The sequence below is a fragment of the Salminus brasiliensis genome, chromosome 23 (genome assembly GCF_030463535.1).
Source record: "Salminus brasiliensis chromosome 23, fSalBra1.hap2, whole genome shotgun sequence".
NCBI lineage: Eukaryota > Metazoa > Chordata > Actinopteri > Characiformes > Bryconidae > Salminus > Salminus brasiliensis.
The window spans coordinates 19,976,873-20,553,588 of NC_132900.1; the positions used below are offsets into that span (position 1 = coordinate 19,976,873).

General features: G+C 40.4%; 1 protein-coding gene across 1 annotated transcript; it reads left to right on the forward strand.

Annotated features, from left to right (window-relative positions):
• Positions 1 to 113,058: 113,058 nt before the first annotated feature.
• On the forward strand, positions 113,059 to 480,534 carry LOC140546232 (uncharacterized). The gene is made up of 3 exons (XM_072669468.1): positions 113,059 to 113,421; positions 117,647 to 117,653; positions 480,197 to 480,534. The coding sequence occupies exons 1-3, from the start codon at positions 113,059 to 113,061 to the stop codon at positions 480,532 to 480,534; spliced, it is 708 nt and encodes a 235-aa protein (XP_072525569.1).
• Positions 480,535 to 576,716: the final 96,182 nt, after the last annotated feature.

Here is a 576,716-nt window from a genome sequence, read left to right on the forward strand (position 1 = left end):
ACAGGTACGTGTTAATTCAGTTTTTATACATATATTGATTTTCTTCATTTTTGTCACACAGGATCCCATCACGCACCTTTTTAACTGAAAGTGGATCCGGCCAACAAGGGGCTATCCATGTCCAGCTGTGAGAGGTTGCCTGCATCTGGAATGGTGTCTGACTGGCTTTCTTTTCATTTGCATCTGAGTTACAGGTAAGTGAACATTCAGTTTCTATACTTATATTGACTTTCTTTTTTGTCTTTCTTATTTTCAGGATGTCATGACCCACCTGACGCATCTTTTTACCTGAAAGTGGATCTTGCAATTAATCTGCAACTGTGTAACAGGTACGTGTTAATTCGGTTTTTACACATATATTGATTTTCTTTTTTCTTGTCACACAGGATCTCATGACGCACCTTTTTACCTGAAAGTGGACCTGGCCAACAAGGGGCAATCCATCTTCAGCTATGAGTGGTTGTCTGCATCTAGAACGGTGTATGGCTGGCTTGCAATTAATCTGCAACTATGTAACAGGTACGTGTTAATTTGGTTTTTATACATATATTGATTTTCTTTTTTTTGTCACACAGGATCCCATCACGCACCTTTTTACCTGAAAGTGGATCTGGCAAACAAGGGGCAATCCATCTTCAGCTCTGAATGGTTGTCTGCATCTGGAACGGTGTCTGGCTGGCTTGCAATTAATCCGCAACTGTGTAAAAGATACGTGTTAATTCGTTTTTTATACATATTGATTTCTTTTTTCTGGATCAGTGTCTGGCTGGCTTGCAATTAATCTGCAACTGTGTTGACTTTCTTTTTTGTCTTTCTTATTTTCAGGATGTCATGACCCACCTGACGCATCTTTTTACCTGAAAGTGGATCTTGCAATTAATCTGCAACTGTGTAACAGGTACGTGTTAATTCGGTATTTATACATATATTGATTTTCTTTTTTCTTGTCACACAGGATCTCATGACGCACCTTTTTACCTGAAAGTGGACCTGGCCAACAAGGGGCAATCCATCTTCAGCTACGAGTGGTTGTCTGCATCTGAAACGGTGTCTGGCTGGCTTGCAATTAATCTGCAACTGTGTAAAAGATACGTGTTAATTCGTTTTTTATACATATTGATTTCTTTTTTCTGGATCAGTGTCTGGCTGGCTTGCAATTAATCTGCAACTGTGTTGACTTTCTTTTTTGTCTTTCTTATTTTCAGGATATCATGACCCACCTGACGCATCTTTTTACCTGAAAGTGGATCTTGCAATTAATCTGCAACTGTGTAACAGGTACGTGTTAATTCAGTTTTTATACATATATTGATTTTCTTTTTTCTTGTCACACAGGATCCCATCACGCACCTTTTTACCTGAAAGTGGATCTGGCCAACAAGGGGCAATCCATCTTCAGCTCTGAATGGTTGTCTGCATCTGGAACGGTGTCTGGCTGGCTTGCAATTAATCTGCAACTGTGTAACAGGTACGTGTTAATTCGGTCATTATACATATATTGATTTTCTTTTTTTTGTCACACAGGATCCCATCACGCACCTTTTTACCTGAAAGTGGATCTGGCCAACAAGGGGCAATCCATCTTCAGCTCTGAATGGTTGTCTGCATCTGGAACGGTGTCTGGCTGGCTTGCAAATTATCTGCAACTGTGTAAAAGATATGTGTTAATTAGTTTTTATACATATTGATTTCTTTTTTCTGGATCAGTGTCTGGCTGGCTTGCAATTAATCTGCAACTGTGTTGACATTCTTTTTTTGTCTTTCTAATTTTCAGGATCTCATGACCCACCTGACGCATCTTTTTACCTGAAAGTGGATCTTGCAATTAATCTGCAACTGTGTAACAGGTACGTGTTAATTCGGTTTTTATACATATATTGATTTTCTTTTTTCTTCTCACAGAGGATCTCATGACGCACCTTTTTACCTGAAAGTGGACCTGGCCAACAAGGGTAGCAATCCATCTTCAGCTACGAGTGGTTGTCTGCATCTGGAACGGTGTCTGGCTGGCTTGCAATTAATCTGCAACTGTGTAACAGGTACGTGTTAATTCGGTTTTTATACATATATTGATTTTCTTTTTTCTTGTCACACAGGAACTCATGATGCACCTTTTTACCTGAAAGTGGACCCGGCCAACAAGGGACAATCCATCTTCAGCTGTGAGTGGTTGTCTGCATCTGGAACGGTGTCTGGCTGGCTTGCAATTGATCTGCAACTGTGTATCAGGTACGTGTTAATTCAGTTTTTATACATATATTGATTTTCTTTTTTCTTGTCACACAGGATCCCATCACGCACCTTTTTACCTGAAAGTGGATCCAGCCAACAAGGGGCAATCCATCTTCAGCTGTGAGTGGTTGTCTGCATCTGGAACGGTGTCTGGCTGGCTTGCAATTAATCTGCAACTGTCTAAAAGATACGTGTTAATTCGTTTTTTATACATATTGATTTCTGTTTTCTGGATCAGTGTCTGGCTGGCTTGCAATTAATCTGAAACTGTTTTGACTTTATTTTTTGTCTTTCTTATTTTCAGGATCTCTGGACCCACCTGACTGACCTTTTTACCTGAAAGTGGATCTTGCAATTAATCTGCACCTGTGTAACAGGTACGTGTTAATTCGGTTTTTATACATATATTGATTTTCTTTTTTTTTGTCACACAGGATCCCATCACGCACCTTTTTTCCTGAAAGTGGATCCGGCCAGCAAGGGGCTATCCATGTCCAGCTGTGAGAGGTTGCCTGCATCTGGAATGGTGTCTGACTGGCTTTCTTTTCATCTGCATCTGAGTTACAGGTAAGTGAATATTTAGTTTCTATACTTATTTTGACTTTCTTTGTTGTCTTTCTTATTTTCAGGATGTCATGACCCACCTGACGCATCTTTTTACCTGAAAGTGGATCTTGCAATTAATCTGCAACTGTGTAACAGGTATGTGTTAATTCAGTTTTTATACATATATTGATTTTCTTTTTTCTTCTCACAGAGGATCTCATGACGCACCTTTTTACCTGAAAGTGGACCTGGCCAACAAGGGGCAATCCATCTTCAGCTGCGAGTGGTTGTCTGCATCTGGAACGGTGTCTGGCTTGCTTGCAATTAATCTGCAACTGTGTAACAAGTACGTGTTAATTCGTTTTTTATACATATATTGATTTTCTTTTTTCTTATCACAGAGGATCTCATGACGCACCTTTTTACCTGAAAGTGGACCTGGCCAACAAGGGGCAATCCATCTTCAGCTACGAGTGGTTGTCTGCATCTGGAACGGTGTCTGGCTGGCTTGCAAATGATCTGCAACTGTGTTACAGGTACGTGTTAATTCAGTTTTTATACATATATAAAAACTGATTTTCTTTTTTCTTGTCAAACAGGATCACATCATGCACCTTTTTATCTCAAAGTGGATCCGGCCGACAAGGGGCTATCCATGTCCAGCTGTGAGAGCTTGCCTGCATCTGGAATGGTGTCTGACTGGCTTTCTTTACATCTGCATCTGAGTTACAGGTAAGTGAACATTCAGTTTCTATACTTATATTGACTTTCTTCTTTGTCTTTCTTATTTTCAGGATGTCATGACCCACCTGATGCATCTTTTAACCTGAAAGTGGATCTTGCAATTAATCTGTAACTGTGTAACAGGTACGTGTTAATTCGGTTTTTATACATATATTGATTTTCTTTTTTTTGTCACACAGGATCCCATCACGCACCTTTTTACCTGAAAGTGGATCTGGCCAACAAGGGGCAATCCATCTTCAGCTGTGAGTGGTTGTCTGCATCTGAAACGGTGTCTGGCTGGCTTGCAATTAATCTGCAACTGTCTAAAAGATACGTGTTAATTCGTTTTTTATACATATTGATTTCTTTTTTCTGGATCAGTGTCTGGCTGTGTTACCTTTCCCTGATTTCTGCCTCTCGACCGTGGTCGTGAGGCTCAGGAGAGCTGCTTCACCTGCTAGCTCCTGGGCCAGAACGGCGTTAGCTTCTCCACCCGTTCTGGGGTAATACCCAAACTTTAGTTTACTTTCACCGCAAAGACGGGTCAAAGACAGGATTACCTCAAAGTACTCGGCGTTTATTGCAGCCAGCTTGGGCATAACACAAATACAATCTGAGTGGCCGTGTTGAACAAAAGAGAAAGGAGCGGAGGGGCGAGAGAGGAAAACTTTACGTGCTGCTCTCAGCTGCGACACCCGGCGGCTACTGCCCCTGCACTACAATACCCACACTGCAATGCGTTTCCAAAGCATTAACCCCTTACATTCCCAACACTACCCCCACTCTGGATGGTGATTAAACCTAACACCACTCCAGCACTATTTCTCTGGTACACATCGACATCAAATACAAAACATTGAGTTACCCCGCTTTTTCAGTCTCTTAAGGCAATCTTAACTCCACTGAAAGGAGCAAACAGTCCATACAGTCCATTTGCAACGGCGTGAGCATAGTTGAGGTAGATGGGTAGCACAGTGTTAGGAACTTTTGGTCCAAAGTAGAAAGAGAAGGAAGATGAGCCAGTATTTTCCAGGGCTTAATCAGTTGAGACTGAGCAGACATACACTCCCCTGTGTGTGAGGGTCTCTGCTAGCTCGTTTCTGAAAAAGAAGAGGTTAGTACATACAACTTAAAACAACTCCCTTATTATACTTAAGATGGCTTATTGGATATAACATGGCTCTCATCCCATACTACTCAAACATATGTATATACGCTTTAAATGCCTCCTCTTACAAAAAAAAAACGGACCACTCAACCAAAGGTTTGCACAAAAGCACAAGATTATGCATTTTGTTTCACAGTTAACAATACCCCTTTTTTTTTTTTTTTTTTTTTTTTTTTTTACAGAACAGAACTTTCTTTGAACTGTCTTTCCCTGGCTCTTTTTTTTTTTTTTTTAAACAACTTACAGTTCCAGTTAAAGTACTGGTTTCAGTTCAGCTCAAGAGACTAACCAGTCCCCAAATCTTTTGGGTGGTTTAATGTTTCTCTTGGGTCTTTTGGGTGTTGGACCTACAACAGGGTTATTAACAGTCCATGTTTGTCCTTGCTGCACTGCGCTACCCCCACTAGACTGAAGTTCATCTGAACCTTCAGGGCTTGGAAGAGCAGACGAAGGGAAATCAACAACATGGTCTGTGCTGTCACAGCTTGGTTTGTCTGAGAATAGGCTGGGCAGATCCAGTTCAGAGGTGAAAGTGTCATCCTCAAGAGCAGGTGGTAAAGCTTCCACTGGCCGCCATGCTTCGGCATACTGGCGCACCCAAGAGGTGTCTAGTGGAGTGCGAGAGTTGTAGGGCTTGAGCTTGTCGTGATGAACCACCTTCACCTTTGTTTTTGGATTTTTCTGAATCCGATACACCAGATCGTCCAGCTGTCCTAAGATGAAGTAAGGTCCCTCATATGATGGGAGGAACTTTCTGACTTTGTTCCGCACACGCTTGGTTCCTTTAACCAGATGCCATACTGCGTCACCAATATTGTAACTGGTCTTGTGGGCATTCTTGTCATACTGCTTCTTTGCACGCTTGACAGACTCACCCAGTGCTTCTCTTGCGATTCTGTGAGCGAGTTCCAGCCGGTCTCGCAGTTGTGCAACATACTCTGGAGGTGTCTTGGCACTTTCATGGTCAGGTGGCAATCCAGCCACAAGGTCAATTGGCTCTGTCAGTTCCCTACCAAAAAGCATCATATTCGGGGTCAGTCCACTCGAACTGTGCTTGGTGGCTCTGTAGGCCATGACAGCTAATGGAATCATCAGGTCCCAATCCCAGTGACACCGTTCTGCAGTGGTGGCTAGAATCTTTTGGAGTGTGGCATTAAATCGCTCCACTTGCCCGTCAGACTGTGGTCTAAAGGGGGTGGTACGAGTCTTCTCAATTCCCAGAAGCTCACACATTCTCTGGAAAACATCAGATTCAAAATTAGACCCCTGGTCACTGTGAAGGGTTTGGGGCGCTCCGTAGCGACACACCCACTCGGCAGTAAGGACTTCAGCCACCGTGACAGCTTGGTCATTGGGCAATGGATAGGCCTCCACCCATTTGGTGAAATAATCTTGGGCCACCAAAATGTAACGATTATGGCGTTCAGTTTCATTCATTGGCCCCATCAGGTCAATGGCGATCCTTTCCATTGGTGCACCCACACGTACGGTACCCATAGGTGCTTGAGGTTTCTTGGAGGGGCGGGCCCTGGCAGCACAGTTGGTACATGTGTGACACCAGAGAGTGACATCTTCTCTCATTTGGTACCAGTAGTACCGTGTCTGTATCCGTGCCAAAGTCCGTTCCACACCAAAATGTCCACCCACTGGACCATCATGCATCTGCTTCAGAACAGCCTGCCGGAAAACACGAGGTAGAACAATTTGTGGATGGAACACAGCCTCATTAGTGGAATAGAAGCGTCGTAGGAGAACACCATCTCGCGTGTAAAGTCTCTTCCACTGGCTCCAATAAGCTTTAGTGGCTGGCCCTAAAGGTGAAACATCCACCCAGGTGGGGCGCTCGCCTCCTTCCTCCAGCCATCGCCAGACTGGGGCGATATCAGGATCAGCTTTTTGAGCAGTGCATAGATCTTCCAGAGTCCAGCCATTAAACAGCATAGTTGGCATAGCGTCAGCTACATAGACTCTCTCCACTGCGGGAGAACTATCTAAACTGGTTTGGCATTTCAGATCTGCTTTTGGGACAACTTCGTATGGTCTGGCTTGAGAGCCAGAGCCTGCCCCTACCCCCACTACTCTGAGCTCCGGGGAAGTAACATCACCATGGAGTTCAAGATTACACTGCACTCCCTGGTGGTGAATCTTGCCATTTTTCTCAGCAGGATCTGTCATGCTGCACGGGCATGTTGGTCGACATGGTCTTCGCGACATAACATCTGCATTGTGGTGGTGATGTCCAGGCCGATGCACGACCTCAAAGTCATACTCTGCAAGCTTTTCAAGCCATCTTGCCAGTTGACCCTCAGGCTCCTTCATCTTGACAAGCCACCGCAGACTACTATGGTCTGAACGCACAATGAAGGGCCTTCCTAGAAGGTACTGACGGAAATGTCTGGTGAACTCCACCACTGCGAGTAATTCTCTCCGTGTGGTACAGTAATTCTGTTCAGTAGAAGACAGTCGTCGGCTCCCATAGGCTAGCACACGCTCCACGCCATCTTGCATTTGGGATAAGACTGCTCCAATGCCAAAATTACTGGCATCTGTGTCGAGAATGAGATCGCCGCTGTCACGGGGGTAGCCCAGGACAGGTGTGGTGGTAAGCAAATTCTTTAGCGTCTCGAAAGCATCTTGGCATTCCGGTGTCCACCGGAAGCGAACATTTTTCTTGGTGAGCTCGTGAAGGGGTCTCGCTATGGCTGCAAAATCCTGCACAAATCGTCGATAATATGCAGCCAAGCCCACGAACTGACGAACTTCAGACAGACAAGTAGGCTCGGGCCACTGCTGAACTTTCTGGACCTTTTCTGGGTCTGTGGCGATCCCTTGTGCCGAAACGATGTGACCCAGATAAGCTACTTGGCGACGGAAAAGGCAGCACTTAGCTGGCTTCAACTTTAAGTTGGCTTGGCGGAGCCGGTTGAACACTTGAGAAAGGTGTTGGAGCATTTCTGAGACATCTTTCCCCAGCACTATGATATCATCCAGGTATACGAGACATGTCTCCCACTGCAGGCCTGCCAGGACGCGATCCATCAGACGCTGGAACGTCGCTGGTGCATTGCAAAGACCGAAAGGCATGACATTCCATGTGAATAAGCCTTTCCTGCTACAGAAAGCGGCGGCCTTACGGGCCCTGGGCGTTAGCGCAACTTGCCAGTAACCGGAAGCCAGGTCTAAAGTACTGAACCATTTGGCAGTCGAAAGGGTCTCCAGTGTGTCTTGGATGCGTGGGAGAGGATATGCGTCTTTTACAGTACGTGCATTCAGGGCCCTGTAGTCCACACACAGGCGGTAGGTCTGGTCCTTCTTGCGCACCAATACTATTGGTGACGCCCAGCTGCTGTTGCTTGGTGAAGCCAACCCAACTTCAAGGCTCTGCTGGATCTGCTTATCAGATTCAATCTGTTTCTCAAAGGCCATTCGTCGCGGCTGCTGTTTCACCGGTGGGCCAGGCAAGGTCTGTATGTCATGCTGGACAAGGCTGGTGCAACCGAGATCAGTCGGTCCGGTAGAAAACACATCGCCATAGGTGCTGAGAAGTTGGGCCAACCCGCAACGTTCATCGGCACTCAAAGCAGCAGCACTGTCTCTATACAACGATTGCAAATGGGGAGGAACAACTGGAAAACCACAGCCAACTGGGAGTGGTTCGGCAGATGGAACACTAAGAGAAGACTGGACAACATCGGCAGCCTGAAGAAAACCAGCAATAGCACCTTTCCTCACCTTTACTGGCGTTGTTCCAGGATTGTACAGCCTGATGGGAATTTGCTGGTTGGGCTGCGCATTAACCACCACTCTCGCCACTAGGAGGCAATGTTTTTCCACAAAACCTTTAGTTGGATTCAGCATGACATCACCTCGAACGGGTTCACGGAAATGTGCATACCCAGGAACAATATATTCACACTCGGGCTCGATAACAGTTGTGCGCGCCACCCTGACCACATGCACCTTGGGTTTGTTGTGTGGGTTAAAGTAAGGCACTTGTTCCCCAAATAGCACAATCTTTTTGCCGCCAAAGTCAAGATAAGCTTTCGATTGCTCTAGAAAAGGGTGACCAAGGATGGCTTCAGAGTTCTCTGCGATGTCTGCAACAATGAAGTTAACACTTACTGTGCGAGTGCCAATCTGAACAGGCAGGTGTACTTCTCCACAAACATCTATATTTTCAGAACCAATGCCCTGCAGCGACTCCACAGCTGAGAGCTGCAAGGGAGGCTTGACATCCTCATCAATTTCGGTATAACATCGCAAGGTTAGCACATTCCTCCGGGCGCCAGTGTCTAACAGAGCACATACTTCCATGTTACACATCAGCATGTGAATGCACATTTCAGCTCCTGTACCTTTAACATGGAGGCGAGCAGGTGAACTTTGGCTTTTAGCGGTTTTTGGAATTGCCCTTGAGTTAGCTGGCATCTTTGGTGACGGACAGCTACGCTGCATGTGCCCAATGCCTTGGCAGTTGTGGCATTTAATGTCACTCCAATTTATGTTCCCATCCTCACTTGACTTTGGTCTACGTGGCTTGAAGCTAGCTCTTTGGAACTTACGAATAGGCTCTACAAATGATGCTGTCTCGTTCTCGTCTTCAACTTGTTCTGCACGCTCACGAACAGGAGCCGTTCTCACCCTACGCTCTGTTGGGTGCACACCAGATTGCATCAGGCGAGTAACACTGGCAGCGGCACGTTTTGCTGTTTCGTACCTGTGAGCAAGCTCATAAGCTCGTGCGAGCGTGCGTGGACGCTCCTCCAACAGCTTCCGGACCATCCCAGCACTATCCATGGCGTTGGTAAACACTTCCACACCGATACTGTCTTGCTCGGCCTCAGAACGATCTGCATACACAATAGACACTTTTTCATAGATATCGTCTCTCAGCACATGCAGTAGCTCACCTGGCTTTCGCACTCTTTGCCTCAGCTCAATGCCTAAAGCAGCAGCATTCTCTGAAGACGGACCATATGCAGCTTCTATTTCGTCCACAATGCGCAGGTAGCTCCAGCGTGAAGACCTTGGATTTTTGTGGACAACAGCTCCTGCAGCACCTACCAAACAGAACCTCAACTGGACAGCCATTGTCTCTTCTGACCAATGATTAGCCTCGGCACAGCTCTCAAAGCGATGTAGAAACTCCCTCCATGACCCAGTACCATCAAACTGACCTGGTCGCAGTGTAGGAATTCTCTCTCTCTGAGCTGCATTCTCACCTTCGCTGTCAGATGAAATGTCGTAATGCACACGTCTGGGCTGCCTGTCACAAGAACTGGACTTTGAAGGCTTTAGGAGAACATGCTCACTTCCAGAATGAACTCCAGTGGACTTAACATCACAACGGACACATCTACACTGTCCCTGGGGCTGTGCACTCTGAGTTTCAATTCGTGGCATTTCTAGAGTGAACGGTGGGGCAGCTGGCTCTCTACGTGGCACGGTAGTGTAATTAGCATTAGCAGGTGTGCTCTCCGTGAAAAACCTGCGCTGAGCAGAGCTGAACGGGTTAGCATGAGGTGAATGCGATATCTCCATTACAGGCTGAGAAACATTTCCACAGCTTTGGCTCGGCTGTGACTCAATTCCACTATCACACCACTTTGCAGCGTCCTCACACATCCTAAACGGATTGGTTTCTCTCATTGGTTGGTACGAGTGTGAACTCGGTTGTGCTGGTTCACATGTGCCGGTTTCAATCGGTTTACAGTTACACACTCGGTTTCCGTTTTCGTCATGAATCTGCCTCCCCCAGTCTCCAAATTCAATTTGTGACCGTTTACTTTCATTCACGACTGTCAGTGACATGAACGGGTTTGAGCAAGTTGTTACATTCTCCAACTTCTGAGCTGTTTTATCTTCGGTAGCCGCCATTTCGTCTCTCTCGCTCCGAAACCCACTAAACGCTCCGCTAGCCGCTGTATTAGCCACTCGTGGACGTCACTTTATCACCAGTCCGTTTCACTTTCACAACGTTGGTTTTACTTCAGCAATCCAGTACAGTCTTCGTTTCAATGACTCACCAATGCAGGAGGAAATCCCGGACGAGCCCCCAGTGTTACCTTTCCCTGATTTCTGCCTCTCGACCGTGGTCGTGAGGCTCAGGAGAGCTGCTTCACCTGCTAGCTCCTGGGCCAGAACGGCGTTAGCTTCTCCACCCGTTCTGGGGTAATACCCAAACTTTAGTTTACTTTCACCGCAAAGACGGGTCAAAGACAGGATTACCTCAAAGTACTCGGCGTTTATTGCAGCCAGCTTGGGCATAACACAAATACAATCTGAGTGGCCGTGTTGAACAAAAGAGAAAGGAGCGGAGGGGCGAGAGAGGAAAACTTTACGTGCTGCTCTCAGCTGCGACACCCGGCGGCTACTGCCCCTGCACTACAATACCCACACTGCAATGCGTTTCCAAAGCATTAACCCCTTACATTCCCAACAGCTGGCTTGCAATTAATCTGCAACTGTTTTGACTTTATTTTTTGTCTTTCTTATTTTCAGGATCTCTGGACCCACCTGACTGACCTTTTTACCTGAAAGTGGATCTTGCAATTAATCTGCAACTGTGTAACAGGTACGTGTTAATTCGGTTTTTATACATATATTGATTTTCTTTTTTCTTGTCACACAGGATCTCATGATGCACCTTTTTACCTGAAAGTGGATCTGGCCAACAAGTGGCAATCCATTTTCAGCTGCGAGTGGTTGTCTGCATCTGGAACGGTGTCTGGCTGGCTTGCAATTAATCTGCAACTGTGTAACAGGTACGTGTTAATTCGGTCATTATACATATATTGATTTTCTTTTTTTTGTCACACAGGATCCCATCACGCACCTTTTTACCTGAAAGTGGATCTGGCCAACAAGGGGCAATCCATCTTCAGCTCTGAATGGTTGTCTGCATCTGGAACGGTGTCTGGCTGGCTTGCAAATTATCTGCAACTGTGTAAAAGATATGTGTTAATTAGTTTTTATACATATTGATTTCTTTTTTCTGGATCAGTGTCTGGCTGGCTTGCAATTAATCTGCAACTGTGTTGACATTCTTTTTTTGTCTTTCTAATTTTCAGGATCTCATGACCCACCTGACGCATCTTTTTACCTGAAAGTGGATCTTGCAATTAATCTGAAACTGTGTAACAGGTACGTGTTTATTCGGTTTTTATACATATATTGATTTTCTTTTTTCTTCTCACAGAGGATCTCATGACGCACCTTTTTACCTGAAAGTGGACCTGGCCAACAAGGGTAGCAATCCATCTTCAGCTACGAGTGGTTGTCTGCATCTGGAACGGTGTCTGGCTGGCTTGCAATTAATCTGCAACTGTGTAACAGGTACGTGTTAATTCGGTTTTTATACATATATTGATTTTCTTTTTTCTTGTCACACAGGATCTCATGATGCACCTTTTTACCTGAAAGTGGACCTGGCCAACAAGGGACAATCCATCTTCAGCTGTGAGTGGTTGTCTGCATCTGGAACGGTGTCTGGCTGGCTTGCAATTGATCTGCAACTGTGTAACAGGTACGTGTTAATTCAGTTTTTATACATATGTTGATTTTCTTTTTTCTTGTCACACAAGATCCCATCACGCACCTTTTTACCTGAAAGTGGATCCAGCCAACAAGGGGCAATCCATCTTCAGCTATGATTGGTTGTCTGCATCTAGAACGGTGTCTGGCTGGCTTGCAATTAATCTGCAACTGTGTAACAGGTACGTGTTAATTCGGTCATTATACATATATTGATTTTCTTTGTTCTTGTCACACAGGATCTCATGACGCACCTTTTTACCTGAAAGTGGACCTGGCCAACAAGGGGCAATCCATCTTCAGCTGCGACTGGTTGTCTGCATCTGGAACGGTGTCTGGCTTGCTTGCAATTATTCTGCAACTGTGTAACAAGTACGTGTTAATTCGTTTTTTATACATATATTGATTTTCTTTTTTCTTATCACAGAGGATCTCATGACGCACCTTTTTACCTGAAAGTGGACCTGGCCAACAAGGGGCAATCCATCTTCAGCTACGAGTGGTTGTCTGCATCTGGAACGGTGTCTGGCTGGCTTGCAAATGATCTGCAACTGTGTTACAGGTACGTGTTAATTCAGTTTTTATACATATATTGATTTTCTTTTTTCTTGTCAAACAGGATCACATCATGCACCTTTTTATCTGAAAGTGGATCCGGCCGACAAGGGGCTATCCATGTCCAGCTGTGAGAGCTTGCCTGCATCTGGAATGGTGTCTGACTGGCTTTCTTTACATCTGCATCTGAGTTACAGGTAAGTGAACATTCAGTTTCTATACTTATATTGACTTTCTTCTTTGTCTTTCTTATTTTCAGGATGTCATGACCCACCTGATGCATCTTTTAACCTGAAAGTGGATCTTGCAATTAATCTGTAACTGTGTAACAGGTACGTGTTAATTCGGTTTTTATACATATATTGATTTTCTTTTTTTTGTCACACAGGATCCCATCACGCACCTTTTTACCTGAAAGTGGATCTGGCCAACAAGGGGCAATCCATCTTCAGCTGTGAGTGGTTGTCTGCATCTGAAACGGTGTCTGGCTGGCTTGCAATTAATCTGCAACTGTCTAAAAGATACGTGTTAATTCGTTTTTTATACATATTGATTTCTTTTTTCTGGATCAGTGTCTGGCTGGCTTGCAATTAATCTGCAACTGTTTTGACTTTATTTTTTGTCTTTCTTATTTTCAGGATCTCTGGACCCACCTGACTGACCTTTTTACCTGAAAGTGGATCTTGCAATTAATCTGCAACTGTGTAACAGGTACGTGTTAATTCGGTTTTTATACATATATTGATTTTCTTTTTTCTTGTCACACAGGATCTCATGATGCACCTTTTTACCTGAAAGTGGATCTGGCCAACAAGTGGCAATCCATTTTCAGCTGCGAGTGGTTTTCTGCATCTGGAAAGGTGTCTGGCTGGCTTGCAATTAATCTGCAACTGTGCAACAGGTACGTGTTAATTCGGTCATTATACTTATATTGATTTTCTTTTTTTTGTCACACAGGATCCCATCACGCACATTTTTACCTGAAAGTGGATCTGGCCAACAAGGGGCAATCCATCTTCAGCTCTGAATGGTTGTCTGCATCTGGAACGGTGTCTGGCTGGCTTGCAAATTATCTGCAACTGTGTAAAAGATACGTGTAAATTCGTTTTTATACATATTGATTTCTTTTTTCTGGATCAGTGTCTGGCTGGCTTGCAATTAATCTGCAACTGTGTTGACATTCTTTTTTTGTCTTTCTTATTTTCAGGATCTCATGACCCACCTGACGCATCTTTTTACCTGAAAGTGGATCTTGCAATTAATCTGCAACTGTGTAACAGGTACGTGTTAAATCGTTTTTTATACATATAATGATTTTCTTTTTTCTTGTCACAGAGGATCTCATGACGCACCTTTTTACCTGAAAGTGGACCTGGCCAACAAGGGGCAATCCATCTTCAGCTACGAGTGGTTGTCTGCATCTGGAACGGTGTCTGGCTGGCTTGCAAATGATCTGCAACTGTGTAACAGGTACGTGTTAATTCAGTTTTTATACATATATTGATTTTCTTTTTTCTTTTCACACAGGATCCCATCACGCACCTTTTTGCCTGAAAAAGGATCTGGCCAACAAGGGGCAATCCATCTTCAGCTCTGAATGGTTGTCTGCATCTGGAACGGTGTCTGGCTGGCTTGCAATTAATCTACAACTGTGTAAAAGATACTTGTGAATTAGTTTTTTATACATCTTAATTTCTTTTTTCTGGGTCAGTGTCTTGCTGGCTTGCAATTAATCTGCAACTGTGTTGACATTCTTTTTTGTCTTTCTTATTTTCAGGATGTCATGACGCACCTGAAGCATCTTTTTACCTGAAAGTGGATCTTGCAATTAATCTGCAACTGTGTAACAGGTACGTGTTAATTCGGATTTTATACATATATTGATTTTCTTTTTTCTTGTCACACAGGATCTCATGATGCACCTTTTTACATGAAAGTGGACCTGGCCAACAAGGGGCAATCCATCTTCAGCTACGAGTGGTTGTCTGCATCTGGAACGGTGTCTGGCTGGCTTGCAATTAATCTGCAACTGTGTTGACTTTCTTTTTTGTCTTTCTTATTTTCAGGATCTCATGACCCACCTGACGCACCTTTTTACCTGAAAGTGGATCTGGCCAACAAGGGGCAATCCATCTTCAGCTCTGCATGGTTGTCTGCATCTGGAACGGTGTCTGGCTGGCTTGCAATTAATCTGCAACTGTGTAAAAGATATGTGTTAATTCGTTTTTTATACATATTGATTTCTTTTTTCAGGATCAGTGTCTGGCTGGCTTGCAATTAATCTGCAACTGTGTTGACTTTTTTTTGTCTTTCTTATTTTCAGGATCTCAGGACCCACCTGACTGACCTTTTTACCTGAAAGTGGATCTTGCAATTAATCTGCAACTGTGTAGAAGGTACGTGTTAATTCGGTTTTTATACATATATTGATTTTCTTTTTTCTTGTCACACAGGATCTCATGACGCACCTTTAACCTGAAAGTGGACCTGGCCAACAAGGGGCAATCCATCTTCAGCTGCGAGTGGTTGTTTGCATCTGGAACGGTGTCTGGCTGGCTTGCAATTAATCTGCAACTGTGTAACAGGTACGTGTTAATTCGTTTTTTATACATATATTGATTTTCTTTTTTTTGTCACACAGGATCCCATCACACACCTTTTTACCTGAAAGTGGATCTGGCCAACAAGGGGCTATCCATGTCCAGCTGTGAGAGGTTGCCTGCATCTGGAATGATGTCTGACTGGCTTTCTTTTCATCTGCAACTGAGTTACAGGTAAGTGAACATTAAGTTTCTATACCTACATTGAATTTTTTTTTTGTCCTTTATTTTCAGGATGTCATGACCCACCTGACGCACCTTTTTATCAGAAAGTGGATCTGGCCAACAAGGGGCAATCCATCTTCAGCGGTGAGTGGTTGTCTGCATCTGGAACGGTGTCTGGCAGGATTGCCATTAATCTGCAACTGTGTAAAAGATACGTGTTAATTTGTTTTTTATACATATTGATTTCTTTTTTTCTGGATCAGTGTCTGGCTGGCTTGCAATTAATCTGCAACTGCGTTGACTTTCTTTTTTGTCTTTCTTATTTTCAGGATCTCATGACCCACCTGACGCACCTTTTTACCTGAAAGTGGATCTTGCAATTAATCTGCAACTGTGTAACAGGTACGTGTTAATTCATTTTTTATACAAATATTGATTTTCTTTTTTCTTGTCACACAGGATCTCGTGACGCACCTTTTAAGTGAAATTGGACCTGGCCAACAAGGGGCAATCCATCTTCAGCTATGAGTGGTTGTCTGCATCTAGAACGGTGTCTGGCCGGCTTGCAATTAATCTGCAACTGTGTAACAGGTACGTGTTAATTCGGTTTTTATACATATATTGATTTTCTTTTTTCTTGTCACACAGGATCTCATGACGCACCATTTTACCTGAAAGTGGACCTGGCCAACAAGGGGCAATCCATCTTCAGCTCTGAATGGTTGTCTGCATCTGGAACGGTGTCTGGCTGGCTTGCAATTAATCTGCAACTTTGTAAAAGATACGTGTTAATTCGTTTTTTATACATATTGATTTCTTTTTTCTGGATCAGTGTCTGGCTGGCTTGCAATTAATCTGCAACTGTTTTGACTTCATTTTTTGTCTTTCTTATTTTCAGGATCTCAGGACCCACCTGACTGACCTTTTTACCTGAAAGTGGATCTTGCAATTAATCTGCAACTGTATAAGAGGTACGTGTTAATTCGGTTTTTATACATATATTGATTTTCTTTTTTTTTCTCACACAGGATCACATCATGCACCTTTTTACCTGAAAGTGGATCCGGCCAACAAGGGGCTATCCATGTCCAGCTGTGAGAGGTTGCCTGCATCTGGAATGGTGTCTGACTGGCTTTCTTTTCATCTGCATCTGAGTTACAGTTAAGTGAACATTCAGTTTCTATACTTATATTGACTTTCTTTTTTGTCTTTCTTATTTTCAGGATGTCATGACCCACCTGACGCATCTTTTTACCTGAAAGTGGATCTTGCAATTAATCTGCAACTGTGTAACAGGTACGTGTTAATTCGGTTTTTATACATATGATGATTTTCTTTTTTTTGTCACACAGGATCCCATCACACACCTTTTTACCTGGAAGTGGATCCGGCCAACAAGGGGCTATCCATGTCCAGCTGTGAGAGGTTGCCTGCATCTGGAATGGTGTCTGACTGGCTTTCTTTTCATCTGCATCTGAGTTACAGTCAAGTGAACATTAAGTTTCTATACCTACATTGAATTTTTTTTTTGTCCTTTATTTTCAGGATGTCATGACCCACCTGACGCACCTTTTTATCAGAAAGTGGATCTGGCCAACAAGGGGCAATCCATCTTCAGCGGTGAGTGGTTGTCTGCATCTGGAACGGTGTCTGGCTGGCTTGCAATTAATCTGCAACTGTGTTGACATTCTTTTTTGTCTTTCTTATTTTCAGGATCTCATAACCCACCTGACGCATCTTTTTACCTGAAAGTGGATCTTGCAATTAATCTGCAACTGTGTAAAAGGTACGTGTTAAATCGTTTTTTATACATATAATGATTTTCTTTATTCTTGTCACACAGGATCTCATGACGCACCTTTTTACCTGAAAGTGGACCTGGCCAACAAGGGGCAATCCATCTTCAGCTGCGAGTTGTTGTCTGCATCTGGAACGGTGTCTGGCTGGCTTGCAATTAATCTGCAACTGTCTAAAAGATACATGTTAATTCGTTTTTTATACATATATTGATTTCTTTTTTCTGGATCAGTGTCTGGCTGGCTTGCAATTAATCTGCAACTGTGTTGACATTCTTTTTTGTCTTTCTTATTTTCAGGATCTCATGACCCACCTGACGCATCTTTTTACCTGAAAGTGGATCTTGCAATTAATCTGCAACTGTGTAACAGGTACGTGTTAAATCGTTATTTATACATATAATGATTTTCTTTATTCTTGTCACACAGGATCCCATCACGCACCTTTTTACCTGAAAGTGGATCTGGCCAACAAGGGGCTATCCATGTCCAGCTGTGAGAGGTTGCCTGCATCTGGAATGGTGTCTGACTGGCTTTCTTTTCATCTGCAACTGAGTTACAGGTAGGTGAACATTCAGTTTCTATACTTATATTGACTTTCTTTTTTGTCTTTCTTATTTTCAGGATCTCATGACGCACCTTTTTACCTGAAAGTGGATCTGGCCAACAAGGGGCAATCCATCTTCAGCGGTGAGTGGTTGTCTGCATCTGGAACGGTGTCTGGCTGGATTGCAATTAATCTGCAACTGTGTAAAAGATACGTGTTAATTTGATTTTTATACATATTGATTTCTTTTTTCTGGATCAGTGTCTGGCTGGCTTGCAATTAATCTGCAACTGCGTTAACTTTCTTTTTTGTCTTTCTTATTTTCAGGATCTCATGACCCACCTGACGCACCTTTTTACCAGAAAGTGGATCTGGCCAACAAGGGGCATTCCATCTTCAGCTCTGAATGGTTGTCTGCATCTGGAACGGTGTCTGGCTGGCTTGCAATTAATCTGCAACTGTGTAAAAGATACGTGTTAATTCGTTTTTTATACATATTGATTTCTTTTTTTCTGGATCAGTGTCTGGCTGGCTTGCAATTAATCTGCAACTGTGTTGACATTCTTTTTTGTCTTTCTAATTTTCAGGATCTCATGACCCACCTGACGCATCTTTTTACCTGAAAGTGGATCTTGCAATTAATCTGCAACTGTGTAACAGGTACGTGTTAAATCGTTTTTTATACATACAATGATTTTCTTTATTCTTGTCACACAGGATCTCATGACGCACCTTTTTACCTGAAAGTGGACCTGGCCAACAAGGGGCAATCCATCTTCAGCTGCGAGTGTTTGTCTGCATCTGGAACGGTGTCTGGATGGCTTGCAATTAATCCGCAACTGTGTAACAGGTACGTGTTAATTCGGTTTTTATACATATATTGATTTTCTTTTTTCTTGTCACAGAGGATCTCATGACGCACCTTTTTACCTGAAAGTGGACCTGGCCAACAAGGGGCAATCCATCTTCAGCTACGAGTGGTTGTCTGCGTCTGGAACGGTGTCTGGCTGGCTTGCAATTGATCTGCAACTGTGTAACAGGTACGTGTTAATTCAGTTTTTATACATATATTGATTTTCTTTTTTTTTGTCACACAGGATCCCATCACGCACCTTTTTACCTGAAAGTGGATCCGGCCAACAAGGGGCAATCCATCTTCAGCTATGAGTGGTTGTCTGCATCTAGAACGGTGTCTGGCTGGCTTGCAATTGATCTGCAACTGTGTAACAGGTACGTGTTAATTCAGTTTTTATACATATATTGATTTTCTTTTTTTTTGTCACACAGGATCCCATCACGCACCTTTTTACCTGAAAGTGGATCTGGCCAACAAGGGGCAATCCATCTTCAGCTCTGAACGGTTGTCTGCATCTGGAACGGTGTCTGGCTAGCTTGCAATTAATCTGCAACTGTGTAAAAGATACGTGTTAATTCGTTTTTTATACATATTGATTTCTTTTTTCTGGATCAGTGTCTGGCTGGCTTGCAATTAATCTGCAAATGTGTTGACATTCTTTTTTGTCTTTCTTATTTTCAGGATCTCATGACCCACCTGACGCATCTTTTTACCTGAAAGTGGATCTTGCAATTAATCTGCAACTGTGTAACAGGTACGTGTTAAATCGTTTTTTATACATATAATGATTTTCTTTATTCTTGTCACACAGGATCTCATGACGCACCTTTTTACCTGAAAGTGGACCTGGCCAACAAGGGGCAATCCATCTTCAGCTGCGAGTGGTTGTCTGCATCTGGAACGGTGTCTGGCTGGCTTGCAATTAATCTGCAACTGTGTAACAGGTACGTGTTAATTCGGTTTTTATACATATATTGATTTTCTTTTTTCTTTTCACAGAGGATCTCATGACGCACCTTTTTACCTGAAAGTGGACCTGGCAAACAAGGGGCAATCCATCTTCAGCTGCGAGTGGTTGTCTGCATCTGGAACGGTGTCTGGCTGGCTTGCAATTAATCTGCAACTGTGTAACAAGTACGTGTTAATTCGTTTTTTATACATATATTGATTTTCTTTTTTCTTATCACAGAGGATCTCATGATGCACCTTTTTACCTGAAAGTTGACCTGGCAAACAATGGGCAATCCATCTTCAGCTCTGAATGGTTGTCTGCATCTGGAACGGTGTCTGGCTGGCTTGCAATTAATCTGCAACTGTGTAACAGGTACGTGTTAATTCGGTTTTTATACATATATTGATTTTCTTTTTTCTTGTCACAGAGGATCTCATGACGCACCTTTTTACCTCAAAGTGGACCTGGCGAACAAGGGGCAATCCATCTTCAGCTACGATTGGTTGTCTGCATCTGGAACGGTGTCTGGCTGGCTTGCAAATGATCTGCAACTGTGTAACAGGTACGTGTTAATTCGTTTTAATACATATATTGATTTTCTTTTTTTTTGTCACACAGGATCTCATCACGCACATTTTTAACTGAAAGTGGATCCGGCCAACAAGGGGCTATCCATGTCCAGCTGTGAGAGGTTGCCTGCATCTGGAATGGTGTCTGACTGGCTTTCTTTTCATCTGCATCTGAGTTACAGGTAAGTGAACATTCAGTTTCTATACTTATATTGACTTTCTTCTTTGTCTTTCTTATTTTCAGGATGTCATGACCCACCTGACGCATCTTTTAACCTGAAAGTGGATCTTGCAATTAATCTGTAACTGTGTAACAGGTACGTGTTAATTCGGTTTTTATACATATATTGATTTTCTTTTTTTTGTCACACAGGATCCCATCACGCACCTTTTTACCTGAAAGTGGATCTGGCCAACAAGGGGCAATCCATCTTCAGCTGTGAGTGGTTGTCTGCATCTGAAACGGTGTCTGGCTGGCTTGCAATTAATCTGCAACTTTCTAAAAGATACGTGTTAATTCGTTTTTTATACATATTGATTTCTTTTTTCTGGATCAGTGTCTGGCTGGCTTGCAATTAATCTGCAACTGTTTTGACTTTATTTTTTGTCTTTCTTATTTTCAGGATCTCTGGACCCACCTGACTGACCTTTTTACCTGAAAGTGGATCTTGCAATTAATCTGCAACTGTGTAACAGGTACGTGTTAATTCGGTTTTTACACATATATTGATTTTCTTTTTTCTTGTCACACAGGATCCCATCACACACCTTTTTACCTGAAAGTGGACCTGGCCAACAAGGGGCAATCCATCTTCAGCTATGAGTGGTTGTCTGCATCTAGAACGGTGTCTGGCTGGATTGCAATTAATCTGCAACTGTGTAAAAGATACTTGTTAATTTGTTTTTTATACATATTGATTTCTTTTTTCTGGATCAGTGTCTGTCTGGCTTGCAATTAATCTGCAACTGTGTAAAAGATATGTGTTAATTAGTTTTTTATACATATTGATTTCTTTTTTCTGGATCAGTGTCTGGCTGGCTTGCAATTAATCTGCAACTGTGTAACAGGTACGTGTTAAATCATTTTTTATACATATAATGATTTTCTTTATTCTTGTCACACAGGATCTCATGACGCACCTTTTTATCTGAAAGGGGACCTGGCCAACAAGGGGCAATCCATCTTCAGCTGCGAGTGGTTGTCTGCAGCTGGAACGGTGTCTGGCTGGCTTGCAATTAATCTGCAACTGTGTAACAGGTACGTGTTAATTCGGTTTTTATACATATATTGATTTTCTTTTTACTTGTCACAGAGGATCTCATGACGCACCTTTTTACCTCAAAGTGGACCTGGCCAACAAGGGGCAATCCATCTTCAGCTACGATTGGTTGTCTGCATCTGGAACGGTATCTGGCTGGCTTGCAAATGATCTGCAACTGTGTAACAGGTACGTGTTAATTCGTTTTAATACATATATTGATTTTCTTTTTTTTTGTCACACAGGATCTCATCACGCACATTTTTAACTGAAAGTGGATCCGGCCAACAAGGGGCTATCCATGTCCAGCTGTGAGAGGTTGCCTGCATCTGGAATGGTGTCTGACTGGCTTTCTTTTCATCTGCATCTGAGTTACAGGTAAGTGAACATTCAGTTTCTATACTTATATTGACTTTCTTCTTTGTCTTTCTTATTTTCAGGATGTCATGACCCACCTGACGCATCTTTTAACCTGAAAGTGGATCTTGCAATTAATCTGTAACTGTGTAACAGGTACGTGTTAATTCGGTTTTTATACATATATTGATTTTCTTTTTTTTGTCACACAGGATCCCATCACGCACCTTTTTACCTGAAAGTGGATCTGGCCAACAAGGGGCAATCCATCTTCAGCTGTGAGTGGTTGTCTGCATCTGAAACGGTGTCTGGCTGGCTTGCAATTAATCTGCAACTTTCTAAAAGATACGTGTTAATTCGTTTTTTATACATATTGATTTCTTTTTTCTGGATCAGTGTCTGGCTGGCTTGCAATTAATCTGCAACTGTTTTGACTTTATTTTTTGTCTTTCTTATTTTCAGGATCTCTGGACCCACCTGACTGACCTTTTTACCTGAAAGTGGATCTTGCAATTAATCTGCAACTGTGTAACAGGTACGTGTTAATTCGGTTTTTACACATATATTGATTTTCTTTTTTCTTGTCACACAGGATCCCATCACACACCTTTTTACCTGAAAGTGGACCTGGCCAACAAGGGGCAATCCATCTTCAGCTATGAGTGGTTGTCTGCATCTAGAACGGTGTCTGGCTGGATTGCAATTAATCTGCAACTGTGTAAAAGATACTTGTTAATTTGTTTTTTATACATATTGATTTCTTTTTTCTGGATCAGTGTCTGTCTGGCTTGCAATTAATCTGCAACTGTGTAAAAGATATGTGTTAATTAGTTTTTTATACATATTGATTTCTTTTTTCTGGATCAGTGTCTGGCTGGCTTGCAATTAATCTGCAACTGTGTAACAGGTACGTGTTAAATCATTTTTTATACATATAATGATTTTCTTTATTCTTGTCACACAGGATCTCATGACGCACCTTTTTATCTGAAAGGGGACCTGGCCAACAAGGGGCAATCCATCTTCAGCTGCGAGTGGTTGTCTGCAGCTGGAACGGTGTCTGGCTGGCTTGCAATTAATCTGCAACTGTGTAACAGGTACGTGTTAATTCGGTTTTTATACATATATTGATTTTCTTTTTACTTGTCACAGAGGATCTCATGACGCACCTTTTTACCTCAAAGTGGACCTGGCCAACAAGGGGCAATCCATCTTCAGCTACGATTGGTTGTCTGCATCTGGAACGGTATCTGGCTGGCTTGCAAATGATCTGCAACTGTGTAACAGGTACGTGTTAATTCGTTTTAATACATATATTGATTTTCTTTTTTTTTGTCACACAGGATCTCATCACGCACATTTTTAACTGAAAGTGGATCCGGCCAACAAGGGGCTATCCATGTCCAGCTGTGAGAGGTTGCCTGCATCTGGAATGGTGTCTGACTGGCTTTCTTTTCATCTGCATCTGAGTTACAGGTAAGTGAACATTCAGTTTCTATACTTATATTGACTTTCATTTTTGTCTTTCTTATTTTCAGGATGTCATGACCCACCTGACGCATCTTTTTACCTGAAAGTGGATCTTGCAATTAATCTGCAACTGTGTAACAGGTACATGTTAATTCGGTTTTTATACATATATTGATTTTCTTTTTTCTTGTCACAGAGGATCTCATGACGCACCTTTTTACCTGAAAGTGGACCTGGCCAACAAGGGGCAATCCATCTTCAGCTACGAGTGGTTGTCTGCATCTGGAACGGTGTCTGGCTGGCTTGCAATTGATCTTCAACTGTGTAACAGGTATGTGTTAATTCAGTTTTTATAAATATATTGATTTTCTTTTTTTTGTCACACAGGATCCCATCACGCACCTTTTTACCTGAAAGTGGATCCGGCCAACAAGGGGCTATCCATGTCCAGCTGTGAGAGGTTGCCTGCATCTGGAATGGTGTCTGACTGGCTTTTTTTCATCTGCATCTGAGTTGCAGGTAAGTGAACATTCAGTTTCTATACTTATATTGACTTTCTTTTTTGTCTTTCTTATTTTCAGGATGTCATGACCCACCTGACGCATCTTTTTACCTGAAAGTGGATCTTGCAATTAATCTGCAACTGTGTAACAGGTACGTGTTAATTCGGTTTTTATACATATATTGATTTTCTTTTTTCTTGTCACACAGGATCCCATCACACACCTTTTTACCTGAAAGTGGATCCAGCCAACAAGGGACAATCCATCTTCAGCTATGAGTGGTTGTCTGCATCTAGAACGGTGTCTGGCTGGCTTGCAATTAATCTGCAACTGTGTAACAGGTACGTGTTAATTCGATTATTATACATATATTGATTTTCTTTTTTTTGTCACACAGGATCCCATCACACACCTTTTTACCTGAAAGTGGATCTGGCCAACAAGGGGCAATCCATCTTCAGCTCTGAATGGTTGTCTGCATCTGGAACGGTGTCTGGCTGGCTTGCAATTTATCTGCAACTGTGTAAAAGATACGTGTTAATTCGTTTTTATACATATTGATTTCTTTTTTCTGGATCAGTGTCTGGCTGGCTTGCAATTAATCTGCAACTGTGTTGACATTCTTTTTTTGTCTTTCTTATTTTCAGGATCTCATGACCCACTTGACGCATCTTTTTACCTGAAAGTGGATCTTGCAATTAATCTGCAACTGTGTAAAAGGTACGTGTTAATTCAGTTTTTATACATATATTGATTTTCTTTTTTTTTGTCACACAGGATCTCATGACGCACCTTTTTACCTGAAAGTGGACCTGGCCAACAAGGGGCAATCCATCTTCAGCAATGAGTGGTTGTCTGCATCTAGAACGGTGTCTGGCTGGATTGCAATTAATCTGCAACTGTGTAAAAGATACTTGTTAATTTGTTTTTTATACATATTGATTTCTTTTTTCTGGATCAGTGTCTGGCTGGCTTGCAATTAATCTGCAACTGTGTAAAAGATATGTGTTAATTAGTTTTTTATACATATTGATTTCTTTTTTCTGGATCAGTGTCTGGCTGGCTTGCAATTAATCTGCAACTGTGTTGACATTGTTTTTTGTCTTTCTTATTTTCAGGATCTCATCACCCACCTGACGCATCTTTTTACCTGAAAGTGGATCTTGCAATTAATCTGCAACTGTGTAACAGGTACGTGTTAAATCATTTTTTCTACATATAATGATTTTCTTTATTCTTGTCACACAGGATCTCATGACGCACCTTTTTAACTGAAAGGGGACCTGGCCAACAAGGGGCAATCCATCTTCAGCTGCGAGTGGTTGTCTGCATCTGGAACGGTGTCTGGCTGGCTTGCAATTAATCTGCAACTGTGTAACAGGTACGTGTTAATTCGGTTTTTATACATATATTGATTTTCTTTTTTCTTGTCACAGAGGATCTCATGACGCACCTTTTTACCTGAAAGTGGACCTGGCCAACAAGGGGCAATCCATCTTCAGCTACGAGTGGTAGTCTGCATCTGGAACGGTGTCTGGCTGGCTTGCAATTGATCTTCAACTGTGTAACAGGTATGTGTTAATTCAGTTTTTATAAATATATTGATTTTTTTTTTTTTGTCACACAGGATCCCATCACGCACCTTTTTACCTGAAAGTGGATCCGGCCAACAAGGGGCTATCCATGTCCAGCTGTGAGAGGTTGCCTGCATCTGGAATGGTGTCTGACTGGCTTTTTTTCATCTGCATCTGAGTTACAGGTAAGTGAACATTCAGTTTCTATACTTATATTGACTTTCTTTTTTGTCTTTCTTATTTTCAGGATGTCATGACCCACCTGACGCATCTTTTTACCTGAAAGTGGATCTTGCAATTAATCTGCAACTGTGTAACAGGTACGTGTTAATTCGGTTTTTATACATATATTGATTTTCTTTTTTCTTGTCACACAGGATCTCATGACGCACCTTTTTACCTGAAAGTGGACCTGGCCAACAAGGGGCAATCCATCTTCAGCTACGAGTGGTTGTCTGCATCTGGAACGGTGTCTGGCTGGCTTGCAATTGATCTTCAACTGTGTAACAGGTATGTGTTAATTCAGTTTTTATAAATATATTGATTTTCTTTTTTTTGTCACACAGGATCCCATCACGCACCTTTTTACCTGAAAGTGGATCCGGCCAACAAGGGGCTATCCATGTCCAGCTGTGAGAGGTTGCCTGCATCTGGAATGGTGTCTGACTGGCTTTTTTTCATCTGCATCTGAGTTGCAGGTAAGTGAACATTCAGTTTCTATACTTATATTGACTTTCTTTTTTGTCTTTCTTATTTTCAGGATGTCATGACCCACCTGACGCATCTTTTTACCTGAAAGTGGATCTTGCAATTAATCTGCAACTGTGTAACAGGTACGTGTTAATTCGGTTTTTATACATATATTGATTTTCTTTTTTCTTGTCACACAGGATCCCATCACACACCTTTTTACCTGAAAGTGGATCCAGCCAACAAGGGACAATCCATCTTCAGCTATGAGTGGTTGTCTGCATCTAGAACGGTGTCTGGCTGGCTTGCAATTAATCTGCAACTGTGTAACAGGTACGTGTTAATTCGGTTATTATACATATATTGATTTTCTTTTTTTTGTCACACAGGATCCCATCACACACCTTTTTACCTGAAAGTGGATCTGGCCAACAAGGGGCAATCCATCTTCAGCTCTGAATGGTTGTCTGCATCTGGAACGGTGTCTGGCTGGCTTGCAATTTATCTGCAACTGTGTAAAAGATACGTGTTAATTCGTTTTTATACATATTGATTTCTTTTTTCTGGATCAGTGTCTGGCTGGCTTGCAATTAATCTGCAACTGTGTTGACATTCTTTTTTTGTCTTTCTTATTTTCAGGATCTCATGACCCACTTGACGCATCTTTTTACCTGAAAGTGGATCTTGCAATTAATCTGCAACTGTGTAAAAGGTACGTGTTAATTCAGTTTTTATACATATATTGATTTTCTTTTTTTTTGTCACACAGGATCTCATGACGCACCTTTTTACCTGAAAGTGGACCTGGCCAACAAGGGGCAATCCATCTTCAGCTATGAGTGGTTGTCTGCATCTAGAACAGTGTCTGGCTGGATTGCAATTAATCTGCAACTGTGTAAAAGATACTTGTTAATTTGTTTTTTATACATATTGATTTCTTTTTTCTGGATCAGTGTCTGGCTGGCTTGCAATTAATCTGCAACTGTGTAAAAGATATGTGTTAATTAGTTTTTTATACATATTGATTTCTTTTTTCTGGATCAGTGTCTGGCTGGCTTGCAATTAATCTGCAACTGTGTAAAAGATATGTGTTAATTAGTTTTTTATACATATTGATTTCTTTTTTCTGGATCAGTGTCTGGCTGGCTTGCAATTAATCTGCAACTGTGTTGACATTGTTTTTTGTCTTTCTTATTTTCAGGATCTCATCACCCACCTGACGCATCTTTTTACCTGAAAGTGGATCTTGCAATTAATCTGCAACTGTGTAACAGGTACGTGTTAAATCATTTTTTCTACATATAATGATTTTCTTTATTCTTGTCACACAGGATCTCATGACGCACCTTTTTACCTGAAAGGGGACCTGGCCAACAAGGGGCAATCCATCTTCAGCTGCGAGTGGTTGTCTGCATCTGGAACGGTGTCTGGCTGGCTTGCAATTAATCTGCAACTGTGTAACAGGTACGTGTTAATTCGGTTTTTATACATATATTGATTTTCTTTTTTCTTGTCACAGAGGATCTCATGACGCACCTTTTTACCTCAAAGTGGACCTGGCCAACAAGGGGCAATCCATCTTCAGCTACGATTGGTTGTCTGCATCTGGAACGGTGTCTGGCTGGCTTGCAAATGATCTGCAACTGTGTAACAGGTACGTGTTAATTCGTTTTAATACATATATTGATTTTCTTTTTTTTTGTCACACAGGATCTCATCACGCACATTTTTAACTGAAAGTGGATCCGGCCAACAAGGGGCTATCCATGTCCAGCTGTGAGAGGTTGCCTGCATCTGGAATGGTGTCTGACTGGCTTTCTTTTCATCTGCATCTGAGTTACAGGTAAGTGAACATTCAGTTTCTATACTTATATTGACTTTCATTTTTGTCTTTCTTATTTTCAGGATGTCATGACCCACCTGACGCATCTTTTTACCTGAAAGTGGATCTTGCAATTAATCTGCAACTGTGTAACAGGTATATGTTAATTCGGTTTTTATACATATATTGATTTTCTTTTTTCTTGTCACAGAGGATCTCATGACGCACCTTTTTACCTGAAAGTGGACCTGGCCAACAAGGGGCAATCCATCTTCAGCTACGAGTGGTAGTCTGCATCTGGAACGGTGTCTGGCTGGCTTGCAATTGATCTTCAACTGTGTAACAGGTATGTGTTAATTCAGTTTTTATAAATATATTGATTTTTTTTTTTTTTTTTCACAGGATCCCATCACGCACCTTTTTACCTGAAAGTGGATCCGGCCAACAAGGGGCTATCCATGTCCAGCTGTGAGAGGTTGCCTGCATCTGGAATGGTGTCTGACTGGCTTTTTTTCATCTGCATCTGAGTTACAGGTAAGTGAACATTCAGTTTCTATACTTATATTGACTTTCTTTTTTGTCTTTCTTATTTTCAGGATGTCATGACCCACCTGACGCATCTTTTTACCTGAAAGTGGATCTTGCAATTAATCTGCAACTGTGTAACAGGTACGTGTTAATTCGGTTTTTATACATATATTGATTTTCTTTTTTCTTGTCACACAGGATCCCATCACACACCTTTTTACCTGAAAGTGGATCCAGCCAACAAGGGACAATCCATCTTCAGCTATGAGTGGTTGTCTGCATCTAGAACGGTGTCTGGCTGGCTTGCAATTAATCTGCAACTGTGTAACATGTACGTGTTAATTCGGTTATTATACATATATTGATTTTCTTTTTTTTGTCACACAGGATCCCATCACACACCTTTTTACCTGAAAGTGGATCTGGCCAACAAGGGGCAATCCATCTTCAGCTCTGAATGGTTGTCTGCATCTGGAACGGAGTCTGGCTGGCTTGCAATTTATCTGCAACTGTGTAAAAGATACGTGTTAATTCGTTTTTATACATATTGATTTCTTTTTTCTGGATCAGTGTCTGGCTGGCTTGCAATTAATCTGCAACTGTGTTGACATTCTTTTTTTGTCTTTCTTATTTTCAGGATCTCATGACCCACTTGACGCATCTTTTTACCTGAAAGTGGATCTTGCAATTAATCTGCAACTGTGTAACAGGTACGTGTTAATTAAGTTTTTATACATATATTGATTTTCTTTTTTTTTTGTCACACAGGATCTCATGACGCACATTTTTACCTGAAAGTGGACCTGGCCAACAAGGGGCAATCCATCTTCAGCTATGAGTGGTTGTCTGCATCTAGAACGGTGTCTGGCTGGATTGCAATTAATCTGCAACTGTGTAAAAGATACTTGTTAATTTGTTTTTTATACATATTGATTTCTTTTTTCTGGATCAGTGTCTGGCTGGCTTGCAATTAATCTGCAACTGTGTAAAAGATATGTGTTAATTAGTTTTTTATACATATTGATTTCTTTTTTCTGGATCAGTGTCTGGCTGGCTTGCAATTAATCTGCAACTGTGTTGACATTGTTTTTTGTCTTTCTTATTTTCAGGATCTCATCACCCACCTGACGCATCTTTTTACCTGAAAGTGGATCTTGCAATTAATCTGCAACTGTGTAACAGGTACGTGTTAAATCATTTTTTCTACATATAATGATTTTCTTTATTCTTGTCACACAGGATCTCATGACGCACCTTTTTACCTGAAAGGGGACCTGGCCAACAAGGGGCAATCCATCTTCAGCTGCGATTGGTTGTCTGCATCTGGAACGGTGTCTGGCTGGCTTGCAATTAATCTGCAACTGTGTAACATGTACGTGTTAATTCAGTTTTTATACATATATTGATTTTCTTTTTTCTTGTCACAGAGGATCTCATGACGCACCTTTTTACCTCAAAGTGGACCTGGCCAACAAGGGGCAATCCATCTTCAGCTACGATTGGTTGTCTGCATCTGGAACGGTGTCTGGCTGGCTTGCAAATGATCTGCAACTGTGTAACAGGTACGTGTTAATTCGTTTTAATACATATATTGATTTTCTTTTTTTTTGTCACACAGGATCTCATCACGCACATTTTTAACTGAAAGTGGATCCGGCCAACAAGGGGCTATCCATGTCCAGCTGTGAGAGGTTGCCTGCATCTGGAATGGTGTCTGACTGGCTTTCTTTTCATCTGCATCTGAGTTACAGGTAAGTGAACATTCAGTTTCTATACTTATATTGACTTTCATTTTTGTCTTTCTTATTTTCAGGATGTCATGACCCACCTGACGCATCTTTTTACCTGAAAGTGGATCTTGCAAGTAATCTGCAACTGTGTAACAGGTACATGTTAATTCGGTTTTTATACATATATTGATTTTCTTTTTTCTTGTCACAGAGGATCTCATGACGCACCTTTTTACCTGAAAGTGGACCTGGCCAACAAGGGGCAATCCATCTTCAGCTACGAGTGGTAGTCTGCATCTGGAACGGTGTCTGGCTGGCTTGCAATTGATCTTCAACTGTGTAACAGGTATGTGTTAATTCAGTTTTTATAAATATATTGATTTTTTTTTTTTTTTTTCACAGGATCCCATCACGCACCTTTTTACCTGAAAGTGGATCCGGCCAACAAGGGGCTATCCATGTCCAGCTGTGAGAGGTTGCCTGCATCTGGAATGGTGTCTGACTGGCTTTTTTTCATCTGCATCTGAGTTACAGGTAAGTGAACATTCAGTTTCTATACTTATATTGACTTTCTTTTTTGTCTTTCTTATTTTCAGGATGTCATGACCCACCTGACGCATCTTTTTACCTGAAAGTGGATCTTGCAATTAATCTGCAACTGTGTAACAGGTACGTGTTAATTCGGTTTTTATACATATATTGATTTTCTTTTTTCTTGTCACACAGGATCCCATCACACACCTTTTTACCTGAAAGTGGATCCAGCCAACAAGGGACAATCCATCTTCAGCTATGAGTGGTTGTCTGCATCTAGAACGGTGTCTGGCTGGCTTGCAATTAATCTGCAACTGTGTAACATGTACGTGTTAATTCGGTTATTATACATATATTGATTTTCTTTTTTTTGTCACACAGGATCCCATCACAAACCTTTTTACCTGAAAGTGGATCTGGCCAACAAGGGGCAATCCATCTTCAGCTCTGAATGGTTGTCTGCATCTGGAACGGTGTCTGGCTGGCTTGCAATTTATCTGCAACTGTGTAAAAGATACGTGTTAATTCGTTTTTATACATATTGATTTCTTTTTTCTGGATCAGTGTCTGGCTGGCTTGCAATTAATCTGCAACTGTGTTGACATTCTTTTTTTGTCTTTCTTATTTTCAGGATCTCATGACCCACTTGACGCATCTTTTTACCTGAAAGTGGATCTTGCAATTTATCTGCAACTGTGTAACAGGTACGTGTTAATTAAGTTTTTATACATATATTGATTTTCTTTTTTTTTTGTCACACAGGATCTCATGACGCACATTTTTACCTGAAAGTGGACCTGGCCAACAAGGGGCAATCCATCTTCAGCTATGAGTGGTTGTCTGCATCTAGAACGGTGTCTGGCTGGATTGCAATTAATCTGCAACTGTGTAAAAGATACTTGTTAATTTGTTTTTTATACATATTGATTTCTTTTTTCTGGATCAGTGTCTGGCTGGCTTGCAATTAATCTGCAACTGTGTAAAAGATATGTGTTAATTAGTTTTTTATACATATTGATTTCTTTTTTCTGGATCAGTGTCTGGCTGGCTTGCAATTAATCTGCAACTGTGTTGACATTGTTTTTTGTCTTTCTTATTTTCAGGATCTCATCACCCACCTGACGCATCTTTTTACCTGAAAGTGGATCTTGCAATTAATCTGCAACTGTGTAACAGGTACGTGTTAAATCATTTTTTCTACATATAATGATTTTCTTTATTCTTGTCACACAGGATCTCATGACGCACCTTTTTACCTGAAAGGGGACCTGGCCAACAAGGGGCAATCCATCTTCAGCTGCGATTGGTTGTCTGCATCTGGAACGGTGTCTGGCTGGCTTGCAATTAATCTGCAACTGTGTAACATGTACGTGTTAATTCGGTTTTTATACATATATTGATTTTCTTTTTTCTTGTCACAGAGGATCTCATGACGCACCTTTTTACCTCAAAGTGGACCTGGCCAACAAGGGGCAATCCATCTTCAGCTACGATTGGTTGTCTGCATCTGGAACGGTGTCTGGCTGGCTTGCAAATGATCTGCAACTGTGTAACAGGTACGTGTTAATTCGTTTTAATACATATATTGATTTTCTTTTTTTTTGTCACACAGGATCTCATCACGCACATTTTTAACTGAAAGTGGATCCGGCCAACAAGGGGCTATCCATGTCCAGCTGTGAGAGGTTGCCTGCATCTGGAATGGTGTCTGACTGGCTTTCTTTTCATCTGCATCTGAGTTACAGGTAAGTGAACATTCAGTTTCTATACTTATATTGACTTTCATTTTTGTCTTTCTTATTTTCAGGATGTCATGACCCACCTGACGCATCTTTTTACCTGAAAGTGGATCTTGCAAGTAATCTGCAACTGTGTAACAGGTACATGTTAATTCGGTTTTTATACATATATTGATTTTCTTTTTTCTTGTCACAGAGGATCTCATGACGCACCTTTTTACCTGAAAGTGGACCTGGCCAACAAGGGGCAATCCATCTTCAGCTACGAGTGGTAGTCTGCATCTGGAACGGTGTCTGGCTGGCTTGCAATTGATCTTCAACTGTGTAACAGGTATGTGTTAATTCAGTTTTTATAAATATATTGATTTTTTTTTTTTTTTTTCACAGGATCCCATCACGCACCTTTTTACCTGAAAGTGGATCCGGCCAACAAGGGGCTATCCATGTCCAGCTGTGAGAGGTTGCCTGCATCTGGAATGGTGTCTGACTGGCTTTTTTTCATCTGCATCTGAGTTACAGGTAAGTGAACATTCAGTTTCTATACTTATATTGACTTTCTTTTTTGTCTTTCTTATTTTCAGGATGTCATGACCCACCTGACGCATCTTTTTACCTGAAAGTGGATCTTGCAATTAATCTGCAACTGTGTAACAGGTACGTGTTAATTCGGTTTTTATACATATATTGATTTTCTTTTTTCTTGTCACACAGGATCCCATCACACACCTTTTTACCTGAAAGTGGATCCAGCCAACAAGGGACAATCCATCTTCAGCTATGAGTGGTTGTCTGCATCTAGAACGGTGTCTGGCTGGCTTGCAATTAATCTGCAACTGTGTAACATGTACGTGTTAATTCGGTTATTATACATATATTGATTTTCTTTTTTTTGTCACACAGGATCCCATCACACACCTTTTTACCTGAAAGTGGATCTGGCCAACAAGGGGCAATCCATCTTCAGCTCTGAATGGTTGTCTGCATCTGGAACGGTGTCTGGCTGGCTTGCAATTTATCTGCAACTGTGTAAAAGATACGTGTTAATTCGTTTTTATACATATTGATTTCTTTTTTCTGGATCAGTGTCTGGCTGGCTTGCAATTAATCTGCAACTGTGTTGACATTCTTTTTTTGTCTTTCTTATTTTCAGGATCTCATGACCCACTTGACGCATCTTTTTACCTGAAAGTGGATCTTGCAATTAATCTGCAACTGTGTAACAGGTACGTGTTAATTCAGTTTTTATACATATATTGATTTTCTTTTTTTTTTGTCACACAGGATCTCATGACGCACCTTTTTACCTGAAAGTGGACCTGGCCAACAAGGGGCAATCCATCTTCAGCTATGAGTGGTTGTCTGCATCTAGAACGGTGTCTGGCTGGATTGCAATTAATCTGCAACTGTGTTGACATTCTTTTTTTGTCTTTCTTATTTTCAGGATCTCATGACCCACTTGACGCATCTTTTTACCTGAAAGTGGATCTTGCAATTAATCTGCAACTGTGTAACAGGTACGTGTCAATTCAGTTTTTATACATATATTGATTTTCTTTTTTTTTTGTCACACAGGATCTCATGACGCACCTTTTTACCTGAAAGTGGACCTGGCCAACAAGGGGCAATCCATCTTCAGCTATGAGTGGTTGTCTGCATCTAGAACGGTGTCTGGCTGGATTGCAATTAATCTGCAACTGTGTAAAAGATACTTGTTAATTTGTTTTTTATACATATTGATTTCTTTTTTCTGGATCAGTGTCTGGCTGGCTTGCAATTAATCTGCAACTGTGTAAAAGATATGTGTTAATTAGTTTTTTATACATATTGATTTCTTTTTTCTGGATCAGTGTCTGGCTGGCTTGCAATTAATCTGCAACTGTGTTGACATTCTTTTTTGTCTTTCTTATTTTCAGGATCTCATCACCCACCTGACGCATCTTTTTACCTGAAAGGGGATCTTGCAATTAATCTGCAACTGTGTAACAGGTACGTGTTAAATCGTTTTTTATACATATAATGATTTTCTTTATTCTTGTCACACAGGATCTCATGACGCACTTTTTTACCTGAAAGTGGACCTGGCCAACAAGGGGCAATCCATCTTCAGCTGCGAGTGGTTGTCTGCATCTGGAATGGTGTCTTGCTGGCTTGCAATTAATCTGCAACTGTCTAAAAGATACGTGTTAATTCGTTTTTTATACATATTGATTTCTTTTTTCTAGATCGGTGTCTGGCTGGCTTGCAATTAATCTGCAACTGTGTTGACTTTCTTTTTTTGTCTTTCTTATTTTCAGGATCTCATGACCCACCTGACGCATCTTTTTACCTGAATGTGGATCTTGCAATTAATCTGCAACTGTGTAACAGGTACGTGTTAAATCATTTTTTATACATATAATGATTTTCTTTATTCTTGTCACACAGGATCTCATGACGCACCTTTTTACCTGAAAGGGGACCTGGCCAACAAGGGGCAATCCATCTTCAGCTGCGAGTGGTTGTCTGCATCTGGAATGGTGTCTGGCTGGCTTGCAATTAATCTGCAACTGTGTAACAGGTACGTGTTAATTCGGTTTTTATACATATATTGATTTTCTTTTTTCTTGTCACAGAGGATCTCATGACGCACCTTTTTACCTCAAAGTGGACCTGGCCAACAAGGGGCAATCCATCTTCAGCTACGATTGGTTGTCTGCATCTGGAACGGTGTCTGGCTGGCTAGCAAATGATCTGCAACTGTGTAACAGGTACGTGTTAATTCGTTTTAATACATATATTGATTTTCTTTTTTTTTGTCACACAGGATCTCATCAAGCACATTTTTAACTGAAAGTGGATCCGGCCAACAAGGGGCTATCCATGTCCAGCTGTGAGAGGTTGCCTGCATCTGGAATGGTGTCTGACTGGCTTTCTTTTCATCTGCATCTGAGTTACAGGTAAGTGAACATTCAGTTTCTATACTTATATTGACTTTCATTTTTGTCTTTCTTATTTTCAGGATGTCATGACCCACCTGACGCATCTTTTTACCTGAAAGTGGATCTTGCAATTAATCTGCAACTGTGTAACAGGTACATGTTAATTCGGTTTTTATACATATATTGATTTTCTTTTTTCTTGTCACAGAGGATCTCATGACGCACCTTTTTACCTGAAAGTGGACCTGGCCAACAAGGGGCAATCCATCTTCAGCTATGAGTGGTTGTCTGCATCTGGAACGGTGTCTGGCTGGCTTGCAATTGATCTTCAACTGTGTAACAGGTATGTGTTAATTCAGTTTTTATACATATATTGATTTTCTTTTTTTTTGTCACACAGGATCCCATCACGCACCTTTTTACCTGAAAGTGGATCCGGCCAACAAGGGGCTATCCATGTCCAGCTGTGAGAGGTTGCCTGCATCTGGAATGGTGTCTGACTGGCTTTCTTTTCATCTGCATCTGAGTTACAGATAAGTGAACATTCAGAATCTATGCTTATATTGACTTTCTTTTTTGTCTTTCTTATTTTCAGGATGTCATGACCCACCTGACGCATCTTTTTACCTGAAAGTGGATCTTGCAATTGATCTGCAACTGTGTAACAGGTACGTGTTAATTCAGTTTTTATACATATATTGATTTTCTTTTTTCTTTTCACACATGATCCCATCACGCACCTTTTTACCTGAAAGTGGATCCAGCCAACAAGGGGCAATCCATCTTCAGCCATGAGTGGTTGTCTGCATTCAGAACGGTGTCTGGCTGGCTTGCAATTAATCTGCAACTGTGTAACAGGTACGTGTTAATTCGGTTTTTATACATATATTGATTTTCTATTTTTTGTCACACAGTATCCCATCACGCACCGTTTTACCTGAAAGTGGATTTGGCCAACAAGGGGCAATCCATCTTCAGCTCTGAATGGTTGTCTGCATCTGGAACGGTGTCTGGCTGGCTTGCAATTAGTCTGCAACTGTGTAAAAGATACGTGTTAATTCGTTTTTTATACATATTGATTTCTTTTTCCTGGATCAGTGTCTGGCTGGCTTGCAATTAATATGCGACTGTGTTGACATTCTTTTTTGTCTTTCTTATTTTCAGGATCTCATGACCCACATGACGCATCTTTTTACATGAAAGTGGATCTTGCAATTAATCTGCAACTGTGTAACAGGTACGTGTTAAATCGTTTTTTATACATATAATGATTTTCTTTATTCTTGTCACACAGGATCTCATGACGCACCTTTTTACCTGAAAGTGGACCTGGCCAACAAGGGGCAATCCATCTTCAGCTGCGAGTGGTTGTCTGCATCTGGAACGGTGTCTGGCTGGCTTGCAATTAATCTGCAACTGTGTAACAGGTACGTGTTAATTCGGTTTTTATACATATATTGATTTTCTTTTTTCTTGTCACACAGGATCTCATGACGCACTTTTTTATCTGAAAGTGGACCTGGCCAACAAGGGGCAATCCATCTTCAGCTACGAGTGGTTGTCTGCATCTGGAACGGTGTCTGGCTGTCTTGCAATTAATCTGCAACTGTCTAAAAGATACGTGTTAATTCGTTTTTTATACATATTGATTTCTTTTTTCTAGATCAGTGTCTGGCTGGCTTGCAATTAATCTGCAACTGTTTTGACTTTATTTTTTGTCTTTCTTATTTTCAGGATCTCAGGACCCACCTGACTGACCTTTTTACCTGAAAGTGGATCTTGCAATTAATCTGCAAGTGTGTAAAAGGTACGTGTTAATTCGGTTTTTATACATATATTGATTTTCTTTATTTTTATCACACAGGATCTCATGACGCACCTTTTTACCTGAAAGTGGATCTGGCCAACAAGGGGCAATCCATTTTCAGCTGCGAGTGGTTTTCTGCATCTGGAATGGTGTCTGGCTGGCTTGCAATTAATCTGCAACTGTGTAACAGGTACGTGTTAATTCGGTTTTTATACATATATTGATTTTCTTTTTTCTTGTCACACAGGATCTCATGACGCACCTTTTTACCTGAATGTGGATCCGGCCAACAAGGGGCAATCCATCTTCAGCTATGCGTGGTTGTCTGCATCTAGAATGGTGTCTGGCTGGCTTGCAATTAATCTGCAATTGTGTAACAGGTACGTATTAATTCGGTTTTTGTACATATATTGATTTTCTTTTTTTTGTCACACAGGATCCCATCAAGCACCTTTTTACCTGAAAGTGGATCTGGCCAACAAGGGGCAATCCATCTTCAGCTCTGAATGGTTGTCTGCATCTGGAACGGTGTCTGGCTGGCTTGCAATTAATCTGCAACTGTGTTGACATTCTTTTTTGTCTTTCTTATTTTCAGGATCTCATGACCCACCTGACGCATCTTTATACCTGAAAGTGGATCTTGCAATTAATCTGCAACTGTGTAACAGGTACGTGTTAAATCGTTTTTTATACATATAATGATTTACTTTATTCTTGTCACACAGGATCTCATGACGCACCTTTTTACCTGAAAGTGGACATGGCCAACAAGGGGCAATCCATCTTCAGCTACGAGTGGTTGTCTGCATCTGGAACGGTTTCTGGCTGGCTTGCAATTAATCTGCAACTGTGTAACAGGTACGTGTTAATTCGTTTTTTATACATATATTGATTTTCTTTTTTCTTATCACAGAGGATCTCATGACGCACCTTTTTACCTGAAAGTGGACCTGGCCAACAAGGGCAATCCATCTTCAGCTACGAGTGGTTGTCTGCATCTGGAACGGTGTCTGGCTGGCTTGCAAATGATCTGCAACTGTGTTACAGGTACGTGTTAATTCAGTTTTTATATAATATTGATTTTCATTTTTTTTGTCACACAGGATCCCATCACGCAACTTTTTACCTGTAAGTGGATCCGGCCGACAAGGGGCTATCCATGTCCAGCTGTGAGAGGTTGCCTGCATCTGGAATGGTGTCTGACTGGCTTTCTTTACATCTGCATCTGAGTTACAGGTAAGTGAACATTCCGTTTCTATGCTTATATTGACTTTCTTTTTTGTCTTTCTTATTTTCAGGATGTCATGACCCACCTGACGCATCTTTTTACCTGAAAGTGGATCTTGCAATTAATCTGCAACTGTGTAACAGGTACGTGTTAATTCGGTTTTTATACATATATTGATTTTCTTTTTTCTTGTCACAGAGGATCTTATGATGCACCTTTTTACCTGAAAGTGGACCTGGCCAACAAAGGGCAATCCATCTTCAGCTACGAGTGGTTGTCTGCATCTGGAACGGTGTCTGGCTGGCTTGCAATTAATCTGCAACTGTGTAACAGGTACGTGTTAATTCGGTTTTTAAACATATATTGATTTTCTTTTTTCTTGTCACACAGGATCCCATCACGCACCTTTTTACCTGAAAGTGATCCAGCCAACAAGGGGCAATCCATCTTCAGCTATGATTGGTTGTCTGCATCTAGAACGGTGTCTGGCTGGCTTGCAATTAATCTGCAACTGTGTAACAGGTACGTGTTAATTCGGTCATTATACATATATTGATTTTTATTTTTTTGTCACACAGGATCCCATCACGCACCTTTTTACCTGAAAGTGGATCTGGCCAACAAGGGGCAATCCATCTTCAGCTCTGAATGGTTGTCTGCATCTGGAACGGTGTCTGGCTGGCTTGCAAATTATCTGCAACTGTGTAAAAGATACGTGTTAATTCGTTTTTATACATATTGATTTCTTTTTTCTGGATCAGTGTCTGGCTGGCTTGCAATTAATCTGCAACTGTGTTGACATTCTTTTTTTGTCTTTCTTATTTTCAGGATCTCATGACCCACCTGACGCATCTTTTTACCTGAAAGTGGATCTTGCAATTAATCTGCAACTGTGTAACAGGTACGTGTTAAATCGTTTTTTATACATATAATGATTTTCTTTTTTCTTGTCACAGAGGATCTCATGACGCACCTTTTTACCTGAAAGTGGACCTGGCCAACAAGGGGCAATCTATCTTCAGCTACGAGTGGTTGTCTGCATCTGGAACGGTGTCTGGCTGGCTTGCAAATGATCTGCAACTGTGTAACAGGTACGTGTTAATTCAGTTTTTATACATATATTGATTTTCTTTTTTTTTGTCACACAGGATCACATCATGCACCTTTTTACCTGAAAGTGGATCCGGCCAACAAGGGGCTATCCATGTCCAGCTGTGAGAGGTTGCCTGCATCTAGAATGGTGTCTGACTGGCTTTCTTTTCATCTGCATCTGAGTTACAGGTAAGTGAACATTCAGTTTCTATTCTAATATTGACTTTCTTCTTTGTCTTTCTTATTTTCAGGATGTCATGACCCACCTGACGCATCTTTTTACCTGAAAGTGGATCTTGCAATTAATCTGCAACTGTGTAACAGGTACCTGTTAATTCGGTTTTTATACATATATTGATTTTCTTTTTTTTGTCACACAGGATCCCATCACGCACCTTTTTACCTGAAAGTGGATCTGGCCAACAAGGGGCAATCCATCTTCAGCTGTGAGTGGTTGTCTGCATCTGGAACGGTGTCTGGCTGGCTTGCAATTAATCTGCAACTGTCTAAAAGATACGTGTTAATTTGTTTTTTATACATATTGATTTCTTTTTTCTGGATCAGTGTCTGGCTGGCTTGCAATTAATCTGCAACTGTTTTGACTTTATTTTTTGTCTTTCTTATTTTCAGGATCTCTGGACTCACCTGACTGACCTTTTTACCTGAAAGTGGATCTGGCCAACAAGGGACAATCCATCTTCAGCTATGAGTGGTTGTCTGCATCTAGAACGGTGTCTGGCTGGCTTGCAATTAATCTGCAACTGTGTAACAGGTACGTGTTAATTCGGTTTTTATACATATATTGATTTTCTTTTTTCTTCTCACAGAGGATCTCATGACGCACCTTTTTACCTGAAAGTGGACCGGGCCAACAAGGGTAGCAATCCATCTTCAGCTACGAGTGGTTGTCTGCATCTGGAACGGTGTCTGGCTGGCTTGCAATTAATCTGCAACTGTGTAACAGGTACGCGTTAATTCGGTTTTTATACATATATTGATTTTCTTTTTTCTTGTCACACAGGATCTCATGATGCACCTTTTTACCTGAAAGTGGACCTGGCAAACAAGGGACAATCCATCTTCAGCTACGAGTGGTTGTCTGCATCTGGAATGGTGTCTGGCTGGCTTGCAATTGATCTGCAACTGTGTAACAGGTACGTGTTAATTCAGTTTTTATACATATATTGATTTTCTTTTTTCTTGTCACACAGGATCCCATCACGCACCTTTTTACCTGAAAGTGGATCCAGCCAACAAGGGGCAATCCATCTTCAGCTCTGAATGGTTGTCTGCATCTGGAACGGTGTCTGGCTGGCTTGCAATTAATCTGCAACTGTCTAAAAGATACGTGTTAATTCGTTTTTTATACATATTGATTTCTTTTTTCTGGATCAGTATCTGGCTGGCTTGAAATTAATCTGCAACTGTGTCGACATTCTTTTTTGTCTTTCTTATTTTCAGGATCTCATGACCCACCTGACACATCTTTTTACCTGAAAGTGGATTTTGCAATTAATCTGCAACTGTGAAACAGATACGTGTTAAATCATTTTTTATACATATAATGATTTTCTTTATTCTTGTCACACAGGATCCCATCACGCACCTTTTTACCTGAAAGTGGATCTGGCCGACAAGGGGCTATCCATGTCCAGCTGTGAGAGGTTGCCTGCATCTGGAATGGTGTCTGACTGGCTTTCTTTACATCTGCATCTGAGTTACAGGTAAGTGAACATTCAGTTTCTATACTTATATTGACTTTCTTTTTTGTCTTTCTTATTTTCAGGATGTCATGACCCACCTGACGCATCTTTTTACCTGAAAGTGGATCTTGCAATTAATCTGCAATTGTGTAACAGGTACGTGTTAATTCGGTTTTTATACATATATTGATTTTCTTTTTTCTTGTCACAGAGGATCTCATGATGCACCTTTTTACCTGAAAGTGGACCTGGCCAACAAAGGGCAATCCATCTTCAGCTACGAGTGGTTGTCTGCATCTGGAACGGTGTCTGGCTGGCTTGCAATTAATCTGCAACTGTGTAACAGGTACGTATTAATTCGGTTTTTATACATATATTGATTTTCTTTTTTTTGTCACACAGGATCCCATAACGCACCGTTTTACCTGAAAGTGGATCTGGCCAACAAGGGGCAATCCATCTTCAGCTCTGAATGGTTGTCTGCATCTGGAACGGTGTCTGGCTGGCTTGCAATTAGTCTGCAACTGTGTAAAAGATACGTGTTAATTCATTTTTTATACATATTGATTTCTTTTTTCTGGATCAGTGTCTGGCTGGCTTGCAATTAATCTGCAACTGTGTTGACATTCTTTTTTGTCTTTCTTATTTTCAGGATCTCATGACCCACCTGACGCATCTTTTTACCTGAAAGTGGATCTTGCAATTAATCTGCAACTGTGTAACAGGTACGTGTTAAAACGTTTTTTATACATATAATGATTTTCATTATTCTTGTCACACAGGATCTCATGACGCACCTTTTTACCTGAAAGTGGACCTGGCCAATAAGGGGCAATCCATCTTCAGCTGCGAGTGGTTGTCTGCATCTGGAACGGTGTCTGGCTGGCTTGCAATTAATCTGCAACTGTGTAACAGGTACGTGTTAATTCGGTTTTTATACATATATTGATTTTCTTTTTTTTGTCACACAGGATCCCATCACGCACCTTTTTACCTGAAAGTGGATCTGGCCAACAAGGGGCAATCCATCTTCAGCTCTGAATGGTTGTCTGCATCTGGAACGGTGTCTGACTGGCTTGCAATTAATCTGCAACTGTGTAAAAGATACGTGTTAATTCGTTTTTTATACATATTGATTTCTTTTTTCTGGATCAGTGTCTGGCTGGCTTGAAATTAATCTGCAACTGTGTCGACATTCTTTTTTGTCTTTCTTATTTTCAGGATCTCATGACCCACCTGACGCATCTTTTTACCTGAAAGTGGATCTTGCAATTAATCTGCAACTGTGAAACAGATACGTGTTAAATCGTTTTTACACATATAATGATTTTCTTTATTCTTGTCACACAGGATCTCATGACGCACCTTTTTACCTGAAAGTGGACCTGGCCAACAAGGGGCAATCCATCTTCAGCTACGAGTGGTTGTCTGCATCTGGAACGGTGTCTGGCTGGCTTGCAAATGATCTGCAACTGTGTTACAGGTACGTGTTAATTCAGTTTTTATATAATATTGATTTTCTTTTTTTTTGTCACACAAGATCCCATCACGCACCTTTTTACCTGAAAGTGGATCCGGCCGACAAGGGGCTATCCATCTCCAGCTGTGAGAGGTTGCCTGCATCTGGAATGGTGTCTGACTGGCTTTCTTTACATCTGCATCTGAGTTACAGGTAAGTGAACATTCAGTTTCTATACTTATATTGACTTTCTTTTTTGTCTTTCTTATTTTCAGGATGTCATGACCCACCTGACGCATCTTTTTACCTGAAAGTGGATCTTGCAATTAATCTGCAACTGTGTAACAGGTACGTGTTAATTCGGTTTTTATACATATATTGATTTTCTTTTTTCTTCTCACAGAGGATCTCATGACGCACCTTTTTACCTGAAAGTGGACCTGGCCAACAAGGGGCAATCCATCTTCAGCTATTAGTGGTTGTCTGCATCTGGAACGGTGTCTGGCTGGCTTGAAATTAATCTGCAACTGTGTAACAGGTACGTGTTAATTCGGTTTTTATACATATATTGATTTTCTTTTTTCTTGTCACACAGGATCCCATCACGCACCTTTTTACCTGAAAGTGGATCCAGCCAACAAGGGGCAATCCATCTTCAGCTATGATTGGTTGTCTGCATCTAGAACGGTGTCTGGCTGGCTTGCAGTTAATCTGCAACTGTGTAACAGGTACGTGTTAATTCGGTCATTATACATATATTGATTTTCTTTATTCTTGTCACACAGGATCTCATGACGCACCTTTTTACCTAAAAGTGGACCTGGCCAACAAGGGGCAATCCATCTTCAGCTGCGAGTGGTTTTCTGCATCTGGAACGGTGTCTGGCTGGCTTGCAATTAATCTGCAACTGTGTAACAGGTACGTGTTAATTCGGTTTTTATACATATATTGATTTTCTTTTTTTTGTCACAAAGGATCCCATCACGCACCTTTTTACCTGAAAGTGGATCCAGCCACCAAGGGGCAATCCATCTTCAGCTATGATTGGTTGTCTGCATCTAGAACGGTGTCTGGCTGGCTTGCAATTAATCTGCAACTGTGTAACAGGTACGTGTTAATTCGGTCATTATACATATATTGATTTTCTTTTTTTTGTCACACAGGATCCCATCACGCACCTTTTTACCTGAAAGTGGATCTGGCGAAAAAGGGGCAATCCATCTTCAGCTCTGAATGGTTGTCTGCATCTGGAACGGTGTCTGGCTGGCTTGCAAATTATCTGCAACTGTGTAAAAGATACGTGTTAATTCGTTTTTATACATATTGATTTCTTTTTTCTGGATCAGTGTCTGGCTGGCTTGCAATTAATCTACAACTGTGTTGACATTCTTTTTTTGTCTTTCTTATTTTCAGGATCTCATGACCCACCTGACGAATCTTTTTACCTGAAAGTGGACCTGGCCAACAAGGGGCAATCCATCTTCAGCTACGAGTGGTTGTCTGCATCTGGAACGGTGTCTGGCTGGCTTGCAATTAATTTGCAACTGTCTAAAATATACGTGTTAATTCATTTTTTATACATATTGATTTCTTTTTTCTGGATCAGTGTCTGGCTGGCTTGCAATTAATCTGCAACTGTTTTGACTTTATTTTTTGTCTTTCTTATTTTCAGGATCTCTGGACCCACCTGACTGACCTTTTTACCTGAAAGTGGATCTTTCAATTGATCTGCAACTGTGTAACAGGTACGTGTTAATTCGGTTTTTATACATATATTGATTTTCTTTTTTCTTGTCACACAGGATCTCATGATGCACCTTTTTACCTGAAAGTGGATCTGGCCAACAAGGGGCAATCCATCTTCAGCTGCGAGTGGTTTTCTGCATCTGGAAAGGTGTCTGGCTGGCTTGCAATTAATCTGCAACTGTGTAAAAGGTACGTGTTAATTCAGTTTTTATACATATATTGATTTTCTTTTTTCTTGTCACACAGTTTCCCATCACGCACCTTTTTACCTGAAAGTGGATCCAGCCAAAAAGGGGCAATCCATCTTTAGCTATGAGTGGTTGTCTGCATCTAGAACGGTGTCTGGCTGGCTTGCAATTAATCTGCAACTGTGTAACAGGTACGTGTTAATTCAGTTTTTATACATATATTGATTTTCTTTTTTTTGTCACACAGGATCCCATCACGCACTGTTTTACCTGAAAGTGGATCTGGCCAACAAGGGGCAATCCATCTTCAGCTCTGAATGGTTGTCTGCATCTGGAATGGTGTCTGGCTGGCTTGCAATTAATCTGCAACTGTGTAAAAGATACGTGTTAATTCTTTTTTTATACATATTGATTTCTTTTTCCTGGATCAGTGTCTGGCTGGCTTGCAATTAATCTGCAACTGTGTTGACTTTCTTTTTTGTCTTTCTTATTTTCAGGATCTCATGACCCACCTGACGCATCTTTTTACCTGAAAGTGGATCTTGCAATTAATCTGCAACTGTGTAACAGGTACGTGTTAAATCGTTTTTTATACATATAATAATTTTCTTTATTCTTGTCTCACAGGATCTCATGACGCACCTTTTTACCTGAAAGTGGACCTGGCCAACAAGGGGCAATCCATCTTCAGCTGCGAGTGGTTGTCTGCATCTGGAACGGTGTCTGGCTGGCTTGCAATTAATCTGCAACTGTGTAACAGGTACGTGTTAATTTGGTTTTTATACATATATTGATTTTCTTTTTTCTTGTCACACAGGATCTCATGACGCACTTTTTTACCTGAAAGTGGACCTGGCCAACAAGGGGCAATCCATCTTCAGCTACGAGTGGTTGTCTGCATCTGGAATGGTGTCTGGCTGGCTTGCAATTGATCTTCAACTGTGTAACAGGTATGTGTTAATTCAGTTTTTATACATATATTCATTTTCTTTTTTTTTGTCACACAGGATCCCATCACGCACCTTTTTACCTGAAAGTGGATCCGGCCAACAAGTGGCTATCCATGTCCAGCTGTGAGAGGTTGCCTGCATCTGGAATGGTGTCTGACTGGCTTTTTTTCATCTGCATCTGAGTTACAGGTAAGTGAACATTCAGTTTCTATACTTATATTGACTTTCTTTTTTGTCTTTCTTATTTTCAGGATGTCATGACCCACCTGACGCATCTTTTTACCTGAAAGTGGATCTTGCAATTAATCTGCAACTGTGTAACAGGTACGTGTTAATTCTTTTTTTATACATATTGATTTCTTTTTCCTGGATCAGTGTTTGGCTGGCTTGCAATTAATCTGCAACTGTGTTGACTTTCTTTTTTGTCTTTCTTATTTTCAGGATCTCATGACCCACCTGACGCATCTTTTTACCTGAAAGTGGATCTTGCAATTAATCTGCAACTGTGTAACAGGTACGTGTTAAATCGTTTTTTATACATATAATGATTTTCTTTATTCTTGTCTCACAGGATCTCATGACGCACCTTTTTACCTGAAAGTGGACCTGGCCAACAAGGGGCAATCCATCTTCAGCTGCGAGTGGTTGTCTGCATCTGGAACGGTGTCTGGCTGGCTTGCAATTAATCTGCAACTGTGTAACAGGTACGTGTTAATTTGGTTTTTATACATATATTGATTTTCTTTTTTCTTGTCACACAGGATCTCATGACGCACTTTTTTACCTGAAAGTGGACCTGGCCAACAAGGGGCAATCCATCTTCAGCTACGAGTGGTTGTCTGCATCTGGAATGGTGTCTGGCTGGCTTGCAACTGATCTTCAACTGTGTAACAGGTATGTGTTAATTCAGTTTTTATACATATATTGATTTTCTTTTTTTTTGTCACACAGGATCCCATCACGCACCTTTTTACCTGAAAGTGGATCCGGCCAACAAGTGGCTATCCATGTCCATCTGTGAGAGGTTGCCTGCATCTGGAATGGTGTCTGACTGGCTTTTTTTCATCTGCATCTGAGTTACAGGTAAGTGAACATTCAGTTTCTATACTTATATTGACTTTCTTTTTTGTCTTTCTTATTTTCAGGATGTCATGACCCACCTGACGCATCTTTTTACCTGAAAGTGGATCTTGCAATTAATCTGCAACTGTGTAACAGGTACGTGTTAATTCGGTTTTTATACATATATTGATTTTCTTTTTTCTTGTCACAAAGGATCTCATGATGCACCTTTTTACCTGAAAGTGGATCCAGCCAAAAAGGGGCAATCCATCTTCAGCTCTGAATGGTTGTCTGCATCTGGAATGGTGTCTGGCTGGCTTGCAATTAGTCTGCAACTGTGTAAAAGATACGTGTTAATTCTTTTTTTATACATATTGATTTCTTTTTCCTGGATCAGTGTTTGGCTGGCTTGCAATTAATCTGCAACTGTGTTGACTTTCTTTTTTGTCTTTCTTATTTTCAGGATCTCATGACCCACCTGACGCATCTTTTTACCTGAAAGTGGATCTTGCAATTAATCTGCAACTGTGTAACAGGTACGTGTTAAATCGTTTTTTATACATATAATGATTTTCTTTATTCTTGTCTCACAGGATCTCATGACGCACCTTTTTACCTGAAAGTGGACCTGGCCAACAAGGGGCAATCCATCTTCAGCTGCGAGTGGTTGTCTGCATCTGGAACGGTGTCTGGCTGGCTTGCAATTAATCTGCAACTGTGTAACAGGTACGTGTTAATTTGGTTTTTATACATATATTGATTTTCTTTTTTCTTGTCACACAGGATCTCATGACGCACTTTTTTACCTGAAAGTGGACCTGGCCAACAAGGGGCAATCCATCTTCAGCTACGAGTGGTTGTCTGCATCTGGAATGGTGTCTGGCTGGCTTGCAATTGTTCTTCAACTGTGTAACAGGTATGTGTTAATTCAGTTTTTATACATATATTGATTTTCTTTTTTTTTGTCACACAGGATCCCATCACGCACCTTTTTACCTGAAAGTGGATCCGGCCAACAAGTGGCTATCCATGTCCAGCTGTGAGAGGTTGCCTGCATCTGGAATGGTGTCTGACTGGCTTTTTTTCATCTGCATCTGAGTTACAGGTAAGTGAACATTCAGTTTCTATACTTATATTGACTTTCTTTTTTGTCTTTCTTATTTTCAGGATGTCATCACCCACCTGACGCATCTTTTTACCTGAAAGTGGATCTTGCAATTAATCTGCAACTGTGTAACAGGTACGTGTTAATTCGGTTTTTATACATATATTGATTTTCGTTTTTCTTGTCACACAGGATCCCATCACGCACCTTTTTACCTGAAAGTGGATCTGGCCAACAAGGGTCAATCCATCTTCAGCTCTGAATGGTTGTCTGCATCTGGAACGGTGTCTGACTGGCTTGCAATTAATCTGCAACTGTGTAAAAGATACGTGTTAATTCGTTTTTTATACATATTGATTTCTTTTTTCTGGATCAGTGTCTGGCTGGCTTGAAATTAATCTGCAACTGTGTCGACATTCTTTTTTGTCTTTCTTATTTTCAGGATCTCATGACCTACCTGACGCATCATTTTACCTGAAAGTGGATTTTGCAATTGATCTGCAACTGTGTAACAGGTACGTGTTAATTCAGTTTTTATACATATATTGATTTTCTTTTTTCTTGTCACACAGGATCCCATCACGCACCTTTTTACCTGAAAGTGGATCCAGCCAACAAGGGGCAATCCATCTTCAGCTATGAGTGGTTGTCTGCATCCAGAACGGTGTCTGGCTGGCTTGCAATTGATCTGCAACTGTGTAACAGGTACGTGTTAATTCAGTTTTTATACATATATTGATTTTCTTTTTTCTTGTCACACAGTATCCCATCACGCTCCGTTTTACCTGAAAGTGGATCTGGCCAACAAGGGGCAATCCATCTTCAGCTACGAGTGGTTGTCTGCATCTGGAACGGTGTCTGGCTGGCTTGCAATTAATCTGCAACTGTGTTGACATTCTTTTTTGTCTTTCTTATTTTCAGGATCTCATGACCCACCTGACGCATCTTTTTACCTGAAAGTGGATCTTGCAATTAATCTGCAACTGTGTAACAGGTACGTGTTAATTCGGTTTTTATACATATATTGATTTTCTTTTTTCTTATCATAGAGGATCTCATGACGCACCTTTTTACCTGAAAGTGGACCTTGCCAACAAGGGGCAATCCATCTTCAGCTACGAGTGGTTGTCTGCATCTGGAACGGTGTCTGGCTGGCTTGCAATTGATCTTCAACTGTGTAACAGGTACGTGTTAATTCAGTTTTTATACATATATTGATTTTCTTTTTTTTGTCACACAGGATCCCATCACGCACCTTTTTACCTAAAAGTGGATCCGGCCAACAAGGGGCTATCCATGTCCAGCTGTGAGAGGTTGCCTGCATCTGGAATGGTGTCTGACTGGCTTTTTTTCATCTGCATCTGAGTTACAGGTAAGTGAACATTCAGTTTCTATACTTATATTGACTTTCTTTTTTGTCTTTCTTATTTTCAGGATGTCATGACCCACCTGACGCATCTTTTTACCTGAAAGTGGATCTTGCAATTGATCTGCAACTTTGTAACAGGTACGTGTTAATTCAGTTTTTAGACATATATTGATTTTCTTTTTTCTTGTCACACAGGATCCCATCACGCACCTTTTTACCTGAAAGTGGATCCAGCCAACTAGGGGCAATCCATCTTCAGCTATGAGTGGTTGTCTGCATCCAGAACGGTGTCTGGCTGGCTTGCAATTAATCTGCAACTGTGTAACAGGTACGTGTTAATTCGGTTTTTATACATATATTGATTTTCTTTTTTTTGTCACACAGGATCCCATCACGCACCTTTTTACCTGAAAGTGGATCTGGCCAACAAGGGGCAATCCATCTTCAGCTCTGAATGGTTGTCTGCATCTGGAACGGTGTCTGACTGGCTTGCAATTAATCTGCAACTGTGTAAAAGATACGTGTTAATTCGTTTTTTATACATATTGATTTCTTTTTTCTGGATCAGTGTCTGGCTGGCTTGAAATTAATCTGCAACTGTGTCGACATTCTTTTTTGTCTTTCTTATTTTCAGGATCTCATGACCCACCTGACGCATCTTTTTACCTGAAAGTGGATCTTGCAATTAATCTTCAACTGTGAAACAGATACGTGTTAAATCGTTTTTACACATATAATGATTTTCTTTATTCTTGTCACACAGGATCTCATGACGCACCTTTTTACCTGAAAGTGGACCTGGCCAACAAGGGGCAATCCATCTTCAGCTACGAGTGGTTGTCTGCATCTGGAACGGTGTCTGGCTGGCTTGCAAATGATCTGCAATTGTGTTACAGGTACGTGTTAATTCAGTTTTTATATAATATTGATTTTCTTTTTTTTTGTCACACAAGATCCCATCACGCACCTTTTTACCTGAAAGTGGATCCGGCCAACAAGTGGCTATCCATGTCCAGCTGTGAGAGGTTGCCTGCATCTGGAATGGTGTCTGACTGGCTTTTTTTCATCTGCATCTGAGTTACAGGTAAGTGAACATTCAGTTTCTATACTTATATTGACTTTCTTTTTTGTCTTTCTTATTTTCAGGATGTCATGACCCACCTGACGCATCTTTTTACCTGAAAGTGGATCTTGCAATTAATCTGCAACTGTGTAACAGGTACGTGTTAATTCGGTTTTTATACATATATTGATTTTCTTTTTTCTTGTCACAAAGGATCTCATGATGCACCTTTTTACCTGAAAGTGGATCCAGCCAAAAAGGGGCAATCCATCTTCAGCTCTGAATGGTTGTCTGCATCTGGAATGGTGTCTGGCTGGCTTGCAATTAGTCTGCAACTGTGTAAAAGATACGTGTTAATTCTTTTTTTATACATATTGATTTCTTTTTCCTGGATCAGTGTTTGGCTGGCTTGCAATTAATCTGCAACTGTGTTGACTTTCTTTTTTGTCTTTCTTATTTTCAGGATCTCATGACCCACCTGACGCATCTTTTTACCTGAAAGTGGATCTTGCAATTAATCTGCAACTGTGTAACAGGTACGTGTTAAATCGTTTTTTATACATATAATGATTTTCTTTATTCTTGTCTCACAGGATCTCATGACGCACCTTTTTACCTGAAAGTGGACCTGGCCAACAAGGGGCAATCCATCTTCAGCTGCGAGTGGTTGTCTGCATCTGGAACGGTGTCTGGCTGGCTTGCAATTAATCTGCAACTGTGTAACAGGTACGTGTTAATTTGGTTTTTATACATATATTGATTTTCTTTTTTCTTGTCACACAGGATCTCATGACGCACTTTTTTACCTGAAAGTGGACCTGGCCAACAAGGGGCAATCCATCTTCAGCTACGAGTGGTTGTCTGCATCTGGAATGGTGTCTGGCTGGCTTGCAATTGATCTTCAACTGTGTAACAGGTATGTGTTAATTCAGTTTTTATACATATATTGATTTTCTTTTTTTTTGTCACACAGGATCCCATCACGCACCTTTTTACCTGAAAGTGGATCCGGCCAACAAGTGGCTATCCATGTCCAGCTGTGAGAGGTTGCCTGCATCTGGAATGGTGTCTGACTGGCTTTTTTTCATCTGCATCTGAGTTACAGGTAAGTGAACATTCAGTTTCTATACTTATATTGACTTTCTTTTTTGTCTTTCTTATTTTCAGGATGTCATCACCCACCTGACGCATCTTTTTACCTGAAAGTGGATCTTGCAATTAATCTGCAACTGTGTAACAGGTACGTGTTAATTCGGTTTTTATACATATATTGATTTTCTTTTTTCTTGTCACAAAGGATCTCATGATGCACCTTTTTACCTAAAAGTGGACCTGGCCAACAAGGGGCAATCCATCTTCAGCTACGAGTGGTTGTCTGCATCTGGAACGGTGTCTGGCTGGCTTGCAAATTATCTGCAACTGTGTAAAAGATACGAGTTAATTCGTTTTTATACATATTGATTTCTTTTTTCTGGATCAGTGTCTGGCTGGCTTGCAATTAATCTACAACTGTGTTGACATTCTTTTTTTGTCTTTCTTATTTTCAGGATCTCATGACCCACCTGACGCATCTTTTTACCTGAAAGTGGACCTGGCCAACAAGGGGCAATCCATCTTCAGCTAAGAGTGGTTGTCTGCATCTGGAACGGTGTCTGGCTGGCTTGCAATTAATCTGCAACTGTCTAAAAGATACGTGTTAATTCGTTTTTTATACGTATTGATTTCTTTTTTCTGGATCAGTGTCTGGCTGGCTTGCAATTAATCTGCAACTGTTTTGACTTTATTTTTTGTCTTTCTTATTTTCAGGATCTCTGGACCCACCTGACTGACCTTTTTACCTGAAAGTGGATCTTGCAATTGATCTGCAACTGTGTAACAGGTACGTGTTAATTCGGTTTTTATACATATATTGATTTTCTTTTTTCTTGTCACACAGGATCTCATGATGCACCTTTTTACCTGAAAGTGGATCCAGCCAAAAAGGGGCAATCCATCTTTAGCTATGAGTGGTTGTCTGCATCTAGAACGGTGTCTGGCTGGCTTGCAATTAATCTGCAACTGTGTAACAGGTACGTGTTAATTCAGTTTTTATACATATTTTGATTTTCTTTTTTTTGTCACACAGTATCCCATCACGCACTGTTTTACCTGAAAGTGGATCTGGCCAACAAGGGGCAGTCCATCTTCAGCTCTGAATGGTTGTCTGCATCTGGAATGGTGTCTGGCTGGCTTGCAATTAGTCTGCAACTGTGTAAAAGATACGTGTTAATTCTTTTTTTATACATATTGATTTCTTTTTCCTGGATCAGTGTCTGGCTGGCTTGCAATTAATCTGCAACTGTGTAACAGGTACGTGTTAATTCGGTTTTTATACATATATTGATTTTCTTTTTTCTTGTCACACAGGATCCCATCACGCACCTTTTTACCTGAAAGTGGATCCAGCCAACAAAGGGCAATCCATCTTCAGCTACGAGTGGTTGTCTGCATCTGGAACGGTGTCTGGCTGGCTTGCAAATGATCTGCAACTGTGTAACAGGTACGTGTTAATTCAGTTTTTACACATATATTGATTTTCTTTTTTTTTGTCACACAGGATCCCATCATGCACCTTTTTACCTGAAAGTGGATCCGGCCAACAAGGGGCTAATTATGTCCAGCTGTGAGAGGTTGCCTGCATCTGGAACGGTGTCTGACTGGCTTTCTTTTCATCTGCATCTGAGTTACAGGTAAGTGAACATTCAGTTTCTATACTTATATTGACTTTCTTTTTTGTCTTTCTTATTTTCAGGATGTCATGACCTTCCTGACGCATCTTTTTACCTGAAAGTGGATTTTGCAATTGATCTGCAACTGTGTAACAGGTACGTGTTAATTCAGTTTTTATACATATATTGATTTTCTTTTTTCTTGTCACACAGTATCCCATCACGCTCCGTTTTACCTGAAAGTGGATCTGGCCAACAAGGGGCAATCCATCTTCAGCTACGAGTGGTTGTCTGCATCTGGAACGGTGTCTGGCTGGCTTGCAATTAATCTGCAACTGTGTTGACATTCTTTTTTGTCTTTCTTATTTTCAGGATCTCATGACCTACCTGACGCATCTTTTTACCTGAAAGTGGATCTTGCAATTAATCTGCAACTGTGTAACAGGTATGTGATAAATCATTTTTTATACATATAATGATTTTCTTTATTCTTGTCACACAGGATCTCATGACGCACCTTTTTACCTGAAAGTGGACCTGGCCAACAAGGGCCAATCCATCTTCAGCTGCGAGTGGTTGTCTGCATCTGGAACGGTGTCTGGCTGGTTTGCAAATAATCTGCAACTGTGTAACAGGTACGTGTTAATTCGGTTTTTATACATATATTGATTTTCTTTTTTCTTATCACAGAGGATCTCATGACGCACCTTTTTACCTGAAAGTGGACCTGCCCAACAAGGGGCAATCCATCTTCAGCTACGAGTGGTTGTCTGCATCTGGAACGGTGTCTGGCTGGCTTGCAATTGATCTTCAACTGTGTAACAGGTACGTGTTAATTCAGTTTTTATACATATATTGATTTTTTTTTTTTTGTCACACAGGATCCCATCACGCACCTTTTTACCTGAAAGTGGATCCGGCCAACAAGGGGCTATCCATGTCCAGCTGTGAGAGGTTGCCTGCATCTGGAATGGTGTCTGACTGGCTTTCTTTTCATCTGCATCTGAGTTACAGGCAAGTGAACATTCAGTTTCTATACTTATATTGACTTTCTTTTTTGTCTTTCTTATTTTCAGGATCTCATGACCCACCTGACGCATCTTTTTACCTGAAAGTGGATCTTGCAATTAATCTGCAACTGTGTAACAGGTACGTGTTAAATCGTTTTTTATACATATAATGATTTTCTTTATTCTTGTCACACAGGATCTCATGACGCACCTTTTTACCTGAAAGTGGACCTGGCCAACAAGGGGCAATCCATCTTCAGCTGCGAGTGGTTGTCTGCATCTGGAACGGTGTCTGGCTGGCTTGCAATTAATCTGCAACTGTGTAACAGGTACGTGTTAATTCGGTTTTTATACATATATTGATTTTCTTTTTTTTGTCACACAGGATCCCATCACGCACCTTTTTACCTGAAAGTGGATCTGGCCAACAAGGGGCAATCCATCTTCAGCTGCGAGTGGTTGTCTGCATCTGGAACGGTGTCTGGCTGGCTTGCAATTAATCTGCAACTGTGTAACAGGTACGTGTTAATTTGGTTTTTATACATATATTGATTTTCTTTTTTCTTGTCACACAGGATCTCATGACGCACTTTTTTACCTGAAAGTGGACCTGGCCAACAAGGGGCAATCCATCTTCAGCTACGAGTGTTTGTCTGCATCTGGAATGGTGTCTGGCTGGCTTGCAATTGATCTTCAACTGTGTAACAGGTATGTGTTAATTCAGTTTTTATACATATATTGATTTTCTTTTTTTTTGTCACACAGTATCCCATCACGCACATTTTTACCTGAAAGTGGATCCGGCCAACAAGGGGCTATCCATGTCCAGCTGTGAGAGGTTGCCTGCACCTGGAATGGTGTCTGACTGGCTTTTTTTCATCTGCATCTGAGTTACAGGTAAGTGAACATTCAGTTTCTATACTTATATTGACTTTCTTTTTTGTCTTTCTTATTTTCAGGATGTCATGACCCACCTGACGCATCTTTTTACCTGAAAGTGGATCTTGCAATTAATCTGCAACTGTGTAACAGGTACGTGTTAATTCGGTTTTTATACATATATTGATTTTCTTTTTTCTTGTCACAAAGGATCTCATGATGCACCTTTTTACCTAAAAGTGGACCTGGCCAACAAAGGGCAATCCATCTTCAACTACGAGTGGTTGTCTGCATCTGGAACGGTGTCTGGCTGGCTTGCAATTAATCTGCAACTGTGTAACAGGTACGTGTTAATTCGGTTTTTATACATATATTGATTTTCTTTTTTCTTGTCACACAGGATCCCATCACGCACCTTTTTACCTGAAAGTGGATCCAGCCAACAAAGGGCAATCCATCTTCAGCTACGAGTGGTTGTCTGCATCTGGAACGGTGTCTGGCTGGCTTGCAAATGATCTGCAACTGTGTAACAGGTACGTGTTAATTCAGTTTTTACACATATATTGATTTTCTTTTTTTTTCTCACACAGGATCCCATCATGCACCTTTTTACCTGAAAGTGGATCCGGCCAACAAGGGGCTAATCATGTCCAGCTGTGAGAGGTTGCCTGCATCTGGAACGGTGTCTGACTGGCTTTCTTTTCATCTGCATCTGAGTTACAGGTAAGTGAACATTCAGTTTCTATACTTATATTGACTTTCTTTTTTGTCTTTCTTATTTTCAGGATGTCATGACCTACCTGACGCATCTTTTTACCTGAAAGTGGATTTTGCAATTGATCTGCAACTGTGTAACAGGTACGTGTTAATTCAGTTTTTATACATATATTGATTTTCTTTTTTCTTGTCACACAGGATCCCATCACGCACCTTTTTACCTGAAAGTGGATCCAGCCAACAAGGGGCAATCCATCTTCAGCTATGAGTGGTTGTCTGCATCCAGAACGGTGTCTGGCTGGCTTGCAATTAATCTGCAACTGTGTAACAGGTACGTGTTAATTCGGTTTCTATACATATATTGATTTTCTTTTTTTTGTCACAGTATCCCATCACGCACCGTTTTACCTGAAAGTGGATCTGGCCAACAAGGGGCAATCCATCTTCAGCTACGAGTGGTTGTCTGCATCTGGAACGGTGTCTGGCTGGCTTGCAATTAATCTGCAACTGTGTTGACATTCTTTTTTGTCTTTCTTATTTTCAGGATCTCATGACCCACCTGACGCATCTTTTTACCTGAAAGTGGATCTTGCAATTAATCTGCAACTGTGTAACAGGTACGTGATAAATCATTTTTTATACATATAATGATTTTCTTTATTCTTGTCACACAGGATCTCATGACGCACCTTTTTACCTGAAAGTGGACCTAGCCAACAAGGGCCAATCCATCTTCAGCTGCGAGTGGTTGTCTGCATCTGGAACGGTGTCTGGCTGGTTTGCAATTAATCTGCAACTGTGTAACAGGTACGTGTTAATTCGGTTTTTATACATATATTGATTTTGTTTTTTCTTATCAAAGAGGATCTCATGACGCACCTTTTTACCTGAAAGTGGACCTGGCCAACAAGGGGCAATCCATCTTCAGCTACGAGTGGTTGTCTGCATCTGGAACGGTTTCTGGCTGGCTTGCAATTGATCTTCAACTGTGTAACAGGTACGTGTTAATTCAGTTTTTATACATATATTGATTTTTTTTTTTTGTCACACAGGATCCCATCACGCACCTTTTTACCTGAAAGTGGATCCGGCCAACAAGGGGCTATCCATGTCCAGCTGTGAGAGGTTGCCTGCATCTGGAATGGTGTCTGACTGGCTTTCTTTTCATCTGCATCTGAGTTACAGGCAAGTGAACATTCAGTTTCTATACTTATATTGACTTTCTTTTTTGTCTTTCTTATTTTCAGGATCTCATGACCCACCTGACGCATCTTTTTACCTGAAAGTGGATCTTGCAATTAATCTGCAACTGTGTAACAGGTACGTGTTAAATCGTTTTTTATACATATAATGATTTTCTTTATTCTTGTCACACAGGATCTCATGACGCACCTTTTTACCTGAAAGTGGACCTGGCCAACAAGGGGCAATCCATCTTCAGCTGCGAGTGGTTGTCTGCATCTGGAACGGTGTCTGGCTGGCTTGCAATTAATCTGCAACTGTGTAACAGGTACGTGTTAATTCGGTTTTTATACATATATTGATTTTGTTTTTTCTTATCAAAGAGGATCTCATGACGCACCTTTTTACCTGAAAGTGGACCTGGCCAACAAGGGGCAATCCATCTTCAGCTCTGAATGGTTGTCTGCATCTGGAACGGTGTCTGACTGGCTTGCAATTAATCTGCAACTGTGTAAAAGATACGTGTTCATTCGTTTTTTATACATATTGATTTCTTTTTTCTGGATCAGTGTCTGGCTGGCTTGAAATTAATCTGCAACTGTGTCGACATTCTTTTTTGTCTTTCTTATTTTCAGGATCTCATGACCCACCTGACGCATCTTTTTACCTGAAAGTGGATCTTGCAATTAATCTGCAACTGTGAAACAGATACGTGTTAAATCGTTTTTACACATATAATGATTTTCTTTATTCTTGTCACACAGGATCTCATGACGCACCTTTTTACCTGAAAGTGGACCTGGCCAACAAGGGGCAATCCATCTTCAGCTACGAGTGGTTGTCTGCATCTGGAACGGTGTCTGGCTGGCTTGCAAATGATCTGCAACTGTGTTACAGGTACGTGTTAATTCAGTTTTTATATAATATTGATTTTCTTTTTTTTGTCACAAAAGATCCCATCACGCACCTTTTTACCTGAAAGTGGATCCGGCCGACAAGGGGCTATCCATCTCCAGCTGTGAGAGGTTGCCTGCATCTGGAATGGTGTCTGACTGGCTTTCTTTACATCTGCATCTGAGTTACAGGTAAGTGAACATTCAGTTTCTATACTTATATTGACTTTCTTTTTTGTCTTTCTTATTTTCAGGATCTCATGACCCACCTGACGCATCTTTTTACCTGAAAGTGGATCTTGCAATTAATCTGCAACTGTGTAACAGGTACGTGTTAAATCGTTTTTTATACATATAATGATTTTCTTTATTCTTGTCACACAGGATCTCATGACGCACCTTTTTACCTGAAAGTGGATCTGGCCAACAAGGGGCAATCCATCTTCAGCTGCGAGTGGTTGTCTGCATCTGGAACGGTGTCTGGCTGGCTTGCAATTAATCTGCAACTGTGTAACAGGTACGTGATGATTCGGTTTTTATACATATATTGATTTTCTTTTTTTTGTCACACAGGATCCCATCACGCACCTTTTTACCTGAAAGTGGATCTGGCCAACAAGGGTCAATCCATCTTCAGCTCTGAATGGTTGTCTGCATCTGGAACGGTGTCTGACTGGCTTGCAATTAATCTGCAACTGTGTAAAAGATACGTGTTAATTCGTTTTTTATACATATTGATTTCTTTTTTCTGGATCAGTGTCTGGCTGGCTTGAAATTAATCTGCAACTGTGTCGACATTCTTTTTTGTCTTTCTTATTTTCAGGATCTCATGACCCACCTGACGCATCTTTTTACCTGAAAGTGGATCTTGCAATTAATCTGCAACTGTGTAACAGGTACGTGTTAAATCGTTTTTTATACATATAATGATTTTCTTTATTCTTGTCACACAGGATCTCATGACGCACCTTTTTACCTGAAAGTGGACCTGGCCAACAAGGGGCAATCCATCTTCAGCTGCGAGTGGTTGTCTGCATCTGGAACGGTGTCTGGCTGGCTTGCAATTAATCTGCAACTGTGTAACAGGTACGTGTTAATTCGGTTTTTATACATATATTGATTTTCTTTTTTTTGTCACACAGGATCCCATCACGCACCTTTTTACCTGAAAGTGGATCTGGCCAACAAGGGGCAATCCATCTTCAGCTCTGAATGGTTGTCTGCATCTGGAACGGTGTCTGACTGGCTTGCAATTAATCTGCAACTGTGTAAAAGATACGTGTTCATTCGTTTTTTATACATATTGATTTCTTTTTTCTGGATCAGTGTCTGGCTGGCTTGAAATTAATCTGCAACTGTGTCGACATTCTTTTTTGTCTTTCTTATTTTCAGGATCTCATGACCCACCTGACGCATCTTTTTACCTGAAAGTGGATCTTGCAATTAATCTGCAACTGTGAAACAGATACGTGTTAAATCGTTTTTACACATATAATGATTTTCTTTATTCTTGTCACACAGGATCTCATGACGCACCTTTTTACCTGAAAGTGGACCTGGCCAACAAGGGGCAATCCATCTTCAGCTACGAGTGGTTGTCTGCATCTGGAACGGTGTCTGGCTGGCTTGCAAATGATCTGCAACTGTGTTACAGGTACGTGTTAATTCAGTTTTTATATAATATTGATTTTCTTTTTTTTGTCACACAAGATCCCATCACGCACCTTTTTACCTGAAAGTGGATCCGGCCGACGAGGGGCTATCCATCTCCAGCTGTGAGAGGTTGCCTGCATCTGGAATGGTGTCTGACTGGCTTTCTTTACATCTGCATCTGAGTTACAGGTAAGTGAACATTCAGTTTCTATACTTATATTGACTTTCTTTTTTGTCTTTCTTATTTTCAGGATGTCATGACCCACCTGACGCATCTTTTTACATGAAAGTGGATCTTGCATTTAATCTGCAACTGTGTAACAGGTACGTGTTAATTCGGTTTTTATACATATATTGATTTTTTTTTCTTGTCACAGAGGATCTCATGATGCAACTTTTTACCTGAAAGTGGACCTGGCCAACAAAGGGCAATCCATCTTCAGCTATGAGTGGTTGTCTGCATCTGGAACGGTGTCTGGCTGGCTTGAAATTAATCTGCAACTGTGTAACAGGTACGTGTTAATTCGGTTTTTATACATATATTGATTTTCTTTTTTCTTGTCACACAGGATCCCATCACGCACCTTTTTACCTGAAAGTGGATCCAGCCAACAAGGGGCAATCCATCTTCAGCCATGATTGGTTGTCTGCATCTAGAACGGTGTCTGGCTGGCTTGCAATTAATCTGCAACTGTGTAACAGGTACGTGTTAATTCGGTCATTATACATATATTGATTTTCTTTATTCTTGTCACACAGGATCTCATGACGCACCTTTTTACCTGAAAGTGGACCTGGCCAACAAGGGGCAATCCATCTTCAGCTGCGAGTGGTTGTCTGCATCTGGAACGGTGTCTGGCTGGCTTGCAATTAATCTGCAACTGTGTAACAGGTACGTGTTAATTCGGTTTTTATACATATATTGATTTTCTTTTTTTTTCACACAGGATCCCATCACGCACCTTTTTACCTGAAAGTGAATCTGGCCAACAAGGGGCAATCCATCTTCTGCTCTGAATGGTTGTCTGCATCTGGAACGGTGTCTGACTGGCTTGCAATTAATCTGCAACTGTGTAAAAGATACGTGTTAATTCGTTTTTTATACATATTGATTTCTTTTTTCTGGATCAGTGTCTGGCTGGCTTGAAATTAATCTGCAACTGTGTCGACATTCTTTTTTGTCATTCTTATTTTCAGGACTCATGACCCACCTGACGCATCTTTTTACCTGAAAGTGGATCTTGCAATTAATCTGCAACTGTGAAACAGATACGTGTTAAATCGTTTTTTATACATATAATGATTTTCTTTATTCTTGTCACACAGGATCTCATGACGCACCTTTTTACCTGAAAGTGGACCTGGCCAACAAAGGGCAATCCATCTTCAGCTACGAGTGGTTGTCTGCATCTGGAACGGTGTCTGGCTGGCTTGCAATTAATCTGCAACTGTGTATCAGGTACGTGTTAATTCGGTTTTTATACATATATTGATTTTCTTTTTTCTTGTCACACAGGATCTCATGACGCACCTTTTTACCTGAAAGTGGATCCAGCCACCAAGGGGCAATCCATCTTCAGCTATGATTGGTTGTCTGCACCTAGAACGGTGTCTGGCTGGCTTGCAATTAATCTGCAACTGTGTAACAGGTACGTGTTAATTCGGTCATTATACATATATTGATTTTCTTTTTTTTGTCACACAGGATCCCATCACGCACCTTTTTACCTGAAAGTGGATCTGGCGAACAAGGGGCAATCCATCTTCAGCTCTGAATGGTTGTCTGCATCTGGAACGGTGTCTGGCTGGCTTGCAAATTATCTGCAACTGTGTAAAAGATACGTGTTAATTCGTTTTTATACATATTGATTTCTTTTTTCTGGATCAGTGTCTGGCTGGCTTGCAATTAATCTGCAACTGTGTTGACATTCTTTTTTTGTCTTTCTTATTTTCAGGATCTCATGACCCACCTGACGCATCTTTTTACCTGAAAGTGGACCTGGCCAACAAGGGGCAATCCATCTTCAGCTACGAGTGGTTGTCTGCATCTGGAACGGTGTCTGGCTGGCTTGCAAATGATCTGCAACTGTGTAACAGGTACGTGTTAATTCAGTTTTTATACATATATTGATTTTCTTTTTTTTTGTCACACAGGATCACATCATGCAACTTTTTACCTGAAAGTGGATCCGGTCAACAAGGGGCAATCCATCTTCAGCTGCGAGTGGTTGTCTGCATCTGGAACGGTGTCTGGCTGGCTTGCAATTAATCTGCAACTGTGTAACAGGTACGTGTTAATTTGGTTTTTATACATATATTGATTTTCTTTTTTCTTGTCACACAGGATCTCATGACGCACTTTTTTACCTGAAAGTGGACCTGGCCAACAAGGGGCAATCCATCTTCAGCTACGAGTGTTTGTCTGCATCTGGAATGGTGTCTGGCTGGCTTGCAATTGATCTTCAACTGTGTAACAGGTATGTGTTAATTCAGTTTTTATACATATATTTTCTTTTTTTTTGTCACACAGTATCCCATCACGCACATTTTTACCTGAAAGTGGATCCGGCCAACAAGGGGCTATCCATGTCCAACTGTGAGAGGTTGCCTGCATCTGGAATGGTGTCTGACTGGCTTTTTTTCATCTGCATCTGAGTTATAGGTAAGTGAACATTCAGTTTCTATACTTATATTGACTTTCTTTTTTGTCTTTCTTATTTTCAGGATGTCATGACCCACCTGACGCATCTTTTTACCTGAAAGTGGATCTTGCAATTAATCTGCAACTGTGTAACAGGTACGTGTTAATTCGGTTTTTATACATATATTGATTTTCTTTTTTCTTGTCACAAAGGATCTCATGATGCACCTTTTTACCTAAAAGTGGACCTGGCCAACAAAGGGAAATCCATCTTCAACTACGAGTGGTTGTCTGCATCTGGAACGGTGTCTGGCTGGCTTGCAATTAATCTGCAACTGTGTAACAGGTACGTGTTAATTCGGTTTTTATACATATATTGATTTTCTTTTTTCTTGTCACACAGGATCCCATCACGCACCTTTTTACCTGAAAGTGGATCCAGCCAACAAAGGGCAATCCATCTTCAGCTACGAGTGGTTGTCTGCATCTGGAACGGTGTCTGGCTGGCTTGCAAATGATCTGCAACTGTGTAACAGGTACGTGTTAATTCAGTTTTTACACATATATTGATTTTCTTTTTTTTTCTCACACAGCATCCCATCATGCACCTTTTTACCTGAAAGTGGATCCGGCCAACAAGGGGCTAATCATGTCCAGCTGTGAGAGGTTGCCTGCATCTGGAACGGTGTCTGACTGGTTTTCTTTTCATCTGCATCTGAGTTACAGGTAAGTGAACATTCAGTTTCTATACTTATATTGACTTTCTTTTTTGTCTTTCTTATTTTCAGGATGTCATGACCTACCTGACGCATCTTTTTACCTGAAAGTGGATTTTGCAATTGATCTGCAACTGTGTAACAGGTACGTGTTAATTCAGTTTTTATACATATATTGATTTTCTTTTTTCTTGTCACACAGGATCCCATCACGCACCTTTTTACCTGAAAGTGGATCCAGCCAACAAGGGGCAATCCATCTTCAGCTATGAGTGGTTGTCTGCATCCAGAACGGTGTCTGGCTGGCTTGCAATTAATCTGCAACTGTGTAACAGGTACGTGTTAATTCGGTTTCTATACATATATTGATTTTCTTTTTTTTGTCACAGTATCCCATCACGCACCGTTTTACCTGAAAGTGGATCTGGCCAACAAGGGGCAATCCATCTTCAGCTACGAGTGGTTGTCTGCATCTGGAACGGTGTCTGGCTGGCTTGCAATTAATCTGCAACTGTGTTGATATTCTTTTTTGTCTTTCTTATTTTCAGGATCTCATGACCCACCTGACGCATCTTTTTACCTGAAAGTGGATCTTGCAATTAATCTGCAACTGTGTAAAAGATACGTGTTCATTCGTTTTTTATACATTTTGATTTCTTTTTTCTGGATCAGTGTCTGGCTGGCTTGAAATTAATCTGCAACTGTGTCGACATTCTTTTTTGTCTTTCTTATTTTCAGGATCTCATGACCCACCTGACGCATCTTTTTACCTGAAAGTGGATCTTGCAATTAATCTGCAACTGTGAAACAGATACGTGTTAAATCGTTTTTACACATATAATGATTTTCTTTATTCTTGTCACACAGGATCTCATGACGCACCTTTTTACCTGAAAGTGGACCTGGCCAACAAGGGGCAATCCATCTTCAGCTACGAGTGGTTGTCTGCATCTGGAACGGTGTCTGGCTGGCTTGCAAATGATCTGCAACTGTGTTACAGGTACGTGTTAATTCAGTTTTTATATAATATTGATTTTCTTTTTTTTGTCACAAAAGATCCCATCACGCCCCTTTTTACCTGAAAGTGGATCCGGCCGACAAGGGGCTATCCATCTCCAGCTGTGAGAGGTTGCCTGCATCTGGAATGGTGTCTGACTGGCTTTCTTTACATCTGCATCTGAGTTACAGGTAAGTGAACATTCAGTTTCTATACTTATATTGACTTTCTTTTTTGTCTTTCTTATTTTCAGGATCTCATGACCCACCTGACGCATCTTTTTACCTGAAAGTGGATCTTGCAATTAATCTGCAACTGTGTAACAGGTACGTGTTAAATCGTTTTTTATACATATAATGATTTTCTTTATTCTTGTCACACAGGATCTCATGACGCACCTTTTTACCTGAAAGTGGATCTGGCCAACAAGGGGCAATCCATCTTCAGCTGCGAGTGGTTGTCTGCATCTGGAACGGTGTCTGGCTGGCTTGCAATTAATCTGCAACTGTGTAACAGGTACGTGATAATTCGGTTTTTATACATATATTGATTTTCTTTTTTTTGTCACACAGGATCCCATCACGCACCTTTTTACCTGAAAGTGGATCTGGCCAACAAGGGTCAATCCATCTTCAGCTCTGAATGGTTGTCTGCATCTGGAACGGTGTCTGACTGGCTTGCAATTAATCTGCAACTGTGTAAAAGATACGTGTTAATTCGTTTTTTATACATATTGATTTCTTTTTTCTGGATCAGTGTCTGGCTGGCTTGAAATTAATCTGCAACTGTGTCGACATTCTTTTTTGTCTTTCTTATTTTCAGGATCTCATGACCCACCTGACGCATCTTTTTACCTGAAAGTGGATCTTGCAATTAATCTGCAACTGTGTAACAGGTACGTGTTAAATCGTTTTTTATACATATAATGATTTTCTTTATTCTTGTCACACAGGATCTCATGACGCACCTTTTTACCTGAAAGTGGACCTGGCCAACAAGGGGCAATCCATCTTCAGCTGCGAGTGGTTGTCTGCATCTGGAACGGTGTCTGGCTGGCTTGCAATTAATCTGCAACTGTGTAACAGGTACGTGTTAATTCGGTTTTTATACATATATTGATTTTCTTTTTTTTGTCACACAGGATCCCATCACGCACCTTTTTACCTGAAAGTGGATCTGGCCAACAAGGGGCAATCCATCTTCAGCTCTGAATGGTTGTCTGCATCTGGAACGGTGTCTGACTGGCTTGCAATTAATCTGCAACTGTGTAAAAGATACGTGTTCATTCGTTTTTTATACATATTGATTTCTTTTTTCTGGATCAGTGTCTGGCTGGCTTGAAATTAATCTGCAACTGTGTCGACATTCTTTTTTGTCTTTCTTATTTTCAGGATCTCATGACCCACCTGACGCATCTTTTTACCTGAAAGTGGATCTTGCAATTAATCTGCAACTGTGAAACAGATACGTGTTAAATCGTTTTTACACATATAATGATTTTCTTTATTCTTGTCACACAGGATCTCATGACGCACCTTTTTACCTGAAAGTGGACCTGGCCAACAAGGGGCAATCCATCTTCAGCTACGAGTGGTTGTCTGCATCTGGAACGGTGTCTGGCTGGCTTGCAAATGATCTGCAACTGTGTTACAGGTACGTGTTAATTCAGTTTTTATATAATATTGATTTTCTTTTTTTTTCACAAAAGATCCCATCACGCACCTTTTTACCTGAAAGTGGATCCGGCCGACAAGGGGCTATCCATCTCCAGCTGTGAGAGGTTGCCTGCATCTGGAATGGTGTCTGACTGGCTTTCTTTACATCTGCATCTGAGTTACAGGTAAGTGAACATTCAGTTTCTATACTTATATTGACTTTCTTTTTTGTCTTTCTTATTTTCAGGATCTCATGACCAACCTGACGCATCTTTTTACCTGAAAGTGGATCTTGCAATTAATCTGCAACTGTGTAACAGGTACGTGTTAAATCGTTTTTTATACATATAATGATTTTCTTTATTCTTGTCACACAGGATCTCATGACGCACCTTTTTACCTGAAAGTGGATCTGGCCAACAAGGGGCAATCCATCTTCAGCTGCGAGTGGTTGTCTGCATCTGGAACGGTGTCTGGCTGGCTTGCAATTAATCTGCAACTGTGTAACAGGTACGTGATAATTCGGTTTTTATACATATATTGATTTTCTTTTTTTTGTCACACAGGATCCCATCACGCACCTTTTTACCTGAAAGTGGATCTGGCCAACAAGGGTCAATCCATCTTCAGCTCTGAATGGTTGTCTGCATCTGGAACGGTGTCTGACTGGCTTGCAATTAATCTGCAACTGTGTAAAAGATACGTGTTAATTCGTTTTTTATACATATTGATTTCTTTTTTCTGGATCAGTGTCTGGCTGGCTTGAAATTAATCTGCAACTGTGTCGACATTCTTTTTTGTCTTTCTTATTTTCAGGATCTCATGACCCACCTGACGCATCTTTTTACCTGAAAGTGGATCTTGCAATTAATCTGCAACTGTGTAACAGGTACGTGTTAAATCGTTTTTTATACATATAATGATTTTCTTTATTCTTGTCACACAGGATCTCATGACGCACCTTTTTACCTGAAAGTGGACCTGGCCAACAAGGGGCAATCCATCTTCAGCTGCGAGTGGTTGTCTGCATCTGGAACGGTGTCTGGCTGGCTTGCAATTAATCTGCAACTGTGTAACAGGTACGTGTTAATTCGGTTTTTATACATATATTGATTTTCTTTTTTTTGTCACACAGGATCCCATCACGCACCTTTTTACCTGAAAGTGGATCTGGCCAACAAGGGGCAATCCATCTTCAGCTCTGAATGGTTGTCTGCATCTGGAACGGTGTCTGACTGGCTTGCAATTAATCTGCAACTGTGTAAAAGATACGTGTTCATTCGTTTTTTATACATATTGATTTCTTTTTTCTGGATCAGTGTCTGGCTGGCTTGAAATTAATCTGCAACTGTGTCGACATTCTTTTTTGTCTTTCTTATTTTCAGGATCTCATGACCCACCTGACGCATCTTTTTACCTGAAAGTGGATCTTGCAATTAATCTGCAACTGTGAAACAGATACGTGTTAAATCGTTTTTACACATATAATGATTTTCTTTATTCTTGTCACACAGGATCTCATGACGCACCTTTTTACCTGAAAGTGGACCTGGCCAACAAGGGGCAATCCATCTTCAGCTACGAGTGGTTGTCTGCATCTGGAACGGTGTCTGGCTGGCTTGCAAATGATCTGCAACTGTGTTACAGGTACGTGTTAATTCAGTTTTTATATAATATTGATTTTCTTTTTTTTGTCACAAAAGATCCCATCACGCATCTTTTTACCTGAAAGTGGATCCGGCCGACAAGGGGCTATCCATCTCCAGCTGTGAGAGGTTGCCTGCATCTGGAATGGTGTCTGACTGGCTTTCTTTACATCTGCATCTGAGTTACAGGTAAGTGAACATTCAGTTTCTATACTTATATTGACTTTCTTTTTTGTCTTTCTTATTTTCAGGATCTCATGACCCACCTGACGCATCTTTTTACCTGAAAGTGGATCTTGCAATTAATCTGCAACTGTGTAACAGGTACGTGTTAAATCGTTTTTTATACATATAATGATTTTCTTTATTCTTGTCACACAGGATCTCATGACGCACCTTTTTACCTGAAAGTGGATCTGGCCAACAAGGGGCAATCCATCTTCAGCTGCGAGTGGTTGTCTGCATCTGGAACGGTGTCTGGCTGGCTTGCAATTAATCTGCAACTGTGTAACAGGTACGTGATAATTCGGTTTTTATACATATATTGATTTTCTTTTTTTTGTCACACAGGATCCCATCACGCACCTTTTTACCTGAAAGTGGATCTGGCCAACAAGGGTCAATCCATCTTCAGCTCTGAATGGTTGTCTGCATCTGGAACGGTGTCTGACTGGCTTGCAATTAATCTGCAACTGTGTAAAAGATACGTGTTAATTCGTTTTTTATACATATTGATTTCTTTTTTCTGGATCAGTGTCTGGCTGGCTTGAAATTAATGTGCAACTGTGTCGACATTCTTTTTTGTCTTTCTTATTTTCAGGATCTCATGACCCACCTGACGCATCTTTTTACCTGAAAGTGGATCTTGCAATTAATCTGCAACTGTGTAACAGGTACGTGTTAAATCGTTTTTTATACATATAATGATTTTCTTTATTCTTGTCACACAGGATCTCATGACGCACCTTTTTACCTGAAAGTGGACCTGGCCAACAAGGGGCAATCCATCTTCAGCTGCGAGTGGTTGTCTGCATCTGGAACGGTGTCTGGCTGGCTTGCAATTAATCTGCAACTGTGTAACAGGTACGTGTTAATTCGGTTTTTATACATATATTGATTTTCTTTTTTTTGTCACACAGGATCCCATCACGCACCTTTTTACCTGAAAGTGGATCTGGCCAACAAGGGGCAATCCATCTTCAGCTCTGAATGGTTGTCTGCATCTGGAACGGTGTCTGACTGGCTTGCAATTAATCTGCAACTGTGTAAAAGATACGTGTTCATTCGTTTTTTATACATATTGATTTCTTTTTTCTGGATCAGTGTCTGGCTGGCTTGAAATTAATCTGCAACTGTGTCGACATTCTTTTTTGTCTTTCTTATTTTCAGGATCTCATGACCCACCTGACGCATCTTTTTACCTGAAAGTGGATCTTGCAATTAATCTGCAACTGTGAAACAGATACGTGTTAAATCGTTTTTACACATATAATGATTTTCTTTATTCTTGTCACACAGGATCTCATGACGCACCTTTTTACCTGAAAGTGGACCTGGCCAACAAGAGGCAATCCATCTTCAGCTACGAGTGGTTGTCTGCATCTGGAACGGTGTCTGGCTGGCTTGCAAATGATCTGCAACTGTGTTACAGGTACGTGTTAATTCAGTTTTTATATAATATTGATTTTCTTTTTTTTGTCACACAAGATCCCATCACGCACCTTTTTACCTGAAAGTGGATCCGGCCGACAAGGGGCAATCCATCTTCAGCCATGATTGGTTGTCTGCATCTAGAACGGTGTCTGGCTGGCTTGCAATTAATCTGCAACTGTGTAACAGGTATGTGTTAATTCGGTCATTATACATATATTGATTTTCTTTATTCTTGTCACACAGGATCTCATGACGCACCTTTTTACCTGAAAGTGGACCTGGCCAACAAGGGGCAATCCATCTTCAGCTGCGAGTGGTTGTCTGCATCTGGAACGGTGTCTGGCTGGCTTGCAATTAATCTGCAACTGTGTTGATATTCTTTTTTGTCTTTCTTATTTTCAGGATCTCATGACCCACCTGACGCATCTTTTTACCTGAAAGTGGATCTTGCAATTAATCTGCAACTGTGTAAAAGATACGTGTTCATTCGTTTTTTATACATTTTGATTTCTTTTTTCTGGATCAGTGTCTGGCTGGCTTGAAATTAATCTGCAACTGTGTCGACATTCTTTTTTGTCTTTCTTATTTTCAGGATCTCATGACCCACCTGACGCATCTTTTTACCTGAAAGTGGATCTTGCAATTAATCTGCAACTGTGTAACAGGTACGTGTTAAATCGTTTTTTATACATATAATGATTTTCTTTATTCTTGTCACACAGGATCTCATGACGCACCTTTTTACCTGAAAGTGGACCTGGCCAACAAGGGGCAATCCATCTTCAGCTGCGAGTGGTTGTCTGCATCTGGAACGGTGTCTGGCTGGCTTGCAATTAATCTGCAACTGTGTAACAGGTACGTGTTAATTCGGTTTTTATACATATATTGATTTTCTTTTTTTTGTCACACAGGATCCCATCACGCACCTTTTTACCTGAAAGTGGATCTGGCCAACAAGGGGCAATCCATCTTCAGCTCTGAATGGTTGTCTGCATCTGGAACGGTGTCTGACTGGCTTGCAATTAATCTGCAACTGTGTAAAAGATACGTGTTCATTCGTTTTTTATACATATTGATTTCTTTTTTCTGGATCAGTGTCTGGCTGGCTTGAAATTAATCTGCAACTGTGTCGACATTCTTTTTTGTCTTTCTTATTTTCAGGATCTCATGACCCACCTGACGCATCTTTTTACCTGAAAGTGGATCTTGCAATTAATCTGCAACTGTGAAACAGATACGTGTTAAATCGTTTTTACACATATAATGATTTTCTTTATTCTTGTCACACAGGATCTCATGACGCACCTTTTTACCTGAAAGTGGACCTGGCCAACAAGGGGCAATCCATCTTCAGCTACGAGTGGTTGTCTGCATCTGGAACGGTGTCTGGCTGGCTTGCAAATGATCTGCAACTGTGTTACAGGTACGTGTTAATTCAGTTTTTATATAATATTGATTTTCTTTTTTTTGTCACAAAAGATCCCATCACGCACCTTTTTACCTGAAAGTGGATCCGGCCGACAAGGGGCTATCCATCTCCAGCTGTGAGAGGTTGCCTGCATCTGGAATGGTGTCTGACTGGCTTTCTTTACATCTGCATCTGAGTTACAGGTAAGTGAACATTCAGTTTCTATACTTATATTGACTTTCTTTTTTGTCTTTCTTATTTTCAGGATCTCATGACCCACCTGACGCATCTTTTTACCTGAAAGTGGATCTTGCAATTAATCTGCAACTGTGTAACAGGTACGTGTTAAATCGTTTTTTATACATATAATGATTTTCTTTATTCTTGTCACACAGGATCTCATGACGCACCTTTTTACCTGAAAGTGGATCTGGCCAACAAGGGGCAATCCATCTTCAGCTGCGAGTGGTTGTCTGCATCTGGAACGGTGTCTGGCTGGCTTGCAATTAATCTGCAACTGTGTAACAGGTACGTGATAATTCGGTTTTTATACATATATTGATTTTCTTTTTTTTGTCACACAGGATCCCATCACGCACCTTTTTACCTGAAAGTGGATCTGGCCAACAAGGGTCAATCCATCTTCAGCTCTGAATGGTTGTCTGCATCTGGAACGGTGTCTGACTGGCTTGCAATTAATCTGCAACTGTGTAAAAGATACGTGTTAATTCGTTTTTTATACATATTGATTTCTTTTTTCTGGATCAGTGTCTGGCTGGCTTGAAATTAATGTGCAACTGTGTCGACATTCTTTTTTGTCTTTCTTATTTTCAGGATCTCATGACCCACCTGACGCATCTTTTTACCTGAAAGTGGATATGCAATTAATCTGCAACTGTGTAACAGGTACGTGTTAAATCGTTTTTTATACATATAATGATTTTCTTTATTCTTGTCACACAGGATCTCATGACGCACCTTTTTACCTGAAAGTGGACCTGGCCAACAAGGGGCAATCCATCTTCAGCTGCGAGTGGTTGTCTGCATCTGGAACGGTGTCTGGCTGGCTTGCAATTAATCTGCAACTGTGTAACAGGTACGTGTTAATTCGGTTTTTATACATATATTGATTTTCTTTTTTTTGTCACACAGGATCCCATCACGCACCTTTTTACCTGAAAGTGGATCTGGCCAACAAGGGGCAATCCATCTTCAGCTCTGAATGGTTGTCTGCATCTGGAACGGTGTCTGACTGGCTTGCAATTAATCTGCAACTGTGTAAAAGATACGTGTTCATTCGTTTTTTATACATATTGATTTCTTTTTTCTGGATCAGTGTCTGGCTGGCTTGAAATTAATCTGCAACTGTGTCGACATTCTTTTTTGTCTTTCTTATTTTCAGGATCTCATGACCCACCTGACGCATCTTTTTACCTGAAAGTGGATCTTGCAATTAATCTGCAACTGTGAAACAGATACGTGTTAAATCGTTTTTACACATATAATGATTTTCTTTATTCTTGTCACACAGGATCTCATGACGCACCTTTTTACCTGAAAGTGGACCTGGCCAACAAGAGGCAATCCATCTTCAGCTACGAGTGGTTGTCTGCATCTGGAACGGTGTCTGGCTGGCTTGCAAATGATCTGCAACTGTGTTACAGGTACGTGTTAATTCAGTTTTTATATAATATTGATTTTCTTTTTTTTGTCACACAAGATCCCATCACGCACCTTTTTACCTGAAAGTGGATCCGGCCGACAAGGGGCAATCCATCTTCAGCCATGATTGGTTGTCTGCATCTAGAACGGTGTCTGGCTGGCTTGCAATTAATCTGCAACTGTGTAACAGGTATGTGTTAATTCGGTCATTATACATATATTGATTTTCTTTATTCTTGTCACACAGGATCTCATGACGCACCTTTTTACCTGAAAGTGGACCTGGCCAACAAGGGGCAATCCATCTTCAGCTGCGAGTGGTTGTCTGCATCTGGAACGGTGTCTGGCTGGCTTGCAATTAATCTGCAACTGTGTTGATATTCTTTTTTGTCTTTCTTATTTTCAGGATCTCATGACCCACCTGACGCATCTTTTTACCTGAAAGTGGATCTTGCAATTAATCTGCAACTGTGTAAAAGATACGTGTTCATTCGTTTTTTATACATTTTGATTTCTTTTTTCTGGATCAGTGTCTGGCTGGCTTGAAATTAATCTGCAACTGTGTCGACATTCTTTTTTGTCTTTCTTATTTTCAGGATCTCATGACCCACCTGACGCATCTTTTTACCTGAAAGTGGATCTTGCAATTAATCTGCAACTGTGAAACAGATACGTGTTAAATCGTTTTTACACATATAATGATTTTCTTTATTCTTGTCACACAGGATCTCATGACGCACCTTTTTACCTGAAAGTGGACCTGGCCAACAAGGGGCAATCCATCTTCAGCTACGAGTGGTTGTCTGCATCTGGAACGGTGTCTGGCTGGCTTGCAAATGATCTGCAACTGTGTTACAGGTACGTGTTAATTCAGTTTTTATATAATATTGATTTTCTTTTTTTTGTCACAAAAGATCCCATCACGCCCCTTTTTACCTGAAAGTGGATCCGGCCGACAAGGGGCTATCCATCTCCAGCTGTGAGAGGTTGCCTGCATCTGGAATGGTGTCTGACTGGCTTTCTTTACATCTGCATCTGAGTTACAGGTAAGTGAACATTCAGTTTCTATACTTATATTGACTTTCTTTTTTGTCTTTCTTATTTTCAGGATCTCATGACCCACCTGACGCATCTTTTTACCTGAAAGTGGATCTTGCAATTAATCTGCAACTGTGTAACAGGTACGTGTTAAATCGTTTTTTATACATATAATGATTTTCTTTATTCTTGTCACACAGGATCTCATGACGCACCTTTTTACCTGAAAGTGGATCTGGCCAACAAGGGGCAATCCATCTTCAGCTGCGAGTGGTTGTCTGCATCTGGAACGGTGTCTGGCTGGCTTGCAATTAATCTGCAACTGTGTAACAGGTACGTGATAATTCGGTTTTTATACATATATTGATTTTCTTTTTTTTGTCACACAGGATCCCATCACGCACCTTTTTACCTGAAAGTGGATCTGGCCAACAAGGGTCAATCCATCTTCAGCTCTGAATGGTTGTCTGCATCTGGAACGGTGTCTGACTGGCTTGCAATTAATCTGCAACTGTGTAAAAGATACGTGTTAATTCGTTTTTTATACATATTGATTTCTTTTTTCTGGATCAGTGTCTGGCTGGCTTGAAATTAATCTGCAACTGTGTCGACATTCTTTTTTGTCTTTCTTATTTTCAGGATCTCATGACCCACCTGACGCATCTTTTTACCTGAAAGTGGATCTTGCAATTAATCTGCAACTGTGTAACAGGTACGTGTTAAATCGTTTTTTATACATATAATGATTTTCTTTATTCTTGTCACACAGGATCTCATGACGCACCTTTTTACCTGAAAGTGGACCTGGCCAACAAGGGGCAATCCATCTTCAGCTGCGAGTGGTTGTCTGCATCTGGAACGGTGTCTGGCTGGCTTGCAATTAATCTGCAACTGTGTAACAGGTACGTGTTAATTCGGTTTTTATACATATATTGATTTTCTTTTTTTTGTCACACAGGATCCCATCACGCACCTTTTTACCTGAAAGTGGATCTGGCCAACAAGGGGCAATCCATCTTCAGCTCTGAATGGTTGTCTGCATCTGGAACGGTGTCTGACTGGCTTGCAATTAATCTGCAACTGTGTAAAAGATACGTGTTCATTCGTTTTTTATACATATTGATTTCTTTTTTCTGGATCAGTGTCTGGCTGGCTTGAAATTAATCTGCAACTGTGTCGACATTCTTTTTTGTCTTTCTTATTTTCAGGATCTCATGACCCACCTGACGCATCTTTTTACCTGAAAGTGGATCTTGCAATTAATCTGCAACTGTGAAACAGATACGTGTTAAATCGTTTTTACACATATAATGATTTTCTTTATTCTTGTCACACAGGATCTCATGACGCACCTTTTTACCTGAAAGTGGACCTCGCCAACAAGGGGCAATCCATCTTCAGCTACGAGTGGTTGTCTGCATCTGGAACGGTGTCTGGCTGGCTTGCAAATGATCTGCAACTGTGTTACAGGTACGTGTTAATTCAGTTTTTATATAATATTGATTTTCTTTTTTTTTCACAAAAGATCCCATCACGCACCTTTTTACCTGAAAGTGGATCCGGCCGACAAGGGGCTATCCATCTCCAGCTGTGAGAGGTTGCCTGCATCTGGAATGGTGTCTGACTGGCTTTCTTTACATCTGCATCTGAGTTACAGGTAAGTGAACATTCAGTTTCTATACTTATATTGACTTTCTTTTTTGTCTTTCTTATTTTCAGGATCTCATGACCCACCTGACGCATCTTTTTACCTGAAAGTGGATCTTGCAATTAATCTGCAACTGTGTAACAGGTACGTGTTAAATCGTTTTTTATACATATAATGATTTTCTTTATTCTTGTCACACAGGATCTCATGACGCACCTTTTTACCTGAAAGTGGATCTGGCCAACAAGGGGCAATCCATCTTCAGCTGCGAGTGGTTGTCTGCATCTGGAACGGTGTCTGGCTGGCTTGCAATTAATCTGCAACTGTGTAACAGGTACGTGATAATTCGGTTTTTATACATATATTGATTTTCTTTTTTTTGTCACACAGGATCCCATCACGCACCTTTTTACCTGAAAGTGGATCTGGCCAACAAGGGTCAATCCATCTTCAGCTCTGAATGGTTGTCTGCATCTGGAACGGTGTCTGACTGGCTTGCAATTAATCTGCAACTGTGTAAAAGATATGTGTTAATTCGTTTTTTATACATATTGATTTCTTTTTTCTGGATCAGTGTCTGGCTGGCTTGAAATTAATGTGCAACTGTGTCGACATTCTTTTTTGTCTTTCTTATTTTCAGGATCTCATGACCCACCTGACGCATCTTTTTACCTGAAAGTGGATCTTGCAATTAATCTGCAACTGTGTAACAGGTACGTGTTAAATCGTTTTTTATACATATAATGATTTTCTTTATTCTTGTCACACAGGATCTCATGACGCACCTCTTTACCTGAAAGTGGACCTGGCCAACAAGGGGCAATCCATCTTCAGCTGCGAGTGGTTGTCTGCATCTGGAACGGTGTCTGGCTGGCTTGCAATTAATCTGCAACTGTGTAACAGGTACGTGTTAATTCGGTTTTTATACATATATTGATTTTCTTTTTTTTGTCACACAGGATCCCATCACGCACCTTTTTACCTGAAAGTGGATCTGGCCAACAAGGGGCAATCCATCTTCAGCTCTGAATGGTTGTCTGCATCTGGAACGGTGTCTGACTGGCTTGCAATTAATCTGCAACTGTGTAAAAGATACGTGTTCATTCGTTTTTTATACATATTGATTTCTTTTTTCTGGATCAGTGTCTGGCTGGCTTGAAATTAATCTGCAACTGTGTCGACATTCTTTTTTGTCTTTCTTATTTTCAGGATCTCATGACCCACCTGACGCATCTTTTTACCTGAAAGTGGATCTTGCAATTAATCTGCAACTGTGAAACAGATACGTGTTAAATCGTTTTTACACATATAATGATTTTCTTTATTCTTGTCACACAGGATCTCATGACGCACCTTTTTACCTGAAAGTGGACCTGGCCAACAAGAGGCAATCCATCTTCAGCTACGAGTGGTTGTCTGCATCTGGAACGGTGTCTGGCTGGCTTGCAAATGATCTGCAACTGTGTTACAGGTACGTGTTAATTCAGTTTTTATATAATATTGATTTTCTTTTTTTTGTCACACAAGATCCCATCACGCACCTTTTTACCTGAAAGTGGATCCGGCCGACAAGGGGCAATCCATCTTCAGCCATGATTGGTTGTCTGCATCTAGAACGGTGTCTGGCTGGCTTGCAATTAATCTGCAACTGTGTAACAGGTATGTGTTAATTCGGTCATTATACATATATTGATTTTCTTTATTCTTGTCACACAGGATCTCATGACGCACCTTTTTACCTGAAAGTGGACCTGGCCAACAAGGGGCAATCCATCTTCAGCTGCGAGTGGTTGTCTGCATCTGGAACGGTGTCTGGCTGGCTTACAATTAATCTGCAACTGTGTAACAGGTACGTGTTAATTCGGTTTTTATACATATATTGATTTTCTTTTTTTTTCCACACAGGATCCCATCACGCACCTTTTTACCTGAAAGTGGATCTGGCCAACAAGGGGCTATCCATTTCCAGCTGTGAGAGGTTGCCTGCATCTGGAATGGTGTCTGACTGGTTTTCTTTTCATCTGCATCTGAGTTACAGGTAAGTGAACATTCAGTTTCTATACTTATATTGACTTTCTTTTTTGTCTTTCTTATTTTCAGGATGTCATGACCCACCTGACGCATCTTTTTACCTGAAAGTGGATCTTGCAATTAATCTGCAACTGTGTAACAGGTACGTGTTAATTTGTTTTTTATACATATTGATTTCTTTTTTCTGGATCAGTGTCTGGCTGGCTTGCAATTAATCTGCAACTGTGTTGACTTTCTTTTTTGTCTTTCTTATTTTCAGGATCTCATGACCCACCTGACGCACCTTTTTACCTGAAAGTGGATCTTGCAATTAATCTGCAACTGTGTAACAGGTACATGTTAATTTGTTTTTTATACAAATATTGATTTTCTTTTTTTTTGTCACACAGGATCCCATCACGCACCTTTTTACCTGAAAGTGGATCCGGCCAACAAGGGGCTATCCATCTTCAGCTATGAGTGGTTGTCTGCATCTAGAACGGTGTCTGACTGGCTTGCAATTAATCTGCAACTGTGTAACAGGTACGTGTTAATTCGGTTTTTATACATATATTGATTTTCTTTTTTTTGTCACACAGGATCCCATCACGCACCTTTTTACCTGAAAGTGGATCTGGCCAACAAGGGGCTATCCATCTTCAGCTGTGGCTGGTTTTCTGCATCTGGAATGGTGTCTGGCTGGATTGCAATTAATCTGCAACTGTGTAACAGGTACATGTTAATTCAGTTTTTATACATATATTGATTTTCTTTTTTCTTGTCACACAGGATCTCATGACGCATCTTTTTACCTGAAAGTGGATCCGGCCAACAAGGGGCTATCCATGTCCAGCTGTGAGAGGTTGCCTGCATCTGGAATGGTGTCTGACTGGCTTTCTTTTCATCTGCAACTAAGTTACAGGTAAGTTAACATTCAGTTTCTATACCTATATTGAATTTCTTTTTTGTCTTTCTTTATTTTCAGGATGTCATGACCCACCTGACGCACCTTTTTACCAGAAAGTGGATCTGGCCAACAAGGGGCAATCCATCTTCAGCGGTGAGTGGTTGTCTGCATCTTTAACGGTGTCTGGCTGGATTGCAATTAATCTGCAACTGTGTAAAAGATACGTGTTAATTTGTTTTTTATACATATTGATTTCTTTTTTCTGGATCAGTGTCTGGCTGGCTTGCAATTAATCTGCAACTGTGTTGACTTTCTTTTTTGTCTTTCTTATTTTCAGGATCTCATGACCCACCTGATGCACCTTTTTACCTGAAAGTGGATCTTGCAATTAATCTGCAACTGTGTAACAGGTACGTGTTAATTCGGTTTTTATACAAATATTGATTTTCTTTTTTCTTGTCACACAGGATCTTATGACGCACCTTTTTACCTGAAATTGGACCTGGCCAACAAGGGGCAATCCATCTTCAGCTATGAATGGTTGTCTGCATCTAGAACGGTGTCTGGCTGGCTTGCAATTAATCTGCAACTGTGTAACAGGTACGTGTTAATTCGGTTTTTATACATATATTGATTTTCTTTTTTTTGTCACACAGGATCCCATCACACACCTTTTTACCTGAAAGTGGATCCGGCCAACAAGGGGCTATCCATGTCCAGCTGTGAGAGGTTGCCTGCATCTGGAATGGTGTCTGACTGGCTTTCTTTTCATCTGCAACTGAGTTACAGGTAAGTGAACATTCAGTTTCTATACCTATATTGAATTTCTTTTTTGTCTTTCTTTATTTTCAGGATGTCATGACCCACCTGACGCACCTTTTTACCAGAAAGTGGATCTGGCCAACAAGGGGCAATCCATCTTCAGCTATGAGTTGTTGTCTGCATCTAGAACGGTGTCTGGCTGGCTTGCAATTAATCTGCAACTATGTAACAGGTACGTGTTAATTCGTTTTTTATACATATTGATTTCTTTTTTCTGGATCAGTGTCTGGCTGGCTTGCAATTAATCTGCAACTGTTTTGACTTTATTTTTTATCTTTCTTATTTTCAGGATCTCAGGACCCAACTGACTGACCTTTTTACCTGAAAGTGGATCTTGCAATTGATCTGCAACTGTGTAAAAGGTACGTGTTAATTCGGTTTTTATACATATATTGATTTTCTTTTTTTTGTCACACAGGATCCCATCACGCACCTTTTTACCTGAAAGTGGATCTGGCGAACAAGGGGCAATCCATCTTCAGCTCTGAATGGTTGTCTGCATCTGGAACGGTGTCTGGCTGGCTTGCAAATTATCTGCAACTGTGTAAAAGATACGTGTTAATTCGTTTTTATACATATTGATTTCTTTTTTCTGGATCAGTGTCTGGCTGGCTTGCAATTAATGTGCAACTGTGTTGACATTCTTTTTTTGTCTTTCTTATTTTCAGGATCTCATGACCCACCTGACGCATCTTTTTACCTGAAAGTGGACCTGGCCAACAAGGGGCAATCCATCTTCAGCTACGAGTGGTTGTCTGCATCTGGAACGGTGTCTGGCTGGCTTGCAAATGATCTGCAACTGTGTAAAAGGTACGTGTTAATTCAGTTTTTATACATATATTGATTTTCTTTTTTTTTGTCACACAGGATCACATCATGCAACTTTTTACCTGAAAGTGGATCCGGTCAACAAGGGGCTATCCATGTCCTGCTGTGAGAGGTTGCCTGCATCTGGAATGGTGTCTGACTGGCTTTCTTTTCATCTGCATCTGAGTTACAGGTAAGTGAACATTCAGTTTCTATACTTATATTGACTTTCTTCTTTGTCTTTCTTATTTTCAGGATGTCATGACCCTCCTGACGCATCTTTTAACCTGAAAGTGGATCTTGCAATTAATCTGCAACTGTGTAACAGGTACGTGTTAATTCGGTTTTTATACATATATTGATTTTCTTTTTTTTGTCACACAGGATCCCATCACGCACCTTTTTACCTGAAAATGGATCTGGCCAACAAGGGGCAATCCATCTTCAGCTGTGAGTGGTTGTCTGCATCTGAAACGGTGTCTGGCTGGCTTGCAATTAATCTGCAACTGTCTAAAAGATACGTGTTAATTCGTTTTTTATACATATTGATTTCTTTTTTCTGGATCAGTATCTGGCTGGCTTGCAATTAATCTGCAACTGTTTTGACATTATTTTTTGTCTTTCTTATTTTCAGGATCTCTGGACCTACCTGACTGACCTTTTTACCTGAAAGTGGATCTTGCAATTAATCTGCAACTGTGTAACAGGTACGTGTTAAATCGGTTTTTATACATATATTGATTTTCTTTTTTCTTGTCACACAGGATCTCATGATGCACCTTTTTACCTGAAAGTGGATCTGGCCAACAAGGGGCAATCCATCTTCAGCTGCGAGTGGTTTTCTGCATCTGGAAAGGTGTCTGGCTGGCTTGCAATTAATCTGCAACTGTGTAAAAGGTACGTGTTAATTCAGTTTTTATACATATATTGATTTTCTTTTTTCTTGTCACACAGGATCCCATCACGCACCTTTTTACCTGAAAGTGGATCCAGCCAAAAAGGGGCAATCCATCTTTAGCTATGAGTGGTTGTCTGCATCTAGAACGGTGTCTGGCTGGCTTGAAATTAATCTGCAACTGTGTAACAGGTACGTGTTAATTCAGTTTTTATACATATATTGATTTTCTTTTTTTTGTCACACAGGATCCCATCACGCACCTTTTTACCTGAAAGTGGATCTGGCCAACAAGGGGCTATCCATTTCCAGCTGTGAGAGGTTGCCTGCATCTGGAATGGTGTCTGACTGGCTTTCTTTTCATCTGCATCTGAGTTACAGGTAAGTGAACATTCAGTTTCTATACTTATATTGACTTTCTTCTTTGTCTTTCTTATTTTCAGGATGTCATGACCCTCCTGACGCATCTTTTAACCTGAAAGTGGATCTTGCAATTAATCTGCAACTGTGTAACAGGTACGTGTTAATTCGGTTTTTATACATATATTGATTTTCTTTTTTTTGTCACACAGGATCCCATCACGCACCTTTTTACCTGAAAGTGGATCTGGCCAACAAGGGGCAATCCATCTTCAGCTGTGAGTGGTTGTCTGCATCTGAAACGGTGTCTGGCTGGCTTGCAATTAATCTGCAACTGTCTAAAAGATACGTGTTAATTCGTTTTTTATACATATTGATTTCTTTTTTCTGGATCAGTATCTGGCTGGCTTGCAATTAATCTGCAACTGTTTTGACATTATTTTTTGTCTTTCTTATTTTCAGGATCTCTGGACCTACCTGACTGACCTTTTTACCTGAAAGTGGATCTTGCAATTAATCTGCAACTGTGTAACAGGTACGTGTTAAATCGGTTTTTATACATATATTGATTTTCTTTTTTCTTGTCACACAGGATCTCATGATGCACCTTTTTACCTGAAAGTGGATCTGGCCAACAAGGGGCAATCCATCTTCAGCTGCGAGTGGTTTTCTGCATCTGGAAAGGTGTCTGGCTGGCTTGCAATTAATCTGCAACTGTGTAAAAGGTACGTGTTAATTCAGTTTTTATACATATATTGATTTTCTTTTTTCTTGTCACACAGGATCCCATCACGCACCTTTTTACCTGAAAGTGGATCCAGCCAAAAAGGGGCAATCCATCTTTAGCTATGAGTGGTTGTCTGCATCTAGAACGGTGTCTGGCTGGCTTGAAATTAATCTGCAACTGTGTAACAGGTACGTGTTAATTCAGTTTTTATACATATATTGATTTTCTTTTTTTTGTCACACAGGATCCCATCACGCACCTTTTTACCTGAAAGTGGATCTGGCCAACAAGGGGCTATCCATTTCCAGCTGTGAGAGGTTGCCTGCATCTGGAATGGTGTCTGACTGGTTTTCTTTTCATCTGCATCTGAGTTACAGGTAAGTGAACATTCAGTTTCTATACTTATATTGACTTTCTTTTTTGTCTTTCTTATTTTCAGGATGTCATGACCCACCTGACGCATCTTTTTACCTGAAAGTGGATCTTGCAATTAATCTGCAACTGTGTAACAGGTACGTGTTAATTTGTTTTTTATACATATTGATTTCTTTTTTCTGGATCAGTGTCTGGCTGGCTTGCAATTAATCTGCAACTGTGTTGACTTTCTTTTTTGTCTTTCTTATTTTCAGGATCTCATGACCCACCTGACGCACCTTTTTACCTGAAAGTGGATCTTGCAATTAATCTGCAACTGTGTAACAGGTACATGTTAATTCGTTTTTTATACAAATATTGATTTTCTTTTTTTTTGTCACACAGGATCCCATCACGCACCTTTTTACCTGAAAGTGGATCCGGCCAACAAGGGGCTATCCATCTTCAGCTATGAGTGGTTGTCTGCATCTAGAACGGTGTCTGACTGGCTTGCAATTAATCTGCAACTGTGTAACAGGTACGTGTTAATTCGGTTTTTATACATATATTGATTTTCTTTTTTTTGTCACACAGGATCCCATCACGCACCTTTTTACCTGAAAGTGGATCTGGCCAACAAGGGGCTATCCATCTTCAGCTGTGAGTGGTTTTCTGCATCTGGAATGGTGTCTGGCTGGATTGCAATTAATCTGCAACTGTGTAACAGGTACATGTTAATTCAGTTTTTATACATATATTGATTTTCTTTTTTCTTGTCACACAGGATCTCATGACGCATCTTTTTACCTGAAAGTGGATCCGGCCAACAAGGGGCTATCCATGTCCAGCTGTGAGAGGTTGCCTGCATCTGGAATGGTGTCTGACTGGCTTTCTTTTCATCTGCAACTAAGTTACAGGTAAGTTAACATTCAGTTTCTATACCTATATTGAATTTCTTTTTTGTCTTTCTTTATTTTCAGGATATCATGACCCACCTGACGCACCTTTTTACCAGAAAGTGGATCTGGCCAACAAGGGGCAATCCATCTTCAGCGGTGAGTGGTTGTCTGCATCTGGAACGGTGTCTGGCTGGATTGCAATTAATCTGCAACTGTGTAAAAGATACGTGTTAATTTGTTTTTTATACATATTGATTTCTTTTTTCTGGATCAGTGTCTGGCTGGCTTGCAATTAATCTGCAACTGTGTTGACTTTCTTTTTTGTCTTTCTTATTTTCAGGATCTCATGACCCACCTGATGCACCTTTTTACCTGAAAGTGGATCTTGCAATTAATCTGCAACTGTGTAACAGGTACGTGTTAATTCGGTTTTTATACAAATATTGATTTTCTTTTTTCTTGTCACACAGGATCTTATGACGCACCTTTTTACCTGAAATTGGACCTGGCCAACAAGGGGCAATCCATCTTCAGCTATGAATGGTTGTCTGCATCTAGAACGGTGTCTGGCTGGCTTGCAATTAATCTGCAACTGTGTAACAGGTACGTGTTAATTCGGTTTTTATACATATATTGATTTTCTTTTTTTTGTCACACAGGATCCCATCACACACCTTTTTACCTGAAAGTGGATCCGGCCAACAAGGGGCTATCCATGTCCAGCTGTGAGAGGTTGCCTGCACTTGGAATGGTGTCTGACTGGCTTTCTTTTCATCTGCAACTGAGTTACAGGTAAGTGAACATTCAGTTTCTATACCTATATTGAATTTCTTTTTTGTCTTTCTTTATTTTCAGGATGTCATGACCCACCTGACGCACCTTTTTACCAGAAAGTGGATCTGGCCAACAAGGGGCAATCCATCTTCAGCTATGAGTTGTTGTCTGCATCTAGAACGGTGTCTGGCTGGCTTGCAATTAATCTGCAACTATGTAACAGGTACGTGTTAATTCGTTTTTTATACATATTGATTTCTTTTTTCTGGATCAGTGTCTGGCTGGCTTGCAATTAATCTGCAACTGTTTTGACTTTATTTTTTATCTTTCTTATTTTCAGGATCTCAGGACCCAACTGACTGACCTTTTTACCTGAAAGTGGATCTTGCAATTAATCTGCAACTGTGTAAAAGGTACGTGTTAATTTGGTTTTTATACATATATTGATTTTCTTTTTTCTTGTCACACAGGATCTCATGACGCAGCTTTTTACCTGAAAGTGGATCTGGCCAACAAGGGGCAATCCATCTTCAGCTGTGAGTGGTTTTCTGCATCTGGAATGGTGTCTGGTTGGCTTGCAATTAATCTGCAACTGTGTAACAGGTACGTGTTAAATCGTTTTTTATACATATAATGATTTTCTTTATTCTTGTCACACAGGATCTCATGACGCACCTTTTTACCTGAAAGTGGACCTGGCCAACAAGAGGCAATCCATCTTCAGCTGCGAGTGGTTGTCTGCATCTGGAACGGTGTCTGGCTGGCTTGCAATTAATCTACAAATGTGTAAAAGGTACGTGTTAATTCAGTTTTTATACATATATTGATTTTCTTTTTTTTGTCACACAGGATCCCATCACTCACCTTTTTACCTAAAAGTGGATCCGGCCAACAAGGGGCTATCCATGTCCAGCTGTGAGAGGTTGCCTGCATCTGGAATGGTGTCTGATTGGCTTTCTTTTCATCTGCATCTGAGTTACAGGTAAGTGAACATTCAGTTTCTATACTTATATTGACTCTCTTTTTTGTCTTTCTTATTTTCAGGATGTCATGACCCACCTGACGCATCTTTTTACCTGAAAGTGGATCTTGCAATTGATCTACAACTGTGTAACAGGTACGTGTTAATTCATTTGTTATAAATATTGATTTCTTTTTTCTGGATCAGTGTCTGGCTGGCTTGCAATTAATCTGCAACTGTTTTGACTTGACTTTCTTTTTTGTCTTTCTTATTTTCAGGATGTCACGACCCACCTGTCGCATCTTTTTACCTGAAAGTGGATCTTGCAATTAATCTGCAACTGTGTAACAGGTACGTGTTAATTCGGTTTTTATACATATATTGATTTTCTTTTTTCTTGTCACAGAGGATCTCATGACGCACCTTTTTACCTGAAAGTGGATCTGGCCAACAAGGGGCAATCCATCTTCAGCTGTGAGTGGTTGTCTGCATCTGGAACGGTGTCTGGCTAGCTTGCAATTAATCTGCAACTGTGTAACAGGTACGTGTTAATTCGGTTATTATACATTCATTGATATTCTTTTTTCTGGAACAGTGTCTGGCTGGCTTGCAATTAATCTGCAATTGTGTTGACTTTCTTTTTTGTCTTTCTTATTTTCAGGATCTCATGACTCACCTGAAGCACCTTTTTACCTGAAAGTGGATCTGGCCAACAAGGGGCAATCCATCTTCAGCTGTGAGTGGCTGTCTGCATCTAAAACAGTGTCTGAATGGCTTTCTTTTCATCTGCAACTGAGTAACAGTTAAGCTAACATTCAGTTTCTATACATATATTGACTTTCTTTTTTGTATTTCTTATCTCATGTCCCACCTGACGCATCTTTTTACCTGAAAGTGGATCTTGCAATTAATCTGCAACTGTGTAACAGGTACGTGTTAATTCGGTTTTTATACATATATTGATTTTCTTTTTTCTTGTCACACAGGATCTCATGACGCACCTTTTTACCTGAAAGTGGACCTGGCAAACAAGGGACAATCCATCTTCAGCTACGAGTGGTTGTCTGCATCTGGAACGGTGTCTGGCTGGCTTGCAATTAATCTGCAACTGTGTAAAAGATACGTGTTAATTCATTTTTTATACATATAGATTTCTTTTTTCTGGAACAGTGTCTGGCTGGCTTGCAATTTATCTGCAACTGTGTTGACTTTCTTTTTTGTCTTTCTTATTTTCAGGATCTCATGACCCACCTGATGCATCTTTTTACCTGAAAGTGGATCTTGCAATTAATCTGCAACTGTGTAAAAGGTACGTTTTAATTCGGTTTTTATTCATATTGATTTTCTTTTTTCTTGTCACACAGGATCTCATGACGCACCTTTATACCTGAAAGTGGATCTGGCCAACAAGGGGCAATCCATCTTCAGCTGCGAGTGGTTGTCTGCATCTGGAACGGTGTCTGGCTGGCTTGCAATTAATCTGCAACTGTGTAACAGGTACGTGTTAATTCGGTTTTTATACATATATTGATTTTCTTTTTTTTTGTCACACAGGATCCCATCACGCACCTTTTTACCTGAAAGTGGATCCGGCCAACAAGGGGCAATCCATGTTCAGCTGCGAGTGGTTGTCTGCATCTAGAACGGTGTCTGGCTGGCTTGCAATTAATCTGCAACTGAGTAACAGGTAAGTGAACATTCAGTTTCTATACTTATATTGACTTTCTTTGTTGTCTTTCTTATTTTCAGGATCTCATGACCCACCTGACGCACCTTTTTACCTGAAAGTGGATCTGGACAACAAGTGGCAATCCATCTTCAGCTGTGATAGGTTGCCTGCATTTGGAATGGTGTCTGACTGGCTTTCTTCTCATCTGCAACTGAGTAACAGGTAAGTGAAAATTCAGTTTCTATACATATATTGACTTTCTTATTTGTTTTTCTTATTTTCAGGATCTCACAACCCAGCTTTTTACCTGAAAGTGGATCTGGCCAATCCATCTTCAGCTGCGAGTGGTTGTCTGCATCTGGAGCAGTGTCTGGCTGGCTTACAATTAATCTGCAACTGTGTAACAGGTACGTGTTAATTCGGTTTTTATGCATATATTGATTGTCTTTTTTCTGGAAAAGTGTCTGGCTGGCTTGCAATTAATCTGCAACTGTGTTGATTTTCTTTTTTGTCTTTCTTATTTTCAGGATCTCATGACTCACCCGACGCACCTTTTTACCTGAAAGTGGACCTGGCCAACAAGAGGCAATCCATCTTCAGCTGCGAGTGGTTGTCTGCATCTGGAACGGTGTCTGGCTGGCTTGCAATTAATCTACAAATGTGTAAAAGGTACGTGTTAATTCAGTTTTTATACATATATTGATTTTCTTTTTTTTGTCACACAGGATCCCATCACTCACCTTTTTACCTAAAAGTGGATCCGGCCAACAAGGGGCTATCCATGTCCAGCTGTGAGAGGTTGCCTGCATCTGGAATGGTGTCTGATTGGCTTTCTTTTCATCTGCATCTGAGTTACAGGTAAGTGAACATTCAGTTTCTATACTTATATTGACTCTCTTTTTTGTCTTTCTTATTTTCAGGATGTCATGACCCACCTGACGCATCTTTTTACCTGAAAGTGGATCTTGCAATTGATCTACAACTGTGTAACAGGTACGTGTTAATTCATTTGTTATAAATATTGATTTCTTTTTTCTGGATCAGTGTCTGGCTGGCTTGCAATTAATCTGCAACTGTTTTGACTTGACTTTCTTTTTTGTCTTTCTTATTTTCAGGATGTCACGACCCACCTGTCGCATCTTTTTACCTGAAAGTGGATCTTGCAATTAATCTGCAACTGTGTAACAGGTACGTGTTAATTCGGTTTTTATACATATATTGATTTTCTTTTTTCTTGTCACAGAGGATCTCATGACGCACCTTTTTACCTGAAAGTGGATCTGGCCAACAAGGGGCAATCCATCTTCAGCTGTGAGTGGTTGTCTGCATCTGGAACGGTGTCTGGCTAGCTTGCAATTAATCTGCAACTGTGTAACAGGTACGTGTTAATTCGGTTATTATACATTCATTGATATTCTTTTTTCTGGAACAGTGTCTGGCTGGCTTGCAATTAATCTGCAATTGTGTTGACTTTCTTTTTTGTCTTTCTTATTTTCAGGATCTCATGACTCACCTGAAGCACCTTTTTACCTGAAAGTGGATCTGGCCAACAAGGGGCAATCCATCTTCAGCTGTGAGTGGCTGTCTGCATCTAAAACAGTGTCTGAATGGCTTTCTTTTCATCTGCAACTGAGTAACAGTTAAGCTAACATTCAGTTTCTATACATATATTGACTTTCTTTTTTGTATTTCTTATCTCATGTCCCACCTGACGCATCTTTTTACCTGAAAGTGGATCTTGCAATTAATCTGCAACTGTGTAACAGGTACGTGTTAATTCGGTTTTTATACATATATTGATTTTCTTTTTTCTTGTCACACAGGATCTCATGACGGACCTTTTTACCTGAAAGTGGACCTGGCAAACAAGGGACAATCCATCTTCAGCTACGAGTGGTTGTCTGCATCTGGAACGGTGTCTGGCTGGCTTGCAATTAATCTGCAACTGTGTAAAAGATACGTGTTAATTCATTTTTTATACATGTAGATTTCTTTTTTCTGGAACAGTGTCTGGCTGGCTTGCAATTTATCTGCAACTGTGTTGACTTTCTTTTTTGTCTTTCTTATTTTCAGGATCTCATGACCCACCTGATGCATCTTTTTACCTGAAAGTGGATCTTGCAATTAATCTGCAACTGTGTAAAAGGTACGTTTTAATTCGGTTTTTATTCATATTGATTTTCTTTTTTCTTGTCACACAGGATCTCATGATGCACCTTTATACCTGAAAGTGGATCTGGCCAACAAGGGGCAATCCATCTTCAGCTGCGAGTGGTTGTCTGCATCTGGAACGGTGTCTGGCTGGCTTGCAATTAATCTGCAACTGTGTAACAGGTACGTGTTAATTCGGTTTTTATACATATATTGATTTTCTTTTTTTTTGTCACACAGGATGCCATGACGCACCTTTTTACCTGAAAGTGGATCCGGCCAACAAGGGGCAATCCATGTTCAGCTGCGAGTGGTTGTCTGCATCTAGAACGGTGTCTGGCTGGCTTGCAATTAATCTGCAACTGAGTAACAGGTAAGTGAACATTCAGTTTCTATACTTATATTGACTTTCTTTGTTGTCTTTCTTATTTTCAGGATCTCATGACCCACCTGACGCACCTTTTTACCTGAAAGTGGATCTGGACAACAAGTGGCAATCCATCTTCAGCTGTGATAGGTTGCCTGCATTTGGAATGGAGTCTGACTGGCTTTCTTCTCATCTGCAACTGAGTAACAGGTAAGTGAAAATTCAGTTTCTATACATATATTGACTTTCTTATTTGTTTTTCTTATTTTCAGGATCTCACAACCCAGCTTTTTACCTGAAAGTGGATCTGGCCAATCCATCTTCAGCTGCGAGTGGTTGTCTGCATCTGGAGCAGTGTCTGGCTGGCTTACAATTAATCTGCAACTGTGTAACAGGTACGTGTTAATTCGGTTTTTATGCATATATTGATTGTCTTTTTTCTGGAAAAGTGTCTGGCTGGCTTGCAATTAATCTGCAACTGTGTTGATTTTCTTTTTTGTCTTTCTTATTTTCAGGATCTCATGACTCACCCGACGCACCTTTTTACCTGAAAGTGGGTCTTGCAATTAATCTGCAACTGTGTTGACTTTCTTTTTTGTCATTCTTATTTTCAGGATGTCATGACCCTCCTGACGCACCTTTTTACCTGAAAGTGGATCTGGCCAACAACTGCCTATCCATCTCCAGCTGAGAGATTGTCTGCATCTGGAAGTCTGTCTGCCTGGCTTTCTTATTTGCAACTAAGTAACAGGTAAGTGAACATTCGATTTCTTTACATATATTGACTTTATTTATCTTTCTTATTTTCAGGATCTCATGACCCAGCTTTTTACCTGAAAGTGGATCTGGCCAACAAGGGGCAATCCATCTTCAGCTGTGACTGGCTGTCTGCATCTGGAACAGTGTCTGGCTGGCTTGCAATTAATCTGCAACTGTGTAACAGGTCCGTGTTAATTCGGTTTTTATACATATATTGATTTTCTTTTATCTTGTCACACAGGATCTCATGATACACCTTTTTAACTGAAAGTGGATCTGGCCAAAAAGTGGCTATCCATTGCCAGCTTTGAGAGGTTGTCTGCATCTGGAATTCTGTCTGCCTCACTTTCTTTTCATCTGCAACTGAGTAACATGTAAGTGAACATTCAGTTTCTATACTTGTATTGACTTTCTTTTTTGTCTGTCTTACTTTCAGGATCTCATGACCCACCTGACGCACCTTTTTACCTGAAAGTGGATCTTGCAATTAATCTGCAACTGTGTAACAGGTACGTGTTAATTCGGTTATTATACTTATATTGATTTTCTTTTTTCTTGTCACACAGGATCTCATGACCCAGCTTTTTACCTGAAAGTGGATCCGGCCAACAAGGGGCTATCCATCTCCAGCTGTGAGTTTGTCTGCATCTGGAACGGTGTCTGACTGGCTTTCTTCTCATCTGCAACTGAGTTACAGGTAAGTGAACATTCAGTTTCTATACATATAATGGCTTTCTTATTTGTCTTTCTTATTTTCAGGATCTCATGACCCAGCTTTTTACCTGAAAGTGAATCCGGCCCACAAGGGGCTATCCATGTCCAGCTGTGAGAGGTTTCCAGCATCTGCAATGGTGTCTGACTGGCTTTCTTTTCATCTGCAACTGAGTTACAGGTAAGTGAACATTCAGTTTCGATACTTATATTGACTTTCTTTTTTGTCTTTCCTATTTTCAGGATGTCATGACCCACCTGACGCACCTTTTTACCTGAAAGTGGATCTGGCCAACAAGAGGCAGTCCTTCAGCTGCGAGTGGTTGTCTGCATCTGGATCGGTTTCTTGATGGCTTGCAATTAATCTGCAACTGTGTAAAAGATAAGTGTTAATTTGTTTTTTATACATATTGATTTCTTTTTTCTGGAACAGTGTCTGGCTGGCTTGCAAATAATCTGCAACTGTGTTGACTTTCTTTTTTGTCTTTCTTATTTTCAGGATCTCATGACTCACCCGACGCACCTTTTTACCTGAAAGTGGGTCTTGCAATTAATCTGCAACTGTGTTGACTTTCTTTTTTGTCTTTCTTATTTTCAGGATGTCATGAACCACCTGACGCACCTTTTTACCTGAAAGTGGATCTGGCCAACAAGGGGCTATCCATCTCCAGCTGTGAGAGGTTGTCTGCATCTGGAACGGTGTCTTACTGGCTTTCTTTTCATCTGCAACTGAGTTACAGGTAAGTGAACATTCAGTTTCTATACTTGTATTGACTTTCTTTTTTGTCTCTTATTTTCAGGATCTCATGACCCACCTGACGCACCTTTTTACCTGAAACTGAATCTTGCAGTTGATCTGCAACTGTGTAACAGGTACGTGTTAATTCGGTTATTATACATTCATTGATATTCTTTTTTCTGGAACAGTGTCTGGCTGGCTTGCAATTAATCTGCAATTGTGTTGACTTTCTTTTTTGTCTTTCTTATTTTCAGGATCTCATGACTCACCTGACGCACCTTTTTACCTGAAAGTGGATCTGGCCAACAACTGCCTATCCATCTCCAGCTGTCAGAGGTTGTCTGCATCTGGAACGGTGTCTGACTGGCTTTCTTTTCATCTGCAACTGAGTTACAGGTAAGTGAACATTCAGTTTCTATACTTGTATTGACTTTCTTTTTTGTCTCTTATTTTCAGGATCTCATGACCCACCTGACGCACCTTTTTACCTGAAAGTGGATCTTGCAATTAATCTGCAACTGTGTAACAGGTACGTGTTAATTCGGTTTTTATACATATATTGATTTTCTTTTTTCTTGTCACACAGGATCTCATGACGCACCTTTTTACCTGAAAGTGGACCTGGCAAACAAGGGACAATCCATCTTCAGCTACGAGTGGTTGTCTGCATCTGGAACGGTGTCTGGCTGGCTTGCAATTAATCTGCAACTGTGTAAAAGATACGTGTTAATTCATTTTTTATACATATAGATTTCTTTTTTCTGGAACAGTGTCTGGCTGGCTTGCAATTTATCTGCAACTGTGTTGACTTTCTTTTTTGTCTTTCTTATTTTCAGGATCTCATGACCCACCTGATGCATCTTTTTACCTGAAAGTGGATCTTGCAATTAATCTGCAACTGTGTAAAAGGTACGTTTTAATTCGGTTTTTATTCATATTGATTTTCTTTTTTCTTGTCACACAGGATCTCATGATGCACCTTTATACCTGAAAGTGGATCTGGCCAACAAGGGGCAATCCATCTTCAGCTGCGAGTGGTTGTCTGCATCTGGAACGGTGTCTGGCTGGCTTGCAATTAATCTGCAACTGTGTAACAGGTACGTGTTAATTCGGTTTTTATACATATATTGATTTTCTTTTTTTTTGTCACACAGGATGCCATCACGCACCTTTTTACCTGAAAGTGGATCCGGCCAACAAGGGGCAATCCATGTTCAGCTGCGAGTGGTTGTCTGCATCTAGAACGGTGTCTGGCTGGCTTGCAATTAATCTGCAACTGAGTAACAGGTAAGTGAACATTCAGTTTCTATACTTATATTGACTTTCTTTGTTGTCTTTCTTATTTTCAGGATCTCATGACCCACCTGACGCACCTTTTTACCTGAAAGTGGATCTGGACAACAAGTGGCAATCCATCTTCAGCTGTGATAGGTTGCCTGCATTTGGAATGGTGTCTGACTGGCTTTCTTCTCATCTGCAACTGAGTAACAGGTAAGTGAAAATTCAGTTTCTATACATATATTGACTTTCTTATTTGTTTTTCTTATTTTCAGGATCTCACAACCCAGCTTTTTACCTGAAAGTGGATCTGGCCAATCCATCTTCAGCTGCGAGTGGTTGTCTGCATCTGGAGCAGTGTCTGGCTGGCTTACAATTAATCTGCAACTGTGTAACAGGTACGTGTTAATTCGGTTTTTATGCATATATTGATTGTCTTTTTTCTGGAAAAGTGTCTGGCTGGCTTGCAATTAATCTGCAACTGTGTTGATTTTCTTTTTTGTCTTTCTTATTTTCAGGATCTCATGACTCACCCGACGCACCTTTTTACCTGAAAGTGGGTCTTGCAATTAATCTGCAACTGTGTTGACTTTCTTTTTTGTCATTCTTATTTTCAGGATGTCATGACCCTCCTGACGCACCTTTTTACCTGAAAGTGGATCTGGCCAACAATTGCCTATCCATCTCCAGCTGAGAGATTGTCTGCATCTGGAAGTCTGTCTGCCTGGCTTTCTTATTTGCAACTAAGTAACAGGTAAGTGAACATTCGATTTCTTTACATATATTGACTTTATTTATCTTTCTTATTTTCAGGATCTCATGACCCAGCTTTTTACCTGAAAGTGGATCTGGCCAACAAGGGGCAATCCATCTTCAGCTGTGACTGGCTGTCTGCATCTGGAACAGTGTCTGGCTGGCTTGCAATTAATCTGCAACTGTGTAACAGGTCCGTGTTAATTCGGTTTTTATACATATATTGATTTTCTTTTATCTTGTCACACAGGATCTCATGATACACCTTTTTAACTGAAAGTGGATCTGGCCAAAAAGTGGCTATCCATTGCCAGCTTTGAGAGGTTGTCTGCATCTGGAATTCTGTCTGCCTCACTTTCTTTTCATCTGCAACTGAGTAACATGTAAGTGAACATTCAGTTTCTATACTTGTATTGACTTTCTTTTTTGTCTGTCTTACTTTCAGGATCTCATGACCCACCTGACGCACCTTTTTACCTGAAAGTGGATCTTGCAATTAATCTGCAACTGTGTAACAGGTACGTGTTAATTCGGTTATTATACTTATATTGATTTTCTTTTTTCTTGTCACACAGGATCTCATGACCCAGCTTTTTACCTGAAAGTGGATCCGGCCAACAAGGGGCTATCCATCTCCAGCTGTGAGTTTGTCTGCATCTGGAACGGTGTCTGACTGGCTTTCTTCTCATCTGCAACTGAGTTACAGGTAAGTGAACATTCAGTTTCTATACATAAAATGGCTTTCTTATTTGTCTTTCTTATTTTCAGGATCTCATGACCCAGCTTTTTACCTGAAAGTGAATCCGGCCCACAAGGGGCTATCCATGTCCAGCTGTGAGAGGTTTCCAGCATCTGCAATGGTGTCTGACTGGCTTTCTTTTCATCTGCAACTGAGTTACAGGTAAGTGAACATTCAGTTTCGATACTTATATTGACTTTCTTTTTTGTCTTTCCTATTTTCAGGATGTCATGACCCACCTGACGCACCTTTTTACCTGAAAGTGGATCTGGCCAACAAGAGGCAGTCCTTCAGCTGCGAGTGGTTGTCTGCATCTGGATCGGTTTCTTGATGGCTTGCAATTAATCTGCAACTGTGTAAAAGATAAGTGTTAATTTGTTTTTTATACATATTGATTTCTTTTTTCTGGAACAGTGTCTGGCTGGCTTGCAAATAATCTGCAACTGTGTTGACTTTCTTTTTTGTCTTTCTTATTTTCAGGATCTCATGACTCACCCGACGCACCTTTTTACCTGAAAGTGGGTCTTGCAATTAATCTGCAACTGTGTTGACTTTCTTTTTTGTCTTTCTTATTTTCAGGATGTCATGACCCACCTGACGCACCTTTTTACCTGAAAGTGGATCTGGCCAACAAGGGGCTATCCATCTCCAGCTGTGAGAGGTTGTCTGCATCTGGAACGGTGTCTTACTGGCTTTCTTTTCATCTGCAACTGAGTTACAGGTAAGTGAACATTCAGTTTCTATACTTGTATTGACTTTCTTTTTTGTCTCTTATTTTCAGGATCTCATGACCCACCTGACGCACCTTTTTACCTGAAACTGAATCTTGCAGTTGATCTGCAACTGTGTAACAGGTACGTGTTAATTCGGTTATTATACATTCATTGATATTCTTTTTTCTGGAACAGTGTCTGGCTGGCTTGCAATTAATCTGCAATTGTGTTGACTTTCTTTTTTGTCTTTCTTATTTTCAGGATCTCATGACTCACCTGACGCACCTTTTTACCTGAAAGTGGATCTGGCCAACAACTGCCTATCCATCTCCAGCTGTCAGAGGTTGTCTGCATCTGGAACGGTGTCTGACTGGCTTTCTTTTCATCTGCAACTGAGTTACAGGTAAGTGAACATTCAGTTTCTATACTTGTATTGACTTTCTTTTTTGTCTCTTATTTTCAGGATCTCATGACCCACCTGACGCACCTTTTTACCTGAAAGTGGATCTGGCCAACAAGGGGCAATCCATCTTCAGCTGTGAGTGGCTGTCTGCATCTAAAACAGTGTCTGAATGGCTTTCTTTTCATCTGCAACTGAGTAACAGTTAAGCTAACATTCAGTTTCTATACATATATTGACTTTCTTTTTTGTCTTTCTTATCTCATGTCCCACCTGACGCATCTTTTTACCTGAAACTGAATCTTGCAGTTGATCTGCAACTGTGTAACAGGTTCGTGTTAATTCGTTTTTTATACATATATTGATTTTCTTTTTTCTTGTCACACAGGATCCCATGACGCACCTTTTTACCTGAAAGTGGATCCGGCCAACAAGGGGCTATCCATCTCCAGCTGTGAGAGGTTGTCTGCATCTGGAACGGTGTCTGACTGGCTTTCTTCTCATCTGCAACTGAGTAACAAGTGAACATTCGGTTTCTATACATGTATTGACTTTCTTATTTGTCTTTCTTATTTTCAGGATCTCATGACCCAGCTTTTTACCTGAAAGTGGTTCTGGCCAACAAGGGGCAATCCATCTTCAGCTGTGAGTGGTTGTCTCCATCTGGAACAGTGTCTGACTGGCTTGCAATTAATCTGCAACTGTGTAACAGGTCCGTGTTAATTCGGTTTTTATACATATATTGATTTTCTTTTATCTTGTCACACAGGATCTCATGATACACCTTTTTAACTGAAAGTGGATCTGGCCAAAAAGTGGCTATCCATTGCCAGCTTTGAGAGGTTGTCTGCATCTGGAATTCTGTCTGCCTCACTTTCTTTTCATCTGCAACTGAGTAACATGTAAGTGAACATTCAGTTTCTATACTTGTATTGACTTTCTTTTTTGTCTGTCTTACTTTCAGGATCTCATGACCCACCTGACGCACCTTTTTACCTGAAAGTGGATCTTGCAATTAATCTGCAACTGTGTAACAGGTACGTGTTAATTCGGTTATTATACTTATATTGATTTTCTTTTTTCTTGTCACACAGGATCTCATGACCCAGCTTTTTACCTGAAAGTGGATCCGGCCAACAAGGGGCTATCCATCTCCAGCTGTGAGTTTGTCTGCATCTGGAACGGTGTCTGACTGGCTTTCTTCTCATCTGCAACTGAGTAACAAGTGAACATTCGGTTTCTATACATGTATTGACTTTCTTATTTGTCTTTCTTATTTTCAGGATCTCATGACCCAGCTTTTTACCTGAAAGTGGTTCTGGCCAACAAGGGGCAATCCATCTTCAGCTGTGAGTGGTTGTCTCCATCTGGAACAGTGTCTGACTGGCTTGCAATTAGTCTGCAACTGTGTAACAGGTACGTGTTAATTCAGTTTTTATACATATATTGATTTTCTTTTTTGTCACACAGGATCCCATGACCCACCTATTTGCCTCAAGGTTGTTCCTATGCAGTTTCTAGGTAGTTGCTATGGTGTTCCAGGGTGTTACCATGGATTTTGTAGGTGGTTGCTATGGAGTTGCTACATGGTTGCTATGGTGTCACAGGTGATTGCTAGGGTGTCAGAAGTGGTTGCTATGTTTTTGCTAGATGGTTTCTAAGATGTTGCTAGGCAGTTGCTAGGATGTCACAAGCAGTTTCTATGATGTCACTAGGTGGTTGCTATAGTGTCACTAAGTGGTTGCTAGGTGGTTGCTATAGTGTTGCTAGGTGGTTGATATACTGTTGCTAGGTGCTTGCTATGGTGTCCCAGGTGGTTGCTATGGATTTTGTTGGTGGTTGCTATGGTGTTGCAAGTGGTTGCAATGGTGTCCCTAAGTGATTGCAAGGTGGTTGCTATGCTGGCATAGGTTGGTTGCTATGGTGTCACCAGATGGTTGATAGGGTGTTGCTAGGTGGTTGCAATGGTGTTGCTCTGTTGTCACTAGGTGGTTGCCTGGCCGGGACCCAGGCCGAAGTCTGGAACCAAGCCAGGACCCAGACCGAAGCCTGGAACCAAGCTGGGACCCAGACCGAAGCCTTGACACAGGATGAAGTTGGGAACCAGGCAGGGACCCAAGCCGAAGCCAGGAACCAAGCCAGGACCAAAACAGAAGCCGGGACTGTGGGAAGAGCCGTGGAAGGGGCCGGGGCAGTGAGGCTGGAGCAATACAGCTCCGTGAACCAGGCGGATGCCTGAGATAAATTCATCTCAGCAGTGTTATTATTAAATTTAAGATTAGCTCTGCTGAGGTGAATTTAATATTAACATTTCTGAGATAAATTTAATAAACACTATTGAGAAAATTATGATTAGCATTGCTGAGATAAATAAGATTTACACTGCTGTGGTTAATGTATGATTAGCACTGCTGAGATAAATTTAATATTAACACTGCTTAAATATATGTAAGATTAATACCGCTAAGGTACATTTAAGATTAGCAATGGTGAGATAATTGTAATATTAACTCTTTTGATATAAATTTATGATTAGCACTGCTGAGATACATTTAATATTAACATTGCTGAGAAATTTATAATTAGCATTGCTGCGGTAAATTTATGATCACTGCTCAGATGAATTTAATATTAACACTGCTGAGACATTTAATATTAACACTGCAGAGATAAATTTAAGATTAGCACGGCTGAGGTTAATTCAAGATGATTAACACTGCTGTGGTAAATGTATGATTAGCACTGCTAAGAAATTTAATATAAACACTGCTTAAATAAATGTAAGATTAATACCGCTAAGGTACTTTTAAGATTAGCACTGGTAAATTAATTGTAATATTAACTCTTCTGAGATAAATTTATGATTAGCACTGCTGAGATACATTTAATATTAACATTGCTGAGAAATATATTAACACTTCTGAGATTAATTTAACAATAACACTGCTTAAATAAATGTAATATTAACATTGCTGAGAAATTTAAGATTAACTTCTGAAATTAATTTTAAGTTTAGCACTGCTAAGATAAATTTATGATTAGCACTGCTTAAATGCATTTAATAACATTGCTGAAATACATTTAGGATGAACACTGCTGAGAAAAATTTTGGATTAGCACTGCTCAGATGAACTTAATATTAACACTGCTGAGAAATTTAATATTAACACTGTTGAGATTAATTTATGATTAGCACTGCTGAGATACATTTATGATTAGCACTGATGAGATGAATGTAATATTAACACTACTGAGAAATGTATAATTAACACTGCTAAGATAAATGTATTTTTATTAACACTATTGAGATAAAATTATGATTAGCATTGCTGAGAAAATTAATATGAACACTGCTGACAAATTTAAGATGAGGACTGCTGCGGTTAACGTATGATTTTTAAAATGTAATTTTCTGATGAACACTGCTGGGATTAATTTAATAATAACACTGCTGAGAAAATTATGATTATGATTGCTGAAATAAATTTAATAACACTGCTTAAATACATGTAATATTAACATGGCTGAGATAAATTTCAGATTAACAATGCTGAGATAAATTTAGGATTAACGTTGTTGAGATAAATTTAGGATTAGCAGTGCTGAGAAATGTAATAATACTGCTGACATAAATGTATTAACACTGCTGAGGTAAAGATATGATTATCACTGCTGACATAAAATTAAGAATAAGACTGCTGCGGTAAACGTATGTTTATCACTGCTGAGAAATTTAATATTAACACTGCAGAGATAAATTTTAGATAAGCACTGCTGAGATAAATTTAAAATCAACACTGCTTAAATAAACGTAATATTAACATTGCTGAGAAATTTATGATTAGCACTGGTAAGATACATTTATTAATAACATTGCTAAGAAATTTAGGATTAACTTCTGAGATAAATTTATGATTAATACTACTGAGACAAATTTAGGATTAGCACTGCTGAGAAAAATTTAGGATTAGCACTTCTAAGATAAATTTATGATTAGCATTGCTGAGGTAAATTTATGATCACTGCTCAGATGAATTTAATATTAACACTGCTGAGACATTTAATATTAACACTATTGAGATCAAATTATGATTATCACTGCTGAGAAATTTAAGATTAACACTGCTGTGATAAATTTAATAACACTGCAGAGATAAATTTAAGATTAGCACGGCTGAGGTTAATTCAAGATGATTAACACTGCTGAGATACATTTAAAATTAACATTGCTGAGAAATATATTAAAACTTCTGAGATTAATTTAATAATAACACTGCTTAAATAAATGTAATATTAACATTGCTGAGATAAATTTAAGATTAACTTCTGAAATTAATTTTAAGATTAGCACTGCTAAGATAAATTTATGATTAGCACTGCTTAAATGCATTTAATAACATTGCTGAAATACATTTAGGATGAACACTGCTGAGAAAAATTTTGGATTAGCACTGCTCAGATGAACTTAATATTAACACTGCTGAGAAATTTAATATTAAAATTTAATATTAAAATGTTGATTAGCACTGCTAAGATAAATTTATGATTAGCACTGCTGAGATAAAGTTATGATCACTGCTCAGATAAATTTTATATTAACACTGATGAGATTAATTTAATATTAACACTGCTGAGATTCATTTATGACTAACCTTGCTGAGACAAATTTAATATTAACACTGCTTAAATAAATGTCATATTAACATTGCTAAAATAAAATTAAGATCAATACCACTAAGGTACATTTAAGATTAGCACTGCTGAGATACATTTAATATTAACATTGCTGAGATACATTTCTTATTTACACTGCTGAGAAAGATTTAGGATTAACACTGCTGAGGTAAATTTATTTCTAACACTGCTTAAATAAATGTAATATTAACATTGCTGAGATAAATTCCAGATTAGCATTGCTGAGATAAATTTAGGATTATCACTGCTGAGATAAATGTAATACTAACATTGCGGAGATAAATTTAAGATTAACTTCTGAGAAATGTATGATTGGCACCGCGGAGATAAATTTATGATTGGCCCTGCTGAAATAAATTTATTATTAGCACTGCTGAGATACATTTAATTTTAGCACTGCTGAAGTAAATTTAAGAGTAATACTGCTAAGGTAAATTTAAGATTAGCACTGGTGAGATAAATGTAATATTAACACTTTTGAAATAAATTTAATATTTAACACTGCTGAGATAAATTTAATAACACTGCTGAGATAAATTTCAGATTAATATCGCTAAGGTATATTTAAGATTAGCGCAGGTGAGATAATTGCAATATTAACTCTTCTGAGAGAAATTTATGATTAACACTGCTGAAAAATTCTGGATTATCACTGCTGACATAAATTTAATATTAACACTGCTGACATAAGTTTAAGATTAACTTCTGAGATAAATTTAAGATTAGCACTGCTGAGAAAGTTATGATCACTGCTCAGATGAATTTAATGTTAACACTGCTGAGATTAATTTATGATTAACATTGCTGAGATTAATTTATGATTAGCACTGCTTGATAAATTTGATTAGCACTGCTGAGATCAATTTATGATTAGCACTGCTGAGATCTATTTATGATTAGCACTATTGAGATAAATTTAACATTAACACTACTGAGAATTTATGATTTACACTGCTGAGATAAACTTAGGATTAGCACTGCTGAGAAATTTAATATTAACACTGCTAAGAAATTTATTATTAACACTGCTGACAAAGTTATGATTATCACTTCTGAGATAAATTTAATAACACTGCTTAAATAAATGTAATATTAACACTGCTCAGATAAATTTCAGATTAGCACTGTTGAGAGAAATTTTGGATTGGCACTGCTGAGAAAAATGTAATTAACACTGCTGAGGTAAACTTATGATTAGCACTGCTAAGATAAATTTAATATTAACACTGCTGAGAAATTTATGATTAGCGCTATTGAGATACATTTATTATTTGAACTGCTGAGATAAATTTAATATTAACACTGCTGAGATAAACTTATGATTAGCACTGCTGAGGTAAATTTAGGATCACTGCTTAGATTAATTTTATATTAACACTGCTGAGATAAATTTAGGATTATGATTAGCACTATTGAGACATTTATTATTTGAACTGCTGAGATGGATTTAATATTAACACTGCTGAGATAAATGTAAGGTTAACACTGCTGAGGTAAATGTATGATTATCACTGCTGACATGAATTTAATATTAACACTGCTGAGAAATTTAATATTAACACTCTTAAGAAATTTATGAGTAGCACTGCTGAGAAATTTTATATTAACACTGCTGAGGTAAATTTATGATCACTGTTGAGATAAATGTCATATTAACACTGTTGAGATTAATTTAATATTAACATTGCTTAAATAAATGTCATATTAACATTGCTGAGATAAAATTAAGATTAGTTCTGCTGAGGTGAATTTCTGATTAGCACTGCTGAGAGAAATTTAGGATTAGCGCTGCTGAGAAAGTTATGATCACTGCTCAGATGAATTTAATATTAACACTGCTGAGATTAATTTAATATTAACACTGCTGAGATAAATTTAATATTAACACTTGAGAAATTTCATATTAACACTGCTGAGGTAAACTTATGATTAGCACTGCTAAGATAAAGTTATGATCACTGCTCAGATAAATGTAATATTAACACTGTTGAGATTAATTTAATATTAACACTGCTTAAATAAATGTCATTAACATTGCTGAGATAAAATTATGATTAGCATTGCTGAGATAAATTTATGATTAGCACTGCTGAGATAAATTTAAGATTAACACTGCTGTGGTAAATGTATGATTAGCACTGCTGAGATAAATTTTGTATTAATACTGCTTAAATAAATGTAAAATTAATACCGCTAAGGTACTTTTAAGATTAGCACTGGTGAGATAATTGTAATATTAAGTCATCTGAGATAAATTTATGATAAGAACTGCTGAGATACATTTAATATTAACATTGCTGAGATAAATTTAAGATTAACACTGCTGAGAAAGATTTAGGATTAACACTGCTGAGGTAAATTTATTTCTAACATTGCTGAGATAAATTTCAGATTAGCACTGCTGAGGTAAATTTAAGATTAGCACTATTGAAATAAATGTAATATATAGCACTGCTGATATAAATTTATGATTAGCACTGCTGAGATGCATTTAATTTTAACACTGCTGTGGTAAATGTATGATTAGCACTGCTAAAATCAATTTAAGATTAGCACTGCTGAGGTAAATGTAAGATTAGCACTGCTGAGGTAAATGTAAGATTAACACTGCTGAGGTAAATTTAACATTAACATTGCTGAGATAAATTTAAGATTAATCCTGCTGAGGTAAATTTAAGATTAACACTGCTGAGTGGAGGGTGGAAAAGGGGTAAATTTAAGATTAGCACTGCTGAGATTAATTTAATATTAACACTGCTTAAATAAATGTCATATTAACATTGCTGAGATAAAATTAAGATTAGCTCTGCTGAGGTGAATTTCTGATTAGCACTGCTGAGGTGAATTTAATATTAACACTGCTTAAATAAATGTAAGATTAATACCGCTAAGGTACATTTAAGATGGTGAGATGCATTTAATATTAACATTGCTGTGATAACTTTCTCAGCAGTGCTAATCATATATTTATGATCACTGCTCAGATAAATGTAATATTAACACTGCTAAAATTAATTTATGATTAGCACTGCTAAGGTAAACTTATGATTAGCACTGCTGAGGTAAATTTATGATCACTGCTCAGATTAATTTAATATTAACACTGCTGAGATAAATTTATGATTAGCACTGCTGAGATGAACTTATGATTAGCACTGCTGGGATAAATTTAATATTAACACTGCTTAAATAAATGTCAAATTAACATTGCTGAGAAAATTAAAATAAGTTCTGGTGAGGTAAATTTCTGATTAGCACTGCTGAGATGAATTTATTTTTATTAACACTATTGAGATAAAATTATGATTAGCATTGCTGAGAAAATTAATAATTAAATTAATATTAACATGGCTGAGAAATTTCAGATTAACACTGCTGAGATAAATTTAGGATTAGCACTGCTGAGGTAAATTTCTGATTAGCACTGCTGAGGTCAATTTCTGATCAACACTGCTGAGATAAATATAAGATTAGCGCTGCTGAGAAAGTTATGATAACTGCTCAGATGAATTTAATATTAACACTGATTAGATTAATTTCAGATTAGCACTGCTGAGATAAATTTATGATTAGCACTGCTGAGAAAGTTATGATCACTGCTCAGATGAATTTAATATTAACACTGCTGAGATCAACTTATGATTAGCACTGCTGGGATAAATTTAATATTAACACTGCTGAGATAATTTAATATTTAGCACTATTGAGAAATTTAACATTAACACTGCTGAGATAAATGCATGATTAGCACTTCTGAGAAATTTAATAATACTGCTGAGACAAATTTATTATTAACACTGCTGAGATAAATTTCTCAGCAGTGCTAATCCTAAATTTCTCTCAGCAGTTCAAATAATAAATGTATCTCAATAGTGCTAATCATAATCCTAAAGGTATCTCAGCAGTGTTAATATTAAATTGATCTCAGCAGTTCTAATCCTAAATTTCTCATCAGTTCAAATAATAAACGTATCTCAATAGTGCTAATCATAATCATAAATTTAGGATTAGCACTATTGAGATACATTTATTATTTGAACTGCTGAGATTAATGTAAAATCAACACTGCTGAGATTAATGTAAGATTATTAACACTGCTGAGATTAATGTAAGATTATTAACACTGCTGGGTCAGGACTGGTTAGGACAATGACGGGTGAACACTCATGGTGCGATGCAAGACTTTATTAAACCAAACAGGGGAAACAAGAATGCAGCAATAACAAGAACGAATGAATAAACCAAACAAACGAGACAAACTAACATGAGCTAAACCTGAAAGCCACTTGAGGCTGGTTGGGAGTCAGGGTGTCAGGCGAGATAGTGAGATAGTGTATATCAGTGTATATAATATAAAAGTCCTGGACCTTGAAGCCTGTGGACCTGACAAAGCACTGCTGAGATATATTTAATAATAATACTGCTGAGATATATTTAATATTAATACTGCTGAGATATATTTAATATTAATACTGCTGAGATATATTTAATATTAACACTGCTGAGATAAATGTAATATTAACACTGCTGAGAAAAAATTAATATTAACACTACTGAGATAAATTTAATATTAATATTGCTGAGATATATTTAATATTAACACTGCTGAGATAAATGTAATATTAACACTGCTGAGAAAAAAAATAATATTAACACTACTGAGATAAATTTAATATTAATATTGCTGAGATATATTTAATATTAATATTGCTGAGATATATTTAATATTAACACTGCTGAGAAAATTTATATTAACACTACTGAGATATATTTAATATTAACACTGCTGAGATACATGTAATATTAACACTGCTGAGATCATTTTAAAATGAACACTGCTGAGATAAATGTAATATTAACACTGCTGAGATAAATGTTATATTAACACTGCTGAGATAATTTTAATATTAACACTGCTGAGATAAACGTAAGATTAAAGTCATTTTTCTGGAACGATCTTCTCCAGGAGGTCTATGAACTGATTAGCTTCCAGCAGATGGAGATGTAGCACCAGCAAGCAGAACTGAATTTCCGGTCTGAAGCAGACAGGACTTATTTAGTGAAGGTAAAGGAAGCAGTGGGAGACAGTGGGAGTAGAAGTTCTGATTTACAGCTCTGTAGTTTTTAAAGCGGGTTTTTTTCTGCTTCACTGTTTAATCATCTCATTTTAGCTCCACTTTTTAGCTCTTCACCTTTCTCCTTCTCTTGAGTTTGTGTGAATTATTGTTTATTATTGTAAGTCCATTGTTAATCCTCCTCCTCCTTCTACTAATAATAACAATAATAATAAAAGTGGAAATAAATAAGTATGAATTGCAGTTTGAAATCTAGAGGTGAAACATTAAGATGAAATATAATATACTATTTTTAATATAATAAAGTGCTGCTACTACTTTTTTGCTATAATTTGTACAGGGATAAGGACAGATATTTGAAAGAGATTTACATTGTAAACAGGTCTGTATGTGTTATGATCTATATTTATAATATATTTTATTTGAGATTTCAGAATCTTAAATTTTGGAGCATCACTGTAAAGATTTGATTGTATTTAGCAACAAGGGCATTGGTGCGGTCAGAATATTGGATGATCATCACCCAACCTCATCCCCAACTGAAAGATTAAAGTTTCCCCAGCTCATCCCAGAAGTAATGGGCACCGTTTACCATTCACTGGCCACTGAATGTTATTAGTTGCACTTGTTTCTGAACCCATGTTCCATGTTTTCAGCTCACACTAATCGTACAGGATACTTTACATAATAAAGTATGCAGAGAAATAGGAGGACTACAATCTGTAATTCTAGAACTACAAAGTTCTCCTACAGTGGGGAAAAAAAGTATTTAGTCAGTCACCAATTGTGCAAGTTCTCCCACTTAAAAAAATGAGAGAGGCCTGTAATTGACATCATAGGTAGACCTCAACTATGAGAGACAAAATGAGGAAAAAAAATTCTGAAAATCACATCACATAAAGAATTTATTAGACCCAGGGAATTGAAGTACACTGAGATGCTGGAGCTGTGGTCTCGCAGCTTACACGCGATCACTCAGGTTTGTTGACGGTGGAGCAGATGGGTGCTCCCGTGTCCGTGTTACCCTCTGGCTCTCTCCTTTTAATTAGGCTGTAATAGTCAGACCTGCCGGAGTCGTCAGACACAATCTGATACTGACCAACATTCTCTGCTCTCCATAAAATTCCTCTCCGAATTAACCCTCTCTCTTTACCCTCTCCGAGTAAATGGCCACCCGGCCCGACCTGCTGGAAGATTGCCCGTTAAGGTCCCCTCTACCTTCGTCAAACCAGCTGCCACCTACGGTCCAACCAGCAGGCCCCCGACCCACCACCACCCATAGCAGACCAGCGGCTCACACGCCTACCACTGCTACCTGTTTAGCGACCATGTTAAAAACATGTTTAACTATCTGTTGTATCTGGTTTGGAAATTTTATTATTAATGTTTAAATAGTTCTGGCCAGAGGAGGATGGGTCCCCCTTGTGAGTCTTGGTTCCTCCCAAGGTTTCTTCCTCCAGCTCTGAGGGAGTTTTTCCTTGCCACTGTCGCCATTGGCTTGCTCATTGGGGGTCTTTGATTCGTTATTTCTTCTTTGTCTCTCTTTTATTAATCACTATTTATGTGAAGCTGCTTTGTGACGACAACAGTTGTAAAAAGCGCAATACAAATAAATCTGACTTGACTTGACTCTTCTGCATTTTCTCTTTCATTAGTCCAACCAAGCCCGATTTTCCTCCACACATTGCAGGTGCGGTGTCTATGGTTAATCCAACCAATTTTTGCCAGGGCAATGCATTTTTACTTAAGGACTTCTCCACCGCATCAAAAATGTCCCGTACTGTTGTGGTCCCATGCATGGCAGCTATATCCAACAGCTCTTCAGTGACAGAGGTCCGACTTCACGCCTCCAATGAAAATGGATAGCTGCGCTGTATCCGTGCTGCCTGTGCTTTCATCAAGCGCTAATGAAAAGGTGATGTAGTTGCGCGTCTCTGCGGCCAGCTGTGTTGCCAGGTTTCCTGCAAGTTCCCTAATTCTCTGGTCGGGACACAGCTGCTCACAGACCTTCAGCATACACTGCTTCAAAAATGCACCCTCTGAAAAAGACTTAGATGTGCAAGTTTTTTTCAGCTACAATAAAGCTGGCTTTCACAGCTGCGTTGTTTTGGGCCGTAGCTCTTGTGAACATATTCTGCTGCGATCGCAGTTTGCCTTTTAATTCTTGTACAATTTGTTGCTTTTCTTGAAGGCTAACTTTGGCATACTTAGCTCCGTGTTTGGTATCAAAGTGCAGACGTAGATTGTACTCCTTGACAACTGCCACCGCCTCATAACACAAGACATACCGTTTTTTTCTCCTTGAAGCACAAACATGTATTCGCCTTCCCATCTCTCTTGAAACTGTCTTCCATCGGCATCAATTTTTCTTTTCCTGGACATTATGGGATCAATATTTGTAGCTATTTCTTAATTCCACTTGTTGAAAAAAATCACATCAAAAAGGATACACTGTAATCTAGTGGTGAAATGCCGTCACTTGGCGGGCAACAGAAGAAAACAACTCAACACACTTTTAATCAACAATTATAGGACTTCAATGGTTTTAGTGGTTAAAAATGTTTGAATGTTGTTTTCTGGTCTTTCAGGCAGGAATAATTTTTAATTAGCAGAAGAAATTGTTACATAAATGAATATGATGTATTGTGTCGAGAATGATGCACAATCAGGATTGTGGTGTGAATCTGAAGGGGCCGCATGGCACTTCCAAGCTTTTGCTTTCCCTTTTTGGCGAAATTGATACACGGATTGGACCATGTTTCAAAAGGACAGATGGTAGCAACAGCGAACAAGCACTGGTTGGCGCCAGGTTTTTCAACGTTTGCAGAAAAGTTTTGCAAATCCTGAGTCATTTGTATGAACATAACATAGGGAAAATGACACGACAGCTCAATCGGCACATCCTACTCCAAATTTTCCATTTGAACACATTATGATTGACTTCATTGAGCTAACACCATGCCAAAATTACTGGTATTGTCTGATAATCATTGTTCAGCAAATGTCCAGAGTGCTTTCCATGTAGAAAACAAGACACACTCGCAGTAGCAAAATGCTTGCTAAGGGAAGTAATTACTAGAGTACTTCCTTTGGAGTTCCAGTAAAAATTTCATCAGACAATGGCAAGCACTTTTAGAACAAACTGATCCAACATCTTTCTGGTGCTTTGAAAATTGATTTGGAAAACACATTGCGTCGGCTGGTGCATGGGAACGTCTAAACCAGACCATCAAATAATTCAAACCGCCAAACAGGACTGAGCCCAATGGAAGTATTATGTGGTTTCCTAACCTTTCTCTTTACAGGCCAGTTGAATGCTCTCTACAGCAGGTCGATGATCACATGATTGATTATATGAGTGCACTGTGCAAAACTCTTCAGTCTATTCATTCACAGGTGAAAGAGGTGTTGCCACTGAGTGCTGAGGGTCCTCTACACTCTGTGAAAGTCGGTGACTGGGTGGTAGTGAAAGCCTGTCGAAGGAAGGCTCATGGATCCACTGCTCACATTGCAAGAGAGAGACTGTTCCAGACAGCTTTGTGTCTAAAACTGAAGATCCAGGTGATCAGATGACGTGCTAGTAACCTCTCCCTGTTATGCCCAACGTCTCCTATGTAGTGCAAAACTCCACTAGGCAGAAGACGGTTGTTTCCATGCCACGAAAACCAACGCTGGCCCGGAGTAGTGGCCCAGAAGCAGATGCTTGTCGACAAGTTTGTTGTTGTTTCCACTGTTTTCCGTCTAGTGTGTTAAAATTTTCTTTAGGGAAACAGACAGGACTTTGACCTTTATGTTACACTTGTTCTTACTTATACTTCATGCTCTCCTATCTTTATGAACAATTGTATTAGATTTTATGACATGTAGAGGTCATTGGAATCGTGGACATAGATCTAAATTCAGATCAACTAGTTCTGAACAGTTAGAATCTTTGTTTGACATTTTATGTTTAAAGGGAGGAAATGTGGTTTTGAGATCATAGTAGTACATAGTCAGGTGATCTATTATCACTCACATATACCATATGTATTTCATTTCATCATCATTCTCTTAGTAAATTATATCCAGGCTAACATACTACTAGACCTACGCACTTAATCAAAACTTTCGGGTGGACTTTTACTGCTCCATATGAAGGAGACCACAAATCAGTTACTCCCCTTCAGCCGGAGTGGAACAAACTAGCTACTCCTCCGATCCCAAGTGTAGACCTTATCTGTTTTCTCTATGCTGGCCACAGTGAGTTATTGTTCAAGTGACCTCGAAGTTGTATACCAACTCGTTTGGGTATCTCCAGGTGTGAGGGGCTTCTAAAAAACATATTTGAGCTTCCTTCCTCTTCATTAATTATGCACGTATGTTAACGCCCTTTTGTTTATTCATATCACAGTTAGGTGTAACCAATGCGCTTCAATAACTTCTTTTTCTTCTGTGAATCAATGGAAAGTGACAACACCCCTTTGGGAAGATATATATGACCTTTTGTAACTTGGTCAACCTTCAGAGATCTCGGAGTATTTGCCAGGAGCTTCTCCCCGGCCGAAAGCTTTTCAATAAACATATTACTTTGGAGCATTAATAGTGATTTCTGCTTATTTAAAAAATGTCCACCATGGCTTAGTGTCAGTTTTAGGTTCAGCTCAGGTTTAGACTTGATTTAAAGTTAGGCTTGACATCAGTTTTAGGTTCAGCTGAGGTTTAGGCTTGATTTAAAGTTAGGCTTAGTGTCAGTTTTAGGTTCAGCTCAGGTTAGGCTTGATTAAAAGTTAGGCCTGACATCAGTTTTAGGTTCAGCTGAGGTTTAGGCTGGATTTAAGGTTAGGCTTGACATCAGTTTTAGGTTCAGCGCAGGTTAGGCTTGATTTAAAGTTAGGCTTGACATCAGATCTAGGTTCAGCTGAGATGTAGGCTTGATTTAAAGTTAGGTTTAGTGTCAGTTTTAGGTTCAGCTGAGGTTAAGAGTTGATTTAAAGTTAGGCTTAGTGTCAGTTTTAGATTCAGCTGAGGTTTAGGCTATTTTAAGCAGACCTTTGTAGGAAGATAAAGTAATGGGAGGTAAAATACTGGACAGATCAGGTGGTTATAGGAGAAGACTTTATTGTAGTTCCAGACGACTCAGTTGACCATCTTCCCTCTAGAGGGCAGCAGCATCTTTTTGATTATATTTTCAATAACTTAGTCTCCAATACTAATCTGACAAACTGTTGGAGGACAAGAAACCCCAATGCCAGACAGTACACCTGGTTTAATGCTTCTAATAATGCTCAGTGTTCAAGGCTACACTACTGGTTAATCTCTCACAATATGATGGATAGTAGTTGGAGCAGCAGCAATTAGGACAGTATGCTTCTAAACAGATGAGGGTCCAACACTCACAACAGACACACACAGACTCGTTCAGCATTGATTAGGAAGTGAATATGGGTTGAATGCAGTGTATTAAGCTTAGCCTGTAGCTCAGCTAGTCTGTGCTGCAGCATGAATGAGGAGACAGAGGCTGCTTCTCTTTAGTGAACTGCATCTTTTCATTTCATTTAGACGGGCTGGAGCATGGTCGAAGAGAAGAACCAGGCTGAACCAGCAGACAGAGTCCAGCCCGTTTCTTTGTGCAGCTGGACACAACGCAGAGTCGTGGACGGGTATCCCGGATGTAAAGAGGACCGGCTACATTTATACACTGATCCATTAATAAAGACTTTTATCTTAGATTTTGTCTGAATAACTTAATACTTTTGTCTCAGTCCCTCTGACGCCTACTTTCCAGAATGTGTGAAAGTGTGTAAAAAAGAGAGAGAGACATTTTTAGGTCAAATAAAGTTTTTTTTTTTGTTTGTTTTTTTTTCGGTGGTTAATAAGAATGAGAATTATATCAGTTCAGTGGTATATTAATTTAATTTTGGAAACATCAAATTGACATTTGCGTTGTATGAAAGGTGTAGTTGTATTAAACGACAGAAACAGTCATTGTAGGAGATTAAACTAGACGCTAGGTGGCAGCATGGAGTCAGGAGTCAAATGCTTCAACAGCACTGAACTGTGTTAATACTCTGAAAAGCTTCTCAGTGAGCATCTCTACACCAAAGCTGCTCAAGTACTTCAAGTACATTGCTGCGCTAATGGCGCCCCCTGTGGAGAGTCTTAAGCTCGCAGGAGCCATTACAGCACAGTGTGTAATAAAAACTGAATCCAAATTTCTAAAGAATTGAATTTTTAAAGCATAAAGGAAAATGATATCACTCTCCAGTGTAAATTAGACCTTCCAGCAGTAAATATTCACTCAGCTTCTAGTTAAAGAAATATTTGAAGGCGTAGGGTTCAGTTAAACTGCTCACACCACCCAACCTAACCCCTCATATGAGTCGTGTTTTATGTTAAATTAAATATAGGAAATGTTACACAAGGAACGACAACAAATATTTACCATCTCACCCTGAATGTCACGAGAAGCGCCGGGAAGCGAGTCTTTAAAAAGGAAGCTGTTACTGACATATAATGATCGCTAGATGGCGATTCTTCCACGCATCATTCAGTTGGGTGTAGAGACTCTCGATATGCCCGGTGAGTTTAAACTGTTCACTGGATGTTCAAAAATAAAATTATTATAATTAAAAATATATTAAATAATCATATACATAAGAATAATCAGTGTAATTACAAATTACAAAAGTATATTTAAGTATTAAATAATTGTTTACTGTTGTCTACAGAATATTGTTTCTGAAAGATGACCCATGCCCCCTACTGTTACCATAAAGCTATAACTGTCAGGCCCTCGTTATCGTGCCCTCCCCCGGGGCGATCCCGAGCCGCTGCCCACAGGCCCAAATAGGGACTTCCTGATCGTGTCTGTTTATTTGTGTTGATTCATTGTTCATGTGTTTCACCTGGGACTGGGAGTAAGGAGAAAGGAGTGTAGTTCCCTTTGTTCTCTGCCGTGAATTGACTCGGCTGGAATCCCTGTGACGCTCTGGGATTCATCACGCGTTACTGGCGTGTTCAGCTCAGCTCTAGTTTTGCGGTCCATGTTTAGGAGAGATTCTCCGTCTGACTCGGAGGCAAGCGAGGTACGTTCGCTTCCTGCTCAGGTTCCAAGGCGACCTACATTTTAGGCAGTACTCTGCAGGTTCAGGTTAGGTCTGCCCTGCTTTCTAGTCTGGCAGCTGGCTCTCCAGCTACCCCTGTGTGTTTACGATACCATAGTCTGTTTCGAGAGGCAAGCGTGTTACATTCGCTTCCTGCTCAGGTTCCAAGGCGACCTACGTTTTAGTACTCTGCAGGTTCAGGTTAGGTCGGCCTTGCTTGCTCGTCTAGCGGCTAGTTCCCCAGCTACCTTCGTTTGTACACAGAGTTCAGCTCTGTCCTTAGTTTTGTATCTCCCCTCTCTGCCCAAGCGAGGCTTGTGGTTTTGTGTTTATCTCCCCTGTAGTTCTCCCCTCGTGTCACTCTCGTTCAGCTCCCTGCTCCTCCCAGTCCCGGGTTTGTTTTGTTCGCCATCTGATTTGTCGCGTTTTGGTTCTGTTCATGGTTTTGCCCATGTTGCTGCACTTTGCTGTTCATATCTCTTTGTTTTGTATTTGGTTAATAAAGTATCTTGCTTTGATTTCCATCTCTGCGAGTGTTCATCCCTTCAGGTCTGGCCGTACACGCCATGATAATAACATTAACAGGTGAACGTCATTCTTTTTTGAGGTTAATTTATTTAGATTTTCATTTGTTGTATTTAATAATCATTTAAGAAAGAGGAGAGAGGTCTGTAATTTTCATCATAGGAACACTTCAGCTATAATCCAGGAAATCACATTGTAGGATTTGTAAAGAATTTATTTGTAAATTTTGGTGGAAAATAAGTATTTGGTCAATAACAAAAGTTCAACTCAATACTTAGTAACATAACCTTTGTTGGCAATGACAGGTCAAACGTTTCCTGTCTTCACCAGGTTTGCACCCACTGTAGCTGGTATATTAAGCATGATTAAAAAACCCCATGTATCCAGGATGTACTTGGATTACCTGGATGTCATGCAAGCTAGCAGACCAAGAAGCATTCTGGTCAATAAGACAAACAGATCTTCCATTAACTTCTGTTATTAGACTGTACTATTACACTGCATAGTGTTAGAAGGGTGAGCTGAACTGTATTGATTACTTAAGTGCTGATTTAACACTGGGAACGTTACTGTGCATGTAGTCTTTATAAGTCAGAAGTCAGAGGTTTCTTAATAACAAAAACTAACTGGCACCATTAATGATCAGAGACTAATCACATTCCTTTAACAGACGCCCTGGAGAGCCCAAAGCTCACCCTAAACACCTCAAACTCGTCTCACCTGGGGAAGCAGTCCAGTACAGCTGTGACCACTGTAACATCTTATACAAATCAGACAGGAGCAACTCCATCAGCATCACTGTGGGTAAGAGAACAGAGAATGACTTTATAATAAGCTCGTCTGACTGCAGTAGTAGTAGCAGCTTTCTGTAATCATATGTGAGCAGCACGGATTGCTACTGGCTGTCTAAAAACGTCCATAAAAAAAAGTGTGCCACTACCGGATTCACACCCGGCCAGTTTTGTGCTTAGCATGTGCTGCTCTGTTTAGAGAACAGGTATGGACTATAAGAAGTTATAAGAACCAATGAAAATTAAAGAGAATATTATATTATACTAATTAGCGCTAAATCAAGAATTCTGTGATTTACACTATATGGACAAAAGTATTTGGACACCTGCTCATTCATTGTTTCTTCTAAATGAAGGATATAAAAAAAGTATTTATCCTGCTTTTGTTGGAGTAACTGTCTCTACTGTTCAGGGAAGAAGGCTTTCTACTAGAGTTTGGAGGAGCATTGCTGTGAGGATTTTATTGCATTCAGTGACAAGAGCGTTAGTGAGGTCAGGATGTTGGATGATCACCACCCCACCACCTCATCCCCAACTCATCCCATCTAAAACTATTAGATGGAGCACCACCATAATTCAGCTCAATGCTGGGTCCTATTCTAATAGCAGTACTTTTCTACAAGCACTAGACAAGCTGAGTGCTGTTTGCACATCTGTGTCAGAAATAGGTGCACCTTAAAGATGCTGAATTCAGTCCATTATCTATTTTTAGTAGAGCAACTTAACTGATTGTGAGCTGATGACAGCCAGACAGATACCAAACAGTAGCTGCCTTCCCACAGAGAACTGCTGTATGTGTGAACAGCCACTGTGGGTGAGCTGCTGCAATCACAATGTGGCCTGTGTAAATGTTGTACCAGTTTACAGCTACTGATACCAGTTCCTCTTCTTTTCCAGTGAATTTGCTGCAGCCCAACATCTCCTTCAGTGCTTCACCAGTGTTTCACTGGTGGCTTGAAGGGCCTGAAGTGACCAGGAGCTACAGCTCCATCATCTGCTCCGTTCAACCGCAGTATCCAGGAGGCTCCTTCCACCTGGAGTTCAGTGGTGAATCCAGCATCACCAAAACTCAGTCAGCTGTTAACCACTCCACCACCTTCTCCTTCCCTGAGGCTGATTATGTCCACCAGGGAAACTACATTTGTGTTTATGAAGTAACTGTGTCTTCACACTCTTTTAGATCCTCCAACACGGAACTCTTGGCCGTCACTGTGAAAGTTACAGTAATAAGATGAGCTCATCGTTTTTCTGGACTAGTTCTCCTGAAGTGTAAATGTTCCGACAGTTTTGGTTCCCATCATCAGTTTTTCAGCAGCAGCAGCAGGACTGTTACTCGTATCAGTGCCGATCATTGTTTTCCTCAAAGGGAGAAATAAGCAAAAACTGCAGAAAGCTGAGAAGACGTATCGTAGACACTGTGAGTACTTTCTGTTCAGAGGACAGTTTACTGAGGTACATTGAAACTCATAGAAGGTAAACAGAGAGTAGATACACGTGTCCAAATGTTTGTGGACACCTGCTCATTCATTATTTCTTCTGAAATCAAGGGTATTAAAAAGTATCTTATTTTCTTCTCTGCAGAACGAACACGGATGTGAGGATTACCACCCCACCTCATCCCAAACTTCCCAACTCATCCCAAACTCCCCAACTCATCAACTGCCCAACTCATGAAGCATCATCCATTATATTTTGAAGACATTTTATAAAATCTATAAGAAATCCCAAAAAGAAACATTCTTCTTGCAGACTACTTTGTTGAGTTGTTGTGGATCTCTATATTGAGAAGAAACAATGAGCATGAGCAGGTGTCCCAATACTTTTGTACCTAGTTACATAGTGTACCTAGGTACTGTGCAGAATGCCTTTTGGTAAAAATGTACTGATTTTAAAAAAATAATAATTTAATCAGGCAAGGAACCATGTAAAATTCAGTAGTTCTTTGATGTGTCATGGTTTTATAAAGAGGCCTTTAAGAACCCCCTTGTTTAAAGTGTAGAGAAATGTGCTGCTGTAAAAGATGGTTAACCACTGAAAAGATGTATTTATTTATTTATTAATTTATCTATCCACACAATTCTTCAGGTGCCAGAGCCCCGGCGGGAAATGAGGAGACTGAGGGGGAGGAGGATGATGATTATGAAAAAAGCAGAAATCGCTCTTCAACAAAGAGAGGACTCTAATCTGGTGCATCCTGTTACACTTAGTAGTCTAATGCCTCTCTGGTTCGTCAGACTGGAATCTGCTAATTCACTTATTTCCCAGTAAAGGCAGGGGATTTGGTTCTACTGGGAGGGACTTTGGATGTACTGAGAGGAGTTAAGGTGGTACTGGGAGGAGTTACGCTTGTACTGGTGGTGATTTTGTTTGTACTCGCAACGGAATTCTGGTTGCCCTTGGAGGAGTTGGGGTTGTATTGAACCAGGTGTAAGAGAATTAAAGAACTCTGGAATTAGAGAAGGGTGGAATTCTGGTGGCTTTTGCTTTGTGGGAGAAGACCAGACCCTCCTCTGAAAAGTGAAGCTAGGACTGAGAGATGTGGCAGAGTTAAGTTTTAACTGTATTGTGACAGGATCAGGATCACCTGTTTGAGGAAGAAGATGGAGGATGAAGATGATTATGATGAAAGTGGAGAAACAGTTCTTCCAGAGAAAGAAGATTCGGTGACTCTGATGATGACTACATCAATGTAGATGCTGATGTGTGAAAACCAGCGTTGGAAAATCAGCAGCAGGTGAATGTTTATGTAAACTGTGTAGAACATCATAGTCATTTGTGTCAGTACTGGTTATAATATTGGAAATTGACTTATTTTCCCATCTTTCAGGTTCCTGCCCACTTTGCAGTTCACATAACATTGACATTTTGTGGCTAAAATTGTGTCGTAAACCAGTTTTTCATTTATGTGTTCTGCCAAACACACACACACGACTGCCCATGTGGAGATTGAATCCTCTGAGTTCTCATAATAGTCTTCATCATCCATCTCAGAGTTCTCTGATGAGGACTACATTAATGTAAACTAGATAGTGGTGATGACGTACTCTGACCAGAAAAGTCAAGAGGTCTTCATACACATTCAGCCACTAAGCTCAGAGGAGCAGACGCTGTTCTGCTCTCCACAGCTGTACAGAGTGATTCTCTGAGTCACTGTAGCCTTTCTGTCAGCTCCAACCAGTCTGACCATCCTCTGTTGACCCTCTCCTAGTAACAACGTGTTTCCGTCTGCTGAACTGAATGTGTTTTCTTTATTAAATCTCTGACTGTCTCAATTCCAGAAGAGGTGAGAAAAGCATCTTCAAGCACCTGCTGAAACACTTTCTAGTGACAGATGTGAGTAACTGGGGCAGCGTCACTGCTCACACATTCAGACAGGAGGGACAGTGTGGAGGAGGCCGGCTGTGGTTTTCCTTCTGGGCTTTGCATGTGCTGCTATGTTGTTGATGCTCGGTGTAAAACATTAAGGAAAGGCCACACAAATACAAATCAGCTGGCCCTCCTGTTGGCTACCTGGAGAACTAGGGGCATGTCTGCAAGTGATTGCTGTGATTGTCTAAGTTCAAAAATCAGTTCAGTTTCAAGTAATGAATAAAGGACATCATTATTATTACTGTTGTTGTTGTTCCTTTATAATTAACAATAATGGCAATATAAATATATTTAAATATTTAAAACTGTAAACATAACCGTTATTATTAATAGTAAAATAAATGATATAAATGAATTGTGTAAATACAGTGTAATACCTGTAACTGTCAGGCCCTCGGCACGCGCTCAGCAGCCGGCTTCCCTCATTAAGCGGATCAAGGTCAGCTGGGACTGGAGCTTCTTAAGCCGTCGCTTTGTTTTCTCTCGTTGTCGTGAATCAGCTCTGTTACAGCCTCTGTAGCACTGCGCTCTACGCTCTGCTCAAAGAGGAAGCAGACTGATCCTGTCGTTGCCTGTTTGGTCTTATGTCTGTTATCCTTGTTGCTCTGTCTGCTCTGCTAATCTAAGCCTTGATGCCTCCCTGTTTTACTGAAGTCTTGCTTCTCTGTTTTTCCTTCATTATTTTGGTTTGTTGGTTTTTCTGCTTCCAGGTTTCTGTTCATTGTTTTTTTCAACACCTCGCTTGTGTTCTTTCTCCTGGCCCGAGCTCCGTCTAGTGTTCTGCTTTTGTTTGATATGTTTCTCGTTTTCCTGAATACTGCTCAGCTTCCTCCCAGTCCCAGCTGTGTTACTGTGTCCAGTTTGAGTTGTGAGGTTTGGATTTTGTTTCTGGTTCTGTGCATTAGATTGCTGTTCTCCCGGTTGTGCTTTGCTTTGTTGTGTCTGTTTACTTTTGCCCAGGTTACATTAAAGTCCTGCATCGACCATTCCTGCAAGTGTTTCCTTGTGTTCACTGCCACGTCTGACCAGGTATGACAGTAACTAATAAATTATTTATTAGCATTATTATTATTGAAAACAACTGTATCATGAAAACATCGCATCTGTAATACATAAAGGAAATTATTATTGTGGTTGTCATTATTTATTAACAATAATAACAATGGCAATATTTACATATTTAATGTGCTAAAATGCCTTAAGATGAAACGATTAGCCTCGTTAATAAGTGAGTCTATGACTGGAGCTGCTGCTGCAGATATGATGGTAGGTGGCGCTGCTGAGTCGCTTTTCATCCTGAATCAGTGTAATCTCTGTGAAACTGGACTGACTACATATGTCTCTTTACCCTGAACTGTCTCCATTATGTTGTGCTAATAACCACAGTATGAGGAGGCCTGGAGAAAATGACCTTAATGTGGTTTCAGACTGACCTAAAGTGACCTTCACCTTTAAGTTCCATAATGAGTGTAAACAGTCCTTATTTCCCAACATGAATCCAGATCAAATTTACCCAGACCCAGATTCATTTTAGAAACTATGAACTGAAACTCCATGGCAGCATTTGAAAACCATTAATATGCAACATTATGGGCTGTTTAATTTAGACGTCTAATAGACTGTAGTGTCTAAATGATCAACTCCGGCATATATTAAATATAACAGCAGTTTATTTGTTCTTATCTCCTGCTCTCCGGGACCCTCACCTCACTTGGCCTTGGAGGCAATCTCCCTGCACCCTCCCACAAGCCTTTGCAAGGTCTAGGCCACAGAGACCAGCTACAGTTTGTTTCTTTAGTTCCAGTGCATTTAAACATTCAGTTCAAGTGAGGATTCTACAGATTTATCAATTCTTCTGTTTACAGACCGTCACTCTTCCTTTTCATGACTGTCATGAACTGAACTACATCCAGTTTTTTCACATATTTTTTATTTTAAGATATGGTTCTTCTCATCCCACCTACCACCTGGGAGTCCATGTTCATATATTTTCCAAGTATCGGTCAATAGATGCTCTAAATTCAGTTCAGGATGAGAAGATTACAGAGAGGACGTAATGAACACGAGATAAGGGGTAAAGATAAATTTACCATAACAGTTTAAGTGTTAAATGTGTGTTCCCCTTTTACTCCCATACTGAATTTACATATATATGGTCACCTGAAGTAATTCATAATTAATACACTGGCCCGAGTAAGATCTTCCTGTCTTGAGTATTCCATCAGAAACCTTTAATCAGCATTAGTGAACAGTTCAGGTTTTTTTTGTATTGACTTCTGCTTTTGTATTGACTTTTACTGTTTTGACTTCTACATAGCCTGGTATACTTAGAGACTAAATCTATAACCACTAGACTACTATAATAACACACAAAGAATGACTTAAAGTAAAGTAACAGCAAATGTTACATGTATTATGATTATTATTATTATTAGTGGAAAATAAGGGATTAAAGACTGCACACACTGCTTTCAGAATATAGAAGAGTATATATATGATATACAAGCTTTGACAGCCCTAGTTTCTCTAAAGCAGGAAAGTACAAGCAGTTGGCGTCATCACTCGGTTATATGTTCAAAGTGTCAACAAGTAATAAATAATAGGAAAAGGGAGTGATATTGAAACATTGGCAAAAAACTAAATAGATAAAAGGGGAAAAAAGCCTTATAAAATCAATTCAAGTTTATTTATAAAACACTTTTCACAATGAATGTCATCACAAAGCATTTTAACAGAGATATGGGTATAAATACCTAGAATAAAACCCAGGAATAAAAACAATAAATCAATACTGAATTAAGAGAATATGAAAATGTGCCGTCAAGCCATAAAAGACGAAAACATGAGTAAAAAATGTTGAAGTCCAGGCAGGTATGCATGTTCATGCAGTGAGGTGAGGATGAATCAACACGAGGCTCTAGATCAGGACAGTGGGTAGTAGGGTAGTAGAGAGCCAGGTCTGGTGGTACAAGGATGGAACAGCTGGAACTGGGCATCCTAATACATGGTAGAGAGAGAGAGTAAAAACAGAAAGGAGGGGGAGTTTAGGAGATCCAATAGGTAGGGTGGAAGTCGGATCACGGCAAGCTGGGAGGGGGAAAAAAAAAAAAAAAAAAAAAAAAAAAAAAAAAAAAAAAAAGTAGTAGTAAAGGTTTCAAGCCAATTTCAATACAGTGTAATACCTGTAACTGTCAGGCCCTCGGCACGCGCTCAGCAGCCGGCTTCCCTCATTAAGCGGATCAAGGTCAGGTGGGACTGGAGCTTTTTAAGCCATTGTTTTCTCTCGTTGTCGTGAATCAGCTCTGTTACAGCCTCTGTAGCCCTGCACTATAACAGTAGAGACAGAATTGTGGCCAAAATACATTTGCAAAGAAACAGACATATCTACCACTCAGAGAAAAAGGCCTCGAATGAACAGGATAATACAGCAGCCACCGAGCACAAGCACTGCAATCCATATGATCAGCTCAGAGTCCATAAACATTTTCCATTTACTAAACATGGATTTCTATCATCCCGTAAGACTGGTGTCCTCACCCCTTATTTCAGTCCTGAAGCACTGTGGCTGTAAAAGCTACATAGGACAACCACATGCTGTCATTTCCTAAAGTAGTGTTGGTAAGAGTCTCGAACGTGAGAACAGCTCAGCCAGTTTGGATGAAACACTTTGTTTTAAACACAGAATCTCACAAGAGACATCGGTATGACTGACTAATTAAACATTAGGTGATGCATTGTCCTTGTGTGTGAAAAAGGATAGGAACCAGATTCCTGGGGGGCTGAAAGGAGGTCAAGAGTGCACAATGTTCTGGACCATTTTACTCAGAAAGTGTTGTAAATAGTCCAGAGTTCAATCCTGTTCTGGGTGCATTCCCAACCTACAAATCCATTTCTGTTCCACCACAACTGAAACAAAGCGTTCTGGGTCAGATCTTGAAGGTGGTGGGAAGCGAGCAATACAATCAGTCCAATGCGGTTGTTTACAGGGTGCTGAGACAGGAATTCTCCTGTCACAGTCTTTGTCCTTCAGAGCTAAAAGTTTAACTGTGGCGTGTCAGCGTTATCGCAGGCAGCCAAGGCGGCGCTAGGATCACACCTTAGGCTGTGTTGTCAACGTAGGATGGAGTCAGGATGACTGTTTGCCAGCCGTTGCCATTGACTCTTCAGATGGTCATATCATCTGATCACATGCACCTTAAAATCCTAACAATAAAAGTGTCACTCAGGTCATTTGAAGTATAAGAACTGTACAGAACACACTGATTATTGATTGTTACAGACCTATTCTACAATAGACTGAGTTCTACACAACTCTACACAATGACAAAGTGAAAGCAGGGTTTTAGACATTTGTGGTAATTAAAAAATAAAATAAATAAATAATAAATTTTAAATCTCATATGTACACAAGTTGAAGAAAAAAACCTTGAGAGGAACCAAGACTCAAAAGAGTAACCCATTCTCTTCTGCTCAACACAGGATAGCACAACACGACAGAACAAGAATAAAAATCAACAAAGAAACAGTAGTGAATTTTAAGAGCTGCTGCAAATGTGACGTCAAGCCAAAAAGGATGGGAGTGCAATGTGAAAGTGTGTGCAGGTAAACAGTCATGTGCACAGCTATGCAGTGAGGTAAGAATGACTCAATATAAAGACGCAGAGCAAGACAACATATTAGTGGGAGGAGCGCAGCAAAACAGGAGGGTTTACAGTGGGACAAGGCTGACCCAGAGGGTAGGCACCAGCACCCAACCATGAATGAACTCACGTCAGCAGCGAGCAGCTCAGCATATGAGGACAAAGAAAAAAATTAAGAAAGGAATTTAGGAGTATGAGTAGACTGGTGTACAACCTGTAAACGTGGCTTAGAAAGACAATAATAATCAGAACCTATAATCAGATCAGGACAAAACAGTGTTAGTATGAAAACAGGCTACAGCAGCATGATTAGAATACTGAAAGTGTGCCCAGAACAGCAACAGGACATTTATTCCAGAGTTGGAGGTTCTTCCCCAAGAGTTGTCCAGAAATGTACGTTACCGGTTGTAAGGTTTAAGACGTTTTTTCAAGATGCTGTGGGGACAATCGAGAGACTCAAGTCAGAAGAAGTATTTTATAATCAAAGTGGATATTAACTGGAGTCCAGTGCAGGGATGAGAGAATAGACATACGTGGACACAAAAGCCGCTGCATTCTGAACTTATTTAATGACCCTGAGCTTATTTAAAGATTTACATTAACTTCCTACCATAGCAGCATTACATTAATCCAATCTTGAGGTTATAAATCTATATAAATTTAATAGTGTGTGCGACTGAGTGAGCTCATTTGTGTTCTGTTCTGTTTTATTTTTTTTATATACATTTTCCTTTGACTTGTTTCATAAATTCAATATCACCTGAACTTACCTGGAAGTATTCAGCTATGTGCTTGTGGTGAAGCATCCTTCACATCTGCTTGAAGCCACACTACCACATCACAGCCAGCCAGCCAGAGTTGCAGGTGGACAGACAGCGAGCTACAGATTTGTAGATGGGTAAAATAGAACGAGCTGCAGATGAACAGAAAAACAACCACAGAGCTGCAGATTTAAAAACACACACAGTTGCAGACAGTCAGGAGTTGCAACCAGAGTCTAAACAGAATGAATTGCAGATTTATAACCAGAGAGGTATAGATTGACAGACAGCCAGAGATGCAGAAGGACTGAAAGCCAAGGGACATACATACAAGTCAAACAGAGTTGCAGATGCATAGTCGGAAAAACAGTCAGCCAGTCAACCAGAACTGCACATTGAAAGAAAGTTGCCACTGAATTGCCACACAGTTGCAGATGGATACAACCAGCCAGAGATGCAGATAGTCAGACAGTTTCACATGAATACAGCGTTTCATATGGATACACACAGCCAGAGTTGCTGCCAACGCCTTAGCAGGATGAATTGTAGAGTTTTAGATGAAGACAGACAGAGATGCAGAAGGGTAAGCAGCCAGCGAGCCAGCCAGCCAGAGTTGCACAAAGACAGCCAGTCCAGCCACAGAATCACACATGGAAAGAAAGCCAGCCAGCCACAAAGTTGAACATGGACATGCAAACAGTGCCACACACAGTTGCAGACAGACACAGTTTAAAATGGACAGCCACCCAGTCAACCAGTTGCAGATGGACATACAGCCAGTCAGAGTTGAAGCCAGAGTCTAAACAGAACCAATTGCAGATTTATAAACAGCCAGAGTTGCGGAGCGAAATACACACTGCCAAACAGTCAGAAACAGTCAGTCACACAGTCAGAAAGACAGCCAGCCATAGAGTTGCACATTGTTAGACAGCAATCCATTGAACTGCACATGGATAGACAGCCAGCCATCAGAGTTTAAACAGAACGCAACAGAATTGCAGATTCATAGACAGCCAAAGAGTGCTGATGGACATACACACAGCCAAATATAGTTACAGACGCACAGTCAGAAAGACAGCCAGCCACAGAGTTGCACATGAATGGACAGACAGAGCCTAGGCAAAACCAGTTTTAAAAACTGTGATGGAACTATGCTAAACAAGTCCTTTTCAGTAACTGAAGCAGGTATGCTTTGGAGCTGGTGCACCATTCATTAACACAAAAAGCTGTGGTTAGAGAGTGTGGTGCAGGGTAGATCATCTGTTACATGAATCAGATCTTTAGGGTGAGTCGGTAGGGAGATTATATGCCTTATATGTAAAGAGAGCTACCTCGGATTAAAAGTTGGACTGACACACAGACACTGAAAGTTGCAGATGGATGGACAACCAGCCAGAGTTATAGATGGACAAAGAGATAAAGATAGACAGACAGTCACACACTGTTGCAGATGGAATAGATAAAAAGACTTAGCTTTTTATCATAAATATGCCGCCACGACCAGACCTGTAAAGAAAACTGTAATAGTTAAAACCTGGGGGAGTGGATTCATTCAGGGCCATGTATTCATTAGACATGGTGAACTAAGGTGGTTATCCCTAATATTGTCATTGATAATGTTTGGTTACAATGTGAGGGACCGACACAGGTTAGATACTGCAGGGTTTGTCAGAAATATGAGCTAGACAATTTTTAACACAAGCAGAGCAATGGCAGAATTAATGATGGGAATAAAGTAAATCATGTAAATCACTTACCTGACTGGTGTGACTGGGTAGGGCCAGTCAGTCCTGGCATAGCACCTTCTTGATGTTCCCAGAGAGATCAACAAACCCCAGGGAGCACAGATGAAGCCTTTCTTTGCAGCCAGCAGTGGAGCGTGAAGAGTTGGCTGAACGGCTTGCTCATTTATCAGTATATGGGCATGGAGCTAGAGATGACGATGCTGGCAGCGGTCTTCTTCCATATGTTGTCTGGGAGTGTGCAGTAGTGGTCCTCCAGGACACTGGCACCTTGGAGTTACCTTTTGTGACAGATATTAATTAGTGTTTTAGAAGACAGTCTCCAACAATGAGAACACCACCCTGAGTAGTTGTCCTTCGCTGAAGATAAAGTGCTGAGGACATTTTACCGGTTTCCCTGGTCACGCTGACTCTCCCAGGGCCTCTCCACTGCCACCGTATTCCTTGAGTAAACACAGGGGTTAGTAAGTTAGTAAAGAACAATAATGTAAAGTAACACACTAGATAACACCAGGATTAAAACTGGCTAAGAAACAAGCCAATGCTAATGTTAAAGAAAATGAAGAAATGCCTAGGAGTAACAAGCAACATGAGAGGTCTTGCGGACAGAGGAGATTAAGATGAACCTATATTAGAAAAATTGTGTGCTGCTCACTAGCACTTGGAGGGGGGTTAAATTGTCTGCAATCACTCCTTTATTTACATGTAGACCTATTAACCCATTCCCAATCATGGCTTTGTAGCTCATCCTCAGGTAAAGGAGAAAGAGTGAGAAGAGAACAATCCACTTAAAGTTATTTGGTTTACTACACCACAAACCCCCAAACCCAATCAAAAACCCTAACATTCAAACAAACATACAGTCATTACACCAATACACACTTTGACGCAGATGACAGCAAAGTACAACCTTCAGCTCCAGCAGATGGACGTTACAACAGCCTCCTTGAATGCTTTAATTAATTGTGAGATCTGTAAGAAGCAACCAGAGAGATTTAAGCGAAAATCAAACATGGTGAAAAGGTTTTCTGTAAAATGAATGTCATTGTATGCTCTCAAACAGTCTGGAAGAACCCGGGGGTGCATTATGATCTAGATAAAAATGGCTTTACACTAGATGACCATTGTGTCCAAAACAAGCACACTGAAATCAGGAGGATAATACTAATAATCTGGATTAAGGATCATTTACCAGTTTTCCTACCCTGAGGATGAAGAATCTGGATTAATTCTAATAAGGTTGTTCGGTTTTCTGACGTTCTAATTACAAATCATGTGAGGGACAGACAGTCTCGATACTGCAAGATTTGTCTGAAACATTGAGTGACACTGATATTATTTTTTCTGCTTGTATTAAAAAGTAATATCGCACACACACACACACACAGACACACAGACACACACCTGCCAACTGTCCAAATCACCAAGAATGAACGACGGACCCCAAGCGGCCTCTTCGATCCTTGAGTCTGTCTTTTTCGGAAAGGTGTCCAGAAGTGTGCGGCAGTGCTCCTTCAGGGCCTCGCTGAGTCAGGTGGAGAACAGTGGAGAACAATGATGCTGAAGGTGTCACACTGCCGAAGCACCAAAGGAAGCCTGTTCAGGACACAGGCACCTAGAAAACAGGAGACAGCGTTTCACAGTGGAATCTCCAACAATGAGAACACGACGACTCTCCCAGGCTGCCTCCGGCCTCGTCTTCCATCTGTGGAGTTTGGTCTGTCTCTACAACAGCAACTAGATCTGCGGTTCAAGCAGGACGAGCTCCATGCAGAGCATCTGGAGATCTTGTTCCTCCGCGGTCGCCATGTTCCTCGAGGGTAAACACAAAGACAGAAATGCAAAAGTCAGTTAGTGAGGAAAAAGTACTGTACAGTAACACAGATAGCAGATAGCACGGGGATTACAAGACAAAGCCAATATTAAGGCAATAAAGTAGGGATAGTTGCTCGACTCTGAGTCGAGCTTTCAAAGCAGGACCGCATCGAAACAGCAATTTGGAGTCTTGCTCAAAATACTAGCTGGTCCTATAGATCCAGTGTGCAAAAGAGGGTTATAGACACACTCTGGTGAGAGCTATCCAACTACTGTTTTTGGGTTGTTCCAATAGACAAAGTATGAAAGAACCATTAAAAGAACTGGTGGATGATTGCATGTTTTGTTGTGTTTTCAGTGGGTTTGTGGTGCAGTAAGCAAAAAAACACTTAGTGGATGGTTCGCTCTGCATTTTTTTTCTTATTAGTTTGAAGACGACTTACAAAGCCACAACCATTACTACATGTACAAGACCTGATCCAAGTTGGACCGTCAGTAAATTGTCACAGTTCATTTGGGTCAGACAAGAACAACACTGGACTGCAGTCAAGCATGTAAGGAGGTACTTAAAGGCTTCAACTGATCATGGACTGTGTTACCAGAAGAGAGGAGAGAAACAGTGATCACCAATATGCACCTGTGAAAATACCTGAAGACAATCAAGAAGCAATCACTCTTTCCATGAACCCTGTATGGTGACAAAGATGAAGACACGACCACATTAGACACCACTTCATTAGATCAGTGCTCCATGAGTGTTAAATAACTGAACACTGTCCCACAGCAGATATGGTTATGAAAAAGCCAAACCTTTTAAAGATGAGAGTATTTGGATCAGTATACAACACTTACAAACATGACAGATAGAAACGAGACTCAAAATGAGAAAGGGAATCTGCCCATCATACCTAGTCTACTATCCAGACACAGGGAAAGTCAAACACAGACTGGTGACATTTCTTACAAAGTGTGTTACTGAACACCAAACCCAGACTGACCAGTCAATAGCAAATGACTTCCAAGAAGAGAGATTTGTATCCCCATGGCAACAGCTAACCGTGTTCAGTTCCAGAAGAGGTAAAAGAGTTTCAAACTGACGCTTAAGATTGTGTTTAAACAAAGGTTGACATAGCACACGCCATTCAAAGAGAGACAGGAAAGCACCTCAGTATTTAAGCTGACTGTGTGTCAGATATTAAAGACCAGATACTGAACAATACTGACTACTGTTACAGGGTCTGTAATGTACCACAGAGCTTCAAAGAGGTGTTCAACAAAATCACAGTTTGACTTGATGCAGATGACCTTGAGCTCCACCAGGTGGACGTTACAACATCCTACTTGTATGCACAGATTGATGGAGAGATGTGTATGGAGCAACCAGAGGGATTTAAAGGAAAGACAAATACAGGTGAAAAGGTTTTCTGTAAACTGAATAAGTCACTGTATGTTCTCAAAGCATCTGGAAGAACCTGAAACATGATTATCAAGATAAAAAAGGCTTTACACAGAACCTAGATGACCATCATGTCTTCAACAAACACCCTGAAAACAGCAGGATGATACTGATAATCTGGGTTGAGGATCTCATCATTGCTGCCAGAAACAATTACTTACTCATGGAGGTGAAAAAAAGGCAAACAACATTCAAGATGAAGGAAAACTGAACTATTTTCTAGGTACTGATTTGGATCAAAGTCAAGGAGCAGTAAAGAGGAGTCAAAAGAAGTACACATCAAAAGTACTAGAACAATTTGGTATGTCTGCTAAGGTCAACCCCATGTAGACAAAAGTCACAGTGTAACAAGTAGTGATTCTGTTGATCCTACAAGATCTCACAAAACAGCAGGTAGATTGATGTATGTGAAGAGCCAAAGGTGTGTGTGTGTGGGGGGTATTAGGCAGCAAGGAAGCTTAGTAATGTGGACAAATTCAGGCCTCACTGTATTGAAGACCCTTATTCAAGGAACATAAGGTTCTAATACTCATTGCAAGTTTTTCCATGGTTCCATTTTTTATATATTCATGTTGTGTGTAGGTTTTACTCCTTACAATTAACTTGCTCCCCATATGGCTATTGGGATCAACTTTACACAGAGGACTCAGAGGGACAACGGCAGCATTCCTGAATGGAATCACAGAAACTCCAACCAAGGACTTCCCTGGTTTAGAATTTCCATTCATAAGGAAACACCCAGGATTTATAAACTGTCTTCAGAGAGAAGGACATCTGAAGTAAAAAACACCTCGGTGAGAGCTACTGTTTTCAATTGTTCCAATGGACACCAAGTATGAAAGAACGGTTAAAAAAAAACTGGTGGATGTTTGTGTGTTTTGTGTTTTTACTGGGTTTGTGGTACAGAACAAAAATACATTTATATATTCATATATTCTTTTCTTTTTAATCTAAAGACGACTTAAAGCTGCAACAGTTACAATGTGTACAAGATCTGATCCAAGTTGGACCGTCAGTAAATTGTCGCAGTACGTGTCTGAGCCAAATGAACAACACTGGACTGCAGTCAAGCATGTATAAGGGAGGGTGGGGAGAAACTGACACTTGAGGCACACAGTGATGCAGATTCAGCATCAAATACAGAAGACAAACGAAGCACAACAGACTCCGGTTTTAGTTCAACTAAAGACGGTCCTCTTACTCTCTGCTCTCTACATGTGAAGGAGAATATATGGCACTGTCTGCAACCACTAAGGAAAGCTTGTACCTCACAGCTACTAAATGCCATGAACATGTGATAACCAATATGCACCTGTGAAAATATTGGAAGACAACCAAGAAGCAAAGAACTCTTCACAACAGGGGCTTAAATAGCTGTTTGAAACCACCTCTATACGACATGCTGCCACAGAGAAAGCCTAACCTAGACTCAAAGTGTGAAAGGGAATCTTTGTAGGGTAAGAACAGTCCATCATACCTAGTCTACTATCCAGACACAGAGAAAGTCCATAAACACAGACTGGTGAAATTTCTTAGTGTGTGTTACTGAACACCAAACCCAGACTGACTGTGTGTCAGATATTAAAGACCAGATACTGACCAATACTGACTACTGTTTCAGGGTTTGTAATGTACCACAGAGCTTCAAAGAGGTGTTCAACAGAATCACAGTTTGAGTTGATGCAGATGACCTTCAGCTCCACCAGATGGACGCTACAACATCCTACTTGAGTGCTTTAATTAATTGTGAGATGTATATGGAGCAACCAGAGGTAAATACAGGTGAAAAAGGTTTTCTGTAAACTGAATAAGTCACTGTATGCTCTCAAACAGTCTGGAAGAACCTGTAACAACATGTTGTCTGATTATCCAGATGAAAATAACTTTACACATAAGCTAGATGATCACTGGGTCTACAACAAACCCCCTGAACACAGGGTTAGATGTTCATCATTAAGTACAGTAAGCTATCTGTGATGCTGTTGGTGATCATGATCACAGGTGTGTATTTATTGTCTCAGGAACAGACTGGCTCCTTTACGAGTGTGTTGCTACAGTATCTGTACATAAAGGCTCTATATAACATGACATGAGGTCAGAAGTCCATCATGAACGCTAAAAGCCTCCACAAACTTCCAGAGGGGCTGATTCTATGTCCCCCACCAATGTGAAAATCACTCCTAGGCCTTGATTCAGAGCTCTGTATTCACTAGGTTTTGATCAAGTTTCACGGAGACATTGTGAACTAAGGAGCTGATCAGTCAGAACTTCACTGACCGTGATTTCTTTAGGGGCTAGAGATCGTATATTTAACAGCCCAGATTCAATACAGGAGCTGCTTGTACTCGGAAAGCTGAATGAATCTGGATCAATTCTAATAAAGTTGATAAAGACGATTTTCTGACGTTACGATTATAAATCATGCGGGGACACAGACACAGTCTCCATACTGCAGGGTTTGTCTGAAACACTGAGTGACACTGATATATTACTTTTTAATGCAAGCAGAGAAATCACAGAATTAATGCTGATAAAATCGAGGAAATCCTCTTAAACTAACCTGACTGGTGGGACTGGGAAGGGCCAGAAGCCGCGACGCTGCCGCTGAGGGAAGCCGCCTGCCGACGTCCAGAACACGAACACCTGGAGAACAGGAGACCGTGGCGCTGCTCTTTGGGCTCCGATACTCTGAGGAGTTTTACAGTAGAGTCTCCAGCAATGAGAGCACCGCCCTGAGGAGCTGTACTCGGAGCCGGAGCAGGTGAAGGAGAAGTCGAAGAGCTGTGGTGGTGGAGGAGCCCTCGACTTTTTCGACCACGCCGACGCCCCCAGACCCTCTCCGGTGCGGGAGTGGCTGTGACGATCCTCGGGGTCTTCCGCTCCGGTAGCGCTGGAACTGAGACCGCCGCGTTGGAGACGTCGCGGGCTGCCTCTGGCCTCGTCTTCTGTCGGTGGAACTCGGACTGCCGGTCCAGCTGGACGAGCTCCAAGCTGAGCGTCTGGAGAGCTCGTTCCTCCGCGGTCTCCATGTTCCCCCACAGTAAACAGACAGAAACACAGACGGTCAGCGAGACAGAGGACTGTGCAGTAACACAGCCAGCTGCTGTAATCCTCGAGCTCTCTGCTCCCTAAGATCAGTAAGACAGAGCTGAGAGTAAAGACTATAAAGGAGAGTCGGTCGCTCGACGCTCTGAGTCGACTCACGTCTCGAACAGCGGTTCAGAGTCTCGCTCAAAAAAACGGAAATCACGTGATCGCTGGAAGCGAAGCTTCGTTACGTCACTGAAACAAATCACGTGCCAACGCGCGTCTGAAATGTGTACTTAAATAAAATATAAATGTATAAAATCAGTGAATTTGGTTGACTTTCATTTTAAGAGAAATATTTGAACATCAGGTGTTGTTTCCAAACCGACAGAAGAGATAAAAGTCCTTGACAAACCTCCGTATTCGAGGGTTTCTAACTGGAGACGACGTGAAATGTCCTCTAATAAAACATCAAAAGGAACAATAAGGACTAAACGACAGCAATCGTTTAAAATTTCTACCGCAATCCAATTTCCAAACACTGGAGAGAGGGGTCTGCCCCGCCCCTTCAACACCAGACCCGCAGCTCGAGCGGGTTGCCAGGTTGAGGACACTGAACCTGCAGGAACCAGCGCGAGACGAGTTCAATAACTTTTACAATGACAAGCGACGACGAGTCATATTCTGTAAGATGATCAGTAAATATACTCGCTTGATCTGTTTTTATTGTCTGTTCATTATAAACCAGCTCATGAGGATTTTATATAACTCTGTCAACTGTTAGCGAGCTGGATGCAGCGCTGCCGGCTTTATCCAGAGCCAAGCTCGTTCTCCTGAACACAAAAGCCCACTGCTCCTAAAATACACTCTGGAGCTGGAGTTACTAATTTACACATCCTGACAACATACTGCTCAGTTTAACAGATGATATACACACTTTTCTCCGAGTAGTAGCTGCTGTAGACCTCAGTTATGAAGGGCCCTCACTGGAGCTTCACCACACAAACCTTCTGGACGCAGGAAGATCATCAGGGCTTCCAGCTCTTCAGCTTTCATTCATCACCAGCTCCCTCCATTTCATGTAGTTACTGTTACACATCAGTTTATTTCAGACTGTCTTTACCCTGATTTACACTTCTAACATTGTTGTTTGTTGTTAAAATAAAGTCTAATTATTAATGAACAATGCTGCTGTAACAACAAAGTATGACTTATGAGTTGATGAAAAAGACAAGATGAAAATGAACAACTTTATTAAACAGTTCTATACATTATCTATTTACAGAGTAATAAGGGTTTATAAGGGTAAGTACATAACAAAATGGTAATCACATTGTTTAAAATGGTTATGATGAACATGATTTACAGTATTGAAAAGTGAAAATTTCATAGTATATCATTAATAAAACCAGAAATGCTCAGATCAGTATACAAACTCCAATCAGTGCAACGACCTTATTGTAAAAATAATGCAAAACAAGGTATAGCAACAGATATGAATAAATATAATACAGAAAAATATGTAAAATGGACTTTAAAGGGACTTGAGAGATGTGCAGCTCTTCCTCCAGTGGGAACTGCTGCTCATTAGTCTGTCTGGAACGCTGCACTGTGGAGAATAACTGAAGTTATTACACAAAAAATGTAGTTATTGTTTTGTGGGCTAGTTCTTCAGCACAGTATGATGTAGAAAAGAAAGGATAGTTTATAGCTGTGGAGCATACGATCAAGCCTGGGTTTGCCTGAGTTCCTCTATGGTTGGTGCCGAGACGGGTAGAAGCAGGCCAAACCTTCTGGGGTCATCAGGGCGAAGCGACCTCAGTCTGGGTCTTCCCCTGCCAGTCATGAAGCAGCAGCTGTAAGAATCAAATTCTAACAAACTGTTTACAAAGACCAGGAACATATTCCTCATCTGGGCTGTCATCACCTTTCCATTTTCTCCCTGATCATCTGTTCCACAATCAAAACTGTCAAATGTGAGATGAGTAAATACTAGGAATCATACTACAAGTACATTTACTTCTACATTACTACTCAAAACAATAATCACAACTTCCTGAGGTCACTGATCTCATGTTCATTCATGTTCAGGTTTTCGTTGTCTTGGACTCTCCTATTCTGAAGACAATATGATAAAGAATTACACACTGTCAGCATAGGTGTGGACTGCAGCTACTATTTTCTCTGTGTCATGTTCAGTAATAAACTATAGTTACCTCTTCTCCAAAGCTTCAGAGACATCCATGGTGCTCTCCAGAGCTTCAATCCCTTCTTCTATATGTGGTAGATCTTCTCTATAGAGATAAAACTGTTCTGTTTGTGAAAATATAGGCCACCAGTAATACTGTACTTCTGTATTGATATTAGGATCTATAATTTACAATGTGGTCTGAAATCATATTTGTTCAGATCATGAATACTGACCGGTCTGAAAGTGCTCCACTTGATGGACACTAAAGCTAAAAAGAAAATCCCATAATCAACTTGTTCACTTTTCTGTGTAAATATCATTTCACCACAATATCAAACCTGAGTGATCTCTACTAAAAAGGGGTTCATGGATTCTTTTAGATACGACGGATAAACAGCTAACGTCTGATAGACTACTGTGCACACGATTGAAAGATTATTTTCCACGATTCTGAACAAACGAGCACAATTTAAACGATGGAATAAACAATAAGATGTAGATGGGATTATATAATACACTTAAACCAAGCAATTAACATTAAAAACACAATAAAACATTATAAATACCAAGTTATCTGACTGCACTGATGAAATGCAGAAAGTCCAGGTAGGAGGAAATTATGGCCGGACCGCCAAGCACATGAATCATGACGTAATATTGAAGAGCGCATGCGCAGTAAGCCTCTGTAGGACAGTAGGGGGGCAGCACTAGTCTGGAGCACTTTAGCTACCTAGCTCTCTCAAACACGCACTGTCTTCATAACCCAGCTGCACTCGGACCACTGGGTAGAAATGAAGCACTCCAATGTTTAAAGGACTTAAAAAGCCCATCTCTACTAGTGGCTGTAATAAATGATCTAGATGAGGTTAGCTAAACTTAGCTGAAGCTCAGTGCTCACCTGTTCAGGAGAAAATCAGCCAGTTCGTCCGTTTTGAAGTCCTTCTGGGCTCTAAGCTGTCTCCATCTATCAAACCTCTCGTGTTACTCCGTCTCTGGTCATGGAGCTTTTTAGACGAATGCCGAGGCTTTTTAGGTTGTGTAACATCTAATGATCCAGGTCCAGGTCGCTTCCTCGCCTCCACGGCTGCAGCTCGCTGTGTTTCCTTGCTGTTGTCTTTCCTTATCTGGCAACCCGGGGTGTGGCAGTAGGAGTGGGGCAATGGGCGGGATAGGAAGCTACAGCACAACCAGAGATCCGCTCCGTACCTGACCCCTCAAAGACCACCATACAGGTAGAAGCACTGCGGTCAAGAAACGCTGGAGCTGAAACCTGTGTGTTTCTTTAATATCTGGAGACAAATCCTGGTCATTTTATCAGTTAGTTCAGAAAATGTAACACTTAATGACCTTTAACTGATCAAATGGAGGTTTGTGATTTCCACTAGAGTTTAGAAGTCGTCAGCCCTTAAACTCAGGTCTCTAAATGAGTTTAATGAAGTGGACATTTGGAGTCAGATGAACTTCACACTGTGAGGTATGGCTGTGTCTAACAGTCCGGCTGTGTGTCTCTGTATTAATGCGCCACAGGAGGAGCGCTTTTTTTTAGACACAACAAATGAGTAATATATTGATCCTTTCTGGTAAAATACATCATCTTACAGATATTCCTCAAACAATACTAATGAATAATATAGAGAATTCTAAGTGAAGCACTGAGATCAGCAGAAGAACAAGTAACCTAAAGGAACTAGACCAGGCGGCGGATGACTACATTTTGAGGACCCGCTGATGAAGTTCAGCTCAACCAGGCTGGAGGGAGAAGGTCCGCTATCAGAGAGAGGAGAGTGAGGCTTTATCAACGGTGGAGGAAACTAGTCTGAATCCCAGCACTTCAGTGTATGTAGGCTACAATAATCACTTCCATGATATTAAAATATGAAATAATAAGATAAAGCTCTCATTAGTTTATTGTTGTTGTAGATTGATAATTAAGAAGGACTTGGCAGATCTAGCTAGATAGTTGGGTAGCTCGGCTAATTAGCTGTTAGCTTTCACTGAACTCCAGCTTTTCTTCCCTCACAGTTTATTCAGATCAGAGAGCTTTTAGACAACAAATCCACGCCCTTCCATCAGAGTTTTATACGAGTCTCAAAATGTAGATTTTGTCTCCTTCAGCAGCACTAACTCTTTTAATGAGTCTGTTTTTGTTCAGCAGTAAGAAGATAATAAATGAATGAAATTAAAACATTTAGTTTAGAATAAACTGCTTTAAAACTGGTGCAAAGGAACAAAACCCTGTGATATTGAACTTTTTTGTGAATAGAGGATAGAGGTAAGCTTTAGTGTTTCAGGATTCTCCGATATGTCCAAAGACATTTAGTTATTTCCAGCATTTTTCTGTATGATGTTGAAACAGTTGTTTCATTGGAGAAATGGTGCTGAGCTGCTAATGCAGGTGAGGGCTCTTCATCTCTGTGAGAGCAGCTGAGCTTGAGGACTAGCTAGCTAACTACCATGTGTTCAGTGAAAGATCAGCATTTTTATTAATGGAAACACAAATAACTAAAGAAAGAAATCAACAGTGAATAGAAAGTCATTTGTATGAAATCATACAGAATTATCTCTGTGGAGGATATTTCATTATTTTTACTTAGAAAACAAAGCAGGATTTCTCAGTCAGGGAGCTTAAGATCATAGAGGAGGATTTTCTAATAAAAATGTGCCTCAGCTCTTTGTCTACTGGATAAGCTTGACTTTGGGCTAAAGTTATCCTGCTAATCTGAGAAATCCTGCTTTGTGAAATTCCTCCCAGGAGTGACTGAATGTTTACATAGGATACATCTGATTTTGTTAGATGAACAGAATTACTGACACATTTGATTGATTTTGTTGCTCTTGGTCTGCAGGTATCCCACCAATGCAGAGTATGTCCAAGTTGTAAAGTTTTAATGATGAAGAGCTCTTTCCTGAGGGGTGTTGAGGAGGATGGTTATGTAAGTTTGTTTAAGAAGTTTGTTTATTATGGTTGATCACAGAAGAGTAGTTGGTGTAATATTGGTGGAGAGATTTGAGTAATTTTCTTTTTTTGGTTGTTACTGATAACTTATGGTATCTTAGATGAAGGACTCATGCGTTGTTGGAGAGGATGCTACGTCTGAGGCCCACATTGAGGTATCTCATGAAAAGTACAGGGAGACCCAATCTGATTTGTTGATTGTGAAGGACCACATGAAGAAGACCTTTGAATACTTTTGGAAGATTCTCAGGGGTAAGTGGAATAAAGTAATGGGAGGTAAAACAGTATAGCCATCAAATGTGATGTGATGAACCAACTTCATATGAATAATTGTGTCTTTTATAGTTGATTATAAGATATTTATGACTGTTCTAGGTTTTTTACTGTCTCTAGGCTCTACTGCCTTCATCTCTACACTTTATTGCAACATCATAATGAAGTTTTTGTGTATTTTCTGCTTTTGTCTTACAGTGTATGATGATGTTGATGCCGTCCATCCTGTGATGGGGAACATTTGTCACTGCTTTAGCTGAAACAGGGCTGAAAGTTTACCTCTAAAGGACTCCAGGGTGATCTTCAAGAGATGCTCAGCAAAAGTGTAAGCACACCATTCTCATCTCCACCAGCAGACCTACAGAAGACTCTTAAATTCAGTGATGCTCTCAGAGGGAGAATTATGTATTCCATTGATGATGTTGGTGTAACGGGCCGTCTGCATACTGAAGTGATTCCATTGTTTTGGAAAGTCACGTATATAAAAAAACATAGACACTGTGTGGGTTCTGTGTGGTAAAATGTTGCTTGTGATTTCTGGTGGGTGTTTTTCTTTTTAATAAGGCTGATATTTTCTTATATAAGTGAAACCTACATTACGTACATTTTGCCATGTCAGGATGAAATATGATTCTTTTAGCTTTTAGCAATTTCTTTCAATTTAATCTCCATAAACATTGTTCATTTTATTTCTATTTCTGTTGCTCTTTCAGTTAATGCTAAAGTTCAATATGTTTACTATTTACTTGTTATAAATAAACAGTATAGAAATACATTTTGAACATGAGTGGATATTTCTGGTTCTCTTTAGTCACTATAGGGTCCAGAATGGCTTGTCACTGGTGTGGTACCTCTAAAAGCACATGCTGGTACCTTTTGGAGAGGGGATACAGTTGTAACATAGTTTAGAGGTGCATTTTAGCCTCTTGGAGAACTTAATAGTACCTTAACTGGTAAAGGAAACATTGGTACAAAAACGTACTTGTGCTGAAATGTTCTCTACAGTACCTCAATAGGGTACAGCTGCAGGGACAAGCCTTTGTACTCTCTTAAGTCCAAAATATTCTTAGTGTGTATGTGCACTATATAAGGGAGAAGCCCTCAACACCTGCATGGGGACATCCTAATAAAAACGACCCCAGTATGTGCGTTTGTGTAGTTCTGTGTCCTCCAGGCTCTCTGTGTGACAGTGGAATACGGCAGCTCCACTGTGACAGACTGCAAAATGCTCAGGACATCACATCTTGCACAAGGTCCCCTTCCATGAGAGACGTTCCTCACCAGCACTGTGAAAATTGGCAGTAGTTTAGGGTTCTGATGGACTTTAGTTCATGAAGTAATGTGAAGGAAAGAACACTCTCCCTCTCTATGGAGTTCACTTTTATAAAGCAAAAACACACAACAACGGCTTCTGCACTCGAGAGTCTAATACAGTGTCTTTTAATATTCAGCCTCCAATCACTCACTATTAAGGACACAGAAGCCGTTCACTCGAATGGAAGAGTGCACTTCTATATAGTGAGAAGGAATCCCTTTGAAATTGACCTCATGGATGGAGCTTGGATGTCAACGTGTGGTCAAACTGATAAACTGCAAGAGTTATAAATAGATGCACATATTGACAAAATCTGAATAAATGGAATACATTAAAATCTGTTTTAACAGCTTTTAATCTGTTGAGGCTTTTTAACAAAACTACCTGTAAAATAAAGTAATCTTTACTGACAAAAATAGCAGAATCTTCTGCAATTTAACAAAAAGACTTTAGTTATGCTGATATATCTCTGCCAAATACATCAAATACTGTCAATAATGCATTTAAAAATTAAGAACTGCTAGAAAATATGTGAGCAAAGATTGTCTTCCTTATGAGACGGTATAAATGATATTTCAACAGATTTGAACTTTGACTTTATTGATGCATTTGATTCATTTAAAGACTGAATTCTTCAATAAGTGAAATTCATGTTTCTACAAACTGTGTAAAACCAAAGAGTCAAAAGTTATTACCTGTGATTTATTCTTACATTCTAATATTTAAATCAAGCATAAATGACCCATCCCCACATTCCCCAATACACACATAAAGGTATTACAGTCCAGCTGTGCAACATGTTGGGTGCAGATTCCTACCAGAGCCCCACAGATAGAAAATGATGACCCACCAGTTACAGCAGACATATGACTCTCCCATCATAAAGCTATGAACTGCAGATGTTTGCGGTTCCAGTGGACAGGTCGTACGCTCGCTCACCTGCTGTTTGTTTGTTTGCTCTCTTATTACTTGAAAAATGACTTGTTACTCCTAGTCCTCAGTTGATATCCCTTCATCTTTGCTTTTGCTTATTTGCTTCTTATTTCTCTTAGCTGGTTGGTATTGTAATCTTTGTGCCAACTGCGACCTCTTACTTCACGTTACTTTGTCTTACCATCTGTTGATTGTGCTTCTGTGTGTTTGTTTGCCTCAAGGAACATGGCGACCGCAGAGGAATGTGCTCTTCGGACACTCAGCAAGGAGCTTGCTCTGCTGGACCAGAAGATCCAGTGGCTTTTGGAGAAGCAGGCCGAGGAAAATAGTAATTTACCAGTATCACTCTCATATAGCTTATCAGATAAACCCTGCAGTATTGAGACTGTGTCTGTCCCTTATATGGTCCGCAATTGTAGACGTTCAAAAATCAATTTTAACAACCTGATTAGAATCAACGTTAGCGCTTCGTGATTTCCGAGTACTAGCAACTCCCACATTAAGTTTGGGATGTTAAACATACGGTCTCTAGCATGTAAAGTAGTCATTGTCAATGAAATTATTACTGTAAACCCCCTCAGTTCACTGTGTCTTTTTGAAATGTGGGTTAAACCTAATGAATTATTGCTCTGAATGAATCGACTCCCCCAGGCAGTTACTCTCCTACTGCCTAGGCCAGGTCATGGCGGTGGCGTAGCCTCAATCTATGATTCAGTTCTAGGCATAATCCAAAACTCAGGTTATGAAGCTAAATCGTTTGAAGTGCTTAGTCTTAAAGTGGGAGGCTTTTCTCCGGCTTCTAGAAAGCAGCACTGTGTTCTGCTTATTACAGTCTATCGTCCTCCTGGACGGTATACAGATTTTCTTAGTGAAATTGATGACTTCTTTTCAGAAGTAGCTGTCTCTACTGATAAGGCTTTGATTGTTGGAGATTTCAATATTCACTTTAAAAAAAAAGACTCAGGACCCCCTCAGAACTGGGTTTAAAATTAATCTTGATGCTTTTGGATGTTATAGGTCCAACTCATAGATATAGGTCCAACCATACACTAGACCTAGTTCTGACCCTGGGTATTGAAACAGAACATTTAGTAAGCATTTCTCAGCCTGACTCCATTTCTGACCATTACCTAATCATATAGTCTTAAACCAGGATATCCGCCTGCCGCCTCACATTATGAGCAAAAACGTACCGTAACAATGTCTACAGCTAGTGTATTTATTAATAACCTTTCAGATTTAACCATCTCCAGCCCATCTCATCATATAGATCTTGAGCATGAAACAGGTGATCTGCTGTCTGTGCTCCGCTCTAATCTTGACAATGTTGTGCCAATTAAGATCAAACTAATTATGGAGAAAAAGCTAGCGCCTTGGTATAATGACCATACGCATACTCTCTAGGCTTGAATGGCATCATAGTCATGCAGAATGCAAAATAGCCTTAATTAAAGCCAAATCGTCATAAATCGCATCACTAATAGACAATAACAAACACAACCCCAGATTCCTTTTTAATACTGTGATCAAACTCAACAGCAGTCACAGACACACTAACTCAGCCATTCCTGGTGGTCGCTGACCACTGCAGTGAATGTTGATGAATGGTGCACCAGCTTTAATGCACACTCTGAATATTTCCATCCGGTTACTGAAAGGACTTATTATTACTCATTATTAGCTTATTAAAGTCATCCTCATGTGTACTAGATCCTGTTCCAACACAGTTGTTTTAACAGGTTCTGCCTAGGGTTATAGAAGCAGTACTGGTCATAGTTAACTCTTCCCTCAACATTGGCTACATACCTAAATCCCTTAATTCAGCAATTATCAAGCCTATTCTCAAAAAACCTAACCTTGACCCCAATGAGCTTGGTAATTATAGACCCATCTCAAATCTCCCCTTCATAGCCGAGGTCCTAGAAAAGGCAGCGTTCCAGCTGCTGTGCACCTATGTCCACAACAGTAGCATTTACAAGGTCTTTCAGTCTGGATTTAGACCCAACCACAGCACTGAAACAGTGTTACTAAGAGCCACAAAAGACCTCCGTGTTTCATTTGATAGGGGCTGCTCTACTATTCTTGTGCTACTTGACCTTGGTGCTGTATTTGACACCATAGATAATGCAGTTCTGCTTGACAGGCTTGAAAATACTGTAGAAATTAAAGGATCGGCTCTCACTTGGTTTAGATTGTATCTAACCGATCGCCACCAATGTGTTCACTTAAATAATGAAAATTCCTACTACTCAAAAGTAAAATATGGTGTTTCTCAGGGATCAATCTTGGGTCCGCTACTGTTTACTCTTTATGTGCTGCCGCTGGACAAAATAATCCGTAAACATGGTATTGACTTTCATTGCTGTGCTGATGACACCCAGCTCTACTTATCGGCCAAAGCAAATGAGGAGATTTGGTGAACAGACTGTCTTAAAGACATAAAGAACTGGATGACTCACAACTTTCTTTTGCTAAATCCAGAAAAAAACAGAGGTCTTACTTATTGATCCAAAAAAGCAAATATTGCTGTAGATTTAAATGGATTCTCAGTCATACCCAGTAGCACTGAAAAACCCTAGGAGTTGTTTTTGACTCTGTCCTCTCATTTGATGCACACATCTGTTACATAATTAAAACAGCCTTCTTCCACCTACGTAATATTGCCAAACTGCGTAAATTGGCAAATCATGTAAATCAATAAAAAAAAGCTGTCTGCTGTCTGCCTGCTGCTGATACAAGTCTATTTATTGGATCCTATCATGCCATATTATCATGCCTCCCCAACACTTTCCTGCGCTCCTCCTAACCCCTTGTGTTTTTCCCTCCTTTCTGTTTTCTCTCTGTCTCTTTCACATGTATTGAGATGCCTGGCTCCAACTGTTCCATCCTGGTACCGCCTGACCTGACCTGGCTCCCCACTACCCCCCCGCCCGCTGTCCTGCTCTGGGGCCTCGCATTGATTCATCCTCATCTCACTGCATGACTCTGCTTCTGACTGTTTCTCTGCATGCACTTTATCTTTCTCACTCACATTTTCACCTTGTTTGGCTTGATGCCACATTTACCTTTTTTCTGAATTCAGTTTTGTTTTATTGTTGTTTTTATTCCTGTTTTGCTTTTTAGCATTATCCGGTGTCGACCTGCGAAGGGGTTTTTCCTTGCCACTAGCTGTTGCCACTAGCTTGCTCAAAAGAGGCTTGGACCCGGATCTCTGTAAAGCTGCTTTGTGACATTTGTTGTTAAAAGTGCTAGCTAGCTGACATCTCACCATTCCTTTCTCCCAGACAAACCTCATGTGAGCATTTTCACTAGGATTTCTAAATAGACCTACAAAGACAAATTAATTGCTGATCAGTCATCCACCTATAAAGTGTGCTGTAAATTTTACAGTACAAAATGCAGCTCTGGATAGAGTAAAGTAAGTTGAGCAGTTCTGCCTCATATGATGAAAATATTATATTAGGTTATTACTAAGACAGTCTAGAACACAGGTATAGCATGTTTAACATGGACTTGTGATGCAGGTATGCTGTGGGTCCTGTGAATAATGATTTCTTTTTATTAATTATATAAACTATAGAGGAGCATTATTGGGAAGTCCTGGGCATGTCCCTGTTCACTAAATAAGGGCTTTGTTGTATAGGTTGTGTACTGGCAGTAATGAGTTAACTGAGCTCATCAGTTAAGTGATCAAAAATCCATTCTCTCTCCATTAGCCGATCAGTTCAGACTGATCAGCTGCTCCTCAAACCATTGATGAGTTGGATCAGCTGTGCTAAAGCAAAGAGAGCTGGAAAGTAAGCAGAGAGGGTTGCTTCAATGAGGGGAGTTGGGAATCATCAGTCTAGGCTTATGACAGAAATGTGGCCTCATAGAGTAAAGCATCGTCCTTCTAGACTAAACGGAAACTCAGTTTTTCCTGGTTTTAAAGGTTCTGGTGGAACTGGATGTGGAGATGAAGCTGACTTACTGAGAAGCAATGTAGCTGCTCAACAAGGTGCTGTTTCTCAGGAGACGTTCAATGTTTATTTGTGGTAGAGGAGACTATTGTATTACACAACCTCAAAGATGTCCCATGCAGCTTTGCTATTAATTGAGTAAATGTTGAGTGAATGAGTCCTCAAGCTAGGAAGTGTTCCTCTGAGTTTTTACAGTGAGTTGTGGTGAAGCTCACACCAGACCAAGCCTCTGCAGGAACACACGGATTAAGAAACATGATCAGAAGCTGCTGTAAAACATTTCTCCACGTGGTAGCCGTTAGCTATTAATGACTGAAATGGATATTTTAGACTTTTGTTAGTTTTTTATGTAAATGTAATTTTAGGTTGGTCAGTCTACTTCATGTTTAATGTGTAGAGTATTTTGATCTGTGTTTGGTGTTTAAAGCATATCTCTTATAGACTCTTCTAGTCTATGGTGTAATCTGTACTGCTGTACACACCAGACACACTAGATGGCAGCAAAGAGGACTAAACCGGGTGAGTGGGTGTGTGTTGGGTCAGGTGGGCACTGTTATTGAAATGGGCATGTAGCCACATTTCTGGACAGCAGGAAAATGGCAGGGATTGATGTATATAGTGCTGTAGAGTGAACGACTGCACTCGTGTTCTGTTAACAATCAACGTTAATGAGCTGAAGAGTTTCATCAGCAGTTTAACAGGTAAGGAAACTAGGTCTTTCTCTCCTTTCAGAAAATAATAAAAATAAAGTTGTTTTTATTTCATTTCATTTCATTGTTCTGCACAAACTAACGGTGGTACAGGCTAACCATGGTTATATTATATTGATATATCAACATGGTTATATTGATCCCAATATTCTGCTGCTTAGTCAATAAGTGGAACTGGACTCTTGGTCCTGCACTGGTGAAAGAAATAGACCAGTATGAATTGATTAGTGCTGGTTTAGTTCTTCTCCAGTGTTTAACACTAGAAGCTCCGTGCCGGTCTGATCTAGAAGCTCTGGTCATCTGACCGCTCTGACTACTCGCCCAACTGTTTAAGACCTACTTCTACAGGCAGTGAATGAAATAGAAACAGCAGCCTGGGCAGTGTCTTCATTTTTAGAGCATCTGTTCGCTTCAACTAATTCATTGGAAGCAGCGACCAACGATTTAGCTCTGCTTTAATATCAGCTAGTCCTCTTCACTTCAACATGAGGTCTAGAAATAATGCTCACTATGAGACTCGCTCCTGTGGCTGGATCAACTGCTAGGTACCGAGAGTTTTTACTGAACTGGGTAACTTGCTTTTAGTCTCAGAGCAGCAGCGAGCTGGAATTCACTACATGAAGAACTAAAGCTCAGCTCTCTGGAGTCAGTTTAAACCTTTCAATTCTAACCAACTCATTTATTAGTTTTTATTTTAGTTATTGTATTTAATTCATTTACTTCATATCATTCTTCTACTTTCATTTTCAGTTTCCTTTAATTCATTGCATTACAAATATGATTCTTTTATTTGATCTTTTTAATTAATTTAGCTTTACTTAGTTTTCTTTTCTTATTATTCTGATATTTACATTTTATAATTCTGTTGATTGTTACTTTGATATACTTTATTTTTAAATGTTATTTTTAATAGTTGACTTGTACTGTCATCTTTTCAATTTTCTCTCCATATTCTGGTTTTATTTGTGTCAGTTTTGTTTATAAAGCTTTTCTTTATTATTTTTTCTTAATATCTTAAGATTAATTCCTATTTTTATACCTTACTAATTAGATATTAGTGTGTTCATTTTATCATATAATTTACTCTTAATCTTCTATTATCTTGATTTTCTTTTTATGTTTTTAATTTATTCATTTACCTTCGTTCCTTTTAGATAAAATATATCAAATAAAAAATATTTTCCTCTTTCAATCCTCATCTATTGTAAAACTCTGTATTTTCCGAGTGGAAATAAAGGTTGATTGGTTGATTGATTGATTGATTAGTTGATTGTATTTTGTTTCAGCGGCCACCCAGAATGTAATAGCTGAATCAAGAATGGCACCAGCAGACCAAAAAGCGCAGCTGTGCTGTTCGGCCCATTTCTAAACGAATGACCCTCCAAAAACCCTCACGCTTAAAAATAAAGATTCCTAAAGAGGTTCTTTGGAGTGATTCCATAGAAAACCCCAAAGAACCCATCAATGGTTGTTTCTTTAAAGAACTATTTTAATAAATGAGAGGAGTTCGACCCAAAAACCTTAACATTTAAAGAACCTCCACATAATCTAAAGGTTCTGGATCAGTTTATGACTCCAGTCAGGAACCATGTTAGAACCTTTATTGTAGGTTATTTGGTTCTTCAAGATTTAGGTTCCTAACATCCACATCTCTTCTACAAAAGAACAATTCATTAAAAGAACCATCAAACCGTCAAGCAGGTCTGACCTCTCCACCTGTTTTCTCCACTTTTGGGGATCACAATCACCAGCAGAGGGTTTCAGTCATGAACAGGGAATAGCTAGAAAAAAGGAAAGACTGAAGTCTGTCCAGAATAAGCGCATGTGTTGTCCAGTGCAGCAGCTTGAACGTCTACCTGTAGAAGGTGTCCATCCGCTAATGTTTGGCAGGTCACTCTTTTCCAAGCATTACATACATATCCTTAGCTTTAAAATTTATTTTTTTATTAACTTAATTGCCTGAGATTTTATTTGAATTGAAGTGTTTGTCATTATTGAACAGTATGAATATTACTCCATTGAGTGTCATTTTAGTAAGAGAAGGGCATTAATATGTAATGTTTAATATATCAAGCAAGTTTGTTAATGAACATTAAAGCACATACATTTACTCATTTAACAAAACTAATAAATAGCCTTACTCTGCTTACAGGGCCAAATCATATCCTTTCAGTCCAACTTAAGTGTCAAGTAAAATAATAAAAAGCAAAGTTTTACTTTTACACCTTTTACTTTACGTTTTTCAGATTCATGTCAATGTAAAATATATAAACAAATTCCTAAATAAAATAAAAACTCAGATACAGAAAAGCTCATTTGTGTTTATTTACATTTGGGTTTTAGGCTGTGGCCAATCGACTGTGGTGAGAAGCAGTTTGACCAATGGTTGATGTAGACGCCCGTACATCTAGACCAATCGTGTTGGTGAGAAGGCGGGGCTTCAGCGGGCGTGTTTAAAGCTGTATAAATCCACACAGACTGAGTAGCGACTGTAGAAAGAGACGCAGACGTGAAATAAATGAGCACAGTTTTCACATCCCAAAAAGAGAACATGTCCGGTAAAGAGAGGACGTCTGCTCACCCTGCTTAACCAACATCCACTTAGTCTGTCCTGATCATTTATATGATCATTAAATCAGGATTTCTACTGGAGCTTTCCAGCTGCTGGTCTTCTAACACAGCTTTAACTCAGGCTGATATTAAACGCCATCTGCTGGTCACTTCACCACATTACATCAGCGCCGTATTTCCAACTTACAGCGTCATTTTTAACATTTTTAAATTATACTGATATTTAATTATCACAGATTTTAAATGAATTTAAATGTATTAACAGTGGTGGCTTTTTAACAGATGTTTTTAAATTAAATTAGAGGAAAACAACTCAACACACTTTTAATCAACAATTATAGGACTTCAGTGGTTTCAGTGGTTAAAAATGTTTTAATGTTTTTTCTGGTCTTTCAGGCAGGAATTATCTTTAATTACTAAAGCAGAAGAAATTGTTACAGAAATTAATAATGAAAAAAATGTAACAGCGTACACATCCTGCCCTACAGGAAACAGATTTAGAGCAGAAACCGCTTCCATTCTGGCTACTGAGTGCTGATTGACTGGTGAACTGATCTGCTTATCGGCTGGTCAGACTCACTGACGTCTTGAATTCTGTCTCATAAAAGATTAAAATGTGTGTTGAGCTGTTTTATGATGTATTGTGTCGAGAACGTGAGCAGTTATCTGTATCAAAATGTAGGATCGTTATTATTTTTGCACAAAAGCTCCGTATGAATTCATTTTGGACTTTTAGTGTCCAAACAAAACAGAGGGCATAATCAAGTGGTTAATCCCTTTAGAATAATGTCTAATACTGTAGGTCAGATAAAGTCCACAATGGGGAACTAAAGGTTCTCTGGAACAGCAGCAGCAGAGTCACTGGACCTCCTCATTTATCTCATGATTAGCTTTGGTCAGTTACAGATGCCGGCTGCTAGACGGCGACAAAGCGACAATTACACTGGCCGTACTCTAACAGACATACTGGGTGCGGTTCCCAAAAGCGTTAGCTAATTAGGCCGCTGTCGCACCCGTGTCTGGACACATCCTATCCCCTCTGACGTCATCTTACAGAGGGACCATTTAGGACGTAGTATGTTTGCCAGTCGATGTAGATAACATACCACTGGTTAGCCAGCTGAGCTGGTCCACCCCCCCGCCTGTATAACAATAACAATAAGAAAAGTAGTTAAAATAGTAAAAAGGAGTTAAAAAGGCTGCTTTTCCTGATCTCAGTGTCTTCGCCTCCTCCTCTTCCTCTTGGGCTGCTTAGGCATTGGCTCTCTGCTTGTATCCAGTTCAAAGTGAGGGGCGAAGCTTGTCCCAGTGGGTGAGCTGAAGACCTGATATGGACCTATGGAGGCTGGACCTCCATACTCAGAGTAGGACAGCGGAGCTCCTCCCACAGACGCTGCTTGATTTCTCGGCCTAGCTGCAGGCTGTAGGGACGGAGATGTCCTGAGGGAGTTCTGAGCAGCGGGTCCACCACAGAGTGATACACATTCTGGTAGTCCCTCACACTAAGGCCATGGACCAGCAGGGAGGTCTCGCCACCAGTGGAGCTCGTCTCTGGGACTGAGTCAGGAGCAGTAGGTAGATTAACGACAGTCTGAATCAAGAAGCACATCAAGAAGGTTCAGAATCTGTTTGTTTTAGGACCTAAATCTACATCTACAAAGGAACCTTAGTAATTTAATTTACTAAGTTTAATTTACCAGTTTAATTTAATTTAATTTAATTTAATTAAAAAACATCTGTTACAAAGTCACCACTATTAATACATTTAAAAGCATTTACAATAATTGGTTTAATAATTCAATATCAGTATAATTTAAAAATGATGAACGGTATAAGAGGAAAATACCGCACTGATGTAATGTGGTGAAGTGACCAGCAGATGGTATACAAATATACCGTTTAATATCAGAGTTAAACCTGTGTTAGAAGATCAGCAGCTGGAAAGCTTCAGTACAAATCCTGATCTCAGTAACCTACAGGGTCTAGACAAGCTGTGTGTATGTGTGCATTTACACAGAAGCAATGGGTGCAACATACAGTAACTGAATGCATTGTTTAGAAGGGCTGTCCACAAACATTTGGACTTATAGTGTGAGTTAAGTGAAACGCTTGGTAGGTTTGAAAGTAGGTGCATTTTAGACATTTGAAAAAGAACTTACAGAACAATTGAACAATATCTGCTGTCCATTGTACAATTCTTCATGCAGCTCGTAATTAAACATCTGTTCTGAGAGAAAAAGTATGTTTATTTACAGGAGATGTGATCCTTAACGTGCAGTGGTTGAATGTTCTTTACCAGAGTCTTCACCTCAGGCATCGGCTCTCCACTGGCGTCCAGTTCAATATAGAGGGAAAGGTTGTCCCAGTGGGTGAGCTGAAGGCCTCAGTGATACGCACCTGAACCCCCACACTTAAGGACAGTGGACTTTCTCCCACAGACACTGTTTGATTTGGAGCTGTCCTGAGAGATCCATACTCTGGTAGGCCCTTATACTGAGGCCATGGACCAGCAGCTCGTCTCTGGGACTGAGTCAGGAGCAGTAGGTAGACTGACGACAGTCTAAATCAAGAAGCACAACAAGAAGATTCTGAACCTGTTTGTTTTAGGACCTAAATCTACAGCTACAGAGGAACCTTACTACCTCTGATCTGAAGGAGGAGTCTATTAAATAAACGAGAATTAATGAAGAGATTCTAGGTTACAGAGAGGTTTCTAGGTTGTGCTGGTGTGTGGTTTACCTGCTGAGGAGTACTGATAGACGTGGAGATGCAGCTGTAAGTGTGGTCCAGCCTGGAGCTTAACACCTGTAATGAGATCTCTGGAGCTTTGGGCTCTGGAGCTCTACTTTTAGCTGCAGACACTTCCTCCAAGTACTCTCTCAGCCGTCTAGTAGGTACTAGTTTCCTCCTGAGGCCGCACTGACCTGCAGAGGAACGATTCCTCGAATCCTGAAACTAAAATATGAATATTTAATAAGTATGCACTGTTACAATAATTAGTCTAATTTAATAAAAATACACCTATACAGTAGGACCAAGAGTCCCGTTCAACTTATTGATTAAGCAGCAGAATATTGGGATCAGATAGCAGAGTTAATGGCAGATCAGTCCTCACCAAAGCTCCTGGAGACCTGCTTTCTTGGATGGTTGATGTTCAACTTATCTATAAATACTTTATTCAGTGAATTTAAGCAGCCAAAAATGAGATCAGTCAGATGGAGTCTGCAAGACAGTAACACACTAAAACACAAGTACTGAGCTCAGAACTGGCTGAACTGTCATGAGAGTTGGGTCAGGTGTGTTGGAAACTGTTCTAACAGAGCAGGTCCAAGACCAAGAGTTAAGAACTGCTGTGTGGAGCAGAGAGAACCCTGAAATGTAGAGAACAGGCATTATCCAGAACACAGGTTAAATACACTGAGGTAAAAGTACAAAACTGAAGACAACTACGGCTGATCTCAGCACCTCATGGTTAGCCGTTACCACCATTAGTTTGTGCAGAACAATGAAATGAAAACAACACTTTATCAAAGTTAACGTTTTATTAATAAAACTAAAGCTATGTCTGAAAAGAGAGAAAGACCTTGTTTCCTTACCTGTTAAACTGCTGATGAAACTCTTCAGTTCATTAATGCTGTTAACAGAACACGAGTGCAGTCGTTCACTCTACAGCACTAAATACATCAATCCCTGCCATTTTCCTGCTGTCCGGAAATGTGGCTACATGCCCATTTCAATAACAGTGCCCACCTGACCCAACACACACCCACTCACCCGGTTTAGTCCTCTTTGCTGCCATCTAGTGTGTCTGGTGTGTACAGCAGTACAGATTACACCATAGACTAGAAGAGTCTATAAGAGATATGCTTTAAACACCAAACACAGATCAAAATACTCTACACATTAAACATGAAGTAGACTGACCAACCTAAAATTACATTTACATAAAAAACTAACAAAAGCCTAAAATATCCATTTCAGTCATTAATAGCTAACGGCTACCACGTGGAGAAATGTTTTACAGCAGCTTCTGATCATGTTTCTTAATCCGTGTGTTCCTGCAGAGGCTTGGTCTGGTGTGAGCTTCACCACAACTCACTGTAAAAACTCAGAGGAACACTTCCTAGCTTGAGGACTCATTTACTCAACATTTACTCAATTAATAGCAAAGCTGCATGGGACATCTTTGAGGTTGTGTAATACAATAGTCTCCTCTACCACAAATAAACATTGAACGTCTCCTGAGAAACAGCACCTTGTTGAGCAGCTACATTGCTTCTCAGTAAGTCAGCTTCATCTCCACATCCAGTTCCACCAGAACCTTTAAAACCAGAAAAAAATGAGTTTCCGTTTAGTCTAGAAGGACGATGCTTTACTCTATGAGGCCAGATTTCTGTCATAAGCCTAGACTGATGATTCCCAACTCCCCTCATTGAAGCAACACTCTCTGCTTACTTTCCAGCTCTCTTTGCTTTAGCACAGATGATCCAACCCATCAATGGTTTGAGGAGCAGCTGATCAGTCTTAACTGATCGGCTAATGGAGAGAGAATGGATTTTTGATCACTTAACTGATGAGCTCAGTTAACTCATTACTGCCAGTACACAGCCCATAGAACAAAGCCCTCATTTAGTGAACAGGGACATGCCCAGGAATTCCCAATAATGCTCCTCTATAGTTTATATAATTAATAAAAAGAAATCATTATTCACAGGACCCACAGCATACCTGCATCACAAGTCCATGTTAAACATGCTATACCTGTGTTCTAGACTGTCTTAGTAATAACCTAATATTATATTTTCATCATATGAGGCAGAACTGCTCAACTTACCTTACTCTATCCAGAGCTGCAGCCCGAAATTCAGACAATTTGTACCTGTAAAAATTACAGCACACTTTATAGGTGGATAACTGATCAGCAGTTCATTTGTCTTTGTAGGTCTATTTAGAAATCCTAGTGAAAATGCTCACATGAGGTTTGTCTGGGAGGAAGGAATGGTGAGATGTCAGCTAGTTCAATTCAATTCTATTTTATTTATATAGCATTTTTTACAACAAATGTCACAACGCAGCTTTACAGAGATCCGGGTCCAAGCCTCTTTTGAGCAAGCTAGTGCATCAGCAAGGAGAACAGTACAGTGCATTGATGAATTATCCGAAAGCTTGAGCAAAAAGGTAGGTTTTTAATCTAGATTTACACACAGAGAGTGTGTCTGAGTCCCGAACACCAATAGGAAGTCTATTCCAGAGTTGGGGAGCCTTAATAAGAGATAGAAGATAAACAAGGGAAAGCTCATCCTCCAGCGTTGATTCTCCTAAAGCGAGGAACTGACAGAAGGGCAGCATCCTGTGAACGAAGTGTACGTGATGGATTATATGGTTTAAAAAGTTCCCCGAGATATTGTGAGGCCAAACCATTTAGTGACTTCTTAGTCAGAAGGAGTGTTTTATAATCAATGCAGAATTTAAATGGTAACCAGTGCAGGGACGAGAGAATTGGACTAATATGGGCACATTTTCGAGCTCCTAGTGAGAACTCTAGCAGCTGCAGTCTGAACTAGTTGGAGCTTTTTTTATTGATTTACATGATTTGCCAATTTACGCAGTTTGGCAATATTACGTAGGTGGAAGAAGGCTGTTTTAATTATATAACAGATGTGTGCATCAAATGAGAGGACAGAGTCAAAAACAACTCCTAGGGTTTTTACAGTGCTACTGGGTATGACTGAGAATCCATTTAAATCTACAGCAATATTTGCATTTTTGGATCAATAAGTAAGACCTCTGTTTTTTTCTGGATTTAGCAAAAGAAAGTTGTGAGTCATCCAGTTCTTTATGTCTTTAAGACAGTCTTTGGCTGATAAGTAGAGCTGGGTGTCATCAGCACAGCAATGAAAGTCAATACCATGTTTACGGATTATTTTGTTCAGCGGCAGCATATAAAGAGTAAACAGTAGCGGACCCAAGATTGATCCTTGAGAACCAGCATATTTTACTTTTGAGTAGTAGGAATTTTCATTATTTAAGTGAACACATTGGTGGCGATCTGTTAGATACAATCTAAACCAAGTGAGGGCCGATCCTTTAATTCCTACAGTATTTTCAAGCCTGTCAAGCAGAACTGCATTATCTATGGTGTCAAATACAGCACCAAGGTCAAGCAGCACAAGAATAGTAGAGCAGCCCCTATCAAATGAAACGAGGAGGTAATTTGTGGCTCTTAGTAACGCTGTTTCAGTGCTGTGGTTGGGTCTAAATCCAGACGGAAAGACCTTGTAAATGCTACTGTTGTGGAGGTAGGTGCACAGCAGCTGAAACACTGCTTTTTCTAGGACCTTGGCTATGAAGGGGAGATTTGAGATTGGTCTATAATTACCAAGCTCATTGGGGTCAAGGTTAGGTTTTTTGAGAATAGGCTTGATAATTGCTGAATTAAGGGATTTAGGTATGTAGCCAATGTTGAGGGAAGAGTTAACTATGGCCAGTACTGCTTCTATAACCCTAGGCAGAACCTGTTTAAACAACTGTGTTGGAACAGGATCTAGTACACATGAAGATGACTTTAATGAGCTAATAATGCTAACCAAGTCCTTTCAGTAACCGGATGGAAATATTCAGAGTGTGCATTAAAGCTGGTGCACCATTCATCAACATTCACTGCAGTGGTCAGCGACTGACTATGAATTTTTAGTTCAATGTTTTCCATTTTATCCTGCTAATGTCAGCAGGAATGGCTGAGTTAGTGTGTCTGTGACTGCTGTTAAGTTTGATCACAGTATTAAAAAGGAATCTGGGGTTGTGTTTGTTATTGTCTATTAGTGATGCGATTTATGATGATTTGGCTTTAATTAAGGCTATTTTGCATTCTGCATGACTATGATGCCATTCAAGCCTAGAGAGTACGTGTATGGTCATTATACCAGAGCGCTAGCTTTTTCTCCCTAAATTGTTTGATCTTAATTGGCACAACATTGTCAAGATTAGAGCGGAGCACAGACAGCAGATCATCTGTTTCATGCTCAAGATCTATATGCTGAGATGGGCTGGAGATGGTAAAATCTGGAAGGTTATTAATAAATACACTAGCTGTAGACATTGTTATGGTACGTATTTGCTCATAATGTGAGGCGGCAGGCGGATATCCTGGTTTAAGACTACATGATTAGGTAATGGTCAGAAATGAAGTCAGGCTGAGAAATGCTTACTAAATGTTCTGTTTCAATACCCAGGGTCAGAACTAGGTCTAGTGTATGGTTGGACCTATATTTATGAGTTGGACCTATAACATTTTAAATAAATCCCAAAGCATCAAGATTAATTTTAAACCCAGTTCTAAGGGGGTCCTGAGTCTTTTTTAAAGTGAATATTGAAATCTCCAACAATCAAAGCCTCATCAGTAGAGAGAGCTACTTCTGAAAAGAAGTCAGCAATTTCACTAAGAAAATCTGTATACGGTCCAGGAGGACGATAGACTGTAATAAGCAGAACACAGTGCTGCTTTCTAGAAGCCGGAGAAAAGCCTGCCACTTTAAGACTAAGCACTTCAAGTGATTTAGCTTCATAACCTGAGTTTTGGATTAGGCCTAGAACTGAATCATAGATTGAGGCTACGCCGCCGCCACGACCGGACCTTAGTGGATAACTGCAGTAGTTAAAGCCTGGGGGAGTCGATTCATTCAGAGCAATAATTCAGTAGGTTTAACCCACATTTCACAAAGACACAGTGAACTGAGGGGGGTTTACAGTAATAATTTCATTGACAATGACTACTTTATGTGCTAGAGACCGTATGTTTAACAGCCCAAACTTAATGTGGGAGTTGCTAGTACTCGGAAATCACGAAGCGCTAACGTTGATTCTAATCAGGTTGTTAAAATTGATTTTTGAACGTCTACAATTGCGGACTATATGAGGGACAGACACAGTCTCAATACTGCAGGGTTTATCTGATAAGCAATATGAGAGTGATACTGGTAAATTACTATTTCCCTCGGCCTGCTTCTCCAAAAGCCACTGGATCTTCTGGTCCAGCAGAGCAAGCTCCTTGCTGAGCGTCCGAAGAGCACGTTCCTCTGTGGTCGCCATGTTCCTTGAGGTAAACAAACACACAGAAGCGCAATCGACAGATGGTAAGACAAAGTAACGTTAAGTAAGAGGTCGCAGTTGACACAAAGATTACAATACCAACCAGCTGAGAAAAATAAGCAAATAAGCAAAAGCAAAGATGAAGGAATATCAACTGAGGACTAGGAGTAACAAGTCATTTTTCAAGTAATAAGAGAGCAAACAAACAAACAGCAGGTGAGCGAGCGTACAACCTGTCCACCGGAACCGCAAACATCTGCAGAGTTCATAGCTTTATGATAGGAGAGTCATATGTCTGCTGTAACTGGTGGGTCATCATTTTCTATCTGTGGAGCTCTGGTAGGAATCTGCACCCAACATGTTGCACAGCTGGACTGTAATACCTTTATGTGTGTATTGGGGAATGTGGGGATGGGTCATTTATGTTTGTAGAAACATGAATTTCACTTATTGAAGAATTCAGTCTTTAAATGAATCAAATGCATCAATAAAGTCAAAGTTCAAATCTGTTCAAATATCATTTATACCGTCTCATAAGATATTATAACATAAGACATATTTTCTAGCAGTTCTTAATTTTTAAATGCATTATTGACAGTATTTGATGTATTTGGCAGAGATATATCAGCATAACTAAAGTCTTTTTGTTAAATTGCAGATGATTCTGCTATTTTTGTCAGTAAAGATTACTTTATTTTACAGGTAGTTTTGTTAAAAAGCCTCAACAGATTAAAAGCTGTTAAAACAGATTTTTAATGTATTCCATTTATTCAGATTTTGTCAATATGTGCATCTATTTATAACTCTTGTAGTTTATCAGATTGACCACAGGGTGACATCCAAGCTCCATCCATGAGGTCAATTCCAAAGGGATTCCTTCTCACTATATAGAAGTGCACTCTTCTATTCGAGTGAACGGCTTCTGTGTCCTTAATAGTGAGTGATCGGAGGCTGAATATTAAAGACACTGTATTAGACTCTCAAGTGCAGAAGTCGTTGTTGTGTGTTTTTGCTTTATAAAAGTGAACTCCATAGAGAGGGAGAGTGTCCTTTCCTTCACATTACTTCATGAACTAAACTAAAGTCCATCAGAACCCTAAACTACTGCCAATTTTCACAACAATAAACTAGCTTTATCTTATTATTTCATATTTTAATATTTAAAAAAAAAACATATTGAACTTTAGCATTAACTGAAAGAGCAACAGAAATAGAAAAAAAACAATGTTAACAATGTTTATGGAGATTAAATTGAAAGAAATTGCACTCCATACCATTACAATATGGCATTAACAGCAAACAAGACAATGAAACTAAGTAAAAAGGTTTTATTAAACCAGCTAAAAGAATCATATTTCATCCTGACATGGCAAAATGTACATAATGTAGGTTTCACTTATATAAGAGAATATCAGCCTTATTAAAAAGAAACCAGAAACCAGAAACCACAAGCAACATTTTACCACACAGAACCCACACAGTGTCTATGTTTTTTATATACGTGACTTTCCAAAACAATGGAATCACTTCAGTATGCAGACGGCCCGTCACACCAACATCATCAAGGGAATACTTACATAATTCTCCGTCTGAGAGCATCACTGAATTTAAGAGTCTTCTGTAGGTCTGCTGGAGGAGGTGAAAATGGTGTGCTTACACTTTTGCTGAGCATCTCTTGAAGATGACCTGGGAGTCCTTTAGAGGAAAACTTGCAGCCCTGTTTCAGCTAAAGCGGTGACAAATGTTCCTCATCACAGGATGGACGGCATCAACCTCATCATACACTGTAAGACAAAAGCAGAAAATACACAAAAGCTTCATTATGATGTTGCAATAAAGTGTAGTGATGAAGGCAGTAGTACAAAGTAAAAAAATAGAACAGTCATAAATTAAGTGCTTTGAGAGACTGGTTCTACAGCACATCAGAGCCAGTCTCCCACTCAGCTTTGACACACATCAGTTTGCCTATAAGGCCACTGAGGATGCCATCGCCACTGCCCTTCACACAGCACTCACACACCTGGATCACCAGGGGAGTTATGTGAGGATGCTGTTCATAGACTTTAGCTCTGCCTTTAACACGGTCATCCCCAGCAGACTGGTGACCAAACTCACAGACCTTGGACTTTCCCAACCCACCTGCATCTGGATTAAGGACTTTTTAACAGACCACACCCAGTCTGTTAGATTTGGCCGCCGTCACTCCTCTAGGGTAACACTCAACACTGGAGTTTCACAAGGTTGCGTGCTGAGTCCTCTTCTCTACACTCTACACCCACAACTGCACCCCCACCCACTCCAGCAACACGTTTGCGGACGACACGACCGTGGTGGGACTCATATCTGGTGGAGACGAGACCGCCTACAAGGATGAAGTCCAGGGACTGGCTGAGTGGTGTGCAGAGAACAACTTGAACTCCTCTAAAACAAAGGAACTGGTTATAGACTTTCCGGAGGAGATGCATCGATCCCACACCACTGGGTGTGGGATCGATCCCCATAAATGGGGACTGTGTGGAAAGAGTGTCTTCCTTCAGATTTCTGGGTACGCACATCTCTGAAGATCTCTCCTGGAACACCAACACCACAGCTGCGGTCAGGAAGGCACAGCAGAGACTCTATTTCCTGAGAATTCTCAGGAAAAATAACCTCCATGAGAAGCTGCTGGTGTCCTACTACCGCTGTGCCATTGAGAGTGTGTTGACCTACTGCATCTCAACATGGTACGTCAGCTGCTCAGCGGCAGGAAGGAGAGCACTACAGAGAGTGATCAACTCAGCCCAGAAGATCACCGGCTGTCCACTGCCCAGTCTGGAGGACCTGTTCAGCTCCCGCTGCCTCAGCAGGGCAGCCAACATCCTGAAGGACTCCTCCCACCCTGGACATCATCTGTTCCAACAGCTGCCTTCTGGAAAATGCTTCAGGTCCATCACATCCAGGACAAACAGACTGAAAAACAGTTTTTACCCCAGCGCTGTATGGGAACTGAACACAGCAAAACACACACACATTCACAGAGCACTACCAAGGAACTGAAAACTGAAAAGTAAAAAAAAAAACAAAAAAACAAAAACAAAACAACAACAACACTGATAGCTGCACTTTCACCAGCCATGCGCACTTTCACTTTTCCATATTTATTTTGAAAAAATCTCTTAACTACTCAGGACTTGTGCAATAATCTGTTAATTATATTGTATATATTTTCATCATCCACTGTGTAAATTTGTGTGTCTATTTTTGTTTTTAGTCGTGTTAATTATTGTATGCTTAAGCACCTTAAGGATTGCTGCTCAATTTCGTTGTACATTGTGCAATGACAATAAAAGTATCTTATCTTATCTTAAATATCTTATAATCGACTATAAAAGACACAATTATTCATATGAAGTTGGTTCATCACATTACATTTGATGGCTATACTGTTTCACCTCCCATGACTTTATTCCACTTACCCCTGAGAATCTTCCAAGAGTCTTCTTCTTTTGTTTTCTAAGTAAAAATAATGAAATATCCTCCACAGAGAAAATTCTGTATGATTTCATGCAAATGACTTTTCTATTTACTAACTTTCTTTAGTTATTTGTGTTCCCATTAATAAAAATGCTGACCTTTCACTGAACACATGGTAGTTAGCTAGCTAATGATCAGGATGTGTCTCCAGATATTAAAGAAACACACAGGTTTCAGCTCCAGCATTTCTTGACCGCAGTGCTTCTAGCTGTATGGTGGTCTTTGAGGGGTCAGGTACGGAGCGGATCTCTGGTTGTGCTGTAGCTTCCTATCCCGCCCATTGCCCCACTCCCCCACCCCCCAGTCCTACTGCCACACCCCGGGTTGCCAGATAAGGAAAAACAACAGCAAGGAAACACAGCGAGCTGCAGCCCTGGAGGCGAGGAAGCGACCTGGACCTGGATCATAAGATGTTACACAACTAATCTACGTCCGACTATCTTTCCAAAAATCCCTTTGAGGCGTTGATTCGTTATTTTCACAATGAGGAGTTTAGTGATCAGTGAGGCTGCTGCATCCCTATATAACATTCTAATGAAGTCTGAGGTTGGTGAAAAAAATGCTGCTGCTACTGTTACCGCTTTGTTTTTCTGCACGCTGTCATTTCATTTATTAAACATGTTCCTCTTCTCATTTTCATGTGTTTCATGTTATACATATATATCCTGATGTAGACAAAAGAAATCCCCATAGTATTACTCCATATCCATATTTATCATGTTTTTGTCTTAAATGTATTTAACTACATTGATTAAACATATATAGCATGTTTCATATTATTAATACAACGTATTATTACGTATGATGTTTAACAACTTTTACTTATTCAGTTTTACTTCTTTTTTTATTTTTCAACAAAAAAAAAAAAAAAAATATATAAAAAATTGCATCCAAATTTAAAAAACAAAAACAATCTACAACTTTTTATTCAAATTTTTGTTGTTGATAAAAGGGTGGAGGAGGAACGGGTTCTTCTGGAGGTGGGTTTTTCCTTGACTTTAAATATATATATATAGGTATAAAAATACACACACACAGTCTGTCATTTGAGTTTTTTTTTGGTTTGTTAGTTTGCTTGTTTTGTTTTGGGCTTTATTTCTAAACGTTATGGCAGCGAACGAACGTTTAGAAGAACTTTATTAGGAAGGTGGGGAGTTTGAGCGGTAGACAGAGTTTTATCCGTAGTCTAAAGTACTCTGGTTCCTTCAATAATAATAATAATAATAATAATAATAAATAAATAAATAAATAAATAAATAAATAAATAAATAAAAATAATAATAATAATAATAATAATATAAACAATAATATAATAATAAAATGAGGCCGATGTTTTTCTTGGGAGTTTAGACACATATTCCTTACATAAACCCAGACTAATTAATTTCAGAAGGAACGTGGTTCTAGTTTTGGAAAAGGAAGCTCAGTGGCGAATTGATTTGGTGGATTTAAGCAATCTTTCAGTACAATGATGAAAAAAAAATATTCTCATGTGTATAGACATTTTTTTCTAAATATGCCTGGGTAAAATAAATGAGCACGAATCCTGACTAGGGCTTATAAAATATTTTTGGAAGGCAGACGACCCGTCACTCTACAATCCGACAAAGGTAAGGAGTTTTTAAACAAATCTTTTTAAAACCCTTTGAAAAGATATAACATTAGACATTTCACTACGGCTAGAGAACTGAAGGCCTCGTGGTGGAGCGTTTCAACAAAACTCTTAAGGGTCGTATGTTTAGGTATTTTACAGGTTAAACACTTACAGGTATTTAGATGCGTTGAAAGATCTGGTGCATTCATACAGTCCTACGTTTCACAGATCTGTCAGAATGAAACCCGTTGAGGTGACGCGCCCTAATCAAGTTCAAGTTTATCATTTATAAGGTAAACGGGTTGGTGGTTAAAATATCTGGCTATCTACATTTAAAGTGAACGACGTGGTTCACATTTCCAAAGAACGCAGGGCGTTCACCAAAGATTACCGGCAAACATTTTCAGACGAATATTTCGGAAAGCGGGTTCGAAGATTTACGGACAGTCAAGAGGGCACAGGTCTGTCCGCGCTCAGTCGCGTGCACATGCGCCCTCCGGGGCAACGCGCGTCTAACCCCCATAAAATCAAAGGATCTCCTTACAAAGCAGAAAGTGACTGAGGCGCTGACCTTTGGACATTCTTTGAAGAAAAAGCAAAAGCAAAAGAAACAAAGACCAAAACCGCAAAGAAGAGGAAAAGAGTTTGACTGAGTCCCGATAAATTTTAAAAAGAAGAAGAAGAAGAAAAAAACAACAAAACAAAAACAAGCATGTCTCTGATACACGCCGCTTCTACCGAGTGTTTGAAATCAGAGTTGGGCTTATTTACTCTGCCTATCACACAAACCAGCATCGAATCTTACAAATATGTGAAACGCCACCCATCACATCCATCACAGACACCGGTCCCATACATTTCTTCGTAGCAGGTTCCGGAGACGAGCATCTGGATTTGAATCGTTGGCTGTTGTACCTGACCTGCAAAATGACGAATCCGGACGGTTCTGATTTAGCGCGCGACGCCAAGGTCGGTTTGATCAACTACCCCATCGCGAGCCTTTTTAGCCAGGTGGAAGTTTCTCTGGGCGATAAACTGATTTCCCAGAGCAGTTCGACCTACGGCTACCGAGCCGCCATGGAGTGTTTGCTGAATTATTCTGAGGAGACCCTGCATCTCATTTTCCCACCGGCATGTTTAGAAGTGATACTGCGGGACATATGGACGACGCTGACCCCACTGGAGAGAACCAGGGCCTGTCATAGAGGAGCGAATTCAGCGAACGGAGCCGGGTTTTTGAACTGCTGGGACACAGACACAGACATTTTGGATTTCAGGAAAAACTTCTTTTAAATTCCGTGGACGTGAGAGTTAAACTGCTGCGTAATAAAACGAATTAGTTTTGATGTCTTCTGATCAAAACCCGGCTATAATCTACGCATCCTGTCGGCTCTGCTGTACGTCAGAAAAGTCAACGGGCGTGAACCTCGCTCACACCTCCGCTCTGATGAGCTCAAACACCAAGTATCCGCTGGAGCGCGTGACCGCTGCACTGATCAGTGTCCCCGCCGGTCACCGCGGATCCAGTCAAGATCATTTGTTTCTGAAACAAGTGCCTAAATTTATAGGGTTGGGATTCGTCCATAACCAGGCCTTTAGCGGTTCTTACACTCGCAACCCTTTTCATTTTCATCACTATGACGTAGAATCTTAACATTTGGCAGTGGATGGCGTTTCCTACCCCGCTACACCTTTCCGCCCCGTTTGTAACTGTCAAAGAAGTCTGAGAGAATATTTCAGTCTGGTCGAGGCCACAGATCAGTACCTAAAGGATCAACATTTGGCCATGAGCAGAGAAGACTATCACCGAGGTTATACTTTATTTATTTCCAGAGTTGGGGGGCTTTATAAGAAAAGGCTCTTCCCCCTGCTGAGGTTTTTCAGAATTTTGGGAACTACTAAGAAGTCAGCAGCCTGAGATCTAAGTATTTTTGATGGATCATAATATGTAATAAGATCTCGCAGGTACTCAGGAGCGAGGCCATGTAGGGCTTTGTATGTTAATAGAAGAATTTAATAATCAGTACAGAATTTAACTGGGAGCCAGTGCAGTGCTGATAGAACTGGACTGATATGGTCAAATGTTCTAGTTTTAGTAAGGACCCTGGCTGCAGCATTTTAAACTAGTCAAAGTTTATTGAGGTTCCTGCTGGAACAACCTGATAAAAGTGCATTACAGTAATCTAGTCTTAAGGTAGACAGTGGCGGGGGATAAATGAACATTCTGAAATTGTACAATAGTACAGCTCATTTACACTCAGCTAAACGTCTCGCCATAGATGCTCTATTCTTAATGGGAAAGAAGGAGAGGAACAGTAGCATTAGCACAGCATTTACTCTGAGCAGCTGATAAAGAACACCTTTATGTTAATAAAGTGACAAATTCCAGCATATTTTAAAAGTATTGAGAAAAGAAGTTATTCAGTGAATCAAGAAGTGTGTCCACTATTCTTAAAAGGTCATGTATAGAGACCTTGGTGGTCAGGCATAGTTTTGAACTGCTTTAAGAGAAAAATCCAGGAGCAGTGCTTGAGCAGTTCTCTACCAGCTACATGATTTATATATAAACAGAACTCCAGCAGAATCCACTCTGTGCATGAACTTGATGAAACTCCACTGAACTCTGCATGCAAGGCACCTTTTACCACCCTGTATCCTGTCATTATTTTAAATGTATTTTTTAATAATGCAATAGCATTTAACATTTTTGATAATGTAATAGCAGTGATGTGTGAAGATTAAGACACACCTAGGGCTGGGCCTAAATGTCCAATTATTATGTTAAAGGACCATAAACTCCATTTTCCTATTTTCTCTTCAGTCCTACTTAGTGTTTGTGGAGTTTTGTGAACCAAAAATCTCGCTTTATCCCTTACAATTAAAACTGGCTGTTTTTGTTTATTACAGTGCCGTTAAGATATATGTAAATGAGCTTTGTTCTGATTAGCTGTGTTTCTCTGAAGTTCAGGCTCTTAACTATGGAGTGAAGCATTTGTCAAGTTCTATCAGATGTATGAAGTGGAGAATTTAGCATTTCATTTCAGCTCATTTCTCCTGTGTGGGGTGAAACTTTTGGCGTTCTCGGTCAGGTACTTTAAACTACAGGATGTGGGAAAATAAACATTTTATTTTAGGTCTTTTCAACTGTGTGAAATTCTGTTTCAGATACTTTAACCTAGATACAGTGGGGTATGAAATGTTTGATTTCTGATATTTACAGTATTTTTAGGATTACATTTCAGGGGGTGAATCATGTTATCTGAAAAATAGGCTACGCTAACCCTCTTATAGAATCCATAGGGGGCGCTACAAGCTCCATGTTGAATGTGAAGCGCAACACTGTTGTATCCCGTATTCAGAGCTATGCTACTGAATTCTGTATGAAAAGTAGCAGAACTTTCCTACAGACCACAGTAACAGAACACTGTTCTACCAGAATAGAGTAGCGTAACGATGTCTTACAGAACACAGTAGCCTGAAACTGTTCATTCACAACAGAGTAGCATAACGCTTTTATTCAGAAGACATTAGTTATTGTTACTAGTTACTCGTCATTAGTTAGACAATAATTATTTTGATATAGAATACAGTACCAGTTCTCTTTCAATCAGAATACGGTAGCATAACACTACACAACCAGCATAGAGGAGAATAACTCACGCAGAATACAGGATTCAATTCAAATGAATTTTATTTAAACAGTGCTTTCACAACAAATGTGGTCACACAGCAGCTTTACAGAGATCCGGGTCAAAGCCTCTTTTGAGCAAGACAGTGGCAACAGTGGCAAGGAAAAACCTCAGATCGAGAGGAAGAAACCTTGAGAGGAACCAAGACTCAAAAAGGGAACCCATCCTCCTCTGGTCGACACCGGATAGCACAATGAAAAGCAAAACAGCAATAAAACACGGAATTAAGGGAATCTGGCCAATGTGCCGTCAAGATAAAAACATGAGTGAAATGTTAAAGTTCATGCAGGTACACGGTCACAAGCACAGCCATGCAGTGAGGGGAGGATGACTCCATTAGATGACCCAGAACCGGACTGCGGGCAGGAGAGTGGTGGAGAGAGCCAGGTCTGCCGATGGAACAGTTGAAACTGGGCATCTCAACACATGGGAAAGAGAGAGAAAACACAAAGGGTTAGGAAGGGGGGCAAGACTTTTTAGAAGGGTTACAGCAGGACAGGGTAGGCAAGAGCAGCCAAACACAAATGCACTCGTGCCAGCAGACAGGAAGGGGCAACTCAACACATGAGGGAGAGCGAAGAAATGAAGGAAAAAATAAAAATAACAATACTAATGAAGAAAAGGTTTAGGTTTATATATGAATATGAACAACATTGTAACACCATGTAAGCACAACAAAGCAGCAAAACAATGTATACAGAACACAGCAGCATAACCATTTTCATGCAAAACACAAGCAAGTTGCACAGCAGCGAAATATCATTATTATACAGAACAAGGTTAAGTGACACTGTTCAAGCAGGACACAGCAGCATAATTAAACAATTTTTAGGCAAAACACAAGCAGGACACAGCAGCCCAACACAGTTCAAGCAGGAAACAGCAGCGAAATACAAAATAAGCAGGACACAGCAGCGAAATACAAAATAAGCAGGACACAGCAGCGTAACAATTTTCAGGCAGGACACAGCATCATAATTATTATAACGGTTAAGGGACACTGTTCAAGAAGGACACAGCAGCATAATTAAACAATTTTTAGGCAAAACACAAGCAGGACACAGCAGCCCAACACAGTTCAAGCAGGAAACAGCAGCGAAATACAAAATAAGCAGGACACAGCAGCGTAATTAAACAGGACACCGCAGCGTAACAATTTTCAGGCAGGACACACAGCAGCCCAACACGGTTCAAGCAGAACACAAGCAAGTGGCACAGCTGCGGCCACATTTAGCACTGTGCTTGCAAGGCAATTGGAGACTGTGGGTGCAAAAGTTTTACCGGTTTCTTACAGAGTGAGATTGTTGACGAGTCTGAAAAAGTCCAATGCGCCACCTTTCAGCATGTCGCTGGGGAAGATGCAGTGAAGGTCTACAACATGTTACAATTCAGTGAGGAAGAAACAAACAAGAAATGTGCTGAAAAACAAGTTCAGCGATTACTGAGAGTCAGCGTCCAGTTGAAAGCACTGAGGCGTACGGGAGGAATTCAGGGACCAAAAACTGCAGAATTCAGCAAAGTACTCACATATTCTGGCCACCGCATGTCACCGCTGGGAAAGCTACACTTATTATATATATACACATACACATATTGTTGATGGTGATGTACCAGCAATACTAGGACGTGAGACATGGGAGATGTTACAGCAGGACAGGGTAGGAAAGAGCAGCCAAACACAAATGCACTCGCACCAGCAGACAGCAGCTCAGCACATGGGGGAGAGAGAAGAAATGAAGGAAAAAAAAAAAATAATGAAGAAAAGGTTTAGGTTTATATATGAATATGAACAGCACCGTAACACCGCTCAAGCACAACAAAAACACAGCAGCATAATTTTCATGCAGAACACAGCAGCCCAACATGGTTCAAGCAGGACACAGCAGCATAATTAAACAGAACACAGTAGCGTAACCATTTTCATGCAAAACACAAGCAGGAAAGAGCAGCCCAGCACCGTTCAAACAGGGCACAGCAGCATAACGTTGATGAAAAACACAAGCAGGACAGCAGCGAAATTATTATATAGAACAAGTGACACTGTTCAAGCAGAACACAGCAGCGTAATTAAACAGAACACAGCAGCGTAACAAGTTTGATGCAAAATACAAGCAGGACACAGCAGCCCAATACGGTCCAAGCAGAACACAAGCAAGTGGCACAGCTGCAGCCACCTTCAGCACTGTGCTTCTCGTCAAAAATTGGATTTCCTTTCCGCACATCACTGGGGAAGATGCAGTGAAGGTCTACAACATGTTACAATTCAGTGAGGAAGAAACTGAAACAAGAAATGTGCTGAAAAACAAGTTCAGGGATTACGGAGAGTCAAGAAAGAACCTACCCTATGTTCGCCATTTGTTCTTCACGAGAGCTCAGGGTCCAGCTGAAAGCACTGAGGCGTACGGGAGGAATTTGGGGACCAGAAACTGCAGAACTCAGCAAAATACTCATATTCTGGCCACCGCATGTCACCGTTGGGAAAGCTACCACTCACCTGTGAACACAAAAGCCAAAAATTCTAAATGAATTTCACATTATTGACAGTGATGTATCAGCAATACTAGAACGTGAGACATGGGAGATGTTAGGTGTGGTTTAAAGAGTGCATGGAATCACAACGTAAAATGACATTCTGATAGACGGTCATCTGTTCACTGTTCTGGGATTCCTACCAGGGCATCACCACATTCAGTAGATCCCATGGTCTCGCCAGTGATTCATCCACCAAGAAAAGTCCAGATTGCCCTGAAAGACAACAATCATTGATGAGCTACACAAAAAATGAAGGGGTGTAATCCCCAAACAGCATGAACTGAACGACTGGGTAAGCAGTATGGTCACAGTGGTGAGGATATTGGCAGATCAAACTTCTGATCACATCACAAATCCGGTACATGGCCTTGTGCTCACTGCAGAAGGTCTCAATCTAGATTGAGAGAAAGTGAGAGCTGTAACACACATGCCTACACCAGAAAACAAGCAGGCACTCATGGTCATGATTCATTACCTTTCCAAGTTTATTCCCAGCCTGTCTGAAGTCAGCACACTGATCCAGAGATGCAGCTACTACACACAATCACCATAGAAGGATGGCCCAATGAGAAAAATCCAAACATACTGGACATTCAAAGCAGAAAAGCAAAATACAGATTCAAGACAAGCTGTAGAGAAGACAACTCAAGCAGAACAGCTATTATGACAGATAGACAAAGAGCCCACCAAGCATATACATGTGGGACAAGGTGACAATTCATAGAAGGGCAACCTGCTATCATGATCAGCCACGATTCTTCACAGTCCAGACGCCAGATGGAAGAACCTATAGGAGAAACAGAAAACAGAACACACGTTCACAGGACACAGTTCAAGTTCCTGTCCTTCTACAGATGTGGTTATGAACATAAACAGAAACAATATCCTGCTTATGAACAAGTGTGCAAATCCTGTAACAGCAAAATCACTAACAAAAATGTGTCTAACAAAACAAATCAAAGCAGAAGGAGAAAAGAAATCATGTAGTTGAACAAAATGCAGAGGTTTACTGATTGAAAAAGCTGAAATCAGAAAAACATCAACACTGTCACAACAAAAGTGAACAGAATGACTGGACTGTAAATAATACAAGAACTTTGCATTCAGCACCAGTGTCCAACTTGAAAACAATGCCATCGCAGCACAGATCTACAAATCAAAAATGCAAGATTGAATTTTACATTGTTGACAGTGCAATACTAGGACGTGAGACATGCGCAACGTTAGGTGTGGTTTAAAGATGGAAGAACCTATAGGAGAAACAGAAAACACCTCAGGACGACTGAAAAACAGTTCCCATCAGCATCACCCAATGTTGTTGCCGATTCCCATTTCGAGTCGCAGGTCAGTGAATCCGGTCCACCTGCAGAAACTGGTATTGCAAAACAATCTGACTTACCTGAGTCACATCCGAGAGAGGCATATAGAGAGAGGCTTCTTCCACAGACCTGAAAAAGGCAAAAGACCATGAATTTGGTGAATTGCATGACTCGTTATTCAGAGACAGGACTGTTTGTGGTATTAGGGAAGACTAATTGTTGGCAAGGTTGCTGAAAGAAACAGATCAGACATAGACAAATGCCATGAATATCTGCTGTGCAAATGAAGGGACATCAAGTGAAGTGAAAAAAAGTGCTCAATGAAATACAAAACAGAACAGAAACAAAAACAGTTGGGTTTGAACAGAAGAGCAAATCCAAACTAGCTAAAAATGAACAAGCAACAGAAGCAAGCTGCTCCAGATGTGGTTATGAACATAAACAGAAACAATGTCCTGCCTATGGCCAAGTGTGTAAATCCTGCAACAGAAAATCACTTTACCAAAAATGTGTAAATCAAAACAATCACAGCAGAATGAGGAAAAAAAAAAAGTCATGTAGATGAACAAAGGACAGAGCAGGAAGATTTCTTCATTGAAACAGTTGAAATCAGAAAAACAGAATATTAGACAAACATCAACACTGTCACAACAAAAGTGAAAAGAATAACTGGACTGAAAATCTTGAAATAAACAAGAACATTGTTTTCAAGTTGGACACTGGTGCTGAATGCAAGGTCATCTCAGGAAATGTCTACAAGTCACTCAGATTTAAAACAAAACTCCAGAACTCAGCTTGAAAACCGCTCACATATTCTAGACACTGCAGGTCACCGTTGGAAAAGCTAACGCTCACCTGTGAACACAAAAGCCAAAAATGCAAGATTAAATTTCATATTGTTGACAGTGATGTACCAGCAATACCAGGACGTGAGACATGATGGAAGAACCTATAGGAGAAACAGAAAACACGTCCTCAGGGTGGCTGAATAAGTTTCCATCAGCATCACCCAACGTTGTTGGAGATTCCTGTGTCGAGCCGCAGGTGAGTGAATCCGGTCCACCTGCAGACACTGGTGTTGCAAAACAATCAGTCTTACCTGAGGCACATCCGAGAGAGGCATTCTTCACAAGGTCAGGAAGACAAGTGAAAACGCCAGCAAGATAAAAGGACTGAATCTGGAACACACATACAGTACACATTTAGAATATTCACACACACATTCAGAGGACACGGTTCAAGCTCCTGTCCATCTGCTGACTGAACTTAAAGTTACTGTCATTTACTGCATCTTAGATTTGTTTAGTTTATTCTGCAACATCAAGCTATTCTAATAAATATGGTGTCAAATGTACAGTTCATGTAGTTCAGTTCAGAGACTTCATCTCATTTTCCTTGAATTTTAAAGCATTATGGTCCGACAGAGTTTGTATGAACGTTGTTGAGAGTCCTGCACAGCCCAAATCATCCTCATTTATAGTTATATTCATATTAAGAGAAACAAAAAGATATAAATTCAAGTGTGGAGATTTTACATGTTATGTAGCTAAGAGGCAGCCCTAGCTAAGAATTACGCAGGTCACCCAAAAGTAATAAAGTGTAAGTGTACCACAGAGGCCTCCTTCCTCCATACCGCACAGCCATGCAGTGAGGTGAGGATGACTCCATTGGAGGCCCCAGAACCAGACAGCAGGCAGGAGGGTGGTGGAGAGAGCCAGGTCTGCCGATGGAACAGTTGAAACTGGGCATCTCAACACATGGGAGAGAGAGAAAACACAAAGGGTTAGGAGGGAGGGGGGGGGGTTGGGGGAATCACAGCAAAAACTTTTTAGAAGGGTTACAGCAGGACAGGGTAGGCAAGAGCAGCCAAACGCACTCGCACCCACAGACAGCAGGGGGCAGCTCAGCACACAGGGAAGAGAGAAGAAATTAAGAAGAAAAAAAATTAATAATAAAATAAGAATAATAATAATGAAGAAAAGGTTTAGGTTTATATATGAATATGAACAGCATCGTTACACCGCTCAAGCACAACAAAGCAGTCAAACAATTTATACAAAACACAGCAGTGTAACCATTCTCATGCAGAACACAAGCAAGTTGCACAGCAGCGAAATATTGTTCAAGCACAAGACAGCAGCGAAACAATTTTGATGCAGGACACAGCAGCCCCACATGGTAAAAGCAGAACACAGTAGTGAAATGTTGTTCAAGCAGAACACAGCAGTAAAATACCAATCAAGCAGAATACAAGCAAGTGGCACAGCAGCGAAATATTTTTTACATTTATGGCATTTAGCTGACGCTCTTATTCAGAGCGACTTACAAGGTTACTCGTATTACATAGGAGGGCCAATGGTGTTAGGAATCTTGTCCAAGGACTCTTATTGGTGTAGCGCTAGCACCTAGTCACCCAGGCCGGGAATCGAACCCCAGTCTCCAACATGGTGCGGTAGCTCAGTGGCAGGTAGTGGTGTTATCTGTTGCGCCACACCAACCACTCATATCATTCAAACAGGACACAGCAGCGTAACAATTTTTTAGGTAAAACACAAGCAGAACAGAGCAGTGTAACCATTCTCATGCAGAACACAAGCAAGTGGCACAGCAGCAAAATATTGTTCAAGCACAAGACAGCAGCGAAACAATTTTGATGCAGGACACAACAGCCCCACATGGTAAAAGCAGAACACAGTAGTGAAATGTTGTTCAAGCAGAACACAGCAGTGAAATACCAATCAAGCAGGACACAGCAGTGTAACAATTTTTAGGTAAAACACAAGCAGGACACAGCAGCGTAGCAATTTTGATGCAGAACAAGCAGGACACAGCAGCCCAACACGGTTCAAGCAGAACACAAGCAAGTTGCACAGCTGCAGCAACCTTTAGCACTGTGCTTGCAAGGCAATCTCGTTGAAAATTGGAGACTGTGGGTGCAAAAGTTTTACCGGTTTCTTACAGAAAGTGGGATTGTTGAGGAGTCTGAAAAAGTCCAATGCGCCACCTTTCCGCACGTCGCTGGGGAAGATGCAGTGAAGGTCTACAACATGTTACAATTCAGTGAGGAAGAAACTGAAACAAGAAATGCGCTGAAAAACAAGTTCAGGGATTACTGAGCGTCAAGAAAGAACCTACCCTATGTTCACCATTTGTTCTTCATGAGAGCTCAGGGTCCACCTGAAAGCACTGAAGCGTACGGGAGGAATTTGGGGACCAGAAACTGCAAAATTTAGCAAAGTACTCACATATTCTAGCCACCGCATGTCACTGCTGGGAAAGCTACCGCTCACCTGTGAACACAAAAGCCAAAAATTCAAAAATTAATTTCACATATTGTTGATTGTGATGTACCAGCAGTACTAGGGCGTGAGACATGGGAGATGTTACAGCAGGACAGGGTAGGAAAGAGCAGCCAAACACAAATGCACTCGCACCAGCAGAAAGCAGGGGGCAGCTCAGCACATTGGGGAGAGAGAAGAAATGAAGGAAAAAATAAAAATGAAGAAAAGGTTTAGGTTTATATATATAAATATATGAACAGCACTGTAAACACCGCTCAAGCACAACAAAGCAACAAAAAAAAATTATACAGAACACAGCAGCATCATTTTCATGCAAAACAAGCAGGACACAGCAGCCCAACACGGTTCAAGCAGAACACAGTAGCGAAATATCGTTCAAGCAGGACACAGCAGCATAACATTGATGAAAAACACAAGCAGGACAGCAGCGAAATTATTATACAGAACAAGTGACACTGTTCAAGCAGAACACAGATGAGTAAAAAATTTTATGAAAAACACAGGCAGGATACAGCAGCCCAACACGGTCGAAGCAGCACACAAGCAAGTGGCACAGCTGCAGCCACCTTTAGCACTGTGCTTGCAAGGCAATCTCATCAAAAATTGGATTTTTAGGTGCAAAAGTTTTACCGGTTTCTTACCGAAAGTGGGATTGTTGAGGAGTCTGAAAAAGTCCAATACGCCACCTTTCCGCACATCGCAGGGAAAGATGCAGTGAAGGTCTACAACATGTTACAATTCAGAGAGAAAGAAACTGAAACAAGAAATGCGCTGAAAAACAAGTTCAGGGATTACTGAGAGTCAAGAAAGAACCTACCCTATGTAAACCATTTGTTCTTCATGAGAGCTCAGGATCCAGCTGAAAGCGTACGGGAGGAATTCGGGGACCAAAAACTGCAGAATTCAGCACAGTACTCACATATTCTGACCTCGCATGTCACCGTTGGGAAAGCTACCACTCACCTGTGAACACAAAAGCCAAAAATGCTAAACTGAATTTCACATATTCTTGACGGTGATGTACCAGCAATACTAGGACGTGAGACATGGGAGATATTAGGTGTGGTTAAAAGAGTGCATGGAATCACAACGTAAAATTACATTCTGAAAGACATTGATCTGTTCACTGTTCTTGGATTCCTACCAGGACATCACCACATTCAAGTAGATCCCATGGTCTCACCAGTGATACATCCACCAAGAAAAGATTGCCCTGAAAGACAACAATCATTGATGAGCTACACAAAATGGAGAAAAGGGGTGTAATCACCGAACAGCATGAACCGAACGACTGGGTAAGCAGCATGGTCACAGTGGTGAGGATTTTGGCAGATCAAACTTCATGATGAAAGTTCCAAGCTCTGCACACTGAACATACCCATTGAAAGATACAGATTCCTTTGACTTTCTTTTCGAGTGTCCTCAGCTTCAGAGGTATTCCAAAGGTCGATTGCAGACTATTAAAGGCCTGGAAGGTGTCGTCAACGTTACGAACGATATCTTAGTCTGGGGTGAAACGGTCAAGGAAACATGACGGCAGACTCATCCAAGTGCTGAAAAGGGAAAGACAGTGGAACCTGAGACTCAACAAAAACAAGTGCAAAATCAGATCATCACAAATGTGGTACATTGGCCATATGCTCTCTGCAGAAGGTCTCAATCCAGATCGAGATAAAGTGAGAGCTGCAACACACATGCCTGCACCAGAAAACAAGCAGGCACTCATGAGATTAATGGGCATGATTCAGTACCTTTCCAAGTTTATTCCCAACCTGTCTGAAGTCGGTGCACCTCTCAGAAAACTGCTCGAGCATGACACTCCGTCGCAAGTCGAGCACAAAGCTATGAAAAACCTGAAATCTCTGGTACTGGTAACACCATGGTACTGGTACACCATCTGCAGATGCGAGCTCAGAAGGCTTCGGAGCAGCAGTTCTGCAGGAGGGAAAGCCAGTGGCTAAATTACATTCCGAAAGGCAACAGCAAATGATCCAGAGATGCAGCTACTACACACAAGGACCATGGAAGGATGGCCCAATGAGAAAAATCCAAACATACTGGACATTCAAAGAAAAGCAAAAATGAAGATTTAAGACAAGCTGCAGAGAAGACAACTCAAGCAAAACAGCTATTATGACAGAGACAAAGAACCCACCAAACATATACATGTGGGACAAGCTGAGAATTCAGAGAAGGCAACCTGCTATCATGATCAGCCACGATTCTTCACAGTCCAGACGCCAGATGGAAGAACCTATAGAAGAAACAGAAAACAGAACACACATTCACAGGACACAGTTCAAGTTCCTGTTCTTCTCCAGATGTGGTTATGAACATAAACAGAAACAATGTCCTGCTTATGGACAAGTGTGCAAATCCTGTAACAGCAAAATCACTTCACCAAAAATGTGTCTAACAAAACAAATCAGAACAGAATGAGGAAAAAAAATCACGCAGTTGAACAAAAAGGCAGAGCAGGAAGATTTCTTCATTGGAACAGTTGAAATAAGAAGAAAAAAACAGGAGTATTAGATAAACATCAACACTGTCACAACCAAATTCAATAGAATAAGTGGACTGAAAATAAAACAAAGAACATTGTTTTCAAGTTGGACACTGGTGCTGAATGCAATGTCATCTCAGGAAATGTCTACAAGTCACTTAGATTTGAAACAAAACTCCAGAATTCAGCTTGAAAACCGCTCACATATTCTAGCCACCGCATGTCACCGTTGGGAAAGCAAACGCTCACCTGTGAACACAAAAGCCACAAATGCAAGATTGAATTTCACATTGTTGACAGTGATGTACCAGCAATACTAGGACGTGAGACATGTGAGACGTTAGGTGTGGTTTAAAGATGGAAGAACCTATAGAAACAGAAAACACCTCAGGACGACTGAAACAGTTCCCATCAGCATCACCCAATGTTGTTGCAGATTCCTGTGTCGAGCTGCAGGTCAGTGAATCTGGTCCACCTGCAGAAACTGGTACTGCAAAACAATCTGACTTACCTGAGACACATCAGAGAGAGACATTCTTCACAAGGTCAGGAAGACAAGTGAAAACGCCAGCAAGATACAAGGACTGAATCTGGAACACACATACAGTACACATACAATATTCACACACACATTCAGAGGACACGGTTCAAGCTCCTGTCCATCTGCTGACTGAATTTAAAGTTACTGTCATTTACTGCATCTTAGGTTTGTTTAGGTTATTCTGCAACTTCAAGCTATTCTCATAAATATGGTGTTAAATGTACAGTTCATGTAGTTCAGTTCAGAGACTTCATCTCATTTCCCTTGAGTTTTAAAGCATTATGGTCCGACAGTGTTTGTATGAACGCTGTTGAGAGTCCTGCACAGCCCAAATCATCCTCATTTATAGTTATATTCATATTAAGAAAGAGAACAAAAAAATATATGAATTCAAATGTGGGGATTTCACATGTTCTGTAGCTAAGAGGCAGCCCTAGCTAAGAATCACGCAGGTCACCCAAAAGTAATAAAGTATAAGTGTACCACAGAGTCGTCCTTCCTCCATACTGCACAGCCATGCAGTGAGGTGAGGATGACTCCATTCGAGGCCCCAGAACCAGACAGCAGGCAGGAGGGTGGTGGAGAGAGCCAGGTCTGCCGATGGAACAGTTGAAACTGGGCATCTCAACACATGGGAGAGAGAGAAAACACAAAGGGTTAGGAGGGGGGAAAAATCACAGCAAAAACTTTTTAGAGTGGTTACAGCAGGACAGGGTAGGCAAGAGCAGCCAAACGCACCCGCAGACAGCAGGGGGCAGCTCAGCACACGGGGAAGAGAGAAGAAATTAAGTAAAAAATAATAATAATAATGAAGAAAAGGTTTAGGTTTATATATGAATATGAACAGCATTGTTACACCGCTCAAGCACAACAAAGCAGTCAAACAATTTATACAAAACACAGCAGTGTAACCACTCATGCAGAACACAAGCAGAGAGCAGCAAAACACCGTTCAAGCAGAACACAAGCAAGTGCCACAGCAGCGAAATATTGTTCAAGCACAAGACAGCAGCGAAACAATTTTGATGCAGGACACAGCATCCCCACATGGTAAAAGCAGAACACAGTAGTGAAAAGTTGTTCAAGCAGAACACAGCAGTGAAATACCAATCAAGCAGAATACAAGCAAGTGGCACAGCAGCGAAATATCATTCAAGCAGGGCACAGCAGCATAACAATTTTGATGCAGAACACAAGCAGGACACAGCAGCCCAACACGGTTCAAGCAGAACACAGTAGTGAAATATCATTCAAGCAGGGCACAGCAGCGTAACAATTTTGATGCAGAACACAAGCAGGACACAGCAGCCCAACATGGTTCAAGCAGAACACAGTAGCGAAATATCGTTTAAGCAAGGCACAGCAGCATAACGATGAAAAACACAAGCAGGACAGCAGCGAAATTATTATACAGAACAAGTGACACTGTTCAAGCAGAACACAGCAGAGTAACAAATTTGATGCAAAACACAAGAAGGATACAGCAGCCCAACACGGTCGAAGCAGCACACAAGCAAGTGGCACAGCTGCAGCCACCTTTAGCACTGTGCTTGCAAGGCAATCTAATCAAAAATTGGATTTTTAGGTGCAAAAGTTTTACCTGTTTCTTACAGAGAGTGGGATTGTTGAGTCTGAAATGGTACAATGCGCCACCTTTCCGCACGTCGCAGGGAAAGATGCAGTGATGGTCTACAACATGTTACAATTCAGAGAGAAAGAAACTGAAACAAGAAATGTGCTGAAAAACAAGTTCAGGGATTACTGAGAGTCAAGAAAGAACCTACCCTATGTTCACCATTTGTTCTTCACGAGAGCTCAGGATCCAGCTGAAAGCGTACGGGAAGAATTCGGGGACCAAAAACTGCAGAATTCAGCACAGTACTCACATATTCTGGCCACTGCATGTCACCGTTGGGAAAGCTACCACTCACCTGTGAACACAAAAGCCAAAAATGCTAAACTGAATTTCACATATTGTTGACGGTGATGTACCAGCAATACTAGGACGTGAGACATGGGAGATGTTAGGTGTGGTTTAAAGAGTGCATGGAATCACAACGTAAAATGACATTATGAAAGACATTGATCTGTTCACTGTTCTTGGATTCCTACCAGGACATCACCACATTCAAGTAGATCCCATGGTCTCACCAGTGATACATCCACCAAGAAAAGTCCTAATTGCCCTGAAAGACAACAATCATTGATGAGCTACACAAAATTAAGGGGTGTAAATCACCAAACCGAACGACTGGGTAAGCAGCAGGGTCACAGTGGTGAGGATTTTGGCAGATCAAACTTCAGATCACATCACAAATCCGGTACATGGCCATGTGCTCTCTGCAGAACTCAATCTAGATAGAGATAAAGTGAGAGCTGTAACACACATGCCTACACCAGAAAACAAGCAGGCACTCATGAGATTCATGGTCATGATTCATTACCTTTCCAAGTTTATTCCCAGCCTGTCTGAAGTCAGCGCACTGATCCAGAGATGCAGCTACTACACACAAGGACCATGGAAGGATGGCCCAATGAGGAAAAATCCAAACATACTGGACATTCAAAGAAGAAAAGCAAAATGCAGCTTTAAGATAAGCTGTAGAGAAAACAACAAGTAGAACAGCTATTATGACAGACAGACAAAGAGCTCACCAAGCATATACATGTGGGACAAGGTGAGAATTCAGTGAGGGCAACCTGCCATCATGATCAGCCACGATTCTTCACAGTCCAGACGCCAGATGGAAGAACCTATAGAAGAAACAGAAAACAGAACACACATTCACAGGACACAGTTCAAGTTCCTGTCCTTCTCCAGATGTGGTTATGAACGTAGACACATTTTTGGTAAAGTGATTTTGCTGTTACAGGATTTGCACACTTGTCCATAAGCAGGACATTGTTTCTGTTTAACAAAACAAATCAGAACAGAATGACGGGGGGAAAAAAAATCATGCAGTTGAACAAAAAGGCAGAGCAGGAAGATTTCTTCATTGGAACAGTTGAAATAAGAAAAAAAAACAGGAGTATTAGATAAACATCAACACTGTCACAACAAAAGTCAATAGAATAACTGCCCTGAAAATAAAACAAGAACTTTGCATTCAGCACCAGTGTCCAACTTGAAGACAATGTCATCGCAGCACAGATCTACAAATCAGGTTTGAAACAAAACTTAAATCAAAAATGCAAGATTGAATTTCACATTGTTGATAGAGATGTACCAGCAATACTAGGATGTGAGACATGTGAGACGTTAGATGTGGTTTAAAGATGGAAGAACCTATAGGAGAAACAGAAAACACCTCAGGACGACTGAAAAACAGTTCCCATCAGCATCACCCAATGTTGTTGCAGATTCCTGTGTCGAGCCGCAGGTCAGTGAATCCGGTCCATCTGCAGAAGCCGGTCAGACAATCAGACTTACCTGAGTCACATCCGAGAGAGGCATACAGAGAGGCTTCTTCCACAGACCTGAAAGAGGCGAAAGACCATGAATTCAGTGACTTGTTAATCAGAGACAGGACTGTTTGTGGTATTAGGAAAGACCTATTGTGGGCAAGGTTGCTGAGAGAAACAGATTGGACATAGACAAAGAATATCTGCTGTGCAAATGAAGGGACATCAAGTGAAGTGAAAAAAAAAAGAGCAGAATGAGGAAAAAAAAAAAATCATGCAGTTGAACAAAAGACAGAGCAGGAAGATTTCTTCATTGGAACAATTGACATCAGAAAAACTCAATACATCAGAAAAACATTGACAGTCACAACAAAAGTGAAAATAACAGAACTGAAAATCAAAATAAAAACAACTTTGTCTTCAGATTGGACACTGGTGCTGAATGCAAGGTCATCACAGCACAGATCTACAAATCAGCTTTGAAACAAAACTCCAGAATTCAGCTTGAAAACCGCTCCCATATTCTAGACACTGCAGGTCACCGCTGGGAAAGCTAACGCTCACCTGTGAACACAAAAGCCAAAAATGCAAGATTAAATTTCACATTGCTGACAGTGATGTACAAGCAACACTAAGACGTGAGACATGATGGAAGAACCTATAGGAGAAACAGAAAACACCTCCTCAGGATGGCTAAAAGAGTTTCCACCAGAATCACCTAATGTTGTTGCCTATTCCTGTTTCGAGCAGCAGGTCAGTGATTCCGGTCCACCTGCAGAAACTGGTACTGCAAAACAATCTTACTTACCTGAGTCACATCCGAGAGAGGCATACAGAGAGGCTTCTTCCACAGACCTGAAAAAGGCGAAAGACCATGAATTTGGTGAGTTACATGACTCGTTAATCAGAGACAGGACTGTTTGTGGTATTAGGGAAGACTAATTGTGGGCAAGGTTGCTGAGAGAAACAGGTCGGACATAGACAAAGGCCATGAATATCTGCTGTGCAAATGAAGGGACATCAAGTGAAGTGAAAAAAAGTGCTCAATGAAATACAAAACAGAACGACAGAAACAAAACAAACAGTTGGGTTTGAACAGAAGAGCAAATCCAAACAACTAAAACAGAACAAGCAACAGAAGCAAGCTGCTCCAGATGTGGTTATGAACATAAACAGAAACAATGTCCTGCCTATAGCCAAGTGTGTAAATCCTGCAACAGAAAAATCACTTTACCAAAAATGTGTAAAACAAAACAAATCAAAGCAAAATGAGGAAAAAAAATCATGCAGTTGAACAAAAAGGCAGAGCAGGAAGATTTCTTCATTGGAACAGTTGAAATCAGAAAAACAGAATATTGACAAACATCAACACTGTCACAACAAAAGTGAAAAAAAATAACTGGACTGAAAATCTTTAAACAACAAGAACATTGTTTTCAAGTTGGACACTGGTGCTGAATGCAAGGTCATCTCAGGAAATGTCTACAAGTCACTCAGATTTAAAACAAAACTCCAGAATTCAGCTTGAAAACCGCTCACATATTCTAGACACTGCATGTCACCATTGGAAAAGCTAACGCGCACCTGTGAACACAAAAGCAAGATTAAATTTCACATTGTTGACAGTGATGTACCAGCAATACCAGGACGTGAGACATGATGAAAGAACCTATAGGAGAAACAGAAAACACGTCCTCAGGACGACTGAAAGAGTTCCCATCAGCATCACCCAATGTTGTTGCAGATTCCTGTGTCGAGCAGCAGGTCAGTGAATCTGGTCCACCTGCAGAAACTGGTACTGCAAAACAATCTGACTTACCTGAGACACATCCGACAGAGGCATTCTTCACAAGGTCAGGAAGACAAGTGAAAACACCAGCAAGATACAAGGACTGAATCTGGAACACACATACAGTACACATTTACAATATTCACACACACATTCAGAGGACACAGTTCAAGCTCCTGTCCATCTGCTGACTGAATTTAAAGTTAGTCATTTACTGCAGCTCAGATTTGTTTAGTTTATTCTGCAACATCAAGCTATTCTCATAAATATGGTGTCAAATGTACAGTTCATGTAGTTCAGTTCAGAGACTTCATCTCATTTCCCTTGAGTTTTAAAGCATTATGGTCCGACAGTGTTTGTATGAACGTTGTTGAGAGTCCTGCACAGCCCAAATCATCCTCATTTATAGTTATATTCATATTAAGAGAAACAAAAATATATAAATTCAAGTGTGGATATTTCACATGTTCTGTAGCTAAGAGGCAGCCCTAGCTAAGAATCACGCAGCTCACCCAAAAGTAATAAAGTGTAAGTGTAGCACAGAGTCGTCCTTCCTCCATACTTTACACTGAGGAACTGAACCGGTTAGCAGAGGGAAAAACGGCCGTGGTGGTCGAGGAGCTCCTCGGCTTTTCCGGGGTCACGCAGACGCCGCCAGTCCCTCTCCGGTGCGGGAGTGGAGACGACGACTCTCGGTGTCCGTCGCGCCGGTAGTGCTGGAGCTCAGACGCCGCGTTGGAGGAGTCACGGGTCAAGCTGGACGACTTCCTTGCAGAGCGGCTGGAAAGCTCGTTTTTCCGCGGTCGCCATGTTTCTCGAGGGTAAAGAGAAAAACGCAAAGCGCGGTTAGTGAGACAGAGGACTGTACAGTAACACAGACAGCACAAGGATTCCAACAAGTGTCTAAGATGAAGAAGACAAAGCTCACATTACGGACTATAAAGTAGGATGGCCGGTCGAAGCTCTGTGTGGAATCACGGCTCGAGCTTTGAAAGCAGGGCCGCATCGAAACAGCAGCTCCGAGTCTCCTGAAAATACCTACGATCACGTGACCGCCGGAAACGAAGCTTCCTTACGTCACTGGAACGCAATCGCGGTTCAATGCGCGTGAGTTTCCGGTCCCGCTGTAGACAAGCTGCATATAATCTGAAATTTGTACTTAAATAAAACGGAAATACAGAACATGTGTGAATTTGCTTCACTTTCATGATAAAATTATTGATATTTCTCAGCATTTAAGGTTTTTTACTGGAGACGATGTGAAATGACCTTGAATAAAAACATTTTACAGCTCTATTTCTGTGTTCAACAGATGTACAGTCTACATGCACATTCAACAGTGGTGTTTTTCCCTTAATCTAATAGTGTCAAACATGGCTGTTTTGTTTAGGAGGAGAGTAAAGGAATTACACACTCAGATGAAATTCATTCAGTTAAAGGAAGAAACGCAGTCCGACATCGCTGTATGGAGCAGTTTGGACAAAGCTTATGAACACAAGTGAATCAGGCAGTGGTGGTGTAGTATTGTATTTGTACAACAGGTGGCGCAGTAGAGCTGTGAAGCTGAGCAGCATCCAACCACTTTTCCCTCATTTCTGCATGAAAGGGTTGATTGATTACAGACTCATTTTTGTGATAAAGGATCTGCCCTGTTTTTAGACTTTTATAAAGCCTCAGTTCAGCAGAGCTTTATTTTATTAAGTAATTATTATATATTTTCTTTATATTATCTGACAGTAACACACTAAATGTCCAAATGTTTGTGGACACCATTTTTTAATTAATGCATTCAGCAATCAGTTGCACCCATTGCTGAAACTGTCACCGTAATGCAGTATTGCCAATAGAATAGGACTCTCTGGAACAGATAAACATGAACCTATCGGCTCCATGCCTAATGCCAATCGTGGGCTAGAGGGGTATAAAGCCTCCAGCATTGAGCTGAGGAGAGGTGGAACTGTGTTCTCTGGAATGATGGTGCTCATGATGTCCTTTACTTCTAGGGTGAGCTGGGGAAACTTTTTACTTTGAGTTGGAGATGAGGTTGGGTGATCATCCAATATTCTGACCTCACCAATGCTCTTCTTGCTAAATGCATTTCTCACAGCAATGCTCCAAAATCTAGCAGAAAGTCTTCCATGGTAGTAGAAACAGTTAATCCAACAAAAGCAGGCTAAACTCCCTTTTAATACTCTTGATTTCAAAAGAAACAACAAATAAGCAGGTGTCCAAATACTTTTGTTACATAGTGTATTTCTTAGAAATGCTGAATTCTTTTGTTGAAGAGACTCTGGGTCAGTTCTGAGAGCAGCAGGTCTAAAATTAAACCTGGACTAAATAAAGAGAGAAGTTTTAGATTTTACTTTGAGTAGAAACAAATAAACATCCAGAACACATCAGTAATGCAGAACAGCTCTTCATTCAGGCTCTTTTTCTGAACATGATATTAATAATATAAACTTTACAGCTGTTTGGAAAAGATGAAGCATTAAGGAGGAGTCTTAAGTAAGTGTAGAAATGAAGACACTGCTCAGCACTGATGTAAGTATTAATGATAAACTGATTAGTCGTGTGCTTCTCTGTGGACGAGTTGTGATGAAAAAGAGGATCTCAGCCCATTCTCTTCCTACAATGGAAAACACACACACACACACAAAAGTTAAACACTTCATACACTTCCATCTCCAACTATAAGGGTTTATTTAGGGTGTATTCTACACTGCTCACTAACACGTTTCTATAAAACAACAATGGGGCAGAAATGAAAATATTGCAGCACTGATATTAAAAAGTACCACAAGTGTTTGAGCAGCATGAGTGTAGAGCTTTTGCACTGACTGCATTTTAAACTGAAGGTCACACTGATGGTCAATAAGAGAAAATATCTCACATACTTTAAAAATGAATCTTCTAGTCTAGATACAGGAGAGGAAACCTCGGTCTCCTGGTTTAAAGACTGTATGTTGAGGAGTTTAGTCAGTTGTGGATAAATGCTGCGTCAGCATGTTCAGAAACTTCAAACAGCATGTTAGCGTGTGGGTTGTTGTGAAAAAGGTTCCTTGGATCTTAGACTCTGATCGCTGTGGCCTCCCAGGGATCAAACTCCCTCTCTCTCAATGACAGGAGCAGCGATTAGACGTTGTGTTGTGTTGCTGTGTATTTTCTAATTAAACTGACGGTTAGAATCAGTGTAGGTACCGAACCCAAGCACAGATTTTTACCTTTGAAGATATTCTATTCTAAAATAATGAAACCTCCTGGGATGGTGAAGCTGATCAACAACACATTTATTTCTTATAAAGACATTTGTGTCACGTAGAAGACATGAACCTCCTTAGGGCCTTTCACCTGACATCCTAAGGATTATTATTCAGCAATGACATGGAATACAGCACGCACTGCCCAAATCCTTCTAAAGTTAGAGGAGTGAGGAATGAGTTCCTGTGGAGTTTCAGAGGTTAAAACGGTGTTTAAACAAACACTGAAAGTTACCTGGAATCATGCTGGACATCTTCTCTAACTGGCTACAAGAGGTATAGTCTTCCTTTTCTTCAGGATCTGCTTGAGAGACAACATGACAGATTATCTAGAACATGTCAAGTGATTTGGATAACGTCAAATACCTCAGAGCTGAATACTAGTTAATAATAATAATAATAATAATAATAAATTGAAGGGGAGTTGAAGCCTCGGTCTCCTGGTTTCCTGCATCACTGTGGGAGCAAAGGTTCCAGCTCAACCATGACTCACGAAGCAGGATTTTCCTATCAGAATTGAACCCAGCCAGTAGGTCAACACTTAGAGCCATGCTTGAGGGCTACAAGGGGTTTACCCTTGTCGACTTCTTTATTCATTTATTCACTCACCACTCAACTCACATACCTTAATCTTGGGAACTTTAGCCTCCTGGTTCTTTGCTTCATGGTGGACTGTGTAAGAACAGCTTCTCCCTCCACCACTGGACCACAGAGCACAACCTCACAAGCCTGCTGGGAACACGAAGAAGCAGAAACTTCTGCAGAGGAAGCAGAATGATGAGCATCCTGCTGGGAAAAAGTTCAAATTCAGTAGGCATAGCTCCATTCAACCTCACAAGTTAGTCAGAAATTTCATTTTTCTAATGACAAATGACAGGTATTGGGTCCTATGCACAAAAACACAAGCACACATTTCACAACACCTAAACACAATAAATGCATGTAGTCTAATGCAAAACTACTGACAAGGTCTTCCAGCTGTAATAAGTGAACTTTTGTCATTTTTTTTAATTCTGCTACTTAGAAGGAGGACTACTTTCAGATACTGTAAAGCAATCAGTACTTTTTCATTACGTTTCAGAGCAAAAATGTGACCCTGGAAGTTTTCAATTCACACTTAAATAAGAACTAATGAAATATGTGAGGTAAAGTTGAGTTAAACAGAGCTAATGCAGCTCAGCATCAGCTATTAACTCTAACTAATATTCCTACTGGAGGAAACAACAAGATTAGCTAAAACAGCTAACGGCAGAAAGCCTGTGTTGTCGGATGAAACAGTATAGAAAAGTTAGTCCGTTTTTATCAGGACCTTTTCCAACAACGTGGAAAATAAGACCCCTCTTTTAGAAAGGTTAGAGCTCCCGAAGTTTCTAAGTTAACGCCGAACATCAGCAGCGCTAGCAAGTTAACTCCTACAGTCGTACAGCTAAAGTACAAACACACACGAAACCATAAAACCAAGCTTTCAAATATTCGCTGTACGTTTATGGTCACATATAAGGTAAAAGATCAGCTTAAAAGCAGCTAGTTCACATGAACTCACCTGGCTCTATCGGGAACGTCTGTCCTGGGTGCCTCCTTGAAGTAGACTGACAGACTGGAAGGGGCGATACCGGTGACTGCGCCTCGTCCCAACAGAACTGGACTACAGCTTCATTTGGGCAAAGCTGGAGCGACGATGAGGATTGCAGATGGAAAATCTTCCATAAACTCAAAACTGCTAAAACTCCTCATTTAGATAACGCTTTAAACACTGTACACTCATATGCAATTGTACACACACTGTTTAATTAGCATATTTGATTTCATTTAGAAAGTCCAGAATATGCTGCTATAGTATTTCTATGTTGTTTATTTGATGAACAATCCACATTTAGTACATCATACATATTTATAGTACTAAACTGTAAATCATACAGATTTAAACATTTGATATATTTTGTTATTTTATTAAATAGGTTAATTCTCAGCGTCTTTAAAGCTTGCAGATGAAAACACTGAGAGACAGAAAGTCTAAACTTCAGTACTGGAAATCATGATGTAATTGAATTTATTAAAAAATAAATGAAGTGAAATGAAAACTTTAACACTGTAGAAGAAATCTGTCTCTACTGGACAGACACGTCACTTCCGGCTGACAGGTCCAGCGCTTGCTCTCCTGCTGCTTGTTTCTCCCAGTCATATCTTTGTATTAGGGATGAGCAGAACGAGGCTTTTTAACCATTTGAAGCCGAAGTGGTTCATTTGAAGCTGTACTGCGCCACCTGTTGTACAAATACAATACTACACCACCACTGCCTGATTCACTTGTGTTCGTAAGCTTTGTCCAAACTGCTCCATACAGCGATGTCGGACTGCGTTTCTTCCTTTAACTGAATGAATTTCATCTGAGTGTGTAATTCCTTTACTCTCCTCCTAAACAAAACAGCCATGTTTGACACTATTAGATTAAGGGAAAAACACCACTGTTGAATGTGCATGTAGACTGTACATCTGTTGAACACAAAAACAGAGTTGTAAAATGTTTTTATTCAAGGTCATTTCACATCGTCTCCAGTAAAAACCCTTGAATGCTGAGGAATGTCAATCATTTTATCATGAAAGTGAAGCAAATTCACACATGTTCTGTATTTCCGTTTTATTTAAGTACAAATTTCAGATTATATGCAGCTCGTCTACAGCGGGACCGGAAACTCACGCGCATTGAACCGCGATTGCGTTCCAGTGACGTAAGGAAGCTTCGTTTCCGGCGGTCACGTGATCGTAGGTATTTTCAGGAGACTCTGAGCTGCTGTTTCGATGCGGCCCTGCTTTCAAAGCTCGAGCCGTGATTCCACACAGAGCTTCGACCGGCCATCCTACTTTATAGTCCGTAATGTGAGCTTTGTCTTCTTCATCTTAGGCACTTGTTGGAATCCTTGTGCTGTCTGTGTTACTGTACAGTCCTCTGTCTCACTAACCGCGCTTTGCGTTTTTCTCTTTACCCTCGAGAAACATGGCGACCGCGGAAAAACGAGCTTTCCAGCCGCTCTGCAAGGAAGTCGTCCAGCTTGACCCGTGACTCCTCCAACGCGGCGTCTGAGCTCTAGCACTACCGGCGCGACGGACACCGAGAGTCGTCGTCTCCACTCCCGCACCGGAGAGGGACTGGCGGCGTCTGCGTGACCCCGGAAAAGCCGAGGAGCTCCTCGACCACCACGGCCGTTTTTCCCTCTGCTAACCGGTTCAGTTCCTCAGTGTAAAGTATGGAGGAAGGACGACTCTGTGCTACACTTACACTTTATTACTTTTGGGTGAGCTGCGTGATTCTTAGCTAGGGCTGCCTCTTAGCTACAGAACATGTGAAATATCCACACTTGAATTTATATCTTTTTGTTTCTCTTTCTTAATATGAATATAACTATAAATGAGGATGATTTGGGCTGTGCAGGACTCTCAACAACGTTCATACAAACACTGTCGAACCGTAATGCTTTAAAACTCAAGGGAAATGAGATGAAGTCTCTGAACTGAACTACATGAACTGTACATTTGACACCATATTTATTAGAATAGCTTGATGTTGCAGAATAACCTAAACAAATCTGAGCTGCAGTAAATGACAGTAACTTTAAGTTCAGTCAGCAGATGGACAGGAGCTTGAACCGTGTCCTCTGAATGTGTGTGTGAATATTGTAAATGTGTACTGTATGTGTGTTCCAGATTCAGTCCTTGTATCTTGCTGGTGTTTTCACTTGTCTTCCTGACCTTGTGAAGAATGTCTCTCTCTGATGTGTCTCAGGTAAGTCTGATTGTTTTGCAATACCGGTTTCTGCAGGTGGACCAGATTCACTGACCTGCGGCTCGACACAGGAATCTGCAACAACATTGGGTGATGCTGATGGGAACTGTTTTAGTCGTCCTGAGGTGTTTTCTGTTTCTATAGGTTCTTCCATCTTTAAACCACACCTAACGTCTCACATGTCTCACGTCCTAGTATTGCTGGTACATCACTGTCAACAATGTGAAAATCAATCTTGCATTTTTGATTTAAGTTTTGTTTCAAACCTGATTTGTAGATCTGTGCTGCGATGACATTGTCTTCAAGTTGGACACTGGTGCTGAATGCAAAGTTCTTGTTTTATTTTCAGTGCAGTTATTCTATTGACTTTTGTTGTTACAGTGTTGATGTTTATCTAATACTCCTGTTTTTGTTTCTTATTTCAACTGTTCCAATGAAGAAATCTTCCTGCTCTGCCTTTTTGTTCAACTGCGTGATTATTTCCCCCCTCATTTTGTTCTGATTTGTTTTGTTAAACAGAAACAATGTCCTGCTTATGGACAAGTGTGCAAATCCTGTAACAGCAAAATCACTTTACCAAAAATGTGTCTGTTCATAACCACATCTGGAGAAGGACAGGAACTTGAACTGTGTCCTGTGAATGTGTGTTCTGTTTTCTGTTTCTTCTATAGGTTCTTCCATCTGGCGTCTGGACTGTGAAGAATCGTGGCTGATCATGATAGCAGGTTGCCCTCTCTGAATTCTCACCTTGTCCCACATGTATATTCTTGGGGGGCTCTTTGTCTGTCTGTCATAATAGCTGTTCTACTTGAGTTGTCTTCTCTGCAGCTTGTCTTAAATCTGCATTTTGCTTTTCTTCTTTGAATGTCCAGTATGTTTGGATTTTTCTCATTGGGCCATCCTTCCATGGTCCTTGTGTGTAGTAGCTGCATCTCTGGATCATTTGCTGTTGCCTTTCGGAATGTAATTTAGCCACTGGCTTTCCCTCCTGCAGAACTGCTGCTCCGAAGCCTTCTGAGCTCGCATCTACAGATGGTGTACCAGTACCATGGTGTTACCAGTACCAGAGATTTCAGTTTTTCATAGAAAACTGCTCGAGCATGACACTCCGTGGCAAGTCGAGCACAAAGCTGAGAGGTGCACTGGGATTTGGGATGATCTGATCTTGCACTTGTTTTTGTTGAGTTTCAGGTTCCACAGTCTTTCCCTTTTCAGCACTTGGATGAGCCTGCCGTCATGTTTCCTTAACCGTTTCACCCCAGACTAAGATATCGTTCGTAACGTTGGCGACACCTTCCAGGCCTTTAATAGTCTGCAATTGACCTTTGGAATACATCTGAAGCTGAGGACACTCCAAAAGAAAGTCAAAGGAATCTGTATCTTTCAATGGGTATGTTCAGTGTGCAGAGCTTGGAACTTTCATCATGAAGTTTGATCTGCCAAAATCCTCACCACTGTGACCATGCTGCTTACCCAGTCGTTCGGTTCATGCTGTTTGGTGATTACACCCCTTTTCTCCATTTTGTGTAGCTCATCAATGATTGTTGTCTTTCAGGGCAATCGGGACTTTTCTTGGTGGATGAATCACTGGTGAGACCATGGGATCTACTTGAATGTGGTGATGTCCTGGTAGGAATCCAAGAACAGTGAACAGATCAATGTCTATCAGAATGTCATTTTGCTTTGTGATTCCATGCACTCTTTCAACCACACCTAACATCTCCCATGTCTCACGTCCTAGTATTGCTGGTACATCACCGTCAACAATATGTGAAATTCAGTTTAGCATTTTTGGCTCTTGTGTTCACAGGTGAGTGGTAGCTTTCCCAACGGTGACATGCGGTGGCCAGAATGTGAGTACTGTGCTGAATTCTGCAGTTTTTGGTCCCCGAATTCCTCCCGTATGCTTTCAGCTGGATCCAGAGCTCTCATTAAGAACAAATGGTGAACATAGGGTAGGTTCTTTCTTGACTCTCAGTAATCCCTGAACTTGTTTTTCAGCACATTTCTTGTTACAATTCAGAGAGAAAGAAACTGAAACATGTTGTAGACCATCACTGCATCTTTCCCTGCGACGTGCGGAAAGGTGGCGCATTGGACTTTTTCAGACTCCTCAACAATCCCACTCTCTGTATGAAACAGGTAAAACTTTTGCACCTAAAAATCCAATTTTTGATGAGATTGCCTTGCAAGCACAGTGCTAAAGGTGGCTGCAGCTGTGCCACTTGCTTGTGTGCTGCTTCGGCCATGTTGGGCTGCTGTATCCTGCTTGTGTTTTGCATCAAATTTGTTACTCTGCTGTGTTCTGCTTAAACAGCGTCACTTGTTCTGTATAATAATTTCGCTGCTGTCCTGCTTGTGTTTTTCATCCATGTTATGCTGCTGTGCCCTGCTTGAACGATATTTCGCTACTGTGTTCTGCTTGAACCATGTTGGGCTGCTGTGTCCTGCTTGTTTTGCATGAAAATGATGCTGCTGTGTTCTGTATAATTTTTTTTTGTTTCTTTGTTGTGCTTGAGTGGTGTTTACAGTGCTGTTCATATATATATATATAAACCTAAACCTTTTCTTTATTTTTATTTTTTCCTTTATTTCTTCTCTCTCCCCAATGTGCTGAGCTGCCCCCTGCTGTCTGCTGGTGCGAGTGCATTTGTGTTTGGCTGCTCTTTCCTACCCTGTCCTGCTGTAACATATCTCCCATGTCTCACGCCCTAGTACTGCTGGTACATCACCATCAACAATATGTGAAATTCAGTTTAGCATTTTTGGCTTTTGTGTTCGCAGGTGAGCGGTAGCTTTCCCAGCAGTGACATGCGGTGGCCAGAATATGTGAGTACTTTTGCTGAATTCTGCAGTTTCTGGTCCCCAAATTCCTCCCGTACGCTTCAGTGCTTTCAGGTGGACCCTGAGCTCTCATGAAGAACAAATGGTGAACATAGGGTAGGTTCTTTCTTGACTCTCAGTAATCCCTGAACTTGTTTTTCAGCACATTTTCTTGTTTGAGTTTCTTCCTGACTGAATAGTAACATGTTGTAGACCTTCACTGCATCTTCCCCAGCGATGTGCGGAAAGGTGGCGCATTGGACTTTTTCAGACTCCTCAACAATCCCACTTTCTGTAAGAAACCGGTAAAACTTTTGCACCCACAGTCTCCAATTTTCAATGAGATTGCCTTGCAAGCACAGTGCTAAAGGTTGCTGCAGCTGTGCAACTTGCTTGTGTTCTGCTTGAACCGTGTTGGGCTGCTGTGTCCTGCTTGTTCTGCATCAAAATTGTTACGCTGCTGTGTCCTGCTTGATTTGTATTTCGCTGCTGTTCCACTTGCTTGTATCTGCTTGATTGGTATTTTACTGCTGTGTCCTGCTTGAACAACATTTCACTACTGTGTCCTGCTTTTACCATGTGGGGCTGCTGTGTCCTGCATCAAAGTTGTTTCGCTGCTGTGCCACTTGCTTGTGTTCTGCATGAGAATGGTTATAGTGCTGTGTTTTGTATAAATTGTTTGACTGCTTTGTTGTGCTTGAGCGGTGTAACGATGCTGTTCATATTCATATATAAACCTAAACCTTTTCTTCATTAGTATTATTTTATTGTATTTTTTTATTTTTCTTCATTTCTTCTCTCTTCCCTGTGTGCTGAGCTGCCTCCTGCTGTCTGCGGGTGCGAGTGCGTTTGGCTGCTCTTGCCTGCCCTGTCCTGCTGTAACCCTTCTAAAAAGTTTTTACTGTGATTTTTTTTTTTTTTTTCTCCCTCCCTCCTAACCCTTTGTGTTTTCTCTCTCTCCCATGTGTTGAGATGCCCAGTTTCAACTGTTCCATCGGCAGACCTGGCTCTCTCCACCACCCTCCTGCCTGCTGTCTGGTTCTGGGGCCTCGAATGGAGTCATCCTCCCCTCACTGCATGGCTGTGCAGTATGGAGGAAGAAGGCCTCTGTGGTACACTTACACTTTATTACTTTTGGGTGACTTGCGTGATTCTTAGCTAGGGCTGCCTCTTAGCTACATAACATGTAAAATCTCCACACTTGAATTTATATCTTTTTGTTTCTCTTAATATGAATATAACTATAAATGAGGATGATTTCGGCTGTGTCTCAGGTAAGATTGATTGATTGTTTTGCTACACCAGTTTCTGCAGGTGGACCAGATTCACTGACCTGCGGCTCGACACAGGAATCTCCAACAACGTTGGGTGATGCTGATGGAAACTTATTCTGCCACCCTGAGGATGTGTTTTCTGTTTCTCCTATAGGTTCTTCCATCATGTCTCACGTCCTAGTGTTGCTGGTACATCACTGTCAACAATGTGAAATTCAATCTTGCATTTTTGGATTTTGTGTTCACAGGTGAGCGTTAGCTTTTCCAACGGTGACCTGCAGTGTCTAGAATATGTGAGTGGTTTTCAAGCTGAATTCTGGAGTTTTGTTTTAAATCTAAGTGACTTGTAGACATTTCCTGAGATGACCTTGCTTTCAGCACCAGTGTCCAACTTGAAAACAATGTTCTTGTTTATTTCAAGATTTCACTTTTCACTTTTGTTGTGACAGTGTTTGTTTGTCTAATATTCTGTTTTTCTGATTTCAACTGTTCCAATGAAGAAATCTTCCTGCTCTGTCCTTTGTTCATCTGCATGATTTTTTTTTTTTTTCCTCATTCTGCTCTGATTGTTTTGTTTTACACATTTTTGGTAAAGTGATTTTTCTGTTGCAGGATTTACACACTTGGCCATAGGCAGGACATTGTTTCTGTTTATGTTCATAACCACATCTGGAGCAGCTTGCTTCTGTTGCTTGTTCATTTTTAGCTAGTTTGGATTTGCTATTCTGTTCAAACCCAACTGTTTTTGTTTGTTGTTCTGTTTTGTATTTCATTGAGCACTTTTTTTTTCACTTCATTTGATGTCCCTTCATTTGCACAGCAGATATTCATGGCCTTTGTCTATGTCTGATCTGTTTCTTTCAGCAACCTTGCCCACAATTGGTCTTCCCTCATACCACAAACAGTCCTGTCTCTGATTAACGAGTCATGCACCTCACCGAATTCATGGTCTTTTGCCTTTTTCAGGTCTGTGGAAGAAGCCTCTCTATGCCTCTCTCTGATGTGAGTCAGGTAAGTCAGATTGTTTTGCAATACCGGCTTCTACAGGTGGACCGGTTTCACTGACCTGCGGCTCGACACAGGAATCTGCAACAACATTGGGTGATGCTAATGGAGACTCTTTTAGCCGCCCTGAGGAGGTGTCTTCTGTTTCTCCTACAGGTTCTTCCATCATGTCTCACGTCCTAGTATTGCTTGTACATCACTGTCAACAACAAACAGTCCTGTCTCTGATTAACGAGTCATGTAACTCAGTGAATTTGTGGTCTTTTGCCTTCTTCAGGTCTGTGGTCAGTGCTTTCAACGGGCCCAAGAAAAGCTAAGGGCTCCTCGAACACCACTGCCGGTGTTCCTTTTTTCTTACCGGTACCTCAGTGTAAAGTATGGACTAAGGATGACTCTGTGATATACTTTGTGTTTGGTTGCCTCTTTGGTACATAACATAGGTGACATCCCCACAATTGTTTTTTTTTTTTTTTATTCATATATGAGAATAGCTTGACATTGCAGAATAACCTAAACAAATCTAAGATGCAATAAATGACAGTAACTTTAAATTCAGTCAGCAGATGGACAGGAGCTTGAACCGTGTCCTCTGAATGTGTTTGTGAATATTCTAAATGTGTACTGTATGTGTGTTCCAGATTCAGTCCTTGTATCTTGCTGGTGTTTTTACTTGTCTTCCTGACCTTGTGAAGAATGTCTCTCTCTGATGTCTCAGGTAAGTCTGATTGTTTTGCAGTACCAGTTTCTGCAGGTGGACCGGATTCACTGACCTGCGACTCGAAACGGGAATCGGCAACAACATTGGGTAATGCTGATGGGAACTGTTTTTCAGTCGTCCTGAGGTGTTTTCTGTTTCTCCTATAGGTTCTTCCATCTTTAAACCACACCTAACGTCTCGCATGTCTCACGTCCTAGTATTGCACTGTCAACAATGTAAAATTCAATCTTGCATTTTTGATTTGTAGATCTGCTGCAATGACATTGTCTTCAAGTTGGACACTGGTGCTGAATGCAAAGTTCTTGTAGTTTTATTTACAGTCCAGTTGTCCAGTTTTCCACTTTTGTTGTGACTGTGTCAATGTTTTTCTGATTTCATCTTTTCCAATGAGTAAACCTCTGCATTTCGTTCAACTACATGATTTCTTTTCTCCTTCTGCTTTGGTTTGTTTTGTTAGACACATTTTTGGTAAAGTGATTTTCTGTTGCAGAATTTGCACACTTGGCCATTGGCAGGACATTTGTTTCTGTTTCTGTTCATTACCACATCTGGAGAGGGACAGGAACTTGAACTGTGTCCTGTGAATGTGTGTTCTGTTTTCTGTTTCTCCTATAGGTTCTTTCATCTGGCGTCTGGACTGTGAAGAATCGTGGCTGATCATGATAGCAGGTTGCACTTCTCTGAATTTTCACCTTGTCCCACATGTATATGCTTGGTGGGCTCTTTGTCTATCTGTCATAATAGCTGTTCTGCTTGAGTTGTCTTCTCTACAGCTTGTCTTGAATCTGTATTTTGCTTTTCTGCTTTGAATGTCCAGTATGTTTGGATTTTTCTCATTGGGCCATCCTTCCATGGTCCTTGTGTGTAGTAGCTGCATCTCTGGATCAGTGCGCTGACTTCAGACAGGCTGGGAATAAACTTGGAAAGGTAATGAATCATGACCATGAATCTCATGAGTGCCTGCTTGTTTTCTGGTGTAGGCATGTGTGTTACAGCTCTCACTTTATCTCTATCTAGATTGAGTTCTGCAGAGAGCACATGGCCATGTACCGGATTTGTGATGTGATCTGAAGTTTGATCTGCCAAAATCCTCACCACTGTGACCCTGCAGCTTACCCAGTCGTTCGGTTTGGTGATTTACACCCCTAAACAGATGTCTTTCAGAATGTCATTTTACATTGCGATTCCATGCAGTCTTTAAACCACACCTAACATCTCCCATGTCTCACGTCCTAGTATTGCTGGTACATCACCGTCAACAATATGTGAAATTCAGTTTAGCATTTTTGGCTTTTGTGTTCACAGGTGAGTGGTAGCTTTCCCAACAGTGACATGCGGTGGCCAGAATATGTGAGTACTTTGCTGAATTCTACAGTTTCCGGTTCCCGAATTCTTCCCGTACGCCACAGTGTTTTCAACTGGATCCTGAGCTCTTGTGAAGAACAAATGGTAAACATAGGGTAGGTTCTTTCTTGACTCTCAGTAATCGCTGAACTTGTTTTTCAGCACATTTCTTGTTTCAGTTTCTTCCTCACTGAATTGTAACATGTTGTAGGCCTTCACTGCATCTTCCCCAGCGATGTGCGGAAAGGTGGCGCATTGAACTTTTTCAAACTCCTTAACAATCCCACTCTCTGTAAGAAACAGGTAAGACTTTTGCACCCACAGTCTCAATTTTCGAAGAGATTGCCTTGCCAGCACAGTGCTAAAGGTGGATGCAGCTGTGCCATTTGCTTGTGTTCTACTTGAACCGTGTTGGGCTGCTGTGTCCTGCTTGTGTTTTGCATGATCGTTGGTACGCTGCTGTGTTCTGCTTGAACGATATTTTACTGCTGTGCCACTTGCTTGTGTCCTGCTTGAACGATGTCAATGAATTGTGTTGTGTATAATAATTTTGCTGCTGTGTCCTGCTTGAACTGTGTTGGGCTGCTGTGTCCTGCTTGTGTCCTGCTTGTGTCCTGCTTGTGTCCTGCTTGTGTTCTGCATCAAAATTGTTCCACTGCTGTGTTCTGCTTGATTTGGTATTTCGCTGCTGTGTTCTGCTTGAATAATGTTTCTCTACTAAGTTCTGCTTGATCCATGTTGCGTTGCTGTGTCCTGCTTGTGTTTTGCATCAAAATTGTTCTGCTGATGTCCTGCTTGAATAATATTTCGGTACTCTGTCCTGCTTGAACGGTGTTGGGCTGCTGTGTCTTGCTTATGTTTTGCATGTAAATTGTTTTGCTGCTTTGTTGTGCTTGAGCAGTGTTACAGTGCTCTTCATATTTATATATAAACCTAAACCTTTTCTTCATTATTTTTATTTATTTATTTATTTTCCTCACTGAATTGTAACATGTTGTAGACCTTTACTGCATCTTCCCCAGCAACGTGCAGAAAGGTGGCGCATTGTACTTTTCAGACTCCTCCACAATCTCCCTCTCAGTAAGAAACAGGTAAAACTTTTACACCCACAGTCTCCAATTTTCGAAGAGATTGCTTTGCCAGCACAGTGCTAAAAGTGGCTGCAGCTGTACCACTTGCTTGTGCTCTGCTTGATCCATATTGGGCTGCTATGCCCTGCTTGTATTTTGCATGATCGATGGTACGCTGCTGTGTTCTGCTTGAACGATATTTTACTGCTGTGCCACTTGCTTGTGTTCTGCTTGAACGATGTCAATTAACTGTGTTGTGTATAATAATTTTGCTGCTGTGTTCTGCTTGATCCATGTTGCGTTGCTGTGTCCTGCTTGTGTTATGCATAAAAATTATTCTGCTGCTGTGTCCTGCTTGAATAATATTTCTCTACCATTTCCTGCTTGAACGGTGTTGGGCAGCTGTGTCTTGCTTGTGTTTTGCATGTAAATTGTTTTGCTGCTTTGTTGTGCTTGGACGGTGTTACAGTGCTGTTCATATTCATATATAAACCTAAACCTTTTCTTCATTATTTTTATTTATTTATTTATTTATTTTCCTCACTGAATTGTAACATGTTGTAGACCTTTACTGCATCTTCCCCAGCGACGTGCAGAAAGGTGGCGCATTGTACTTTTCCGACTCCTCAACAATCCCACTCTCCGTAAGAAACAGGTAAAACTTTTGCACCCACAGTCTCCAGTTTTTTACAAGATTGCTTTGCCAGCACAGTGCTAAATGTGGCTGCAGCTGTGCCACTTGCTTGTGTTGTGCTTGATCCATGTTGGGCTGCTATGCCCTGCTTGTGTTTTGTATGATCGTTGGTACGCTGCTGTGTTCTGCTTGAACGAGATTTCACTGCTGTGCCACTTGCTTGTGTTCTGCTTGATTGGTATTTCGCTGCTGTGTCCTGCTTGTGTTTTTCATTAAAATTGTTACGCTGCTGTGTTCTGCTTGAACGATGTCAATTAACTGTGTTCTGTATAATAATTATGCTGCTGTGTCTAAAAATCCAATTTCTCGAGATTGCCTTGCAAGCACAGTGCTAAAGGTGGCTGCAGCTGTGCCACTTGCTTGTGTTCAGTTTGATCCATGTTGGCCTGCTGTGTCGTGCTTGTGTTTTGCATGAAAATTACGCTGCTGTGTTCTGTATAAATTGTTGTGCTTGAGCGGTGTTAGTGTTGTTCATATTCATATATAAACCTAAACCTTTTCTTCATTATTACTTTTTCTTCATTTCATCTCTGGTCTCCATGTGCTAAGCTGCCCCCTGCTGTCTGCGGGTCCGAGTGCATTTGTGTTTGGCTGCTTTTGCCTACAATGTCCTGCTGCAACCATTTCTAAAAAGTTTTTGCTGTGATTCCACCCCTCCCATCCTAACCCTTTGTGTTTTTTTTTTTTTTTGTTTTGTTTTTTTTTTTTTTTTTTCCTCTCGTTTCCATGTGTTGAGATGCCCAGTTTCAACTGTTCCATCGACACGTCTCTCCCTCTCTCTCCACCACCCTCCTGCCCGCTGTCCGGTCCTGGGTCCTCGAATTGAGTCATCCTCCCCTCACTGCATGGCTGTGCTTATGACCGTGTACCTGCATGGACTTCATTTCACTCCTGTTTTCATCTTTTTATGGCTTGATGGCACATTGGCCATATTCCCTTATTTCCGTGTTTTATTGCTGTTTTGCTTTTCATTGTGCTATCCGGTGTCGACCAGAGGAGGATGGGTTCCCTTTTTGAGTCTTGGTTCCTCCTTTTTCCTTGCCACTGTTGCCACTGGCTTGCTCAAATGATCTCTGTAAAGCTGCTGTGACCACATTTGTTGTGAAAGTGCTGTATAAATAAAATTCATTTGAATTGAATCCTGTATTCTGTGTGAGTTATTCTCCTCTATGCTGGTTGTGTAGTGTTATGCTACCATATTCTGGTTGAAAGAGAACTGGTACTGTATTCTGTATTAAAATAATTATTCTAATGTCTTCTGAATGAAAGCGTTATGCTACTCTGTTGTGAATGAACAGTTTCAGGCTACTGTGTTCTGTAAGACATTGTTACGCTACTCTATTCTGGTAGAACAGTGTTCTGTTACTGTGGTCTGTAGGAAAGTTCTGCTACTTTTTATACAGAATTCAGTAGCATAGCTCTGAATACGGGATACAACAGTGTTGCGCTTCACATTCATCATGGAGCTTGTAGCGCCCCCTATGGATTCTATAAGAGGGTTAGCGTAGCCCATTTTTCAGATAACATGATTCACCCCCTGAAATGTAATCCTAAAAATACTGTAAATATCAGAAATCAAACATTTCATACCCCACTGTATCTAGGTTAAAGTACCTGAAGCAGAATTTCACACAGTTGAAAAGACCTAAAATAAAATGTTTAAAGTACCTGACCGAGAACGGCAAAAGTTTCACCCCACACAGGAGAAATGACCTGAAATGAAATGCTGAATTCTCCACTTCATATGTCTGATAGAACTTGAACTTCAGAGAAACACAGCTAATCAGAACAAAGCTCATTTACATATATCTTAAAGGCACTGTAATAAACAAAAACAGCCAGTTTTAATTGTAAGGGCTAAAGTGTGATTCACAAACACTAAGTAGGACTGAAGAGAAAAGAGGGAAAATGGAGTTTATGGTCCTTTAACATAATATTTGGACATTTAGGCCCAGCCCTAGGTGCGTCTTAATCTTCACACATCACTGCTATTACATTATCAAAAATGTTAAAAAACAAAAAAATACATTTAAAATAATGACAGGATACAGGGTGGTAAAAGGTGCCTTGCATGCAGAGTTCAGTGGAGTTTCATCAAGTTCATGCACAGAGTGGATTCTGCTGGAGTTCTGTTTGTATATAGATCATGTAGCTGGTAGAGAACTGCTCAAGCGCTGCTCCTGTATTTTCTCTTAAAGCAGTTCAAAACTATGCCTGACCATCAAGGTCTATACATGACCTTTTAAGAATAGTGGACACACTTCTTGATTCACTGAATAACTTATTTTCTCAATACTTTTAAAATATGCTGGAATTTGTCACTTTATTAACATAAAGGTGTTCTTTATCAGCTGCTCAGGGTAAATGCTGTGCTAATGCTACTGTTCCTCTCCTTCTTTCCCATTAAGAATAGAGCATCTATGGCGAGACGTTTAGCTGAGTGTAAATGAGCTGTACTATTGTACAATTTCAGAATGTTCATTTGTCCCCCGCCACTGTCTACCTTAAGACTAGATTACTGTAATGCACTTTTATCAGGTTGTTCCAGCAGGAACCTCAATAAACTTCGACTAGTTCAAAATGCTGCAGCCAGGGTCCTTACTAAAACTAGAACATTTGACCATATCAGTCCAGTTCTATCAGCACTGCACTGGCTCCCAGTTAAATTCTGTACTGATTATTAAATTCTTCTATTAACATACTAAGCCCTACATGGCCTCACTCCTGAGTACCTGCGAGATCTTATTACATATTATGATCCATCAAAAATACTTAGATCTCAGGCTGCTGACTTCTTAGTAGTTCCCAAAATTCTGAAAACCTCAGCTGGGGGAAGAGCCTTTTCTTATAAAGCCCCCCAACTCTGGAAATAAATAAAGTATAACCTCGGTGATAGTCTTCTCTGCTCATGGCCAAATGTTGATCCTTTAGGTAGCGATCTGTGGCCTCGACCAGACTCAAATATTCTCTCAGACTTCTTTGACAGTTACAAACGGGGCGGAAAGGTGTAGCGGGGTAGGAAACGCCATCCACTGCCAAATTTTAAGATTCTACGTCATAGTGATGAAAATGAAAAGGGTTGCGAGTGTAAGAACCGCTAAAGGCCTGGTTATGGACGAATCCCAACCCTATAAATTTAGGCACTTGTTTCAGAAACAAATGATCTTGACTGGATCCGCGGTCACCGGCGGGGACACTGATCAGTGCAGCGGTCACGCGCTCCAGCGGATACTTGGTGTTTGAGCTCATCAGAGCGGAGGTGTGAGCGAGGTTCACGCCCGTTGACTTTTCTGACGTACAGCAGAGCCGACAGGATGCGTAGTTTATAGCCGGGTTTTGATCAGAAGACATCAAAACTAATTCGTATTATTACGCAGCAGTTTAACTCTCACGTCCACGGAATTTAAAAATGTCTGTGTCTGTGTCCCATCAGTTCAAAAACTCGGCTCCGTTCGCTGAATTCGCTCCTCTATGACAGGCCCTGGTTCTCTCCAGTGGGGTCAGCGTCGTCCATATGTCCCGCAGTATCCCTTCTAAACATGCCGGTGGGAAAATGAGATGCAGCAAACACTCCATGGCGGCTCGGTAGCCGTAGGTCGAACTGCTCTGGGAAATCAGTTTATCGCCCAGAGAAACTTCCACCTGGCTAAAAAGGCTCGCGATGGGGTAGTTGATCAAACCGACCTTGGCGTCGTGCGCTAAATCAGAACCTTCCGGATTCGTCATTTTGCAGGTCAGGTACAGCAGCCAACGATTCAAATCCAGATGCTCGTCTCCGGAACCTGCTACGAAGAAATGTATGGGACCGGTGTCTGTGATGGATGTGATGGGTGGCGTTTCACATATTTGTAAGATTCGATGCTGGTTTGTGTGATAGGCAGAGTAAATAAGCCCAACTCTGATATCAAACACTCGGTAGAAGCGGCGTGTATCAGAGACATGCTTGTTTTTGTTTTGTTGTTTTTTTCTTCTTCTTCTTCTTTTTAAAATTTATCGGGACTCAGTCAAACTCTTTTCCTCTTCTTTGCGGTTTTGGTCTTTGTTTCTTTTGCTTTTTCTTCGAAGAATGTCCAAAGGTCAGCGCCTCAGTCACTTTCTGCTTTGTAAGGAGATCCTCTGATTTTATGGGGGTTAGACACGCGTTGCCCCGGAGGGCGCATGTGCACGCGACTGAGCGCGGACAGACCTGTGCCCTCTTTACTGTCCGTAAATCTTCGAACCGCTTTGTCCGCCACAGCAGAAACAACATATTTAGCAATGTTCTGAACAGCCGTCTTGAGGTGTGGGTGGACTAGACTGAAAGCGTTTTGAAACAGCGACACGTCTGAATATACGTACAGATAAAACCTCCACCCTTTATACAGGCCGGGTGCTCGCCCCTGTGCGCAGCGACCCACCGATGTTCTGTGAAACCCAGAATATCTGCAAAAGCTCCAGACGTTCTAACGTTAACGGGCTACTTATTTTCCCAGACCAAACGCTTCATTTCTTCTTTTTCAAGGTTAAGTTGGAGGCGTCTGGTCAGTGGGTCTAAAACAAAATTACACCACAGGTCTTTTTCCTAAAAAACTTGTTTATTTTGAGCAAAAGTTCCTCGACGGTGGCATAAAAACCACCGTGTGCTTTTCTATATGAATCAGTTCCAAACCGAAATTAAACCAAATTTCAACCTCTTCTGTTTTCCCTCTGTGGTCTAGGCAGAGTGCACCACGTCGTCGGATAGTTCATTTCTGAGAGACCCACCACCCAGCACCCTTTCAGACAAACAGTTTTAGACAACTTTACGCAATAACTAGAAATTTCGTTTTGCGGATACAGTTTGGGACATGTGTTCCTGAGAAGCGTGATGTAAAAATCGCTGTTCTCCTCCATGTCTTAGTACGACTGCGGGGGAGCGAGGTCATGAGCATCCCTTTCATCTATCCACCAATCACATTTCAGATCCCAACTTTTCCATCTGACTTTTATTTAATTCTAGCCAATATTTATTTTTTAATTTGATACATTCTGTTTTTCAGCACAACTATGTTCTGCATTTCTTCTTCGTAAAAAGAATCATCTATTACCTCTCCTTCCAGATCCCTAAGTTTATACATGGGCGGGTCTCTTTTTAACACCTCCTTTATGAAAAAATATTCGACTGAAAATGTTTGCCTTTGGTGAATGCCCTGCCTTCTTTGGCAATGTGAACCACGTCGTTCACTGTAAATGTAGATAGCCAGATATTTTTAACCACCAACCCGTTTACCGTATAAATGATAAACTTGAACTTGATTAGGGCGCGTCACCTCAACGGGTTTCATTCTGACAGATCTGTGAAACGTACGACTGTATGAATGCACCAGATCTTTCAACGCATCTAAATACCTGTAAGTGTTTAACCCCGTAAAATACCTAAACATACGACCCGTGAGAGTTGTGTTGAAACGCTCCACCACCGAGGCCTTCAGTTCTCTAGCCGTAGTGAAATGTCTAATGTTATATCTTTTCAAAGGGTTTCAAAAAGATTTGTTTAAAAACTCCTTACCTTTGTCGGATTGTAGAGTGACGGGTCGTCTGCCTTCCAAAAATATTTTATAAGCCCTAGTCACGATTCATGCTCATTTATTTTACCCAGGAGTTTTTAGAAAAAATGTCTATACACGTGAGAATATTTTTTTCCATCATTGTACTGAAAGATTGCTTAAATCCACCAAATCAATTTGCCACTGAGCTTCCTTTTCCAAAACTAGAACCACGTTCCTTCTGAAATTAATTAGTCTGGGTTTATGTAAGGAATAGGTGTCTAAACTCCCAAGAAAAACATCGGCCTCATTTTATTAATTATTATTATTATTATTATTATTATTATTATTATTATTGAAGGAACCAGAGAACTTAAGACTACGGATAAAACTGTCTACCGCTCAAACTCCCCACCGTCCTAATAAAGTTCTTCTAAACGTTCGTTCGCTGCCATAACGTTTAGAAATAAAGCCCAAAACAAAACAAGCAAATTAACAAACAAACAAAAAAAAAAACTCAAATGACAGACTGTGCGTATGTGTGTTTTTTTTTTATACCAATATATATATTTAGGTATTATGGAAAAACCCACCTCCAGAAGAACCCGTTCCTCCTCCACCCTTTTATCAACAACAACAACAACAAAAAAACTTGAATAAAAAGTTGTAGATAGTTTTTTTTTTTTTTAATTGGATGCAATTTTTTTATATGTTATGTTTTTTTGTTGGTTTAGGAACACTGAATAAGTAAAAAAAAGTTGTTAAACATCATACGTAATAATATGTTGTATTAGTAATATGATACATGCTATATATGTTTAATCAGTGTAGTTAAATACATTTAAGGCAAAAACATGTTAAATATGGATATGGAGTAATACTATGGGGATTTCTTTTTTCTACATCAGGATATATATGTATAACATGAAATACATAAAAATGAGAAGAGGAACATGTTTAATAAATGAAATGACAGCGTGCAGAAAAACAAAGCGGTAACAGTAGCAGCAGCATTTTTTTCACCAACCTCAGACTTCATTAGAATGTTATACAGGGATGCAGCAGCCTCTTTACACTGATCACTAAACTCCTCATTGTGAAAATAACGAATCAACGCCTCAAAGGGATTTTTGGAAAGATAGTCGGACGTAGATTCTTCAACTGTCAAATCATCTTGCAGCTGGTCGTGAAACTTTTTCAGGATCCTCGTTACAAATCCATCCATCCTGGTCGGTAACTCCAAACTCCAGACGCATGGTTTGGTGAAGGAGGCTCTCGCTTTCGTCCAGAACGCTGAACCACTTTTGTTTGAACACATCTAGGAAACGCACCGGCACTCCTTCCACACAGGTCTGTTGATTTTGTGATGAATGGTCAATCAATTTTACACCCCTCACACTGTTGCTCATTCCATTCTCTGATAATATCTTTGAGAGCTCGTGTGCAGATCCTTTCCTAAAGCTTTGACATTTCTGTCATTTTATCATTTCTTGGTTTCCCGTTTCACCTTTTCTTCCACTTCTTCTTCTTCACGTCGACCATTCTCCGATACCTTCACCTCATCATCGTCATCATCATCATCATCATCATCAACCTCCCATTCTTTAACACCCACAATTTCTACGTTCTCAGATTCGTCGCTCACCGTGGTTTCATCATCATCATCATCATCGTTGTCGCTCCCGGAGGATGGCAGGTTTGTCATCATTATGTTTATCACATCTTCTTCTGAACTTTCCTCGTCTGTAAGAGGTGAACCGGGCCGACTTTCGATGCCGTTTTGCTTCTCGCTTAGCGAAGGTGAGGACAACCTTCACCCGTTTGTTGTTTTTAAATTCATCGTCGTCGTCCTGGTCGTTTTGACTGGTCAGCAGGACTCTCGTCCCAGGTATGTCGCAGTCGATACAGGTGCACTTGTCTCTCGCTGGTGACAGAGAAAGAAAAGTGTTGAAAGGATCGTACGTGATTACTGTGATTTGAATGGTCAAACATAAGGCATCTCTTCCACATGAACTATGGAAGCTGATTAAGGTATAAAATAAATAAACAAACAAAAGAAAACGTTTTACTTATCTGTCAAAATGTGACGGGTCGTTTCATAGACGTCTAAAAGTTTAGATTCCAGCAGCGAACCTTCAGTGATCTCCTCGGTCTCATTTTCGAGTGAAGTGAAAAAGTTAATCATTGCTCCTCGTCATTTTCACACAAACTTTCTTCACGTACGACCTCAGCCGTTCACACCTCCAGCTGAACTCTGCAGGGGTTATCGTGCTCCATATAGCGTGAGATGATCAGAGTTATGCATCGTTGTTGAAAGGCGGATCTCATCTTAACGCTCATCAGTCCACCTTTCCTTACAGACACAGAGGAGCCCGAATCGTGAACGGTGGGTCTCGTGTTTCGTGTCTGAACCAGCATAGAATGGATTTCTCCAACTCACGTGTTTTCGGGATGGTTTGATTGAGCATGTACAGCTCTCTCTCTCTCTCTCTCTCTCTCTCTCTCTCTCTCTCTCTCTCTCTTTCAGTCAGCTTCACATTGGTCAGGTTACAGTTCTTTTCCTTCTCAGAAAAGCTGGACTTGTGAAAAACAACGTAACGTTCTCCGTTTTTGTTCTTTTTTGGTGAAATGACCAGAGACCCTTTTCCCTCAAAGTCTTTAATCTGGCGCTGTTTGAACAGTCTATCAGAGCACCGGAAAACAAAGTTGCTCGGTCTTCTTTTCCCCAGCGTGACGTTTTGTTTCACATCATCCTTTTTATCACGTTTATCTCCCGGAGGTTTCACCCTCGAAACGACATTTTCAGACACCATTTCCTCTCTGATGACGGACGGCCAGTATTCCGGAGGAATGTTGCAATATCTTCGGCCGTAGGTGCGAGATCCTCTACTACCATTTGCTCCCGCAACTTTTTAAACCACAGGGAAACGGTACGCTGTGCAAATGCAGGTTTTTCCGAAAGCTTTCTTCCTACGTTTCCTTGGTGAAAGTAGTCCGATCGATTCAAGATCCTCCTTGGGAAGTTGGCTGGAATCCATACTGAGTTTCCTCAAAGTATGTGTGTGTGTGTGTGTGTGTTTGGGTCCCGCTCTTTCACTGGTGATGTGTGGAAGATCTACGGTCAGAGGTGGGGTTTTTAAAGCAATTCTGTAACGTCACCCCGACCATTTACCATTATGTTTTAGTCACGTTTTACAGAGAGGAACTGTTTGATGAAAACACACGCCTTACTTTTCTCAAACCCAAACGCCAAACCATAAACATTTAAGACTTTGCTTCTCTCTGACTAAGGGTCTTTGGTGCAGCTGTGACACGCACACACACACACACACAGGAAAACTGTGGGAAAAATTTCACACAATCGAATTTCACACAATCCTACATAATCCTAGGGTAGGAAAAAAAATGGGAAGCAAAAAAAAGTCCTACCGTGGACAAAGAATTAGAAACATTTCCCACACTTCTACCATTGGAAAAAAATGGGAAATATTTGCACAAATTTACCTACTCAATGATGTCACGTGGGACAATCCGACATCACATTCCCACGGTCCTAAATCTTTTTGGCATAAAGTGGTACTTATTACTACTGATATTTAAACAGATGTGTTAAAGCTTACAACCAACTTGGCGTACAGTCGCTTTATTGAGGGACAGAAACAGCCGGGGTACACCAGGACTACCCAAACACCAGTTATAATTACTGCTCCCAGAACGAATGTGCAAATTCCCTCCCACACAGAGATCAGATTTTAGGGGGGGGGGGGGGGGGGAGAAAGTTAAAATACAGTGGTGTAGTTTTAAATATGAAGAAATAATAAGTCTTCCTCACAATTACATATTCTTCTTAAAAGTAAGATCAATAGTTTAGGTTTAGTTGGAGTTTTACACTGTAAATATCATTTATTTATTTATTTATTTATTTATTTGAACATTTTTAGTCTTCTTCAAGGTAACTGCAGTGCAAACACACAAAAAAACGCTCACCTCTCTCCCTGAGTCAGGTGTTCAACTTCTGGTGGGACTTCTTCCAAATGAAGAGTTTCCTCCTTGTACTGACTCACAAAGTCTCTGATTTTCACTGTTTTATGAAAGAGTTGTCAGAGAGTTAGGAAATCACGGCTTCTGTAAATCCACGGTTCACAGTGTCTCCGTCTGACTTCAGCCAAGTCAGCTTCACTTCTACCAGTAAGGATAACGGTACCAGTACTGCAAATAGTACCAGTACAAAGGAGAAGAGGAAGACCATGATGACCAAGCTGTTTTCTAGTTCAGCCATTGTAAATGACATTCAATTACATCATGATTTCCAGTACTGAAGTTTACACTTTCTGTCTCTCAGTGTTTTCATCTGCAAGCTTTAAAGGCGCTGAGAATTAACCTATTTAATAAAATAAAAATATATAAAATGTTTAAATCTGTATGATTTACAGTTTAGTACTATAAATATGTATGATGTGCTAAATGTGGATTGTTCATCAAATAAACAACATAGAAATACTATAGCAGCATATTCTGGACTTTCTAAATGAAATCAAATATGCTAATTAAACAGTGTGTGTACAATTGCATATGAGTGTACAGTGTTTAAAGCGTTATCTAAATGAGGAGCTTTAGCAGTTTTGAGTTTATGGAAGATTTTCCATCTGCAATCCTCATCGTCGCTCCAGCTTTGCCCAAATGAAGCTGTAGTCCAGTTCTGTTGGGACGAGGCGCAGTCACCGGTATCGCCCCTTCCAGTCTGTCAGTCTACTTCAAGGAGGCACCCAGGACAGACGTTCCCGATAGAGCCAGGTGAGTTCATGTGAACTAGCTGCTTTTAAGCTGATCTTTTACCTTATATGTGACCATAAACGTACAGCGAATATTTGAAAGCTTGGTTTTCTGGTTTCGTGTGTGTTTGTACTTTAGCTGTACGACTGTAGGAGTTAACTTGCTAGCGCTGCTGATGTTCGGCGTTAACTTAGAAACTTCAGGAGCTCTAACCTTTCTAAAAGAGGGGTCTTATTTTCCACGTTGTTGGAAAAGGTCCTGATAAAAACGGACTAACTTTTATATATTGTTTCATCCGACAACACAGGCTTTCTGCCGTTAGCTGTTTTAGCTAATCTTGTTGTTTCCTCCAGTAGGAATATTAGTTAGAGTTAATAGCTGATGCTGAGCTGCATTAGCTCTGTTTAACTCAACTTTACCTCACATATTGAATTAGTTCTTATTTAAGTGTGAATTGAAAACTTCCAGGGTCACATTTTTGCTCTGAAGCGTAATGAAAAAGTACTGATTGCTTTACAGTATCTGAAAGTAGTCCTCCTTCTAAGTAGCAGAATTAAACAGCTCCAGAAGCTGCTGTTTGTCTAGATATTGGGAGGCAGGGGCTAAATCTGGTATTCCTGCTCATACTTTGGCAACACAGGGTAAAATGAATTTGTGGGTTTTATTAGATCCTGAAATGTATTTGCAGAGACACTGAATTAACTGTAGCTAACGATATAATAATATATAGAAACATTAGGTCCAGAAGCTCACGGGACTTGGGACAGGATTTGCTGTACCACAACACACTGGCAGTGCTTAAACAGTAGAAACATTAAATTAGTAGGTATTATTGCAACCTCAGTTTAATTTAATGTTTAAATGTACGGTGGGTGCCTCCAGGACCAGGGTGGAGAAGCTGAATGGCTGAAGTGAACGCTTTAGCAACTGAACTGACAGCCCATATGCTAAATGAAGTTAATGAGGCTGTAACTGTGAAAACGAGAGCCAGTAGTAATCTAGATTTTCCAGACATAACCTGGAATTCTAGTAGCGTCTAGTAGAGTCTACAGACTATGGATATTGTGAAAATGTGGAGTAGACACAGATGCAGAACTTTTAAGCACAGTTGGTGATGGACCTGACCTCGCCTCAGCCATGAACTACAGAACTACAGAATGAAGGTGTTATCTTTCAGGGAGACACCGACAAAGTCAGACATGTCCATGTGATTAACCTGCTTGAGCTTTTTTAAAATGTACCAGACTTTGAAGCAAAGAACAGATAAAGAGGTCAGTCAGTTTGCACACCACGAGAACCACCAGTTTGACAAAAGCCCACTTATTACAGCTGGAAGACCTTGTCAGTAGTTTTGCATTAGACTACATGCATTTATTGTGTTTAGGTGTTGTGAAATGTGTGCTTGTGTTTTTGTGCATAGGACCCAATACCTGTCATTTGTCATTAGAAAAATGAAATTTCTGACTAACTTGTGAGGTTGAATGGAGCTATGCCTACTGAATTTGAACTTGTTCCCAGCAGGATGCTCATCATTCTGCTTCCTCTGCAGAAGTTTCTGCTTCTTCGTGTTCCCAGCAGGCTTGTGAGGATGTGCTCTGTGGTCCAGTGGTGGAGGGAGAAGCTGTTCTCACACAGTCCACCATGAAGCAAAGAACCAGGAGGCTAAAGTTCCCAAGATTAAGGTATGTAAGTTGAGTGGTGAGTGAATAAATGAATAAAGAAGTCGACAAGGGTAAACCCCTTGTAGCCCTCAAGCATGGCTCTAAGTCTTGACCTACTGGCTGGGTTTAATTCTGATAGGAAAGTCCTGCTTCGTGAGTCATGGTTGAGCTGGAACCTTTGCTCCCACAGTGATGCAGGAAACCAGGAGACCGAGGCTTCAACTCCCCTTCAATTTATTATTATTATTAACTACTATTAAACTCTGAGGTATTTGATGTTATCCAAATCACTTGACATGTTCTAGATAATCTGTCATGTTGTCTCTCAAGCAGATCCTGACGAAAAAAGAAGAAACCTTTTTCCTCAACAACCCTCACGCTAACATGCTGTTTGAAGTTTCTGAACATGCTGATGCAGCATTTATCCACAACTGACTAAACTCCTCAACATACAGTTTTTAAACCAGGAGACCGAGGTTTCCTCTCCTGTATCTAGACTAAGATTCATTTTTAAAGTATGTGAGATATTTCCTCTTATTGACCATCAGTGTGACCTTCAGTTTAAAATGCAGTCATTACAAAAGCTCTACACTCATGCTGCTCAAACACTTGTGGTACTTTTTAATATCAGTGCTGCAATATTTTCTTTTCTGCCCCATTGTTGTTTTATAGAAACATGTTAGTGTGCAGTGTGTAGAATACACCCTAAATAAACCCTCATATTTGGCGATGGAAGTGTATGAAGTGTTTAATGTGTGTGTGTGTCTGTGTCTGTGTCTGTGTGTGTGTGTGTGTGTGTGTGTGTGTGTGTGTGTGTGTTTTCCATTGTAGGAAGAGAATGGGCTGAGATCCTCCTTTTCATCACAACTTGTCCACAGAGAAGCACACGATTAATCAGTTTATCATTAATACTTACATCTGTGCTGAGCAGCGTCTTCATTTCTACACTTACTTTAGACTCCTCCTGAATGCTTCATCTTTTCCAAACAGCTGTAAAGTTTATATTATTAATATCATGTTCAGGAAAAGAGCCTGAATGAAGAGCTGTTCTGCATTACTGATGTGTTCTGGATGTTTATTTGTTTCTACTCAAAGTAAAATTTAAAACTTCTCTCTGTATTTAGTCCAGGTTTAAGTTTAGACCTGCTGCTCTCAGAACTGACCAGAGTCTCTTCAACAAAAGAATTCAGCATTTCTAAGAAATACACTATATGACAAAAGTATTTGGACACCTGCTTATTTGTTGTTTCTTTTGAAATCAAGAGTATTAAAAAGGAGTTTAGCCTGCTTTTGTTGGAGTAACTGTTTCTACTACCATGAAAGACTTTCTGCTAGATTTTGGAGCATTGCTGTGAGAAATGCATTTAGCAAGAAGAGCATTGGTGAGGTCAGAATATTGGATGATCACCCAACCTCATCTCCAACTCAAAGCTAAAAGTTTCCCCAGCTCACCCTAGAAGTAAAGGGCATCATGAGCACCATCATTCCAGAGGTTTATCATTCCTTTATACCTCTCTAGCCCACGATTGGTATTAGGCATGGAGCCGATAGGTTCATGTTTATCTGTTCCAGAGAGTCCTATTCTATTGGCAGTACTTCTTTAGGGACTGTGTCAGCAATGGGTGCAACTGATTGCTGAATGCATTGATTAAAAAATAGTGTCCACCAACATTTGGACATTTAGTGTGTTACTGTCAGATAATATAAAGAAAATATATAATAATCACTTAATAAAATAAAGCTCTGCTGAACTGCGGCTTTATAAAAGTCTAAAAACAGGGCAGATCCTTTATCACAAAAATGAGTCTGTAATCAATCAACCCTTTCATGCAGAAATGAGGGAAAAGTGGTTGGATGCTGCTCAGCTTCACAGCTCTACTGCGCTCTACTGTTCATAAGCTTTGTCCAAACTGCTCCATACAGCGATGTCGGACTGCGTTTCTTCCTTTAACTGAATGAATTTCATCTGAGTGTGTAATTCCTTTACTCTCCTCCTAAACAAAACAGCCATGTTTGACACTATTAGATTAAGGGAAAAACACCACTGTTGAATGTGCATGTAGACTGTACATCTGTTGAACACAGAAATAGAGCTGTAAAATGTTTTTATTCAAGGTCATTTCACATCGTCTCCAGTAAAAACCCTTGAATGCTGAGGAATGTCAATAATTTTATCATGAAAGTGAAGCAAATTCACACATGTTCTGTATTTCCGTTTTATTTAAGTACAAATTTCAGATTATATGCAGCTCGTCTACAGCGGGACCGGAAACTCACGCGCATTGAACCGCGATTGCGTTCCAGTGACGTAAGGAAGCTTTGTTTCCGGCGGTCACGTGATCGTAGGTATTTTCAGGAGACTCGGAGCTGCTGTTTCGATGCGGCCCTGCTTTCAAAGCTCGAGCCGTGATTCCACGCAGAGCTTCGACCGGCCATCCTACTTTATAGTCCGTAATGTGAGCTTTGTCTTCTTCATCTTAGACACTTGTTGGAATCCTTGTGCTGTCTGTGTTACTGTACAGTCCTCTGTCTCACTACCCGCGCTTTGCGTTTTTCTCTTTACCCTCGAGAAACATGGCGACCGCGGAAAAACGAGCTTTCCAGCCGCTCTGCAAGGAAGTCGTCCAGCTTGACCCGTGACTCCTCCAACGCGGCGTCTGAGCTCCAGCACTACCGGCGCGACGGACACCGAGAGTCGTCGTCTCCACTCCCGCACCGGAGAGGGACTGGCGGCGTCTGCGTGACCCCGGAAAAGCCGAGGAGCTCCTCGACCACCACGGCCGTTTTTCCCTCTGCTAACCGGTTCAGTTCCTCAGTGTAAAGTATGGAGGAAGGACGACTCTGTGCTACACTTACACTTTATTACTTTTGGGTGAGCTGCGTGATTCTTAGCTAGGGCTGCCTCTTAGCTACAGGACATGTGAAATATCCACACTTGAATTTATATATTTTTGTTTCTCTTTCTTAATATGAATATAACTATAAATGAGGATGATTTGGGCTGTGCAGGACTCTCAACAACGTTCATACAAACACTGTCGGACCATAATGCTTTAAAACTCAAGGGAAATGAGATGAAGTCTCTGAACTGAACTACATGAACTGTACATTTGACACCATATTTATGAGAATAGCTTGATGTTGCAGAATAAGCTAAACAAATCTAAGATGCAGTAAATGACAGTAACTTTAAGTTCAGTCAGCAGATGGACAGGAGCTTGAACCGTGTCCTCTGAATGTGTGTGTGAATATTGTAAATGTGTACTGTATGTGTGTTCCAGATTCAGTCCTTGTATCTTGCTGGTGTTTTCACTTGTCTTCCTGACCTTGTGAAGAATGCCTCTGTCGGATGTGTCTCAGGTAAGTCAGATTGTTTTGCAGTACCAGTTTCTGCAGGTGGACCAGATTCACTGACCTGCTGCTCGACACAGGAATCTGCAACAACATTGGGTGATGCTGATGGGAACTGTTTCAGTCGTCCTGAGGTGTTTTCTGTTTCTATAGGTTCTTCCATCTTTAAACCACACCTAACGTCTCACATGTCTCACGTCCTAGTATTGCTGGTACATCACTGTCAACAATGTGAAAATCAATCTTGCATTTGTGGCTTTTGTGTTCACAGGTGAGCGTTAGCTTTCCCAACGGTGACATGCAGTGTCTAGAATATGTGAGCGGTTTTCAAGCTGAATTCTGGAGTTTTGTTTCAAATCTAAGTGACTTGTAGACATTTCCTGAGATGACCTTGCATTCAGCACCAGTGTCCAACTTGAAAACAATGTTCTTGTTTATTTTCAGTGCAGTTATTCTACTGACTTTTGTTGTTAGTGTTGATGTTTATCTAATACTCCTGTTTTTGTTTCTTATTTCAACTGTTCCAATGAAGAAATCTTCCTGCTCTGCCTTTTTGTTCAACTGCATGATTTTTTTCCCCCCTCATTCTGTTCTGATTTGTTTTGTTAGACACATTTTTTGGTGAAGTGATTTTGCTGTTACAGGATTTGCACACTTGTCCATAAGCAGGACATTGTTTCTGTTAATGTTCATAACCACATGTGGAGAAGAACAGGAACTTAAACTGTGTTCTGTGAATGTGTGTTCTGTTTTCTGTTTCTTCTATAGGTTTCTCCATCTGGCGTCTGGACTGTGAAGAATCGTGGCTGATCATCATAGCAGGTTGCCCTCTCTGAATTCTCACCTTGTTCCACATGTATATGTTTGGTGGGTTCTTTGTCTGTCTGTCATAATAGCTGTTCTGCTTGAGTTGTCTTCTCTACAGCTTGTCTTAAATCTGCATTTTGCTTTTCTTTCTTGAATGTCCAGTATGTTTTGGATTTTTCCTCATTAGGCCATCCTTCCATGGTCCTTGTGTGTAGTAGCTGCATCTCTGGATCATTTGCTGTTGCCTTTTGGAATGTAATTTAGCCACTGGCTTTTCCTCCTGCAGAACTGCTGCTCCGAAGCCTTCTGAGCTTGCATCTACAGATGGTGTACCAGTACCATGGTGTTACCAGTACCAGAGATTTCAGTTTTTCATAGCTTTGTTCTCGACTTGCCACGGAGTGTCATGCTCAAGCAGTTTTCTGAGAGGTGCACCGACCTTCTGCAGCGAGCATATGGCCATGTACCGCATTTGTGATGATCTGATCTTGCACTTGTTTTTGTTGAGTTTCAGGTTCCACTGTCTTTCCGTTTTCAGCACTTGGATGAGCCTGCCGTCATGTTTCCTTAACCGTTTCACCCCAGACTAAGATATCGTTCGGAACGTTGACGACACCTTCCAGGCCTTTAATAGTCTGCAATTGACCTTTGGAATACCTCTGAAGCTGAGGACACTCCAAAAGAAAGTCAGAGGAATCTGTATCTTTCAATGGGTATGTTCAGTGTGCAGAGCTTGGAACTTTTATCATAAAGGTTGATCTGCCTAAATCCTCACCACTGTGACCATGCTGTTTATCCAGTTATTCAGCTCATGCTGTTTGGGGATTACACCCCTTAATTTTGTGTAGCTCATCAATCATTGTTGTCTTTCAGGGCAATCGGGACTTTTCTTGGTGGATGTATCACTGGTGAGACCATGGGATCTACTGAATGTAGTGATGTCCTGGTATGAATCCAAGAACAGTGAACAGATCAATGTCTTTCAGAATGTAATTTTACTTTGTGATTCCATGCACTCTTTCAACCACACCTAACATCTCCCATGTCTCACGTCCTAGTATTGCTGGTACATCACCGCCAACAATATGTGAAATTCAGTTAAGCATTTTTGGCTTTTGTGTTCACAGGTGAGTGGTAGCTTTCCCAACAGTGACATGCAGTGGCTAGAATATGTGAGTACTGTGCTGAATTCTGCAGTTTTTGGTCCCCGAATTCTTCCCGTATGCTTTCACCTGGATCCTGAGCTCTCGTGAAGAACAAATGGTGAACATAGGGTAGGTTCTTTCTTGACTCTCAGTAATCGCTGAACTTGTTTTTCAGCGCATTTCTTGTTTCAGTTTCTTTCTCTCTGAATTGTAACATGTTGTAGACAATCACTGCATCTTTCCCTGCGACGTGTGGAAAGGTGGCGCATTGGACTTTTTCAGACTCCTCAACAATCCCACTCTCGGTAAGAAACGACAACTTTTGCACCTAAAAATCCAATTTTTGATGAGATTGCCTTGCAAGCACAGTGCTAAAGGTGGCTGCAGCTGTGCCACTTGCTTGTGTGCTGCTTCGACCGTGTTGGGCTGCTGTATCCTGCTTGTGTTTTGAATCAAATTTGTTACGCTGCTGTGTTCTGCTTGAACAGTGTCACTTGTTCTGTATAATAATTTCGCTGCTGTCCTGCGTGTTTTTCATCTGCGTTATGCTGCTGTGCCCTGCTTGAACCATGTTGGGCTGCTGTGTCCTGCTTGTGTTCTGCATAAAAATTGTTACGCTGCTGTGTTCTGGTTAATTATGCTGCTGTGTCCTGCTTGTTTTGCATGAAAATGATGATGCTGTGCTCTGTATAATTTGTTTTGTTGCTTTGTTGTGCTTGAGTGGTGTTACAGTGCTGTTCATATTCATACATAAACCTAAACCTTTTTTTCCATTTTATTTTTTCCTTCATTTCTTCTCTCTCCCCCATGTGCTGAGCTGCCCCCTGCTGTCTGCTTGTGCAAGTGCATTTGTGTTTGGCTGCTCTTTACTACCCTGTCCTGCTGTAACATCTCCCATGTCTCATGCCCTAGTACTGCTGGTACATCACCATCAACAATATGTGAAATTCATTTTTGCATTTTTGGCTTTTGTGTTCACAGGTGAGCTGTAGCTTTCCCAGCAGTGACATGCGGTGGCCAGAATATGTGAGTACTTTGCTGAATTCTGCAGTTTCTGGTCCCCAAATTCCTCCCGTACGCCTCAGTGCTTTCAGCTGGACCCTGAGCTCTCGTGAAGAACAAATGGTGAACATAGGGTAGGTTCTTTCTTGACTCAGCAATCCCTGAACTTGTTTTTCAGCACATTTCTTGTTTCAGTTTCTTCCTCACTAAATTGTAACATGTTGTAGACCTTTACTGCATCTTCCCCAGCGAAGTGCGGAAAGGTGGCGCATTCGACTTCTTCAGACTTCTCAACAATCCCACTTTCTGTAAGAAACTGGTAAAACTTTTGCACCCACAGTCCCCAATTTTTTACAAGATTGCCTTGCAAGCACAGTGCTGAAGGTGGCTGCAGCTGTGCAACTTGCTTGTGTTCTGCTTGAACCGTGTTGGGCTGCTGTGTCCTGCTTGTGTTCTGCATCAAAATTGTTACGCTGCTGTGTCCTGCTTGATTTGTATTTTGCTGCTGTGCCACTTGCTTGTATTCTGCTTGATTGGTATTTCACTGCTGTGTTCTGCTTTTACCATGTGGGGCTGCTGTGTCCTGCATCAAAATTGTTACGCTGCTGTCTTGTGCTTGAACAATATTTCGCTGCTGTGCCACTTGCTTGAACAGTGTTGGGCTGCTCTGTCCTGCTTCTGTTCTGCATGAGAATGGTTACACTGCTGTGTTCTGTATAAATTGTTTGACTGCTTTGTGCTTGAGCGGTGTTACAATGCTGTTCATTTTCATATATAAATATAATCCTTCTTCATTATTATTGTTTATTATTATTTTCTTTTCTTCATTTCTTCTCTCTTTTCTGTGTGCTCAGCTGCCCCCTGCTGTCTGCGGGTGCGAATGCGTTTGGCTGCTCTTGCCTACCCTGTCCTGCTGTAACCCTTCTAAAAAGTTTTTGCTATGATTTTTGCCTTGTTCATCTGCATGATTTTATTTAATTTTTTTTCCCCCTCATTCTGCTCTGATTTTGTTTTTCACATTTTTGGTAAAGTGAATTCTGTTGCAAGATTTACACACTTGGCCATAGGCAGGACATGTTTCTGTTTATGTTCATAACCACATTTGGAGCAGCTTGCTTCTGTTGCTTGTTCATTTTTTGCTAGTTTGGATTTCCTTTTGTGTTCAAACCCAACTGTTTGTTTTGTTTCTGTCGTTCTGTTTTTTTTTTTTTTTTTTTTTTTTTTTCTTTTTTCACTTCATTTGATGTCCCTTCATTTGCACAGCAGATATTCATGGCCTTTGTCTATGTCTGATCTGTTTCTTTCGGCAACCTGCCCACAATTAGTCTTTCCTAATACCACAAACAGTCCTGTCTCTGATTAACGAGTCATGCACCTCACCGAATTCATGGTCGTTTGCCTTTTTCAGGTCTGTGGAAGAAAGCCTCTCTATGCCTCTCTCGGATGTGACTCAGGTAAGTCAGATTGTTTTGCAATACCGGCTTCTACAGGTGGACCGGATTCCCTGACCTGCGGCTCGACACAGGAATCTGCAACAACATTGGGTGATTCCGATGGGGACTCTTTTAGCCGCCCTGAGGAGGTGTCTTCTGTTTCTCCTACAGGTTCTTCCATCATGTCTCACGCCCTAGTATTGCTTGTACATCACTGTAAACAATGAGAAATTTAATCTTGCGTTTTTGATTTGAGTTCTGTTTCAAATCTGATTTGTAGATCTGTGCTGTGATGACCTTGTCTTTAAATTTAAACACTGGTGCTGAATGCAAAGTTCTTGTTTTATTTTTAGTCCAGTTAATCTTTTCACTTTTGTTGTGACAGTGTTGAGGTTTCTCTAATATTCTGTTTTTCTGATTTCAACTGTTCCAATGAAGAAATCTTCCTTTTGTTCAACTGCATGCTTTGTTTCTGTTTATGTTCATAACTACATCTGGAGCAGCTTGCTTCTGTTGCTTGTTCTTTTTTAGCTATTTTGGATTTGCTCTTGTGTTCAAACCCAACTGTTTTGTTTCTGTCGTTCTGTTTTGTATGTCATTGAGCACTTTTTTTCACTTCACTTGATGTCCCTTCATTTGTACAGCAGATATTCATGGCCTTTGTCCGTGTCCGATCTGTTTTTCTCAGCAACCTTGCCCACAATTAGTCTTCCCCAATACCACAAACAGTCCTGTCTCTGATTAACGAGTCATGCAACTCACTGAATTTGTGGTCTTTTTGCCTTCTTCAGGTCTGTGGTGTATGCGTCAGTGCTTTCAACGGGCCCAAGAAAAGCTGAGGGCTCCTCGAACACCACTGCCGGTTTTCCCCCTCTGCTTGTTTTCCTCTCTTCTTACCGGTTCCTCAGTGTAAAGTATGGACTAAGGACGAATCGGTGATATACTTTGTGTTTGGTTGCCTCTTTGGTACATAACATAGGTGACATATATGAGCTATTCATATATGAGAATAGCTTGACATTGCAGAATAACCTAAACAAATCTAAGATGCAATAAATGACAGTCACTTTAAATTCAGTCAGCAGATGGACAGGAGCTTGAACCGTGTCCTCTGAATGTGTTTGTGAATATTCTAAATGTGTACTGTATGTGTGTTCCAGATTCAGTCCTTGTGTTTTCTTGTCTTCCTGACCTTGTGAAGAAAGCCTCTCTCGGATGTGTCTCCGGTAAGTCTGGTTTGTTTTGCAATACCAGTTTCTGCAGGTGGACCGGATTCACTGACCTGCGGCTCGAAACGGGAATCGGCAACAACATTAGGTGATTCTGATGGAAACTCTTTTTCAGTCGTCCTGAGGATGTGTTTTCTGTTTCTCCTTTAGGTTCTTCCATCTTTAAACCACACCTAACATCTCGCATGTCTCACGTCCTAGTATTGCACTGTCAACAATGTAAAATTCAATCTTGCATTTTTGATTTGTAGATCTGTGCTGCGATGACATTGTCTTCAAGTTGGACACTGGTGCTGAATGCAAAGTTCTTGTAGTTTTATTTACAGTCCAGTTATTCTGTTCACTTTTGTTGTGACAGTGTTGATGTTTTTCTGATTTCAGCTTTTCCAATGAGTAAACCTCTGCATTTTGTTCAACTGCATGATTTCTTTTCTCCTTCTGCTTTGATTTGTTTTGTTAGACACATTTTTGGTAAAGTGACACACTTGTTCATAAGCAGGACATTTGTTTCTGTTTCTGTTCATAACCATATCTGGAGAAGGACAAGAACTTGAACTGTGTCCTGTGAATTTGTGTTCTGTTTTCTGTTTCTCCTATAGGTTCTTCCATCTGGCGTATGGACTGTTAAGAATCGTGGCTGATCATGATAGCAGGTTGCCCTCTCTGAATTCTCACCTTGTTCCACATGTTTATGCTTGGTGGGCTCTTTTTCTGTCTGTCATAATAACTTTTCTGCTTGAGTTGTCTTCTCTGCAGCATGTCTTGAATCTGTATTTTGCTTTGCTGCTTTGAATGTCCAGTATGTTTGAATTTTTCTCATTGGGCCATCCTTCCATGGTCCTTGTGTGTAGTAGCTGCATCTCTGGATCAGTGTGCTGACTTCAGACGGGCTGGGAATAAACTTGGAAAGGTAATGAATCATGACCATGAATCTCATGAGTGCCTGCTTGTTTTTTTGTGTAGGCATGTGTGTTACAGCTCTTACTTTCTCTCGATCTAGATTGAGACCTTCTGCAGAGAGCACATGGCCATATACCGGATTTGTGATGTGATCTGAAGGTGGATCTGCCAAAATCCTCACCACTGTGACCATGCTGCTTACCCAGTCGTTCGGTTCATGCTGTTTGGTGATTACACCCCTTTTCTCCATTTTGTGTAGCTCATCAATGATTGTTGTCTTTCAGGGCAATCAGGACTTTTCTTGGTGGATGAATCACTGGTGGGACCATGGGATCTACTGAATGTGGTGATGTCCTGGTAGGAATCCAAGAATAGTGAACAGATGACTGTCTATCAGAATGTCATTTTATGTTGTGATTCCATGCACTCTTTAAACCACACCTAACATCTCCCTTGTCTCACGTCCTAGTATTGCTGGTACATCACAGTCAACAATATGTGACATTCAATTTAGCATTTTTGGCTTTTGTGGTAGCTTTCCCAACAGTGACATGCGGTGGCCAGAATATGTGAATACTTTGCTGAATTCTGCAGTTTCCGGTTCCCGAATTCCTCCCATACGCCTCAGTGCTTTCACCTGGATCCTGAGCTCTCGTGAAGAACAAATGGTGAACATAGGGGTAGGTTCTTTCTTGACTCTCGGTAATCGCTGAACTTGTTTTTCAGCACATTTCTTGTTTCAGTTTCTTCCTCACTGAATTTTAACATGTTGTAAAACTTCACTGCATCTTCCCCAGCGACGTGCGGAAAGGTGAGGGCATTGGACTTTTTCAAACTCCTTAACAATCCCACTCTGTAAGAAACAGGTAAAACTTTTACACCCACAGTCTCCAATTTTCGAAGAGATTGCCTTGCAAGCACAGTGCTAAAGGTGGCTGCAGCTGTGCCACTTGCTTGTGTTCTGCTTGAACCATGTTGGGCTGCTGTGTCCTGCTTTTGTTTTGCATGATCGTTGGTACGCTGCTGTGTTCTGCTTGAACGATATTTTACTGCTGTGCCACTTGCTTGTGTTCTGCTTGAACGATGTCAATTAACTGTGTTGTGTATAATAATTTTGCTGCTGTGTTCTGCTTGATCCATGTTGCGTTGTTGTGTCCTGCTTGTTTTTTGCATAAAAATTATTCTGCTGCTGTGTCCTGCTTGAATAATATTTCTCTACCATTTCCTGCTTGAACGGTGTTGGGCAGCTGTATCTTGCTTGTGTTTTGCATGTAAATTGTTTTGCTGCTTTGTTGTGCTTGGACGGTGTTACAGTGCTGTTCATATTCATATATAAACCTAAACCTTTTCTTCATTATTTTTATTTATTTATTTATTTATTTTCCTCACTGAATTGTAACATGTTGTAGACCTTTACTGCATCTTCCCCAGCGACGTGCAGAAAGGTGGCGCATTGTACTTTTCCGACTCCTCAACAATCCCACTCTCCGTAAGAAACAGATAAAACTTTTGCACCCACAGTCTCCAATTTTTTACAAGATTGCTTTGCCAGCACAGTGCTAAATGTGGCTGCAGCTGTGCCACTTGCTTGTGTTCTGCTTGATCCATGTTGGGCTGCTATGCCCTGCTTGTATTTTGTATGATCGTTGGTACGCTGCTATGTTCTGCTTGGACGAGATTTCACTGCTGTGCCACTTGCTTGTGTTCTGCTTGATTGGTATTTCGCTGCTGTGTCCTGCTTGTGTTTTTCACTAAAATTGTTACGCTGCTGTGTTCTGCTTGAACGATGTCAATTAACTGTGTTCTGTATAATAATTATGCTGCTGTGTCTAAAAATCAAATTTTTCTCGAGATTGCCTTGCAAGTATAGTGCTAAAGGTGGCTGCAGCTGTGCCACTTGCTTGTGTTCGGCTTGAACCGTGTTGGGCTGCTGTGTCCTGCTTGTGTTTTACCTAATTTTTTTTACGCTGCTGTGTCCTGCTTGATTTGTATTTCACTGCTGTGCCACTTGCTTGTATTCTGCTTGATTGGTATTTCACTGCTGTGTTCTGCTTGAACAACATTTCACTACTGTGTTCTGCTTTTACCATGTGGGGATGCTGTGTCCTGCTTGTGTTTTGCCTGAAAATTACACTGCTGTGTTCTGTATAAATTGTTTTGCTGCTTTGTTGTGCTTGAGCGGTGTTACAGTGCTGTTCATATTCATATATAAACCTAAACCTTTTCTTTCTCTCCCCCCCCCTATGTGCTGAGTTGCCCCCTGCTGGTGCGAGTGCATTTGTGTTTGGCTGCTCTTGCCTACCCTGTCCTGCTGTAACCCTTCTAAAAAGTTTTTGCTGTGATACCCCCCTCCCTTCCCCTCCTAACCCTTTGTGTTTTCTCTCTCTTTCCCATGTGTTGAGATGCCCAGTTTCAACTGTTCCATCAGCAGACCTGGCTCTCTCCACCACCCTCCTGCCCGCTGTCCGGTTCTGGGGCCTCTAATGGAGTCATCCTCCCCTCACTGCATGGCTGTGCTTGTGACAGTGTACCTGCATGGACTTTAACATTTCACTCCTGTTCATCTTTTTATGGCTTGACGGCACCTTGGCCATATTCCCTTAATTCCATGTTTTATTCTTGTTTTGCTTTTCATTGTGCTATCCGGTGTCGACCAGAGGAGGATGGGTTCCTCTTTTTCCTTGCCACTCTTGCCACCGGCTTGCTCAAATGATCTCTGTAAAGCTGCTGTGTGACCACATTTGTTGTGAAAGCGCTGTATAAATAAAATGTGTTTGAATTGAATACTGTATTCTGTATGAGTTATGCTCCTCTATGCTGGTTGTGTAGTGTTATGCTACCGTATTCTGGTTGAAAGAGTACTAGTACTGTATTCTATATCAAAATAAGTATTCTAATGTTTTCTGTATGAAAGCATTATGCTACTCTGTGAATGAACAGTTTCAGGCTACTGTGTTCTGTAACACCTCGTTACGCTACTCTATTCTTGTAGAACAGTGTTCTGTTACTGTGGTCTGTAGGAAAGTTCTGCTACTTTTCATACAGAATTCAGTAGCATAGCTCTGAATACGGGATACAACAGTGTTGCGCTTCACATTCAACACAGAGCTTGTAGCGCCCCCCCTATGGATTCTATAAGAGGGTTAGTGTAGCCCATTTTTCAGATAACATGATTCACCCCCCTGAAATGTAATCCTAAAAATACTGTAAATATCAGAAATCAAACATTTCATACCCCACTGTATCTAGGTTAAAGTACCTGAAACAGAATTTCACACAGTTGAAAAGACCTAAAATAAAATGTTCAATTTCCCACATCCTGCAGTTTAAAGTACCTGACCGAGAACGCCAAAAGTTTCACCCCACACAGGTGAAATGAGCTGAAATTAAATGCTAAATTCTCCACTTCATACATCTGATAGAACAATCAGAACAAATCAAACTCTGCAGACTAACTAAAAGACTGTGGGCTATGCTGCATGAAAGTAAGGCAGCACCCTCCCGCGTGGGGTGGACTCCACCATCCCTGCCTATAAAACCAGGCTTGTCCTCATACTTTATCCAGTTGTCTATGAAGCCCACATGATTTTCTGAACACCACTTGGACATCCAGCGGTTTAGTGCTGTGAGTCTGCTGTAAGCCTGAGGGCAAGCAGCAGAGCATATTACGACATCGCCTGGGCCAGTGTAGTCTCCTCTTGAATATTATCCTTAGTCACTTTAGATATCCACCGGCCAATATTACTGGCCCCTACATGAATGACTATCTTTGACTATCCTTAATATATTAAATATCACACTGATAATAAAAAGATTTATTACTTTTTAAAATATATCTACCAAATGTCATTCATTTATTATTAGAATAAACAAATGAAGCCATTTGTTCCTTAAAATGCGTAATTTTTCCAACACAAAGCCAAGATGTGATTCTGAACAGTGACTGAAGAAAAGTATCAGGACCTCGTCTAATTTGAGCGGGAGAGATGGATCAAAGTGGGCAGGTAATTGGAGGGGAAGACGGTGCAGAGGTAGGTTGGGTCATGTTTGCTTCAAATGATTTAGACATAAACATGAGTAAATCTGTCTCACCCTTACTCTCATTTTATTGGTTGCCTCCTTAAAAATGAGCGTCATGTTTAGCTGGAGTTGCAACATTTTTAAACATGGAGTGGAGACTTTCATAATTGTGTTGCGTTGAATGATGGGTGTCTTTAAGAAAGGGCAGTAACTTCAGCCATTGCTAACCAAGAAGGACAAATTTGGGACATATCTTTTATGGGTATGTCCTTTATGTATACAGTGCCCTCCATAATTATTGGCACCCATGGTTAAGATGTGTTCTTTAGCTTCTAATAAGTTTTTTTCTAAATAATATAGGACCACAATGGAAAAAAGAATAAAATCCAACCTTTAAACATTAAGAAATAATTGTTTAACATCAAATCATGTGTGCCACAATTATTGGTACCCCTGATGTTTATACTTTGTACAACCCATTTTGTACAACCAATGTTTCACAAGATGGGAGAATACAGATAGAGGGATCTTTGACCATTTCTCTTTGCACAATTTCTCTGTCATCCAGCGACCTGGGTCCTCTCCTCTGCACTCTCCTCTTCAGCTTACCCCTCAGGTTTTCAATGGGGTTGAGGTCTGGGGACTGAGATGGCCATGGGAGGAGCTTGATTCTGTGTGTGGTGAACCATTTCTGTGTAGATTTGGCCATATGTTTTGGGTCATTATCTTGCTGAAAAACTCAGTGACGACCCATCTTCAGCTTTTGGGCAGAAGCCACCAGATTTTGTTTTAAAATGTCCTGGTATTTCAAAGCATTCATGATGCCATGCACCCTAACAAGGTTCCCAGGGCCTTTGGAAGAGAAACAGGCCCACAGCATCACTGATCCTCCCCCATATTTCACAGTGGGCATGAGGTGCTTTTCTGCATACTCAGCTCTTGTGTTACGCCAGACCCACTTAGAGCATTTGTTGCCAAAAAGCTCTATCTTAGTTTCATCTGACCAAAGCACACGGTCCCAGTTGAAGTTCCAGTACTGCTTAGCAAACTCCAAACGTTTGCTTTTATGATTGTGAGTGAGAAAAGGTTTTTTCCGTGCATGCCTCCCAAACAGCTTGTTGGCATGCAGATAGCGCCTGATGGTTGTTTTGGAGACTTTGTGACCCCAAGAAGCTACCATTTGTTGCAATTCTGTAACAGTGAGCTTTGGAGACCTTTTTATTTCTCTTATCATCCTCCTCACTGTGCGTGGTGGCAAAATAAACTTGCGTCCTCGTCCAGGCTTGTTTACCACTGTTCCAGTTGTTTTAAACTTCTTAATAATTCCACTGACAGTAGATATGGACAGGTGTAGGTGAGTGGCTATTTTCTTGTAGCCATTGCCTGACTTGTGGAGGTCAACACACATCTGCCATACTTGAATGGTATGTTCCTTTGTCTTTCCCATGTTGAAGAGAAATGGCCTCTGTGTCACATCATATTTATACCCCAGGGAAACAGGAAGTTGTGAATTACAAATAAATGTTCCTACATACTCTGATCAACTTCGTAAACTACTGTAGAATTGACAGAAATACTTTAATTACATTTATTTCCTAAGAAATGTTAGGGGTGTCAATAATTGTGGAACAGGTGATTTTATGAGTTAAAGGTTGGATTTTACTCTTTTTTTTCCATCGTGGTCCTATATTATTTAGAAAAAAACTCAATTTATTAGAAGCTAAAGAACACATCTTAACCAGGGGTGCCAATAATTATGGAGGGCACTGTATATGCATTTGTAATGTATTTATCCTTTGTTCTGTATTCAAATATGAACAATGCAGAGACTGTCCAGGAGACCTACTAGAACCTTTGCTGTATGTGTAAAACATTTTAATTTGCCGTTTGATTTATAACACACACACACACACACACACACACACACACACATAACTTTCAATATACTTTCAATTTTTTTTCTTTTTACTGTATTTGTGTTTATTCTGCATTTAATAAAAATACATGTTTTTACTGTATTTGTGTTTGCAGTTATTCTGAAAGATTTGTTTTTTACTATATTTGCATTTATTTTGCATTCTAATGCAGCTTTTTTATTTTATTAGAAACATTTAAGGGATGTGTACATCTTCACATGTACATTAAACATGAATACACTGAATTTATACCCTTTTATGTCTTCATTTATTGAATGCGGGGATGTTCCCAGCATTTCACCTTCAACCAGGATCTAATTCTGACCACAGCTGTAGTCACTTAGACCCCTTTTACTCCTGGTCACTTCATGGGACTTGTATCTGGACTGTATTCCAAAATCGGATCTCTGTGTGGGACGCAATATGCAGATTCGCATATTTCAGCTCTTCGTCTTCGCCGTCACCTGCTCCGGCACCGCGGATGTCTCCTCAGTGCGGTGTTCTCATTGTTTGATATTCTACTCTAAAACACTTCAAAGTCCACTTGGGTCCCAAAGAGTAACACCACATAAGACTGCTGCCTGTACAGAGAGTTAGAAAACTAACAGTTCTAGTTACACAAGCATACATGATCATCACTGATTAAAAGAAATTAATAATGCCCTCTTACTGATTATGAATCACTTTAATAAACAAGTTCCATTACAACTTCCCCCTTTGATTCTAATCAATCATGTTTACAGATTACTTTCATCAAACAAAAGCCCCAGCCCCAGTTCTTTGTCTAATTCTTCAAGTTCAGGATCCTTCATAATCTGCAGGAGCTGATATCTCACCTGAACTCAGTGAAACAAAGTTTCAGTGATACAATTACACAGTAATGGTCCACAGCAAAGCATAAGCACCAATAACATGAGAATGGGCAAGATCACGAAGAATACACTGCGTAAGCCAGCTAGAATAGATCCCCAACCCCAAGACCATGAATCAACCCCTCGTTCTGAGCTGGGCAGCTACAGTGCGCATTTGGCGCAAAACCATGCTGATGTTACCCTCCTGAGCATCTTTGGGGGGAATATAAGTACAGCAGTGTTTACCAAGCATGCTACAGACTCCCCCTTTCTTGGCTAAGAGCAAATCAAGGGCCATGCAGTTTTGGATGGTCATTAGTCGCAGTGCTGTCAACTCAGACCTTAAGCAAATCGTTCTCCTTCAGTGGTTAATTTGTGCTCGTTGGGTACAGATAAGGTCTTCAGTGCATTACGGCGAGTATGAGGATAAGGATGCATGGAATACAGGGTTATATGTGCACTCAGATGCACCAAGGCGCAGTGGCCCCTTTCCCTTTAAGGAACTGGTAGGTCTCAGTTGCACTCACATAGGTATGGTTAAGCCATCATCAACAGTCTCATATGAGTCTGGATGTATTTCAAAAACAAATGGATCAACTGAGGCGTGTGGCATTAAGAGTATTATTAAAAGTATTATTTACACCTGATGTATGGACTGTGAAATTAACATACTGCCAAAAGTCATTCTTCCCTGGGTGCCTGAAGTAAACTTCATCAGAGCCATCAGAATCATGTTTAGCAGTTAGGATATACAGTGTCCCTATAATGACCAGCTCGGCTGGTTCCACCTTCATCTGCGGAGGTCCCGTATCAGCACCTGATCACCTGGCTTGTGGTCGTCAAAGGGCTGGTCAGCTGGTTGCGGCAGCACTGCTTTCACCTGCTTAGACACAGACGCAATACATCATGAGAGAGTGGTCAAGTAACTGGTTATCTAGTGATGGTGGACCTAATCCCGTATTGGGAGGCCTGCCAAACACTATCTCAAAGGCACGGAGACCAGTTCTTTTTTGTGGCCTGGTTCTGCTTTGCCAGAGAACCACGGGGAGGCGCTTAACCCACTTATCCCAGGCCTGTTTGTTGTGTCATTTTTGCATGCAAAATCCTCTCAACAAGCATATTTCGAAAGGGTACAGCTTCACTAAGTTGCCTAGTAAGTAAATAAATAAAGTATTACATTCACTAAATAAATAACTGTCCTCGAATATCTCGTTTAATAGTCACTTAAGGTTGCTGCTAATGTCCGTTGCTCTGGCCTAGCTATCTAGCTACACTACAGGCCAAAAGTTTGGACACACCTTCTCATTCAATGCGTTTTGTGTATTTTCATGACTATTTACATTGTAGATTCTCACTGAAGGCATCAAAACTATGAATGAACACATGTGGAGTTGTGTACTTAACAAAAAAAGGTGAAATAACTGAAAACATATATTATATTTTATATTTGCTCTGATTACTGCTTTGCACAATCTTGGCATTCTCTCAATGAGCTTCAAGAGGTAGTCACCTGAAATGGTTTTCAGGTGTGCCTTATCAGGGTTAATTAGTGGAATTTCATGCTTTATCAATGGGGTTGGGACCATCAGTTGTGTTGTGCAGAAGTCAGGTTACTACACAGTCAACAGCCCTATTGGACAACTGTTAAAATTCATATTATGGCAAGAACCAATCAGCTAACTAAAGAAAAACGAGTGGCCATCATTACTTTAAGAAATAAAGGTCAGTCAGTCCGGAAAATTGCAAAAACTTTAAATGTGTCCCCAAGTGGAGTCAAAAAAACCATCAAGCGCTACAGCGAAACTGGCACACACGAGGACCGACACAGGAAAGGAAGACCAAGAGTCACCTCTGCTTCTCAGGACAAGTTCATCTGAGTCACCAGCCTCAGAAATCGCAAGTTAACAGCAGCTCAGATCACAGACCAGTTGAATGCCACACAGAGTTCTAGCAGCAGACCCATCTCTAGAACAACTGTTAAGAGGAGACTGCGCAAATCAGGCCTTCATGGTCAAATAGCTGCTAGGAAAACACTGCTAAGGAGAGGCAACAAGCAGAAGAGATTTGTTTGGGCCAAAAAACACAAGGAATGGACATTAGACCAGTGGCAATCTGTGCTTTGGTCTGATGAGTCCAAATTTGAGATCTTTGGTTCCAACCGCCGTGTCTTTGTGTGGGGGTGTTTTGCTGGTGACACTGTTGGGGATTTATTCAAAATTGAAGGCACACTGCACCAGCATGGCTACCCCAGCATCCTGCAGTGACATGCCATCCCATCTGGTTTGCGTTTAGTTGGACCATCATTTTTCAACAGGACAATGACCCCAAACACACCTCCAGGCTGTGTAAGGTGGGGGGGGGGCTGGGTTTGCTAGCTCTCCCTAAGGCATCCAGGGCTGCTACCAGTGACTCTTGCTCTCTATCCTTTAGTAAACCCATGATGCACACCTCTAACTGGTCTACTTTTTCCAAAGGATATAGCCTGTACATGCCACACTTCATACACTCAAAAAGCCCAGCAACAGCCATAATATAGCAGGGACCTTATGCTTGCAATTGATTTAGGCACTGGTTGTTGTAGAGGTTAACTCAGAGCAGAACAGACCAGACCAGACCAGAGCATTGTTGGAACAATCCATTTTCAGAACAGACGACTGTTATGACAGTTCAGTGTTAGAACAAACCAGTTTAAGAACCAGTGAGAACTGAGCAGTGTTGTGATCTCTGTGTTATGGAAGTTTAAAGTGTTGGTTAGATCTGTATTATAATCACAGTCTATTTCTGTTCCTGCGCTGGCCGGACCGGTTTCATCATTATTACAGGTCTGATCATTTTTACAGATCTCATCAATATTACATGTCTGACATGTATTACATGGGGAAAGTTTCAACCCATTTACTGAACATACATACACAGACCAGGAGAAACCGTTTCCCTTCTGCCGGTGTTAATTCCACAAAGTCGATCTGCCAGTGCTGAAATGGCTCTGTCGCTGGGGGGTGACCCACAGGCTGTTGTGACAGAGGTTGTGTGTGTCTGTGTGTGTTTTGTGCACATGTGAGACAGTTAGAACAAACATTTTGGGTGAGTGTGGAGAGTCCGGGTGCATACCAGTGTCTTGCTATCATATCCATTATCACCCCTTTGCTCATGTGACTCCTCCCATGAGCAATAGCAATTAACCCTTTAATGTATGCCTTTGGGATACATGGTCTATTTGTTGCAATGTGTATTCACACATTGTTTTGTTTGACACACCCTGATTTGGTCCACTGAGCTTTTTCTGCTGCAGTGGCAGTAGATTGAATTTCTTGCAGGGTGGGTTTCTCTTGGTCCGTTACAGGAAGTTGAGCAGCGGCAACAGGCGCTGCATGAGCTGTGCATTTGGCCACATGGTCTGCAAAGGCGTTTCCCTTGATGACAGGATCATCTGCTGAGGTGTGCGCTGCGCATTTAACAATTGCAATCTGAGAAGGTACACCGAAGGATGCATTGGCTAAATCTACCACTGTGTAATGGGTGTGGTCTGTAGGAATTTGAGATAAGATAGTATGGGGGTTTGGTACTTCAGGTGCTCGAGCCTGAGCCGCAGCATTTACTGCCTGCAGGTCCTGAACAAACCTCCACTCATCCAGGCCGGGTTTGGTGTCCTAACTGGTGAATCTGGACATGGCACTATGACCCCTGCCTCAAGCAAAGCTTGAAACACGGGTCTAATATCATCAACTGCTTCAGGTTTCAAGGGGTACTGAGCTTGTCTGGGCCTATATGTGGATTTTGGTGTAATGGATACTGGTTCACAATCTTTAATCAATCCCACAGCTGAGGGGGAAGTGAAACAAGCTCCAGTTCCTCCCCTTCTGTGAGTGTGGCAGCCTGAATCAGTGGAGGTTAGCCAAACAGCTCCACTGTTTGCTCTGCTCTCAGCCTGTACTGAAAGGGACACTTCCACATTTTTGTGGAATATACACATTGGGGTGCTCGGTATTGGCCCAATCATTAGCCCTGACCACCCTCAAGGCCCATGGCCCAATATCTCGCCACGGGAGGGTGTGTTTAAATCTGGCCAGGGAGATGTGGGGGTAAGAATTTCCTATGAACAACGCACCATGCTGTTTTGTTAGTGAGACTAGAGCAGCTGCCATCTTACCATTCCATATCAGTGCTGTGGTTTACAAAGGCTCTGTTCCTGATGTGAATTTGTTTTTCATAATCATTATCAGAGCCTTGGCTAATATGTGAAGTGCAATGTAAATCACTCTTCTTCCACTACAAAGGATTAGACACCACCCTCTCTGCCTCTGATAGAAAGTGTCTGACAATCTCCCCCTGCTCATCAACACTGCACCACATATAAGCATACCCCAGAACCCCTGACGCTACCTGTACCATGCATGGTTGTTCTGAAAAATCTACAGCTAATCCCCCCGGGGAGCTAATTAGGGTACACCCTAGTTTACACATCAAATCTCTGGCCAGTAAATTCACAGGACAAACAGAAGACATCAGGAAACAATGCGGAAAAGTTTTCCCATCTAGGGAACATTGGAGGGGCACAGACATCTTTTCTCTGACCACTTCTCCCTCTACCCCTATTAATGCTTGGGGTTTTCACAATGAAGCTCATTAGTCCTAATCACTGAGTGGCCCACCCCGCTATCCTCCCTTCTACAATCAAAGTAAATTTTGGCATACTTAATGAGCATGTTGTAAGCTGTTGCACTAATGAAAGATAGGGAGAAGAAGGCACTTCCCTTTTTGCTGTGTCAGTTGCTGTGTCAGTCCCGTTCCACCGTCCTGCCCCTCCACCGCCCGTTACTGCTCCTGATGCGTTGCTGCTGGTTTTCCCTCCTCCTGGACATACTGCTCGAAACCCTGGTAAAATGTCCATACTGGCCACAATTATAGCATCGATTCACCCATGATTCACCCTGATCCGCATTTGGTTGGTTTGGCTGGAAAGCTGGCCCATTGCCTGCAAATCCTCTTCCTATGCCCCTGCCTCGTCCTTGACTCCTCTGCCTCCCTTGTCCTCTTCCTCGGCCTCCCCCGCATGGAGCGTTAGAGGGGAGGGCTGCAACTTGCTGTACCATCATCAACATGGCTTGATCCAATGTGTCTGTCTGCTTTTTCTCTTTCTTCTTTGACTGAGCATTGAGAAGGTTCTCGTGATGCTTGGCATGGTCCTCTATGATGGCGATGGGCTGTCTGGTATACCCCATGCAATGCTGCTTGATAGCGTTGGTGAGGTCAGATCTCAGACCCATCAGGAAGTTGTTGCGCAGATGTGCTTCCCATGGGGTAACATCTTCTGGATTGTTTGCTCTCGCTGCAGGTACTTCCAGTCTGCTAAAGTACGTGTGAACTCTCGTCAAGCAAACTAGATAATCTTGAACAGTCTCTGCATCTTCCTGCTTGCATGCTGCTATTTTCCCTGTGTTCACATGTAGGGGAAAGGCAGCTTCCAATCGAGTTCTCAAGTCTCTTATCATGTTTCGATAAGGGGCATTGGGGTCCGGATGAACGTTAGCTCCGGGGTTGTAGGTGGGATCAGCCAGGCGTACATCTCCATCCGGCCAGCCTCAATCAACCTTGCAGTAGCTGGAGCCCAATTTTCGGAACAGAATGCGTTTTATCTCATTCGAGGTCAGACGACATGATATAACAAAGTCCTCGAATTCTCCTCCAAACTTGCTTCATCCTACTTGTCGGGGGTCAGACAGGCCGGAGGCAGCTTCCATCATGTCCTTTTCAATCCAGTATCGATGTACTAAGAGGGGACCCTCTGGTCCAGCCACCTCTACCATAGGAAAAGAGCTGCAGTGCAGTGAAGACTTCCCCTGGTCAGGAAGTTAAGTCCTTTTCCTGTGTCATGGCTTCGGGTATGGGAAGCTACTGGCGATGCGAGTGGGCTGGCCCTCCCGTGTCTGGCGTCCAGTTCCTCAAGCGCCTGTTGCGCTGCGGCATAGGGACCTGCGATGCCGGGTCTGGTGGTAGGCCATATGGTGGAGGAGGTTGTTCCACTGCCGCTTGATCGGGTGCTGCTCCAGCCTAGTTCTGGTGTTCCTGCTGCTGCTGGTCTTCCTGCGGGGCAGCGTCGAGGTCAGGATCAGCAGCAACTGAGTAACACAGAGACACTGGTTTAGTTTTACCCCCGCCCCTCTTTCCTCTCTCTGTCTGCCTGCGCTCTGCTTCTTCTATCCAAAACCCAATCGCCCATAACATACTTGCTTTATGTTTCGCACTATGTTTAAACACTGCTTGTGGGCACCCCACCGGTGCTTGTCCCACTCTATCCTTAAACTTATGCAGATATTTCACACTGTGAAATATGGCTCCCAGTAGTCGGGAATCAGAAATATTTTATCCACAATGGGACATACATTACACTATCAGTACCATAATCCTGGCTCATCTGACTTAAGAGAGCTGCAGTGTTAACCTTTGGGTTAAAACGTAATTCCTTTAGTTAACTGGGATCCCATCTTGTTCTCTCACTTGATTTAGTGACTCAATTAGTAATTTAGCCCCAACAAACACACCTCACCTCCCTTTGCCTACTTATTCTATATTTGGTACCCTGTACCAAAACTATTAGCACTCTTTCCCACGGTCTGGACCTATTGCTCTAGTGATATGTCTATCAATAGAGGCCTCGCTATGACCAGGCTAGTCTTCACTTGTTACACCGTCATGTAACTAAACTTCATTCAGGAGGAATGCTCAAGGAAAGGTGGAGGGGAATTAAATTTTCGGAAGTAATTATTCTGTCACTCACCACCACCAATTTTCGTAGATGAGGCTTGGATTGCAAGCGGAGGGATCAGTCACACTCACCCCACGGTACTTCTCCCTTGCTCTGTGGGATTTTCCCCTGCTTTTGGGTCCAGCCTCTGCCAGAGAGCATCCTCTGTGTGTGTTCACTTCTCTCCCCTCTGCTGCACTCCGTTGCTCATCCTGTTCGTGATGCCAGATTGTGATGGAAAAAACGTGACAGAAATGAAAAGCTGAGTCTCTGAGTCAGGATCAAAGTGAGTAACAAATTTATTGGAGTAAGACAATGCAATGCATAAAATCTTCCTCAGTGCAGAACAGTTTCTCAGAGTCTTTATACCCTCAGCCCCACCTTGGTTATGCTACAATTATCAGTCCATTCCCTTATGTAGCTAGAAGCAAAATCATCACTGTATAACATTTACTCTTTTTCTACCTGTTAGCAGTGTTCGGGCACATTCCATCCCCAGTGCACCCCCTTCACACTGGCCTTGACCGATTTTGGCCAGCATAAGTACCCAACTATGGTACAACTGTGTCCCCTTTCCAAAATGTGCTTTAAGAGGCACTATCCCAGTGACAAGCCATTCTTGGCCCTAATAGCCATTCTTGTACCTTGTACCTGAAATATCCACACATGTTCACAATGTCTTTCTATGCTGTTTATTTAGTGGTAAACATACACTCAACTTTAGCATTAATTGAAAGAGCTTTAGAAACAGAACTCTTTTATGGAGGTGAAAATATAAAAGACAAAAAACAAAAAAACAAACAAAAACAATTTGACTCAATAGCATTAAAATGTGGCTTTAACAGCAAACAAAACAATGAAATAAAGCAAAAAATAATTTATTATACCAGCTTTTATTCTAACATGGCCAAATGTATGCCATACTCAAAGAATCCATATCAAAAGGTTACATTTATTCCTTTTGATCAGCCTTATTAAAAAGAAAAGAACCCACCAGACACCAGAAGCAACATTTTACCACACAGAACCCACAGAGTTTCTATGTTTAGGAAGTAAGATTTTCCAAAACAATGGAATCACTTTACTATGCAGATGGCCCATTACACAAACACCAAGAGAATACTAAACATCATTGTGTGCAATATTAGATACACACTGAAGCACCTTTTCTTGAAACTGTATACATCTGAGAGTATCAATGAATTTAAGAGTATTCTGTAGGTCTGCTGGTAGAGACAAAAATGGCATGCTTACACATGGCGAGCATCTCTTGAAGAGTACCTAGGAGTCCTTTAGTGGAAAACTCCCAGCATTGTTTCAGCTGAAGCAGTGACAAACATACATCATTAGGGAATGGATGGCATCGACCTCATCATACAACTGTAAGATAAAAGCAGAAAATACACACTCATTATGATGTTGTAATAAAGTGCAGTGATGAAGGCAGTAGCAAAGAGTTAAAAACCTAGAACAGCCATAAATATCTTATAATAGACTATTAAAGACACAATTGACACATTTGATGGCTAACCTCCAGCAGAAGGTTTTCAATGGCCATTCCCTCAGCTAGTTCTCCATGCTGCCAATGCAAAGGTCTTCTTCATGTGGTCATTCACGATCATTAAATCAGGTTGTGTCGTCCTGTACTTTTCATGCAACACCTTAATGTGGGCCTCAGACGTAGCATCCTCTCCAACAATGCATGATTCCTTCAGCAAAGTTATCAGTCTCAAACAAAAAAGAGAAATTACGCCAATCTCTCCACCAATATTACACCAACTACTCTTCTGTGATCAACAATAATAAATTTATTCTAAAAAAAACAAACTTACATAATCGTCCTCCTCAACATCCCTCAGGAAACGGCTCTTCACAATTAAAGCATCGTCAACCTGAACATACTCTGCATTGGTGGGATACCTGCATGCCAAGAGTAACAAAATGAATCAAATGTGTCAGTAATTCTGTTCATCTAACAAATCAGTTGAATCCTATGTAAACATGTAGCCACTCCTGGGGGTCATTTCACAAAGCAGGATTTCTCAGTTTAATAACCTAAAGTAGGCCCAAAGTCAAGCCTATCCAGTAGGTAAGGAGCTGAGGCACGTTTTGAAAGGGGGTTCAGTTCCTAATCAGCATCTGGCACTAGGAAGTGGCACTGCACTGTCCGAAAGTCAAGTTTGGTGGACATATGCCAAAAAGGGGATGAGGCCTATGCTAAGTAACTGTTTAGAGACCATAAATCCATACATCCTACAATTTTTCATGCTTTACATGCTTAGCCTATTCTACAGTGAAAAGAAAAAGTATGTGAACCCTTTGCAATTCTATGGTTTTCTGCATTAATTTGTCATAAAATGAGATCTAATCCAGGTCAAGCGTATTAACATAATGTGCCTAAAATAAGAACAAAAAAATTCTGAATCTCAAAGAAAGCTAACTGGAGTCAGGTGTTCTCATACCTGAAGTCTTCTCTACTCTTCTGAGTTTCGCTCCACACAAGAAGAATATGCATATGTGAGCCATGCCTCACCAAAAAGAGCTTTCAGAGGATCTACGGTCAAAAACTGTTTTATCAGGAAAGGGTTACAAAACAACCTACAAATGGAGACAATCTGGGACTATGGCTACTCTGCCAGGAAGTGGGCACCCAGTCAAAATGACCCCAAGAGCAGAACGGAGACTCACCATTGAGGTAAAGAAACAGCCCTGAGTGAGAGCCAACGACCTGAAGACCAACCAACTTCAGAAAAGGCTGAAACTCTCGCAGCTCAACAGAACCGCTCAACAGTAAGTAGGTTGTAAATAAATTAAATAATAAAACCAGTCTCTCCTTTCTTTGGCTATGTTTCCTTTCCTTCGAGTTCAATCCACTTGAAAAGTCTAACTTTCTTTATTTTCCTCCCACACTGCTGAGTGTAGTCCCCCCAGAGAAGAAGAAAGGTCCGTCCACTGCTTCTGAACTCTCCAAGCTGTTCCTCTAGACGAGGGCTCGGTTCACCATCAAGTGTTCACGCAGGTGCAGCCAAACTGCAGAGTAGAGTCACAGAAGAGTCAGAAAATAACTGTCCTGTTAACAAAATACAAATAAATGTACAAAGTAAAGCTTTTTTTTCTTCCCTCCTTCAATATAAACACTCATCAGCAGCATGAAATGGGGGCTAGCACTGCCCACTCGCACATGACCCCCTGAAACAAACTGCAGTGCAGCTCAGCATGTCAGCTTTAACTCTACCGGCTTTTCTTTTTACTCTTTTTCATTTATATGCACCAAAAGATTCACCCAGTACACTCACCGAATCAAATGCAGAACAAATCCAAACCGTCGTTTCAGCCGTACTTCTTGTGTTCATGTATTTTTTACCTTATATTCTACATGTTGAAGTGCTTTATTGACAGTATTTGATGTATTTGGCAGTAATATATTGACAAAGTTTTTTTTAAGATTCTGCTATTTTTGTCAATGTGTCAATATTATGTGAAATATTACAACATAAACAACACTGACAACCTCATCTCATTGGTCTCCTCCTGGACTAGATTAATTTATTAGAAAGTGCTTCCAGCAGTAAAACTACACATAAGATAATCTGATAGACTAGATTAATTTATTAGAAAGTGCTTCCAGCAGTAAAACTACAGGTATTAGTGAAGTAAAAAAAACACACCACAACAGTGCTGTGATCTTCTGTTTCCTATGTGTTATATTTAGGGATGCACCAACCTTTTTCAGTTCCTAGACCAATGCATACACTTAACGATAGATACGCAATACTGATCTGAAACCATTGTTAAATAAATAAACCGTATACCTAACCATGTGGGAGAGACTTAAAGCATAAGGATTGATGTAAATCTGACCTCACTAACTTTGTCAAATAAAATACAACAAATTAACACACAGATGTAAATGCATTAAATTGCTATTTATTTGTCACTAAAATAAGAAACAATTGTGCAGGACCTTGGCCTGTTGGGCCTGTTGTGCTGATTCTTTGTCTCATTGGGCTTTAAGCCACTTGCCTATTGTCTGTTTTCTATATTGGCATAAAAGTCCTACAACTCAGGCCTCCTTAAAGCCATAGCTGACACCTATGTGACTCCAGTGTTGTGATAGAGGGCAAGTTTTTTTTCATGGTTATTCCTACTCCATCCACTATGTGGCACTATAATGGAAGTAGGCCAGGTTACAAGCCAAAAGGAGAGACCATGCTGCTGCAAAGAGGTTTACATGTGGCTAACTTCAGGCCTTACTGTAATGAACATCCTGTTCTGCTTTGACAGAAAGCTTCTCTTTTTTCTTATTTGTTTATTTCTTTTCTTTACACTTCCTACAACTAACTTACTCTTCATATGGATATTTGAATACCTACACACAGAGGACAAAGGTAGGATAAAGGTATCACTCCTGAATTTACTCTCAGCAACTCCAACCAAGGACCAAGGTCCAGATATGGTTCAGGATAATAAAATTCCACAAAAATATGTGGAAGTAGTAACACCAGTGAAAGTGGTGAGATTGGGTATGGGGGTGAGATTAGGCATAGCCATGTTAACAGAGTTTAGTAAGTTTCTGTGGGTTGCTTTCCTTTCTGTTCCTTTAAAAAGCTCTTCTCTCTCCATCCATCCACAATGCTCTTTCTGTCTGTTTATCTATCCTGGATGATAGGTCTTCATTTGCCTACTCGCTGTTTGCTAGTTCTTATGTTGTTTGTTACTCCAGAATAGTGTTTTTTTTAGCTGAAAATGCAGTAATTTTGATGATTAGTTGTGTGTATTTATTTGGAACTCATATGTTCATCAGTGTTGCCTGGCTTTTATTCTGAAATATGAAGTCAGTGAGACCAAACATTGCATTGTTAATATCGGGATCAATATCCGATCGTAATATCTGAAAGATGCATCCCTAGTCTCATTGGGCCTGTTTTGCTGGTTGTTTATGTCTCATTGAGCCTGTTTTGCTGGTTCTTTATGTCTCATTAGGCCTGTTTTGCCTGGTTCCTTATGTCTCTTTGGGCCTGCTTTGCAGGTTCTTTATGTCTCATTGGGCCTGCTTTGCTGGTTCTTTATGTCTCATTGGGCCTGTTTTGCCTGGTTCTTTATATCTCATTGGGCCTGTTGTGGCTGGGCCTTTAAGCCACTTGCCTATTGTCTATTTTTCTGTATTGGCATAAAAAAATTTCTACAACTTGGGCCTACTTGAAGCCATAGCTGACACCCATGTGACTCCAGTGTTGGGATAGATGGCATGTTTTTTTCATGGTTATTCCTACTCCATCCACTAGGTGGCAGTATAATGGACATATGCCAGGTTACAAGCCAAAAGAAGGAAACCATGCTTTAGCAAAGAGGTTTACATGTGGCCAACTTCAGGCCTCACTGTAATGAAGATTGTTATTGGTGGAACTATAGGTTCTAATACTTATTGTAAGTTTTTTTAGCTGAAAATGCAGTAATTTTGATGATTAGTTGTGTGTATTTATTTGGAACTCATGTGTTCATCAGTGTTGCCTGGATTTTATTCTGAAATATGAAGTCAGTGAGACCAAACATTGCATTGTTAATATCGGGATCAATATCCGACCCTAATATCTGAAAGATGCATCTCTAGTCTCATTGGGCCTGTTTTGCTGGTTGTTTATGTCTCATTGGGCCTGTTTTGCTGGTTGTTTATGTCTCATTGGGACTGTTTTGCTGGTTCTTTATGTCTCATTGGGTCTGTTTTGCTGGTTCTTTATGTCTCATTGGGTCTGTTTTGCTGGTTCTTTATGTCTCATTGGGCCTGTTCTGTTGGTTCTTTATGTCTCATTGGGCCTGTTTTGCCTGGTTGTTTATATCTCATTGGGCCTGTTTTGCCTGGTTGTTTATATCTCATTGGGCCTGTTTTGCCTGGTTGTTTATATCTCATTGGGCCTGTTTTGCTGGTTGTTTATGTCTCATTGGGCCTGCTTGCCTGGTTCTTTATGTCTCATTGGGCCTGCTTTGCTGGTTCTTTATGTCTCATTGGGCCTGTTTTGCCTGGTTCTATATGTCTCATTGGGCCTGTTTTGCTGGTTCTTTATGTCTCATTGGGCCTGTTGTGGTTGGGCATTTAAGCCACTTGCCTATTGTCTATTTTTCTATATTGGCATAAAAAAAATCCTACAACTTGGGCCTACTTGAAGCCATAGCTGACATCCATGTGACTCCAGTGTTTGGATAGATGGCATGTTTTTTTTTTCATGGTTATTCCTACTCCATCCACTATGTGGCACTATAATGGAAGTAGGCCAGGTTACAAGCCAAAAGGAGAGAGCATGCTGTAGCAAAGAGGTTTACATGTGGCTAAGTTCAGGCCTCACTGTAATGAAGATCCTGTTCTGCTTTGACAGAAAGCTTCTCTTTTTTCTTATTTGTTTATTTCTTTTCTTTACACTTCCTACAACTAACTTACTCTTCATGTGGATATTTGAATACCTACACACAGAGGACAAAGGTAGGATAAAGGTATCACTCCTGAATTGACTCTCAGCAACTCCAACCAAGGCCCAAGGTTCAGATACGGTTCAGGATTATAAAATTCCACAAAAATATGTGGAAATAGTAAAACCAGTGAAAGTGGTGAGATTGGGTATGGAGGGTGAGATTAGGCATAGCCATGTTAACAGAGTTTAGTAAGTTTCTGTGGGTTGCATTCCTTTCTGTTCCTTTAAAAAGCTCTTCTCTCTCCATCCATCCACAATGCTCTTTCTGTCTGTTTATCTATCCTGGATGATAGGTCTTCAGTTGCCTAATCGCTGTTTGCTAGTTCTCATGTTGTTAATTACTCCAGAATAGTGTGTTTTAGCTGAAAATGCAGTAATTGTGATTTAGTTGTGTGTATTTATTTGGAACTCATGTGCCCATCAGTGTTGCCTAGCTTTTATTCTGAAATATGAAGTCAGTGAGACCAAACATTGCATTGTTAATATCGGGATCAATATCCGACCCTAATATCTGAAAGATGCATCCCTAGTCTCATTGGGCCTGTTTTGCTGGTTGTTTATGTCTCATTGGGCCTGTTTTGCTGGTTCTTTATGTCTCATTGGGTCTGTTTTGCTGGTTCTTTATGTCTCATTGGGTCTGTTTTGCTGGTTCTTTATGTCTCATTGGGCCTGTTCTGTTGGTTCTTTATGTCTCATTGGGCCTGTTTTGCCTGGTTGTTTATATCTCATTGGGCCTGTTTTGCCTGGTTGTTTATATCTCATTGGGCCTGTTTTGCCTGGTTGTTTATATCTCATTGGGCCTGTTTTGCTGGTTGTTTATGTCTCATTGGGATTGTTTTGCTGGTTCTTTATGTCTCATTAGGCCTGTTTTGCCTGGTTCTTTATATCTCATTGGGCCTGCTTTGCTGGTTCTTTGTCTCATTGGGCCTGCTTTGCTGGTTCTTTGTCTCATTGGGCCTGCTTTGCTGGTTCTTTATGTCTCATTGGGTCTGTTTTGCTGGTTCTTTGTCTCATTGGGCCTGTTCTGTTGGTTCTTTATGTCTCATTGGGCCTGTTTTGCCTGGTTGTTTATGTCTCATTGGGCCTGTTTTGCTGGTTGTTTATGTCTCATTGGGCCTGTTTTGCCTGGTTCTTTATGTCTCATTGGGCCTGCTTGCCTGGTTCTTTATGTCTCATTGGGCCTGCTTGCCTGGTTCTTTATGTCTCATTGGGCCTGCTTGCCTGGTTCTTTATGTCTCATTGGGCCTGTTTTGCCTGGTTCTATATGTCTCATTGGGCCTGTTTTGCCTGGTTCTATATGTCTCATTGGGCCTGTTTTGCTTGGTTCTTTATGTCTCATTGGGCCTGTTTTGCTGGTTCTTTATGTCTCATTGGGCCTGTTGTGGTTGGACTTTAAGCCACTTGCCTATTGTCTATTTTCTATATTGGCATAAAAAAATTTCTACAACTTAGGCCTACTTGAAGCCATAGCTGACACCTATGTGACTCCAGTGTTGGGATAGATAGCATGTTTTTTTTTTCATGGTTATTCCTACTCCATCCACTATGTGGCAGTATAATGGAAGTATGCCAGGTTACAAGCCAAAAGAAGGGAACCATGCTGTAGCAAAGAGGTTTACATGTAGCTAATTTCAGGCCTCACTGTAATGAATTGGTGAAACTATAGGTCCTAATACTCATTGTAAGTTTAATTCTTTATATATTCAGCCAAGCCTTGTGTGTTTTATTTTAGATTTTGAGCTGTTCTGCTTTTTGCTTCTCTTTTTCTTGTTTGTTTGTTTCTTTGTTTGCATTGTGTACTGGTAATAAGATGGTGAGTGCAGACCTAATTTTACCCCCCTTCAAGCACTAGTGAGTCAGTCCACATTATTCTGTCTTTCCTTCACTCTGATATAGGTTAATCTTAGTCTCATCTGTCTGCAAGACCTTTCTCCAGAATTCTGCTGGCTCTCTTAAGTACTTGTTTGCAAATTGTCTATTCTAAGAGTAGTAATATATTTATCAGATGTTTCTCTGTATACTACAGCTGATTTTGGATTTGTATTTGATATGGATGTTTCACTGGAACAATATTACGTAAAACATGTTAAAATAGGCATATATTATGACGGTGTCAAAATAGTGATTTATTTGTTATAAAAATGCCCTACATGCATGTTTATATTGTCTAAAGTGAGGAAGTTCATTACATCTCAAGTTAGAGGTTTCAAATACAGGTTTGATTGTCTTTATAACTAACCCCAGCAGCTCCTTATCTCTGTGAGAGTTGTAGGCTTCTGCACTTTTACCATGTACAGCACCTGCTGCATAAATTCAGTCTATTTTGATTAAATATCCTTGTTAAAATTAAAACTGGAAATGTTGAGGAAATTAAGTGATTGTAGTTTCTCTATTGTTTAAAAAAAAAAAGTCACGTCTGAGATTTTAGGACATTGTGAGTGAGAGGAGGGGTGAAGTAAATATCAGCAGATCCAACATCAAACTAACTTGACTGAGCTCCCCAAACTCCAGTGAAAATGTGCTTCGATATACAAGCGAAGAACTTTTTTTTTGGCTCCTTAGTAAGACAGCATGTTAAAGTCTGAATGACTAGCGTTTCTGAGGAGACCCTTAAAGCTGGTTGCAATGACCTGTACATGGGTTACTGTCGTGGTCTTCTTTGGAGGACTTCTTTTGGAAAGGAGACTCGTGACCACAGTCTTTCAGTTGTAACAATGAAACATTTTATTCCAGTCAAAAATACAGTGTGGAGAGAGTCTGCCAATTCAGGGTGCCCCTCTGCTCTCACTCCCAGACAAAGGAACACATTGTGTTTTATTCTCTACTACACGTCATATGTTGTTGTACTGTTCCCATATGCAGGATGTCTGCATTTCATCCAGGAATATTCATTAGCCCCCACAATTACTTATGTGGTCTATGTGCTGCAGACACAACTGGACCTTTTAACATCTCTGTCACGTAAATCCGAAAGTATGTCTAATCTAAACATTTTATGTTCGTTCAGTTCATGTTCAGTTTATCAAATTTGGTCTGGGAGCAGATCCCAATCTCCTTTCCCAAGTGTAACCCATGGGCCTCACTATATTATTTCTCAACTCCATACCATTCCTTTAGGCCTATGTACATCTGCATAGCCAATAAATATACTACATTATACTGTAATATGTGGTCTCTTGAATGATCTTTGTTCCTTTAAATGTGCAGTAGCAAAGAGGTTCAGTTGTGACTAACGTCAGGCTTCACTGTAATGAAGATCCTTATTGGTGGAACTATAAGTTCTAATACTCATTGTAAGTTTAATTCTTTATATATTCAGCCAAGCCTTGTGCTGTTCTGCTATTGTAGAAAGCTTTTCATTTTTCTTGTTTGTTTCTTTCTTTATTTGCATTCCTAACAACTAACTTGCTCTTCATATGGACTTTGGAATAGACTTACACACAGAGGACTCCGTTGGATAAAGGTATCACTCCTAAATTGACTCTCAGCAACTCAAACCAAGGACGTGCATGGTTGAGGCATGGATCAGGATTATAAAATGTCTTCAGAAAAAAGGATGTCTGAATACAAAGACCATTGTGAGAGCTTTTCAACTCCTATGTTTTGAATTGTTCTTAAGAACTCAAAGTATGTACTGTTAATTAGAGGGTGAGTGCAGACCAAGCACTTCAAGCACTATTGAGGCAGTCCACATTTTTTCTTTCCTTCAGTCTCATATAGGTTAATCTTAGTCTCATCTGTCCACAAGACCTTTCTGCAGACTTACATAAAAAAATGTTAAAATAGGCATATATTATGACAGTGTCAATATAGTGATTTATTCATTATTAAAAATGTGATACATGCATGTTATGATTGACTGGCTTTAAATTAATCTGCAGATGTTTAATGGGTAAGTGAACATTCGGTTTCTATACGCATATTGACTTTCTTTTTTGTCTTTCTTATTTTCAAGATCTCATGACCCACCTAACACACCTTTTTATCTGAAAGTGGATCTGGCCAACAAGGGCAATCCATCTTCAGCTGTGAGTGGATGTCTGCATCTGGAATGGGGTCTGGCTGGCTTGCAATTAGTCTGCAACTGTGGAAAAGGTACGTGTTAAATCAGTTTTTATACATATTTTGATTTTCTTTTTTCTTGTCACACAGGATCCCATGACGCACCTTTTTACCTGACAGTGCATCTGGCCAACAAGGGGCAATCCATCTTCAGCTGTGAGTGGTTGTCTGTATCTGGAACAGTGTCTGGCTGGCTTGCAATTAATCTGCAACTGTGTAACAGGTAAGTGAACATTCAGTTTCTATACTTATATTGACTTTCTTTTTTGTGTTTCTTATTTTCAGGATGTCATGACCCACCTGACGGACCTTTTTACCTGAAAGTGGATCTTGCAATTAATCTGCAACTGTGTAACAGGTACGTGTTAATTCGGTTTTTATACATATATTGATTTTCTTTTTTCTTTTCACACAGGATCCCATCACGCACCTTTTTACCTGAAAGTGGATCTGGCCAACAAGGGGCAATCCATGTTCAGCTATGATTGGTTGTCTGCATCTAGAACGGTGTCTGGCTGGCTTGCAATTAATCTGCAACTGTGTAACAGGTACGTGTTAATTCGGTTTTTATACATATATTGATTTTCTTTTTTTTTGTCACACAGGATCCCATCACGCACATTTTTACCTGAAAGTGGATCCGGCCAACAAGGGGCTATCCATGTCCAGCTGTGAGAGGTTGCCTGCATCTGGAATGGTGTCTGACTGGCTTTCTTTTCATCTGCATCTGAGTTACAGGTAAGTGAACATTCAGTTTCTATACTTATATTGACTTTCTTTTTTGTCTTTCTTATTTTCAGGATGTCATGACCCACGTGACGCATCTTTTTACCTGAAAGTGGATCTTGCAATTAATCTGCAACTGTGTAACAGGTACGTGTTAATTCGGTTTTTATACATATATTGATTTTCTTTTTTCTTGTCACACAGGATCTCATGACGCACCTTTTTACCTGAAAGTGGACCTGGCCAACAAGGGGCAATCCATCTTCAGCTATGAGTGGTTGTCTGCATCTAGAACGGTGTCTGGCTGGCTTGCAATTAATCTGCAACTATGTAACAGGTACGTGTTAATTCGGTTTTTATACATATATTGATTTTCTTTTTTTTGTCACACAGGATCCCATCACGCACCTTTTTACCAGAAAGTGGATCTGGCCAACAAGGGGCAATCCATCTTCAGCTCTGAATGGTTGTCTGCATCTGGAACGGTGTCTGGCTGGCTTGCAATTAATCTGCAACTGTGCAAAAGATACGTGTTAATTCGTTTTTTATACATATTGATTTCTTTTTTCTGGATCAGTGTCTGGCAGGCTTGCAATTAATCTGCAACTGTGTTGACATTCTTTTTTGTCTTTCTTATTTTCAGGATGTCATGACCCACCTGACGCATCTTTATACCTGAAAGTGGATCTTGCAATTAATCTGCAACTGTGTAACAGGTACGTGTTAATTCGGTTTTTATACATATATTGATTTTCTTTTTTCTTGTCACAGAGGATCTCATGACGCACCTTTTTACCTGAAAGTGGACCTGGCCAACAAGGGGCAATCCATCTTCAGCTACGAGTGGTTGTCTGCATTTGGAACGGTGTCTGGCTGGCTTGCAATTAATCTGCAACTGTGTAACAGGTACGAGTTAATTCGGTTTTTATACATATATTGATTTTCTTTTTTCTTTTCACACAGGATCTCATGACGCACCTTTTTACCTGAAAGTGGACCTGGCCAACAAGGGGCAATCCATCTTCAGCTGCGAGTGGATGTCTGCATCTGGAACGGTGTCTGGCTGGCTTGCAATTGATCTGCAACTGTGTAACAGGTACGTGTTAATTAAGTTTTTATACATATATTGATTTAATTTTTTCTTGTCACACAGGATCCCATCACGCACCTTTTTACCTCAAAGTGGATCCAGCCAACAAGGGGCAATCCATCTTCAGCTATGATTGGTTGTCTGCATCTAGAACGGTGTCTGGCTGGCTTGCAATTAATCTGCAACTGTGTAACAGGTACGTGTTAATTCGGTTTTTATACATATATTGATTTTCTTTTTTTTTGTCACACAGGATCCCATCACGCACATTTTTACCTGAACGTGGATCCGGCCAACAAGTGGCTATCCATGTCCAGCTGTGAGAGGTTGCCTGCATCTAGAATGGTGTCTGACTGGCTTTCTTTTCATCTGCATCTGAGTTACAGGTAAGTGAACATTCAGTTTCTATACTGATATTGACTTTCTTTTTTGTCTTTCTTATTTTCAGGATGTCATGACCCACGTGACGCATCTTTTTACCTGAAAGTGGATCTTGCAATTAATCTGCAACTGTGTAACAGGTACGTGTTAATTCGGTTTTTATACATATATTGATTTTCTTTTTTCTTGTCACACAGGATCTCATGACGCACCTTTTTACCTGAAAGTGGACCTGGCCAACAAGGGGCAATCCATCTTCAGCTATGAGTGGTTGTCTGCATCTAGAACGGTGTCTGGCTGGCTTGCAATTAATCTGCAACTATGTAACAGGTACGTGTTAATTCGGTTTTTATACATATATTGATTTTCTTTTTTTTGTCACACAGGATCCCATCACGCACCTTTTTACCAGAAAGTGGATCTGGCCAACAAGGGGCAATCCATCTTCAGCTCTGAATGGTTGTCTGCATCTGGAACGGTGTCTGGCTGGCTTGCAATTAATCTGCAACTGTGTAAAAGATACGTGTTAATTCGTTTTTTATACATATTGATTTCTTTTTTCTGGATCAGTGTCTGGCTGGCTTGCAATTAATCTGCAACTGTGTTGACATTCTTTTTTGTCTTTCTTATTTTCAGGATCTCATGACCCACCTGACGCATCTTTATACCTGAAAGTGGATCTTGCAATTAATCTGCAACTGTGTAACAGGTACATGTTAATTCGGTTTTTATACATATATTGATTTTGTTTTTTCTTGTCACAGAGGATCTCATGACGCACCTTTTTACCTGAAAGTGGACCTGGCCAACAAGGGGCAATCCATCTTCAGCTACGAGTGGTTGTCTGCATCTGGAACGGTGTCTGGCTGGCTTGCAAATGATCTTCAACTGTGTAACAGGTACGTGTTAATTCAGTTTTTATACATATATTGATTTTCTTTTTTTTTGTCACACAGGATCCCATCACGCACATTTTTACCTGAAACTGGATCCGGCCAACAAGTGGCTATCCATGTCCAGCTGTGAGAGGTTGCCTGCATCTGGCATGGTGTCTGACTGGCTTTCTTTACATCTGCATCTGAGTTACAGGTAAGTGAACATTCAGTTTCTATACTTATATTGACATTCTTTTTTGTCTTTCTTATTTTTAGGATGTCATGACCCACCTGACGCATCTTTTTACCTGAAAGTGGATCTTGCAATTAATCTGCAACTGTGTAACAGGTACGTGTTAATTCGGTTTTTATACATATATTGATTTTCTTTTTTTTTGTCACACAGGATCCCATCACGCACATTTTTACCTGAAAGTGGATCCGGCCAACAAGGGGCTATCCATGTCCAGCTGTGAGAGGTTGCCTGCATCTGGAATGGTGTCTGACTGGCTTTCTTTTCATCTGCATCTGAGTTACAGGTAAGTGAACATTCAGTTTCTATACTGATATTGACTTTCTTTTTTGTCTTTCTTATTTTCAGGATGTCATGACCCACTTGACGCATCTTTTTACCTGAAAGTGGATCCGGCCAACAAGGGGCAATCCATCTTCAGCTATGAGTGGTTGTCTGCATCTAGAACGGTGTCTGGCTGGCTTGCAATTAATCTGCAACTGTGTAAAAGATACGTGTTAATTCGTTTTTTATACATATTGATTTCTTTTTTCTGGATCAGTGTCTGGCTGGCTTGCAATTAATCTGCAACTGTGTTGACATTCTTTTTTGTCTTTCTTATTTTCAGGATCTCATGACCCACCTGACGCATCTTTATACCTGAAAGTGGATCTTGCAATTAATCTGCAACTGTGTAACAGGTACGTGTTAATTCGGTTTTTATACATATATTGATTTTCTTTTTTTTGTCACACAGGATCCCATCACGCACCTTTTTACCTGAAAGTGGATCCAGCCAACAAGGGGCTATCCATGTCCAGCTGTGAGAGGATGCCTGCATCTGGAATGGTGTCTGACTGGCTTTCTTTTCATCTGCATCTGAGTTACAGGTAAGTGAACATAAAGTTTCTATACTTTGATTGACTTTCTTTTTTGTCTTTCTTATTTTCAGGATGTCATGAACCACCTGACGCATCTTTTTACCTGAAAGTGGATCTTGCAATTAATCTGCAACTGTGTAACAGGTACGTGTTAATTCGGTTTTTATACATATATTGATTTTCTTTTTTTCTTGTCACAGAGGATCTCATGACGCACCTTTTTACCTGAAAGTGGACCTGGCCAACAAGGGGCAATCCATCTTCAGCTACGAGTGGTTGTCTGCATCTGGAACGGTGTCTGGCTGGCTTGCAATTGATCTGCAACTGTGTAACAGGTACGTGTTAATTAAGTTTTTATACATATATTGATTTAATTTTTTCTTGTCACACAGGATCCCATCATGCACCTTTTTACCTCAAAGTGGATCCAGCCAACAAGGGGCAATCCATCTTCAGCTATGATTGGTTGTCTGCATCTAGAACGGTGTCTGGCTGGCTTGCAATTAATCTGCAACTGTGTAACAGGTACGTGTTAATTCGGTTTTTATACATATATTGATTTTCTTTTTTTTTGTCACACAGGATCCCATCACGCACATTTTTACCTGAAAGTGGATCCGGCCAACAAGGGGCTATCCATGTCCAGCTGTGAGAGGTTGCCTGCATCTGGAATGGTGTCTGACTGGCTTTCTTTTCATCTGCATCTGAGTTACAGGTAAGTGAACATTCAGTTTCTATACTGATATTGACTTTCTTTTTTGTCTTTCTTATTTTCAGGATGTCATGACCCACTTGACGCATCTTTTTACCTGAAAGTGGATCTTGCAATTAATCTGCAACTGTGTAACAGGTACGTGTTAATTCGGTTTTTATACATATATTGATTTTCTTTTTTCTTGTCACACAGGATCTCATGACGCACCTTTTTACCTGAAAGTGGACCTGGCCAACAAGGGGCAATCCATCTTCAGCTATGAGTGGTTGTCTGCATCTAGAACGGTGTCTGGCTGGCTTGCAATTAATCTGCAACTATGTAACAGGTACGTGTTAATTCGGTTTTTATACATATATTGATTTTCTTTTTTTTGTCACACAGGATCCCATCACGCACCTTTTTACCAGAAAGTGGATCTGGCCAACAAGGGGCAATCCATCTTCAGCTCTGAATAGTTGTCTGCATCTGGAACGGTGTCTGGCTGGCTTGCAATTAATCTGCAACTGTGTAAAAGATACGTGTTAATTCGTTTTTTATACATATTGATTTCTTTTTTCTGGATCAGTGTCTGGCTGGCTTGCAATTAATCTGCAACTGTGTTGACTTTCTTTTTTGTCTTTCTTATTTTCAGGATCTCATGACCCACCTGACGCATCTTTATACCTGAAAGTGGATCTTGCAATTAATCTGCAACTGTGTAACAGGTACATGTTAATTCGGTTTTTATACATATATTGATTTTCTTTTTTCTTGTCACACAGGATCTCATGACGCACCTTTTTACCTGAAAGTGGACCTGGCCAACAAGGGGCAATCCATCTTCAGCTACGAGTGGTTGTCTGCATCTGGAACGGTGTCTGGCTGGCTTGCAAATGATCTGCAACTGTGTAACAGGTACGTGTTAATTCAGTTTTTATACATATATTGATTTTCTTTTTTTTTGTCACACAGGATCCCATCACGCACATTTTTACCTGAAACTGGATCCGGCCAACAAGTGGCTATCCATGTCCAGCTGTGAGAGGTTGCCTGCAGCTGGAATGGTGTCTGACTGGCTTTCTTTACATCTGCATCTGAGTTACAGGTAAGTGAACATTCAGTTTCTATACTTATATTGACATTCTTTTTTGTCTTTCTTATTTTTAGGATGTCATGACCCACCTGATGCATCTTTTTACCTGAAAGTGGATCTTGCAATTAATCTGCAACTGTGTAACAGGTACGTGTTAATTCAGTTTTTATACATATATTGATTTTCTATTTTTTTGTCACACAGGATCCCATCACGCACCTTTTTACCTGAAAGTGGATCCGGCCAACAAGGGGCAATCCATCTTCAGCTATGAGTGGTTATCTGCATCTAGAACGGTGTCTGGCTGGCTCACAATTAATCTGCGACTATGTAACAGGTACGTGTTAATTCGGTCATTATACATATATTGATTTTCTTTTTTTTGTCACACAAGATCCCATCACGCACCTTTTTACCTGAAAGTGGATCTGGCCAACAAGGGGCAATGCATCTTCAGCTCTGAATGGTTGTCTGCATCTGGAATGGTGTCTGGCTGGCTTGCAATTAATCTGCAACTGTGTAACAGGTGCTTGTTAATTCGGTTTTCATACATATATTGATTTTCTTTTTTCTTGTCACACAGGATCTCATGATACACCTTTTTACCTGAAAGTGGATCCGGCCAATAAGGGGCAATCCATCTTCAGCTATGAGTGGTTGTCTGCATCTAGAACGGTGTTTGGCTGGCTTGCAATTAATCTGCGACTGTGTAACAGGTACGTGTTAATTTGGTTTTTATACATATATTGATTTTCTTTTTTTTGTCACACAGGATCCCATCACGCACCTTTTTACCTGAAAGTGGATCTGGCCAACAAGGGGCAATCCATCTTCAGCTCTGAATGGTTGTCTGCATCTGGAACGGTGTCTGGCTGGCTTGCAATTAATCTGCAACTGTGTAAAAGATACGTGTTAATTCGTTTTTTATACATATTAATTTCTTTTTTCTGGATCAGTGTCTGGCTGGCTTGCAATTAATCTGCAACTGTGTTGACATTCTTTTTTGTCTTTCTTATTTTCAGGATCTCATGACCCACCTGACGCATCTCTTTACCTGAAAGTGGATCTTGCAATTAATCTGCAACTGTGTAAAAGATATGTGTTAATTCGTTTTTTATACATATTGATTTCTTTTTTCTGGATCAGTGTCTGGAAGGCTTGCAATTAATCTGCAACTGTGTGGACATTCTTTTTTGTCTTTCTTATATTCAGGATCTCATGACCCACCTGACGCATCTTTTTACCTGAAAGTGGATCTTGCAATTAATCTGCAACTGTGTAACAGGTACGTGTTAAATCGTTTTTTATACATATAATGATTTTTTTTATTCTTGTCACACAGGATCTCATGACGCACCTTTTTACCTGAAAGTGGACCTGGCCAACAAGGGGCAATCCATCTTCAGCTGCGAGTGGTTGTCTGCATCTGGACCGGTGTCTGGCTGGCTTGCAATTAATCTGCAACTGTGTAACAGGTACGTGTTAATTCGGTTTTTATACATATATTGATTTTCTTTTTTCTTGTCACACAGGATCTCATGACACACCTTTTTACCTGAAAGTGGACCTGGCCGACAAGGGGCAATCCATCTTCAGCTGCGAGTGGTTGTCTGCATCTGGAACAGTGTCTGGCTGGCTTGCAATTAATCTGCAACTGTGTAACAGGTACGTGTTAATTCGGATTTTATACATATTGATTTCTTTTTTCTGGATCATTGTCTGGCTGGCTTGCAATTAATCTGCAACTGTGTTGACATTCTTTTTTGTCTTTCTTATTTTCAGGATCTCATGACCCACCTGACGCATCTTTTTACCTGAAAGTGGATCTTGCAATTAATCTGCAACTGTGTAAAAGATATGTGTTAATTCGTTTTTTATACATATTGATTTCTTTTTTCTGGATCAGTGTCTGGCTGGCTTGCAATTAATCTGCAACTGTGTTGACATTCTTTTTTGTCTTTCTTATTTTCAGGATCTCATGACTCACCTGACGCATCTTTTTACCTGAAAGTGGATCTTGCAATTAATCTGCAACTGTGTAACAGGTACGTGTTTAATCGTTTTTTATCCATATAATGATTTTCTTTATTCTTGTCACACAGGATCTCATGACACACCTTTTTACCTGAAAGTGGACCTGGCCAACAAGGGGCAATCCATCTTCAGCTGCAAGTGGTTGTCTGCATCTGGAATGGTGTCTGACTGGCTTTCTTTTCATCTGCAACTGAGTTACAGGTAAGTGAACATTCAGTTTCTATACCTTAATTGGATTTCTTTTTTGTCTTTCTTTATTTCCAGGATGTCATGACTCACCTGACGCACCTTTTTACCAGAAAGTGGATCTGGCCAACAAGGGGCAATCCATCTTCAGCTGTGAGACGTTGCCTGCATCTGGAATGGTGTCTGACTGGCTTTCTTTTCATCTGCATCTGAGTTACAGGTAAGTGAACATTCAGTTTCTATACTTATATTGACTTCCTTTTTTGTCTTTCTTATTTTCAGGATCTCATGACCCACCTGACGCATTTTTTTACCTGAAAGTGGATCTTGCAATTAATCTGCAACTGTGTAAAAGATATGTGTTAATTCGTTTTTTATACATATTGATTTCTTTTTTCTGGATCAGTGTCTGGCTGGCTTGCAATTAATCTGCAACTGTGTTGACATTCTTTTTTGTCTTTCTTATTTTCAGGATCTCATGACCCACCTGACGCATCTTTTTACCTGAAAGTGGATCTTGCAATTAATCTGCAACTGTGTAAAAGATATGTGTTAATTCGTTTTTTATACATATTGATTTCTTTTTTCTGGATCAGTGTCTGGCTGGCTTGCAATTAATCTACAACTGTGTTGACATTGTTTTTTGTCTTTCTTATTTTCAGGATCTCATGACCCACCTGACGCATCTTTTTACCTGAAAGTGGATCTCGCAATTAATCTGCAACTGTGTAACAGGTACGTGTTAAATCGTTTTTTATACATATAATGATTTTCTTTATTCTTGTCACACAGGATCTCATGACACACCTTTTTACCTGAAAGTGGACCTGGCCAACAAGGGGCAATCCATCTTCAGCTGCGAGTGGTTGTCTGCATCTGGAATGGTGTCTGACTGGCTTTCTTTTCATCTGCAACTGAGTTACAGGTAAGTGAACATTCAGTTTCTATACCTTAATTGGATTTCTTTTTTGTCTTTCTTTATTTTCAGGATGTCATGACTCACCTGACGCACCTTTTTACCAGAAAGTGGATCTGGCCAACAAGGGGCAAACCATCTTCAGCTGTGAGACGTTGCCTGCATCTGGAATGGTGTCTGACTGGCTTTCTTTTCATCTGCATCTGAGTTACAGGTAAGTGAACATTCAGTTTCTATACTTATATTGACTTCCTTTTTTGTCTTTCTTATTTTCAGGATGTCATGACACACCTGACGCATCTTTTTACCTGAAAGTGGATTTTGCAATTAATCTGCAACTGTGTAACAGGTGCTTGTTAATTCGGTTTTCATACATATATTGATTTTCTTTTTTCTTGTCACACAGGATCTCATGATACACCTTTTTACCTGAAAGTGGATCCGGCCAATAAGGGGCAATCCATCTTCAGCTATGAGTGGTTGTCTGCATCTAGAACGGTGTTTGGCTGGCTTGCAATTAATCTGCGACTGTGTAACAGGTACGTGTTAATTTGGTTTTTATACATATATTGATTTTCTTTTTTTTGTCACACAGGATCCCATCACGCACCTTTTTACCTGAAAGTGGATCTGGCCAACAAGGGGCAATCCATCTTCAGCTCTGAATGGTTGTCTGCATCTGGAACGGTGTCTGGCTGGCTTGCAATTAATCTGCAACTGTGTAAAAGATACGTGTTAATTCGTTTTTTATACATATTAATTTCTTTTTTCTGGATCAGTGTCTGGCTGGCTTGCAATTAATCTGCAACTGTGTTGACATTCTTTTTTGTCTTTCTTATTTTCAGGATCTCATGACCCACCTGACGCATCTCTTTACCTGAAAGTGGATCTTGCAATTAATCTGCAACTGTGTAAAAGATATGTGTTAATTCGTTTTTTATACATATTGATTTCTTTTTTCTGGATCAGTGTCTGGAAGGCTTGCAATTAATCTGCAACTGTGTGGACATTCTTTTTTGTCTTTCTTATATTCAGGATCTCATGACCCACCTGACGCATCTTTTTACCTGAAAGTGGATCTTGCAATTAATCTGCAACTGTGTAACAGGTACGTGTTAAATCGTTTTTTATACATATAATGATTTTTTTTATTCTTGTCACACAGGATCTCATGACGCACCTTTTTACCTGAAAGTGGACCTGGCCAACAAGGGGCAATCCATCTTCAGCTGCGAGTGGTTGTCTGCATCTGGACCGGTGTCTGGCTGGCTTGCAATTAATCTGCAACTGTGTAACAGGTACGTGTTAATTCGGTTTTTATACATATATTGATTTTCTTTTTTCTTGTCACACAGGATCTCATGACACACCTTTTTACCTGAAAGTGGACCTGGCCGACAAGGGGCAATCCATCTTCAGCTGCGAGTGGTTGTCTGCATCTGGAACAGTGTCTGGCTGGCTTGCAATTAATCTGCAACTGTGTAACAGGTACGTGTTAATTCGGATTTTATACATATTGATTTCTTTTTTCTGGATCATTGTCTGGCTGGCTTGCAATTAATCTGCAACTGCGTTGACATTCTTTTTTGTCTTTCTTATTTTCAGGCTCTCATGACCCACCTGACGCATCTTTTTACCTGAAAGTGGATCTTGCAATTAATCTGCAACTGTGTAAAAGATATGTGTTAATTCGTTTTTTATACATATTGATTTCTTTTTTCTGGATCAGTGTCTGGCTGGCTTGCAATTAATCTGCAACTGTGTTGACATTCTTTTTTGTCTTTCTTATTTTCAGGATCTCATGACTCACCTGACGCATCTTTTTACCTGAAAGTGGATCTTGCAATTAATCTGCAACTGTGTAACAGGTACGTGTTTAATCGTTTTTTATCCATATAATGATTTTCTTTATTCTTGTCACACAGGATCTCATGACACACCTTTTTACCTGAAAGTGGACCTGGCCAACAAGGGGCAATCCATCTTCAGCTGCAAGTGGTTGTCTGCATCTGGAATGGTGTCTGACTGGCTTTCTTTTCATCTGCAACTGAGTTACAGGTAAGTGAACATTCAGTTTCTATACCTTAATTGGATTTCTTTTTTGTCTTTCTTTATTTCCAGGATGTCATGACTCACCTGACGCACCTTTTTACCAGAAAGTGGATCTGGCCAACAAGGGGCAATCCATCTTCAGCTGTGAGACGTTGCCTGCATCTGGAATGGTGTCTGACTGGCTTTCTTTTCATCTGCATCTGAGTTACAGGTAAGTGAACATTCAGTTTCTATACTTATATTGACTTCCTTTTTTGTCTTTCTTATTTTCAGGATCTCATGACCCACCTGACGCATTTTTTTACCTGAAAGTGGATCTTGCAATTAATCTGCAACTGTGTAAAAGATATGTGTTAATTCGTTTTTTATACATATTGATTTCTTTTTTCTGGATCAGTGTCTGGCTGGCTTGCAATTAATCTGCAACTGTGTTGACATTCTTTTTTGTCTTTCTTATTTTCAGGATCTCATGACCCACCTGACGCATCTTTTTACCTGAAAGTGGATCTTGCAATTAATCTGCAACTGTGTAAAAGATATGTGTTAATTCGTTTTTTATACATATTGATTTCTTTTTTCTGGATCAGTGTCTGGCTGGCTTGCAATTAATCTACAACTGTGTTGACATTGTTTTTTGTCTTTCTTATTTTCAGGATCTCATGACCCACCTGACGCATCTTTTTACCTGAAAGTGGATCTCGCAATTAATCTGCAACTGTGTAACAGGTACGTGTTAAATCGTTTTTTATACATATAATGATTTTCTTTATTCTTGTCACACAGGATCTCATGACACACCTTTTTACCTGAAAGTGGACCTGGCCAACAAGGGGCAATCCATCTTCAGCTGCGAGTGGTTGTCTGCATCTGGAATGGTGTCTGACTGGCTTTCTTTTCATCTGCAACTGAGTTACAGGTAAGTGAACATTCAGTTTCTATACCTTAATTGGATTTCTTTTTTGTCTTTCTTTATTTTCAGGATGTCATGACTCACCTGACGCACCTTTTTACCAGAAAGTGGATCTGGCCAACAAGGGGCAAACCATCTTCAGCTGTGAGACGTTGCCTGCATCTGGAATGGTGTCTGACTGGCTTTCTTTTCATCTGCATCTGAGTTACAGGTAAGTGAACATTCAGTTTCTATACTTATATTGACTTCCTTTTTTGTCTTTCTTATTTTCAGGATGTCATGACACACCTGACGCATCTTTTTACCTGAAAGTGGATTTTGCAATTAATCTGCAACTGTGTAACAGGTACGTGTTAAATCGTTTTTTTATACATATATTGATTTTCTTTATTCTTGTCACACAGGATCTCATGACGCACCTTTTTACCTGAAAGTGGACCTGGCCAACAAGGGGCAATCCATCGTCAGCTACGAGTGGTTGTCTGCATCTGAAACGTTGTCTGGCTGGCTTGCAATTGATCTGCAACTGTGTAACAGGTACGTGTTAATTCAGTTTTTAAACATATATTGATTTTCTTTTTTCTTCTCACACAGGATCCCATCACGCACCTTTTTACCTGAAAGTGGATCTGGCCAACAAGGGGCAATCCATCTTCAGCTCTGAATTGTTGTCTGCATCTGGAACGGTGTCTGGCTGGCTTGCAAATAATCTGCAACTGTGTAAAAGATACGTGTTAATTCGTTTTTTATACATATTGATTTCTTTTTTCTGGATCAGTGTCTGGCTGGCTTGCAATTAATCTGCAACTGTGTTGACATTCTTTTTTGTCTTTCTTATTTTCAGGATCTCATGACCCACCTGACACATCTTTTTACCTGAAAGTGGATCTTGCAATTAATCTGCAACTGTGTAAAAGATATGTGTTAATTCGTTTTTTATACATATTGATTTCTTTTTTCTGGATCAGTGTCTGGCTGGCTTGCAATTAATCTGCAACTGTGTTGACATTGTTTTTTGTCTTTCTTATTTTCAGGATCTCATGACCCACCTGACGCATCTTTTTACCTGAAAGTGGATCTCGCAATTAATCTGCAACTGTGTAACAGGTACGTGTTAAATCGTTTTTTATACATATAATGATTTTCTTTATTCTTGTCACACAGGATCTCATGACACACCTTTTTACCTGAAAGTGGACCTGGCCAACAAGGGGCAATCCATCTTCAGCTGCGAGTGGTTGTCTGCATCTGGAATGGTGTCTGACTGGCTTTCTTTTCATCTGCAACTGAGTTACAGGTAAGTGAACATTCAGTTTCTATACCTTAATTGGATTTCTTTTTTGTCTTTCTTTATTTTCAGGATGTCATGACTCACCTGACGCACCTTTTTACCAGAAAGTGGATCTGGCCAACAAGGGGCAAACCATCTTCAGCTGTGAGACGTTGCCTGCATCTGGAATGGTGTCTGACTGGCTTTCTTTTCATCTGCATCTGAGTTACAGGTAAGTGAACATTCAGTTTCTATACTTATATTGACTTCCTTTTTTGTCTTTCTTATTTTCAGGATGTCATGACACACCTGACGCATCTTTTTACCTGAAAGTGGATTTTGCAATTAATCTGCAACTGTGTAACAGGTACGTGTTAAATCGTTTTTTTATACATATATTGATTTTCTTTATTCTTGTCACACAGGATCTCATGACGCACCTTTTTACCTGAAAGTGGACCTGGCCAACAAGGGGCAATCCATCGTCAGCTACGAGTGGTTGTCTGCATCTGAAACGTTGTCTGGCTGGCTTGCAATTGATCTGCAACTGTGTAACAGGTACGTGTTAATTCAGTTTTTAAACATATATTGATTTTCTTTTTTCTTCTCACACAGGATCCCATCACGCACCTTTTTACCTGAAAGTGGATCTGGCCAACAAGGGGCAATCCATCTTCAGCTCTGAATTGTTGTCTGCATCTGGAACGGTGTCTGGCTGGCTTGCAAATAATCTGCAACTGTGTAAAAGATACGTGTTAATTCGTTTTTTATACATATTGATTTCTTTTTTCTGGATCAGTGTCTGGCTGGCTTGCAATTAATCTGCAACTGTGTTGACATTCTTTTTTGTCTTTCTTATTTTCAGGATCTCATGACCCACCTGACACATCTTTTTACCTGAAAGTGGATCTTGCAATTAATCTGCAACTGTGTAACAGGTACGTGTTAAATCGTTTTTTATACATATAATGATTTTTTTATTCTTGTCACACAGGATCTCATGACGCACCTTTTTACCTGAAAGTGGACCTGGCCAACAAGGGGCAATCCATCTTCAGCTGCGAGTGGTTGTCTGCATCTGGACCGGTGTCTGGTTGGCTTGCAATTAATCTGTAACTGTGTAACAGGTACGTGTTAATTCGGTTTTTATACATATATTGATTTTCTTTTTTCTTCTCACACAGGATCTCATGACACACCTTTTTACCTGAAAGTGGACCTGGCCGACAAGGGGCAATCCATCTTCAGCTGCGAGTGGTTGTCTGCATCTGGAACAGTGTCTGGCTGGCTTGCAATTAATCTGCAACTGTGTAACAGGTACGTGTTAATTCGGATTTTATACATATTGATTTCTTTTTTCTGGATCATTGTCTGGCTGGCTTGCAATTAATCTGCAACTGTGTTGACATTCTTTTTTGTCTTTCTTATTTTCAGGATCTCATGACCCACCTGACGCATCTTTTTACCTTAAAGTGGATCTTGCAATTAATCTGCAACTGTGTAAAAGATATGTGTTAATTCGTTTTTTATACATATAGATTTCTTTTTTCTGGATCAGTGTCTGGCTGGCTTGCAATTAATCTGCCACTGTGTTGACATTCTTTTTTGTCTTTCTTATTTTCAGGATCTCATGACTCACCTGACGCATCTTTTTACGAGAAAGTGGATCTTGCAATTAATCTGCAACTGTGTAACAGGTACGTGTTTAATCGTTTTTTATCCATATAATGATTTTCTTTATTCTTGTCACACAGGATCTCATGACACACCTTTTTACCTGAAAGTGGATCCGGCCAACAAGGGGCAATCCATCTTCAGCTGTGAGACGTTGCCTGCATCTGGAATGGTGTCTGACTGGCTTTCTTTTCATCTGCATCTGAGTTACAGGTAAGTGAACATTCAGTTTCTATACTTATATTGACTTTCTTTTTTGTCTTTCTTATTTTCAGGATGTCATGACCCACCTGACTCATCTTTTTACCTGAAAGTGGATCTTGCAATTAATCTGCAACTGTGTAACAGGTACGTGTTAATTCGGTTTTTATACATATATAGATTTTCTTTTTTCTTGTCACAGAGGATCTCATGACGCACCTTTTTACCTGAAAGTGGATCCGGCCAACAAGGGGCAATCCATCTTCAGCTACGAGTGGTTGTCTGCGTCTGGAACGGTGTCTGGCTGGCTTGCAATTGATCTTCAACTGTGTAACAGGTACGTGTTAATTCAGTATTTATACATATATTGATTTTCTTTTTTTTTGTCACACAGGATCCCATCACGCACCTTTTTACCTGAAAGTGGATCCGGCCAACAAGGGGCAATCCATCTTCAGCTATGAGTGGTTGTCTGCATCTAGAACTGTGTCTGGCTGGCTTGCAATTAATCTGCAACTGTGTAACAGGTACGTGTTAATTCGGTTTTTATACATATATTGATTTTCTTTTTTTTGTCAAACAGGATCCCATCACGCACCTTTTTACCTGAAAGTGGATCTGGCCAACAAGGGGCAATCCATCTTCAGCTCTGAATGGTTGTCTGCATCTGGAACGGTGTCTGGCTGGTTTGCAATTAATCTGCAACTGTGTAAAAGATACGTGTTAATTCGTTTTTTATACATATTGATTTCTTTTTTCTAGATCAGTGTCTGGCTGGCTTGCAATTAATCTGCAACTGTGTTGACATTCTTTTTTGTCTTTCTTATTTTCAGGATGTCATGACCCACCTGACGCATCTTTTTACCTGAAAGTGGATCTTGCAATTAATCTGCAACTGTGTAACAGGTACGTGTTAATTCGGTTTTTATACATATATTGATTTTCTTTTTTCTTGTCACACAGGATCTCATGACGCAGCTTTTTACCTGAAAGTGGACCTGGCCAACAAGGGGCAATCCATCTTCCGCTATGAGTGGTTGTCTGCATCTGGAATGGTGTCTGGCTGGCTTGCAATTGATCTGCAACTGTGTAACAGGTACGTGTTAATTCAGTTTTTATACATATATTGATTTTCTTTTTTCTTCTCACACAGGATCCCATCATGCACCTTCTTACCTGAAAGTGGATCTGGCCAACAAGGGGCAATCCATCTTCAGCTGTGAGACGTTGCCTGCATCTGGAATGGTGTCTGACTGGCTTTCTTTTCATCTGCATCGGAGTTACAGGTAAGTGAACATTCAGTTTCTATACTTATATTGACTTCCTTTTTTGTCTTTCTTATTTTCAGGATGTCATGACCCACCTGACGCATTTTTTTACCTGAAAGTGGATCTTGCAATTAATCTGCAACTGTGTAACAGGTACGTGTTAAATCGCTTTTTATACATATATTGATTTTCTTTATTCTTGTCACACAGGATCTCCTGACGCACCTTTTTACCTGAAAGTTGACGTGGCCAACAAGGGGCAATCCATCTTCAGCTACGAGTGGTTGTCTGGATCTGAAACGGTGTCTGGCTGGCTTGCAATTGATCTGCAACTGTGTAACAGGTACGTGTTAATTCACTTTTTATACATATATTGATTTTCTTTTTTCTTCTCACACAGGATCCCATCACGCACCTTCTTACCTGAAAGTGGATCCAGCCAACAAGGGGCAATCCATCTTCAGCTATGAGTGGTTGTCTGCATCTAGAACGGTGTCTGGCTGGCTTGCAATTAATCTGCAACTGTGTAACAGGTACGTGTTAATTCGGTTTTTATACATATATTGATTTTCTTTTTTTTGTCACACAGGATCCCATCACGCACCTTTTTACCAGAAAGTGGATCTGGCCAACAAGGGGCAATCCATCTTCAGCTCTGAATGGTTGTCTGCATCTGGAACGGTGTCTGGCTGTCTTGCAATTAATGTGCAACTGTGTAAAAGATAAGTGTTAATTCGTTTTTTATACATATTGATTTCTTTTTTCTGGATCAGTGTCTGGCTGGCTTGCAATTATTCTGCAACTGTGTTGACATTTTTTTTGTCTTTCTTATTTTCAGGATCTCATGACCCACCTGACGCATCTTTTTACCTGAAAGTGAATCTTGCAATTAATCTGCAACTGTGTAACAGGTATGTGTTAAATCGTTTTTTATACATATAATGATTTTCTTTATTCTTGTCACACAGGATCTCATGACACACCTTTTTACCTGAAAGTGGACCTGGCCAACAAGGGGCAATCCATCTTCAGCTGCGAGTGGTTGTCTGCATCTGGAACAGTGTCTGGCTGCCTTGCAATTAATCTGCAACTGTGTTGACATTCTTTTTTGTCTTACTTATTTTCAGGATCTCATGACCCAGCTGACGCATCTTTTTACCTGAAAGTGGACCTTGCAATTAATCTGCAACTGTGTAAAAGATACGTGTTAATTCGTTTTTTATACATATTGAATTTTTTTTCTGAATCAGTGTGTGGCTGGCTTGCAATTAATCTGCAACTGTGTTGACATCCTTTTTACCTGAAAGTGGACCTGGCCAAGAGGGGCAATCCATCTTCAGCTGCGAGTGGTTGTCTGCATCTGGAATGGTGTCTGACTGGCTTTCTTTTCATCTGCAACTGAGTTACAGGTAAGTGAACATTCAGTTTCTGCACCTTAATTGGATTTCTTTTTTGTCTTTCTTTATTTTCAGGATGTCATTACTCACCTGACGCACCTTTTTACCAGAAAGTGGATCTGGCCAACAAGGGGCAATCCATCTTCAGCTGTGAGACGTTGCCTGCATCTGGAATGTTGTCTGACTGGCCTTCTTTTCATCTGCGTCTGAGTTACAGGTAAGTGAACATTCAGTTTCTATACTTATATTGACTTCCTTTTTTGTCTTTCTTATTTTCAGGATGTCATGACCCACCTGACGCATCTTTTTACCTGAAAGTGGATCTTGCAATTAATTTGCAACTGTGTAACAGGTACGTGTTAAATCGTTTTTTATACATGTATTGATTTTCTTTTTTCTTGTCACAGAGGATCTCATGACGCACCTTTTTACCTGAAAGTGGACCTGGCCAACAAGGGGCAATCCATCTTCAGCTACGAGTGGTTGTCTGCATCTGAAACGGTGTCTGGCTGGCTTGCAATTGATCTGCAACTGTGTAACAGGTACATGTTAATTCAGTTTTTATACATATATTGATTTTCTTTTTTCTTCTCACACAGGATCCCATCACGCACCTTTTTACCAGAAAGTGGATCTGGCCAACAAGGGGCAATCCATCTTCAGCTCTGAATGGTTGTCTGCATCTGGAACGGTGTCTGGCTGTCTTGCAATTAATGTGCAACTGTGTAAAAGATAAGTGTTAATTCGTTTTTTATACATATTGATTTCTTTTTTCTGGATCAGTGTCTGGCTGGCTTGCAATTATTCTGCAACTGTGTTGACATTTTTTTTGTCTTTCTTATTTTCAGGATCTCATGACCCACCTGACGCATCTTTTTACCTGAAAGTGAATCTTGCAATTAATCTGCAACTGTGTAACAGGTATGTGTTAAATCGTTTTTTATACATATAATGATTTTCTTTATTCTTGTCACACAGGATCTCATGACACACCTTTTTACCTGAAAGTGGACCTGGCCAACAAGGGGCAATCCATCTTCAGCTGCGAGTGGTTGTCTGCATCTGGAACAGTGTCTGGCTGCCTTGCAATTAATCTGCAACTGTGTTGACATTCTTTTTTGTCTTACTTATTTTCAGGATCTCATGACCCAGCTGACGCATCTTTTTACCTGAAAGTGGACCTTGCAATTAATCTGCAACTGTGTAAAAGATACGTGTTAATTCGTTTTTTATACATATTGAATTTTTTTTCTGAATCAGTGTGTGGCTGGCTTGCAATTAATCTGCAACTGTGTTGACATCCTTTTTACCTGAAAGTGGACCTGGCCAAGAGGGGCAATCCATCTTCAGCTGCGAGTGGTTGTCTGCATCTGGAATGGTGTCTGACTGGCTTTCTTTTCATCTGCAACTGAGTTACAGGTAAGTGAACATTCAGTTTCTGCACCTTAATTGGATTTCTTTTTTGTCTTTCTTTATTTTCAGGATGTCATGACTCACCTGACGCACCTTTTTACCAGAAAGTGGATCTGGCCAACAAGGGGCAATCCATCTTCAGCTGTGAGACGTTGCCTGCATCTGGAATGTTGTCTGACTGGCCTTCTTTTCATCTGCGTCTGAGTTACAGGTAAGTGAACATTCAGTTTCTATACTTATATTGACTTTCTTTTTTGTCTTTCTTATTTTCAGGATGTCATGACCCACCTGACGCATCTTTTTACCTGAAAGTGGATCTTGCAGTTAATCTGCAACTGTGTAACAGGTACGTGTTAAATCGTTTTTTATACATATATTGATTTTCTTTATTCTTGTCACACAGGATCTCATGACGCACCTTTTTACCTGAAAGTGGACCTGGCCAACAAGGGGCAATCCATCTTCAGCTACGAGTGGTTGTCTGCATCTGAAACGGTGTCTGGTTGGCTTGCAATTGACCTGCAACTGTGTAACAGGTACGTGTTAATTCGGTTTTTATACATATATTGATTTTCTTTTTTCTTCTCACACAGGATCCCATCACGCACCTTCTTACCTGAAAGTGGATCTGGCCAACAAGGGGCAATCCATCTTCAGCTATGAATTGTTGTCTGCATCTGGAACGGTGTCTGGCTGGCTTGCAAATTATCTGCAACTGTGTAAAAGATACGTGTTAATTCGTTTTTTATAAATATTGATTTCTTTTTTCTGGATCATTGTCTGGCTGGCTTGCAATTAATCTGCAACTGTGTTGACATTCTTTTTTGTCTTTCTTATTTTCAGGATCTCATGACCCACCTGACGCATCTTTTTACCTGAAAGTGGATCTTGCAATTAATCTGCAACTGTGTAACAGGTACGTGTTAAATCGTTTTTTATACATATAATGATTTTCTTTATTCTTGTCACACAGGATCTCATGACGCACTTTTTTACCTGAAAGTGGACCTGGACAACAAGGGGCAATCCATCTTCAGCTGCGAGTGGTTGTCTGCATCTGGAACGGTGTCTGGCTGGCTTGCAATTAATCTGCAACTGTGTAACAGGTACGTGTTAATTCGGTTTTTAGACATATATTGATTTTCTTTTTTCTTGTCACAGAGGATCTCATGATGCACCTTTTTACCTGAAAGTGGACCTGGCCAACAAGGGGCAATCCATCTTCAGCTACGAGTTGTTGTCTGCATCTGGAACGGTGTCTGGCTGGCTTGCAATTGATCTTCAACTGTGTAACAGGTACGTGTTAATTCAGTTTTTATACATATATTGATTTTCTTTTTTTTTTGTCACACATGATCCCATCACGCACCTTTTTACCTGAAAGTGGATCCGGCCAACAAGGGGCTATCCATGTCCAGCTGTGAGAGGTTGCCTGCATCTGGAATGGTGTCTGACTGGCTTTCTTTTCATCTGCATCTGAGTTACAGGTAAGTGAACATTCAGTTTCTATACTTATATTGACTTCCTTTTTTGTCTTTCTTATTTTCAGGATGTCATGACCCACCTGACGCATCTTTTTACCTGAAAGTGGATCTTGCAATTAATCTGCAACTGTGTAACAGGTAGGTGTTAATTCAGTTTTTATACATATATTGATTTTCTTTTTTCTTGTCACACAGGATCTCATGACGCACCTTTTTACCTGAAAGTGGACCTGGCCAACAAGGGGCAATCCATCTTCAGCTGCGAGTGGTTGTCTGCATCTGGAATGGTGTCTGACTGGCTTTCTTTTCATCTGCATCTGAGTTACAGGTAAGTGAACATTCAGTTTCTATACTTATATTGACTTCCTTTTTTGTCTTTCTTATTTTCAGGATGTCATGACCCACCTGACGCATCTTTTTACCTGAAAGTGGATCTTGCAATTAATTTGCAACTGTGTAACAGGTACGTGTTAAATCGTTTTTTATACATGTATTGATTTTCTTTTTTCTTGTCACAGAGGATCTCATGACGCACCTTTTTACCTGAAAGTGGACCTGGCCAACAAGGGGCAATCCATCTTCAGCTACGAGTGGTTGTCTGCATCTGAAACGGTGTCTGGCTGGCTTGCAATTGATCTGCAACTGTGTAACAGGTACATGTTAATTCAGTTTTTATACATATATTGATTTTCTTTTTTCTTCTCACACAGGATCCCATCACGCACCTTCTTACCTGAAAGTGGATCCAGCCAACAAGGGGCAATCCATCTTCAGCTATGAGTGGTTGTCTGCATCTAGAACGGTGTCTGGCTTGCTTGCAATTAATCTGCAACTGTGTAACAGGTACGTGTTAATTCGGTTTTTATACATATATTGATTTTCTTTTTTTGTCACACAGGATCCCATCACGCACCTTTTTACCTGAAAGTGGATCTGGCCAACAAGAGGCAATCCATCTTCAGCTCTGAATGGTTGTCTGCATCTGGAACAGTGTCTGGCTGGCTTGCAATTAATCTGCAACTGTGTAAAAGATACGTGTTAATTCGTTTTTTATACATATTGATTTCTTTTTTCTGGATCAGTGTCTGGCTGGCTTGCAGTTAATCTGTAACTGTGTTGACATTCTTTTTTTGTCTTTCTTATTTTCAGGATCTCATGACCCACCTGACGCATCTTTTTACCTGAAAGTGGATCTTGCAATTTATCTGCAACTGTGTAAAAGATACGTGTTAATTCGTTTTTATACATATTGATTTCTTTTTTCTGGATCAGTGTTTGGCTGGCTTGCAGTTAATCTGTAACTGTGTTGACATTCTTTTTTTGTCTTTCTTATTTTCAGGATCTCATGACCCACCTGACGCATCTTTTTACCTGAAAGTGGATCTTGCAATTAATCTGCAACTGTGTAACAGGTACGTGTTAAATCGTTTTTTATACATATAATGATTTTCTTTATTCTTGTCACACAGGATCTTATGACGCACCTTTTTACCTGAAAGGGGACCTGGCCAACAAGGGGCAATCCATCTTCAGCTGCGAGTGGTTGTCTGCATCTGGAACGGTGTCTGGCTGGCTTGCAATTGATCTTCAACTGTGTAACAGGTACGTGTTAATTCAGTTTTTATACATATATTGATTTTCTTTTTTTTTGTCACACATGATCCCATCACGCACCTTTTTACCTGAAAGTGGATCCGGCCAACAAGGGGCTATCCATGTCCAGCTGTGAGAGGTTGCCTGCATCTGGAATGGTGTCTGACTGGCTTTCTTTTCATCTGCATCTGAATTACAGGTAAGTGAACATTCAGTTTCTATACTTATATTGACTTCCTTTTTTGTCTTTCTTATTTTCAGGATGTCATGACCCACCTGACGCATCTTTTTACCTGAAAGTGGATCTTGCAATTAATCTGCAACTGTGTAACAGGTACGTGTTAATTCGGTTTTTATACATATATTGATTTTCTTTTTTCTTCTCACACAGGATCCCATCACGCACCTTCTTACCTGAAAGTGGATCTGGCCAACAAGGGGCAATCCATCTTCAGCTATGAATTGTTGTCTGCATCTGGAACGGTGTCTGGCTGGCTTGCAAATTATCTGCAACTGTGTAAAAGATACGTGTTAATTCGTTTTTTATAAATATTGATTTCTTTTTTCTGGATCATTGTCTGGCTGGCTTGCAATTAATCTGCAACTGTGTTGACATTCTTTTTTGTCTTTCTTATTTTCAGGATCTCATGACCCACCTGACGCATCTTTTTACCTGAAAGTGGATCTTGCAATTAATCTGCAACTGTGTAACAGGTACGTGTTAAATCGTTTTTTATACATATAATGATTTTCTTTATTCTTGTCACACAGGATCTCATGACGCACTTTTTTACCTGAAAGTGGACCTGGACAACAAGGGGCAATCCATCTTCAGCTGCGAGTGGTTGTCTGCATCTGGAACGGTGTCTGGCTGGCTTGCAATTAATCTGCAACTGTGTAACAGGTACGTGTTAATTCGGTTTTTAGACATATATTGATTTTCTTTTTTCTTGTCACAGAGGATCTCATGATGCACCTTTTTACCTGAAAGTGGACCTGGCCAACAAGGGGCAATCCATCTTCAGCTACGAGTTGTTGTCTGCATCTGGAACGGTGTCTGGCTGGCTTGCAATTGATCTTCAACTGTGTAACAGGTACGTGTTAATTCAGTTTTTATACATATATTGATTTTCTTTTTTTTTGTCACACATGATCCCATCACGCACCTTTTTACCTGAAAGTGGATCCGGCCAACAAGGGGCTATCCATGTCCAGCTGTGAGAGGTTGCCTGCATCTGGAATGGTGTCTGACTGGCTTTCTTTTCATCTGCATCTGAGTTACAGGTAAGTGAACATTCAGTTTCTATACTTATATTGACTTCCTTTTTTGTCTTTCTTATTTTCAGGATGTCATGACCCACCTGACGCATCTTTTTACCTGAAAGTGGATCTTGCAATTAATCTGCAACTGTGTAACAGGTAGGTGTTAATTCGGTTTTTATACATATATTGATTTTCTTTTTTCTTGTCACACAGGATCTCATGACGCACCTTTTTACCTGAAAGTGGACCTGGCCAACAAGGGGCAATCCATCTTCAGCTGCGAGTGGTTGTCTGCATCTGGAATGGTGTCTGACTGGCTTTCTTTTCATCTGCATCTGAGTTACAGGTAAGTGAACATTCAGTTTCTATACTTATATTGACTTCCTTTTTTGTCTTTCTTATTTTCAGGATGTCATGACCCACCTGACGCATCTTTTTACCTGAAAGTGGATCTTGCAATTAATTTGCAACTGTGTAACAGGTACGTGTTAAATCGTTTTTTATACATGTATTGATTTTCTTTTTTCTTGTCACAGAGGATCTCATGACGCACCTTTTTACCTGAAAGTGGACCTGGCCAACAAGGGGCAATCCATCTTCAGCTACGAGTGGTTGTCTGCATCTGAAACGGTGTCTGGCTGGCTTGCAATTGATCTGCAACTGTGTAACAGGTACATGTTAATTCAGTTTTTATACATATATTGATTTTCTTTTTTCTTCTCACACAGGATCCCATCACGCACCTTCTTACCTGAAAGTGGATCCAGCCAACAAGGGGCAATCCATCTTCAGCTATGAGTGGTTGTCTGCATCTAGAACGGTGTCTGGCTTGCTTGCAATTAATCTGCAACTGTGTAACAGGTACGTGTTAATTCGGTTTTTATACATATATTGATTTTCTTTTTTTGTCACACAGGATCCCATCACGCACCTTTTTACCTGAAAGTGGATCTGGCCAACAAGAGGCAATCCATCTTCAGCTCTGAATGGTTGTCTGCATCTGGAACGGTGTCTGGCTGGCTTGCAATTAATCTGCAACTGTGTAAAAGATACGTGTTAATTCGTTTTTTATACATATTGATTTCTTTTTTCTGGATCAGTGTCTGGCTGGCTTGCAGTTAATCTGTAACTGTGTTGACATTCTTTTTTTGTCTTTCTTATTTTCAGGATCTCATGACCCACCTGACGCATCTTTTTACCTGAAAGTGGATCTTGCAATTTATCTGCAACTGTGTAAAAGATACGTGTTAATTCGTTTTTATACATATTGATTTCTTTTTTCTGGATCAGTGTTTGGCTGGCTTGCAGTTAATCTGTAACTGTGTTGACATTCTTTTTTTGTCTTTCTTATTTTCAGGATCTCATGACCCACCTGACGCATCTTTTTACCTGAAAGTGGATCTTGCAATTAATCTGCAACTGTGTAACAGGTACGTGTTAAATCGTTTTTTATACATATAATGATTTTCTTTATTCTTGTCACACAGGATCTCATGACGCACCTTTTTACCTGAAAGGGGACCTGGCCAACAAGGGGCAATCCATCTTCAGCTGCGAGTGGTTGTCTGCATCTGGAACGGTGTCTGGCTGGCTTGCAATTGATCTTCAACTGTGTTACAGGTACGTGTTAATTCAGTTTTTATACATATATTGATTTTCTTTTTTTTTGTCACACAGGATCCCATCACGCACCTTTTTACCTGAAAGTGGATCCGGCCAACAAGGGGCTATCCATGTCCAGCTGTGAGAGGTTGCCTGCATCTGGAATGGTGTCTGACTGGCTTTCTTTTCATCTGCATCTGAGTTACAGGTAAGTGAACATTCAGTTTCTATACTTATATTGACTTTCTTTTTTGTCTTTCTTATTTTCAGGATGTCATGACCCACCTGACGCATCTTTTTACCTGAAAGTGGATCTTGCAATTTATCTGCAACTGTGTAAAAGATACGTGTTAATTCGTTTTTATACATATTGATTTCTTTTTTCTGGATCAGTGTCTGGCTGGCTTGCAGTTAATCTGTAACTGTGTTGACATTCTTTTTTGGTCTTTCTTATTTTCAGGATCTCATGACCCACCTGACGCATCTTTTTACCTGAAAGTGGATCTTGCAATTAATCTGCAACTGTGTAACAGGTACGTGTTAATTCGGTTTTTATACATATATTGATTTTCTTTTTTCTTGTCACACAGGATCTCATGACGCACCTTTTTACCTGAAAGTGGACCTGGCCAACAAGGGGCAATCCATCTTCAGCTATGAGTGGTTGTCTGCATCTAGAACGGTGTCTGGCTGGCTTGCAATTAATCTGCAACTGTGTAACAGGTACGTGTTAATTCGGTTTTTAGACATATATTGATTTTCTTTTTTCTTGTCACAGAGGATCTCATGATGCACCTTTTTACCTGAAAGTGGACCTGGCCAACAAGGGGCAATCCATCTTCAGCTACGAGTGGTTGTCTGCATCTGGAACGGTGTCTGGCTGGCTTGCAATTGATCTTCAACTGTGTAACAGGTACGTGTTAATTCAGTTTTTATACATATATTGATTTTCTTTTTTTTTGTCACACATGATCCCATCACGCACCTTTTTACCTGAAAGTGGATCCGGCCAACAAGGGGCTATCCATGTCCAGCTGTGAGAGGTTGCCTGCATCTGGAATGGTGTCTGACTGGCTTTCTTTTCATCTGCATCTGAGTTACAGGTAAGTGAACATTCAGTTTCTATACTTATATTGACTTCCTTTTTTGTCTTTCTTATTTTCAGGATGTCATGACCCACCTGACGCATCTTTTTACCTGAAAGTGGATCTTGCAATTAATCTGCAACTGTGTAACAGGTACGTGTTAATTCGGTTTTTATACATATATTGATTTTCTTTTTTCTTCTCACACAGGATCCCATCACGCACCTTCTTACCTGAAAGTGGATCTGGCCAACAAGGGGCAATCCATCTTCAGCTATGAATTGTTGTCTGCATCTGGAACGGTGTCTGGCTGGCTTGCAAATTATCTGCAACTGTGTAAAAGATACGTGTTAATTCGTTTTTTATAAATATTGATTTCTTTTTTCTGGATCATTGTCTGGCTGGCTTGCAATTAATCTGCAACTGTGTTGACATTCTTTTTTGTCTTTCTTATTTTCAGGATCTCATGACCCACCTGACGCATCTTTTTACCTGAAAGTGGATCTTGCAATTAATCTGCAACTGTGTAACAGGTACGTGTTAAATCGTTTTTTATACATATAATGATTTTCTTTATTCTTGTCACACAGGATCTCATGACGCACTTTTTTACCTGAAAGTGGACCTGGACAACAAGGGGCAATCCATCTTCAGCTGCGAGTGGTTGTCTGCATCTGGAACGGTGTCTGGCTGGCTTGCAATTAATCTGCAACTGTGTAACAGGTACGTGTTAATTCGGTTTTTAGACATATATTGATTTTCTTTTTTCTTGTCACAGAGGATCTCATGATGCACCTTTTTACCTGAAAGTGGACCTGGCCAACAAGGGGCAATCCATCTTCAGCTACGAGTTGTTGTCTGCATCTGGAACGGTGTCTGGCTGGCTTGCAATTGATCTTCAACTGTGTAACAGGTACGTGTTAATTCAGTTTTTATACATATATTGATTTTCTTTTTTTTTTGTCACACATGATCCCATCACGCACCTTTTTACCTGAAAGTGGATCCGGCCAACAAGGGGCTATCCATGTCCAGCTGTGAGAGGTTGCCTGCATCTGGAATGGTGTCTGACTGGCTTTCTTTTCATCTGCATCTGAGTTACAGGTAAGTGAACATTCAGTTTCTATACTTATATTGACTTCCTTTTTTGTCTTTCTTATTTTCAGGATGTCATGACCCACCTGACGCATCTTTTTACCTGAAAGTGGATCTTGCAATTAATCTGCAACTGTGTAACAGGTAGGTGTTAATTCGGTTTTTATACATATATTGATTTTCTTTTTTCTTGTCACACAGGATCTCATGACGCACCTTTTTACCTGAAAGTGGACCTGGCCAACAAGGGGCAATCCATCTTCAGCTGCGAGTGGTTGTCTGCATCTGGAATGGTGTCTGACTGGCTTTCTTTTCATCTGCATCTGAGTTACAGGTAAGTGAACATTCAGTTTCTATACTTATATTGACTTCCTTTTTTGTCTTTCTTATTTTCAGGATGTCATGACCCACCTGACGCATCTTTTTACCTGAAAGTGGATCTTGCAATTAATTTGCAACTGTGTAACAGGTACGTGTTAAATCGTTTTTTATACATGTATTGATTTTCTTTTTTCTTGTCACAGAGGATCTCATGACGCACCTTTTTACCTGAAAGTGGACCTGGCCAACAAGGGGCAATCCATCTTCAGCTACGAGTGGTTGTCTGCATCTGAAACGGTGTCTGGCTGGCTTGCAATTGATCTGCAACTGTGTAACAGGTACATGTTAATTCAGTTTTTATACATATATTGATTTTCTTTTTTCTTCTCACACAGGATCCCATCACGCACCTTCTTACCTGAAAGTGGATCCAGCCAACAAGGGGCAATCCATCTTCAGCTATGAGTGGTTGTCTGCATCTAGAACGGTGTCTGGCTTGCTTGCAATTAATCTGCAACTGTGTAACAGGTACGTGTTAATTCGGTTTTTATACATATATTGATTTTCTTTTTTTGTCACACAGGATCCCATCACGCACCTTTTTACCTGAAAGTGGATCTGGCCAACAAGAGGCAATCCATCTTCAGCTCTGAATGGTTGTCTGCATCTGGAACAGTGTCTGGCTGGCTTGCAATTAATCTGCAACTGTGTAAAAGATACGTGTTAATTCGTTTTTTATACATATTGATTTCTTTTTTCTGGATCAGTGTCTGGCTGGCTTGCAGTTAATCTGTAACTGTGTTGACATTCTTTTTTTGTCTTTCTTATTTTCAGGATCTCATGACCCACCTGACGCATCTTTTTACCTGAAAGTGGATCTTGCAATTTATCTGCAACTGTGTAAAAGATACGTGTTAATTCGTTTTTATACATATTGATTTCTTTTTTCTGGATCAGTGTTTGGCTGGCTTGCAGTTAATCTGTAACTGTGTTGACATTCTTTTTTTGTCTTTCTTATTTTCAGGATCTCATGACCCACCTGACGCATCTTTTTACCTGAAAGTGGATCTTGCAATTAATCTGCAACTGTGTAACAGGTACGTGTTAATTCGGTTTTTATACATATATTGATTTTCTTTTTTCTTGTCACACAGGATCTCATGACGCACCTTTTTACCTGAAAGTGGACCTGGCCAACAAGGGGCAATCCATCTTCAGCTATGAGTGGTTGTCTGCATCTAGAACGGTGTCTGGCTGGCTTGCAATTGATCTTCAACTGTGTAACAGGTACGTGTTAATTCAGTTTTTATACATATATTGATTTTCTTTTTTTTTGTCACACATGATCCCATCACGCACCTTTTTACCTGAAAGTGGATCCGGCCAACAAGGGGCTATCCATGTCCAGCTGTGAGAGGTTGCCTGCATCTGGAATGGTGTCTGACTGGCTTTCTTTTCATCTGCATCTGAATTACAGGTAAGTGAACATTCAGTTTCTATACTTATATTGACTTCCTTTTTTGTCTTTCTTATTTTCAGGATGTCATGACCCACCTGACGCATCTTTTTACCTGAAAGTGGATCTTGCAATTAATCTGCAACTGTGTAACAGGTACGTGTTAATTCGGTTTTTATACATATATTGATTTTCTTTTTTCTTCTCACACAGGATCCCATCACGCACCTTCTTACCTGAAAGTGGATCTGGCCAACAAGGCAATCCATCTTCAGCTATGAATTGTTGTCTGCATCTGGAACGGTGTCTGGCTGGCTTGCAAATTATCTGCAACTGTGTAAAAGATACGTGTTAATTCGTTTTTTATAAATATTGATTTCTTTTTTCTGGATCATTGTCTGGCTGGCTTGCAATTAATCTGCAACTGTGTTGACATTCTTTTTTGTCTTTCTTATTTTCAGGATCTCATGACCCACCTGACGCATCTTTTTACCTGAAAGTGGATCTTGCAATTAATCTGCAACTGTGTAACAGGTACGTGTTAAATCGTTTTTTATACATATAATGATTTTCTTTATTCTTGTCACACAGGATCTCATGATGCACTTTTTTACCTGAAAGTGGACCTGGACAACAAGGGGCAATCCATCTTCAGCTGCGAGTGGTTGTCTGCATCTGGAACGGTGTCTGGCTGGCTTGCAATTAATCTGCAACTGTGTAACAGGTACGTGTTAATTCGGTTTTTAGACATATATTGATTTTCTTTTTTCTTGTCACAGAGGATCTCATGATGCACCTTTTTACCTGAAAGTGGACCTGGCCAACAAGGGGCAATCCATCTTCAGCTACGAGTTGTTGTCTGCATCTGGAACGGTGTCTGGCTGGCTTGCAATTGATCTTCAACTGTGTAACAGGTACGTGTTAATTCAGTTTTTATACATATATTGATTTTCTTTTTTTTTGTCACACATGATCCCATCACGCACCTTTTTACCTGAAAGTGGATCCGGCCAACAAGGGGCTATCCATGTCCAGCTGTGAGAGGTTGCCTGCATCTGGAATGGTGTCTGACTGGCTTTCTTTTCATCTGCATCTGAGTTACAGGTAAGTGAACATTCAGTTTCTATACTTATATTGACTTCCTTTTTTGTCTTTCTTATTTTCAGGATGTCATGACCCACCTGACGCATCTTTTTACCTGAAAGTGGATCTTGCAATTAATCTGCAACTGTGTAACAGGTAGGTGTTAATTCGGTTTTTATACATATATTGATTTTCTTTTTTCTTGTCACACAGGATCTCATGACGCACCTTTTTACCTGAAAGTGGACCTGGCCAACAAGGGGCAATCCATCTTCAGCTGCGAGTGGTTGTCTGCATCTGGAATGGTGTCTGACTGGCTTTCTTTTCATCTGCATCTGAGTTACAGGTAAGTGAACATTCAGTTTCTATACTTATATTGACTTCCTTTTTTGTCTTTCTTATTTTCAGGATGTCATGACACACCTGACGCATCTTTTTACCTGAAAGTGGATCTTGCAATTAATTTGCAACTGTGTAACAGGTACGTGTTAAATCGTTTTTTATACATGTATTGATTTTCTTTTTTCTTGTCACAGAGGATCTCATGACGCACCTTTTTACCTGAAAGTGGACCTGGCCAACAAGGGGCAATCCATCTTCAGCTACGAGTGGTTGTCTGCATCTGAAACGGTGTCTGGCTGGCTTGCAATTGATCTGCAACTGTGTAACAGGTACATGTTAATTCAGTTTTTATACATATATTGATTTTCTTTTTTCTTCTCACACAGGATCCCATCACGCACCTTCTTACCTGAAAGTGGATCCAGCCAACAAGGGGCAATCCATCTTCAGCTATGAGTGGTTGTCTGCATCTAGAACGGTGTCTGGCTTGCTTGCAATTAATCTGCAACTGTGTAACAGGTACGTGTTAATTCGGTTTTTATACATATATTGATTTTCTTTTTTTGTCACACAGGATCCCATCACGCACCTTTTTACCTGAAAGTGGATCTGGCCAACAAGAGGCAATCCATCTTCAGCTCTGAATGGTTGTCTGCATCTGGAACGGTGTCTGGCTGGCTTGCAATTAATCTGCAACTGTGTAAAAGATACGTGTTAATTCGTTTTTTATACATATTGATTTCTTTTTTCTGGATCAGTGTCTGGCTGGCTTGCAGTTAATCTGTAACTGTGTTGACATTCTTTTTTTGTCTTTCTTATTTTCAGGATCTCATGACCCACCTGACGCATCTTTTTACCTGAAAGTGGATCTTGCAATTTATCTGCAACTGTGTAAAAGATACGTGTTAATTCGTTTTTATACATATTGATTTCTTTTTTCTGGATCAGTGTTTGGCTGGCTTGCAGTTAATCTGTAACTGTGTTGACATTCTTTTTTTGTCTTTCTTATTTTCAGGATCTCATGACCCACCTGACGCATCTTTTTACCTGAAAGTGGATCTTGCAATTAATCTGCAACTGTGTAACAGGTACGTGTTAAATCGTTTTTTATACATATAATGATTTTCTTTATTCTTGTCACACAGGATCTCATGACGCACCTTTTTACCTGAAAGGGGACCTGGCCAACAAGGGGCAATCCATCTTCAGCTGCGAGTGGTTGTCTGCATCTGGAACGGTGTCTGGCTGGCTTGCAATTGATCTTCAACTGTGTTACAGGTACGTGTTAATTCAGTTTTTATACATATATTGATTTTCTTTTTTTTTGTCACACAGGATCCCATCACGCACCTTTTTACCTGAAAGTGGATCCGGCCAACAAGGGGCTATCCATGTCCAGCTGTGAGAGGTTGCCTGCATCTGGAATGGTGTCTGACTGGCTTTCTTTTCATCTGCATCTGAGTTACAGGTAAGTGAACATTCAGTTTCTATACTTATATTGACTTTCTTTTTTGTCTTTCTTATTTTCAGGATGTCATGACCCACCTGACGCATCTTTTTACCTGAAAGTGGATCTTGCAATTTATCTGCAACTGTGTAAAAGATACGTGTTAATTCGTTTTTATACATATTGATTTCTTTTTTCTGGATCAGTGTCTGGCTGGCTTGCAGTTAATCTGTAACTGTGTTGACATTCTTTTTTGGTCTTTCTTATTTTCAGGATCTCATGACCCACCTGACGCATCTTTTTACCTGAAAGTGGATCTTGCAATTAATCTGCAACTGTGTAACAGGTACGTGTTAATTCGGTTTTTATACATATATTGATTTTCTTTTTTCTTGTCACACAGGATCTCATGACGCACCTTTTTACCTGAAAGTGGACCTGGCCAACAAGGGGCAATCCATCTTCAGCTATGAGTGGTTGTCTGCATCTAGAACGGTGTCTGGCTGGCTTGCAATTAATCTGCAACTGTGTAACAGGTACGTGTTAATTCGGTTTTTATACATATTGATTTCTTTTTTCTGGATCAGTGTCTGGCTGGCTTGCAATTAATCTGCAACTGTGTTGACATTCTTTTTTGTCTTTCTTATTTTCAGGATCTCATGACCCACCTGACGCATCTTTATACCTGAAAGTGGATCTTGCAATTAATCTGCAACTGTGTAACAGGTACGTGTTAATTCGGTTTTTATACATATATTGATTTTCTTTTTTTGTCACACAGGATCCCATCACGCACCTTTTTACCTGAAAGTGGATCTGGCCAACAAGGGGCAATCCATCTTCAGCTCTGAATGGTTGTCTGCATCTGGAACGGTGTCTGGCTGGCTTGCAATTCATCTGCAACTGTGTAAAAGATACGTGTTAATTCGTTTTTTATACATATTGATTTCTTTTTTCTGGATCAGTGTCTGGCTGGCTTGCAATTAATCTGCAACTGTGTTGACTTTCTTTTTTGTCTTATTTTCAGGATGTCATGACCCACCTGACGCATCTTTTTACCTGAAAGTGGATCTTGCAATTAATCTGCAACTGTGTAACAGGTACGTGTTAAATAGTTTTTTATACATATAATGATTTTCTTTATTCTTGTCACACAGGATCTCATGACGCACCTTTTTACCTGAAAGTGGACCTGGCCAACAAGGGGCAATCCATCTTCAGCTGCGAGTGGTTGTCTGCATCTGGAAAGGTGTCTGGCTGGCTTGCAATTAATCTGCAACTGTGTAACAGGTACGTGTTAATTCGGTTTTTATACATATATTGATTTTCTTTTTTCTTGTCACAGAGGATCTCATGACGCACCTTTTTACCTGAAAGTGGACCTGGCCAACAAGGGGCAATCCATCTTCAGCTACGAGTGATTGTCTGCATCTGGAACGGTGTCTGGCTGGCTTGCAATTGATCTTCAACTGTGTAACAGGTACGTGTTAATTCAGTTTTTATACATATATTGATTGTCTTTTTTTTTGTCAAACAGGATCCCATCACGCACCTTTTTACCTGAAAGTGGATCCGGCCAACAAGGGGCTATCCATGTCCAGCTGTGAGAGGTTGCCTGCATCTGGAATGGTGTCTGACTGGCTTTCTTTTCATCTGCATCTGAGTTACAGGTAAGTGAACATTCAGTTTCTATACTTATATTGACTTCCTTTTTTGTCTTTCTTATTTTCAGGATGTCATGACCCACCTGACGCATCTTTTTACCTGAAAGTGGATCTTGCAATTTATCTGCAACTGTGTAAAAGATACGTGTTAATTCGTTTTTATACATATTGATTTCTTTTTTCTGGATCAGTGTCTGGCTGGCTTGCAGTTAATCTGTAACTGTGTTGACATTCTATTTTTGTCTTTCTTATTTTCAGGATCTCATGACCCACCTGACGCATCTTTTTACCTGAAAGTGGATCTTGCAATTAATCTGCAACTGTGTAACAGGTACGTGTTAATTCGGTTTTTATACATATATTGATTTTCTTTTTTCTTGTCACACAGGATCTCATGACGCACCTTTTTACCTGAAAGTGGACCTGGCCAACAAGGGGCAATCCATCTTCAGCTACGAGTGGTTGTCTGCATCTAGAACGGTGTCTGGCTGGCTTGCAATTAATCTGCAACTGTGTAACAGGTACGTGTTAATTCGGTTTTTATACATATTGATTTCTTTTTTCTGGATCAGTGTCTGGCTGGCTTGCAATTAATCTGCAACTGTGTTGACATTCTTTTTTGTCTTTCTTATTTTCAGGATCTCATGACCCACCTGACGCATCTTTATACCTGAAAGTGGATCTTGCAATTAATCTGCAACTGTGTAACAGGTACGTGTTAATTCGGTTTTTATACATATATTGATTTTCTTTTTTCTTGTCACAGAGGATCTCATGACGCACCTTTTTACCTGAAAGTGGACCTGGGCAACAAGGGGCAATCCATCTTCAGCTACGAGTGGTTGTCTGCGTCTGGAACGGTGTCTGGCTGGCTTGCAATTGATCTGCAACTGTGTAACAGGTACGTGTTAATTCGTTTTTTATACATACATTGATTTTCTTTTTTCTTGTCACAGAGGATCTCATGACGCACCATTTTGCCTGAAAGTGGACCTGGCCAACAAGGGGCAATCCATCTTCAGCTACGAGTGGTTGTCTGCATCTGGAACGGTGTCTGGCTGACTTGCAAATTATCTGCAACTGTGTAAAAGATACATGTTTATTCGTTTTTTATACATATTGATTTCTTTTTTCTGGATCAGTGTCTGGCTGGCTTGCAATTAATCTGCAACTGTGTTGACATTCTTTTTTGTCTTTCTTATTTTCAGGATATCATGACCCACCTGACGCATCTTTTTACCTGAAAGTGGATCTTGCAATTAATCTGCAACTGTGTAACAGGTACGTGTTAAATCGTTTTTTATACATATAATGATTTTCTTTATTCTTGTCACACAGGATCTCATGACGCACCTTTTTACCTGAAAGTTGATCCGGCCAACAAGGGGCTATCCATGTCCAGCTGTGAGAGGTTGCCTGCATCTGGAATGGTGTCTGACTGGCTTTCTTTTCATCTGCATCTGAGTTACAGGTGAGTGAACATTCAGTTTCTATACTTATATTGACTTTCTTTTTTGTCTTTCTTATTTTCAGGATGTCATGACCCACCTGACGCATCTTTTTACCTGAAAGTGGATCTTGCAATTAATCTGCAACTGTGTAACAGGTACGTGTTAATTCGGTTTTTATACATATATTGATTTTCTTTTTTCTTGTCACACAGGATCTCATGACGCACCTTTTTACCTGAAAGTGGACCTGGCCAACAAGAGGCAATCCATCTTCAGCTCTGAATGGTTGTCTGCATCTGGAACAGTGTCTGGCTGGCTTGCAATTAATCTGCAACTGTGTAAAAGATACGTGTTAATTCGTTTTTTATACATATTGATTTCTTTTTTCTGGATCAGTGTCTGGCTGGCTTGCAGTTAATCTGTAACTGTGTTGACATTCTTTTTTTGTCTTTCTTATTTTCAGGATCTCATGACCCACCTGACGCATCTTTTTACCTGAAAGTGGATCTTGCAATTTATCTGCAACTGTGTAAAAGATACGTGTTAATTCGTTTTTATACATATTGATTTCTTTTTTCTGGATCAGTGTTTGGCTGGCTTGCAGTTAATCTGTAACTGTGTTGACATTCTTTTTTTGTCTTTCTTATTTTCAGGATCTCATGACCCACCTGACGCATCTTTTTACCTGAAAGTGGATCTTGCAATTAATCTGCAACTGTGTAACAGGTACGTGTTAAATCGTTTTTTATACATATAATGATTTTCTTTATTCTTGTCACACAGGATCTCATGACGCACCTTTTTACCTGAAAGGGGACCTGGCCAACAAGGGGCAATCCATCTTCAGCTGCGAGTGGTTGTCTGCATCTGGAACGGTGTCTGGCTGGCTTGCAATTGATCTTCAACTGTGTAACAGGTACGTGTTAATTCAGTTTTTATACATATATTGATTTTCTTTTTTTTTGTCACACATGATCCCATCACGCACCTTTTTACCTGAAAGTGGATCCGGCCAACAAGGGGCTATCCATGTCCAGCTGTGAGAGGTTGCCTGCATCTGGAATGGTGTCTGACTGGCTTTCTTTTCATCTGCATCTGAGTTACAGGTAAGTGAACATTCAGTTTCTATACTTATATTGACTTCCTTTTTTGTCTTTCTTATTTTCAGGATGTCATGACCCACCTGACGCATCTTTTTACCTGAAAGTGGATCTTGCAATTAATCTGCAACTGTGTAACAGGTACGTGTTAATTCGGTTTTTATACATATATTGATTTTCTTTTTTCTTCTCACACAGGATCCCATCACGCACCTTCTTACCTGAAAGTGGATCTGGCCAACAAGGGGCAATCCATCTTCAGCTATGAATTGTTGTCTGCATCTGGAACGGTGTCTGGCTGGCTTGCAAATTATCTGCAACTGTGTAAAAGATACGTGTTAATTCGTTTTTTATAAATATTGATTTCTTTTTTCTGGATCATTGTCTGGCTGGCTTGCAATTAATCTGCAACTGTGTTGACATTCTTTTTTGTCTTTCTTATTTTCAGGATCTCATGACCCACCTGACGCATCTTTTTACCTGAAAGTGGATCTTGCAATTAATCTGCAACTGTGTAACAGGTACGTGTTAAATCGTTTTTTATACATATAATGATTTTCTTTATTCTTGTCACACAGGATCTCATGACGCACTTTTTTACCTGAAAGTGGACCTGGACAACAAGGGGCAATCCATCTTCAGCTGCGAGTGGTTGTCTGCATCTGGAACGGTGTCTGGCTGGCTTGCAATTAATCTGCAACTGTGTAACAGGTACGTGTTAATTCGGTTTTTAGACATATATTGATTTTCTTTTTTCTTGTCACAGAGGATCTCATGATGCACCTTTTTACCTGAAAGTGGACCTGGCCAACAAGGGGCAATCCATCTTCAGCTACGAGTTGTTGTCTGCATCTGGAACGGTGTCTGGCTGGCTTGCAATTGATCTTCAACTGTGTAACAGGTACGTGTTAATTCAGTTTTTATACATATATTGATTTTCTTTTTTTTTGTCACACATGATCCCATCACGCACCTTTTTACCTGAAAGTGGATCCGGCCAACAAGGGGCTATCCATGTCCAGCTGTGAGAGGTTGCCTGCATCTGGAATGGTGTCTGACTGGCTTTCTTTTCATCTGCATCTGAGTTACAGGTAAGTGAACATTCAGTTTCTATACTTATATTGACTTCCTTTTTTGTCTTTCTTATTTTCAGGATGTCATGACCCACCTGACGCATCTTTTTACCTGAAAGTGGATCTTGCAATTAATTTGCAACTGTGTAACAGGTACGTGTTAAATCGTTTTTTATACATGTATTGATTTTCTTTTTTCTTGTCACAGAGGATCTCATGACGCACCTTTTTACCTGAAAGTGGACCTGGCCAACAAGGGGCAATCCATCTTCAGCTACGAGTGGTTGTCTGCATCTGAAACGGTGTCTGGCTGGCTTGCAATTGATCTGCAACTGTGTAACAGGTACATGTTAATTCAGTTTTTATACATATATTGATTTTCTTTTTTCTTCTCACACAGGATCCCATCACGCACCTTCTTACCTGAAAGTGGATCCAGCCAACAAGGGGCAATCCATCTTCAGCTATGAGTGGTTGTCTGCATCTAGAACGGTGTCTGGCTTGCTTGCAATTAATCTGCAACTGTGTAACAGGTACGTGTTAATTCGGTTTTTATACATATATTGATTTTCTTTTTTTGTCACACAGGATCCCATCACGCACCTTTTTACCTGAAAGTGGATCTGGCCAACAAGAGGCAATCCATCTTCAGCTCTGAATGGTTGTCTGCATCTGGAACGGTGTCTGGCTGGCTTGCAATTAATCTGCAACTGTGTAAAAGATACGTGTTAATTCGTTTTTTATACATATTGATTTCTTTTTTCTGGATCAGTGTCTGGCTGGCTTGCAGTTAATCTGTAACTGTGTTGACATTCTTTTTTTGTCTTTCTTATTTTCAGGATCTCATGACCCACCTGACGCATCTTTTTACCTGAAAGTGGATCTTGCAATTTATCTGCAACTGTGTAAAAGATACGTGTTAATTCGTTTTTATACATATTGATTTCTTTTTTCTGGATCAGTGTTTGGCTGGCTTGCAGTTAATCTGTAACTGTGTTGACATTCTTTTTTTGTCTTTCTTATTTTCAGGATCTCATGACCCACCTGACGCATCTTTTTACCTGAAAGTGGATCTTGCAATTAATCTGCAACTGTGTAACAGGTACGTGTTAAATCGTTTTTTATACATATAATGATTTTCTTTATTCTTGTCACACAGGATCTCATGACGCACCTTTTTACCTGAAAGGGGACCTGGCCAACAAGGGGCAATCCATCTTCAGCTGCGAGTGGTTGTCTGCATCTGGAACGGTGTCTGGCTGGCTTGCAATTGATCTTCAACTGTGTTACAGGTACGTGTTAATTCAGTTTTTATACATATATTGATATTCTTTTTTTTTGTCACACAGGATCCCATCACGCACCTTTTTACCTGAAAGTGGATCCGGCCAACAAGGGGCTATCCATGTCCAGCTGTGAGAGGTTGCCTGCATCTGGAATGGTGTCTGACTGGCTTTCTTTTCATCTGCATCTGAGTTACAGGTAAGTGAACATTCAGTTTCTATACTTATATTGACTTTCTTTTTTGTCTTTCTTATTTTCAGGATGTCATGACCCACCTGACGCATCTTTTTACCTGAAAGTGGATCTTGCAATTTATCTGCAACTGTGTAAAAGATACGTGTTAATTCGTTTTTATACATATTGATTTCTTTTTTCTGGATCAGTGTCTGGCTGGCTTGCAGTTAATCTGTAACTGTGTTGACATTCTTTTTTTGTCTTTCTTATTTTCAGGATCTCATGACCCACCTGACGCATCTTTTTACCTGAAAGTGGATCTTGCAATTAATCTGCAACTGTGTAACAGGTACGTGTTAATTCGGTTTTTATACATATATTGATTTTCTTTTTTCTTGTCACACAGGATCTCATGACGCACCTTTTTACCTGAAAGTGGACCTGGCCAACAAGGGGCAATCCATCTTCAGCTATGAGTGGTTGTCTGCATCTAGAACGGTGTCTGGCTTGCTTGCAATTAATCTGCAACTGTGTAACAGGTACGTGTTAATTCGGTTTTTATACATATTGATTTCTTTTTTCTGGATCAGTGTCTGGCTGGCTTGCAATTAATCTGCAACTGTGTTGACATTCTTTTTTGTCTTTCTTATTTTCAGGATCTCATGACCCACCTGACGCATCTTTATACCTGAAAGTGGATCTTGCAATTAATCTGCAACTGTGTAACAGGTACGTGTTAATTCGGTTTTTATACATATATTGATTTTCTTTTTTTGTCACACAGGATCCCATCACGCACCTTTTTACCTGAAAGTGGATCTGGCCAACAAGGGGCAATCCATCTTCAGCTCTGAATGGTTGTCTGCATCTGGAACGGTGTCTGGCTGGCTTGCAATTCATCTGCAACTGTGTAAAAGATACGTGTTAATTCGTTTTTTATACATATTGATTTCTTTTTTCTGGATCAGTGTCTGGCTGGCTTGCAATTAATCTGCAACTGTGTTGACTTTCTTTTTTGTCTTATTTTCAGGATGTCATGACCCACCTGACGCATCTTTATACCTGAAAGTGGATCTTGCAATTAATCTGCAACTGTGTAACAGGTACGTGTTAAATCGTTTTTTATACATATAATGATTTTCTTTATTCTTGTCACACAGGATCTCATGACGCACCTTTTTACCTGAAAGTTGATCCGGCCAACAAGGGGCTATCCATTTCCAGCTGTGAGAGGTTGCCTGCATCTGGAATGGTGTCTGACTGGCTTTCTTTTCATCTGCATCTGAGTTACAGGTGAGTGAACATTCAGTTTCTATACTTATATTGACTTTCTTTTTTGTCTTTCTTATTTTCAGGATGTCATGACCCACCTGACGCATCTTTTTACCTGAAAGTGGATCTTGCAATTAATCTGCAACTGTGTAACAGGTACGTGTTAATTCGGTTTTTATACATATATTGATTTTCTTTTTTCTTGTCACACAGGATCTCATGACGCACCTTTTTACCTGAAAGTGGACCTGGCCAACAAGAGGCAATCCATCTTCAGCTATGAGTGGTTGTCTGCATCTTGAACGGTGTCTGGCTGGCTTGCAATTGATCTGCAACTGTATAACAGGTACGTGTTTATTCAGTTTTTATACATATATTGATTTTCTTTTTTTTTGTCACAGAGGATCCCATCACGTAAAAAGGTGCGTGATGGGATCCTCTTCTTTTTTGTCTTTCTTATTTTCAGGATCTCATGACCCACCTGACGCATCTTTATACCTGAAAGTGGATCTTGCAATTAATCTGCAACTGTGTAACAGGTACGTGTTAATTCGGTTTTTATACATATATTGATTTTCTTTTTTCTTGTCACACAGGATCTCATAACGCACCTTTTTACCTGAAAGTGGACCTGGCCAACAAGGGGCAATCCATCTTCAGCTTCGAGTGGTTGTCTGCATCTGAAACGGTGTCTGGCTGGCTTGCAATTGATCTTCAACTGTGTAACAGGTACGTGTTAATTCAGTTTTTATACATATATTGATTGTCTTTTTTTTTGTCAAACAGGATCCCATCACGCACCTTTTTACCTGAAAGTGGATCCGGCCAACAAGGGGCTATCCATGTCCAGCTGTGAGAGGTTGCCTGCATCTGGAATGGTGTCTGACTGGCTTTCTTTTCATCTGCATCTGAGTTACAGGTAAGTGAACATTCAGTTTCTATACTTATATTGACTTTCTTTTTTGTCTTTCTTATTTTCAGGATGTCATGACCCACCTGACGCATCTTTTTACCTGAAAGTGGATCTTGCAATTTATCTGCAACTGTGTAAAAGATACGTGTTAATTCGTTTTTATACATATTGATTTCTTTTTTCTGGATCAGTGTCTGGCTGGCTTGCAGTTAATCTGTAACTGTGTTGACATTCTTTTTTTGTCTTTCTTATTTTCAGGATCTCATGACCCACCTGACGCATCTTTTTACCTGAAAGTGGATCTTGCAATTAATCTGCAACTGTGTAACAGGTACGTGTTAATTCGGTTTTTATACATATATTGATTTTCTTTTTTCTTGTCACACAGGATCTCATGACGCACCTTCTTACCTGAAAGTGGACCTGGCCAACAAGGGGCAATCCATCTTCAGCTACGAGTGGTTGTCTGCATCTAGAACGGTGTCTGGCTGGCTTGCAATTAATCTGCAACTGTGTAACAGGTACGTGTTAATTCGGTTTTTATACATATTGATTTCTTTTTTCTGGATCAGTGTCTGGCTGGCTTGCAATTAATCTGCAACTGTGTTGACATTCTTTTTTGTCTTTCTTATTTTCAGGATCTCATGACCCACCTGACGCATCTTTATACCTGAAAGTGGATCTTGCAATTAATCTGCAACTGTGTAACAGGTACGTGTTAATTCGGTTTTTATACATATATTGATTTTCTTTTTTCTTGTCACAGAGGATCTCATGACGCACCTTTTTACCTGAAAGTGGACCTGGGCAACAAGGGGCAATCCATCTTCAGCTACGAGTGGTTGTCTGCGTCTGGAACGGTGTCTGGCTGGCTTGCAATTGATCTGCAACTGTGTAACAGGTACGTGTTAATTCGTTTTTTATACATATATTGATTTTCTTTTTTCTTGTCACAGAGGATCTCATGACGCACCATTTTGCCTGAAAGTGGACCTGGCCAACAAGGGGCAATCCATCTTCAGCTACGAGTGGTTGTCTGCATCTGGAACGGTGTCTGGCTGACTTGCAAATTATCTGCAACTGTGTAAAAGATACATGTTTATTCGTTTTTTATACATATTGATTTCTTTTTTCTGGATCAGTGTCTGGCTGGCTTGCAATTAATCTGCAACTGTGTTGACATTCTTTTTTGTCTTTCTTATTTTCAGGATCTCATGACCCACCTGACGCATCTTTTTACCTGAAAGTGGATCTTGCAATTAATCTGCAACTGTGTAACAGGTACGTGTTAAATCGTTTTTTATACATATAATGATTTTCTTTATTCTTGTCACACAGGATCTCATGACGCACCTTTTTACCTGAAAGTTGATCCGGCCAACAAGGGGCTATCCATTTCCAGCTGTGAGAGGTTGCCTGCATCTGGAATGGTGTCTGACTGGCTTTCTTTTCATCTGCATCTGAGTTACAGGTGAGTGAACATTCAGTTTCTATACTTTTATTGACTTTCTTTTTTGTCTTTCTTATTTTCAGGATGTCATGACCCACCTGACGCATCTTTTTACCTGGAAGTGGATCTTGCAATTAATCTGCAACTGTGTAACAGGTACGTGTTAATTCGGTTTTTATACATATATTGATTTTCTTTTTTCTTGTCACACAGGATTTCATGACGCACCTTTTTACCTGAAAGTGGACCTGGCCAACAAGAGGCAATCCATCTTCAGCTATGAGTGGTTGTCTGCATCTTGAACGGTGTCTGGCTGGCTTGCAATTGATCTGCAACTGTATAACAGGTACGTGTTTATTCAGTTTTTATACATATATTGATTTTCTTTTTTTTTTGTCACAGAGGATCCCATCACGTAAAAAGGTGCGTGATGGGATCCTCTTCTTTTTTGTCTTTCTTATTTTCAGGATCTCATGACCCACCTGACGCATCTTTATACCTGAAAGTGGATCTTGCAATTAATCTGCAACTGTGTAACAGGTACGTGTTAATTCGGTTTTTATACATATATTGATTTTCTTTTTTCTTGTCACACAGGATCTCATAACGCACCTTTTTACCTGAAAGTGGACCTGGCCAACAAGGGGCAATCCATCTTCAGCTTCGAGTGGTTGTCTGCATCTGAAATGGTGTCTGGCTGGCTTGCAATTGATCTGCAACTGTGTAACAGGTACGTGTTAATTCAGTTTTTATACATATATTGATTTTCTTTTTTCTTCTCACACAGGATCCCATCACGCACCTTCTTACCTGAAAGTGGATCTGGCCAACAAGGGGCAATCCATCTTCAGCTCTAAATTGTTGTCTGCATCTGGAACGGTGTCTGGCTGGCTTGCAAATTATCTGCAACTGTGTAAAAGATACATGTTTATTCGTTTTTTTATACATATTGATTTCTTTTTTCTGGATCAGTGTCTGGCTGGCTTGCAATTAATCTGCAACTGTGTTGACATTCTTTTTTGTCTTTCTTATTTTCAGGATCTCATGACCCACCTGACGCATCTTTTTACCTGAAAGTGGATCTTGCAATTAATCTGCAACTGTGTAACAGGTACGTGTTAAATCGTTTTTTATACTTATAATGATTTTCTTTATTCTTGTCACACAGAATCTCATGACGCACCTTTTTACCTGAAAGTGGACCTGGCCAACAAGGGGCAATCCATCTTCAGCTGCGAGTGGTTGTCTGCATCTGGAACGGTGTCTGGCTGGCTTGCAATTAATCTGCAACTGTGTAACAGGTACGTGTTAATTCGGTTTTTATACATATATTGATTTTCTTTTTTCTTGTCACAGAGGATCTCATGACGCACCTTTTTACCTGAAAGTGGACCTGGCCAACAAGGGGCAATCCATCTTCAGCTACGAGTGGTTGTCTGCATCTGGAACGGTGTCTGGCTGGCTTGCAATTGATCTTCAACTGTGTAACAGGTACGTGTTAATTCAGTTTTTATACATATATTGATTTTCTTTTTTTTGTCACACAGGATCCCATCACGCACCTTTTTACCTGAAAGTTGATCCGGCCAACAAGGGGCTATCCATTTCCAGCTGTGAGAGGTTGCCTGCATCTGGAATGGTGTCTGACTGGCTTTCTTTTCATCTGCATCTGAGTTACAGGTAAGTGAACATTCAGTTTCTAAACTTATATTGACTTTCTTTTTTGTCTTTCTTATTTTCAGGATGTCATGACCCACCTGACGCATCTTTTTACCTGAAAGTGGATCTTGCAATTAATCTGCAACTGTGTAACAGGTACGTGTTAATTCGGTTTTTATACATATATTGATTTTCTTTTTTCTTGTCACACAGGATCTCATGACGCACCTTTTTACCTGAAAGTGGATCTGGCAAACAAGGGGCAATCCATCTTCAGCTCTGAATGGTTGTCTGCATCTGGAACGGTGTCTGGCTGGCTTGCAATTAATCTGCAACTGTGTAAAAGATACGTGTTAATTCGTTTTTTATACATATTGATTTCTTTTTTTTTGGATCAGTGTCTGGCTGGCTTGCAATTAATCTGCAACTGTGTTGACATTCTTTTTTTGTCTTTCTTATTTTCAGGATCTCATGACCCACCTGACGCATCTTTTTACCTGAAAGTGGATCTTGCAATTAATCTGCAACTGTGTAACAGGTACGTGTTAAATCGTTTTTTATACTTATAATGATTTTCTTTATTCTTGTCACACAGAATCTCATGACGCACCTTTTTACCTGAAAGTGGACCTGGCCAACAAGGGGCAATCCATCTTCAGCTATGAGTGGTTGTCTGCATCTAGAACGGTGTCTGGCTGGCTTGCAATTAATCTGCAACTATGTAACAGGTACGTGTTAATTTGGTTTTTATACATATATTGATTTCCTTTTTTTTGTCACACAGGATCCCATCACGCACCTTTTTACCTGAATGTGGATCTGGCAAACAAGGGGCAATCCATCTTCAGCTCTGAATGGTTGTCTGCATCTGGAACGGTGTCTGGCTGGCTTGCAATTAATCTGCAACTGTGTAAAAGATACGTGTTAATTCGTTTTTTATACATATTGATTTCTTTTTTTCTGGATCAGTGTCTGGCTGGCTTGCAATTAATCTGCAACTGTGTTGACATTCTTTTTCGTCTTTCTTATTTTCAGGATCTCATGACCCACCTGACACATCTTTTTACCTGAAAGTGGATCTTGCAATTAATCTGCAACTGTGTAACAGGTACGTGTTAAATCGTTTTTTATACATATAATGATTTTTTTATTCTTGTCACACAGGATCTCATGACGCACCTTTTTACCTGAAAGTGGACCTGGCCAACAAGGGGCAATCCATCTTCAGCTGCGAGTGGTTGTCTGCATCTGGACCGGTGTCTGGTTGGCTTGCAATTAATCTGTAACTGTGTAACAGGTACGTGTTAATTCGGTTTTTATACATATATTGATTTTCTTTTTTCTTCTCACACAGGATCTCATGACACACCTTTTTACCTGAAAGTGGACCTGGCCGACAAGGGGCAATCCATCTTCAGCTGCGAGTGGTTGTCTGCATCTGGAACAGTGTCTGGCTGGCTTGCAATTAATCTGCAACTGTGTAACAGGTACGTGTTAATTCGGATTTTATACATATTGATTTCTTTTTTCTGGATCATTGTCTGGCTGGCTTGCAATTAATCTGCAACTGTGTTGACATTCTTTTTTGTCTTTCTTATTTTCAGGATCTCATGACCCACCTGACGCATCTTTTTACCTTAAAGTGGATCTTGCAATTAATCTGCAACTGTGTAAAAGATATGTGTTAATTCGTTTTTTATACATATAGATTTCTTTTTTCTGGATCAGTGTCTGGCTGGCTTGCAATTAATCTGCCACTGTGTTGACATTCTTTTTTGTCTTTCTTATTTTCAGGATCTCATGACTCACCTGACGCATCTTTTTACCTGAAAGTGGATCTTGCAATTAATCTGCAACTGTGTAACAGGTACGTGTTTAATCGTTTTTTATCCATATAATGATTTTCTTTATTCTTGTCACACAGGATCTCATGACACACCTTTTTACCTGAAAGTGGATCCGGCCAACAAGGGGCAATCCATCTTCAGCTACGAGTGGTTGTCTGCGTCTGGAACGGTGTCTGGCTGGCTTGCAATTGATCTTCAACTGTGTAACAGGTACGTGTTAATTCAGTATTTATACATATATTGATTTTCTTTTTTTTTGTCACACAGGATCCCATCACGCACCTTTTTACCTGAAAGTGGATCCGGCCAACAAGGGGCAATCCATCTTCAGCTATGAGTGGTTGTCTGCATCTAGAACTGTGTCTGGCTGGCTTGCAATTAATCTGCAACTGTGTAACAGGTACGTGTTAATTCGGTTTTTATACATATATTGATTTTCTTTTTTTTGTCAAACAGGATCCCATCACGCACCTTTTTACCTGAAAGTGGATCTGGCCAACAAGGGGCAATCCATCTTCAGCTCTGAATGGTTGTCTGCATCTGGAACGGTGTCTGGCTGGTTTGCAATTAATCTGCAACTGTGTAAAAGATACGTGTTAATTCGTTTTTTATACATATTGATTTCTTTTTTCTAGATCAGTGTCTGGCTGGCTTGCAATTAATCTGCAACTGTGTTGACATTCTTTTTTGTCTTTCTTATTTTCAGGATGTCATGACCCACCTGACGCATCTTTTTACCTGAAAGTGGATCTTGCAATTAATCTGCAACTGTGTAACAGGTACGTGTTAATTCGGTTTTTATACATATATTGATTTTCTTTTTTCTTGTCACACAGGATCTCATGACGCAGCTTTTTACCTGAAAGTGGACCTGGCCAACAAGGGGCAATCCATCTTCCGCTATGAGTGGTTGTCTGCATCTGGAATGGTGTCTGGCTGGCTTGCAATTGATCTGCAACTGTGTAACAGGTACGTGTTAATTCAGTTTTTATACATATATTGATTTTCTTTTTTCTTCTCACACAGGATCCCATCATGCACCTTCTTACCTGAAAGTGGATCTGGCCAACAAGGGGCAATCCATCTTCAGCTGTGAGACGTTGCCTGCATCTGGAATGGTGTCTGACTGGCTTTCTTTTCATCTGCATCGGAGTTACAGGTAAGTGAACATTCAGTTTCTATACTTATATTGACTTCCTTTTTTGTCTTTCTTATTTTCAGGATGTCATGACCCACCTGACGCATTTTTTTACCTGAAAGTGGATCTTGCAATTAATCTGCAACTGTGTAACAGGTACGTGTTAAATCGCTTTTTATACATATATTGATTTTCTTTATTCTTGTCACACAGGATCTCCTGACGCACCTTTTTACCTGAAAGTTGACGTGGCCAACAAGGGGCAATCCATCTTCAGCTACGAGTGGTTGTCTGGATCTGAAACGGTGTCTGGCTGGCTTGCAATTGATCTGCAACTGTGTAACAGGTACGTGTTAATTCACTTTTTATACATATATTGATTTTCTTTTTTCTTCTCACACAGGATCCCATCACGCACCTTCTTACCTGAAAGTGGATCCAGCCAACAAGGGGCAATCCATCTTCAGCTATGAGTGGTTGTCTGCATCTAGAACGGTGTCTGGCTGGCTTGCAATTAATCTGCAACTGTGTAACAGGTACGTGTTAATTCGGTTTTTATACATATATTGATTTTCTTTTTTTTGTCACACAGGATCCCATCACGCACCTTTTTACCAGAAAGTGGATCTGGCCAACAAGGGGCAATCCATCTTCAGCTCTGAATGGTTGTCTGCATCTGGAACGGTGTCTGGCTGTCTTGCAATTAATGTGCAACTGTGTAAAAGATAAGTGTTAATTCGTTTTTTATACATATTGATTTCTTTTTTCTGGATCAGTGTCTGGCTGGCTTGCAATTATTCTGCAACTGTGTTGACATTTTTTTTGTCTTTCTTATTTTCAGGATCTCATGACCCACCTGACGCATCTTTTTACCTGAAAGTGAATCTTGCAATTAATCTGCAACTGTGTAACAGGTACGTGTTAAATCGTTTTTTATACATATAATGATTTTCTTTATTCTTGTCACACAGGATCTCATGACACACCTTTTTACCTGAAAGTGGACCTGGCCAACAAGGGGCAATCCATCTTCAGCTGCGAGTGGTTGTCTGCATCTGGAACAGTGTCTGGCTGCCTTGCAATTAATCTGCAACTGTGTTGACATTCTTTTTTGTCTTACTTATTTTCAGGATCTCATGACCCAGCTGACGCATCTTTTTACCTGAAAGTGGACCTTGCAATTAATCTGCAACTGTGTAAAAGATATGTGTTAATTCGTTTTTTATACATATTGAATTTTTTTTCTGAATCAGTGTGTGGCTGGCTTGCAATTAATCTGCAACTGTGTTGACATCCTTTTTACCTGAAAGTGGACCTGGCCAAGAGGGGCAATCCATCTTCAGCTGCGAGTGGTTGTCTGCATCTGGAATGGTGTCTGACTGGCTTTCTTTTCATCTGCAACTGAGTTACAGGTAAGTGAACATTCAGTTTCTGCACCTTAATTGGATTTCTTTTTTGTCTTTCTTTATTTTCAGGATGTCATGACTCACCTGACGCACCTTTTTACCTGAAAGTGGACCTGGCCAACAAGGGGCAATCCATCTTCAGCTGCGAGTGGTTGTCTGCATCTGGAATGGTGTCTGACTGGCTTTCTTTTCATCTGCATCTGAGTTACAGGTAAGTGAACATTCAGTTTCTATACTTATATTGACTTCCTTTTTTGTCTTTCTTATTTTCAGGATGTCATGACCCACCTGACGCATCTTTTTACCTGAAAGTGGATCTTGCAATTAATCTGCAACTGTGTAACAGGTACGTGTTAATTCGGTTTTTATACATATATTGATTTTCTTTTTTCTTCTCACACAGGATCCCATCACGCACCTTCTTACCTGAAAGTGGATCTGGCCAACAAGGGGCAATCCATCTTCAGCTATGAATTGTTGTCTGCATCTGGAACGGTGTCTGGCTGGCTTGCAAATTATCTGCAACTGTGTAAAAGATACGTGTTAATTCGTTTTTTATAAATATTGATTTCTTTTTTCTGGATCATTGTCTGGCTGGCTTGCAATTAATCTGCAACTGTGTTGACATTCTTTTTTGTCTTTCTTATTTTCAGGATGTCATGACCCACCTGACGCATCTTTTTACCTGAAAGTGGATCTTGCAATTAATCTGCAACTGTGTAACAGGTAGGTGTTAATTCGGTTTTTATACATATATTGATTTTCTTTTTTCTTGTCACACAGGATCTCATGACGCACCTTTTTACCTGAAAGTGGACCTGGCCAACAAGGGGCAATCCATCTTCAGCTGCGAGTGGTTGTCTGCATCTGGAATGGTGTCTGACTGGCTTTCTTTTCATCTGCATCTGAGTTACAGGTAAGTGAACATTCAGTTTCTATACTTATATTGACTTCCTTTTTTGTCTTTCTTATTTTCAGGATGTCATGACCCACCTGACGCATCTTTTTACCTGAAAGTGGATCTTGCAATTAATTTGCAACTGTGTAACAGGTACGTGTTAAATCGTTTTTTATACATGTATTGATTTTCTTTTTTCTTGTCACAGAGGATCTCATGACGCACCTTTTTACCTGAAAGTGGACCTGGCCAACAAGGGGCAATCCATCTTCAGCTACGAGTGGTTGTCTGCATCTGAAACGGTGTCTGGCTGGCTTGCAATTAATCTGCAACTGTGTAACAGGTACGTGTTAATTCGGTTTTTAGACATATATTGATTTTCTTTTTTCTTGTCACAGAGGATCTCATGATGCACCTTTTTACCTGAAAGTGGACCTGGCCAACAAGGGGCAATCCATCTTCAGCTACGAGTGGTTGTCTGCATCTGGAACGGTGTCTGGCTGGCTTGCAATTGATCTTCAACTGTGTAACAGGTACGTGTTAATTCAGTTTTTATACATATATTGATTTTCTTTTTTTTTGTCACACATGATCCCATCACGCACCTTTTTACCTGAAAGTGGATCCGGCCAACAAGGGGCTATCCATGTCCAGCTGTGAGAGGTTGCCTGCATCTGGAATGGTGTCTGACTGGCTTTCTTTTCATCTGCATCTGAGTTACAGGTAAGTGAACATTCAGTTTCTATACTTATATTGACTTCCTTTTTTGTCTTTCTTATTTTCAGGATGTCATGACCCACCTGACGCATCTTTTTACCTGAAAGTGGATCTTGCAATTAATCTGCAACTGTGTAACAGGTACGTGTTAATTCGGTTTTTATACATATATTGATTTTCTTTTTTCTTCTCACACAGGATCCCATCACGCACCTTCTTACCTGAAAGTGGATCTGGCCAACAAGGGGCAATCCATCTTCAGCTATGAATTGTTGTCTGCATCTGGAACGGTGTCTGGCTGGCTTGCAAATTATCTGCAACTGTGTAAAAGATACGTGTTAATTCGTTTTTTATAAATATTGATTTCTTTTTTCTGGATCATTGTCTGGCTGGCTTGCAATTAATCTGCAACTGTGTTGACATTCTTTTTTGTCTTTCTTATTTTCAGGATCTCATGACCCACCTGACGCATCTTTTTACCTGAAAGTGGATCTTGCAATTAATCTGCAACTGTGTAACAGGTACGTGTTAAATCGTTTTTTATACATATAATGATTTTCTTTATTCTTGTCACACAGGATCTCATGACGCACTTTTTTACCTGAAAGTGGACCTGGACAACAAGGGGCAATCCATCTTCAGCTGCGAGTGGTTGTCTGCATCTGGAACGGTGTCTGGCTGGCTTGCAATTAATCTGCAACTGTGTAACAGGTACGTGTTAATTCGGTTTTTAGACATATATTGATTTTCTTTTTTCTTGTCACAGAGGATCTCATGATGCACCTTTTTACCTGAAAGTGGACCTGGCCAACAAGGGGCAATCCATCTTCAGCTACGAGTTGTTGTCTGCATCTGGAACGGTGTCTGGCTGGCTTGCAATTGATCTTCAACTGTGTAACAGGTACGTGTTAATTCAGTTTTTATACATATATTGATTTTCTTTTTTTTTGTCACACATGATCCCATCACGCACCTTTTTACCTGAAAGTGGATCCGGCCAACAAGGGGCTATCCATGTCCAGCTGTGAGAGGTTGCCTGCATCTGGAATGGTGTCTGACTGGCTTTCTTTTCATCTGCATCTGAGTTACAGGTAAGTGAACATTCAGTTTCTATACTTATATTGACTTCCTTTTTTGTCTTTCTTATTTTCAGGATGTCATGACCCACCTGACGCATCTTTTTACCTGAAAGTGGATCTTGCAATTAATCTGCAACTGTGTAACAGGTAGGTGTTAATTCGGTTTTTATACATATATTGATTTTCTTTTTTCTTGTCACAAAGGATCTCATGACGCACCTTTTTACCTGAAAGTGGACCTGGCCAACAAGGGGCAATCCATCTTCAGCTGCGAGTGGTTGTCTGCATCTGGAATGGTGTCTGACTGGCTTTCTTTTCATCTGCATCTGAGTTACAGGTAAGTGAACATTCAGTTTCTATACTTATATTGACTTCCTTTTTTGTCTTTCTTATTTTCAGGATGTCATGACCCACCTGACGCATCTTTTTACCTGAAAGTGGATCTTGCAATTAATTTGCAACTGTGTAACAGGTACGTGTTAAATCGTTTTTTATACATGTATTGATTTTCTTTTTTCTTGTCACAGAGGATCTCATGACGCACCTTTTTACCTGAAAGTGGACCTGGCCAACAAGGGGCAATCCATCTTCAGCTACGAGTGGTTGTCTGCATCTGAAACGGTGTCTGGCTGGCTTGCAATTGATCTGCAACTGTGTAACAGGTACATGTTAATTCAGTTTTTATACATATATTGATTTTCTTTTTTCTTCTCACACAGGATCCCATCACGCACCTTCTTACCTGAAAGTGGATCCAGCCAACAAGGGGCAATCCATCTTCAGCTATGAGTGGTTGTCTGCATCTAGAACGGTGTCTGGCTTGCTTGCAATTAATCTGCAACTGTGTAACAGGTACGTGTTAATTCGGTTTTTATACATATATTGATTTTCTTTTTTTGTCACACAGGATCCCATCACGCACCTTTTTACCTGAAAGTGGATCTGGCCAACAAGAGGCAATCCATCTTCAGCTCTGAATGGTTGTCTGCATCTGGAACAGTGTCTGGCTGGCTTGCAATTAATCTGCAACTGTGTAAAAGATACGTGTTAATTCGTTTTTTATACATATTGATTTCTTTTTTCTGGATCAGTGTCTGGCTGGCTTGCAGTTAATCTGTAACTGTGTTGACATTCTTTTTTTGTCTTTCTTATTTTCAGGATCTCATGACCCACCTGACGCATCTTTTTACCTGAAAGTGGATCTTGCAATTTATCTGCAACTGTGTAAAAGATACGTGTTAATTCGTTTTTATACATATTGATTTCTTTTTTCTGGATCAGTGTTTGGCTGGCTTGCAGTTAATCTGTAACTGTGTTGACATTCTTTTTTTGTCTTTCTTATTTTCAGGATCTCATGACCCACCTGACGCATCTTTTTACCTGAAAGTGGATCTTGCAATTAATCTGCAACTGTGTAACAGGTACGTGTTAAATCGTTTTTTATACATATAATGATTTTCTTTATTCTTGTCACACAGGATCTCATGACGCACCTTTTTACCTGAAAGGGGACCTGGCCAACAAGGGGCAATCCATCTTCAGCTGCGAGTGGTTGTCTGCATCTGGAACGGTGTCTGGCTGGCTTGCAATTGATCTTCAACTGTGTAACAGGTACGTGTTAATTCAGTTTTTATACATATATTGATTTTCTTTTTTTTTGTCACACATGATCCCATCACGCACCTTTTTACCTGAAAGTGGATCCGGCCAACAAGGGGCTATCCATGTCCAGCTGTGAGAGGTTGCCTGCATCTGGAATGGTGTCTGACTGGCTTTCTTTTCATCTGCATCTGAATTACAGGTAAGTGAACATTCAGTTTCTATACTTATATTGACTTCCTTTTTTGTCTTTCTTATTTTCAGGATGTCATGACCCACCTGACGCATCTTTTTACCTGAAAGTGGATCTTGCAATTAATCTGCAACTGTGTAACAGGTACGTGTTAATTCGGTTTTTATACATATATTGATTTTCTTTTTTCTTCTCACACAGGATCCCATCACGCACCTTCTTACCTGAAAGTGGATCTGGCCAACAAGGGGCAATCCATCTTCAGCTATGAATTGTTGTCTGCATCTGGAACGGTGTCTGGCTGGCTTGCAAATTATCTGCAACTGTGTAAAAGATACGTGTTAATTCGTTTTTTATAAATATTGATTTCTTTTTTCTGGATCAGTGTCTGGCTGGCTTGCAATTAATCTGCAACTGTGTTGACATTCTTTTTTGTCTTTCTTATTTTCAGGATCTCATGACCCACCTGACGCATCTTTTTACCTGAAAGTGGATCTTGCAATTAATCTGCAACTGTGTAACAGGTACGTGTTAAATCGTTTTTTATACATATAATGATTTTCTTTATTCTTGTCACACAGGATCTCATGACGCACTTTTTTACCTGAAAGTGGACCTGGACAACAAGGGCCAATCCATCTTCAGCTGCGAGTGGTTGTCTGCATCTGGAACGGTGTCTGGCTGGCTTGCAATTAATCTGCAACTGTGTAACAGGTACGTGTTAATTCGGTTTTTAGACATATATTGATTTTCTTTTTTCTTGTCACAGAGGATCTCATGATGCACCTTTTTACCTGAAAGTGGACCTGGCCAACAAGGGGCAATCCATCTTCAGCTACGAGTTGTTGTCTGCATCTGGAACGGTGTCTGGCTGGCTTGCAATTGATCTTCAACTGTGTAACAGGTACGTGTTAATTCAGTTTTTATACATATATTGATTTTCTTTTTTTTTGTCACACATGATCCCATCACGCACCTTTTTACCTGAAAGTGGATCCGGCCAACAAGGGGCTATCCATGTCCAGCTGTGAGAGGTTGCCTGCATCTGGAATGGTGTCTGACTGGCTTTCTTTTCATCTGCATCTGAGTTACAGGTAAGTGAACATTCAGTTTCTATACTTATATTGACTTCCTTTTTTGTCTTTCTTATTTTCAGGATGTCATGACCCACCTGACGCATCTTTTTACCTGAAAGTGGATCTTGCAATTAATCTGCAACTGTGTAACAGGTAGGTGTTAATTCGGTTTTTATACATATATTGATTTTCTTTTTTCTTGTCACACAGGATCTCATGACGCACCTTTTTACCTGAAAGTGGACCTGGCCAACAAGGGGCAATCCATCTTCAGCTGCGAGTGGTTGTCTGCATCTGGAATGGTGTCTGACTGGCTTTCTTTTCATCTGCATCTGAGTTACAGGTAAGTGAACATTCAGTTTCTATACTTATATTGACTTCCTTTTTTGTCTTTCTTATTTTCAGGATGTCATGACCCACCTGACGCATCTTTTTACCTGAAAGTGGATCTTGCAATTAATTTGCAACTGTGTAACAGGTACGTGTTAAATCGTTTTTTATACATGTATTGATTTTCTTTTTTCTTGTCACAGAGGATCTCATGACGCACCTTTTTACCTGAAAGTGGACCTGGCCAACAAGGGGCAATCCATCTTCAGCTACGAGTGGTTGTCTGCATCTGAAACGGTGTCTGGCTGGCTTGCAATTGATCTGCAACTGTGTAACAGGTACATGTTAATTCAGTTTTTATACATATATTGATTTTCTTTTTTCTTCTCACACAGGATCCCATCACGCACCTTCTTACCTGAAAGTGGATCCAGCCAACAAGGGGCAATCCATCTTCAGCTATGAGTGGTTGTCTGCATCTAGAACGGTGTCTGGCTTGCTTGCAATTAATCTGCAACTGTGTAACAGGTACGTGTTAATTCGGTTTTTATACATATATTGATTTTCTTTTTTTGTCACACAGGATCCCATCACGCACCTTTTTACCTGAAAGTGGATCTGGCCAACAAGAGGCAATCCATCTTCAGCTCTGAATGGTTGTCTGCATCTGGAACGGTGTCTGGCTGGCTTGCAATTAATCTGCAACTGTGTAAAAGATACGTGTTAATTCGTTTTTTATACATATTGATTTCTTTTTTCTGGATCAGTGTCTGGCTGGCTTGCAGTTAATCTGTAACTGTGTTGACATTCTTTTTTTGTCTTTCTTATTTTCAGGATCTCATGACCCACCTGACGCATCTTTTTACCTGAAAGTGGATCTTGCAATTTATCTGCAACTGTGTAAAAGATACGTGTTAATTCGTTTTTATACATATTGATTTCTTTTTTCTGGATCAGTGTTTGGCTGGCTTGCAGTTAATCTGTAACTGTGTTGACATTCTTTTTTTGTCTTTCTTATTTTCAGGATCTCATGACCCACCTGACGCATCTTTTTACCTGAAAGTGGATTTTGCAATTAATCTGCAACTGTGTAACAGGTACGTGTTAAATCGTTTTTTATACATATAATGATTTTCTTTATTCTTGTCACACAGGATCTCATGACGCACCTTTTTACCTGAAAGGGGACCTGGCCAACAAGGGGCAATCCATCTTCAGCTGCGAGTGGTTGTCTGCATCTGGAACGGTGTCTGGCTGGCTTGCAATTGATCTTCAACTGTGTTACAGGTACGTGTTAATTCAGTTTTTATACATATATTGATTTTCTTTTTTTTTGTCACACAGGATCCCATCACGCACCTTTTTACCTGAAAGTGGATCCGGCCAACAAGGGGCTATCCATGTCCAGCTGTGAGAGGTTGCCTGCATCTGGAATGGTGTCTGACTGGCTTTCTTTTCATCTGCATCTGAGTTACAGGTAAGTGAACATTCAGTTTCTATACTTATATTGACTTTCTTTTTTGTCTTTCTTATTTTCAGGATGTCATGACCCACCTGACGCATCTTTTTACCTGAAAGTGGATCTTGCAATTTATCTGCAACTGTGTAAAAGATACGTGTTAATTCGTTTTTATACATATTGATTTCTTTTTTCTGGATCAGTGTCTGGCTGGCTTGCAGTTAATCTGTAACTGTGTTGACATTCTTTTTTTGTCTTTCTTATTTTCAGGATCTCATGACCCACCTGACGCATCTTTTTACCTGAAAGTGGATCTTGCAATTAATCTGCAACTGTGTAACAGGTACGTGTTAATTCGGTTTTTATACATATATTGATTTTCTTTTTTCTTGTCACACAGGATCTCATGACGCACCTTTTTACCTGAAAGTGGACCTGGCCAACAAGGGGCAATCCATCTTCAGCTATGAGTGGTTGTCTGCATCTAGAACGGTGTCTGGCTGGCTTGCAATTAATCTGCAACTGTGTAACAGGTACGTGTTAATTCGGTTTTTATACATATTGATTTCTTTTTTCTGGATCAGTGTCTGGCTGGCTTGCAATTAATCTGCAACTGTGTTGACATTCTTTTTTGTCTTTCTTATTTTCAGGATCTCATGACCCACCTGACGCATCTTTATACCTGGAAGTGGATCTTGCAATTAATCTGCAACTGTGTAACAGGTACGTGTTAATTCGGTTTTTATACATATATTGATTTTCTTTTTTTGTCACACAGGATCCCATCACGCACCTTTTTACCTGAAAGTAGATCTGGCCAACAAGGGGCAATCCATCTTCAGCTCTGAATGGTTGTCTGCATCTGGAACGGTGTCTGGCTGGCTTGCAATTCATCTGCAACTGTGTAAAAGATACGTGTTAATTCGTTTTTTATACATATTGATTTCTTTTTTCTGGATCAGTGTCTGGCTGGCTTGCAATTAATCTGCAACTGTGTTGACTTTCTTTTTTGTCTTATTTTCAGGATGTCATGACCCACCTGACGCATCTTTTTACCTGAAAGTGGATCTTGCAATTAATCTGCAACTGTGTAACAGGTACGTGTTAAATAGTTTTTTATACATATAATGATTTTCTTTATTCTTGTCACACAGGATCTCATGACGCACCTTTTTACCTGAAAGTGGACCTGGCCAACAAGGGGCAATCCATCTTCAGCTGCGAGTGGTTGTCTGCATCTGGAAAGGTGTCTGGCTGGCTTGCAATTAATCTGCAACTGTGTAACAGGTACGTGTTAATTCGGTTTTTATACATATATTGATTTTCTTTTTTCTTCTCACACAGGATCCCATCACGCACCTTCTTACCTGAAAGTGGATCCAGCCAACAAGGGGCAATCCATCTTCAGCTATGAGTGGTTGTCTGCATCTAGAACGGTGTCTGGCTTGCTTGCAATTAATCTGCAACTGTGTAACAGGTACGTGTTAATTCGGTTTTTATACATATATTGATTTTCTTTTTTTGTCACACAGGATCCCATCACGCACCTTTTTACCTGAAAGTGGATCTGGCCAACAAGAGGCAATCCATCTTCAGCTCTGAATGGTTGTCTGCATCTGGAACGGTGTCTGGCTGGCTTGCAATTAATCTGCAACTGTGTAAAAGATACGTGTTAATTCGTTTTTTATACATATTGATTTCTTTTTTCTGGATCAGTGTCTGGCTGGCTTGCAGTTAATCTGTAACTGTGTTGACATTCTTTTTTTGTCTTTCTTATTTTCAGGATCTCATGACCCACCTGACGCATCTTTTTACCTGAAAGTGGATCTTGCAATTTATCTGCAACTGTGTAAAAGATACGTGTTAATTCGTTTTTATACATATTGATTTCTTTTTTCTGGATCAGTGTTTGGCTGGCTTGCAGTTAATCTGTAACTGTGTTGACATTCTTTTTTTGTCTTTCTTATTTTCAGGATCTCATGACCCACCTGACGCATCTTTTTACCTGAAAGTGGATTTTGCAATTAATCTGCAACTGTGTAACAGGTACGTGTTAAATCGTTTTTTATACATATAATGATTTTCTTTATTCTTGTCACACAGGATCTCATGACGCACCTTTTTACCTGAAAGGGGACCTGGCCAACAAGGGGCAATCCATCTTCAGCTGCGAGTGGTTGTCTGCATCTGGAACGGTGTCTGGCTGGCTTGCAATTGATCTTCAACTGTGTTACAGGTACGTGTTAATTCAGTTTTTATACATATATTGATTTTCTTTTTTTTTGTCACACAGGATCCCATCACGCACCTTTTTACCTGAAAGTGGATCCGGCCAACAAGGGGCTATCCATGTCCAGCTGTGAGAGGTTGCCTGCATCTGGAATGGTGTCTGACTGGCTTTCTTTTCATCTGCATCTGAGTTACAGGTAAGTGAACATTCAGTTTCTATACTTATATTGACTTTCTTTTTTGTCTTTCTTATTTTCAGGATGTCATGACCCACCTGACGCATCTTTTTACCTGAAAGTGGATCTTGCAATTTATCTGCAACTGTGTAAAAGATACGTGTTAATTCGTTTTTATACATATTGATTTCTTTTTTCTGGATCAGTGTCTGGCTGGCTTGCAGTTAATCTGTAACTGTGTTGACATTCTTTTTTTGTCTTTCTTATTTTCAGGATCTCATGACCCACCTGACGCATCTTTTTACCTGAAAGTGGATCTTGCAATTAATCTGCAACTGTGTAACAGGTACGTGTTAATTCGGTTTTTATACATATATTGATTTTCTTTTTTCTTGTCACACAGGATCTCATGACGCACCTTTTTACCTGAAAGTGGACCTGGCCAACAAGGGGCAATCCATCTTCAGCTATGAGTGGTTGTCTGCATCTAGAACGGTGTCTGGCTGGCTTGCAATTAATCTGCAACTGTGTAACAGGTACGTGTTAATTCGGTTTTTATACATATTGATTTCTTTTTTCTGGATCAGTGTCTGGCTGGCTTGCAATTAATCTGCAACTGTGTTGACATTCTTTTTTGTCTTTCTTATTTTCAGGATCTCATGACCCACCTGACGCATCTTTATACCTGGAAGTGGATCTTGCAATTAATCTGCAACTGTGTAACAGGTACGTGTTAATTCGGTTTTTATACATATATTGATTTTCTTTTTTTGTCACACAGGATCCCATCACGCACCTTTTTACCTGAAAGTGGATCTGGCCAACAAGGGGCAATCCATCTTCAGCTCTGAATGGTTGTCTGCATCTGGAATGGTGTCTGGCTGGCTTGCAATTCATCTGCAACTGTGTAAAAGATACGTGTTAATTCGTTTTTTATACATATTGATTTCTTTTTTCTGGATCAGTGTCTGGCTGGCTTGCAATTAATCTGCAACTGTGTTGACTTTCTTTTTTGTCTTATTTTCAGGATGTCATGACCCACCTGACGCATCTTTTTACCTGAAAGTGGATCTTGCAATTAATCTGCAACTGTGTAACAGGTACGTGTTAAATAGTTTTTTATACATATAATGATTTTCTTTATTCTTGTCACACAGGATCTCATGACGCACCTTTTTACCTGAAAGTGGACCTGGCCAACAAGGGGCAATCCATCTTCAGCTGCGAGTGGTTGTCTGCATCTGGAAAGGTGTCTGGCTGGCTTGCAATTAATCTGCAACTGTGTAACAGGTACGTGTTAATTCGGTTTTTATACATATATTGATTTTCTTTTTTCTTGTCACAGAGGATCTCATGACGCACCTTTTTACCTGAAAGTGGACCTGGCCAACAAGGGGCAATCCATCTTCAGCTACGAGTGATTGTCTGCATCTGGAACGGTGTCTGGCTGGCTTGCAATTGATCTTCAACTGTGTAACAGGTACGTGTTAATTCAGTTTTTATACATATATTGATTGTCTTTTTTTTTGTCAAACAGGATCCCATCACGCACCTTTTTACCTGAAAGTGGATCCGGCCAACAAGGGGCTATCCATGTCCAGCTGTGAGAGGTTGCCTGCATCTGGAATGGTGTCTGACTGGCTTTCTTTTCATCTGCATCTGAGTTACAGGTAAGTGAACATTCAGTTTCTATACTTATATTGACTTTCTTTTTTGTCTTTCTTATTTTCAGGATGTCATGACCCACCTGACGCATCTTTTTACCTGAAAGTGGATCTTGCAATTTATCTGCAACTGTGTAACAGGTACGTGTTAATTCGGTTTTTATACATATATTGATTTTCTTTTTTCTTGTCACACAGGATCTCATGACGCACCTTTTTACCTGAAAGTGGACCTGGCCAACAAGGGGCAATCCATCTTCAGCTACGAGTGGTTGTCTGCATCTAGAACGGTGTCTGGCTGGCTTGCAATTAATCTGCAACTGTGTAACAGGTACGTGTTAATTCGGTTTTTATACATATTGATTTCTTTTTTCTGGATCAGTGTCTGGCTGGCTTGCAATTAATCTGCAACTGTGTTGACATTCTTTTTTGTCTTTCTTATTTTCAGGATCTCATGACCCACCTGACGCATCTTTATACCTGAAAGTGGATCTTGCAATTAATCTGCAACTGTGTAACAGGTACGTGTTAATTCGGTTTTTATACATATATTGATTTTCTTTTTTCTTGTCACAGAGGATCTCATGACGCACCTTTTTACCTGAAAGTGGACCTGGGCAACAAGGGGCAATCCATCTTCAGCTACGAGTGGTTGTCTGCGTCTGGAACGGTGTCTGGCTGGCTTGCAATTGATCTGCAACTGTGTAACAGGTACGTGTTAATTCGTTTTTTATACATATATTGATTTTCTTTTTTCTTGTCACAGAGGATCTCATGACGCACCATTTTGCCTGAAAGTGGACCTGGCCAACAAGGGGCAATCCATCTTCAGCTACGAGTGGTTGTCTGCATCTGGAACGGTGTCTGGCTGACTTGCAAATTATCTGCAACTGTGTAAAAGATACATGTTTATTCGTTTTTTATACATATTGATTTCTTTTTTCTGGATCAGTGTCTGGCTGGCTTGCAATTAATCTGCAACTGTGTTGACATTCTTTTTTGTCTTTCTTATTTTCAGGATATCATGACCCACCTGACGCATCTTTTTACCTGAAAGTGGATCTTGCAATTAATCTGCAACTGTGTAACAGGTACGTGTTAAATCGTTTTTTATACATATAATGATTTTCTTTATTCTTGTCACACAGGATCTCATGACGCACCTTTTTACCTGAAAGTTGATCCGGCCAACAAGGGGCTATCCATTTCCAGCTGTGAGAGGTTGCCTGCATCTGGAATGGTGTCTGACTGGCTTTCTTTTCATCTGCATCTGAGTTACAGGTGAGTGAACATTCAGTTTCTATACTTATATTGACTTTCTTTTTTGTCTTTCTTATTTTCAGGATGTCATGACCCACCTGACGCATCTTTTTACCTGAAAGTGGATCTTGCAATTAATCTGCAACTGTGTAACAGGTACGTGTTAATTCGGTTTTTATACATATATTGATTTTCTTTTTTCTTGTCACACAGGATCTCATGACGCACCTTTTTACCTGAAAGTGGACCTGGCCAACAAGAGGCAATCCATCTTCAGCTATGAGTGGTTGTCTGCATCTTGAACGGTGTCTGGCTGGCTTGCAATTGATCTGCAACTGTATAACAGGTACGTGTTTATTCAGTTTTTATACATATATTGATTTTCTTTTTTTTTGTCACAGAGGATCCCATCACGTAAAAAGGTGCGTGATGGGATCCTCTTCTTTTTTGTCTTTCTTATTTTCAGGATCTCATGACCCACCTGACGCATCTTTATACCTGAAAGTGGATCTTGCAATTAATCTGCAACTGTGTAACAGGTACGTGTTAATTCGGTTTTTATACATATATTGATTTTCTTTTTTCTTGTCACACAGGATCTCATAACGCACCTTTTTACCTGAAAGTGGACCTGGCCAACAAGGGGCAATCCATCTTCAGCTTCGAGTGGTTGTCTGCATCTGAAACGGTGTCTGGCTGGCTTGCAATTGATCTTCAACTGTGTAACAGGTACGTGTTAATTCAGTTTTTATACATATATTGATTGTCTTTTTTTTTGTCAAACAGGATCCCATCACGCACCTTTTTACCTGAAAGTGGATCCGGCCAACAAGGGGCTATCCATGTCCAGCTGTGAGAGGTTGCCTGCATCTGGAATGGTGTCTGACTGGCTTTCTTTTCATCTGCATCTGAGTTACAGGTAAGTGAACATTCAGTTTCTATACTTATATTGACTTTCTTTTTTGTCTTTCTTATTTTCAGGATGTCATGACCCACCTGACGCATCTTTTTACCTGAAAGTGGATCTTGCAATTAATCTGCAACTGTGTAACAGGTACGTGTTAATTCAGTTTTTATACATATATTGATTGTCTTTTTTTTTGTCAAACAGGATCCCATCACGCACCTTTTTACCTGAAAGTGGATCCGGCCAACAAGGGGCTATCCATGTCCAGCTGTGAGAGGTTGCCTGCATCTGGAATGGTGTCTGACTGGCTTTCTTTTCATCTGCATCTGAGTTACAGGTAAGTGAACATTCAGTTTCTATACTTATATTGACTTTCTTTTTTGTCTTTCTTATTTTCAGGATGTCATGACCCACCTGACGCATCTTTTTACCTGAAAGTGGATCTTGCAATTTATCTGCAACTGTGTAAAAGATACGTGTTAATTCGTTTTTATACATATTGATTTCTTTTTTCTGGATCAGTGTCTGGCTGGCTTGCAGTTAATCTGTAACTGTGTTGACATTCTTTTTTTGTCTTTCTTATTTTCAGGATCTCATGACCCACCTGACGCATCTTTTTACCTGAAAGTGGATCTTGCAATTAATCTGCAACTGTGTAACAGGTACGTGTTAATTCGGTTTTTATACATATATTGATTTTCTTTTTTCTTGTCACACAGGATCTCATGACGCACCTTCTTACCTGAAAGTGGACCTGGCCAACAAGGGGCAATCCATCTTCAGCTACGAGTGGTTGTCTGCATCTAGAACGGTGTCTGGCTGGCTTGCAATTAATCTGCAACTGTGTAACAGGTACGTGTTAATTCGGTTTTTATACATATTGATTTCTTTTTTCTGGATCAGTGTCTGGCTGGCTTGCAATTAATCTGCAACTGTGTTGACATTCTTTTTTGTCTTTCTTATTTTCAGGATCTCATGACCCACCTGACGCATCTTTATACCTGAAAGTGGATCTTGCAATTAATCTGCAACTGTGTAACAGGTACGTGTTAATTCGGTTTTTATACATATATTGATTTTCTTTTTTCTTGTCACAGAGGATCTCATGACGCACCTTTTTACCTGAAAGTGGACCTGGGCAACAAGGGGCAATCCATCTTCAGCTACGAGTGGTTGTCTGCGTCTGGAACGGTGTCTGGCTGGCTTGCAATTGATCTGCAACTGTGTAACAGGTACGTGTTAATTCGTTTTTTATACATATATTGATTTTCTTTTTTCTTGTCACAGAGGATCTCATGACGCACCATTTTGCCTGAAAGTGGACCTGGCCAACAAGGGGCAATCCATCTTCAGCTACGAGTGGTTGTCTGCATCTGGAACGGTGTCTGGCTGGCTTGCAATTGATCTTCAACTGTGTAACAGGTACGTGTTAATTCAGTTTTTATACATATATTGATTGTCTTTTTTTTTGTCAAACAGGATCCCATCACGCACCTTTTTACCTGAAAGTGGATCCGGCCAACAAGGGGCTATCCATGTCCAGCTGTGAGAGGTTGCCTGCATCTGGAATGGTGTCTGACTGGCTTTCTTTTCATCTGCATCTGAGTTACAGGTAAGTAAACATTCAGTTTCTATACTTATATTGACTTTCTTTTTTGTCTTTCTTATTTTCAGGATGTCATGACCCACCTGACGCATCTTTTTACCTGAAAGTGGATCTTGCAATTTATCTGCAACTGTGTAAAAGATACGTGTTAATTCGTTTTTATACATATTGATTTCTTTTTTCTGGATCAGTGTCTGGCTGGCTTGCAGTTAATCTGTAACTGTGTTGACATTCTTTTTTTGTCTTTCTTATTTTCAGGATCTCATGACCCACCTGACGCATCTTTTTACCTGAAAGTGGATCTTGCAATTAATCTGCAACTGTGTAACAGGTACGTGTTAATTTGGTTTTTATACATATATTGATTTTCTTTTTTCTTGTCACACAGGATCTCATGACGCACCTTCTTACCTGAAAGTGGACCTGGCCAACAAGGGGCAATCCATCTTCAGCTACGAGTGGTTGTCTGCATCTAGAACGGTGTCTGGCTGGCTTGCAATTAATCTGCAACTGTGTAACAGGTACGTGTTAATTCGGTTTTTATACATATTGATTTCTTTTTTCTGGATCAGTGTCTGGCTGGCTTGCAATTAATCTGCAACTGTGTTGACATTCTTTTTTGTCTTTCTTATTTTCAGGATCTCATGACCCACCTGACGCATCTTTATACCTGAAAGTGGATCTTGCAATTAATCTGCAACTGTGTAACAGGTACGTGTTAATTCGGTTTTTATACATATATTGATTTTCTTTTTTCTTGTCACAGAGGATCTCATGACGCACCTTTTTACCTGAAAGTGGACCTGGGCAACAAGGGGCAATCCATCTTCAGCTACGAGTGGTTGTCTGCGTCTGGAACGGTGTCTGGCTGGCTTGCAATTGATCTGCAACTGTGTAACAGGTACGTGTTAATTCGTTTTTTATACATATATTGATTTTCTTTTTTCTTGTCACAGAGGATCTCATGACGCACCATTTTGCCTGAAAGTGGACCTGGCCAACAAGGGGCAATCCATCTTCAGCTACGAGTGGTTGTCTGCATCTGGAACGGTGTCTGGCTGACTTGCAAATTATCTGCAACTGTGTAAAAGATACATGTTTATTCGTTTTTTATACATATTGATTTCTTTTTTCTGGATCAGTGTCTGGCTGGCTTGCAATTAATCTGCAACTGTGTTGACATTCTTTTTTGTCTTTCTTATTTTCAGGATCTCATGACCCACCTGACGCATCTTTTTACCTGAAAGTGGATCTTGCAATTAATCTGCAACTGTGTAACAGGTACGTGTTAAATCGTTTTTTATACATATAATGATTTTCTTTATTCTTGTCACACAGGATCTCATGACGCACCTTTTTACCTGAAAGTTGATCCGGCCAACAAGGGGCTATCCATTTCCAGCTGTGAGAGGTTGCCTGCATCTGGAATGGTGTCTGACTGGCTTTCTTTTCATCTGCATCTGAGTTACAGGTGAGTGAACATTCAGTTTCTATACTTTTATTGACTTTCTTTTTTGTCTTTCTTATTTTCAGGATGTCATGACCCACCTGACGCATCTTTTTACCTGAAAGTGGATCTTGCAATTAATCTGCAACTGTGTAACAGGTACGTGTTAATTCGGTTTTTATACATATATTGATTTTCTTTTTTCTTGTCACACAGGATCTCATGACGCACCTTTTTACCTGAAAGTGGACCTGGCCAACAAGAGGCAATCCATCTTCAGCTATGAGTGGTTGTCTGCATCTTGAACGGTGTCTGGCTGGCTTGCAATTGATCTGCAACTGTATAACAGGTACGTGTTTATTCAGTTTTTATACATATATTGATTTTCTTTTTTTTTGTCACAGAGGATCCCATCACGTAAAAAGGTGCGTGATGGGATCCTCTTCTTTTTTGTCTTTCTTATTTTCAGGATCTCATGACCCACCTGACGCATCTTTATACCTGAAAGTGGATCTTGCAATTAATCTGCAACTGTGTAACAGGTACGTGTTAATTCGGTTTTTATACATATATTGATTTTCTTTTTTCTTGTCACACAGGATCTCATAACGCACCTTTTTACCTGAAAGTGGACCTGGCCAACAAGGGGCAATCCATCTTCAGCTTCGAGTGGTTGTCTGCATCTGAAACGGTGTCTGGCTGGCTTGCAATTAATCTGCAACTGTGTAACAGGTACGTGTTAATTCAGTTTTTATACATATATTGATTTTCTTTTTTCTTCTCACACAGGATCCCATCACGCACCTTCTTACCTGAAAGTGGATCTGGCCAACAAGGGGCAATCCATCTTCAGCTCTAAATTGTTGTCTGCATCTGGAACGGTGTCTGGCTGGCTTGCAAATTATCTGCAACTGTGTAAAAGATACATGTTTATTCGTTTTTTTATACATATTGATTTCTTTTTTCTGGATCAGTGTCTGGCTGGCTTGCAATTAATCTGCAACTGTGTTGACATTCTTTTTTGTCTTTCTTATTTTCAGGATCTCATGACCCACCTGACGCATCTTTTTACCTGAAAGTGGATCTTGCAATTAATCTGCAACTGTGTAACAGGTACGTGTTAAATCGTTTTTTATACTTATAATGATTTTCTTTATTCTTGTCACACAGAATCTCATGACGCACCTTTTTACCTGAAAGTGGACCTGGCCAACAAGGGGCAATCCATCTTCAGCTGCGAGTGGTTGTCTGCATCTGGAACGGTGTCTGGCTGGCTTGCAATTAATCTGCAACTGTGTAACAGGTACGTGTTAATTCGGTTTTTATACATATATTGATTTTCTTTTTTCTTGTCACAGAGGATCTCATGACGCACCTTTTTACCTGAAAGTGGACCTGGCCAACAAGGGGCAATCCATCTTCAGCTACGAGTGGTTGTCTGCATCTGGAACGGTGTCTGGCTGGCTTGCAATTGATCTTCAACTGTGTAACAGGTACGTGTTAATTCAGTTTTTATACATATATTGATTTTCTTTTTTTTGTCACACAGGATCCCATCACGCACCTTTTTACCTGAAAGTTGATCCGGCCAACAAGGGGCTATCCATTTCCAGCTGTGAGAGGTTGCCTGCATCTGGAATGGTGTCTGACTGGCTTTCTTTTCATCTGCATCTGAGTTACAGGTAAGTGAACATTCAGTTTCTAAACTTATATTGACTTTCTTTTTTGTCTTTCTTATTTTCAGGATGTCATGACCCACCTGACGCATCTTTTTACCTGAAAGTGGATCTTGCAATTAATCTGCAACTGTGTAACAGGTACGTGTTAATTCGGTTTTTATACATATATTGATTTTCTTTTTTCTTGTCACACAGGATCTCATGACGCACCTTTTTACCTGAAAGTGGATCTGGCAAACAAGGGGCAATCCATCTTCAGCTCTGAATGGTTGTCTGCATCTGGAACGGTGTCTGGCTGGCTTGCAATTAATCTGCAACTGTGTAAAAGATACGTGTTAATTCGTTTTTTATACATATTGATTTCTTTTTTTCTGGATCAGTGTCTGGCTGGCTTGCAATTAATCTGCAACTGTGTTGACATTCTTTTTTTGTCTTTCTTATTTTCAGGATCTCATGACCCACCTGACGCATCTTTTTACCTGAAAGTGGATCTTGCAATTAATCTGCAACTGTGTAACAGGTACGTGTTAAATCGTTTTTTATACTTATAATGATTTTCTTTATTCTTGTCACACAGAATCTCATGACGCACCTTTTTACCTGAAAGTGGACCTGGCCAACAAGGGGCAATCCATCTTCAGCTATGAGTGGTTGTCTGCATCTAGAACGGTGTCTGGCTGGCTTGCAATTAATCTGCAACTATGTAACAGGTACGTGTTAATTTGGTTTTTATACATATATTGATTTTCTTTTTTTTGTCACACAGGATCCCATCACGCACCTTTTTACCTGAATGTGGATCTGGCAAACAAGGGGCAATCCATCTTCAGCTCTGAATGGTTGTCTGCATCTGGAACGGTGTCTGGCTGGCTTGCAATTAATCTGCAACTGTGTAAAAGATACGTGTTAATTCGTTTTTTATACATATTGATTTCTTTTTTTCTGGATCAGTGTCTGGCTGGCTTGCAATTAATCTGCAACTGTGTTGACATTCTTTTTCGTCTTTCTTATTTTCAGGATCTCATGACCCACCTGACGCATCTTTATACCTGAAAGTGGATCTTGCCATTAATCTGCAACTGTGTAACAGGTACGTGTTAATTCGGTTTTTATACATATATTGATTTTCTTTTTTCTTGTCACAGAGGATCTCATGACGCACCTTTTTACCTGAAAGTGGACCTGGCCAACAAGGGGCAATCCATCTTCAGCTACGAGTGGTTGTCTGCGTCTGGAACGGTGTCTGGCTGGCTTGCAATTGATTTGCAACTGTATAACAGGTACGTGTTTATTCAGTTTTTATACATATATTGATTTTCTTTTTTTTTGTCACACAGGATCCCATCACGCACCTTTTTACCTGAAAGTGGATCCGGCCAACAAGGGGCAATCCATCTTCAGCTATGATTGGTTGTCTGCATCTTGAACGGTGTCTGGCTGGCTTGCAATTAATCTGCAACTGTGTAACAGGTACGTGTTAATTCGTTTTTATACATATTGATTTCTTTTTTCTGGATCAGTGTCTGGCTGGCTTGCAATTAATCTGCAACTGTGTTGACATTCTATTTTTGTCTTTCTTATTTTCAGGATCTCATGACCCACCTGACGCATCTTTTTACCTGAAAGTAGATCTTGCAATTCATCTGCAACTGTGTAACAGGTACGTGTTAAATCGTTTTTTGTACTTATAATGATTTTCTTTATTCTTGTCACACAGGATCTCATGACGCACCTTTTTACCTGAAAGTGGACCTGGCCAACAAGGGGCAATCCATCTTCAGCTACGAGTGGTTGTCTGCATCTGGAGCGGTGTCTGGCTGGCTTGCAAATGATCTGCAACTGTGTAACAGGTACGTGTTAATTCAGTTTTTATACATATATTGATTTTCTTTTTTTTTTGTCACACAGGATCCCATCACGCACATTTTTACCTGAAAGTGGATCCGGCCAACAAGGGGCTATCCATGTCCAGCTGTGAAAGGTTGCCTGCATCTGGAATGGTGTCTGACTGGCTTTCTTTTCATCTGCATCTGAGTTACAGGTAAGTGAACATTCAGTTTCTATACTTATATTGACTTTCTTTATTGTCTTTCTTATTTTCAGGATGTCATGACCCACCTGACGCATCTTTTTACCTGAAAATGGATCTTGCAATTAATCTGCAACTGTGTAACAGGTACTTGTTAATTCGGTTTTTATACATATATTCAATTTCTTTTTACTTGTCACACAGGATCTCATGACGCACCTTTTTACCTGAAAGTGGACCTGGCCAACAAGGGGCAATCCATCTTCAGCTATGAGTGGTTGTCTGCATCTAGAACGGAGTCTGGCTGGCTTGCAATTAATCTGCAACTATGTAACAGGTACGTGTTAATTCGGTTTTTATACATATATTGATTTTCTTTTTTTTCTCACACAGGATCCCATCATGCACCTTTTTACCTGAAAGTGGATCCAGCCAACAAGGGGCAATCCATCTTCAGCTATGATTGGTTGTCTGCATCTAGAACTGTGTCTGGCTGGCTTGCAATTAATCTGCAACTGTGTAACAGGTACGTGTTAATTCGTTCATTATACATATATTGATTTTCTTTTTTTTGTCACACAGGATCCCATCACGCACCTTTTTACCTGAAAGTGGATCTGGCAAACAAGGGGCAATCCATCTTCAGCTCTGAATGGTTGTCTGCATCTGGAACGGTGTCTTGCTGGCTTGCAATTAATCTGCAACTGTGTAAAAGATACATGTTAATTCGTTTTTTATACATATTGATTTCTTTTTTTCTGGATCAGTGTCTGGCTGGCTTGCAATTAATCTGCAACTGTGTTGACATTCTTTTTCGTCTTTCTTATTTTCAGGATCTCATGACCCACCTGACGCATCTTTATACCTGAAAGTGGATCTTGCCATTAATCTGCAACTGTGTAACAGGTACGTGTTAATTCGGTTTTTATACATATATTGATTTTCTTTTTTCTTGTCACAGAGGATCTCATGACGCACCTTTTTACCTGAAAGTGGACCTGGCCAACAAGGGGCAATCCATCTTCAGCTATGAGTGGTTGTCTGCGTCTGGAACGGTGTCTGGCTGGCTTGCAATTGATCTGCAACTGTATAACAGGTACGTGTTTATTCAGTTTTTATACATATATTGATTTTCTTTTTTTTTGTCACACAGGATCCCATCACGCACCTTTTTACCTGAAAGTGGATCCGGCCAACAAGGGGCAATCCATCTTCAGCTATGATTGGTTGTCTGCATCTAGAACGGTGTCTGGCTGGCTTGCAATTAATCTGCAACTGTGTAACAGGTACGTGTTAATTCGTTTTTATACATATTGATTTCTTTTTTCTGGATCAGTGTCTGGCTGGCTTGCAATTAATCTGCAACTGTGTTGACATTCTTTTTTTGTCTTTCTTATTTTCAGGATCTCATGACCCACCTGACGCATCTTTTTACCTGAAAGTGGATCTTGCAATTAATCTGCAACTGTGTAACAGGTACGTGTTAATTCGGTTTTTATACATATATTGATTTTCTTTTTACTTGTCACACAGGATCTCATGACGCACCTTTTTACCTGAAAGTGGACCTGGCCAACAAGGGGCAATCCATCTTCAGCTATGAGTGGTTGTCTGCATCTAGAACGGTGTCTGGCTGGCTTGCAATTAATCTGCAACTATGTAACAGGTACGTGTTAATTCGGTTTTTATACATATATTGATTTTCTTTTTTTTCTCACACAGGATCCCATCACACACCTGTTTACCTGAAAGTGGATCCAGCCAACAAGGGGCAATCCATCTTCAGCTATGATTGGTTGTCTGCATCTAGAACGGTGTCTGGCTGGCTTGCAATTAATCTGCAACTGTGTAACAGGTACGTGTTAATTCGTTCATTATACATATATTGATTTTCTTTTTTTTGTCACACAGGATCCCATCACGCACCTTTTTACCTGAAAATGAATCTGGCAAACAAGGGGCAATCCATCTTCAGCTCTGAATGGTTGTCTGCATCTGGAACGGTGTCTGGCTGGCTTGCAATTAATCTGCAACTGTGTTGACTTTCTTTTTTGTCTTTCTTATTTTCAGGATGTCATGACCCACCTGACGCATCTTTTTACCTGAAAATGGATCTTGCAATTAATCTGCAACTGTGTAACAGGTACGTGTTAATTCGGTTTTTATACATATATTGATTTTCTTTTTTTTGTCACACAGGATCCCATCACGCACCTTTTTACCTGAAAGTGGATCTGGCCAACAAGGGGCAATCCATCTTCAGCTACGAGTGGTTGTCTGCGTCTGGAACGGTGTCTGGCTGGCTTGCAATTGATCTGCAACTGTATAACAGGTACGTGTTTATTCAGTTTTTATACATATATTGATTTTCTTTTTTTTTGTCACACAGGATTCCATCACGCACCTTTTTACCTGAAAGTGGATCCGGCCAACAAGGGGCTATCCATGTCCAGCTGTGAAAGGTTGCCTGCATCTGGAATGGTGTCTGACTGGCTTTCTTTTCATCTGCATCTGAGTTACAGGTAAGTGAACATTCAGTTTCTATACTTATATTGACTTTCTTTATTGTCTTTCTTATTTTCAGGATGTCATGACCCACCTGACGCATCTTTTTACCTGAAAATGGATCTTGCAATTAATCTGCAACTGTGTAACAGGTACGTGTTAATTCGGTTTTTATACATATATTGATTTTCTTTTTACTTGTCACACAGGATCTCATGACGCACCTTTTTACCTGAAAGTGGACCTGGCCAACAAGGGGCAATCCATCTTCAGCTATGAGTGGTTGTCTGCATCTAGAACGGTGTCTGGCTGGCTTGCAATTAATCTGCAACTATGTAACAGGTACGTGTTAATTCGGTTTTTATACATATATTGATTTTCTTTTTTTTGTCACACAGGATCCCATCACGCACCTTTTTACCTGAAAGTGGATCTGGCAAACAAGGGGCAATCCATCTTCAGCTCTGAATGGTTGTCTGCATCTGGAACGGTGTCTGGCTGGCTTGCAATTAATCTGCAACTATGTAACAGGTACGTGTTAATTTGGTTTCTATACATATTTTGATTTTCTTTTTTCTTCTCACACAGGATCCCATCACGCACCTTCTTACCTGAAAGTGGATCTGGCCAACAAGGGGCAATCCATCTTCAGCTCTGAATTGTTGTCTGCATCTGGAACGGTGTCTGGCTGGCTTGCAAATTATCTGCAACTGTGTAAAAGATACGTGTTAATTCGTTTTTATACATATTGATTTCTTTTTTCTGGATCAGTGTCTGGCTGGCTTGCAATTAATCTGCAACTGTGTTGACATTCTTTTTTGTCTTTCTTATTTTCAGGATCTCATGACTCACCTGACGCATCTTTTTACCTGAAAGTGGATCTTGCAATTAATCTGCAACTGTGTAACAGGTACGTGTTAAATCGTTTTTTATACATATATTGATTTTCTTTTTTCTTGTCACAGAGGATCTCATGACGCACCTTTTTACCTGAAAGTGGACCTGGCCAACAAGGGGCAATCCATCTTCAGCTACGAGTGGTTGTCTGCGTCTGGAACGGTGTCTGGCTGGATTGCAATTGATCTGCAACTGTGTAACAGGTACGTGTTAATTCAGTTTTTATACATACATTGATTTTCTTTTTTTTGTCACACAGGATCCCATCACGCACCTTTTTACCTGAAAGTTGATCCGGCCAACAAGGGGCTATCCATGTCCAGCTGTGAGAGGTTGCCTGCATCTGGAATGGTGTCTGACTGGCTTTCTTTTCATATGCATCTGAGTTACAGGTAAGTGAACATTCAGTTTCTATACTTTTATTGACTTTCTTTTTTGTCGTTCTTATTTTCAGGATGTCATGACCCACCTGACGCATCTTTTTACCTGAAAGTGGATCTTGCAATTAATCTGCAACTGTGTAACAGGTACGTGTTAATTCGGTTTTTATACATATATTGATTTTCTTTTTTCTTGTCACACAGGATCTCATGACGCACCTTTTTACCTGAAAGTGGACCTGGCCAACAAGGGGCAATCCATCTTCAGCTACGAGTGGTTGTCTGCATCTGGAACGGTGTCTGGCTGGCTTGAAATTAATCTGCAACTGTGTAACAGGTACGTGTTAATTCAGTTTTTATACATATATTGATTTTCTTTTTTTTTGTCACACAGGATCCCATCACACACCTTTTTACCTGAAAGTGGATCTGGCCAACAAGGGGCTATCCATGTCCAGCTGTGAGAGGTTGCCTGCATCTGGAGTGGTGTCTGACTGGCTTTCTTTTCATCTGCAACTGAGTTACAGGTAAGTGAACATTCAGTTTCTATACTTATATTGACTTTCTTTTTTGTCTTTCTTATTTTCAGGATGTCATGACGCACCTGACGCATCTTTTTACTTCAAAGTGGATCTTGCAATTAATCTGCAACTGTGTAACAGGTATGTGTTTATTCGGTTTATATACATATATTGATTTTCTTTTTTCTTGTCACACAGGATCTCATGACGCACCTTTTTACCTGAAAGTGGACCTGGCCAACAAGGAGCAATCCATCTTCAGCTGCGAGTGGTTGTCTGCATCTGGAACGGTGTCTGGCTGGCTTGCAATTAATCTGCAACTGTGTAACAGGTACGTGTTCGGTTTTTATACATATATTGATTTTCTTTTTTTGTCACACAGGATCTCATGACGCACCTTTTTACCTGAAAGTGGACCTGGCCAACAAGGGGCAATCCTTCTTCAGCTGCGAGTGGTTGTCTGCATCTGGAACGGTGTCTGGCTGGCTTGCAAATGATCTGCAACTGTGTAACAGGTACGTGTTAATTCAGTTTTTATACATATATTGATTTTCTTTTTTTTTGTCACACAGGATCCCATCACGCACATTTTTACCTGAAAGTGGACCTGGCCAACAAGGGGCAATCCATCTTCAGCTACGAGTGGTTGTCTGCATCTGGAACGGTGTCTGGCTGGCTTGCAATTGATCTTCAACTGTGTAACAGGTACGTGTTAATTCAGTTTTTATACATATATTGATTTTCTTTTTTTTGTCACACAGGATCCCATCACGCACCTTTTTACCTGAAAGTTGATCCGGCCAACAAGGGGCTATCCATTTCTAGCTGTGAGAGGTTGCCTGCATCTGGAATGGTGTCTGACTGGCTTTCTTTTCATCTGCATCTGAGTTACAGGTAAGTGAACATTCAGTTTCTAAACTTATATTGACTTTCTTTTTTGTCTTTCTTATTTTCAGGATGTCATGACCCACCTGACGCATCTTTTTACCTGAAAGTGGATCTTGCAATTAATCTGCAACTGTGTAACAGGTACGTGTTAATTCGGTTTTTATACATATATTGATTTTCTTTTTTCTTGTCACACAGGATCTCATGACGCACCTTTTTATCTGAAAGTGGATCTGGCAAACAAGGGGCAATCCATCTTCAGCTCTGAATGGTTGTCTGCATCTGGAACGGTGTCTGGCTGGCTTGCAATTAATCTGCAACTGTGTAAAAGATACGTGTTAATTCGTTTTTTATACATATTGATTTCTTTTTTTCTGGATCAGTGTCTGGCTGGCTTGCAATTAATCTGCAACTGTGTTGACATTCTTTTTTTGTCTTTCTTATTTTCAGGATCTCATGACCCACCTGACGCATCTTTTTACCTGAAAGTGGATCTTGCAATTAATCTGCAACTGTGTAACAGGTACGTGTTAAATCGTTTTTTATACTTATAATGATTTTCTTTATTCTTGTCACACAGAATCTCATGACGCACCTTTTTACCTGAAAGTGGACCTGGCCAACAAGGGGCAATCCATCTTCAGCTATGAGTGGTTGTCTGCATCTAGAACAGTGTCTGGCTGGCTTGCAATTAATCTGCAACTATGTAACAGGTACGTGTTAATTCGGTTTTTATACATATATTGATTTTCTTTTTTTTCTCACACAGGATCCCATCACGCACCTTTTTACCTGAAAGTGGACCTGGCCAACAAGGGGCAATCCATCTTCAGCTGTGAGAGGTTGCCTGCATCTGGAATGGTGTCTGACTGGCTTTCTTTTCATCTGCATCTGAGTTACAGGTAAGTGAACATTCAGTTTCTAAACTTATATTGACTTTCTTTTTTGTCTTTCTTATTTTCAGGATGTCATGACCCACCTGACGCATCTTTTTACCTGAAAGTGGATCTTGCAATTAATCTGCAACTGTGTAACAGGTACGTGTTAATTCGGTTTTTATACATATATTGATTTTCTTTTTTCTTGTCACACAGGATCTCATGACGCACCTTTTTATCTGAAAGTGGATCTGGCAAACAAGGGGCAATCCATCTTCAGCTCTGAATGGTTGTCTGCATCTGGAACGGTGTCTGGCTGGCTTGCAATTAATCTGCAACTGTGTAAAAGATACGTGTTAATTCGTTTTTTATACATATTGATTTCTTTTTTTCTGGATCAGTGTCTGGCTGGCTTGCAATTAATCTGCAACTGTGTTGACATTCTTTTTTTGTCTTTCTTATTTTCAGGATCTCATGACCCACCTGACGCATCTTTTTACCTGAAAGTGGATCTTGCAATTAATCTGCAACTGTGTAACAGGTACGTGTTAAATCGTTTTTTATACTTATAATGATTTTCTTTATTCTTGTCACACAGAATCTCATGACGCACCTTTTTACCTGAAAGTGGACCTGGCCAACAAGGGGCAATCCATCTTCAGCTATGAGTGGTTGTCTGCATCTAGAACGGTGTCTGGCTGGCTTGCAATTAATCTGCAACTATGTAACAGGTACGTATTAATTCGGTTTTTATACATATATTGATTTTCTTTTTTTTCTCACACAGGATCCCATCACGCACCTTTTTACCTGAAAGTGGACCTGGCCAACACGGGGCAATCCATCTTCAGCTACGAGTGGTTGTCTGCGTCTGGAACGGTGTCTGGCTGGCTTGCAATTGATCTGCAACTGTATAACAGGTACGTGTTTATTCAGTTTTTATACATATATTGATTTTCTTTTTTTTTGTCACAGAGGATCCCATCACGCACCTTTTTACCTGAAAGTGGATCCGGCCAACAAGGGGCAATCCATCTTCAGCTATGATTGGTTGTCTGCATCTAGAACGGTGTCTGGCTGGCTTGCAATTAATCTGCAACTGTGTTGACTTTCTTTTTTGTCTTTCTTATTTTCAGGATGTCATGACCCACCTGACGCATCTTTTTACCTGAAAATGGATCTTGCAATTAATCTGCAACTGTGTAACAGGTACGTGTTAATTCGGTTTTTATACATATATTGATTTTCTTTTTTTTGTCACACAGGATCCCATCACGCACCTTTTTACCTGAAAGTGGATCTGGCCAACAAGGGGCAATCCATCTTCAGCTACGAGTGGTTGTCTGCGTCTGGAACGGTGTCTGGCTGGCTTGCAATTGATCTGCAACTGTATAACAGGTACGTGTTTATTCAGTTTTTATACATATATTGATTTTCTTTTTTTTTGTCACACAGGATTCCATCACGCACCTTTTTACCTGAAAGTGGATCCGGCCAACAAGGGGCTATCCATGTCCAGCTGTGAAAGGTTGCCTGCATCTGGAATGGTGTCTGACTGGCTTTCTTTTCATCTGCATCTGAGTTACAGGTAAGTGAACATTCAGTTTCTATACTTATATTGACTTTCTTTATTGTCTTTCTTATTTTCAGGATGTCATGACCCACCTGACACATCTTTTTACCTGAAAATGGATCTTGCAATTAATCTGCAACTGTGTAACAGGTACGTGTTTATTCGGTTTTTATCCATATATTGATTTTCTTTTTTCTTGTCACACAGGATCTCATGACGCACCTTTTTACCTGAAAGTGGACCTGGCCAACAAGGAGCAATCCATCTTCAGCTGCGAGTGGTTGTCTGCATCTGGAACGGTGTCTGGCTGGCTTGCAATTAATCTGCAACTGTGTAACAGGTACGTGTTCGGTTTTTATACATATATTGATTTTCTTTTTTTGTCACACAGGATCTCATGACGCACCTTTTTACCTGAAAGTGGACCTGGCCAACAAGGGGCAATCCTTCTTCAGCTGCGAGTGGTTGTCTGCATCTGGAACGGTGTCTGGCTGGCTTGCAAATGATCTGCAACTGTGTAACAGGTACGTGTTAATTCAGTTTTTATACATATATTGATTTTCTTTTTTTTTGTCACACAGGATCCCATCACGCACATTTTTACCTGAAAGTGGACCTGGCCAACAAGGGGCAATCCATCTTCAGCTACGAGTGGTTGTCTGCATCTGGAACGGTGTCTGGCTGGCTTGCAATTGATCTTCAACTGTGTAACAGGTACGTGTTAATTCAGTTTTTATACATATATTGATTTTCTTTTTTTTGTCACACAGGATCCCATCACGCACCTTTTTACCTGAAAGTTGATCCGGCCAACAAGGGGCTATCCATTTCTAGCTGTGAGAGGTTGCCTGCATCTGGAATGGTGTCTGACTGGCTTTCTTTTCATCTGCATCTGAGTTACAGGTAAGTGAACATTCAGTTTCTAAACTTATATTGACTTTCTTTTTTGTCTTTCTTATTTTCAGGATGTCATGACCCACCTGACGCATCTTTTTACCTGAAAGTGGATCTTGCAATTAATCTGCAACTGTGTAACAGGTACGTGTTAATTCGGTTTTTATACATATATTGATTTTCTTTTTTCTTGTCACACAGGATCTCATGACGCACCTTTTTATCTGAAAGTGGATCTGGCAAACAAGGGGCAATCCATCTTCAGCTCTGAATGGTTGTCTGCATCTGGAACGGTGTCTGGCTGGCTTGCAATTAATCTGCAACTGTGTAAAAGATACGTGTTAATTCGTTTTTTATACATATTGATTTCTTTTTTTCTGGATCAGTGTCTGGCTGGCTTGCAATTAATCTGCAACTGTGTTGACATTCTTTTTTTGTCTTTCTTATTTTCAGGATCTCATGACCCACCTGACGCATCTTTTTACCTGAAAGTGGATCTTGCAATTAATCTGCAACTGTGTAACAGGTACGTGTTAAATCGTTTTTTATACTTATAATGATTTTCTTTATTCTTGTCACACAGAATCTCATGACGCACCTTTTTACCTGAAAGTGGACCTGGCCAACAAGGGGCAATCCATCTTCAGCTATGAGTGGTTGTCTGCATCTAGAACAGTGTCTGGCTGGCTTGCAATTAATCTGCAACTATGTAACAGGTACGTGTTAATTCGGTTTTTATACATATATTGATTTTCTTTTTTTTCTCACACAGGATCCCATCACGCACCTTTTTACCTGAAAGTGGACCTGGCCAACAAGGGGCAATCCATCTTCAGCTGTGAGAGGTTGCCTGCATCTGGAATGGTGTCTGACTGGCTTTCTTTTCATCTGCATCTGAGTTACAGGTAAGTGAACATTCAGTTTCTAAACTTATATTGACTTTCTTTTTTGTCTTTCTTATTTTCAGGATGTCATGACCCACCTGACGCATCTTTTTACCTGAAAGTGGATCTTGCAATTAATCTGCAACTGTGTAACAGGTACGTGTTAATTCGGTTTTTATACATATATTGATTTTCTTTTTTCTTGTCACACAGGATCTCATGACGCACCTTTTTATCTGAAAGTGGATCTGGCAAACAAGGGGCAATCCATCTTCAGCTCTGAATGGTTGTCTGCATCTGGAACGGTGTCTGGCTGGCTTGCAATTATTCTGCAACTGTGTAAAAGATACGTGTTAATTCGTTTTTTATACATATTGATTTCTTTTTTTCTGGATCAGTGTCTGGCTGGCTTGCAATTAATCTGCAACTGTGTTGACATTCTTTTTTTGTCTTTCTTATTTTCAGGATCTCATGACCCACCTGACGCATCTTTTTACCTGAAAGTGGATCTTGCAATTAATCTGCAACTGTGTAACAGGTACGTGTTAAATCGTTTTTTATACTTATAATGATTTTCTTTATTCTTGTCACACAGAATCTCATGACGCACCTTTTTACCTGAAAGTGGACCTGGCCAACAAGGGGCAATCCATCTTCAGCTATGAGTGGTTGTCTGCATCTAGAACGGTGTCTGGCTGGCTTGCAATTAATCTGCAACTATGTAACAGGTACGTATTAATTCGGTTTTTATACATATATTGATTTTCTTTTTTTTCTCACACAGGATCCCATCACGCACCTTTTTACCTGAAAGTGGACCTGGCCAACACGGGGCAATCCATCTTCAGCTACGAGTGGTTGTCTGCGTCTGGAACGGTGTCTGGCTGGCTTGCAATTGATCTGCAACTGTATAACAGGTACGTGTTTATTCAGTTTTTATACATATATTGATTTTCTTTTTTTTTGTCACAGAGGATCCCATCACGCACCTTTTTACCTGAAAGTGGATCCGGCCAACAAGGGGCAATCCATCTTCAGCTATGATTGGTTGTCTGCATCTAGAACGGTGTCTGGCTGGCTTGCAATTAATCTGCAACTGTGTTGACTTTCTTTTTTGTCTTTCTTATTTTCAGGATGTCATGACCCACCTGACGCATCTTTTTACCTGAAAATGGATCTTGCAATTAATCTGCAACTGTGTAACAGGTACGTGTTAATTCGGTTTTTATACATATATTGATTTTCTTTTTTTTGTCACACAGGATCCCATCACGCACCTTTTTACCTGAAAGTGGATCTGGCCAACAAGGGGCAATCCATCTTCAGCTACGAGTGGTTGTCTGCGTCTGGAACGGTGTCTGGCTGGCTTGCAATTGATCTGCAACTGTATAACAGGTACGTGTTTATTCAGTTTTTATACATATATTGATTTTCTTTTTTTTTGTCACACAGGATTCCATCACGCACCTTTTTACCTGAAAGTGGATCCGGCCAACAAGGGGCTATCCATGTCCAGCTGTGAAAGGTTGCCTGCATCTGGAATGGTGTCTGACTGGCTTTCTTTTCATCTGCATCTGAGTTACAGGTAAGTGAACATTCAGTTTCTATACTTATATTGACTTTCTTTATTGTCTTTCTTATTTTCAGGATGTCATGACCCACCTGACACATCTTTTTACCTGAAAATGGATCTTGCAATTAATCTGCAACTGTGTAACAGGTACGTGTTTATTCGGTTTTTATCCATATATTGATTTTCTTTTTTCTTGTCACACAGGATCTCATGACGCACCTTTTTACCTGAAAGTGGACCTGGCCAACAAGGGGCAATCCATCTTCAGCTATGAGTGGTTGTCTGCATCTAGAACGGTGTCTGGCTGGCTTGCAATTAATCTGCAACTGTGTAACAGGTACGTGTTAATTCGGTTTTTATACATATATTGATTTTCTTTTTTCTTGTCACACAGGATCTCATGACGCACCTTTTTATCTGAAAGTGGATCTGGCAAACAAGGGGCAATCCATCTTCAGCTCTGAATGGTTGTCTGCATCTGGAACGGTGTCTGGCTGGCTTGCAATTAATCTGCAACTGTGTAAAAGATACGTGTTAATTCGTTTTTTATACATATTGATTTCTTTTTTTCTGGATCAGTGTCTGGCTGGCTTGCAATTAATCTGCAACTGTGTTGACATTCTTTTTTTGTCTTTCTTATTTTCAGGATCTCATGACCCACCTGACGCATCTTTTTACCTGAAAGTGGATCTTGCAATTAATCTGCAACTGTGTAACAGGTACGTGTTAAATCGTTTTTTATACTTATAATGATTTTCTTTATTCTTGTCACACAGAATCTCATGACGCACCTTTTTACCTGAAAGTGGACCTGGCCAACAAGGGGCAATCCATCTTCAGCTATGAGTGGTTGTCTGCATCTAGAACGGTGTCTGGCTGGCTTGCAATTAATCTGCAACTATGTAACAGGTACGTGTTAATTCGGTTTTTATACATATATTGATTTTCTTTTTTTTCTCACACAGGATCCCATCACGCACCTTTTTACCTGAAAGTGGACCTGGCCAACAAGGGGCAATCCATCTTCAGCTACGAGTGGTTGTCTGCGTCTGGAACGGTGTCTGGCTGGCTTGCAATTGATCTGCAACTGTATAACAGGTACGTGTTTATTCAGTTTTTATACATATATTGATTTTCTTTTTTTTTGTCACAGAGGATCCCATCACGCACCTTTTTACCTGAAAGTGGATCCGGCCAACAAGGGGCAATCCATCTTCAGCTATGATTGGTTGTCTGCATCTAGAACGGTGTCTGGCTGGCTTGCAATTAATCTGCAACTGTGTTGACTTTCTTTTTTGTCTTTCTTATTTTCAGGATGTCATGACCCACCTGACGCATCTTTTTACCTGAAAATGGATCTTGCAATTAATCTGCAACTGTGTAACAGGTACGTGTTAATTCGGTTTTTATACATATATTGATTTTCTTTTTTTTGTCACACAGGATCCCATCACGCACCTTTTTACCTGAAAGTGGATCTGGCCAACAAGGGGCAATCCATCTTCAGCTACGAGTGGTTGTCTGCGTCTGGAACGGTGTCTGGCTGGCTTGCAATTGATCTGCAACTGTGTAACAGGTACATGTTAATTCAGTTTTTATACATATATTGATTTTCTTTTTTCTTGTCACACAGGATCCCATCACGCACCTTTTTACCTGAAAGTGGATCCGGCAAACAAGGGGCTATCCATGTCCAGCTGTGAGAGGTTGCCTGCATCTGGAATGGTGTCTGACTGGCTTTCTTTTCATCTGCAACTGAGTTACAGGTAAGTGAACATTCAGTTTCTATACCTATATTGAATTTCTTCTTTGTCTTTCTTTATTTTCAGGATGTCATGACCCACCTGACGCACCTTTTTACCAGAAAGTGGATCTGGCCAACAAGGGGCAATCCATCTTCAGCGGTGAGTGGTTGTCTGCATCTGGAACGGTGTCTGGCTGGATTGCAATTAATCTGCAACTGTGTAACAAGTACGTGTTAAATCGTTTTTTATTCATATAATGATTTTCTTTATTCTTGTTACACAGGATCTCATGATGCACCTTTTTACCTAAAAGTGGACCTGGCCAACAAGGGGCAATCCATCTTCAGCTGTAAGTGGTTGTCTGCATCTGGAACGGTGTCTGGCTGGCTTGCAATTAATCTGCAACCGTGTAACAGGTACGTGTTAATTCGGTTTATATACATAAATTGATTTTCTTTTTTCTTGTCACACAGGATCTCATGACGCACCTTTATACCTGAAAGTGGACCTGGCCAACAAGGAGCAATCCATCTTCAGCTACGAGTGGTTGTCTGCATCTGGAACGGTGTCTGGCTGGCTTGAAATTAATCTGCAACTGTGTAACAGGTAGGTGTTAATTCAGTTTTTATACATATATTGATTTTCTTTTTTTTTGTCACACAGGATCCCATCACGCACCTTTTTTACCTGAAAGTCGATCCGGCCAACAAGGGGCTATACATGTCCAGCTGTGAGAGGTTGCCTGCATCTGAAATGGTGTCTGACTGGCTTTCATTTCATCTGCAACTGAGTTACAGATAAGTGAACATTCAGTTTCTATACTTATATTGACTTTCTTTTTTGTCTTTCTTAATTTCAGGATGTTTTGACGCACCAGACGCATCTTTTTACCTGAAAGTGGATCTTGCAAATAATCTGCAACTATGTAACAGGTACGTGTTTATTCGGTTTTTATACATATATTGATTTTCTTTTTTGTTGTCACACAGGATCTCATGACGCACCTTTTTACCTGAAAGTGGAGCTGGCCAACAAGGGGCAATCCATCTTCAGCTATGAGTGGTTGTCTGCATCTAGAACGGTGTCTGGCTGGCTTGCAATTAATCTGCAACTGTATAACAGGTACGTGTTAATTCGGTTTTTATACATATATTGATTTTCTTTTTTTTTGTCACACAGGATCTCATGACGCACCTTTTTACCTGAAAGTGGACCTGGACAACAAGGGGCAATCCGTCTTCAGCTGTGTTTGGTTGTCTGCATCTGGAACGGTGTCTGGCAGGCTTGCAATTAATCTGCAACTGTCTAAAATATACGTGTTAAATCGTTTTTTATACATATTGATTTTCTTTTTTTTTGTCACACAGGATCTCATGACGCACCTTTTTACCTGAAAGTGGACCTGGACAACAAGGGGCAATCCATCTTCAGCTGTGTTTGGTTGTCTGCATCTGGCACGGTGTCTGGCTGGCTTGCAATTAATCTGCAACTGTCTAAAATATACGTGTTAATTCGTTTTTTATACATATTGATTTCTTTTTTCTGGATCAGTGTCTGGCTGGCTTGCAATTAACCTGCAACTGTGTTGACTTTATTTTTTGTCTTTCTTATTTTCAGGATCTCAGGACGCACCTGACTGACCTTTTTACCTGAAAGTGGATCTTGCAATTAATCTGCAACTGTGTAAAAGGTACGTGTTAATTCGGTTTTTATACATATATTGATTTTCTTTTTTTTTTCACACAGGATCTCATGACGCACCTTTTTACCTGAAAGTGGACCTGGCCAACAAGGGGCAATCCATCTTCAGCTATGAGTGGTTGTCTGCATCTAGAACGGTGTCTGGCTGGCTTGCAATTAATCTGCAACTGTGTTGACATTCTTTTTTTGTCTTTCTTATTTTCAGGATCTCATGACCCACCTGACGCATCTTTTTACCTGAAAGTGGATCTTGCAATTAATCTGCAACTGTGTAACAGGTACGTGTTAAATCGTTTTTTATACATATAATGATTTTCTTTTTTCTTGTCACAGAGGATCTCATGACACACCTTTTTACCTGAAAGTGGACCTGTCCAACAGGGGGCAATCCATCTTCAGCTACGAGTGGTTGTCTGCATCTGGAACGGTGTCTGGCTGGCTTGCAATTAATCTGCAACTGTGTAACAGGTATGTGTTAATTCGTTTTTTATACATATATTAATTTTCTTTTTTCTTGTCACACAGGATCTCATGACACACCTTTTTACCTGAAAGTGGATCTGGCCAACAAGGGGCAATCCATCTTCAGCTCTGAATGGTTGTCTGCATCTGGAACGGTGTCTGGCTGTCTTGCAATTAATCTGCAACTGTGTAAAAGATACGTGTTAATTCGTTTTTATACATATATTGATTTTCTTTTTTCTTGTCACAGAGGATCTCATGACGCACCTTTTTACCTGAAAGTGGACCTGGCCAACAAGGGGCAATCTATCTTGAGCTACGAGTGGTTGTCTGCATCTAGAACGGTGTCTGGCTGGCTTGCAATTGATCTGCAACTGTGTAACAGGTACGTGTTAATTCAGTTTATATACATATATTGAGTTTCTTTTTTTTTGTCACACAGGATCCCATCACGCACCTTTTTACCTGAAAGTGGATCCGGCCAACAAGGGGCTATCCATGTCCAGCTGTGAGAGGTTGCCTGCATCTGGAATGGTGTCTGACTGGCTTTCTTTTCATCTGCATCTGAGTTACAGGTAAGTGAACATTCAGTTTCTTTACTTATATTGACTTTCTTTTGTGTCTTTCTTATTTTCAGGATCTCATGACCCACCTGACTGACCTTTTTACCTGAAAGTGGATCTTGCAATTATTCTGCAACTATATAAAAGGTACGTGTTAATTCGGTTTTTATACATATATTGATTTTCTTTTTTCTTGTCACACAGGATCTCATGACGCACCTTTTTACCTGAAAGTGGACCTGGCCAACAAGGGGCAATCCATCTTCAGCTACGAGTGGTTGTCTGAATCCGAAACGGTGTCTGGCTGGCTTGCAATTGATCTGCAACTGTGTAACAGGTACGTGTTAATTCAGTTTTTATACATATATTGATTTTCTTTTTTCTTGTCACACAGGATCCCATCACGCACCTTTTTACCTGAAAGTGGATCCAGCCAACAAGGGGCAATCCATCTTCAGCTATGAGTGGTTGTCTGCATCTAGAACGGTGTCTGGCTGGCTTGCAATTAATCTGCAACTGTGTTGAAATTCTTTTTTTGTCTTTCTTATTTTCAGGATCTCATGACCCACCTGACGCATCTTTTTACCTGAAAGTGGATCTTGCAATTAATCTGCAACTGTGTAACAGGTACGTGTTAAATCGTTTTTTATACATATAATGATTTTCTTTTTTCTTGTCACAGAGGATCTCATGACACACCTTTTTACCTGAAAGTGGACCTGTCCAACAGGGGGCAATCCATCTTCAGCTACGAGTGGTTGTCTGCATCTGGAACGGTGTCTGGCTGGCTTGCAATTAATCTGCAACTGTGTAACAGGTACGTGTTAATTCGTTTTTTATACATATATTAATTTTCTTTTTTCTTATCACACAGGATCTCATGACACACCTTTTTACCTGAAAGTGGATCTGGCCAACAAGGGGCAATCCATCTTCAGCTCTGAATGGTTGTCTGCATCTGGAACGGTGTCTGGCTGTCTTGCAATTAATCTGCAACTGTGTAAAAGATACGTGTTAATTCGTTTTTATACATATTGATTTCTTTTTTCTGGATCAGTGTCTGGCTGGCTTGCAATTAACCTGCAACTGTGTTGACATTTTTTTTTGTCTTTCTTATTTTCAGGATCTCAGGACCCACCTGACTGACCTTTTTACCTGAAAGTGGATCTTGCAATTAATCTGCAACTGTGTAAAAGGTACGTGTTAATTCGGTTTTTATACATATATTGATTTTCTTTTTTCTTGTCACAGAGGATCTCATGACGCACCTTTTTACCTGAAAGTGGACATGGCCAACAAGGGGCAATCCATCTTCAGCTGCGAGTGGTTGTCTGCATCTGGAACGGTGTCTGGCTGGCTTGCAATTAATCTGCAACTGTGTAACAGGTACGTGTTAATTCGGTTTTTATACATATATTGATTTTCTTTTTTTTGTCACACAGGATCCCATCACACCTTTTTACCTAAAAGTGTATCTGGCCAACAAGGGGCTATCCATGTCCAGCTGTGAGAGGTTGCCTGCATCTGGAATGGTGTCTGACTGGCTTTCTTTTCATTTGCAACTGAATTACAGGTAAGTGAACATTCAGTTTCTATACCTATATTGAATTTCTTTTTTGTCTTTCTTTATTTTCAGGATGTCATGACCCATCTGACGCACCTTTTTACCAGAAAGTGGATCTGGCCAACAAGGGGCAATCCATCTTCAGCGGTGAGTGGTTGTCTGCATCTGGAACGGTGTCTGGCTGGATTGCAATTAATCTGCAACTGTGTAAAAAAAATACGTGTTAATTTGTTTTTTATACATATGGATTTCTTTTTTCTGGATCAGTGTCTGGCTGGCTTGCAATTAATCTGCAACTGTGTTGACTTTCTTTTTTGTCTTTCTTATTTTCAGGATCTCATGACCCACCTGACGCGCCTTTTTACCTGAAAGTGGACCTGGCCAACAAGGGGCAATCTATCTTCAGCTACGAGTGGTTGTCTGCATCTAGAACGGTGTCTGGCTGGCTTGCAATTGATCTGCAACTGTGTAACAGGTACGTGTTAATTCAGTTTATATACATATATTGAGTTTCTTTTTTTTTTGTCACACAGGATCCCATCACGCACCTTTTTACCTGAAAGTGGATCCGGCCAACAAGGGGCTATCCATGTCCAGCTGTGAGAGGTTGCCTGCATCTGGAATGGTGTCTGACTGGCTTTCTTTTCATCTGCATCTGAGTTACAGGTAAGTGAACATTCAGTTTCTTTACTTATATTGACTTTCTTTTGTGTCTTTCTTATTTTCAGGATCTCATGACCCACCTGACTGACATTTTTACCTGAAAGTGGATCTTGCAATTATTCTGCAACTATATAAAAGGTACGTGTTAATTCGGTTTTTATACATATATTGATTTTCTTTTTTCTTGTCACACAGGATCTCATGACGCACCTTTTTACCTGAAAGTGGACCTGGCCAACAAGGGGCAATCCATCTTCAGCTACGAGTGGTTGTCTGAATCCGAAACGGTGTCTGGCTGGCTTGCAATTGATCTGCAACTGTGTAACAGGTACGTGTTAATTCAGTTTTTATACACATATTGATTTTCTTTTTTCTTGTCACACAGGATCCCATCACGCACCTTTTTACCTGAAAGTGGATCCAGCCAACAAGGGGCAATCCATCTTCAGCTATGAGTGGTTGTCTGCATCTAGAACGGTGTCTGGCTGGCTTGCAATTAATCTGCAACTGTGTTGAAATTCTTTTTTTGTCTTTCTTATTTTCAGGATCTCATGACCCACCTGACGCATCTTTTTACCTGAAAGTGGATCTTGCAATTAATCTGCAACTGTGTAACAGGTACGTGTTAAATCGTTTTTTATACATATAATGATTTTCTTTTTTCTTGTCACAGAGGATCTCATGACACACCTTTTTACCTGAAAGTGGACCTGTCCAACAGGGGGCAATCCATCTTCAGCTACGAGTGGTTGTCTGCATCTGGAACGGTGTCTGGCTGGCTTGCAATTAATCTGCAACTGTGTAACAGGTACGTGTTAATGCGTTTTTTATACATATATTAATTTTCTTTTTTCTTGTCACACAGGATCTCATGACACACCTTTTTACCTGAAAGTGGATCTGGCCAACAAGGGGCAATCCATCTTCAGCTACGAGTGGTTGTCTGCATCTGGAACGGTGTCTGGCTGGCTTGCAATTAATCTGCAACTGTGTAACAGGTACGTGTTAATTCGTTTTTTATACATATATTAATTTTCTTTTTTCTTATCACACAGGATCTCATGACACACCTTTTTACCTGAAAGTGGATCTGGCCAACAAGGGGCAATCCATCTTCAGCTCTGAATGGTTGTCTGCATCTGGAACGGTGTCTGGCTGTCTTGCAATTAATCTGCAACTGTGTAAAAGATACGTGTTAATTCGTTTTTATACATATTGATTTCTTTTTTCTGGATCAGTGTCTGGCTGGCTTGCAATTAACCTGCAACTGTGTTGACATTTTTTTTTGTCTTTCTTATTTTCAGGATCTCAGGACCCACCTGACTGACCTTTTTACCTGAAAGTGGATCTTGCAATTAATCTGCAACTGTGTAAAAGGTACGTGTTAATTCGGTTTTTATACATATATTGATTTTCTTTTTTCTTGTCACAGAGGATCTCATGACGCACCTTTTTACCTGAAAGTGGACATGGCCAACAAGGGGCAATCCATCTTCAGCTGCGAGTGGTTGTCTGCATCTGGAACGGTGTCTGGCTGGCTTGCAATTAATCTGCAACTGTGTAACAGGTACGTGTTAATTCGGTTTTTATACATATATTGATTTTCTTTTTTTTGTCACACAGGATCCCATCACACCTTTTTACCTAAAAGTGTATCTGGCCAACAAGGGGCTATCCATGTCCAGCTGTGAGAGGTTGCCTGCATCTGGAATGGTGTCTGACTGGCTTTCTTTTCATTTGCAACTGAATTACAGGTAAGTGAACATTCAGTTTCTATACCTATATTGAATTTCTTTTTTGTCTTTCTTTATTTTCAGGATGTCATGACCCATCTGACGCACCTTTTTACCAGAAAGTGGATCTGGCCAACAAGGGGCAATCCATCTTCAGCGGTGAGTGGTTGTCTGCATCTGGAACGGTGTCTGGCTGGATTGCAATTAATCTGCAACTGTGTAAAAAAAATACGTGTTAATTTGTTTTTTATACATATGGATTTCTTTTTTCTGGATCAGTGTCTGGCTGGCTTGCAATTAATCTGCAACTGTGTTGACTTTCTTTTTTGTCTTTCTTATTTTCAGGATCTCATGACCCACCTGACGCGCCTTTTTACCTGAAAGTGGACCTGGCCAACAAGGGGCAATCTATCTTCAGCTACGAGTGGTTGTCTGCATCTAGAACGGTGTCTGGCTGGCTTGCAATTGATCTGCAACTGTGTAACAGGTACGTGTTAATTCAGTTTATATACATATATTGAGTTTCTTTTTTTTTTGTCACACAGGATCCCATCACGCACCTTTTTACCTGAAAGTGGATCCGGCCAACAAGGGGCTATCCATGTCCAGCTGTGAGAGGTTGCCTGCATCTGGAATGGTGTCTGACTGGCTTTCTTTTCATCTGCATCTGAGTTACAGGTAAGTGAACATTCAGTTTCTTTACTTATATTGACTTTCTTTTGTGTCTTTCTTATTTTCAGGATCTCATGACCCACCTGACTGACATTTTTACCTGAAAGTGGATCTTGCAATTATTCTGCAACTATATAAAAGGTACGTGTTAATTCGGTTTTTATACATATATTGATTTTCTTTTTTCTTGTCACACAGGATCTCATGACGCACCTTTTTACCTGAAAGTGGACCTGGCCAACAAGGGGCAATCCATCTTCAGCTACGAGTGGTTGTCTGAATCCGAAACGGTGTCTGGCTGGCTTGCAATTGATCTGCAACTGTGTAACAGGTACGTGTTAATTCAGTTTTTATACACATATTGATTTTCTTTTTTCTTGTCACACAGGATCCCATCACGCACCTTTTTACCTGAAAGTGGATCCAGCCAACAAGGGGCAATCCATCTTCAGCTATGAGTGGTTGTCTGCATCTAGAACGGTGTCTGGCTGGCTTGCAATTAATCTGCAACTGTGTTGAAATTCTTTTTTTGTCTTTCTTATTTTCAGGATCTCATGACCCACCTGACGCATCTTTTTACCTGAAAGTGGATCTTGCAATTAATCTGCAACTGTGTAACAGGTACGTGTTAAATCGTTTTTTATACATATAATGATTTTCTTTTTTCTTGTCACAGAGGATCTCATGACACACCTTTTTACCTGAAAGTGGACCTGTCCAACAGGGGGCAATCCATCTTCAGCTACGAGTGGTTGTCTGCATCTGGAACGGTGTCTGGCTGGCTTGCAATTAATCTGCAACTGTGTAACAGGTACGTGTTAATGCGTTTTTTATACATATATTAATTTTCTTTTTTCTTGTCACACAGGATCTCATGACACACCTTTTTACCTGAAAGTGGATCTGGCCAAGAAGGGGCAATCCATCTTCAGCTGCGAGTGGTTTTCTGCATCTGGAAAGGTGTCTGGCTGGCTTGCAATTAATCTGCAACTGTGTAACAGGTACGTGTTAATTCGGTTTTTCTACATATATTGATTTTCTTTTTTTTGTCACACAGGATCCCATCACGCACCGTTTTACCTGAAAGTGGATCTGGCCAACAAGGGGCAATCCATCTTCAGCTCTGAATGGTTGTCTGCATCTGGAACGGTGTCTGGCTGGCTTGCAATTAGTCTGCAACTGTGTAAAAGATACGTGTTAATTCGTTTTTTATACATATTGATTTCTTTTTTCTGGATCAGTGTCTGGCTGGCTTGCAATTAATCTGCAACTGTGTTGACATTCTTTTTTGTCTTTCTTATTTTCAGGATCTCATGACCCACCTGACGCATCTTTTTACCTGAAAGTGGATCTTGCAATTTATCTGCAACTGTGTAACAGGTACGTGTTAAATCGTTTTTATACATATAATGATTTTCTTTATTCTTGTCACACAGGATCTCATGACGCACCTTTTTACCTGAAAGTGGACCTGGCCAACAAGGGGCAATCCATCTTCAGCTGCGAGTGGTTGTCTGCATCTGGAACGGTGTCTGGCTGGCTTGCAATTGATCTGCAACTGTGTAACAGGTACGTGTTAATTCGGTTTTTATACATATATTGATTTTCTTTTTTCTTGTCACACAGGATCCCATCACGCACCTTTTTACCTGAAAGTGGATCCAGCCAACAAGGGGCAATCCATCTTCAGCTATGAGTGGTTGTCTGCATCTAGAACGGTGTCTGGCTGGCTTGCAATTAATCTGCAACTGTGTAAAATGTACGTGTTAATTCGGTTTTTAAACATATATTGATTTTCTTTTTTTTGTCACACAGGATCCCATCACGCACCGTTTTACCTGAAAGTGGATCTGGCCAAAAAGGGGAAATCCATCTTCAGCTCTGAATGGTTGTCTGCATCTGGAACGGTGTCTGGCTGGCTTGCAATTAATCTGCAACTGTGTAACAGGTACGTGTTAATTCGGTTTTCATACATATATTGATTTTCTTTTTTTTGTCACACAGGATCCCATCATGCACCTTTTTTACCTGAAAGTGGATCTGGCCAACAAGGGGCAATCCATCTTCAGCTCTGAATGGTTGTCTGCATCTGGAATATCGTCTGGCTGGCTTGCAATTAATCTGCAACTGTGTAAAAGATACGTGTTAATTCGTTTTTATACATATTGATTTCTTTTTTCTGGATCAGTGTCTGGCTGGTTTGCAATTAATCTGCAACTGTGTTGACATTCTTTTTTGTCTTTCTTATTTTCAGAATCTCATGACCCACCTGACTGACCTTTTGACCTGAAAGTGGATCTTGCAATTAATCTGCAACTGTGTAAAAGGTACGTGTTAATTCAGTTTTTATTAATATATTGATTTTCTTTTTTCTTGTCACACAGGATCTCATGACGCACCTTTTTACCTGAAAGTGGATCTGGCCAACAAGGGGCAATCCAACTTCAGATCTGAATGGTTGTCTGCATCTGGAACGGTGTCTGGCTGGCTTGCAATTAGTCTGCAACTGTGTAAAACATACGTGTTAATTCACTTTTTATACATATATTGATTTTCTTTTTTTTTGTCACACAGGATCCCATCACGCACCTTTTTACCTGAAAGTGGATCCGGCCAACAAGGGGCAATCCATCTTCAGCTACGAGTGGTTGTCTGCATCCAGAACGGTGTCTGGCTGGCTTGCAATTAATCTGCAACTGTGTAACAGGTACGTGTTAATTCGGTTTTTATACATATATTGATTTTCTTTTTTTGTCACACAGGATCCCATCACGCACCTTTTTACCTGAAAGTGGACCTGGCCAACAAGGGGCAATCCATCTTTAGCTACGAGTGGTTGTCTGCATCTGGAACGGTGTCTGGCTGGCTTGCAATTAATCTGCAACTGTGTAAAAGATACTTGTTAATTTGTTTTTTATACATATTGATTTCTTTTTTCTGGATCAGTGTCTGGCTGGCTTGCAATTAATCTGCAACTGTGTAAAAGATACGTGTTAATTCGTTTTTTATACATGTTGATTTCTTTTTTCTGGATCAGTGTCTGGCTGGCTTGCAATTAATCTGCAACTGTGTTGACATTCTTTTTTGTCTTTCTTATTTTCAGGATCTCATGACGCACCTTTTTACCTGAAAGTGGACCTGGCCAACAAGGGGCAATCCATCTTCAGCTATGAGTGGTTGTCTGCATCTAGAACGGTGTCTGGCTGGCTTGCAATTAATCTGCAATTGTGCTGACTTTCTTATTTGTCTTTATTATTTTCAGGATCTCATGACCCACCTGACGCACCTTTTTACCTGAAAGTGGATCTAGCCAACAAGGAGCAATCCATCTTCAGCTCTGAATGGTTGTCTGCATCTGGAACGGTGTCTGGCTGGCTTGCAATTAATCTGCAACTGTGTAAAAGATACGTGTTAATTCGTTTTTTATACATATTGATTTCTTTTTTCTGGATCAGTGTCTGGCTGGCTTGCAATTAATCTGCAACTGTGTTGACATTCTTTTTTGTCTTTCTTATTTTCAGGATCTCATGACCCACCTGACGCATCTTTTTACCTGAAAGTGGATCTTGCAATTAATCTGCAACTGTGTAACAGGTACATGTTCGGTTTTTATACATATATTGATTTTCTTTTTTTGTCACACAGGATCCCATCACACACCTTTTTACCTGAAAGTGGACCTGGCCAACAAGGGGCAATCCATCTTCAGCTGCAAGTGGTTGTCTGCATCTGGAACGGTGTCTGGCTGGCTTGCAATTAATCTGCAACTGTGTAACAGGTACGTGTTAATTCGGTTTTTATACATATATTGATTTTCTTTTTTTGTCACACAGGATCCCATCACACACCTTTTTACCTGAAAGTGGACCTGGCCAACAAGGGGCAATCCATCTTCAGCTGCAAGTGGTTGTCTGCATCTGGAACGGTGTCTGGCTGGCTTGCAATTAATCTGCAACTGTGTAACAGGTACGTGTTAATTCGGTTTTTATACATATATTGATTTTCTTTTTTTGTCACACAGGATCCCATCACATACCTTTTTACCTGAAAGTGGACCTGGCCAACAAGGGGCAATCCATCTTCAGCTATGAGTGGTTGTCTGCATCTAGAACGGTGTCTGGCTGGCTTGCAATTAATCTGCAACTGTGTAACAGGTAGGTGTTAATTCGTTTTAATACATATTGATTTCTTTTTTCTGGATCAGTGTCTGGCTGGCTTGCAATTAATCTGCAACTGTGTTGACATTCTTTTTTTGTCTTTCTTATTTTCAGGATCTCATGACCCACTTGACGCATCTTTTTACCTGAAAGTGGATCTTGCAATTAATCTGCAACTGTGTAACAGGTACGTGTTAAATCGTTTTTTTATACATAAATTGATTTTCTTTTTTTGTCACACAGGATCCCATCACACACCTTTTTACCTGAAAGTGGATCTGGCCAACAAGGGGCTATCCATGTCCAGCTGTGAGAGGTTGCCTGCATCTGGAGTGGTGTCTGACTGGCTTTCTTTTCATCTGCAACTGAGTTACAGGTAAGTGAACATTCAGTTTCTATACCTATATTGAATTTCTTTTTGTCATTCTTTATTTTCAGGATCTCATGACCCACCTGACGCACCTTTTTACCTGAAAGTGGATCTAGCCAACAAGGGGCAATCCATCTTTAGCTCTGAATGGTTGTCTGCATCTGGAACGGTGTCTGGCTTGCTTGCAAGTAATCTGCAACTGTGTAAAAGATACGTGTTACTTCGTTTTTTATACATATTGATTTCTTTTTTCTGGATCAGTGTCTGGCTGGCTTGCAATTAATCTGCAACTGTGCTGACATTCTTTTTTGTCTTTCTTATTTTCAGGATCTCATGACCCACCTGACGCATCTTTTTACCTGAAAGTGGATCTTGCAATTAATCTGCAACTGTGTAACAGGTACGTGTTTATTCGGTTTTTATCCATATATTGATTTTCTTTTTTCTTGTCACACAGGATCTCATGACGCACCTTTTTACCTGAAAGTGGACCTGGCCAACAAGGGGCAATCCATCTTCAGCTATGAGTGGTTGTCTGCATCTAGAACGGTGTCTGGCTGGCTTGCAATTAATCTGCAACTGTGTAACAGGTACGTGTTAATTCGGTTTTTATACATATATTGATTTTCTTTTTTCTTGTCACAGAGGATCTCATGAGGCACCTTTTTACCTGAAAGTGGACCTGGCCAACAAGGGGCAATCTATCTTCAGCTACGAGTGGTTGTCTGCATCTAGAACGGTGTCTGGCTGGCTTGCAATTGATCTGCAACTGTGTAACAGGTACGTGTTAATTCAGTTTATATACATATATTGAGTTTCTTTTTTTTTGTCACACAGGATCCCATCACGCACCTTTTTACCTGAAAGTGGATCCGGCCAACAAGGGGCTATCCATGTCCAGCTGTGAGAGGTTGCCTGCATCTGGAATGGTGTCTGACTGGCTTTCTTTTCATCTGCATCTGAGTTACAGGTAAGTGAACATTCAGTTTCTTTACTTATATTGACTTTCTTTTGTGTCTTTCTTATTTTCAGGATCTCATGACCCACCTGACTGACCTTTTTACCTGAAAGTGGATCTTGCAATTATTCTGCAACTATATAAAAGGTACGTGTTAATTCGGTTTTTATACATATATTGATTTTCTTTTTTCTTGTCACACAGGATCTCATGACGCACCTTTTTACCTGAAAGTGGACCTGGCCAACAAGGGGCAATCCATCTTCAGCTACGAGTGGTTGTCTGAATCCGAAACGGTGTCTGGCTGGCTTGCAATTGATCTGCAACTGTGTAACAGGTACGTGTTAATTCAGTTTTTATACATATATTGATTTTCTTTTTTCTTGTCACACAGGATCCCATCACGCACCTTTTTACCTGAAAGTGGATCCAGCCAACAAGGGGCAATCCATCTTCAGCTATGAGTGGTTGTCTGCATCTAGAACGGTGTCTGGCTGGCTTGCAATTAATCTGCAACTGTGTTGACATTCTTTTTTTGTCTTTCTTATTTTCAGGATCTCATGACCCACCTGACGCATCTTTTTACCTGAAAGTGGATCTTGCAATTAATCTGCAACTGTGTAACAGGTACGTGTTAAATCGTTTTTTATACATATAATGATTTTCTTTTTTCTTGTCACAGAGGATCTCATGACACACCTTTTTACCTGAAAGTGGACCTGTCCAACAGGGGGCAATCCATCTTCAGCTACGAGTGGTTGTCTGCATCTGGAACGGTGTCTGGCTGGCTTGCAATTAATCTGCAACTGTGTAACAGGTACGTGTTAATTCGTTTTTTATACATATATTAATTTTCTTTTTTCTTGTCACACAGGATCTCATGACACACCTTTTTACCTGAAAGTGGATCTGGCCAACAAGGGGCAATCCATCTTCAGCTCTGAATGGTTGTCTGCATCTGGAACGGTGTCTGGCTGTCTTGCAATTAATCTGCAACTGTGTAAAAGATATGTGTTAATTCGTTTTTATACATATATTGATTTTCTTTTTTCTTGTCACAGAGGATCTCATGACGCACCTTTTTACCTGAAAGTGGACCTGGCCAACAAGGGGCAATCTATCTTCAGCTACGAGTGGTTGTCTGCATCTAGAACGGTGTCTGGCTTGCTTGCAATTGATCTGCAACTGTGTAACAGGTACGTGTTAATTCAGTTTATATACATATATTGAGTTTCTTTTTTTTGTCACACAGGATCCCATCACGCACCTTTTTACCTGAAAGTGGATCCGGCCAACAAGGGGCTATCCATGTCCAGCTGTGAGAGGTTGCCTGCATCTGGAATGGTGTCTGACTGGCTTTCTTTTCATCTGCATCTGAGTTACAGGTAAGTGAACATTCAGTTTCTTTACTTATATTGACTTTCTTTTGTGTCTTTCTTATTTTCAGGATCTCATGACCCACCTGACTGACCTTTTTACCTGAAAGTGGATCTTGCAATTATTCTGCAACTATATAAAAGGTACGTGTTAATTCGTTTTTTATACATATATTGATTTTCTTTTTTCTTGTCACACAGGATCTCATGACGCACCTTTTTACCTGAAAGTGGACCTGGCCAACAAGGGGCAATCCATCTTCAGCTACGAGTGGTTGTCTGAATCCGAAACGGTGTCTGGCTGGCTTGCAATTGATCTGCAACTGTGTAACAGGTACGTGTTAATTCAGTTTTTATACATATATTGATTTTCTTTTTTCTTGTCACACAGGATCCCATCACGCACCTTTTTACCTGAAAGTGGATCCAGCCAACAAGGGGCAATCCATCTTCAGCTATGAGTGGTTGTCTGCATCTAGAACGGTGTCTGGCTGGCTTGAAATTAATCTGCAACTGTGTTGACATTCTTTTTTTGTCTTTCTTATTTTCAGGATCTCATGACCCACCTGACGCATCTTTTTACCTGAAAGTGGATCTTGCAATTAATCTGCAACTGTGTAACAGGTACGTGTTAAATCGTTTTTTATACATATAATGATTTTCTTTTTTCTTGTCACAGAGGATCTCATGACACACCTTTTTACCTGAAAGTGGACCTGTCCAACAGGGGGCAATCCATCTTCAGCTACGAGTGGTTGTCTGCATCTGGAACGGTGTCTGGCTGGCTTGCAATTAATCTGCAACTGTGTAACAGGTACGTGTTAATTCGTTTTTTATACATATATTAATTTTCTTTTTTCTTGTCACGCAGGATCTCATGACACACATTTTTACCTGAAAGTGGATCTGGCCAACAAGGGGCAATCCATCTTCAGCTCTGAATGGTTGTCTGCATCTGGAACCGTGTCTGGCTGTCTTGCAATTAATCTGCAACTGTGTAAAAGATACGTGTTAATTCGTTTTTATACATATTGATTTCTTTTTTCTGGATCAGTGTCTGGCTGGCTTGCAATTAATCTGCAACTGTTTTTACTTTATTTATTGTCTTTCTTATTTTCAGGATCTCAGGACCCACCTGACTGACCTTTTTACCTGAAAGTGGATCTTGCAATTAATCTGCAACTGTGTAAAAGGTACGTGTTAATTCGGTTTTTATACAAATATTGATTTTCTTTTTTCTTGTCACACAGGATCTCATGACGCACCTTTTTGCCTGAAAGTGGATCTGGCCAACAAGGGGCAATCCATCTTCAGCTGCGAGTGATTTTCTGCATCTGGAATGGTGTCTGGCTGGCTTGCAATTAATCTGCAACTGTGTAACAGGTACGTGTTAATTCGGTTTTTATACATATATTGATTTTCTTTTTTCTTGTCACACAGGATCTCATGACGCACCTTTTTACCTGAAAGTGGATCTGGCCAACAAGGGGCAATCCATCTTCAGCTGCGAGTGGTTGTCTGCATCTGGAACGGTGTCTGGCTGGCTTGCAATTAATCTGCAACTGTGTAAGAGGTACGTGTTAATTCGGTTTTTATACATATATTGATTTTCTTTTTTTGTCACACAGGATCCCATCACACACCTTTTTACCTGAAAGTGGATCCGGCCAACAAGGGGCTATCCATGTCCAGCTGTGAGAGGTTGCCTGCTTCTGGAATGGAATTTCTTTTCATCTGCAACTGAGTTACAGGTAAGTGAACATTCAGTTTCTATACCTATATTGAATTTCTTTTTTGTCTTTCTTAATTTTCAGGATGTCATGACCCACCTGACGCACCTTTTTACCAGAAAGTGGATCTGGCCAACAAGGGGAAATACATCTTCAGCGGTGAGTGGTTGTCTGCATCTAGAACGGTGTCTGGCTGGATTGCAATTAATCTGCAACTGTGTAAAAGATACTTGTTCATTTGTTTTTTATACATATTGATTTCTTTTTTCTGGATCAGTGTCTGGCTGGCTTGCAATTAATCTGCAACTGTGTTGACTTTCTTTTTTGTCTTTCTTATTTTCAGGATCTCATGACTCACCTGACGCACCTTTTTACCTGAAAGTGGATCTGGCCAACAAGGGGCAATCCATCTTCAGCTCTGAATGGTTTTCTGCATCTGGAATGGTGTCTGGCTGGCTTGCAATTAATCTTCAACTGTGTAAAAGATATGTGTTAATTCGTTTTTTTTATACATATTGATTTCTTTTTTCTGGATCAGTGTCTGGCTGGCTTGCAATTAATCTGCAACTGTGTTGACATTCTTTTTTGTCTTTCTTATTTTCAGGATCTCATGACCCACCTGACACATCTTTTTACCTGAAAGTGGATCTTGCAATTAATCTGCAACTGTGTAACAGGTATGTGTTAAATCATTTTTTATACATATATTGATTTTCTTTATTCTTGTCACACAGGATCTCATGACGCACCTTTTTACCAGAAAGTGGACCTGGCCAACAAGGGGCAATCCATCTTCAGCTGCGAGTGGTTGTCTGCATCTGGAACGGTGTCTGGCTGGCTTGAAATTAATCTGCAACTGTGTAACAGGTACGTGTTAATTCAGTTTTTATACATATATTGATTTTCTTTTTTTTGTCGTACAGGATCCCATCACGCACCTTTTTACCTGAAAGTGGATCCGGCCAACAAGGGGCTATCCATGTCCAGCTGTGAGAGGTTGCCTGCATCTGGAATGGTGTCTGACTGGCTTGCAATTAATCTGCAACTGTCTGAAATATACGTGATAATTCGTTTTTTATACATATTGATTTCTTTTTTCTGGATCAGTGTCTGGCTGGCTTGCAATTAACCTGCAACTGTGTTGACTTTTTTTTTGTCTTTCTTATTTTCAGGATCTCAGGACCCACCTGACTGACCTTTTTACCTGAAAGTGGATCTTGCAATTAATCTGCAACTGTGTAAAAGGTACGTGTTAATTCGGTTTTTATACATATATTGATTTTCTTTTTTCTTGTCACACAGGATCTCATGACGCAGCTTTTTACCTGAAAGTGGATCTGGCCAACAAGGGGCAATCCATCTTCAGAAGCGAGTGGTTTTCTGCATCTGGAATGGTGTCTGGTTGGCTTGCAATTAATCTGCAACTGTGTAACAGGTACGTGTTTATTCGGTTTTTATACATATATTGATTTTGTTTTTTCTTGTCACACAGGATCCCATCACGCACCTTTTTACCTGAAAGTGGATCCGGCCAACAAGGGGCTATCCATGTCCAGCTGTGAGAGATTGCCTGCATCTGGAATGGTGTCTGACTGGCTTTCTTTTCATCTGCATCTGAGTTACAAGTAAGTGAACATTCAGTTTCTTTACTTATATTGACATTCTTTTTTGTCTTTCTTATTTTCAGGATGTCATGACCCACCTGACGCATCTTTTTACCTGAAAGTGGATTTTGCAATTAATCTGCAACTGGTTAACAGGTACGTGTTAATTCGGTTTTTATACATATATTGATTTTCTTTTTTCTTTTCACACAGGATCTCATGACGAACCTTTTTCCTGAAAGTGGACCTGGCCAACAAGGGACAATCCATCTTCAGCTACGAGTGGTTGTCTGCATCTGGAACGGTGTCTGGCTGGCTTGCAATTAATCTGCAACTGTGTAACAGGTACGTGTTAATTCGGTTTTTATACATATATTGATTTTCTTTTTTCTTGTCACACAGGATCTCATGACGCACATTTTTACCTGAAAGTGGACCTGGCCAACAAGGGGCAATCCATCTTCAGCTACGAGTGGTTGTCTGCATCTGGAACGGTGTCTGGCTGGCTTGCAATTAATCTGCAACTGTGTTGACTTTCTTTTTTGTCTTTCTTATTTTCAGGATCTCATGACCCACCTGACGCACCTTTTTACCTGAAAGTGGATCTGGCCAACAAGGGGCAATCCATCTTCAGCTCTGAATGGTTGTCTGCATCTGGAACGGTGTCTGGCTGGCTTGCAATTAATCTGCAACTGTGTAAAAGATACGTGTTAATTCGTTTTTTATACATATTGATTTCTTTTTTCTGGATCAGTGTCTGGCTGGCTTGCAATTAATCTGCAACTGTGTTGACATTCTTTTTTGTCTTTCTTATTTTCAGGATCTCATGACCCACCTGATGCATCTTTTTACCTGAAAGTGGATCTTGCAATTAATCTGCAACTGTGTAACAGGTACGTGTTAAATCGTTTTTTATACATATATTGATTTTCTTTATTCTTGTCACACAGGATCTCATGACGCACCTTTTTACCTGAAAGTGGACCGGGCCAACAAGGGGCAATCCATCTTCAGCTGCGAGTGGTTGTCTGCATCTGGAACGGTGTCTGGCTGGCTTGCAATTAATCTGCAACTGTGTAACAGGTACGTGTTAATTCGGTTTATATACATAAATTGATTTTCTTTTTTCTTATGACACAGGATCTCATGACGCACCTTTTTACCTGAAAGTGGACCTGGCCAACAAGGGGCAATCCATCTTCAGCTCTGAATGGTTGTCTGCATCTGGAACGGTGTCTGGATGGCTTGAAATTAGTCTGCAACTGTGTAACAGTTACGTGTTAATTCAGTTTTTATACATATATTGATTTTCTTTTTTTTTGTCACACAGGATCCCATCACGCACCTTTTTACCTGAAAGTGGATCCGGCCAAAAAGGGGATATCCATGTCCAGCTGTGAGAGGTTGCCTGCATCTGGAATGGTGTCTGACTGGCTTTCATTTCATCTGCAACTGAGTTACTGGTAAGTGAACATTCAGTTTCTATACTTATATTGACTTTTTTTTTGTCTTTCTTATTTTCAGGATGTCATGACGCACCTGACGCATCTTTTTACCTGAAACTGGATCTTGCAATTAATCTGCAACTGTGTAACAGGTACATGTTAATTCGGTTTTTATACATACAATGATTTTCTTTTTTTTGTCACACAGGATCCCATCACGCACCTTTTTACCTGAAAATAGATCTGGCCAACAAGGGGCAATCCATCTTCAGCTCTGAATGGTTGTCTGCATCTGGAACGGTGTCTGGCTGGCTTGCAATTAATCTGCAAGTGTGTAAAATATACTTGTTAATTTGTTTTTTATACATATTAATTTCTTTTTTCTGGATCAGTTTCTGGCTGGCTTGCAATTAATCTGCAACTGTTTTGACTTTAATTTTTTGTCTTTCTTATTTTCAGGATCTCAGGACCCACCTGACTGACCTTTTTACTTGAAAGTGGATCTTGCAATTAATCTGCAACTGTGTAAAAGGTACGTGTTAATTCGGTTTTTATACATATATTGATTTTCTTTTTTCTTGTCACACAGGATCTCATGACGTACCTTTTTACCTGAAAGTGGATCTGGCCAACAAGGGGCAATCCATCTTCAGCTGCGAGTGGTTGTCTGCATCTGGAACGGTGTCTGGCTGGCTTGCAATTAATCTGCAACAGTGTAACAGGTACGTGTTAATTCGGTTTTTATACATATATTGATTTTCTTTTTTTTGTCACACAGGATCCCATCACGCACCTTTTTACCTGAAAGTGGATCCAGCCATCAAGGGGCAATCCATCTTCAGCTATGAGTGGTTGTCTGCATCTAGAACTGTGTCTGGCTGGCTTGCAATTAATCTGCAACTGTGTAAAAGATACGTGTTAATTTGTTTTTTATACATATTGATTTCTTTTTTCTGGATCAGTGTCTGGCTGGCTTGCAATTAATCTGCAACTGTGTTGACTTTCTTTTTTGTCTTTCTTATTTTCAGGATCTCATGACCCACCTGACGCATCTTTTTACCTGAAAGTGGATCTTGCAATTAATCTGCAACTGTGTAACAGGTAAGTGTTAAATCGTTTTTTATACATATAATGATTTTATTTATTCTTGTCACACAGGATCCCATTACGCACCTTTTTACCTGAAAGTGGACCTGGCCAACAAGGGGCAATCCATCTTCAGCTGCGAGTGGTTGTCTGCATCTGGAACGGTGTCTGGCTGGCTTGCAATTAATCTGCAACTGTGTAACAGGTACGTGTTAATTCGGTTTTTATACATATATTGATTTTCTTTTTTCTTGTCACAGAGGATCTCATGACGCACCTTTTTACCTGAAAGTGGACCTGGCCAACAAGGGGCAATCCATCTTCAGCTACGAGTGGTTGTCTGCATCTGGAACGGTGTCTGGCTGGCTTGCAATTGATCTTCAACTGTGTAACAGGTACGTGTTAATTCAGTTTTTATACATATATTGATTTTCTTTTTTTTGTCACATAGGATCCCATCACGCACCTTTTTATCTGAAAGTGGATCCGGCCAACAAGGGGCTATCCATGTCCAGCTGTGAGAGGTTGCCTGCATCTGGAATGGTGTCTGACTGGCTTTCTTTTCATCTGCATCTGAGTTACAGGTAAGTGAACATTCAGTTTCTATACTTATATTGACTTTCTTTTTTGTCTTTCTTGTTTTCAGGATGTCATGACCCACCTGACGCATCTTTTTACCTGAAAGTGGACCTGGCCAACAAGGGGCAATCCATCTTCAGCTATGAGTGGTTGTCTGCATCTAGAACGGTGTCTGGCTGACTTGCAATTAATTTGCAACTATGTAACAGGTACGTGTTAATTCGGTTTTTATACATATAATGATTTTCTTTTTTCTTGTCACAGAGGATCTCATGACGCACCTTTTTACCTGAAAGTGGACCTGGCCAACAAGGGGCAATCTATCTTCAGCTCTGAATGGTTGTCTGCATCTGGAACGGTGTCTGGCTGGCTTGCAATTAATCTGCAACTTTGTAAAAGATACGTGTTAATTCGTTTTTTATACATATTGATTTCTTTTTTCTGGATCAGTGTCTGGCTGGCTTGCAATTAACCTGCAACTGTGTTGACTTTTTTTTTGTCTTTCTTATTTTCAGGATCTCAGGACCCACCTGACTGACCTTTTTACCTGAAAGTGGATCCGGCCAAAAAGGGGCTATCCATGTCCAGCTGTGAGAGGTTGCCTGCATCTGGAATGGTGTCTGACTGGCTTTCATTTCATCTGCAACTGAGTTACTGGTAAGTGAACATTCAGTTTCTATACTTATATTGACTTTTTTTTTGTCTTTCTTATTTTCAGGATCTCATGACCCACCTGACGCATCTTTATACCTGAAAGTGGATCTTGCAATTAATCTGCAACTGTGTAACAGGTACGTGTTAATTCGGTTTTTATACATATATTGATTTTCTTTTTTCTTGTCACACAGGATCTCATGACGCACCTTTTTACCTGAAAGGGGACCTGGCCAACAAGGGGCAATCCATCTTCAGCTCTGAATGGTTGTCTGCATCTGGAACGGTGTCTGGCTGGCTTGCAATTAATCTGCAACTGTGTAACAGGTACGTGTTAATTCGGTTTTTATACATATATTGATTTTCTTTTTTTTGTCACACAGGATCCCATCACGCAACTTTTTACCTGAAAGTGGATCTGGCCAACAAGGGGCACTCCATCTTCAGCTCTGAATGGTTGTCTGCATCTGGAACGGTGTCTAGCTGGCTTGCAATTTATCTGCAACTGTGTAAAAGATACGTGTTAATTTGTTTTTATACATATTGATTTCTTTTTTCTGGATCAGTGTCTGGCTGGCTTGCAATTAATCTGCAACTGTGTTGACATTCTTTTTTTGTCTTTCTTATTTTCAGGATCTCATGACCCACTTGACGCATCTTTTTACCTGAAAGTGGATCTTGCAATTAATCTGCAACTGTGTAACAGGTACGTGTTAAATCGTTTTTTATACATATAATGATTTTCTTTTTTCTTGTCATAGAGGATCTCATGACGCACCTTTTTACCTGAAAGTGGACCTGGCCAACAAGGGGCAATCCATCTTCAGCTACGAGTGGTTGTCTGCATCTGGAACGGTGTCTGGCTGGCTTGCAAATGATCTGCAACTGTGTAACAGGTACGTGTTAATTCAGTTTTTACACATATATTGATTTTCTTTTTTTTTGTCACACAGGATCACATCATGCACCTTTTTACCTGAAAGTGGATCCAGCCAACAAGGTGCTATCCATGTCCAGCTGTGAGAGGTTGCCTGCATCTGGAATGGTGTCTGACTGGCTTTCTTTTCATCTGCATCTGAGTTACAGGTAAGTGAACATTCAGTTTCTATACTTATATTGACTTTCTTTTTTGTCTTTCTTATTTTCAGGATGTCATGACCCACCTGACGCATCTTTTTACCTGAAAGTGGATCTTGCAATTAATCTGCAACTGTGTAACAGGTACGTGTTAAATCGTTTTTTATACATATAATGATTTTCTTTATTCTTGTCACACAGGATCCCATTACGCACCTTTTTACCTGAAAGTGGACCTGGCCAACAAGGGGCAATCCATCTTCAGCTGCGAGTGGTTGTCTGCATCTGGAACGGTGTCTGGCTGGCTTGCAATTAATCTGCAACTGTGTAACAGGTACGTGTTAATTCGGTTTTTATACATATATTGATTTTCTTTTTTCTTGTCACAGAGGATCTCATGACGCACCTTTTTACCTGAAAGTGGACCTGGCCAACAAGGGGCAATCCATCTTCAGCTACGAGTGGTTGTCTGCATCTGGAACGGTGTCTGGCTGGCTTGCAATTGATCTTCAACTGTGTAACAGGTACGTGTTAATTCAGTTTTTATACATATATTGATTTTCTTTTTTTTGTCACACAGGATCCCATCACGCACCTTTTTATCTGAAAGTGGATCCAGCCAACAAGGGGCTATCCATGTCCAGCTGTGAGAGGTTGCCTGCATCTGGAATGCTGTCTGACTGGCTTTCTTTTCATCTGCATCTGAGTTACAGGTAAGTGAACATTCAGTTTCTATACTTATATTGACTTTCTTTTTTGTCTTTCTTGTTTTCAGGATGTCATGACCCACCTGACGCATCTTTTTACCTGAAAGTGGACCTGGCCAACAAGGGGCAATCCATCTTCAGCTATGAGTGGTTGTCTGCATCTAGAACGGTGTCTGGCTGACTTGCAATTAATTTGCAACTATGTAACAGGTACGTGTTAATTCGGTTTTTATACATATAATGATTTTCTTTTTTCTTGTCACAGAGGATCTCATGACGCACCTTTTTACCTGAAAGTGGACCTGGCCAACAAGGGGCAATCTATCTTCAGCTCTGAATGGTTGTCTGCATCTGGAACGGTGTCTGGCTGGCTTGCAATTAATCTGCAACTTTGTAAAAGATACGTGTTAATTCGTTTTTTATACATATTGATTTCTTTTTTCTGGAACAGTGTCTGGCTGGCTTGCAATTAATCTGTAACTGTGTTAACTTTCTTTTTTGTCTTTCTTATTTTCAGGATCTCATGACCCACCTGACGCATCTTTATACCTGAAAGTGGATCTTGCAATTATTCTGCAACTGTGTAACAGGTACGTGTTAATTCGGTTTTTATACATATATTGATTTTCTTTTTTTTGTCACACAGGATCCCATCATGCAACTTTTTACCTGAAAGTGGATCTGGCCAACAAGGGGCACTCCATCTTCAGCTCTGAATGGTTGTCTGCGTCTGGAACGGTGTCTGGCTGGCTTGCAATTAATCTGCAACTGTGTAACAGGTATTTGTTAATTCGGTTATTATACATATATTGATTTTCTTTTTTTTGTCACACAGGATCCCATCACACACCTTTTTACCTGAAAGTGGATCTTGCCAACAAGGGGCCATCCATCTTCAGCTCTGAATGGTTGTCTGCATCTGGAACGGTGTCTAGCTGGCTTGCAATTTATCTGCAACTGTGTAAAAGATACGTGTTAATTCGTTTTTATACATATTGATTTCTTTTTTCTGGATCAGTGTCTGGCTGGCTTGCAATTAATCTGCAACTGTGTTGACATTCTTTTTTTGTCTTTCTTATTTTCAGGATCTCATGACCCACTTGACGCATCTTTTTACCTGAAAGTGGATCTTGCAATTTATCTGCAACTGTGTAACAGGTACGTGTTAAATCGTTTTTTATACATATAATGATTTTCTTTTTTCTTGTCATAGAGGATCTCATGACGCACCTTTTTACCTGAAAGTGGACCTGGCCAACAAGGGGCAATCCATCTTCAGCTACGAGTGGTTGTCTGCATCTGGAACGGTGTCTGGCTGGCTTGCAAATGATCTGCAACTGTGTAACAGGTACGTGTTAATTCAGTTTTTACACATATATTGATTTTCTTTTTTTTTGTCACACAGGATCACATCATGCACCTTTTTACCTGAAAGTGGATCCGGCCAACAAGGTGCTATCCATGTCCAGCTGTGAGAGGTTGCCTGCATCTGAAATGGTGTCTGACTGGCTTTCTTTTCATCTGCATCTGAGTTACAGGTAAGTGAACATTCAGTTTCTATACTTATATTGACTTTCTTTTTTGTCTTTCTTATTTTCAGGATGTCATGACCCACCTGACGCATCTTTTTACCTGAAAGTGGATCTTGCAATTTATCTGCAACTGTGTAACAGGTACGTGTTAATTCGGTTTTTATACATATATTGATTTTCTTTTTTCTTGTCATACAGGATCTCATGACGCACCTTTTTACCTGAAAGTGGACCTGGCCAACAAGGGGCAATCCATCTTCAGCTATGAGTGGTTGTCTGCATCTAGAACGGTGTATGGCTGGCTTGCAATTAATCTGCAACTATGTAACAGGTATGTGTTAATTCGGTTTTTATACATATATTTATTTTCTTTTTTTTGTCACACAGGATCCCATCACGCACCTTTTTACCTGAAAGTGGATCTGGCCAACAAGGGGCAATCCATCTTCAGCTCTGAATGGTTGTCTGCATCTGGAACGGTGTCTGGCTGGCTTGCAATTAATCTGCAAATGTGTAAAAGATACGTGTTAATTCGTTTTTTATACATATTGATTTCTTTTTTCTGGATCAGTATCTAGCTGGATTGAAATTAATCTGCAACTGTGTTGACATTCTTTTTTGTCTTTATTATTTTTAGGATCTCATGACCCACCTGACGCATCTTTTTACCTGAAAGTGGATCTTTCAATTAATCTGCAACTGTGTAAAAGGTACGTGTTAATTCGGTTTTTATACATATATTGATTTTCTTTTTTTTATCACACAGGATCTCATGACGCACCTTTTTACCTGAAAGTGGATCTGGCCAACAAGGGGCAATCCATTTTCAGCTGCGAGTGGTTTTCTGCATCTGGAATGGTGTCTGGCTGGCTTGCAATTAATCTGCAACTGTGTAACAGGTACGTATTAATTCGGTTTTTATACATATATTGATTTTCTTTTTTCTTGTCACACAGGATCTCATGACGCACCTTTTTACCTGAATGTGGATCCGGCCAACAAGGGGCAATCCATCTTCAGCTATTCGTGGTTGTCTGCATCTAGAACGGTGTTTGGCTTGCTTGCAAATAATCTGCAACTGTGTAACAGGTACGTGTTAATTCGGTTTTTATACATATATTGATTTTCTTTATTCTTGTCACACAGGATCTCATGACGCACCTTTTTACCTGAATGTGGATCCGGCCAACAAGGGGCAATCCATCTTCAGCTATGCGTGGTTGTCTGCATCTAGAACGGTGTTTGGCTGGCTTGCAAATAATCTGCAACTGTGTAACAGGTACGTGTTAATTTGGTTTTTATACATATATTGATTTTCTTTTTTTTGTCACACAGGATCCCATCACGCACCTTTTTACCTGAAAGTGGATCTGGCCAACAAGGCGCAATCCATCTTCAGCTCTGAACGGTTGTCTGCATCTGGAGTGGTGTCTGACTGGCTTTCTTTTCATCTGCATCTGAGTTACAGGTAAGTGAACATTCAGTTTCTATACTTATATTGACTTTCTTTTTTGTCTTTCTTATTTTCAGGATGTCATGACCCACCTGACGCACCTTTTTACCTGAAAGTGGATCCAGCCAACAAGGGGCAATCCATCTTCAGCTATGAGTGGTTGTCTGCATCTGGAACGGTGTCTGGCTGGCTTGCAATTAGTCTGCAACTGTGTAAAAGATACGTGTTAATTCGTTTTTTATACATATTGATTTCTTTTTCCTGGATCAGTGTCTGGCTGGCTTGCAATTAATCTGCGACTGTGTTGACATTCTTTTTTGTCTTTCTTATTTTCAGGATCTCATGACCCACCTGACTGACCTTTTGACCTGAAAGTGGATCTTGCAATTAATCTGCAACTGTGTAAAAGGTACGTGTTAATTTGGTTTTTATACATATATTGATTTTCTTTTTTCTTGTCACACATGATCCCATCACGCACCTTTTTACCTGAAAGTGGATCCAGCCAACAAGGGGCAATCCATCTTCAGCTATGAGTGGTTGTCTGCATCCAGAACGGTGTCTGGCTGGCTTGCAATTAATCTGCAACTGTGTAACAGGTACGTGTTAATTCGGTTTTTATACATATATTGATTTTCTTTTTTCTTGTCACACAGGATCTCATGACGCACCTTTTTACCTAAAAGTGGACCTGGCCAACAAGGGACAATCCATCTTCAGCTACGAGTGGTTGTCTGCATCTGGAACGGTGTCTGGCTGGCTTGCAATTGATCTGCAACTGTGTAACAGGTACGTGTTAATTCAGTTTTTATACATATATTGATTTTCTTTTTTCTTGTCACACAGGATCCCATCACGCACCTTTTTACCTGAAAGTGGATCCAGCCAACAAGGGGCAATCCATCTTCAGCTATGAGTGGTTGTCTGCATCCAGAACGGTGTCTGGCTGGCTTGCAATTAATCTGCAACTGTGTAACAGGTACGTGTTAATTCCGTTTTTATACATATATTGATTTTCTTTTTTTTGTCACACAGTATCTCATCACGCACCGTTTTACCTGAAAGTGGATCAGGCCAACAAGGGGCAATCCATCTTCAGCTCTGAATGGTTGTCTGCTTCTGGAACGGTGTCTGTCTGGCTTGCAATTAGTCTGCAACTGTGTAAAAGATACGTGTTAATTCGTTTTTTATACATATTGATTTCTTTTTCCTGGATCAGTGTCTGGCTGGCTTGCAATTAATCTGCGACTGTGTTGACATTCTTTTTTGTCTTTCTTATTTTAAGGATCTCATGACCCACCTGACTGACCTTTTGACCTGAAAGTGGATCTTGCAATTAAACTTTGTAAAAGGTACGTGTTAGTTTGGTTTTTATACATATATTGATTTTCTTTTTTCTTGTCACAGAGGATTTCATGACGCACCTTTTTTTCCTGAAAGTGGACCTGGCCAACAAGGGGCAATCCATCTTCAGCTATTCGTGGTTGTCTGCATCTAGAATGGTGTTTGGCTGGCTTGCAAATAATCTGCAACTGTGTAACAGGTACGTGTTAATTCGGTTTTTATACATATATTGATTTTCTTTATTCTTGTCACACAGGATCTCATGACGCACCTTTTTACCTGAATGTGGATCTGGCCAACAAGGGGCAATCCATCTTCAGCTATGCGTGGTTGTCTGCATCTAGAACGGTGTTTGGCTGGCTTGCAAATAATCTGCAACTGTGTAACAGGTACGTGTTAATTTGGTTTTTATACATATATTGATTTTCTTTTTTTTGTCACACAGGATCCCATCACGCACCTTTTTACCTGAAAGTGGATCTGGCCAACAAGGCGCAATCCATCTTCAGCTCTGAACGGTTGTCTGCATCTGGAGTGGTGTCTGACTGGCTTTCTTTTCATCTGCATCTGAGTTACAGGTAAGTGAACATTCAGTTTCTATACTTATATTGACTTTCTTTTTTGTCTTTCTTATTTTCAGGATGTCATGACCCACCTGACGCACCTTTTTACCTGAAAGTGGATCCAGCCAACAAGGGGCAATCCATCTTCAGCTATGAGTGGTTGTCTGCATCTGGAACGGTGTCTGGCTGGCTTGCAATTAGTCTGCAACTGTGTAAAAGATACGTGTTAATTCGTTTTTTATACATATTGATTTCTTTTTTCTGGATCAGTGTCTGGCTGGCTTGCAATTAATCTGCGACTGTGTTGACATTCTTTTTTGTCTTTCTTATTTTCAGGATCTCATGACCCACCTGACTGACCTTTTGACCTGAAAGTGGATCTTGCAATTAATCTGCAACTGTGTAAAAGGTACGTGTTAATTTGGTTTTTATACATATATTGATTTTCTTTTTTCTTGTCACACATGATCCCATCACGCACCTTTTTACCTGAAAGTGGATCCAGCCAACAAGGGGCAATCCATCTTCAGCTATGAGTGGTTGTCTGCATCCAGAACGGTGTCTGGCTGGCTTGCAATTAATCTGCAACTGTGTAACAGGTACGTGTTAATTCGGTTTTTATACATATATTGATTTTCTTTTTTCTTGTCACACAGGATCTCATGACGCACCTTTTTACCTAAAAGTGGACCTGGCCAACAAGGGACAATCCATCTTCAGCTACGAGTGGTTGTCTGCATCTGGAACGGTGTCTGGCTGGCTTGCAATTGATCTGCAACTGTGTAACAGGTACGTGTTAATTCAGTTTTTATACATATATTGATTTTCTTTTTTCTTGTCACACAGGATCCCATCACGCACCTTTTTACCTGAAAGTGGATCCAGCCAACAAGGGGCAATCCATCTTCAGCTATGAGTGGTTGTCTGCATCCAGAACGGTGTCTGGCTGGCTTGCAATTAATCTGCAACTGTGTAACAGGTACGTGTTAATTCCGTTTTTATACATATATTGATTTTCTTTTTTTTGTCACACAGTATCCCATCACGCACCGTTTTACCTGAAAGTGGATCAGGCCAACAAGGGGCAATCCATCTTCAGCTCTGAATGGTTGTCTGCATCTGGAACGGTGTCTGTCTGGCTTGCAATTAGTCTGCAACTGTGTAAAAGATACGTGTTAATTCGTTTTTTATACATATTGATTTCTTTTTCCTGGATCAGTGTCTGGCTGGCTTGCAATTAATCTGCGACTGTGTTGACATTCTTTTTTGTCTTTCTTATTTTAAGGATCTCATGACCCACCTGACTGACCTTTTGACCTGAAAGTGGATCTTGCAATTAAACTTTGTAAAAGGTACGTGTTAGTTTGGTTTTTATACATATATTGATTTTCTTTTTTCTTGTCACAGAGGATTTCATGACGCACCTTTTTACCTGAAAGTGGACCTGGCCAACAAGGGGCAATCCATCTTCAGCTACGAGTGGTTGTCTGCATCTGGAACGGTGTCTGGCTGGCTTGCAATTGATCTTCAACTGTGTAACAGGTATGTGTTAATTCAGTTTTTATAAATATATTGATTTTCTTTTTTTTTGTCACACAGGATCCCATCACGCACCTTTTTACCTGAAAGTGGATCCGGCCAACAAGGGGCTATCCATGTCCAGCTGTGAGAGGTTGCCTGCATCTGGAATGGTGTCTGACTGGCTTTCTTTTCATCTGCATCTGAGTTACAGGTAAGTGAACATTCAGTTTCTATACTTATATTGACTTTCTTTTTTGTCTTTCTTATTTTCAGGATGTCATGACCCACCTGACGCATCTTTTTACCTGAAAGTGGATCTTGCAATTAATCTGCAACTGTGTAACAGGTACGTGTTAATTCGGTTTTTATACATATATTGATTTTCTTTTTTCTTGTCACAAAGGATCTCATGATGCACCTTTTTACCTGAAAGTGGACCTGGCCAACAAAGGGCAATCCATCTTCAGCTACGAGTGGTTGTCTGCATCTGGAACGGTGTCTGGCTGGCTTGCAATTAATCTGCAACTGTGTAACAGGTACGTGTTAATTCGGTTTTTATACATATATTGATTTTCTTTTTTCTTGTCACACAGGATCCCATCACGCACCTTTTTACCTGAAAGTGGATCCAGCCAACAAGGGACAATCCATCTTCAGCTATGAGTGGTTGTCTGCATCTGGAACGGTGTCTGGCTGGCTTGCAATTAATCTGCAACTGTGTTGACATTCTTTTTTGTCTTTCTTATTTTCAGGATCTCATGACCCACCTGATGCATCTTTTTACCTGAAAGTGGATCTTGCAATTAATCTGCAACTGTGTAACAGGTACGTGTTAAATCTTTTTTTATACATATAATGATTTTCTTTATTCTTGTCACACAGGATCTCATGACGCACCTTTTTACCTGAAAGTGGACCTGGCCAACAAGGGGCAATCCATCTTCAGCTGCGAGTGGTTGTCTGCATCTGGAACGGTGTCTGGCTGGCTAGCAATTAATCTGCAACTGTGTAACAGGTACGTGTTAATTTGGTCATTATACATATATTGATTTTCTTTATTCTTGTCACACAGGATCTCATGACGCACCTTTTTACCTGAAAGTGGACCTGGCCAACAAGGGGCAATCCATCTTCAGCTACGAGTGGTTGTCTGCATCTGGAACGGTGTCTGGCTGGCTTGCAATTGATCTTCAACTGTGTAACAGGTATGTGTTAATTCAGTTTTTATACATATATTGATTTTCTTTTTTTTGTCACACAGGATCCCATCACGCACCTTTTTACCTGAAAGTGGATCCGGCCAACAAGGGGCTATCCATGTCCAGCTGTGAGAGGTTGCCTGCATCTGGAATGGTGTCTGACTGGCTTTCTTTTCATCTGCATCTGAGTTACAGGTAAGTGAACATTCAGAATCTATGCTTATATTGACTTTCTTTTTTGTCTTTCTTATTTTCAGGATGTCATGACCCACCTGACGCATCTTTTTACCTGAAAGTGGATCTTGCAATTGATCTGCAACTGTGTAACAGGTACGTGTTAATTCAGTTTTTATACGTATATTGATTTTCTTTTTTCTTGTCACACATGATCCCATCACGCACCTTTTTGCCTGAAAGTGGATCCAGCCAACAAGGGGCAATCCATCTTCAGCTATGAGTGGTGTTCTGCATTCAGAACGGTGTCTGGCTGGCTTGCAATTAATCTGCAACTGTGTATCAGGTACGTGTTAATTCGGTTTTTATACATATATTGATTTTCTTTTTTTTGTCACACAGTATCCCATCACGCACCGTTTTACCTGAAAGTGGATCTGGCCAACAAGGGGCAATCCATCATCAGCTCTGAATGGTTGTCTGCATCTGGAACGGTGTCTGGCTGGCTTGCAATTAATCTGCAACTGTGTAACAGGTACGTGTTAATTCGGTCATTATACATATATTGATTTTCTTTATTCTTGTCACACAGGATCTCATGACGCACCTTTTTACCTGAAAGTGGACCTGGCCAACAAGGGGCAATCCATCTTCAGCTGCGAGTGGTTGTCTGCATCTGGAACGGTGTCTGGCTGGCTTGCAATTAATCTGCAACTGTGTAACAAGTACGTGTTAATTCGTTTTTTGTACATATATTAATTTTCTTTTTTCTCATCACAGAGGATCTCATGACGCACCTTTTTACCTGAAAGTGGACCTGGCCAACAAGGGGCAATCCATCTTCAGCTACGATTGGTTGTCTGCATCTGGAACGGTGTCTGGCTGGCTTGCAAATGATCTGCAACTCTGTTACAGGTACGTGTTAATTAAGTTTTTATATAATATTGATTTTCTTTTTTTTTGTCACACAGGATCCCATCACGCACCTTTTTACCTGAAAGTGGATCCGGCCGACAAGGGGCTATCCATGTCCAGCTGTGAGAGGTTGCCTGCATCTGGAATGGTGTCTGACTGGCTTTCTTTACATCTGCATCTGAGTTACAGGAAAGTGAACATTCAGTTTCTATACTTATATTGACTTTCTTCTTTGTCTTTCTTATTTTCAGGATGTCATGACCCACCTGACGCATCTTTTAACCTGAAAGTGGATCTTGCAATTAATCTGCAACTGTGTAACAGGTACGTGTTAATTCGGTTTTTATACATATATTGATTTTCTTTTTTCTTGTCACACAGGATCTCATGATGCACCTTTTTACCTGAAAGTGGATCTGGCCAACAAGGGGCAATCCATCTTCAGCTGCGAGTGGTTTTCTGCCTCTGGAAAGGTGTCTGGCTGGCTTGCAATTAATCTGCAACTGTGTAACAGGTACGTGTTAATTCAGTTTTTATACATATATTGATTTTCTTTTTTCTTGTCACACAGGATCCCATCACGCACCTTTTTACCTGAAAGTGGATCCAGCCAACAAGGGGCAATCCATCTTTAGCTATGAGTGGTTGTCTGCATCTAGAACGGTGTCTGGCTGGCTTGCAATTAATCTGCAACTGTGTAACAGGTACGTGTTAATTCAGTTTTTATACATATATTGATTTTCTTTTTTTTGTCACACAGGATCCCATCACGCACCTTTTTACCTGAAAGTGGATCTGGCCAACAAGGGGCTATCCATGTCCAGCTGTGAGAGGTTGCCTGCATCTGGAATGGTGTCTGACTGGCTTTCTTTTCATCTGCATCTGAGTTACAGGTAAGTGAACATTCAGTTTCTATACTTATATTGACTTTCTTTTTTGTCTTTCTTATTTTCAGGATGTCATGACCCACCTGACGCATCTTTTTACCTGAAAGTGGATCTTGCAATTGATCTGCAACTGTGTAACAGGTACGTGTTAATTCAGTTTTTATACATATATTGATTTTCTTTTTTCTTGTCACACATGATCCCATCACGCACCTTTTTACCTGAAAGTGGATCCAGCCAACAAGGGGCAATCCATCTTCAGCTATGAGTGGTGTTCTGCATTCAGAACGGTGTCTGGCTGGCTTGCAATTAATCTGCAACTGTGTAACAGGTACGTGTTAATTCGGTCATTATACATATATTGATTTTCTTTATTCTTGTCACACAGGATCTCATGACGCACCTTTTTACCTGAAAGTGGACCTGGCCAACAAGGGGCAATCCATCTTCAGCTGCGAGTGGTTGTCTGCATCTGGAACGGTGTCTGGCTGGCTTGCAATTAATCTGCAACTGTGTAACAAGTACGTGTTAATTCGTTTTTTGTACATATATTAATTTTCTTTTTTCTCATCACAGAGGATCTCATGACGCACCTTTTTACCTGAAAGTGGACCTGGCCAACAAGGGGCAATCCATCTTCAGCTACGATTGGTTGTCTGCATCTGGAACGGTGTCTGGCTGGCTTGCAAATGATCTGCAACTGTGTTACAGGTACGTGTTAATTCAGTTTTTATATAATATTGATTTTCTTTTTTTTTTGTCACACAGGATCCCATCACGCACCTTTTTACCTGAAAGTGGATCCGGCCGACAAGGGGCTATCCATCTTCAGCTGTGAGAGGTTGCCTGCATCTGGAATGGTGTCTGACTGGCTTTCTTTACATCTGCATCTGAGTTACAGGTAAGTGAACATTCAGTTTCTATACTTATATTGACTTTCTTCTTTGTCTTTCTTATTTTCAGGATGTCATGACCCACCTGACGCATCTTTTAACCTGAAAGTGGATCTTGCAATTAATCTGCAACTGTGTAACAGGTACGTGTTAATTCGGTTTTTATACATATATTGATTTTCTTTTTTTTGTCACACAGGATCCCATCACGCACCTTTTTACCTGAAAGTGGATCTGGCCAAAAAGGGGCAATCCATCTTCAGCTGTGAGTGGTTGTCTGCATCTAAAACGGTGTCTGGCTGGCTTGCAATTAATCTGCAACTGTCTAAAAGATACGTGTTAATTCGTTTTTTATACATATTGATTTCTTTTTCCTGGATCAGTGTCTGGCTGGCTTGCAATTAATCTGCAACTGTTTTGACTTTATTTTTTGTCTTTCTTATTTTCAGGATCTCTGGACCCACCTGACTGACCTTTTTACCTGAAAGTGGATCTTGCAATTAATCTGCAACTGTGTAACAGGTACGTGTTAATTTGGTTTTTATACATATATTGATTTTCTTTTTTTTTGTCACACAGGATCTCATGATGCACCTTTTTACCTGAAAGTGGATCTGGCCAACAAGGGGCAATCCATCTTTAGCTGCGAGTGGTTTTCTGCATCTGGAAAGGTGTCTGGCTGGCTTGCAATTAATCTGCAACTGTGTAAAAGGTACGTGTTAATTCAGTTTTTATACATATATTGATTTTCTTTTTTCTTGTCACACAGGATCCCATCACGCACCTTTTTACCTGAAAGTGGATCCAGCCAACAAGGGGCAATCCATCTTTAGCTATGAGTGGTTGTCTGCATCTAGAACGGTGTCTGGCTGGCTTGCAATTAATCTGCAACTGTGTAACAGGTACGTGTTAATTCAGTTTTTATACATATATTGATTTTCTTTTTTTTGTCACACAGGATCCCATCACGCACCTTTTTACCTGAAAGTGGATCTGGCCAACAAGGGGCTATCCATGTCCAGCTGTGAGAGGTTGCCTGCATCTGGAATGGTGTCTGACTGGCTTTCTTTTCATCTGCATCTGAGTTATAGGTAAGTGAACATTCAGTTTCTATACTTATATTGACTTTCTTTTTTGTCTTTCTTATTTTCAGGATCTCATGACCCACCTGACGCATCTTTTTACCTGAAAGTGGATCTTGCAATTAATCTGCAACTGTGTAACAGGTACGTGTTAATTCGGTTTTTATACATATATTGATTTTCTTTTTTTTGTCACACAGGATCCCATCACGCACCTTTTTACCTGAAAGTGGATCTGGCCAAAAAGGGGCAATCCATCTTCAGCTGTGAGTGGTTGTCTGCATCTGAAACGGTGTCTGGCTGGCTTGCAATTAATCTGCAACTGTCTAAAAGATACGTGTTAATTCGTTTTTTATACATATTGATTTCTTTTTCCTGGTCAGTGTCTGGCTGGCTTGCAATTAATCTGCAACTGTTTTGACTTTATTTTTTGTCTTTCTTATTTTCAGGATCTCTGGACCCACCTGACTGACCTTTTTACCTGAAAGTGGATCTTGCAATTAATCTGCAACTGTGTAACAGGTACGTGTTAATTCGGTTTTTATACATATATTGATTTTCTTTTTTCTTGTCACACAGGATCTCATGATGCACCTTTTTACCTGAAAGTGGATCTGGCCAACAAGGGGCAATCCATCTTCAGCTGCGAGTGGTTTTCTGCATCTGGAAAGGTGTCTGGCTGGCTTGCAATTAATCTGCAACTGTGTAAAAGGTACGTGTTAATTCAGTTTTTATACATATATTGATTTTCTTTTTTCTTGTCACACAGGATCCCATCATGCACCTTTTTACCTGAAAGTGGATCCAGCCAACAAGGGTCAATCCATCTTTAGCTATGAGTGGTTGTCTGCATCTAGAACGGTGTCTGGCTGGCTTGCAATTAATCTGCAACTGTGTAACAGGTACGTGTTAATTCAGTTTTTATACATATATTGATTTTCTTTTTTTTGTCACACAGGATCCCATCACGCACCTTTTTACCTGAAAGTGGATCTGGCCAACAAGGGGCTATCCATGTCCAGCTGTGAGAGGTTGCCTGCATCTGGAATGGTGTCTGACTGGCTTTCTTTTCATCTGCATCTGAGTTATAGGTAAGTGAACATTCAGTTTCTATACTTATATTGACTTTCTTTTTTGTCTTTCTTATTTTCAGGATGTCATGACCCACCTAACGCATCTTTTTACCTGAAAGTGGATCTTGCAATTAATCTGCAACTGTGTAACAGGTACGTGTTAATTCGGTTTTTATACATATATTGATTTTCTTTTTTCTTGTCACAGAGGATCTCATGACGCATCTTTTTACTTGAAAGTGGATCTGGCCAACAAGGGGCAATCCATCTTCAGCTGCGAGTGGTTTTCTGCATCTGGAAAGGTGTCTGGCTGGCTTGCAATTAATCTGAAACTGTGTAAAAGGTACGTGTTAATTCAGTTTTTATACATATATTGATTTTCTTTTTTCTTGTCACACAGGATCCCATCACGCACCTTTTTACCTGAAAGTGGATCCAGCCAACAAGGGGCAATCCATCTTTAGCTATGAGTGGTTGTCTGCATCTAGAACGGTGTCTGGCTGGCTTGCAATTAATCTGCAACTGTGTAACAGGTACGTGTTAATTCAGTTTTTATACATATATTGATTTTCTTTTTTTTGTCACACAGGATCCCATCACGCACCTTTTTACCTGAAAGTGGATCTGGCCAAAAAGGGGCAATCCATCTTCAGCTGTGAGTGGTTGTCTGCATCTGAAACGGTGTCTGGCTGGCTTGCAATTAATCTGCAACTGTCTAAAAGATACGTGTTAATTCGTTTTTTATACATATTGATTTCTTTTTCCTGGTCAGTGTCTGGCTGGCTTGCAATTAATCTGCAACTGTTTTGACTTTATTTTTTGTCTTTCTTATTTTCAGGATCTCTGGACCCACCTGACTGACCTTTTTACCTGAAAGTGGATCTTGCAATTAATCTGCAACTGTGTAACAGGTACGTGTTAATTCGGTTTTTATACATATATTGATTTTCTTTTTTCTTGTCACACAGGATCCCATCATGCACCTTTTTACCTGAAAGTGGATCCAGCCAACAAGGGTCAATCCATCTTTAGCTATGAGTGGTTGTCTGCATCTAGAACGGTGTCTGGCTGGCTTGCAATTAATCTGCAACTGTGTAACAGGTACGTGTTAATTCAGTTTTTATACATATATTGATTTTCTTTTTTTTGTCACACAGGATCCCATCACGCACCTTTTTACCTGAAAGTGGATCTGGCCAACAAGGGGCTATCCATGTCCAGCTGTGAGAGGTTGCCTGCATCTGGAATGGTGTCTGACTGGCTTTCTTTTCATCTGCATCTGAGTTATAGGTAAGTGAACATTCAGTTTCTATACTTATATTGACTTTCTTTTTTGTCTTTCTTATTTTCAGGATGTCATGACCCACCTAACGCATCTTTTTACCTGAAAGTGGATCTTGCAATTAATCTGCAACTGTGTAACAGGTACGTGTTAATTCGGTTTTTATACATATATTGATTTTCTTTTTTCTTGTCACAGAGGATCTCATGACGCATCTTTTTACTTGAAAGTGGATCTGGCCAACAAGGGGCAATCCATCTTCAGCTGCGAGTGGTTTTCTGCATCTGGAAAGGTGTCTGGCTGGCTTGCAATTAATCTGAAACTGTGTAAAAGGTACGTGTTAATTCAGTTTTTATACATATATTGATTTTCTTTTTTCTTGTCACACAGGATCCCATCACGCACCTTTTTACCTGAAAGTGGATCCAGCCAACAAGGGGCAATCCATCTTTAGCTATGAGTGGTTGTCTGCATCTAGAACGGTGTCTGGCTGGCTTGCAATTAATCTGCAACTGTGTAACAGGTACGTGTTAATTCAGTTTTTATACATATATTGATTTTCTTTTTTTTGTCACACAGGATCCCATCACGCACCTTTTTACCTGAAAGTGGATCTGGCCAACAAGGGGCTATCCATGTCCAGCTGTGAGAGGTTGCCTGCATCTGGAATGGTGTCTGACTGGCTTTCTTTTCATCTGCATCTGAGTTATAGGTAAGTGAACATTCAGTTTCTATACTTATATTGACTTTCTTTTTTGTCTTTCTTATTTTCAGGATGTCATGACCCACCTGACGCATCTTTTTACCTGAAAGTGGATCTTGCAATTAATCTGCAACTGTGTAACAGGTACGTGTTAATTCGGTTTTTATACATATATTGATTTTCTTTTTTCTTGTCACACAGGATCTCATGACGCATCTTTTTACTTGAAAGTGGATCTGGCCAACAAGGGGCAATCCATCTTCAGCTGCGAGTGGTTTTCTGCATCTGGAAAGGTGTCTGGCTGGCTTGCAATTAATCTGAAACTGTGTAAAAGGTACGTGTTAATTCAGTTTTTATACATATATTGATTTTCTTTTTTCTTGTCACACAGGATCCCATCACGCACCTTTTTACCTGAAAGTGGATCCAGCCAACAAGGGGCAATCCATCTTTAGCTATGAGTGGTTGTCTGCATCTAGAACGGTGTCTGGCTGGCTTGCAATTAATCTGCAACTGTGTAACAGGTACGTGTTAATTCAATTTTTATACATATATTGATTTTCTTTTTTTTGTCACACAGGATCCCATCACGCACCTTTTTACCTGAAAGTGGATCTGGCCAACAAGGGGCTATCCATGTCCAGCTGTGAGAGGTTGCCTGCATCTGGAATGGTGTCTGACTGGCTTTCTTTTCATCTGCATCTGAGTTACAGGTAAGTGAACATTCAGTTTCTATACTTATATTGACTTTCTTTTTTGTCTTTCTTATTTTCAGGATGTCATGACCCACCTGACGCATCTTTTTACCTGAAAGTGGATCTTGCAATTAATCTGCAACTGTGTAACAGGTACGTGTTAATTCGGTTTTTATACATATATTGATTTTCTTTTTTCTTGTCACAGAGGATCTCATGACGCACCTTTTTACCTGAAAGTGGATCTGGCCAACAAGGGGCAATCCATCTTCAGCTGCGAGTGGTTTTCTGCATCTGGAAAGGTGTCTGGCTGGCTTGCAATTAATCTGCAACTGTGTAAAAGGTACGTGTTAATTCAGTTTTTATACATATATTGATTTTCTTTTTTCTTGTCACACAGGATCCCATCACGCACCTTTTTACCTGAAAGTGGATCCAGTCAACAAGGGGCAATCCATCTTTAGCTATGAGTGGTTGTCTGCATCTAGAACGGTGTCTGGCTGGCTTGCAATTAGTCTGCAACTGTGTAAAAGATACGTGTTAATTCGATTTTTATACATATTGATTTCTTTTTCCTGGATCAGTGTCTGGCTGGCTTGCAATTAATCTGCGACTGTGTTGACATTCTTTTTTGTCTTTCTTATTTTAAGGATCTCATGACCCACCTGACTGACCTTTTGACCTGAAAGTGGATCTTGCAATTAAACTTTGTAAAAGGTACGTGTTAGTTTGGTTTTTATACATATATTGATTTTCTTTTTTCTTGTCACAGAGGATTTCATGACGCACCTTTTTACCTGAAAGTGGACCTGGCCAACAAGGGGCAATCCATCTTCAGCTACGAGTGGTTGTCTGCATCTGGAACGGTGTCTGGATGGCTTGCAATTGATCTTCAACTGTGTAACAGGTATGTGTTAATTCAGTTTTTATACATATATTGATTTTCTTTTTTCTTGTCACACATGATCCCATCACGCACCTTTTTACCTGAAAGTGGATCCAGCCAACAAGGGGCAATCCATCTTCAGCTATGAGTGGTTGTCTGCATCCAGAACGGTGTCTAGCTGGCTTGCAATTAATCTGCAACTGTGTAACAGGTACGTGTTAATTCGGTTTTTATACATATATTGATTTTCTTTTTTTTGTCACACAGTATCCCATCATGCACCGTTTTACCTGAAAGTGGATCTGGCCAACAAGGGGCAATCCATCTTCAGCTCTGAATGGTTGTCTGCATCTGGAACGGTGTCTGGCTGGCTTGCAATTAGTCTGCAACTGTGTAAAAGATACGTGTTAATTCGTTTTTTATACATATTGATTTCTTTTTCCTGGATCAGTGTCTGGCTGGCTTGCAATTAATCTGCGACTGTGTTGACATTCTTTTTTGTCTTTCTTATTTTCAGGATCTCATGACCCACCTGACGCATCTTTTTACATGAAAGTGGATCTTGCATTTAATCTGCAACTGTGTAACAGGTAAGTGTTAAATCGTTTTTTATACATATAATGATTTTCTTTATTCTTGTCACACAGGATCTCATGACGCACCTTTTTACCTGAAAGTGGACCTGGCCAACAAGGGGCAATCCATCTTCAGCTGCGAGTGGTTGTCTGCATCTGGAACGGTGTCTGGCTGGCTTGCAATTAATCTGCAACTGTGTAACAGGTACGTGTTAATTCGGTTTTTATACATATATTGATTTTCTTTTTTCTTGTCACACAGGATCTCATGACGCACTTTTTTACCTGAAAGTGGACCTGGCCAACAAGGGGCAATCCATCTTCAGCTACGAGTGGTTGTCTGCATCTGGAACGGTGTCTGGCTGGCTTGCAATTGATCTTCAACTGTGTAACAGGTATGTGTTAATTCAGTTTTTATAAATATATTGATTTTCTTTTTTTTTGTCACACAGGATCCCATCACGCACCTTTTTACCTGAAAGTGGATCCGGCCAAAAAGGGGCTATCCATGTCCAGCTGTGAGAGGTTGCCTGCATCTGGAATGGTGTCTGACTGGCTTTTTTTCATCTGCATCAGAGTTACAGGTAAGTGAACATTCAGTTTCTATACTTAAATTGACTTTCTTTTTTGTCTTTCATATTTTCAGGATGTCATGACCCACCTGACGCATCTTTTTACCTGAAAGTGGATCTTGCAATTAATCTGCAACTGTGTAACAGGTACGTGTTAATTCGGTTTTTATACATATATTGATTTTCTTTTTTCTTGTCACAAAGGATCTCATGATGCACCTTTTTACCTGAAAGTGGACCTGGCCAACAAAGGGCAATCCATCTTCAGCTCTGAATGGTTGTCTGCATCTGGAACGGTGTCTGGCTGGCTTGCAATTAATCTACAACTGTGTAACAGATACGTGTTAATTCGGTTTTTATACATATATTGATTTTCTTTTTTCTTGTCACACAGGATCCCATCATGCACCTTTTTACCTGAAAGTGGATCCAGCAAACAAGGGACAATCCATCTTCAGCTATGAGTGGTTGTCTGCATCTAGAACGGTGTCTGGCTGGCTTGCAATTAATCTGCAACTGTGTAACAGGTACGTGTTAAATCGTTTTTTATACATATAATGATTTTCTTTTTTCTTGTCACAGAGGATCTCATGACGCACCTTTTTACCTGAAAGTGGACCTGGCCAACAAGGGGCAATCCATCTTCAGCTATGAGTGGTTGTCTGCATCTAGAACGGTGTCTGGCTGGCTTGCAATTAATCTGCAACTGTGTAACAGGTACGTGTTAATTCGGTTATTATACATATATTGATTTTCTTTTTTTTGTCACACAGGATCCCATCACACACCTTTTTACCTGAAAGTGGATCTTGCCAACAAGGGGCAATCCATCTTCAGCTCTGAATGGTTGTCTGCATCTGGAACGGTGTCTGGCTGGCTTGCAATTTATCTGCAACTGTGTAAAAGATACGTGTTAATTCGTTTTTATACATATTGATTTCTTTTTTCTGGATCAGTGTCTGGCTGGCTTGCAATTAATCTGCAACTGTGTTGACATTCTTTTTTTGTCTTTCTTATTTTCAGGATCTCATGACCCACTTGACGCATCTTTTTACCTGAAAGTGGATCTTGCAATTAATCTGCAACTGTGTAACAGGTACGTGTTAAATCGTTTTTTATACATATAATGATTTTCTTTTTTCTTGTCACAGAGGATCTCATGACGCACCTTTTTACCTGAAAGTGGACCTGGCCAACAAGGGGCAATCCATCTTCAGCTACGAGTGGTTGTCTGCATCTGGAACGGTGTCCGGCTGGCTTGCAAATGATCTGCAACTGTGTAACAGGTACGTGTTAATTCAGTTTTTACACATATATTGATTTTCTTTTTTTTGTCACACAGGATCACATCATGCACCTTTTTACCTGAAAGTGGATCCGGCCAACAAGGGGCTATCCATGTCCAGCTGTGAGAGGTTGCCTGCATCTGGAATGGTGTCTGACTGGCTTTCTTTTCATCTGCATCTGAGTTACAGATAAGTGAACATTCAGTTTCTATACTTATATTGACTTTCTTTTTTGTCTTTCTTATTTTCAGGATGTCATGACCCACCTGACGCATCTTTTTACCTGAAAGTGGATCTTGCAATTAATCTGCAACTGTGTAACAGGTACGTGTTAATTCGGTTTTTATACATATATTGATTTTCTTTTTTTTTATCACACAGGATCTCATGACGCACCTTTTTACCTGAAAGTGGATCTGGCCAACAAGGGGCAATCCATTTTCAGCTGCGAGTGGTTTTCTGCATCTGGAATGGTGTCTGGCTGGCTTGCAATTAATCTGCAACTGTGTAACAGGTACGTGTTAATTCGGTTTTTATACATATATTGATTTTCTTTTTTCTTGTCACACAGGATCTCATGACGCACCTTTTTACCTGAATGTGGATCCGGCCAACAAGGGGCAATCCATCTTCAGCTATTCGTGGTTGTCTGCATCTTGAACGGTGTTTGGCTGGCTTGCAAATAATCTGCAACTGTGTAACAGGTACGTGTTAATTTGGTTTTTATACATATATTGATTTTCTTTTTTTTGTCACACAGGATCCCATCACGCACCTTTTTACTTGAAAGTGGATCTGGCCAACAAGGCGCAATCCATCTTCAGCTCTGAACGGTTGTCTGCATCTGGAGTGGTGTCTGACTGGCTTTCTTTTCATCTGCATCTGAGTTACAGGTAAGTGAACATTCAGTTTCTATACTTATATTGACTTTCTTTTTTGTCTTTCTTATTTTCAGGATGTAATGACCCACCTGACGCATCTTTTTACCTGAAAGTGGATATTGCAATTAATCTGCAACTGTGTAAAAGGTACGTGTTAATTCAGTTTTTATACATATATTGATTTTCTTTTTTTTTGTCACACAGGATCTCATGACGCACCTTTTTACCTGAAAGTGGACCTGGCCAACAAGGGGCAATCCATCTTCAGCTACGAGTGGTTGTCTGCATCTAGAACGGTGTCTGGCTGGATTGCAATTAATCTGCAACTGTGTAAAAGATACTTGTTAATTTGTTTTTTATACATATTGATTTCTTTTTTCTGGATCAGTGTCTGGCTGGCTTGCAATTAATCTGCAACTGTGTAAAAGATACGTGTTAATTCGTTTTTTATACATATTGATTTCTTTTTTCTGGATCAGTATCTAGCTGGATTGAAATTAATCTGCAACTGTGTTGACATTCTTTTTTTGTCTTTCTTATTTTCAGGATCTCATGACCCACCTGACGCATCTTTTTACCTGAAAGTGGATCTTGCAATTAATCTGCAACTGTGTAACAGGTACATATTAAATCGTTTTTTATACATATAATGATTTTCTTTATTCTTGTCACACAGGATCTCATGACGCACTTTTTTACCTGAAAGTGGACCTGGCCAACAAGGGGCAATCCATCTTCAGCTGCGAGTGGTTGTCTGCATCTGGAACGGTGTCTGGCTGGCTTGCAATTAATCTGCAACTGTCTAAAAGATACGTGTTAATTCGTTTTTTATACATATTGATTTCTTTTTTCTAGATCAGTGTCTGGCTGGCTTGCAATTAATCTGCAACTGTGTTGACATTCTTTTTTTGTCTTTCTTATTTTCAGGATCTCATGACCCACCTGACGCATCTTTTTACCTGAAAGTGGATCTTGCAATTAATCTGCAACTGTGTAACAGGTACATATTAAATCGTTTTTTATACATATAATGATTTTCTTTTTTCTTGTCACAGAGGATGTGGACCTGGCCAACAAGGGGCAATCCATCTTCAGCTACGAGTGGTTGTCTGCATCTGGAACGGTGTCTGGCTGGCTTGCAAATGATCTGCAACTGTGTAACAGGTACGTGTTAATTCAGTTTTTACACATATATTGATTTTCTTTTTTTTGTCACACAGTATCACATCATGCACCTTTTTACCTGAAAGTGGATCCGGCCAACAAGGGGCTATCCATGTCCAGCTGTGAGAGGTTGCCTGCATCTGGAATGGTGTCTGACTGGCTTTCTTTTCATCTGCATCTGAGTTACAGGTAAGTGAACATTCAGTTTCTATACTTATATTGACTTTCTTTTTTGTCTTTCTTATTTTCAGGATGTCATGACCCAACTGACGCATCTTTTTACCTGAAAGTGGATCTTGCAATTAATCTGCAACCGTGTAAAAGGTACGTGTTAATTCGGTTTTTATACATATATTGATTTTCTTTTTTTTTATCACACAGGATCTCATGACGCACCTTTTTACCTGAAAGTGGATCTGGCCAACAAGGGGCAATCCATTTTCAGCTGCGAGTGGTTTTCTGCGTCTGGAATGGTGTCTGGCTGGCTTGCAATTAATCTGCAACTGTGTAACAGGTACGTGTTAATTCGGTTTTTATACAAATATTGATTTTTTTTTTTCTTGTCACACAGGATCTCATGACGCACCTTTTTACCTGAATGTGGATCCGGCCAACAAGGGGCAATCCATCTTCAGCTATTCGTGGTTGTCTGCATCTTGAACGGTGTTTGGCTGGCTTTCAAATAATCTGCAACTGTGTAACAGATACGTGTTAATTTGTTTTTTATACATATATTGATTTTCTTTATTCTTGTCACACAGGATCTCATGACGCACCTTTTTACCTGAATGTGGATCCGGCAAACAAGGGGCAATCCATCTTCAGCTATGCGTGGTTGTCTGCATCTAGAACGGTGTTTGGCTGGCTTGCAAATAATCTGCAACTGTGTAACAGGTACGTGTTAATTTGGTTTTTATACATATATTGATTTTCTTTTTTTTGTCACACAGGATCCCATCACGCACCTTTTTACTTGAAAGTGGATCTGGCCAACAAGGCGCAATCCATCTTCAGCTCTGAACGGTTGTCTGCATCTGGAGTGGTGTCTGACTGGCTTTCTTTTCATCTGCATCTGAGTTACAGGTAAGTGAACATTCAGTTTCTATACTTATATTGACTTTCTTTTTTGTCTTTCTTATTTTCAGGATGTCATGACCCACCTGACGCATCTTTTTACCTGAAAGTGGATCTTGCAATTAATCTGCAACTGTGTAAAAGGTACGTGTTATTTCAGTTTTTATACATTTATTGATTTTCTTTTTTTTTGTCACTCAGGATCTCATGACGCACCTTTTTACCTGAAAGTGGACCTGGCCAACAAGGGGCAATCCATCTTCAGCTACGAGTGGTTGTCTGCATCTAGAACGGTGTCTGGCTGGATTGCAATTAATCTGCAACTGTGTAAAAGATACTTGTTAATTTGTTTTTTATACATATTGATTTCTTTTTTCTGGATCAGTGTCTGGCTGGCTTGCAATTAATCTGCAACTGTGTAAAAGATACGTGTTAATTCGTTTTTGAAACATATTGATTTCTTTTTTCTGGATCAGTATCTAGCTGGATTGAAATTAATCTGCAACTGTGTTGACATTCTTTTTTGTCTTTATTATTTTTAGGATCTCATGACCCACCTGACACATCTTTTTACCTGAAAGTGGATCTTGCAATTAATCTGCAACTGTGTAACAGGTACGTGTTAAATCGTTTTTTATACATATAATGATTTTCTTTATTCTTGTCACACAGGATCTCATGACGCACTTTTTTACCTGAAAGTGGACCTGGCCAAAAAGGGGCAATCCATCTTCAGCTGCGAGTGGTTGTCTGCATCTGGAACGGTGTCTGGCTGGCTTGCAATTAATCTGCAACTGTCTAAAAGATACGTGTTAATTCGTTTTTTATACATATTGATTTCTTTTTTCTAGATCAGTGTCTGGCTGGCTTGCAATTAATCTGCAACTGTGTTGACATTCTTTTTTTGTCTTTCTTATTTTCAGGATCTCATGACCCACCTGACGCATCTTTTTACCTGAAAGTGGATCTTGCAATTAATCTGCAACTGTGTAACAGGTACATATTAAATCGTTTTTTATACGTATAATGATTTTCTTTTTTCTTGTCACAGAGGATGTGGACCTGGCCAACAAGGGGCAATCCATCTTCAGCTACGAGTGGTTGTCTGCATCTGGAATGGTGTCTGGCTGGCTTGCAAATGATCTGCAACTGTGTAACAGGTACGTGTTAATTCAGTTTTTACACATATATTGATTTTCTTTTTTTTTGTCACACAGGATCCCATCATGCACCTTTTTACCTAAAAGTGGATCCGGCCAACAAGGGGCTATCCATGTCCAGCTGTGAGAGGTTGCCTGCATCTGGAATGGTGTCTGACTGGCTTTCTTTTCATCTGCATCTGAGTTACAGGTAAGTGAACATTCAGTTTCTATACTTTTATTGACTTTCTTTTTTGTCTTTCTTATTTTCAGGATGTCATGACCTACCTGACGCATCTTTTTACCTGAAAGTGGATCTTGCAATTAATCTGCAACTGTGTAACAGGTACGTGTTAATTCGGTTTTTATAAATATTTTGATTTTCTTTTTTCTTGTCACACAGGATCTCATGACGCTCCTTTTTACCTGAAAGTGGACCTGGCCAACAAGGGGCAATCCATCTTCAGCTATGAGTGGTTGTCTGCATCTAGAATGGTGTATGGCTGGCTTGCAATTAATCTGCAACTATGTAACAGGTATGTGTTAATTCGGTTTTTATACATATATTGATTTTCTTTTTTTTGTCACACAGGATCCCATCACGCACCATTTTACCTGAAAGTGCATCCAGCCAACAAGGGGCAATCCATCTTCAGCTCTGAATGGTTGTCTGCATCTGGAACGGTGTCTTGCTGGCTTGCAATTAATCTGCAACTGTGTAAAATATACGTGTTAATTCGTTTTTTATACATATTGATTTCTTTTTCTGGATCAGTATCTAGCTGGATTGAAATTAATCTGCAACTGTGTTGATATTCTTTTTTTGTCTTTCTTATTTTCAGGATCTCAGGACCCAACTGACTGACCTTTTTACCTGAAAGTGGATCTTGCAATTAATCTCCAACTGTGTAAAAGGTACGTGTTAATTCGGTTTTTATACATATATTGATTTTCTTTTTTCTTGTCACACAGGATCTCATGACGCAGCTTTTTACCTGAAAGTGGATCTGGCCAACAAGGGGCAATCCATCTTCAGCTGCGAGTAGTTTTCTGCATCTGGAATGGTGTCTAGTTGGCTTGCAATTAATCTGCAACTGTGTAACAGGTACGTGTTAATTCGGTTTTTATACATATATTGATTTTCTTTTTTTTGTCACACAGGATCCCATCACGCACCTTTTTACCTGAAAGTGGATCTGGCCAACAAGGGGCAATCCATCTTCAGCTCTTAATGGTTCTCTGCATCTGGAACGGTGTCTGGCTGGCTTGCAATTAATCTGCAACTGTGTAAAAAATACGTGTTAATTAGTTTTTTATACATATTTATTTCTTTTTTCTGGATCAGTGTCTGGCTGGCTTATAATTAATCTGCAACTGTGTTGACATTCTTTTTTGTCATTCTTATTTTCAGTATCTCATGACCCACCTGACACATCTTTTTACCTGAAAATGGATTTTGCAATTAATCTGCAACTGTGTAACAGGTACGTGTTAATTCAGTTTTTATACATATATTGATTTTCTTTTTTTTGTCACACAGGATCCCATCACTCACCTTTTTACCTGAAAGTGGATCCGCTCAACAAGGGGCTATCCATGTCCAGCTGTGAGAGGTTGCCTGCATCTGGAATGGTGTCTGATTGGCTTTCTTTTCATCTGCATCTGAGTTACAGGTAAGCGAACATTCAGTTTCTATACTTATATTGACTTTCTTTTTTGTCTTTCTTATTTTCAGGATGTCATGACCCACCTGACGCATCTTTTTACCTGAAAGTGGATCTTGCAATTGATCTACAACTGTGTAACAGATACGTGTTAATTCGGTTTTTATACATATATTGATTTTCTTTTTTCTTGTCACACAGGATCCCATCACACACCTTTTTACCTGAAAGTGGATCCAGCCAACAAGTGGCAATCCATCTTCAGCTATGAGTGGTTGTCTGCATCTGGAACGGTGTCTGGCTGGCTTGCAATTGATCTGCAACTATGTAACAGGTACGTGTTAATTTGGTTTTTATACATATATTGATTTTTTTTTTTTTGTCGCACAGGATCCCATCACGCACCTTTTTACCTGAAAGTGGATCTGGCAAACAAGGGGCAATCCATCTTCAGCTCTGAATGGTTGTCTGCATCTGGAACGGTGTCTGGCTGGCTTGCAATTAATCTGCAACTGTGTAAAAGATACGTGTTAATTCGTTTTTTATACATATTGATTTCTTTTTTTCTGGATCACTGTCTGGCTGGCTTGCAATTAATCTGCAACTGTGTTGACATTCTTTTTTGTCTTTCTTATATTCAGGATCTCATGACCCACCTGATGCATCTTTATACCTGAAAGTGGATCTTGCAATTAATCTGCAACTGTGTAACAGGTACGTGTTAATTCGGTTTTTATACATATATTGATTTTTTTTTTCTTGTCAGAGAGGATCTCATGACGCACCTTTTTACCTGAAAGTGTACCTGGCCAACAAGGGGCAATCCATCTTCAGATGCGAGTGGTTGTCTGCGTCTGGAACGGTGTCTGGCTGGCTTGCAATTGATCTGCAACGGTGTAACAGGTACGTGTTAATTCGGTTTTTATACATATATTGAATTTCTTTTTTTTGTCACACAGGATCCCATCACGCACCTTTTTACCTGAAAGTGGATCTGGCCAACAAGGGGCAATCCATCTTCAGCTCTGAATGGTTGTCTGCATCTGGAACGGTGTCTGGCTGGCTTGCAATTTATCTGCAACTGTGTAAAAGATACGTGTTAATTCGTTTTTATACATATTGATTTCTTTTTTCTGGATCAGTGTCTGGCTGGCTTGCAATTAATCTGCAACTGTGTTGACATTCTTTTTTGTCTTTCTTATATTCAGGATCTCATGACCCACCTGACGCATCTTTATACCTGAAAGTGGATCTTGCAATTAATCTGCAACTGTGTAACAGGTACGTGTTAATTCGGTTTTTATACATATATTTATTTTTTTTTTCTTGTCAGAGAGGATCTCATGACGCACCTTTTTACCTGAAAGTGTACCTGGCCAACAAGGGGCAATCCATCTTCAGATGCGAGTGGTTGTCTGCGTCTGGAACGGTGTCTGGCTGGCTTGCAATTGATCTGCAACGGTGAAACAGGTATGTGTTAATTCGTTTTTTATACATATAATGATTTTCTTTTTTTTTGTCACACAGGATCCCATCACGCACCTTTTTACCTGAAAGTGGATCCGGCCAACAAGGGGCAATCCATCTTCAGCTATGAGTGGTTGTCTGCATCTAGAACGGTGTCTGGCTGGCTTGCAATTAATCTGCAACTGTGTAACAGGTACGTGTTAATTCGGTTTTTATACATATATTGATTTTCTTTTTTTTGTCAAACAGGATCCCATCACGCACCTTTTTACCTGAAAGTGGATCTGGCCAACAAGGGGCAATCCATCTTCAGCTCTGAATGGTTGTCTGCATCTGGAACGGTGTCTGGCTGGCTTGCAATTAATCTGCAACTGTGTAAAAGATACGTGTTAATTCGTTTTTTATACATATTGATTTCTTTTTTCTGGATCAGTGTCTGGCTGGCTTGCAATTAATCTGCAACTGTGTTGACATTCTTTTTTTGTCTTTCTTATTTTCAGGATCTCATGACCCACCTGACGCTTCTTTTTACCTGAAAGTGGATCTTGCAATTAATCTGCAACTGTGTAAAAGGTACGTGTTAAATCGTTTTTTATACATATAATGATTTTCTTTATTCTTGTCACACAGGATCTCATGACACACCTTTTTACCTGAAAGTGGACCTGGCCAACAAGGGGCAATCCATCTTCAGCTGCGAGTGGTTGTCTGCATCTGGAACGGTGTCTGGCTGGCTTGCAATTAATCTGCAACTGTGTAACAGGTACGTGTTAATTCGGTTTTTATACATATATTGATTTTCTTTTTTCTTGTCACAGAGGATCTCATGACGCACCTTTTTACCTGAAAGTGGACCTGGCCAACAAGGGGCAATCCATCTTCAGCTACGAGTGGTTGTCTGCATCTGGAACGGTGTCTGGCTGGCTTGCAATTGATCTTCAACTGTGTAACAGGTACGTGTTAATTCAGTTTTTATACATATATTGATTTTCTTTTTTTTTGTCACACAGGATCCCATCACGCACCTTTTTACCTGAAAGTGGATCCGGCCAACAAGGGGCTATCCATGTCCAGCTGTGAGAGGTTGCCTGCATCTGGAATGGTGTCTGACTGGCTTTCTTTTCATCTACATCTGAGTTACAGGTAAGTGAACATTCAGTTTCTATACTTATATTGACTTTCTTTTTTGTCTTTCTTATTTTCAGGATGTCATGACCCACCTGACGCATCTTTTAACCTGAAAGTGGATCTTGCAATTAATCTGCAACTGTGTAACAGGTACGTGTTAAATCGTTTTTTATACATATAATGATTTTCTTTATTCTTGTCACACAGGATCTCATGACACACCTTTTTACCTGAAAGGGGACCTGGCCAACAAGGGGCAATCCATCTTCAGCTGCGAGTGGTTGTCTGCATGTGGAACGGTGTCTGGCTGGCTTGCAATTAATCTGCAACTGTGTAACAGGTACGTGTTAATTCGTTTTTTATACATATATTGATTTTCTTTTTTCTTGTCACAGAGGATCTCATGACGCACCATTTTGCCTGAAAGTGGACCTGGCCAACAAGGGGCAATCCATCTTCAGCTACGAGTGGTTGTCTGCATCTGGAACGGTGTCTGGCTGACTTGCAAATGATCTGCAACTGTGTAACAGGTACGTGTTAATTCAGTTTTTATACATATATTGATTTTCTTTTTTTTTGTCACACAGGATCCCATCACGCACATTTCTACCTGAAAGTGGATCCGGCCAACAAGGGGCTATCCATGTCCAGCTGTGAGAGGTTGCCTGCATCTGGATTTGTGTCTGACTGGCTTTCTTTTCATCTGCATCTGAGTTACAGGTAAGTGAACATTCAGTTTCTATACTTTTATGGACTTTCTTTTTTGTCTTTCTTATTTTCAGGATCTCATGACCCACCTGATGCATCTTTTTACCTGAAAGTGGATCTTGCAATTAATCTGCAACTGTGTAACAGGTACGTGTTAATTCGGTTTTTATACATATATTGATTTTCTTTTTTCTTGTCACAGAGGATCTCATGACGCACCTTTTTACCTGAAAGTGGACCTGGCCAACAAGGGGCAATCCATCTTCAGCTACGAGTGGTTGTCTGCGTCTGGAACGGTGTCTGGCTGGCTTGCAATTGATTTGCAACTGTGTAACAGGTACGTGGTAATTCAGTTTTTATACATATAATGATTTTCTTTTTTTTTGTCACACAGGATCCCATCACGCACCTTTTTACCTGAAAGTGGATCCTGCCAACAAGGGGCAATCCATCTTCAGCTATGAGTGGTTGTCTGCATCTAGAACGGTGTCTGGCTGGCTTGGAATTAATCTGCAACTATGTAACAGGTACGTGTTAATTTGGTTTTTATACATATATTGATTTTTTTTTTTTTTGTCACACAGGATCCCATCACGCACCTTTTTACCTGAAAGTGGATCTGGCCAACAAGGGGCAATCCATCTTCAGCTCTGAATGGTTGTCTGCATCTGGAACGGTGTCTGGCTGGCTTGCAATTTATCTGCAACTGTGTAAAAGATACGTGTTAATTCGTTTTTATACATATTGATTTCTTTTTTCTGGATCAGTGTCTGGCTGGCTTGCAATTAATCTGCAACTGTGTTGACATTCTTTTTTGTCTTTCTTATATTCAGGATCTCATGACCCACCTGACGCATCTTTATACCTGAAAGTGGATCTTGCAATTAATCTGCAACTGTGTAACAGGTACGTGTTAATTCGGTTTTTATACATATATTGATTTTTTTTTTCTTGTCAGAGAGGATCTCATGACGCACCTTTTTACCTGAAAGTGTACCTGGCCAACAAGGGGCAATCCATCTTCAGATGCGAGTGGTTGTCTGCGTCTGGAACGGTGTCTGGCTGGCTTGCAATTGATCTGCAATGGTGAAACAGGTACGTGTTAATTCGGTTTTTATACATATATTGAATTTCTTTTTTTTGTCACACAGGATCCCATCACGCACCTTTTTACCTGAAAGTGGATCTGGCCAACAAGGGGCTATCCATGTCCAGCTGTGAGAGGTTGCCTGCATCTGGAATGGTGTCTGACTGGCTTTCTTTTCATCTGCATCTGAGTTACAGGTAAGTGAACATTCAGTTTCTATACTTATATTGACTTTCTTTTTTGTCTTTCTTATTTTCAGGATGTCATGACCCACCTGACGCATCTTTTAACCTGAAAGTGGATCTTGCAATTAATCTGCAACTGTGTAACAGGTACGTGTTAAATCGTTTTTTATACATATAATGATTTTCTTTATTCTTGTCACACAGGATCTCATGACACACCTTTTTACCTGAAAGGGGACCTGGCCAACAAGGGGCAATCCATCTTCAGCTGCGAGTGGTTTTCTGCATGTGGAACGGTGTCTGGCTGGCTTGCAATTAATCTGCAACTGTGTAACAGGTACGTGTTAATTCGTTTTTTATACATATATTGATTTTCTTTTTTCTTGTCACAGAGGATCTCATGACGCACCATTTTGCCTGAAAGTGGACCTGGCCAACAAGGGGCAATCCATCTTCAGCTACGAGTGGTTGTCTGCATCTGGAACGGTGTCTGGCTGACTTGCAAATGATCTGCAACTGTGTAACAGGTACGTGTTAATTCAGTTTTTATACATATATTGATTTTCTTTTTTTTTGTCACACAGGATCCCATCACGCACATTTCTACCTGAAAGTGGATCCGGCCAACAAGGGGCTATCCATGTCCAGCTGTGAGAGGTTGCCTGCATCTGGATTTGTGTCTGACTGGCTTTCTTTTCATCTGCATCTGAGTTACAGGTAAGTGAACATTCAGTTTCTATACTTTTATGGACTTTCTTTTTTGTCTTTCTTATTTTCAGGATCTCATGACCCACCTGATGCATCTTTTTACCTGAAAGTGGATCTTGCAATTAATCTGCAACTGTGTAACAGGTACGTGTTAATTCGGTTTTTATACATATATTGATTTTCTTTTTTCTTGTCACAGAGGATCTCATGACGCACCTTTTTACCTGAAAGTGGACCTGGCCAACAAGGGGCAATCCATCTTCAGCTACGAGTGGTTGTCTGCGTCTGGAACGGTGTCTGGCTGGCTTGCAATTGATTTGCAACTGTGTAACAGGTACGTGGTAATTCAGTTTTTATACATATAATGATTTTCTTTTTTTTTGTCACACAGGATCCCATCACGCACCTTTTTACCTGAAAGTGGATCCTGCCAACAAGGGGCAATCCATCTTCAGCTATGAGTGGTTGTCTGCATCTAGAACGGTGTCTGGCTGGCTTGCAATTAATCTGCAACTATGTAACAGGTACGTGTTAATTTGGTTTTTATACATATATTGATTTTTTTTTTTTTTGTCACACAGGATCCCATCACGCACCTTTTTACCTGAAAGTGGATCTGGCCAACAAGGGGCAATCCATCTTCAGCTCTGAATGGTTGTCTGCATCTGGAACGGTGTCTGGCTGGCTTGCAATTTATCTGCAACTGTGTAAAAGATACGTGTTAATTCGTTTTTATACATATTGATTTCTTTTTTCTGGATCAGTGTCTGGCTGGCTTGCAATTAATCTGCAACTGTGTTGACATTCTTTTTTGTCTTTCTTATATTCAGGATCTCATGACCCACCTGACGCATCTTTATACCTGAAAGTGGATCTTGCAATTAATCTGCAACTGTGTAACAGGTACGTGTTAATTCGGTTTTTATACATATATTGAATTTCTTTTTTTTGTCACACAGGATCCCATCACGCACCTTTTTACCTGAAAGTGGATCTGGCCAACAAGGGGCTATCCATGTCCAGCTGTGAGAGGTTGCCTGCATCTGGAATGGTGTCTGACTGGCTTTCTTTTCATCTGCATCTGAGTTACAGGTAAGTGAACATTCAGTTTCTATACTTATATTGACTTTCTTTTTTGTCTTTCTTATTTTCAGGATGTCATGACCCACCTGACGCATCTTTTTACCTGAAAGTGGATCTTGCAATTAATCTGCAACTGTGTAACAGGTACGTGTTAAATCGTTTTTTATACATATAATGATTTTCTTTATTCTTGTCACACAGGATCTCATGACACACCTTTTTACCTGAAAGGGGACCTGGCCAACAAGGGGCAATCCATCTTCAGCTGCGAGTGGTTTTCTGCATGTGGAACGGTGTCTGGCTGGCTTGCAATTAATCTGCAACTGTGTAACAGGTACGTGTTAATTCGTTTTTTATACATATATTGATTTTCTTTTTTCTTGTCACAGAGGATCTCATGATGCACCATTTTGCCTGAAAGTGGACCTGGCCAACAAGGGGCAATCCATCTTCAGCTACGAGTGGTTGTCTGCATCTGGAACGGTGTCTGGCTGACTTGCAAATGATCTGCAACTGTGTAACAGGTACGTGTTAATTCAGTTTTTATACATATATTGATTTTCTTTTTTTTTGTCACACAGGATCGCATCACGCACATTTTTACCTGAAAGTGGATCCGGCCAACAAGGGGCTATCCATGTCCAGCTGTGAGAGGTTGCCTGCATCTGGATTTGTGTCTGACTGGCTTTCTTTTCATCTGCATCTGAGTTACAGGTAAGTGAACATTCAGTTTCTATACTTATATGGACTTTCTTTTTTGTCTTTCTTATTTTCAGGATCTCATGACCCACCTGATGCATCTTTTTACCTGAAAGTGGATCTTGCAATTAATCTGCAACTGTGTAACAGGTACGTGTTAATTCGGTTTTTATACATATATTGATTTTCTTTTTTCTTTTCACAGAGGATCTCATGACGCACCTTTTTACCTGAAAGTGGACCTGGCCAACAAGGGGCAATCCATCTTCAGCTACGAGTGGTTGTCTGCGTCTGGAAAGGTGTCTGGCTGGCTTGCAATTGATCTGCAACTGTGTAACATGTACGTGTTAATTCGGTTTTTATACATATATTGATTTTCTTTTTTTTGTCAAACAGGATCCCATCACGCACCTTTTTACCTGAAAGTGGATCTGACCAACAAGGGGCAATCCATCTTCAGCTCTGAATGTTTGTCTGCATCTGGAACGGTGTCTGGCTGGCTTGCAATTAATCTGCAACTGTGTAAAAGATACGTGTTAATTCGTTTTTTATACATATTGATTTCTTTTTTCTGGATCAGTGTCTGGCTGGCTTGCAATTAATCTGCAACTGTGTTGACATTCTTTTTTGTCTTTCTTATATTCAGGATCTCATGACCCACCTGACGCATCTTTATACCTGAAAGTGGATCTTGCAATTAATCTGCAACTGTGTAACAGGTACGTGTTAATTCGGTTTTTATACATATATTGATTTTTTTTTTCTTGTCAGAGAGGATCTCATGACGCACCTTTTTACCTGAAAGTGTACCTGGCCAACAAGGGGCAATCCATCTTCAGATGTGAGTGGTTGTCTGCGTCTGGAACGGTGTCTGGCTGGCTTGCAATTGATCTGCAACGGTGTAACAGGTACGTGTTAATTCGGTTTTTATACATATATTGAATTTCTTTTTTTTGTCACACAGGATCCCATCACGCACCTTTTTATCTGAAAGTGGATCTGGCCAACAAGGGGCAATCCATCTTCAGCTCTGAATGGTTGTCTGCATCTGGAACGGTGTCTGGCTGGCTTGCAATTTATCTGCAACTGTGTAAAAGATACGTGTTAATTCGTTTTTATACATATTGATTTCTTTTTTCTGGATCAGTGTCTGGCTGGCTTGCAATTAATCTGCAACTGTGTTGACATTCTTTTTTTGTCTTTCTTATTTTCAGGATCTCATGACCCACCTGACGCATCTTTTTACCTGAAAGTGGATCTTGCAATTAATCTGCAACTGTGTAACAGGTACGTGTTAAATCGTTTTTTATACATATAATGATTTTCTTTATTCTTGTCACACAGGATCTCATGACGCACCTTTTTACCTGAAAGGGGACCTGGCCAACAAGGGGCAATCCATCTTCAGCTGCGAGTGGTTGTCTGCATCTGGAACGGTGTCTGGCTGGCTTGCAATTAATCTGCAACTGTGTAACAGGTACGTGTTAATTCGGTTTTTATACATATATTGATTTTCTTTTTTCTTGTCACAGAGGATCTCATGACGCACCTTTTTACCTGAAAGTGGACCTGGCCAACAAGGGGCAATCCATCTTCAGCTACGAGTGGTTGTCTGCATCTGGAACGGTGTCTGGCTGGCTTGCAATTAATCTGCAACTGTGTAACAGGTACGTGTTAATTCAGTTTTTATACATATATTGATTTTCTTTTTTTTGTCACACAGGATCCCATCACGCACCTTTTTACCTGAAAGTGGATCCGGCCAACAAGGGGCTATCCATGTCCAGCTGTGAGAGGTTGCCTGCATCTGGAATGGTGTCTGACTGGCTTTCTTTTCATCTGCATCTGAGTTACAGGTAAGTGAACATTCAGTTTCTATACTTATATTGACTTTCTTTTTTGTCTTTCTTATTTTCAGGATGTCATGACCCACCTGACGCATCTTTTTACCTGAAAGTGGATCTTGCAATTAATCTGCAACTGTGTAACAGGTACGTGTTAAATCGTTTTTTATACATATAATGATTTTCTTTATTCTTGTCACACAGGATCTCATGACACACCTTTTTACCTGAAAGGGGACCTGGCCAACAAGGGGCAATCCATCTTCAGCTGCGAGTGGTTTTCTGCATGTGGAACGGTGTCTGGCTGGCTTGCAATTAATCTGCAACTGTGTAACAGGTACGTGTTAATTCGTTTTTTATACATATATTGATTTTCTTTTTTCTTGTCATAGAGGATCTCATGACGCACCATTTTGCCTGAAAGTGGACCTGGCCAACAAGGGGCAATCCATCTTCAGCTACGAGTGGTTGTCTGCATCTGGAACGGTGTCTGGCTGACTTGCAAATGATCTGCAACTGTGTAACAGGTACGTGTTAATTCAGTTTTTATACATATTTTGATTTTCTTTTTTTTTGTCACACAGGATCCCATCACGCACATTTTTACCTGAAAGTGGATCCGGCCAACAAGGGGCTATCCATGTCCAGCTGTGAGAGGTTGCCTGCATCTGGAATGGTGTCTGACTGGCTTTCTTTTCATCTGCATCTGAGTTACAGGTAAGTGAACATTCAGTTTCTATACTTATATGGACTTTCTTTTTTGTCTTTCTTATTTTCAGGATCTCATGACCCACCTGATGCATCTTTTTACCTGAAAGTGGATCTTGCAATTAATCTGCAACTGTGTAACAGGTACGTGTTAATTCGGTTTTTATACATATATTGATTTTCTTTTTTCTTGTCACAGAGGATCTCATGACGCACCCTTTTACCTGAAAGTGGACCTGGCCAACAAGGGGCAATCCATCTTCAGCTACGAGTGGTTGTCTGCGTCTGGAACGGTGTCTGGCTGGCTTGCAATTGATCTGCAACTGTGTAACATGTACGTGTTAATTCAGTTTTTATACATATGTTGATATTCTTTTTTTTTGTCACACAGGATCCCATCACGCACCTTTTTACCTGAAAGTGGATCCGGCCAACAAGGGGCAATCCATCTTCAGCTCTGAATGGTTGTCTGCATCTGGAACGGTGTCTGGCTGGCTTGCAATTAATCTGCAACTGTGTAAAAGATACGTGTTAATTCGTTTTTTATACATATTGATTTCTTTTTTCTGGATCAGTGTCTGGCTGGCTTGCAATTAATCTGCAACTGTGTTGACTTTCTTTTTTGTCTTTCTTATTTTCAGGATGTCATGACCCACCTGACCCATCTTTTTACCTGAAAGTGGATCTTGCAATTAATCTACAACTTTGTAACAGGTACGTGTTAATTCGGTTTTTATACATATATTGATTTTCTTTTTTCTTGTCACACAGGATCTCATGACGCACCTTTTTACCTGAAAGTGGACCTGGCCAACAAGGGGCAATCCATCTTCAGCTGCGAGTGGTTGTCTGCATCTGGAACAGCGTCTGGCTGGCTTGCAATTAATCTGCAACTGTGTAACAGGTACGTGTTAATTCGGTTTTTATACATATTGATTTCTTTTTTCTGGATCAGTGTCTGGCTGGCTTGCAATTAATCTGCAACTGTGTTGACATTCTTTTTTGTCTTTCTTATTTTCAGAATCTCATGACCCACCTGATGCATCTTTTTACCTGAAAGTGGATCTTGCAATTAATCTGCAACTGTGTAACAGGTACGTGTTAAATCGGTTTTTATACATATATTGATTTTCTTTTTTCTTGTCACAGAGGATCTCATGACGCACCTTTTTACCTGAAAGTGGACCTGGCCAACAAGGGGCAATCCATCTTCAGCTACGAGTGGTTGTCTGCATCTGGAACGGTGTCTGGCTGGCTTGCAATTGATCTTCATCTGTGTAACAGGTACGTGTTAATTCAGTTTTTATACATATATTGATTTTCTTTTTTTTTGTCACATAGGATCCCATCACGCACCTTTTTACCTGAAAGTGGATCTGGCCAACAAGGGGCTATCCATGTCCAGCTGTGAGAGGTTGCCTGCATCTGGAATGGTGTCTGACTGGCTTTCTTTTCATCTGCATCTGATTACAGGTAAGTGAACATTCAGTTTCTATACTTATATTGACTTTCTTGTTTGTCTTTCTTATTTTCAGGATGTCATGACCCACCTGACGCATCTTTTTACCTGAAAGTGGATCCGGCCAACAAGGGGCAATCCATCTTCAGCTCTGAATGGTTGTCTGCATCTGGAACGGTGTCTGGCTGGCTTGCAATTTATCTGCAACTGTGTAAAAGATACGTGTTAATTCGTTTTTATACATATTGATTTCTTTTTCTGGATCAGTGTCTGGCTGGCTTGCAATTAATCTGCAACTGTGTTGACATTCTTTTTTTGTCTTTCTTATTTTCAGAATCTCATGACCCACCTGACGCATCTTTTTACCTGAAAGTGGATCTTGCAATTAATCTGCAACTGTGTAACAGGTATGTGTTAAATCGTTTTTTATACATATAATGATTTTCTTTATTCTTGTCACACAGGATCTCATGACGCACCTTTTTACCTGAAAGGGGACCTGGCCAAGAAGGGGCAATCCATCTTCAACTGCGAGTGGTTGTCTGCATCTGGAACGGTGTCTGGCTGGCTTGCAATTGATCTGCAACTGTGTAACAGGTACGTGTTAATTCGGTTTTTATACATATATTGATTTTCTTTTTTCTTGTCACAGAGGATCTCATGACGCACCTTTTTACCTGAAAGTGGACCTGGCCAACAAGGGGCAATCCATCTTCAGCTACGAGTGGTTGTCTGCATCTGGAACGGTGTCTGGCTGGCTTGCAAATGATCTGCAACTGTGTAACAGGTATGTGTTAATTCAGTTTTTATACATATATTGATTTTCTTTTTTTTGTCACACAGGATCCCATCACGCACATTTTTACCTGAAAGTGGATCCGGCCAACAAGGGGCTATCCATGTCCAGCTGTGAAAGGTTGCCTGCATCAGTAATGGTATCTGACTGGCTTTCTTTTCATCTGCATCTGAGTTACAGGTAAGTGAACATTAAGTTTCTATACTTATATTGACTTTCTTTTTTGTCTTTCTTATTTTCAGGATCTCATGACCCACCTGACGCATCTTTTTACCTGAAAGTGGATCTTGCAATTAATCTGCAACTGTGTAACAGGTACGTGTTAAATCGTTTTTTATACATATAATGATTTTCTTTTTTCTTGTCACACAGGATCTCATGACGCACCTTTTTTACCTGAAAGTGGACCTGGCCAAAAAGGGGCAATCCATCTTCAGCTGCGAGTGGTTGTCTGCATCTGGAACGGTGTCTGGCTGGCTTGCAATTAATCTGCAACTGTGTGACAGGTACGTGTTAATTCGGTTTTTATACATATATTGATTTTTTTTTTCTTGTCACAGAGGATCTCATGACACACCTTTTTACCTGAAAGTGGACCTGGCCAACAAGGGGCAATCCATCTTCAGCTACGAGTGGTTGTCTGCGTCTGGAACGGTGTCTGGCTGGCTTGCAATTGATCTGCAACTGTGTAACAGGTACATGTTAATTCAGTTTTTATACATATATTGATTTTCTTTTTTTTTGTCACACAGGATCCCATCACGCACCTTTTTACCTGAAAGTGGATCCGGCCAACAAGGGGCAATCCATCTTCAGCTCTGAATGGTTGTCTGCATCTGGAACGGTGTCTGGCTGGCTTGCAATTAATCTGCAACTGTGTAAAAGATACGTGTTAATTCGTTTTTTATACATATTGATTTCTTTTTTCTGGATCAGTGTCTGGCTGGCTTGCAATTAATCTGCAACTGTGTTGACTTTCTTTTTTGTCTTTCTTATTTTCAGGATGTCATGACCCACCTGACCCATCTTTTTACCTGAAAGTGGATCTTGCAATTAATCTACAACTTTGTAACAGGTACGTGTTAATTCGGTTTTTATACATATATTGATTTTCTTTTTTCTTGTCACACAGGATCTCATGACGCACCTTTTTACCTGAAAGTGGACCTGGCCAACAAGGGGCAATCCATCTTCAGCTGCGAGTGGTTGTCTGCATCTGGAACAGCGTCTGGCTGGCTTGCAATTAATCTGCAACTGTGTAACAGGTACGTGTTAATTCGGTTTTTATACATATTGATTTCTTTTTTCTGGATCAGTGTCTGGCTGGCTTGCAATTAATCTGCAACTGTGTTGACATTCTTTTTTGTCTTTCTTATTTTCAGAATCTCATGACCCACCTGATGCATCTTTTTACCTGAAAGTGGATCTTGCAATTAATCTGCAACTGTGTAACAGGTACGTGTTAAATCGGTTTTTATACATATATTGATTTTCTTTTTTCTTGTCACAGAGGATCTCATGACGCACCTTTTTACCTGAAAGTGGACCTGGCCAACAAGGGGCAATCCATCTTCAGCTACGAGTGGTTGTCTGCATCTGGAACGGTGTCTGGCTGGCTTGCAATTGATCTTCATCTGTGTAACAGGTACGTGTTAATTCAGTTTTTATACATATATTGATTTTCTTTTTTTTTGTCACATAGGATCCCATCACGCACCTTTTTACCTGAAAGTGGATCTGGCCAACAAGGGGCTATCCATGTCCAGCTGTGAGAGGTTGCCTGCATCTGGAATGGTGTCTGACTGGCTTTCTTTTCATCTGCATCTGATTACAGGTAAGTGAACATTCAGTTTCTATACTTATATTGACTTTCTTGTTTGTCTTTCTTATTTTCAGGATGTCATGACCCACCTGACGCATCTTTTTACCTGAAAGTGGATCCGGCCAACAAGGGGCAATCCATCTTCAGCTCTGAATGGTTGTCTGCATCTGGAACGGTGTCTGGCTGGCTTGCAATTTATCTGCAACTGTGTAAAAGATACGTGTTAATTCGTTTTTATACATATTGATTTCTTTTTCTGGATCAGTGTCTGGCTGGCTTGCAATTAATCTGCAACTGTGTTGACATTCTTTTTTTGTCTTTCTTATTTTCAGAATCTCATGACCCACCTGACGCATCTTTTTACCTGAAAGTGGATCTTGCAATTAATCTGCAACTGTGTAACAGGTATGTGTTAAATCGTTTTTTATACATATAATGATTTTCTTTATTCTTGTCACACAGGATCTCATGACGCACCTTTTTACCTGAAAGGGGACCTGGCCAAGAAGGGGCAATCCATCTTCAACTGCGAGTGGTTGTCTGCATCTGGAACGGTGTCTGGCTGGCTTGCAATTGATCTGCAACTGTGTAACAGGTACGTGTTAATTCGGTTTTTATACATATATTGATTTTCTTTTTTCTTGTCACAGAGGATCTCATGACGCACCTTTTTACCTGAAAGTGGACCTGGCCAACAAGGGGCAATCCATCTTCAGCTACGAGTGGTTGTCTGCATCTGGAACGGTGTCTGGCTGGCTTGCAAATGATCTGCAACTGTGTAACAGGTATGTGTTAATTCAGTTTTTATACATATATTGATTTTCTTTTTTTTGTCACACAGGATCCCATCACGCACATTTTTACCTGAAAGTGGATCCGGCCAACAAGGGGCTATCCATGTCCAGCTGTGAAAGGTTGCCTGCATCAGTAATGGTATCTGACTGGCTTTCTTTTCATCTGCATCTGAGTTACAGGTAAGTGAACATTAAGTTTCTATACTTATATTGACTTTCTTTTTTGTCTTTCTTATTTTCAGGATCTCATGACCCACCTGACGCATCTTTTTACCTGAAAGTGGATCTTGCAATTAATCTGCAACTGTGTAACAGGTACGTGTTAAATCGTTTTTTATACATATAATGATTTTCTTTTTTCTTGTCACACAGGATCTCATGACGCACCTTTTTTACCTGAAAGTGGACCTGGCCAAAAAGGGGCAATCCATCTTCAGCTGCGAGTGGTTGTCTGCATCTGGAACGGTGTCTGGCTGGCTTGCAATTAATCTGCAACTGTGTGACAGGTACGTGTTAATTCGGTTTTTATACATATATTGATTTTTTTTTTCTTGTCACAGAGGATCTCATGACACACCTTTTTACCTGAAAGTGGACCTGGCCAACAAGGGGCAATCCATCTTCAGCTACGAGTGGTTGTCTGCGTCTGGAACGGTGTCTGGCTGGCTTGCAATTGATCTGCAACTGTGTAACAGGTACATGTTAATTCAGTTTTTATACATATATTGATTTTCTTTTTTTTTGTCACACAGGATCCCATCACGCACCTTTTTGCCTGAAAGTGGATCCGGCCAACAAGGGGCAATCCATCTTCAGCTATGATTGGTTGTCTGCATCTAGAACGGTGTCTGGCTGGCTTGCAATTAATCTGCAACTGTGTAACAGGTACGTGTTAATTCGGTTTTTATACATATTGATTTCTTTTTTCTGGATCAGTGTCTGGCTGGCTTGCAATTAATCTGCAACTGTGTTGACATTCTTTTTTTGTCTTTCTTATTTTCAGGATCTCATGACCCACCTGACGCATCTTTTTACCTGAAAGTGGATCTTGCAATTAATCTGCAACTGTGTAACAGGTACGTGTTTAATCGTTTTTTATACATATAATGATTTTCTTTTTTCTTGTCACAGAGGATCTCATGACGCACCTTTTTACCTGAAAGTGGACCTGGCAAACAAGGGGCAATCTATCTTCAGCTACGAGTGGTTGTCTGCATCTGGAACGGTGTCTGGCTGGCTTGCAAATGATCTGCAACTGTGTAACAGGTACGTGTTAATTCATTTTTTATACATATATTGATTTTCTTTTTTTTGTCACACAGGATCACATCATGCACCTTTTTACCTGAAAGTGGATCCGGCCAACAAGGGGCTATCCATGTCCAGCTGTGAGAGGTTGCCTGCATCTGGAATGGTGTCTGACTGGCTTTCTTTTCATCTGCATCTGAGTTACAGGTAAGTGAACATTCAGTTTCTATACTTATATTGACATTCTTCTTTGTCTTTCTTATTTTCAGGATGTCATGACCCACCTGACGCATCTTTTTACCTGAAAGTGGATCTTGCAATTAATCTGCAACTGCGTAACAGGTACGTGTTAATTCGGTTTTTATACATATATTGATATTTTTTTTTTTTGTCACACAGGATCCCATCTCGCACCTTTTTACCTGAAAGTGGATCTGGCCAACAAGGGGCAATCCATCTTCAGCTGTGAGTGGTTGTCTGCATCTGGAACGGTGTCTGGCTGGCTTGCAATTAATCTGCAACTGTCTAAAAGATACGTGTTAATTCGTTTTTTATACATATTGATTTCTTTTTTCTGGATCAGTGTCTGGGTGGCTTGCAATTAATCTGCAACTGTTTTGACTTTATTTTTTGTCTTTCTTATTTTCAGGATCTCTGGACTCACCTGACTGACCTTTTTACCTGAAAGTGGATCTTGCAATTAATCTGCAACTGTGTAACAGGTACGTGTTAATTCGGTTTTTATACATATATTGATTTTTTTTTTCTTGTCACAGAGGATCTCATGACGCACCTTTTTACCTGAAAGTGGACCTGGCCAACAAGGGGCAATCTATCTTCAGCTATGAGTGGTTGTCTGCATCTAGAACGGTGTCTGGCTGGCTTGCAATTAATTTGCAACTATGTAACAGGTACGTGTTAATTCGGTTTTTATACATATATTGATTTTCTTTTTTTTGTCACACAGGATCCCATGATGCACCTTTTTACCTGAAAGTGGATCTGGCCAACAAGGGGCAATCCATCTTCAGCTCTGAATGGTTGTCTGCATCTGGAACGGTGTCTGGCTGGCTTGCAATTAATCTGCAACTGTCTAAAAGATACGTGTTAATTCGTTTTTTATACATATTGATTTCTTTTTTCTGGATCAGTGTCTGGCTGGCTTGCAATTAATCTGTAACTGTGTTGACTTTCTTTTTTGTCTTTCTTATTTTCAGGATCTCATGACCCACCTGACGCATCTTTATACCTGAAAGTGGATCTTGCAATTAATCTGCAACTGTGTAACAGGTACGTGTTAATTCGGTTTTTATACATATATTGATTTTTTTTTTCTTGTCACAGAGGATCTCATGACGCACCTTTTTACCTGAAAGTGGACCTGGCCAACAAGGGGCAATCCATCTTCAGCTACGAGTGGTTGTCTGCGTCTGGAACGGTGTCTGGCTGGCTTGCAATTGATCTGCAACTGTGTAACAGGTACGTGTTAATTCAGTTTTTATACATATATTGATTTTCTTTTTTTTTGTCACACAGGATCCCATCACGCACCTTTTTGCCTGAAAGTGGATCCGGCCAACAAGGGGCAATCCATCTTCAGCTATGATTGGTTGTCTGCATCTAGAACGGTGTCTGTCTGGCTTGCAATTAATCTGCAACTGTGTAACAGGTACGTGTTAATTCGGTTTTTATACATATTGATTTCTTTTTTCTGGATCAGTGTCTGGCTGGCTTGCAATTAATCTGCAACTGTGTTGACATTCTTTTTTTGTCTTTCTTATTTTCAGGATCTCATGACCCACCTGACGCATCTTTTTACCTGAAAGTGGATCTTGCAATTAATCTGCAACTGTGTAACAGGTACGTGTTTAATCGTTTTTTATACATATAATGATTTTCTTTTTTCTTGTCACAGAGGATCTCATGACGCACCTTTTTACCTGAAAGTGGACCTGGCAAACAAGGGGCAATCTATCTTCAGCTACGAGTGGTTGTCTGCATCTGGAACGGTGTCTGGCTGGCTTGCAAATGATCTGCAACTCTGTAACAGGTACGTGTTAATTCATTTTTTATACATATATTGATTTTCTTTTTTTTGTCACACAGGATCACATCATGCACCTTTTTACCTGAAAGTGGATCCGGCCAACAAGGGCCTATCCATGTCCAGCTGTGAGAGGTTGCCTGCATCTGGAATGGTGTCTGACTGGCTTTCTTTTCATCTGCATCTGAGTTACAGGTAAGTGAACATTCAGTTTCTATACTTAATTTGACTTTCTTCTTTGTCTTTCTTATTTTCAGGATGTCATGACCCACCTGACACATCTTTTTACCTGAAAGTGGATCTTGCAATTAATCTGCAACTGCGTAACAGGTACGTGTTAATTCGGTTTTTATACATATATTGATTTTCTTTTTTTTGTCACACAGGATCCCATCACGCACCTTTTTACCTGAAAGTGGATCTGGCAAACAAGGGGCAATCCATCTTCAGCTGTGAGTGGTTGTCTGCATCTGGAACGGTGTCTGGCTGGCTTGCAATTAATCTGCAACTGTCTAAAAGATACGTGTTAATTCGTTTTTTATACATATTGATTTCTTTTTTCTGGATCAGTGTCTGGCTGCCTTGCAATTAATCTGCAACTGTTTTGACTTTATTTTTTGTCTTTCTTATTTTCAGGATCTCTGGACTCACCTGACTGACCTTTTTACCTGAAAGTGGATCTTGCAATTAATCTGCAACTGTGTAACAGGTACGTGTTAATTCGGTTTTTATACATATATTGATTTTCTTTTTTCTTGTCACACAGGATCCCATCATGCACCTTTTTACCTGAAAGTGGATCCAGCCAACAAGGGGCAATCCATCTTCAGCTATGAGTGGTTGTCTGCATCTAGAACGGTGTCTGGCTGGCTTGCAATTAATCTGCAACTGTGTAACATGTACGTGTTAATTCAGTTTTTATACATATATTGATTTTCTTTTTTTTTGTCACACAGGATCCCATCTCGCACCTTTTTACCTGAAAGTGGATCCGGCCAACAAGGGGCTATCCATGTCCAGCTGTGAGAGGTTGCCTGCATCTGGAATGGTGTCTGACTGGCTTTCTTTTCATCTGCATCTGAGTTACAGGTAAGTGAACATTCAGTTTCTATACTTATATTGACATTATTTTTTGTCTTTCTTATTTTCAGGATGTCATGACCCACCTGACGCATCTTTTTACCTGAAAGTGGATCTTGCAATTAATCTGCAACTGTGTAACAGGTACGTGTTAATTCGGTTTTTATACATATATTGATTTTCTGTTTTCTTCTCACAGAGGATCTCATGACGCACCTTTTTACCTGAAAGTGGACCTGGCCAACAAGGGTAGCAATCCATCTTCAGCTACGAGTGGTTGTCTGTATCTGGAACGGTGTCTGGCTGGCTTGCAATTAATCTGCAACTGTGTAACAGGTACGTGTTAATTCGGTTTTTATACATATATTGATTTTCTTTTTTCTTGTCACACAGGATCTCATGATGCACCTTTTTACCTGAAAGTGGACCTGGCCAACAAGGGACAATCCATCTTCAGCCACGAGTGGTTGTCTGCATCTGGAACGGTGTCTGGCTGGCTTACAATTGATCTGCAACTGTGTAACAGGTACGTGTTAATTCAGTTTTTATACATATATTGATTTTCTTTTTTCTTGTCACACAGGATCTCATGACGCACCTTTTTACCTGAATGTGGATCCGGCCAACAAGGGGCAATCCATCTTCAGCTATGCGTGGTTGTCTGCATCTAGAACGGTGTTTGGCTGGCTTGCAAATAATCTGCAACTGTGTAACAAGTACGTGTTAATTTGGTTTTTATACATATATTGATTTTCTTTTTTTTGTCACACAGGATCCCATCACGCACCTTTTTACCTGAAAGTGGATCTGGCCAACAAGGCGCAATCCATCTTCAGCTCTGAACGGTTGTCTGCATCTGGAGTGGTGTCTGACTGGCTTTCTTTTCATCTGCATCTGAGTTACAGGTAAGTGAACATTCAGTTTCTATACTTATATTGACTTTCTTCTTTGTCTTTCTTATTTTCAGGATGTCATGACCCACCTGACGCATCTTTTTACCTGAAAGTGGATCTTGCAATTAATCTGCAACTGCGTAACAGGTACGTGTTAATTCGGTTTTTATACATATATTGATTTTCTTTTTTTTGTGACACAGGATCCCATCACGCACCTTTTTACCTGAAAGTGGACCTGGCCAACAAAGGGCAATCCATCTTCAGCTGTGAGTGGTTGTCTGCATCTGGAACGGTGTCTGGCTGGCTTGCAATTAATCTGCAACTGTCTAAAAGATACGTGTTAATTCGTTTTTTATACATATTGATTTCTTTTTTCTGGATCAGTGTCTGGCTGGCTTGCAATTAATCTGCAACTGTTTTGACTTTATTTTTTGTCTTTCTTATTTTCAGGATCTCTGGACTCACCTGACTGACCTTTTTACCTGAAAGTGGATCTTGCAATTAATCTGCAACTGTGTAACAGGTACGTGTTAATTCAGTTTTTATACATATATTGATTTTCTTTTTTTTTTGTCACACAGGATCCCATCACGCACCTTTTTACCTGAAAGTGGATCCGGCCATCAAGGGGCTATCCATGTCCAGCTGTGAGAGGTTGCCTGCATCTGGAATGGTGTCTGACTGGCTTTCTTTTCATCTGCATCTGAGTTACAGGTAAGTGAACATTCAGTTTCTATACTTATATTGACATTCTTTTTTGTCTTTCTTATTTTCAGGATGTCATGACCCACCTGACGCATCTTTTTACCTGAAAGTGGATCTTACAATTAATCTGCAACTGTGTAACAGGTACGTGTTAATTCGGTTTTTATACATATATTGATTTTCTGTTTTCTTCTCACAGAGGATCTCATGACGCACCTTTTTACCTGAAAGTGTACCTGGCCAACAAGGGGCAATCCATCTTCAGATGCGAGTGGTTGTCTGCGTCTGGAACGGTGTCTGGCTGGCTTGCAATTGATCTGCAATGGTGAAACAGGTACGTGTTAATTCGGTTTTTATACATATATTGAATTTCTTTTTTTTGTCACACAGGATCCCATCACGCACCTTTTTACCTGAAAGTGGATCTGGCCAACAAGGGGCTATCCATGTCCAGCTGTGAGAGGTTGCCTGCATCTGGAATGGTGTCTGACTGGCTTTCTTTTCATCTGCATCTGAGTTACAGGTAAGTGAACATTCAGTTTCTATACTTATATTGACTTTCTTTTTTGTCTTTCTTATTTTCAGGATGTCATGACCCACCTGACGCATCTTTTTACCTGAAAGTGGATCTTGCAATTAATCTGCAACTGTGTAACAGGTACGTGTTAAATCGTTTTTTATACATATAATGATTTTCTTTATTCTTGTCACACAGGATCTCATGACGCACCTTTTTACCTGAAAGTGGACCTGGCCAACAAGGGGCAATCCATCTTCAGCTACGAGTGGTTGTCTGCGTCTGGAACGGTGTCTGGCTGGCTTGCAATTGATCTGCAACTGTGTAACATGTACGTGTTAATTCGGTTTTTATACATATATTGATTTTCTTTTTTTTGTCAAACAGGATCCCATCACGCACCTTTTTACCTGAAAGTGGATCTGACCAACAAGGGGCAATCCATCTTCAGCTCTGAATGTTTGTCTGCATCTGGAACGGTGTCTGGCTGGCTTGCAATTAATCTGCAACTGTGTAAAAGATACGTGTTAATTCGTTTTTTATACATATTGATTTCTTTTTTCTGGATCAGTGTCTGGCTGGCTTGCAATTAATCTGCAACTGTGTTGACATTCTTTTTTGTCTTTCTTATTTTCAGGATCTCATGACCCACCTGACGCATCTTTTTACCTGAAAGTGGATCTTGCAATTAATCTGCAACTGTGTAACAGGTACGTGTTAAATCGTTTTTTATACATATAATGATTTTCTTTATTCTTGTCACACAGGATCTCATGACGCACCTTTTTACCTGAAAGTGGACCTGGCCAACAAGGGGCAATCCATCTTCAGCTGCGAGTGGTTGTCTGCATCTGGAACGGTGTCTGGCTGGCTTGCAATTAATCTGCAACTGTGTAACAGGTACGTGTTAATTCGGTTTTTATACATATATTGATTTTCTTTTTTCTTGTCACAGAGGATCTCATGACGCACCTTTTTACCTGAAAGTGGACCTGGCCAACAAGGGGCAATCCATCTTCAGCTACGAGTGGTTGTCTGCATCTGGAACGGTGTCTGGCTGGCTTGCAATTGATCTTCAACTGTGTAACAGGTACGTGTTAATTCAGTTTTTATACATATATTGATTTTCTTTTTTTTTGTCACACAGGATCCCATCACGCACCTTTTTACCTGAAAGTGGATCCGGCCAACAAGGGGCTATCCATGTCCTGCTGTGAGAGGTTGCCTGCATCTGGAATGGTGTCTGACTGGCTTTCTTTTCATCTACATCTGAGTTACAGGTAAGTGAACATTCAGTTTCTATACTTATATTGACTTTCTTTTTTGTCTTTCTTATTTTCAGGATGTCATGACCCACCTGACGCATCTTTTAACCTGAAAGTGGATCTTGCAATTAATCTGCAACTGTGTAACAGGTACGTGTTAATTCGGTTTTTATACATATATTGATTTTCTTTTTTCTTGTCACACAGGATCTCATGACGTACCTTTTTACCTGAAAGTGGACCTGGCCAACAAGGGGCAATCCATCTTCAGCTATGAGTGGTTGTCTGCATCTAGAACGGTGTCTGGCTGGCTTGCAATTAATCTGCAACTATGTAACAGGTACCTGTTAATTTGGTTTTTATACATATATTGATTTTTTTTTTTTTTGTCACACAGGTTCCCATCACGCACCTTTTTACCTGAAAGTGGATCTGGCAAACAAGGGGCAATCCATCTTCAGCTCTGAATGGTTGTCTGCATCTGGAACGGTGTCTGGCTGGCTTGCAATTAATCTGCAACTGTGTAAAAGATACGTGTTAATTCGTTTTTTATACATATTGATTTCTTTTTTTCTGGATCACTGTCTGGCTGGCTTGCAATTAATCTGCAACTGTGTTGACATTCTTTTTTGTCTTTCTTATATTCAGGATCTCATGACCCACCTGACGCATCTTTATACCTGAAAGTGGATCTTGCAATTAATCTGCAACTGTGTAACAGGTACGTGTTAATTCGGTTTTTATACATATATTGATTTTTTTTTTCTTGTCAGAGAGGATCTCATGACGCACCTTTTTACCTGAAAGTGTACCTGGCCAACAAGGGGCAATCCATCTTCAGATGCGAGTGGTTGTCTGCGTCTGGAATGGTGTCTGGCTGGCTTGCAATTGATCTGCAACGGTGTAACAGGTACGTGTTAATTCGGTTTTTATACATATATTGAATTTCTTTTTTTTGTCACACAGGATCCCATCACGCACCTTTTTACCTGAAAGTGGATCTGGCCAACAAGGGGCAATCCATCTTCAGCTCTGAATGGTTGTCTGCATCTGGAACGGTGTCTGGCTGGCTTGCAATTTATCTGCAACTGTGTAAAAGATACGTGTTAATTCGTTTTTATACACATTGATTTCTTTTTTCTGGATCAGTGTCTGGCTGGCTTGCAATTAATCTGCAACTGTGTTGACATTCTTTTTTTGTCTTTCTTATTTTCAGGATCTCATGACCCACCTGACGCATCTTTTTACCTGAAAGTGGATCTTGCAATTAATCTGCAACTGTGTAACAGGTACGTGTTAAATCGTTTTTTATACATATAATGATTTTCTTTATTCTTGTCACACAGGATCTCATGACGCACCTTTTTACCTGAAAGTGGACCTGGCCAACAAGGGGCAATCCATCTTCAGCTGCGAGTGGTTGTCTGCATCTGGAACGGTGTCTGGCTGGCTTGCAATTAATCTGCAACTGTGTAACAGGTACGTGTTAATTCGGTTTTTATACATATATTGATTTTCTTTTTTCTTGTCACAGAGGATCTCATGACGCACCTTTTTACCTGAAAGTGGACCTGCCAAACAAGGGGCAATCCATCTTCAGCTACGAGTGGTTGTCTGCATCTGGAACGGTGTCTGGCTGGCTTGCAATTAATCTGCAACTGTGTAACAAGTACGTGTTAATTCAGTTTTTATACATATATTGATTTTCTTTTTTTTTTCACACAGGATCCCATCACGCACCTTTTTACCTGAAAGTGGATCCGGCCAACAAGGGGCTATCCATGTCCAGCTGTGAGAGGTTGCCTGCATCTGGAATGGTGTCTGACTGGCTTTCTTTTCATCTGCATCTGAGTTACAGGTAAGTGAAAATTCAGTTTCTATACTTATATTGACTTTCTTTTTTGTCTTTCTTATTTTCAGGATGTCATGACCCACCTGACGCATCTTTTTACCTGAAAGTGGATCTTGCAATTAATCTGCAACTGTGTAACAGGTACGTGTTAAATCGTTTTTTATACATATAATGATTTTCTTTATTCTTGTCACACAGGATCTCATGACACACCTTTTTACCTGAAAGGGGACCTGGCCAACAAGGGGCAATCCATCTTCAGCTGCGAGTGGTTTTCTGCATGTGGAACGGTGTCTGGCTGGCTTGCAATTAATCTGCAACTGTGTAACAGGTACGTGTTAATTCGTTTTTTATACATATATTGATTTTCTTTTTTCTTGTCACAGAGGATCTCATGACGCACCATTTTGCCTGAAAGTGGACCTGGCCAACAAGGGGCAATCCATCTTCAGCTACGAGTGGTTGTCTGCATCTGGAACGGTGTCTGGCTGACTTGCAAATGATCTGCAACTGTGTAACAGGTACGTGTTAATTCAGTTTTTATACATATATTGATTTTCTTTTTTTTTGTCACACAGGATCCCATCACGCACATTTTTACCTGAAAGTGGATCCGGCCAACAAGGGGCTATCCATGTCCAGCTGTGAGAGGTTGCCTGCATCTGGAATGGTGTCTGACTGGCTTTCTTTTCATCTGCATCTGAGTTACAGGTAAGTGAACATTCAGTTTCTATACTTATATGGACTTTCTTTTTTGTCTTTCTTATTTTCAGGATCTCATGACCCACCTGATGCATCTTTTTACCTGAAAGTGGATCTTGCAATTAATCTGCAACTGTGTAACAGGTACGTGTTAATTCGGTTTTTATACATATATTGATTTTCTTTTTTCTTGTCACAGAGGATATCATGACGCACCTTTTTACCTGAAAGTGGACCTGGCCAACAAGGGGCAATCCATCTTCAGCTACGAGTGGTTGTCTGCGTCTGGAACGGTGTCTGGCTGGCTTGCAATTGATCTGCAACTGTGTAACATGTACGTGTTAATTCAGTTTTTATACATATGTTGATATTCTTTTTTTTTTGTCACACAGGATCCCATCACGCACCTTTTTACCTGAAAGTGGATCCGGCCAACAAGGGGCAATCCATCTTCAGCTCTGAATGGTTGTCTGCATCTGGAACGGTGTCTGGCTGGCTTGCAATTTATCTGCAACTGTGTAAAAGATACGTGTTAATTCGTTTTTATACATATTGATTTCTTTTTCTGGATCAGTGTCTGGCTGGCTTGCAATTAATCTGCAACTGTGTTGACATTCTTTTTTTGTCTTTCTTATTTTCAGGATCTCATGACCCACCTGACGCATCTTTTTACCTGAAAGTGGATCTTGCAATTAATCTGCAACTGTGTAACAGGTATGTGTTAAATCGTTTTTTATACATATAATGATTTTCTTTATTCTTGTCACACAGGATCTCATGACGCACCTTTTTACCTGAAAGGGGACCTGGCCAACAAGGGGCAATCCATCTTCAACTGCGAGTGGTTGTCTGCATCTGGAACGGTGTCTGGCTGGCTTGCAATTGATCTGCAACTGTGTAACAGGTACGTGTTAATTCGGTTTTTATACATATATTGATTTTCTTTTTTCTTGTCACAGAGGATCTCATGACGCACCTTTTTACCTGAAAGTGGACCTGGCCAACAAGGGGCAATCCATCTTCAGCTACGAGTGGTTGTCTGCATCTGGAACGGTGTCTGGCTGGCTTGCAAATGATCTGCAACTGTGTAACAGGTATGTGTTAATTCAGTTTTTATACATATATTGATTTTCTTTTTTTTGTCACACAGGATCCCATCACGCACATTTTTACCTGAAAGTGGATCCGGCCAACAAGGGGCTATCCATGTCCAGCTGTGAAAGGTTGCCTGCATCAGTAATGGTGTCTGACTGGCTTTCTTTTCATCTGCATCTGAGTTACAGGTAAGTGAACATTAAGTTTCTATACTTATATTGACTTTCTTTTTTGTCTTTCTTATTTTCAGGATCTCATGACCCACCTGACGCATCTTTTTACCTGAAAGTGGATCTTGCAATTAATCTGCAACTGTGTAACAGGTACTTGTTAAATCGTTTTTTATACATATAATGATTTTCTTTTTTCTTGTCACAGAGGATCTCATGACGCACCTTTTTACCTGAGAGTGGACCTGGCCAACAAGGGGCAATCCATCTTCAGCTATGAGTGGTTGTCTGCATCTAGAACGGTGTCTGGCTGGCTTGCAATTAATTTGCAACTATGTAACAGGTACGTGTTAATTCGGTTTTTATACATATATTGATTTTCTTTTTTTTGTCACACAGGATCCCATGATGCACCTTTTTACCTGAAAGTGGATCTGGCCAACAAGGGGCAATCCATCTTCAGCTCTGAATGGTTGTCTGCATCTGGAACGGTGTCTGGCTGGCTTGCAATTAATCTGCAACTTTGTAAAAGATACGTGTTAATTCGTTTTTTATACATATTGATTTCTTTTTTCTGGATCAGTGTCTGGCTGGCTTGCAATTAATCTGTAACTGTGTTGACTTTCTTTTTTGTCTTTCTTATTTTCAGGATCTCATGACCCACCTGACGCATCTTTATACCTGAAAGTGGATCTTGCAATTAATCTGCAACTGTGTAACAGGTACGTGTTAATTCGGTTTTTATACATATATTGATTTTTTTTTTCTTGTCACAGAGGATCTCATGACGCACCTTTTTACCTGAAAGTGGACCTGGCCAACAAGGGGCAATCCATCTTCAGCTACGAGTGGTTGTCTGCGTCTGGAACGGTGTCTGGCTGGCTTGCAATTGATCTGCAACTGTGTAACAGGTACATGTTAATTCAGTTTTTATACATATATTGATTTTCTTTTTTTTTGTCACACAGGATCCCATCACGCACCTTTTTGCCTGAAAGTGGATCCGGCCAACAAGGGGCAATCCATCTTCAGCTATGATTGGTTGTCTGCATCTAGAACGGTGTCTGGCTGGCTTGCAATTAATCTGCAACTGTGTAACAGGTACGTGTTAATTCGGTTTTTATACATATTGATTTCTTTTTTCTGGATCAGTGTCTGGCTGGCTTGCAATTAATCTGCAACTGTGTTGACATTCTTTTTTTGTCTTTCTTATTTTCAGGATCTCATGACCCACCTGACGCATCTTTTTACCTGAAAGTGGATCTTGCAATTAATCTGCAACTGTGTAACAGGTACGTGTTTAATCGTTTTTTATACATATAATGATTTTCTTTTTTCTTGTCACAGAGGATCTCATGACGCACCTTTTTACCTGAAAGTGGACCTGGCAAACAAGGGGCAATCTATCTTCAGCTACGAGTGGTTGTCTGCATCTGGAACGGTGTCTGGCTGGCTTGCAAATGATCTGCAACTGTGTAACAGGTACGTGTTAATTCATTTTTTATACATATATTGATTTTCTTTTTTTTGTCACACAGGATCACATCATGCACCTTTTTACCTGAAAGTGGATCCGGCCAACAAGGGGCTATCCATGTCCAGCTGTGAGAGGTTGCCTGCATCTGGAATGGTGTCTGACTGGCTTTCTTTTCATCTGCATCTGAGTTACAGGTAAGTGAACATTCAGTTTCTATACTTATATTGACTTTCTTCTTTGTCTTTCTTATTTTCAGGATGTCATGACCCACCTGACGCATCTTTTTACCTGAAAGTGGATCTTGCAATTAATCTGCAACTGCGTAACAGGTACGTGTTAATTCGGTTTTTATACATATATTGATTTTCTTTTTTTTGTCACACAGGATCCCATCACGCACCTTTTTACCTGAAAGTGGATCTGGCCAACAAGGGGCAATCCATCTTCAGCTGTGAGTGGTTGTCTGCATCTGGAACGGTGTCTGGCTGGCTTGCAATTAATCTGCAACTGTCTAAAAGATACGTGTTAATTCGTTTTTTATACATATTGATTTCTTTTTTCTGGATCAGTGTCTGGCTGGCTTGCAATTAATCTGCAACTGTTTTGACTTTATTTTTTGTCTTTCTTATTTTCAGGATCTCTGGACTCACCTGACTGACCTTTTTACCTGAAAGTGGATCTTGCAATTAATCTGCAACTGTGTAACAGGTACGTGTTAATTCGGATTTTATACATATATTGATTTTTTTTTTCTTGTCACAGAGGATCTCATGACGCACCTTTTTACCTGAAAGTGGACCTGGCCAACAAGGGGCAATCTATCTTCAGCTATGAGTGGTTGTCTGCATCTAGAACGGTGTCTGGCTGGCTTGCAATTAATTTGCAACTATGTAACAGGTACGTGTTAATTCGGTTTTTATACATATATTGATTTTCTTTTTTTTGTCACACAGGATCCCATGTTGCACCTTTTTACCTGAAAGTGGATCTGGCCAACAAGGGGCAATCCATCTTCAGCTCTGAATGGTTGTCTGCATCTGGAACGGTGTCTGGCTGGCTTGCAATTAATCTGCAACTTTGTAAAAGATACGTGTTAATTCGTTTTTTATACATATTGATTTCTTTTTTCTGGATCAGTGTCTGGCTGGCTTGCAATTAATCTGTAACTGTGTTGACTTTCTTTTTTGTCTTTCTTATTTTCAGGATCTCATGACCCACCTGACGCATCTTTATACCTGAAAGTGGATCTTGCAATTAATCTGCAACTGTGTAACAGGTACATGTTAATTCGGTTTTTATACATATATTGATTTTTTTTTTCTTGTCACAGAGGATCTCATGACGCACCTTTTTACCTGAAAGTGGACCTGGCCAACAAGGGGCAATCCATCTTCAGCTACGAGTGGTTGTCTGCGTCTGGAACGGTGTCTGGCTGGCTTGCAATTGATCTGCAACTGTGTAACAGGTACGTGTTAATTCAGTTTTTATACATATATTGATTTTCTTTTTTTTTGTCACACAGGATCCCATCACGCACCTTTTTGCCTGAAACTGGATCCGGCCAACAAGGGGCAATCCATCTTCAGCTATGATTGGTTGTCTGCATCTAGAACGGTGTCTGGCTGGCTTGCAATTAATCTGCAACTGTGTAACAGGTACGTGTTAATTCGGTTTTTATACATATTGATTTCTTTTTTCTGGATCAGTGTCTGGCTGGCTTGCAATTAATCTGCAACTGTGTTGACATTCTTTTTTTGTCTTTCTTATTTTCAGGATCTCATGACCCACCTGACGCATCTTTTTACCTGAAAGTGGATCTTGCAATTAATCTGCAACTGTGTAACAGGTACGTGTTTAATCGTTTTTTATACATATAATGATTTTCTTTTTTCTTGTCACAGAGGATCTCATGACGCACCTTTTTACCTGAAAGTGGACCTGGCAAACAAGGGGCAATCTATCTTCAGCTACGAGTGGTTGTCTGCATCTGGAACGGTGTCTGGCTGGCTTGCAAATGATCTGCAACTGTGTAACAGGTACGTGTTAATTCATTTTTTATACATATATTGATTTTCTTTTTTTTGTCACACAGGATCACATCATGCACCTTTTTACCTGAAAGTGGATCCGGCCAACAAGGGGCAATCCATCTTCAGCTCTGAATGGTTGTCTGCATCTAGAACGGTGTCTGGCTGGCTTGCAATTAATCTGCAACTGTGTAACAGGTACGTGTTAATTTGTTTTTTATACATATTGATTTCTTTTTTCTGGATCAGTGTCTGGCTGGCTTGCAATTAATCTGCAACTATGTAACAGGTACGTGTTAATTCGGTTTTTATACATATATTGATTTTCTTTTTTTTGTCACACAGGATCCCATCACGCACCTTTTTACCTGAAAGTGGATCCGGCCAACAAGGGGCAATCCATCTTCAGCTCTGAATGGTTGTCTGCATCTGGAACGGTGTCTGGCTGGCTTGCATCTAATCTGCAACAGTCTAAAAGATACGTGTTAATTTGTTTTTTATACATATTGATTTCTTTTTTCTGGATCAGTGTCTGGCTGGCTTGCAATTAATCTGCAACTATGTAACAGGTACGTGTTAATTCGGTTTTTATACATATATTGATTTTCTTTTTTTTGTCACACAGGATCCCATCACGCACCTTTTTACCTGAAAGTGGATCTGGCCAACAAGGGGCAATCCATCTTCAGCTGTGAGTGGTTGTCTGCATCTGGAACGGTGTCTGGCTGGCTTGCAATTAATCTGCAACAGTCTAAAAGATACGTGTTAATTTGTTTTTTATACATATTGATTTCTTTTTTCTGGATCAGTGTCTGGCTGGCTTGCAATTAATCTGCAACTGTGTTGACATTCTTTTTTTGTCTTTCTTATTTTCAGGATCTCATGACCCACCTGACGCATCTTTTTACCTGAAAGTGGATCTTGCAATTAATCTGCAACTGTGTAACAGGTACGTGTTTAATCGTTTTTTATACATATAATGATTTTCTTTTTTCTTGTCACAGAGGATCTCATGACGCACCTTTTTACCTGAAAGTGGACCTGGCAAACAAGGGGCAATCTATCTTCAGCTACGAGTGGTTGTCTGCATCTGGAATGGTGTCTGGCTGGCTTGCAAATGATCTGCAACTGTGTAACAGGTACGTGTTAATTCATTTTTTATACATATATTGATTTTCTTTTTTTTGTCACACAGGATCACATCATGCACCTTTTTACCTGAAAGTGGATCCGGCCAACAAGGGGCTATCCATGTCCAGCTGTGAGAGGTTGCCTGCATCTGGAATGGTGTCTGACTGGCTTTCTTTTCATCTGCATCTGAGTTACAGGTAAGTGAACATTCAGTTTCTATACTTATATTGACTTTCTTCTTTGTCTTTCTTATTTTCAGGATGTCATGACCCACCTGACGCATCTTTTTACCTGAAAGTGGATCTTGCAATTAATCTGCAACTGCGTAACAGGTACGTGTTAATTCGGTTTTTATACATATATTGATTTTCTTTTTTTTGTCACACAGGATCCCATCACGCACCTTTTTACCTGAAAGTGGATCTGGCCAACAAGGGGCAATCCATCTTCAGCTGTGAGTGGTTGTCTGCATCTGGAACGGTGTCTGGCTGGCTTGCAATTAATCTGCAACTGTCTAAAAGATACGTGTTAATTCGTTTTTTATACATATTGATTTCTTTTTTCTGGATCAGTGTCTGGCTGGCTTGCAATTAATCTGCAACTGTTTTGACTTTATTTTTTGTCTTTCTTATTTTCAGGATCTCTGGACTCACCTGACTGACCTTTTTACCTGAAAGTGGATCTTGCAATTAATCTGCAACTGTGTAACAGGTACGTGTTAATTCGGATTTTATACATATATTGATTTTTTTTTTCTTGTCACAGAGGATCTCATGACGCACCTTTTTACCTGAAAGTGGACCTGGCCAACAAGGGGCAATCTATCTTCAGCTATGAGTGGTTGTCTGCATCTAGAACGGTGTCTGGCTGGCTTGCAATTAATTTGCAACTATGTAACAGGTACGTGTTAATTCGGTTTTTATACATATATTGATTTTCTTTTTTTTGTCACACAGGATCCCATGTTGCACCTTTTTACCTGAAAGTGGATCTGGCCAACAAGGGGCAATCCATCTTCAGCTCTGAATGGTTGTCTGCATCTGGAACGGTGTCTGGCTGGCTTGCAATTAATCTGCAACTTTGTAAAAGATACGTGTTAATTCGTTTTTTATACATATTGATTTCTTTTTTCTGGATCAGTGTCTGGCTGGCTTGCAATTAATCTGTAACTGTGTTGACTTTCTTTTTTGTCTTTCTTATTTTCAGGATCTCATGACCCACCTGACGCATCTTTATACCTGAAAGTGGATCTTGCAATTAATCTGCAACTGTGTAACAGGTACATGTTAATTCGGTTTTTATACATATATTGATTTTTTTTTTCTTGTCACAGAGGATCTCATGACGCACCTTTTTACCTGAAAGTGGACCTGGCCAACAAGGGGCAATCCATCTTCAGCTACGAGTGGTTGTCTGCGTCTGGAACGGTGTCTGGCTGGCTTGCAATTGATCTGCAACTGTGTAACAGGTACGTGTTAATTCAGTTTTTATACATATATTGATTTTCTTTTTTTTTGTCACACAGGATCCCATCACGCACCTTTTTGCCTGAAAGTGGATCCGGCCAACAAGGGGCAATCCATCTTCAGCTACGAGTGGTTGTCTGCGTCTGGAACGGTGTCTGGCTGGCTTGCAATTGATCTGCAACTGTGTAACAGGTACGTGTTAATTCGGTTTTTATACATATTGATTTCTTTTTTCTGGATCAGTGTCTGGCTGGCTTGCAATTAATCTGCAACTGTGTTGACATTCTTTTTTTGTCTTTCTTATTTTCAGGATCTCATGACCCACCTGACGCATCTTTTTACCTGAAAGTGGATCTTGCAATTAATCTGCAACTGTGTAACAGGTACGTGTTTAATCGTTTTTTATACATATAATGATTTTCTTTTTTCTTGTCACAGAGGATCTCATGACGCACCTTTTTACCTGAAAGTGGACCTGGCAAACAAGGGGCAATCTATCTTCAGCTACGAGTGGTTGTCTGCATCTGGAACGGTGTCTGGCTGGCTTGCAAATGATCTGCAACTGTGTAACAGGTACGTGTTAATTCATTTTTTATACATATATTGATTTTCTTTTTTTTGTCACACAGGATCACATCATGCACCTTTTTACCTGAAAGTGGATCCGGCCAACAAGGGGCAATCCATCTTCAGCTCTGAATGGTTGTCTGCATCTGGAACGGTGTCTGGCTGGCTTGCAATTAATCTGCAACTTTGTAAAAGATACGTGTTAATTCGTTTTTTATACATATTGATTTCTTTTTTCTGGATCAGTGTCTGGCTGGCTTGCAATTAATCTGTAACTGTGTTGACTTTCTTTTTTGTCTTTCTTATTTTCAGGATCTCATGACCCACCTGACGCATCTTTATACCTGAAAGTGGATCTTGCAATTAATCTGCAACTGTGTAACAGGTACGTGTTAATTCGGTTTTTATACATATATTGATTTTTTTTTTCTTGTCACAGAGGATCTCATGACGCACCTTTTTACCTGAAAGTGGACCTGGCCAACAAGGGGCAATCCATCTTCAGCTACGAGTGGTTGTCTGCGTCTGGAACGGTGTCTGGCTGGCTTGCAATTGATCTGCAACTGTGTAACAGGTACATGTTAATTCAGTTTTTATACATATATTGATTTTCTTTTTTTTTGTCACACAGGATCCCATCACGCACCTTTTTGCCTGAAACTGGATCCGGCCAACAAGGGGCAATCCATCTTCAGCTATGATTGGTTGTCTGCATCTAGAACGGTGTCTGGCTGGCTTGCAATTAATCTGCAACTGTGTAACAGGTACGTGTTAATTCGGTTTTTATACATATTGATTTCTTTTTTCTGGATCAGTGTCTGGCTGGCTTGCAATTAATCTGCAACTGTGTTGACATTCTTTTTTTGTCTTTCTTATTTTCAGGATCTCATGACCCACCTGACGCATCTTTTTACCTGAAAGTGGATCTTGCAATTAATCTGCAACTGTGTAACAGGTACATGTTTAATCGTTTTTTATACATATAATGATTTTCTTTTTTCTTGTCACAGAGGATCTCATGACGCACCTTTTTACCTGAAAGTGGACCTGGCAAACAAGGGGCAATCTATCTTCAGCTACGAGTGGTTGTCTGCATCTGGAACGGTGTCTGGCTGGCTTGCAAATGATCTGCAACTGTGTAACAGGTACGTGTTAATTCATTTTTTATACATATATTGATTTTCTTTTTTTTGTCACACAGGATCACATCATGCACCTTTTTACCTGAAAGTGGATCCGGCCAACAAGGGGCTATCCATGTCCAGCTGTGAGAGGTTGCCTGCATCTGGAATGGTGTCTGACTGGCTTTCTTTTCATCTGCATCTGAGTTACAGGTAAGTGAACATTCAGTTTCTATACTTATATTGACTTTCTTCTTTGTCTTTCTTATTTTCAGGATGTCATGACCCACCTGACGCATCTTTTTACCTGAAAGTGGATCTTGCAATTAATCTGCAACTGCGTAACAGGTACGTGTTAATTCGGTTTTTATACATATATTGATTTTCTTTTTTTTGTCACACAGGATCCCATCACGCACCTTTTTACCTGAAAGTGGATCTGGCCAACAAGGGGCAATCCATCTTCAGCTGTGAGTGGTTGTCTGCATCTGGAACGGTGTCTGGCTGGCTTGCAATTAATCTGCAACTGTCTAAAAGATACGTGTTAATTCGTTTTTTATACATATTGATTTCTTTTTTCTGGATCAGTGTCTGGCTGGCTTGCAATTAATCTGCAACTGTTTTGACTTTATTTTTTGTCTTTCTTATTTTCAGGATCTCTGGACTCACCTGACTGACCTTTTTACCTGAAAGTGGATCTTGCAATTAATCTGCAACTGTGTAACAGGTACGTGTTAATTCGGATTTTATACATATATTGATTTTTTTTTTCTTGTCACAGAGGATCTCATGACGCACCTTTTTACCTGAAAGTGGACCTGGCCAACAAGGGGCAATCTATCTTCAGCTATGAGTGGTTGTCTGCATCTAGAACGGTGTCTGGCTGGCTTGCAATTAATTTGCAACTATGTAACAGGTACGTGTTAATTCGGTTTTTATACATATATTGATTTTCTTTTTTTTGTCACACAGGATCCCATGTTGCACCTTTTTACCTGAAAGTGGATCTGGCCAACAAGGGGCAATCCATCTTCAGCTCTGAATGGTTGTCTGCATCTGGAACGGTGTCTGGCTGGCTTGCAATTAATCTGCAACTTTGTAAAAGATACGTGTTAATTCGTTTTTTATACATATTGATTTCTTTTTTCTGGATCAGTGTCTGGCTGGCTTGCAATTAATCTGTAACTGTGTTGACTTTCTTTTTTGTCTTTCTTATTTTCAGGATCTCATGACCCACCTGACGCATCTTTATACCTGAAAGTGGATCTTGCAATTAATCTGCAACTGTGTAACAGGTACATGTTAATTCGGTTTTTATACATATATTGATTTTTTTTTTCTTGTCACAGAGGATCACATGACGCACCTTTTTACCTGAAAGTGGATCCGGCCAACAAGGGGCTATCCATGTCCAGCTGTGAGAGGTTGCCTGCATCTGGAATGGTGTCTGACTGGCTTTCTTTTCATCTGCATCTGAGTTACAGGTAAGTGAACATTCAGTTTCTATACTTATATTGACATTATTTTTTGTCTTTCTTATTTTCAGGATGTCATGACCCACCTGACGCATCTTTTTACCTGAAAGTGGATCTTGCAATTAATCTGCAACTGTGTAACAGGTACGTGTTAATTCGGTTTTTATACATATATTGATTTTCTGTTTTCTTCTCACAGAGGATCTCATGACGCACCTTTTTACCTGAAAGTGGACCTGGCCAACAAGGGTAGCAATCCATCTTCAGCTACGAGTGGTTGTCTGTATCTGGAACGGTGTCTGGCTGGCTTGCAATTAATCTGCAACTGTGTAACAGGTACGAATTAATTCGGTTTTTATACATATATTGATTTTCTTTTTTCTTGTCACACAGGATCTCATGATGCACCTTTTTACCTGAAAGTGGACCTGGCCAACAAGGGACAATCCATCTTCAGCCACGAGTGGTTGTCTGCATCTGGAACGGTGTCTGGCTGGCTTACAATTGATCTGCAACTGTGTAACAGGTACGTGTTAATTCAGTTTTTATACATATATTGATTTTCTTTTTTCTTGTCACACAGGATCTCATGACGCACCTTTTTACCTGAATGTGGATCCGGCCAACAAGGGGCAATCCATCTTCAGCTATGCGTGGTTGTCTGCATCTAGAACGGTGTTTGGCTGGCTTGCAAATAATCTGCAACTGTGTAACAAGTACGTGTTAATTTGGTTTTTATACATATATTGATTTTCTTTTTTTTGTCACACAGGATCCCATCACGCACCTTTTTACCTGAAAGTGGATCTGGCCAACAAGGCGCAATCCATCTTCAGCTCTGAACGGTTGTCTGCATCTGGAGTGGTGTCTGACTGGCTTTCTTTTCATCTGCATCTGAGTTACAGGTAAGTGAACATTCAGTTTCTATACTTATATTGACTTTCTTCTTTGTCTTTCTTATTTTCAGGATGTCATGACCCACCTGACGCATCTTTTTACCTGAAAGTGGATCTTGCAATTAATCTGCAACTGCGTAACAGGTACATGTTAATTCGGTTTTTATACATATATTGATTTTCTTTTTTTTGTCACACAGGATCCCATCACGCACCTTTTTACCTGAAAGTGGACCTGGCCAACAAGGGGCAATCCATCTTCAGCTGTGAGTGGTTGTCTGCATCTGGAACGGTGTCTGGCTGGCTTGCAATTAATCTGCAACTGTCTAAAAGATACGTGTTAATTCGTTTTTTATACATATTGATTTCTTTTTTCTGGATCAGTGTCTGGCTGGCTTGCAATTAATCTGCAACTGTTTTGACTTTATTTTTTGTCTTTCTTATTTTCAGGATCTCTGGACTCACCTGACTGACCTTTTTACCTGAAAGTGGATCTTGCAATTAATCTGCAACTGTGTAACAGGTACGTGTTAATTCGGTTTTTATACATATATTGATTTTCTTTTTTCTTGTCACACAGGATCCCATCATGCACCTTTTTACCTGAAAGTGGATCCAGCCAACAAGGGGCAATCCATCTTCAGCTATGAGTGGTTGTCTGCATCTAGAACGGTGTCTGGCTGGCTTGCAATTAATCTGCAACTGTGTAACAGGTACGTGTTAATTCGGTTTTTATACATATATTGATTTTCTTTTTTTTTTGTCACACAGGATCCCATCACGCACCTTTTTACCTGAAAGTGGATCCGGCCAACAAGGGGCTATCCATGTCCAGCTGTGAGAGGTTGCCTGCATCTGGAATGGTGTCTGACTGGCTTTCTTTTCATCTGCATCTGAGTTATAGGTAAGTGAACATTCAGTTTCTATACTTATATTGACATTCTTTTTTGTCTTTCTTATTTTCAGGATGTCATGACCCACCTGACGCATCTTTTTACCTGAAAGTGGATCTTACAATTAATCTGCAACTGTGTAACAGGTACGTGTTAATTCGGTTTTTATACATATATTGATTTTCTGTTTTCTTCTCACAGAGGATCTCATGACGCACCTTTTTACCTGAAAGTGGACCTGGCCAACAAGGGTAGCAATCCATCTTCAGCTACGAGTGGTTGTCTGTATCTGGAACGGTGTCTGGCTGGCTTGCAATTAATTTGCAACTGTGTAACAGGTACGTGTTAATTTGGTTTTTATACATATATTGATTTTCTTTTTTCTTGTCACACAGGATCTCATGATGCACCTTTTTACCTGAAAGTGGACCTGGCCAACAAGGGACAATCCATCTTCAGCCACGAGTGGTTGTCTGCATCTGGAACGGTGTCTGGCTGGCTTACAATTGATCTGCAACTGTGTAACAGGTACGTGTTAATTCAGTTTTTATACATATTTTGAATTTCTTTTTTCTTGTCACACAGGATCTCATGACGCACCTTTTTACCTGAATGTGGATCCGGCCAACAAGGGGCAATCCATCTTCAGCTATGCGTGGTTGTCTGCATCTAGAACGGTGTTTGGCTGGCTTGCAAATAATCTGCAACTGTGTAACAAGTACGTGTTAATTTGGTTTTTATACATATATTGATTTTCTTTTTTTTGTCACACAGGATCCCATCACGCACCTTTTTACCTGAAAGTGGATCTGGCCAACAAGGCGCAATCCATCTTCAGCTCTGAACGGTTGTCTGCATCTGGAGTGGTGTCTGACTGGTTTTCTTTTCATCTGCATCTGAGTTACAGGTAAGTGAACATTCAGTTTCTATACTTATATTGACTTTCTTTTTTGTCTTTCTTATTTTCAGGATGTCATGACCCACCTGACGCATCTTTTTACCTGAAAGTGGATCTTGCAATTAATCTGCAACTGTGTAACAGGTATGTGTTAATTCGGTTGTTATACATATATTGATTTTCTTTTTTCTTCTCACAGAGGATCTCATGACGCACCTTTTTACCTGAAAGTGGACCTGGCCAACAAGGGTAGCAATCCATCTTCAGCTACGAGTGGTTGTCTGCATCTGGAACGGTGTCTGGCTGGCTTACAATTGATCTGCAACTGTGTAACAGGTACGTGTTAATTCAGTTTTTATACATATATTGATTTTCTTTTTTCTTGTCACACAGGATCCCATCACGCACCTTTTTACCTGAAAGTGGATCCAGCCAACAAGGGGCAATCCATCTTCAGCTGTGAGTGGTTGTCTGCATCTGGAACGGTGTCTGGCTGGCTTGCAATTAATCTGCAACTGTCTAAAAGATACGTGTTAATTCGTTTTTTATACATATTGATTTCTGTTTTCTGGATCAGTGTCTGGCTGGCTTGCAATTAATCTGCAACTGTTTTGACTTTTTTTTTGTCTTTCTTATTTTCAGGATCTCTGGACCCACCTGACTGACCTTTTTACCTGAAAGTGGATCTTGCAATTAATCTGCAACTGTGTAACAGGTACGTGTTAATTCGGTTTTTATACATATATTGATTTTCTTTTTTCTTGTCACACAGGATCCCATCACGCACCTTTTTACCTGAAAGTGGATCCAGCCAACAAGGGGCAATCCATCTTCAGCTATGAGTGGTTGTCTGCATCTAGAATGGTGTCTAGCTGGCTTGCAATTAATCTGCAACTGTGTAACAGGTACGTGTTAATTCAGTTTTTATACATATATTGATTTTCTTTTTTTTTTGTCAAAAAGGATCCCATTACGCACCTTTTTACCTGAAAGTGGATCCGGCCAACAAGGGGCTATCCATGTCCAGCTGTGAGAGGTTGCCTGCATCTGGAATGGTGTCTGACTGGCTTTCTTTTCATCTGCATCTGAGTTACAGGTAAGTGAACATTCAGTTTCTATACTTATATTGACTTTCTTTTTTGTCTTTCTTATTTCAGGATGTCATGACCCACCTGACACATCTTTTTACCTGAAAGTGGGTGTTGCATTTAATCTGCAACTGTGTAACAGGTACGTGTTAATTCGGTTTTTATACATATATTGATTTTCTTTTTTCTTCTCACAGAGGATCTCATGACGCACCTTTTTACCTGAAAGTGGACCTGGCCAACAAGGGACAATGCATCTTCAGCTACGAGTGGTTGTCTGCATCTGGAACGGTGTCTGGCTGGCTTGCAATTGATCTGCAATTTATTAACAGGTACGTGTTAATTCAGTTTTTATACATATATTGATTTCTTTTTTCTGGATCAGTGTCTGGCTGGCTTGCAATTAATCTGCAACTGTGTTGACATTCTTTTGTCTTTCTTATTTTCAGGATCTCATGACCCACCTGACACATCTTTTTACCTGAAAGTGGATCTTGCAATTAATTAATTTTATACATATATTGATTTTCTTTTTTTTTATCACACAGGATCTCATGACGCACCTTTTTACCTGAAAGTGGATCTGGCCAACAAGGGGCAATCCATTTTCAGCTGCGAGTGGTTTTCTGCATCTGGAATGGTGTCTGGCTGGCTTGCAATTGATCTGCAACTGTATAACAGGTACGTGTTAATTCAGTTTTTATACATATATTGATTTTCTTTTTTTTTGTCACACAGGATCCCATCACGCACATTTTTACCTGAAACTGGATCCGGCCAACAAGTGGCTATCCATGTCCAGCTGTGAGAGGTTGCCTGCATCTGGCATGGTGTCTGACTGGCTTTCTTTTCATCTGCATCTGAGTTACAGGTAAGTGAACATAAAGTTTCTATACTTTGATTGACTTTCTTTTTTGTCTTTCTTATTTTCAGGATGTCATGAACCACCTGACGCATCTTTTTACCTGAAAGTGGATCTTGCAATTAATCTGCAACTGTGTAACAGGTACGTGTTAATTCGGTTTTTATACATATATTGATTTTCTTTTTTTTGTCACACAGGATCCCATCACGCACCTTTTTACCTGAAAGTGGATCTGGCCAACAAGGGGCAATCCATCTTCAGCTGTGAGTGGTTGTCTGCATCTGGAACGGTGTCTGGCTGGCTTGCATCTAATCTGCAACAGTCTAAAAGATACGTGTTAATTTGTTTTTTATACATATTGATTTCTTTTTTCTGGATCAGTGTCTGGCTGGCTTGCAATTAATCTGCAACTATGTAACAGGTACGTGTTAATTCGGTTTTTATACATATATTGATTTTCTTTTTTTTGTCACACAGGATCCCATCACGCACCTTTTTACCTGAAAGTGGATCTGGCCAACAAGGGGCAATCCATCTTCAGCTGTGAGTGGTTGTCTGCATCTGGAACGGTGTCTGGCTGGCTTGCAATTAATCTGCAACAGTCTAAAAGATACGTGTTAATTTGTTTTTTATACATATTGATTTCTTTTTTCTGGATCAGTGTCTGGCTGGCTTGCAATTAATCTGCAACTGTGTAACAGGTACGTGTTAATTCGGTTTTTATACATATATTGATTTTCTTTTTTCTTCTCACAGAGGATCTCATGACGCACCTTTTTACCTGAAAGTGGACCTGGCCAACAAGGGTAGCAATCCATCTTCAGCTACGAGTGGTTGTCTGCATCTGGAACGGTGTCTGGCTGGCTTGCAATTAATCTGCAACTGTGTAACAGGTACGTGTTAATTCGTTTTTATACATATATTGATTTTCTTTTTTCTTGTCACACAGGATCCCATCACGCACCTTTTTACCTGAAAGTGGATCCAGCCAACAAGGGGCAATCCATCTTCAGCTCTGAATGGTTGTCTGCATCTGGAACGGTGTTTGGCTGGCTTGCAATTAATCTGCAACTGTCTAAAAGATACGTGTTAATTCGTTTTTTATACATATTGATTTCTTTTTTCTGGATCAGTATCTGGCTGGCTTGAAATTAATCTGCAACTGTGTCGACATTCTTTTTTGTCTTTCTTATTTTCAGGATCTCATGACACACCTGACGCATCTTTTTACCTGAAAGTGGATTTTGCAATTAATCTGCAACTGTGAAACAGATACGTGTTAAATTGTTTTTTATACATATAATGATTTTCTTTATTCTTGTCACACAGGATCTCATGACGCACCTTTTTACCTGAAAGTGGACCTGGCCAACAAGGGGCAATCCATCTTCAGCTGCGAGTGGTTGTCTGCATCTGGAACTGTGTCTGGCTGGCTTGCAATTAATCTGCAACTGTGTTACAGGTACGTATTAATTCAGTTTTTATATAATATTGATTTTCTTTTTTTTTGTCACACAGGATCCCATCACGCACCTTTTTACCTGAAAGTGGATCTGGCCGACAAGGGGCTATCCATGTCCAGCTGTGAGAGGTTGCCTGCATCTGGAATGGTGTCTGACTGGCTTTCTTTACATCTGCATCTGAGTTACAGGTAAGTGAACATTCAGTTTCTATACTTATATTGACTTTCTTTTTTGTCTTTCTTATTTTCAGGATGTCATGACCCACCTGACACATCTTTTTACCTGAAAGCGGATCTTGCAGTTAATCTGCAACTGTGTAACAGGTACGTGTTAATTCGGTTTTTATACATATATTGATTTTCTTTTTTTTGTCACACAGGATCCCATAACGCACCTTTTTACCTGACAGTGGACCTGGCCAACAAGGGGCAATCCATCTTCAGCTATGAGTGGTTGTCTGCATCTGGAACGGTGTCTGGCTCGCTTGCAATTAATCTGCAACTGTGTAACAGGTACGTGTTAATTCGGTTTTTATACATATATTGATTTTCTTTTTTCTTGTCACACAGGATCCCATTACGCACCTTTTTACCTGAAAGTGGATCCAGCCAACAAGGGGCAATCCATCTTCAGCTATGATTGGTTGTCTGCATCTAGAACGGTGTCTGGCTGGCTTGCAATTAATCTGCAACTGTGTAAAAGATACGTGTTAATTCGGTTTTTATACATATATTGATTTTCTTTTTTCTTGTCACACAGGATCTCATGACGCACCTTTTTACCTGAAAGTGGACCTGGCCAACAAGGGGCAATCCATCTTCAGCTATGAGTGGTTGTCTGCATCTAGAACGGTGTCTGGCTGGCTTGCAATTAATCTGCAACTATGTAACAGGTACGTGTTAATTCGGTTTTTATACATATATTGATTTTCTTATTTTTGTCACACAGGATACCATCACGCACCTTTTTACCTGAAAGTGGATCTGGCCAACAAGAGGCAATCCATCTTCAGCTCTGAATGGTTGTCTGCATCTGGAACGGTGTCTGGCTGGCTTGCAATTAATCTGCAACTGTGTTGACATTCTTTTTTGTCTTTCTTATTTTCAGGATCTCATGACCCACCTGACGCATCTTTATACCTGAAAGTGGATCTTGCAATTAATCTGCAACTGTGTAACAGGTACGTGTTAAATCGTTTTTTATACATATAATGATTTACTTTATTCTTGTCACACAGGATCTCATGACGCACCTTTTTACCTGAAAGTGGACATGGCCAACAAGGGGCAATCCATCTTCAGCTGCGAGTGGTTGTCTGCATCTGGAACGGTGTCGGGCTGGCTTGCAATTAATCTGCAACTGTGTAACAGGTACGTGTTAATTCGGTTTTTATACATATTGATTTCTTTTTTCTGGATCAGTATCTGGCTGGCTTGAAATTAATCTGCAACTGTGTCGACATTCTTTTTTGTCTTTCTTATTTTCAGGATCTCATGACCCACCTGACGCATCTTTTTACCTGAAAGTGGATTTTGCAATTAATCTGCAACTGTGAAACAGATACGTGTTAAATCGTTTTTTATACATATATCTTTATTCTTGTCACACAGGATCTCATGACGCACCTTTTTACCTGAAAGTGGACCTGGCCAACAAGGGGCAATCCATCTTCAGCTGCGAGTTGTTGTCTGCATCTGGAACTGTGTCTGGCTGGCTTGCAATTAATCTGCAACTGTGTTACAGGTACGTGTTAATTCAGTTTTTATATAATATTGATTTTCTTTTTTTTGTCACACAGGATCCCATCACGCACCTTTTTACCTGAAAGTGGATCTGGCCGACAAGGGGCTATCCATGTCCAGCTGTGAGAGGTTGCCTGCATCTGGAATGGTGTCTGACTGGCTTTCTTTACATCTGCATCTGAGTTACAGGTAAGTGAACATTCAGTTTCTATACTTATATTGACTTTCTTTTTTGTCTTTCTTATTTTCAGGATGTCATGACCCACCTGACACATCTTTTTACCTGAAAGTGGATCTTGCAGTTAATCTGCAACTGTGTAACAGGTACGTGTTAATTCGGTTTTTATACATATATTGATTTTCTTTTTTCTTGTCACACAGGATCCCATCACGCACCTTTTTACCTGAAAGTGGATCCAACCAACAAGGGGCAATCCATCTTCAGCTATGATTGGTTGTCTGCATCTAGAACAGTGTCTGGCTGGCTTGCAATTAATCTGCAACTGTGTAACAGGTACGTGTTAATTCGGTCATTATACATATATTGATTTTCTTTTTTTTGTCACACAGGATCCCATAACGCACCTTTTTACCTGACAGTGGACCTGGCCAACAAGGGGCAATCCATCTTCAGCTATGAGTGGTTGTCTGCATCTGGAACGGTGTCTGGCTGGCTTGCAATTAATCTGCAACTGTGTAACAGGTACGTGTTAATTCGGTTTTTATACATATATTGATTTTCTTTTTTCTTGTCACACAGGATCCCATCACGCACCTTTTTACCTGAAAGTGGATCCAGCCAACAAGGGGCAATCCATCTTCAGCTATGATTGGTTGTCTGCATCTAGAACGGTGTCTGGCTGGCTTGCAATTAATCTGCAACTGTGTAAAAGATACGTGTTAATTCGGTTTTTATACATATATTGATTTTATTTTTTCTTGTCACACAGGATCTCATGACGCACCTTTTTACCTGAAAGTGGACCTGGCCAACAAGGGGCAATCCATCTTCAGCTATGAGTGGTTGTCTGCATCTAGAACGGTGTCTGGCTGGCTTGCAATTAATCTGCAACTATGTAACAGGTACGTGTTAATTCGGTTTTTATACATATATTGATTTTCTTATTTTTGTCACACAGGATACCATCACGCACCTTTTTACCTGAAAGTGGATCTGGCCAACAAGAGGCAATCCATCTTCAGCTCTGAATGGTTGTCTGCATCTGGAACGGTGTCTGGCTGGCTTGCAATTAATCTGCAACTGTGTTGACATTCTTTTTTGTCTTTCTTATTTTCAGGATCTCATGACCCACCTGACGCATCTTTATACCTGAAAGTGGATCTTGCAATTAATCTGCAACTGTGTAACAGGTACGTGTTAAATCGTTTTTTATACATATAATGATTTACTTTATTCTTGTCACACAGGATCTCATGACGCACCTTTTTACCTGAAAGTGGACATGGCCAACAAGGGGCAATCCATCTTCAGCTGCGAGTGGTTGTCTGCATCTGGAACGGTGTCGGGCTGGCTTGCAATTAATCTGCAACTGTGTAACAGGTACGTGTTAATTCGGTTTTTATACATATATTGATTTTCTTTTTTCTTATCACCGAGGATCTCATGACGCACCTTTTTACCTGAAAGTGGACCTGGCCAACAAGGGGCAATCCATCTTCAGCTACGAGTGGTTCTCTGCATCTGGAACGGTGTCTGGCTGGCTTGCAAATGATCTGCAACTGTGTTACAGGTATGTGTTAATTCAGTTTTTATATAATATTGATTTTCTTTTTTTTTGTCACACAGGATCCCATCACGCAACTTTTTACCTGAATGTGGATCCGGCCAACAAGGGGCTATCCATGTCCAGCTGTGAGAGGTTGCCTGCATTTGGAATGGTGTCTGACTGGCTTTCTTTACATCTGCATCTGAGTTACAGGTAAGTGCACATTCAGTTTCTATACTTATATTGACTTTCTTTTTTGTCTTTCTTATTTTCAGGATGTCATGACCCACCTGACGCATCTTTTTACCTGAAAGTGGATCTTGCAATTAATCTGCAACTGTGTAACAGGTATGTGTTAATTCGGTTGTTATACATATATTGATTTTCTTTTTTCTTGTCACAGAGGATCTCATGATGCACCTTTTTACCTGAAAGTGGACCTGGCCAACAAAGGGCAATCCATCTTCAGCTACGAGTGGTTGTCTGCATCTGGAACGGTGTCTGGCTGGCTTGCAATTAATCTGCAACTGTGTAACAGGTACGTGTTAATTCGGTTTTTATACATATATTGATTTTCTTCTTTCTTGTCACACAGGATACCATGACGCACCTTTTTACCTGAATGTGGATCCAGCCAACAAAGGGCAATCCATCTTCAGCTATGATTGGTTGTCTGCATCTAGAACGGTGTCTGGCTGGCTTGCAATTAATCTGCAACTGTGTAACAGGTACGTGTTAATTCGGTCATTGTACATATATTGATTTTCTTTTTTTTGTCACACAGGATCCCATCACGCACCTTTTTACCTGAAAGTGGATCTGGCCAACAAGGGGCAATCCATCTTCAGCTCTGAATGGTTGTCTGCATCTGGAACGGTGTCTGGCTGACTTGCAAATTATCTGCAACTGTGTAAAAGATACGTGTTAATTCGTTTTTATACATATTGATTTCTTTTTTCTGGATCAGTGTCTGGCTGGCTTGCAATTAATCTGCAACTGTGTTGACATTCTTTTTTTGTCTTTCTTATTTTCAGGATCTCATGACCCACCTGACGCATCTTTTTACCTGAAAGTGGATCTTGCAATTAATCTGCAACTGTGTAACAGGTACGTGTTAAATCGTTTTTATTACATATAATGATTTTCTTTTTTCTTGTCACAGAGGATCTCATGACGCACCTTTTTACCTGAAAGTGGACCTGGCCAACAAGGGGCAATCTATCTTCAGCTACGAGTGGTTGTCTGCATCTGGAACGGTGTCTGGCTGGCTTGCAAATGATCTGCAACTGTGTAACATGTACGTGTTAATTCAGTTTTTATACATATATTGATTTTCTTTTTTTTTGTCACACAGGATCACATCACGCACCTTGTTACCTGAAAGTGGATCTGGCCAACAAGGGGCAATCCATCTTCAGCTATGAGTGGTTATCTGCATCTAGAACGGTGTCTGGCTGGCTTGAAATTAATCTGCAACTGTGTAACAGGTACGTGTTAACTCAGTTTTTATACATATATTGATTTTCTTTTTTCTTGTCACACAGGATCCCATCACACACCTTTTTACCTGAAAGTGGATCCAGCCAACAAGGGGCAATCCATCTTCAGCTCTGAATGGTTGTCTGCATCTGGAACGGTGTCTGGCTGGCTTGCAATTAATCTGCAACTGTCTAAAAGATACGTGTTAATTCGTTTTTTATACATATTGATTTCTTTTTTCTGGATCAGTGTCTGGCTGGCTTGCAATTAATCTGCAACTGTTTTGACTTTATTTTTTGTCTTTCTTATTTTCAGGATCTCAGGACCCACCTGATTGACCTTTTTACCTGAAAGTGGATCTTGCAATTAATCTGCAACTGTGTAACAGGTACGTGTTAATTCGGTTTTTATACATATATTGATTTTCTTTTTTCTTGTCACACAGGATCTCATGACGCACCTTTTTACCTGAAAGTGGATCTGGACAACAAGGGGCAATCCATCTTCAGCTGCGAGTGGTTTACTGCATCTGGAAAGGTGTCTGGCTGGCTTGCAATTAATCTGCAACTGTGTAACAGGTACGTGTTAATTCGGTTTTTATACATATATTGATTTTCTTTTTTTGTCACACAGGATCCCATCACGCACCGTTTTACCTGAAAGTGGATCTGGCAAACAAGGGGCAATCCGTCTTCAGCTCTGAATGGATGTCTGCATCTGGAACGGTGTCTGGCTGGCTTGCAATTAGTCTGCAACTGTGTAAAAGATACGTGTAAATTCGTTTTTTATACATATTGATTTCTTTTTTCTGGATCAGTGTCTGGCTGGCTTGCAATTAATCTGCAACTGTGTTGACATTCTTTTTTGTCTTTCTTATTTTCAGGATCTCATGACCCACCTGACGCATCTTTTTACCTGAAAGTGGATCTTGCAATTAATCTGCAACTGTGTAACAGGTACGTGTTAATTCGGTTTTTATACATATATTGATTTTCTTTTTTCTTGTCACACAGGATCTCATGACGCACCTTTTTACCTGAAAGTGGACCGGGCAAACAAGGAGCAATCCATCTTCAGCTACGAGTGGTTGTCTGCATCTGGAACGGTGTCTGGCTGGCTTGCAATTGATCTTGAACTGTGTAACAGGTATGTGTTAATTCAGTTTTTATACATATATTGATTTTCTTTTTTTTTGTCACACAGGATCCCATCACGCACCTTTTTACCTGAAAGTGGATCCGGCCAACAAGGGGCTATCCATGTCCAGCTGTGAGAGGTTGCCTGCATCTGGAATGGTGTCTGACTGGCTTTCTTTTCATCTGCATCTGAGTTACAGGTAAGTGAACATTCAGTTTCTATGCTTATATTGACTTTCTTTTTTGTCTTTCTTATTTTCAGGATGTCATGACCCACCTGACGCATCTTTTTACCTGAAAGTGGATCTTGCAATTGATCTGCAACTGTGTAACAGGTACATGTTAATTCAGTTTTTATACATATATTGATTTTCTTTTTTCTTGTCACACAGGATCCCATCACGCACCTTTTTACCTGAAAGTGGATCCAGCCAACAAGGGGCAATCCATCTTCAGCTATGAGTGGTTGTCTGCATCCAGAACGGTGTCTGGCTGGCTTGCAATTAATCTGCAACTGTGTAACAGCTACGTGTTAATTCGGTTTCTATACATATATTGATTTTCTTTTTTTTGTCACACAGGATCCCATCACGCACCTTTTTACCTGAAAGTGGATCCAGCCAACAAGGGGCAATCCATCTTCAGCTATGAGTGGTTGTCTGCATCCAGAACGGTGTCTGGCTGGCTTGCAATTAATCTGCAACTGTGTAAAAGATACGTGTTAATTCGTTTTTTATACATATTGATTTCTTTTTTCTGGATCAGTGTCTGGCTGGCTTGCAATTAATCTGCAACTGTTTTGACATTCTTTTTTGTCTTTCTTATTTTCAGGATGTCATGACCCACCTGACGCATCTTTTTACCTGAAAGTGGATCTTTCAATTAATCTGCAACTGTGTAACAGGTACGTGTTAATTCGGTTTTTATACATATATTGATTTTCTTTTTTCTTGTCACAGAGGATCTCATGACGCACCCTTTTACCTGAAAGTGGACCTGGCCAACAAGGGGCAATCCATCTTCAGCTGCGAGTGGTTGTCTGCATCTGGAACGGTGTCTGGCTGGCTTGCAATTAATCTGCAACTGTCTAAAAGATACGTGTTAATTCGTTTTTTATACATATATTGATTTCTTTTTTCTGGATCAGTGTCTGGCTGGCTTGCAATTAATCTGCAACTGTGTTGACATTCTTTTTTGTCTTTCTTATTTTCAGGATCTCATGACCCACCTGATGCATCTTTTTACCTGAAAGTCGATCTTGCAATTAATCTGCAACTGTGTAACAGGTACGTGTTAAATCGTTTTTTATACATATAATGATTTTCTTTATTCTTGTCACACAGGATCTCATGACGCACTTTTTTACCTGAAAGTGGATCCGGCCAACAAGGGGCTATCCATCTTCAGCTACGAGTGGTTGTCTGCATCTGGAACGGTGTCTGGCTGGCTTGCAATTAATCTGCAACTGTGTAACAGGTACGTGTTAATTCAGTTTTTACACATATATTGATTTTCTTTTTTGTTGTCACACAGGATCCCATCATGCACCTTTTTACCTGAAAGTGGATCCGGCCAACAAGGGGCTATCCATGTCCAGCTGTGAGAGGTTGCCTGCATCTGGAATGGTGTCTGACTGGCTTTCTTTTCATCTGCATCTGAGTTAAATGTAAGTGAACATTCAGTTTCTATACTTATATTGACTTTCTTTTTTGTCTTTCTTATTTTCAGGATGTCATGACCCACCTGACGCATCTTTTTACCTGAAAGTGGATCTTGCAATTAATCTGCAACTGTGTAACAGATACGTGTTAATTCGTTTTTTATACATATTGATTTCTTTTTTCTGGATCAGTATCTAGCTGGATTGAAATTAATCTGCAACTGTGTTGACATTCTTTTTTTTCTTTATTATTTTTAGGATCTCATGACCCACCTGACGCATCTTTTTACCTGAAAGTGGATCTTTCAATTAATCTGCAACTGTGTAACAGGTACGTGTTAATTCGGTTTTTATACATATATTGATTTTCTTTTTTCTTGTCACAGAGGATCTCATGACGCACCTTTTTACCTGAAAGTGGACCTGGCCAACAAGGGTAGCAATCCATCTTCAGCTACGAGTGGTTGTCTGCATCTGGAACGGTGTCTGGCTGGTTTGCAATTAATCTGCAACTGTGTAACAGGTACGTGTTAATTCGGTTTTTATACATATATTGATTTTCTTTTTTCTTGTCACACAGGATCTCACGACGCACCTTTTTACCTGAAAGTGGACCTGGCCAACAAGGGACAATCCATCTTCAGCTACCAGTGGTTGTCTGCATCTGGAACGGTGTCTGGCTGGCTTGCAATTGATCTGCAACTGTGTAACAGGTACGTGTTAATTCAGTTTTTATACATATATTGATTTTCTTTTTTCTTGTCACACAGGATCCCATCACGCACCTTTTTACCTGAAAGTGGATCCAGCCAACAAGGGGCAATCCATCTTCAGCTATGAGTGGTTGTCTGCATGCAGAACGGTGTCTGGCTGGCTTGCAATTAATCTGCAACTGTGTAACAGGTATGTGTTAATTCGGTTTTTATACATATATTGATTTTCTTTTTTTTGTCACACAGGATCCCATCATGCACCTTTTTACCTGAAAGTGGATCTGGCCAACAAGGGGCAATCCATCTTCAGCTCTGAATGGTTGTCTGCATCTGGAACGGCGTCTGGCTGGCTTGCAATTAATCTGCAACTGTGTAAAAGATACGTGTTAATTCGTTTTTATACATATTGATTTCTTTTTTCTGGATCAGTGTCTGGCTGGCTTGCAATTAATATGCAACTGTGTTGACATTCTTTTTTGTCTTTCTTATTTTCAGGATCTCATGACCCACCTGACTGACCTTTTGACCTGAACATGGATCTTGCAATTAATCTGCAACTGTGTAAAAGGTACGTGTTAATTTGGTTTTTATACATATATTGATTTTCTTTTTTCTTGTCACACAGGATCTCATGACGCACCTTTTTACCTGAAAGTGGATCTGGCCAACAAGGGGCAATCCATCTTCAGCTGCGAGTGGTTTTCTGCATCTGGAAAGGTGTCTGGCTGGCTTGCAATTAATCTGCAACTGTGTAACAGGTACGTGTTAATTCGGTTTTTATACATATATTGATTTTCTTTTTTTGTCACACAGGATCCCATCACGCACCGTTTTACCTGTAACTGGATCTGGCCAACAAGGGGCAATCCGTCTTCAGCTCTGAATGGTTGTCTGCATCTGGAACGGTGTCTGGCTGGCTTGCAATTAATCTGCAACTGTGTAAAAGATACGTGTTAATTCGTTTTTTATACATATTGATTTCTTTTTTCTGGATCAGTATCTAGCTGGATTGAAATTAATCTGCAACTGTGTCGACATTCTTTTTTGTCTTTCTTATTTTCAGGATCTCATGATCCACCTGACGCATCTTTTTACCTGAAAGTGGATTTTGCAATTAATCTGCAACTGTGTAACAGGTACGTGTTAATTCGGTTTTTATACATATATTGATTTTCTTTTTTCTTCTCACACAGGATCTCATGACGCACCTTTTTACCTGAAAGTGGACCTGGCCAACAAGGGGCAATCCATCTTCAGCTATGAGTGGTTGTCTGCATCTAGAATGGTGTATGGCTGGCTTGCAATTGATCTGCAACTATGTAACAGGTATGTGTTAATTCGGTTTTTATACATATATTGATTTTCTTTTTTTTCTCACACAGGATCCCATCACGCACCTTTTTACCTGAAAGTGGATCCAGCCAACAAGGGGCAATCCATCTTCTGCTCTGAATGGTTGTCTGCATCTGGAACGGTGTCTGGCTGGCTTGCAATTAATCTGCAACTGTGTAAAAGATACGTGTTAATTCGTTTTTTATACATATTGATTTCTTTTTTCTGGATCAGTATCTATCTAGATTGAAATTAATCTGCAACTGTGTTGACATTCTTTTTTTTCTTTATTATTTTTAGGATCTCATGACCCACCTGACGCATCTTTTTACCTGAAAGTGGACCTGGCCAACAAGGGGCAATCCATCTTCAGCTACGAGTGGTTGTCTGCATCTGGAACGGTGTCTGGCTGGCTTGCAAAAGATCTGCAACTGTGTAACAGGTACGTGTTAATTCAGTTTTTATACATATATTGATTTCTTTTTTTTTGTCACACAGGATCACATCATGCACCTTTTTACCTGAAAGTGGATCCGGTCAACAAGGGGCTATCCATGTCCTGCTGTGAGAGGTTGCCTGCATCTGGAATGGTGTCTGACTGGCTTTCTTTTCATCTGCATCTGAGTTACAGGTAAGTGAACATTCAGTTTCTATACTTATATTGACTTTCTACTTTGTCTTTCTTATTTTCAGGATGTCATGACCCACCTGACGCATCTTTTAACCTGAAAGTGGATCTTGCAATTAATCTGCAACTGTGTAACAGGTACGTGTTAATTCGGTTTTTATACATATATTGATTTTCTTTTTTTTGTCACACAGGATCCCATCACGCACCTTTTTACCTGAAAGTGGACCGGGCAAACAAGGAGCAATCCATCTTCAGCTACGAGTGGTTGTCTGCATCTGGAACGGTGTCTGGCTGGCTTGCAATTAATCTGCAACTGTGTAACAGGTATGTGTTAATTCAGTTTTTATACATATATTGATTTTCTTTTTTTTTGTCACACAGGATCCCATCACGCACCTTTTTACCTGAAAGTGGATCCGGCCAACAAGGGGCTATCCATGTCCAGCTGTGAGAGGTTGCCTGCATCTGGAATGGTGTCTGACTGGCTTTCTTTTCATCTGCATCTGAGTTACAGGTAAGTGAACATTCAGTTTCTATGCTTATATTGACTTTCTTTTTTGTCTTTCTTATTTTCAGGATGTCATGACCCACCTGACGCATCTTTTTACCTGAAAGTGGATCTTGCAATTGATCTGCAACTGTGTAACAGGTACATGTTAATTCAGTTTTTATACATATATTGATTTTCTTTTTTCTTGTCACACAGGATCCCATCACGCACCTTTTTACCTGAAAGTGGATCCAGCCAACAAGGGGCAATCCATCTTCAGCTATGAGTGGTTGTCTGCATCCAGAACGGTGTCTGGCTGGCTTGCAATTAATCTGCAACTGTGTAACAGGTACGTGTTAATTCGGTTTCTATACATATATTGATTTTCTTTTTTTGTCACACAGGATCCCATCACGCACCTTTTTACCTGAAAGTGGATCCAGCCAACAAGGGGCAATCCATCTTCAGCTCTGAATTGTTGTCTGCATCTGGAACGGCGTCTGGCTGGCTTGCAATTAATCTGCAACTGTGTAAAAGATACGTGTTAATTCGTTTTTTATACATATTGATTTCTTTTTTCTGGATCAGTGTCTGGCTGGCTTGCAATTAATCTGCAACTGTGTTGACATTCTTTTTTGTCTTTCTTATTTTCAGGATCTCATGACCCACCTGATGCATCTTTTTACCTGAAAGTCGATCTTGCAATTAATCTGCAACTGTGTAACAGGTACGTGTTAAATCGTTTTTTATACATATAATGATTTTCTTTATTCTTGTCACACAGGATCTCATGACGCACTTTTTTACCTGAAAGTGGACCTGGCCAACAAGGGGCAATCCATCTTCAGCTACGAGTGGTTGTCTGCATCTGGAACGGTGTCTGGCTGGCTTGCAATTAATCTGCAACTGTGTAACAGGTACGTGTTAATTCAGTTTTTACACATATATTGATTTTCTTTTTTGTTGTCACACAGGATCCCATCATGCACCTTTTTACCTGAAAGTGGATCCGGCCAACAAGGGGCTATCCATGTCCAGCTGTGAGAGGTTGCCTGCATCTGGAATGGTGTCTGACTGGCTTTCTTTTCATCTGCATCTGAGTTACAGGTAAGTGAACATTCAGTTTCTATACTTATATTGACTTTCTTTTTTGTCTTTCTTATTTTCAGGATGTCATGACCCACCTGACGCATCTTTTTACCTGAAAGTGGATCTTGCAATTAATCTGCAACTGTGTAACAGGTACGTGTTAATTCGGTTTTTATACATATATTGATTTTCTTTTTTCTTGTCACACAGGATCCCATCACGCACCTTTTTACCTGAAAGTGGATCCAGCCAACAAGGGGCAATCCATCTTCAGCTCTGAATGGTTGTCTGCATCTGGAACGGTGTCTGGCTGGCTTGCTATTAATCTGCAACTGTCTAAAAGATACGAGTTAATTCGTTTTTTATACATATTGATTTCTTTTTTCTGGATCAGTGTCTGGCTGGCTTGCAATTAATCTGCAACTGTTTTGACTTTATTTTTTGTCTTTCTTATTTTCAGGATCTCAGGAACCACCTGATTGACCTTTTTACCTGAAAGTGGATCTTGCAATTAATCTGCAACTGTGTAAAAGATACGTGTTAATTCGTTTTTTATACATATTGATTTCTTTTTTCTGGATCAGTATCTAGCTGGATTGAAATTAATCTGCAACTGTGTAAAAGGTACGTGTTAATTTGGTTTTTATACATATATTGATTTTCTTTTTTCTTGTCACACAGGATCTCATGACGCACCTTTTTACCTGAAAGTGGACCTGGACAACAAGGGGCAATCCATCTTCAGCTATGAGTGGTTGTCTGCATCTAGAATGGTGTATGGCTGGCTTGCAATTAATCTGCAACTATGTAACAGGTATGTGTTAATTCGGTTTTTATACATATATTGATTTTCTTTTTTTTGTCACACAGGATCCCATCACGCACCTTTTTACCTGAAAGTGGATCCAGCCAACAAGGGGCAATCCATCTTCAGCTCTGAATGGTTGTCTGCATCTGGAACGGTGTCTGGCTGGCTTGCAATTAATCTGCAACTGTGTAAAAGATACGTGTTAATTCGTTTTTTATACATATTGATTTCTTTTTTCTGGATCAGTATCTAGCTGGATTGAAATTAATCTGCAACAGTGTTGACATTCTTTTTTTTCTTTATTATTTTTAGGATCTCATGACCCACCTGACGCATCTTTTTACCTGAAAGTGGATCTTTCAATTAATCTGCAACTGTGTAACAGGTACGTGTTAATTCGGTTTTTATACATATATTGATTTTCTTTTTTCTTGTCACAGAGGATCTCATGACGCACCTTTTTACCTGAAAGTGGACCTGGCCAACAAGGGGCAATCCATCTTCAGCTACGAGTGGTTGTCTGCATCTGGAACGGTGTCTGGCTGGTTTGCAATTAATCTGCAACTGTGTAACAGGTACGTGTTAATTCGGTTTTTATACATATATTGATTTTCTTTTTTCTTGTCACACAGGATCTCATGATGCACCTTTTTACCTGAACGTGGACCTGGCCAACAAGGGACAATCCATCTTCAGCTACGAGTGGTTGTCTGCATCTGGAACGGTGTCTGGCTGGCTTGCAATTGATCTGCAACTGTGTAACAGGTACATGTTAATTCAGTTTTTATACATATATTGATTTTCTTTTTTCTTGTCACACAGGATCCCATCACGCACCTTTTTACCTGAAAGTGGATCCAGCCAACAAGGGGCAATCCATCTTCAGCTCTGAATGGTTGTCTGCATCTGGAACGGTGTCTGGCTGGCTTGCTATTAATCTGCAACTGTCTAAAAGATACGTGTTAATTCGTTTTTTATACATATTGATTTCTTTTTTCTGGATCAGTGTCTGGCTGGCTTGCAATTAATCTGCAACTGTTTTGACTTTATTTTTTGTCTTTCTTATTTTCAGGATCTCAGGACCCACCTGATTGACCTTTTTACCTGAAAGTGGATCTTGCAATTAATCTGCAACTGTGTAACAGGTATGTGTTAATTCGGTTTTTATACATATATTGATTTTCTTTTTTTTCTTGTCACACAGGATCTCATGACGCACCTTTTTACCTGAAAATGGATCCGGCCAACAAGGGGCAATCCATCTTCAGCTATGAGTGGTTGTCTGCATCTAGAACGGTGTCTGGCTGGCTTGCAATTAATCTGCAACTGTCTAAAAGATACGTGTTAATTCGTTTTTTATACATATTGATTTCTTTTTTCTGGATCAGTATCTGGCTGGCTTGAAATTAATCTGCAACTGTGTCGACATTCTTTTTTGTCTTTCTTATTTTCAGGATCTCATGATCCACCTGACGCATCTTTTTACCTGAAAGTGGATTTTGCAATTAATCTGCAACTGTGAAACAGATACGTGTTAAATTGTTTTTTATACATATAATGATTTTCTTTATTCTTGTCACACAGGATCTCATGACGCACCTTTTTACCTGAAAGTGGACCTGGCCAACAAGGGGCAATCCATCTTCAGCTGCGAGTGGTTGTCTGCATCTGGAACGGCGTCTGGCTGGCTTGCAAATGATCTGCAACTGTGTTACAGGTACGTGTTAATTCAGTTTTTATATAATATTGATTTTCTTTTTTTTTGTCACACAGGATCCCATCACGCACCTTTTTACCTGAAAGTGGATCCGGCCGACAAGGGGCTATCCATGTCCAGCTGTGAGAGGTTGCCTGCATCTGGAATGGTGTCTGACTGGCTTTCTTTTCATCTGCATCTGAGTTACAGGTAAGTGAACATTCAGTTTCTATACTTATATTGACTTTCTTTTTTGTCTTTCTTATTTTGTGGATGTCATGACCCACCTGACGCATCTTTTTACCTGAAAGTGGATCTTGCAATTAATCTGCAACTGTGTAACAGGTACGTGTTAATTCGGTTTTTATACATATTGATTTCTTTTTTCTGGATCAGTATCTAGCTGGATTGAAATTAATCTGCAACTGTGTTGACATTCTTTTTTTTCTTTATTATTTTTAGGATCTCATGACCCACCTGACGCATCTTTTTACCTGAAAGTGGATCTTTCAATTAATCTGCAACTGTGTAACAGGTACGTGTTAATTCGGTTTTTATACATATATTGATTTTCTTTTTTCTTGTCACAGAGGATCTCATGACGCACCTTTTTACCTGAAAGTGGACCTGGCCAACAAGGGGCAATCCATCTTCAGCTGCGAGTGGTTGTCTGCATCTGGAACGGTGTCTGGCTGGCTTGCAATTAATCTGCAACTGTCTAAAAGATACGTGTTAATTCGTTTTTTATACATATATTGATTTCTTTTTTCTGGATCAGTGTCTGGCTGGCTTGCAATTTATCTGCAACTGTGTTGACATTCTTTTTTGTCTTTCTTATTTTCAGGATCTCATGACCCACCTGATGCATCTTTTTACCTGAAAGTGGATCTTGCAATTAATCTGCAACTGTGTAACAGGTACGTGTTAAATCGTTTTTTATACATATAATGATTTTCTTTATTCTTGTCACACAGGATCTCATGACGCACTTTTTTACCTGAAAGTGGACCTGGCCAACAAGGGGCAATCCATCTTCAGCTACGAGTGGTTGTCTGCATCTGAAACGGTGTCTGGCTGGCTTGCAAATAATCTGCAACTGTGTAACAGGTACGTGTTAATTCAGTTTTTACACATATATTGATTTTCTTTTTTCTTGTCACACAGGATCCCATCATGCACCTTTTTACCTGAAAGTGGATCTGGCCAAAAAGGGGCTATCCATGTCCAGCTGTGAGAGGTTGCCTGCATCTGGAATGGTGTCTGACTGGCTTTCTTTTCATCTGCATCTGAGTTACAGGTAAGTGAACATTCAGTTTCTATACTTATATTGACTTTCTTTTTTGTCTTTCTTATTTTCAGGATGTCATGACCCACCTGACGCATCTTTTTACCTGAAAGTGGATCTTGCAATTAATCTGCAACTGTGTAACAGGTACGTGTTAATTCGGTTTTTATACATATATTGATTTTCTTTTTTTTCTTGTCACACAGGATCTCATGACGCACCTTTTTACCTGAAAATGGATCCGGCCAACAAGGGGCAATCCATCTTCAGCTATGAGTGGTTGTCTGCATCTAGAACGGTGTCTGGCTGGCTTGCAATTAATCTGCAACTGTCTAAAAGATACGTGTTAATTCGTTTTTTATACATATTGATTTCTTTTTTCTGGATCAGTATCTGGCTGGCTTGAAATTAATCTGCAACTGTGTCGACATTCTTTTTTGTCTTTCTTATTTTCAGGATCTCATGATCCACCTGACGCATCTTTTTACCTGAAAGTGGATTTTGCAATTAATCTGCAACTGTGAAACAGATACGTGTTAAATTGTTTTTTATACATATAATGATTTTCTTTATTCTTGTCACACAGGATCTCATGACGCACCTTTTTACCTGAAAGTGGACCTGGCCAACAAGGGGCAATCCATCTTCAGCTGCGAGTGGTTGTCTGCATCTGGAACGGCGTCTGGCTGGCTTGCAAATGATCTGCAACTGTGTTACAGGTACGTGTTAATTCAGTTTTTATATAATATTGATTTTCTTTTTTTTTGTCACACAGGATCCCATCACGCACCTTTTTACCTGAAAGTGGATCCGGCCGACAAGGGGCTATCCATGTCCAGCTGTGAGAGGTTGCCTGCATCTGGAATGGTGTCTGACTGGCTTTCTTTACATCTGCATCTGAGTTACAGGTAAGTGAACATTCAGTTTCTATACTTATATTGACTTTCTTTTTTGTCTTTCTTATTTTGTGGATGTCATGACCCACCTGACGCATCTTTTTACCTGAAAGTGGATCTTGCAATTAATCTGCAACTGTGTAACAGGTACGTGTTAATTCGGTTTTTATACATATTGATTTCTTTTTTCTGGATCAGTATCTAGCTGGATTGAAATTAATCTGCAACTGTGTTGACATTCTTTTTTTTCTTTATTATTTTTAGGATCTCATGACCCACCTGACGCATCTTTTTACCTGAAAGTGGATCTTTCAATTAATCTGCAACTGTGTAACAGGTACGTGTTAATTCGGTTTTTATACATATATTGATTTTCTTTTTTCTTGTCACAGAGGATCTCATGACGCACCTTTTTACCTGAAAGTGGACCTGGCCAACAAGGGGCAATCCATCTTCAGCTGCGAGTGGTTGTCTGCATCTGGAACGGTGTCTGGCTGGCTTGCAATTAATCTGCAACTGTCTAAAAGATACGTGTTAATTCGTTTTTTATACATATATTGATTTCTTTTTTCTGGATCAGTGTCTGGCTGGCTTGCAATTTATCTGCAACTGTGTTGACATTCTTTTTTGTCTTTCTTATTTTCAGGATCTCATGACCCACCTGATGCATCTTTTTACCTGAAAGTGGATCTTGCAATTAATCTGCAACTGTGTAACAGGTACGTGTTAAATCGTTTTTTATACATATAATGATTTTCTTTATTCTTGTCACACAGGATCTCATGACGCACTTTTTTACCTGAAAGTGGACCTGGCCAACAAGGGGCAATCCATCTTCAGCTACGAGTGGTTGTCTGCATCTGAAACGGTGTCTGGCTGGCTTGCAAATAATCTGCAACTGTGTAACAGGTACGTGTTAATTCAGTTTTTACACATATATTGATTTTCTTTTTTCTTGTCACACAGGATCCCATCATGCACCTTTTTACCTGAAAGTGGATCTGGCCAAAAAGGGGCTATCCATGTCCAGCTGTGAGAGGTTGCCTGCATCTGGAATGGTGTCTGACTGGCTTTCTTTTCATCTGCATCTGAGTTACAGGTAAGTGAACATTCAGTTTCTATACTTATATTGACTTTCTTTTCTGTCTTTCTTATTTTCAGGATGTCATGACCCACCTGACGCATCTTTTTACCTGAAAGTGGATCTTGCAATTAATCTGCAACTGTGTAACAGGTACGTGTTAATTCGGTTTTTATACATATATTGATTTTCTTTTTTCTTCTCACACAGGATCTCATGACGCACCTTTTTACCTGAAAGTGGACCTGGCCAACAAGGGGCAATCCATCTTCAGCTATGAGTGGTTGTCTGCATCTAGAATGGTGTATGGCTGGCTTGCAATTAATCTGCAACTATGTAACAGGTATGTGTTAATTCGGTTTTTATACATATATTGATTTTCTTTTTTTTGTCACACAGGATCCCATCACGCACCTTTTTACCTGAAAGTGGATCCAGCCAACAAGGGGCAATCCATCTTCTGCTCTGAATGGTTGTCTGCATCTGGAACGGTGTCTGGCTGGCTTGCAATTAATCTGCAACTGTGTAAAAGATACGTGTTAATTCGTTTTTTATACATATTGATTTCTTTTTTCTGGATCAGTATCTAGCTAGATTGAAATTAATCTGCAACTGTGTTGACATTCTTTTTTTTCTTTATTATTTTTAGGATCTCATGACCCACCTGACGCATCTTTTTACCTGAAAGTGGACCTGGCCAACAAGGGGCAATCCATCTTCAGCTACGAGTGGTTGTCTGCATCTGGAACGGTGTCTGGCTGGCTTGCAAAAGATCTGCAACTGTGTAACAGGTACGTGTTAATTCAGTTTTTATACATATATTGATTTCTTTTTTTTTGTCACACAGGATCCCATCACGCACCTTTTTACCTGAAAGTGGATCTGGCCAACAAGGGGCAATCCATCTTCAGCTGTGAGTGGTTGTCTGCATCTGAAACGGTGTCTGGCTGGCTTGCAATTAATCTGCAACTGTCTAAAAGATACGTGTTAATTCGTTTTTTATACATATTGATTTCTTTTTTCTGGATCAGTGTCTCGCTGGCTTGCAATTAATCTGCAACTGTTTTGACTTTATTTTTTGTCTTTCTTATTTTCAGGATATCTGGACCCACCTGACTGACCTTTTTACCTGAAAGTGGATCTTGCAATTAATCTGCAACTGTGTAACAGGTACGTGTTAATTCGGTTTTTATACATATATTGATTTTCTTTTTTCTTGTCACACAGGATCTCATGATGCACCTTTTTACCTGAAAGTGGATCCAGCCAACAAGGGGCAATCCATCTTTAGCTATGAGTGGCTGTCTGCATCTAGAACGGTGTCTGGCTGGCTTGCAATTAATCTGCAACTGTGTAACAGGTACGTGTTAATTCAGTTTTTATACATATATTGATTTTCTTTTTTTTGTCACACAGCATCCCATCACGCACCTTTTTACCTGAAAGTGGATCCGGCCGACAAGGGGCTATCCATGTCCAGCTGTGAGAGGTTGCCTGCATCTGGAATGGTGTCTGACTGGCTTTCTTTACATCTGCATCTGAGTTACAGGTAAGTGAACATTCAGTTTCTATACTTATATTGACTTTCTTTTTTGTCTTTCTTATTTTGTGGATGTCATGACCCACCTGACGCATCTTTTTACCTGAAAGTGGATCTTGCAATTAATCTGCAACTGTGTAACAGGTACGTGTTAATTCGGTTTTTATACATATTGATTTCTTTTTTCTGGATCAGTATCTAGCTGGATTGAAATTAATCTGCAACTGTGTTGACATTCTTTTTTTTCTTTATTATTTTTAGGATCTCATGACCCACCTGACGCATCTTTTTACCTGAAAGTGGATCTTTCAATTAATCTGCAACTGTGTAACAGGTACGTGTTAATTCGGTTTTTATACATATATTGATTTTCTTTTTTCTTGTCACAGAGGATCTCATGACGCACCTTTTTACCTGAAAGTGGACCTGGCCAACAAGGGGCAATCCATCTTCAGCTGCGAGTGGTTGTCTGCATCTGGAACGGTGTCTGGCTGGCTTGCAATTAATCTGCAACTGTCTAAAAGATACGTGTTAATTCGTTTTTTATACATATATTGATTTCTTTTTTCTGGATCAGTGTCTGGCTGGCTTGCAATTTATCTGCAACTGTGTTGACATTCTTTTTTGTCTTTCTTATTTTCAGGATCTCATGACCCACCTGATGCATCTTTTTACCTGAAAGTGGATCTTGCAATTAATCTGCAACTGTGTAACAGGTACGTGTTAAATCGTTTTTTATACATATAATGATTTTCTTTATTCTTGTCACACAGGATCTCATGACGCACTTTTTTACCTGAAAGTGGACCTGGCCAACAAGGGGCAATCCATCTTCAGCTACGAGTGGTTGTCTGCATCTGAAACGGTGTCTGGCTGGCTTGCAAATAATCTGCAACTGTGTAACAGGTACGTGTTAATTCAGTTTTTACACATATATTGATTTTCTTTTTTCTTGTCACACAGGATCCCATCATGCACCTTTTTACCTGAAAGTGGATCTGGCCAAAAAGGGGCTATCCATGTCCAGCTGTGAGAGGTTGCCTGCATCTGGAATGGTGTCTGACTGGCTTTCTTTTCATCTGCATCTGAGTTACAGGTAAGTGAACATTCAGTTTCTATACTTATATTGACTTTCTTTTCTGTCTTTCTTATTTTCAGGATGTCATGACCCACCTGACGCATCTTTTTACCTGAAAGTGGATCTTGCAATTAATCTGCAACTGTGTAACAGGTACGTGTTAATTCGGTTTTTATACATATATTGATTTTCTTTTTTCTTCTCACACAGGATCTCATGACGCACCTTTTTACCTGAAAGTGGACCTGGCCAACAAGGGGCAATCCATCTTCAGCTATGAGTGGTTGTCTGCATCTAGAATGGTGTATGGCTGGCTTGCAATTAATCTGCAACTATGTAACAGGTATGTGTTAATTCGGTTTTTATACATATATTGATTTTCTTTTTTTTGTCACACAGGATCCCATCACGCACCTTTTTACCTGAAAGTGGATCCAGCCAACAAGGGGCAATCCATCTTCTGCTCTGAATGGTTGTCTGCATCTGGAACGGTGTCTGGCTGGCTTGCAATTAATCTGCAACTGTGTAAAAGATACGTGTTAATTCGTTTTTTATACATATTGATTTCTTTTTTCTGGATCAGTATCTAGCTAGATTGAAATTAATCTGCAACTGTGTTGACATTCTTTTTTTTCTTTATTATTTTTAGGATCTCATGACCCACCTGACGCATCTTTTTACCTGAAAGTGGACCTGGCCAACAAGGGGCAATCCATCTTCAGCTACGAGTGGTTGTCTGCATCTGGAACGGTGTCTGGCTGGCTTGCAAAAGATCTGCAACTGTGTAACAGGTACGTGTTAATTCAGTTTTTATACATATATTGATTTCTTTTTTTTTGTCACACAGGATCCCATCACGCACCTTTTTACCTGAAAGTGGATCTGGCCAACAAGGGGCAATCCATCTTCAGCTGTGAGTGGTTGTCTGCATCTGAAACGGTGTCTGGCTGGCTTGCAATTAATCTGCAACTGTCTAAAAGATACGTGTTAATTCGTTTTTTATACATATTGATTTCTTTTTTCTGGATCAGTGTCTCGCTGGCTTGCAATTAATCTGCAACTGTTTTGACTTTATTTTTTGTCTTTCTTATTTTCAGGATATCTGGACCCACCTGACTGACCTTTTTACCTGAAAGTGGATCTTGCAATTAATCTGCAACTGTGTAACAGGTACGTGTTAATTCGGTTTTTATACATATATTGATTTTCTTTTTTCTTGTCACACAGGATCTCATGATGCACCTTTTTACCTGAAAGTGGATCCAGCCAACAAGGGGCAATCCATCTTTAGCTATGAGTGGCTGTCTGCATCTAGAACGGTGTCTGGCTGGCTTGCAATTAATCTGCAACTGTGTAACAGGTACGTGTTAATTCAGTTTTTATACATATATTGATTTTCTTTTTTTTGTCACACAGCATCCCATCACGCACCTTTTTACCTGAAAGTGGATCTGGCCAACAAGGGGCTATCCATGTCCAGCTGTGAGAGGTTGCCTGCATCTGGAATGGTGTCTGACTGGCTTTCTTTTCATCTGCATCTGAGTTACAGGTAAGTGAACATTCAGTTTCTATACTTATATTGACTTTCTTTTTTGTCTTTCTTATTTTCAGGATGTCATGACCCACCTGACACATCTTTTTACCTGAAAGTGGATCTTGCAATTAATCTGCAACTGTGTAACAGGTACGTGTTAATTCGGTTTTTATACATATATTGATTTTCTTTTTTCTTCTAACAGAGGATCTCATTATGCACCTTTTTACCTGAAAGTGGACCTGGCCAACAAGGGCAGCAATCCATCTTCAGCTACGAGTGGTTGTCTGCATCTGGAACGGTGTCTGGCTGGCTTGCAATTGATCTGCAACTGTGTAACAGGTACGTGTTAATTCAGTTTTTATACATATATTGATTTTCTTTTTTCTTGTCACACAGGATCCCATCACGCACCTTTTTACCTGAAAGTGGATCCAGCCAACAAGGGGCAATCCATCTTCAGCTATGAGTGGTTGTCTGCATGCAGAACGGTGTCTGGCTGGCTTGCAATTAATCTGCAACTGTGTAACAGGTATGTGTTAATTCGGTTTTTATACATATATTGATTTTCTTTTTTTTGTCACACAGGATCCCATCACGCACCTTTTTACCTGAAAGTGGATCTGGCCAACAAGGGGCAATCCATCTTCAGCTCTGAATGGTTGTCTGCATCTGGAACGGCGTCTGGCTGGCTTGCAATTAATCTGCAACTGTGTAAAAGATACGTGTTAATTCGTTTTTATACATATTGATTTCTTTTTTCTGGATCAGTGTCTGGCTGGCTTGCAATTAATCTGCAACTGTGTTGACATTCTTTTTTGTCTTTCTTATTTTCAGGATCTCATGACCCACCTGACTGACCTTTTGACCTGAAAGTGGATCTTGCAATTAATCTGCAACTGTGTAAAAGGTACGTGTTAATTCGGTTTTTATACTTATATTGATTTTCTTTTTTTGTCACACAGGATCCCATCACGCACCGTTTTACCTGAAAGTGGATCTGGCCAACAAGGGGCAATCCGTCTTCAGCTCTGAATGGTTGTCTGCATCTGGAACGGTGTCTGGCTGGCTTGCAATTAGTCTGCATCTGTGTAAAAGATACGTGTTAATTCATTTTTTATACATATTGATTTCTTTTCTCTGGATCAGTGTCTGGCTGGCTTGCAATTAATCTGCAACTGTGTTGACATTCTTTTTTGTCTTTCTTATTTTCAGGATCTCATGACCCACCTGACGCATCTTTTTACCTGAAAGTGGATCTTGCAATTAATCTGCAACTGTGTAACAGGTACGTGTTAATTCGGTTTTTATACATATATTGATTTTCTTTTTTCTTGTCACAGAGGATCTCATGACGCACCTTTTTACCTGAAAGTGGACCGGGCAAACAAGGAGCAATCCATCTTCAGCTACGAGTGGTTGTCTGCATCTGGAACGGTGTCTGGCTGGCTTGCAATTGATCTTGAACTGTGTAACAGGTATGTGTTAATTCAGTTTTTATACATATATTGATTTTCTTTTTTTTTGTCACACAGGATCCCATCACGCACCTTTTTACCTGAAAGTGGATCCGGCCAACAAGGGGCTATCCATGTCCAGCTGTGAGAGGTTGCATGCATCTGGAATGGTGTCTGACTGGCTTTCTTTTCATCTGCATCTGAGTTACAGGTAAGTGAACATTCAGTTTCTATGCTTATATTGACTTTCTTTTTTGTCTTTCTTATTTTCAGGATGTCATGACCCACCTGACGCATCTTTTTACCTGAAAGTGGATCTTGCAATTGATCTGCAACTGTGTAACAGGTACGTGTTAATTCAGTTTTTATACATATATTGATTTTCTTTTTTCTTGTCACACAGGATCCCATCATGCACCTTTTTACCTGAAAGTGGATCCAGCCAACAAGGGGCAATCCATCTTCTGCTCTGAATGGTTGTCTGCATCTGGAACGGTGTCTGGCTGGCTTGCAATTAATCTGCAACTGTGTAAAAGATACGTGTTAATTCGTTTTTTATACATATTGATTTCTTTTTTCTGGATCAGTATCTAGCTAGATTGAAATTAATCTGCAACTGTGTTGACATTCTTTTTTTTCTTTATTATTTTTAGGATCTCATGACCCACCTGACGCATCTTTGTACCTGAAAGTGGACCTGGCCAACAAGGGGCAATCCATCTTCAGCTACGAGTGGTTGTCTGCATCTGGAACGGTGTCTGGCTGGCTTGCAAAAGATCTGCAACTGTGTAACAGGTACGTGTTAATTCAGTTTTTATACATATATTGATTTCTTTTTTTTTGTCACACAGGATCACATCATGCACCTTTTTACCTGAAAGTGGATCCGGTCAACAAGGGGCTATCCATGTCCTGCTGTGAGAGGTTGCCTGCATCTGGAATGGTGTCTGACTGGCTTTCTTTTCATCTGCATCTGAGTTACAGGTAAGTGAACATTCAGTTTCTATACTTATATTGACTTTCTTCTTTGTCTTTCTTATTTTCAGGATGTCATGACCCACCTGACGCATCTTTTAACCTGAAAGTGGATCTTGCAATTAATCTGCAACTGTGTAACAGGTACGTGTTAATTCGGTTTTTATACATATATTGATTTTCTTTTTTTTGTCACACAGGATCCCATCACGCACCTTTTTACCTGAAAGTGGATCTGGCCAACAAGGGGCAATCCATCTTCAGCTGTGAGTGGTTGTCTGCATCTGAAACGGTGTCTGGCTGGCTTGCAATTAATCTGCAACTGTCTAAAAGATACGTGTTAATTCGTTTTTTATACATATTGATTTCTTTTTTCTGGATCAGTGTCTCGCTGGCTTGCAATTAATCTGCAACTGTTTTGACTTTATTTTTTGTCTTTCTTATTTTCAGGATCTCTGGACCCACCTGACTGACCTTTTTACCTGAAAGTGGATCTTGCAATTAATCTGCAACTGTGTAACAGGTACGTGTTAATTCGGTTTTTATACATATATTGATTTCCTTTTTTCTTGTCACACAGGATCTCATGATGCACCTTTTTACCTGAAAGTGGATCCAGCCAACAAGGGGCAATCCATCTTTAGCTATGAGTGGTTGTCTGCATCTAGAACGGTGTCTGGCTGGCTTGCAATTAATCTGCAACTGTGTAACAGGTACGTGTTAATTCAGTTTTTATACATATATTGATTTTCTTTTTTCTTGTCACACAGGATCCCATGACGCACCTTTTTACCTGAAAGTGGATCCAGCCAACAAGGGGCAATCCATCTTTAGCTATGAGTGGTTGTCTGCATCTAGAACGGTGTCTGGCTGGCTTGCAATTAATCTGCAACTGTGTAACAGGTACGTGTTAATTCAGTTTTTATACATATATTGATTTTCTTTTTTTTGTCACACAGGATCCCATCACGCACCTTTTTACCTGAAAGTGGATCTGGCCAACAAGGGGCTATCCATGTCCAGCTGTGAGAGGTTGCCTGCATCTGGAATGGTGTCTGACTGGCTTTCTTTTCATCTGCATCTGAGTTACAGGTAAGTGAACATTCAGTTTCTATACTTATATTGACTTTCTTTTTTGTCTTTCTTATTTTCAGGATGTCATGACCCACCTGACACATCTTTTTACCTGAAAGTGGATCTTGCAATTAATCTGCAACTGTGTAACAGGTACGTGTTAATTCGGTTTTTATACATATATTGATTTTCTTTTTTCTTCTAACAGAGGATCTCATTATGCACCTTTTTACCTGAAAGTGGACCTGGCCAACAAGGGCAGCAATCCATCTTCAGCTACGAGTGGTTGTCTGCATCTGGAATGGTGTCTGGCTGGCTTGCAATTAATCTGCAACTGTGTAACAGGTACGTGTTAATTCGGTTTTTATACATATATTGATTTTCTTTTTTCTTGTCACACAGGATCTCATGACGCACCTTTTTACCTGAAAGTGGACCTGGCCAACAAGGGAAAATCCATCTTCAGCTACCAGTGGTTGTCTGCATCTGGAACGGTGTCTGGCTGGCTTGCAATTGATCTGCAACTGTGTAACAGGTACGTGTTAATTCAGTTTTTATACATATATTGATTTTCTTTTTTCTTGTCACACAGGATCCCATCATGCACCTTTTTACCTGAAAGTGGATCCAGCCAACAAGGGGCAATCCATCTTCAGCTATGAGTGGTTGTCTGCATCCAGAACGGTGTCTGTCTGGCTTGCAATTAATCTGCAACTGTGTAACAGGTACGTGTTAATTCGGTTTCTATACATATATTGATTTTCTTTTTTTTGTCACACAGTATCCCATCACGCACCGTTTTACCTGAAAGTGGATCTGGCCAACAAGGGGCAATCCATCTTCAGCTCTGAATGGTTGTCTGCATCTGGAACGGTGTCTGGCTGGCTTGCAATTAATCTGCAACTGTGTAAAAGATACGTGTTAATTCGTTTTTTATACATATTGATTTCTTTTTTCTGGATCAGTATCTAGCTGGATTGAAATTAATCTGCAACTGTGTTGACATTCTTTTTACCTGAAAGTGGACCTGGCCAACAAGGGGCAATCCATCTTCAGCTGCGAGTGGTTGTCTGCATCTGGAACGGTGTCTGGCTGGCTTGCAATTAATCTGCAACTGTCTAAAAGATACGTGTTAATTCGTTTTTTATACATATATTGATTTCTTTTTTCTGGATCAGTGTCTGGCTGGCTTGCAATTAATCTGCAACTGTGTTGACATTCTTTTTTGTCTTTCTTATTTTCAGGATCTCATGACCCACCTGATGCATCTTTTTACCTGAAAGTGGATCTTGCAATTAATCTGCAACTGTGTAACAGGTACGTGTTAATTCGGTTTCTATACATATATTGATTTTCTTTTTTCTTGTCACACAGGATCTCATGACGCACCTTTTTACCTGAAAGTGGACCTGGCCAACAAGGGAAAATCCATCTTCAGCTACCAGTGGTTGTCTGCATCTGGAACGGTGTCTGGCTGGCTTGCAATTGATCTGCAACTGTGTAACAGGTACGTGTTAATTCAGTTTTTATACATATATTGATTTTCTTTTTTCTTGTCACACAGGATCCCATCATGCACCTTTTTACCTGAAAGTGGATCCAGCCAACAAGGGGCAATCCATCTTCAGCTATGAGTGGTTGTCTGCATCCAGAACGGTGTCTGTCTGGCTTGCAATTAATCTGCAACTGTGTAACAGGTACGTGTTAATTCGGTTTCTATACATATATTGATTTTCTTTTTTTTGTCACACAGTATCCCATCACGCACCGTTTTACCTGAAAGTGGATCTGGCCAACAAGGGGCAATCCATCTTCAGCTCTGAATGGTTGTCTGCATCTGGAACGGTGTCTGGCTGGCTTGCAATTAATCTGCAACTGTGTAAAAGATACGTGTTAATTCGTTTTTTATACATATTGATTTCTTTTTTCTGGATCAGTATCTAGCTGGATTGAAATTAATCTGCAACTGTGTTGACATTCTTTTTTGTCTTTATTATTTTTAGGATCTCATGACCCACCTGACGCATCTTTTTACCTGAAAGTGGATCTTTCAATTAATCTGCAACTGTGTAACAGGTTCGTGTTAATTCGGTTTTTATACATATATTGATTTTCTTTTTTCTTGTCACAGAGGATCTCATGATGCACCTTTTTACCTGAAAGTGGACCTGGCCAACAAGGGGCAATCCATCTTCAGCTGCGAGTGGTTGTCTGCATCTGGAACGGTGTCTGGCTGGCTTGCAATTAATCTGCAACTGTCTAAAAGATACGTGTTAATTCGTTTTTTATACATATATTGATTTCTTTTTTCTGGATCAGTGTCTGGCTGGCTTGCAATTAATCTGCAACTGTGTTGACATTCTTTTTTGTCTTTCTTATTTTCAGGATCTCATGACCCACCTGATGCATCTTTTTACCTGAAAGTGGATCTTGCAATTAATCTGCAACTGTGTAACAGGTACGTGTTAAATCGTTTTTTATACATATAATGATTTTCTTTATTCTTGTCACACAGGATCTCATGACGCACTTTTTTACCTGAAAGTGGACCTGGCCAACAAGGGGCAATCCATCTTCAGCTACGAGTGCTTGTCTGCATCTGAAACGGTGTCTGGCTGGCTTGCAAATGATCTGCAACTGTGTAACAGGTACGTGTTAATTCAGTTTTTACACATATATTGATTTTCTTTTTTTTGTCACACAGGATCCCATCATGCACCTTTTTACCTGAAAGTGGATCCGGCCAAAAAGGGGCTATCCATGTCCAGCTGTGAGAGGTTGCCTGCATCTGGAATGGTGTCTGACTGGCTTTCTTTTCATCTGCATCTGAGTTACAGGTAAGTGAACATTCAGTTTCTATACTTATATTGACTTTCTTTTTTGTCTTTCTTATTTTCAGGATGTCATGACCCACCTGACGCATCTTTTTACCTGAAAGTGGATCTTGCAATTAATCTGCAACTGTGTAACAGGTAAGTGTTAATTCGGTTTTTATACATATATTGATTTTCTTTTTTTTTGTCACACAGGATCCCATCACGCACCTTTTTACCTGAAAGTGGATCCAGCCAACAAGGGGCAATCCATCTTCTGCTCTGAATCGTTGTCTGCATCTGGAACGGTGTCTGGCTGGCTTGCAATTAATCTGCAACTGTGTAAAAGATACGTGTTAATTCGTTTTTTATACATATTGATTTCTTTTTTCTGGATCAGTATCTAGCTAGATTGAAATTAATCTGCAACTGTGTTGACATTCTTTTTTTTCTTTATTATTTTTAGGATCTCATGACCCACCTGACGCATCTTTTTACCTGAAAGTGGACCTGGCCAACAAGGGGCAATCCATCTTCAGCTACGAGTGGTTGTCTGCATCTGGAATGGTGTCTGGCTGGCTTGCAAAAGATCTGCAACTGTGTAACAGGTACGTGTTAATTCAGTTTTTATACATATATTGATTTCTTTTTTTTTGTCACACAGGATCACATCATGCACCTTTTTACCTGAAAGTGGATCCGGTCAACAAGGGGCTATCCATGTCCTGCTCTGAGAGGTTGCCTGCATCTGGAATTGTGTCTGACTGGCTTTCTTTTCATCTGCATCTGAGTTACAGGTAAGTGAACATTCAGTTTCTATACTTATATTGACTTTCTTCTTTGTCTTTCTTATTTTCAGGATGTCATGACCCACCTGACGCATCTTTTAACCTGAAAGTGGATCTTGCAATTAATCTGCAACTGTGTAACAGGTATGTGTTAATTCGGTTTTTATACATATATTGATTTTCTTTTTTTTGTCACACAGGATCCCATCACGCACCTTTTTACCTGAAAGTGGATCTGGCCAACAAGGGGCAATCCATCTTCAGCTGTGAGTGGTTGTCTGCATCTGAAACGGTGTCTGGCTGGCTTGCAATTAATCTGCAACTGTCTAAAAGATACGTGTTAATTCGTTTTTTTATACATATTGATTTCTTTTTTCTGGATCAGTGTCTCGCTGGCTTGCAATTAATCTGCAACTGTTTTGACTTTATTTTTTGTCTTTCTTATTTTCAGGATCTCTGGACCCACCTGACTGACCTTTTTACCTGAAAGTGGATCTTGCAATTAATCTGCAACTGTGTAACAGGTACGTGTTAATTCGGTTTTTATACATATATTGATTTTCTTTTTTCTTGTCACACAGGATCTCATGATGCACCTTTTTACCTGAAAGTGGATCCAGCTAACAAGGGGCAATCCATCTTTAGCTATGAGTGGTTGTCTGCATCTAGAACGGTGTCTGGCTGGCTTGCAATTAATCTGCAACTGTGTAACAGGTACGTGTTAATTCAGTTTTTATACATATATTGATTTTCTTTTTTTTGTCACACAGGATCCCATCATGCACCTTTTTACCTGAAAGTGGATCTGGCCAACAAGGGGCTATCCATGTCCAGCTGTGAGAGGTTGCCTGCATCTGGAATGGTGTCTGACTGGCTTTCTTTTCATCTGCATCTGAGTTACAGGTAAGTGAACATTCAGTTTCTATACTTATATTGACTTTCTTTTTTGTCTTTCTTATTTTCAGGATGTCATGACCCACCTGACACATCTTTTTACCTGAAAGTGGATCTTGCAATTAATCTGCAACTGTGTAACAGGTATGTGTTAATTCGGTTTTTATACATATATTGATTTTCTTTTTTCTTCTAACAGAGGATCTCATTATGCACCTTTTTACCTGAAAGTGGACCTGGCCAACAAGGGCAGCAATCCATCTTCAGCTACGAGTGGTTGTCTGCATCTGGAATGGTGTCTGGCTGGCTTGCAATTAATCTGCAACTGTGTAACAGGTACGTGTTAATTCGGTTTTTATACATATATTGATTTTCTTTTTTCTTGTCACACAAGATCTCATGACGCACCTTTTTACCTGAAAGTGGACCTGGCCAACAAGGGACAATCCATCTTCAGCTACCAGTGGTTGTCTGCATCTGGAACGGTGTCTGGCTGGCTTGCAATTGATCTGCAACTGTGTAACAGGTACGTGTTAATTCAGTTTTTATACATATATTGATTTTCTTATTTCTTGTCACACAGGATCCCATCACGCACCTTTTTACCTAAAAGTGGATCCAGCCAACAAGGGGCAATCCATCTTCAGCTATGAGTGGTTGTCTGCATGCAGAACGGTGTCTGGCTGGCTTGCAATTAATCTGCAACTGTGTAACAGGTATGTGTTAATTCGGTTTTTATACATATATTGATTTTCTTTTTTTTGTCACACAGGATCCCATCATGCACCTTTTTACCTGAAAGTGGATCTGGCCAACAAGGGGCAATCCATCTTCAGCTCTGAATGGTTGTCTGCATCTGGAACGGCGTCTGGCTGGCTTGCAATTAATCTGCAACTGTGTAAAAGATACGTGTTAATTCGTTTTTATACATATTGATTTCTTTTTTCTGGATCAGTGTCTGGCTGGCTTGCAATTAATCTGCAACTGTGTTGACATTCTTTTTTGTCTTTCTTATTTTCAGGATCTCATGACCCACCTGACTGACCTTTTGACCTGAAAGTGGATCTTGCAATTAATCTGCAACTGTGTAAAAGGTACGTGTTAATTCGGTTTTTATACTTATATTGATTTTCTTTTTTTGTCACACAGGATCCCATCACGCACCGTTTTACCTGAAAGTGGATCTGGCCAACAAGGGGCAATCCGTCTTCAGCTCTGAATGGTTGTCTGCATCTGGAATGGTGTCTGGCTGGCTTGCAATTAGTCTGCATCTGTGTAAAAGATACGTGTTAATTCATTTTTTATACATATTGATTTCTTTTTTCTGGATCAGTGTCTGGCTGGCTTGCAATTAATCTGCAACTGTGTTGACATTCTTTTTTGTCTTTCTTATTTTCAGGATCTCATGACCCACCTGATGCATCTTTTTACCTGAAAGTGGATCTTGCAATTAATCTGCAACTGTGTAACAGGTACGTGTTAAATCGTTTTTTATACATATAATGATTTTCTTTATTCTTGTCACACAGGATCTCATGACGCACTTTTTTACCTGAAAGTGGACCTGGCCAACAAGGGGCAATCCATCTTCAGCTACGAGTGCTTGTCTGCATCTGAAACGGTGTCTGGCTGGCTTGCAAATGATCTGCAACTGTGTAACAGGTACGTGTTAATTCAGTTTTTACACATATATTGATTTTCTTTTTTTTTGTCACACAGGATCCCATCATGCACCTTTTTACCTGAAAGTGGATCCGGCCAAAAAGGGGCTATCCATGTCCAGCTGTGAGAGGTTGCCTGCATCTGGAATGGTGTCTGACTGGCTTTCTTTTCATCTGCATCTGAGTTACAGGTAAGTGAACATTCAGTTTCTATACTTATATTGACTTTCTTTTTTGTCTTTCTTATTTTCAGGATCTCTGGACCCACCTGACGCATCTTTTTACCTGAAAGTGGATCTTGCAATTAATCTGCAACTGTGTAACAGGTAAGTGTTAATTCGGTTTTTATACATATATTGATTTTCTTTTTTCTTGTCACACAGGATCTCATGACGCACCTTTTTACCTGAAAGTGGACCTGGCCAACAAGGATCAATCCATCTTCAGCTATGAGTGGTTGTCTGCATCTAGAATGGTGTATGGCTGGCTTGCAATTAATCTGCAACTGTGTAACAGGTACGTGTTAATTCGGTTTTTATACATATATTGATTTTCTTTTTTCTTGTCACACAGGATCTCATGACGCACCTTTTTACCTGAAAGTGGATCTGGCCAACAAGGGGCAATCCATCTTCAACTGTGAGTGGTTGTCTGCATCTGAAACGGTGTCTGGCTGGCTTGCAATTAATCTGCAACTGTGTAAAAGATACGTGTTAATTCGTTTTTATACATATTGATTTCTTTTTTCTGGATCAGTGTCTGGCTGGCTTGCAATTAATCTGCAACTGTGTTGACATTCTTTTTTGTCTTTCTTATTTTCAGGATCTCATGACCCACCTGACTGACCTTTTGACCTGAAAGTGGATCTTGCAATTTATCTGCAACTGTGTAAAAGGTACGTGTTAATTCGGTTTTTATACTTATATTGATTTTCTTTTTTTGTCACACAGGATCCCATCACGCACTGTTTTACCTGAAAGTGGATCTGGCCAACAAGGGGCAATCCGTCTTCAGCTCTGAATGGTTGTCTGCATCTGGAACGGTGTCTGGCTGGTTTGCAATTAGTCTGCATCTGTGTAAAAGATACGTGTTAATTCATTTTTTATACATATTGATTTCTTTTTTCTGGATCAGTGTCTGGCTGGCTTGCAATTAATCTGCAACTGTGTTGACATTCTTTTTTGTCTTTCTTATTTTCAGGATCTCATGACCCACCTGACGCATCTTTTTACCTGAAAGTGGATCTTGCAATTAATCTGCAACTGTGTAACAGGTACGTGTTAATTCGGTTTTTATACATATATTGATTTTCTTTTTTCTTGTCACAGAGGATCTCATGACGCACCTTTTTACCTGAAAGTGGACCGGGCAAACAAGGAGCAATCCATCTTCAGCTACGAGTGGTTGTCTGCATCTGGAACGGTGTCTGGCTGGCTTGCAATTGATCTTGAACTGTGTAACAGGTATGTGTTAATTCAGTTTTTATACATATATTGATTTTCTTTTTTTTTGTCACACAGGATCCCATCACGCACCTTTTTACCTGAAAGTGGATCCGGCCAACAAGGGGCTATCCATGTCCAGCTGTGAGAGGTTGCATGCATCTGGAATGGTGTCTGACTGGCTTTCTTTTCATCTGCATCTGAGTTACAGGTAAGTGAACATTCAGTTTCTATGCTTATATTGACTTTCTTTTTTGTCTTTCTTATTTTCAGGATGTCATGACCCACCTGACGCATCTTTTTACCTGAAAGTGGATCTTGCAATTAATCTGCAACTATGTAACAGGTATGTGTTAATTCGGTTTTTATACATATATTGATTTTCTTTTTTTTGTCACACAGGATCCCATCACGCACCTTTTTACCTGAAAGTGGATCCAGCCAACAAGGGGCAATCCATCTTCAGCTCTGAATGGTTGTCTGCATCTGGAACGGTGTCTGGCTGGCTTGCAATTAATCTGCAACTGTGTAAAAGATACGTGTTAATTCGTTTTTTATACATATTGATTTCTTTTTTCTGGATCAGTATCTAGCTGGATTGAAATTAATCTGCAACTGTGTTGACATTCTTTTTTGTCTTTATTATTTTTAGGATCTCATGACCCACCTGACGCATCTTTTTACCTGAAAGTGGATCTTTCAATTAATCTGCAACTGTGTAACAGGTTCGTGTTAATTCGGTTTTTATACATATATTGATTTTCTTTTTTCTTGTCAGAGAGGATCTCATGATGCACCTTTTTACCTGAAAGTGGACCTGGCCAACAAGGGGCAATCCATCTTCAGCTGCGAGTGGTTGTCTGCATCTGGAACGGTGTCTGGCTGGCTTGCAATTAATCTGCAACTGTCTAAAAGATACGTGTTAATTCGTTTTTTATACATATATTGATTTCTTTTTTCTGGATCAGTGTCTGGCTGGCTTGCAATTAATCTGCAACTGTGTTGACATTCTTTTTTGTCTTTCTTATTTTCAGGATCTCATGACCCACCTGATGCATCTTTTTACCTGAAAGTGGATCTTGCAATTAATCTGCAACTGTGTAACAGGTACGTGTTAAATCGTTTTTTATACATATAATGATTTTCTTTATTCTTGTCACACAGGATCTCATGACGCACTTTTTTACCTGAAAGTGGACCTGGCCAACAAGGGGCAATCCATCTTCAGCTACGAGTGCTTGTCTGCATCTGAAACGGTGTCTGGCTGGCTTGCAAATGATCTGCAACTGTGTAACAGGTACGTGTTAATTCAGTTTTTACACATATATTGATTTTCTTTTTTTTTGTCACACAGGATCCCATCATGCACCTTTTTACCTGAAAGTGGATCCGGCCAAAAAGGGGCTATCCATGTCCAGCTGTGAGAGGTTGCCTGCATCTGGAATGGTGTCTGACTGGCTTTCTTTTCATCTGCATCTGAGTTACAGGTAAGTGAACATTCAGTTTCTATACTTATATTGACTTTCTTTTTTGTCTTTCTTATTTTCAGGATGTCATGACCCACCTGACGCATCTTTTTACCTGAAAGTGGATCTTGCAATTAATCTGCAACTGTGTAACAGGTACGTGTTAATTTGGTTTTTATACATATATTGATTTTCTTTTTTCTTGTCACACAGGATCTCATGACGCACCTTTTTACCTGAAAGTGGACCTGGCCAACAAGGGGCAATCCATCTTCAGCTATGAGTGGTTGTCTGCATCTAGAATGGTGTATGGCTGGCTTGCAATTAATCTGCAACTATGTAACAGGTATGTGTTAATTCGGTTTTTATACATATATTGATTTTCTTTTTTTTTGTCACACAGGATCCCATCACGCACCTTTTTACCTGAAAGTGGATCCAGCCAACAAGGGGCAATCCATCTTCTGCTCTGAATGGTTGTCTGCATCTGGAACGGTGTCTGGCTGGCTTGCAATTAATCTGCAACTGTGTAAAAGATACGTGTTAATTCGTTTTTTATACATATTGATTTCTTTTTTCTGGATCAGTATCTAGCTAGATTGAAATTAATCTGCAACTGTGTTGACATTCTTTTTTTTCTTTATTATTTTTAGGATCTCATGACCCACCTGACGCATCTTTTTACCTGAAAGTGGACCTGGCCAACAAGGGGCAATCCATCTTCAGCTACGAGTGGTTGTCTGCATCTGGAACGGTGTCTGGCTGGCTTGCAAAAGATCTGCAACTGTGTAACAGGTACGTGTTAATTCAGTTTTTATACATATATTGATTTCTTTTTTTTTGTCACACAGGATCACATCATGCACCTTTTTACCTGAAAGTGGATCCGGTCAACAAGGGGCTATCCATGGCCTGCTGTGAGAGGTTGCCTGCATCTGGAATGGTGTCTGACTGGCTTTCTTTTCATCTGCATCTGAGATACAGGTAAGTGAACATTCAGTTTCTATACTTATATTGACTTTCTTCTTTGTCTTTCTTATTTTCAGGATGTCATGACCCACCTGACGCATCTTTTAACCTGAAAGTGGATCTTGCAATTAATCTGCAACTGTGTAACAGGTACGTGTTAATTCGGTTTTTATACATATATTGATTTTCTTTTTTTTGTCACACAGGATCCCATCACGCACCTTTTTACCTGAAAGTGGATCTGGCCAACAAGGGGCAATCCATCTTCAGCTGTGAGTGGTTGTCTGCATCTGAAACGGTGTCTGGCTGGCTTGCAATTAATCTGCAACTGTCTAAAAGATACGTGTTAATTCGTTTTTTATACATATTGATTTCTTTTTTCTGGATCAGTGTCTCGCTGGCTTGCAATTAATCTGCAACTGTTTTGACTTTATTTTTTGTCTTTCTTATTTTCAGGATCTCTGGACCCACCTGACTGACCTTTTTACCTGAAAGTGGATCTTGCAATTAATCTGCAACTGTGTAACAGGTACGTGTTAATTCGGTTTTTATACATATATTGATTTTCTTTTTTCTTGTCACACAGGATCTCATGATGCACCTTTTTACCTGAAAGTGGATCCAGCCAACAAGGGGCAATCCATCTTTAGCTATGAGTGGTTGTCTGCATCTAGAACGGTGTCTGGCTGGCTTGCAATTAATCTGCAACTGTGTAACAGGTACGTGTTAATTCAGTTTTTATACATATATTGATTTTCTTTTTTTGTCACACAGGATCCCATCACGCACCTTTTTACCTGAAAGTGGATCTGGCCAACAAGGGGCTATCCATGTCCAGCTGTGAGAGGTTGCCTGCATCTGGAATGGTGTCTGACTGGCTTTCTTTTCATCTGCATCTGAGTTACAGGTAAGTGAACATTCATTTTCTATACTTATATTGACTTTCTTTTTTGTCTTTCTTATTTTCAGGATGTCATGACCCACCTGACACATCTTTTTACCTGAAAGTGGATCTTGCAATTAATCTGCAACTGTGTAACAGGTACGTGTTAATTCGTTTTTTATACATATATTGATTTACTTTTTTCTTCTAACATTGGATCTCATTATGCACCTTTTTACCTGAAAGTGGACCTGGCCAACAAGGGCAGCAATCCATCTTCAGCTACGAGTGGTTGTCTGCATCTGGAACGGTGTCTGGCTGGCTTGCAATTAATCTGCAACTGTGTAACAGGTACGTGTTAATTCGGTTTTTATACATATATTGATTTTCTTTTTTCTTGTCACACAGGATGTCATGACGCACCTTTTTACCTGAAAGTGGACCTGGCCAACAAGGGACAATCCATCTTCAGCTACCAGTGGTTGTCTGCATCTGGAACGGTGTCTGGCTGGCTTGCAATTGATCTGCAACTGTGTAACAGGTACGTGTTAATTCAGTTTTTATACATATATTGATTTTCTTTTTTCTTGTCACACAGGATCCCATCACGCACCTTTTTACCTGAAAGTGGATCCAGCCAACAAGGGGCAATCCATCTTCAGCTATGAGTGGTTGTCTGCATCCAGAACGGTGTCTGGCTGGCTTGCAATTAATCTGCAACTGTGTAACAGGTATGTGTTAATTCGGTTTTTATACATATATTGATTTTCTTTTTTTTGTCACACAGGATCCCATCATGCACCTTTTTACCTGAAAGTGGATCTGGCCAACAAGGGGCAATCCATCTTCAGCTCTGAATGGTTGTCTGCATCTGGAACGGCGTCTGGCTGGCTTGCAATTAATCTGCAACTGTGTAAAAGATACGTGTTAATTCGTTTTTATACATATTGATTTCTTTTTTCTGGATCAGTGTCTGGCTGGCTTGCAATTAATCTGCAACTGTGTTGACATTCTTTTTTGTCTTTCTTATTTTCAGGATCTCATGACCCACCTGACTGACCTTTTGACCTGAAAGTGGATCTTGCAATTAATCTGCAACTGTGTAAAAGGTACGTGTTAATTCGGTTTTTATACTTATATTGATTTTCTTTTTTTGTCACACAGGATCCCATCACGCACCGTTTTACCTGAAAGTGGATCTGGCCAACAAGGGGCAATCCGTCTTCAGCTCTGAATGGTTGTCTGCATCTGGAACGGTGTCTGGCTGGCTTGCAATTAATCTGCAACTGTGTAACAGGTACGTGTTAATTCGGTTTCTATACATATATTGATTTTCTTTTTTTTGTCACACAGGATCTCATGACGCACTTTTTTACCTGAAAGTGGACCTGGCCAACAAGGGGCAATCCATCTTCAGCTATGAGTGGTTGTCTGCATCTAGAATGGTGTATGGCTGGCTTGCAATTAATCTGCAACTATGTAACAGGTATGTGTTAATTCGGTTTTTATACATATATTGATTTTCTTTTTTTTGTCACACAGGATCCCATCACGCACCTTTTTACCTGAAAGTGGATCCAGCCAACAAGGGGCAATCCATCTTCAGCTCTGAATGGTTGTCTGCATCTGGAACGGTGTCTGGCTGGCTTGCAATTAATCTGCAACTGTGTAAAAGATACGTGTTAATTCGTTTTTTATACATATTGATTTCTTTTTTCTGGATAAGTATCTAGCTGGATTGAAATTAATCTGCAACTGTGTTGACATTCTTTTTTGTCTTTATTATTTTTAGGATCTCATGACCCACCTGACGCATCTTTTTACCTGAAAGTGGATCTTTCAATTAATCTGCAACTGTGTAACAGGTTCGTGTTAATTCGGTTTTTATACATATATTGATTTTCTTTTTTCTTGTCACAGAGGATCTCATGATGCACCTTTTTACCTGAAAGTGGATCTGGCCAACAAGGGGCAATCCATCTTCAGCTCTGAATGGTTGTCTGCATCTGGAACGGCATCTGGCTGGCTTGCAATTAATCTGCAACTGTGTAAAAGATACGTGTTAATTCGTTTTTATACATATTGATTTCTTTTTTCTGGATCAGTGTCTGGCTGGCTTGCAATTAATCTGCAACTGTGTTGACATTCTTTTTTGTCTTTCTTATTTTCAGGATCTCATGACCCACCTGATGCATCTTTTTACCTGAAAGTGGATCTTGCAATTAATCTGCAACTGTGTAACAGGTACGTGTTAAATCGTTTTTTATACATATAATGATTTTCTTTATTCTTGTCACACAGGATCTCATGACGCACTTTTTTACCTGAAAGTGGACCTGGCCAACAAGGGGCAATCCATCTTCAGCTACGAGTGCTTGTCTGCATCTGAAACGGTGTCTGGCTGGCTTTCTTTTCATCTGCATCTGAGTTACAGGTAAGTGAACATTCAGTTTCTATACTTATATTGACTTTCTTTTTTGTCTTTCTTATTTTCAGGATGTCATGACCCACCTGACGCATCTTTTTACCTGAAAGTGGATCTTGCAATTAATCTGCAACTGTGTAACAGGTACGTGTTAATTCGGTTTTTATACATATATTGATTTTCTTTTTTCTTGTCACACAGCATCTCATGACGCACCTTTTTACCTGAAAGTGGACCTGGCCAACAAGGGGCAATCCATCTTCAGCTATGAGTGGTTGTCTGCATCTAGAATGGTGTATGGCTGGCTTGCAATTAATCTGCAACTATGTAACAGGTATGTGTTAATTCGGTTTTTATACATATATTGATTTTCTTTTTTTTGTCACACAGGATCCCATCACGCACCTTTTTACCTGAAAGTGGATCCAGCCAACAAGGGGCAATCCATCTTCTGCTCTGAATGGTTGTCTGCATCTGGAACGGTGTCTGGCTGGCTTGCAATTAATCTGCAACTGTGTAAAAGATACGTGTTAATTCGTTTTTTATACATATTGATTTCTTTTTTCTGGATCAGTATCTAGCTAGATTGAAATTAATCTGCAACTGTGTTGACATTCTTTTTTTTCTTTATTATTTTTAGGATCTCATGACCCACCTGACGCATCTTTTTACCTGAAAGTGGACCTGGCCAACAAGGGGCAATCCATCTTCAGCTACGAGTGGTTGTCTGCATCTGGAACGGTGTCTGGCTGGCTTGCAAAAGATCTGCAACTGTGTAACAGGTACGTGTTAATTCAGTTTTTATACATATATTGATTTCTTTTTTTTTGTCACACAGGATCACATCATGCACCTTTTTACCTGAAAGTGGATCCGGTCAACAAGGGGCTATCCATGTCCTGCTGTGAGAGGTTGCCTGCATCTGGAATGGTGTCTGACTGGCTTTCTTTTCATCTGCATCTGAGTTACAGGTAAGTGAACATTCAGTTTCTATACTCATATTGACTTTCTTCTTTGTCTTTCTTATTTTCAGGATGTCATGACCCACCTGACGCATCTTTTAACCTGAAAGTGGATCTTGCAATTAATCTGCAACTGTGTAACAGGTACGTGTTAATTCGGTTTTTATACATATATTGATTTTCTTTTTTTTGTCACACAGGATCCCATCACGCACCTTTTTACCTGAAAGTGGTTCTGGCCAACAAGGGGCAATCCATCTTCAGCTGTCAGTGGTTGTCTGCATCTGAAACGGTGTCTGGCTGGCTTGCAATTAATCTGCAACTGTCTAAAAGATACGTGTTAATTCGTTTTTTATACATATTGATTTCTTTTTTCTGGATCAGTGTCTGGCTGGCTTGCAATTAATCTGCAACTGTTTTGACTTTATTTTTTGTCTTTCTTATTTTCAGGATCTCTGGACCCACCTGACTGACCTTTTTACCTGAAAGTGGATCTTGCAATTAATCTGCAACTGTGTAACAGGTACGTGTTAATTCGGTTTTTATACATATATTGATTTTCTTTTTTCTTGTCACACAGGATCTCATGATGCACCTTTTTACCTGAAAGTGGATCCAGCCAACAAGGGGCAATCCATCTTTAGCTATGAGTGGTTGTCTGCATCTAGAACGGTGTCTGGCTGGCTTGCAATTAATCTGCAACTGTGTAACAGGTACGTGTTAATTCAGTTTTTATACATATATTGATTTTCTTTTTTTTGTCACACAGGATCCCATCACGCACCTTTTTACCTGAAAGTGGATCTGGCCAACAAGGGGCTATCCATGTCCAGCTGTGAGAGGTTGCCTGCATCTGGAATGGTGTCTGACTGGCTTTCTTTTCATCTGCATCTGAGTTACAGGTAAGTGAACATTCAGTTTCTATACTTATATTGACTTTCTTTTTTGTCTTTCTTATTTTCAGGATGTCATGACCCACCTGACGCATCTTTTTACCTGAAAGTGGATCTTGCAATTAATCTGCAACTGTGTAACAGGTACGTGTTAATTTGGTTTTTATACATATATTGATTTTCTTTTTTCTTGTCACACAGGATCTCATGACGCACCTTTTTACCTGAAAGTGGACCTGGCCAACAAGGGGCAATCCATCTTCAGCTATGAGTGGTTGTCTGCATCTAGAATGGTGTATGGCTGGCTTGCAATTAATCTGCAACTATGTAACAGGTATGTGTTAATTCGGTTTTTATACATATATTGATTTTCTTTTTTTTGTCACACAGGATCCCATCACGCACCTTTTTACCTGAAAGTGGATCCAGCCAACAAGGGGCAATCCATCTTCTGCTCTGAATGGTTGTCTGCATCTGGAACGGTGTCTGGCTGGCTTGCAATTAATCTGCAACTGTGTAAAAGATACGTGTTAATTCGTTTTTTATACATATTGATTTCTTTTTTCTGGATCAGTATCTAGCTGGATTCAAATTAATCTGCAACTGTGTTGACATTCTTTTTTTTCTTTATTATTTTTAGGATCTCATGAGCCACCTGATGCATCTTTTTACCTGAAAGTGGACCTGGCCAACAAGGGGCAATCCATCTTCAGCTACGAGTGGTTGTCTGCATCTGGAACGGTGTCTGGCTGGCTTGCAAATGATCTGCAACTGTGTAACAGGTACGTGTTAATTCAGTTTTTATACATATATTGATTTCTTTTTTTTTGTCACACAGGATCCCATCACGCACCTTTTTACCTGAAAGTGGATCCAGCCAAAAAGGGGCCATCCATCTTCTGCTCTGAATGGTTGTCTGCATCTAGAACGGTGTCTGGCTGGCTTGCAATTAATCTGCAACTGTGTAAAAGATACATGTTAATTCGTTTTTTATACATATTGATTTCTTTTTTCTGGATCAGTATCTAGCTGGATTCAAATTAATCTGCAACTGTGTTGACATTCTTTTTTTTCTTTATTATTTTTAGGATCTCATGACCCACCTGACGCATCTTTTTACCTGAAAGTGGATCTTTCAATTAATCTGCAACTGTGTAACAGGTTCGTGTTAATTCGGTTTTTATACATATATTGATTTTCTTTTTTCTTGTCACAGAGGATCTCATGACGCACCTTTTTACCTGAAAGTGGATCTGGCCAACAAGGGGCAATCCATCTTCAGCTCTGAATGGTTGTCTGCATCTGGAACGGCATCTGGCTGGCTTGCAATTAATCTGCAACTGTGTAAAAGATACGTGTTAATTCGTTTTTATACATATTGATTTCTTTTTTCTGGATCAGTGTCTGGCTGGCTTGCAATTAATCTGCAACTGTGTTGACATTCTTTTTTGTCTTTCTTATTTTCAGGATCTCATGACCCACCTGATGCATCTTTTTACCTGAAAGTGGATCTTGCAATTAATCTGCAACTGTGTAACAGGTACGTGTTAAATCGTTTTTTATACATATAATGATTTTCTTTATTCTTGTCACACAGGATCTCATGACGCACTTTTTTACCTGAAAGTGGACCTGGCCAACAAGGGGCAATCCATCTTCAGCTACGAGTGCTTGTCTGCATCTGAAACGGTGTCTGGCTGGCTTGCAAATGATCTGCAACTGTGTAACAGGTACGTGTTAATTCAGTTTTTACACATATATTGATTTTCTTTTTTTTTGTCACACAGGATCCCATCATGCACCTTTTTACCTGAAAGTGGATCCGGCCAAAAAGGGGCTATCCATGTCCAGCTGTGAGAGGTTGCCTGCATCTGGAATGGTGTCTGACTGGCTTTCTTTTCATCTGCATCTGAGTTACAGGTAAGTGAACATTCAGTTTCTATACTTATATTGACTTTCTTTTTTGTCTTTCTTATTTTCAGGATCTCATGACCCACCTGACGCATCTTTTAACCTGAAAGTGGATCTTGCAATTGATCTGCAGCTGTGTAACAGGTACGTGTTAATTCAGTTTTTATACATATATTGATTTTCTTTTTTCTTGTCACACAGGATCCCATCACGCACCTTTTTACCTGAAAGTGGATCCAGCCAACAAGGGGCAATCCATCTTCAGCTATGAGTGGTTGTCTGCATCCAGAACGGTGTCTGGCTGGCTTGCAATTAGTCTGCAACTGTGTAAAAGATACGTGTTAATTCGTTTTTTATACATATTGATTTCATTTTCCTGGATCAGTGTCTGGCTGGCTTGCAATTAATCTGCAACTGTGTTGACTTTCTTTTTTGTCTTTCTTATTTTCAGGATCTCATGACCAACCTGACGCATCTTTTTACCTGAAAGTGGATCTTGCAATTAATCTGCAACTGTGTAACTGGTACGTGTTAATTCGGTTTTTATACATATGTTGATTTTCTTTTTTTTTGTCACACAGGATCCCATCACACACCTTTTTACCTGAAAGTGGATCCGGCCAACAAGGGGCTATCCATGTCCAGCTGTGAGAGGTTGCCTGCATCTGGAATGGTGTCTGACTGGCTTTCTTTTCATCTGCAACTGAGTTACAGGTAAGTTAACATTCAGTTTCTATACCTATATTGAATTTCTTTTTTGTCTTTCTTTATTTTCAGGATGTCATGACCCACCTGACGCACCTTTTTACCAGAAAGTGGATCTGGCCAACAAGGGGCAATCCATCTTCAGCGGTGAGTGGTTGTCTGCATCTGGAAAGGTGTCTGGCTGGATTGCAATTAATCTGCAACTGTGTAAAAGATACGTGTTAATTTGTTTTTTATACATATTGATTTCTTTTTTCTGGATCAGTGTCTGGCTGGCTTGCAATTAATCTGCAACTGTGTTGACTTTCTTTTTTGTCTTTCTTATTTTCAGGATCTCATGACCCACCTGACGCACCTTTTTACCTGAAAGTGGATCTTGCAATTAATCTGCAACTGTGTAACAGGTACGTGTTAATTCGGTTTTTATACATATATTGATTTTCTTTTTTCTTGTCACACAGGATCTCATGACGCACCTTTTTACCTGAAAGTGGACTTGGCCAACAAGGGGCAATCCATCTTCAGCTATGAGTTGTTGTCTGCATCTAGAAAAGTGTCTGGCTGGCTTGCAATTAATCTGCAACTATGTAACAGGTACGTGTTAATTCGGTTTTTATACATATATTGATTTTCTTTTTTTTGTCACACAGAATCCCATCACGCACCTTTTTACCTGAAAGTGGATCTGGCCAACAAGGGGCAATCCATCTTTAGCTCTGAATGGTTGTCTGCATCTGGAACGGTGTCTGGCTGGCTTGCAATTAATCTGCAACTGTGTAAAAGATACGTGTTAATTCGTTTTTTATACATATTGATTTCTTTTGTCTGGATCAGTGTCTGGCTGGCTTGCAATTAATCTGCAACTGTTTTGACTTTATTTTTTGTCATTCTTATTTTCAGGATCTCAGGACCCACCTGACTGACCTTTTTACCTGAAAGTGGATCTTGCAATTAATCTGCAACTGTGTAAAAGGTACGTGTTAATTCGGTTTTTATACATATATTGATTTTTTTTTTTTCTCACACGATCCCATCACACACCTTTTTACCTGAAAGTGGATCCGGCCAACAAGGGGCTATCCATGTCCAGCTGTGAGAGGTTGCCTGCATCTGGAATGGTGTCTGACTGGCTTTCATTTCATCTGCAACTGAGTTACAGGTAAGTGAACATTCAGTTTCTATACCTATATTGAACTTCTTTTTTGTCTTTCTTTATTTTCAGGATGTCATGACCCACCTGACGCACCTTTTTACCAGAAAGTGGATCTGGCCAACAAGAGGCAATCCATCTTCAGCGGTGAGTGGATGTCTGCATCTGGAACGGTGTCTGGCTGGATTGCAATTAATCTGCAACTGTGTAAAAGATACGTGTTAATTTGTTTTTTATACATATTGATTTCTTTTTTCTGGATCAGTGTCTGGCTGGCTTGCAATTAATCTGCAACTGTGTTGACTTTCTTTTTTGTCTTTCTTATTTTCAGGATCTCATGACCCACCTGACGCACCTTTTTACCTGAAAGTGGATATGGCCAACAAGGCGAAATCCATCTTCAGCTGCGAATTCGTTTCTGCATCTGGAATGGTGTCTGGCTGGCTTGCAATTAATCTGCAACTGTGTAACAGGTACGTGTTAATTCGGTTTTTATACATATATTGATTTTCTTTTTTCTGGTCACACAGGATCTCATGATGCACCTTTTTACCTGAAAGTGGATCTGGCCAACAAGGGGTTATCCATCTTCAGCTGCGAGTGGTTGTCTGCATCTGGAACGGTGTCTGGCTGGCTTGCAATTAATCTGCAACTGTGTAACAGGTACGTGTTAATTCGGTTTTTATACATATATTGATTTTCTTTTTTTTGTCACACAGGATCCCATCACACACCTTTTTACCTGAAAGTGGATCCGGCCAACAAGGGGCTATCCATGTCCAGCTGTGAGAAGTTGCCTGCATCTGGAATGGTGTCTGACTGGCTTTCTTTTCATCTGCAACTGAGTTACAGGTAAGTGAACATTCAGTTTCTATACCTATATTGAATTTCTTTTTTGTCTTTCTTTATTTTCAGGATGTCATGACCCACCTGACGCACCTTTTTACCAGAAAGTGGATCTGGCCAACAAGGGGCAATCCATCTTCAGCGGTGAGTGGTTGTCTGCATCTGGAACGGTGTCTGGCTGGATTGCAATTAATCTGCAACTGTGTAAAAGATACGTGTTAATTTGATTTTTATACATATTGATTTCTTTTTTCTGGATCAGTGTCTGGCTGGCTTGCAATTAATCTGCAACTGTGTTGACTTTCTTTTGTCTTTCTTATTTTCAGGATCTCATGACCCACCTGACGTACCTTTTTACCTGAAAGTGGATATGGCCAACAAGGGGCAATCCATCTTCAGCTGCGAGTGGTTTTCTGCATCTGGAATGGTGTCTGGCTGGCTTGCAATTAATCTGCAACTGTGTAACAGGTACGTGTTAATTCAGTTTTTATACATATATTGATTTTCTTTTTTCTTGTCACACAGGATCTCATGACACATCTTTTTACCTGAAAGTGGATCTGGCCAACAAGGGGTTATCCATCTTCAGCTGCGAGTGGTTGTCTGCATCTGGAACGGTGTCTGGCTGGCTTGCAATTAATCTGCAACTGTGTAACTGGTACGTGTTAATTCGGTTTTTATACATATGTTGATTTTCTTTTTTTTTGTCACACAGGATCCCATCACACACCTTTTTACCTGAAAGTGGATCCGGCCAACAAGGGGCTATCCATGTCCAGCTGTGAGAGGTTGCCTGCATCTGGAATGGTGTCTGACTGGCTTTCTTTTCATCTGCAACTGAGTTACAGGTAAGTTAACATTCAGTTTCTATACCTATATTGAATTTCTTTTTTGTCTTTCTTTATTTTCAGGATGTCATGACCCACCTGACGCACCTTTTTACCAGAAAGTGGATCTGGCCAACAAGGGGCAATCCATCTTCAGCGGTGAGTGGTTGTCTGCATCTGGAACGGTGTCTGGCTGGATTGCAATTAATCTGCAACTGTGTAAAAGATACGTGTTAATTTGTTTTTTATACATATTGATTTCTTTTTTCTGGATCAGTGTCTGGCTGGCTTGCAATTAATCTGCAACTGTGTTGACTTTCTTTTTTGTCTTTCTTATTTTCAGGATCTCATGACCCACCTGACGCACCTTTTTACCTGAAAGTGGATCTTGCAATTAATCTGCAACTGTGTAACAGGTACGTGTTAATTCGGTTTTTATACATATATTGATTTTCTTTTTTCTTGTCACACAGGATCTCATGACGCACCTTTTTACCTGAAAGTGGATATGGCCAACAAGGCGAAATCCATCTTCAGCTGCGAATGGTTTTCTGCATCTGGAATGGTGTCTGGCTGGCTTGCAATTAATCTGCAACTGTGTAACAGGTACGTGTTAATTCGGTTTTTATACATATATTGATTTTCTTTTTTCTGGTCACACAGGATCTCATGACGCACCTTTTTACCTGAAAGTGGATCTGGCCAACAAGGGGTTATCCATCTTCAGCTGCGAGTGGTTGTCTGCATCTGGAACGGTGTCTGGCTGGCTTGCAATTAATCTGCAACTGTGTAACAGGTACGTGTTAAATCGTTTTTTATACATATAATGATTTTCTTTTTTCTTGTCACACAGGATCCCATCACACACCTTTTTACCTGAAAGTGGATCCGGCCAACAAGGGGTTATCCATCTTCAGCTGCGAGTGGTTGTCTGCATCTGGAATGGTGTCTGACTGGCTTTCTTTTCATCTGCAACTGAGTTACAGGTAAGTGAACATTCAGTTTCTATACCTATATTGAATTTCTTTTTTTGACTTTCTTTATTTTCAGGATGTCATGACCCACCTGATGCACCTTTTTACCAGAAAGTGGATCTGGCCAACAAGGGGCAATCCATCTTCAGCGGTGAGTGGTTGTCTGCATCTGGAACGGTGTCTGGCTGGATTGCAATTAATCTGCAACTGTGTAAAAGATACGTGTTAATTTGATTTTTATACATATTGATTTCTTTTTTCTGGATCAGTGTCTGGCTGGCTTGCAATTAATCTGCAACTGTGTTGACTTTCTTTTGTCTTTCTTATTTTCAGGATCTCATGACCCACCTGACGCACCTTTTTACCTGAAAGTGGATCTTGCAATTAATCTGCAACTGTGTAACAGGTACGTGTTAATTCGGTTTTTATACATATATTGATTTTCTTTTTTCTTGTCACACAGGATCTCATGACGCACCTTTTTACCTGAAAGTGGACTTGGCCAACAAGGGGCAATCCATCTTCAGCTATGAGTTGTTGTCTGCATCTAGAACAGTGTCTGGCTGGCTTGCAATTAATCTGCAACTATGTAACAGGTACGTGTTAATTCGGTTTTTATACATATATTGATTTTCTTTTTTTTGTCACACAGAATCCCATCACGCACCTTTTTACCTGAAAGTGGATCTGGCCAACAAGGGGCAATCCATCTTTAGCTCTGAATGGTTGTCTGCATCTGGAACGGTGTCTGGCTGGCTTGCAATTAATCTGCAACTGTGTAAAAGATACGTGTTAATTCGTTTTTTATACATATTGATTTCTTTTTTCTGGATCAGTGTCTGGCTGGCTTGCAATTAATCTGCAACTGTTTTGACTTTATTTTTTGTCATTCTTATTTTCAGGATCTCAGGACCCACCTGACTGACCTTTTTACCTGAAAGTGGATCTTGCAATTAATCTGCAACTGTGTAAAAGGTACGTGTTAATTCGGTTTTTATACATATATTGATTTTTTTTTTTTCTCACACGATCCCATCACACACCTTTTTACCTGAAAGTGGATCCGGCCAACAAGGGGCTATCCATGTCCAGCTGTGAGAGGTTGCCTGCATCTGGAATGGTGTCTGACTGGCTTTCATTTCATCTGCAACTGAGTTACAGGTAAGTGAACATTCAGTTTCTATACCTATATTGAACTTCTTTTTTGTCTTTCTTTATTTTCAGGATGTCATGACCCACCTGACGCACCTTTTTACCAGAAAGTGGATCTGGCCAACAAGAGGCAATCCATCTTCAGCGGTGAGTGGATGTCTGCATCTGGAACGGTGTCTGGCTGGATTGCAATTAATCTGCAACTGTGTAAAAGATACGTGTTAATTTGTTTTTTATACATATTGATTTCTTTTTTCTGGATCAGTGTCTGGCTGGCTTGCAATTAATCTGCAACTGTGTTGACTTTCTTTTTTGTCTTTCTTATTTTCAGGATCTCATGACCCACCTGACGCACCTTTTTACCTGAAAGTGGATATGGCCAACAAGGCGAAATCCATCTTCAGCTGCGAATTCGTTTCTGCATCTGGAATGGTGTCTGGCTGGCTTGCAATTAATCTGCAACTGTGTAACAGGGACGTGTTAATTCGGTTTTTATACATATATTGATTTTCTTTTTTCTGGTCACACAGGATCTCATGACGCACCTTTTTACCTGAAAGTGGATCTGGCCAACAAGGGGTTATCCATCTTCAGCTGCGAGTGGTTGTCTGCATCTGGAACGGTGTCTGGCTGGCTTGCAATTAATCTGCAACTGTGTAACAGGTACGTGTTAATTCGGTTTTTATACATATATTGATTTTCTTTTTTTTGTCACACAGGATCCCATCACACACCTTTTTACCTGAAAGTGGATCTGGCCAACAAGGGGCTATCCATGTCCAGCTGTGAGAAGTTGCCTGCATCTGGAATGGTGTCTGACTGGCTTTCTTTTCATCTGCAACTGAGTTACAGGTAAGTGAACATTCAGTTTCTATACCTATATTGAATTTCTTTTTTGTCTTTCTTTATTTTCAGGATGTCATGACCCACCTGACGCACCTTTTTACCAGAAAGTGGATCTGGCCAACAAGGGGCAATCCATCTTCAGCGGTGAGTGGTTGTCTGCATCTGGAACGGTGTCAGGCTGGATTGCAATTAATCTGCAACTGTGTAAAATATACGTGTTAATTTGATTTTTATACATATTGATTTCTTTTTTCTGGATCAGTGTCTGGCTGGCTTGCAATTAATCTGCAACTGTGTTGACTTTCTTTTTTGTCTTTCTTATTTTCAGGATCTCATGACCCACATGACGTACCTTTTTACCTGAAAGTGGATCTTGCAATTAATCTGCAACTGTGTAACAGGTACGTGTTAATTCGGTTTTTATACAAATATTGATTTTCTTTTTTCTTGTCACACAGGATCTCATGACGTACCTTTTTACCTGAAATTAGACCTGGCCAACAAGGGGCAATCCATCTTCAGCTATGAGTGGTTGTCTGCATCTAGAACGGTGTCTGGCTGGCTTGCAATTAATCTGCAACTGTGTAACAGGTACGTGTTAATTCGGTTTTTATACATATATTGATTTTCTTTTTTCTTGTCACACAGGATCTCATGACGCACCTTTTTACCTGAAAGTGGACCTGGCCAACAAGGGGCAATCCATCTTCAGCTATGAGTTGTTGTCTGCATCTAGAACGGTGTCTGGCTGGCTTGCAATTAATCTGCAACTATGTAACAGGTACGTGTTAATTCGTTTTTTATACATATTGATTTCTTTTTTCTGGATCAGTGTCTGGCTGGCTTGCAATTAATCTGCAACTGTTTTGACTTTATGTTTTGTCTTTCTTATTTTCAGGATCTCAGGACCCAACTGACTGACCTTTTTACCTGAAAGTGGATCTTGCAAATAATCTGCAACTGTGTAAAAGGTACTTGTTAATTCGGTTTTTATACATATATTGATTTTCTTTTTTCTTGTCACACAGGATCTCATGACGCAGCTTTTTACCTGAAAGTGGATCTTGCAATTAATCTGCAACTGTGTAACAGGTACTTGTTAATTCGGTTTTTATACATATATTGATTTTCTTTTTTCTTGTCACACAGGATCTCATGACGCAGCTTTTTACCTGAAAGTGGATCTGGCCAACAAGGGGCAATCCATCTTCAGCTGCGAGTGGTTTTCTGCATCTGGAATGGTGTCTGGTTGGCTTGCAATTAATCTGCAACTGTGTAACAGGTACGTGTCAAGTCGGTTTTTATACATATATTGATTTTCTTTTTTCTTGTCACACAGGATCTCATGACGCACCTTTATACCTGAAAGTGGATCTGGCCAACAAGGGGCAATCCATCTTCAGCTGCGAGTGGTTGTCTGCATCTGGAACGGTGTCTGGCTGGCTTGCAATTAATCTGCAACTGTGTAACAGGTACGTGTTAATTCGGTTTTTATACATATATTGATTTTCTTTTTTTTTGTCACACAGGATCCCATCACGCACCTTTTTACCTGAAAGTGGATCTGGCCAACAAGGGGCAATCCATCTTCAGCTGTGAGTGGTTGTCTGCATCTGGAACGGTGTCTGGCTGGCTTGCAATTAATCTGCAGTTGTGTTGACTTTCTTTTTTGTCTTTCTTATTTTCAGGATCTCATGACTCACCTGACGCACCTTTTTACCTGAAAGTGGATCTGGCCAACAACTGCCTATCCATCTCCAGCTGAGAGATTGTCTGCATCTGGAAGTCTGTCTGCCTGGCTTTCTTATTTGCAACTAAGTAACAGGTAAGTGAACATTCGATTTCTTTACATATATTGACTTTATTTATCTTTATTATTTTCAGGATCTCATGACCCAGCTTTTTACCTGAAAGTGGATCTGGCCAACAAGGGGCAATCCATCTTCAGCTGTGACTGGCTGTCTGCATCTGGAACAGTGTCTGGCTGGCTTGCAATTAATCTGCAACTGTGTAACAGGTCCGTGTTAATTCGGTTTTTATACATATATTGATTTTCTTTTTTCTTGTCACACAGGATCTCATGATGCACCTTTTTAACTGAAAGTGAATCTGGCCAAAAAGTGGCTATCCATTGCCAGCTCTGAGAGGTTGTCTGCATCTGGAAGTCTGTCTGCCTCACTTTCTTTTCATCTGCAACTGAGTAACATGTAAGTGAACATTCAGTTTCTATACTTGTATTGACTTTCTTTTTTGTCTGTCTTACTTTCAGGAGCTCATGACCCACCTGACGCACCTTTTTACCTGAAAGTGGATCTTGCAATTAATCTGCAACTGTGTAACAGGTACGTGTTAATTCGTTTTTTATACATATATTGATTTTCTTTTTTCTTGTCACACAGGATCCCATGACGCACCTTTTTACCTGAAAGTGGATCCGGCCAACAAGGGGCTATCCATGTCCAGCTGTGAGAGGTTTCCAGCATCTGCAATGGTGTCTGACTGGCTTTCTTTTCATCTGCAACTGAGTTACAGGTAAGTGAACATTCAGTTTCGATACTTATATTGACTTTCTTTTTTGTCTTTCCAATTTTCAGGATGTCATGACCCACCTGACGCACCTTTTTACCTGAAAGTGGATCTGGCCAACAAGAGGCAATCCTTCTTCAGCTGCGAGTTGTTTCCTGCATCTGGATCGGTTTCTTGCTGGCTTGCAATTAATCTGCAACTGTGTAAAAGATACGTGTTAATTTGTTTTTTATACATATTGATTTCTTTTTTCTGGAACAGTGTCTGGCTGGCTTGCAAATAATCTGCAACTGTGTTGACTTTCTTTTTTGTCTTTCTTATTTTCAGGATCTCATGACTCACCCGATGCACCTTTTTACCTGAAAGTGGGTCTTGCAATTAATCTGCAACTGTGTTGACTTTCTTTTTTGTCTTTCTTATTTTCAGGATGTCATGACCCACCTGACGGACCTTTTTACCTGAAAGTGGATCTGGCCAACAACTGCCTATCCATCTCCAGCTGTGAGAGGTTGTCTGCATCTGGAACGGTGTCTGACTGGCTTTCTTTTCATCTGCAACTGAGTTACAGGTAAGTGAACATTCAGTTTCTATACTTGTATTGACTTTCTTTTTTGTCTTTCTTATTTTCAGGATCTCATGACCCACCTGACGCACCTTTTTACCTGAAAGTGGATCTGGCCAACAAGGGGCAATCCATCTTCAGCTGTGAGTGGTTGTCTGCATCTGGAACGGTGTCTGGCTGGCTTGCAATTAATCTGCAATTGTGTTGACTTTCTTTTTTGTCTTTCTTATTTTCAGGATCTCATGACTCACCTGACGCACCTTTTTACCTGAAAGTGGATCTGGCCAACAAGGGGCAATCCATCTTCAGCTGTGAGTGGCTGTCTGCATCTAAAACAGTGTCTGAATGGCTTTCTTTTCATCTGCAACTGAGTGACAGTTAAGCTAACATTCAGTTTCTATACATATATTGACTTTCTTTTTTGTCTTTCTTATTTTCAGGATCTCATGTCCCACCTGACGCATCTTTTTACCTGAAACTGAATCTTGCAGTTGATCTGCAACTGTGTAACAGGTTCGTGTTAATTCGGTTTTTATACATATATTGATTTTCTTTTTTCTTCTCACACAGGATACTATGACGCACCTTTTTACCTGAAAGTGGATCCATCTTCAGCTGTGAGTGGTTGTCTGCATCTGGAACAGTGTCTGGCTTGCAATTAATCTGCAACTGTGTAACAGGTACATGTTAATTCAGTTTTTATACATATATTGATTTTCTTTTTTCTTGTCACACAGGATCCCATGACGCACCTTTTTACCTGAAAGTGGATCCGGCCAACAAGGGGCTATCCATCTCCAGCTGTGAGAGGTTGTTTGCATCTGGAATGGTGTCTGACTGGCTTTCTTCTCATCTGCAACTGAGTAACAAGTGAACATTCGGTTTCTATACATGTATTTACTTTCTTATTTGTCTTTCTTATTTTCAGGATCTCATGACCCAGCTTTTTACCTGAAAGTGGTTCTGGCCAACAAGGGGCAATCCATCTTCAGCTGTGAGTGGTTGTCTCCATCTGGAACGGTGTCTGACTGGCTTGCAATTAGTCTGCAACTGTGTAACAGGTACGTGTTAATTCAGTTTTTATACATATATTGATTTTCTTTTTTGTCACACAGGATCCCATGACCCACCTATTTGCCTCAAGGTTGTTCCTATGCAGTTGCTAGGTAGTTGCTATGGTGTTCCAGGGTGTTACCATGGATTTTGTAGGTGGTTGCTATGGAGTTGCTACATGGTTGCTATGGTGTCACAGGTGATTGCTAGGGTGTCAGAAGTGGTTGCTATGTTTTTGCTAGATGGTTTCTAAGATGTTGCTAGGCGGTTGCTAGGATGTCACAAGCAGTTTCTATGATGTCACTAGGTGGTTGCTATAGTGTCACTAAGTGGTTGCTAGGTGGTTGCTATAGTGTTGCTAGGTGGTTGATATACTGTTGCTAGGTGCTTGCTATGGTGTCCCAGGTGGTTGCTATGGATTTTGTTGGTGGTTGCTATGGTGTTGCAAGTGGTTGCAATGGTGTCCCTAAGTGATTGCAAGGTGGTTGCTATGCTGGCATAGGTTGGTTGCTATGGTGTCGCCAGATGGTTGATAGGGTGTTGCTAGGTGGTTGCAATGGTGTTGCTCTGTTGTCACTAGGTGGTTGCCTGGCCGGGACCCAGGCCGAAGTCTGGAACCAAGCCAGGACCCAGACCGAAGCCTGGAACCAAGCTGGGACCCAGACCGAAGCCTTGACACAGGATGAAGTTGGGAACCAGGCAGGGACCCAAGCCGAAGCCAGGAACCAAGCCAGGACCGAAACAGAAGCCGGGACTGTGGGAAGAGCCGTGGAAGGGGCCGGGGCAGTGAGGCTGGAGCAATACAGCTCCGTGAACCAGGCGGATGCCTGAGATAAATTCATCTCAGCAGTGTTATTATTAAATTTAAGATTAGCTCTGCTGAGGTGAATTTAATATTAACATTTTTGAGATAAATTTAATAAACACTATTGAGAAAATTATGATTAGCATTGCTGAGATAAATAAGATTTACACTGCTGTGGTTAATGTATGATTAGCACTGCTGAGATAAATTTAATATTAACACTGCTTAAATATATGTAAGATTAATACCGCTAAGGTACATTTAAGATTAGCAATGGTGAGATAATTGTAATATTAACTCTTCTGATATAAATTTATGATTAGCACTGCTGAGATACATTTAATATTAACATTGCTGAGAAATTTATAATTAGCACTGCTGAGATTAATTTATTAATAAAACTGCTGAGAAATTTATTATTTACACTGCTGAGATACATTTCTTATTTACACTGCTGAGAAAGATTTAGGATTAACACTGCTGAGAAAGATTTAGGATTAACACTGCTGAGATAAATTTAAGAATTACACTGCTGAAATAAATGTAACAACATTGCTGAGATAAATTTAAGAATAACCCTCCTGAGGTGAATTTCTGATTAGCACTGCTGAGATAAATTTATTTTTATTAACACTATTGAGATAAACTTATGATTATCACTGCTGACAAATGTAATATTAATACTGCTGACATAAATGTATTAACACTGCTGAGGTAAAGATATGATTATCACTGCTGAGAAATTTAATATTAACACTGCAGAGATAAATTTTAGATAAGCACTGCTGAGATAAATTTAAAATCAACACTGCTTAAATAAACGTAATATTAACATTGCTGAGAAATTTATGATTAGCACTGGTAAGATACATTTATTAATAACATTGCTAAGAAATTTAGGATTAACTTCTGAGATAAATGTATGATTAATACTACTGAGACAAATTTAGGATTAGCACTGCTGAGACAAATTTAGGATTAGCACTGCTAAGATAAATTTATGATTAGCATTGCTGAGGTAAATTTATGATCACTGCTCAGATGAATTTAATATTAACACTGCTGAGACATTTAATATTAACACTGCAGAGATAAATTTAAGATTAGCACGGCTGAGGTTAATTCAAGATGATTAACACTGCTGTGGTAAATGTATGATTAGCACTGCTAAGACATTTAATATAAACACTGCTTAAATAAATGTAAGATTAATACCGCTAAGGTACTTTTAAGATTAGCACTGGTAAATTAATTGTAATATTAACTCTTCTTGGATAAATTTATGATTAGCACTGCTGAGATACATTTAATATTAACATTGCTGAGAAATATATTAACACTTCTGAGATTAATTTAACAATAACACTGCTTAAATAAATGTAATATTAACATTGCTGAGAAATTTAAGATTAACTTCTGAAATTAATTTTAAGTTTAGCACTGCTAAGATAAATTTATGATTAGCACTGCTTAAATGCATTTAATAACATTGCTGAAATACATTTAGGATGAACACTGCTGAGAAAAATTTTGGATTAGCACTGCTCAGATGAACTTAATATTAACACTGCTGAGAAATTTAATATTAACACTGTTGAGATTAATTTATGATTAGCACTGCTGAGATACATTTATGATTAGCACTGATGAGATGAATGTAATATTAACACTACTGAGAAATGTATAATTAACACTGCTAAGATAAATTTATTTTTATTAACACTATTGAGATAAAATTATGATTAGCATTGCTGAGAAAATTAATATGAACACTGCTGACAAATTTAAGATTAGGACTGCTGCAGTTAACGTATGATTTTTAAAATGTAATTTTCTGATGAACACTGCTGGGATTAATTTAATAATAACACTGCTGAGAAAATTATGATTATGATTGCTGAAATAAATTTAATAACACTGCTTAAATACATGTAATATTAACATGGCTGAGATAAATTTCAGATTAACAATGCTGAGATAAATTTAGGATTAACATTGTTGAGATAAATTTAGGATTAGCAGTGCTGAGAAATGTAATAATACTGCTGACATAAATGTATTAACACTGCTGAGGTAAAGATATGATTATCACTGCTGACATAAAATTAAGAATAAGACTGCTGCGGTAAACGTATGTTTATCACTGCTGAGAAATTTAATATTAACACTGCAGAGATAAATTTTAGATAAGCACTGCTGAGATAAATTTAAAATCAACACTGCTTAAATAAACGTAATATTAACATTGCTGAGAAATTTATGATTAGCACTGGTAAGATACATTTATTAATAACATTGCTAAGAAATTTAGGATTAACTTCTGAGATAAATTTATGATTAATACTACTGAGACAAATTTAGGATTAGCACTGCTGAGAAAAATTTAGGATTAGCACTTCTAAGATAAATTTATGATTAGCATTGCTGAGGTAAATTTATGATCACTGCTCAGATGAATTTAATATTAACACTGCTGAGACATTTAATATTAACACTATTGAGATCAAATTATGATTATCACTGCTGAGAAATTTAAGATTAACACTGCTGTGATAAATTTAATAACACTGCAGAGATAAATTTAAGATTAGCACGGCTGAGGTTAATTCAAGATGATTAACACTGCTGAGATACATTTAAAATTAACATTGCTGAGAAATATATTAAAACTTCTGAGATTAATTTAATAATAACACTGCTTAAATAAATGTAATATTAACATTGCTGAGATAAATTTAAGATTAACTTCTGAAATTAATTTTAAGATTAGCACTGCTAAGATAAATATATGATTAGCACTGCTTAAATGCATTTAATAACATTGCTGAAATACATTTAGGATGAACACTGCTGAGAAAAATTTTGGATTAGCACTGCTCAGATGAACTTAATATTAACACTGCTGAGAAATTTAATATTAAAATTTAATATTAAAATGTTGATTAGCACTGCTAAGATACATTTATGATTAGCACTGCTGAGATAAAGTTATGATCACTGCTCAGATAAATTTTATATTAACACTGATGAGATTAATTTAATATTAACACTGCTGAGATTCATTTATGACTAACCCTGCTGAGACAAATTTAATATTAACACTGCTTAAATAAATGTCATATTAACATTGCTAAAATAAAATTAAGATCAATACCACTAAGGTACATTTAAGATTAGCACTGCTGAGATACATTTAATATTAACATTGCTGAGATACATTTCTTATTTACACTGCTGAGAAAGATTTAGGATTAACACTGCTGAGGTAAATTTATTTCTAACACTGCTTAAATAAATGTAATATTAACATTGCTGAGATAAATTCCAGATTAGCATTGCTGAGATAAATTTAGGATTATCACTGCTGAGATAAATGTAATACTAACATTGCGGAGATAAATTTAAGATTAACTTCTGAGAAATGTATGATTGGCACCGCGGAGATAAATTTATGATTGGCCCTGCTGAAATAAATTTATTATTAGCACTGCTGAGATACATTTAATTTTAGCACTGCTGAAGTAAATTTAAGAGTAATACTGCTAAGGTAAATTTAAGATTAGCACTGGTGAGATAAATGTAATATTAACACTTTTGAAATAAATTTAATATTTAACACTGCTGAGATAAATTTAATAACACTGCTGAGATAAATTTCAGATTAATATCGCTAAGGTATATTTAAGATTAGCGCAGGTGAGATAATTGCAATATTAACTCTTCTGAGAGAAATTTATGATTAACACTGCTGAAAAATTCTGGATTATCACTGCTGACATAAATTTAATATTAACACTGCTGACATAAGTTTAAGATTAACTTCTGAGATAAATTTAAGATTAGCACTGCTGAGAAAGTTATGATCACTGCTCAGATGAATTTAATGTTAACACTGCTGAGATTAATTTATGATTAACATTGCTGAGATTAATTTATGATTAGCACTGCTGAGATAAATTTGATTAGCACTGCTGAGATAAATTTGATTAGCACTGCTGAGATCAATTTATGATTAGCACTGCTGAGATCTATTTATGATTAGCACTATTGAGATAAATTTAACATTAACACTACTGAAAATTTATGATTTACACTGCTGAGATAAATTTAGGATTAGCACTGCTGAGAAATTTAATATTAACACTGCTAAGAAATTTATTATTAACACTGCTGACAAAGTTATGATTATCACTTCTGAGATAAATTTAATAACACTGCTTAAATAAATGTAATATTAACACTGCTCAGATAAATTTCAGATTAGCACTGTTGAGAGAAATTTTGGATTGGCACTGCTGAGAAAAATGTAATTAACACTGCTGAGGTAAACTTATGATTAGCACTGCTAAGATAAATTTAATATTAACACTGCTGAGAAATTTATGATTAGCGCTATTGAGATACATTTATTATTTGAACTGCTGAGATAAATTTAATATTAACACTGCTGAGATAAACTTATGATTAGCACTGCTGAGGTAAATTTAGGATCACTGCTTAGATTAATTTTATATTAACACTGCTGAGATAAATTTAGGATTATGATTAGCACTATTGAGACATTTATTATTTGAACTGCTGAGATGGATTTAATATTAACACTGCTGAGATAAATGTAAGGTTAACACTGCTGAGGTAAATGTATGATTATCACTGCTGACATGAATTTAATATTAACACTGCTGAGAAATTTAATATTAACACTCTTGAGAAATTTATGAGTAGCACTGCTGAGAAATTTTATATTAACACTGCTGAGGTAAATTTATGATCACTGTTGAGATAAATGTCATAACACTGTTTAGATTAATTTAATATTAACATTGCTTAAATAAATGTCATATTAACATTGCTGAGATAAAATTAAGATTAGTTCTGCTGAGGTGAATTTCTGATTAGCACTGCTGAGAGAAATTTAGGATTAGCGCTGCTGAGAAAGTTATGATCACTGCTCAGATGAATTTAATATTAACACTGCTGAGATTAATTTAATATTAACACTGCTGAGATAAATTTAATATTAACACTTGAGAAATTTAATATTAACACTGCTGAGGTAAACTTATGATTAGCACTGCTAAGATAAAGTTATGATCACTGCTCAGATAAATGTAATATTAACACTGTTGAGATTAATTTAATATTAACACTGCTTAAATAAATGTCATTAACATTGCTGAGATAAAATTATGATTAGCATTGCTGAGATAAATTTATGATTAGCACTGCTGAGATAAATTTAAGATTAACACTGCTGTGGTAAATGTATGATTAGCACTGCTGAGATAAATTTTATATTAATACTGCTTAAATAAATGTAAAATTAATACCGCTAAGGTACTTTTAAGATTAGCACTGGTGAGATAATTGTAATATTAAGTCATCTGAGATAAATTTATGATAAGAACTGCTGAGATACATTTAATATTAACATTGCTGAGATAAATTTAAGATTAACACTGCTGAGAAAGATTTAGGATTAACACTGCTGAGGTAAATTTATTTCTAACATTGCTGAGATAAATTTCAGATTAGCACTGCTGAGGTAAATTTAAGATTAGCACTATTGAAATAAATGTAATATATAGCACTGCTGATATAAATTTATGATTAGCACTGCTGAGATGCATTTCATTTTAACACTGCTGTGGTAAATGTATGATTAGCACTGCTAAAATCAATTTAAGATTAGCACTGCTGAGGTAAATGTAAAATTAGCACTGCTGAGGTAAATGTAAGATTAACACTGCTGAGGTAAATGTAAGATTAACACTGCTGAGGTAAATTTAACATTAACATTGCTGAGATAAATTTAAGATTAATCCTGCTGAGGTAAATTTAAGATTAACACTGCTGAGTGGAGGGTGGAAAAGGGGTAAATTTAAGATTAGCACTGCTGAGATTAATTTAATATTAACACTGCTTAAATAAATGTCATATTAACATTGCTGAGATAAAATTAAGATTAGCTCTGCTGAGGTGAATTTCTGATTAGCACTGCTGAGGTGAATTTAATATTAACACTGCTTAAATAAATGTAAGATTAATACCGCTAAGGTACATTTAAGATGGTGAGATGCATTTAATATTAACATTGCTGTGATAACTTTCTCAGCAGTGCTAATCATAAATTTATGATCACTGCTCAGATAAATGTAATATTAACACTGCTAAAATTAATTTATGATTAGCACTGCTAAGGTAAACTTATGATTAGCACTGCTGAGGTAAATTTATGATCACTGCTCAGATTAATTTAATATTAACACTGCTGAGATAAATTTATGATTAGCACTGCTGAGATGAACTTATGATTAGCACTGCTGGGATAAATTTAATATTAACACTGCTTAAATAAATGTCAAATTAACATTGCTCTGGTGAGGTAAATTTCTGATTAGCACTGCTGAGATGAATTTATTTTTATTAACACTATTGAGATAAAATTATGATTAGCATTGCTGAGAAAATTAATAATTAAATTAATATTAACATGGCTGAGAAATTTCAGATTAACACTGCTGAGATAAATTTAGGATTAGCACTGCTGAGGTAAATTTCTGATTAGCACTGCTGAGGTCAATTTCTGATCAACACTGCTGAGATAAATATAAGATTAGCGCTGCTGAGAAAGTTATGATAACTGCTCAGATGAATTTAATATTAACACTGATTAGATTAATTTCAGATTAGCACTGCTGAGATAAATTTATGATTAGCACTGCTGAGAAAGTTATGATCACTGCTCAGATGAATTTAATATTAACACTGCTGAGATCAACTTATGATTAGCACTGCTGGGATAAATTTAATATTAACACTGCTGAGATAATTTAATATTTAGCACTATTGAGAAATTTAACATTAACACTGCTGAGATAAATGCATGATTAGCACTTCTGAGAAATGTAATAATACTGCTGAGACAAATTTATTATTAACACTGCTGAGATAAATTTCTCAGCAGTTCTAATCCTAAATTTCTCATCAGTTCAAATAATAAACGTATCTCAATAGTGCTAATCATAATCATAAATTTAGGATTAGCACTATTGAGATACATTTATTATTTGAACTGCTGAGATTAATGTAAAATCAACACTGCTGAGATTAATGTAAGATTATTAACACTGCTGAGATTAATGTAAGATTATTAACACTGCTGGGTCAGGACTGGTTAGGACAATGACGGGTGAACACTCATGGTGCGATGCAAGACTTTATTAAACCAAACAGGGGAAACAAGAATGCAGCAATAACAAGAACGAATGAATAAACCAAACAAACGAGACAAACTAACATGAGCTAAACCTGAAAGCCACCTGAGGCTGGTTGGGAGTCAGGGTGTCAGGCGAGATAGTGAGATAGTGTATATCAGTGTATATAATATAAAAGTCCTGGACCTTGAAGCCTGTGGACCTGACAAAGCACTGCTGAGATATATTTAATAATAATACTGCTGAGATATATTTAATATTAATACTGCTGAGATATATTTAATATTAACACTGCTGAGATAAATGTAATATTAACACTGCTGAGAAAAAAATAATATTAACACTACTGAGATAAATTTAATATTAATATTGCTGAGATATATTTAATATTAATACTGCTGAGATATATTTAATATTAACACTGCTGAGATAAATGTAATATTAACACTGCTGAGAAAAAAAATAATATTAACACTACTGAGATAAATTTAATATTAATATTGCTGAGATATATTTAATATTAATATTGCTGAGATATATTTAATATTAACACTGCTGAGATATATTTAATATTAACACTACTGAGATATATTTAATATTAACACTGCTGAGATAAATGTAATATTAACACTGCTGAGATCATTTTAAAATGAACACTGCTGAGATAAATGTAATATTAACACTGCTGAGATAAATGTTATATTAACACTGCTGAGATAATTTTAATATTAACACTGCTGAGATAAACGTAAGATTAAAGTCATTTTTCTGGAACGATCTTCTCCAGGAGGTCTATGAACTGATTAGCTTCCAGCAGATGGAGATGTAGCACCAGCAAGCAGAACTGAATTTCCGGTCTGAAGCAGACAGGACTTATTTAGTGAAGGTAAAGGAAGCAGTGGGAGACAGTGGGAGTAGAGGTTCTGATTTACAGCTCTGTAGTTTTTAAAGCGGGTTTTTTTCTGCTTCACTGTTTAATCATCTCATTTTAGCTCCACTTTTTAGCTCTTCACCTCTCTCCTTCTCTTGAGTTTGTGTGAATTATTGTTTATTATTGTAAGTCCATTGTTAATCCTCCTCCTCCTTCTACTAATAATAACAATAATAATGAAAGTGGAAATAAATAAGTATGAATTGCAGTTTGAAATCTAGAGGTGAAACATTAAGATGAAATATAATATACTATTTTTAATATAATAAAGTGCTGCTACTACTTTTTTGCTATAATTTGTACAGGGATAAGGACAGATATTTGAAAGAGATTTACATTGTAAACAGGTCTGTATGTGTTATGATCTATATTTATAATATATTTTATTTGAGATTTCAGAATCTTAAATTTTGGAGCATCACTGTAAAGATTTGATTGTATTTAGCAACAAGGGCATTGGTGCGGTCAGAATATTGGATGATCATCACCCAACCTCATCCCCAACTGAAAGATTAAAGTTTCCCCAGCTCATCCCAGAAGTAATGGGCACCGTTTACAATTCACTGGCCACTGAATGTTATTAGTTGCACTTGTTTCTGAACCCATGTTCCATGTTTTCAGCTCACACTAATCGTACAGGATACTTTACATAATAAAGTATGCAGAGAAATAGGAGGACTACAATCTGTAATTCTAGAACTACAAAGTTCTCCTACAGTGGGGAAAAAAAGTATTTAGTCAGTCACCAATTGTGCAAGTTCTCCCACTTAAAAAAATGAGAGAGGCCTGTAATTGACATCATAGGTAGACCTCAACTATGAGAGACAAAATGAGGAAAAAAAATTCTGAAAATCACATCACATAAAGAATTTATTAGACCCAGGGAATTGAAGTACACTGAGATGCTGGAGCTGTGGTCTCGCAGCTTACACGCGATCACTCAGGTTTGTTGACGGTGGAGCAGATGGGTGCTCCCGTGTCCGTGTTACCCTCTGGCTCTCTCCTTTTAATTAGGCTGTAATAGTCAAACCTGCCGGAGTCGTCAGACACAATCTGATACTGACCAACATTCTCTGCTCTCCATAAAATTCCTCTCCGAATTAACCCTCTCTCTTTACCCTCTCCGAGTAAATGGCCACCCGGCCCGACCTGCTGGAAGATTGCCCGTTAAGGTCCCCTCTACCTTCGTCAAACCAGCTGCCACCTACGGTCCAACCAGCAGGCCCCCGACCCACCACCACCCATAGCAGACCAGCGGCTCACACGCCTACCACTGCTACCTGTTTAGCGACCATGTTAAAAACATGTTTAACTATCTGTTGTATCTGGTTTGGAAATTTTATTATTAATGTTTAAATAGTTCTGGCCAGAGGAGGATGGGTCCCCCTTGTGAGTCTTGGTTCCTCCCAAGGTTTCTTCCTCCAGCTCTGAGGGAGTTTTTCCTTGCCACTGTCGCCATTGGCTTGCTCATTGGGGGTCTTTGATTCGTTATTTCTTCTTTGTCTCTCTTTTATTAATCACTATTTATGTGAAGCTGCTTTGTGACGACAACAGTTGTAAAAAGCGCAATACAAATAAATCTGACTTGACTTGACTCTTCTGCATTTTCTCTTTCATTAGTCCAACCAAGCCCGATTTTCCTCCACACATTGCAGGTGCGGTGTCTATGGTTAATCCAACCAATTTTTGCCAGGGCAATGCATTTTTACTTAAGGACTTCTCCACCGCATCAAAAATGTCCCGTACTGTTGTGGTCCCATGCATGGCAGCTATATCCAACAGCTCTTCAGTGACAGAGGTCCGACTTCACGCCTCCAATGAAAATGGATAGCTGCGCTGTATCCGTGCTGCCTGTGCTTTCATCAAGCGCTAATGAAAAGGTGATGTAGTTGCGCGTCTCTGCGGCCAGCTGTGTTGCCAGGTCTGTGTATGCTGCTCACAGACCTTCAGCATACACTGCTTCAAAAATGCACCCTCTGAAAAAGACTTAGATGTGCAAGTTTTTTTCAGCTACAATAAAGCCGGCTTTCACAGCTGCGTTGTTTTGGGCCGTAGCTCTTGTGAACATATTCTGCTGCGATCGCAGTTTGCCTTTTAATTCTTGTACAATTTGTTGCTTTTCTTGAAGGCTAACTTTGGCATACTTAGCTCCGTGTTTGGTATCAAAGTGCAGACGTAGATTGTACTCCTTGACAACTGCCACCGCCTCATAACACAAGACATACCGTTTTTTTCTCCTTGAAGCACAAACATGTATTCGCCTTCCCATCTCTCTTGAAACTGTCTTCCATCGGCATCAATTTTTCTTTTCCTGGACATTATGGGATCAATATTTGTAGCTATTTCTTAATTCCACTTGTTGAAAAAAATCACATCAAAAAGGATACACTGTAATCTAGTGGTGAAATGCCGTCACTTGGCGGGCAACAGAAGAAAACAACTCAACACACTTTTAATCAACAATTATAGGACTTCAATGGTTTTAGTGGTTAAAAATGTTTGAATGTTGTTTTCTGGTCTTTCAGGCAGGAATAATTTTTAATTAGCAGAAGAAATTGTTACATAAATGAATATGATGTATTGTGTCGAGAATGATGCACAATCAGGATTGTGGTGTGAATCTGAAGGGGCCGCATGGCACTTCCAAGCTTTTGCTTTCCCTTTTTGGCGAAATTGATACATGGATTGGACCATGTTTCAAAAGGACCGATGGTAGCAACAGCGAACAAGCACTGGTTGGCGCCAGGTTTTTCAACGTTTGCAGAAAAGTTTTGCAAATCCTGAGTCATTTGTATGAACATAACATAGGGAAAATGACACGACAGCTCAATCGGCACATCCTACTCCAAATTTTCCATTTGAACACATTATGATTGACTTCATTGAGCTAACACCATGCCAAAATTACTGGTATTGTCTGATAATCATTGTTCAGCAAATGTCCAGAGTGCTTTCCATGTAGAAAACAAGACACACTCGCAGTAGCAAAATGCTTGCTAAGGGAAGTAATTACTAGAGTACTTCCTTTGGAGTTCCAGTAAAAATTTCATCAGACAATGGCAAGCACTTTTAGAACAAACTGATCCAACATCTTTCTGGTGCTTTGAAAATTGATTTGGAAAACACATTGCGTTTATCAAAATGCAGTCGGCTGGTGCATGGGAACGTCTAAACCAGACCATCAAATAATTCAAACCGCCAAACAGGACTGAGCCCAATGGAAGTATTATGTGGTTTTCCTAACCTTTCTCTTTACAGGCCAGTTGAATGCTCTCTACAGCAGGTCGATGATCACATGATTGATTATATGAGTGCACTGTGCAAAACTCTTCAGTCTATTCATTCACAGGTGAAAGAGGTGTTGCCACTGAGTGCTGAGGGTCCTCTACACTCTGTGAAAGTCGGTGACTGGGTGGTAGTGAAAGCCTGTCGAAGGAAGGCTCATGGATCCACTGCTCACATTGCAAGAGAGAGACTGTTCCAGACAGCTTTGTGTCTAAAACTGAAGATCCAGGTGATCAGATTACGTGCTAGTAACCTCTCCCTGTTATGCCCAACGTCTCCTATGTAGTGCAAAACTCCACTAGGCAGAAGACGGTTGTTTCCATGCCACGAAAACCAACGCTGGCCCGGAGTAGTGGCCCAGAAGCAGATGCTTGTCGACAAGTTTGTTGTTGTTTCCACTGTTTTCCGTCTAGTGTGTTAAAATTTTCTTTAGGGAAACAGACAGGACTTTGACCTTTATGTTACACTTGTTCTTACTTATACTTCGTGCTCTCCTATCTTTATGAACAATTGTATTAGATTTTATGACATGTAGAGGTCATTGGAATCGTGGACATAGATCTAAATTCAGATCAACTAGTTCTGAACAGTTAGAATCTTTGTTTGACATTTTATGTTTAAAGGGAGGAAATGTGGTTTTGAGATCATAGTAGTACATAGTCAGGTGATCTATTATCACTCACATATACCATATGTATTTCATTTCATCATCATTCTCTTAGTAAATTATATCCAGGCTAACATACTACTAGACCTACGCACTTAATCAAAACTTTCGGGTGGACTTTTACTGCTCCATATGAAGGAGACCACAAATCAGTTACTCCCCTTCAGCCGGAGTGGAACAAACTAGCTACTCCTCCGATCCCAAGTGTAGACCTTATCTGTTTTCTCTATGCTGGCCACAGTGAGTTATTGTTCAAGTGACCTCGAAGTTGTATACCAACTCGTTTGGGTATCTCCAGGTGTGAGGGGCTTCTAAAAAACATATTTGAGCTTCCTTCCTCTTCATTAATTATGCACGTATGTTAACGCCCTTTTGTTTATTCATATCACAGTTAGGTGTAACCAATGCGCTTCAATAACTTCTTTTTCTTCTGTGAATCAATGGAAAGTGACAACACCCCTTTGGGAAGATATATATGACCTTTTGTAACTTGGTCAACCTTCAGAGATCTCGGAGTATTTGCCAGGAGCTTCTCCCCGGCCGAAAGCTTTTCAATAAATATATTACTTTGGAGCATTAATAGTGATTTCTGCTTATTTAAAAAATGTCCACCATGGCTTAGTGTCAGTTTTAGGTTCAGCTCAGGTTTAGACTTGATTTAAAGTTAGGCTTGACATCAGTTTTAGGTTCAGCTGAGGTTTAGGCTTGATTTAAAGTTAGGCTTAGTGTCAGTTTTAGGTTCAGCTCAGGTTAGGCTTGATTAAAAGTTAGGCCTGACATCAGTTTTAGGTTCAGCTGAGGTTAAGAGTTGATTTAAAGTTAGGCTTAGTGTCAGTTTTAGATTCAGCTGAGGTTTAGGCTATTTTAAGCAGACCTTTGTAGGAAGATAAAGTAATGGGAGGTAAAATACTGGACAGATCAGGTGGTTATAGGAGAAGACTTTATTGTAGTTCCAGACGACTCAGTTGACCATCTTCCCTCTAGAGGGCAGCAGCAGCATCTTTTTGATTATATTTTCAATAACTTAGTCTCCAATACTAATCTGACAAACTGTTGGAGGACAAGAAACCCCAATGCCAGACAGTACACCTGGTTTAATGCTTCTAATAATGCTCAGTGTTCAAGGCTACACTACTGGTTAATCTCTCACAATATGACGGATAGTATTTAAAGTTGTGAAATTTCAGCATCTCCTTTAACTAATCACTGTTCAGTTCCCTTCTTCCTCTCTTTGAACAAATGTAAATCACCTTTGAATTCAATTAGGAAATTTAATAGTAACCTTTTGCTTAATTGAAGATATTTCACTACTGGAAATTTCACCTTTGAACAAATGGGAGTGGTTTAAATGCAATGTTGGAGCAGCAGCAATTAGGACAGTATGCTTCTAAACAGATGAGGGTCCAACACTCACAACAGACACACACAGACTCGTTCAGCATTGATTAGGAAGTGAATATGGGTTGAATGCAGTGTATTAAGCTTAGCCTGTAGCTCAGCTAGTCTGTGCTGCAGCATGAATGAGGAGACAGAGGCTGCTTCTCTTTAGTGAACTGCATCTTTTCATTTCATTTAGACGGGCTGGAGCATGGTCGAAGAGAAGAACCAGGCTGAACCAGCAGACAGAGTCCAGCCCGTTTCTTTGTGCAGCTGGACACAACGCAGAGTCGTGGACGGGTATCCCGGATGTAAAGAGGACCGGCTACATTTATACACTGATCCATTAATAAAGACTTTTATCTTAGATTTTGTCTGAATAACTTAATACTTTTGTCTCAGTCCCTCTGACGCCTACTTTCCAGAATGTGTGAAAGTGTGTAAAAAAGAGAGAGAGACATTTTTAGGTCAAATAAAGTTTTTTTTTTTTTTTTTTTTTTTTTTCGGTGGTTAATAAGAATGAGAATTATATCAGTTCAGTGGTATATTAATTTAATTTTGGAAACATCAAATTGACATTTGCGTTGTATGAAAGGTGTAGTTGTATTAAACGACAGAAACAGTCATTGTAGGAGATTAAACTAGACGCTAGGTGGCAGCATGGAGTCAGGAGTCAAATGCTTCAACAGCACTGAACTGTGTTAATACTCTGAAAAGCTTCTCAGTGAGCATCTCTACACCAAAGCTGCTCAAGTACTTCAAGTACATTGCTGCGCTAATGGCGCCCCCTGTGGAGAGTCTTAAGCTCGCAGGAGCCATTACAGCACAGTGTGTAATAAAAACTGAATCCAAATTTCTAAAGAATTTAATTTTTAAAGCATAAAGGAAAATGATATCACTCTCCAGTGTAAATTAGACCTTCCAGCAGTAAATATTCACTCAGCTTCTAGTTAAAGAAATATTTGAAGGCGTAGGGTTCAGTTAAACTGCTCACACCACCCAACCTAACCCCTCATATGAGTCGTGTTTTATGTTAAATTAAATATAGGAAATGTTACACAAGGAACGACAACAAATATTTACCATCTCACCCTGAATGTCACGAGAAGCGCCGGGAAGCGAGTCTTTAAAAAGGAAGCTGTTACTGACATATAATGATCGCTAGATGGCGATTCTTCCACGCATCATTCAGTTGGGTGTAGAGACTCTCGATATGCTCGGTGAGTTTAAACTGTTCACTGGATGTTCAAAAATAAAATTATTATAATTAAAAATATATTAAATAATCATATACATAAGAATAATCAGTGTAATTACAAATTACAAAAGTATATTTAAGTATTAAATAATTGTTTACTGTTGTCTACAGAATATTGTTTCTGAAAGATGACCCATGCCCCCTACTGTTACCATAAAGCTATAACTGTCAGGCCCTCGTTATCGTGCCCTCCCCCGGGGCGATCCCGAGCCGCTGCCCACAGGCCCAAATAGGGACTTCCTGATCGTGTCTGTTTATTTGTGTTGATTCATTGTTCATGTGTTTCACCTGGGACTGGGAGTAAGGAGAAAGGAGTGTAGTTCCCTTTGTTCTCTGCCGTGAATTGACTCGGCTGGAATCCCTGTGACGCTCTGGGATTCATCACACGTTACTGGCGTGTTCAGCTCAGCTCTAGTTTTGCGGTCCATGTTTAGGAGAGATTCTCCGTCTGACTCGGAGGCAAGCGAGGTACGTTCGCTTCCTGCTCAGGTTCCAAGGCGACCTACATTTTAGGCAGTACTCTGCAGGTTCAGGTTAGGTCTGCCCTGCTTTCTAGTCTGGCAGCTGGCTCTCCAGCTACCCCTGTGTGTTTACGATACCATAGTCTGTTTCGAGAGGCAAGCGTGTTACATTCGCTTCCTGCTCAGGTTCCAAGGCGACCTACGTTTTAGTACTCTGCAGGTTCAGGTTAGGTCGGCCTTGCTTGCTGGTCTAGCGGCTAGTTCCCCAGCTACCTTCGTTTGTACACAGAGTTCAGCTCTGTCCTTAGTTTTGTATCTCCCCTCTCTGCCCAAGCGAGGCTTGTGGTTTTGTGTTCATCTCCCCTGTAGTTCTCCCCTCGTGTCACTCTCGTTCAGCTCCCTGCTCCTCCCAGTCCCGGGTTTGTTTTGTTCGCCATCTGATTTGTCGCGTTTTGGTTCTGTTCATGGTTTTGCCCATGTTGCTGCACTTTGCTGTTCATATCTCTTTGTTTTGTATTTGGTTAATAAAGTATCTTGCTTTGATTTCCATCTCTGCGAGTGTTCATCCCTTCAGGTCTGGCCGTACACGCCATGATAATAACATTAACAGGTGAACGTCATTCTTTTTTGAGGTTAATTTATTTAGATTTTCATTTGTTGTATTTAATAATCATTTAAGAAAGTGGAGAGAGGTCTGTAATTTTCATCATAGGTACACTTCAGCTATAATCCAGGAAATCACATTGTAGGATTTGTAAAGAATTTATTTGTAAATTTTGGTGGAAAATAAGTATTTGGTCAATAACAAAAGTTCAACTCAATACTTAGTAACATAACCTTTGTTGGCAATGACAGGTCAAACGTTTCCTGTCTTCACCAGGTTTGCACCCACTGTAGCTGGTATATTAAGCATGATTAAAAACCCCCATGTATCCAGGATGTACTTGGATTACCTGGATGTCATGCAAGCTAGCAGACCAAGAAGCATTCTGGTCAATAAGACAAACAGATCTTCCATTAACTTCTGTTATTAGACTGTACTATTACACTGCATAGTGTTAGAAGGGTGAGCTAAACTGTATTGATTACTTAAGTGCTGATTTAACACTGGGAACGTTACTGTGCATGTAGTCTTTATAAGTCAGAAGTCAGAGGTTTCTTAATAACAAAAACTAACTGGCACCATTAATGATCAGAGACTAATCACATTCCTTTAACAGACGCCCTGGAGAGCCCAAAGCTCACCCTAAACACCTCAAACTCGTCTCACCTGGGGAAGCAGTCCAGTACAGCTGTGACCACTGTAACATCTTATACAAATCAGACAGGAGCAACTCCATCAGCATCACTGTGGGTAAGAGAACAGAGAATGACTTTATAATAAGCTCGTCTGACTGCAGTAGTAGTAGCAGCTTTCTGTAATCATATGTGAGCAGCACGGATTGCTACTGGCTGTCTAAAAACGTCCATAAAAAAGTGTGCCACTACTGGATTCACACCCGGCCAGTTTTGTGCTTAGCATGTGCTGCTCTGTTTAGAGAACAGGTATGGACTATAAGAAGTTATAAGAACCAATGAAAATTAAAGAGAATATTATATTATACTAATTAGCGCTAAATCAAGAATTCTGTGATTTACACTATATGGACAAAAGTATTTGGACACCTGCTCATTCATTGTTTCTTCTAAATGAAGGATATAAAAAAAGTATTTATCCTGCTTTTGTTGGAGTAACTGTCTCTACTGTTCAGGGAAGAAGGCTTTCTACTAGAGTTTGGAGGAGCATTGCTGTGAGGATTTTATTGCATTCAGTGACAAGAGCGTTAGTGAGGTCAGGATGTTGGATGATCACCACCCCACCACCTCATCCCCAACTCCCCAACTCATCCCATCTAAAACTATTAGATGGAGCACCACCATAATTCAGCTCAATGCTGGGTGGTTTTATACCCCTCTAACCCACGCCTGACATCAGGCATGGCGCAAGCAGGTTCATGTTTACTATCTGCTCCATAAAAAGTGTCCTATTCTAATAGCAGTACTTTTCTACAAGCACTAGACAAGCTGAGTGCTGTTTGCACATCTGTGTCAGAAATAGGTGCACCTTAAAGATGCTGAATTCAGTCCATTATCTATTTTTAGTAGAGCAACTTAACTGATTGTGAGCTGATGACAGCCAGACAGATACCAAACAGTAGCTGCCTTCCCACAGAGAACTGCTGTGTGTGTGAACAGCCACTGTGGGTGAGCTGCTGCAATCACAATGTGGCCTGTGTAAATGTTGTACCAGTTTACAGCTACTGATACCAGTTCCTCTTCTTTTCCAGTGAATTTGCTGCAGCCCAACATCTCCTTCAGTGCTTCACCAGTGTTTCACTGGTGGCTTGAAGGGCCTGAAGTGACCAGGAGCTACAGCTCCATCATCTGCTCCGTTCAACCGCAGTATCCAGGAGGCTCCTTCCACCTGGAGTTCAGTGGTGAATCCAGCATCACCAAAACTCAGTCAGCTGTTAACCACTCCACCACCTTCTCCTTCCCTGAGGCTGATTATGTCCACCAGGGAAACTACATTTGTGTTTATGAAGTAACTGTGTCTTCACACTCTTTTAGATCCTCCAACACGGAACTCTTGGCCGTCACTGTGAAAGTTACAGTAATAAGATGAGCTCATCGTTTTTCTGGACTAGTTCTCCTGAAGTGTAAATGTTCCGACAGTTTTGGTTCCCATCATCAGTTTTTCAGCAGCAGCAGCAGGACTGTTACTCGTATCAGTGCCGATCATTGTTTTCCTCAAAGGGAGAAATAAGCAAAAACTGCAGAAAGCTGAGAAGACGTATCGTAGACACTGTGAGTACTTTCTGTTCAGAGGACAGTTTACTGAGGTACATTGAAACTCATAGAAGGTAAACAGAGAGTAGATACACGTGTCCAAATGTTTGTGGACACCTGCTCATTCATTATTTCTTCTGAAATCAAGGGTATTAAAAAGTATCTTATTTTCTTCTCTGCAGAACGAACACGGATGTGAGGATTACCACCCCACCTCATCCCAAACTTCCCAACTCATCCCAAACTCCCCAACTCATCAACTGCCCAACTCATGAAGCATCATCCATTATATTTTGAAGACATTTTATAAAATCTATAAGAAATCCCAAAAAGAAACATTCTTCTTGCAGACTACTTTGTTGAGTTGTTGTGGATCTCTATATTGAGAAGAAACAATGAGCATGAGCAGGTGTCCCAATACTTTTGTACCTAGTTACATAGTGTACCTAGGTACTGTGCAGAATGCCTTTTGGTAAAAATGTACTGATATTAAAAAAATAATAATTTAATCAGGCAAGGAACCATGTAAAATTCAGTAGTTCTTTGATGTGTCATGGTTTTATAAAGAGGCCTTTAAGAACCCCCTTGTTTAAAGTGTAGAGAAATGTGCTGCTGTAAAAGATGGTTAACCACTGAAAAGATGTATTTATTTATTTATTAATTTATCTATCCACACAATTCTTCAGGTGCCAGAGCCCCGGCGGGAAATGAGGAGACTGAGGGGGAGGAGGATGATGATTATGAAAAAAGCAGAAATCGCTCTTCAACAAAGAGAGGACTCTAATCTGGTGCATCCTGTTACACTTAGTAGTCTAATGCCTCTCTGGTTCGTCAGACTGGAATCTGATTGCTTAGTGGGATGGAATCTGCTAATTCACTTATTTCCCAGTAAAGGCAGGGGATTTGGTTCTACTGGGAGGGACTTTGGATGTACTGAGAGGAGTTAAGGTGGTACTGGGAGGAGTTACGCTTGTACTGGTGGTGATTTTGTTTGTACTCGCAACGGAATTCTGGTTGCCCTGGGAGGAGTTGGGGTTGTATTGAACCAGGTGTAAGAGAATTAAAGAACTCTGGAATTAGAGAAGGGTGGAATTCTGGTGGCTTTTGCTTTGTGGGAGAAGACCAGACCCTCCTCTGAAAAGTGAAGCTAGGACTGAGAGATGTGGCAGAGTTAAGTTTTAACTGTATTGTGACAGGATCAGGATCACCTGTTTGAGGAAGAAGATGGAGGATGAAGATGATTATGATGAAAGTGGAGAAACAGTTCTTCCAGAGAAAGAAGATTCGGTGACTCTGATGATGACTACATCAATGTAGATGCTGATGTGTGAAAACCAGCGTTGGAAAATCAGCAGCAGGTGAATGTTTATGTAAACTGTGTAGAACATCATAGTCATTTGTGTCAGTACTGGTTATAATATTGGAAATTGACTTATTTTCCCATCTTTCAGGTTCCTGCCCACTTTGCAGTTCACATAACATTGACATTTTGTGGCTAAAATTGTGTCGTAAACCAGTTTTTCATTTGTGTGTTCTGCCAAACACACACACACGACTGCCCATGTGGAGATTGAATCCTCTGAGTTCTCATAATAGTCTTCATCATCCATCTCAGAGTTCTCTGATGAGGACTACATTAATGTAAACTAGATAGTGGTGATGACGTACTCTGACCAGAAAAGTCAAGAGGTCTTCATACACATTCAGCCACTAAGCTCAGAGGAGCAGACGCTGTTCTGCTCTCCACAGCTGTACAGAGTGATTCTCTGAGTCACTGTAGCCTTTCTGTCAGCTCCAACCAGTCTGACCATCCTCTGTTGACCCTCTCCTAGTAACAACGTGTTTCCGTCTGCTGAACTGAATGTGTTTTCTTTATTAAATCTCTGACTGTCTCAATTCCAGAAGAGGTGAGAAAAGCATCTTCAAGCACCTGCTGAAACACTTTCTAGTGACAGATGTGAGTAACTGGGGCAGCGTCACTGCTCACACATTCAGACAGGAGGGACAGTGTGGAGGAGGCCGGCTGTGGTTTTCCTTCTGGGCTTTGCATGTGCTGCTATGTTGTTGATGCTCGGTGTAAAACATTAAGGAAAGGCCACACAAATACAAATCAGCTGGCCCTCCTGTTGGCTACCTGGAGAACTAGGGGCATGTCTGCAAGTGATTGCTGTGATTGTCTAAGTTCAAAAATCAGTTCAGTTTCAAGTAATGAATAAAGGACATCATTATTATTACTGTTGTTGTTGTTCATTTATAATTAACAATAATGGCAATATAAATATATTTAAATATTTAAAACTGTAAACATAACCGTTATTATTAATAGTAAAATAAATGATATAAATGAATTGTGTAAATACAGTGTAATACCTGTAACTGTCAGGCCCTCGGCACGCGCTCAGCAGCCGGCTTCCCTCATTAAGCGGATCAAGGTCAGCTGGGACTGGAGCTTCTTAAGCCGTCGCTTTGTTTTCTCTCGTTGTCGTGAATCAGCTCTGTTACAGCCTCTGTAGCACTGCGCTCTACGCTCTGCTCAAAGAGGAAGCAGACTGATCCTGTCGTTGCCTGTTTGGTCTTATGTCTGTTATCCTTGTTGCTCTGTCTGCTCTGCTAATCTAAGCCTTGATGCCTCCCTGTTTTACTGAAGTCTTGCTTCTCTGTTTTTCCTTCATTATTTTGGTTTGTTGGTTTTTCTGCTTCCAGGTTTCTGTTCATTGTTTTTTTCAACACCTCGCTTGTGTTCTTTCTCCTGGCCCGAGCTCCGTCTAGTGTTCTGCTTTTGTTTGATATGTTTCTCGTTTTCCTGAATACTGCTCAGCTTCCTCCCAGTCCCAGCTGTGTTACTGTGTCCAGTTTGAGTTGTGAGGTTTGGATTTTGTTTCTGGTTCTGTGCATTAGATTGCTGTTCTCCCGGTTATGCTTTGCTTTGTTGTGTCTGTTTACTTTTGCCCAGGTTACATTAAAGTCCTGCATCGACCATCCCTGCAAGTGTTTCCTTGTGTTCACTGCCACGTCTGACCAGGTATGACAGTAACTAATAAATTATTTATTAGCATTATTATTATTGAAAACAACTGTATCATGAAAACATCGCATCTGTAATACATAAAGGAAATTATTATTGTGGTTGTCATTATTTATTAACAATAATAACAATGGCAATATTTACATATTTAATGTGCTAAAATGCCTTAAGATGAAACGATTAGCCTCGTTAATAAGTGAGTCTATGACTGGAGCTGCTGCTGCAGATATGATGTCTGACCTGTAGGTGGCGCTGCTGAGTCGCTTTTCATCCTGAATCAGTGTAATCTCTGTGAAACTGGACTGACTACATATGTCTCTTTACCCTGAACTGTCTCCATTATGTTGTGCTAATAACCACAGTATGAGGAGGCCTGGAGAAAATGACCTTAATGTGGTTTCAGACTGACCTAAAGTGACCTTCACCTTTAAGTTCCATAATGAGTGTAAACAGTCCTTATTTCCCAACATGAATCCAGATCAAATTTACCCAGACCCAGATTCATTTTAGAAACTATGAACTGAAACTCCATGGCAGCATTTGAAAACCATTAATATGCAACATTATGGGCTGTTTAATTTAGACGTCTAATAGACTGTAGTGTCTAAATGATCAACTCCGGCATATATTAAATATAACAGCAGTTTATTTGTTCTTATCTCCTGCTCTCCGGGACCCTCACCTCACTTGGCCTTGGAGGCAATCTCCCTGCACCCTCCCACAAGCCTTTGCAAGGTCTAGGCCACAGAGACCAGCTACAGTTTGTTTCTTTAGTTCCAGTGCATTTAAACATTCAGTTCAAGTGAGGATTCTACAGATTTATCAATTCTTCTGTTTACAGACCGTCACTCTTCCTTTTCATGACTTTCATGAACTGAACTACATCCAGTTTTTTCACATATTTTTTATTTTAAGATATGGTTCTTGTCATCCTACCTACCACCTGGGAGTCCATGTTACATATATTTTCCAAGTATCGGTCAATAGATGCTCTAAATTCAGTTTAGGATGAGAAGATTACAGAGAGGACGTAATGAACATGAGATAAGGGGTAAAGATAAATTTACCATAACAGTTTAAGTGTTAAATGTGTGTTCCCCTTTTACTCCCATACTGAATTTACATATATATGGTCACCTGAAGTAATTCATAATTAATATACTGGCCTGAGTAAGATCTTCCTGTCTTGAGTATTCCATCAGAAACCTTTAATCAGCATTAGTGAACACTTCAGGTTTTTTTTGTATTGACTTCTGCTTTTGTATTGACTTTTACTGTTTTGACTTCTACATAGCCTGGTATACTTAGAGACTAAATCTATAACCACTAGACTACTATAATAACACACAAAGAATGACTTAAAGTAAAGTAACAGCAAATGTTACATGTATTATGATTATTATTATTATTAGTGGAAAATAAGGGATTAAAGACTGCACACACTGCTTTCAGAATATAGAAGAGTATATATATGATATACAAGCTTTGACAGCCCTAGTTTCTCTAAAGCAGGAAAGTACAAGCAGTTGGCGTCATCACTCGGTTATATGTTCAAAGTGTCAACAAGTAATAAATAATAGGAAAAGGGAGTGATATTGAAACATTGGCAAAAAACAAAATAGATAAAAGGGGAAAAAAGCCTTATAAAATCAATTCAAGTTTATTTATAAAACACTTTTCACAATGAATGTCATCACAAAGCATTTTAACAGAGATATGGGTATAAATACCTAGAATAAAACCCAGGAATAAAAACAATAAATCAATACTGAATTAAGAGAATATGAAAATGTGCCGTCAAGCCATAAAAGACGAAAACATGAGTAAAAAATGTTGAAGTCCAGGCAGGTATGCATGTTCATGCAGTGAGGTGAGGATGAATCAACACGAGGCTCTAGATCAGGACAGTGGGTAGTAGGGTAGTAGAGAGCCAGGTCTGGTGGTACAAGGATGGAACAGCTGGAACTGGGCATCCTAATACATGGTAGAGAGAGAGAGTAAAAACAGAAAGGAGGGGGAGTTTAGGAGATCCAATAGGTAGGGTGGAAGTCAGATCACGGCAAGCTGGGAGGGGGAAAAAAAGGGGGAAAAAAAAAAAAAAAAAAAAAAAAAAGTAGTAGTAAAGGTTTCAAGCCAATTTCAATACAGTGTAATACCTGTAACTGTCAGGCCCTCGGCACGCGCTCAGCAGCCGGCTTCCCTCATTAAGCGGATCAAGGTCAGGTGGGACTGGAGCTTTTTAAGCCATTGTTTTCTCTCGTTGTCGTGAATCAGCTCTGTTACAGCCTCTGTAGCCCTGCACTACAGAGAAAAAAAAAAAGAAGAAGTCAAGGTTTCAAGCCAATTTAAAACACATCTTAGATAAAACAAGGCCTTGATTCACAGGGAAAGTCCTGACTACATAAACATACTCAAAGGATTGGATACAATAAAAATGTCCTTTCCTAAACTCAGGCCTCTTCTGCCACAGGACTTACTGTACAAATGACACGGGTAGAATTGATCAAGGTCATAACAGTAGAGACAGAATTGTGGCCAAAATACATTTGCAAAGAAACAGACATATCTACCACTCAGAGAAAAAAGGCTTGAATGAACAGGATAATACAGCAGCCACCGAGCACAAGCACTGCAATCCATATGATCAGCTCAGAGTCCATAAACATTTTCCATTTACTAAACATGGATTTCTATCATCCCGTAAGACTGGTGTCCTCACCCCTTATTTCAGTCCTGAAGCACTGTGGCTGTAAAAGCTACATAGGACAACCACATGCTGTCATTTCCTAAAGTAGTGTTGGTAAGAGTCTCGAACGTGAGAACAGCTCAGCCAGTTTAGATGAAACACTTTGTTTTAAACACAGAATCTCACAAGAGACATCGGTATGACTGACTAATTAAACATTAGGTGATGCATTGTCCTTGTGTGTGAAAAAGGATAGGAACCAGATTCCTGGGGGGCTGAAAGGAGGTCAAGAGTGCACAATGTTCTGGACCATTTTACTCAGAAAATGTTGTAAATAGTCCAGAGTTCAATCCTGTTCTGGGTGCATTCCCAACCTACAAATCCATTTCTGTTCCACCACAACTGAAACAAAGCGTTCTGGGTCAGATCTTGAAGGTGGTGGGAAGCGAGCAATACAATCAGTCCAATGCGGTTGTTTACAGGGTGCTGAGACAGGAATTCTCCTGTCACAGTCTTTGTCCTTCAGAGCTAAAAGTTTAACTGTGGCGTGTCAGCGTTATCGCAGGCAGCCAAGGCGGCGCTAGGATCACACCTTAGGCTGTGTTGTCAACGTAGGATGGAGTCAGGATGACTGTTTGCCAGCCGTTGCCATTGACTCTTCAGATGGTCATATCATCTGATCACATGCACCTTAAAATCCTAACAATAAAAGTGTCACTCAGGTCATTTGAAGTATAAGAACTGTACAGAACACACTGATTATTGATTGTTACAGACCTATTCTACAATAGACTGAGTTCTACACAACTCTACACAATGACAAAGTGAAAGCAGGGTTTTAGACATTTGTGGTAATTAAAAAATAAAATAAATAAATAATAAATTTAAAATCTCATATGTACACAAGTTGAAGAAAAAAACCTTGAGAGGAACCAAGACTCAAAAGAGTAACCCATTCTCTTCTGCTCACAACACGACAGAACAAGAATAAAAATCAACAAAGAAACAGTAGTGAATTTTAAGAGCTGCTGCAAATGTGACGTCAAGCCAAAAATGATGGGAGTGCAATGTGAAAGTGTGTGCAGGTAAACAGTCATGTGCACAGCTATGCAGTGAGGTAAGAATGACTCAATATAAAGACGCAGAGCAAGACAACATATTAGTGGGAGGAGCGCAGCAAAACAGGAGGGTTTACAGTGGGACAAGGCTGACCCAGAGGGTAGGCACCAGCACCCAACCATGAATGAACTCACGTCAGCAGCGAGCAGCTCAGCATATGAGGACAAAGAAAAAAATTAAGAAAGGAATTTAGGAGTATGAGTAGACTGGTGTACAACCTGTAAACGTAGCTTAGAAAGACAATAATAATCAGAACCTATAATCAGATCAGGACAAAACAGTGTTAGTATGAAAACAGGCTACAGCAGCATGATTAGAATACTGAAAGTGTGCCCAGAACAGCAACAGGACATTTATTCCAGAGTTGGAGGTTCTTCCTGTCCAGAAATGTACGTTACCGGTTGTAAGGTTTAAGACGTTTTTTCAAGATGCTGTGGGGACAATCGAGAGACTCAAGTCAGAAGAAGTATTTTATAATCAAAGTGGATATTAACTGGAGTCCAGTGCAGGGATGAGAGAATAGACATACGTGGACACAAAAGCCGCTGCATTCTGAACTTATTTAATGACCCTGAGCTTATTTAAAGATTTACATTAACTTCCTACCATAGCAGCATTACATTAATCCAATCTTGAGGTTATAAATCTATATAAATTTAATAGTGTGTGCGACTGAGTGAGCTCATTTGTGTTCTGTTCTGTTTTATTTTTTTATATACATTTTCCTTTGACTTGTTTCATAAATTCAATATCACCTGAACTTACCTGGAAGTATTCAGCTATGTGCTTGTGGTGAAGCGTCCTTCACATCTGCTTGAAGCCACACTACCACATCACAGCCAGCCAGCCAGAGTTGCAGGTGGACAGACAGCGAGCTACAGATTTGTAGATGGGTAAAATAGAACGAGCTGCAGATGAACAGAAAAACAACCACAGAGCTGCAGATTTAAAAACAAACACAGTTGCAGACAGTCAGGAGTTGCAACCAGAGTCTAAACAGAATGAATTGCAGATTTATAACCAGAGAGGTATAGATTGACAGACAGCCAGAGATGCAGAAGGACTGAAAGCCAAGGGACATACATACAAGTCAAACAGAGTTGCAGATGCATAGTCGGAAAAACAGTCAGCCAGTCAACCAGAACTGCACATTGAAAGAAAGTTGCCACTGAATTGCCACACAGTTGCAGATGGATACAACCAGCCAGAGATGCAGATAGTCAGACAGTTTCACATGAATACAGCGTTTCATATGGATACACACAGCCAGAGTTGCTGCCAACGCCTTAGCAGGATGAATTGTAGAGTTTTAGATGAAGACAGACAGAGATGCAGAACGGTAAGCAGCCAGCGAGCCAGCCAGCCAGAGTTGCACAAAGACAGCCAGTCCAGCCACAGAATCACACATGGAAAGAAAGCCAGCCAGCCACAAAGTTGAACATGGACATGCAAACAGTGCCACACACAGTTGCAGACAGACACAGTTTAAAATGGACAGCCACCCAGTCAACCACTTGCAGATGGACATACAGCCAGTCAGAGTTGAAGCCAGAGTCTAAACAGAACCAATTGCAGATTTATAAACAGCCAGAGTTGCGGAGCGAAATACACACTGCCAAACAGTCAGAAACAGTCAGTCACACAGTCAGAAAGACAGCCAGCCATAGAGTTGCACATTGTTAGACAGCAATCCATTGAACTGCACATGGATAGACAGCCAGCCATCAGAGTTTAAACAGAACGCAACAGAATTGCAGATTCATAGACAGCCAAAGAGTGCTGATGGACATACACACAGCCAAATATAGTTACAGACGCACAGTCAGAAAGACAGCCAGCCACAGAGTTGCACATGAATGGACAGACAGAGCCTAGGCAAAACCAGTTTTAAAAACTGTGATGGAACTATGCTAAACAAGTCCTTTTCAGTAACTGAAGCAGGTATGCTTTGGAGCTGGTGCACCATTCATTAACACAAAAAGCTGTGGTTAGAGAGTGTGGTGCAGGGTAGATCATCTGTTACATGAATCAGATCTTTAGGGTGAGTCGGTAGGGAGATTATATGCCTTATATGTAAAGAGAGCTACCTCGGATTAAAAGTTGGACTGACACACAGACACTGAAAGTTGCAGATGGATGGACAACCAGCCAGAGTTATAGATGGACAAAGAGATAAAGATAGACAGACAGTCACACACTGTTGCAGATGGAATAGATAAAAAGACTTAGCTTTTTATCATAAATATGCCGCCACGACCAGACCTGTAAAGAAAACTGTAATAGTTAAAACCTGGGGGAGTGGATTCATTCAGGGCCATGTATTCATTAGACATGGTGAACTAAGGTGGTTATCCCTAATATTGTCATCGATAATGTTTGGTTACAATGTGAGGGACCGACACAGGTTAGATACTGCAGGGTTTGTCAGAAATATGAGCTAGACAATTTTTAACACAAGCAGAGCAATGGCAGAATTAATGATGGGAATAAAATAAATCATGTAAATCACTTACCTGACTGGTGTGACTGGGTAGGGCCAGTCAGTCCTGGCATAGCACCTTCTTGATGTTCCCAGAGAGATCAACAAACCCCAGGGAGCACAGATGAAGCCTTTCTTTGCAGCCAGCAGTGGAGCGTGAAGAGTTGGCTGAACGGCTTGCTCATTTATCAGTATATGGGCATGGAGCTAGAGATGACGATGCTGGCAGCGGTCTTCTTCCATATGTTGTCTGGGAGTGTGCAGTAGTGGTCCTCCAGGACACTGGCACCTTGGAGTTACCTTTTGTGACAGATATTAATTAGTGTTTTAGAAGACAGTCTCCAACAATGAGAACACCACCCTGAGTAGTTGTCCTTCGCTGAAGATAAAGTGCTGAGGACATTTTACCGGTTTCCCTGGTCACGCTGACTCTCCCAGGGCCTCTCCACTGCCACCGTATTCCTTGAGTAAACACAGGGGTTAGTAAGTTAGTAAAGAACAATAATGTAAAGTAACACACTAGATAACACCAGGATTAAAACTGGCTAAGAAACAAGCCAATGCTAATGTTAAAGAAAATGAAGAAATGCCTAGGAGTAACAAGCAACATGAGAGGTCTTGCGGACAGAGGAGATTAAGATGAACCTATATTAGAAAAATTGTGTGCTGCTCACTAGCACTTGGAGGGGGGTTAAATTGTCTGCAATCACTCCTTTATTTACATGTAGACCTATTAACCCATTCCCAATCATGGCTTTGTAGCTCATCCTCAGGTAAAGGAGAAAGAGTGAGAAGAGAACAATCCACTTAAAGTTATTTGGTTTACTACCCCACAAACCCCCAAACCCAATCAAAAACCCTAACATTCAAACAAACATACAGTCATTACACCAATACACACTTTGACGCAGATGACAGCAAAGTACAACCTTCAGCTCCAGCAGATGGACGTTACAACAGCCTCCTTGAATGCTTTAATTAATTGTGAGATCTGTAAGAAGCAACCAGAGAGATTTAAGCGAAAATCAAACATGGTGAAAAGGTTTTCTGTAAAATGAATGTCATTGTATGCTCTCAAACAGTCTGGAAGAACCCGGGGGTGCATTATGATCTAGATAAAAATGGCTTTACACTAGATGACCATTGTGTCCAAAACAAGCACACTGAAATCAGGAGGATAATACTAATAATCTGGATTAAGAATCATTTACCAGTTTTCCTACCCTGAGGATGAAGAATCTGGATTAATTCTAATAAGGTTGTTCGGTTTTCTGACGTTCGAATTACAAATCATGTGAGGGACAGACAGTCTCGATACTGCAAGATTTGTCTGAAACATTGAGTGACACTGATATTATTTTTTCTGCTTGTATTAAAAAGTAATATCGCACACACACACACACACACACACACACAGACACACACCTGCCAACTGTCCAAATCACCAAGAATGAACGACGGACCCCAAGCGGCCTCTTCGATCCTTGAGTCTGTCTTTTTCGGAAAGGTGTCCAGAAGTGTGCGGCAGTGCTCCTTCAGGGCCTCGCTGAGTCAGGTGGAGAACAGTGGAGAACAATGATGCTGAAGGTGTCACACTGCCGAAGCACCAAAGGAAGCCTGTTCAGGACACAGGCACCTAGAAAACAGGAGACAGCGGCGTCACTCTTTGGGCCCAAAATGTAAGTGTTTCACAGTGGAATCTCCAACAATGAGAACACGACGACTCTCCCAGGCTGCCTCCGGCCTCGTCTTCCATCTGTGGAGTTTGGTCTGTCTCTACAACAGCAACTAGATCTGCGGTTCAAGCAGGACGAGCTCCATGCAGAGCATCTGGAGATCTTGTTCCTCCGCGGTCGCCATGTTCCTCGAGGGTAAACACAAAGACAGAAATGCAAAAGTCAGTTAGTGAGGAAAAAGTACTGTACAGTAACACAGATAGCAGATAGCACAGGGATTACAAGACAAAGCCAATATTAAGGCAATAAAGTAGGGATAGTTGCTCGACTCTGAGTCGAGCTTTCAAAGCAGGACCGCATCGAAACAGCAATTTGGAGTCTTGCTCAAAATACTAGCTGGTCCTATAGATCCAGTGTGCAAAAGAGGGTTATAGACACACTCTGGTGAGAGCTATCCAACTACTGTTTTTGGGTTGTTCCAATAGACAAAGTATGAAAGAACCATTAAAAGAACTGGTGGATGATTGCATGTTTTGTTGTGTTTTCAGTGGGTTTGTGGTGCAGTAAGCAAAAAAACACTTAGTGGATGGTTCGCTCTGCATTTTTTTCTTATTAGTTTGAAGACGACTTACAAAGCCACAACCATTACAACATGTACAAGACCTGATCCAAGTTGGACCGTCAGTAAATTGTCACAGTTCATTTGGGTCAGACAAGAACAACACTGGACTGCAGTCAAGCATGTAAGGAGGTACTTAAAGGCTTCAACTGATCATGGACTGTGTTACCAGAAGAGAGGAGAGAAACAGTGATCACCAATATGCACCTGTGAAAATACCCCATGTAGACAAAAGTCACAGTGTAACAAGTAGTGATTCTGTTGATCCTACAAGATCTCACAAAACAGCAGGTAGATTGATGTATGTGAAGAGCCAAAGGTGTGTGTGTGTGTGGGGGGGGGGGGGGGGGGGGGTATTAGGCAGCAAGGAAGCTTAGTAATGTGGACAAATTCAGGCCTCACTGTATTGAAGACCCTTATTCAAGGAACATAAGGTTCTAATACTCATTGCAAGTTTTTCCATGGTTCCATTTTTTATATATTCATGTTGTGTGTAGGTTTTACTCCTTACAATTAACTTGCTCCCCATATGGCTATTGGGATCAACTTTACACAGAGGACTCAGAGGGACAACGGCAGCATTCCTGAATGGAATCACAGAAACTCCAACCAAGGACTTCCCTGGTTTAGAATTTCCATTCATAAGGAAACACCCAGGATTTATAAACTGTCTTCAGAGAGAAGGACATCTGAAGTAAAAAACACCTCGGTGAGAGCTACTGTTTTCAATTGTTCCAATGGACACCAAGTATGAAAGAACGGTTAAAAAAAAACTGGTGGATGTTTGTGTGTTTTGTGTTTTTACTGGGTTTGTGGTACAGAACAAAAATACATTTATATATTCATATATTCTTTTCTTTTTAATCTAAAGACGACTTAAAGCTGCAACAGTTACAATGTGTACAAGATCTGATCCAAGTTGGACCGTCAGTAAATTGTCGCAGTACGTGTCTGAGCCAAATGAACAACACTGGACTGCAGTCAAGCATGTATAAGGGAGGGTGGGGAGAAACTGACACTTGAGGCACACAGTGATGCAGATTCAGCATCAAATACAGAAGACAAACGAAGCACAACAGACTCCGGTTTTAGTTCAACTAAAGACGGTCCTCTTACTCTCTGCTCTCTACATGTGAAGGAGAATATATGGCACTGTCTGCAACCACTAAGGAAAGCTTGTACCTCACAGCTACTAAATGCCATGAACATGTGATAACCAATATGCACCTGTGAAAATATTGGAAGACAACCAAGAAGCAAAGAACTCTTCACAACAGGGGCTTAAATAGCTGTTTGAAACCACCTCTATACGACATGCTGCCACAGAGAAAGCCTAACCTAGACTCAAAGTGTGAAAGGGAATCTTTGTAGGGTAAGAACAGTCCATCATACCTAGTCTACTATCCAGACACAGAGAAAGTCCATAAACACAGACTGGTGAAATTTCTTAGTGTGTGTTACTGAACACCAAACCCAGACTGACTGTGTGTCAGATATTAAAGACCAGATACTGACCAATACTGACTACTGTTTCAGGGTTTGTAATGTACCACAGAGCTTCAAAGAGGTGTTCAACAGAATCACAGTTTGAGTTGATGCAGATGACCTTCAGCTCCACCAGATGGACGCTACAACATCCTACTTGAGTGCTTTAATTAATTGTGAGATGTATATGGAGCAACCAGAGGTAAATACAGGTGAAAAAGGTTTTCTGTAAACTGAATAAGTCACTGTATGCTCTCAAACAGTCTGGAAGAACCTGTAACAACATGTTGTCTGATTATCCAGATGAAAATAACTTTACACATAAGCTAGATGATCACTGGGTCTACAACAAACCCCCTAAACACAGGGTTAGATGTTCATCATTAAGTACAGTAAGCTAACTGTGATGCTGTTGGTGATCATGATCACAGGTGTGTATTTATTGTCTCAGGAACAGACTGGCTCCTTTACGAGTGTGTTGCTACAGTATCTGTACATAAAGGCTCTATATAACATGACATGAGGTCAGAAGTCCATCATGAACGCTAAAAGCCTCCACAAACTTCCAGAGGGGCTGATTCTATGTCCCCCACCAATGTGAAAATCACTCCTAGGCCTTGATTCAGAGCTCTGTATTCACTAGGTTTTGATCAAGTTTCACAGAGACATCGTGAACTAAGGAGCTGATCAGTCAGAACTTCACTGACCGTGATTTCTTTAGGGGCTAGAGATCCTATATTTAACAGCCCAGATTCAATACAGGAGCTGCTTGTACTCGGAAAGCTGAATGAATCTGGATCAATTCTAATAAAGTTGATAAAGACGATTTTCTGACGTTACGATTATAAATCATGCGGGGACACAGACACAGTCTCCATACTGCAGGGTTTGTCTGAAACACTGAGTGACACTGATATATTACTTTTTAATGCAAGCAGAGAAATCACAGAATTAATGCTGATCAAATCGAGGAAATCCTCTTAAACTAACCTGACTGGTGGGACTGGGAAGGGCCAGAAGCCGCGACGCTGCCGCTGAGGGAAGCCGCCTGCCGACGTCCAGAACACGAACACCTGGAGAACAGGAGACCGTGGCGCTGCTCTTTGGGCTCCGATACTCTGAGGAGTTTTACAGTAGAGTCTCCAGCAATGAGAGCACCGCCCTGAGGAGCTGTACTCGGAGCCGGAGCAGGTGAAGGAGAAGTCGAAGAGCTGTGGTGGTGGAGGAGCCCTCGACTTTTTCGACCACGCCGACGCCCCCAGACCCTCTCCGGTGCGGGAGTGGCTGTGACGATCCTCGGGGTCTTCCGCTCCGGTAGCGCTGGAACTGAGACCGCCGCGTTGGAGACGTCGCGGGCTGCCTCTGGCCTCGTCTTCTGTCGGTGGAACTCGGACTGCCGGTCCAGCTGGACGAGCTCCAAGCTGAGCGTCTGGAGAGCTCGTTCCTCCGCGGTCTCCATGTTCCCCCACAGTAAACAGACAGAAACACAGACGGTCAGCGAGACAGAGGACTGTGCAGTAACACAGCCAGCTGCTGTAATCCTCGAGCTCTCTGCTCCCTAAGATCAGTAAGACAGAGCTGAGAGTAAAGACTATAAAGGAGAGTCGGTCGCTCGACGCTCTGAGTCGACTCACGTCTCGAACAGCGGTTCAGAGTCTCGCTCAAAAAACCGGAAATCACGTGATCGCTGGAAGCGAAGCTTCGTTACGTCACTGAAACAAATCACGTGCCAACGCGCGTCTGAAATGTGTACTTAAATAAAATATAAATGTATAAAATCAGTGAATTTGGTTGACTTTCATTTTAAGAGAAATATTTGAACATCAGGTGTTGTTTCCAAACCGACAGAAGAGATAAAAGTCCTTGACAAACCTCCGTATTCGAGGGTTTTTAACTGGAGACGACGTGAAATGTCCTCTAATAAAACATCAAAAGGAACAATAAGGACTAAATGACAGCAATCGTTTAAAATTTCTACCGCAATCCAATTTCCAAACACTGGAGAGAGGGGTCTGCCCCGCCCCTTCAACACCAGACCCGCAGCTCGAGCGGGTTGCCAGGTTGAGGACACTGAACCTGCAGGAACGAGCGCGAGACGAGTTCAATAACTTTTACAATGACAAGCGACGACGAGTCATATTCTGTAAGATGATCAGTAAATATACTCGCTTGATCTGTTTTTATTGTCTGTTCATTATAAACCAGCTCATGAGGATTTTATAGAACTCTGTCAACTGTTAGCGAGCTGGATGCAGCGCTGCCGGCTTTATCCAGAGCCAAGCTCGTTCTCCTGAACACAAAAGCCCACTGCTCCTAAAATACACTCTGGAGCTGGAGTTACTAATTTACACATCCTGACAACATACTGCTCAGTTTAACAGATGATATACACACTTTTCTCCGAGTAGTAGCTGCTGTAGACCTCAGTTATGAAGGGCCCTCACTGGAGCTTCACCACACAAACCTTCTGGACGCAGGAAGATCATCAGGGCTTCCAGCTCTTCAGCTTTCATTCATCACCAGCTCCCTCCATTTCATGTAGTTACTGTTACACATCAGTTTATTTCAGACTGTCTTTACCCTGATTTACACTTCTAACATTGTTGTTTGTTGTTAAAATAAAGTCTAATTATTAATGAACAATGCTGTTGTAACAACGTATGACTTATGAGTTGATGAAAAAGACAAGATGAAAATGAACAACTTTATTAAACAGTTCTATACATTATCTATTTACAGCGTAATAAGGGTTTATAAGGGTAAGTACGTAACAAAATGGTAATCACATTGTTTAAAATGGTTATGATGAACATGATTTACAGTGTTGAAAAGTGAAAATTTCATAGTATATCATTAATAAAACCAGAAATGCTCAGATCAGTATACAAACTCCAATCAGTGCAACGACCTTATTATAAAAATAATGCAAAACAAGGTATAGCAACAGATATGAATAAATATAATGCAGAAAAATATGTAAAAAGGACTTTAAAGGGACTTGAGAGATGTGCAGCTCTTCCTCCAGTGGGAACTGCTGCTCATTAGTCTGTCTGGAACGCTGCACTGTGGAGAATAACTGAAGTTATTACACAAAAAATGTAGTTATTGTTTTGTGGGCTAGTTCTTCAGCACAGTATGATGTAGAAAAGAAAGGATAGTTTATAGCTGTGGAGCATACGGTCAAGCCTGGGTTTGCTTGAGTTCCTCTATGGTTGGTGCCGGGACAGGCAGAAGCAGGCCAAACCTTCTGGGGTCATCAGGGTGAAGCTACCTTAGTCTGGGTCTTCCCCTGCCAGTCATGAAGCAGCAGCTGTAAGAATCAAATTCTAACAGACTGTTTACAAAGACGAGGAACATATTCCTCATCTGGGCTGTCATCACCTTTTCCTTTTCTCCCTGATCATCTGTTCCCCAATCAAAACTGTCAAATGTGAGATGAGTAAATACTAGGAATCATACTACAAGTACATTTACTTCTACATTACTACTCAAAACAATAATCATAACTTCCTGAGGTCACTGATCTCATGTTCATTCATGTTCAGGTTTTCGTTGTCTTGGACTCTCCTATTCTGAAGACAATATGATAAAGAATTACACACTGTCAGCATAGGTGTGGACTGCAGCTACTATTTTCTCTGTGTCATGTTCAGTAATAAACTATAGTTACCTCTTCTTCAAAGCTTCAGAGACATCCACTTTAATTAAGGCTATTTTGCATTCTGCATGACTATGATGCCATTCAAGCCATAGAGAGTATGCGTATGGTCATTATACCAAGGCGCTAGCTTTTTCTCCATAATTAGTTTGATCTTAATTGGCACAACAATGTCAAGATTAGAGCGGAGCACAGACAGTAGATCATCTGTTTCATGCTCAAGATCTATATGATGAGATGGGCTGGAGATGGTTAAATATGGAAGGTTATTAATAAATACACTAGCTGTAGACATTGTTATGGTACGTTTTTGCTCATAAAGCGAGGCGGCAGGCAGATATCCTGGTTTAAGACTACATGATTAGGTAATGGTCAGAAATGGAGTCAGGCTGAGAAGTGCTTACTAAATGTTCTGTTTCAATACCCAGGGTCAGAACTAGGTCTAGTGTATGGTTGGACCTATATCTATGAGTTGGACCTATAACATTTTAAATAAATCCCAAAGCATCAAGATTAATTTTAAACCCAGTTCTAAGGGGGTCCTGAGTCTTTTTTTTAAAGTGAATATTGAAATCTCCAACAATCAAAGCCTTATCAGTAGAGACAGCTACTTCTGAAAAGAAGTCAGCAATTTCACTAAGAAAATCTGTATACGGTCCAGGAGGACGATAGACTGTAATAAGCAGAACACAGTGCTGCTTTCTAGAAGCCGGAGAAAAGCCTCCCACTTTAAGACTAAGCACTTCAAGCGATTTAGCTTCATAACCTGAGTTTTGGATTAGGCCTAGAACTGAATCATAGATTGAGGCTACGCCGCCGCCACGACCGGACCTTAGTGGATAACTGCAGTAGTTAAAGCCTGGGGGAGTCGATTCATTCAGAGCAATAATTCATTAGGTTTAACCCACATTTCACAAAGACACAGTGAACTGAGGGGGGTTTACAGTAATAATTTCATTGACAATGACTACTTTATGTGCTAGAGACCGTATGTTTAACAGCCCAAACTTAATGTGGGAGTTGCTAGTACTCGGAAATCACGAAGCGCTAACGTCGATTCTAATCAGGTTGTTAAAATTGATTTTTGAACGTCTACAATTGCGGACTATATGAGGGACAGACACAGTCTCAATACTGCAGGGTTTATCTGATAAGCAATATGAGAGTGATACTGGTAAATTACTATTTCCCTCGGCCTGCTTCTCCAAAAGCCACTGGATCTTCTGGTCCAGCAGAGCAAGCTCCTTGCTGAGCGTCCGAAGAGCACGTTCCTCTGTGGTCGCCATGTTCCTTGAGGTAAACAAACACACAGAAGCGCAATCGACAGATGGTAAGACAAAGTAACGTTAAGTAAGAGGTCGCAGTTGACACAAAGATTACAATACCAACCAGCTGAGAAAAATAAGCAAATAAGCAAAAGCAAAGATGAAGGAATATCAACTGAGGACTAGGAGTAACAAGTCATTTTTCAAGTAATAAGAGAGCAAACAAACAAACAGCAGGTGAGCGAGCGTACAACCTGTCCACCGGAACCGCAAACATCTGCAGAGTTCATAGCTTTATGATAGGAGAGTCATATGTCTGCTGTAACTGGTGGGTCATCATTTTCTATCTGTGGAGCTCTGGTAGGAATCTGCACCCAACATGTTGCACAGCTGGACTGTAATACCTTTATGTGTGTATTGGGGAATGTGGGGATGGGTCATTTATGTTTGTAGAAACATGAATTTCACTTATTGAAGAATTCAGTCTTTAAATGAATCAAATGCATCAATAAAGTCAAAGTTCAAATCTGTTCAAATATCATTTATACCGTCTCATAAGATATTATAACATAAGACATATTTTCTAGCAGTTCTTAATTTTTAAATGCATTATTGACAGTATTTGATGTATTTGGCAGAGATATATCAGCATAACTAAAGTCTTTTTGTTAAATTGCAGATGATTCTGCTATTTTTGTCAGTAAAGATTACTTTATTTTACAGGTAGTTTTGTTAAAAAGCCTCAACAGATTAAAAGCTGTTAAAACAGATTTTTAATGTATTCCATTTATTCAGATTTTGTCAATATGTGCATCTATTTATAACTCTTGTAGTTTATCAGATTGACCACAGGGTGACATCCAAGCTCCATCCATGAGGTCAATTCCAAAGGGATTCCTTCTCACTATATAGAAGTGCACTCTTCTATTCGAGTGAACGGCTTCTGTGTCCTTAATAGTGAGTGATCGGAGGCTGAATATTAAAGACACTGTATTAGACTCTCAAGTGCAGAAGTCGTTGTTGTGTGTTTTTGCTTTATAAAAGTGAACTCCATAGAGAGGGAGAGTGTCCTTTCCTTCACATTACTTCATGAACTAAACTAAAGTCCATCAGAACCCTAAACTACTGCCAATTTTCACAACAATAAACTAGCTTTATCTTATTATTTCATATTTTAATATTTAAAAAAAAAACATATTGAACTTTAGCATTAACTGAAAGAGCAACAGAAATAGAAAAAAAAACAATGTTAACAATGTTTATGGAGATTAAATTGAAAGAAATTGCACTCCATACCATTACAATATGGCATTAACAGCAAACAAGACAATGAAACTAAGTAAAAAGGTTTTATTAAACCAGCTAAAAGAATCATATTTCATCCTGACATGGCAAAATGTACATAATGTAGGTTTCACTTATATAAGAGAATATCAGCCTTATTAAAAAGAAAAACACCCACCAGAAACCACAAGCAACATTTTACCACACAGAACCCACACAGTGTCTATGTTTTTTATATACGTGACTTTCCAAAACAATGGAATCACTTCAGTATGCAGACGGCCCGTCACACCAACATCATCAAGGGAATACTTCTCCTCTGAATAATCAAGGGAATAATTCTCCCTCTGAGAGCATCACTGAATTTAAGAGTCTTCTGTAGGTCTGCTGGAGGAGGTGAAAATGGTGTGCTTACACTTTTGCTGAGCATCTCTTGAAGATGACCTGGGAGTCCTTTAGAGGAAAACTTGCAGCCCTGTTTCAGCTAAAGCGGTGACAAATGTTCCTCATCACAGGATGGACGGCATCAACCTCATCATACACTGTAAGACAAAAGCAGAAAATACACAAAAGCTTCATTATGTTGCAATAAAGTGTAGTGATGAAGGCAGTAGTACAGAGTAAAAACATAGAACAGTCATAAATTAAGTGCTTTGAGAGACTGGTTCTACAGCACATCAGAGCCAGTCTCCCACTCAGCTTTGACACACATCAGTTTGCCTATAAGGCCACTGAGGATGCCATCGCCACTGCCCTTCACACAGCACTCACACACCTGGATCACCAGGGGAGTTATGTGAGGATGCTGTTCATAGACTTTAGCTCTGCCTTTAACACGGTCATCCCCAGCAGACTGGTGACCAAACTCACAGACCTTGGACTTTCCCAACCCACCTGCATCTGGATTAAGGACTTTTTAACAGACCACACCCAGTCTGTTAGATTTGGCCGCCGTCACTCCTCTAGGGTAACACTCAACACTGGAGTTTCACAAGGTTGCGTGCTGAGTCCTCTTCTCTACACTCTACACCCACAACTGCACCCCCACCCACTCCAGCAACACGTTTGCGGACGACACGACCGTGGTGGGACTCATATCTGGTGGAGACGAGACCGCCTACAAGGATGAAGTCCAGGGACTGGCTGAGTGGTGTGCAGAGAACAACTTGAACTCCTCTAAAACAAAGGAACTGGTTATAGACTTTCCGGAGGAGTGGGATCGATCCCCATAAATGGGGACTGTGTGGAAAGAGTGTCTTCCTTCAGATTTCTGGGTACGCACATCTCTGAAGATCTCTCCTGGAACACCAACACCACAGCTGCGGTCAGGAACGACTCTATTTCCTGAGAATTCTCAGGAAAAATAACCTCCATGAGAAGCTGCTGGTGTCCTACTACCGCTGTGCCATTGAGAGTGTGTTGACCTACTGCATCTCAACATGGTACGTCAGCTGCTCAGCGGCAGGAAGGAGAGCACTACAGAGAGTGATCAACTCAGCCCAGAAGATCACCGGCTGTCCACTGCCCAGTCTGGAGGACCTGTTCAGCTCCCGCTGCCTCAGCAGGGCAGCCAACATCCTGAAGGACTCCTCCCACCCTGGACATCATCTGTTCCAACAGCTGCCTTCTGGAAAATGCTTCAGGTCCATCACATCCAGGACAAACAGACTGAAAAACAGTTTTTACCCCAGCGCTGTATGGGAACTGAACACAGCAAAACACACACACATTCACAGAGCACTACCAAGGAACTGAAAACTGAAAAGTAAAAAAAAAAAAAAAAAAAAAACAAAAAAAACAAAACAACAACAACACTGATAGCTGCACTTTCACCAGCCATGCGCACTTTCACTTTTCCATATTTATTTTGAAAAAATCTCTTAACTACTCAGGACTTGTGCAATAATCTGTTAATTATATTGTATATATTTTCATCATCCACTGTGTAAATTTGTGTGTCTATTTTTGTTTTTAGTCGTGTTAATTATTGTATGCTTAAGCACCTTAAGGATTGCTGCTCAATTTCGTTGTACATTGTGCAATGACAATAAAAGTATCTTATCTTATCTTAAATATCTTATAATCGACTATAAAAGACACAATTATTCATATGAAGTTGGTTCATCACATTACATTTGATGGCTATACTGTTTCACCTCCCATTACTTTATTCCACTTACCCCTGAGAATCTTCCAAGAGTCTTCTTCTTTTGTTTTCTAAGTAAAAATAATGAAATATCCTCCACAGAGAAAATTCTGTATGATTTCATGCAAATGACTTTTCTATTTACTAACTTTCTTTAGTTATTTGTGTTCCCATTAATAAAAATGCTGACCTTTCACTGAACACATGGTAGTTAGCTAGCTAATGATCAGGATGTGTCTCCAGATATTAAAGAAACACACAGGTTTCAGCTCCAGCATTTCTTGACCGCAGTGCTTCTAGCTGTATGGTGGTCTTTGAGGGGTCAGGTACGGAGCGGATCTCTGGTTGTGCTGTAGCTTCCTATCCCGCCCATTGCCCCACTCCCCCACCCCCCAGTCCTACTGCCACACCCCGGGTTGCCAGATAAGGAAAAACAACAGCAAGGAAACACAGCGAGCTGCAGCCCTGGAGGCGAGGAAGCGACCTGGACCTGGATCATAAGATGTTACACAACTAATCTACGTCCGACTATCTTTCCAAAAATCCCTTTGAGGCGTTGATTCGTTATTTTCACAATGAGGAGTTTAGTGATCAGTGTAAAGAGGCTGCTGCATCCCTGTATAACATTCTAATGAAGTCTGAGGTTGGTGAAAAAAATGCTGCTGCTACTGTTACCGCTTTGTTTTTCTGCACGCTGTCATTTCATTTATTAAACATGTTCCTCTTCTCATTTTCTTGTATTTCATGTTATACATATATATCCTGATGTAGACAAAAGAAATCCCCATAGTATTATTCCATATCCATATTTATCATGTTTTTGTCTTAAATGTATTTAACTACATTGATTAAACATATATAGCATGTTTCATATTATTAATACAACGTATTATTACGTATGATGTTTAACAACTTTTACTTATTCAGTTTTACTTCTTTTTTTATTTTTCAACAAAAAAAAATATATATATATATAAAAAATTGCATCCAAATTTAAAAAACAAAAACAATCTACAACTTTTTATTCAAATTTTTGTTGTTGATAAAAGGGTGGAGGAGGAACGGGTTCTTCTGGAGGTGGGTTTTTCCTTGACTTTAAATATATATATATAGGTATAAAAATACACACACACAGTCTGTCATTTGAGTTTTTTTTTGGTTTGTTAGTTTGCTTGTTTTGTTTTGGGCTTTATTTCTAAACGTTATGGCAGCGAACGAACGTTTAGAAGAACTTTATTAGGAAGGTGGGGAGTTTGAGCGGTAGACAGAGTTTTATCCGTAGTCTAAAGTACTCTGGTTCCTTCAATAATAATAATAATAATAATAATAATAATAAATAAATAAATAAATAAATAAATAAATAAATAAATAAATAATAATAATAATAATAATAATAATAATAATAATAATAATATAAACAATAATATAATAATAAAATGAGGCCGATGTTTTTCTTGGGAGTTTAGACACATATTCCTTACATAAACCCAGACTAATTAATTTCAGAAGGAACGTGGTTCTAGTTTTGGAAAAGGAAGCTCAGTGGCGAATTGATTTGGTGGATTTAAGCAATCTTTCAGTACAATGATGAAAAAAAAAGATTCTCATGTGTATAGACATTTTTTTCTAAATATGCCTGGGTAAAATAAATGAGCACGAATCCTGACTAGGGCTTATAAAATATTTTTGGAAGGCAGACGACCCGTCACTCTACAATCCGACAAAGGTAAGGAGTTTTTAAACAAATCTTTTTAAAACCCTTTGAAAAGATATAACATTAGACATTTCACTACGGCTAGAGAACTGAAGGCCTCGTGGTGGAGCGTTTCAACAAAACTCTTAAGGGTCGTATGTTTAGGTATTTTACAGGTTAAACACTTACAGGTATTTAGATGCGTTGAAAGATCTGGTGCATTCATACAGTCGTACGTTTCACAGATCTGTCAGAATGAAACCCGTTGAGGTGACGCGCCCTAATCAAGTTCAAGTTTATCATTTATACGGTAAACGGGTTGGTGGTTAAAATATCTGGCTATCTACATTTACAGTGAACGACGTGGTTCACATTTCCAAAGAACGCAGGGCGTTCACCAAAGATTACCGGCAAACATTTTCAGACGAATATTTCGGAAAGCGGGTCGAAGATTTACGGACAGTCAAGAGGGCACAGGTCTGTCCGCGCTCAGTCGCGTGCACATGCGCCCTCCGGGGCAACGCGCGTCTAACCCCCATAAAATCAGAGGATCTCCTTACAAAGCAGAAAGTGACTGAGGCGCTGACCTTTGGACATTCTTTGAAGAAAAAGCAAAAGCAAAAGAAACAAAGACCAAAACCGCAAAGAAGAGGAAAAGAGTTTGACTGAGTCCCGATAAATTTTAAAAAGAAGAAGAAGAAGAAAAAAACAACAAAACAAAAACAAGCATGTCTCTGATACACGCCGCTTCTACCGAGTGTTTGAAATCAGAGTTGGGCTTATTTACTCTGCCTATCACACAAACCAGCATCGAATCTTACAAATATGTGAAACGCCACCCATCACATCCATCACAGACACCGGTCCCATACATTTCTTCGTAGCAGGTTCCGGAGACGAGCATCTGGATTTGAATCGTTGGCTGCTGTACCTGACCTGCAAAATGACGAATCCGGAAGGTTCTGATTTAGCGCGCGACGCCAAGGTCGGTTTGATCAACTACCCCATCGCGAGCCTTTTTAGCCAGGTGGAAGTTTCTCTGGGCGATAAACTGATTTCCCAGAGCAGTTCGACCTACGGCTACCGAGCCGCCATGGAGTGTTTGCTGCATCTCATTTTCCCACCGGCATGTTTAGAAGGGATACTGCGGGACATATGGACGACGCTGACCCCACTGGAGAGAACCAGGGCCTGTCATAGAGGAGCGAATTCAGCGAACGGAGCCGGGTTTTTGAACTGCTGGGACACAGACACAGACATTTTTAAATTCCGTGGACGTGAGAGTTAAACTGCTGCGTAATAAAACGAATTAGTTTTGATGTCTTCTGATCAAAACCCGGCTATAATCTACGCATCCTGTCGGCTCTGCTGTACGTCAGAAAAGTCAACGGGCGTGAACCTCGCTCACACCTCCGCTCTGATGAGCTCAAACACCAAGTATCCGCTGGAGCGCGTGACCGCTGCACTGATCAGTGTCCCCGCCGGTCACCGCGGATCCAGTCAAGATCATTTGTTTCTGAAACAAGTGCCTAAATTTATAGCGTTGGGATTCGTCCATAACCAGGCCTTTAGCGGTTCTTACACTCGCAACCCTTTTCATTTTCATCACTATGACGTAGAATCTTAACATTTGGCAGTGGATGGCGTTTCCTACCCCGCTACACCTTTCCGCCCCGTTTGTAACTGTCAAAGAAGTCTGAGAGAATATTTGAGTCTGGTCGAGGCCACAGATCAGTACCTAAAGGATCAACATTTGGCCATGAGCAGAGAAGACTATCACCGAGGTTATACTTTATTTATTTCCAGAGTTGGGGGGCTTTATAAGAAAAGGCTCTTCCCCCTGCTGAGGTTTTTCAGAATTTTGGGAACTACTAAGAAGTCAGCAGCCTGAGATCTAAGTATTTTTGATGGATCATAATATGTAATAAGATCTCGCAGGTACTCAGGAGCGAGGCCATGTAGGGCTTTGTATGTTAATAGAAGAATTTAATAATCAGTACAGAATTTAACTGGGAGCCAGTGCAGTGCTGATAGAACTGGACTGATATGGTCAAATGTTCTAGTTTTAGTAAGGACCCTGGCTGCAGCATTTTGAACTAGTCGAAGTTTATTGAGGTTCCTGCTGGAACAACCTGATAAAAGTGCATTACAGTAATCTAGTCTTAAGGTAGACAGTGGCGGGGGACAAATGAACATTCTGAAATTGTACAATAGTACAGCTCATTTACACTCAGCTAAACGTCTCGCCATAGATGCTCTATTCTTAATGGGAAAGAAGGAGAGGAACAGTAGCATTAGCACAGCATTTACTCTGAGCAGCTGATAAAGAACACCTTTATGTTAATAAAGTGACAAATTCCAGCATATTTTAAAAGTATTGAGAAAAGAAGTTATTCAGTGAATCAAGAAGTGTGTCCACTATTCTTAAAAGGTCATGTATAGAGACCTTGGTGGTCAGGCATAGTTTTGAACTGCTTTAAGAGAAAAATCCAGGAGCAGTGCTTGAGCAGTTCTCTACCAGCTACATGATTTATATATAAACAGAACTCCAGCAGAATCCACTCTGTGCATGAACTTGATGAAACTCCACTGAACTCTGCATGCAAGGCACCTTTTACCACCCTGTATCCTGTCATTATTTTAAATGTATTTTTTAATAATGCAATAGCATTTAACATTTTTGATAATGTAATAGCAGTGATGTGTGAAGATTAAGACACACCTAGGGCTGGGCCTAAATGTCCAATTATTATGTTAAAGGACCATAAACTCCATTTTCCTATTTTCTCTTCAGTCCTACTTAGTGTTTGTGGAGTTTTGTGAACCAAAAATCTCGCTTTATCCCTTACAATTAAAACTGGCTGTTTTTGTTTATTACAGTGCCGTTAAGATATATGTAAATGAGCTTTGTTCTGATTAGCTGTGTTTCTCTGAAGTTCAGGCTCTTAACTATGGAGTGAAGCATTTGTCAAGTTCTATCAGATGTATGAAGTGGAGAATTTAGCATTTCATTTCAGCTCATTTCTCCTGTGTGGGGTGAAACTTTTGGCGTTCTCGGTCAGGTACTTTAAACTACAGGATGTGGGAAAATAAACATTTTATTTTAGGTCTTTTCAACTGTGTGAAATTCTGTTTCAGATACTTTAACCTAGATACAGTGGGGTATGAAATGTTTGATTTCTGATATTTACAGTATTTTTAGGATTACATTTCAGGGGGTGAATCATGTTATCTGAAAAATAGGCTACGCTAACCCTCTTATAGAATCCATAGGGGGCGCTACAAGCTCCATGTTGAATGTGAAGCGCAACACTGTTGTATCCCGTATTCAGAGCTATGCTACTGAATTCTGTATGAAAAGTAGCAGAACTTTCCTACAGACCACAGTAACAGAACACTGTTCTACCAGAATAGAGTAGCGTAACGATGTCTTACAGAACACAGTAGCCTGAAACTGTTCATTCACAACAGAGTAGCATAACGCTTTTATTCAGAAGACATTAGTTATTGTTACTAGTTACTCGTCATTAGTTAGACAATAATTATTTTGATATAGAATACAGTACCAGTTCTCTTTCAATCAGAATACGGTAGCATAACACTACACAACCAGCATAGAGGAGAATAACTCACGCAGAATACAGGATTCAATTCAAATGAATTTTATTTAAACAGTGCTTTCACAACAAATGTGGTCACACAGCAGCTTTACAGAGATCCGGGTCAAAGCCTCTTTTGAGCAAGACAGTGGCAACAGTGGCAAGGAAAAACTCCCTCAGATCGAGAGGAAGAAACCTTGAGAGGAACCAAGACTCAAAAAGGGAACCCATCCTCCTCTGGTCGACACCGGATAGCACAATGAAAAGCAAAACAGCAATAAAACACGGAATTAAGGGAATCTGGCCAATGTGCCGTCAAGATAAAAACATGAGTGAAATGTTAAAGTTCATGCAGGTACACGGTCACAAGCACAGCCATGCAGTGAGGGGAGGATGACTCCATTAGATGACCCAGAACCGGACTGCGGGCAGGAGAGTGGTGGAGAGAGCCAGGTCTGCCGATGGAACAGTTGAAACTGGGCATCTCAACACATGGGAAAGAGAGAGAAAACACAAAGGGTTAGGAAGGGGGGCAAGACTTTTTAGAAGGGTTACAGCAGGACAGGGTAGGCAAGAGCAGCCAAACACAAATGCACTCGTGCCAGCAGACAGGAAGGGGCAACTCAACACATGAGGGAGAGCGAAGAAATGAAGGAAAAAATAAAAATAACAATACTAATGAAGAAAAGGTTTAGGTTTATATATGAATATGAACAGCATTGTAACACCATGTAAGCACAACAAAGCAGCAAAACAATGTATACAGAACACAGCAGCATAACCATTTTCATGCAAAACACAAGCAAGTTGCACAGCAGCGAAATATCATTATTATACAGAACAAGGTTAAGTGACACTGTTCAAGCAGGACACAGCAGCATAATTAAACAATTTTTAGGCAAAACACAAGCAGGACACAGCAGCCCAACACAGTTCAAGCAGGACACAGCAGCGAAATACAAAATAAGCAGGACACAGCAGCGAAATACAAAATAAGCAGGACACAGCAGCGAAATACAAAATAAGCAGGACACAGCAGCGTAACAATTTTCAGGCAGGACACAGCATCATAATTATTATAACGGTTAAGGGACACTGTTCAAGAAGGACACAGCAGCATAATTAAACAATTTTTAGGCAAAACACAAGCAGGACACAGCAGCCCAACACAGTTCAAGCAGGAAACAGCAGCGAAATACAAAATAAGCAGGACACAGCAGCGTAATTAAACAGGACACCGCAGCGTAACAATTTTCAGGCAGGACACACAGCAGCCCAACACGGTTCAAGCAGAACACAAGCAAGTGGCACAGCTGCGGCCACATTTAGCACTGTGCTTGCAAGGCAATTGGAGACTGTGGGTGCAAAAGTTTTGCCGGTTTCTTACAGAGTGAGATTGTTGACGAGTCTGAAAAAGTCCAATGCGCCACCTTTCAGCATGTCGCTGGGGAAGATGCAGTGAAGGTCTACAACATGTTACAATTCAGTGAGGAAGAAACAAACAAGAAATGTGCTGAAAAACAAGTTCAGCGATTACTGAGAGTCAGCGTCCAGTTGAAAGCACTGAGGCGTACGGGAGGAATTCAGGGACCAAAAACTGCAGAATTCAGCAAAGTACTCACATATTCTGGCCACCGCATGTCACCGCTGGGAAAGCTACACTTATTATATATATACACATACACATATTGTTGATGGTGATGTACCAGCAATACTAGGACGTGAGACATGGGAGATGTTACAGCAGGACAGGGTAGGAAAGAGCAGCCAAACACAAATGCACTCGCACCAGCAGACAGCAGCTCAGCACATGGGGGAGAGAGAAGAAATGAAGGAAAAAAAAAAAAATAATGAAGAAAAGGTTTAGGTTTATATATGAATATGAACAGCACCGTAACACCGCTCAAGCACAACAAAAACACAGCAGCATAATTTTCATGCAGAACACAGCAGCCCAACATGGTTCAAGCAGGACACAGCAGCATAATTAAACAGAACACAGTAGCGTAACCATTTTCATGCAAAACACAAGCAGGAAAGAGCAGCCCAGCACCGTTCAAACAGGGCACAGCAGCATAACGTTGATGAAAAACACAAGCAGGACAGCAGCGAAATTATTATATAGAACAAGTGACACTGTTCAAGCAGAACACAGCAGCATAATTAAACAGAACACAGCAGCGTAACAAGTTTGATGCAAAATACAAGCAGGACACAGCAGCCCAATACGGTCCAAGCAGAACACAAGCAAGTGGCACAGCTGCAGCCACCTTCAGCACTGTGCTTCTCGTCAAAAATTGGATTTCCTTTCCGCACATCACTGGGGAAGATGCAGTGAAGGTCTACAACATGTTACAATTCAGTGAGGAAGAAACTGAAACAAGAAATGTGCTGAAAAACAAGTTCAGGGATTACGGAGAGTCAAGAAAGAACCTACCCTATGTTCGCCATTTGTTCTTCACGAGAGCTCAGGGTCCAGCTGAAAGCACTGAGGCGTACGGGAGGAATTTGGGGACCAGTAACTGCAGAACTCAGCAAAATACTCATATTCTGGCCACCGCATGTCACCGTTGGGAAAGCTACCACTCACCTGTGAACACAAAAGCCAAAAATTCTAAATGAATTTCACATTATTGACAGTGATGTATCAGCAATACTAGAACGTGAGACATGGGAGATGTTAGGTGTGGTTTAAAGAGTGCATGGAATCACAACGTAAAATGACATTCTGATAGACGGTCATCTGTTCACTGTTCTGGGATTCCTACCAGGGCATCACCACATTCAGTAGATCCCATGGTCTCGCCAGTGATTCATCCACCAAGAAAAGTCCAGATTGCCCTGAAAGACAACAATCATTGATGAGCTACACAAAAAATGAAGGGGTGTAATCCCCAAACAGCATGAACTGAACGACTGGGTAAGCAGTATGGTCACAGTGGTGAGGATATTGGCAGATCAAACTTCTGATCACATCACAAATCTGGTACATGGCCTTGTGCTCACTGCAGAAGGTCTCAATCTAGATTGAGAGAAAGTGAGAGCTGTAACACACATGCCTACACCAGAAAACAAGCAGGCACTCATGGTCATGATTCATTACCTTTCCAAGTTTATTCCCAGCCTGTCTGAAGTCAGCACACTGATCCAGAGATGCAGCTACTACACACAATCACCACAGAAGGATGGCCCAATGAGAAAAATCCAAACATACTGGACATTCAAAGCAGAAAAGCAAAATACAGATTCAAGACAAGCTGTAGAGAAGACAACTCAAGCAGAACAGCTATTACGACAGATAGACAAAGAGCCCACCAAGCATATACATGTGGGACAAGGTGACAATTCATAGAAGGGCAACCTGCTATCATGATCAGCCACGATTCTTCACAGTCCAGACGCCAGATGGAAGAACCTATAGGAGAAACAGAAAACAGAACACACGTTCACAGGACACAGTTCAAGTTCCTGTCCTTCTACAGATGTGGTTATGAACATAAACAGAAACAATATCCTGCTTATGAACAAGTGTGCAAATCCTGTAACAGCAAAATCACTAACAAAAATGTGTCTAACAAAACAAATCAAAGCAGAAGGAGAAAAGAAATCATGTAGTTGAACAAAATGCAGAGGTTTACTGATTGAAAAAGCTGAAATCAGAAAAACATCAACACTGTCACAACAAAAGTGAACAGAATGACTGGACTGTAAATAATACAAGAACTTTGCATTCAGCACCAGTGTCCAACTTGAAAACAATGCCATCGCAGCACAGATCTACAAATCAAAAATGCAAGATTGAATTTTACATTGTTGACAGTGCAATACTAGGACGTGAGACATGCGCAACGTTAGGTGTGGTTTAAAGATGGAAGAACCTATAGGAGAAACAGAAAACACCTCAGGACGACTGAAAAACAGTTCCCATCAGCATCACCCAATGTTGTTGCCGATTCCCATTTCGAGTCGCAGGTCAGTGAATCCGGTCCACCTGCAGAAACTGGTATTGCAAAACAATCTGACTTACCTGAGTCACATCCGAGAGAGGCATATAGAGAGAGGCTTCTTCCACAGACCTGAAAAAGGCAAAAGACCATGAATTTGGTGAATTGCATGACTCGTTATTCAGAGACAGGACTGTTTGTGGTATTAGGGAAGACTAATTGTTGGCAAGGTTGCTGAAAGAAACAGATCAGACATAGACAAATGCCATGAATATCTGCTGTGCAAATGAAGGGACATCAAGTGAAGTGAAAAAAAGTGCTCAATGAAATACAAAACAGAACAGAAACAAAAACAGTTGGGTTTGAACAGAAGAGCAAATCCAAACTAGCTAAAAATGAACAAGCAACAGAAGCAAGCTGCTCCAGATGTGGTTATGAACATAAACAGAAACAATCTCCTGCCTATGGCCAAGTGTGTAAATCCTGCAGCAGAAAATCACTTTACCAAAAATGTGTAAATCAAAACAATCACAGCAGAATGAGGAAAAAAAAAAAAATCATGTAGATGAACAAAGGACAGAGCAGGAAGATTTCTTCATTGAAACAGTTGAAATCAGAAAAACAGAATATTAGACAAACATCAACACTGTCACAACAAAAGTGAAAAGAATAACTGGACTGAAAATCTTGAAATAAACAAGAACATTGTTTTCAAGTTGGACACTGGTGCTGAATGCAAGGTCATCTCAGGAAATGTCTACAAGTCACTCAGATTTAAAACAAAACTCCAGAACTCAGCTTGAAAACCGCTCACATATTCTAGACACTGCAGGTCACCGTTGGAAAAGCTAACGCTCACCTGTGAACACAAAAGCCAAAAATGCAAGATTAAATTTCATATTGTTGACAGTGATGTACCAGCAATACCAGGACGTGAGACATGATGGAAGAACCTATAGGAGAAACAGAAAACACGTCCTCAGGGTGGCTGAATAAGTTTCCATCAGCATCACCCAATGTTGTTGGAGATTCCTGTGTCGAGCCACAGGTGAGTGAATCCGGTCCACCTGCAGAAACTGGTGTTGCAAAACAATCAGTCTTACCTGAGGCACATCCGAGAGAGGCATTCTTCACAAGGTCAGGAAGACAAGTGAAAACACCAGCAAGATAAAAGGACTGAATCTGGAACACACATACAGTACACATTTAGAATATTCACACACACATTCAGAGGACACGGTTCAAGCTCCTATCCATCTGCTGACTGAACTTAAAGTTACTGTCATTTACTGCATCTTAGATTTGTTTAGTTTATTCAGCAACATCAAGCTATTCTAATAAATATGGTGTCAAATGTACAGTTCATGTAGTTCAGTTCAGAGACTTCATCTCATTTTCCTTGAATTTTAAAGCATTATGGTCCGACAGAGTTTGTATGAACGTTGTTGAGAGTCCTGCACAGCCCAAATCATCCTCATTTATAGTTATATTCATATTAAGAGAAACAAAAAGATATAAATTCAAGTGTGGAGATTTTACATGTTATGTAGCTAAGAGGCAGCCCTAGCTAAGAATTACGCAGGTCACCCAAAAGTAATAAAGTGTAAGTGTACCACAGAGGCCTCCTTCCTCCATACCGCACAGCCATGCAGTGAGGTGAGGATGACTCCATTGGAGGCCCCAGAACCAGACAGCAGGCAGGAGGGTGGTGGAGAGAGCCAGGTCTGCCGATGGAACAGTTGAAACTGGGCATCTCAACACATGGGAGAGAGAGAAAACACAAAGGGTTAGGAGGGAGGGGGGGGGTTGGGGGAATCACAGCAAAAACTTTTTAGAAGGGTTACAGCAGGACAGGGTAGGCAAGAGCAGCCAAATGCACTCGCACCCGCAGACAACAGGGGGCAGCTCAGCACACAGGGAAGAGAGAAGAAATTAAGAAGAAAAAAAATTAATAATAAAATAAGAATAATAATAATGAAGAAAAGGTTTAGGTTTATATATGAATATGAACAGCATCGTTACACCGCTCAAGCACAACAAAGCAGTCAAACAATTTATACAAAACACAGCAGTGTAACCATTCTCATGCAGAACACAAGCAAGTTGCACAGCAGCGAAATATTGTTCAAGCACAAGACAGCAGCGAAACAATTTTGATGCAGGACACAGCAGCCCCACATGGTAAAAGCAGAACACAGTAGTGAAATGTTGTTCAAGCAGAACACAGCAGTAAAATACCAATCAAGCAGAATACAAGCAAGTGGCACAGCAGCGAAATATTTTTTACATTTATGGCATTTAGCTGACGCTCTTATTCAGAGCGACTTACAAGGTTACTCGTATTACATAGGAGGGCCAATGGTGTTAGGAATCTTGTCCAAGGACTCTTATTGGTGTAGCGCTAGCACCTAGTCACCCAGGCCGGGAATCGAACCCCAGTCTCCAACATGGTGCGGTAGCTCAGTGGCAGGTAGTGGTGTTATCTGTTGCGCCACACCAACCACTCATATCATTCAAACAGGACACAGCAGCGTAACAATTTTTAGGTAAAACACAAGCAGAACAGAGCAGTGTAACCATTCTCATGCAGAACACAAGCAAGTGGCACAGCAGCAAAATATTGTTCAAGCACAAGACAGCAGCGAAACAATTTTGATGCAGGACACAGCAGCCCCACATGGTAAAAGCAGAACACAGTAGTGAAATGTTGTTCAAGCAGAACACAGCAGTGAAATACCAATCAAGCAGGACACAGCAGTGTAACAATTTTTAGGTAAAACACAAGCAGGACACAGCAGCGTAACAATTTTGATGCAGAACAAGCAGGACACAGCAGCCCAACACGGTTCAAGCAGAACACAAGCAAGTTGCACAGCTGCAGCCACCTTTAGCACTGTGCTTGCAAGGCAATCTCGTTGAAAATTGGAGACTGTGGGTGCAAAAGTTTTACCGGTTTCTTACAGAAAGTGGGATTGTTGAGGAGTCTGAAAAAGTCCAATGCGCCACCTTTCCGCACGTCGCTGGTGAAGGTCTACAACATGTTACAATTCAGCGAGGAAGAAACTGAAACAAGAAATGCGCTGAAAAACAAGTTCAGGGATTACTGAGCGTCAAGAAAGAACCTACCCTATGTTCACCATTTGTTCTTCATGAGAGCTCAGGGTCCACCTGAAAGCACTGAAGCGTACGGGAGGAATTTGGGGACCAGAAACTGCAGAATTCAGCAAAGTACTCACATATTCTAGCCACCGCATGTCACTGCTGGGAAAGCTACCGCTCACCTGTGAACACAAAAGCCAAAAATTCAAAAATTAATTTCACATATTGTTGATTGTGATGTACCAGCAGTACTAGGGCGTGAGACATGGGAGATGTTACAGCAGGACAGGGTAGGAAAGAGCAGCCAAACACAAATGCACTCGCACCAGCAGACAGCAGGGGGCAGCTCAGCACATTGGGGAGAGAGAAGAAATGAAGGAAAAAATAAAAATGAAGAAAAGGTTTAGGTTTATATATATATATAAATATATGAACAGCACTGTAAACACCGCTCAAGCACAACAAAGCAACAAAAAAAAATTATACAGAACACAGCAGCATCATTTTCATGCAAAACAAGCAGGACACAGCAGCCCAACACGGTTCAAGCAGAACACAGTAGCGAAATATCGTTCAAGCAGGGCACAGCAGCATAACATTGATGAAAAACACAAGCAGGACAGCAGCGAAATTATTATACAGAACAAGTGACACTTCAAGCAGAACACAGATGAGTAAAAAATTTTATGAAAAACACAGGCAGGATACAGCAGCCCAACACGGTCGAAGCAGCACACAAGCAAGTGGCACAGCTGCAGCCACCTTTAGCACTGTGCTTGCAAGGCAATCTCATCAAAAATTGGATTTTTAGGTGCAAAAGTTTTACCTGTTCTTACCGAAAGTGGGATTGTTGAGGAGTCTGAAAAAGTCCAATACGCCACCTTTCCGCATGTCGCAGGGAAAGATGCAGTGAAGGTCTACAACATGTTACAATTCAGAGAGAAAGAAACTAAAACAAGAAATGCGCTGAAAAACAAGTTCAGCGATTACTGAGAGTCAAGAAAGAACCTACCCTATGTTCACCATTTGTTCTTCATGAGAGCTCAGGATCCAGCTGAAAGCGTACGGGAGGAATTCGGGGACCAAAAACTGCAGAATTCAGCACAGTACTCACATATTCTGACCACTGCATGTCACCGTTGGGAAAGCTACCACTCACCTGTGAACACAAAAGCCAAAAATGCTAAACTGAATTTCACATATTGTTGACGGTGATGTACCAGCAATACTAGGACGTGAGACATGGGAGATATTAGGTGTGGTTAAAAGAGTGCATGGAATCACAACGTAAAATTACATTCTGAAAGACATTGATCTGTTCACTGTTCTTGGATTCCTACCAGGACATCACCACATTCAAGTAGATCCCATGGTCTCACCAGTGATACATCCACCAAGAAAAGTCCCGATTGCCCTGAAAGACAACAATCATTGATGAGCTACACAAAATGGAGAAAAGGGGTGTAATCACCAAACAGCATGAACCGAACGACTGGGTAAACAGCATGGTCACAGTGGTGAGGATTTTGGCAGATCAAACTTCATGATGAAAGTTCCAAGCTCTGCACACTGAACATACCCATTGAAAGATACAGATTCCTTTGACTTTCTTTTCGAGTGTCCTCAGCTTCAGAGGTATTCCAAAGGTCGATTGCAGACTATTAAAGGCCTGGAAGGTGTCGTCAACGTTACGAACGATATCTTAGTCTGGGGTGACGGTCAAGGAAACATGACGGCAGACTCATCCAAGTGCTGAAAAGGGAAAGACAGTGGAACCTGAGACTCAACAAAAACAAGTGCAAAATCAGATCATCACAAATGTGGTACATTGGCCATATGCTCTCTGCAGAAGGTCTCAATCCAGATCGAGATAAAGTAAGAGCTGCAACACACATGCCTGCACCAGAAAACAAGCAGGCACTCATGAGATTAATGGGCATGATTCAGTACCTTTCCAAGTTTATTCCCAACCTGTCTGAAGTCGGTGCACCTCTCAGAAAACTGCTCGAGCATGACACTCCGTCGCAAGTCGAGCACAAAGCTATGAAAAACCTGAAATCTCTGGTACTGGTAACACCATGGTACTGGTACACCATCTGCAGATGCGAGCTCAGAAGGCTTCGGAGCAGCAGTTCTGCAGGAGGGAAAGCCAGTGGCTAAATTACATTCCCAAAGGCAACAGCAAATGATCCAGAGATGCAGCTACTACACACAAGGACCATGGAAGGATGGCCCAATGAGAAAAATCCAAACATACTGGACATTCAAAGAAAAGCAAAATGCAGATTTAAGACAAGCTGCAGAGAAGACAACTCAACCAACACAGCTATTATGACAGAGACAAAGAACCCACCAAACATATACATGTGGGACAAGCTGAGAATTCAGAGAAGGCAACCTGCTATCATGATCAGCCACGATTCTTCACAGTCCAGACGCCAGATGGAAGAACCTATAGAAGAAACAGAAAACAGAACACACATTCACAGGACACAGTTCAAGTTCCTGTCCTTCTCCAGATGTGGTTATGAACATAAACAGAAACAATGTCCTGCTTATGGACAAGTGTGCAAATCCTGTAACAGCAAAATCACTTCACCAAAAGTGTGTCTAACAAAACAAATCAGAACAGAATGAGGAAAAAAAAAATCACGCAGTTGAACAAAAAGGCAGAGCAGGAAGATTTCTTCATTGGAACAGTTGAAATAAGAAGAAAAAAACAGGAGTATTAGATAAACATCAACACTGTCACAACCAAAGTCAATAGAATAACTGGACTGAAAATAAAACAAAGAACATTGTTTTCAAGTTGGACACTGGTGCTGAATGCAATGTCATCTCAGGAAATGTCTACAAGTCACTTAGATTTGAAACAAAACTCCAGAATTCAGCTTGAAAACCGCTCACATATTCTAGCCACCGCATGTCACCGTTGGGAAAGCTAACGCTCACCTGTGAACACAAAAGCCACAAATGCAAGATTGAATTTCACATTGTTGACAGTGATGTACCAGCAATACTAGGACGTGAGACATGTGAGACGTTAGGTGTGGTTTAAAGATGGAAGAACCTATAGAAACAGAAAACACCTCAGGACGACTGAAACAGTTCCCATCAGCATCACCCAATGTTGTTGCAGATTCCTGTGTCGAGCTGCAGGTCAGTGAATCTGGTCCACCTGCAGAAACTGGTACTGCAAAACAATCTGACTTACCTGAGACATTCTTCACAAGGTCAGGAAGACAAGTGAAAACGCCAGCAAGATACAAGGACTGAATCTGGAACACACATACAGTACACATTTACAATATTCACACACACATTCAGAGGACACGGTTCAAGCTCCTATCCATCTGCTGACTGAATTTAAAGTTACTGTCATTTACTGCATCTTAGGTTTGTTTAGGTTATTCTGCAACGTCAAGCTATTCTAATAAATATGGTGTCAAATGTACAGTTCATGTAGTTCAGTTCAGAGACTTCATCTCATTTCCCTTGAGTTTTAAAGCATTATGGTCCGACAGTGTTTGTATGAACGTTGTTGAGAGTCCTGCACAGCCCAAATCATCCTCATTTATAGTTATATTCATATTAAGAAAGAGAAAAAAAAAAAATATATATATGAATTCAAGTGTGGGGATTTCACATGTTCTGTAGCTAAGAGGCAGCCCTAGCTAAGAATCACGCAGGTCACCCAAAAGTAATAAAGTATAAGTGTACCACAGAGTCGTCCTTCCTCCATACTGCACAGCCATGCAGTGAGGTGAGGATGACTCCATTGGAGGCCCCAGAACCAGACAGCAGGCAGGAGGGTGGTGGAGAGAGCCAGGTCTGCCGATGGAACAGTTGAAACTGGGCATCTCAACACATGGGAAAGAGAGAGAAAACACAAAGGGTTAGGAGGGGGGAGGGGGGAAAATCACAGCAAAAACTTTTTAGAGTGGTTACAGCAGGACAGGGTAGGCAAGAGCAGCCAAACGCACCCGCAGACAGCAGGGGGCAGCTCAGCACACGGGGAAGAGAGAAGAAATTAAGTAAAAAATAATAATAATAATGAAGAAAAGGTTTAGGTTTATATATGAATATGAACAGCATTGTTACACCGCTCAAGCACAACAAAGCAGTCAAACAATTTATACAAAACACAGCAGTGTAACCACTCATGCAGAACACAAGCAGAGAGAGCAGCAAAACACAGTTCTAGCAGAACACAAGCAAGTGCCACAGCAGCGAAATATTGTTCAAGCACAAGATAGCAGCGAAACAATTTTGATGCAGGACACAGCATCCCCACATGGTAAAAGCAGAACACAGTAGTGAAAGGTTGTTCAAGCAGAACACAGCAGTGAAATACCAATCAAGCAGAATACAAGCAAGTGGCACAGCAGCGAAATATCATTCAAGCAGGGCACAGCAGCATAACAATTTTGATGCAGAACACAAGCAGGACACAGCAGCCCAACACGGTTCAAGCAGAACACAGTAGTGAAATATCATTCAAGCAGGGCACAGCAGCGTAACAATTTTTATGCAGAACACAAGCAGGACACAGCAGCCCAACATGGTTCAAGCAGAACACAGTAGCGAAATATCGTTTAAGCAAGGCACAGCAGCATAACGATGAAAAACACAAGCAGGACAGCAGCGAAATTATTATACAGAACAAGTGACACTGTTCAAGCAGAACACAGCAGAGTAACAAATTTGATGCAAAACACAAGAAGGATACAGCAGCCCAACACGGTCGAAGCAGCACACAAGCAAGTGGCACAGCTGCAGCCACCTTTAGCACTGTGCTTGCAAGGCAATCTAATCAAAAATTGGATTTTTAGGTGCAAAAGTTTTACCTGTTTCTTACAGAGAGTGGGACTGTTGAGGAGTCTGAAATGGTACAATGCGCCACCTTTCCGCACATCGCAGGGAAAGATGCAGTGATGGTCTACAACGTGTTACAATTCAGAGAGAAAGAAACTGAAACAAGAAATGTGCTGAAAAACAAGTTCAGGGATTACTGAGAGTCAAGAAAGAACCTACCCTATGTTCACCATTTGTTCTTCACGAGAGCTCAGGATCCAGCTGAAAGCGTACGGGAAGAATTCGGGGACCAAAAACTGCAGAATTCAGCACAGTACTCACATATTCTGGCCACTGCATGTCACCGTTGGGAAAGCTACCACTCACCTGTGAACACAAAAGCCAAAAATGCTAAACTGAATTTCACATATTGTTGACGGTGATGTACCAGCAATACTAGGACGTGAGACATGGGAGATATTAGGTGTGGTTTAAAGAGTGCATGGAATCACAACGTAAAATGACATTCTGAAAGACATTGATCTGTTCACTGTTCTTGGATTCCTACCAGGACATCACCACATTCAAGTAGATCCCATGGTCTCACCAGTGATACATCCACCAAGAAAAGTCCTAATTGCCCTGAAAGACAACAATCATTGATGAGCTACACAAAATTAAGGGGTGTAAATCACCAAACCGAACGACTGGGTAAGCAGCAGGGTCACAGTGGTGAGGATTTTGGCAGATCAAACTTCAGATCACATCACAAATCCGGTACATGGCCATGTGCTCTCTGCAGAACTCAATCTAGATAGAGATAAAGTGAGAGCTGTAACACACATGCCTACACCAGAAAACAAGCAGGCACTCATGAGATTCATGGTCATGATTCATTACCTTTCCAAGTTTATTCCCAGCCTGTCTGAAGTCAGCGCACTGATCCAGAGATGCAGCTACTACACACAAGGACCATGGAAGGATGGCCCAATGAGGAAAAATCCAAACATACTGGACATTCAAAGAAGAAAAGCAAAATGCAGCTTTAAGATAAGCTGTAGAGAAAACAACAAGTAGAACAGCTATTATGACAGACAGACAAAGAGCTCACCAAGCATATACATGTGGGACAAGGTGAGAATTCAGTGAGGGCAACCTGCTATCATGATCAGCCACGATTCTTCACAGTCCAGACGCCAGATGGAAGAACCTATAGAAGAAACAGAAAACAGAACACACATTCACAGGACACAGTTCAAGTTCCTGTCCTTCTCCAGATGTGGTTATGAACGTAGACACATTTTTGGTAAAGTGATTTTGCTGTTACAGGATTTGCACACTTGTCCATAAGCAGGACATTGTTTCTGTTTAACAAAACAAATCAGAACAGAATGACGGGAGGAAAAAAAATCATGCAGTTGAACAAAAAGGCAGAGCAGGAAGATTTCTTCATTGGAACAGTTGAAATAAGAAAAAAAAACAGGAGTATTAGATAAACATCAACACTGTCACAACAAAAGTCAATAGAATAACTGCCCTGAAAATAAAACAAGAACTTTGCATTCAGCACCAGTGTCCAACTTGAAGACAATGTCATCGCAGCACAGATCTACAAATCAGGTTTGAAACAAAACTTAAATCAAAAATGCAAGATTGAATTTCACATTGTTGATAGAGATGTACCAGCAATACTAGGATGTGAGACATGTGAGACGTTAGATGTGGTTTAAAGATGGAAGAACCTATAGGAGAAACAGAAAACACCTCAGGACGACTGAAAAACAGTTCCCATCAGCATCACCCAATGTTGTTGCAGATTCCTGTGTCGAGCCGCAGGTCAGTGAATCCGGTCCATCTGCAGAAGCCGGTCAGACAATCAGACTTACCTGAGTCACATCCGAGAGAGGCATACAGAGAGGCTTCTTCCACAGACCTGAAAGAGGCGAAAGACCATGAATTCAGTGACTTGTTAATCAGAGACAGGACTGTTTGTGGTATTAGGAAAGACCTATTGTGGGCAAGGTTGCTGAGAGAAACAGATTGGACATAGACAAAGAATATCTGCTGTGCAAATGAAGGGACATCAAGTTAAGTGAAAAAAAAAAAAGAGCAGAATGAGGAAAAAAAAAAATCATGCAGTTGAACAAAAGACAGAGCAGGAAGATTTCTTCATTGGAACAATTGAAATCAGAAAAACTCAATACATCAGAAAAACATTGACAGTCACAACAAAAGTGAAAATAACAGAACTGAAAATCAAAATAAAAACAACTTTGTCTTCAGATTGGACACTGGTGCTGAATGCAAGGTCATCACAGCACAGATCTACAAATCAGCTTTGAAACAAAACTCCAGAATTCAGCTTGAAAACCGCTCCCATATTCTAGACACTGCAGGTCACGGCTGGGAAAGCTAACGCTCACCTGTGAACACAAAAGCCAAAAATGCAAGATTAAATTTCACATTGCTGACAGTGATGTACAAGCAACACTAAGACGTGAGACATGATGGAAGAACCTATAGGAGAAACAGAAAACACCTCCTCAGGATGGCTAAAAGAGTTTCCACCAGAATCACCTAATGTTGTTGCCTATTCCTGTTTCGAGCAGCAGGTCAGTGATTCCGGTCCACCTGCAGAAACTGGTACTGCAAAACAATCTTACTTACCTGAGTCACATCCGAGAGAGGCATACAGAGAGGCTTCTTCCACAGACCTGAAAAAGGCGAAAGACCATGAATTTGGTGAGTTACATGACTCGTTAATCAGAGACAGGACTGTTTGTGGTATTAGGGAAGACTAATTGTGGGCAAGGTTGCTGAGAGAAACAGGTCGGACATAGACAAAGGCCATGAATATCTGCTGTGCAAATGAAGGGACATCAAGTGAAGTGAAAAAAAGTGCTCAATGAAATACAAAACAGAACGACAGAAACAAAACAAACAGTTGGGTTTGAACAGAAGAGCAAATCCAAACAACTAAAACAGAACAAGCAACAGAAGCAAGCTGCTCCAGATGTGGTTATGAACATAAACAGAAACAATGTCCTGCCTATAGCCAAGTGTGTAAATCCTGCAACAGAAAAAATCACTTTACCAAAAATGTGTAAAACAAAACAAATCAAAGCAAAATGAGGAAAAAAAATCATGCAGTTGAACAAAAAGGCAGAGCAGGAAGATTTCTTCATTGGAACAGTTGAAATCAGAAAAACAGAATATTGACAAACATCAACACTGTCACAACAAAAGTGAAAAAAATAACTGGACTGAAAATCTTTAAACAACAAGAACATTGTTTTCAAGTTGGACACTGGTGCTGAATGCAAGGTCATCTCAGGAAATGTCTACAAGTCACTCAGATTTAAAACAAAACTCCAGAATTCAGCTTGAAAACCGCTCACATATTCTAGACACTGCATGTCACCATTGGAAAAGCTAACGCTCACCTGTGAACACAAAAGCAAGATTAAATTTCACATTGTTGACAGTGATGTACCAGCAATACCAGGACGTGAGACATGATGAAAGAACCTATAGGAGAAACAGAAAACACGTCCTCAGGACGACTGAAAGAGTTCCCATCAGCATCACCCAATGTTGTTGCAGATTCCTGTGTCGAGCAGCAGGTCAGTGAATCTGGTCCACCTGCAGAAACTGGTACTGCAAAACAATCTGACTTACCTGAGACACATCCGACAGAGGCATTCGTCACAAGGTCAGGAAGACAAGTGAAAACACCAGCAAGATACAAGGACTGAATCTGGAACACACATACAGTACACATTTACAATATTCACACACACATTCAGAGGACACGGTTCAAGCTCCTGTCCATCTGCTGACTGAATTTAAAGTTACTGTCATTTACTGCAGCTCAGATTTGTTTAGTTTATTCTGCAACATCAAGCTATTCTCATAAATATGGTGTCAAATGTACAGTTCATGTAGTTCAGTTCAGAGACTTCATCTCATTTCCCTTGAGTTTTAAAGCATTATGGTCCGACAGTGTTTGTATGAACGTTGTTGAGAGTCCTGCACAGCCCAAATCATCCTCATTTATAGTTATATTCATATTAAGAGAAACTAAAATATATAAATTCAAGTGTGGATATTTCACATGTTCTGTAGCTAAGAGGCAGCCCTAGCTAAGAATCACGCAGCTCACCCAAAAGTAATAAAGTGTAAGTGTAGCACAGAGTCGTCCTGCCTCCATACTTTACACTGAGGAACTGAACCGGTTAGCAGAGGGAAAAACGGCCGTGGTGGTCGAGGAGCTCCTCGGCTTTTCCGGGGTCACGCAGACGCCGCCAGTCCCTCTCCGGTGCGGGAGTGGAGACGACGACTCTCGGTGTCCGTCGCGCCGGTAGTGCTGGAGCTCAGACGCCGCGTTGGAGGAGTCACGGGTCAAGCTGGACGACTTCCTTGCAGAGCGGCTGGAAAGCTCGTTTTTCCGCGGTCGCCATGTTTCTCGAGGGTAAAGAGAAAAACGCAAAGCGCGGTTAGTGAGACAGAGGACTGTACAGTAACACAGACAGCACAAGGATTCCAACAAGTGTCTAAGATGAAGAAGACAAAGCTCACATTACGGACTATAAAGTAGGATGGCCGGTCGAAGCTCTGCGTGGAATCACGGCTCGAGCTTTGAAAGCAGGGCCGCATCGAAACAGCAGCTCCGAGTCTCCTGAAAATACCTACGATCACGTGACCGCCGGAAACGAAGCTTCCTTACGTCACTGGAACGCAATCGCGGTTCAATGCGCGTGAGTTTCCGGTCCCGCTGTAGACGAGCTGCATATAATCTGAAATTTGTACTTAAATAAAACGGAAATACAGAACATGTGTGAATTTGCTTCACTTTCATGATAAAATTATTGACATTCCTCAGCATTCAAGGGTTTTTACTGGAGACGATGTGAAATGACCTTGAATAAAAACATTTTACAGCTCTATTTCTGTGTTCAACAGATGTACAGTCTACATGCACATTCAACAGTGGTGTTTTTCCCTTAATCTAATAGTGTCAAACATGGCTGTTTTGTTTAGGAGGAGAGTAAAGGAATTACACACTCAGATGAAATTCATTCAGTTAAAGGAAGAAACGCAGTCCGACATCGCTGTATGGAGCAGTTTGGACAAAGCTTATGAACACAAGTGAATCAGGCAGTGGTGGTGTAGTATTGTATTTGTACAACAGGTGGCGCAGTAGAGCTGTGAAGCTGAGCAGCATCCAACCACTTTTCCCTCATTTCTGCATGAAAGGGTTGATTGATTACAGACTCATTTTTGTGATAAAGGATCTGCCCTGTTTTTAGACTTTTATAAAGCCTCAGTTCAGCAGAGCTTTATTTTATTAAGTAATTATTATATATTTTCTTTATATTATCTGACAGTAACACACTAAATGTCCAAATGTTTGTGGACACCATTTTTTAATTAATGCATTCAGCAATCAGTTGCACCCATTGCTGAAACTGTCACTGTAATGCAGTATTGCCAATAGAATAGGACTCTCTGGAACAGATAAACATGAACCTATCGGCTCCATGCCTAATGCCAATCGTGGGCTAGAGGGGTATAAAGCCTCCAGCATTGAGCTGAGGAGAGGTGGAACTGTGTTCTCTGGAATGATGGTGCTCATGATGTCCTTTACTTCTAGGGTGAGCTGGGGAAACTTTTTACTTTGAGTTGGAGATGAGGTTGGGTGATCATCCAATATTCTGACCTCACCAATGCTCTTCTTGCTAAATGCATTCCTCACAGCAATGCTCCAAAATCTAGCAGAAAGTCTTCCATGGTAGTAGAAACAGTTAATCCAACAAAAGCAGGCTAAACTCCCTTTTAATACTCTTGATTTCAAAAGAAACAACAAATAAGCAGGTGTCCAAATACTTTTGTTATATAGTGTATTTCTTAGAAATGCTGAATTCTTTTGTTGAAGAGACTCTGGGTCAGTTCTGAGAGCAGCAGGTCTAAAATTAAACCTGGACTAAATAAAGAGAGAAGTTTTAGATTTTACTTTGAGTAGAAACAAATAAACATCCAGAACACATCAGTAATGCAGAACAGCTCTTCATTCAGGCTCTTTTTTCTGAACATGATATTAATAATATAAACTTTACAGCTGTTTGGAAAAGATGAAGCATTAAGGAGGAGTCTTAAGTAAGTGTAGAAATGAAGACACTGCTCAGCACTGATGTAAGTATTAATGATAAACTGATTAGTCGTGTGCTTCTCTGTGGACGAGTTGTGATGAAAAAGAGGATCTCAGCCCATTCTCTTCCTACAATGGAAAACACACACACACACACACACACACACACACACACACACACACACACACACACACACAAGTTAAACACTTCATACACTTCCATCTCCAACTATAAGGGTTTATTTAGGGTGTATTCTACACTGCTCACTAACACGTTTCTATAAAACAACAATGGGGCAGAAATGAAAATATTGCAGCACTGATATTAAAAAGTACCACAAGTGTTTGAGCAGCATGAGTATAGAGCTTTTGCACTGACTGCATTTTAAACTGAAGGTCACACTGATGGTCAATAAGAGGAAATATCTCATATACTTTAAAAATGAATCTTCTAGTCTAGATACAGGAGAGGAAACCTCGGTCTCCTGGTTTAAAGACTGTATGTTAAGGAGTTTAGTCAGTTGTGGATAAATGCTGCGTCAGCATGTTCAGAAACTTCAAACAGCATGTTAGCGTGTGGGTTGTTGTGAAAAAGGTTCCTTGGATCTTAGACTCTGATCGCTTTGGCCTCCCAGGGATCAAACTCCCTCTCTCTCAATGACAGGAGCAGCGATTAGACGTTGTGTTGTGTTGCTGTGTATTTTCTAATTAAACTGACGGTTAGAATCAGTGTAGGTACCGAACCCAAGCACAGATTTTACCTTTGAAGATATTCTATTCTAAAATAATGAAACCTCCTGGGATGGTGAAGCTGATCAACAACACATTTATTTCTTATAAAGACATTTGTGTCACGTAGAAGACATGAACCTCCTTAGGGCCTTTCACCTGACATCCTAAGGATTATTATTCAGCAATGACATGGAATACAGCACGCACTGCCCAAATCCTTCTAAAGTTAGAGGAGTGAGGAATGAGTTCCTGTGGAGTTTCAGAGGTTAAAACGGTTCATGATGTTCACCACAGTTTAAACAAACACTGAAAGTTACCTGGAATCATGCTGGACATCTTCTCTAACTGGCTACAAGAGGTATAGTCTTCCTTTTCTTCAGGATCTGCTTGAGAGACAACATGACAGATTATCTAGAACATGTCAAGTGATTTGGATAACGTCAAATACCTCAGAGCTGAATACTAGTTAATAATAATAATAATAATAATAATAATAATAAATTGAAGGGGAGTTGAAGCCTCGGTCTCCTGGTTTCCTGCATCACTGTGGGAGCAAAGGTTCCAGCTCAACCATGACTCACGAAGCAGGATTTTCCTATCAGAATTGAACCCAGCCAGTAGGTCAACACTTAGAGCCATGCTTGAGGGCTACAAGGGGTTTACCCTTGTCGACTTCTTTATTCATTTATTCACTCACCACTCAACTCACATACCTTAATCTTGGGAACTTTAGCCTCCTGGTTCTTTGCTTCATGGTGGACTGTGTAAGAACAGCTTCTCCCTCCACCACTGGACCACAGAGCACAACCTCACAAGCCTGCTGGGAACACGAAGAAGCAGAAACTTCTGCAGAGGAAGCAGAATGATGAGCATCCTGCTGGGAACAAGTTCAAATTCAGTAGGCATAGCTCCATTCAACCTCACAAGTTAGTCAGAAATTTCATTTTTCTAATGACAAATGACAGGTACTGGGTCCTATGCACAAAAACACAAGCACACATTTCACAACACCTAAACACAATAAATGCATGTAGTCTAATGCAAAACTACTGACAAGGTCTTCCAGCTGTAATAAGTGGGCTTTTGTCATTTTTTTTAATTCTGCTACTTAGAAGGAGGACTACGTTCAAATACTGTAAAGCAATCAGTACTTTTTCATTACGTTTCAGAGCAAAAATGTGACCCTGGAAGTTTTCAATTCACACTTAAATAAGAACTAATGAAATATGTGAGGTAAAGTTGAGTTAAACAGAGCTAATGCAGCTCAGCATCAGCTATTAACTCTAACTAATATTCCTACTGGAGGAAACAACAAGATTAGCTAAAACAGCTAACGGCAGAAAGCCTGTGTTGTCGGATGAAACAGTATATAAAAGTTAGTCCGTTTTTATCAGGACCTTTTCCAACAACGTGGAAAATAAGACCCCTCTTTTAGAAAGGTTAGAGCTCCCGAAGTTTCTAAGTTAACGCCGAACATCAGCAGCGCTAGCAAGTTAACTCCTACAGTCGTACAGCTAAAGTACAAACACACACGAAACCATAAAACCAAGCTTTCAAATATTCACTGTACGTTTATGGTCACATATAAGGTAAAAGATCAGCTTAAAAGCAGCTAGTTCACATGAACTCACCTGGCTCTATCGGGAACGTCTGTCCTGGGTGCCTCCTTGAAGTAGACTGACAGACTGGAAGGGGCGATACCGGTGACTGCGCCTCGTCCCAACAGAACTGGACTACAGCTTCATTTGGGCAAAGCTGGAGCGACGATGAGGATTGCAGATGGAAAATCTTCCATAAACTCAAAACTGCTAAAGCTCCTCATTTAGATAACGCTTTAAACACTGTACACTCATATGCAATTGTACACACACTGTTTAATTAGCATATTTGATTTCATTTAGAAAGTCCAGAATATGCTGCTATAGTATTTCTATGTTGTTTATTTGATGAACAATCCACATTTAGCACATCATACATATTTATAGTACTAAACTGTAAATCATACAGATTTAAACATTTGATATATTTTGTTATTTTATTAAATAGGTTAATTCTCAGCGTCTTTAAAGCTTGCAGATGAAAACACTGAGAGACAGAAAGTCTAAACTTCAGTACTGGAAATCATGATGTAATTGAATTTATTAAAAAATAAATGAAGTGAAATGAAAACTTTAACACTGTAGAAGAAATCTGTCTCTACTGGACAGACACGTCACTTCCGGCTGACAGGTCCAGCGCTTGCTCTCCTGCTGCTTGTTTCTCCCAGTCATATCTTTGTATTAGGGATGAGCAGAACGAGGCTTTTTAACCATTTGAAGCCGAAGTGGTTCATTTGAAGTTGTACTGCGCCACCTGTTGTACAAATACAATACTACACCACCACTGCCTGATTCACTTGTGTTCGTAAGCTTTGTCCAAACTGCTCCATACAGCGATGTCGGACTGCGTTTCTTCCTTTAACTGAATGAATTTCATCTGAGTGTGTAATTCCTTTACTCTCCTCCTAAACAAAACAGCCATGTTTGACACTATTAGATTAAGGGAAAAACACCACTGTTGAATGTGCATGTAGACTGTACATCTGTTGAACACAGAAATAGAGTTGTAAAATGTTTTTATTCAAGGTCATTTCACATCGTCTCCAGTAAAAACCCTTGAATGCTGAGGAATGTCAATAATTTTATAATGAAAGTGAAGCAAATTCACACATGTTCTGTATTTCCGTTTTATTTAAGTACAAATTTCAGATTATATGCAGCTCGTCTACAGCGGGACCGGAAACTCACGCGCATTGAACCGTAACGAAGCTTCGTTTCCGGCGATCACGTGATCGTAGGTATTTTCAGGAGACTCGGAGCTGCTGTTTCGATGCGGCCCTGCTTTCAAAGCTCGAGCCGTGATTCCACACAGAGCTTCGACCGGCCATCCTACTTTATAGTCCGTAATGTGAGCTTTGTCTTCTTCATCTTAGACACTTGTTGGAATCCTTGTGCTGTCTGTGTTACTGTACAGTCCTCTGTCTCACTAACCGCGCTTTGCGTTTTTCTCTTTACCCTCGAGAAACATGGCGACCGCGGAAAAACGAGCTTTCCAGCCGCTCTGCAAGGAAGTCGTCCAGCTTGACCCGTGACTCCTCCAACGCGGCGTCTGAGCTCCAGCACTACCGGCGCGACGGACACCGAGAGTCGTCGTCTCCACTCCCGCACCGGAGAGGGACTGGCGGCGTCTGCGTGACCCCGGAAAAGCCGAGGAGCTCCTCGACCACCACGGCCGTTTTTCCCTCTGCTAACCGGTTCAGTTCCTCAGTGTAAAGTATGGAGGAAGGACGACTCTGTGCTACACTTACACTTTATTACTTTTGGGTGAGCTGCGTGATTCTTAGCTAGGGCTGCCTCTTAGCTACAGAACATGTGAAATATCCACACTTGAATTTATATATTTTAGTTTCTCTTAATATGAATATAACTATAAATGAGGATGATTTGGGCTGTGCAGGACTCTCAACAACGTTCATACAAACACTGTCGAACCGTAATGCTTTAAAACTCAAGGGAAATGAGATGAAGTCTCTGAACTGAACTACATGAACTGTACATTTGACACCATATTTATTAGAATAGCTTGATGTTGCAGAATAACCTAAACAAATCTGAGCTGCAGTAAATGACAGTAACTTTAAATTCAGTCAGCAGATGGACAGGAGCTTGAACTGTGTCCTCTGAATGTGTGTGTGAATATTGTAAATGTGTACTGTATGTGTGTTCCAGATTCAGTCCTTGTATCTTGCTGGTGTTTTCACTTGTCTTCCTGACCTTGTGAAGAATGTCTCTCTCTGATGTGTCTCAGGTAAGTCAGATTGTTTTGCAATACCAGTTTCTGCAGGTGGACCAGATTCACTGACCTGCGGCTTGACACAGGAATCTGCAACCACATTGGGTGATGCTGATGGGAACTGTTTCAGTCGTCCTGAGGTGTTTTCTGTTTCTATAGGTTCTTCCATCTTTAAACCACACCTAACGTCTCACATGTCTCACGTCCTAGTATTGCTGGTACATCACTGTCAACAATGTGAAAATCAATCTTGCATTTTTGATTTAAGTTTTGTTTCAAACCTGATTTGTAGATCTGTGCTGCGATGACATTGTCTTCAAGTTGGACACTGGTGCTGAATGCAAAGTTCTTGTTTTATTTTCAGTCCAGTTATTCTATTGACTTTTGTTGTTACAGTGTTGATGTTTATCTAATACTCCTGTTTTTGTTTCTTATTTCAACTGTTCCAATGAAGAAATCTTCCTGCTCTGCCTTTTTGTTCAACTGCATGATTATTTCCCCCCTCATTTTGTTCTGATTTGTTTTGTTAAACAGAAACAATGTCCTGCTTATGGACAAGTGTGCAAATCCTGTAACAGCAAAATCACTTTACCAAAAATGTGTCTGTTCATAACCACATCTGGAGAAGGACAGGAACTTGAACTGTGTCCTGTGAATGTGTGTTCTGTTTTCTGTTTCTTCTATAGGTTCTTCCATCTGGCGTCTGGACTGTGAAGAATCGTGGCTGATCATGATAGCAGGTTGCCCTCTCTGAATTCTCACCTTGTCCCACATGTATATTCTTGGGGGGCTCTTTGTCTGTCTGTCATAATAGCTGTTCTACTTGAGTTGTCTTCTCTGCAGCTTGTCTTAAATCTGCATTTTGCTTTTCTTCTTTGAATGTCCAGTATGTTTGGATTTTTCTCATTGGGCCATCCTTCCATGGTCCTTGTGTGTAGTAGCTGCATCTCTGGATCATTTGCTGTTGCCTTTGGGAATGTAATTTAGCCACTGGCTTTCCCTCCTGCAGAACTGCTGCTCCGAAGCCTTCTGAGCTCGCATCTACAGATGGTGTACCAGTACCATGGTGTTACCAGTACCAGAGATTTCAGTTTTTCATAGAAAACTGCTCGAGCATGACACTCCGTGGCAAGTCGAGCACAAAGCTGAGAGGTGCACTGGGATTTGGGATGATCTGATCTTGCACTTGTTTTTGTTGAGTTTCAGGTTCCACAGTCTTTCCCTTTTCAGCACTTGGATGAGCCTGCCGTCATGTTTCCTTAACCGTTTCACCCCAGACTAAGATATTGTTCGTAACGTTGGCGACACCTTCCAGGCCTTTAATAGTCTGCAATTGACCTTTGGAATACATCTGAAGCTGAGGACACTCCAAAAGAAAGTCAAAGGAATCTGTATCTTTCAATGGGTATGTTCAGTGTGCAGAGCTTGGAACTTTCATCATGAAGTTTGATCTGCCAAAATCCTCACCACTGTGACCATGCTGCTTACCCAGTCGTTCGGTTCATGCTGTTTGGTGATTACACCCCTTTTCTCCATTTTGTGTAGCTCATCAATGATTGTTGTCTTTCAGGGCAATCGGGACTTTTCTTGGTGGATGAATCACTGGTGAGACCATGGGATCTACTTGAATGTGGTGATGTCCTGGTAGGAATCCAAGAACAGTGAACAGATCAATGTCTATCAGAATGTCATTTTGCTTTGTGATTCCATGCACTCTTTCAACCACACCTAACATCTCCCATGTCTCACGTCCTAGTATTGCTGGTACATCACCGTCAACAATATGTGAAATTCAGTTTAGCATTTTTGGCTCTTGTGTTCACAGGTGAGTGGTAGCTTTCCCAACGGTGACATGCGGTGGCCAGAATGTGAGTACTGTGCTGAATTCTGCAGTTTTTGGTCCCCGAATTCCTCCCGTATGCTTTCAGCTGGATCCAGAGCTCTCATTAAGAACAAATGGTGAACATAGGGTAGGTTCTTTCTTGACTCTCAGTAATCCCTGAACTTGTTTTTCAGCACATTTCTTGTTACAATTCAGAGAGAAAGAAACTGAAACATGTTGTAGACCATCACTGCATCTTTCCCTGCGACGTGCGGAAAGGTGGCGCATTGGACTTTTTCAGACTCCTCAACAATCCCACTCTCTGTATGAAACAGGTAAAACTTTTGCACCTAAAAATCCAATTTTTGATGAGATTGCCTTGCAAGCACAGTGCTAAAGGTGGCTGCAGCTGTGCCACTTGCTTGTGTGCTGCTTCGGCCATGTTGGGCTGCTGTATCCTGCTTGTGTTTTGCATCAAATTTGTTACTCTGTTGTGTTCTGCTTAAACAGCGTCACTTTTTCTGTATAATAATTTCGCTGCTGTCCTGCTTGTGTTTTTCATCCATGTTATGCTGCTGTGCCCTGCTTGAACGATATTTCGCTACTGTGTTCTGCTTGAACCATGTTGGGCTGCTGTGTCCTGCTTGTTTTGCATGAAAATGATGCTGTGTTCTGTATAATTTTTTTTTGTTTCTTTGTTGTGCTTGAGTGGTGTTTACAGTGCTGTTCATACATATATATATATATATATATATATATATATATATATATATATATATATATATATATATATATATATATATATATATAAACCTTTTCTTTATTTTTATTTTTTCCTTCATTTCTTCTCTCTCCCCAATGTGCTGAGCTGCCCCCTGCTGTCTGCTGGTGCGAGTGCATTTGTGTTTGGCTGCTCTTTCCTACCCTGTCCTGCTGTAACATATCTCCCATGTCTCACGCCCTAGTACTGCTGGTACATCACCATCAACAATATGTGAAATTCAGTTTAGCATTTTTGGCTTTTGTGTTCACAGGTGAGCGGTAGCTTTCCCAGCAGTGACATGCGGTGGCCAGAATATGTGAGTACTTTTGCTGAATTCTGCAGTTTCTGGTCCCCAAATTCCTCCCGTACGCTTCAGTGCTTTCAGGTGGACCCTGAGCTCTCATGAAGAACAAATGGTGAACATAGGGTAGGTTCTTTCTTGACTCTCAGTAATCCCTGAACTTGTTTTTCAGCACATTTTCTTGTTTGAGTTTTTTCCTGACTGAATAGTAACATGTTGTAGACCTTCACTGCATCTTCCCCAGCGATGTGCGGAAAGGTGGCGCATTGGACTTTTTCAGACTCCTCAACAATCCCACTTTCTGTAAGAAACCGGTAAAACTTTTGCACCCACAGTCTCCAATTTTCAATGAGATTGCCTTGCAAGCACAGTGCTAAAGGTTGCTGCAGCTGTGCAACTTGCTTGTGTTCTGCTTGAACCGTGTTGGGCTGCTGTGTCCTGCTTGTTCTGCATCAAAATTGTTACGCTGCTGTGTCCTGCTTGATTTGTATTTCGCTGCTGTTCCACTTGCTTGTATCTGCTTGATTGGTATTTTACTGCTGTGTCCTGCTTGAACAACATTTCACTACTGTGTCCTGCTTTTACCATGTGGGGCTGCTGTGTCCTGCATCAAAGTTGTTTCGCTGCTGTGCCACTTGCTTGTGTTCTGCATGAGAATGGTTATAGTGCTGTGTTTTGTATAAATTGTTTGACTGCTTTGTTGTGCTTGAGCGGTGTAACGATGCTGTTCATATTCATATATAAACCTAAACCTTTTCTTCATTAGTATTATTTTATTGTATTTTTTTATTTTTCTTCATTTCTTCTCTCTTCCCTGTGTGCTGAGCTGCCTCCTGCTGTCTGCGGGTGCGAGTGCGTTTGGCTGCTCTTGCCTGCCCTGTCCTGCTGTAACCCTTCTAAAAAGTTTTTGCTGTGATTTTTTTTTTTTTCTCCCCCCCTCCCTCCCTCCTAACCCTTTGTGTTTTCTCTCTTTCCCATGTGTTGAGATGCCCAGTTTCAACTGTTCCATCGGCAGACCTGGCTCTCTCCACCACCCTCCTGCCTGCTGTCTGGTTCTGGGGCCTCGAATGGAGTCATCCTCCCCTCACTGCATGGCTGTGCAGTATGGAGGAAGAAGGCCTCTGTGGTACACTTACACTTTATTACTTTTGGGTGACTTGCGTGATTCTTAGCTAGGGCTGCCTCTTAGCTACATAACATGTAAAATCTCCACACTTGAATTTATATCTTTTTGTTTCTCTTAATATGAATATAACTATAAATGAGGATGATTTGGGCTGTGTCTCAGGTAAGATTGATTGATTGTTTTGCTACACCAGTTTCTGCAGGTGGACCAGATTCACTGACCTGCGGCTCGACACAGGAATCTCCAACAACGTTGGGTGATGCTGATGGAAACTTATTCTGCCACCCTGAGGATGTGTTTTCTGTTTCTCCTATAGGTTCTTCCATCATGTCTCACGTCCTAGTGTTGCTGGTACATCGCTGTCAACAATGTGAAATTCAATCTTGCATTTTTGGATTTTGTGTTCACAGGTGAGCGTTAGCTTTTCCAACGGTGACCTGCAGTGTCTAGAATATGTGAGTGGTTTTCAAGCTGAATTCTGGAGTTTTGTTTTAAATCTAAGTGACTTGTAGACATTTCCTGAGATGACCTTGCTTTCAGCACCAGTGTCCAACTTGAAAACAATGTTCTTGTTTATTTCAAGATTTCACTTTTCACTTTTGTTGTGACAGTGTTTGTTTGTCTAATATTCTGTTTTTCTGATTTCAACTGTTCCAATGAAGAAATCTTCCTGCTCTGTCCTTTGTTCATCTGCATGATTTTTTTTTTTTCCTCATTCTGCTCTGATTGTTTTGTTTTACACATTTTTGGTAAAGTGTTTTTTCTGTTGCAGGATTTACACACTTGGCCATAGGCAGGACATTGTTTCTGTTTATGTTCATAACCACATCTGGAGCAGCTTGCTTCTGTTGCTTGTTCATTTTTAGCTAGTTTGGATTTGCTATTCTGTTCAAACCCAACTGTTTTTGTTTGTTGTTCTGTTTTGTATTTCATTGAGCACTTTTTTTTTCACTTCATTTGATGTCCCTTCATTTGCACAGCAGATATTCATGGCCTTTGTCTGTCTGATCTGTTTCTTTCAGCAACCTTGCCCACAATTAGTCTTCCCTCATACCACAAACAGTCCTGTCTCTGATTAACGAGTCATGCACCTCACCGAATTCATGGTCTTTTGCCTTTTTCAGGTCTGTGGAAGAAGCCTCTCTCTATGCCTCTCTCTGATGTGAGTCAGGTAAGTCAGATTGTTTTGCAATACCGGCTTCTACAGGTGGACCGGTTTCACTGACCTGCGGCTCGACACAGGAATCTGCAACAACATTGGGTGATGCTAATGGAGACTCTTTTAGCCGCCCTGAGGAGGTGTCTTCTGTTTCTCCTACAGGTTCTTCCATCATGTCTCACGTCCTAGTATTGCTTGTACATCACTGTCAACAACAAACAGTCCTGTCTCTGATTAACGAGTCATGTAACTCAGTGAATTTGTGGTCTTTTGCCTTCTTCAGGTCTGTGGTCAGTGCTTTCAACGGGCCCAAGAAAAGCTAAGGGCTCCTCGAACACCACTGCCGGTGTTCCTTTTTTCTTACCGGTACCTCAGTGTAAAGTATGGACTAAGGATGACTCTGTGATATACTTTGTGTTTGGTTGCCTCTTTGGTACATAACATAGGTGACATCCCCACAATTGTTTTTTTTTAATTTTTTTATTCATATATGAGAATAGCTTGACATTGCAGAATAACCTAAACAAATCTAAGATGCAATAAATGACAGTAACTTTAAATTCAGTCAGCAGATGGACAGGAGCTTGAACCGTGTCCTCTGAATGTGTTTGTGAATATTCTAAATGTGTACTGTATGTGTGTTCCAGATTCAGTCCTTGTATCTTGCTGGTGTTTTTACTTGTCTTCCTGACCTTGTGAAGAATGTCTCTCTCTGATGTCTCAGGTAAGTCTGATTGTTTTGCAGTACCAGTTTCTGCAGGTGGACCGGATTCACTGACCTGCGACTCGAAACGGGAATCGGCAACAACATTGGGTAATGCTGATGGGAACTGTTTTTCAGTCGTCCTGAGGTGTTTTCTGTTTCTCCTATAGGTTCTTCCATCTTTAAACCACACCTAATGTCTCGCATGTCTCACGTCCTAGTATTGCACTGTCGACAATGTAAAATTCAATCTTGCATTTTTGATTTGTAGATCTGCTGCAATGACATTGTCTTCAAGTTGGACACTGGTGCTGAATGCAAAGTTCTTGTAGTTTTATTTACAGTCCAGTTGTCCAGTTTTCCACTTTTGTTGTGACTGTCAATGTTTTTCTGATTTCATCTTTTCCAATGAGTAAACCTCTGCATTTCGTTCAACTACATGATTTCTTTTCTCCTTCTGCTTTGGTTTGTTTTGTTAGACACATTTTTGGTAAAGTGATTTTCTGTTGCAGAATTTGCACACTTGGCCATAGGCAGGACATTTGTTTCTGTTTCTGTTCATTACCACATCTGGAGAGGGACAGGAACTTGAACTGTGTCCTGTGAATGTGTGTTCTGTTTTCTGTTTCTCCTATAGGTTCTTTCATCTGGCGTCTGGACTGTGAAGAATCGTGGCTGATCATGATAGCAGGTTGCACTTCTCTGAATTTTCACCTTGTCCCACATGTATATGCTTGGTGGGCTCTTTGTCTGTCTGTCATAATAGCTGTTCTGCTTGAGTTGTCTTCTCTACAGCTTGTCTTGAATCTGTATTTTGCTTTTCTGCTTTGAATGTCCAGTATGTTTGGATTTTTCTCATTGGGCCATCCTTCCATGGTCCTTGTGTGTAGTAGCTGCATCTCTGGATCAGTGCGCTGACTTCAGACAGGCTGGGAATAAACTTGGAAAGGTAATGAATCATGACCATGAATCTCATGAGTGCCTGCTTGTTTTCTGGTGTAGGCATGTGTGTTACAGCTCTCACTTTATCTCTATCTAGATTGAGTTCTGCAGAGAGCACATGGCCATGTACCGGATTTGTGATGTGATCTGAAGTTTGATCTGCCAAAATCCTCACCACTGTGACCCTGCTGCTTACCCAGTCGTTCGGTTTGGTGATTTACACCCCTAAACAGATGTCTTTCAGAATGTCATTTTACATTGCGATTCCATGCAGTCTTTAAACCACACCTAACATCTCCCATGTCTCACGTCCTAGTATTGCTGGTACATCACCGTCAACAATATGTGAAATTCAGTTTAGCATTTTTGGCTTTTGTGTTCACAGGTGAGTGGTAGCTTTCCCAACAGTGACATGCGGTGGCCAGAATATGTGAGTACTTTGCTGAATTCTACAGTTTCCGGTTCCCGAATTCTTCCCGTACGCCACAGTGTTTTCAACTGGATCCTGAGCTCTCGTGAAGAACAAATGGTAAACATAGGGTAGGTTCTTTCTTGACTCTCAGTAATCGCTGAACTTGTTTTTCAGCACATTTCTTGTTTCAGTTTCTTCCTCACTGAATTGTAACATGTTGTAGGCCTTCACTGCATCTTCCCCAGCGATGTGCGGAAAGGTGGCGCATTGAACTTTTTCAAACTCCTTAACAATCCCACTCTCTGTAAGAAACAGGTAAGACTTTTGCACCCACAGTCTCAATTTTCGAAGAGATTGCCTTGCCAGCACAGTGCTAAAGGTGGATGCAGCTGTGCCATTTGCTTGTGTTCTACTTGAACCGTGTTGGGCTGCTGTGTCCTGCTTGTGTTTTGCATGATCGTTGGTACGCTGCTGTGTTCTGCTTGAACGATATTTTACTGCTGTGCCACTTGCTTGTGTCCTGCTTGAACGATGTCAATGAATTGTGTTGTGTATAATAATTTTGCTGCTGTGTCCTGCTTGAACTGTGTTGGGCTGCTGTGTCCTGCTTGTGTTCTGCATCAAAATTGTTCCACTGCTGTGTTCTGCTTGATTTGGTATTTCGCTGCTGTGTTCTGCTTGAATAATGTTTCTCTACTAAGTTCTGCTTGATCCATGTTGCGTTGCTGTGTCCTGCTTGTGTTTTGCATCAAAATTGTTCCACTGCTGTGTTCTGCTTGATTTGGTATTTCGCTGCTGTGTTCTGCTTGAATAATGTTTCTCTACTAAGTTCTGCTTGATCCATGTTGCGTTGCTGTGTCCTGCTTGTGTTTTGCATCAAAATTGTTCTGCTGATGTCCTGCTTGAATAATATTTCGGTACTCTGTCCTGCTTGAACGGTGTTGGGCTGCTGTGTCTTGCTTATGTTTTGCATGTAAATTGTTTTGCTGCTTTGTTGTGCTTGAGCAGTGTTACAGTGCTCTTCATATTTATATATAAACCTAAACCTTTTCTTCATTATTTTTATTTATTTATTTATTTTCCTCACTGAATTGTAACATGTTGTAGACCTTTACTGCATCTTCCCCAGCAACGTGCAGAAAGGTGGCACATTGTACTTTTCAGACTCCTCCACAATCTCCCGCTCAGTAAGAAACAGGTAAAACTTTTACACCCACAGTCTCCAATTTTCGAAGAGATTGCTTTGCCAGCACAGTGCTAAAAGTGGCTGCAGCTGTACCACTTGCTTGTGCTCTGCTTGATCCATATTGGGCTGCTATGCCCTGCTTGTATTTTGCATGATCGATGGTACGCTGCTGTGTTCTGCTTGAACGATATTTTACTGCTGTGCCACTTGCTTGTGTTCTGCTTGAACGATGTCAATTAACTGTGTTGTGTATAATAATTTTGCTGCTGTGTTCTGCTTGATCCATGTTGCGTTGCTGTGTCCTGCTTGTGTTTTGCATAAAAATTATTCTGCTGCTGTGTCCTGCTTGAATAATATTTCTCTACCATTTCCTGCTTGAACGGTGTTGGGCAGCTGTGTCTTGCTTGTGTTTTGCATGTAAATTGTTTTGCTGCTTTGTTGTGCTTGGACGGTGTTACAGTGCTGTTCATATTCATATATAAACCTAAACCTTTTCTTCATTATTTTTATTTATTTATTTATTTATTTTCCTCACTGAATTGTAACATGTTGTAGACCTTTACTGCATCTTCCCCAGCGACGTGCAGAAAGGTGGCGCATTGTACTTTTCCGACTCCTCAACAATCCCACTCTCCGTAAGAAACAGGTAAAACTTTTGCACCCACAGTCTCCAGTTTTTTACAAGATTGCTTTGCCAGCACAGTGCTAAATGTGGCTGCAGCTGTGCCACTTGCTTGTGTTGTGCTTGATCCATGTTGGGCTGCTATGCCCTGCTTGTGTTTTGTATAATCGTTGGTACGCTGCTGTGTTCTGCTTGAACGAGATTTCACTGCTGTGCCACTTGCTTGTGTTCTGCTTGATTGGTATTTCGCTGCTGTGTCCTGCTTGTGTTTTTCATTAAAATTGTTACGCTGCTGTGTTCTGCTTGAACGATGTCAATTAACTGTGTTCTGTATAATAATTATGCTGCTGTGTCTAAAAATCCAATTTCTCGAGATTGCCTTGCAAGCACAGTGCTAAAGGTGGCTGCAGCTGTGCCACTTGCTTGTGTTCAGTTTGATCCATGTTGGCCTGCTGTGTCGTGCTTGTGTTTTGCATGAAAATTACGCTGCTGTGTTCTGTATAAATTGTTGTGCTTGAGCGGTGTTAGTGTTGTTCATATTCATATATAAACCTAAACCTTTTCTTCATTATTACTTTTTCTTCATTTCATCTCTGGTCTCCATGTGCTAAGCTGCCCCCTGCTGTCTGCGGGTCCGAGTGCATTTGTGTTTGGCTGCTTTTGCCTACAATGTCCTGCTGCAACCATTTCTAAAAAGTTTTTGCTGTGATTCCACCCCTCCCATCCTAACCCTTTGTGTTTTTTTTTTTTTTTTTTTCCTCTCGTTTCCATGTGTTGAGATGCCCAGTTTCAACTGTTCCATCGACACGCCTCTCCCTCTCTCTCCACCACCCTCCTGCCCGCTGTCCGGTCCTGGGTCCTCGAATTGAGTCATCCTCCCCTCACTGCATGGCTGTGCTTATGACCGTGTACCTGCATGGACTTCATTTCACTCCTGTTTTCATCTTTTTATGGCTTGATGGCACATTGGCCATATTCCCTTATTTCCGTGTTTTATTGCTGTTTTGCTTTTCATTGTGCTATCCGGTGTCGACCAGAGGAGGATGGGTTCCCTTTTTGAGTCTTGGTTCCTCCTTTTTCCTTGCCACTGTTGCCACTGGCTTGCTCAAATGATCTCTGTAAAGCTGCTGTGACCACATTTGTTGTGAAAGCGCTGTATAAATAAAATTCATTTGAATTGAATCCTGTATTGTGTGAGTTATTCTCCTCTATGCTGGTTGTGTAGTGTTATGCTACCATATTCTGGTTGAAAGAGAACTGGTACTGTATTCTGTATTAAAATAATTATTCTAATGTCTTCTGAATGAAAGCGTTATGCTACTCTGTTGTGAATGAACAGTTTCAGGCTACTGTGTTCTGTAAGATATTGTTACGCTACTCTATTCTGGTAGAACAGTGTTCTGTTACTGTGGTCTGTAGGAAAGTTCTGCTACTTTTTATACAGAATTCAGTAGCATAGCTCTGAATACGGGATACAACAGTGTTGCGCTTCACATTCATCATGGAGCTTGTAGCGCCCCCTATGGATTCTATAAGAGGGTTAGCGTAGCCCATTTTTCAGATAACATGATTCACCCCCTAAAATGTAATCCTAAAAATACTGTAAATATCAGAAATTAAACATTTCATACCCCACTGTATCTAGGTTAAAGTACCTGAAGCAGAATTTCACACAGTTGAAAAGACCTAAAATAAAATGTTTAAAGTACCTGACCGAGAACGGCAAAAGTTTCACCCCACACAGGAGAAATGACCTGAAATGAAATGCTGAATTCTCCACTTCATATGTCTGATAGAACTTGAACTTCAGAGAAACACAGCTAATCAGAACAAAGCTCATTTACATATATCTTAAAGGCACTGTAATAAACAAAAACAGCCAGTTTTAATTGTAAGGGCTAAAGTGTGATTCACAAACACTAAGTAGGACTGAAAAGAAAAGAGGGAAAATGGAGTTTATGGTCCTTTAACATAATATTTGGACATTTAGGCCCAGCCCTAGGTGCGTCTTAATCTTCACACATCACTGCTATTACATTATCAAAAATGTTAAAAAACAAAAAAATACATTTAAAATAATGACAGGATACAGAGTGGTAAAAGGTGCCTTGCATGCAGAGTTCAGTGGAGTTTCATCAAGTTCATGCACAGAGTGGATTCTGCTGGAGTTCTGTTTGTATATAGATCATGTAGCTGGTAGAGAACTGCTCAAGCGCTGCTCCTGTATTTTCTCTTAAAGCAGTTCAAAACTATGCCTGACCATCAAGGTCTATACATGACCTTTTAAGAATAGTGGACACACTTCTTGATTCACTGAATAACTTCTTTTCTCAATACTTTTAAAATATGCTGGAATTTGTCACTTTATTAACATAAAGGTGTTCTTTATCAGCTGCTCAGGGTAAATGCTGTGCTAATGCTACTGTTCCTCTCCTTCTTTCCCATTAAGAATAGAGCATCTATGGCGAGACGTTTAGCTGAGTGTAAATGAGCTGTACTATTGTACAATTTCAGAATGTTCATTTGTCCCCCGCCACTGTCTACCTTAAGACTAGATTACTGTAATGCACTTTTATCAGGTTGTTCCAGCAGGAACCTCAATAAACTTCGACTAGTTCAAAATGCTGCAGCCAGGGTCCTTACTAAAACTAGAACATTTGACCATATCAGTCCAGTTCTATCAGCACTGCACTGGCTCCCAGTTAAATTCTGTACTGATTATTAAATTCTTCTATTAACATACTAAGCCCTACATGGCCTCACTCCTGAGTACCTGCGAGATCTTATTACATATTATGATCCATCAAAAATACTTAGATCTCAGGCTGCTGACTTCTTAGTAGTTCCCAAAATTCTGAAAACCTCAGCTGGGGGAAGAGCCTTTTCTTATAAAGCCCCCCAACTCTGGAAATAAATAAAGTATAACCTCGGTGATAGTCTTCTCTGCTCATGGCCAAATGTTGATCCTTTAGGTAGCGATCTGTGGCCTCGACCAGACTCAAATATTCTCTCAGACTTCTTTGACAGTTACAAACGGGGCGGAAAGGTGTAGCGGGGTAGGAAACGCCATCCACTGCCAAATTTTAAGATTCTACGTCATAGTGATGAAAATGAAAAGGGTTGCGAGTGTAAGAACCGCTAAAGGCCTGGTTATGGACGAATCCCAACCCTATAAATTTAGGCACTTGTTTCAGAAACAAATGATCTTGACTGGATCCGCGGTCACCGGCGGGGACACTGATCAGTGCAGCGGTCACGCGCTCCAGCGGATACTTGGTGTTTGAGCTCATCAGAGCGGAGGTGTGAGCGAGGTTCACGCCCGTTGACTTTTCTGACGTACAGCAGAGCCGACAGGATGCGTAGTTTATAGCCGGGTTTTGATCAGAAGACATCAAAACTAATTCGTATTTATCACGCAGCAGTTTAACTCTCACGTCCACGGAATTTAAAAATGTCTGTGTCTGTGTCCCATCAGTTCAAAAACCCGGCTCCGTTCGCTGAATTCGCTCCTCTATGACAGGCCCTGGTTCTCTCCAGTGGGGTCAGCGTCGTCCATATGTCCCGCAGTATCCCTTCTAAACATGCCGGTGGGAAAATGAGATGCAGCAAACACTCCATGGCGGCTCGGTAGCCGTAGGTCGAACTGCTCTGGGAAATCAGTTTATCGCCCAGAGAAACTTCCACCTGGCTAAAAAGGCTCGCGATGGGGTAGTTGATCAAACCGACCTTGGCGTCGCGCGCTAAATCAGAACCTTCCGGATTCGTCATTTTGCAGGTCAGGTACAACAGCCAACGATTCAAATCCAGATGCTCGTCTCCGGAACCTGCTACGAAGAAATGTATGGGACCGGTGTCTGTGATGGATGTGATGGGTGGCGTTTCACATATTTGTAAGATTCGATGCTGGTTTGTGTGATAGGCAGAGTAAATAAGCCCAACTCTGATATCAAACACTCGGTAGAAGCGGCGTGTATCAGAGACATGCTTGTTTTTGTTTTGTTGTTTTTTTCTTCTTCTTCTTCTTTTTAAAATTTATCGGGACTCAGTCAAACTCTTTTCCTCTTCTTTGCGGTTTTGGTCTTTGTTTCTTTTGCTTTTTCTTCGAAGAATGTCCAAAGGTCAGCGCCTCAGTCACTTTCTGCTTTGTAAGGAGATCCTCTGATTTTATGGGGGTTAGACACGCGTTGCCCCGGAGGGCGCATGTGCACGCGACTGAGCGCGGACAGACCTGTGCCCTCTTGACTGTCCGTAAATCTTCGAACCGCTTTGTCCGCCACAGCAGAAACAACATATTTAGCAATGTTCTGAACAGCCGTCTTGAGGTGTGGGTGGACTAGACTGAAAGCTTTTTGAAACAGCGACACGTCTGAATATACGTACAGATAAAACCTCCACCCTTTATACAGGCCGGGTGCTCGCCCCTGTGCGCAGCGACCCACCGATGTTCTGTGAAACCCAGAATATCTGCAAAAGCTCCAGACGTTCTAACGTTAACGGGCTACTTATTTTCCCAGACCAAACGCTTCATTTCTTCTTTTTCAAGGTTAAGTTGGAGGCGTCTGGTCAGTGGGTCTAAAACAAAATTACACCACAGGTCTTTTTCCTAAAAAACTTGTTTATTTTGAGCAAAAGTTCCTCGACGGTGGCATAAAAACCACCGTGTGCTTTTCTATATGAATCAGTTCCAAACCGAAATTAAACCAAATTTCAACCTCTTCTGTTTTCCCTCTGTGGTCTAGGCAGAGTGCACCACGTCGTCGGATAGTTCATTTCTGAGAGACCCACCACCCAGCACCCTTTCAGACAAACAGTTTTAGACAACTTTACGCAATAACTAGAAATTTCGTTTTGCGGATACAGTTTGGGACATGTGTTCCTGAGAAGCGTGATGTAAAAATCGCTGTTCTCCTCCATGTCTTAGTACGACTGCGGGGGAGCGAGGTCATGAGCATCCCTTTCATCTATCCACCAATCACATTTCAGATCCCAACTTTTCCATCTGACTTTTATTTAATTCTAGCCAATATTTATTTTTTAATTTGATACATTCTGTTTTTCAGCACAACTATGTTCTGCATTTCTTCTTCGTAAAAAGAATCATCTATTACCTCTCCTTCCAGATCCCTAAGTTTATACATGGGCGGGTCTCTTTTTAACACCTCCTTTATGAAAAAATATTCGACTGAAAATGTTTGCCTTTGGTGAACGCCCTGCCTTCTTTGGCAATGTGAACCACGTCGTTCACTGTAAATGTAGATAGCCAGATATTTTTAACCACCAACCCGTTTACCTTATAAATGATAAACTTGAACTTGATTAGGGCGCGTCACCTCAACGGGTTTCATTCTGACAGATCTGTGAAACGTACGATTGTATGAATGCACCAGATCTTTCAACGCATCTAAATACCTGTAAGTGTTTAACCCCGTAAAATACCTAAACATACGACCCGTGAGAGTTGTGTTGAAACGCTCCACCACCGAGGCCTTCAGTTCTCTAGCCGTAGTGAAATGTCTAATGTTATATCTTTTCAAAGGGTTTCAAAAAGATTTGTTTAAAAACTCCTTACCTTTGTCGGATTGTAGAGTGACGGGTCGTCTGCCTTCCAAAAATATTTTATAAGCCCTAGTCACGATTCATGCTCATTTATTTTACCCAGGAGTTTTTAGAAAAAATGTCTATACACGTGAGAATATTTTTTTCCATCATTGTACTGAAAGATTGCTTAAATCCACCAAATCAATTTGCCACTGAGCTTCCTTTTCCAAAACTAGAACCACGTTCCTTCTGAAATTAATTAGTCTGGGTTTATGTAAGGAATAGGTGTCTAAACTCCCAAGAAAAACATCGGCCTCATTTTATTAATTATTATTATTATTATTATTATTATTATTATATTATTATTGAAGGAACCAGAGAACTTAAGACTACGGATAAAACTGTCTACCGCTCAAACTCCCCACCGTCCTAATAAAGTTCTTCTAAACGTTCGTTTGCTGCCATAACGTTTAGAAATAAAGCCCAAAACAAAACAAGCAAATTAACAAACAAACAAAAAAAAAAACTCAAATGACAGACTGTGCGTATGTGTGTTTTTTTTTTATACCAATATATATATTTAGGTATTATGGAAAAACCCACCTCCAGAAGAACCCGTTCCTCCTCCACCCTTTTATCAACAACAACAACAACAAAAAAACTTGAATAAAAAGTTGTAGATAGTTTTTTTTTTTTTTAATTGGATGCAATTTTTTTATATGTTATGTTTTTTTGTTGGTTTAGGAACACTGAATAAGTAAAAAAAAGTTGTTAAACATCATACGTAATAATATGTTGTATTAATAATATGAAACATGCTATATATGTTTAATCAGTGTAGTTAAATACATTTAAGGCAAAAACATGTTAAATATGGATATGGAGTAATACTATGGGGATTTCTTTTTTCTACATCAGGATATATATGTATAACATGAAATACATAAAAATGAGAAGAGGAACATGTTTAATAAATGAAATGACAGCGTGCAGAAAAACAAAGCGGTAACAGTAGCAGCAGCATTTTTTTCACCAACCTCAGACTTCATTAGAATGTTATACAGGGATGCAGCAGCCTCTTTACACTGATCACTAAACTCCTCATTGTGAAAATAACGAATCAACGCCTCAAAGGGATTTTTGGAAAGATAGTCGGACGTAGATTCTTCAACTGTCAAATCATCTTGCAGCTGGTCGTGAAACTTTTTCAGGATCCTCGTTACAAATCCATCCAGCTGGTCGGTAACTCCAAACTCCAGACGCATGGTTTGGTGAAGGAGGCTCTCGCTTTCGTCCAGAACGCTGAACCACTTTTGTTTGAACACATCTAGGAAACGCACCGGCACTCCTTCCACACAGGTCTGTTGATTTTGTGATGAATGGTCAATCAATTTTACACCCCTCACACTGTTGCTCATTCCATTCTCTGATAATATCTTTGAGAGCTCGTGTGCAGATCCTTTCCTAAAGCTTTGACATTTCTGTCATTTTATCATTTCTTGGTTTCCCGTTTCACCTTTTCTTCCACTTCTTCTTCTTCACGTCGACCATTCTCCGATACCTTCACCTCATCATCGTCATCATCATCATCATCATCATCAACCTCCCATTCTTTAACACCCACAATTTCTACGTTCTCAGATTCGTCGCTCACCGTGGTTTCATCATCATCATCATCATCGTTGTCGCTCCCGGAGGATGGCAGGTTTGTCATCATTATGTTTATCACATCTTCTTCTGAACTTTTCTCGTCTGTAAGAGGTGAACCGGGCCGACTTTCGATGCCGTTTTGCTTCTCGCTTAGCGAAGGTGAGGACAACCTTCACCCGTTTGTTGTTTTTAAATTCATCGTCGTCGTCCTGGTCGTTTTGACTGGTCAGCAGGACTCTCGTCCCAGGTATGTCGCAGTCGATACAGGTGCACTTGTCTCTCGCTGGTGACAGAGAAAGAAAAGTGTTGAAAGGATCGTACGTGATTACTGTGATTTGAATGGTCAAACATAAGGCATCTCTTCCACATGAACTATGGAAGCTGATTAAGGTATAAAATAAATAAACAAACAAAAGAAAACGTTTTACTTATCTGTCAAAATGTGACGGGTCGTTTCATAGACGTCTAAAAGTTTAGATTCCAGCAGCGAACCTTCAGTGATCTCCTCGGTCTCATTTTCGAGTGAAGTGAAAAAGTTAATCATTGCTCCTCGTCATTTTCACACAAACTTTCTTCACGTACGACCTCAGCCGTTCACACCTCCAGCTGAACTCTGCAGGGGTTATCGTGCTCCATATAGCGTGAGATGATCAGAGTTATGCATCGTTGTTGAAAGGCGGATCTCATCTTAACGCTCATCAGTCCACCTTTCCTTACAGACACAGAGGAGCCCGAATCGTGAACGGTGGGTCTCGTGTTTCGTGTCTGAACCAGCATAGAATGGATTTCTCCAACTCACGTGTTTTCGGGATGGTTTGATTGAGCATGTACAGCTCTCTCTCTCTCTCTCTCTCTCTCTCTCTCTCTCTCTCTTTCAGTCAGCTTCACATTGGTCAGGTTACAGTTCTTTTCCTTCTCAGAAAAGCTGGACTTGTGAAAAACAACGTAACGTTCTCCGTTTTTGTTCTTTTTTGGTGAAATGACCAGAGACCCTTTTCCCTCAAAGTCTTTAATCTGGCGCTGTTTGAACAGTCTATCAGAGCACCGGAAAACAAAGTTGCTCGGTCTTCTTTTCCCCAGCGTGACGTTTTGTTTCACATCATCCTTTTTATCACGTTTATCTCCCGGAGGTTTCACCCTCGAAACGACATTTTCAGACACCATTTCCTCTCTGATGACGGACGGCCAGTATTCCGGAGGAATGTTGCAATATCTTCGGCCGTAGGTGCGAGATCCTCTACTACCATTTGCTCCCGCAACTTTTTAAACCACAGGGAAACGGTACGCTGTGCAAATGCAGGTTTTTCCGAAAGCTTTCTTCCTACGTTTCCTTGGTGAAAGTAGTCCGATCGATTCAAGATCCTCCTTGGGAAGTTGGCTGGAATCCATACTGAGTTTCCTCAAAGTGTGTGTGTGTGTGTGTGTGTTTGGGTCCCGCTCTTTCACTGGTGATGTGTGGAAGATCTACGGTCAGAGGTGGGGTTTTTAAAGCAATTCTGTAACGTCACCCCGACCATTTACCATTATGTTTTAGTCACGTTTTACAGAGAGGAACTGTTTGATGAAAACACACGCCTTACTTTTCTCAAACCCAAACGCCAAACCATAAACATTTAAGACTTTGCTTCTCTCTGACTAAGGGTCTTTGGTGCAGCTGTGACACGCACACACACACACACACAGGAAAACTGTGGGAAAAATTTCACACAATCGAATTTCACACAATCCTACATAATCCTAGGGTAGGAAAAAAAATGGGAAGCAAAAAAAAGTCCTACCGTGGACAAAGAATTAGAAACATTTCCCACACTTCTACCATTGGAAAAAAATGGGAAATATTTGCACAAATTTACCTACTCAATGATGTCACGTGGGACAATCCGACCAAGTGACATCACATTCCCACGGTCCTAAATCTTTTTGGCATAAAGTGGTACTTATTACTACTGATATTTAAACAGATGTGTTAAAGCTTACAACCAACTTGGCGTACAGTCGCTTTATTGAGGGACAGAAACAGCCGGGGTACACCAGGACTACCCAAACACCAGTTATAATTACTGCTCCCAGAACGAATGTGCAAATTCCCTCCCACACAGAGATCAGATTTTAGGGGGGGGGGGGAGAAAGTTAAAATACAGTGGTGTAGTTTTAAATATGAAGAAATAATAAGTCTTCCTCACAATTACATATTCTTCTTAAAAGTAAGATCAATAGTTTAGGTTTAGTTGGAGTTTTACACTGTAAATATCATTTATTTATTTATTTATTTATTTATTTGAACATTTTTAGTCTTCTTCAAGGTAACTGCAGTGCAAACACACAAAAAAACGCTCACCTCTCTCCCTGAGTCAGGTGTTCAACTTCTGGTGGGACTTCTTCCAAATGAAGAGTTTCCTCCTTGTACTGACTCACAAAGTCTCTGATTTTCACTGTTTTATGAAAGAGTTGTCAGAGAGTTAGGAAATCACGGCTTCTGTAAATCCACGGTTCACAGTGTCTCCGTCTGACTTCAGCCAAGTCAGCTTCACTTCTACCAGTAAGGATAACGGTACCAGTACTGCAAATAGTACCAGTACAAAGGAGAAGAGGAAGACCATGATGACCAAGCTGTTTTCTAGTTCAGCCATTGTAAATGACATTCAATTACATCATGATTTCCAGTACTGAAGTTTACACTTTCTGTCTCTCAGTGTTTTCATCTGCAAGCTTTAAAGGCGCTGAGAATTAACCTATTTAATAAAATAAAAATATATAAAATGTTTAAATCTGTATGATTTACAGTTTAGTACTATAAATATGTATGATGTACTAAATGTGGATTGTTCATCAAATAAACAACATAGAAATACTATAGCAGCATATTCTGGACTTTCTAAATGAAATCAAATATGCTAATTAAACAGTGTGTGTACAATTGCATATGAGTGTACAGTGTTTAAAGCGTTATCTAAATGAGGAGCTTTAGCAGTTTTGAGTTTATGGAAGATTTTCCATCTGCAATCCTCATCGTCGCTCCAGCTTTGCCCAAATGAAGCTGTAGTCCAGTTCTGTTGGGACGAGGCGCAGTCACCGGTATCGCCCCTTCCAGTCTGTCAGTCTACTTCAAGGAGGCACCCAGGACAGACGTTCCCGATAGAGCCAGGTGAGTTCATGTGAACTAGCTGCTTTTAAGCTGATCTTTTACCTTATATGTGACCATAAACGTACAGCGAATATTTGAAAGCTTGGTTTTATGGTTTCGTGTGTGTTTGTACTTTAGCTGTACGACTGTAGGAGTTAACTTGCTAGCGCTGCTGATGTTCGGCGTTAACTTAGAAACTTCGGGAGCTCTAACCTTTCTAAAAGAGGGGTCTTATTTTCCACGTTGTTGGAAAAGGTCCTGATAAAAACGGACTAACTTTTATATATTGTTTCATCCGACAACACAGGCTTTCTGCCGTTAGCTGTTTTAGCTAATCTTGTTGTTTCCTCCAGTAGGAATATTAGTTAGAGTTAATAGCTGATGCTGAGCTGCATTAGCTCTGTTTAACTCAACTTTACCTCACATATTGAATTAGTTCTTATTTAAGTGTGAATTGAAAACTTCCAGGGTCACATTTTTGCTCTGAAGCGTAATGAAAAAGTACTGATTGCTTTACAGTATCTGAAAGTAGTCCTCCTTCTAAGTAGCAGAATTAAACAGCTCCAGAAGCTGCTGTTTGTCTAGATATTGGGAGGCAGGGGCTAAATCTGGTATTCCTGCTCATACTTTGGCAACACAGGGTAAAATGAATTTGTGGGTTTTATTAGATCCTGAAATGTATTTGCAGAGACACTGAATTAACTGTAGCTAACGATATAATAATATATAGAAACATTAGGTCCAGAAGCTCACGGGACTTGGGACAGGATTTGCTGTACCACAACACACTGGCAGTGCTTAAACAGTAGAAACATTAAATTAGTAGGTATTATTGCAACCTCAGTTTAATTTAATGTTTAAATGTACGGTGGGTGCCTCCAGGACCAGGGTGGAGAAGCTGAATGGCTGAAGTGAACGCTTTAGCAACTGAACTGACAGCCCATATGCTAAATGAAGTTAATGAGGCTGTAACTGTGAAAACGAGAGCCAGTAGTAATCTAGATTTTCCAGACATAACCTGGAATTCTAGTAGCGTCTAGTAGAGTCTACAGACTATGGATATTGTGAAAATGTGGAGTAGACACAGATGCAGAACTTTTAAGCACAGTTGGTGATGGACCTGACCTCGCCTCAGCCATGAACTACAGAACTACAGAATGAAGGTGTTATCTTTCAGGGAGACACCGACAAAGTCAGACATGTCCATGTGATTAACCTGCTTGAGCTTTTTTAAAATGTACCAGACTTTGAAGCAAAGAACAGATAAAGAGGTCAGTCAGTTTGCACACCACGAGAACCACCAGTTTGACAAAAGCCCACTTATTACAGCTGGAAGACCTTGTCAGTAGTTTTGCATTAGACTACATGCATTTATTGTGTTTAGGTGTTGTGAAATGTGTGCTTGTGTTTTTGTGCATAGGACCCAATACCTGTCATTTGTCATTAGAAAAATGAAATTTTTGACTAACTTGTGAGGTTGAATGGAGCTATGCCTACTGAATTTGAACTTTTTCCCAGCAGGATGCTCATCATTCTGCTTTCTCTGCAGAAGTTTCTGCTTCTTCGTGTTCCCAGCAGGCTTGTGAGGATGTGCTCTGTGGTCCAGTGGTGGAGGGAGAAGCTGTTCTCACACAGTCCACCATGAAGCAAAGAACCAGGAGGCTAAAGTTCCCAAGATTAAGGTATGTAAGTTGAGTGGTGAGTGAATAAATGAATAAAGAAGTCGACAAGGGTAAACCCCTTGTAGCCCTCAAGCATGGCTCTAAGTCTTGACCTACTGGCTGGGTTTAATTCTGATAGGAAAGTCCTGCTTCGTGAGTCATGGTTGAGCTGGAACCTTTGCTCCCACAGTGATGCAGGAAACCAGGAGACCGAGGCTTCAACTCCCCTTCAATTTATTATTATTATTAACTACTATTAAACTCTGAGGTATTTGATGTTATCCAAATCACTTGACATGTTCTAGATAATCTGTCATGTTGTCTCTCAAGCAGATCCTGACGAAAAAAGAAGAAACCTTTTTCCTCAACAACCCTCACGCTAACATGCTGTTTGAAGTTTCTGAACATGCTGATGCAGCATTTATCCACAACTGACTAAACTCCTCAACATACAGTTTTTAAACCAGGAGACCGAGGTTTCCTCTCCTGTATCTAGACTAAGATTCATTTTTAAAGTATGTGAGATATTTCCTCTTATTGACCATCAGTGTGACCTTCAGTTTAAAATGCAGTCATTACAAAAGCTCTACACTCATGCTGCTCAAACACTTGTGGTACTTTTTAATATCAGTGCTGCAATATTTTCTTTTCTGCGCCATTGTTGTTTTATAGAAACATGTTAGTGTGCAGTGTGTAGAATACACCCTAAATAAACCCTCATATTTGGCGATGGAAGTGTATGAAGTGTTTAATGTGTGTGTGTGTCTGTGTCTGTGTCTGTGTGTGTGTGTGTGTGTGTGTGTGTGTGTGTGTTTTCCATTGTAGGAAGAGAATGGGCTGAGATCCTCCTTTTCATCACAACTTGTCCACAGAGAAGCACACGATTAATCAGTTTATCATTAATACTTACATCTGTGCTGAGCAGCGTCTTCATTTCTACACTTACTTTAGACTCCTCCTGAATGCTTCATCTTTTCCAAACAGCTGTAAAGTTTATATTATTAATATCATGTTCAGGAAAAGAGCCTGAATGAAGAGCTGTTCTGCATTACTGATGTGTTCTGGATGTTTATTTGTTTCTACTCAAAGTAAAATTTAAAACTTCTCTCTGTATTTAGTCCAGGTTTAAGTTTAGACCTGCTGCTCTCAGAACTGACCAGAGTCTCTTCAACAAAAGAATTCAGCATTTCTAAGAAATACACTATGACAAAAGTATTTGGACACCTGCTTATTTGTTGTTTCTTTTGAAATCAAGAGTATTAAAAAGGAGTTTAGCCTGCTTTTGTTGGAGTAACTGTTTCTACTACCATGAAAGACTTTCTGCTAGATTTTGGAGCATTGCTGTGAGAAATGCATTTAGCAAGAAGAGCATTGGTGAGGTCAGAATATTGGATGATCACCCAACCTCATCTCCAACTCAAAGCTAAAAGTTTCCCCAGCTCACCCTAGAAGTAAAGGGCATCATGAGCACCATCATTCCAGAGGTTTATCATTCCTTTATACCTCTCTAGCCCACGATTGGTATTAGGCATGGAGCTGACAGGTTCATGTTTATCTGTTCCAGAGAGTCCTATTCTATTGGCAGTACTTCTTTAGGGACTGTGTCAGCAATGGGTGCAACTGATTGCTGAATGCATTGATTAAAAAATAGTGTCCACCAACATTTGGACATTTAGTGTGTTACTGTCAGATAATATAAAGAAAATATATAATAATCACTTAATAAAATAAAGCTCTGCTGAACTGCGGCTTTATAAAAGTCTAAAAACAGGGCAGATCCTTTATCACAAAAATGAGTCTGTAATCAATCAACCCTTTCATGCAGAAATGAGGGAAAAGTGGTTGGATGCTGCTCAGCTTCACAGCTCTACTGCGCTCTACTGTTCATAAGCTTTGTCCAAACTGCTCCATACAGCGATGTCGGACTGCGTTTCTTCCTTTAACTGAATGAATTTCATCTGAGTGTGTAATTCCTTTACTCTCCTCCTAAACAAAACAGCCATGTTTGACACTATTAGATTAAGGGAAAAACACCACTGTTGAATGTGCATGTAGACTGTACATCTGTTGAACACAGAAATAGAGCTGTAAAATGTTTTTATTCAAGGTCATTTCACATCATCTCCAGTAAAAACCCTTGAATGCTGAGGAATGTCAATAATTTTATCATGAAAGTGAAGCAAATTCACACATGTTCTGTATTTCCGTTTTATTTAAGTACAAATTTCAGATTATATGCAGCTCGTCTACAGCGGGACCGGAAACTCACGCGCATTGAACCGCGATTGCGTTCCAGTGACGTAAGGAAGCTTTGTTTCCGGCGGTCACGTGATCGTAGGTATTTTCAGGAGACTCGGAGCTGCTGTTTCGATGCGGCCCTGCTTTCAAAGCTCGAGCCGTGATTCCACGCAGAGCTTCGACCGGCCATCCTACTTTATAGTCCGTAATGTGAGCTTTGTCTTCTTCATCTTAGACACTTGTTGGAATCCTTGTGCTGTCTGTGTTACTGTACAGTCCTCTGTCTCACTAACCGCGCTTTGCGTTTTTCTCTTTACCCTCGAGAAACATGGCGACCGCGGAAAAACGAGCTTTCCAGCCGCTCTGCAAGGAAGTCGTCCAGCTTGACCCGTGACTCCTCCAACGCGGCGTCTGAGCTCCAGCACTACCGGCGCGACGGACACCGAGAGTCGTCGTCTCCACTCCCGCACCGGAGAGGGACTGGCGGCGTCTGCGTGACCCCGGAAAAGCCGAGGAGCTCCTCGACCACCACGGCCGTTTTTCCCTCTGCTAACCGGTTCAGTTCCTCAGTGTAAAGTATGGAGGAAGGACGACTCTGTGCTACACTTACACTTTATTACTTTTGGGTGAGCTGCGTGATTCTTAGCTAGGGCTGCCTCTTAGCTACAGGACATGTGAAATATCCACACTTGAATTTATATATTTTTGTTTCTCTTTCTTAATATGAATATAACTATAAATGAGGATGATTTGGGCTGTGCAGGACTCTCAACAACGTTCATACAAACACTGTCGGACCATAATGCTTTAAAACTCAAGGGAAATGAGATGAAGTCTCTGAACTGAACTACATGAACTGTACATTTGACACCATATTTATGAGAATAGCTTGATGTTGCAGAATAAGCTAAACAAATCTAAGATGCAGTAAATGACAGTAACTTTAAGTTCAGTCAGCAGATGGACAGGAGCTTGAACCGTGTCCTCTGAATGTGTGTGTGAATATTGTAAATGTGTACTGTATGTGTGTTCCAGATTCAGTCCTTGTATCTTGCTGGTGTTTTCACTTGTCTTCCTGACCTTGTGAAGAATGCCTCTGTCGGATGTGTCTCAGGTAAGTCAGATTGTTTTGCAGTACCAGTTTCTGCAGGTGGACCAGATTCACTGACCTGCTGCTCGACACAGGAATCTGCAACAACATTGGGTGATGCTGATGGGAACTGTTTCAGTCGTCCTGAGGTGTTTTCTGTTTCTATAGGTTCTTCCATCTTTAAACCACACCTAACGTCTCACATGTCTCACGTCCTAGTATTGCTGGTACATCACTGTCAACAATGTGAAAATCAATCTTGCATTTGTGGCTTTTGTGTTCACAGGTGAGCGTTAGCTTTCCCAACGGTGACATGCAGTGTCTAGAATATGTGAGCGGTTTTCAAGCTGAATTCTGGAGTTTTGTTTCAAATCTAAGTGACTTGTAGACATTTCCTGAGATGACCTTGCATTCAGCACCAGTGTCCAACTTGAAAACAATGTTCTTGTTTATTTTCAGTGCAGTTATTCTACTGACTTTTGTTGTTAGTGTTGATGTTTATCTAATACTCCTGTTTTTGTTTCTTATTTCAACTGTTCCAATGAAGAAATCTTCCTGCTCTGCCTTTTTGTTCAACTGCATGATTTTTTTCCCCCCTCATTCTGTTCTGATTTGTTTTGTTAGACACATTTTTTGGTGAAGTGATTTTGCTGTTACAGGATTTGCACACTTGTCCATAAGCAGGACATTGTTTCTGTTAATGTTCATAACCACATGTGGAGAAGAACAGGAACTTGAACTGTGTTCTGTGAATGTGTGTTCTGTTTTCTGTTTCTTCTATAGGTTTCTCCATCTGGCGTCTGGACTGTGAAGAATCGTGGCTGATCATCATAGCAGGTTGCCCTCTCTGAATTCTCACCTTGTTCCACATGTATATGTTTGGTGGGTTCTTTGTCTGTCTGTCATAATAGCTGTTCTGCTTGAGTTGTCTTCTCTACAGCTTGTCTTAAATCTGCATTTTGCTTTTCTTTTTTGAATGTCCAGTATGTTTTGGATTTTTCCTCATTGGGCCATCCTTCCATGGTCCTTGTGTGTAGTAGCTGCATCTCTGGATCATTTGCTGTTGCCTTTTGGAATGTAATTTAGCCACTGGCTTTTCCTCCTGCAGAACTGCTGCTCCGAAGCCTTCTGAGCTTGCATCTACAGATGGTGTACCAGTACCATGGTGTTACCAGTACCAGAGATTTCAGTTTTTCATAGCTTTGTTCTCGACTTGCCACGGAGTGTCATGCTCAAGCAGTTTTCTGAGAGGTGCACCGACCTTCTGCAGCGAGCATATGGCCATGTACCGCATTTGTGATGATCTGATCTTGCACTTGTTTTTGTTGAGTTTCAGGTTCCACTGTCTTTCCGTTTTCAGCACTTGGATGAGCCTGCCGTCATGTTTCCTTAACCGTTTCACCCCAGACTAAGATATCGTTCGGAACGTTGACGACACCTTCCAGGCCTTTAATAGTCTGCAATTGACCTTTGGAATACCTCTGAAGCTGAGGACACTCCAAAAGAAAGTCAGAGGAATCTGTATCTTTCAATGGGTATGTTCAGTGTGCAGAGCTTGGAACTTTTATCATAAAGGTTGATCTGCCTAAATCCTCACCACTGTGACCATGCTGTTTATCCAGTTATTCAGCTCATGCTGTTTGGGGATTACACCCCTTAATTTTGTGTAGCTCATCAATCATTGTTGTCTTTCAGGGCAATCGGGACTTTTCTTGGTGGATGTATCACTGGTGAGACCATGGGATCTACTGAATGTAGTGATGTCCTGGTATGAATCCAAGAACAGTGAACAGATCAATGTCTTTCAGAATGTAATTTTACTTTGTGATTCCATGCACTCTTTCAACCACACCTAACATCTCCCATGTCTCACGTCCTAGTATTGCTGGTACATCACCGCCAACAATATGTGAAATTCAGTTAAGCATTTTTGGCTTTTGTGTTCACAGGTGAGTGGTAGCTTTCCCAACAGTGACATGCAGTGGCTAGAATATGTGAGTACTGTGCTGAATTCTGCAGTTTTTGGTCCCCGAATTCTTCCCGTATGCTTTCACCTGGATCCTGAGCTCTCGTGAAGAACAAATGGTGAACATAGGGTAGGTTCTTTCTTGACTCTCAGTAATCGCTGAACTTGTTTTTCAGCGCATTTCTTGTTTCAGTTTCTTTCTCTCTGAATTGTAACATGTTGTAGACAATCACTGCATCTTTCCCTGCGACGTGTGGAAAGGTGGCGCATTGGACTTTTTCAGACTCCTCAACAATCCCACTCTCGGTAAGAAACGACAACTTTTGCACCTAAAAATCCAATTTTTGATGAGATTGCCTTGCAAGCACAGTGCTAAAGGTGGCTGCAGCTGTGCCACTTGCTTGTGTGCTGCTTCGACCGTGTTGGGCTGCTGTATCCTGCTTGTGTTTTGAATCAAATTTGTTACGCTGCTGTGTTCTGCTTGAACAGTGTCACTTGTTCTGTATAATAATTTCGCTGCTGTCCTGCGTGTTTTTCATCTGCGTTATGCTGCTGTGCCCTGCTTGAACCATGTTGGGCTGCTGTGTCCTGCTTGTGTTCTGCATAAAAATTGTTACGCTGCTGTGTTCTGGTTAATTATGCTGCTGTGTCCTGCTTGTTTTGCATGAAAATGATGATGCTGTGCTCTGTATAATTTGTTTTGTTGCTTTGTTGTGCTTGAGTGGTGTTACAGTGCTGTTCATATTCATACATAAACCTAAACCTTTTTTTCCATTTTATTTTTTCCTTCATTTCTTCTCTCTCCCCCATGTGCTGAGCTGCCCCCTGCTGTCTGCTTGTGCAAGTGCATTTGTGTTTGGCTGCTCTTTACTACCCTGTCCTGCTGTAACATCTCCCATGTCTCATGCCCTAGTACTGCTGGTACATCACCATCAACAATATGTGAAATTCATTTTTGCATTTTTGGCTTTTGTGTTCACAGGTGAGCTGTAGCTTTCCCAGCAGTGACATGCGGTGGCCAGAATATGTGAGTACTTTGCTGAATTCTGCAGTTTCTGGTCCCCAAATTCCTCCCGTACGCCTCAGTGCTTTCAGCTGGACCCTGAGCTCTCGTGAAGAACAAATGGTGAACATAGGGTAGGTTCTTTCTTGACTCAGCAATCCCTGAACTTGTTTTTCAGCACATTTCTTGTTTCAGTTTCTTCCTCACTAAATTGTAACATGTTGTAGACCTTTACTGCATCTTCCCCAGCGAAGTGCGGAAAGGTGGCGCATTCGACTTCTTCAGACTTCTCAACAATCCCACTTTCTGTAAGAAACTGGTAAAACTTTTGCACCCACAGTCCCCAATTTTTTACAAGATTGCCTTGCAAGCACAGTGCTGAAGGTGGCTGCAGCTGTGCAACTTGCTTGTGTTCTGCTTGAACCGTGTTGGGCTGCTGTGTCCTGCTTGTGTTCTGCATCAAAATTGTTACGCTGCTGTGTCCTGCTTGATTTGTATTTTGCTGCTGTGCCACTTGCTTGTATTCTGCTTGATTGGTATTTCACTGCTGTGTTCTGCTTTTACCATGTGGGGCTGCTGTGTCCTGCATCAAAATTGTTACGCTGCTGTCTTGTGCTTGAACAATATTTCGCTGCTGTGCCACTTGCTTGAACAGTGTTGGGCTGCTCTGTCCTGCTTCTGTTCTGCATGAGAATGGTTACACTGCTGTGTTCTGTATAAATTGTTTGACTGCTTTGTGCTTGAGCGGTGTTACAATGCTGTTCATTTTCATATATAAATATAATCCTTCTTCATTATTATTGTTTATTATTATTTTCTTTTCTTCATTTCTTCTCTCTTTTCTGTGTGCTCAGCTGCCCCCTGCTGTCTGCGGGTGCGAATGCGTTTGGCTGCTCTTGCCTACCCTGTCCTGCTGTAACCCTTCTAAAAAGTTTTTGCTATGATTTTTGCCTTGTTCATCTGCATGATTTTATTTAATTTTTTTTCCCCCTCATTCTGCTCTGATTTTGTTTTTCACATTTTTGGTAAAGTGAATTCTGTTGCAAGATTTACACACTTGGCCATAGGCAGGACATGTTTCTGTTTATGTTCATAACCACATTTGGAGCAGCTTGCTTCTGTTGCTTGTTCATTTTTTGCTAGTTTGGATTTCCTTTTGTGTTCAAACCCAACTGTTTGTTTTGTTTCTGTCGTTCTGTTTTTTTTTTTTTTTTTTTTTTTTTTTTTTTTCACTTCATTTGATGTCCCTTCATTTGCACAGCAGATATTCATGGCCTTTGTCTATGTCTGATCTGTTTCTTTCGGCAACCTGCCCACAATTAGTCTTTCCTAATACCACAAACAGTCCTGTCTCTGATTAACGAGTCATGCACCTCACCGAATTCATGGTCGTTTGCCTTTTTCAGGTCTGTGGAAGAAAGCCTCTCTATGCCTCTCTCGGATGTGACTCAGGTAAGTCAGATTGTTTTGCAATACCGGCTTCTACAGGTGGACCGGATTCCCTGACCTGCGGCTCGACACAGGAATCTGCAACAACATTGGGTGATTCCGATGGGGACTCTTTTAGCCGCCCTGAGGAGGTGTCTTCTGTTTCTCCTACAGGTTCTTCCATCATGTCTCACGCCCTAGTATTGCTTGTACATCACTGTAAACAATGAGAAATTTAATCTTGCGTTTTTGATTTGAGTTCTGTTTCAAATCTGATTTGTAGATCTGTGCTGTGATGACCTTGTCTTTAAATTTAAACACTGGTGCTGAATGCAAAGTTCTTGTTTTATTTTTAGTCCAGTTAATCTTTTCACTTTTGTTGTGACAGTGTTGAGGTTTCTCTAATATTCTGTTTTTCTGATTTCAACTGTTCCAATGAAGAAATCTTCCTTTTGTTCAACTGCATGCTTTGTTTCTGTTTATGTTCATAACTACATCTGGAGCAGCTTGCTTCTGTTGCTTGTTCTTTTTTAGCTATTTTGGATTTGCTCTTGTGTTCAAACCCAACTGTTTTGTTTCTGTCGTTCTGTTTTGTATGTCATTGAGCACTTTTTTTCACTTCACTTGATGTCCCTTCATTTGTACAGCAGATATTCATGGCCTTTGTCCGTGTCCGATCTGTTTTTCTCAGCAACCTTGCCCACAATTAGTCTTCCCCAATACCACAAACAGTCCTGTCTCTGATTAACGAGTCATGCAACTCACTGAATTTGTGGTCTTTTTGCCTTCTTCAGGTCTGTGGTGTATGCGTCAGTGCTTTCAACGGGCCCAAGAAAAGCTGAGGGCTCCTCGAACACCACTGCCGGTTTTCCCCCTCTGCTTGTTTTCCTCTCTTCTTACCGGTTCCTCAGTGTAAAGTATGGACTAAGGACGAATCGGTGATATACTTTGTGTTTGGTTGCCTCTTTGGTACATAACATAGGTGACATATATGAGCTATTCATATATGAGAATAGCTTGACATTGCAGAATAACCTAAACAAATCTAAGATGCAATAAATGACAGTCACTTTAAATTCAGTCAGCAGATGGACAGGAGCTTGAACCGTGTCCTCTGAATGTGTTTGTGAATATTCTAAATGTGTACTGTATGTGTGTTCCAGATTCAGTCCTTGTGTTTTCTTGTCTTCCTGACCTTGTGAAGAAAGCCTCTCTCGGATGTGTCTCCGCTAAGTCTGGTTTGTTTTGCAATACCAGTTTCTGCAGGTGGACCGGATTCACTGACCTGCGGCTCGAAACGGGAATCGGCAACAACATTAGGTGATTCTGATGGAAACTCTTTTTCAGTCGTCCTGAGGATGTGTTTTCTGTTTCTCCTTTAGGTTCTTCCATCTTTAAACCACACCTAACATCTTGCATGTCTCACGTCCTAGTATTGCACTGTCAACAATGTAAAATTCAATCTTGCATTTTTGATTTGTAGATCTGTGCTGCGATGACATTGTCTTCAAGTTGGACACTGGTGCTGAATGCAAAGTTCTTGTAGTTTTATTTACAGTCCAGTTATTCTGTTCACTTTTGTTGTGACAGTGTTGATGTTTTTCTGATTTCAGCTTTTCCAATGAGTAAACCTCTGCATTTTGTTCAACTGCATGATTTCTTTTCTCCTTCTGCTTTGATTTGTTTTGTTAGACACATTTTTGGTAAAGTGACACACTTGTTCATAAGCAGGACATTTGTTTCTGTTTCTGTTCATAACCATATCTGGAGAAGGACAAGAACTTGAACTGTGTCCTGTGAATTTGTGTTCTGTTTTCTGTTTCTCCTATAGGTTCTTCCATCTGGCGTATGGACTGTTAAGAATCGTGGCTGATCATGATAGCAGGTTGCCCTCTCTGAATTCTCACCTTGTTCCACATGTTTATGCTTGGTGGGCTCTTTTTCTGTCTGTCATAATAACTTTTCTGCTTGAGTTGTCTTCTCTGCAGCATGTCTTGAATCTGTATTTTGCTTTGCTGCTTTGAATGTCCAGTATGTTTGAATTTTTCTCATTGGGCCATCCTTCCATGGTCCTTGTGTGTAGTAGCTGCATCTCTGGATCAGTGTGCTGACTTCAGACGGGCTGGGAATAAACTTGGAAAGGTAATGAATCATGACCATGAATCTCATGAGTGCCTGCTTGTTTTTTTGTGTAGGCATGTGTGTTACAGCTCTTACTTTCTCTCGATCTAGATTGAGACCTTCTGCAGAGAGCACATGGCCATATACCGGATTTGTGATGTGATCTGAAGGTGGATCTGCCAAAATCCTCACCACTGTGACCATGCTGCTTACCCAGTCGTTCGGTTCATGCTGTTTGGTGATTACACCCCTTTTCTCCATTTTGTGTAGCTCATCAATGATTGTTGTCTTTCAGGGCAATCAGGACTTTTCTTGGTGGATGAATCACTGGTGGGACCATGGGATCTACTGAATGTGGTGATGTCCTGGTAGGAATCCAAGAATAGTGAACAGATGACTGTCTATCAGAATGTCATTTTATGTTGTGATTCCATGCACTCTTTAAACCACACCTAACATCTCCCTTGTCTCACGTCCTAGTATTGCTGGTACATCACAGTCAACAATATGTGACATTCAATTTAGCATTTTTGGCTTTTGTGGTAGCTTTCCCAACAGTGACATGCGGTGGCCAGAATATGTGAATACTTTGCTGAATTCTGCAGTTTCCGGTTCCCGAATTCCTCCCATACGCCTCAGTGCTTTCACCTGGATCCTGAGCTCTCGTGAAGAACAAATGGTGAACATAGGGGTAGGTTCTTTCTTGACTCTCGGTAATCGCTGAACTTGTTTTTCAGCACATTTCTTGTTTCAGTTTCTTCCTCACTGAATTTTAACATGTTGTAAAACTTCACTGCATCTTCCCCAGCGACGTGCGGAAAGGTGAGGGCATTGGACTTTTTCAAACTCCTTAACAATCCCACTCTGTAAGAAACAGGTAAAACTTTTACACCCACAGTCTCCAATTTTCGAAGAGATTGCCTTGCAAGCACAGTGCTAAAGGTGGCTGCAGCTGTGCCACTTGCTTGTGTTCTGCTTGAACCATGTTGGGCTGCTGTGTCCTGCTTTTGTTTTGCATGATCGTTGGTACGCTGCTGTGTTCTGCTTGAACGATATTTTACTGCTGTGCCACTTGCTTGTGTTCTGCTTGAACGATGTCAATTAACTGTGTTGTGTATAATAATTTTGCTGCTGTGTTCTGCTTGATCCATGTTGTGTTGTTGTGTCCTGCTTGTTTTTTGCATAAAAATTATTCTGCTGCTGTGTCCTGCTTGAATAATATTTCTCTACCATTTCCTGCTTGAACGGTGTTGGGCAGCTGTATCTTGCTTGTGTTTTGCATGTAAATTGTTTTGCTGCTTTGTTGTGCTTGGACGGTGTTACAGTGCTGTTCATATTCATATATAAACCTAAACCTTTTCTTCATTATTTTTATTTATTTATTTATTTATTTTCCTCACTGAATTGTAACATGTTGTAGACCTTTACTGCATCTTCCCCAGCGACGTGCAGAAAGGTGGCGCATTGTACTTTTCCGACTCCTCAACAATCCCACTCTCCGTAAGAAACAGATAAAACTTTTGCACCCACAGTCTCCAATTTTTTACAAGATTGCTTTGCCAGCACAGTGCTAAATGTGGCTGCAGCTGTGCCACTTGCTTGTGTTCTGCTTGCTCCATGTTGGGCTGCTATGCCCTGCTTGTATTTTGTATGATCGTTGGTACGCTGCTATGTTCTGCTTGGACGAGATTTCACTGCTGTGCCACTTGCTTGTGTTCTGCTTGATTGGTATTTCGCTGCTGTGTCCTGCTTGTGTTTTTCACTAAAATTGTTACGCTGCTGTGTTCTGCTTGAACGATGTCAATTAACTGTGTTCTGTATAATAATTATGCTGCTGTGTCTAAAAATCAAATTTTTCTCGAGATTGCCTTGCAAGTATAGTGCTAAAGGTGGCTGCAGCTGTGCCACTTGCTTGTGTTCGGCTTGAACCGTGTTGGGCTGCTGTGTCCTGCTTGTGTTTTACCTAATTTTTTTTACGCTGCTGTGTCCTGCTTGATTTGTATTTCACTGCTGTGCCACTTGCTTGTATTCTGCTTGATTGGTATTTCACTGCTGTGTTCTGCTTGAACAACATTTCACTACTGTGTTCTGCTTTTACCATGTGGGGATGCTGTGTCCTGCTTGTGTTTTGCCTGAAAATTACACAATTATACAGCAATTGTTCTGTATAAATTGTTTTGCTGCTTTGTTGTGCTTGAGCGGTGTTACAGTGCTGTTCATATTCATATATAAACCTAAACCTTTTCTTTCTCTCCCCCCCCCCATGTGCTGAGTTGCCCCCTGCTGGTGCGAGTGCATTTGTGTTTGGCTGCTCTTGCCTACCCTGTCCTGCTGTAACCCTTCTAAAAAGTTTTTGCTGTGATACCCCCCTCCCTTCCCCTCCTAACCCTTTGTGTTTTCTCTCTCTTTCCCATGTGTTGAGATGCCCAGTTTCAACTGTTCCATCAGCAGACCTGGCTCTCTCCACCACCCTCCTGCCCGCTGTCCGGTTCTGGGGCCTCTAATGGAGTCATCCTCCCCTCACTGCATGGCTGTGCTTGTGACAGTGTACCTGCATGGACTTGAACAGGAGTGAAATGTTAATCTTTTTATGGCTTGACGGCACCTTGGCCATATTCCCTTAATTCCGTGTTTTATTCTTGTTTTGCTTTTCATTGTGCTATCCGGTGTCGACCAGAGGAGGATGGGTTCCTCTTTTTCCTTGCCACTGTTGCCACCGGCTTGCTCAAATGATCTCTGTAAAGCTGCTGTGTGACCACATTTGTTGTGAAAGCGCTGTATAAATAAAATGTGTTTGAATTGAATACTGTATTCTGTATGAGTTATGCTCCTCTATGCTGGTTGTGTAGTGTTATGCTACCGTATTCTGGTTGAAAGAGTACTAGTACTGTATTCTATATCAAAATAAGTATTCTAATGTTTTCTGTATGAAAGCATTATGCTACTCTGTGAATGAACAGTTTCAGGCTACTGTGTTCTGTAACACCTCGTTACGCTACTCTATTCTTGTAGAACAGTGTTCTGTTACTGTGGTCTGTAGGAAAGTTCTGCTACTTTTCATACAGAATTCAGTAGCATAGCTCTGAATACGGGATACAACAGTGTTGCGCTTCACATTCAACACAGAGCTTGTAGCGCCCCCCCTATGGATTCTATAAGAGGGTTAGTGTAGCCCATTTTTCAGATAACATGATTCACCCCCCTGAAATGTAATCCTAAAAATACTGTAAATATCAGAAATCAAACATTTCATACCCCACTGTATCTAGGTTAAAGTACCTGAAACAGAATTTCACACAGTTGAAAAGACCTAAAATAAAATGTTCAATTTCCCACATCCTGCAGTTTAAAGTACCTGACCGAGAACGCCAAAAGTTTCACCCCACACAGGTGAAATGAGCTGAAATTAAATGCTAAATTCTCCACTTCATACATCTGATAGAACAATCAGAACAAATCAAACTCTGCAGACTAACTAAAAGACTGTGGGCTATGCTGCATGAAAGTAAGGCAGCACCCTCCCGCGTGGGTTGGACTCCACCATCCCTGCCTATAAAACCAGGCTTGTCCTCATACTTTATCCAGTTGTCTATGAAGCCCACATGATTTTCTGAACACCACTTGGACATCCAGCGGTTTAGTGCTGTGAGTCTGCTGTAAGCCTGAGGGCAAGCAGCAGAGCATATTACGACATCGCCTGGGCCAGTGTAGTCTCCTCTTGAATATTATCCTTAGTCACTTTAGATATCCACCGGCCAATATTACTGGCCCCTACATGAATGACTATCTTTGACTATCCTTAATATATTAAATATCACACTGATAATAAAAAGATTTATTACTTTTTAAAATATATCTACCAAATGTCATTCATTTATTATTAGAATAAACAAATGAAGCCATTTGTTCCTTAAAATGCGTAATTTTTCCAACACAAAGCCAAGATGTGATTCTGAACAGTGACTGAAGAAAAGTATCAGGACCTCGTCTAATTTGAGCGGGAGAGATGGATCAAAGTGGGCAGGTAATTGGAGGGGAAGACGGTGCAGAGGTAGGTTGGGTCATGTTTGCTTCAAATGATTTAGACATAAACATGAGTAAATCTGTCTCACCCTTACTCTCATTTTATTGGTTGCCTCCTTAAAAATGAGCGTCATGTTTAGCTGGAGTTGCAACATTTTTAAACATGGAGTGGAGACTTTCATAATTGTGTTGCGTTGAATGATGGGTGTCTTTAAGAAAGGGCAGTAACTTCAGCCATTGCTAACCAAGAAGGACAAATTTGGGACATATCTTTTATGGGTATGTCCTTTATGTATACAGTGCCCTCCATAATTATTGGCACCCATGGTTAAGATGTGTTCTTTAGCTTCTAATAAGTTTTTTTCTAAATAATATAGGACCACAATGGAAAAAAGAATAAAATCCAACCTTTAAACATTAAGAAATAATTGTTTAACATCAAATCATGTGTGCCACAATTATTGGTACCCCTGATGTTTATACTTTGTACAACCCATTTTGTACAACCAATGTTTCACAAGATGGGAGAATACAGACAGAGGGATCTTTGACCATTTCTCTTTGCACAATTTCTCTGTCATCCAGCGACCTGGGTCCTCTCCTCTGCACTCTCCTCTTCAGCTTACCCCTCAGGTTTTCAATGGGGTTGAGGTCTGGGGACTGAGATGGCCATGGGAGGAGCTTGATTCTGTGTGTGGTGAACCATTTCTGTGTAGATTTGGCCATATGTTTTGGGTCATTATCTTGCTGAAAAACTCAGTGACGACCCATCTTCAGCTTTTGGGCAGAAGCCACCAGATTTTGTTTTAAAATGTCCTGGTATTTCAAAGCATTCATGATGCCATGCACCCTAACAAGGTTCCCAGGGCCTTTGGAAGAGAAACAGGCCCACAGCATCACTGATCCTCCCCCATATTTCACAGTGGGCATGAGGTGCTTTTCTGCATACTCAGCTCTTGTGTTACGCCAGACCCACTTAGAGCATTTGTTGCCAAAAAGCTCTATCTTAGTTTCATCTGACCAAAGCACACGGTCCCAGTTGAAGTTCCAGTACTGCTTAGCAAACTCCAAACGTTTGCGTTTATGATTGTGAGTGAGAAAAGGTTTTTTCCGTGCATGCCTCCCAAACAGCTTGTTGGCATGCAGATAGCGCCTGATGGTTGTTTTGGAGACTTTGTGACCCCAAGAAGCTACCATTTGTTGCAATTCTGTAACAGTGAGCTTTGGAGACCTTTTTATTTCTCTTATCATCCTCCTCACTGTGCGTGGTGGCAAAATAAACTTGCGTCCTCGTCCAGGCTTGTTTACCACTGTTCCAGTTGTTTTAAACTTCTTAATAATTCCACTGACAGTAGATATGGACAGGTGTAGGTGAGTGGCTATTTTCTTGTAGCCATTGCCTGACTTGTGGAGGTCAACACACATCTGCCATACTTGAATGGTATGTTCCTTTGTCTTTCCCATGTTGAAGAGAAATGGCCTCTGTGTCACATCATATTTATACCCCAGGGAAACAGGAAGTTGTGAATTACAAATAAATGTTCCTACATACTCTGATCAACTTCGTAAACTACTGTAGAATTGACAGAAATACTTTAATTACATTTATTTCCTAAGAAATGTTAGGGGTGTCAATAATTGTGGAACAGGTGATTTTATGAGTTAAAGGTTGGATTTTACTCTTTTTTTTCCATCGTGGTCCTATATTATTTAGAAAAAAACTCAATTTATTAGAAGCTAAAGAACACATCTTAACCAGGGGTGCCAATAATTATGGAGGGCACTGTATATGCATTTGTAATGTATTTATCCTTTGTTCTGTATTCAAATATGAACAATGCAGAGACTGTCCAGGAGACCTACTAGAACCTTTGCTGTATGTGTAAAACATTTTAATTTGCCGTTTGATTTATAACACACACACATAACTTTCAATATACTTTCAATTTTTTTTCTTTTTACTGTATTTGTGTTTATTCTGCATTTAATAAAAATACATGTTTTTACTGTATTTGTGTTTGCAGTTATTCTGAAAGATTTGTTTTTTACTATATTTGCATTTATTTTGCATTCTAATGCAGCTTTTTTATTTTATTAGAAACATTTAAGGGATGTGTACATCTTCACATGTACATTAAACATGAATACACTGAATTTATACCCTTTTATGTCTTCATTTATTGAATGCGGGGATGTTCCCAGCATTTCACCTTCAACCAGGATCTAATTCTGACCACAGCTGTAGTCACTTAGACCCCTTTTACTCCTGGTCACTTCATGGGACTTGTATCTGGACTGTATTCCAAAATCGGATCTCTGTGTGGGACGCAATATGCAGATTCGCATATTTCAGCTCTTCGTCTTCGCCGTCACCTGCTCCGGCACCGCGGATGTCTCCTCAGCGCGGTGTTCTCATTGTTTGATATTCTACTCTAAAACACTTCAAAGTCCACTTGGGTCCCAAAGAGTAACACCACATAAGACTGCTGCCTGTACAGAGAGTTAGAAAACTAACAGTTCTAGTTACACAAGCATACATGATCATCACTGATTAAAAGAAATTAATAATGCCCTCTTACTGATTATGAATCACTTTAATAAACAAGTTCCATTACAACTTCCCCCTTTGATTCTAATCAATCATGTTTACAGATTACTTTCATCAAACAAAAGCCCCAGCCCCAGTTCTTTGTCTAATTCTTCAAGTTCAGGATCCTTCATAATCTGCAGGAGCTGATATCTCACCTGAACTCAGTGAAACAAAGTTTCAGTGATACAATTACACAGTAATGGTCCACAGCAAAGCATAAGCACCAATAACATGAGAATGGGCAAGATCACGAAGAATACACTGCGTAAGCCAGCTAGAATAGATCCCCAACCCCAAGACCATGAATCAACCCCTCGTTCTGAGCTGGGCAGCTACAGTGCGCATTTGGCGCAAAACCATGCTGATGTTACCCTCCTGAGCATCTTTGGGGGGAATATAAGTACAGCAGTGTTTACCAAGCATGCTACAGACTCCCCCTTTCTTGGCTAAGAGCAAATCAAGGGCCATGCAGTTTTGGATGGTCATTAGTCGCAGTGCTGTCAACTCAGACCTTAAGCAAATCGTTCTCCTTCAGTGGTTAATTTGTGCTCGTTGGGTACAGATAAGGTCTTCAGTGCATTACGGCGAGTATGAGGATAAGGATGCATGGAATACAGGGTTATATGTGCACTCAGATGCACCAAGGTGCAGTGGCCCCTTTCCCTTTAAGGAACTGGTAGGTCTCAGTTGCACTCACATAGGTATGGTTAAGCCATCATCAGCAGTCTCATATGAGTCTGGATGTATTTCAAAAACAAATGGATCAACTGAGGCGTGTGGCATTAAGAGTATTATTAAAAGTATTATTTACACCTGATGTATGGACTGTGAAATTAACATACTGCCAAAAGTCATTCTTCCCTGGGTGCCTGAAGTAAACTTCATCAGAGCCATCAGAATCATGTTTAGCAGTTAGGATATACAGTGTCCCTATAATGACCAGCTCGGCTGGTTCCACCTTCATCTGCGGAGGTCCCGTATCAGCACCTGATCACCTGGCTTGTGGTCGTCAAAGGGCTGGTCAGCTGGTTGCGGCAGCACTGCTTTCACCTGCTTAGACACAGACGCAATACATCATGAGAGAGTGGTCAAGTAACTGGTTATCTAGTGATGGTGGACCTAATCCCGTATTGGGAGGCCTGCCAAACACTATCTCAAAGGCACGGAGACCAGTTCTTTTTTGTGGCCTGGTTCTGCTTTGCCAGAGAACCACGGGGAGGCGCTTAACCCACTTATCCCAGGCCTGTTTGTTGTGTCATTTTTGCATGCAAAATCCTCTCAACAAGCATATTTCGAAAGGGTACAGCTTCACTAAGTTGCCTAGTAAGTAAATAAATAAAGTATTACATTCACTAAATAAATAACTGTCCTCGAATATCTCGTTTAATAGTCACTTAAGGTTGCTGCTAATGTCCGTTGCTCTGGCCTAGCTATCTAGCTACACTACAGGCCAAAAGTTTGGACACACCTTCTCATTCAATGCGTTTTGTGTATTTTCATGACTATTTACATTGTAGATTCTCACTGAAGGCATCAAAACTATGAATGAACACATGTGGAGTTGTGTACTTAACAAAAAAAGGTGAAATAACTGAAAACATATATTATATTTTATATTTGCTCTGATTACTGCTTTGCACAATCTTGGCATTCTCTCAATGAGCTTCAAGAGGTAGTCACCTGAAATGGTTTTCAGGTGTGCCTTATCAGGGTTAATTAGTGGAATTTCTTGCTTTATCAATGGGGTTGGGACCATCAGTTGTGTTGTGCAGAAGTCAGGTTACTACACAGTCAACAGCCCTATTGGACAACTGTTAAAATTCATATTATGGCAAGAACCAATCAGCTAACTAAAGAAAAACGAGTGGCCATCATTACTTTAAGAAATAAAGGTCAGTCAGTCCGGAAAATTGCAAAAACTTTAAATGTGTCCCCAAGTGGAGTCAAAAAAACCATCAAGCGCTACAGCGAAACTGGCACACACGAGGACCGACACAGGAAAGGAAGACCAAGAGTCACCTCTGCTTCTCAGGACAAGTTCATCTGAGTCACCAGCCTCAGAAATCGCAAGTTAACAGCAGCTCAGATCACAGACCAGTTGAATGCCACACAGAGTTCTAGCAGCAGACCCATCTCTAGAACAACTGTTAAGAGGAGACTGCGCAAATCAGGCCTTCATGGTCAAATAGCTGCTAGGAAAACACTGCTAAGGAGAGGCAACAAGCAGAAGAGATTTGTTTGGGCCAAAAAACACAAGGAATGGACATTAGACCAGTGGCAATCTGTGCTTTGGTCTGATGAGTCCAAATTTGAGATCTTTGGTTCCAACCGCCGTGTCTTTGTGTGGGGGTGTTTTGCTGGTGACACTGTTGGGGATTTATTCAAAATTGAAGGCACACTGCACCAGCATGGCTACCCCAGCATCCTGCAGTGACATGCCATCCCATCTGGTTTGCGTTTAGTTGGACCATCATTTTTCAACAGGACAATGACCCCAAACACACCTCCAGGCTGTGTAAGGTGGGGGGGGGGCTGGGTTTGCTAGCTCTCCCTAAGGCATCCAGGGCTGCTACCAGTGACTCTTGCTCTCTATCCTTTAGTAAACCCATGATGCACACCTCTAACTGGTCTACTTTTTCCAAAGGATATAGCCTGTACATGCCACACTTCATACACTCAAAAAGCCCAGCAACAGCCATAATATAGCAGGGACCTTATGCTTGCAATTGATTTAGGCACTGGTTGTTGTAGAGGTTAACTCAGAGCAGAACAGACCAGACCAGACCAGAGCATTGTTGGAACAATCCATTTTCAGAACAGACGACTGTTATGACAGTTCAGTGTTAGAACAAACCAGTTTAAGAACCAGTGAGAACTGAGCAGTGTTGTGATCTCTGTGTTATGGAAGTTTAAAGTGTTGGTTAGATCTGTATTATAATCACAGTCTATTTCTGTTCCTGCGCTGGCCGGACCGGTTTCATCATTATTACAGGTCTGATCATTTTTACAGATCTCATCAATATTACATGTCTGACATGTATTACATGGGGAAAGTTTCAACCCATTTACTGAACATACATACACAGACCAGGAGAAACCGTTTCCCTTCTGCCGGTGTTAATTCCACAAAGTCGATCTGCCAGTGCTGAAATGGCTCTGTCGCTGGGGGGTGACCCACAGGCTGTTGTGACAGAGGTTGTGTGTGTCTGTGTGTGTTTTGTGCACATGTGAGACAGTTAGAACAAACATTTTGGGTGAGTGTGGAGAGTCCGGGTGCATACCAGTGTCTTGCTATCATATCCATTATCACCCCTTTGCTCATGTGACTCCTCCCATGAGCAATAGCAATTAACCCTTTAATGTATGCCTTTGGGATACATGGTCTATTTGTTGCAATGTGTATTCACACATTGTTTTGTTTGACACACCCTGATTTGGTCCACTGAGCTTTTTCTGCTGCAGTGGCAGTAGATTGAATTTCTTGCAGGGTGGGTTTCTCTTGGTCCGTTACAGGAAGTTGAGCAGCGGCAACAGGCGCTGCATGAGCTGTGCATTTGGCCACATGGTCTGCAAAGGCGTTTCCCTTGATGACAGGATCATCTGCTGAGGTGTGCGCTGCGCATTTAACAATTGCAATCTGAGAAGGTACACCGAAGGATGCATTGGCTAAATCTACCACTGTGTAATGGGTGTGGTCTGTAGGAATTTGAGATAAGATAGTATGGGGGTTTGGTACTTCAGGTGCTCGAGCCTGAGCCGCAGCATTTACTGCCTGCAGGTCCTGAACAAACCTCCACTCATCCAGGCCGGGTTTGGTGTCCTAACTGGTGAATCTGGACATGGCACTATGACCCCTGCCTCAAGCAAAGCTTGAAACACGGGTCTAATATCATCAACTGCTTCAGGTTTCAAGGGGTACTGAGCTTGTCTGGGCCTATATGTGGATTTTGGTGTAATGGATACTGGTTCACAATCTTTAATCAATCCCACAGCTGAGGGGGAAGTGAAACAAGCTCCAGTTCCTCCCCTTCTGTGAGTGTGGCAGCCTGAATCAGTGGAGGTTAGCCAAACAGCTCCACTGTTTGCTCTGCTCTCAGCCTGTACTGAAAGGGACACTTCCACATTTTTGTGGAATATACACATTGGGGTGCTCGGTATTGGCCCAATCATTAGCCCTGACCACCCTCAAGGCCCATGGCCCAATATCTCGCCACGGGAGGGTGTGTTTAAATCTGGCCAGGGAGATGTGGGGGTAAGAATTTCCTATGAACAACGCACCATGCTGTTTTGTTAGTGAGACTAGAGCAGCTGCCATCTTACCATTCCATATCAGTGCTGTGGTTTACAAAGGCTCTGTTCCTGATGTGAATTTGTTTTTCATAATCATTATCAGAGCCTTGGCTAATATGTGAAGTGCAATGTAAATCACTCTTCTTCCACTACAAAGGATTAGACACCACCCTCTCTGCCTCTGATAGAAAGTGTCTGACAATCTCCCCCTGCTCATCAACACTGCACCACATATAAGCATACCCCAGAACCCCTGACGCTACCTGTACCATGCATGGTTGTTCTGAAAAATCTACAGCTAATCCCCCCGGGGAGCTAATTAGGGTACACCCTAGTTTACACATCAAATCTCTGGCCAGTAAATTCACAGGACAAACAGAAGACATCAGGAAACAATGCGGAAAAGTTTTCCCATCTAGGGAACATTGGAGGGGCACAGACATCTTTTCTCTGACCACTTCTCCCTCTACCCCTATTAATGCTTGGGGTTTTCACAATGAAGCTCATTAGTCCTAATCACTGAGTGGCCCACCCCGCTATCCTCCCTTCTACAATCAAAGTAAATTTTGGCATACTTAATGAGCATGTTGTAAGCTGTTGCACTAATGAAAGATAGGGAGAAGAAGGCACTTCCCTTTTTGCTGTGTCAGTTGCTGTGTCAGTCCCGTTCCACCGTCCTGCCCCTCCACCGCCCGTTACTGCTCCTGATGCGTTGCTGCTGGTTTTCCCTCCTCCTGGACATACTGCTCGAAACCCTGGTAAAATGTCCATACTGGCCACAATTATAGCATCGATTCACCCATGATTCACCCTGATCCGCATTTGGTTGGTTTGGCTGGAAAGCTGGCCCATTGCCTGCAAATCCTCTTCCTATGCCCCTGCCTCGTCCTTGACTCCTCTGCCTCCCTTGTCCTCTTCCTCGGCCTCCCCCGCATGGAGCGTTAGAGGGGAGGGCTGCAACTTGCTGTACCATCATCAACATGGCTTGATCCAATGTGTCTGTCTGCTTTTTCTCTTTCTTCTTTGACTGAGCATTGAGAAGGTTCTCGTGATGCTTGGCATGGTCCTCTATGATGGCGATGGGCTGTCTGGTATACCCCATGCAATGCTGCTTGATAGCGTTGGTGAGGTCAGATCTCAGACCCATCAGGAAGTTGTTGCGCAGATGTGCTTCCCATGGGGTAACATCTTCTGGATTGTTTGCTCTCGCTGCAGGTACTTCCAGTCTGCTAAAGTACGTGTGAACTCTCGTCAAGCAAACTAGATAATCTTGAACAGTCTCTGCATCTTCCTGCTTGCATGCTGCTATTTTCCCTGTGTTCACATGTAGGGGAAAGGCAGCTTCCAATCGAGTTCTCAAGTCTCTTATCATGTTTCGATAAGGGGCATTGGGGTCCGGATGAACGTTAGCTCCGGGGTTGTAGGTGGGATCAGCCAGGCGTACATCTCCATCCGGCCAGCCTCAATCAACCTTGCAGTAGCTGGAGCCCAATTTTCGGAACAGAATGCGTTTTATCTCATTCGAGGTCAGACGACATGATATAACAAAGTCCTCGAATTCTCCTCCAAACTTGCTTCATCCTACTTGTCGGGGGTCAGACAGGCCGGAGGCAGCTTCCATCATGTCCTTTTCAATCCAGTATCGATGTACTAAGAGGGGACCCTCTGGTCCAGCCACCTCTACCATAGGAAAAGAGCTGCAGTGCAGTGAAGACTTCCCCTGGTCAGGAAGTTAAGTCCTTTTCCTGTGTCATGGCTTCGGGTATGGGAAGCTACTGGCGATGCGAGTGGGCTGGCCCTCCCGTGTCTGGCGTCCAGTTCCTCAAGCGCCTGTTGCGCTGCGGCATAGGGACCTGCGATGCCGGGTCTGGTGGTAGGCCATATGGTGGAGGAGGTTGTTCCACTGCCGCTTGATCGGGTGCTGCTCCAGCCTAGTTCTGGTGTTCCTGCTGCTGCTGGTCTTCCTGCGGGGCAGCGTCAAGGTCAGGATCAGCAGCAACTGAGTAACACAGAGACACTGGTTTAGTTTTACCCCCGCCCCTCTTTCCTCTCTCTGTCTGCCTGCGCTCTGCTTCTTCTATCCAAAACCCAATCGCCCATAACATACTTGCTTTATGTTTCGCACTATGTTTAAACACTGCTTGTGGGCACCCCACCGGTGCTTGTCCCACTCTATCCTTAAACTTATGCAGATATTTCACACTGTGAAATATGGCTCCCAGTAGTCGGGAATCAGAAATATTTTATCCACAATGGGACATACATTACACTATCAGTACCATAATCCTGGCTCATCTGACTTAAGAGAGCTGCAGTGTTAACCTTTGGGTTAAAACGTAATTCCTTTAGTTAACTGGGATCCCATCTTGTTCTCTCACTTGATTTAGTGACTCAATTAGTAATTTAGCCCCAACAAACACACCTCACCTCCCTTTGCCTACTTATTCTATATTTGGTACCCTGTACCAAAACTATTAGCACTCTTTCCCACGGTCTGGACCTATTGCTCTAGTGATATGTCTATCAATAGAGGCCTCGCTATGACCAGGCTAGTCTTCACTTGTTACACCGTCATGTAACTAAACTTCATTCAGGAGGAATGCTCAAGGAAAGGTGGAGGGGAATTAAATTTTCGGAAGTAATTATTCTGTCACTCACCACCACCAATTTTCGTAGATGAGGCTTGGATTGCAAGCGGAGGGATCAGTCACACTCACCCCACGGTACTTCTCCCTTGCTCTGTGGGATTTTCCCCTGCTTTTGGGTCCAGCCTCTGCCAGAGAGCATCCTCTGTGTGTGTTCACTTCTCTCCCCTCTGCTGCACTCCGTTGCTCATCCTGTTCGTGATGCCAGATTGTGATGGAAAAAACGTGACAGAAATGAAAAGCTGAGTCTCTGAGTCAGGATCAAAGTGAGTAACAAATTTATTGGAGTAAGACAATGCAATGCATAAAATCTTCCTCAGTGCAGAACAGTTTCTCAGAGTCTTTATACCCTCAGCCCCACCTTGGTTATGCTACAATTATCAGTCCATTCCCTTATGTAGCTAGAAGCAAAATCATCACTGTATAACATTTACTCTTTTTCTACCTGTTAGCAGTGTTCGGGCACATTCCATCCCCAGTGCACCCCCTTCACACTGGCCTTGACCGATTTTGGCCAGCATAAGTACCCAACTATGGTACAACTGTGTCCCCTTTCCAAAATGTGCTTTAAGAGGCACTATCCCAGTGACAAGCCATTCTTGGCCCTAATAGCCATTCTTGTACCTTGTACCTGAAATATCCACACATGTTCACAATGTCTTTCTATGCTGTTTATTTAGTGGTAAACATACACTCAACTTTAGCATTAATTGAAAGAGCTTTAGAAACAGAACTCTTTTATGGAGGTGAAAATATAAAAGACAAAAAACAAAAAAACAAACAAAAACAATTTGACTCAATAGCATTAAAATGTGGCTTTAACAGCAAACAAAACAATGAAATAAAGCAAAAAATAATTTATTATACCAGCTTTTATTCTAACATGGCCAAATGTATGCCATACTCAAAGAATCCATATCAAAAGGTTACATTTATTCCTTTTGATCAGCCTTATTAAAAAGAAAAGAACCCACCAGACACCAGAAGCAACATTTTACCACACAGAACCCACAGAGTTTCTATGTTTAGGAAGTAAGATTTTCCAAAACAATGGAATCACTTTACTATGCAGATGGCCCATTACACAAACACCAAGAGAATACTAAACATCATTGTGTGCAATATTAGATACACACTGAAGCACCTTTTCTTGAAACTGTATACATCTGAGAGTATCAATGAATTTAAGAGTATTCTGTAGGTCTGCTGGTAGAGACAAAAATGGCATGCTTACACATGGCGAGCATCTCTTGAAGAGTACCTAGGAGTCCTTTAGTGGAAAACTCCCAGCATTGTTTCAGCTGAAGCAGTGACAAACATACATCATTAGGGAATGGATGGCATCGACCTCATCATACAACTGTAAGATAAAAGCAGAAAATACACACTCATTATGATGTTGTAATAAAGTGCAGTGATGAAGGCAGTAGCAAAGAGTTAAAAACCTAGAACAGCCATAAATATCTTATAATAGACTATTAAAGACACAATTGACACATTTGATGGCTAACCTCCAGCAGAAGGTTTTCAATGGCCATTCCCTCAGCTAGTTCTCCATGCTGCCAATGCAAAGGTCTTCTTCATGTGGTCATTCACGATCATTAAATCAGGTTGTGTCGTCCTGTACTTTTCATGCAACACCTTAATGTGGGCCTCAGACGTAGCATCCTCTCCAACAATGCATGATTCCTTCAGCAAAGTTATCAGTCTCAAACAAAAAAGAGAAATTACGCCAATCTCTCCACCAATATTACACCAACTACTCTTCTGTGATCAACAATAATAAATTTATTCTAAAAAAAACAAACTTACATAATCGTCCTCATCAACATCCCTCAGGAAACGGCTCTTCACAATTAAAGCATCGTCAACCTGAACATACTCTGCATTGGTGGGATACCTGCATGCCAAGAGTAACAAAATGAATCAAATGTGTCAGTAATTCTGTTCATCTAACAAATCAGTTGAATCCTATGTAAACATGTAGCCACTCCTGGGGGTCATTTCACAAAGCAGGATTTCTCAGTTTAATAACCTAAAGTAGGCCCAAAGTCAAGCCTATCCAGTAGGTAAGGAGCTGAGGCACGTTTTGAAAGGGGGTTCAGTTCCTAATCAGCATCTGGCACTAGGAAGTGGCACTGCACTGTCCGAAAGTCAAGTTTGGTGGACATATGCCAAAAAGGGGATGAGGCCTATGCTAAGTAACTGTTTAGAGACCATAAATCCATACATCCTACAATTTTTCATGCTTTACATGCTTAGCCTATTCTACAGTGAAAAGAAAAAGTATGTGAACCCTTTGCAATTCTATGGTTTTCTGCATTAATTTGTCA

Excerpts from the sequence above, each read along its gene's own strand:
- LOC140546232 (XM_072669468.1), top strand. The coding sequence starts at position 113,059 with ATGTTGTACCAGTTTACAGCTACTGATACCAGTTCCTCTTCTTTTCCA.